Source organism: Watersipora subatra, chromosome 2 (genome assembly GCF_963576615.1).
Source record: "Watersipora subatra chromosome 2, tzWatSuba1.1, whole genome shotgun sequence".
Lineage (NCBI taxonomy): Eukaryota > Metazoa > Bryozoa > Gymnolaemata > Cheilostomatida > Watersiporidae > Watersipora > Watersipora subatra.
The window spans coordinates 75,263,848-75,751,434 of NC_088709.1; the positions used below are offsets into that span (position 1 = coordinate 75,263,848).

The 487,587-nt window shown below is 36.9% G+C and overlaps 22 protein-coding genes and 1 long non-coding RNA gene across 30 annotated transcripts; 10 read left to right on the plus strand and 13 right to left on the minus strand.

Moving 5' to 3' along the window:
• Window positions 1-4,102: 4,102 nt before the first annotated feature.
• On the plus strand, window positions 4,103-16,584 carry LOC137387258 (carboxypeptidase D-like). The gene is made up of 9 exons (XM_068073603.1): window positions 4,103-4,162; window positions 5,272-5,450; window positions 6,184-6,284; window positions 9,711-9,883; window positions 10,068-10,267; window positions 11,397-11,561; window positions 11,746-11,898; window positions 14,119-14,258; window positions 15,866-16,584. The coding sequence occupies exons 2-9, from the start codon at window positions 5,288-5,290 to the stop codon at window positions 16,079-16,081; spliced, it is 1,311 nt and encodes a 436-aa protein (XP_067929704.1). The 5' UTR covers window positions 4,103-4,162; window positions 5,272-5,287; the 3' UTR covers window positions 16,082-16,584.
• Window positions 16,585-17,699: 1,115 nt separating this feature from the next.
• On the minus strand, window positions 17,700-26,293 carry LOC137387166 (peroxisomal trans-2-enoyl-CoA reductase-like). Its single transcript, XM_068073491.1, has 8 exons — window positions 26,160-26,293; window positions 23,490-23,614; window positions 23,022-23,187; window positions 22,697-22,778; window positions 22,403-22,499; window positions 22,133-22,232; window positions 21,829-21,954; window positions 17,700-18,247 (listed from the first exon to the last, which is right to left on the minus strand). Exons 1-8 carry the CDS (start codon window positions 26,290-26,292, stop codon window positions 18,174-18,176), a joined length of 903 nt encoding a protein of 300 aa, XP_067929592.1. The 5' UTR covers window position 26,293; the 3' UTR covers window positions 17,700-18,173.
• A 4,368-nt stretch (window positions 26,294-30,661) lies between these two features.
• Window positions 30,662-38,769, plus strand: LOC137387140 (exosome complex component RRP41-like). The gene is made up of 5 exons (XM_068073456.1): window positions 30,662-30,833; window positions 34,636-34,714; window positions 35,434-35,561; window positions 36,536-36,709; window positions 38,527-38,769. The coding sequence occupies exons 1-5, from the start codon at window positions 30,663-30,665 to the stop codon at window positions 38,710-38,712; spliced, it is 738 nt and encodes a 245-aa protein (XP_067929557.1). The 5' UTR covers window position 30,662; the 3' UTR covers window positions 38,713-38,769.
• A 145-nt stretch (window positions 38,770-38,914) lies between these two features.
• On the minus strand, window positions 38,915-41,763 carry LOC137387141 (translocon-associated protein subunit delta-like). Its single transcript, XM_068073457.1, has 5 exons — window positions 41,602-41,763; window positions 40,320-40,414; window positions 40,099-40,173; window positions 39,592-39,747; window positions 38,915-39,118 (listed from the first exon to the last, which is right to left on the minus strand). The coding sequence occupies exons 1-5, from the start codon at window positions 41,657-41,659 to the stop codon at window positions 39,014-39,016; spliced, it is 489 nt and encodes a 162-aa protein (XP_067929558.1). The 5' UTR covers window positions 41,660-41,763; the 3' UTR covers window positions 38,915-39,013.
• Window positions 41,764-52,831: 11,068 nt separating this feature from the next.
• On the plus strand, window positions 52,832-72,895 carry LOC137386894 (uncharacterized). Of its 2 annotated transcripts, XM_068073090.1 has the most exons (11): window positions 52,832-52,887; window positions 54,718-54,896; window positions 55,520-55,579; window positions 55,884-56,226; window positions 64,915-65,150; window positions 65,948-66,110; window positions 66,725-66,888; window positions 67,242-67,526; window positions 67,696-67,832; window positions 68,892-69,588; window positions 71,671-72,895. In XM_068073090.1, exons 4-11 carry the CDS (start codon window positions 56,148-56,150, stop codon window positions 72,382-72,384), a joined length of 2,475 nt encoding a protein of 824 aa, XP_067929191.1. In that variant the 5' UTR covers window positions 52,832-52,887; window positions 54,718-54,896; window positions 55,520-55,579; window positions 55,884-56,147; the 3' UTR covers window positions 72,385-72,895. The 2 variants fall into 2 exon arrangements, with proteins under 2 accessions (XP_067929191.1, XP_067929193.1); XM_068073092.1 differs by lacking the exon at window positions 54,718-54,896 and having other exon boundaries at window positions 52,856-52,887.
• Window positions 72,896-84,107: 11,212 nt separating this feature from the next.
• LOC137388808 (tyrosine kinase receptor Cad96Ca-like) lies at window positions 84,108-98,069 on the plus strand. 2 transcript variants are annotated; one of them, XM_068075259.1, is made up of 4 exons: window positions 84,108-84,214; window positions 88,036-89,510; window positions 95,710-95,872; window positions 97,242-98,069. In XM_068075259.1, the coding sequence occupies exons 2-4, from the start codon at window positions 88,059-88,061 to the stop codon at window positions 97,352-97,354; spliced, it is 1,728 nt and encodes a 575-aa protein (XP_067931360.1). In that variant the 5' UTR covers window positions 84,108-84,214; window positions 88,036-88,058; the 3' UTR covers window positions 97,355-98,069. The 2 variants fall into 2 exon arrangements, with proteins under 2 accessions (XP_067931360.1, XP_067931361.1); XM_068075260.1 differs by having other exon boundaries at window positions 97,248-98,069.
• A 6,108-nt stretch (window positions 98,070-104,177) lies between these two features.
• Window positions 104,178-117,434, minus strand: LOC137388566 (uncharacterized). Its single transcript, XM_068075049.1, has 7 exons — window positions 115,546-117,434; window positions 112,755-112,907; window positions 107,009-107,067; window positions 106,165-106,265; window positions 105,044-105,117; window positions 104,676-104,866; window positions 104,178-104,242 (listed from the first exon to the last, which is right to left on the minus strand). Exons 1-7 carry the CDS (start codon window positions 117,432-117,434, stop codon window positions 104,178-104,180), a joined length of 2,532 nt encoding a protein of 843 aa, XP_067931150.1.
• A 9,105-nt stretch (window positions 117,435-126,539) lies between these two features.
• Window positions 126,540-176,481, minus strand: LOC137388567 (tripartite motif-containing protein 2-like). Its single transcript, XM_068075050.1, has 8 exons — window positions 176,318-176,481; window positions 167,377-167,533; window positions 164,819-165,002; window positions 161,321-161,508; window positions 153,368-153,538; window positions 152,006-152,114; window positions 133,973-134,857; window positions 126,540-127,216 (listed from the first exon to the last, which is right to left on the minus strand). Exons 1-8 carry the CDS (start codon window positions 176,479-176,481, stop codon window positions 127,086-127,088), a joined length of 1,989 nt encoding a protein of 662 aa, XP_067931151.1. The 3' UTR covers window positions 126,540-127,085.
• A 7,422-nt stretch (window positions 176,482-183,903) lies between these two features.
• On the plus strand, window positions 183,904-198,479 carry LOC137388569 (serine-rich adhesin for platelets-like). The gene is made up of 9 exons (XM_068075051.1): window positions 183,904-184,009; window positions 185,122-185,222; window positions 188,626-189,206; window positions 189,983-190,591; window positions 192,020-192,655; window positions 193,639-193,706; window positions 194,628-194,725; window positions 196,291-196,406; window positions 198,263-198,479. The coding sequence occupies exons 1-9, from the start codon at window positions 183,904-183,906 to the stop codon at window positions 198,477-198,479; spliced, it is 2,532 nt and encodes an 843-aa protein (XP_067931152.1).
• A 2,514-nt stretch (window positions 198,480-200,993) lies between these two features.
• Window positions 200,994-221,436, minus strand: LOC137388570 (potassium voltage-gated channel protein Shaw-like). The gene is made up of 11 exons (XM_068075052.1): window positions 221,234-221,436; window positions 217,782-217,833; window positions 215,636-215,875; window positions 212,164-212,397; window positions 211,160-211,294; window positions 208,866-208,886; window positions 206,650-206,829; window positions 206,067-206,178; window positions 205,147-205,272; window positions 201,967-202,106; window positions 200,994-201,158 (listed from the first exon to the last, which is right to left on the minus strand). Exons 1-11 carry the CDS (start codon window positions 221,434-221,436, stop codon window positions 201,012-201,014), a joined length of 1,590 nt encoding a protein of 529 aa, XP_067931153.1. The 3' UTR covers window positions 200,994-201,011.
• Window positions 221,437-231,932: 10,496 nt separating this feature from the next.
• Window positions 231,933-273,549, minus strand: LOC137386762 (L-fucose kinase-like). The gene is made up of 23 exons (XM_068072894.1): window positions 273,461-273,549; window positions 273,045-273,196; window positions 271,276-271,326; window positions 265,950-266,154; window positions 263,360-263,466; window positions 258,957-259,037; window positions 258,370-258,489; window positions 255,885-256,029; window positions 255,440-255,537; window positions 254,979-255,113; window positions 253,393-253,512; window positions 251,934-252,029; window positions 247,243-247,373; window positions 246,551-246,771; window positions 245,874-246,022; window positions 245,278-245,468; window positions 242,038-242,158; window positions 240,746-240,881; window positions 239,072-239,304; window positions 238,395-238,613; window positions 237,711-237,810; window positions 234,397-234,620; window positions 231,933-233,639 (listed from the first exon to the last, which is right to left on the minus strand). Exons 1-23 carry the CDS (start codon window positions 273,534-273,536, stop codon window positions 233,565-233,567), a joined length of 3,186 nt encoding a protein of 1,061 aa, XP_067928995.1. The 5' UTR covers window positions 273,537-273,549; the 3' UTR covers window positions 231,933-233,564.
• A 3,160-nt stretch (window positions 273,550-276,709) lies between these two features.
• Window positions 276,710-294,987, plus strand: LOC137387164 (transmembrane protein 43-like). 2 transcript variants are annotated; one of them, XM_068073488.1, is made up of 14 exons: window positions 276,710-276,879; window positions 283,640-283,689; window positions 285,375-285,530; window positions 286,437-286,571; window positions 287,782-287,873; window positions 287,959-288,014; window positions 288,618-288,687; window positions 289,034-289,104; window positions 289,499-289,559; window positions 289,681-289,687; window positions 290,235-290,306; window positions 292,574-292,678; window positions 294,001-294,115; window positions 294,281-294,987. In XM_068073488.1, the coding sequence occupies exons 2-14, from the start codon at window positions 283,675-283,677 to the stop codon at window positions 294,487-294,489; spliced, it is 1,164 nt and encodes a 387-aa protein (XP_067929589.1). In that variant the 5' UTR covers window positions 276,710-276,879; window positions 283,640-283,674; the 3' UTR covers window positions 294,490-294,987. The 2 variants fall into 2 exon arrangements, with proteins under 2 accessions (XP_067929589.1, XP_067929588.1); XM_068073487.1 differs by lacking the exon at window positions 289,681-289,687 and having other exon boundaries at window positions 289,499-289,620.
• A 10-nt stretch (window positions 294,988-294,997) lies between these two features.
• Window positions 294,998-303,798, minus strand: LOC137387165 (uncharacterized). 2 transcript variants are annotated; one of them, XM_068073490.1, is made up of 4 exons: window positions 303,659-303,798; window positions 298,312-298,822; window positions 296,716-296,905; window positions 294,998-295,414 (listed from the first exon to the last, which is right to left on the minus strand). In XM_068073490.1, exons 2-4 carry the CDS (start codon window positions 298,776-298,778, stop codon window positions 295,304-295,306), a joined length of 768 nt encoding a protein of 255 aa, XP_067929591.1. In that variant the 5' UTR covers window positions 298,779-298,822; window positions 303,659-303,798; the 3' UTR covers window positions 294,998-295,303. The 2 variants fall into 2 exon arrangements, with proteins under 2 accessions (XP_067929591.1, XP_067929590.1); XM_068073489.1 differs by lacking the exon at window positions 303,659-303,798 and adding an exon at window positions 303,388-303,506.
• Window positions 303,799-304,199: 401 nt separating this feature from the next.
• On the minus strand, window positions 304,200-341,680 carry LOC137388939 (complex I assembly factor ACAD9, mitochondrial-like). Of its 2 annotated transcripts, none has more exons than XM_068075442.1 (16): window positions 341,446-341,680; window positions 340,719-340,809; window positions 340,158-340,259; window positions 339,669-339,775; window positions 339,451-339,551; window positions 338,134-338,284; window positions 337,796-337,898; window positions 336,729-336,878; window positions 336,242-336,432; window positions 334,940-335,068; window positions 332,690-332,769; window positions 332,460-332,583; window positions 328,810-328,887; window positions 327,516-327,644; window positions 305,463-305,544; window positions 304,200-304,578 (listed from the first exon to the last, which is right to left on the minus strand). In XM_068075442.1, exons 1-16 carry the CDS (start codon window positions 341,650-341,652, stop codon window positions 304,478-304,480), a joined length of 1,926 nt encoding a protein of 641 aa, XP_067931543.1. In that variant the 5' UTR covers window positions 341,653-341,680; the 3' UTR covers window positions 304,200-304,477. The 2 variants fall into 2 exon arrangements, with proteins under 2 accessions (XP_067931543.1, XP_067931544.1); XM_068075443.1 differs by having other exon boundaries at window positions 341,460-341,477.
• A 5,167-nt stretch (window positions 341,681-346,847) lies between these two features.
• LOC137388923 (protein mago nashi homolog 2) lies at window positions 346,848-348,028 on the plus strand. Its single transcript, XM_068075420.1, has 2 exons — window positions 346,848-347,207; window positions 347,746-348,028. The coding sequence occupies exons 1-2, from the start codon at window positions 346,925-346,927 to the stop codon at window positions 347,907-347,909; spliced, it is 447 nt and encodes a 148-aa protein (XP_067931521.1). The 5' UTR covers window positions 346,848-346,924; the 3' UTR covers window positions 347,910-348,028.
• Window positions 347,964-359,621, minus strand: LOC137388921 (jmjC domain-containing protein 8-like). Its single transcript, XM_068075419.1, has 8 exons — window positions 359,514-359,621; window positions 357,632-357,770; window positions 355,180-355,276; window positions 353,240-353,308; window positions 349,373-349,492; window positions 348,838-348,905; window positions 348,601-348,735; window positions 347,964-348,176 (listed from the first exon to the last, which is right to left on the minus strand). Exons 1-8 carry the CDS (start codon window positions 359,597-359,599, stop codon window positions 348,096-348,098), a joined length of 795 nt encoding a protein of 264 aa, XP_067931520.1. The 5' UTR covers window positions 359,600-359,621; the 3' UTR covers window positions 347,964-348,095.
• Window positions 359,622-367,275: 7,654 nt separating this feature from the next.
• On the minus strand, window positions 367,276-375,585 carry LOC137388920 (nucleolin-like). 2 transcript variants are annotated; one of them, XM_068075418.1, is made up of 10 exons: window positions 375,489-375,585; window positions 374,574-374,687; window positions 374,341-374,467; window positions 373,289-373,533; window positions 372,956-373,108; window positions 370,967-371,085; window positions 370,725-370,852; window positions 368,774-368,885; window positions 368,124-368,323; window positions 367,276-367,753 (listed from the first exon to the last, which is right to left on the minus strand). In XM_068075418.1, the coding sequence occupies exons 1-10, from the start codon at window positions 375,510-375,512 to the stop codon at window positions 367,542-367,544; spliced, it is 1,434 nt and encodes a 477-aa protein (XP_067931519.1). In that variant the 5' UTR covers window positions 375,513-375,585; the 3' UTR covers window positions 367,276-367,541. The 2 variants fall into 2 exon arrangements, with proteins under 2 accessions (XP_067931519.1, XP_067931518.1); XM_068075417.1 differs by having other exon boundaries at window positions 372,956-373,111.
• A 225-nt stretch (window positions 375,586-375,810) lies between these two features.
• Window positions 375,811-391,423, plus strand: LOC137387443 (cytochrome b-c1 complex subunit 2, mitochondrial-like). Its single transcript, XM_068073869.1, has 9 exons — window positions 375,811-375,948; window positions 377,028-377,099; window positions 377,599-377,813; window positions 382,380-382,561; window positions 382,832-383,144; window positions 384,158-384,296; window positions 386,584-386,741; window positions 387,629-387,782; window positions 391,084-391,423. The coding sequence occupies exons 1-9, from the start codon at window positions 375,916-375,918 to the stop codon at window positions 391,165-391,167; spliced, it is 1,350 nt and encodes a 449-aa protein (XP_067929970.1). The 5' UTR covers window positions 375,811-375,915; the 3' UTR covers window positions 391,168-391,423.
• Window positions 391,424-391,746: 323 nt separating this feature from the next.
• On the minus strand, window positions 391,747-398,827 carry LOC137388755 (probable N-acetylgalactosaminyltransferase 9). 2 transcript variants are annotated; one of them, XM_068075208.1, is made up of 9 exons: window positions 398,331-398,827; window positions 397,140-397,306; window positions 396,747-396,939; window positions 394,295-394,498; window positions 393,504-393,621; window positions 393,271-393,358; window positions 393,055-393,152; window positions 392,730-392,864; window positions 391,747-392,587 (listed from the first exon to the last, which is right to left on the minus strand). In XM_068075208.1, the coding sequence occupies exons 1-9, from the start codon at window positions 398,702-398,704 to the stop codon at window positions 392,201-392,203; spliced, it is 1,764 nt and encodes a 587-aa protein (XP_067931309.1). In that variant the 5' UTR covers window positions 398,705-398,827; the 3' UTR covers window positions 391,747-392,200. The 2 variants fall into 2 exon arrangements, with proteins under 2 accessions (XP_067931309.1, XP_067931308.1); XM_068075207.1 differs by lacking the exon at window positions 394,295-394,498 and adding an exon at window positions 394,773-394,976.
• A 211-nt stretch (window positions 398,828-399,038) lies between these two features.
• LOC137388756 (uncharacterized) lies at window positions 399,039-406,811 on the plus strand. Its single transcript, XR_010978019.1, has 2 exons — window positions 399,039-399,230; window positions 406,008-406,811. It is a non-coding gene; the product is annotated as an uncharacterized lncRNA (long non-coding RNA).
• A 12,332-nt stretch (window positions 406,812-419,143) lies between these two features.
• Window positions 419,144-441,745, minus strand: LOC137388571 (somatomedin-B and thrombospondin type-1 domain-containing protein-like). Its single transcript, XM_068075053.1, has 5 exons — window positions 441,553-441,745; window positions 439,877-440,242; window positions 434,923-435,129; window positions 423,442-423,568; window positions 419,144-419,737 (listed from the first exon to the last, which is right to left on the minus strand). The coding sequence occupies exons 1-5, from the start codon at window positions 441,743-441,745 to the stop codon at window positions 419,440-419,442; spliced, it is 1,191 nt and encodes a 396-aa protein (XP_067931154.1). The 3' UTR covers window positions 419,144-419,439.
• A 1,185-nt stretch (window positions 441,746-442,930) lies between these two features.
• LOC137386885 (insulin-like growth factor 2 mRNA-binding protein 1) lies at window positions 442,931-467,322 on the minus strand. The gene is made up of 14 exons (XM_068073075.1): window positions 466,977-467,322; window positions 460,890-460,944; window positions 459,377-459,532; window positions 458,591-458,639; window positions 458,376-458,452; window positions 453,690-453,819; window positions 452,126-452,226; window positions 451,423-451,539; window positions 451,169-451,307; window positions 447,192-447,263; window positions 446,793-447,065; window positions 444,206-444,317; window positions 443,933-444,060; window positions 442,931-443,774 (listed from the first exon to the last, which is right to left on the minus strand). Exons 1-14 carry the CDS (start codon window positions 467,149-467,151, stop codon window positions 443,595-443,597), a joined length of 1,764 nt encoding a protein of 587 aa, XP_067929176.1. The 5' UTR covers window positions 467,152-467,322; the 3' UTR covers window positions 442,931-443,594.
• Window positions 467,323-467,581: 259 nt separating this feature from the next.
• On the plus strand, window positions 467,582-481,255 carry LOC137388891 (uncharacterized). Its single transcript, XM_068075373.1, has 4 exons — window positions 467,582-467,913; window positions 474,298-474,368; window positions 475,061-475,197; window positions 480,673-481,255. Exons 1-4 carry the CDS (start codon window positions 467,685-467,687, stop codon window positions 480,755-480,757), a joined length of 522 nt encoding a protein of 173 aa, XP_067931474.1. The 5' UTR covers window positions 467,582-467,684; the 3' UTR covers window positions 480,758-481,255.
• The last annotated feature ends 6,332 nt before the right edge of the window (window positions 481,256-487,587 follow it).

A 487,587-nucleotide genomic window follows, 5' to 3' on the forward strand; every position in this document is an offset into this window, starting at 1 on the left:
AATAAGCTAAAGCAAATAAATTTCTTTCATTCGAGTTTAGAATTAATTCAAAATTATCTATCAAATCGTTTTCAGATTGTTATAATATCTCAGAAAATATCCCAACCTTTAGTAATTGAATGTGAGGTACCCCAAGGATCCATTCTTGGACCAACACTATTTTTGTTATACACTTATATAGATTATCATGTAAAGAATACTGATAAATTTAAAACTATTTTTATTGCTGATGATACTAACTTATTTTATACCACTAACACTTGAATAAAGATATAGCTGTAATAAACAAATAATTAGACATGATAAAAAATTGGTGTGACCAAAAGAAACTAACATTGAATGTTGACAAGACTAATTTTATAATTATTCAAAATCCACAAAATAAACTTTGATTAACAGAGAACATTTCCATGAATGGACAAAACATACAAATGACGAATAGCATATATGTTTTAGGCGTTACAATTAGGCAATATATGTTTTATACAATATATGTTATACGTACAATATATGTTTTAGGCATACTATCTATTATAGATAGTACACTAAACTGGTCAAGACACATAGAACTATTGAGGAAACAACTGCGACAAAGCTTGAGACTTATTTACCAAGCCTCGTTGATCTTACCAGAAATGCCTCTTTTGCTTTTATATAATACTCTAATTAACAGTAAAATAGTTTATTGCTTGGAAGCATGGGGAAATGCTCCAATAAGCTACTTAAACAAAATTATGGTCATCCGGAAGCAACTGCTTAGAATAATATACATGTATCATAAAAATTCTTATTTTCCATCAACTCCTTTTGTTTTTCCTATACAGCAATTATACCAACTAAGAATATGGCTTTTAGCCATCACACAATTTAAATCTCAAACTAACTTGTCAACACATTACAACACTCGTCATTCCTTATTTTCATTATCTCTTCCACCATCCTCCTCTACTGGTGATCATAGAGGGGTTGCCTATCGTGTGTCATCAACATGGAATTATTTGCCAATTTGGCTAAGGAAAATTGGTAGTCATGATGGTTTTGCAGCTGCTTTGAAGCAGTACTAGCTGGACTCTCTAGAATAGATTTGTTCTGATTTCTATTGCCTAGCCAACCTTCATTTCTTCACTGTCTATCAATCTCATCTGTTAACTCGGGTTTCGCGCCGCCTGCGAATAGCCATGCTACTGCGCGTATGGGCCCTCATCGCACCTTACTTTTTCTATTATCTTATTATGTCATGATTTAGTGTATAAATATAACAAAACAAAACCGTTTACACTCACTAAATAAACTAGGAACTGAACTACATGTTTGTAGAATCATGGCAGACCCTCAACGGTATTCCATTCTGGTCCAAAGGCTATGTCATCGTGAGATAAGATAGTCATTTAAGTAGTTCTTTGTCATGGCTATTTTTAGTACAATCACTGAGTACTTTTTAAAAACCTTCTCCATCAGTTTCATTATTTGAAGAATCTAGAATTCTACCCATTCATGCGCTTAACAATTTTCATATTCCTCTCTTAGCCTTCCATACCTTTAAAACACTAATCCATTGCTTACGTATAACACATGTCATTCTTTGGTGGCTACACCACATCACCCCTCCTCCTCTGCATCGGTTAATAGGGGGGTTACGTTTCACGTGTCAACAGTATAAAATTCTTTGTCAACTAACCTTCAACAAATAAGCTGTTTTAATCACTTCAAATCAAGTCTCAGACAACACCTCCTCGATTTACTCAAATAGTCTGTTAATTGTATATTTTTTATCTAAACAAATTAAATAACTGCTAATCAAAGCCCACCACGACTAACTATGCTACTGTACACACGCTCGTTCTCATTGCACTCACTCTTTTCTACTTCTCACTGCGCCGTACTTGATTTTTTAACGAAAACTTTTTTTCATTGAAATAAAACAAACAATTGTTACTTTTAGTGAATAGTCGTTCACACTGATGGCATGAGTTTCATGCATCTACTGGACTTCTGCACAGTGAGCACAGGCTAATCAGGGCATTCCTTTGTGGTAATCATGACATTCACTTACCAAAGGAGGCAGCAAGTTGAACTCCTTTGTCAATGTAATTTCCTTACGACTACATGTGTTATGGTCATTTTATAAAATGTCCAAATAAAATGGGAAACATATACCCTTCATCATCTGCAAAGGTTTTGTAGTCTCACTACTTTTGCTCCCTCAAGCTTTGCCCAGAAAAATCACTAAAACACTCCACCTCTACCCCTTCAAATCTGAGGATCATGTTCAGTTCATTTTATTTCCAGACTGTGAAAGCGGCAACACACAAGTTTTTTGTACAACAAAAAAATAAGCCATATAACATTTTAGTGTGACCCTTGACCTACACAATATATACCTTATATCACCTTTACCAACACATTAGTAGTGGAGGTAAAAAAATAAGTTATCATGTGTGTACAAGCTTGCATATAGATTTTCATACGAGTCGTGGAGCCTAGGATACTACTGGCTATCACTACTCTATGGTTATCAAGCTATTGTTCAGCTCTATGAAAAGCTCTATGAAAATAAGCAGATGATCAGAAATACAATGAAAAGTCTGTTTCCTTACTGAAGCAAATAGTATAGTTTAGTGTCATTTGGCTTGAACAGTTCAACTTGGACTTTTTTTGGCATTAAGCCAGTTGTTTTCACTTATTACAACTTGACAAAAGGTTGAAACCGAAGGACGGCATGGTTTAATAATTTGAGCAGAAAATATTTTACAAGTAAATTCCTTATCAACAGCTGCTGATAATGCTGTGGTTAAAATGATGAGCGGAACCTATCACCATTGAACACTCTGTCATATGTATTAGACTTGTAGATCGATTAAGGGCAACATAACTCCATAACTCGTGATATTGTTTGATGTTTACATCCGTCGATGCTCTGCAGCTGCCAAAGCTTTTACGAAGCATGGGTGCACCGCTCTTTAGTGCAGAATAAGTCGTTTCAAATAATTATAGCTCTGCCGTGAATCATATATAACGACAGCAACTGGCGAAACAATTGACTGGCTTTCCCAATATCCGACCCGCCTTTTTTTAGCAGGATAGCTGATTGTTTTTACATAGAAAATTACGGCTATCCATCACATGGTTGTAGCTATGACCAGTTGAAAGGCCAAACATAAAAAATGTTTTTTAAACTCTGCAAGTAGCTGAAGATAGGCCAACCATACTATAAACTGCTCTTTCAGTAGGAAAAGGTGTTACACCCTATAAAACTCAGGTTTAAGACTTAGATAAAACTAGGGCTTTACACAAAGTGAGTATCATGACTCTTTTTAGTTTCTGTAACCATACAGTCTAGTTAAAATTTACTAGGTCACAAGGTGATTTAGGAGAGGAGATAACTACTGAGCAGTTTTGGTCACTCGAGACAGGGTGAAGGGAAGTTATTTACTTAGCATGACAATGAGACTGACTGATGCATACATCCTAATAGGAAATTTTTTAAAGTTCAATTGTTTTTGTATTCACTTAGTGCTGCCTCTTATAGTTGTAGAACTAGAATCTTCCCGGCAGCCTTTATAATCAAGGAAAATCAATGAGTGATTCTTTGCAGATGTAAAACCTTTTTAGCTTAGTTTTACAAAAACTTCAAAGCAGATTTTAAAAGATTTGTTCATATCACAGGCTACTCAAAAATGTCTAGTTCCCGTCTCAGGTGTAAAATTTTGCTAACAGAGAAAATGAATTGTTATAAAATTGTAAAACTAAATTGCTAATCAGAAAACTTGTGGTTTAGAGAGTCTTTCTCTACTCGCAACAATTCTAGTGGCACCTTCTAAGACTTCTGTACTCCAAAGCTAGACATTGGCAAATATGGTTATGGTCAGTGTTGGCAGGTCTGATCAAAATGCGCTTAAATACCCGTTGCCCATTGGACATGCTATACTAGAGTTTCTAGGAGTCCACATTGCGAGCCCTTTTATTGCATATTGGGTTTTCCATTATATTTCAACACCCAGTTTATGGGCTGACCCGTAATTGATTTCCTGTAACGTAATTGGCTAACGCACTGCTTTGCTGGTTGAGCGCGCGGTGACAGATCATTCATGTAATACTAATCAGCTGTGGCCATCTCATGAATGCTGTCTTTTCCTTTCAATCCGGAAAGTTTGGCCTGAAAGTAAGTAACCTTCTGCCTCTTTTATGTATGTTGAATGAACTGTTGGCATAGCTTGATTAGGTGATTTCTATGTAAGGATTTATGGATATCTTCGTAAAAATCATTTCATTTAAGATCTCTTTCAGAAGTTATAGTCAGTTCAATATGTATATATGCTCCTGAGTATTCCCTTGCTTGGTTTAAGCACATCATAGTATTTTTAACAATCGAAGCCACTTTCTAGAATTAAAGCTCTCTATTGAATATATTTAAAATGAAAGTCAAGTTGAATATTTAGTACCAGCTTGTTTGTCAATGCAACCTCTTCTACCCTTTGTATTGAAACTGGTTATAAAAATCAGTGTCTCGTGAGAAAAGCAAGCGTGAATAAGGCTGCTCTGGAAGTATACAAGAAACATTGCCTTGCCTAGGAGCCGTTGCTTCTTTTTCATTCTAAAATGTGTTTATCCGCTTATATTGTGATATTTAGCTAACTGCAAAAGTTTTCTGCGGCTGGCATAAAATTAAAATACTGAATACCATAGAGATTTGATGCATTTCCTATTAGAAGCAGTCAACCAGTCATGTCAGTCATGTCAGTCATTAGTCAATTTTAAGTTTCATGTCAAAAATATTCCTTTGATTAGGAAATAAATTTTGATTAGTCTGGGATATTATCTGAATATCCAAGACTTTTCTGTGATTAGCCAGTAAAACAACAGCTGTCTTGCTTAAAAATCTGAGGACTGGTTAATAGGACTGGTGATATATAGTTCAGTGAATCAGTGTACGGCAGGAGTCTCAGTAAGAAGAAGAAAACCTGTGAACAGAGCTACCGAGTTGCTTTTCCTTCTTCTTTTGCTGATAAGAAACCTTCAGAGTTTGGTTGTCTGGGCAGGGCAGACCTCGTTAGCAGTGGAGGTTGCTAAGCAGATATTGTTAACGCATAGTTATTAATAGTACGTAGTACGGGCTGGTGCATTGTGCTATGGGAGTGTAACGCTGTGGTGGGGAAGGCTGGTGGCAAAGGGCAGATTGTTGTGCCACTGTTGCAGCTTGATGCTGCGTGACCACTTTTTGTTGTTGCAAGTCAGTTACAACTTTCTAAATCACTTTTACTGTTGTTTCAGGAGGACAGAGGACAGGATGTATCTGCGTACCGCCATTTTGATTTGCTGCTGGCAGGCTGTTTGGTCAGCGTTCAACAGCACCTATTTCACCAATGAACAGATTACAAGTTTCCTACGGCAAACCAATCAGAAATATCCCGACAAAACTTATGTATATTCCATAGGAAAGTCCGTAGAAGGTGAGACTTGCCTTCTCCTTTGTAACTTGCATTTTGGTTAGCGAGAACCTGCAAAGACAAGTCAGTCAGTAAAAATTATCATGCAAAGTTAGGATTTTATGAGAATTAGCTGTCCCTACATTCACTAGTAATGGTTTTATAGCTTGACTACCATCTTCCGCTGCCGCCTGATTCAATCAAAAAGTTTTTAACCCAACAGTTAGATTTCATCAGCCGCTACATTGTTATGATTATTCCATGTTGTAAGGTGGTCGCGTTTCAAAGTATTTTTCTTAAATTAGTCATTTGTTCTTATTAATGAAAGTAAATATTTTGCACAGGCTTATCACTTATCTGGTCTGATTTCTTCTCCATATGCAGCCAATAGTTCTACTTTCTGTTATCAGCAACATCATAGCAACCATCATTTTTCTGGTCTTTTAATCAGAGCTGCCAGCATCCTCTGCTAACACACTTTTAATCAAATTGAGTTTAATTAAAAAGCCGTTTCAATGAAGTTTCTAGTCCAGCTATTGCAATACTCTGTAGACAAGTGACTGACTGAAAACAAAAGACTGTTTGCTTGCTCTGGGCCTGTTCATTATATAACCGCTGTCCCATTGGCTTTGCTGAATTATTAAATATCAATATGTTTCATTGTTTGTTGTATTTGTCCTCACTCACTCCTATGCTTCTCCTAAAACAATTGAACTGTGTTTAACCGGGTTATACCTGATTGAATGATTTTTGGTAGGCAGGGACCTGCTGGTGATTGCTCTGAGCGCGACTCAACCTTCACAGCATTTGCTGCTGAGACCTGAGTCTAAATATATTGGCAACATTCATGGAAATGAGGTGAGTGTACTTTAGGCAGCCATGTTCTCACAACTTTAGATGCTGATGGTTCACTGGCTAGAAAATTGCTGCCTCTGCTAGATCTATGACTCGTCAGCAAAAAGAAACTTTGACTAAATTCTAAAGAGTACTAGATGTACGACATAATTATAACATTCTGAAATAAAGCCCTACGGATGAACACGAAAGAATAATTTATCGACATAAATTATTTAACTAAATGTATAAAGCCTGCCTATAAGTATTTATTAATCCCAGATAGTTGCCAAAAATGTATATATTCAGTGTAGTTACTAAGGTGAACATAAACAGGGGAAAAGCTCAATGAATCGCATGTAACATAAAAATAACAAAAACGTAAGAGAAAAAAATGTGTAAACATCTTATTGAGGTTTTATCAAGTATATAAAAATGAAATCCTACAACTTTTAGACTTTATAAAAATCATTCAGAGTAGAGAATAATCAATTAAAGGGAAGAGCAGGTAGCTGAAATATTTCTAAATGTCCATTTACCAAATCAAGATCAATGTTTCAGTTTAATGATATTTTTGCATTATCGCCAGCATCTAATATTTGAGAATTGAACTACATATATAGATACAAACTAAAGTTATAAAAACAATATACACCATATGTAAGGGCTACAAGAGAATTTCTGTATGTTTAAAAATTACAAGTACTTTTATCCAATAATAGAATACTGGGTCTACAGCAGGTTGTTGCATTGCCATAAATACAGCTCTCAAAAGCTTTCAAGACGGGGTGTCACACACCGCACTCAAGCAGCAAATATCTTCTCTTCTCTCATTCTATATGCGCAATGACTGATTAAGCACTAGATGAACTGCTTCATCGGTGTCAGTGGTGTCAGTGAAACCAGCCCTCCCTCCTTTTACGGCTAATGAGCAGATGGTGTCGCTATTGACACCTTATCACATTTGCATGCTTTTTTCTTAGCAAAACTACGCATTGAGTTCTATTGTCGGAGATTTAAAATAACGTTGAAGTCTTCGTACCCAAGAACTATCAATCATGAAACACTAGGAGAGTCAATAGAATCAATAACCTTTTGTTATCCTCAGTTGGCTACGCTTGGCAACTGGAGGTGTCCGTACAAGTCAACAAGTGTAACTTTGATGTTAGCCACGCTCTCTCAGGCCTCTCTTACTCTTTCAAGATCTCTAATGTAAACAAACTTGTATGCTTGTGTAGTTAGAGTAAGTTAATGTTTTTTCACGTGAACAAATGTTTAGTTTGCATACTATGCTAAATAGAGGGCATGTCTTTTATCTTAAACTATTTTACTCATGAAGAGCTGCAAGGAGGCACTTGTTAGCACAAGTCTTCAAACTTCTCAAGTTCTACAACATTGTTCTTCCTTCCCTGCAAGGGAATGATATGCTGTATTAGATTGCAACTTGTATACTGCGTATGTAGCTTAATGAATCATACTGTCATACATGTCATATCTCTGATATTATATATGCCTACACTTACACCTGCCCTGTTCAGTAACTACACTTACACCTGTCCTGTCTAGTAAATACACTTGCACCTGCCCTGTTCAGTAACTACACTTACACCTGCTCTGTTCAGTAACTACACTTACACCTGCCCTGTTCAGTAACTACACTTACACCAGCCCTGTTCAGTAAATACACTTACACTTGCCCTGTTCAGTAAATACACTTACACTTGCCCTGTTCAGTAAATACACTTACACCTGCCCTGTTCAGTAACTACACTTACACCAGCCCTGTTCAGTAACTACACTTACACCTGCTTTGTTCAGTAACTACACTTACACCAGCCCTGTTCAGTAACTACACTTACACCTGCTTTGTTCAGTAAATACACTTACACCAGCCCTGTCTAGTAACTACACTTACACCTGCCCTGTTCAGTAACTACACTTACACCAGCCCTGTTTAGTAACTACACTTACACCTGCCCTGTTCAGTAAATACACTTACACCTGCCCTGTTCAGTAACTACACTTACACCTGCTTTGTTCAGTAAATACACTTACACCTGCCCTGTCTAGTAACTACACTTACACCTGCCCTGTTCAATAACTACACTTACACCAGCCCTGTTTAGTAACTACACTTACACCTGCCCTGTTCAGTAAATACACTTACACTTGTCCTGTTCAGTAACTACACTTACATGTGCCTTATTTACCAAAAAGATATTAGGTAGTTCCTGTGCCAACCAACCAATCAACTTTTCACCAACTATATTTTTATTGATTATAAAACATGATATTTCTATATAAATACATAAATTTAAAACATAAATATATATAACATGAACTGTTTGTATCATGTACAGTTAAGTGGATGCTTGTACGAGGATAGGAAATGTTTTACTGAAAATGAATGAAGTTTTGCAAGGTATGAAATATGAATTGATGGCAATGAATTTGTAAAACTAAATGCTGTTGGAGTTTGTCTTTCAGTCCACATGTTAACTCTGCCTCTACTTATCTTTTGTTTCTTTTATTCTTCCTTATAAATATTGTTTTATATATTTACATATAACTGTTCTCTTGAATACTTCTAACTAGAGTAAAACTCTCTACAATGTCACAGAAAGGACAAACTATGCAGATCTCCAAAGCCTGAGTCATATTGTGGGCTAAAAATTCTACCCAAATAACAAAGGGTTCTTGAGATGTTTTCATAGCATCCGTGTTTTTCAGCCATCACATTAGTAACAGACTTGATAAGAATAAAAATAAAACACTTTAATTATATTGAGAATCGTTAGCAAGAACTGGCAGCGAATGCAATTTGAATTGACTGAAATTCCTATTTTCTCTCAGCATATACAGGTTCTCTAAACCCAAGCATATTGGTAGTACATGTCTGTATAGCCTCTCACGGCTAAATCTTCTCTGGTTTTATGAAGCAGCAAATCCTGAAGCAAAAATGTTGTCACAGCATTGTAATGTATATTATGGTCTAGCCTGTGAACCAACCTGTAAACAACACTCTCCAGTTCAATTCCCAAAAAATTCTTTCTTAAACTGAGCATGTCATCAGTCATTGGGACTTCCTTACCGTCGGGCTCAGACATGTCCGGCTACAGTCACAGAATCATTGTTTGTGCTTCAATGATTTTACAAACTTTGCTTGCTTGCAGCAAGCAAAGTAGTACACAAACATGTATTACACATACAGTAGTTCTTAAATTATATTGCAAAGTTTAATACTAGTTTTCAATCATCATTTACATAGACACAGGTGTGTTAAATCATAGTATTTCATCTGTAAAACAAGCGTGTTTCGTTCAATTGTGTAAAAGTCAGTCTCTGAGCGCAGCTGGATTATTTTGTTAGTACATACAGTTGTTTTTAAACTAATAATAGTGCTTGCTTCGTGTCTGCTACAAATTCATTTGCTTTCCTCTCTGCTGTCAGGCGCTGACAAGGCAGGTGCTGCTGAGGCTTATAATATATCTTTTGGAAGAGTATGGCTCTGATCCAGTCGTTACAAAGATTATGGATACATCGAGAGTGCACATCTTGCCCACCATGAATCCTGATGGTTTTCAAGTGGCTGAAGAAGGGGCGTGCTCTGGTACTTTAGGCAGGTCAGTCAAGGACTACCTGGATAGGAAACACGGCTGTGAAATCGTCAGCTGTTACCTAAATAGTTGGAAACTCGGAACAGCTAATGTGCGAGACAGATATTTGATACAACTTCATATATCTAGCTTTCTCTGTTTCAAGATATTTTTTCTGTTTTCGCTTCTAAACCAGTCAGTTATCTTTAAGGCATAACATGGGAGATATTGATCTGAACCGGGATTTCCCAGATATATTTGACAAAGACTACAGGATCAAGGAAAACATGCAACCCGAGACTCTGGCTATAGCAAACTGGATGGAAAGTCAGCAGTTTGTTTTATCAGCAAACTTTCATGGAGGCACCCTCGTCGCAAATTATCCGTATGACACGTCACCAAATGCAGACTGTAAGTACAGTTTTAACATCATGTCACCAAATTCTGACTCAATGTACAGCTCTATGTACAGCTCTATGTACAGGTCTTGTATAGAGTAATCTATATGGAGCAAAAAGCCAAATTCTTGTTAATTTAGTTTTATAATAATTTGCATTTTACTGCATATGATATTAAATACTATAGGCTTATATAATGTGGTATGTATAATTTAAAATTTCATATAATAACTAAATATTTCATATAGCGATATGAAAAATATTAAAAATGTTATATAATATTATATATAATATTAGATGCTCTATAGAGCGTAATAATTAGATATTTTATATGGTAATATGTATAATATTCAATATTTTATATAAAATTACATATTAATGGCAATACTTATACAGCATTAGGCCTATATATAATGCTAAAACCACGAAGGTGAGCAAAATTTGATCATAATAATTACAATATAATATAGCCTATTACTAAAATATTATTATATAGTTATAATAATATTATAATAATCATAATAATAATCATTTGACAACAATAAAAGCTTAAAAATAATAGAGAGCCGCAAATTTATGACTAAATCTGTGAAGCATCAGCAACTCAGCGTTAGCAATCAAGTAGAACTTCTATTGACAGTTATTAGAGCAATTCCCATCCCATGTTAGCTTTTCTCAAAAACTAAAGTATTCCTTGTACATAAAGTCACACCAAATTATGTAATCTTCTGTTTTAAACTGATAATTTGCATCAAAGATTTTCAAATAGTAAAACACAGAAGTTAATTTTGACGGATGTAGCCTATATTTTAATCAGGTTGACTGGCCTAAACCAATATGAAATCACTTGAAAAGAAACTGTAGTAGTTGGATTCATGCTAAAGGTGGCAGACAAGTTTTACAAATGTTTGAAAAAACAAACTTCTTCAAACAAAATAATGTTTCAGTATATCCACATGAAATTCAAACTGAGCGATGGCACACTCTGTAGTACATAGCATAGCAGACATGTACACCTGTATCATATAAAAGATCAGGGATGAATCCCAGTAGTGTATAATATAACAGAGGTGAACCCAAGACACGTGTTGTCTTATTGGACTCCCGAGTATCTACTTTGCTGCTGATTTCATCATTTGTAGCCTGGGAGGCATTTGGCAAACCATCGATATGCGAAGACGATGACACCTTTCAGCATTTGGCAAGAAAGTATTCCTACCCTCACAGGACGATGCGTAATAATACCTGCTCTTACGTTGAATTTAAAGATGGGATAACAAATGGTGCTGACTGGTATATTGCAAAGGGTAGATAACTTCCTTTTACCTATAGACACTTAGAGTTTAGGTCATTTTAGCATATTATATGATTTTTGTAGCAAGTGTTTCATACATATTCTGGGATGCAAGTATTTACCTTTCTGAGTTTATATTTAACTTTCACTTCTAAGGTTGCTGAGTGCCCCCACACTCGAATGCTCTCAATTTTCAGGAACTATGCAGGACTATAACTATGCGGAGGCCGGCTGTATGGAACTAACCTTGGAAATCAGCTGCTGCAAGTTTCCTCCTAGTGCTGACCTCGAAGAACTATGGTTGGACAACCAGTATGCCCTAACATCTTATTTGGAGCAAGTAGGAATTGGTTGGTGTTTCTTTTGTTTTTATACACATAAATGTATGTCTGTTCAATTGAGAACTAAAGTTGGTCTCTCCCGAATTACCAAAAATTCCAGCAATGATTTTTCACTAGAGTCATTTTATGCATGAAAAAAGTTCAGAACATTTTTGTGAGTGTCGCAGAACCACAATGACATTCCACAGGTATTTGCGCCTTCAGTCTGTCCATCTGTCTAGCTGTGACTAACAATATATCCGCAGGTTGAGTGTCGCAGACAAGTATTTCATTTTGGTTGCATCTATTACTTTGCAACTAGCATGATGATATGTGACAGCTCCTTATCTATTTGAGGTTTAGTGGCTGCTTACCTTGGCATTCTTTTCACAGCTTTAACACTTCCAACATTCTAACAATTAGGCAGCCAACCACAAAACTCTAAAGGCCTTGGTTTGACAGCATCCCATTAATCGATAGCTCCTCAACCACTAGTTCACATGTTGAGGAGTTGAGGCTTAGTGCCGTGATATGTGTTTTATTAAACAAGAGAAGCAATTAATCTATATACATGTATATATATGTACCTCAAAGCTTGTCATCTTCTGTCGTCTTTTGGTGTCTGCTCAGCTATCGCGATTCACAACCAACAACGAAAAATCCGTATTGCAGAAGAATAGCACCCGGAACCTCTCGGTTGCAAGACAACAAGCTAACCTATTAAGTTACACAAGATGCAATGAACACTCTAAGCGATAAAAGTCATTATCTGGGTTAAAATACACAAAATGACTCTGCTTTATGCGCAACACCACTAAAGCTTGTTCTCACAGTTCTTATTAGTAAGTTTAGCAATATGGATACTAGCTTACTCAAATTAGCCAATGGCAACCGCATTATCTGCCTCTGTTTATAAGCTATTTTTAATACTCGTGCAACACCGGCCATTCGGCTAGTCTTTACTATAATAAGAGCCGTATTTGTCTGTCTGAAGCTTTGCTTGAAGCATTAAGAAAAAATAACTCATCACCCTCGAGAATCGAACTCCACTACTCAGCTTTGTAGCCAGGCTCACTACTAACTGCAGCACTCGACCACCTTGCTGCAATTTGGAATAGTTACCTATGCATGTTACATGTAGTTGTCACACATGACTATCTTTTATGGGCTGACATGCACCTACCAGTATGTGAGAGTGTCTGTATGTGGTGGTGTCTATTCTACTCTCTGTGTTATTGGCACACATGACGATCTCCCATAGCACACGAGACTGACAGGGTGTCTATGTACAGTCAAACATGGATAACTCGCCCACGGATAGCTCGAACACGTGGTTAACTCGAACGGTTTCTTTGGTCCGTTCCCACGTAATGATAAATTGCTATAGATAACTCGATCTCAACTCTGTTAACTCGAACAGTTTTTTGCCCAACGGCTACCGAGACGATTGTTATCGCTTTAGAAAGTCACTTTATTCCAAGTCATAGAGGTAAACCTCAACTTTTCATAAATCATAGGCGTTGTTATTACCACCGTCGGCAAAATATTTTTGTCAACGACTGGTGAATTTTGATTTTTACCAAACATCCGCTTAGCAATTGCCTTTCGGAAGCATGGAAAAGTGAGGTGACCTTCGCATAAACTTCAAGAAAATTGGCAAAATTGATCTCGGTTAAAACGCTCAAAAGAAAAAGATGTCTTTTCTTCTGAGCATTTCAAGAACGATCAAGTTTTGCCAATTTTAATCTAAAAAACGTCCTGGCAATAACATCACCTCAAACAACAAAACAATCTCAAGTGATAGAAAAATATCTATACTTTTTGATAAAAAAGTTTTAAACTTTACATTAGAAGCATTTAATTTGAAACAAGCCATTGATGCTTTTGATTTCTATTATAGTTTGTATATGTGCATGTATCTACTAATAAATAAATAAATACATGAACTTGTGACAGTGCTCTAATAACTTGAACGCTCTGATAACTCGAACACTTTCGCTCGGTCCCATGAAGTTCAAGTTATCCATGTTTGACTGTATTTAGTAGGGGTCAGTGATTGTGATAGTATTGTCTGTGTAACCTTTCACATTGTGATCTCTCAATAAGAGCGTGCAGACACAAGGTTTAATTAGCATTTTTATTGGACTATTGACTGATCTACATATATTAGCATGAGTTGAAGGTATGGGCTGATGGAGGACTTGTGACCACTATGTATATCAGGAGTTATACTCTCTATGTATGCTGTAGGAGTAAAAGGTATTGTGCTGACGAGTGACGGAAAACCTGCAAAGGAACTCCACATTCATGTAGATGAGAGAATGGTAGTAAGCACAACTATGTTGGGTGAATACTGGAAGCTTCTCTTACCAGGGCAGTACACACTAAAGGTGAGTTACATGTGTACACAGACCGAGCCATCAAACCTTATTGATCTAGAAATAGGCATGCAAATGCTATAAGCTAAGGGTTGGTAGAAAGCCTACAGAGTTGGTAGAAAGCCAGGCTTCCTTAAAGGTTGACTTGCAACAAAATTCACATTACAGTTATTTGGTATCAAATGATTCACCACGTCTTACTCTGCTGTGTTGCAGGTGCCAAATATGTGGAAATGTGATTACAAGCTCTTAAAAGCTCAAAAACGAAAAGCCGCTGTAGATTGAAATCTCTTTATTTCTCTGACGTAGTCATGAAATTTATTTATTGTTTTGTCACGTGCAATTTTGTTGCAAGTCAACTTTTAAGTGTAATTATCATGCTAGTAGCCTAGATCGTAATATAGCAAAGAGATATATTTCGATTATGGCACATTATGAAGCTCAGAAAGCCACTGATTCCACTTCCCTGATCAGATCAAAACTTCACATGCTCATCATATTTAGTCATATTTAGTTCAGCATGATATTAGTCTTTTACCTTGCCAGGGTCTGGTTCTTCAGGTGGGTGGGCTATTTGCCCCCCCCCCCTCTTCTTTTCCCTTTCTCTCTTTTCCCCTTCTCCCTTCCCACTTCTTCTTGAGAGAATGGGAAAAGAAAGAAGGGGTACAGGAGAGGGAGGCAAATAAAGCCCTGATGGCTCATGATTTGTTTGCAACATTTCATAACTTTTATAGTTTTAATCTATGGTGGTTATCAGATATTATCCCAGAATTGCTTTAGTTTCCTGGATTATGTATCCAAGAAGGTTTTTATGTGAAAATAAATGTGATTTTGTCACCTTCTCATTAGCTCCATTGTTAACAACAGTGTGCAGTCAAGCATTAGGTACAATTCAATGACGTAACGTCATGCTATTTAAAGATGTGGTTGCATCAAGTTTGAATTTATTTCAAAAGGAAGTATTTTTCTTTGTCTATTGATATGTTGTTAGTTGTGCTAGGCGATCTCATTGTCAAGATATTTGAAGATTAAAATCGAAAAAATTTCATCGCGGTGAAAACGCTCAGGTCAAAAAAACATGCCCAGATTTGCCCAAAATAATGTAGCGCGTGATACAATCTCTCTTAAATAGCATGACTTAAATAGCATGACGTTACGTCATTGTATTGTACCTAATGCTTGACTGCACTGTTGTTAACAATGGAGCAAATGAGAAGGTGAGAAAATTACATTTATTTTCACATAAAAACCTTCTTGGATACGTAATCCAATAAACCAAAGCGATTATGTGATAATATCTGATAACAACCATAGATTAAAACTATAAAAGCTATGAAATGTTGCACACAAATCATGAACCATCAGGGCTTTATTTGCCACCCTCTCCTATCTCCATTCTCTCTTTTCCCCTTACCCCTTCTCCCAAGGAGAAGGGGGAAGGGAGAAGGGGAAAAAAGAGAAGGGGGAAAGGAGAGGGGGCAAATAGCCCACCCAATAATCATCAATTTTACATAGTTTGTGACTAAAGTTTAGTAGAATTAGGTTGATGTACATATTACAGACGAGAGTACGTCTAATTGTAAGCTGAAGTTATTGCAGGTTAAATGGTACGATTGCAGGTTAAATGGTACGATACAGAAATCACACAAACAACGATCACAGTGGGAACAGACAAAGCATCTATCTATAACATAACTATTTCTTACGACATCATGCAGCTAGAGAAACTTAAATATCCAACAAAAGAGAGTCAAGTATATGACAATGGCAGTGCAGCCATACCGGCATCTTTACTGTCGTTGACTTTTCTCTTCAGCTTGCCATTCATTTTTTAAAAAAAATTATTTTGTTTGCAGAGCGCGTATATATTTATTAAAGAGGAAAATGTAACTTCTTGTACAATATTTTACATAAGCATTATTCACATACAAGCTTATTAAATTTATGCAGCCTTTGATATCAGCACTGTGACATGCCCGAGCAGGTTGGAAATTATCAAGTTTTTGCTCATTAGTCACTCATCGTACTCACAAACAGATGTATCTTCCTTGCCTTCTATTTTTTGCGAGCTGTGTATCTAGATTTATACATGCAAGACGTTAAAAATACTTTTATATTTGTAGTATTAGCCTGGGAGTACTAGTTGTCTAGTTGAAAGGATAGAGTTTATATTGATCATATCGATGAATTATTACATTAAGCAGTCGTAAGAATATGATGTTCTTATTTTAATAGAGTCCTCTCCTCTTTTCACTAGAGTTATTTTTAGGCAAAAATTTTACGCATATTATATTATTACCATGATTCAGTTATATAGAGCGCTGCTATAATCATACAATCTTGTTTTCACGCTTGTTTTGGTCTAATCTGCCTTTTTGTTTTATTATTCAAATTTCGCAGCTGCACATTTAAGCCTAACATAATAAGGTCAGCGCAGATCTATTCAACTAAATTGAACATTCTAATTTTCACATATCTTCAGTATTTCTGACATTCTTCTAACTGCAAGCATTAACAAATGAATTTATTGGTTGATAAAACATGAGACTTTGTTGTGGATAACGCAGCGGGTAGTTTGGATTGACCATCATAAATCACACTTGTCATTACGTGTCATATTATAAAAAGAATTTGTTTACAGCAACTCAGCAAGACATCAACAGCGTAAAGCAGGTGCATCTATACTCACCACTTGATTGAAAAGGCCTGTTGATACAATCTTAGAAGAGTAGGATTGTATGACTATAAGAGAAGTAATAGGTATCAACGACAGCAATGACAGTAATTAATTTGTTAACCCTTACGGCGGAGTGTCTTGCTGCCGACAGTTTACTTTAGTAGAATTCTTGAAGTCTTTAATACAAACACACTGCAATTCATGTCAAAGCTGTCAGTATATTCAGCTTACTTCCATTGCTTTTTCAGACACAACAATTATAAAACTGAGTGAAAATAGAAACAGTATTGGCATGTTGCGCAGCGTTTACCACTGCTGATGACAATGCATAAGGCTGGTTCACGCTGTGTCGCTGTATGTCGTAGTCGTCCCCTCAGTGATTATTCGTCTACTAAGTGCACCGTAAACCGATGACATCACCAAAACATTGCAGCTGTTAAAATTTCCTGATACTTCACCGAGCATCCACAACCGTCTGTGCAATGTGCACAGACGGTTGCAGCGGGTTGCGTGATATATATTTTACTTCATGATAATTTGAGTATTTTAACTGCGATAAAGTTTTGCCGATTTTAATCGTGAAACAACCTGGCAGTTGGACCACCTAAAACATCAAAACAATCACACATAACAAAAAAATACCCATACTTTAAGTAAAACGAACTAAACTAGAGCAGTGTGAACCAACCTTTAGACAGAATAACATGTCACTAAAATAAAAAACTTCATCAAATTCTATCTAGCACCTGGTTATAAAAATGTAACCTTGGAATTAGAGTGACCACTTTTATTCAACTTAAACAAGAGTAGATTAGAGATCACATCGTGAACAGTATTTGATGTTTTATAAGCAAAGGAAAGCACAGTGAGCAAAAAACTAAGTAAATCAATTCTGCAACTACAGTATAGTAATTTCTGCTAACGTCAGTAAAAGCACACGTATAACAATGGTATAAACTGTTTAAATCAAGCAGGCGAAACTTCAGCCATATTTGAAGCCATACTTCCCTCAGTATTGCTAGAAGGTTACAAAAAGAGCAAAGAAACGGAGAGTGAAATGTAAAAACCATGGTGTGTTTTCGTGGACGTTGTGAGTTGTCTGCTTACTGGCTCAGTTCGTGTTTTAACAGAGGTACGCAAGTGAACATTAGGGATGAATTGTCAACCTTAACATATCAGGCTTCTAAAACTAGTTGCTGTTGCAGACTGAAATCATGTAATAAAAATGAGCAATAGAAGTTTTAAAAAAATCACAATTTAGACTTTGGTGTGGAGTTGTCTTCCTCACAGTCGTCTTCCCATGAATAGGCTTTGGTATTGTCACCTAGAAAACATGGGACAACATGAGTCTCCACCGAAGTAAAAAATTAGAATTGACATGAGATTGTAAGAAGGTTTTTCACAGGCTTGACAGACAATGATTCATTGATTGAAGAGCAGAAATGTTCTTTCATCACGAAATGACAACTTTGATGCCCGTTGCACGACTATGAAAGCTTAAAAAGATTTTTTACAGTGAGAATAAGATGTAAGCACTTAGAATAAGGTATCAGTATTTAGAATAAGGTAAGTCTATTTAAACAAGGAACTTTACACATAGGCCTACTGTAGAATAAGGTACTAGCATTTAGAATAGGGTAAAGACTACTTAAATTTTCACATACATTATCAACTTGCATATTATTTTATCATATTATTATATCATATTATATTATCATATTATTATCATATCATATTATTATTACATTCAATCAGGGTCGGCCGATTAAAATCAAATGATTTAAATCGTCCTAAAAAAATCATGTTTGATGATTTTTTGATTTTTTTATGTCAAAAAATGGGACTTATAGAGGGTCTACTGTGAATATGAACTGCGCAACTTAGTCAGAATTAAAATAAAAACAACTTTTAATAAATTAAAGTGATGCAAAGTTGTTTTATAATGTTTTCATGTGGCACACTTCAACAAAATAAAATAATATTATGTTAGCGGTTATTAAAAACAGCTGGTAATTGATGTTTTCAAAAGAATCCAATTTCGGTAAAAAAAAATCCAAGTTTTAAAAAAAATCATGACTTTTTCCAACCCTGTGTTCTATATGATGTTACATCATACTTGCCAAGTCTCCCAGTTTGGCCGGGATCCTCCAGTTTTTTAATTCAGTCTCCCATTTGCATAAAATCTCCCGTTTTCCTCCAGCTTTTTTAATAAAAGTAGTGGTTTAATTTTTTACTTGTCGTTTTCCCTTTGTTTACTAGTTGTGAACCCTCATCATCATACAAAGTTAGCAACAATGAAACATATCGCTATTAAACCATATGTTTGCCATAAAATCTGGGCTATTTAGATTTGGCAACATTGGTGTCTAACGATTTGCTCTAGTTTTTCATCAATAAACAAAGATTATACATGGAGCTGTGACATATCGTTGGCAAACGACCATGACCTCACACTGATGGTAGAGTACCTAAACATTGAATAAAATCGTGGAAGGGCCTCCTATGTAGGTACTCAATGAAAAAAAAACTTCAAGAAGAAATCTAGGATTCAGATTCAACTACTACATTTACCGTTAATCTCACGCTTTTTTCTCAACTTTTTGGCAAGTATGTGTTACATATTATGTTACTAGCTGAATGCTCCGTGTTGCATTGGTAATAAAAAATCAGCTTATGAACATTACCTCACCTACTGTATACTGCATTACCTCCAACTATTTATAAGCCATTTCTATTAGCCGTGCAACGCCTGACATTTACCTAGTGAGGCCAGCTGATAATCATTACGTGTGATGCACCATCGCTATGTGTATTTTAAAGCACATAAATTACATAATTTTTTTATTATATATTTCAATACATCAGAATCTTGGCTTTGGAATGAGCCTATATTCAATACACAAAGAATAATAGAACTATGAAAAACAGGGTGTCAAAATTATGTCCTGCAAAAAAACGCTTGGTTCAGGTTCTCAAAATGTGATGTCACAATTATTATTTAGCCTTAGGTAGTCGATCCCTTTCGCTGCCATTGAGGCTGCGCTTTTCTGTGACAATCGGTGCTCTTAAACACCCGGAGAGCGCTAATAATAAACTAGGATTCTAGATAATCAATGATGCCTGACCAATACAAACACATGTTCTGGGTTAATTAATTATGCTTCAATAAATGTACTGGCGTTGATAAAGGTAATGAAATCACATCGATTAAATTGTGACCTGTGGTTGCATAGCTCTAGGGTTACATGTCAATCGCACTTTCGCGAGATCACGCAATGCTTGAAATTAATTAGTCTCAGTCGCGACCTTCAACATCACAATAGAATGAGAGGGCTAGTGCATGATATCATCGAGAAAACATAGTATGGTGCTTGGAATCCGAGTTATTTATCATAGAAATAATCTGTACATGGAGAACTAACGACACTGATTCCTTTGTCATCTTCATTGGTTCCCTGGAGTTGTCCTATCTTCGCCTGACACTAGCGTCATTACTGTAGTTGATAATATACGGTAAGCAATAAAAATAAGCGGTAAGAGCACACAACACCGCATAAGAAAACCGTGACGTCACAATTTCCGAGCCTATGCCAATAAACATTTCTGCGGTAGAGCTCTGGGGAAATCCTATAAACACCAACCAATGTCTGTCTCACCATGGCAAACAATAGCTCATTCGAAAGCCAAGACTCTGATGTATTGAAATATACAATAAAAAACTTATGTACTTTATGCGCTTTAACCAATTTGATGAATATTTTCACCATTAAATTATTAGTCTAATAGCTCAATGCTTCCGCGACTGGAGGTCTCGAGTTTAAATCATCTGTGAAGTTTAAATCATGAGCAACCTGACATATGGCCACTTAATTTATATATAGAAATAGCTGAACACCCAGCATTGCATGGGTAATAGAATAATTACCTAATGAATTTGAGTAACTTATTTGAAAAGCTAGATCTTTACTAAAATGATACCCGCTTTTCGGGTCAGCTTAACAATCATTACACGTAACAATTAATAGTGCTAGTTATTAACCCCAAGCAAGCGCTTCAAGTGTGAGGACCTTCACCAACGTAATGGCTATTTGCCCTTCTGGTCGAAAGGGCTGTATTCTGGGTAGCTTAATGGTTAAGTTCGCTGCCTCTAGATCTGAAGGTCCCGAAATCGATTCCAAAGAAATGTGGATTTTTCGTTGTTAGATTTTAGTAGCTATAACTGAACAAATAGTTTAACAAAAAGACAAACAAATAAATAGATTTATGAGAGCTCCAGCAATTGTTTTGAAGTTTATAGAAGAAATGCCACATGAAGAGCCATGATTAACTTCTCCTTATAAAGACCAATTTCATAAGACTATTATTAGTCAAAAAATCTGACAGATTAATGCTTGAAAAAACCTAATTTCCCACTACAATAGGCTAACATCAAATTTAGACTAGTCTCCCTCCACCTGCCTTCATTGTCTATCCAGCAGATCATGTAAACCAAGAGTGTAAACAAAAGCTGCGCTCATACTTTGACTAAAGACGGAGAATTATATCTAATAAGCATCACTAAAACAACAGACTAGTTAAAGTTTTGGTGACTTTCCAATTCTTTTGATATACTGCAACAGCATCATAACATGGCTGGTAACCATGACAACAAAAAATAGACCAGAATTATTTATCAATAAACAATTAAAATACACCAATGAGTATTAAAAGTATGTCATTAGCAACTATAGACAAGGGTATATCAACACATCAATATGAAAACGCTGCTTGTAATGCTTTACGAACAAAAGAAATTAGTTGAAATTACTCCATGAGCAGATTACTCCAAACTAAAACATCGTTGTAGGACTGTAGTAGTTTTTGTGAATGTGGCAAAAAGGAAGAAATAAAGAGAGAATGACTTACGACCAGTTGGCCAGCGAGCGTTAAAGAGAATTTCTCCACCATCAACTATCATTGTAGTTCCAGTAACGAATGATGCAGCTGGACACAGCAGATAACACACAGCAGCGGATACCTCTTCTGGTTTACCTGCATGATGACACAGTTAAACAAAATGAATTAGACTCAACTGACATTAACATTTCAAGAAAATACAAAAAGAGATAAGCTGCGTGTCATGTACATAGAAATAATGAGACAGAAATAGTAGTACTACTAGTTGAACAAAGGTAAGGAGTCTATATGCTGGAAGCATGAGCAGACGAACCTAGCCTTCCTAGAGGGATCGTTGGCAAATTGCTCTCAAATATGTCAGACTTAGCAGGGCCATAGTTGGCAGTAGCTGTCTCAGACTTGATAGAATTCCCCTGTTGGTAAAGCCCAAATCATAGAGCTAGTCGCAACTAACCGAGTTCGTTCATAACAACAAGATGGCCACCGTACAATCAGACCAAATAGAATGACTCACGCGACAGATGAAATTTATTAATAACAACAAGATGACCGGCGCACTATTCAAATAGACAGAGTAACTCACTGGACAGACACAGTTTATTCTTATACCATCATCAGCCCATTCAACCGCGAGGGTTTTAGTAAGATTTTCAACTCCTGCCCGAGCTGCCCCTGAGTGACTGCAATTAGAACTCAAGCTAAGCACACAAACAACATGTCTGAACACAAGTAATTTTATTTAGGCGTTCAACCAGCAATGAATATCAGAAAGCACCTTCCACCTTGAACAGGCTCGGCCATGTGTTGCAATGAGGTGTGAATTAATCTCTAGTGTTGTTATAGAAAGGAATAACATCTAAAAGAATGTGTAGCCTACCTCATTCCTGGCATTCCAGAGAACATCTCAGCAATGATGTTCACTACAGCTCCTCCGTGATCTTTCATCCACTGCTGGTAGACTGCAAGAGACTAGACGATCACAGAATATCTTATTACACCTTCACATAAAAGGGTTATTCATAACTACAGTGGGTAGAACAGAACTGATCACTTTTAATGTCACATGTAGTCAAGTTGTGAGAGGTCTGATAAAATAGAAGATAAAACTATGCAACAGCTGAGGACTGGGTCTAGTCAATTATTTTTTCAAGTTGGGTCATCTCATACCTACCACAGCTGAGTAATATCTAAGGCTAACTCACCTTCTCTGAGACACAAATAGGTTCCAGTAAGATTTGTCTCCACAACAGCATTCCATCCCTTGAAGTTGAAATCACGAAAAGCTGAATAAAACTGTCCACCTCCATTATTCACCAAAAAGTCTATTTTACCATATTCCTCCAGAGTCCGAGCTACCATGGCCTTGACCTGGCTCACAAGCATTGAGTAGTTAATAAATAACAAAACATGAAAAAAATTGAATGAAGTGCTAAATGTCAAGAAACTAAGTGTTACGCTGGTCTGTCTGTCCGGTGTATAACTGTAAGGTAGCCAATGACGGAAAGCCTCTAGCTTCAACTTAGAAAAAGAACATCTTAAAATTACTGAGTCTACCTCATGAGAATTTTACCATGTTCTAGCCGTGGTTAGCCCTTGATTAGCCCCACTGGACTATCATAAATGTACACAAGACACTAATGCAAATGCAACCCAGGATGTTAAATACTTACACTCTCCTCTTGCCTAATGTTGCACTGTGTATAGTTTATTTGACATCCAGGAATGCTGGTCCTAATCTCATCCACAGCTGCTTCTAATCTCTCCACCTTTCTTGAAGCTATCATTACATTGCACCCTGAACAACAGCAAAAGTACAGTAGACACCTCTATAACATGAACCTCATTTATATAAATTCCACTTAATGCAAAGTTTTTGCATCCTATTACGTAAGAAATTTCATATAACATAAAGCATCAAGTCAGTGCAAGTGAGCGAATTCGATTTGAATAACGAGTGTTTTATAGTTGGTCCAAAAATATTGTCTCTTTCTCTTGCCGGTGTTTAGAGATCAAACGATATAGAGGGGTATCTATACTACTGTTGAGAGAGATCGTCGGGTGGGGTGATGGAGCACAGAAGATATGTAGCTGCACTGTTATTCAGAAGTACTGTAGAAATTATCAGAAAGGCGGTCAATAGTGTCGGTTTGGCATACTGAATGTTAGAAGTTGGAATTTCATTGAAAGCAATCGTTTATCCTAACCCCTAACCCTACTGTCGGACGGACAGACAGAGACCACTCTCATTATAGTAAAGGTCATGGAATGGATTAGGCTATTTACGTGTATTTTACGCTTCGCATATCAAGAAATCCCTATAACATAAACGTTCTTGAAACAAAGTATTTACGTTGTAGGAGCGTATAATTTATTAGTGAAACTGCACTGAGGCAGAGCTAAAATCATTCTCCCAAACAGAGTACATTGGGTAGTTGAGGCTAAAAGGTAGTTGAGGCTAAGCTTGTAAAAAACAGATGCGACGAATATTAACAAACGCTTTTGTGATTAAACCTTGTTACATTAAACCTATGTTCATTTTATGTAAAGCTAATCAAGCTCCATCTACCCAAATTATACATTTACAGAAAAAGAAATCTCATGTTATTAAAAGAGTGCGAAAACTTAAACTAGAAGCAATGGTGAGGGTGGATAGAAGCAAATGCTATATAAATATAACTAAAATGAATATTTTTTGCATTGAAATTAGCTTTGGCTGAGAAAAATAGCGAAACATGCCACATCAGATGTTCAGAGAATTGATACACAAACTTCAGGCTTCATAAAAAATTGAAGCTTCAGTTTTGAAAAAATATTACAAAGAGATATAATCTTAATAGAAGTAGCCTGGCTATTAGACTTGTAATACATGGTGAGAGTAAGTCATATGACCTGTTAAGAACAGATAATCCAACTAGTACTAGAAAACATTAAAGTTTGCCAACAAAGTTTGGTACATTAACAACTATCAAAACAATGAAAAAAACTTTTTTATAAATAGAAAGTGTAGTCATCCATGCATTTTTTTAAATGGCTAATCAAAAAATTAAAAAAAGCAAAAGTTTCATAGTAAAGTCACAAAAGCAAGCGCTTAACACTAACCCTAAACCACAGCAAAAAAACTGAGCATTTTACAAGATGTTGAAGCTTGGTTTATTAGCTTGCAGCAAGTCTAGATATATACGAGAGAGTAAACTTAGAGATAAATTTACGGTGTGAATTGGTTGAGGTAACATAACCTTTTTGGCAACATGTTTCTTTTAGCATTACTATCTAGTGCACCTAAAGCTCTCAAACTACTTGCATATAAATCCTTTATTAGACCTATTTTGGAGTATGGATGCCAGGTGTGGGACCCGTACAAGAGATACGAGGTTGACCAGGTTGAGGCGGTTCAGAGAAAGGCTGTAAGATTTATTTGCAATGTTAAAGGTCGCGATATTGGTGTAACTGGCTTAATTAAAGACATGAACCTGGAGACGTTAGAGGAACGTAGAACCAACTTGCGTAAATGTTTGTTATATAAAATGATCAGAGACGCCTGTTCCGAGTCTCCAGGAGCAATATCACACAAGTTTCCTGAGCTTTTTAGTAAAAATAAAAATGAAGATCATTGTGCCACTAGAAGTCAGCGTGCCTCGCAGCCCATGAATTTAACCGCAAATAACAACAAGTACCATAATAGCTTCCTTCCGAGAACTATACGAGATATGAAACTCGGAGATATATATGTCATACAATAAGCTTTATTATTTTTTGTTTTTGAGGTTGTAATTTTAGTCTATACTTTTGATTGTACAAACTTGAGGCCTGCACAATATATTCATATGAATATCTGCAGGATCTATTTATACCGATACCGATACCGATACCTATTAGATCGTCAGTCAAGCTGGTTAGGCTGGAGATCTGATCCGTCTTGAATATACACAAGATAAAGATTTTACACAATAACTAATAGGCTAGGAATGCCTCGGCAGTTTACCTTTGCTCTTAGTAGACCTAAATTACAAAACTTCATGCATAAATTAATTTCACGATAAACTCAAGCGACGACTTTTGTAATGTAAGGGTATAAGAGTTAAGTACTAATAATATTAGTGAATATTTTGGCTATATCAGCAATGAGCTTCGCTACAAAAGCTACTCGTTGGCTTATTACAATAATAAAAACACTACATCAAAAAACCAAAATGGCAAAACACAGTTGACTAATTGATGGCAAATTCATAAGAGATTACACGATAATTAAGTAGTAAGAGCCTGCTTTTGCGTTTAAAATGCTCTTCTGGTGCTAACCAGAAGGATTGCTAACCAAAATAACATGCTGCATTTATACAAACCTAAATAAAGTAGTTCTTGTGTTATAGCTTTTCCAATTCCAGTACCGCCACCGGTGACAAGAGCTACCTTATTTTTGAATAATCTATTACGAAAAACTGAAGATATTTTCGCAACTTTAGTGGACGCTGCCATCTTGTATGTCATGTGACTCATAACCAAAGTTCTATACAATCATTCAGTTAAAAGAATTATTAGTAGTGAAATAGTGGCAACACTCAACGACTCCAATTAATTGCATTATTGCTGTTAAATCACATTGTCCAAATCCTTGTGGTTATTGTTTTTTCTTCAGAAATTGGTCTCAGTAAACTAAACGCAGCTCGATTTGTACTTAATTTGTTCTTTTCTTATCACATTTAGTAGTTGATATAGCTTTATTCAAATCATTTTAACTTGAACAAGTATTGGTTTTTGATAAAAACCTTATGATTGTGCTCATTGTTTCTTGGTACATGAACACATAGCAACTTTGTGGTCATGTCAACCGTAAAGTGAGATTTTGGTAAATAACTTTCCTGTACATTAGGCAGCACGCTCAAAGGATTACTTATGGGTCTATTGGCCTGACAGTAAACATTTTGAAGATTTCGTGTACTTGTAAGTTGAATGGTCTCCCCTAACACCGAGCAAAATGTACAGATAGCTAAGTATTACCAATTACTAAACATTATGTTGGTAGTTAGTAATGCTTAGCTAGGGCTGGGCAAGGCTGACCTTAGCCAGCACAGCCTCACATGGGAGGGGAGCTTGCCACCTATAAAAGACGCTACTCAGCCAGCAGAGCCCATTTCACATTGTCGTACAAGCTACATACGCTCTTACACTCATAAGGCTGTGTCACCTTCACTTTGAATGCACATCAGCTGCACGAAATATTGCTTTTGATTACTCATGGTACATTGTTGTAAGCCCATTTTTGAAAATTTGCTGAAATACATGGTTGGTATTCTAAACAATCGTTAAAGCAATATCAGCAAGTTCCAAAAGGTTTTTCTTATATTTTAGCTCATAATAATTAGCACACATTAGCATATCGCCGCTTTTATGACAACAAGATTTTCTTTATAATCTCGTAAAAGCCCTTAAAACATGATCTCTCAGTATCAATTATTTTATGAGAACTAATTGTAAGACTCTCCCGACATAAAATGTTTTGCCAAATAACTATTTACTGAAAGACTGTGTCATAGCATTTTGTACCATGCAATGCTGCAAATGACTAGCTCTCATTCCTTATACTTGTTCCACAAGTTACTGTTTTCGCAACATTACTGCTTCATAATACAAAAGCCATTCAATAAATAAGATTAAAAATAAGTTTATAAAAAGTTCTATTGTAAGTAGAAGCTTACAATTGTTTTATTTTTCAATATAATCTTCATGCAATGACACACACTGTAGCCAGCGAGATACCAGCTTTTGAGTGCCTTCAGCATAGAAGTCTTTATATCAACTTTTTAAAAAGTTCCTCGCTGCAAGCTTAACCTTGCCATCACTCTCAAGGTAGACTTCTCTCAGAAACTCTTTAGCAGGTCCAACAAAGTAGAAGCCAAACGCCGCAAGATCAGGACTGTAGAGAGGATGTGATAGCAAATATCATTGATTCCCAATGATATTTGTTGATTTCTTTTCTTGGTTTGGCTGCTGTACGGGCCTTAGCTTTGCTTTGGTGGAAGATGACCCCAGATGACTGTAGACCTCGATGTTTATTCATTGCATCCTACTTAACATGCTTCAAAAGTTCTCAGTAGGTGGTATGATTGAAAGTGGTGCTTTTTTCAAGATAGAAAATAGTGATAGGCCATTTTTTGCCCCAAAAAACTGTAAATATGATTTTATGTGTAGACCGTTGTGACTTGAACCTTTGTTTAACAAGAGATTAACAAGGTCTCCGCTGCATTAACTAAAGCTTGGATTCCGGGTCCTAGTGCCAATTCCAGGTCTCACCACAAGCTTTCTGAGGAACTTATCACCTTCTTTTTCATATCAAGAAAGGTTCTGTTGGCGCAACTCAACGCTCTTCTATCTGTTCTCTTGAGTCAGCTGTTTGGTAACTCAGCAGCAGCTGATTACAGAGTAAACCAGGTTTTCATGAATAATTTTGTGGGATGTACCAACTGGCACACCAAGTTTCTTTGCAACATCTTCCACCACTGTTATCCTGTTATCTCAGAATTAACAAGCTCATTAACTATTCCAATCATGTTAGAGGTTCCCACTACAACAAGTCTGCCTGATCTCTCTCCATCATCAATATTTGTCCCGCCTTCTCTAAAAAATTTTGCCTAATTGTAAACTTTTTTGTTTTTGACTAAAACTGTTTTCTGTATAAACATTCATCATTTTCTTGTAAATCTCACTAGGGTTACATCTTTCAGCTTCCAACTATTTGATAACTGATCTCTGTTCAATTTTGGAGCATGTGTGTTGGTTGGCCATTTTGTAAATCCTCAATAGAGGGTCTCGTGATTGCATAATCGTGGTAAAAATAATTTTTTTATATATTTTTCATGACTTAAATGTATATACAGTGGAACCTCAGTTCTCAAACGCTTCAGTTCTCGACTAACTCGATTTTCGACCAAAAATTTTGAGATTTGTTCATCTCGAACATAAAATCAGTTTTCGACCAAACCGAGCATGCGTATTGAAATTAAACAGCTCCGAAACAGCTCCAGAAACAGCATGGAAACAGTCGTTAGCAAAGGGAGAAGCAAGTTACGTTTCATAATTTTTTTACAAAAAGGAAGGATCCATTTGGGACGTCTCCTCTGCCGAAAATATTTAGTAGGGAGACAACTCGTCCAGTCGAGTTACCCTAAATTTTTTTTTGAGGAGAATTCTCCTTCAAAGACGTGAAGTAAATGTGCCATTGGTGTTTATATTTTCTTTTTCACACATCTTTTGATGTAGTTGATCTGTTGCATTTGTTGCTGTTTTATTATGAATTTGTGCACATCTTTGTATTGTATCTTACTTAGAACGTTTTCAATGTTTTAAGAGCAAACCGTACAAAACACAGGTGTCCTTTAGCGGGATATTGCCGTGGCCGGGCCGTAGTCTACACACACAAAAAAACAACAAAGGTCCACGTAGTTATGAGCAAAAACAAAAGTATCCACCCAAATATCTCACCAATCCGATGATCAGAACACACAAAAACTAAACTAATCGACAGAGCCATCCATCATGTCAAAATATTCCAAGTTTCAAGTCATGTCTTGCACAACTCACCTTATGGTTTCTCAAAACTTGTCCCAAAGTTCCTATTAATTTGAGATTGTCCGATTGCTGTTTTCGAAATGGTCGCCGCTAGCCTAGTGTCCTGCTTCAACACTTTAGTAACTATCAGAGAAACGTTTGAGAGCACTCAGCAATGCCTCGATAGTTGCTGAAGTGTTGAATCAGGACTTTAGGCTAGGCAAGCAGCATTAGGCTAGGCAAATAAATCAGCTCACCGGATTTATTTAATGGCTCTCGTAATAACATCAAACTTCCATCTTTTTGCAACCTTTTATGTTCGGTATTTAGGTAACATAATACTAAGTTGTCATCTTGAAGTAGAAATGTAGAATACGGGAGAAGCAGAGGTTAAAACTATGTTATATCAAAGCAAATCATGTAATCGTTATATTCTGGCAATTATGTTGATGTGAGAAGTTCAAGCCGCATGTAGTCTCTTTCATGACTGCTTTTTGCATCACCCAAATAAAGGTTATAAACAGGAATGCGGCGATTGACTATAGTGTAGATATGCTAGTTATATATTTTAGTTACATACATATGCATTCACTATTTTGTTTTGTAATAATCACTGATTTGACAAGCACTATTATAGCCATACATCACGGACTCATTGCTAGCACTTTAGACAGAACTTGCTTAACATAATTTTCTGACCTAAAAAAACTAGCTAAGCAAATTTTTTGTTACAATGATCTGATTTGAAAATGCAATTCTGAATTGTCAGCCCGTGGAGGCCTTTAATTTGCATCCCATAGCTCAGTGTCTCATAGCTCATTCAGAAATGCTAGCTTCAATCCAAAAAAACATTACCGATTTTCAATTTGACGACTTCTAAGATTTGTTACTGAAACTGCACAGTTTGAGCAGCTATGATAACAATATTACCTTGTTAATTGCGAATTTCTCCTCAGAGATTCATTCTTTCTCACGTCAAAAGTTTTTGTTGTATATTTGATATATTCTAATTTATCAAGTTATTTAGTCTCTGATGACTTCTTGGCTATTGATAGAACTCAGGGAGTGTTTAACTTTTGCAAACAAATTAACTGCTTTTCACGAAATTGATTTCCACCTTTAGTGTTCAAATTTAACAATCAAGATGTTTGCTAACACAGAACAGGTCGTGCACTTTGTTAAGTTGTAGCCAAGAAGGTTATTTTATCTCGTTATGTCTTAAAGTTGCTATTGATGAAGTTATGCAACAGTTTTAGTTTATACCAAGTACTTTAATAAAAAAAACTGGACTGTAGGAATCGATGGCTGGGATAACGATGCTCTCCGACCAAGGCCTCCGTCTGGATGGCAGGAGACCCAATGAGCTTCGCAAAATATCATGTAATCTGGGAGCATTCAGTCAAGCTGATGGGTCAGCATACATAGAGCAGGGTAACACCAAGGTCTTGGCAGCTGTATACGGTCCTCATGAGGTGAGTGATGACTGTGGTCATGTAGCAGTGTCCACAATGGTTATGGTCATCTAACAGTGTCCACAAAGGCTGTGGTCATCTAGCAGTGTCTACAAGGGCTATGGTCATCTAGCAGTGTTCACAAGGGCTATGGTCATCTAGCAGTGTTCACAAGGGCTGTGGTCATCTAGCAGTGTCCACAGGGGCTGAGGTCATGTAGCAGTGTCCACAAGGGATGTGGATTTCTATCAGTGTCTACAAGGACTGTGGTTATGTAGCAATGTTCATAAGGGCTATGGTCATCTAGCACTGTCCACAAGGGCTGTGGTTATGTAGCAGTGTTCACAAGGGTTATGGTCATCTAGCACTGTCCACAAAGGCTGTGGTCATCTAGCACTGTCCACAAGGCTGTGGTCGTCTAGCAGTGTCCTCAAAGACTGGTTATCTAGCAGTGTCCACAATGGCTGAGGTCATGTAGCAGTGTCCACAAGGGCTATGGTCATCTAGCAGTGTCCACAAGGGCTGTGGTCATCTTGCAGTGTCCACAATAACTGTGGTCATCTAGCAGTGTCCACAAGGGCTGTGGTCATGTAGCAGTGTCCACAAGAGCTATGGTTATCTAGCACTGTTCACAAGGGCTGTGGTCGTCTAGCCGTGTCCACAAAGGCTGTGGTTATCTAGCAGTGCCCAAAATAGCTGTGGTCATCTAGCCGTGTCTGCAAGGGCTATGGTCATCTAGCACTGTCTACAAGGGATGTGGTCATCTAGCACTGTCCACAAGGGCTATGGTCATACAGCACTGTCTACAAGGGCTGTGGTCATCTAGCAGTGTCCACAAAGGCTGTGGTCATCTAGCAGTGTCCAAAATGGCTGTGGTCATCTAGCCGTGTCCGCAAGGGCTATGGTCATCTAGCACTGTCCACAAGGGCTGTGGTCCTCTAGCACTGTCCACAAGGGCTATGGTCATCTAGCACTCTCCGCAAAGGCTGTTGTCATCTAGCAGTGTCCACAAGGGCTGTGGCCATCTACGATGTCTACAAGGGCTGTGGTCATCTAGCAGTGTCTACACAGGGCTGTGGTCATCTAGCAGTGTCCACAAAAGCTGTGGTCATCTAGCAGTGTCCACCAGGTAGGAGTCGTCTCATGCAGTTAGTGTGTGTTTTATTTCATGAATTATTAAATGTAACTTTACGCAAAATTAAAATATACTTACAATATTGATTGCATAAAAAATTAATAAAAACCTAATTCCTACATGTGAGGCTATCATGAAGCCCGCATGCGCAGTAGCACTGCAGCTAGTCGAGGTGCTAAGCCCACAAAGGATGACATTTTTTAAATATAGGTTGAAATATTTGGCATATTTCATCAAAATTTGAATAGTAGGCCAGTCGTGATTAATCTAGGTTTAAAAAGTGGCTGCTAACATTCCTTTTAAAGTATTAAATGCTGATATTTTTTGTAAGTCTTTTGAAATACAGAGTTCCATTGTGATGGTACTCTGTATTCCAATTGGTATTTTTATCTGAAGCAGTATAAAATATTGGTAAAGGTAGATTGATTTTCAAAAGTCTAGTACATATATAGTAAAAATCTCTTTCGCTTTTTAATCATTTAAATAAAGTTTTGAATGAGTTATCAAGAGAATTTTGTATTGTAAAGTTTATTAACAGGCAGCACAAAAGCTGAACAAACATGGATGGAGACTAAGTCAGTGGTGGTTTATCAAAGATTATGGGCATTAGATGCTTTTGTAATATTAAGATTTTTCGTAAATAACAAATTGCAGCATTTTCGGACTCTGGACAGTAACCGGCGGCGATTAACTGTTCGTTTTTTGAGCTTTCAAGAGCTTTTAATCACATTTCCACATATTTTGCACCTACAACGCAACAGAGTAAGACATGGTGAATCTTTTGATACCAAATAGCTAATGTGAATTTTGTTGCAAGTCAACCTTTAAAGATTGTTATCCATGTTTTTTAAATTTGTTTTTTTGAATATGTTAGATAATTTTTAAAATGGCTTATCACATATTATGAGAAGTTTGCTTGAAAATTCATCATACATGGTATTTACATCAGTATACGAATAGACAAATTCATCATACGTGGTATTCACATCAGTATACGAATAGACAAATTCATCATACATGGTATTCACATCAGTATACGAATAGACAAATTCATCATATGTGGTATTCACATCAGTATACGAATAGACAAATTCATCATACATGGTATTCACATCAGTATACGAATAGACAAATTCATCATATGTGGTATTTACATCAGTATACGAATAGACAAATTCATCATACGTGGTATTCACATCAGTATACGAATAGACAAATTCATCATACATGGTATTCACATCAGTATACGAATAGACAAATTCATCATATGTGGTATTTACATCAGTATGCGAATAGACAAACTCATCATACGTGGTATTTACATCAGTATACGAATAGACAAATTCATCATATGTGGTATTTACATCAGTATACGAATAGACAAATTCATCATACGTGGTATTCACATCAGTATACGAATAGACAAATTCATCATACATGGTATTCACATCAGTATACGAATAGACAAATTCATCATATGTGGTATTCACATCAGTATACGAATAGACAAACTCATCATACGTGGTATTTACATCAGTATACTAATAGACAAATTCATCATATGTGGTATTTACATCAGTATGCGAATAGACAAACTCATCATACGTGGTATTTACATCAGTATACGAATAGACAAATTCATCATATGTGGTATTTACATCAGTATACGAATAGGCAAACTCATCATACGTGGTATTTACATCAGTATACGAATAGACAAATTCATCATATGTGGTATTTACATCAGTATACGAATAGACAAATTCATTATATGTGGTATTTACATCAGTATACGAATAGACAAATTCATCATACGTGGTATTTACATCAGTATACGAATAGACAAATTCATCATACGTGGTATTTACATCTGTATACGACTAGACAAATTCATCATACGTGGTATTTACATCAGTATACGAATAGACAAACTCATCATACGTGGTATTTACATCTGTATACGACTAGACAAATTCATCATACGTGGTATTTACATCAGTATACGAATAGACAAATTCATCATATGTGGTATTTACATCAGCGTACGAATAGACAAACTCATCATACGTGGTATTTACATCAGTATACGAATAGACAAATTCATCATATGTGGTATTTACATCAGTATACGAATAGACAAATTCATCATACGTGGTATTCACATCAGTATACGAATAGACAAATTCATCATACGTGGTATTTACATCAGTATACGACTAGACAAACTCATCATGCGTGGTATTTACATCAGTATACGAATAGACAAATTCATCATACGTGGTATTTACATCAGTATACGAATAGACAAATTCATCATACGTGGTATTTACATCCGTATACGAATAGAAAAATTGGTGCCAGTTTGTGGTATAACATTCTGCTTAAAAGTTGCTTTCATTAAAATGTTTGAGGTCTCTCAAATATCAAAAATTTTTGAAAAATTGTTCAGTGATGTCTTCAATTAATGATGGCTGTGTTCCTATAGCAGTGTCTACAAGGTAGGGAGTTGTCTCACTTGTTCAAATAGCAAAGCGTGAGTAGCTTTTTATTGTAGTCATTGTTTAGATTTTTTTTAAACTGCAGGTGTTGTCATCTCTTGTTTCCTGCGAGCAGGCAACATCTGGTTATATTTATCCTAAATACTAGGATCTCTGTTTATTCTCACATATTAACTGCGTTACTTTCCAGATAACAGGCTCAAAGAGCAGAGCTTTACATGACAGAGTGCTTGTCAACTGTCAATACAGTATGGCCACCTTCAGCACAGGTCAGTCGATAGTACATATCTCACATCTCATCTTGCCTCTGTCTCACATATGCTTACTATTATATCTACCCACTACTTTGTTATATCTTAATATTTCTGCTTCACATACCTTTTCATTTATGCACATTTTGTTATCATGTACACTTGCAATGTCAAACCTTGTTCTTTCTATGTTTGTCTCTAACTTTAATTTACTTATCTTATTTATTATATTACATGGTAACACCTGCTTGCACTTGTTGTACCAGAATGTTACATTTGGAATGTCACCCTAACCTAAAACCTTACATACCTACATGCAGTTTTACATGCAGTTGTTTTTGGTCACACCCGCCCACACCTGGTACTCACACCAACACACAATAGCACTCCTGCTTTAAGTTGCCACACTAACTTATTGTTATTGTCACATCTACCATTCATGAACTGTATTCTTCAAAAAATTACCATGTTAGATATTTGCTTGCCATTTCTGCTATACCTTGCTTTAATAAGTTTATTTTCAGTTCATGTATGTTTGGCCAAAATACTTACTACTATCCGGGAGTGTAGTTTATGTGAGCAGCTGAGGATGGGCGAATGTAAAAAGATCGATTGGTCGAGTAGGGGGGAGTTTATCATCACACTAACCACACTCTCTCAACCCCATGGAATGTCATATTAGTTTAGCTCTAATTAAAACCGTCTATTATTACATGGTACTTGTTCTTGTGTGTCAGGAGAGAGGAAAAGACGGCCTCGTGGGGACAGAAAGTCAATAGAGATGACCCTACACATGCAGCAGACATTCGAGGCTGCAATCCACACGCAGCTCTATCCCAAGTCTCAAATAGACATTTTCGTTGAGGTGATTTCTCTCTATCTTGGTTCCCCATTATTCTTACATACTCTGCTAGCTCTGTGTGGTCAAACTGTCAAGGGCTTTTTTAACCAATTAATTGATAGCAGAGTAATCTGAGAATGGTTATTGTCTTTCACGCAGGCAAAGAGTTTCCCTAAATGCAATGATAGCATATACGGACAAGCCTTTACGTATGAAATTAAGGTGTTCGGAAATATCCTTTGTATGTTAAAACATTCATTGTATGTTTAAGGGAATAGCTTCATAAGAAGCCGTTTCCTTTTATTTAATAGGTTCTACAACCCGAATATCTATGATAGCTCCTTAATGAATAGCCTTAAATGATCACCATTGAGGTGACCTTGACTAGAGGTTTGGCTGTTGCAGCTTGTATCAAGTGCCACGATTAGAATACATGTACTAATTTATTTTTGTATGTTTTATATTTATTTTTGTCATAGGCGCTATTCAGGCTCATGCACATCTGAAATTTAATGCCATATACAGCCTAGTAGCATGGTAGTGGGCATATTTATACTGGAAGTTCTGTTTTAGCTATTATAGTTGGTTGATGTCAAACATCCAAAAACAGTTCACTTTCAATATTTTTAACAAATGGCAGTTGATTGTTATTTTTGCAAATTATACAAACTACAAGCATTGGAGGTGCTGTCTGTCCGGTGATTGGCAGGTAATGCATGGATGACATAGTGTCATAATCATTGCTAGTAGCATTTCACCAGGCATGTCACTCATTTGTCATGGAATACATGTGCTTTAGTCAGATGAAGGTAACTATTGTGCTCATCTGTCATTGACTGCAGGTGCTTCAGTTAAATCGAAGTAACTATTGTGTTCATTTGTCATAGAATGCAGGTGCTCTAGTTAAATCGAAGTAACTATTGTGTTCATTTGTCATTGAATGCAGGTGCTCCAGTCAGATGGAGGTAACTATTGTGCTCATCTGTCATTGAATGCAGGTGCTCCAGTCAGATGGAGGTAACTATTGTGCGTCCATTAATGCTGCCACTTTAGCTCTTATCGATGCTGGCATTCCTATGAAAGACATAGTTTGTGCAAGCTCAGCTAGCTTGATAAAAGATACACCTATTGTAGACATCAATCATATGGAAGAAACTCATGCTGGTGTTGAGGTTAGTAGTTTGGAGTTGTCTGTTCTACTTGAAATTGGCCAATTACAATGTAGTGATGATATTTATACGTCAGATCAAATAATAGTAATTACATTACTCCTAGATTTAAGACGATTTCGCCGTAGCATAAGTCAGTATAATAATAAGCATATAATAATAATCAGTATGTGCTGCTACTGAAGAAACCGCTGAACAAATGTTTAGTCTTTTCTTCGTTCTTTTTACGTGTTAACACATCCAAAGAGCTTTCTCTGGAAACCATTTTTAATGTTTAAACTGTAAAGATGTTTGTTGTAATTGTTAGTCCAGCATAGCAGCACACACATTTTACTGCTCAGTTTGTTTAGCGCATTGCTTTCACATTCATCATTACAGTAGACACCCTATAACGTATACCTTCTATAACGTAAATTCTAGACAGCGTAAAAAATTTATGCAAAGTTGTTGCTTCGTACTATGTCAAAATTCCATATAACGTAAAGGGTCAAGTAACAAAGTTTTCAATTTCGAGTTGAATGGTAACATATCTCGCCGCACTTGTGAGAGAAAAAAATGACATACATGTACATATAGCATTGCATCTACTATGCATACAACTTCCATGACATTTTAGTTTGTCATAATAGATCATCAGATGCATCGATAAAGCGCAGAGAATAAGTAGCTGAGCAAGTGTTAATAACACTTAAAGGCAATCAAATAGTGCAGGTGTTACAGCGTCTAACAATCTGAATGTCACGAGTTGGAGTATCGTCAAAAGTTATCTTTGACCCATGGACACAGATATATGAAGAAAAAGAATATATTCTTGTTTTGCTTTATAGTAGACGTATAAAATTTTTGTTACTAAATTTCCGTTGCAGATTACATAAAATATGTGTGTCGCCCATCAACTTATTGTGAAATTTTCACAATTACAGTCTATAAAACCAGTGAAATTGATCAGAAAAGAGTTGTAGATGCAAACTAATAATGCTAGTTACGAAACAGCTAGCAAATTTAAAAAGTTACTCAAGTTTTCCTTTTTGTGTTGCCAAAGGGGTGAGTTTAGAAAGATCTTGGAACGGATTAGGCAATTTGCATGTATGTTACTGTTCTTATAACGCAAAATCCCTATAACATAATCATTCTTGTAACGGATTATTTGCGTTGTAAGAGCACCTAATGTATTTGAACATATACAGTCAAACCTCTACATACATAGTTACAGTCAAACCTCTGCATACAGTTGCAGTCAAACCTCTACATACAAAGTTACAGTCTAACCTCTACATACAAAGTTACAGTTAAACCTGTACATACAAAGTTACAGTTAAACCTCTACATACAAAGTTTCGGTCAAACTTCCATATTCATGGTGAAATCTGCTACTTATGCTACATATTAGAAAATAAATGTTTTAAATTTACATTCTTACTGATTTAAATCATGCCAGTTCAAAAAGATGATAACTCCTTAAGAACACGGAGTTGCACAAATCCTTAAAAAACAACAGAAATTGCCAATTTTGTCAAGGAACTAAAGCAATAATCAATGAAATGTTTTTATCATTACATTACCTTAGATACGTGCGTACAGTAGTGCAGACTTATTGGCTTTGCCTTAAACTATGTCAAGTTCACACTTATCAAGCCCGCTTTGTTTTCATTTCTTTTTAGTTTTTACAAATCTCTTCACTTACCCAGTTGTTTTGAGTGCCTTTGAACTTTGCATGTTGTAAATTATTGTACTTTGATGATGAGTCAAATATGTTCTGAATTTTGACATAATTTGGAAATGTTCTCACAATTATTATTAAGGGTTCTACCTCTCCACAGGTTGTGCTGGCAATACTACCCAAGACAGAGCAAATAGTGTTCCTGCAAATCAATGGAAGAATACATGAGGACCATAGTCCAGCCGTCACAGAACTCGGAATGAAAGGTTGTCTGGATGTACACGCTGTGCTTGACAGGGCTGTCCGACATCATATAGCTGACACCATGGCCACCATGGGCGAGTAAGCGGCGACTCTCGGACCCTAGCCGATGTCACTGATACTTCACTATTAGCTATTGCAGTGTGTGCTTATAGAAGTGTATATATGCAACTTTTATCTACATCTGTATATAAAGGGATACGGACTGTACAATTTTAGTAAACAATGTAGTCAACTCCAGTGCTTTTATTCTGATGGAATATTTTAGTTGCTAACTAGGCATGTCCTGAATTTGAATTAGAATTATATTTTATTATAATGTACAGCATATAAAATGACTCTACAGACGCGGATGCTAATTGAATACATGTGTCGGGTGCTAGTTCCTATGCGAGGATGGCACCTTTCTTCGTGTAGGCATAGTACATTATGAGGACAGCTGCGACACAGGCTACCGACTCGCTGCTCATCCAAGGTCCTTTGGAAACTCCCTGCAACAGAAATGTTTGAACATCCACTTGCATGAAGTGAGTGAGGAATACAGATATTGAACTTGGGATATTAGACTCACAACGGAAATAGTTATTCCATATGTTGTTTTGCGATTTCATTTTTTCATAACTTTTGGAAGATTGATATAGTTCTTCCTACTCAGAAAATCGAGCCAAAGAGATAGATCAAATGTCTTTTAACAGCAATGTTACAGAAACATTCGCCAAAAAAAACCATGTATCTTCATGGTTTCCTGAAGAAAACAGGTGCTACCACAATGCACTACCTAATCAAAACAAATGCTCTGTAGTAAGTTTGAAACTGAAAAAACAAGATTAATCACACTACAGCGTTACACTGAATGGCACACACGAACAGCAACTAATGCAGCAAGAAGAGTCATCTGTACTTGCGTGAACCAGATAGTAGACATAGAACCATAAAAGCTATGTGTAGAAAGGTGCAGTCCTACCTGATGGATGATTTCAAGAGTAGCTACAGGCGTTATGCTATCAGTGCTCTCTCCATCCCTCCTTGCCTTCCTTAAGTTGCTCTGCTGTTCTTCAGTGAATATTTTCACTTCATATTTGCCAGCAGGTGCTAGCTTGTGCTCCTCTGTCCAAGTCACCTACAGAGTAAAGGCTATATTACAGCATGAGAAATACAAAGGAAAGAAGGCAACTCTGAATATATGTATAGTATAATAACTTTGCGTATGCCCATATCTAAGGTAATGGGTGAAATTAATACTCAAGCAATCAGTCATAATAAAAATACCCTGAAACCATTTGAATCTGTAAACAAATGTAGCAAGGAAGCCTGCAAAGATTGGCAACACTGATATTGTATGCATTTTTGTCACATTTTAATGACTACAAACACCAATCTAAAGCAATGATCATCTTTAAAGCAAGCTTCAATAACTGGCAACTAGTCAGTAATAGATTACCCTATGTGTGCTTGTGTGATATAAACGTACCTGGAATTCATCAGTATCTGCAGACTTAGCAACAATCAGATTTCTGTTTCCTACTTCAGCATAAAGAGTGCCCCGCTAGAATAAAAGCATATTCATGAAATCTCACAAGTTATTGAACAAAATGAATTAATTTGTGCTGATGTTCAGAGAAAAAAACCTGCAGTCCGCTATCATAAAGCATCAGTTTTGTTTATTGCATATCAGCTAGTGTTTAAGCTTACAGGTGGTTCTTTCTCGAACTGGAACTGAGATATAAAGAGGGTTTTGCTTGAAGAGATATCCTCAGCTGTCGTGTATGAATGTGATGTTACTTTTGCTAAAATTATTAAACAATATTAATTATAATTTGATGATTTGCACATCATTCATGCGCACCTACAAAGCAAAGTAAAGCATACATCATTTTTTACAAACACAGGAAAGATTACTGTAAGAATATTTATACTTTTCCAATCATTCTCTTGTTATCAACTAAACTCCATCTTGCCCATATGAGTCATCTTTGGATGTTTCAGAGCACTCAGTTCTTTTTAATATAATTTATAACTTTCATTTTTGAATGTATCTTGTTTAGTAACTAGTGATCACAAAGCTTCATATGTTAAGCGATCATCAATCCTGGAGACCAATAACTGCTCCAGGAAAGCTTAAATAATCTCATTACTTCGACTGGCAAATGATAAATACCAATCGCATCCGATGCAAGGCAATGTGTATATCTAAATGCAAAGCTAAAGCCTTTCTTCCCTACTCGATTAAGGGTAGTCCTACCAGTCTTGAAGCAGTAAAAAAATTACGTTACACTACAACCCTCACCCCATAATCACATACACCGTATGTAGCAAATTAAATTGAGTGCTACGCTTGCTACTGCAAACACGAACCACTACTTCAACCAAATGCCTGCCTACAAGAGCATCTTTGTCTTTGAGTTTAGATTAGTGGGATGATCGCGATGCCGAAAAACATCAAACAATTAGAACCTCCTAACCGAAAAGCCTTTAGATGGCTCACTACAATAAAAGGACTATGATCACATCTCTGAGAGTATAGAGCTGGTCGATACAACAACCTTAGAACAGTGTCGTCACAACCAAAACAAAAATTGTCGAAAATTATTAAATCATAACTATAGTAAATCATAACTTTAACGTTTCCAACATAAAAGCCCAGACCAACACTAAAAATTGTGTCGTATCAACCCATATAAATAGTGCCATTAAAATAGTTTTCTTTCTCAGGAGTTTTAAACGCTGTACCAACTACATTTGTCTGTTTGAGTACCGAATTAAGATCGTTTTACCATTATATTCGTCTTTTGGATGCCTCTTTTTGAATTTATGCAATAGCTAACTCCATTCCATATCCCTCACTAATATCACCACAAAGTCAACCCACAGGCAGACACAATCGTTCAGCAAAACAACATATAAAACCGGTTTCATGTAAACCCAATAAATGTCCATAATTTTGTCTGTAGAACTAGGATCATTAATAACTTACCAGTAACAGCTGAAATAAGCAGTGTTGCAAATAAAAGTGTTTCTAAAAAGGTATGCATTGTCGGTTTTTATTACTACTACTGTATTACACAGAAAGCGGCCTATCCAAGTAAATAACTACACGATTAACAAACTTTGGCGGATGCAGCTCGCAGAAATGTGTCTAACCTTGACCTTTAAACGCGACACGTAAGAGCCACGAAGCCATTCGTCGAGTGGTAGTTTCTGAACGATGTGCTTATTTAAAAGAGGACAACTCCTATCTCACCCATTTGCTTAAATAATTCTTAGGGAAAAGGTAGAATACAAAAATGGCAAAAATTGTGATGTACATGTAAAATTTGATGCTCTGTAGTAGCATTTACGTAAATAATTAATAGAGTAAACTGTTCAAACCTCTGTAAACAGCTCTGTCTGACTATTATGTGACAAAAGTTTTAATTATTTTAGATAGTTCAAGATAGAGAGCTCACCAATAGATATGTGTAAGTATAGTAGTTTTAATAATTGTGGGCAGCAAAATTAAAAATATTAGCTAGTATGATGTGTTTTACAACAAGCTTGAAGTAGTTTAAACACAAGTATGGGTAATATCTATAGGTATGCAGGAGTGTCTATTGTGTCCCAAGGAGTCTATTGCGGGCAATAGACTCCTTGGGGCATTTCCTTCAAATGTGGTTTCGTGTTTTTAAAAGCGCTGTTGCGTAAATACCGATTCTGTGATTTTGGCTGGACATGTTTAAGTCTGCTAGCAAAGAAACTGGAGACATGCTCAGTTGCATAGACTAGTTTAAAGTTCAATGTCATTACTGTCACTACTGATTGCCTTTTTGGAGCTTTAAACCATGACCTACATGTATTCTTTGCAAAACAAGTGCCCTAGGCCACTAGGTCACAACCCCTTTTTGTGTAAAATTTTGTTAAATTTTAGTACTCTCTCAACTAAATCAAAATTTAGTGTTTTTTCATATAATAGATCATATCTGATACTTTTTAAAAACAAACGCAATACTTATGCTGACCAGTAAAATGGTAACAGCAATTGATTCCCTTTATAGAATAATTGATTTCACAATCCTGCTACTAAAAATAATGAATGGTTAAGACCAGGAGCCAGAAAGAGAGTTTCAGACAGTTTGTAACAGCTTCTGGTACAGGTTGTGCCAACTTTCATATGCTTTATCTAAAGTCTTCGCAGAAATTTCCCTAAAGATTTTCTTCGGTGACAGTGGTATAAAGAATGTATCAATAGAATTTAACCGTTGCCGGTATATGTTTAAGAAATGGTCAACAAATATCTTCGCTATCATAGGTTGATGTTCTCTATAAATTGTTTATCTAAAATTATGAATGCCTGGAAAAGAGCAGCAGTAAGTGTGATTGTTTAAACTTACATGTATATTCTTTGAGATATTATGTGAATATTCCAGGCTTTTCAGTGATTAGCCAGTAATGCGGGGCTGGCTTTTATGAAAAGTGATGGCTTTGAAAAGCTAGCTTTTCAAAAGAAAGTCGAGAAACTGACAGGTCTCGCTATATAAACAGGGGTGAATCAGAGGCTGAACAGAAGCCTCAGTCAGGAAAGCAAGGAAGCTGATTTAGTGAAACATGGTTATTTTGCTGACAAGAAATCTGCGAGTGGTGGTCCATCGTATAGTAGTGAGGTTGCTTATTTGATTTGCCTACAGAGTGGCAGTAGAGACCGCTGTGAGATTCGTGACAGCATTTTGCTGTGGGTCTGCATCGCCAACCGGTAAAGGCCGGCGGTAAAGGCCGGCGGTAAAGGCCGGCGGTAAAGGCCGGCGGTAAAGGCCGGCGGTAAAGGCCGGCGGTAAAGGCCGGCGGTAAAGGCCGGCGGTAAAGGCCGGCGGTAAAGGCCGGCGATAAAGGCCGGCGATAAAGGCCGGCGATAAAGGCCGGCGATAAAGGCCGGCGGTAAAGGCCGGCGGTAAAGGCCGGCGGTAAAGGCCGGCGGTAAAGGCCGGCGGTAAAGGCCGGCGGTAAAGGCCGGCGGTAAAGGCCGGCGGTAAAGGCCGGCGGTAAAGGCCGGCGGTAAAGGCCGGCGGTAAAGGCCGGCGGTAAAGGCCGGCGGTAAAGGCCGGCGGTAAAGGCCGGCGGTAAAGGCCGGCGGTAAAGGCCGGCGGTAAAGGCCGGCGGTAAAGGCCGGCGGTAAAGGCCGGCGGTAAAGGCCGGCGGTAAAGGCCGGCGGTAAAGGCCGGCGGTAAAGGCCGGCGGTAAAGGCCGGCGGTAAAGGCCGGCGGTAAAGGCCGGCGGTAAAGGCCGGCGGTAAAGGCCGGCGGTAAAGGCCGGCGGTAAAGGCCGGCGGTAAAGGCCGGCGGTAAAGGCCGGCGGTAAAGGCCGGCGGTAAAGGCCGGCGGTAAAGGCCGGCGGTAAAGGCCGGCGGTAAAGGCCGGCGGTAAAGGCCGGCGGTAAAGGCCGGCGGTAAAGGCCGGCGGTAAAGGCCGGCGGTAAAGGCCGGCGGTAAAGGCCGGCGGTAAAGGCCGGCGGTAAAGGCCGGCGGTAAAGGCCGGCGGTAAAGGCCGGCGGTAAAGGCCGGCGGTAAAGGCCGGCGGTAAAGGCCGGCGGTAAAGGCCGGCGGTAAAGGCCGGCGGTAAAGGCCGGCGGTAAAGGCCGGCGGTAAAGGCCGGCGGTAAAGGCCGGCGGTAAAGGCCGGCGGTAAAGGCCGGCGGTAAAGGCCGGCGGTAAAGGCCGGCGGTAAAGGCCGGCGGTAAAGGCCGGCGGTAAAGGCCGGCGGTAAAGGCCGGCGGTAAAGGCCGGCGGTAAAGGCCGGCGGTAAAGGCCGGCGGTAAAGGCCGGCGGTAAAGGCCGGCGGTAAAGGCCGGCGGTAAAGGCCGGCGGTAAAGGCCGGCGGTAAAGGCCGGCGGTAAAGGCCGGCGGTAAAGGCCGGCGGTAAAGGCCGGCGGTAAAGGCCGGCGGTAAAGGCCGGCGGTAAAGGCCGGCGGTAAAGGCCGGCGGTAAAGGCCGGCGGTAAAGGCCGGCGGTAAAGGCCGGCGGTAAAGGCCGGCGGTAAAGGCCGGCGGTAAAGGCCGGCGGTAAAGGCCGGCGGTAAAGTGGAGGTTGTTGTGTTATCTTAGCAGCTTGGTGCTGCATAACGCCATTCTTGTTGCCTTGCTGACATATTCATTAGCAGCCCTTATTTGATGTTTCCAACTGGAGGAACCGCCAACAAGCAAACATTACTTATTTAGACGCATTGTGAGCCAAAGTTACCATCCCACTAGATCGGCAGCAATAGGTCGACTGAGGTCAGAACCAAAGAAGTAAAATCATGTAACGAAGAAGCTTCATTATTAGAGCTGTATTATTATTTCATTTGCTGCTGCTGCTGAATGTGGCAGTGCTGTCGGCTCAGTACTAGTGAATCTAGAGAGACAGCACATTTCTCCATGTTTGCCAAATCCAGTTCAGCCTCTCCTGGTTAACATGGACTACCACCATCTAGTCCTTATATTATTATTATTAATATTAATGGGTTTATCACAGCTTAAGCTGGTGTTATTTTCTGTCGTCCACGTGGTTCCACTAGACTGAGATGGACACGATGGTCCTGGCAATGTTAGCCAATCCTAATGGGCTGTCTGTTGTACCATGAGTATTTCTTCACATGAACTCTCAGTGGAATCATCCAACAAGTCACCCAATGGTTGGCACCAAGAGCTACTATCACAAAGGGATAACTTTTGCTGTTGTCTTCCACATTCGGCTTACATCCAATGCCAAGTTCTGCTATTTCAACCGTAATTCACAATTTTTTTTAAACCTTTTCTCTCATGCGGAAATCACCAGGGACAGCAATCCCTAAAATCATTGTTTCAGACCCCAGCTTACCAACCACTACAATATCAAGCGCATATGACCCTGTCAGTGTGTATATTGAAATCTCACAGGATCTTTACGTTCTCAATTTTCAACATTGACTCAACCCGATGGTAAAGCCAGTGCTTGCTTTCCTGAAATCCTTGGGTATCACAAAGTTCCGGTAAGAATGATTGAAAGCACACGATCATGTCTCTTTTCATATTTTGTCTGTGCTTACTTCAAATGTTCATTGTTTTGGCATGCTTACCACGCAGCCTACACTTCTTGTTCACCACACAGCCTACACTTCTTATTCACTACACAGCCAACACTTCTTACTCACCACACAGCCAACACTTCTTGTTCACCACACAGCCTACACTTCTCACTCCTCACACAGCCTACACTTTTCACTCACCACACAGCCTACACTTCTTGCTCACCATATAGCTTACATTTTTCATTCACTAAACAGCCTAAATTTCTCGTTCACCACACAGCCTACACTTCTTGTTCACCACACAGCCTAAACTTCTTGTTCACCACACAGCCTACACTTCTTGTTCACCACACACCCTACACTTCTTGTTCACCACGCAGCCTACACTTTTTGTTCACCAAACAGCCTACACTTTTCGCTCACCAGGCAGCCTACACTTTTTGCTCACCACGCAGCCTACACTTTTTGCTCACCACGCAGCCTACACTTTTCGCTCACCACGCAGCTTACACTTCTGCTTCACCACACAGCCTACACTTTTCGCTCATCACACAGCCTACACTTCTTGCTTCCCATTTCTTTCATGATATGCTCCTGATAATGAACAGCCAAAATTAATCCTTTTGTTACCTTTTTCAGCCATCTAGTTTTCAACCTATGCCACGTGGGCATGTCTGTTTCTTTTACCTTCCTAAAATACTGATCATGAAGAGATTTTTTCTTCCATTCGTGTGTCCTCTCTGTTACGCCCTGTTTTCTGTTCTCCAACATTTCTTTCTTTTATTAAATCACTCCAAACTAAATCTGCATCCAAACTAAAATTACCATCATCAGTGTTATTAATATCATTATTATTAAAAAAGAACAGGATTGAAAGAAATAAAAAGTCATTCTTTGTGCCCATGACAGCCTAAAGTTGTTGCGGCTATACATTCAACCAAAGTTGTGGTCAAATCCGTGGTGATTTGACTGCTAAAATATTTAAAACAAATCCCATTTGTATTTTATTTGAAAATTAAATAAAATATGAACCTACTTGAACCACTGAAAACCAACTTGAATACTGTGTTTTGATGTTTATAGGCAGTAGACAATCATGGCTGACAACATCTCAATAGTCAAACTGCAAACAGTAATATCATGGAAGGTAAGTCTTGATACGCTGCCTTCAACTTATTTAAAAATCTATATTAATATAATCACACATTCTCAATGTGTCTGTCTGTTAGTCTGCGTAAACTCCATGCGCTTCCACAATTTTTAGCTGATTTATCCAAACTTCACACCCATATGCTCCGGGATTTCCGCTATTTTGCTGTAAATATTTGGTTTCAAAATTCTGTCTGGTTCCTCAGAACCAGCCTCTTGAACACCAGATTGCAGACTTTCTGATCAAAATTTAAACTCAGATTTACTGTTAGTTTAGGATTTATAAAAGGAAATACTTGTTTGTTTTAATTTACCACGACATAATGTAGTTACGGTAGTAAAGCTAGTTTAAGAATGTATACATATACATATAAGCTGATCAAATAATAAGGCTTCATGACAGTAGTAACTGTCATTTTCTACTTGGATCAATAATGACATTTGGGGCAGACATGAGTCATCAAAATGAGCAGCAGCGTCTACCAGATCAGAAAGAAAAAGTGTAAATGTTTCGCTATATGTGAAAGCAATAAATCTTTTTTCTGAGATTCTACATACTATAATAGATACAGGGCCATTTAGTAACCCTAATTTTTACTTAGGCTTCTTATCAACATAATACACTATTGTAACCGGATGTTATGGCCCTGCTCAGGTGACACCCAGAGTTGTTTAGAGTTATGTTTCACTGCCCATATGTTTGTGCTATGTTAGTCAGAAGTTATGGTCCCTGCCAATACATGTATATTAAGCTGAGTTAGTTACAAATTAGAAGTTTGTATTTGGCACACTGTAAGTTGTAATCTCCTTCCAGTTTGCATGCCTGGTTGATCAGAAGCTATGGTGTTTGTCTGAATGTTAGCCTTACTTAGAAGTTATCGTACTTGATCACAGGTCAGTATTCCCTGGTTGCAAATTGGGGCGGCATATGTTAGGCAACTAGTTATGAACACCTGGGGGTTTGGGAACGGTGTAAGCCCCTCAACAGGGTTGGAGGCAACTCCCCGAAGCTCTGGACCTTTTAAGCATCAACAACCCTCAAAGTATGTATAAATGCAATCAATTTAAGCATTAAAATCTACATAAATATATTGTTTATGGTTCATGGAAGGCAAAACTTTTTCTTTATTCAACAAACGATAATAAAATCACAATATAAAACTCATGACACTACAGTTTTCTGTAAGGGACATTGACAGAACAAGAGCTATTACTTTTTTATTGCAATAGCTCTTGTTCTGTCAATGTGTCCATGGCAGAAATCTTTCACAACTGATTCTGTATCTAATTCAACATCTTTATATATGTGTAATATTGGAAGATTGTTTAGACAAGCCTGCCCCATTGTGCTCCTCATCGATGTTTTGATTCGATTATGTTATGGTAAAGAAAATGCAAGTTTGGGGGTCTTTTTCACACTCCCACTATAAGCAATAAAGTTCAGTTTCCAAGTCTTAACAAAGTTTCACAAGATCACTCATTTGGCGAGACCACCACGGAGGCAATATAGAACGCTAGTTGCTAGTAAATTAGTTGGAAATTTCAAGATAATGCGCGTAGACCGCAATTCTTAGCACTTCACCGCTGCAATTCACTAAAAGGTTGGGGCAGCTCAGCCGGCCAGCTACCCCAAGTTATTGAGTTATTGCTGGCTGGCCCAGGCAATAACTGCCTAGGCCAGCCGCTCCAGGGAATACGGGCCTGCGTGATCATTTTTATAGTTATTTGTGTTAAAGGTTGACTTGCAACAAAATTCACATTACAGTTATTTGATATGAAAAGATTCACCATGTCTTACTCTGTTTTTTGTAGGTGCAAAATATGTGGAAAGGTGATTACAAGCTTTTAAAAGCTCAAAAACGAACAGAAAATCGCAGCCACGCGAGACCGCCGTAGTGTGGATTCTCTTTCCAAAACGGCTCAAATGTGATGTAGTTGTGAGAGATGGTTTCTGTTTACACTTTCATGCAACCTTATTCGTCAAAATATTTTCACAAATATACTTCACGCATTCAATAAAACCATGTCTATTGTTCTTAAGCATCTGTTTTATCATCATCGTAATGCTGTCACTTTTAGCAGTGATATCCTACAACTTGCCGTAAAAATTCGTTTAATTTTTTAGCCTTAGTTGTAAGGAATACATATCATTGTCTGATAATCATGACGAGCCTGTTGGTCACTTGTAATAATTGAAAAGTGCTGCAGAAATTATTTGCGAAGAATTGGGTCACATGATCAGATTACGACTTGCCTATTAGACCAAACCGAAACAAAACTGTAAAGTAGCGAGCATCTATATTTGATACGGGGTCTTCGGTAAAACACGAAGTGTTTGTCATAAGCTAGTTCTACGATAAGTTTTATATTGAGCTTTTTATTGGCCTTTCAATTCACGCGAGAACATCACGTGACAAGACACTAACCAAATTTCATGGCTACGTCATTAAAATAAAGAGATTCCAATCTATGGCGGCTTTTCGTTTTTGAGCTTTTAAGAGCTTGTAATCACATTTCCACATATTTGGCACCTACAACACAGCAGAGTAAGACATGGTAAATCTTTTGATACCAAATAACTGTAATGTGAATTTTGTTGCAAGTCAACCTTTAAAAGCTAGGCTAGCAATATCTGCATGCAAGGAGTTGTTAGATACTAGCGCGAATGTATGTTAACATTGCTTAGCTCAATAGGACAGTTTCATACCTTTGGTTGGGAAGCGCACGTAGCATCAGCTCTCAATAAACTTGAACTAATAGCAATGTTAGAATTCTTTAGAACTTAGTCTAGTTTATTAGCTAAGATTTTAAATTTTTGATGCATCTAAAGAGCATAGGTTATTAAAATAATCAACTTTCAACTGGCATGAAATCTTTTTATGAACTAGAATAGTTCTCACTCAGTTAATTAAGTATTTTATGTGTTGCAATGAGTTCTATATAAGTTTAGTTTTATTATAAATAAGCTTTTTATTTTCACTGATAGTTTCACCAGAGGTGACATAAATTCATTTTCAAAATATAAAGGAAAATACAAAATTTGGGGTTCATGAACATGAATGAAAAGTTTGTAGCTTAAAGATAGAGTGCAGAGTTGTGTGCCCTTGAATTTGATTGACATGCAGTTTTTTATTTCTGTTATTTCAATTTACTATAGCTACTGAGCATAAAGACAGATTCCCATATACACTATATTCACAAGTACTAAAAATTAGAACCTAAGCTTTGAGTACCACTGTGAGCTGTCGGCTGCGATCGGTAGAGTTGAACACAAATTTTGCAGGTGAGACAGACAAAATCTTCCCAAAATACATTGATCACATGAATGAGGCTGCCAGAATATCACCGCCGATTTGGGAACTAGTTTATCAGTGTCCATCTTCTTTTGCTAGCAGCCATGTTTCGAATGATCTTGACTTTCCCTAACAGCTTACCACAGGTGAACATACAAGCATATACCAAGCATATTATTTGGATGCACAAATTTACCACCAGGGTCACACGGTTCATATGGTAACCATCCTTAAGTAGTAGACCCCTATTACTGTGGTGTTGTGTACAGAATTATGAGTTCCTGACTATATGAGTTCATATAGTGCTGTCAATTGCAAGCTTCTTGCAAATTTATTTTTTCAAATTTAAAGGAGCTAAGTAGAACAATACAGTCAACCCCAAAATCTGCGGACTTAACTTCTTTTGACTTTCAGTTGGCCAGACCACGTCCGGGGTCTGCATGCTTGTTCGATGTGGTCGTGTCTGTCTGAAGAATGACAACTTTGGCAAGTAGGTGGCTTGTGCAACAGACGACGCCTGCACGTGAGTTTTCCACCAGAGTGTTGTACAGTAATTTTTATTGGTGATTATTACCCGATATTAATATTAACCTGTACTGTACCCTAACAGGTATTACATGACATAGTATAGTTTACTCTCTCATGAATACTGTATATGCATATTGTACCATATTGTTGCCTTGGATTATGTGTGCGAGACAATATAGGCTGGTTAATGTACAGTTACTGTACTCCATCTTCAACATTACGACTTTTTAAAGGTCCGGACATGGTCTAATCTGTATCAGTCTGAACAAATGAGGGTTGTCTGTACCTGTCTGTATTTGTTATACTTCCACAAGTTTTTCAATTCCCTTTGTCTCCGCTGTCAGCATAAATATCTAATTATTTACAGCCGATAGCAGAAAATAGGAATGTCCAAGAAAGTTGGAGGAAGGCTGAGCATCGATAGTGAAATCCACAGATCCTATCCTCGTGGAAGTAGAAATATTTTGGTTGTGATAATACATCTAAAAATGTTAAACATTTGTTTATTTCTGGTTGTTTTGACAGGAATATTGTTCATGCATCCTTGTCAGTCCCATTCAATGAGATCATACATTCTGAAGTGCTCACAACTAGTCTAAAGGAGTGTCTAGTTTGTTTTGATTACAGATCATAACTGAACTCTTATCTCATGTGTGATACATGGACATCTAAAAAAACGTTTACACATCAGCAGACCCTGGCAGCTACGCCAGCAAAGAAAATATGTTTTCCAGTCTCCATTTGCAAGATGTTCCAGATAATCACTCATACATATTGTTTTTGTGGAGCAGATTGTTTGATTCTGAGAGAGCGTTTCCTTGTCTAACGCTTCCAGAGAGTTATAGTTGATATCAACCTAATTTCAGCATATCTACAAATTTTCATATTATGCCAAATTGCTAATTGTAAATATTTATGGAGCAAGCTGAGTAAGGCCCAAAATCCCTTCCTGTTGTTAATGGAGATTGCAGTGATAATGATTCAGTCACCCCAGTACATCATTAGGAGTTGTTTACTCATGTACCTGCAAAGAACGAGCAGCCGTAGCCTAGTGGTCTAGAACCACCTGCAAACAGCAGTTTCAGTTCAATTCTTAAAAAGACTACTGATGGTGACAGAAATAATATACAACCTTACATTGCTTTCTGTAACTGGTCGTGTCTCCAGTCATTGAGGTTCTCTTGCTACTGGGTCCACACACCTCCAGCCAAGATCACAGAGTCGTTAGTGCACAAATGCTCTTAGAAACACTCACAGCCTCTGCAAAGCAGACATCATACTCTCTCCAACAACTGCAGACTAATGGTGTGCAGTCTGTAGTTCATACCTACAGACTCGTGTTGTACTTATCCTAGTCGTAGCAAAATAAAATGGTGGCTTTACAAACAAGAAACAATTAGATTAGATGCTTGACTAATAGAGGATTTTCTAAGATTGCCAAATATATGTTTGCCGGTTTGGAACTATGCACTCTCTTTCCTGTCTCCAGCAGAGCAGAGTAGTCGAGGTAATGTGGGTGGATCCATTAATAATAGGGGTCGTGGGAAGCACCCTATTAGCCATAGTGTTGGTACTATTACTAGATTCTCCTACGCACCACCGGTCTTCAATCATCTCAAAGCATTATCCTGACTCATGCTCTTGACTCCTTAGTAGGCCTACTACAAACTCTGACGTCAATATCCTGAATTGTTCAAGTAAACATGAACCCTGACTTTACAGTTGCCTAACTGATGCCGATTGTCAACTAAGTCAGCCACTGCTTTGTGATTAAGACTTAAGACAATAGAAAAGCATTTCTCAAAACATCTATGTTGCTCAATACCTGCGTCACTCATCGGTGTCATGAGGACCACTAACAGCTTTGCGGTAAAGTGCCCTTGTAGACAGTTGTGACGACAGGCCTGTCATAGCCTTAGTCCTTGTGATAGTAGTCAGCAAAGTTACCGAGTCATTACTATGGCCTTTCACGCTGAAACATAAACAGTTTAGCCAAACACAAAATGGTTAACCAGTCGTTACGGCTTATCAAAGGAATGAATTAGAGAGGTCAAAGGGTTAGTCGTTATTCATCTACGCGCTTGTTGCGGATCTCAAAATGCTTTTACCAAAGATGCCTTTCATTGGTTAAACTTATACGTGTCACATTTGTATGAAAAGTGATGCAGCGCTGAGATGAAAAGTTTTTTGCACTTAAGTTGGTAGTTTTGAGAAGGATTACTATTGACTTGAGGAGAACTGCTGATTGAGAAAGCAACCGAAATTCCACAAGCGACAGGTAGATATTTTGCTTTAATTCAATACAATGCAAATTAAACCGTCTTCTGGACCATCACCAAGCTCTCCAGGTCATGAAGATATCTGTTAACCATCTTAGTGAGATTTACTACACTATATGTCATTGATTATTGATGATCTGTCAGCTTTCTTCGTACATGATGAACTGCACTTAGTATTTAGTCTAGCCTGGTAGTTGTGATTCCGTGATCTATGCAGAGGTGAGGCATCATCTCGTAGCTGATAAACATTTTCTGGCAGCAAATCGAGTAAGGTACAATTTCAGTTTGTTGGAGCTTTTTTTTAGTTTCATATGGGCATGAGCAGCACCAGCAGGGTACACAACCACATCTGCTGATCCAGAGTTGAAGATGCTCCTCTATGATTCGCTAGTTATAAGGGTAGCAGCAGCAGTCTACACATTTAACAAAGTTGGCCTCTGAACTGACAAGTTAATGTCAATCAAATATACTTTTTTTATGAAATGGTTTATAATCATGGGGCATGAAATAGCGAAGGTCAATGGAAGGTCAATGACAACCATGAAATTGCATGATCATTAGCATCAACCGATGCATTATTACTATTGTGTTTCTTTCGCCTGGGAGTTTTGTAGAGTTTCGTTTAAGATAGCCTAGCATTCTCCAGCAACAAATCAAATTGACGTTATAATTATTGGTACGTACAGTGTTTTTGATACACTTTGTTAAGGCATTTAGGTCTATAGCGCTCTACTTTCTAGTAATACAAAGATTATTAACTCACCGTTGTGATGTTTGTATTACTAGACAATATTATTCCTGTTAAAAAATAAATAATATTAGTTGAATATTATTTCTTTTTTAACAGACTTGCTTAAATATTACAAAACATAGCAAATACTGAATCTTTCACTTTTGGCTCCTCTAGAAATAGAAAAACGGTCGGACTGTTTCCTTTTACTATATATGTGTATAGGAGACTGTTGACATACGTGTTCGTTGTTGTGTAGGCAACAGTGATCATGCTCTGTCGGCAGCACCTTAACACACTGCTATGTAAATGGCACACATGGGGGGCGTTTGAGAGGTAAATTTAAAATGGGTTTCGACGAACTAAAATATAAAAGTTATTGCGGTTGAAATGTTTAAAATTATTATTTCTGTTTAAGTTTATTTCTTTACTTAGTTCAGTTTGCTACTAGCATCGCAATAAGAATGTTTGAATTGTCAGCAGCCAAGTCAGTCAGGAAACTTAATATTTCGAACTCCATAGCTTGTCTATAGCTGCAGAACGTAAGTTTTTCAGCATTTTTCAATTGATGTAACAGTTAATTTTTCATCAGGTTTTTTCGTCATCAGTAGCAAAAATATTATCTTATTTTATTGTCAAAACAGTTTTAGCAAAGAAACGTATGTTTGTTACGGAAGAAAATTAAGATTATTAATGTGCACTAACAATGGCGACTCTTGTAAATAAAGAAAACTATTTCTATAGCATGTTGAACTGCTAGTTTTTTACTTAAACTTATAGCCTAGGCTAAAACTTGTCAATCATTCGTCAAGGTCATGTCAGGGTCACATACATTCAAAGTCAGCAATTCATTATTGCCATAGAATTTAACAAACCAGTAACTGATAGAAGCTGTAGTACTCGTAGGAAAGCTTGTGAACTCTACACTAAAAGCGAAATCTTTTGAAGCGTAGACAGGGGCTGGATGTGTATAGAGTCAGCCCTCATTTGTTTGAACCAATACAAGCTGGGCCATGTCTGAACATCGACAAAATGTGGACTTTGTCAATTGATGATAGATGGATAAACAAATGCAAAATAATAGCGTTAATTCTTCTAGAATCACTTGTAAACCCTGACAAGAGACCTGACTTGTAAACCCTGACAAGAGAGCCACCTCTCAGTCAAAGTTGTCATTCTTCAGACAATCACGGCCGCATCAGACAATCATCCAGACACCGAACACCGTTCGAGCAGTTGAAGGTCTGAAGAAGCGGAGGCCGACTGTACATCCAGTCTGTAGGTTGATATACTCTGTAACATTACAAAGCTTGTATTTTACCTGTTGAAAACTTATGAGACTATTTGTTCAGACACTGTTCATTTATCTGCAAACCGATTAACCTCTCCAAATATTTGCTCTTTTAATATCTGATAAAATATGTGTTGAGTTTATAGACCAACAATAGTCATCTGTTGAGCTATTGGACCCCTATGTACACAATAGAGTGATTACAGGCTACTCTATGCCACATCAATCCCACTCTCTGTCTCAGCTGACTTGTATGTAGACAGATAGCAACAGGACAGACCAGTCATGACACAGTGCATTTTGTTACCATAGCATTATTCAAAGCATTATGTATTAATTTATGTTGTGTATAAATTGTGTACATTTGTGTCTTTACTTTAAGTAGTCGTAGCCTCAGGGCTTCTCACTGTGGTCATATATCGATGATGAGATGAATAGTCTAACCACTCCCCAACCTCAGATTTGCAGCTAAATGTTCAGTACCAATATTAATTAATTTCTTCCAGTGCGATGTCGAACTAGGCAGGGAACATTCTTCATACCTCTACTGCTCTTTTCATTGGTCAGTTTCACTATTTATTACTACCGCTTGTATACATGTTATTTGCAGACGTAAGACCAGTTAGTCGAGTGAAAATATAGCGGAGAGTGACAATCAACAGAGATTAAGGTGGGTCAGCATATATTTCATGCTCTAGGAACTATCAGCTACATTTAGTATTTGCGAACACAAAGATGTAAAATCGTGAGGGATCTACTGGTCTAAGGCTATAGTTATTGCTCTTCACCCTCTAACAATGTATGGGGAGTGGGAATTGTTGGATGCCTTTTGTTTGATTATGTTTTATAATTCAGGCCCGACAGGCGTATTGTTCCTTATAGACTCTGAATGAGAGTCAATCTCAGCAGACGCATAACAATGGCCTCTCTTTATATTCACTCTCAGTCGTATCCTTTGTCTCCTTGCCTTTTAGGTCTACACCCATCTGCCTCACTTGCTTCATAAAATATCTTTGCGTCAGAGATTACACGAATCGACTATTGAGAAAGAGGTTGTTGTGGGATCTTGCGAAAAGAACTTTGGTTTTGTCTAACAAAGCTGAAGGCATCAGCTTATCTGCTACCCTCTTTGGACAGCAGCCTGTGGATATCTGGCCTGTCTGATGGTTGTAACAGCGTGGAGTTTGACAAGTTGACAAGCTCATGCGAGTACATCATTATTCATTGATCACTTCAACATGGGTAACTCCCTGAACTGCGCCAGTGGTAATGCTCACAAACCAAGGGATCACAGTAAAGGAATGATAGATCAGAAAGGTATGTGATCATGCTTCAGCTAGTCACTGTATCCCTGGCTTACTACCCGTGTATTTGCATTGCTTGAAACAGGACTGTTGTTGTTCCAACCATTTTTGTTTGTCGAAGGCATTATACCAGATTCTAGCATCCTCAACTCGAAGGAAGTGTTTGCTGATGCTATAGAGTCTGACAACGCCCGGGGCATATCTAGGGTAATTTTAGACTCGTACATGTTTGCGATAGCTCTATGTGGCTCTCGCATCAAAATTATATTCTCACAAACTACAGCAGCTGACAAATAAACACTTCTTCCTTTTCCACAAGCATTGAATGTCTCTTAAGGATTGGCATCAGGCATCAGTCAGCGGTGCAGTATAATGAACAGCACTGCATCCTGTGCCAACTTGTACTCATTATCTACATAACCATTACTCTTGTAACGTTTGATGACAAAGCAAGACCCGCTGTTGTAAAGTCCCATCTGCAGAACTGATATCAACCAGCTGCTGTCTTTGAAAACTAACGCTGCCGGGTTGATAATCCTACAACAAGTCTGCGTATCAATAGCCTCTAATTTCTGACAAACTTAGAGCAAATGCCCTCTCTTTGTTCTATCCTATTGAGAAAATAAAAGCTTTTGTGTTTCTATATCATGCGGCTTCAGTAGGTTACGTGTAAGTGAAGTCAGCGTAGTCAGCACTTTTACATACCAACCAATCGTAAAGACAGTCTTGCCCAACTGCAAGTCTTGGAGAAGTACTGTAGCTTATAAGATTGTATGGCCTCCTCACCTAACTTTTTGTCTGTAGTTTGAGAGTTCACATATGGGTATCTTCGGATTTTTTATGTGTACAAAATATGTACAAAACACCTGTTATTGAATGTTATCCTCTACATCCTTTTTTCAGCAGAATGACCGACACAGTAATTACTTTATCGATGATCCGCCACCGAATCGAATAAAACATTTTAGTATACAATTGGCCATCATAGCCTTCGTGAAGATTACATTATAAATATTTTATGTCACAAACTTGTTGCATGTCATGTCATGTTGCATCTAACAGAATGCACTTATTCACTGTCAATCAAGGTAGAAACTGCTGAAATTATTTTACAATTGTGAGGGATGCAAGATTGAAATCTGAAATTTTGAGTGCCTCACACGTACCCCCTAGGTGTATCCCCCTACGCAAAGGGAGTCTAAAAGTACCCTAGTTGTAGTTGACACTCAAGTTCAAGGAATAGTAGCAGCGAAAGTCTTTGGACTGTCAGTCAAGAATCTGACGGACTTTGTTAAGTATCGAAGCCATAACTCAACCTTTGATATGCATAGATAGCATCAAAACCCTTGTTTGTAGCCTGTTACTCGCGGTATGATGGCCAATTTGTTAGTCTTCTCCTAGATTGTTTTGTGGTGAAAGTTAATTAACTCGGTAATTGAGTTCTGATAGTATAATAGTTCATACCAATCAATTGAATTAAGCCTGCATTTGGAACATTACAAGTTTCTGTGCACCTCTCTGTCTTTATAGCTATGAGTCAGATTACTAGCGTGAACTCATTGGGCAAGTTATTTGTTAAGTACAAATTACATGGTGCATTCTGGGAACACTAGTGCTATGCAATAAGACTATAGTAACACCTCTTTTTTCATAGTGAGCGGACCAGCAACCTCGTGACAAGTAAAACCCTGCAAAATAGAAATTATTTTTTAAAGTGTATGTATGAGCCAAATTTACCAAAACATCAGAATACCTAAACTGCTTTCTCAACATTGTATTTATTTTCTAAATAATAAACAAGTAAATTGAAGTTGTCCTGATTGACGTTCAGTTTATATTTCAATTTCAGCTCCAGTATTTTGAGCCAAAGAATGCACTTACATATGTAGTTCCGATTTCATCTGGTCTGAATATTCGTTCTTGTGGTTAACTGAGTTCGTTGTGAGAAAGAAATAATATATTTTTAATTGAATTTTATGTATATTTATGTATTTTAATTTTTTAATGTTTGTTAATTAATTTTATTTTATTTTCTTTAATGAACTTTTTTACTACAAAGTACTAAAACTGTAAAAGGTGAGTCACGAAGTAAAGAGGAATTATTGTATCCTGTTGGTGCATGAGCTTTCTGTTGATTTGAAAATCACCACTATTTAAAGAGATATTGCCAATTGTATAAATGATATAATTGTATAATGGCAATTTATCTCACATCTGATGAATTTTAGAGTGACTGATACTGGAAGTAAAACACACGGACCTTCCAGTCTTATAATAAGCTTATATGACCTTCCATGCACACAGGCATTTAGGCAAATAAATGTTTCTAATTACCAAAAACACAATAACATTTTTAATTAAAATATACACAAATATTAACAAAAGTTTACAAGTATTTTTAACATAATAATATTATTGCGATATATCGAGAATTGTCTATTTGTCATGTCAAATCATCTGATCATTTTCTGAGAATGGTGAAGCTCTAGTTACATGTTCTGGGAACACTAGAGCTGGGCAAGAAGACTGCACAGCAAATGGGCTCTGATAAAATAAAAGTATTTAGAACTCATTTTGCCCAAAGTTGCTGTTATTCGTGGAGCTTGGATCGCGTGACACATTCACATATCATAATTTAATCAGGTATCAGCCCATCAGACTATCCGAGCTAGTTGAGGGTATTAGGTTACCGTTGTCTTGGCCGCTAAGGTAAACACCAGATTTCTCTAAATTAATTCGAAGTCATCTGCTGACACAAAAGGCGACACTAATTACTAGGTATCACGCCATCATTATGCAAATTAATAGCCATACCAACATATATGCCATACTTTTAGCCTTGATTCAGCTATCAAAGGAAATTTTGTCATAATGACAATTTGAATGATAGACATAGGCCTGTTGAGAACATTTGAGCAGATATAACTCTATTATGTTTTGACCATAGCAGTGTTGAACTCCCATGGCAGGAAGCAGCTGTGATCGTGAGAAGTCATTTAAAACAATGAATCTATCTAACAGTCGCTGCTGTCAACCCGCTGACAGGGCTCTACATGTCATGTCAGCTTATCTGAGTGCCTATTTAAATTGCTTAGATTTCTAGTTGAGCACTGCTGAGATTCTCTCTGTGACAGCAGTGAAGCTTGTGGAATATACGCTGCCTCTTTGATCACAAAACTGCCCAAACCATGCTTACAATATTAGCGCAAACTGTCATCACATAGAGGCAGTTCCTCGCATGTGATAGATGGCCAAGCATCAGGAATCACTCTATCGACATATGTCAGTGGTAAACAGACAAGACTTTGGTGATCGTCTATAATAACAATATTCACACTATCACAAACCCACTTGGGGTTTCATCAATGAATAGTCCGAGGTATAGCATTCTCATTATACAATGTGGCCGCTGAACTGATGAAATACTAGTCTCGCAGCAACTGTCATAAAAGAAAATATAGATAGAGCAATCCGCAGCGGCCGGATCATCATCACCAGAGTGACGAACATTGCACAGGCAGTCGTGGGTGCTCGCCAGACCACCGGGAAAGTTTTCGATGGCTGCAATATGCCCCAACGTATCCGCGTTGCCTCGACGATGTCATCGATTTATGGTGCGTATAGCTGACGAACAATCACCGAGAGCACAACTCCAACATATGGCGATATAGTGTATACCAGCCTTCCACTTATACCAGCCTTCCACTCTCACCACTTATAAGCAGTTCTTGGCATATAATAGATGGCTAAGCCTCAGGAATTGGCTGGCATAGCCTAATACCAGTCACTCCAGACAGAGTGTAGCGTATGAAAATACAGTGTTCATGATTGGGCTAATAATCTCACCAGTAGCTCTCTACTGAGTTCAGAGAATCAAGCAGAGCTTATCTTGCACGTTGTAACCTATTGTTGAGGTCAGCACATTATTTTTGTAGATTTGCATAATACATCTTTTCAATCCAGAGAGCTTGCAAGCCAAATCATTTGGTTTTTGTCAGCGTGCTTCAGCCACAGGGCTTGGCAGCATAACTACGCTAATTAGTTTTAATTGAAGTAAATATTGAATAATCATATTGATTAGAAATCGCCTCTTGGAAAGCAACCTGAATGCTGTCGCTGTATTGGCAAGGGTATAATTTCTCTCGGTATAGCCAGGAGTTAAGGAGTGGCAATGTGTGCTGATGTCTCACCCTGACATGCTGCTAAAGGCATCATTATGACTTCAAAGAGTATACAGGCTGAGCAAGCATGTTGATATTTTTTATTACGGATTCCCATGAAAACACCATATAGTAGCTCCTATGTTGATCATATAGTGGCCCACCAAAGTGTCGAAGGCTATTTTCTACCATCTATAAAATTATCGCATTAGCATGATTGTTATTTTTAGTGTGTTTTTAAAATGCACAAAGCTCACTCACCATGAAAAGAATCAACCAATCAGATAAGAGCGTGTGCATTTTGGTACTAATGCGAGCATTGTGGTAAAATATCAGTTTGTGTAGCATCCACTCCATTTAGATTTGAGAATATAGAGGTCAACAAAAGGGCCGATATCTTCACATTTTAAACTGGCCATCAGCCATCAGCGTTATTGCCCATTGAATATTGATTCCTTTTTCCTTTGTTTGATTCTCTTACGTTTTGACTTTTGTTAAAGCCAAGTTAGCGCTCCCACTCACCTCCACAGGTGTAGACATGTGTTGAGCAAATGGGCCTCCACTCAATAGCTTCATTAGCAGACGTGCGCTTTTTCTACTGACACCTCGTAGAAATTGTTTGCACGCTTTTGTTCGCAAACAATAGTAAATTTTAACTTCGGCACAAAAGATTGCGTCGGTCTAGATGGATTTGTCAGGCTCTAACATAGCTCAACTGATTGTTAGTTATCATCATGCTGAACCTGGTCTTTCTGAACCGTCTCTAAGGAGCAAGTTCTTGTAGGTAGATGACTAGTATAGCAAGAAGTTGCTACTATTTAGCAGTAAAAATGCATTTTTTGACAAAAGTTCATTATAAGCTCGGTTCTCAACCGTATTTTATTTCAAAAGTCTCTTCTGTTTAAATCCTAAAACATTTGTTTGTTAATATTCACGTATATCGTTTTAATTTGATCCAACATATTTTGAGGTTGTTCGAGATCCAATTTTGTTCGCCATTCAGGGAGGAAAAAGACTAAAATCTTTTGTCGGAACTAGTTTGTTTTTATATCTAAAACATTTCATAACCAAGGTTAGATTGTCTATTAGCTCTGAATGCAGAAATATATGACTTTTCCGCCAGTGCTGACAACTGATGCCAGTAATCTATCTAATGGCTGCTGAAACCAATAACCTCATTGGATAAGTCTCCAAGAGCCGACTTTTATTTTAAATATTTCACTGAGAACAAACTGGCTACACTAGCTCACGTTTGGTCCTCGCTGTGTAGTGGTCTCAAATCATCGTAACATGTCCTGCAATCAATACAGCTGCCAATGAAGTCTAGGAAAATTTAGCCAAAGTTCTACATCTCTGTCGAGCCAAACAGAAATCCTATTATCCTTTTAGAAAGGCAGGAGAAAAAGGATTACGTAAGGCTAGCTTCTATCATAGCAACGGTTCACTATCAATGACCGGCCTCTTTCTAAAATTAGAAAAGCCAATCGCTATTCGCAGTACAGAGACCTTTTCAATTAGCAGCGTCTGTCATTTCACTATAGAAACACATCTTTCTAAACCATCACCACTCTATTCGGTGTGTTAGCAATTAAACAGCAATCAAAATAGCGAACATTCTCTCCTAAAAATCTGATGCAGTCGAGGACTAAGTAAAAACTGTCTATTTCTACTGTGACAGAACTAACTAATAAATGTCAGGTTTCCTAGAATTAAAGTGAGGGGAGGCGGTGGGCGTCTCAACCGGCTTCTCATCAGCGACAAGTCAGCTGGTACAAGTGACCCTACAAGCTGACAGTAGCTGGTAATAAGTACATTTGATTGCTCAGCTCCGGTGCTCTGACAAGCAGGGTGTCTGTGTGTACATCTCGCAAGCTCGCATTACATTTATTAGCTAAAAACAGCAATAACAGACGGTACACTCCTATAACATTATATCTCTTTTGTTGATCCAGCCGAGTCTGTCTTTTTCAGATAGCAAAAAATGGAGGTATCTTTAGTTCTTCACTAGTTAATTACATCATTTGGGTTGTTATGTAACGTTTGATGTGTTTGCATTCCTCTTATAAACAGCGATTAATTGAGAAGTAAGGATACTCAAAATGAAATTGTACCCATCTATTTATTAGAGGTCACGTTTGCATTGGATAGAGGACAGGAAATGAGTTACGGTTTGTTATTCCAAACTCGGTTTGAATAACTACAATAAGTGCTTGAATTAATTCCGTGTTCAATTGGTGCAATCTGCACTGTTTTATTTTGGCCAGTGATAAAAGCAGCCTTGCTCACATCCCTACCAAATTCTCAGCGCTCTATTATAGCCGTGTTTATGCGTATATATATTAATAGTTTATACCGTGTATAGGAAAGAATCAAAGCTTTTTATTGCGCCATGTAAAGGAAAAATAGGCTACGGCAGTTCAACAATGGAATAAACAGTTTTCAAGGATGAATCAGTGGGTGACTACCAGAGAAGGAATGGTGAATTGCTTCATTGATACTCCAGCAAAATCAATTTATCACTTTTTGGCATCAAGAATTCTCATTATTTTGAAATAATCAAACTACGCAACTCCATGTTTTACCGATTTTGCCTGAGTTAGTCATCAATTGAGAATATGGCTTCTCTGCATCCATGTTTGCCCAGTAACTGCTAGTTTTCAGTCTAGCGAGGGTACTGCCCTTTGCACTCACAAGGCTTCATGTTGAGTAAATGACTCTTATGTTTGTATCGGCTATTCATTGAACATCAGCTAAGCATGACTCTGTCAAACGACACTTCCATTAACCCGTGACGGTAGACCTTCATGCATGGCTCTGGTAATATCATCACCTACAATCACCGTGTGTTAGATCTGTACCAGCAATTTAGAGGACAGATCCATGAAAAATGTAAAAGTTGATTTGGACGAGGACAATTACTGCATTCCAACTGGATTCCCCAGTTGTTTCACAAAGCCATCAAGCCTTTGAAATTATGTCAAGAGTGTTGACCCCTTCAACTATTTGCTATAAATAACCTGTGAACTTATGCTAAGGTGACTGTGAAGAACCGGTACTATGATATTTTATATAGAAAGCTTTTACAAGAAGCTGGTAACTTTAACCCTTTGAACCCTGGCCGGCCATGTGTATCAGTATGTCTGGGCAATTTGTCCAATGATAGGAAGTTTTGAAACTTTTATTAAATATATCTAAATATGCTCAGAATACAATGATATTTGGTAAAACACTGGTAAAAAGTCTAGCAACACGCAGCAAATGCCAACAAATAGAGAAAAAATGTTTCATAGTTCTTCAAGCTAAAACCATAAAAATTCGTAGGATTTTAAAAACCTCTACAAGTCTTTACAGTAGCATCATATCCATCGAGCGGGCATTCATCATCATTCTATGACTCAAAATAGTCTACAAAATTATGGTTAGTATCGTATAATTCTTCATCTGCATCACAATCATTCATGACATACCAACAAACGAGTCGTAAATTTTTTCACGAAATCGTCTCAGTCAAATTCTTATTATAGGGAAGAAAGTAGATAACTATGTTTAAAATGGATGTAAAATGGATGTAAAATGGAGAAAATGTATTTTCATTCCATGAATTAATTTAATTGATTTACGCTGTTGCTTAGAAACAGCATTTGTAAACAGAGCCATGTGGATGCCAGTATTCCGGCCATTAGGGTGTCCGACACACTCTGTGCAATGCCGGAAAACTGGCCGTCAGGGTTCAAAGGGCTAGAGAGAACGTAATTGACTTTCAAATTTTTCTCCGCCTTTTAGCGATGATTTGCTAACGTAGTTTTGATAAGAATAAAAATGATGATAATACAAAGGCAACTATCTAAAGCTAGCAAATAGAGGCTCAGCTTTCCAATTTGTCTACCAAAACCAGGTGCAGTTAAGGTTTTCGTCTTATGAGCAGGTGACAGAAATGCGTTGCATTCGGGTAACAAACCCTGTTTCCGTGTCACAGTTAATCTGTTAATCAGTTAATCCACGAGTCTGTATCAGATGCAAGATGAAAACGGCAAAAACCCAAGAGTCAAGCGAGTTTTGTTAGTCACCCATTTTCATCAACTGGTTCATGCTTGCGAAATGTCGCACTTGAGAATGATGCGCAAGAAAACGCCTCGAAGGCTTTTCCATTTTAAATATTTTCTATGCTTTAGTCATCCCTAAGACGAAAGCATACTGCTATGACTTCTGGCGTAGAATTCCAAATCTTTTTTAACAAAGCGCCTGCATTAATCCGCAACATGCAAATGTCAATGGAAACACTTATTGCATGGTAACTCAATGTGCACATAATTCCAAAGTCACATCATTCGCACAATGAAAGGTAGTAGTTGTTAGTCTAATGATGCGGCATGATGAGGGTTAATCTATCCATTTCTACTATCTAGTAGTTTTGTACTAGTTTTGTCTAGTACTAGTAGTTTTGTCTATGAGTACTACTAATAGTGAGCACCTGCATGTCACTTAACTTGCTCATCTTGTCAAACGCTAATAATGTCAGGCCTCACGCTATCTCTTTCCAGAAAGCTTCGTGGACTACATGAGTCCAAATGACCCTGCGAATAGCTCGGTAGCCCCTGATCTTCTTCCTATTGAAGCTGCACACTTCGCTAAAGAAAGACGCGTGTCAAGAAAAGACAGCGCTGTTGGCAGCCTTCCTAACTCTCCGAAATCATCAAATAACAATGAAAGATCTGATGCATTCGCTTTCGAAAAAGCTTTTAAACTTTCACAGCTGCAGTCTCCAAACCCACCACTGGTTAGATTTACCCACATCTTATCTGCATTCTTATGGAACTCATAATCAGTAGTTTGCTTTCTACAAAATAACATGAACTCTAGAGTCGCTGGTCACCACAACCTGTTTTCAACTGTCAGTTCATAAGAAATCAAATTATGGAAATACTTAATTAACATGAAGATTTCATTGACCTAAAACCCTAAACATCCTTAGTTTAGGGTGGGGTGCCTATTTATAATAGTTTGGTTTTTTAGTTTTGTGGCAACAAATGTTCAGAATCTCTTATAATGTTCTGACCTGACATGACAATTATACAGAGATGATGTTGGACTGTTTCTCGCTAGTCTGTCTATTGTTGCCAAAGCATACGGCTAATAAAGCCATGACACCGCTGTAGAATGTCTCAGAAGAGCACCATTCACAACTACCAATATCAATTGATGAGAATTGCTTATCCGAGTATATCTGCCTCTATTATAATTTAAAACAATGGTTGCTCTTGTGGAGTGAATCTAATATAGGCCCATTAATAGCCTGTTTGTCAAAGCATCAGAATTTACTGACAATGTTTGTGCATTTTGTATTATGCAAATGTGGGAAGAAAGTTATTCACATGACAGAGGCTCGATGAATCAAAGCATTAAAGCTTTAACCCAGGCATTCCTATTGAAACTCTCCTCTCTAAATTCCTTTTATCTTATTGCCAGCTGAACAACTGTCAACTATTTTACAAATGTCGCAGACAACCTTGACCCATCAACGTATCAATTGCACTCTGTAAAGGCTGTGAATAAAGATAGCAACTTCTGCTGCAGGTTACCATTCCTCTACCTTCCACAGCCAATGGTACGGAGGATGGCTCCACATCACCAAAACCTCCAAACAACAGTGAAAACTGCTATGTCAATATTAAACCATTTTCCTTCCCTCTGCCTCCGCTACCTGACAATGACAATCTTAACAACAGCCACTGCTCAAGTAAGGCCTTATTTATTAATTATTTTGATTTTCATTATTATTATTATTATGTGTTTCTATACTATTACAACTTCTATTACTACACTATTATTACTACTGTTTCTACTATTACTACTACTATTACTATTATTACTATTAATTTGGAGCTGAAACTAAAAATGAAAACATGTGATAGCTTTTTAGTTGTTTTTGGAAATTTTAAATAAGTTGTCACTTTAATAAGTACATTATGATTATATCTAAAACTGATTATATGACTCTTATGAAGCAAAAAAGATTTATTGCTGCCAGTTAATTGACACCACTGTAAAATGTCATCTGATGACCTGACCAACTCATATAAAATTGTCATTGCTGTGCAGACTTGTTGAATCTGGTAATAGTATAAGCAAGACAGCCAGATGATAGCACAGGTAAGACAGTCAGGTGTTTTTGGAAAGTATCAGTGAGCCTATAAGAACTTTTTGAAGAAAGTTCCGACCTGATATGATAATTTGATAACACAATGCTAGGTGCTATCAGTCTCATGTGAGACCATGAGTTGCTTTAAATTTGGAAACATGCTCTTACTTAACTTTCGCGCATGGCTTGATCGATATACTCTTCTTTCACAGTCAGCTCTGGAGGAGCCATATCTCAGGAGGAAGTAACTCCTCCTTCAACTAGACGAAGATCCGAGCGCCTCTCCGCTCTTGAGGAACTAGACAACATAGAATCACCGAAATTGCCTCCTCGGCCGAGTCGTCTCACCTTGTGCAGCATGAGCTCTGCTTCTCAGGTCAGGGTTGAACACATGCCTTATCAGCCACAGTCAGGCTTCAATTGTGTTTAGGGCTAAATAATACGTACTTTCATTAAAAAGCAAGCCTAGGACATCTTGCCTCCTCATTAGCAGAGCTGTGTTATCAGAATCCTGATATTCTACGAATAACAGAACACCAACTTACGTCCGTATAGAACTGTTTGTGGCCCATAACATGGGGATAGTTCAAGCGTTAGGTTCTAAGGTTGTTGAAATTATGAGCTTTCCACAATCTTCAATTCTATGTCTACTTTATTTCTTAATGTTTTGCTGCCATCATAGTCCTTCTTGCTTTGCTTAGTAATTGTTAGCATTCACCTTTTTTTCAGCTGCCGGTCATGTCTACTCCTCTACAGATCGCCGATGACAACGTCTCTGAAGAATCGGCTATCAAATCTCCCCCTCCTCGACAGGTCGTATTCACAGACCTTTTTGCTGACTCTTTGGGCAGTGAGGGGGAGACACCAGAGCCGTATGACTTTTCAATGACAGCTTCAAACACCTCTAAGCCTGAGGTTAACACTTCAGTCATCAAGAAACGTCCAAAGAAACCTCCCAGGAATTATTCCTATAGGGCTGCTACCCTACCAAAGCGAATATCCCATACAACTGAGGTAGGGGGGGCTCTCAGTGACGCCCGAAAGGAAGCAAATTTGATCCATGGTTATAAAGTGCAACTCATTCTTTATTGTTCAAACTCTACATTCTCTAGTCTGTCACACAACGTTCTAACGCTATCCTACTCGCTACCGACTACAGTGTGGTATCTCATTTGGTTAACAGGAAGTTATGGAACTATGGGACGAGGTGAGAAAAGCTCTCTCACTTGAGAGGCTAAAAGACACAACGTCCTTACACATAAGCGAGGAAGAGGATGACGAGGATGAGATATACCAGAATTTATATGCGGCGAGGATGAGGTGAGAGGTCTACAATAACTGACTTCCTGTTTTTGTAGCTTTCCATATCTGTTAATATTTATTGTTGATCGTCATAGATCAGTTTATTGCGAAGTGCTTCTAATTCTCTTTATGCTAGTTCACTCTATGGGAAATATTTCAACTCTAAATCACTCGCTACTAAAGCATCTTATTTAAACTCGGATTTATTCTTATTCCCCTTCAATTATAATCAGCAAATCAGCAAATCCTCATAGCTGAGCTAAAGCGATTTGTTGTAGTCCATTGGCCAGCAACTTATTTTAATTTAATTTCAGTTTAACTAAAGTTATCCAATAACCAAATTTCCTTGTGCATATGCTGCTTCAAGTAGAAACCTAAGGAAGCAGGGCAATCACAGGCTAATGTTTTATTCTCATTATCAGAGAGGCAAATAGCAAGCGGGTGACTTTTTCCCCAACTTGTGTTGGAATTCTATCATAGTTTAGTTACCAAGCTGTTTAAAGTACAGTACACTAGTATTGCAGATTTCCCTAGAATTTGAAGCAGAAGTATAAAAAGATAATGTTACCATAATTAGGATTGACAGCAGGAAAACGTGATTCATTACATAAATTCATGAAATGCTTGTAAGCATGATATCAGAGTTGAGAAGGTTCCATTAAGACTGACAAGCCAGCAAGTGTCAGCTGACGGGCCGAATATATAAGAAGCTGCTTAAATGATTTATATTTGCATCTGGTGGTCACATAGATTTCCTCTTGTACTTGACAGAGGACAAACATCCTTTATCTGGCCAAAGTTACAAAACACCAGTCTGGTTTTGCACTCGGAATCAGCCCAGTTTTTAAATATTGTTCCAGTAAATTCCTTGTTTTTCATCTATAGAATATGCGATGAGATAATGTCAATTTGTTTATTCAGCATGCTCGTACCATTTCATAAAGTTTGACATGCATTTAATATTTGAAAAGCAAAAGATGGAAAAAAATGAGAAAAGTGTAGCAGCCTAAAGTCAGTATTTATCCATCTATAGCCTGTACTACATATAAACAATTAACTCAGTTATAATGTTTTCAGGTCGTGGCAAATAATGTGTCTTGCCCAAGATGTCCTCTTGGAGAGACTCAAGCCTGATAGAGTGTGGGAGTGCTTCCTGTCAGAGTCGCTAGTTAGCGAGGTGGAATACGAGACACTCGGAGTGGCTGCCTGTGATCAGAAGATGTCCAATCAGCTTATCATAGATCGAATTCTTGAGCACGGAGACGGGTGGTTTGACAGGCTTCGTGAGATCCTGCGCATACACGAGGATCAACGACAAATCAGCAATCTGCTAGAAGCGCTCAATGATGTCTTTATCATAGGAGCGAAGGCTAACAAATGGACTTTCTCCCTCACAACGAAACATTGTACCGTAAGACAGGCTCGACCGAGCAGCATTTCTGATCAGCCAGATTTGATTGGAGACACAGCTGAGGGTTTGCAGCCAATCGTTTGGCTGGAGGTTTACGATGAAAACTTTGGCAATACAAGTTGTACTGCACTAGGAGAAGTCTTGCGCAAGTACAATGTCATCTCTCAGCTCAACTTGGGCAAGAACAGACTCACTCCGAAGGGCATTTCTAAGCTATGTCCAGGGATCCAAGGCAATCGATGTCTTGAAAAGTTGAATCTGAGGCTAAATCCTCTAGAAAATGAGGGTCTGGCAATACTTTCCAAAGCTCTGGAAAGAAATGGGTCCATCAAGGAACTCATTCTATGCCATACCCAGTTGCAGGTGTGTTGAGTATTATTTATTAGCAGTGTTAGTTTTATCATAGAGGCCACAGGCTAGTTTTCTTGGCGAAACCACGGGCTAATTTCATAGTAAAAACCACAGACTAGTTTTATGGTAGCGACCACGGGCTAATTTTAAGGTAGAGACCTCCAGTTAAATTTATGGTAGAGACCTCAGGCTAATTTTATGGTAGAGACCACAAGCTAATTTTATGGATTTCCAATTTAGCAGCAGCTCATTCAATACTTGTTAGCTTGCATTTTGTAGTCATTTTCTTCAAGATGCTTTGAGGATTAGAAAGTTATTTTATCGGCTAGCAGGAAGTGGTGCGGCTTTTCTAAAACTTCCATTGCTTGCTAGAAAAATATTGCAGGTGTTTTTAGAAAAGCCATTAGTGGGAAAAACCAGAGCCATTCTTTCAAAATTTATTTACATTGAAATATTACCAGCTTTAGGTCTTCAGAACTAAATGGTTTTATATAAAGTGAGGCTACAATGAATAAAAACTGTGACATAACACCTACTGTACTATAGTAACACAATACTTACTGGCTCCTCAATGTGGGACCCACTAAAACAAAGCCTAGCCAATGCAAATTCATACAGCCTTTTGCTGCCAAGGCTGTTTGCTTCTCTTGTACTCTTATGAGTAAATGTCTTAGCAGTGTAGCACATCACTTTTACGTCTATGGAAAAGCCATCATAGCTGGTCATTGGTTTGGTTGTGTCCTTGCTATTATGATGACGCACAGACGTCTAACACAATTGATATTGAGTATTATTAAAATATTATGTTTGTTCAGCATATAAGCAGCTTTTGTTAAAGGCTTCATGATACTGGTAACTTATTGAGGATAGGTCATTTTAAAGGATTTGTCTACTGCCACGTAGAAATGGTTACAGACATCAAAAAGTAGTTAATATATCTAACATGGGGATTACGCCAGAGACCCCTGTTTACGGTTCAGTAGATAGACAGGAAGCTGCACTGTAGCTAACTAAAGCTTCCAACTGTCTCATCTGACTGCTCGCGTCCAAGCTTGTGTAATAAAATATTTGTTTGCTATTGCAAGCAATTCATCAACTCCGCTACAATTACATTCTTCAAGTCATTTGTAACTCTCGGCTTCTTTATAAACAACTGCCATTGTGAGTCACGAAATGCTCCACCCGGTGGCACAATGAAAATATTTAACTTTCTTCCTTCAGGGTTTGTTCAAGCCGTCATTCTAAACTTTCTCTTTCTCTCTGTCATGTTTCTTTGTTTGCACGCTTCACAGTTGATTAGACGGTGAATTTTCATTTTTAAAAGTCGGTTCATGTCGGGGTCAAAACTTAATTTTGAGTTATGTACGAGTCAGCTTTTATGAGTCATAGCAGTTAATTGCAGAACACCTGAGATTTATTAGTATCCAGTCTCATAGTGAAACTGAAGATTTCTTCCGTTATTCTAACTGCCTCTTTTTGAGCCAAACTCGATATAGTAAAGTTTGTCTGATGTTCAACTTTGCGTGACCTTCAACTAGCCTGAGTTCATTAGGTCTTAGCTTTAGTACAAACAAATCTTATTTGTTTGTTACTGGTACTTTTGCACTGGTACTTTCATTGTGTGTTGTATTACGACACACAATAAAAGTACCAATGCAATTCAACATGGTACATACGCTGCAACTGCTTAGATTGCGCTATTGTTGGTTTTTTATCGTTCGGACACTATGGCTACAAATCGTTTCTTTTTTAAAAATAACAACTTCTTTTTAGCAATTGTTCCATTGTAGAAAGAGTTTCATCTTTAGCGCAATCAAGTCAGTTGCATTGTTGAGAGTTGGCCTGGCTGCCCACATTTATTATTAGTAGAGTATTGACTAAGAGTAGGAAAAAGGACAACCCTTGGAACAAAGGTTTCCAAATCATTGGCAGGGCCCCAACCTGTGTATTAACAAAGGAATGAGGTCATCGCTACCAGCTCTCAGCAGCATACTTACCTGAGGCTATCTTACTAAACTTTTACTAGTTAACATCTTATTTATTATGTTTTGATGTAATCACTGCATAACCAAAGATCTCTTATGGCTGTTTCAGGTCGGGGCGGGTGATTCGTTAGCCCACATTTTTTCACACAACTCTTCATTGGAAGTGATAGACCTCAGCTATAACGAACTAACGGACGCAGACTGCTCTTGTCTAGCCTCTGGTCTTGAACGCAACCAAAGCCTTCTCACCCTCAACCTCCGAGGCAATCAGATTACACATGAAGGCTGTAAACAAATAGTCGCTGCTCTTCGAACAAACATTAGTCTGCAGGCACTTGACCTGTCCCACAACCAAGTGACTGACAAGGGCCTCTACTACCTATCTGAGATTGTTCATTACTATGACAACTTGCGTGAATTGCACCTCGAAAGTTGTGGCATCACTCAGGAAGGCTGCGCCATGCTGACAGAAGCTTTGTCGGAGAACCATAGTCTCGCCGCCCTCTACCTCAGCAACAATCCTATAGGAGACGAGGGGTGCGAGACGCTCGCTGACATGCTTGTCAACAATATAGCATTGCAGACGCTTTACCTTAACCTCTGTTCTATAAATAGAACCGGTCTACATCGACTGCTGACCGTTATCTCCCATGACAATTTTACGCTGCGGACTCTCGGCGTTTGCAACAACAATATCGAGGTGTACAACGATGACCTTGTCCAGGATGGCTTCGAGGCTGTTGACATCAGAAATGCGCTAAACCGAGCCTTAGAGCATAATAAAGAGCGCAAGATTTTGACTTGGGGAAAAGCTCTTAGTTAGCCAGAAAGTAGGGTTTTTTATTTAAGTTGACAGTTCAACTATTAGAGTATCCTACCTGCGTGTTCCGCAGGTATAAATAAGAATGACTATTGGTTGCCAATTAGTTGACTGTTCTATTCTTACTCCTTCCAGTAAATTTTATTATCCATTGATTTGTGTATGTATTTTTCTATTCATGCCAAAACCAGTTGGCTTTTTCAACCACTCAGCTACATTAGTATTTCACATATGTAGCGGTTTCATTACTGTTAGCTTTTGAGTACAATTTCTACATACAGGAGGGGGTGTGCTCACTCTCGACTATCATGGTTATAGTATGGTTTTTATGCTACGAGCATAGGATGTTTTTACAGTAGGGGTTGTTATGAACTGTGATGTAAATTATATATAGAATAATTTATGGTAATCCCTACAGCTGCGTAATCTCTATCACCGTTAAAAGGTACAGATGGATAATCATATGCCTAGTGCAGTCCTGACAACCCATCTAAATCATCACGTAATACACGTGTGTCTGTCAGTACAACTGCCCTCGCTATTCACATGAGAACTAAAGTGATGTTGCCTTAACTAAACCACAAACTTGTAGTACAGTCCTAGTAATGCCAGTAGCATGAGACCAGACATTCTGGTGCGATTCTGAAATGTTACCTGTCATCCGGCTGGCACTCTATAAGATCTGAGACTAGACAATGCCTGTTAATGACTCACTATGAAAGGAGTCTACTTAAAGTTGGTCATACAAAGAGTTGAGGGCTGTAGCTGTGACAACAACAAAGGTATATATACTTTTTGACAGCGACCAATTTTAGTTTTCATAAAAAGAGGACAACTCTCATGCAAGCTTGATATCACTTTTTTATATAAGGCCAGCAGTAAACCCGAAGATGCCAGTAACTCTTTTATTATCAGTCATATAGCCTGCAAGTGGGTGTTCAAGAGGCTCGTTCTCAGCAACCAAGTGGAGTTTTGGAACCAAATATTTTCTTCACCTGGCAAAACGCATGGAGTGCAACATGTGTGTGAAGCTTGAATGAAATCAGCCAAAAAATGTGGATGTACGTAGCGACTACTCGAAATAACAGACAGACACACAATGATAAAGTCGCATTTATTAATATACTAGCTGTGCCACCCGGCGTTGCCCGGGTAATAGAAAAGTCTTTGGACAGAAAATTGATTTGTATTTAACATATAACAACATTTGCCATTCTAACTTTCAAACTACATGTACATATCATGAGAAAAGTGTTTTGTCTTATAAACAATGAGAAGTAGTGAGAGTTGCTCGCTATTAGCCAGTTTAATAATGTGAGCGAACGGCTTCTCGTGACGTTATGCTATGACCCCGGTCATACGCTAAGTAGTTAGGTATTTGCTCTCATATAATGACTTAGGCCTATATTGGTTAGCCAGAAACTTGATTTCTGTAGTCTAGTGGGTAAGGCGTCAGACTGGCAAATGGCAGTATCCGGAATTGAATCTTCTTCGGAATATTTTTTCCAAGATTTTAAGTTCTACAGCCGGAGAATCAATCCTACAAACCTGCATACAACAAACTTTGAGAAATATATATATAGAAATGCTCCATATCACCCTTTTAATAAACACTAGTATAAGTTTTATTTCTTGCTTATAAAGGCTGCTGCAATCCTAACGCATGCTCATCTCTATAAATATTATCAAATACATTCAAAGTGTATACATAATAAACATACTTGGTAATTAAGATAAGAAAAACTTTGAACATTATCCACAATTCTTTGCAGATTTCCATAAATATTTGAATTGCAGGCGTATACCTTACATTGAGAGCTGCGAGTTTTGACCTTTTATTAAAGGTCATTGGAAAAGTATTATTCAATGTGGCCTGTTCAACAGCTCATCTTTCCATCAGAAGTTGCGTAACAGATGCTCTGACTTACCGCATCTCCAGCCCTTTATTTATGAGCAGGGAGTAACCTGTTCATAGCCAGTGAAGCAGAGAGCTGTCATGGCGTATCTATTCATACATTCATACGGAATGGGTAGTTAAACACAAAGGTAAATTATCTGTTAACAGGAGTTGTCCCTTCTCTATCTAAATACTAGATGAATTATCAATCATTGCTTTGCATTAATCTTATTCTTGGTATATTCTAAATCAGATATAGGTTTGCTTTCATCAGCTGGTAACTGAAGTTATCCCCTGTGCTTCTAGCTCTTCTAGCTATATATTTATATATAACATATATAATATTATGTATATTATATATTATATGAATGATAAAAGTTACATAATATCTTTTGTCAACCTTTAATATATATATTCACACAATATAACTAACTGTAAACTCATGCTGAGATCACTTTATATTAGCCTGCATAACTTGTTCGCAGGCCATGTTAAAAATGCTAATTCAAGAGTTGTCCCGCCTCTAAAATACTACAAACAATTCCACACCCATTCACCAATGATAAACAAGGTTTATCACAGGTATTATGAATGTGCTCTGAGAATCATTAAAAACTTGAAGCTGTTTGGCTGTAATAGGATAAATTATCTAATATTTCATCTCCCACTATAAGTGCAATATTAGTACAATACAAAATTATGAAGTAGTTCATACAGAGTTGCTTTCTCTTAGAACTGTTGCCGAAGTCCGAAATAGCAGTTGATGCTAACAAACTAAATGATACTTCCATAGCAGCGAATGTGTCAAAATGTAATTTTGTTAATAATGTGAGTTGCAATAATACTGTGCTTTGATTGTCGAACTAATTAAAGAAAAAGATTTTGGACATTTTCCTAAAAATTGTCATAACTTCATGAAATTATACGTAAGCCACCTGTTTTAGGGTGAGTTAAAAAAAATGGTGGAGATATAATGGTCTATATAATATGACATGTCTATATAATATGATATATTATATATATAATATATCATATTATATATATAATATGATATATTATATATATAATATGATATATTATATATATAATATGTTATATTATATATATAATATGTCTCTATGACATTTTATAAACCTCATAGCTTACCATAATTACGATTGTCTCGGACATTAATGTACCCTGAGCTCTAACAACAATTATTGCCAAAATTAGTTATTTCTGAAAAGCAGTCTCTCAATTTTTCTCTAAACCACTGCCTGAGCACGCATGCTCAACACAAATATTAGCTTTACAGCACAGAATGTATAACTTTACTGAGTGAACATACTACTTAAAGATGATCTTGCACAAAATTTTAGTAGATTTTATCTGAAAGTATCGGCATTTTTCAATCATTTTTTATTGTTTTTGATGTTTGAGGTGATATGACTGCCAAAATATTTCAAAATTAAAATCGACAAAACTTGATCCCAGATAAAATGCTCAGACCAAGCATCAGTGCAGTTATGATTTCTATAGTTGCAATGAGACTGACTGAATAGAGACGAGTAATGCTGTAACTTGAAGGAAATAGTTGATATCAACTATAGCAATGATAGGGACTAGTGACATCATTTCACAGGATTTTGTTTTGAGCATTTTACCTGCGATCAAGTTTCGTTGATTTTAATCTTGAAATATCCTGGCAGTCAGATTATGCCATCAACAACAACTGCAAATTATCGGACAATAATGTTAGTTTCTGACAAAATCTACTAAAACTTTGTGCAAGTTTATTTTTAAGTTACGAAAATTTATTGTTATATAACAAAATTATTATATAACTAGAAATTCCACTGTCATACAGCCCACGACCAAAGTGATATTGGAAAAAAAAGAAAGGGTACTGATGGTTGAGAAATGCAATATTAGCAGTCAATTGGCACTGCAGTGCAATAGGATAACTGCAATGGTAGCTGTAATGTGCTGGGTGTGGGTGTTATTATATACAACAAATATCAATAATGAAAGGAAAAGATTATATGTTTATATCTCTTCCCTGCAATAGGAGAAATGCAATATTGGCCAATATTAGAAGTAAAATGCACTGATATTATTAGAATAACCAATATTATTAACATAGTAATCCACGATCAAACACGAGCGAAGCGATTGGTTTGGGAGATTTATGATAAATGCACATGTGCACACAACTCTCGAAAAATTATCCGTTAACGGCCGTCACCAAACCCTTGTAACGAAATCCTATCAACAAATAATATAAAACCAATGCACAATTTTGTTTACATTTCAAAACGTCATAGCTAACAATATCACGAAGTTGTGATGTTTATATAGATTTTTAGAAATTCTGTACTACGTAGTCATTGTTCTGTAGTCATCCAAACTTATAATTAGTTATTGTAATAATTTCATAAGAACCGTTAGAAAAAATATCATCGTCATTTTCTTTACTTACACTGCGTTGGACATCAGTTAGAATACCAAAGTACTCCAAATTGTCTAAAATGTCAGTTACTTTTAAATCGGCAAAAATGAAACGATTTTAGTACTCCTAACTTAATTACAGAAACCTTCGGCAATTCGACAATGCTATAGACTGGTGAAACGTGCACATTATTTTTTTTCATGAAATGGGCACGACTTAATCGTTCTATTCTCTGTCGCTCGGCGTTCTAATTTCCGGTCTTAACTTTAATAAAAGTGAGACTTAGCAAGTTTTAATAACGATTTTTGACCAAATAAATCTGTCTATTTATGTATAATCCGATCAAATGGGTTAGTTTTAGGAATTTGCGGTAACCTTTCAAAGGCTTGGTAACATATTTAAATAGGTTTATATGCGTTTTGTATCATTATTATACTTAAACGACTTTACTGAAAAATAGTTAAATTTGTTGATAGGATTCCGTTACAAGGGTTTGGTGACGGCCGTTAACGGATAATTTTTCGGGAGTTGTGTGCACATGTGCATTTATCATAAATCTCCCAAACCAATCGCTTTGCTCGTGTTTGGTCATGGGACAAAATTTCTATCAAAAAGATAATCCACAGTGGCAGCGGCCAGATTGGCACGCTGGGCACAATGGCATTCCCGGTATAGTCTGTTGGCACGCTAAGGGCTAATATGAAAGAATCTAATAAAGGGGCCACTCTGTGAGGAAAGATACGCTGCAAGATTAGTTGGGGTTCATTACAACTAAGGGGTTTCTGTTAGGGAGTAGCCATAGTTTAGAGTGAAGTTCAAACACAATTCTCAAAAGAGCCACTGGTGGTGGTAGGAAAGGCACCCGAAGTTAAACTAAACATCCAACGATACAAATTAAACGATTACTCAAATACCGGAATATGTTTGTTAAGGTGAAAAATAATACTGGGTTCTGTTAGTACTTTGGCAACAGGCAGCTAATACAATTCAAACGGTCAGACGTAGAAAGTGCAATCATTACGACAGCTACCACAGTGATATGAGTCAATGACATTGTATAATTTGGTAGGTGTCAACATTCTCAGATATATTTTGTGGTCATAAGATCGTATTCCTTACAGAGATAAACCACAGTTTACCTTACCTACATTTATTTTGAAAACACACTGAGAAATTTCACAAATTGAAAATTCATTTCTAAAAACAGAACACTTGAAATTGAATATGTTACAGTCAGTTGCAGTCAGTTGTGACAAATTAATATTGTGACAAAAAAGTAAATACTCTGCAATTTCAATGTCAAAAAATGTTTGTTAGCTTTGTAGACTTGTTGGCTGCCATTGCATACAAGTTACCACAACTTCAAGTAAAATGTTTTTTACTCATCATCAGTATAGATGTTGGTTTAGACAGTTTTATTGAGTACGCTTTTAGCTTGCATGGATGAATTTTACTAATTGAGTTCTTGTCTATAAGTAGAACAGTTAAATAATAGATGGCCTGAGCCAAGGCTTGGCTACTGCGTGAAATCAAAATTATAGTTGCATTATCTTGCCTATTGTATTTTAGAGATTCTATTGAAGGAAAAAATTGCAAGGTTACAATTATAATTACTGCTTGCATTTTTACAATAAATGTACAATTAAAACCTTAATGTGCAAACAAACAGCCCTAAATTATTTTAAAGACATTTACGAGAGATGGATTACGCTTGAAGGTTTCCACGAAAGTAAAATTTGCAGGAGTTGTCTTTCATGAGCAGACAACTCTTTGATGATGACCTAAGAGTTTGACAAATTTTATATAAAATGGCTCTTTTGCTGCATTTCCAATTGAATATTGAAGCTATGAAAAAATTACATCAAACTTTGGTCCTCGACCTCCTTCATAATCAAACTTTAGTACTTGACCTTGAGCTCTTTTACAATCAAACAAATTGAACTTTAAACAGATTTGGAGTTTTAAATACTTTTCGTGTCAATCAGAAGTTTTGTAGGCAAACCAAACCACCCGCTCACAAACTTAGCAGCATGGCAACTAAAAACAACACAATCATGTAGTATCACTTCGGTCTACCCTTCTCGGCTTTTCTAGACTATTCAAATAGGTATCCTTTTGGTGGAGTAAGACATTTTTAGTTTGCATTTTCCTTTCCCTCCACATTCAGTCCTGTACATTTTTGTGCTAAAATAGTTAATTGTTTTTTATTATTAAAATGAATGAAACATATAACAATTAATTTATTACATTCACCATAAAAGATACTTACCAGTACAGTAATTACAAGCAAGCAAATGGGCATTAAACCTCGCTTGAATGCTTCTACTTTTACTAGCATTAAAAGTTTGTCACGAGCAAGGAACTAAGGCTATGATGCCACAAGTACTGTATTGGCTAATAGAGTCTAAAAACTCTACGCTGCTGTTTCACAGACTGAAGAGACCAGGTAATATTGTCTAGACAGATAAACTAAGAATAGTTCATCACATCATAAGCTTGTGCCTTGTGTTATGTTTTGGAATACAAAGTTGTACTCATCAATTCAAGCTTTTAATTCAAATAAAGACAACTCTCTACGCTGCACTCGCAACATCTGCTTTAGTGACTCCAATCATATACTCTCTTTGCTGTTTGTAACTAAGAGTATTACCAAACAAGTAGTTGATTAGCTCAGCTTGAAATTGAAAAGGGCTCAAATTACTTGATCTTCTAAAAGAGTTTTGCAATCATCTAAGACTCAACTCTGTTTTTGATGGTGTAATTAAAACTAGGATGTACAGATGTTGAATATCTGTAGCTTGTGGTGACTATTGCATAACTTTCTACTGAACCGTAAAAGTATTTCCTAGTAGGTAAGTGAATGGCCTGGTGGCAATGCAAGCTCCCGATACAATGCAAAAAAGCGTAGCTAATCAACCCAAAGCAACAGGAATAGATTATTAATGTGGTTAGAATTGTTTGGTGAAGCAATGGCTGTCAGGAAATAGTTGATTGGAAAATGAATAGATGTTATGGTGTAACTATGTTCTGGTAACAGATCTACCCGCTACAGCAGCATGCTTAACAGACCTGCCAGTGCTTGCAGAGCGGATATAGATGAGAAGGAGTACAACAGAACTGCCATCATGGTTTTAAAAATTTTATTAGTTTCAGATGCCATCCATTGTGTTTTTATTGGGTAGCCAGTTACAAAAGGGAAGATAACTCATGTTTGTTTGGTAAAGCATACTGTGATGTCTTTTACAGGGTGTCAGGGTGGCTTAGTGGTATCATCTTGGACTGTTAACCATGGGGTTGATGGTTCGAGCCCTGCTTAATACCAGTCTGACAAAAAGCTCTCAGCAAGCTTTCAACCCTAAATTGCTGGGTCTTTTGAATCTAGACCTTAACTTGGAGGCCCCGTGTACCACACTGACAATGTGGGCACGTTAAAGATCTACCTCTCTCCTTCGCACATTGCACAAGTGAAATGGTTACCTGGCTGTATCAGACTGGAAGTGTTGCAAAAATGTATCCCTTTAGATTAATCTGATAGTTCCAAAAGAAGCCCTTGATAAGTGTTAGAACCACCCAAAGAAGCTTATAAAAACCTCGTGGTGTGTTTCTCTACTAGAGAACACTACCAGCATCTCATGACATTATTATTTTGATGTCTTTTACATTTCCGTGACAAACAATTTAACTAAACGTTTGAGGCAATATTTTCTAGTTAAATTTTCTCAGAAGGTTTTTCTGTATGTTGGTGCACTAGTGATTTGTCCTGGTCAATATAATTTTTGTTGGAACAGCTAATGGCCAATCAGATTTCATTTAAAAATTATTGATTAGCGAGTTAAAAGTTTGTTCAAATGGGAGATATACTGTATACTGTATATACATATATACGACTTGTTTACGAAATATTTCATATGCATATATTATATATATGCATATTTATTTATATAATGCAAGTAAAAAGAAAACAGGCCTGGCTAAATGTCAGGACGAATCTGTTCGACACAACTGCGTTCTTTGTACAATTCGCCTCTGGTTACTTGAAGGGTGCAGTTGTATGAAACAAACTTTTATAACTTTTTTGACATGGGCTAAAAACTACCAACTGCATACATGGATGTGTATATATAATGTAAATGTTCAGGAAAAATTTAGAAGAGTGTAAGGCAACTCCTGCACAGAGCTAATCATCTATGTATATAAATCTAAGGATATGTTTGTTTGTCTGTCGTATGTCCAGTTACAGCGACAAAATATGCAGTTTCAGCACTTGCTAGCATTTGGAATGAAAATACCGCCTTACACTAGATTTGAACTCATTAGCACTTGTTTTGCAAAGACGTGCTAACCACTCCTCCATGCCACCACCTTGTCCCATGGAATAATTGTGGACATACTTATTACACGTTCCAATCTTTAAAGACACACAAGACTGCCAGTGTACTAGAATAAAAATACTTTCTCATATTTACCAAAAATGTTATAAATATATCTATTTACAACATAGACTTGAACTTAAGGCACACATAGAAGTTTTAAAAAACCTTTATTTAGAAGTTAGGATGGTAAAGGTTGTATATGTTGATTAAAAATAAATTTTCTGCGTAAAAAAACTTATTTATTACGCGTGCAACGCTGGGCATTTAGATAGTATTACCATATGAATCTTCCATAATGTAGTAGCAGTTTATAAATACAAAAGTAGGTAGGTATCACTAGACATGGTATCACTAGACATGGTATCACTAGACATGGTATCACTAGACATGGTATCACTAGACATGGTATCACTAGACATGGTCCATTTTACATTACAGTCGCTAGTATCCTGGTAGTACCGTGAAAAGCTGTCAGGTGTAATAGCTATCTGTTCAAATTATTCTACAATACAGCATGGTTGCTTGGCGCAGTTGGTAGTGTTTGGGTTTGACTCCAATACGATGCCATCTTTTCGCTTAACACCCAGTGTGGCTGTGGCACTCAACACCCAATGTAGCTGTGGCTTTCAACACCCACTGTAGCTGTGGCTCTCAACACCCACTGTAGCTGTGGCACTCAACACCCTCTGTAGCTGTGGCTCTCAACACCCACTGTAGCTGTGGCTCTCAACACCCAATGTAGCTGTGGCTCTTAACACCTAGCTGTAGCTGTGGCTCTCAACACCCACTGTAGCTGTGGCTCTCAACACCTAGCTGTAGCTGTGGCTCTTAACACCCACTGTAGCTGTGGCACTCAACACCCACTGTAGCTGTGGCTCTCAACACCTAGCTGTAGCTGTGGCTCTTAACACCCACTGTAGCTGTGGCTCTTAACACCCAATGTAGCTGTGGCTCTTAACACCTAGCTGTAGCTGTGGCTCTTAACACCCACTGTAGCTGTGGCTCTCAACACCTAGCTGTAGCTGTGGCTCTTAACACCCACTGTAGCTGTGGCTCTCAACACCCACTGTAGCTGTGGCTCTCAACACCCACTGTAGCTGTGGCTCTTAACACCTAGCTATAGCTGTGGCTCTTAACACCCAATGTAGCTGTGGCTCTTTACACCTAGCTGTGGCGACGAACACTGTTCTTATCAGCTTAAAGATTTCCATGCAATTTCTTTAGTTGTATGCCCTCCACAACCCAATTAATAACGGACACGTCCAACAATTATCTAAGATTGCTAGCATAGTGAATGCTAAGTTCATGCACTTTCCCAACTCTGACTCACCGAAGCTACAGGGTGGTAATAAATATAAATCCATGAACTGTGAACTGTGAACTGGTAACTCTGAGTTGAAACTGGGTTTGCGAGAAACTGTTATAGCAAGGAAACATCCAGGAAGTGTGTGCTCCAGCTATCTGTGATATTTCCTGTAAACAGTGCTTATTAAATAGAACATCTAACTATTGTTGCAACAGTAACTGATGACAGCAAGTTGAAATACTTAGCAGCAACTGTCACAGGACTTACATTTCGAGTTACTACTGCCACTCTCAAACAAGTCACAGACACCCTCTATATATTCACACAGAGTATGCCTTTTAATATTTGAAATTGTTTAGTGTTTTCATTGAATATGATCTATCATCATCCAAACATTGGTAGTTGTTTTTTCATACATATGATGAACATCATTTTTATTCCATGACACCAACATACTACATCCACCATTGTATATTTCAGTTTATAAACTTTTTGTTACTACAACCTACAACCCACTATCCCGACTCCTCTGCACTACTATTAGATTGGCAGCTTTTAAGACTGTTGTTGAACCCACTCAATTATTCCTGATTTCTGTATTTTCATTTTTGTTTTGGCATGTAACAAAAACCTCATTTCGTCGTTGATTTACTATTGTCAAGAACAAGTTATACATACATATAATTTAAAATACCATTATCTGCTCTATCCAAGTGTATCTATTCTATGTTTGTGGTATACGGAGGTCACGCCATCAAACATTACACTAAATGCTACATATCTAAAGCTTTCATTCTATAAAGATACAGCGTTATTGCTTATAATGTACTAGAGATTATTTGTAAAGATTACATGAGGATCATCCCCTTCCAAACCCAACTACACGTGAAGGAATGCGTATGACTCCACCGATTAAATTCAACCAAATACATGAGAAGAGATACGTATGAATCCACCAATTAAATTCCATGTACAGATGACTCTGATTCAATTAAACATAGTCTGTTTATTTGAATAATTTAGATTTTAACCACTCTATTTATGGAACGCAGACTAAAGGAAGTTCTAGAACACACACATGTATTTGCGGGTTAGAGAGGAAGCCTCTCTGGTGTGCTGAGTTGGTCATTTGCGATAGAAGAAAGAGGTTGAGTTGCCATAATTCCATCACTCTCTTCTCTATTCCACAGCATACTACTGGAAACCATGAGTGTAGTCCTCATCCATCACTTAGTGTTAGAAACCTACTTATATATCCAGACTACAGTAAGTTAAGGTATGTAGGAGAGTGTAAACTCTGCCCGCAGTTATGTTTCAGAACCTTGACTACAGATATCCACTCGTTGCAAAAGCCAATCCCAAGAAATGAATAACTGAATTCTCGTTTTATCTCAAACGGTCACACAATTATATTTTGTTTACACCAACTTTTTGGATATCATCCTCATGCTTAGGTTCACTCTGATCTTATAAGTCAGACTAGATAGCGGGTCAACTACAAGCAAGAACTATAGCAAACTCTCTCTATGAGTAGGCTATCACCAGTTATAACCTTGTTTTCAAGTTAATACAGATATAGCTGTCTTGTGACCGATACTGCCATGAAGGCTCATATCGAATGACAATACAGTCAAGATGTATGTCAAATGATTAGTTGGCAGGTCTGTGTAAAATATGTCAGGACATGATTAATCAGGATAACGACCGCACCACCGAGCAGTAGCGACCCTGATGGGGTTGATGTTTGACCAGTCTGATTAGAGCCGAGAGTGTGCAAAGCACCGATAGTTACCCGCTCAACTAACCAGCAGGCTGCGTAGTCATAGCGGGTAAGTAGCCTTGTTGAAATATCTGACCACCTTGTTTCTCGTCTCATATACATCTTCATGAATGCATTTGCATTGCACCAGGCAGCTTGATAGTCTCGCTGGATTAGCTTTGATTGGGTTCTTTTACTCTATGTAGCCTCTGTTCCTAGAGATCTGTTTCAGGTCGAAGTTTGTGAGTATGTGAAGACATTGTCTGGGTGTGATTTAACTTACGGTACTCGGTTTTATTCTTGAGCGTGTCATACGTATCTTAAAGCCTCTTTAATAATGAGCTAGGAATATGACAAGTTTAATAAAAAGGCTTTGTTGCTCTAGTTTCACATCGAACTGTTGAACTTTTGAAGCCGTAGAACATAACATTAAACTTGGGCACTCAACGTTTTTCACAGTCAAACATTGAATTCTAACCAAAGATTTTGAGTTTTGAGTACTTTTTGAGTTGATCAGAATATTTGTAGTCAAACCAATCGCCGCTAACAAATTTAGCTGCATGGCAACAGATGCCAAAACAATCATGAGATCTCACTTCGCTTTTCTTCGTTCTTGTAGATTTCAGATTGCATCCTTTTGGTAGAATTCTTAGTTTGCACTTTTCTTATGCGCCCTTTCTCTCATCTCCATATTCGTTTCTCATCTCTGGAGTTCGGCAAACTCTGATAACATTGTGGGCTCTTCTTACACATGGTACCCTTGAGTTAACCTGTAAAAATTAAATTCTGTTGGCCTCATGAATTCAACAGGGCACTTCATCAGTGATTCTACAATGTTGCTCACAGCTCACGGCTACTAAACAAAACTCACAATAATAAGTAATATAACCGCACAGTATGTCTGTAGTCAGTGGCTCATCAGTAGAATTAACTATAAGGACTACAAACATATCTCTATGTGTGCAGCTACAACATTAACTCTAGTACACCTAATCGACTACTGTGAGACACTGTGAGACACAAGAAACGCTAATTTTCAAAAAGCTCATGAGCAGTTGTTTGATTTCAAGATTAAGTATTTATCATTATTTCAATTGAAACTAAATTTAGATTTTTGACTCTTTACCTATATTCGGTGGGTTGGTATGTTTAAGGCTAGTCGAGTAAACGCTTCTTTTGTTGAATGAACTACGTAATATACATTTGGCTGGATAGATATTCACTTTATTATTTATTATTTTTATTTTTATTTTTTATTCCCGGTAAATGCTGAAATTCAAGTTTTAAAGCAAATTTAAAGGAAATTAGACCTCGAAACAAAAAAAGTAAATGACAGTAGGCCTTAAAGTAAAATTATGAAAGAAAAAGCTCCTTTTGTATAAGGTTGCTCTACAATGTGCATTGGCAAGGTGCCAGTGTTTGTTATAAGGTCTAGTGGATTTACAAGTAATGTAATGAAAAGAACGGACGGTCAGACAGGTTTATGCCTTATTCATATTCTTGGAGTTATCCTCCACCGAGCATTCTCTCTTACATAGTAGCTACTCTGTTAATAACCACAAATGAACAAGAAGGATTTCACATAGACCAATCAGGTGGGTTATAAGGCAACTGCTCAGATCCTTGAGACTGTGGATGGAAAATTATTTATAGAGATTTCGGGCTATGGCACCTAATGATGTACAAGATAGTCCATATAAGTTTGTCTAGTGAAGGAATGGACAACCATTGAGCTTACCTCATTATTGTTAGATAGCTACAAGTAGAATATTCCGGTTTTTATTGGCTATTTAATCTAAATTATTTATAAAGATAACAAAATGGATTAGTTTTAAGCTAATTTTGGAAATGTGTTAAAAGATATAAGACTGTGTTGCCGTATGTCAGAGTTGCCCTCTCGGCGATTATTCATTAAACCGATAGCATCGTTGGGGCAACACTGATATATTGGGAAAGATTGCAGCTGCCAAACTTTTTTAATAGTTTGGCGAGCATCTACACAACAGCCTGTGCAGTATGCACTACTTCAGCAATAGTGACTGGCTGTCACAGATTGCTTGATCTATAGTTTTCCCCTAAAGATAGTTGCTGCGGGACTAATATTTCATCGTTTCCTCGGCCACATTGTATAATAAGAACGATTTACCACAAACTATATGCTGATCTAAACACGGATGGGTTTGTGATAGTTTAAAAATTGTCATTACAGACGATAACCAAAGTACTGTGGTATTGAGGCTGATATACAAGGATACAAGGATACAGTGTGAACCATCCTTTAAGGACACGAGAGTTGTTTGTCAACAGACAACTAGAGTAATTCGTTGTTATCGTAGAGACCTAGCAGTTTTATCAAGGCTGACTCATGCCTTGAAAACTTGGACAGTGTGGCATGTTGAATATAAACACACAATGCGATGTGACACACGACTACTAATTAATATTTAGTTGTCTGCTCTGTAATAGTTTTTGCAAAGTTCACTGTTGCCATACCTCTTTTGCGCAAATAAATTGTCAGGCGCTATTAACTGCATGTACACGAATAGTGGACGAGTGTAACCATATTATTTATCAGCCTAACCTCATCTAGCCTACTGGCGGCATGACAAAGTTCTTGTTCTCTGTCAACTTGGGGACATAAACTTCTTCACACTTGAGCAGGTTATGATAAAGATGGGCTAACGAGGGTTGTGAAACCAGATGAGCAGTTTGATATAGCATTGCAAACTGTTGCCATGGTGATCAAAAAGTTGTTTTTGGTTACTGTGCAAGTAAAACGATAAGAGAAACCTTTCTCTTTGATCCAATATTTATAGATATTGGATCAAATTTTAAGCTTTAATCCTGAAAGCAGTTTAAACTGTTTCCCGTGATGTCTTTTTCCAACTGAACCACAAAATAAAGCAGCGCATAACAGCTGCTTATGAAGTAGCTTATGACTACAGATTCTGTTTAGCTCGCTGACGCTATGTTTTCATTGTGAGGGTGATGTGGATTTGGAATTGTGTGCCCGTTGAGATATCGTGCGATAACTGTTTCAATGGAAATTCATGTGCTACAAATTCACGTGAGCGCTTTATTAAAAAAGATAATAAATTCTATGCCGGAGATCACAGCGACGCGTGTCTGTCTCGATTAGCAGCACTTTTTCGAAATAGGATTAACTGAAGCATGGAAATGTTGAAAATGGAATAGCTTGGGTGACATTTTGTGCGCATCATTCACAAGTACCGTTCTCATATTTTGTAAGCATGAGATAATCGATAAGGATTCATGAGTAACAAAACTCGCTTGATTAGCGGGTTTCGATCATTTCCATCTTGCTGTTGACGCAAGCTTGCTGATCACTCACATTATGGAAACATAGTGTCAGCGCCTGAACATCTCTGGCTTTGCTAGATTTTAAAAACTGTTAACTCTGTTGGTCATTTTTTAACATTTTTCAGTCTATATTGTATGAAATATCTACAGGCTACAGCAGTTCTTAGGCAGCGTAAACGATTCAATCCTTTGAATTTGTCGAAAGCAAGCTATGCGTCTGTCTATTGTACTTATTGGCCGGGTGGATGTGTTTGGAAGATATGCTTAGACAAGCAGCACGGTCTGGTTGCCTTAACTCATTCGCACGAATTCCGTTCTACTAGCTCGTGAGGGTGAAGCAAAAACAAAAACAAATACATGAGTTCAGTCTAAGCCTACGGTAGTCATTTTGTCTCAAGGAAACCACAGCGATGACGCTACTAGCTATTGCAGTTGTCAAAGCGTATCCGTACCACATAGTAAAAACTCCTTACGAATCAGCAGTAACTTCCATACTTAAGCCATTAATCAGAGACTTGAGCAATTGAGAGGGTGATTAGCTTTCTTACCAGTTTTTACTTTACTTTACAGATGGTCAGCTGGACTGACATAACATGGATGGATTGGCAAACAACACAACAGCGTCTAGCGGCAGCACTTTTTTAGAGAATCAGTACTTGCTGCCATTGGTCAGCACTCTCGGAGCTTTGGTCGTAATTCTTTCAACAGTTCTCATCATTATTTACTGTCGACGGAATTTTAGAGCACACCGACTCGCAGCGACTGACAGCATGAATGTCAAGGTCGTTAATGCTAAACCTAATCCGTCGAGCCTTCGAGCAATGGAGTCTGGTGACTTAAATGGACTATCAAACAGGGGCATGAGCAACTCGATAACCAATGAAGAAAAAACTTTATCATTGGGGCGACTAAATGAACAGCCTCAAAAGTCTGTAACTCATGCTCCAGTTCCTGGGTTAAAAGATATATCACTCTTGCAGAACCAGTCCCCAACGAGAGAATCACTTGGTATAATGATGGGAGGAGGCGATTACTTGAACGATCCGAGTCCAGCTATCCGAGTTGTTCCACCTCCACCAGCTGCGAGGTGTCCATCTCCACCCACACCGTCCCTTGATGATGAGCTCGATTCATTCAATCCTTTGGAAGAGTCGACTAAGTCCAATGACAGTATGTCTACTCCAAATTTGCCGAGGATCCGACCACGGAGCAAGGGTTTGCACAATACCCCTTTGCTGATCGACAGCAAGGAGACAACTCTGCGGCGTGCCACCGGACTCTTTCGGTCAGACACCAAAGCCTATGCATTCTACACAAAGACTATAACAAACTATGAGATGAACAGAAACCAGCTGCAGTCTAACAAACTGATTGGTAAAGGCCACTTCGGCTGCGTATATTCTGGCGTAGCGAGCAAGTTACCGAATACGAAACAACGTAAAACAAAAGTCGGTATAAAAACATTAAAAAGTTCTGCACCAGACAGCGAAAAGCAGGAGTTTCTCTTTGAGCTGGAGATTATGAAGCTTGTCACGTCTCTGAACCACCCGAACATCATCAAACTTCTAGGCTGTGTTACTAAAACTCAGCCCTACCTTATAGTCCTCGAGCTTATGACCAATGGTAACCTTCAAAAGTTCCTACGCGATACTAAGACTAAAGATGTCTACTACAATCTCCATGGTAAGAGTGACAGTTTAAACGAACAGCATTTATTAAAATTTGCTCTTGATATCGCTCGAGGAATGGACGGTATCGCAGATCTCCAACTACTCCATCGTGACCTCGCCTGCCGGAATATTTTAGTAGACGAACATTTAACCTGCAAAGTGGCTGACTTCGGTTTTGCTAAGGATGTTTTAAACAAGCCGGAATACAAAAGCAAGTCGGTGTTTCAGCGACCAAGACCTACCAGATGGCTTCCTCCGGAGTCTCTGTTCACATTCAAGCACTGCATTCAGAGCGATGTCTGGTCATATGGGGTCGTGTTATGGGAAATCGTGACTCTTGGTAATCTTCCATACCCCCACCTTAGCACGCGGGAGGTGAGTAGGTTGGAGCAGTCATGAGATTAATGAAAAGGGTGTGAGATGCAGTCAGTCAAGAGTAAATAATGTGGCCAATGTGTCCTGTTTCATCTTTAACAAAGCAAACTAGATCATGAGATTGTCAGAGTAACCCAGACGTCTACCATATGTCTGTATGCTTGTAATCCGAGATAGTTCGAATGTCTGATGCTAGGTCAATGTTAGTAAAAGGAATGAATTCAAAATTTTGGAAAAAAACTTTCTCGTGTAGTCAATTTCAGTTGTAAACATTACATCCGCAATCAAGTTTTGTCGATTATAATCTTGAAACATCCTGGCAGTCAGATCACCTCAAACATTAAAAACAATCTCAAATGATAGAAAAATACTGATATTTTCTGATAAAATCTACTAAAATTTTGTATAAGTTCGTCTTTGAAGCACCTAAACTACAGGCGCTCCTACAACTACAGGCGCTCCTACAACTACAGGCGCTCCTACAACTACAGGCGCTCCTACAACTACAGGCGCTCCTACAACTACAGGCGCTCCTACAACTACAGGCGCTCCTACAACTACAGGCGCTCCTACAACTACAGGCGCTCCTACAACTACAGGCGCTCCTACAACTACAGGCGCTCCTACAACTACAGGCGCTCCTACAACTACAGGCGCTCCTACAACTACAGGCGCTCCTACAACTACAGGCGCTCCTACAACGTAAATAATCCATTCCAAGAACATTTACACTATAGGGGTTTTACATTATACAAGCAGTAAAATAGGCCTACATGTAAATTGCCTAATCCGTTCCAAGATCTTTCCAAACTTACTCTTAGGCCAAACGAAAAGGAAAAACTTGACTTTTTAATTTGTGAGCTCTATCGTAATTGCAGTATTATTGGTTTGCATTGACAACTTTTCTCCTTTTTCTGATCAATTTCACTGGTTTTATAGATCATGATTGCAGTAATTTTACAATAAGTCGATGGAGAGCGCACATATTCGACGCTCATTTACAACGATTTGCTTAATTTTTCTAAACAGCTAAGTCTATTCTGCAAAGGAAAACTAATGGCAAATATTTTATACGCCTGCAGTAAAACAGAACAAACAATGTTTTTACTATGAAAAAGCGGTACTACTTGTCCATTGTCATCTGTATTCAGAGGTCAAGGTCAGGATAAAAGATAACTTTCAACGATTCTCCTACTTGTAATAGTGTAACACGGGGTCCCAACCGATCCCCTTCAAGCATTTATGAGCAATTGCACAGCTACCTATTCTCTGGTTTGTCGGCACATCCTCCGATCTATCATGACTAACTAGAATTTCATGGATGGAAGTTGTATATCGTATATAATAGGTCATAGGCTATACGCACGCCATTTTTTTGCTCACAAACATGGTGAGATATATTACCATTCAAGTTGAATTTGAGAACTCACCCTACTTGACACTTTACGTTATATAGAATCCTTTACATAGTACAAAGCAAAAACTTGACACAAATTCCTTATGTTATCTGGAATTTACATTATAGGACCGGCTACTGTATAAGCAACATTTTAATGTTTTACTTTAAGCCGCAGAGCAGAAGTGTATCTGGTGTTTACCACATGTCACGGTTGGTTCAGCTCTTCTAGTCTCTGTATTCTGTAGAAGATTATGTCAGGACACACAATGGCCATCCTTGCTGTTAGACTTGTAGCTACTCGAGGGCTTTCATATATTCCACATTTCAGTTGTTTCTTAGTTTTATTTCAGAAAAGCCATTTGTGACTCATACATATAGGTATTTGGCTCCCTCTCTCTAATTACTGTTATTTTTAAAAATGCAAAAATTTGGTATGCAGATTAAACCATGATTTTTTCTGGTAGTGGAAGCCATATAACACGAATTGTGACAGTTACAAAATTTAAATTATATCTCGTTTCTGATGCAGTTAACTCCTACTCAATTCTATAATTAGTCATGACAATGACGCATGCTATTAGTACCAGCAAGTAGGCTATCATACAAGGTTTAAAGAAGTGATGAAATGTCTAGCAGGTGTCCCTTGGCACGTGGCTCTGTATAGGATGATATCAACTTTAAGCAAAGCTTACTGTGCTTGCTTCAGCACTAGCCTGAGGTCCATATCGACTACAGCCTGGAATAAAAGCTGCTATGGTCTCCTAGTCTATCAATAGTAGTTACAAATTTCAAAACTTGTAAGGTTACAACTTGAAGTTGTTTCCTCATGAATAATTTCAGTTTAAATTTATTTTTTATTATTCAAAACGTTTAGGAAGTTAAAGGTTTTTTTTGATTAATTTTATAAAGAATTCTTACACAAAAGGTAGGCTATATATGTTTTTGTTTTATTCATATTTATTTTATAATTCGTTTTATATCAGCCGTATTTGATTTATGAAGTTTGTTTTGACTTATTAAGTGTTTATACTTCTTAGTTTTTAAATTATTATAGATGTTACTGCCTTGGGGTTGTTTAGGTTGCAGGTTCAAACCTTGTCAGTGGAGTTTATTTTTCATGACAATTCATTGGATGGTGGTCATTCATAAGCTATGATCCTTTTACAATGATGTCCAACATAAGCTATGATCCTTTTACAATGATGTCCAAATAGCTGCTGCAAAAATATAACTCAACTCAGGTAATTTGATTCAGACATAAAGCCAGACTCCGGTAAATGTAACAGGTTTATATACTTGTGTATATAACAGAATGCTAGGTAACCATCAACATCTCCTGTAATCTTAAAGGACAGAGTGTTGACTGGCTGAATAAAATTGTGTGAAGCCATTGATCAGGAGGCTATAGTAACGAGTCTATTACTCTTATTAGGAATGCTGCAAAAAATTATTACTTTAGGTAATGGGCTACTGTGCCACGCATGTTTACCGTTAGATAGTACCGTCTGCTCAGATATGTTTTATAATCATTAGGCTATAAGCTCCATCAGTTTCGAGTAAAATTCTTATTGAAAGAACACTAATGTCTTGGGGCGTTAGCGTATAAATCCTTATAGTTTAGCCATCAAAATAGCATCATTTCTCCAGTACAAGGGGTTATTATCTGCTTAAACCCTCACCTATGAGTAATCCTACCTTATTATTGTAAATTTATAATCAGTTCTGATGGTATTATAGAAGCCACTGCGGTCAGTTGACACCTTGATCGGTTGTAATCCTTTTTTGCATTTCTCTAGACTAGTTAGCCTGATTTCTCTAGACTGGTTAGCCATATTTCTAAGCATAAATCCACATAAGGGTGTCGGTTATATTGCTCCCACGCATCTGATGCTAGTCAGTTTATATCACTTGCTAACGACTGTCACCTTCGCTAGTAACAACCACCTGGCAACATGAGTCAAACCGCAATGAATTAAAATATCTGGTGACTCATAATCCGTGACGGTAGCATGTAAATTATTAGAATAGACCAAAATCTAGTGACATATTTTATTATGTAACCGGAATTGCCTGTCAGGCTAGATGATTTGTTCTTATAGACCAAATATATTATCAAAGGACATTTAATCTCCCCATCTCATTCATGCTCCATTTAGCCACTTGATGTGCCCTTTGAGGTTAATTTCATCATTAAGATAAGTAGTTCTATGAGGCTGTACGAGCTCTGTGTCCTTGACCTCCTCAGATAAATTCATACATTTATAATGAGTCTCTGCTTAGACACTCTTTTATAGGTCTGACACTTTATAGGTCTGATATTAAAACCTTCATGCAGCAATCTTCTTTACTAACAGGAGCCGTGTCTGTCAGTCAGTAGCCACGCTTAAGGGTTGGAAAAAATAGGGCTTTCAACGAGATTTGAACTTGCAACTTTTGCCTTTTTTCACCCTAGACCGACAATGTATCACCTGCCCGATCAATCACTTATCACGTTTCGAAATAGTTGTAAAGCTAGTTATCACACCTGATGATCTCAGGAGTTATCACACCTGATGATCTCAGGAGTTATCACACCTGATGATCTCTCATCTATACTACCTGAGTACTAATTATAACAACCTCTTCATCTTCTCAAATGTAGAATTGCCTCCCTTGGCACACCCTTTGCATGATAATATATTCAAATGCTGAAGACTGACCATTTCTACTGCTGCCACGGATATAGTCACGCCTCTACATCTCATCACCTTAAAATATAAAGTTTTTGACGCATGATGGGAATTTTGAGGAAATATTTGTCTCGGCATGAAAAACAGCGTCCAACATACAACGTCCGAAGTTACTCAAAACATTTCAGTTTTGTAATCCAGTACATAGTTATTCTTCACAGTTCTATGGTTACATAAAAACATTAAAAATTGTCTCATAACTTGTTTAGGATCGTAGGAATACCAGTCCAAGTGGTAGGTGCGATGAAAGACGAGGAGTTATTTGTCCTTTTATAACTAAAATAACAAATATTAGAAAGCATGATCAAGCATCAACGGATAGATTTAAAATAAAAAATTGTAAAGTCACCTAGTAGGTTATGTAAAAAAAATTGAAAGTGATGTAAAGTAAGGAAATCCTGAAACAAGCGATAATTAAATACAACACGGCCACACCAAAAACACAAAACAAAAAAATGAAAATAAGTTATGTGAATGTAATGTTTATATATTAGAGGTTACACTAGCTCTGTATCTCTATAGCCAGCTCCATCTCTACACTGTCTGCCTGTATGTATGTCTGTCTGTCTGTCTGTCTCTCTGTCTGTCTCATATTGTCAGAGCTAAACTTCAATCTTTCTAACATGAGGAAAAACCTCTTGTTCTTGGCTGTTATTTTTTATTGAATTATTGATACATAATTTAGTTTGTTAGATAGTTTTATATGATTAATTTGTTTTAATGTGATATGTGAATACCTGAAGTAGTTATTCTTCAGTTTTCAAGCTGTGTGACAAATTAGATTAAATACCAAATGTTCTGAAAGGAATGCTTACTCTAAGTTACAACACTTGAACTTTGGCTGTTGAGATTTGACTGTATTAAACTATACTGTATATTGCAAAAATATTGATAAATTTTCATATGTTTAGTCAAACTTTGCATGAGCTCTTTTCATGTTTTAACAGATTGGATCAAAACAAAACAAAAATTGAAAAAGTAATCAAGTTTGCTGATTTTTAAACTATTTTGACAAGTTTACAATCTTAAAATTACTGGCAGCAGTATATGATAGACTTTGGACACGTACAGATTTGTGTACAAACCATTCTGGTAAAAGTATTGTTTGTAAGCAGACATTACTCAAGCAATTATATAGATTTAGGCCCACGCTTACCCAGAAACTTGAAGTTATTTTCCACCCTCCAATTTCAATAATGCATTTTTAATAATGCATAGTTATTTTCACAACTAAAGGATTTGCAAAAAATCTGGTGAAAATATTTTAGCATTTGTTGAATCTGTGTGTCACCTGACAAGCTATTAGTCAATGTAGTCTATAAAAATTAACTGTTTAAAAAGATCTCAGGCTACAGTTCTTACAGGTGCTTTATGAGGTATGCTCTTTTGTTATGCCAATGAGGCTTGTCCGATTCAGGTGTTGTGTTTCCTAGTCTATTCCTATCATTGCAAAAGTCGCTGTAATTGTACACTTAAAAGGGGTGCGCGATGAGTGTCCGAATGACATCATAATCGGAACTTATCCTTAGGGAACTCGAGCGCTCCCTAGGATTCTTAGTGCTGGTACACGCAGTACATCGCAGTGTGTTAGGGTTTTCCTCTCAGCGATTATTTGTGAGCTATGCGCACCGTAGACCAATGACATCATCAAGGTAAATTAGATATGTTGGGAAACATGGCAGCTATTAAATCTTTCCGATATTTTGCCGCGCATCCAAGACAGTCTGTGCGCCACTTTGGCGATGGCGATCTATGATTCTCTTTATGATAGTTGCTGCGGGACTAGTATTTTATTATTTCGACGACTGGCCTAATTAAAACGCTTTGCCACAAACTATTTGGCGATGTAAACACAGATGGGTTTGTGATGGTATGATTGTTATCATTGATGATCACTGATGCATTGTGGGATTACTGTCTATATACTGTGATACTGCGTGTACAAGTCTTTAGGGTGTGCATAAAGATGATAAGATAAGAATAAAGAATAATACCAATATAACTTGTAGACATAATTCGCTATCTACTCGAGTGAGTAGACAACTCCTTATACAGTTTAGCCTCGTTACAGGTGATGAAAGTTATAGCTAAGGGATATCGAATGCCCTGCCCCACCCACTGCAGTCCAGATATCTATAGAGTAATGGCTGAGTGCTGGGAGGAATCACCATCAAGCAGACCAAAGTTTAAAGAAATTGTAACAAAAATTGCAGAGCTTCTTGCAAAAGCTACAGGTAAGCATGAGTGAACCCATAGAGGTCTCTATAGAGGTGTAATGCTTAGTTCACACAAGAGCAAATCTCCGACGACACTTTAAAAATATTTGGTTGGGCCGCTACAATGTATTTGTAACGGTAGCAATCAAATAATGTTAAGTTTTTCAAAATCGTTAGAGGAGAGGATCAACATGATTGGGTAGTTATAGTTTAGGTCGTCTTTCTATTGGATGATGACACTTGATCTCTACCATTAGTCGATTGATCGTGGAACAGTAGTGATGTTCAGAAAATAACTTACGTCAATATTCACATACTCGGATAGTCAGATAAAAAGCCTTTGCTGAGGTGCGGCCAGCATAATGAAACCAACCAAATATTCTGCCGTAGGTACAAAACTATCCTCTGCTACAGATTCTTCTTCATACGAACTGAGTAAAAAAGCTTCTCGTTAGTATTTTAAGCAGCAGACTAGTGGAAGAAACGTTGTTCACTTTTATTTTATGACATGTGTGAAATCACAAGTGAAGTATGTGGGAAGCTCATGGTGAGTTTTTGGAGGTTACTGGAGAGGTTGTTGAAAATGGCTGAAGACATTTTTGAGAGCTGATGAAGCGGTTGTTTGCAGTTGGATTTAGATGCTGCGTAAATTTGGCAAAAAGCAGTTGTGAGTTGAGAAACTTTTTCTGATGCTGATAAGGCTTTTAGGAAAGGGTTGGTATAAGCTAACTACATGGAAGTAGATACTTCTTGAGAATATCCAGTAAGAGACTTACTCATAATGCTGTTATTACCGCTGCCAAATTTCTTGCATTCATATGGACAGATGGAAGCATGCTCTGGGAGACAACCATGCTCACCAACCAGTCTACAAATCTACAACTAACTTGCATGGTTACATGGAAGATCAATAGACAATCACGCTTGTCAATTGTTTTCAGTTTTTGGTTAGAAATGAAACTATTGCTTACTTAAACTTGTCTCCCCAACCATTGCCATTTTCAAGCAACCGTAAATTTTTGCGTGCAGGTTTAATCTGCAATAATTTTTGAAATAAACTTTTAACAAAATTGAAATCACTCAAACTCACAAAAGAACTTGGGATTCAGGCTAACCACTGTGTCAAGGACACAGTTCTGTTTTAACAAACTTCTTAAGCTCCTAGAATTAGTTTATGTTACTAAAGCATTTTGTTATCAGCATGAAATGTGTGAAACTCATTTAATGACTTAGAGTTGTTTTACCTTTGATTGCAAATGCTCAGAAAGTCTCTAAATAATTCCTAAATTTAGTTGCAGTAAGTATTACTGTTTGTTAAAATAGCCATAAGTATTATGCAAAGAGCTGCGACCATGTCAGATAACTCCTAATCGCTGGTCACTTTTAGGAGAAGAAATGATCAACATGGGAAGACTTTATGAAGATGAATACTGTGATACCCTGCCTCCAGAGGAGCAAGAGATCCACATGGAGTATGCCGCTTCAGAGACACTCTGCTGATGAGCGAACAACTCTGAACTAGAGCTGATGTTACCATGTACTATAAGGCAAGCTGCAAGGGCTCAGGAAGTGAGCTCACAATGCAAGAATGCATCGGGTTCTCATAGAAGGAGAGTCTGCTACAAAAAATATGATGTTTTAGCATCAGTAGAAAGGTCATTGCCAAAAATTACAATCTTGCTGTTTTTTGTTTTTTTTTAAATCTTTGGTGCTAAAGCTATTATGCTTTTCATAAGACACACGACGTACTTAACCATAATTTTAGCAAATACTGTAAGATTTTTAGGAGTTGTCTGCTCTTTGGAACATACCAAGCTTCCCACAGTCTCTTTAGCTAACTTTTTATGATACAATGTCATTTATATTAGGGCTGGGCCTTCATAGTAACGCAAAGAGAACATAATAATAGTATTACTTAATGCTTTAACATAACTTTATTAAGTAAGCTTACATTATAATAATGCTTTTGTTTTTAAAATGATGCATATGGTAGACGATACCAAGGTACTCACAGATTAAATTACTTTAAAACACTCATATTTTTGTAAATAATTTTTTCTAAATATATTTTAGCAACTCGCTAATGGTGGTCTGTAAAAGATTCTATTTTGTAGAATACTGTACTGTCTGATATGAAGAGTTGTCTTGGTTCACACAAAACTGATGAAAGGTGTTTATGAACTTTGATGTAAAATACAGGTTGATGCAAATGCAATTTAGTTAACTTTATCAAGTTTTAGCTTCTTTTGATCAACATGAATTATGAGTGGGTCAGACAGTGCATATATGTATAAGAATAGTCATATCTTATTTTCTGCCTGAGAATGAATACTAAACAATTCAAGTGTTTTGGAATGTATTTAGATTTTTTTTCTTTGTTTCAAGAATTCAGTTTTTCTAAGTTTATTCTAGCAGACAAAAACTCCAAGAGTTTAAAACGGAACACTGTGAAAAAATGAGTTGTCAATCAATATATTTGAAAAATACCATTGCGCTTAACTCTCCTGTCTATCTCACCTTTCAAACTGCGTTTACAACCTGCACAATGTGTCGGGAGTAAGTAACCTGGTAAATATGGAGCGTATGGGTTCCAATCGCGTATCTCTCAAAGATGTAAATTAATTACAGCATTTCTAACCTTGATGGAGATACGAGGAGGCTCATTCATTGAGTTGAGAGGGTCTATTGACGGTAGATGAACAAATCTGTACTGGTACTTTATTAAAAGGCATAGCCTGAAATCTTTATAAGTAGTTTAACTTTTACAGGCTACGATGTCCGAACCGTTGACTCATAGCAAACTTGTCCGCTATAGGCTAAAAATATTTTTATTTTACTCGTGAAATCGACATGTAGAAGATAACTCCCAAATTTATGGGCTCAGTTTATGGGCTATTTAAAAGCTCATTCAGTGAAAAACATTTTTTTATATTTCATATGTGTGCCCTTCTGAGGTATGCATAGGAATTATGCTGCTCTATGAGATATGTATTGGAATTCTGCAAGGACCCATGAACATAGCCTAGTTGCAACAAAATACATAAATTAAAAAAAATGATAGTTATGGTGGCCTTCATCTATGTACACGCTTAGCTAGACTTGCTACAATTAGATTCTCAAAAAGAATCCTGTACAGCTTGTGTTATGTTAACTTCCCGAAGGCTAAAAAGGTAAACGATTTGCACATGTTAGGAGTGTTAACCAGATTATTTAGGTAGGACAAGTGTGATAGTTGTCTAGATATCTGCTCTGCTAGATGTCCCAGTAGGACCAGTTTTATACTGATGCGAGATCACAGCTGAGCCAAAATAAAGTCACTTTGTGAACAGTTAATTGTCTCCACCTGAACAGGCATCTCTGGTTCACACAAAGAAGCTTTCCAGTTCGCTTAATCTCTTTATCCCGTTATTACACAATCAACTACAGAGTACACTTATGCAAATACTCTATTCATTTCTATAACGCAATATAAAAAGTGAAATGACACTAAACACCTGTTATGGTATACGTTCAGGTTGGTCTCCTTCAGGTTTTTAAATAAACTATTTTACTTTAACAGAATAAACATTTGAAAATATAAAATACTTATTAACATGACCAAGGTTATCTATTTCCAGCATATATATAGTCATAAATGTCTTTTTCAAAGCCGTAAGAGTAGTTTCTGAGTTAGTCTTACCAACTAGCTCTTGGCACTACCCGAGATACCTGATGACAAGTATCTACAAGTATTATAAATAATCGCACTACCTGAGATACCTGATGACAAGTATCTACAAGTATTATAAATAATGGCACTACCTGAGATACCTGATGACAAGTATCTACAAGTATTATAAATAATGGCACTATCCGAGATACCTGATGACAAGTATCTACAAGTATTATAAATAATGGCACTACCTGAGATACCTGATGACAAGTATCTACAAGTATTATAAATAAAGGCACTACCTGAGATACCTGATGACAAGTATCTACAAGTATTATAAATAATCGCACTACCCGAGATACCTGATGACAAGTATCTACAAGTATTATAAATAATGGCACTACCCGAGATACCTGATGACAAGTATCTACAAGTATTATAAATAATGGCACTACCCGAGATACCTGATGACAAGTATCTACAAGTATTATAAATAATCGCACTACCTGAGATACCCGATGACAAGTATCTACAAGTATTATAAATAATGGCACTACCCGAGATACCCGATGACAAGTATCTACAAGTATTATAAATAATCGCACTACCTGAGATACCTGATGACAAGTATCTACAAGTATTATAAATAATGGCACCAGCTGATTAATTGATTTGTTCCTCACTTATCCAACCTGCCAATGCCGAAAAAAGTAAATCTGGCTGTGATGAAAATAAAATCAATAAAAGAATACAACGGGAATTCAACAAAATTAAAAATAAAGTCTCATGATAAAAATATGTTCTAAATATATGTAATGTTTTAACAGGCACCAACAGATGTATGCCATGCTTGGGTACCAGAAGAGACGTATGCCATGCTTGGGTACCAGAAGAGATGTATGCCATGCTTGGGTACCAGAAGAGACGTATCCATGCTTGTTTACCAGAAGAGACGTATGCCATGATTGGGTACCAAAAGAGACGTATGCCATGCTTGGGTACCAGAAGAGACGTATGCCATGCTTGGGTACCAGAAGAGACGTATCCATGCTTGCTTACCAGAAGAGACGTATGCCATGATTGGGTACCAAAAGAGACGTATGCCATGCTTGGGTACCAGAAGAGACGTATGCCATGCTTGTTTACCAGAAGAGATGTATGCCATGCTTGGGTACCAGAAGAGATGTATGCCATGCTTGGGTACCAGAAGAGATGTATGCCATGCTTGTTTACCAGAAGAGATGTATGCCATGCTTGGGTACCAGAAGACACGTATGCCACGCTTGGGTACCAGAAGAGATGTATGCCATGCTTGGGTACCAGAAGTGACGTATGCCATGCTTGTTTACCAAATAAGATGTATGCCATGTTTGGGTACCAGAAAAGACGTATGCCATGATTGGGTACCAGAAGAGACGTATGCCATGCTTGGATACCAGAAGAGATGTATGCCATGCTTGGGTACCAGAAGAGATGTATGCCATGCTTGGGTACCAGAAGAGACGTATGCCATGATTGGGTACCAGAAGAGATGTATGCCATGCTTGGGTACCAGAAGAGACGTATGCCATGCTTGGGTACCAGAAGAGATGTATGCCATGCTTGGGTACCAGAAGAGACGTATGCCATGCTTGGGTACCAGAAGAGATGTATGCCATGCTTGGGTACCAGAAGAGACGTATGCCATGCTTGGGTACCAGAAGAGATGTATGCCATGCTTGGGTACCAGAAAAAATGTATGCCATGCTTGGGTACCAGAAGAGACGTATGCCATGCTTGGGTACCAGAAAAGATGTATGCCATGCTTGGGTACCAGAAGAGATGTATGCCTTGCTTGGGTACCAGAAGAGACGTATGCCATGCTTGGGTACCAGAAGAGATGTATGCCATGCTTGGGTACCAGAAGACACGAATGTGATTTAAGAAGACAATAGAAGTAGGTGATGTTCAGTTTTATGAAAGAATACATGAAATTTTTTTGTTAAAATCTTTATCTCAAAAAAATAATTAAGATTTTTTGTATAACATTCTCTATTTGATAACTTCCTTTAAAACTGAGAACAAGCTATATGTATGCTATACATGACGTAAAATGCTATTTGTCAGTGAAACTGATCAAAAGATTTTGATCAGTTTCACTGAGACAATTATGTAACAACTGCAATAAATATGCTTTGACACTAATGGATCCTTGAGAGGTCTGTCCAACTTGTGCAAATCATTAAGGTTACGTAATGCTCCCCGGTGTTACAAAGTAGTACTACTTTCCAGACAATTGTGAATTAAAGCTTTTTTATGTTTTATTAATAACAAGGCACATAAGTAGCCAGTAATATTTTTGCAAATACATGACAACCTCAAAGGACGATAAATAGAACAGGACTCAATAACAAGTACTTAGCATCACTGAATACAAGGACATAGCAGTACTCAATACAAGTACATAGCAGTACTCAATACAAGTACGTAGCAGTACTCAATACAAGTACATAGCAGTACTAAATACAAGTACATAGCAGTACTCAATACAAGTACATAACAGTACTCAATACAAGTACGTAGCAGTACTCAATACAAGTACATAGCAGTACTAAATACAAGTACATAGCAGTACTCAATACAAGTACATAACAGTACTAAATACAAGTACATAGCAGTACTAAATACAAGTACATAACAGTACTCAATACAAGTACGTAGTAGTACTCAATACAAGTACATAACAGTACTCAATACAAGTACGTAGCAGTACTCAATACAAGTACATAGCAGTACTAAATACAAGTACATAGCAGTACTCAATACAAGTACATAACAGTACTAAATACAAGTACATAGCAGTACTCAATACAAGTACATAACAGTACTAAATACAAGTACATAGCAGTACTAAATACAAGTACATAGCAGTACTTAATACAAGTACATAGCAGTACTCAATACAAGTACATAGCAGTACTCAATACAAGTACATAGCAGTACTCAATACAAGTACATAACAGTACTCAATACAAGTACATAGTAGTACTCAATACAAGTACATAACAGTACTCAATACAAGTATGTAGCAGTACTCAATACAAGTACATAGCAGTACTAAATACAAGTACATAGCAGTACTCAATACAAGTACATAACAGTACTAAATACAAGTACATAGCAGTACTCAATACAAGTACATAACAGTACTAAATACAAGTACATAGCAGTACTAAATACAAGTACATAGCAGTACTTAATACAAGTACATAGCAGTACTCAATACAAGTACATAGCAGTACTTAATACAAGTGCATAGCAGGACTCAATACAAGTACATAGCAGTACTCAATACAAGTACATAGCAGTACTCAATACAAGTACATAACAGTACTCAATACAAGTACATAGTAGTACTCAATACAAGTACATAACAGTACTCAATACAAGTATGTAGCAGTACTCAATACAAGTACATAGCAGTACTAAATACAAGTACATAGCAGTACTCAATACAAGTACATAACAGTACTAAATACAAGTACATAGCAGTACTAAATACAAGTACATAGCAGTACTAAATACAAGTACATAGCAGTACTAAATACAAGTACATAGCAGTACTCAATACAAGTACATAACAGTACTAAATACAAGTACATAGCAGTACTCAATACAAGTACATAGTAGTACTTAATACAAGTACATAGCAGTACTCAATACAAGTACATAGCAGTACTCAATACAAGTACATAGCAGTACTTAATACAAGTACATAGCAGGACTCAATACAAGTACATAGATGTACTCAATACAAGTACATAGCAGTACTCAATACAAGTACATAGCAGTACTCAATACAAGTACATAACAGTACTCAATAAAAGTAAGTACATAGAAGTACTAAATAACAGTATTAAATAAGTTGGCAGGTCTGCGTTACCTTGCACAATCGTTACTCAACTGCAAAACTAGTAACTTTTTGCCAAATTCATACTTTTTATTTAACCACACATTAGAATTTGCATTAATTACTATTATGGGCGTGACCACAGCCAACAAATCATTGTCCACAATGTACCAGCAACTGTCTTAACAGAAAAGCGGTGGAGAATTTTTCTTCCTGTTTCATTTTTTGCGTGAGAAGCTGCATTCATAGATGATAGATAATAAATCTTCTAGACATAAAATTGTGTCTTTTATGGGTTTCTTGCAACTTCATGTAGCTAGTGATGTAGTGTTTTTTATTTACCTCTCTTGACTATGTCAAGATGTCAAGACAATAGTTAAGATGACTAACTGATAGTTATCCTGACTATTTATTTTCCTATTAGTAGTCAAGATAACTAACAAGGCATTTTCCAGTCATTTGACCAAAATATTGCATGAAATCATAGAGCCTCCGAATTAAAACCAGAGTGATAAAACGCTGCAAAGAGACAAGACATCTCTTAGCAACTAACTAGGAGATGGTGCTGCCCGAGGAAACGCATAAGCATGCTGATGACATGATAGCAAGTTAACACTCTTATAATTTATTAATAACAGAAAATAGTTTATTTGTGGCACCGAAAGTTGGTGTGAAATTAGAAGTAAAAGTATCTGGCATGGAGGATTGAAGAGTACACTGTTGGAATGGCAGGTTACACCCTATCAACTTATCAGCTTGCATCACTCTTTGTATTTTTATCTCTATTTGGTGTAACTCAACCCTTCACCACTCAGGTTCTTCACCAACTCATTGGAGCGTCTCCCACCTGTTGAAATACAGATGGCTACCAAAATATTTAAGATATGCCGAGTGTGAAGCAGAGCTGGCCTGGCTGCAGCTTGTCAAGTTTCAAAGGAACTTAATGTGACAGAAGCCTAGTGATTGATATCAACTAACAAAGATGTGTTAATTTTTAATATTAAGCCAGAAAAGCGGTAGGCCTGGGGATATCATATAACTTGTGAGAGCGTAGGAAACTGACAAGCCAGGTCTCTTACACTCATGCATGACAAATACCTATTTCTGTGTTCATGTACTCACTTATTCACTGATATACACAAGCATTCACGCACTCATGTTCTCATGCATTCATAGATTCATACTCTCACATACCTATGCAACCATTTAGCATTATCAAGTTTTGCTGTTCCAATGATACAGTAATGTTACATTCAGAGGGGGAGTAGGCCTTATCTCACCTGGACTGAGATCTTGTGCGCTAGCCGGAGGCGATTCAACTAAGTATCCTAGTCGATGGGCCGAGCTCTGCGCTGACGGCTCTTGTTGGGATGCTGTGGCAGCAGGCTGGGAAGGTGAAGTAGCTGTAGGGACACTTCCTGTGGATGCAGCGGTATGGTAATAAGTGCCCATTGGGGTAGTCACTGGGGTCCTGTAATACAGTCTAGCACATTTGCATAAAGGCTATACCAAATCAAAATGCTTTTGGATCTAAAGCTATCCTAAGTTCAAAAGATTTGTTCAAGTAAAATCTTATTTAGGTATTCTCAAGAGCGTTACTTGAGAAGCCAGATTCAAAAGAAAAGCTTTGCATGTATCTATAGCTCACCCTTGACCTGCATCGGGTATGTTGCTAAACATGCCTTGTCCCTGTGAAGTGCTCACATACATGGTCAATGGAGTCTGCAAAGAACATAGAGGTACCACATGTTAGTATAAAGTAGGAGGCAACTATAGATTTATCATAATTCTGGCAGATTGATTACTTATGACATCATATGAGTTACTTCACGATATCACAGGAGTTACCACATGACATCATAGGAAGAGTTATCTCATGACATCATAGGAGTTACCTCATGACATCATGAGAGTTATCTCATGACATTATAGGAAGAGTTACCTCATGACATCATAGGAGTTACCCCATGACATCATAGGAGTTAGCTCATGACATCATAAGATGTTTCTTATGACATCACAGGAGTTCCAAAATGACATCATAGATGCTCTCTTCTGACATCAGAAGTTATCTTATGACATCATAGGAGTTCCCTTATGATATCATAGATGGTCTTTTATGACATCATAGATGTTTTTTGACATCCTGGGAGTTCACTTATGATGTTATAAAATTTCATTTATGACATCATAGGATAGAGGTTGGACTATAATATAAAACAAGGGCATACTGTGTCAGACAAAATATAGTAGCGTAAAATTATAATTACTTTAAACATTTTAGTAGCAGGTTTAGTCAGCCTCAAACATGTCACCTTATAATCACAATATTAAGGCTGTTTAGAGTTGTATTCCCTGACTTCAACAACTCTCAAATCTGATAAAAATTTGAAACAGCTATTAAAGTTTCAATCGGAATCATTCAACTAGAAAGTAGCCTTAGCACCCATGAGATGAAACCCTAAACTAACAAACTGAAGACTTGATTTACGAGTCTTGTTGAAAGCAAACTAGGCTTGAGACTAAACTGACAGCTTAGCCTGAGAGCCTAGCCTGAGAGCTTAGTGTGAGAGCTTAGTGTGAGAGCTTAGTGTGAGAGCTTAGCCTGAGAACTTAGCCTGAGAGCTTAGCCTGAGAGCTTAGCCTGAGAGCTTAGCCTGAGAACTTAGCCTGAATGTAAAGCCAAGGAACAACTTGGAGTAAGAGTGAGTGCAAACTTCACCTACGAGTCATGTACCCACTTAGTCTAAGAATCACATGCCAACTTACTCTAAGGCCTCCGTGAGGGGCAGAATTTCCAAAGGGAACCTGATAGTTCAAACCAGGCACCTGGCCTCCTAGAGCTGTTGCCAATGGAGAGCTTCCTTTTTCTACAAATTTTTTCATTGTTTCAAAACAAACCTGAGTCATTGGATATGAGAAGGCAACTTCAGAGATTTGTACATTTTATCATTTATCATTTTTGCTGAAAAATACAAACTCCTAACACCACATCTATGAGCAGGAGATGCCTGAGAGCACTTGACCAAAAACTAAAAATTGAATTCATCGCAAGCATATTTTGATGAGCTAATCTAAGAATGGGAAACAATTTTAAATATTTTGAAAAGTTAAAAAAGTGTTTTGATACTTGTAGCTTGTAGCTTTTGTAGCTTGTTTTTATACTTGTAGCTGAATGTATAAAATAGCTATAATGAGTAGATATTTATTATGTTATTATGTTATTGGTATCATACATGTATCTTAAAAAGGTGATTTTGATACTTCCAGATGAGGAGTTGAAGAGCAAATAAATATTAGTTAAAAGGTTGAATTTATAGTTAGAGATCTGATATATCTATAAATAGACCTTAAATATCTACTGTATAACTAGACCTTAATTATCTATAACTAGAAACCTTAAAATCTATGTCTATTTCAACAATACCTAGCATCACACAGTCACAGAGAGAATCTGGGAAGGATGTTGTCTCTGACATGAGTTTTCTATCAATTTAATAGCAAATATTTAGGTAATGATGCGCAGGTAAACATACATCTTGAGGCATATTCAAGTAAATACTGTAGGTGATATGAGGCACTCAAACTAGGTGCAGCAGACCTGTGTACTCACCTTTCAGGTCCTGTGAGTTGGTCATCTTTGTATTACTTCGTTTAGCTGTTACACAGAGCCTATGGTAAAAAAGAGGAGCTCATTCATCACTGAGGGTATTCTATGGTAAAACATTGAGACAAACATCTGAAGGTTGTATGATCCTGATAATACATGTTATCAGGATAATACATATCAGAATAATATATATCAAGATAATATGTATTATCCTAATAAAACATACTATCGGGATAATCTCTGAGAATATTCTATGATAAAACATAGAGACAAACATCTGAAAGTTGTGGGATTCTGATAATATATATTATCATGATCATAAATATCAGGATCATACATATCAGGATAAAATGTATCAGGATAATATGTATTATCCTGATAAAACATACTATCAGGATAATCTCTGAGGATAATCTATGGTAAAACATGGAGACAAACATCTGAAAAATGCCTCATTTAGTGCTCATACTAAGCAACCTCTTGTCTCTATGCAAAGAAAAATAAGTTCATAAATACTAAAGCCCTGGCAGCTGGCTTTCTGAAGGTGGATTACATCACTCCTAACGCTTGCTTCGGCTGACCATTTGCTTGGTTACCACTACTTTCATAGAATTATACCAAGTAAATGGTTTTATAGCTTGTTCACTTTGAAATGATGTTAGGCAACTCCTTCAAATGCTGTGGTGAAAGTTACTCCACAAGCCCGGCTAGGGTTTGTGCCCCCTTTTCACTATACAGTATACCTCACTGATGAGAATGATGAAAAGAACATCTGGTCTTTATATTAAGTTGATACCTTACTATAAATCTATCTGCTACATGATTAGAGGGCTCACAACTAAGATAAACAGTACTGACACTGGGCTTAAGAAGATATACAATAAACACTGTACAATATGCAGTGAACATTGTATATTGCACACTGTACAATATACAATGTATTCTGTACAATATACAGAGCACAATATACAATGTACACTGTACAGTATACAATGTGCACTATACATTATAAAGTGTAGATTGTATATTGCACACTGTACAATATACAATGTATTCTGTATAATATACAGTGTGATTTTACAATATAAAGTACGAAATGTACACTAGGCGATATCAAGTGTACATTGTACAGTGAAAATTGTATATTGTACAATGTATATTGTACATTTTACAATATACAGAGTACAACATGTATACGATATATGGCACGCATTGTATATTGAAGTGTATGTTGTACAGTGTATATTATACAGTATACACTGCACATTACAAAATATACAATATACACGACAATACATGGTGTACATTTTAGCAAACTAAAAATGATTATAAACACTAACTAGTATGGCTATGGCTGAATCATAGTATACCGCAGAATATTCTACAAACACTATCAGACGGCAGACGGAAGGGCACAGACTGTTTATAGTAATGCTACCATCTTCGACAGACTAGGCCTTCATTTTAATCAAAACAGCCAAATCATATACGAATTGGAATTTACATGTAATGAGATTTGTGCAACAAAATGAATATTTAATTTAAACTATGATGTAGAAGATATGGATTTTTAACTACTGCCTTCCTTTATTGCTTATACAGTCAAACATGGATAACTCGCCCACGGATAGCTCGAAAACATGGTTAATTCGAACGGTTTCTTTGGTCCGTTCCCACGTAATGATAAATTGCTATAGATAACTCGAACTCAACACTGTTAATTCGAACTGTTTTTTGCCCAACGGCTACCGAAACGGTTGTTATCGCTTTAGAAAATCACTTTATTCAAAGCCATAGAGGTAAACCTCATCTTTTCGTAATTCATAAGCGTTGTTATTACCACCATCGGCAAAATAATTTTGTCAACGACTTTTCTAAAGGTTTGGTCAAATTTGATTTATACTGCTATACGATTAATAGCACGGGCTTGCCGGGTCACGCGCGCAAGTATTTTCGCCACGCACATACAAAACAAAAACAGCATGTTGTTTTGTATGTGCGTGGCGAAAATCCTTGAGTGCGTGACCCGGCTAGCCCGTGACGAATAGTTTTCCGACGTTGATTCCGTGTTGAATCAACGTCGGAATGTTGAATGTTTAAAACGTCTTAAAATTGCTTTTATTAAACGTATACGTTGTCTTAGCTAAAAAAACTATTCATCGTTTGACCTAAACACAGAATACGTGTGTACATTCAATAAGTATCCATTCAAAAAGCGTGAGTGATATACAATGTACCGTTAAACCTCGTAAAACTTTTAATTGAACTGCCTCGGAGTGTTGCTCTTAACGAATGCCAGGTAAAGTAAGGGATTTTTCTTTGGTAACTTTTTCTTGAAGTTGCATAAACTTCAAGAAAAATCGGCAAAATTGATCGTGGGTAAAACGCTCAAAAGAAAAAGATGTTTTTTCTTTTGAGCATTTCAACAACGATCAAGTTTTGCCAATGTCAATCTAAAAAAACGTCCTGGCAATAACATCACCTCAAACAACAAACCAATCTCAAGTGATAGAAAAATCTCTATACTTTTTGATAAAAACGTTTTAAACTTTACATTAGAAGCATTTAATTTGAAACAAGCCATTTGTGCTTTTGATTTATATTATAGTTTGCATATGTACATGTATCTACTAATAAATAAGTAAATACATGGACTTGTGACAGTGCTCTGATAACTTGAACGTTCTGATAATTCGAACACTTTTGCTCGGTCCCTTGAAGTTCGAGTTATCCATGTTTGACTGTAGTTGTAGTTACACATAAATAGCAAGCCAGAAATGTGTATTTTTTTGTTCACAATACTATTTTTAAAATCATTACTCAGCTTTCAACATAACTATATGGAAATGAAATATAATTATTTGAGTGGAACAATTAATACTAAATGATGCTGGTATTTACAGATCTGGCAGTAAATCTGATGGGCAACACCTATCCTATAATTTATCCTACATCAACATATCCTAAGGCTGCTAGGATTCACCTTTTATAATTTACAAGATTTAGTTTGATTATCAGGATAATTTGTATACATTTTATCCTGATAATACGTATTATTAGAATAATTTGTTTTATCCTAAAAATACATGTTATCAGGATAACATGTTTTTGGAAATAACATTAACTTATCTTAATATAAGTGTATCCTAATAACATTGCAGCCTGTCATTGGGATGCAACCCTTCGATGTTCAGTATTGCTGCTCGTCTCTAATCAAACTGATAGGCGGAGAGATAAATATCGTATATTAGGCCTACTTTTGAAATTTTTGTTTCGACACTTTTTACAATAAATTTATTATTATCATCATCACTTGATACATTTTTGATAATCAATTAACATAATATGTTGAATTGCTCTTTTGTTCACTTGATATCAGTTAGGGAAAAACCTAAATATGATGGCAGAACCTGCGATATTAGCAATTAATTATGGTGAAACCTTTTAATGAGAGTTTATATGCTTTCCCTTTTTTACTTTGATCAACTTACAGATAAGAAACAACGAATGTTTAGTATGAGTAGCAATTTTGTTACTGCCTTCCATAGCAACAGCAGCCATATTGTATATTGTCTTACTGGGCAACAGCGGCCATATTTCTGACTGCCTTCCTTGGCAACAGTAGCCATACTGTTGACTATCTTCCTTAGAAACAACACCTATAATTGTATACTGCCGACCTTGGCAACAGCACCTATATTGTATACTGCCTTTCTGGGCAACAGTAGCCATATTGTTGACTATCTTCCTTGGCAACAACAGCCATAATTGTATACTGCCGACCTTGGCAACAGTACAAATATTTTATACTATCTTTCTGGTCAACAGCAGCCATATTGTCGACTGCCTTCCTGGGCAACAGTAGCCATATTGTTGACTACCTTCCTTGGCAACAACAGCCATAATTGTATACTGCCGACCTTGGCAACAGTACAAATATTTTATACTATCTTTCTGGTCAACAGCAGCCATATTGTCGACTGCCTTCCTTGGCAACAGTAGCCATTTTGTGTACTGCCTATCTTAGCAAAAGCAGCCATATTGTATACTGCCTATCTTAGCAACCGCAGCCATATTGCGTACTGCCTATCTTAGCAACAGTAGCCATATTGTGTACTGCCTATCTTAGCAACAGCAGCCATATTGTATACTAGTTTACCCTAGGACGCTTATGTATTCGCGGCATCTAACTTTCGCGTTTTCGCGGTGTCATCCTCTCGCGAAAGTTTCCTGTGCGAAACTAAACTATCATAACAAACGAGCGAAAAAGCGAAACTAAATAGCTTTGTTCATTGATACTGTAGAATGGAATTTTATAACGACATTTATTTTAACGTTTTTAATGACCACTATAGCATCGTTAAAATATAAACCAACAAAATAATTTGACTATCAAAATTTATTACGTTATTATTTTGCAATTAATTATGATTATTTTCCCATTAAGAATGATTTATAATGATAGGAATTTGATGTCAATGCACACGAATTAGTAGATTATCGTTTGCTGGGGACATCAATCAATGCAGTGAGCACCGTGTGTTGAAAGAAAATAAGACACATGCACTGACACTCGCAGTACTACACAAGCAGCATGGCTCTGGAAAGGTTTGGATTCACCACTGACACCTCTTCACATACCTGCCAACTCTCACGCATTGGGCGTGAGACTCACGCAATCACCCCAAAGAAAAAATGAAAATGCGTGAGCAATGCGTGAGATTTTTGCCCCAATTTCAAAAATTTTATACATGCTATCATTGATACATCAATTGCCCCAAAACCAAATCTCACGCATTGCCCCACTCGTGGGTTGGCAGGTCTGCCTCTTCAATAACTTGTAATTTTTTGAGATTTGTTTTGTTTTAAGTGATGTGACTGACGAGACGTTTTTAAATTAAAATAGGCAAAACATGACCGCAGTTAAAATGCTCAGAAAAAGACATCTTTTTCTTTTGAGCGTTTTAACAAAGATCAATTTTGCGGATTTTATTTTAAGTTCATTCGGAGGCTTTTACGTTTTCGATGGGACATGGCCAAGCGGGTGTTTGATAAAACTTAATCTTCTGCAAACCTTTATAAAAGTCGTTAACAAAAATATTTTGCCTCTGATGATGATAATAATGATGCCTAAGAACTACTAGAAGTTGATGTTTGTCTCTATGGCTTGGAATGAAGTGATATTCCACAGCGATAAAAACCGCGTCCATGGCCGTTGGGCGAATAACTTTTCGAATAAATGATGTTGAGGTCGAGTTATCTGAAGGAATTTATCATTGCGTTGGAACTGACCAAACAAATCCGTTTGAGTTGACCTTGTGTTTGAGATGAAATGTTACATTTTATCTGAGGGCGAGTTATCCGAGTTGGACTGCACTTACCGTAAAAAATTCCCAAAAAGTTGGGGCGGCTCAGCCGGCCAGCTAGCTGCCCCAGTGAAAACGGGCCTGTTGATAGTCCAAGAAACAAATGGCAGCAAGCGATCAAATTGCATTATCGACCTTGCCCACACCATTCTACCTGCGGTTCACAATTACAAACTAGTCGCAAATTGAAATTTTTTTTTATCGGTGAACTGAACCTGAGGAATCTAATTATGTTTGTTCCACTGCATTTATTTTCACATCACTATATTTTCGCACTCATCAGAGCTGCGAAATTAAGTTGCTCCGAAATTTTAGTCTGCGAGCTACTCACAAAACTAAATACTAGCGAAATATAAGTGTCCTAGGGTAGTTTTATTACTTACACATCTCGGTCATCTTGAACCCACGTGCTGTGAACTGTAACTAGGTCATCAGTCGTGGTACTGTCATCTGCGACCTGAGTCCATAAATCGTCTCTCATCAGCCATCTAGCAGTTTGGCGAAGGCCATTGCCCGAAAGAGCGGATTCCTCAGTGCTAAAAGTACATAGCGACCCCATCTGAAGACCTCATTGAGACTTAAAGTATGCAAAACTTGTGGAAAAGACGCTGCTTGGCATTAGAGAATGGACCATTTCAACGAGCCAAACACACCATTTTGTGTAATAGTAGGAGTTTGAATGTTGTTACATTATCAGATTATTGCATATCACACTATAAAATACATGTAGTAGCTATTGTTTGAGGCATTACATACAGACTTTCGAAACATTTTAAATCGACTGCTGCAAATTGGACAGTAGGTAGAAACTGGTTATTGCAACATTACATATTGGCTATTGCAGCATTATATATTGGCTATTGCAGCATTAAATATTAGTTATTGACTCAGTAAATCTTAGCTCTTGCAGCATTATATATTGGCTATTGCAGCATTAAATATTGGCTATTGCAGGATTATATATTGGCTATTGCAGCATTATATATTGGCTATTGCAGCATTATATATTGGCTATTGCAGCATTATATATTGGCTCTTGCAGCATTAAATATTAGCTATTAAAGCAGTAAATCTTAGCTCTTGCATCATTATATATTGGCTATTGCAGCACTATATATTGGCTATTGCAGCATTATATATTGGCCATTGCAGCATTATGTATTGGCTATTGCAGCATTATATCTTAGCTCTTGCAGCCTTATATATAGACTACTGCAGTATTATATATTGGCTATTGCAGCATTATATATTGGCTATTGCAGCATTATACATTGGCTATTGCAGCATTATATATTGGCTATTGCAGCATTATATATTGACTACTGCAGCATTATATCTTAGCTCTTGCAGCATTATATATAGACTACTGCAGCATTATATATTGGCTATTGCAGGATTATATATTGGCTATTGCAGCATTATATCTTAACTCTTGCAGCATTATATATAGACTACTGAAGCATTATATCTTAGCTCTTTCAGCATTATATATAGACTACTGAAGCATTATATCTAGCGTATTTGCTCCCATAAAGTGACATATATTGCTTAGTGAATTGATCGAGCTTGTGTCGCTGAGTTGGTAAGGTGTTTTGCTAGTGAATCAGATGGTCTCACATCAAATCTTTGCCGGTACGGACGATTTTTTCCAGGACTTTAATAGCTATAGCTGGAACTACACACTAATATACACACAACCAACATTGAGGACCATATATACCGTAAGTCCTCATGCTCAAGCCGCCCGGCTTGTGCTCGCAAACAGATGACTCACAAAGGAAAAAATAATCCTCCAACAAGCCGACTGTGGTATCTAGCCGCCCTTACCAACAAGCCACATATGCCCACAGACCGCGGCTAATGACTGAGGTTTTGTCGTCCTTGACCCTTTTGGGAGCGAGAGTGTTGCGACGGGTTTCGCTATACCCCGTCCTCTTGAATAAGAAAACAGGCTACATCAGCACACGTGAAAAGATTTTTCTTTACTTCCAAGTTCAAATTAAAATTCCTGAACCCTTGCATCAAGAACTTACTTGCCATGTCTCAGCTAGATTTTTATTGCGCTGTTAGAGGGCTTATAGGCTACACTGTGGGTTTTTCATGAAGGTTTAGCACTAGAGGACATGGTTGTATCAAGTTAATGAGTTCAGTCTTGCTACTGCAAACAATGTGAAATAACTGAACGCCTGTGGCTTGCTGCAATTTGTTTGATGCGGTGAGTTTTGCACTCAGTTTGGTCCATAGTTTCTGCTTCGATGTCAGCAGGTATTAACACGCTCTCAACCACTTGTCTCTCACGAATTCATCTCGACTTAGAGCGATAAATTCTTTTTCAGTCTAAAGTATTCCATAAACATGACCTTGAAAATAAGTGAGTAGGTCGCCAAAAACCCCGTAGATAAAAATGTATCATAAATGTGGTTCTATGGTTATAGCGCCGGAGCTGAGCAGAGACCGCATTTATCGAGAAGCCACCCTGAGCCCCACGCAAAAATTAATAGTTTGGCCTTTAGCCGCGGTCTATGACCTTGAAAGAAGCCACGCCCAACGCCAAGCCGCACGGCTTGAGCATGAGGACTTACGGTATATAGATTAGATTCCATATTAGTAGCTCATAGCACACATTATTAAGATATTCATGTCAAATACCAGATCTTTAACCAGATCGAGTAACTTAAACAATAGTACATAGTTGCAAAATGATACCCTGATATCAAACAGACTATAATTTTGATATAGTGTTTGATAAGGTATGAATTTTCTTGAGCAAATATGTATTAAGCATTATTACCAATTGTCACGGTAGATAGCGGTTTGCATGGACATGACAATGGTTATACCTTTATAATTGTAAGAGCAGAGTCACTCACTTAACTATAAATAACATATTTATTACACCAGTTGTTCCTATTAACTTGAAACTTGGTAAACAAAAGTATATAACCTATACACGTCTAACATATTTCTTGTTATTAAAATTTTCATGACGAAACATTCAAATAATGCCATTTTTACAGAAACACATCTGAACGACTTTTATTTAAAGGAAACTTTCTATTTTCATCTATTTTCATTCGAGGACTTTTAGTAGTTATATTATGCTCCCTCAAGGAAACATAGAGAGGTAAAGCGGGATTTACAGATAACAAAAACATGTAAGTAAAGGCATCTTACCCATCACGGTTAAGCTGGACCTGAGTGCCAATGCTAACTGCAGCAGCAGACCTTGTCTGCTGGGCTGGCTGAGGTCTATCTTCTGTTGAGCCAGACGCATTAGTTAGACGGTTACTGCGACCCGCATGCAATCCAGATGGACCAGTTGACGGTGTCCTAGAGGTATTTTGACCAACCGTGGAAGCTAGCTGTCTCTCAGCTTGTCCAACATCTTCTGGCATCCTGTTCGCAATATGACTGGGTGCTTCCGTACTTTCTGACTCACCAGTGTATCCAAGCGCAAGCTGTTTTGCAGAAGAGTTCATTTCTCTAGATGGAGTTTGTCTAGGTGCCTCCATGTTTTCTGATTCACCTGAGTATCCGAGCGTAAGCTGTTTTCCACCAGAGTTCATTTTTTTAGATGGAGCTTGTCTAGGTGCCTCCATGTTTTCTGACTCACCAGAGTATCCAAGGGCAAACTGTTTGCCACCAGAGTTCATTGTTCTAGATGGAGTTTGCCTGGTTGTCTTCATGTTTTCTGATTCACCTGAGTATCCCAGGGCAAGTTGCTTTCCAGGAGAGTCCATTGTTCTAGATGGAGTTTGTCTGGCTGTCTCCATGTTTTCTGACGGACCTGAATATCCAAGTGTAAGCTGTTTTCCGGGAGAATCCATTGTTCTAGATTCAATTTGATATGATTCCTCCATGTTTTCTGACTCATCTGTGTACCCCAGTGCAAGTTGTTTTCCAGGGGAATCCATTGTTCTAGACTCAACTTGATATGATTCTTCCATGTTTTCTGACTCATCTGTGTACCCAAGTGCAAGTTGTTTTCCAGGAGAATCCATTGTTCTAGATTCAATTTGATATGATTCATCCATGTTTTCTGACTCATCTGTGTACCCAAGTGCCAGCTGTTTTCCTTGAGGATTCATTGTTCTAGATTCAATTTGATACGATTCGTCCATGTTTTCTGACTCATCTGTGTACCCAAGTGCCAGCTGTTTTCCGGGAGAATCCATTGTTCTAGATTCAACCTGATATGATTCCTCCATGTTTTCTGACTCATCTGTGTACCCAAGTGCAAGTTGTTTTCCAGGAGAATCCATTGTTCTAGATTCAATTTGATATGATTCCTCCATGTTTTCTGACTCATCTGTGTATCCAAGTGCCAGCTGTTTTCCAGGAGAATCCATTGTTCTAGATTCAATTTGATATGATTCCTCTACATTTTCCGATTCATCCATATACCCAAGTGCAAGTTGTTTGCTAGGAGAATCCATAGCCTTAGAGGCAATTTGATTGGACGTCTCTATAGTTTCTGACTCCCCTGAGTATCCAAGGGCAAGCTGTTTTTCTGGAGAATCCATTGTTCTAGATGGTTCATATGTTGCCTCCATGTTTTCTGACTCATTTGTGTATCCCAGGGCAAGTTGTTTTCCAGGGGAATCTGTTATTTTGGATGCCTCCATGATTTCTGGCTCACCTGAGTATTCAAGTGTGAGCTGTTTTCCAGGAGAATCTATTGGCCTAGATGAATTTTGATTGGATGTCTCCATGTTTTCTGACTCCTTTGAATTACCAATCGAAAGCTGCTTCCCATTTTGTTCTTCAGATGCAACTGCCATCTGCAACTCGCTCTTCAACAATGAGCTGCTAATCATGTCCGTTCTCATGGCTACTTGAAAGCCAACTGGTTTGGCAGCAAAACTAGCCGGATGACGAGCCTGCAAAGGGGCAGCGAGCCTAGAGAAAACAAAAGCACGCAGACTAACTATTGCCGGTAACTCTTTCTGTGCCGCTTCATGAAGTTTACTGGCATGAGAAGAGGCCTTTGCTATATCAGCTTGAGGAGACGTTGTTGGCGTATTAAAAACTTGTGTGTCATCCTTTCTGCAAAATAAAGCCATGCCAATAAAGAATGCATTTTTTCCATATGAATCAAGTTTGTTCATACACCCCTTCCCATTGGTGGTAATTCACATATCCTGTTTCATGTTGCATATAGCCGGTTCTTCTAAAGACAACAAGACAATGAATTATCGTGGTTAGTCTAATAGTAGCTCGTACTCATTTAAAACAGTTAACCTGCAACCCTACTATCTACAAACCTTTTAAATATTGTCTACAATATTTCATATCGCATTTGAGAAAGCATAATAACATAATCATACACTTTCAACAGCTGGGCAGAACATACAGAAACATGCTTTCAACACACACTCATGTAATGTTTCCTTTTTGGACCAAATAAATATTCTTAAAATGATATATCTGAAAGAGCTCTATAGTAAATCACCTACTAAAGAACAACAGAGCTTTGCGAACGCGTATCCAAATACATTTATTTAACTTTTCGTATTTATTGTTTTATTTTTATATAATAATTATTTTATAGCTATCATATAATTAGGATATAATAAAATATACGGTAAAAGTAATATTTTTTATTATATTATTTTAAAGGTTGACTTGCAACAAAATTCACATTACAGTTATTTGGTATCAAAACATTCACCATGTCTTACTCTGTTGTGTTGTAGGTGAAAAATATGTGGAAATGTGATTACAAGCTCTTAAAAGCTCAAAAACAAACAGTTAATCGTCGCCATCACAAAACTGCCGTAGATTAGAATCTCTTTCCAAAACGGCTCAAATGTGACGTAGTTGTACAAGATGGCTTCTATTTACAGATTCATGCCACCTCATTCATCGAAATATTTTCACAAATATACTTCATGCATTCAATAAAACCATGTCTATTGTTCTTACGCTTCTATTTTATCATCATTGTAATGCTGTCACTTTTAGCACTGATATCTTATAACTTACCGTAAAAATTTGTTTAATTTTTTAGCCTAAGCTCAAAGGAGTACATATCATTGTTTAATAATCATGACAAGCCGGTTGGTCACCTGTGGTAATCAAAAAGTGCTGCAGAAATTAATTGCCAAGTATTGGGTCACATGATCAGATTACGACTAGCCGATTAGACCAAGTCGAAACAAAACTGTAAAGTAGCGAGCATCTATATTTGGTAAGGGCTCTTCTGTAACACCCCAAGTGTTTGTCATAAACTAGTGCTACAAGAAGTTTTATATTGAGCCTTTTATTGGCCTTTCAATTCACGTGAGAACATCACGTGACAAGAAATAATAACCAAATGTAATGACAACATCAGAGAAATAAACTGATTCCAATCTACGGCGGCTTTTCGTTTTTGAGCTTTGGAAAGCTTGTAATCACATATCCACATATTTTTCACCTACAAAACGGCAGAGTAAGACATCATGAATCTTTTGATACCGCATAACTTTAATGTGAATTTTGTTGCAGGTCAACCTTTAACATTTATTAATAATAGACAATATTTATTTATTATATTATTTTAAAGGTTGACTTGCAACAAAATTCACATTACAGTTATTTGGTATCAAAACATTCACCATGTCTTACTCTGTTGTGTTGTAGGTGAAAAATATGTGGAAATGTGATTACAAGCTCTTAAAAGCTCAAAAACAAACAGTTAATCGTCGCCATCACAAAACTGCATATAGCAGATGGTTTATTACAAAACAGGGAAGACGGGTCATTTGTGTGTAATGGCATTGCTAGGGTAGTTGCATGTCTACCCAAGCAAAAGTTAACATGAACATGAAGCAGACTTCCTTGAAAGTGCAAACAGGAAATGTTCTCTAGCGACGTCACTTACTCTGATACAGATACATCGTTACTGAAGCTCGTCGGAGAATCTTCAAATGTCAATTCGCTTCCAAAATTCTCAGCCTGGCCAGGAGTTTGAACAGATATCGAGCTCTTGAATATTGGCACTTGGGTTGTCTTCTCTCTCTGAACAAATGAACAAATCACATTTTGAACACTTTCATATTGAGCTGCAAGTTGAACACGTTGACACTAAAGCTACAAATTTAGCCTCAGGTCCAATCCTCAAGTGATTGAAGATGTTAAGTATTCACAACCTAAGCGAGTCCTTTGAAAGGCAGCATGTTTTTACATTTAGGAAAGTTTAGCAACAAAAAGTATTTATTTAACTCAAAGTGATTCCATTGTGAAATAAGTATTAATTGTTTAGCATGCTTGCTATAGGTCAAGGACAAATACAAGCTGCTCCAAAATCAGTTGAGTGTTTAATCGTTTGTAGGTGTTCAAGATGGCAAATTGGTTAAGCAGGGGACAAAAAATGGCTTTACTTCCTGTGTTATGAAGACATCGTAGTCAACTGGAAATAATAGTAGGTTTCTGATAAACCCGACATCACAAACCTTCAACTCTAAGAACTTGAGTAATAAAGTATGCATTTTAGTGAATTAACTGAAACACATGCAAGCCTTGAGTTATGTTAGGAATAACTAAACATGCTAAATTGAAACTCTTCATAGTCATTAATAACAGCAATTAATATATTTTGGTTTTTTGATAAACGTTACCTAACTTGTGATAAGACATTTAGAAAGAGCAATAGGTGCGGTTAAAATTATTCAAACAACACACCAATCGCGCAGAGAGTACACGTTAATATCAATATTAAGTTTGGTTGAAGAATGTATCGCTGTCCAGGCTGCCACTATTATAAACTCGTCAGCGTTTTAAGATTTTTTGTCATGCTATCAGCTTTCAATATGCAATTACATTTTCATACATTCTTCTTATTATATATGAAAAACACATATAGGCTTATTCTTTAACAAACAAGTATAAATTAAAACTGCCTGGTCACCTACAGTATACCTTACATTATACAGAAAAAGAACAATATACTTTTGAGAGCATTTAATGCAATCTGAAGTTTGGCAGTCTCTTGTTCACCATCTACTAAACTTATAGAAGCACTCCTATTCTTCAACCAATCACAACAGCACCTAGTGAACTTATATAAGCACTCCCACTCTTCAACTAAAGCTGGGCGGTATGTCGGTATTACCGTTTTTTGCAGTACTTGCTTTTAAAACCGAGCGGTAAAAACGTCACAGTGGAACCGCGCGGTGCGGTTCGGTCATTCACGCACCGAGAATACCGAACAATTATGTGAACATTTATGCGGTATCGGTACGCACTCAGGTAGACTGAGCAACCGTTGGCACATGGGAAAAGTGGGGCCAAAATAGAGCAGATTGATTGGTGGATGGAGATGATGTTTCGTCGCAGGGGGGGCCATCCTTTGCAGGAAGAAAAGTCGTCATGCTAGAATGTACGGCGAAGGTATCGCAGAAGGTAAATGCTTTCATTGTTTCTTATTATACTCGATGTTAGGCCATGAGTGGTCACACTTAAGGTTTGTGTCGGTACTTGGTGCATTAGTTGGTATGGCTGGGAGGCATTTGATTTTTTATTCTAATCTCTAAATCTAACGTATGCATGGGTGCGGATCATCATTTTTTTATTTTTGATTCAATAAAGATTGATGCTAATCAGATGGACAGCCGTGAACATTGACTGGCCAATTATTGCAGTTTTAGTGTCCGTACTATTTTTTTTTTATAAATCTAAATGGAGAGGAAATACTAGCTAGGCAGCAGAATTAATGAGAATATTATTTATTCAAGACTCGAACTCAAAATTTTCGTGTTTGTTATGACTGTCAATGATAATTTCCAAACCATACACTTTGTCATTTGCATTATCTTTTTAATTGTAATAATTAATTCCTTATCATTAGGAGTTTTGTTTCCAGTCTGCACTTAACTAACCGTCTGAACTTAAATAAAATCTATCATTTTAATAATGTGCTTTATTTCTTTGAAGCTCTCAAGAACAAAATTTTATCATATAGACATAGTTCAAAGCTTTTAGAATGACAATTACTAATATAGACATTGTTGCTTGCAAAATTTTACTCTTCGTTGTTCACTCTCCTCACGTTCGCGGACTGCTCTATATTTTATGTTTCTGTTTACTTTGTAGTTCGTACTCTAATTGATTTTTGTCATCATTGGTAGGTGAAGACACCGAGGATGCTGATTTGGGGTTTTTATCACCGTCATCATCATCATCATTGAAATCTACCGAAGATGCAGATTTGGAAGTTTTAACACCGACATCATCGAAATCTGATGTTTGGCAATGCTTTGATACACTACATTAGATGTAGAAACCACGCTGCTTACTTCTTTCATGTTAGTTATTATTAAGCACGCAATTTATTTGTATATGTATGTAGGATTGCAGTAAACGCTGTCAAGTTGTATGTTGTTTTATATACGGTATTTGTAATTACATATATAAATAAAATAAATTGTCGTTCATTGCTGAAGAGCTGGGTTTATTCTCAACAAACATGGTAAATGATTTTATGTGTGTCTGTGATTTTGTATTCTATGCTCGCTTTCTACACGCTCGCCTAAAATAAAGAATACACAATATCCAACTTTAAAGTTAAGAGTGGTAGAATGAACCAACAGGTGGATTGTGCAACCTAAATGCCATTCCTTGTACAAAGGGACCCTGTACTCAAGTAGAGCTGGCTAGTGCTGCATAGCAATGGTAGGTAGAACACAACTCCCAAAAATTAATGCGGTTTTGTCTCATTTTGCGGTATTTGTTGGTGTGTAAACCGAACCGTATGTTTTTGGGAGTTGTTTTCTCAATGTCGGTATGCGGTACGGTATCGGTTTAAACAGGTGCGGTCTCGGTATACAGTTGGTGCCCAAAGCCGCCCAGCCTTATCTTCAACCAATCACATCAGCACCTAGTGAACTTATATAAGCACTCCAACTCATCAACCAATCACATCAGCACCTAGTGAATTTATAGAAGCACTCCCACTCTTCAACCAATCACATCAGCACCTAGTGAATTCATAGAAGCACTCCTATTCTTCAACCAATCACATCAGGACCTAGCGAACTTATAGAAGCACTCCTATTCTTCAACCAATCACATCAGCACCTAGTGAACATATAGAAGCACTCCTATTCTTCAACCAATCACATTAGCACCTAGTGAACTTATAGAAACACTCCTATTCTTCAACTAATCACATCAGCACCTAGTGAACTTATAGAACCCGCCCACTCTTCAACCAATCGCATCAGCACCTAGTGAACTTATAGAAACTCTCCTATTCTTCAACCAATCGCATCAGCACCTAGTGAACTTATAGAACCCGCCTACTCTTCAACTAATCACATCAGCACCTAGTGAACTTATAGAACCCGCCCACTCTTCAACCAATCACATCAGCACCTAGTAAACTTATAGAACCCGCCCACTCTTCAACCAATCACATCAGCACCTAGTGAATTTATAGAAGCACTCCCACTCTTCAACCAATCACATTAGCACCTAGTGAACTTATAGAAACACTCCCACTCTTCAACCAATCACATCAGCACCTAGTGAACTTATAGAAGCACTCCTATTCTTCAACCAATCACATTAGCACCTAGTGAACTTATAGAAGCACTCCTATTCTTCAACCAATCACATCAGCACCTAGTGAACATATAGAACCCGCCCACTCTTCAACCAATCACATCAGCACCTAGTGAACTTATAGAAGCACTCCTATTCTTCAACCAATCACATCAGCACCTAGTGAACTTATAGAACCCGCCCACTCTTCAACCAATCACATCAGCACCTAGTAAACTTATAGAACCCGCCCACTCTTCAACCAATCACATCAGCACCTAGTAAACTTATAGAACCCGCCCACTCTTCAACCAATCACATCAGCACCTAGTGAACTTATATAAGCACTCCCACTCTTCAACCAATCACATGTAGATTAGTAGAGTGTCAGTAAGCTTGAAATATATATTAGTTAGGCATATGTGGAAGTGCTTTGTTATCATTGGTTGGTCAGTCTCCAAATCAATCTCACACTTAAGCAAGTCATGTATAGACAGGTGGACCATGCACCATCATGCTTTCAATGTTCTTACAATGTGAAAATGTACATCTCAATCGCAGACGCAATCACAAACCTACTTTCAGCGCACTGTAAATGGCTGATTGGTTTGCTTCCAATTTTAAAATAGTCTGTGATTAAACTTACTGCAGATGTTGACAGACGTTGGTGGCCGTTCCATCTTAGTGAGTTGATGTAGGCTTTAGGAGCTTCTGCTAGGGACACATTTGCTGTATGCCCTGAAAAAACAGCAGATTGTCCAACAAAGAGAAAACAACATCTAAAAACCAACATTCTGAATGAGTGGAAACAAACACAGATCTTTTTCATTCCGCGCTTGACAATAACTAGAATATTCCGGAAAAGTAGAAAAACCACTTGAAATCAAGATGACATTTTCCCCACCCTATTTGTTAGTTAAGGAGTAGTCAAACAAGCTATATGACTATCAGATAAATGGTACTTACCTAAGCCTGTTAACTCAGGGTAGTCCCAAACATGCTCAAAGAATTGGAAGATATACGGAAGCCCGGCCGGCATACTTATTGACTTTTAGCCATTACGCAATTTTTTTTGTCTCAGTTATATACAGTAGGTTAGTTTTACTTGTAAATTCTTAGAATGTGCTGAAAAATTCTTGAAAGTTTTGGTCTGCCTCTATGACCTCACTGATTATGCAGTCCGAATGCCATCCAATCAGAACAAAGAAAATCTAAGATGAGAAGATGTAGGCAGAAATGACCTGGAAAATAAACGAGTTCTGAATACATGCTACTAAAAATAGAAGAATTAACCTAAACATACCAAATAATATTTGTTGTTAATAATGCAAGCCGTGTCTGGCCGTCTGTCTGTGTCCGTCTGTCCGAAGCTACAGTTGGATGTAAGGAAAAAGGATTTCATAGCATGGGATGTGAACTCCAACATTTAACTTATCAGCCACCCACACTACTATCTGTACTAATTGATCACTATGCCAAATTCAGTCAACAATTGTACATATACTTATCACACCAGATGGTTACCTAAAGTCACCAAACTGCTTTGGTACCAGGAAATATAAATCTTCATATGAAGTCCTAAAAATTCAGCCTGTAAAACACCCTCTTATCATCTTAAGGTCTAGTCTACAGACAGTCATGGCTATCCGAGTTACTGCTGTCAAAGATGAGAAATAAAATGTTATTTATGAAAAAGTAAAATTGCCAAAGTTCTTTAAAAGAATAACACAGTCTACAGTCTTACTCATGTAGTACTTATCTTTATGAGTAAGATAAGTACTATATTAGTAGTAAGATAAGTACTATTCGAGTAAGATAAGTACTATATGAGTAAGATAAGTACTATATGAGTAAGATAAGTACTATATGAGTAAGATAAGTACTACATGAGTAAGATAAGTACTATATGAGTAATATAAGTACTATATGAGTAAGATAAGTACTATATGAGTAAGATAAGTACTACATGAGTAAGATAAGTACTACATGAGTAAGATAAGTACTGTATGAGTAAGATAAGTACTATATGAATAAGATAAGTATTGTATGAGTAAGATAAGTACTATATGAGTAAGATAAGTACTATTCGAGTAAGATAAGTACTATATGAGTAAGATAAGTACTATATGAGTAAGATAAGTACTATATGAGTAAGATAAGTACTACATGAGTAAGATAAGTACTATATGAGTAATATAAGTACTATATGAGTAAGATAAGTACTATATGAGTAAGATAAGTACTACATGAGTAAGATAAGTACTACATGAGTAAGATAAGTACTGTATGAGTAAGATAAGTACTATATGAATAAGATAAGTATTGTATGAGTAAGATAAGTACTATATGAGTAAGATAAGTACTATATGAGTAAGATAAGTACTAAATGAGTAAGATAAGTACTGCATGAGTAAGATAAGTACTATATGAGTAAGATAAGTACTGTATGAGTAAGATAAGTACTAAATGAGTAAGATAAGTACTGCATGAGTAAGATAAGTACTATATGAGTAAGATAAGTACTGTATGAGTAAGAGAAGTACTATATGAGTAAGATAAGTACTGCATGAGTAAGATAAGTACTACATGAGTAAGATAAGTACTATATGAGTAAGATAAGTACTATATGAGTAAGAGAAGTACTATATGAGTAAGATAAGTACTGTATGAGTAAGATAAGTACTGTATGAGTAAGAGAAGTACTATATGAGTAAGATAAGTACTGCATGAGTAAGATAAGTACTACATGAGTAAGATAAGTACTATATGAGTAAGATAAGTACTATATGAGTAAGAGAAGTACTATATGAGTAAGATAAGTACTGTATGAGTAAGATAAGTACTATATGAGTAAGAGAAGTACTATATGAGTAAGATAAGTACTATATGAATAAGATAAGTACTGTATGAGTAAGATAAGTACTATATGAGTAAGATAAGTACTATATGAGTAAGATAAGTACTACATGAGTAAGATAAGTACTATATGAGTAAGATAAGTACTATATGAGTACTATATGAGTAAGATAAGCAAAAGGGTAACCAGGACAGTAATAAAAACTGTGACACTCAGTCGCTGTGCTGAGTGAATATCATACTTGTGTGTTGAAAAGCGTATTGGTATGTTGTCAACCAAGAGAAATCAGTGCTCATCATAAGATGCTACACGTAGATGCACATATTATATGTAAAATGTCAACCATATATTGCCAGTTCTTGACAATGATAATTTGTAGCAAGGCACTAATCATTGTGAAAGGGTGTTGACCAGGTATATGGTTTAGTTGCTGGTTTTAAAATGTCAGCCTATGACCAGTTGGGTAAATTGGTAAACGTGTCTTTTACAAAACATTGAAGTATGGAATTTTGTAAATTTCACAATTTTCATCTCGCAAATGCCTGTTGAGAAAGCAAATGCGATAACTAGAAAATCATAGTTTCTAGCTGTTATTTGTAAATATTCTCACAGCCATTCACAAAATCTTCGAGTATCTGAGATAACGATGTCTTTCCCATAGTCAGCATCGTGCTCTCACTAATCTATAGCAACTCTGCTTGGTGGCAAGCTTGTACCACTCATGATAAGGAATCTTTGAGGTGCTTTGAGGACAAACCTTTTTACAATAAAATTGTTTCGCTGTGAACATACTATATTTTAAAACGCATTTTCAAGTTTGGAAAAAAGAATGATAAAATTTACAATGTTTTATTTAACAATCTAAACACCAGCCACTATGAAAATCTATTTAGAACAATATGATTTTTATTTAAAATATGCATAGACTAGACAGAGATATAGAAATCCTTAGCCGAAAAGGGCAATGAAAAAAGATAGTGTATTGTATTCAAAGCTACAGGTAACAGGTAGGCGACAGAGCGAATGAAACATCTCGGTGCCACTCCTGTAATGATTAATGTTTTTTTGTGCAGGGGGACACAACTTGCAATAAACCAGTAGGGTGATGTACTATTAGTATGGTGTAACGTTATTATTAGATAACCTTGCATGTTAGGATTAGTTTGCCACCTGGCACGTGGTATACATGGGTGAATAGTAAAAATGTTATTGCTTACTATGCATTTAGTACTGGGAATTGTCAGCACACTGCATAGTCAGCCCAGTTCGTGGAATGAACAGCAGGTGCTTCACGGGACTGTATGGCTAATAAGAATCAAGAACGAAAGAATGTTCAAATCATATCATAGTAGCGAATCTGTCGGCTGCCATATTTGGGTACAATAAGTGTACTGCCAGAAACTTCCAAACTATATATACTGTCTCCAGCTATAGCTCGATCTGATATTGTGGATACAACCTCCCCTGCAATAGAAATGCAAGTGCATGCATATGGTGAGACACATGAATATTGTTTTGTAATACAAATATAATAAAACAGCTTGGATAATCATATTATGTACCACGCTAGAGCTTCTCAGCATCTCATGCTAACTACTGCGGTTTCAGTCAAACATATGAGGAATGAAGCATTATAAGAAAATTCCTTTCACATTCTGATTGGTGTATTTCCTAACATCCTATGTGATTGGACACTACCAAACAAAATCAGTTACTCAGATGATGCAGAACAGGTGATATGTAAATTTCCATTACAATATTGAGACCATGGGGCAACATTTTATTGAAAAAAGAATGAAGATGGTAGTCAAGTAGTTAACATTTTCTAAGCCAAGAGGATGACAAAAAGTTTAGGAAAAAACAATAAAAAATAAGGAGGTCCACAATAATAACAACATTCATAGTATGGCTCCTTAAAGGTTGACTTGCAACAAAATTCACATTACAGTTATTTGGTATCAAAAGATTCACCATGTCTTACTCTGTTGTGTTGTAGGAGCAAAATATGTGGAAATGTGATTACAAGCTCTTAAAAGCTCAAAAACGAAAAGCCGCCATAGATTGGAATCTCTTTATTTCTCTGACGTAGTCATGAAATTTGGTTATTGCTTTGTCATGTGATGTTTTCATGTGAATTGAAAGGCCAATAAAAAGCTCAATATAAAACTTATCGTAGCACTAGTTTATGACAAACACTTTGGGTTTTGTCGACGACCCCGTATCAAATAAAGATGCTCGCTACTTTACAGTTTTGTTTCGGCTTGATCTAATCGTCAAGTCGTAATCTGATCATGTGACCCAAAACTTTGCAAATAATTTCTGCAGCACTTTTCGATTATCACAGGTGACCAACAGGCTCGTCATGATTATCAGACAACGATATGTACTCCTTCGAGCTAAGGTTAAAAAATTAAACAAATTTTTACGGTAAGTTATAAGATATCAGCGCAAAAAGCGACAGCATTACAATGACGATAAAACAGACGCGTCAGAACAATAGACATGGTTTTATTGAATGCGTGAAGCATATTTTTGAAAATATTTCGACGAATGAGGTTGCATGAAAGTGTAAACAGAAACCGTCTTGTACAACTACGTCCCATTTGAACCATTTTGGAAAGAGAATCTAAACTACGGCGGTCTCGTGTGGCTGCAATTAACTGTTCGTTTTTTAGTTTTCAAGAGCTTGTAATCGTATTCCCACATATTTTACACCTACAACACAACAGAGTAAAACATGGTGAATATTTTGATACCAAATAACTGTAATGTGAATATTGTTGCAAGTCAACCTTTAAGCTTCATATCATGAGAATATATAGTTTTGTGGAGTTCTTATAAATTTGGAAAAAAATAGAACAACTACAAAGGTGTTTAAAGGTGAAATAATTAGCCAGTAATGGCTGTATAAAGTCTGTTTTACTACAATGAAAAATTAATTGATACCGACACAATTGATACGAACTGAGAAAACAGAATAAAAAATATTGAATATGTTGATTTCATAATAACGATGAGTACATAGAAGTGTGTTTATAAAAAAGGTTACGATTGCAGCAGAAGTCATTCATCAAAATTTAGATACAATGATATGGGTGCCTCTCAGTGCTGGTACAAACGTAAAAATGAGATACCGCAATTGAATACATCGTTGAAGCAGTAAAACACACAAGGGTACTTTGTCTGCCCAAACGGAGAGAGAATGTAGAGGCAATTCCAACTCGAGATAACGCAACATACAACTGTCCATGAGAAATTAGTTTCAACGATTGATTTTACGATTTGTCAATGCAAATAAAAGCAAAGCATGACATTGAAGCTTGTACATCGAAACTTTAAAAAAAACAAATTTAGGTAGTTGTAAAATAGACTACAAAATAGATGATGAAATAACGTAAAAACTGTAAATAAAGAAAAGAAACGAAGTTTTAATCGTGGCACAAAATCAATGATAGTCACACGCAAGCTTTTCGAAATCAGTTCAGAGCGTGAAAAAAAAGATCGCATCTCACAAGAATCAAACTGGTATATTCAGAGCCACTGATCTGAAACCAAGCCCTCTTTGATTGTTAGGCATAATCATACCATAGCATATCCAGTTAGACATGCAATGTAATGGCTAGCGCGCGTGTCTGTAGAACTGAAGGTTGTGACTTCAAATCTAGTATGATAAGGATTATTCATGGCTAGATTTTACTCGCTATAACTAGACATATGAATGACAGACCAACAAAAGACAAACAAACACTGAGATTTAGATATATACTAGCTGCATTAGCCCCCTACGGAAACAGATTCACGCGCAGCATAAGGTTTATTGAAAGTTGTCTTTCACACTGTAAAACAACTCCAAATATGCAGTCTACTGAAATTGTTGCCCTGATCAGAGTATGCATACAGATATACATGTCAATAATGTTGGGGGAAACAATGAAAATCTGCCATGTGTTTTACAGCTAGATGCTTGTAAAACCTAGTAAATATTCTAGATTCATGCGTCTAGATTTTAGCATCCGTTAATACCCGTCTATATTTGCAGTTGACAATCGCGCACTTTTGCCGCCGAGCCCTGACTCGGCCGACCAGTCTGTACCCGCCTCGCAGTTGACAATCGCGCTCTTGCACTCGCCTCGCAATCAATCGCCTTGCCTTGCAATCATTCACCTCGCACTCGCAATCAATCGTCTAGCACTCAATTGCTTCGCAATCGATTCCTCGCACTCGCCAACTCATTCATCCGGAGCGCCGCGCCTGGAGACTCTCGCTGCACTCGGGGCAAAAAGGTCTCACACGCATCCCCGAGTGACGCCCTGGGCCCCAAACCGCTAGCTGCATTACCCGTCTATGGGAACAGAGTCACGTACAGTAAAAGGTTTATTGAGAGTTGTCTTTCATAGTGTAAAACAACTCCAAATATGCAGTCTACTGAAATTTTTTGCTTTGATCAGATTATGCATACACATAATTATGCAGTCATACATGTCAATAATGTTGGGAAGAACAATGAAAATCTGCAATATGTTTTACAGCTAGTCTACAATGCATTAGTCTCAAACCAATCAAATCGGAGTTGCCCTATTTGTGTACAGAGAACTGATAATGAAATTTACATTGCTAAGCAAACTGAAGTTCTTCAAACTGGCAGTATTGAAAATTTGCATCTTTCAAGAAATTATACAAAATATTTTGCTATCACCAGCATTTATTGAATGGAGACTTCTACGTGCTTAAAACACTAATCATGGCTCACCAGTTCTTCCTTTATAGCCTGTGTTTTGACATGGTATATACAAACAGTAATAAGGTTGTGTCGATAAAATTTATATGTATAACAGCACAGACAGTATAATGTTAAGGATGATACAGTGTTAGCACCTTACAATAATAAAACATAACGCCATCATGATAGCCTTTTTATGAGATACAATAAGGAAAACGAATGCATGAAAATACGTGTATATATATACTGAAAAATATGTTAGAAAATGCTGCATGTGGATAATATGTAGGTATAGCAGAACATGAAGAACATAGCATGTCATAACAATAACATAATGTTAATTCAATGCAAGCATGACATAACAATAACACAATGTTATTTCAACGCTTTACTTGCAGATAGACATTTTTTGTTTTTCTGTCGGATGTATGAACAAACAGCATTCGGCTTGTGCCTACTTTTGAGCAGGCGATGTACAGCTGGTCATGGCTAAAGCAGGGTGACAGTAAGTCGATACCAGCTGCTCTCTTTTTTTTCATCATCGCCTATCGCAACCCTCCGAGTACCCATGCAAGTTCTGTAGTAGTAAGTTACAGTAGGCCTACTCGTAGCTGGGAAAAAAATTAGTAACTCAGCTGCTGAAGGAAATGAACATGTCCCACTATTCTGAACAGTGGCAAATCCAATGTTATTAAGTAGTGAAGATGTGGCAATTCATAGACAATATAACATTGAATAAAGGTCCGGCCACACGTAACGAATTATTCGTTCATTCTGACTGAATTCACGAGTTTCACAGAATTCAGATTTATTAGGCCGAATATCCCATAATCATCTGAGCTGTGCATGCACACCGAATTCGTCAACGAAACGCTTTTAATTGGCTAACCAATTTTTTTAGCGAGCACGACTCTAGTAGCTTTGACAAGTGGTATAGTCCAAGACACGTACGACGACACGCAATAAAAGTATTACCGCGATATGACTTTATACATACGATGCAACTGCCTATATGCGCTAGAGATAGCGACTGTTTTTACGACGGAGCTTTTGCTGCATAAAAAGAAATTATTATTATTGAAAAAGAAACAATTTATAGCTACTAAAACATTTAAAAAAAATTACTGGATACACGATGAGAAGTTCCTGTCATGGTGAACCAACGAGAGAGAACCAACAATAGCGCATATAGGCAGTTGCATCGTATGTATAAAGTCATATCGCGGTGATACTTTTATTGAGTGTCGTCGTACGTGTCTTGGACTATACCACTTGTCAAAGCTACTAGAGTCGTGCTCGCTAAAAAAATTGGTTAGCCAATTAAAAGCGTTTCGTTGACGAATTCGGTGTGCATGCACAGCTCAGACGATTATGGGATATTCGGCCTAATAAATCTGTGAATTCTGTGAAACTCGTGAATTCGGTCAGAATGAACAAATAATTTGTTACATGTGGCCGGACCTTAAGAAGTACTTACTTTTTTGAAGTAGAAATTTAGTAGGTAAAAAACAGTAGCAGTACCCGTGCAAGTTCTGTAGTAGCTGTAGTTCTGTAGTACTCGTAGCTGGAAAAAAAGTAAAAGCAACTCGGCTGCGGAAAGAAATGAACATGTTTACTATCACAAACAGTGGCAAATCCAAAGTTTCTAACCCCTTCACTGAAGTAGACTCATTTATGCGTTTTCTATGGTCGACCGCATAGACGCATTTTTGCGACTTTACCAGCAATTGCTAAAAACTGAATTTTCTCATTCGTTGATAACATAACCAACGATCTTTAGGATTTTTATGATAGTGATGTCCTAAGATTTATCTATAAAATTAGCCTTAAGTTTAACATTTTAATTTTTGTTTGGGAATTCCCAACTTAAAAACGAACATTTTTTGTGTAAGTTCTTAAAACATGTCCGAGTTAGAAAAGAAGTAACTACTTATGTTGATGACATTATAGCCGATTCAGATTTTTGTGATTACACAGATAATTAAAATAACAATAGCAGCACTGACTCTGATGGTGTTGAAAGTAATGGTTTTTATAAGAATAAGGAACATTGTAGAGGATCATTTTAGCTTTGTAGCTTCACATCACTTTATCAATGCACAAAGTATAGATACAATGAATGTTTTGCATAGCAGTGTTTGTTAACATGTTGGCAAAATGAAATATATAACCAAAACAAATGTTCTAGATGGAGTTTGAAATTGAAAAAATATTGTATACATATCATGAAGCAATATCGGCAAAATGGTTGGCAGTGTGCCGATAGCTTAATTTGTACATGGACGGCAGTGAAAGCGTTATGTAGTGGAGGTAAGGCAATTCATAGACAATGCAACATTGAATAAGAAGTACTAACCTTTTTGATGTAGAAATTTAGTAGGTGAGAACAGCATTTTTCCAGTGGCCGCAAGAAACAAACGTTCGCATGACCTTCTCGGTACACGTTGGCAGAAAATATTAATTACATGTAAATTAATACTCCTTAATTTATTTTATTTAATGAGTAATACATTTGTATAGCTGTATAGGCACCTTTGTATAGGCCGCAGAACTCATGACGGTGCTTTTTAACACAGCAGCAACGTTGCTGTTTAAAACGGAACAGTGCCGTTGGGCACTGTAAAGAGGCGCACTAATCGGAGATTTCGGTTAACGCGCCCTAGCGGTGAAAGAAAATCTATAGAATCGCCGCACCCTCATATTAACCGCTTGGCTCAAATCATCAGAAAAAAATTGCGGCTAATAGTCCGAAAGTACGGTATTTACTACTCATATTAATTCAGTTGGCTTCATACGATCGAAATTCGCACGACGCAAAAAGGAAAGACCGCTCTATAAGGTGGACCAACACACATGCACAAATATATAGACAGATTTTTTGCCGTTTATATAGTAGAAAACACTGAGATTTAGATATGTATGTATTTCTTTGTTATTGCTAGAAATGCTAGTTTCAAAATAATAACAAAGAAAAAGCACCTAATACACTATGTGTAGAGTGAATTATAATATATTAAAATATATAAAATATATTCATATCTATTATGGAAAAATTTTGACATGCTCTGTTGTCATTGGCAGGGTTGTCGTTTCGCATTAAAGAATGGTTTCATTGTAGCGTACTTGATGTCTACTTTGGTTTCTAAGAAGCCATAAACTACACTTGTCTATAGTTGATAACTTGGTTTATAATTAACAAAAAAATCCCTACGACTTTTTTATGATGATTTATAGCCTGCTTTATCATAATTGACCAACCACTGAACATACTGCTTTTGAGTAATGAATGGTTTCAAAATCAACACTAGAATTGTCTAACCGGCTAAATACATTATTCTTAATAACCATTTCCTTTGAGCAAACATAGCCTTCACTTAAACTGCACCGACTACAGTCCAAGCCTGTACCCACAAATGACTGATTACAGTCAAACACTTAATCTATTATTACTATCATTACATAGATTAATTAGAATGATGAAAGTAAAAAGGAATACGAACCTGTTGCGCTGTCAATAATATAGACTTCATCGTCATTGGTTGCAGCGACTAGGATGTGATTTCCATACGTGACTAGGCCACCTGGATCAATGATACTTGAAACTGTCCACATCACCTTGCCGGTGTTCAGATTGAGTTTGGAGACTTTAGACTTGTCGAAGTTTGATATGACAACAGCATCGCTATCGATGGCACACATTGCAATGTTTGTGTTACTTAAACGCCAACACCGAATGTATCGAATATATTTGCCAGTCAAAGAATATATAATTATTTTCTTTTTCCTTGGGTCAGCAATAAGAACCTGATCATTGACGACTGTCAGCATATCACTCCGGTCATCATAACTCGGATGAGACCAGGAATGCTGAAGATGTCCAGACAGATTGTAGACACTTACTGTACAGGGACTGGAGCGTGATAAGATATAAACCCTTTTATCATACACAGATATGGAGTCGGCGTTAACATTGGAAAGGAAATTGTGACACTTATAGTTGCGATCAATTCTACAGACAGAGTCATCCATAGCGACGTAGGTGTTTGTGTTGTGCTCGCAGATGGAGGCAGGAAGAGAACATAGTTGCACAGATTTAAGGAATTTGAGAGAATCTGGAATAGGATGCAAACTTTCCCATGCCATTCCCATAGAAGCAGCAGGACGATCTGTAGAGCCAGTCAAAGTACTAACTGATGCGAATAGTGGTTCACCAATACTAGCTGATGCCAATAGTGGTTCACCAATACTAGCTGATGTTAATAGTGGTTCACCAATACTAGCTGATGTTAATAGTGGTTCACCAATACTAGCTGATGTTAATAGTTGTTGACCAATAGAAATGTCATCTGTAGATATCAACTCCAATTCGATACCTCTTCTCTCATCTGCTAAACAAACAAGTTTTAGTAAAGACAGGAGAAAACTTAAATAAGCTATCAAGTAAAATATTAGGGGAATATTAACCTCCGCCTCATTCTTCACCAAAAGGTTGACACGAACACTAAAAACAGCTATAGTGAAATATTGATCATCAGTTGAGAATTAGACAAATAGGTCTACCACAATCTAAGCTCTTACACTGAGTGGCAAGCTAAGTAATGCCAGTGATGGTTGCAGTGATGATGCGCTAAAATGAAAAAGATTATGGAAAATCGAATAGAATGAAAAATTATTGCTCAGCTCAATGCAAATATATTGTGGGAAGTAAATCAAACTAACAGGAATTATTTTCTTCGTTGTGCCACTTGCTGATAACTCTACTACCCATAGTTTAGAATACTGTGCCAAGTAATTAGACCAAATTAGATTGAAAAAAGTTTTAAACAGGCCCGCTAAAAGTTATAGTGAAAACAAAGACCGAAGCTGATAGATAAAATTTTAGTGATAAAAAGTTGAAATTCAGTAAAATATTTGAAAATATATACTAAAGCTTAGCTTCAAGTGTGTGTGTGTGCGTTTAGTAACCTAAACTTATTTGAGGTAAACTCAAAGTTTATGTTATACGTACATCTGTCTTAAAGGTAAGAACTCCCTACGGTACATCCTAATGTTACATTTTATTGCAGATCATAACAACTAAATACACTAAATACTATAAAGTTACTGTAGGTAACTATAGTTACTAAGGTTAACATACTATTTTGTTACTAGTTTTTAATATGTACAGCATTTACATAAAATTTTAACAATTTTTACTAGAGGATGTTTGCATTATATAATTGCTATGGTTCCTATACCCCTACATGCGATTTTTTCACCATACGATGCCAACCCTGGAACGGATCAAAATCGTATCCTGAGGGTGCACTGTAGTAGTAAAAGTAGTAGTGAAGTAATAATAGTGGTAGTTTATTCAAAACTTCCAATCCAGAAATGTTAATATAAAAGTGTCACTGCTATTAACTCTTTCGTTACCATAAGTAATAGAAGTACAGTAATAGAGGTACTTTCGCGGTAATAGAAGTACAGACCGTAAGCCGATGTATCAGCTTATCAATAGGGTTCCACTTTTCTTTTCATTACGAAGCATACACATTAGCTAGACCAATCAAATTTAGTCTCCAACGAAACAACCTTGTTGCCAATCGCATGCAACCAATCGAAAATCTTTTTGCTAAGCAATTCCATTTTTAATCATTTTTCAAAACGGGAAAACCAAATCACAATCGTCATGGCAATAATAAACTCACCGCGTTCTTTCCAACGCAAAGGAAACGTCAGAAATTTTGCGAGAATGAGATTCACTACACAATTTTATATTTATCTTGTAGAGAATTTTGTTCTGAATAAGATGCATTTTACACTAAAACAATATCTGCATTGATTCTCGAGATATTACGTAAATATTGGCGGTATATCGATTTTTTGAAAATCCACTTGAATTAATTTGGTTAGAATAGCGAATTTAATGCGGTAGAATGTGGTAGTGAATTAGTTAAGATAGATAAAATTAAAGCCCAATCTCTAAAAATAAACTGCAGAACAAAACTAACCTGAATACTTGAAGCTTCTGAAAACACTATGGATACACTTGACTATTCATGTTGCGAGTACATATATATCAGAAGTGCTTACTGGACATGTTGGGATGAGTTGATCTCATGAATACGGCTTTTGTTCATATGATATTTGCGAATAAAAATTTCTCCAACTAAAGGCACAATATTACAAATGAGACAATTTTATTACATGAATAAAAATTAGAAGGGTCTGTTGATTCTTTCAGAGACTCAAAGTTATAATTCTGTTTGTATTGGAGAGCTAGTCTACATTTCCTTATTGGAGACACAAGAATTTATTTTTCACATACAGTCAGACTTCTACATACAAAGTTACATTCAAACCTATAAATACAAAGTTACAGTCATACCGCTACATACAAATTTACAGTCAAACCTCTACATACAAAGTTTCAGTCAAACCTACACATACAAAGTTAGTCAAACCTCTACATACAAAGTTACAGTCAAACCTCTACATACAAAATTACAGTCAAACCTCGACATACAAAGTTACAGTCAAACTTCTACATACAAAGTTACATTCAAACCTATTCATACAAAGTTACAGTCATACCTCTACATACAAAGTTACAGTCAAACCTCTATATACAAAGTTACAGTCAAACTTCTACATACAAAGTTACATTCAAACCTATACATACAAAGTTACAGTCATACCTCTACATACAAAGTTACAGTCAAACCTACACATACAAAGTTAGTCAAACCTCTACATATAAAGTTACAGTCAAACCTCTACATACAAAGTTAGAGTCAAACCTCTATATACAAAGTTACAGTCAAACCTCTACATACATAGTTACAGTCAAACCTCTACATCCAAAGTTACAGTCAAACCTCTACATACAAGGTTACAGTCAAACCTCTACCTACAAAGTTACAGTCAAACCTCTACGTACAAAGTTAGAGTCAAACCTCTACATACATAGTTAGAGTCAAACTCAACATACATAGTTACAGTCAAACTCTACATACAAAGTCAACGTGTACCAAGATCTGCTTTGTATGTTAAAACTGTCGCAAGGAAGGAATATACTGTACTTCATTGAATGCGTTTTGCAGTCCACAACCTATGATCAATCCGTGTTAAACATTGTAAGTAATTATTTATGGCGTTAAGGTAAACGTATTATATGCAAATGCGATATAGTTATAAACTAAATAATATAAAAGACCAAATTAGGAAAATAAAAATCAATAAAAGGATTTTTATTGCTACTATATACGATAGAGACGCAAACCAATGTTTAGGTTCTGAAGCAGAGGTGTTAATAAAGACACGTCCCGATTCACTCTAATTTAGACAAGGCAAAGTTTAAAATAACACAATTTATATTCTTGATAATATTTTCATATTGTTCGCAATTTTTAATATCTTTTGTTTACATTTTACCTGACTTTATATTGTCAGTTACAAAACTGCGATATTCCAAATAACTGTTGGTGTTGTATATTGGAAATCGATACGAGTGTAGTTAAATGTTTACTGGAGTGTTATAGTTATTAACAAAAGTTTGAGACCACTCAGTAAATCAATACATATTATTTGTTTTATAGCAGTATATGTGGTTTTATTTAAACTTGTGATTAAACAATATAGTTACATACTGAAACACTTCTACTGATGCAGTTTTAAATTTCATTAAAAGCATAGCACAATACTTTTGAGTCTTTACTGTTAGTATTTGGTGTGTCCACCATTATTGGCAATTATCGCCTCAAGTCGCTTCGGCATACTTTCTGTCAGCTTTCGGCAGTATTCTGCAGTGATCTCAGTGCACCAAACACTCTTTATAACCTGTACAAGGTCTGCAATACTTGGTGGCTGTTTTTCTGCTACCTTGTTCTTTAGCACTGTCCAGAGATTTTCAATCTGATTGAGATCCGGGCTGTTGCCGGGCCAGTCGAGCTCTGTGACTCCTTGTGGCCCCCCACCTCTTGTGGCCTCTACTGTGCCCCCCCCCCCCCCCCCGGCGACAAAGCATGACACAACGTTGTATAATTCAAAGTTCACTTATTGCAAACCATCGCATCACTTCTCAGCAGCATAGGGAAGATGGGTAACTCTTACATTGTATAGCCCAGGTAAAATAAGCGTGGTCTGAAACTTTTGTTAATGACTGTACATTGTATGATAGAAAATTAGCATACGAAGGAATCGAGGTTTAAATATAGAGGTTAAACTGTAAAATCTGTCATGGATCCTTTAGTTTGCTAAATAGCAAAATTGAACCTTAGACAAGAATCTCTGTAAAATTTCTACAACAAGTTGCTGGCAAAACTTACAAATTTTAACTATTTTACTACTAACTGTTGTTAGCTTGGTAGTGATGTTTTTAATAGAACTGCCGTAGATTTTTGAGGTGTTTTCCCTATATACCTCAGTATAAAAATCTATCATTGAGTATAATGATATTTAGCAACTTCCAAAGCAATGATTTCATAATAATAGATCTTCCCACGAGTATAATTATACGCAGAAAAACAAATATTAAGAATACTAGAATTTTCAAAGATCTACAGATAAAAAGCTGATGAGTACCTGAATCAGTTGTCTACAGATAGAAAACAGATGAGTACCTGCATCAGCTGTCTAGGAACAGAAAGCTTATGAGTACCTGCATCAGCTGTCTGCAGCTAGAAAGGTGATGAGTACTTGCATTAGCTGTCTAATTGTCATGCCAATCTAATAGTTGAAGCAAAAAGCTAACTCTAGTAAAATGGGAAGGAAAAGTTGTAAGAGTTTAGGCCATCTCATATGCGCTGATATACAGTATATAATTGCGTATATGTATCAAGTTAAGCTGTTAAAGGTCTGAGAATAAATTTGCTGAAAAAAACTCTCCCGGAACTTGATATTTATTATTACTGTTCAGCATAAAAAGAAAATATGCTCTAGTATATGTACGGCTAAGTGCTAATTGGTGGTGCTGCTAGAATGGGTTCAACCATAGAGTTATCTCCCCCTAGAGTGATCACTGTGCCTTCAACAACACGAGCGTTTCCAGTGCCAACAAGGAGGTTTAGGCCACACCCCTTTTTTGTGCTAGTCAATCCTAGTGATTGACAGAACAATAACATCAGCCATGAGAATGATCATGAATTTCCAGTTAAGATAGTAATTATTGCTCAAATTAAAGAAATGATTATTATAGTTTATTACTTTAATCTATGCTTATTATTTAAAGCAATTCAATACCTACATGCCTTGCAAAGGCACTGAATACAACTCAGAGTACAACTCTTAAAGATTGACTTGCAACAAAATTCACATTACAGTTATTTGGTATCAAAAGATTCATCATGTCTTACTCTGTTGTGTTGTAGGTGCAAAATATATGGAAATGTGATTACAAGCTCTTGAAAGCTCAAAAACGAACAGGTAATCGCAGCCACACGAGACCGCCGTAGTTTGGATTCGCTTTCCAAAACGGCTCAAATGGGACGTAGTTGTTACAGGATGGTTTCTGTTTACACTTTCATGCAACCACACTCGTCGAAATATTTTCACAAATATACTTTACGCATTCAATAAAACCATGTCTATTGTTCTTACGCGTCTGTTTTATCATCATTGTAATGCTGTCACTTTTAGCACTGATATCTTATAACTTACCGTAAAAAATCATTAAACTTTTTAACCTTACCTCGAAGGAGATATATCATTGTCTGATAATCATGACGAGCCTGTTGGTTACATGTGATAATCGAAAAGAGCTGCAAAAATTATTTGTGAAGTATTGGGTCACGTGATCAGATTACGACTTGACGATTGAACAATGCCGAAAGAAAACTGTAAAATAGCGAGCATCTATATTTGATATGGGGTCTTCGGTAAAACCCGAAGTGTTTGTCATAAACTAGTGCTACGACAAGTTTTACATTAAGCTTTTTATTGGCCTTTCAATTCACGTGAGAACATACGTGACAAGACGATAACCAAACTGGAATGACTACGTCAGATAAATAAAAAGATTCCAATCTACAGCGGCTTTTCGTTTTTGAGCTTTTAAGAGCTGGTAATCACATTTCCATGTATTTGACACCTACAACACAACAGAGTAAGACATGGTGAATCTTTTGATACCAAATAACTGTAATGTGAATTTTGTTGCAAGTCAACCTTTAAATGTTGACTTGCAACAAAATTCACATTACAGTTATTTGGTATCAAAAGATTCGCCATGTCTTACTCTGTTGTGTAGTAGGTGCCAAATATGTGGGAATGTGATTAAAAGCTCTTAAAAGCTCAAAAACGAACAGAAAATCGCAGCGACACGAGACCGCCCTAGTTTGGATTCGTTTTCCAAAACGGCTAAAATGTGACGTATGTGTGGGAGATGGTTTATGTTTACACTTTCATGCATCCTTATTCGTCTAACTATTTTTACAAATAAACTTCACGCTTGCGATAAAAACCATGTCTATTGTTCTTACGCGTCTATTTTATCGGCATCGTAATGCTGCAACTTTGAGCACTGATATCTTAAAACATAGCATAAAAATATGTTTTATTTTTTGAACTTAGCTTGAACGATTGCATATCATCCTCTGATAAAAATGATGAGCCTTTTGGTCCGCTATGATGGTCGAAAAATGCTGTAGAAGTTGTTCGCGCCATATGGCGGGAATTGTAAGTCACATGATCAGATAATGTTAGTTTCAGCTCAAGTTTGATCTATCGCAAATAACAGATACGCTTTTTTGTACTAAACTTGTTAATTTCAATTCGTCATAATCTCTAACGCGCCACATCGTGTTTGTGCAGCTGGCAAGCGGAGAAGCACCTTTTTTCTTAGCCAAGAGCAGAGAAAAGACCAGACCTTCACCGGGCGTGGAGCAACTGGGTGAAGCTGGATGTGACAAACTTTATTTATTCGCCTGCTTACTCTTACCTTTGTTTTCGCCATTTCAAAGACGACATGTTTTCTAACCTGTTTGCATACTCCACATTCCACCAAAGCACGTGAGTAATTTATTTTATGAACCACTTGTATTAGTAGTAGTAGTAACTCGGGTTATTTTCTAGTATTCTCCTAATACTACTGTATTAATCTATATTTAATATTACAATATTAATGTCATTTAATTGTAATATGATATTATTAGTATTTTATCTTTTTAATTACGTGTATTATTCTTATTATAATAACAAAACTAATTCATACTGCATATCTATCTGTAAAACGTAATATATTGATCTATAATTGATAAAATAATGTTATAAGTTTCATGATTAATTTCGCCAAATTTCTTAACCCCACTCACTTATAGATATGTTATATAAAATAGTTATTGTCATTTTCTGGTATCATCGTTAATAGCATATTAGTATTATTAGATGATTATTATTAGTATTAGATGATGAAGAGTTTGTGCCAACCACTGAAGACTGGGAAGAGTTTGAGTGCTATGTTGGCCAGCGTCAAACACTCTCCAATTACATGTAAGATAGAGCTGAACTTAACCAAACTTGACAAAATATAAAGAATATCCATAGAGTTATTATTCACATTTTTATGTTTACAATATCATAGATTCTGATAAGGTTTTATAAAATCTGTGTCATGATTGCATGGCTATATATTTATTCTTTTTCTGATCAAGCAAATGTGATATAATAACAGGAAATGATGTTGTACAAATCTCATTGCAAGTCAACTACTGTGTTGTGATTTTAGACCCGAATCCTTCAAAGAGGAGAAAATAATAGTAAGTGTGACAGCACTCCAGCGACTATTTCACTGTCACGCCTGCGCCCTCCCCTGCTCATTCACGATGGTGCGCGAAGGCGGATGGGTAGAGTTCAAGGTTACATGTGCCTCCTGTCACCAATCGTACACTTGGGAAACAACTGCCAGGATGAACAGAGCTCACGTCATCAACCCCCTGCTGGCAGCTGCATCACTCTTTTCTGGCGGATGCCTTACGCAGAACCTCCGTTTTCTGTCGCTCCTGAACATCGCGATACCAAGCCACAGCGTTTGCCTCTACCAACAAAGAGAATACTTACATGGTGTGAGTGTTAATATTTACCCATAAACTTGGAAAATGTGAGTAAAAGCTAGGCACACTAACTGAATAACGACATTTAAAAACAACTTTTTTCTTGAAATGAAAATATGTCGTCCTTCAAGCGAAATATATTATAATTTGAAATTCTGATTCTTCATCATAATATAACACAAAAAGGGGGAAGAGGATTCTACATTCTTAGACTAATGATAATGATACAAATTAATCTTGTATAATGAAGTTTTACAATATTTTACAGTAGATTGCTGAGCAGTACACCCTGCATAACGACGGACTGATGGCAGCAATCGATTGGGAGCTTGATTTGGCAGGTGACAGTAGATGTGATAGTCCGGGGCATTGCGCACTATACGGGGCCTACACTATGATGGATCAAAGCTGCGGTTTAATAGTCAGCAGCCATCTTGTCAAGGTAAAACTTTGACAGTTTTTACTTCACAGCCCGACAAAAACCGAAATTTTTTAGTAGTTATTAATACATAAACATGAAGTTGCTGATCTAGCTAAATAATTCATTCAAATAATGTGAAAGTGATTATTGGTCGTAACTTTTTTACTTTGCAGTCAACGGAGACCACCAGCTCTAACGCCATGGAGCTAGAAGGCTTCAAGCGATGCCAGTCCGATCTAATTTCCCATGGCCTGAGAGTGAGGTCCATTACAACGGATGTTGTTACAAAGGTTGTGTGCATACCGCAAGCTTGTGTTTTGGCTTATGCCGCAAATTCGTCGCGGTGAGCGACGGCCTCTACCTGCCTGCTTGGTGTCTAAGATTCGGGCTCTTTTCCCACCAACGGATGATGAAGAAGAGTTTGCAGACTTGCAAACAATATTTGCGGCATAAACCAAAACACAAGATTGCGGTATGCACACAACCTTTTCCGAGCATTTGGCGATGGCTCTCCAAATGGGAATAGATTATCTACCAAAACAATTATTGAAAAACAATAATTGCTGATCATCAAAATAATCTCGATCTTTATATAACAAAATCATAAAACTAATACACTCTCTACTGTAGTAAGTGTACAAGCCAAATATAACAATTCTCCTTGTGTTCCACTAGTTAGGAATATGTGTTCAACCGATGCATTAAATGTGTAACACAAGAATTGTAGATAATGCATGACACATTAGCAAAGCTTTGGTGTTATTGGAATTAAATGAAAATCCAACTCACTATGATATCGTAGGTAATTATTCCACCCCAACTCAAGGGGTGCAGGCACCACAAGTTCGTCCACACCAGGATGCATACACAGGCATTCATGCTTCCCGCGGTCATGGAGACGATGCGCAAACTCAGCATCATGGCAGCACAAACATTCAAGAAGAGATGGCATGTCTTGACAACGCTTGCAGACACACCACTCTGTAGCCGGTGGCATTAGCTCCTAAAGAAATGAACAGATATGTCTATGCAACCAATCAATCTAATCTAATCAATCTAAGCTCAATCAACGACCTTATTATCCTCTTATAGAAATCATATTATTGTAGCCACTATCAATTTTATTCTCAATTATCATATTATACCACATTATATTAGCTTTAATTTTTAATTATGAGGTCAACAGAACACTATTTTCTCATGAAAACCTCAATAAATAATATTCACAAACAAACAAACCATAGCTAATACATCAGGTCGATGTTATCCAACAGTATATCAGTGCAGCACTAGATTTAAATATTAAAATTGTTAATGTTGTCATTCGAGAAAAATCTGTAATTATTTTTTCGCCAAATGAAGCGATAATTATCATTATTACAATCATATACATGTATATAATAATAATATTCGTTCTATCACTCTCAAGCTAAAACTATTACTACTAGCTAGCTTGGCACATAAGAGCTGGCTAGTGGCGGTGCTTACTTGCTAGGAGGTTTGATTCTGTTGAGGATCTTCTTCAGATAGAGCGTCAGGCTCGAAACGCCAGGGTATTAACTATTCAGAATTTGACATTTTTTATGATCGCAACTCGGACATGTACACGTATGTTGAATAGTCGGACGAAATGACCAAGCTGAAACTGTAAAGTAGCGAGCATCTATATTTGATATGGGGTCTTAGGTAAAACCCGAAGTGTTCGTCATAAACTATTGCTATGATAAGTTTGATATTGAGCTTTGTATTGGCCTTTCAATTCACGCGAGAACATCACGTGACAAGACAATAACCAAAATCCGCGGATACGTCATCGAAATCGAGAGATTCCAATCTACGGCGGCTTTTTGTTTTTGAGCTTTTAAGAGCTTTTAATCGCATTTCCACATATTTGGCACCTACCATACAACAGAGTAAGACATGGCGAATCTTTTGATACCAAATAACTGAAATGTGAATTTTGTTGCAAGTCAACTTTTAAGTAAGTGAGTTAATGCAATCAGTTACTCATAGATAAGATAAATAGTCATACTGAGGTTGTATTACATTGGTGTGATGGGAAGCTAATCGACTGCCATCCACTGAAAGTATTGACATTGTATGGTGATAGAGTGATTCATTGACACCACAGTTCACAAACAGCCCTTGCATGTAATATTAGACTTCAATACATATCAATCAAATACACAGACTGGCTTGAAGCAAACCAGTAACATCTTTGCTTGATGTAAGCAAGCAAAAAGTTTGAAAGTTAGAGTGGCAAATGTTGTTATATGTTAGATAAAAATAAATTATACTTGATTATACTAAATTAAAATTATTTAAAAATAAAATAGACTTTTTTATTACTTTATTAAATAATTTTTTATTGTAATCATAGCTAAACAGATTATAATTAGCCATTACTTGCTAATTATTTCACATTTACATTTAAGCACATTTGCAGTTTCATTTTTCTTCCTAATTCATTTCAACAAAAAACTTTCATGATATGAAATTTAAAAGTTGTAGTTTGAAAAAGCTTGAAAACATTTACAGTTGTTTTTATTTTCTCTCTTCTTTTCATTTATTTCAATTACACAAAACACTTCTCATAATATGTAGTTTGAAAGTTAAAATGGCAAATGTTGTTATATGTTAAATAAAAATAAATTATACCTAATTATACTAAATTATAATTATATAAAAATAAAATAGACTTTTTTATTACCTCATTTATTAAATAATTTTTAATTGTAATCATAGCTAAACAGATTATATTTAGCCATTACTTGCTAATTATTTTACATTTAAACACATTTACAGTTTTGTTTTTCTTCCTAATTTATTTCAACAAAACACTTCTTTCATGATATGAAATTTAAAAGTTGTAGTTGTTTGAAAAAGCTTGAAAACCTTTACAATTGTTTTCTTTTTTTCTCTTAATTTATTTGAACTGCTTAAAAAAAGTTTCTCATGATATGAAGTTTAAAAGTTAGAATGGTAAATGTTATAAAAAAATAAATTTTCTGTCCAAAGACTTTTTTATTACTCGGGCAACTTGGGTAGTACAGCTCATAGTTGATGGCAGTCGATTAGCTTCCCATCACACTAATGTAATACAACCCCAGTATGACTATCTATCTTATCTATGAGTAACTGATTGCGTTAACTCACTTACTTAACACTATCTATTCAGTGCCTTTGCAAGTCATGTAAGTATCAGGGATTACGTGTATGTCACAATTTCCATTTCCATAATTCATTTCCATATTATTTCCAGTTCCATAACATTTCCATAATTCATTTCCATATTATTTCTATTTCCATAACATTTCCCTACTTCATTTCCATTTCCACAACATTTCCATAATTCATTTCCATAATTCATTTCCATTTCCATAACATTTCCCTACTTCATTTCCATTTCCACAACATTTCCATAATTGATTTCCATAATTGATTTCCATTTCCATAACATTTCCCTACTTCATTTCCATATTATTTCCATTTTCATTTTCATAACGTTTCCCTACTTCATTTCCATAGTATTTCCATAACATTTCCATAATTCATTTCCATATTATTTCCATTTCCATACCATTTCCATATTTCTAAAATAAAATTTCCATATCCATTTCCCTAAAATTATGGAAATATTTATGTTTATGGAAATGGATATGGAAAAGTAAACATTTCCATAATATGTTTAGCGATCCCTGGTAGGTATTAAATTGCTTTAAATAATAAGCATATATTAGAGTAATAAACTATAATCATCATTTCTTTAAAGATGTGGTTGCGTCAAATTTGAGTTGATCTTAAAAGAAAGCACTTTTTTCTCTCTATCAGTTGATATGTTGTTTGTTGTGTTAGGCAATCTCATTGCCAAGATATTTGAAGATTCAAATCGAAAAAATCTGGTCGCCGTAAAAACGCTCAGGCCAAAAAAACATGCCCAGACGTGCCCAAAATGATGTCACGAGTGAATTTATCTGTCAATATATCTCGTATTCACATCGGCTATTTGCGATAAAAGTCTAGTCCTACGCGGCTCTATTGGCATATATTTTATTTTGAATTTGCTCATGTTGGTTAGAATAAAATTTTAAACCCTGCTACAGATACATTATTATGAATGTTTCAAAGGCCTCAAACAACGAAAATTGAAAATTTGTCTTACTCACGTTCTCTAAATGCTGTGTAAACATTTGAGTACCGACTACCAATTCTACCGGTCTACGGTAATTCTGTCAAGAAACTGTAGAATAAGGTCTTTGTATCAGCACACTTCCGCCGCTACCCACACTAACGATATACAGCCTCCCAAAAGCCCCGCCCACATTATGTCCGTCGCCTATCCTTGGGGCGGGGCTGTATATCATTGCCAACACTGAAAACTAGTTTCTTACTACCTTTGAAAATAATATACATAGGGATAGAGTTTTAAGGATGAGAAGTCTGCTGCAAACTGGATTTGAACTCACATTCTCCAGTTCTGCGGACATCTATATACCGTATCCAATTAACTACAATATTCTGCAAATCATGTTTTGCATTATCTTCATCAATATTATTTTATTATATAATTTTTACAAGCAAAAAGATTTTCATCTCGGCATAAAGCTTTTATTAAAAATATTCATCAAGTCGTGGCCACTCACATAGTTTTAGCTGATACAATAAGACAAAATCATCTACTGCAACAAACTCAAACAAAACATTATGGTTTATGCAGCACACATTCAAGTCTCTGTTTCCCCTTTACGGCAGTTTCCACACTGACAAAGCTTCTTCGGCTGGTGGGACGACATAAACATTCTGTAATCAGTAAAACAAATGCAATAAATATATGTCATTCATAGATATGTCATTTTAAAGCGTATCTACTGAAAGCTTTCAAATTGGGAGTTTGATAGATTGTGAGTGTAATTTTAAAAACGAATAAATGTTTAACAAAGGCACAAGTACGCCAAGCCAACGATTCGAAGCTTTGGTTCTGGAAGTTGGTTCTATAAGTGAAAAGTGAACATCTAAAGTCAAATCATAAATCTAATTTACTAGATAAAACTGCCAAAGAAAATTTGAAGCAAATGTAGCTAGGTGAACCGATAAAAAAATATAAAACGATGATTAGTAATAGCAAAAGTTATAATTTAATTAATTAGTACATGTATTAATGAGTACTAAAATATTACCTTTAGTATATTCATCAATCTAAGCCATTGTATTGCTAGATGCTAAAGATTAAAAAGAAGCCGTCAAGGACTCACTGTATATACATATCTCGCATGCGCAGGAAATTACATTTAGCCTCAAACAGGGAAATATAATCTGAATGTAAACTCAACAGGAAACTCTATAGGAGACTCAAATTAAAAGATAAATTTACCTCCATTCTCCGATCTTCCTCCGTAGAACTTTTACTACCTGATGCCAAGGAAACTCGGAGTCACCTTCGCAGCAACTTTTACAATTATGTTATTCGCCAATAAAACGTGTCGATCAAGTAATTCATTAAAGTAACGATGTTAATTAATTTAGTAAATATCGATGTCCATGCGATTTAATAATAGAGTAAAATTCATAAATTTGAGATCACAGCCAACGCGTCTTACAGGTGATAACATTTATTACGGCCTATATAAAAATTTCGCGCTGATGATTGGCTAAGGAAGCGACCTCACATTTATCGCTCGTGGTTTCTTTTCAGATATATTGCTTGTGACGTCACGAAAGAAGCACCCGCTGGAACGTGAGCTTTTTAAAAGAGGGCCCCATGCAAACGCATATATCTCTGGACAGAGTTGGTCTACAAAGACAAAAATGGCATCAAATTGTAGCTGATGTTTTAGCCTTTTATGGGTCTTATATTCATTAAATCGAATTTTTTGACGCAACCACATCTTTAATATGAGCATTAATTACTATCTTAAAGATGTAGTTGCGTCAAATTTAAGTTGATCTTAAAAGAAAGCATTTTCTTGCTCTATCAGTTGATATGTTGTTTGTTGTGTTACGCGATCGCATTGCCAAGATATTTGAAGATTAAAACCGAAAAAATCTGATCGCCGTAAAAACGCTCAGGCCACAAAAACGTGCCCAGACTTGCCCAAAGTGATGTCACGCGTTAGGCAACCTGTCTCTATCTCTCGTATTCACATCGGCTATTTGCGATAAAAGTCTAGTCTTACGCGGCTCTATTGGCATATATCTTATTTTGTATTTGCTCATGTTGGCTAGAATAAAATTTTAAATCCTGCTACAGATGCATTATTATGAATGTTTCAAAGGCCTCAAATAACGAAAATTGAAAATTTGTTCTACTCACTTTCTCCAAATGTTGCGTAAACATTTGGGTACCGACTACCAATTCTACCGGTCTACGGTAATTCTGTCAAGTCACTATGTAGAACGCGGTCTTCGTATCAGCAGCTACCCATTATACTAACGATATACAGCCTCTTATAAGCCCTGCCCACATTATGCCTGTCGCCTATCTTTGGGGCAGGGCTGTATATCATAGCATACACCGTCTACGTACTAGTTTCTTACTAGTAGTATTCTTATCGAATACTACCGACGTGAAATAAGCAAGCCACGTCTTTGAAAAGAATATAGACAGGGATAGAGTTTTAAAGATGAGAAGTTTGCTGCAAACTAGATTTGAACTCACCTCCAGTTCTGCGGACATCCATATACCATATCCAATTCACTACAATATTCTGCAAATCATGTTTTGCATTATCTTCAACAATATTATTTTATTATATAATTTTTACAAGCAAAAAGATTTTCATCTCGGCATAAAACTTTTATTAAAAATATTCATCAAGTCGTGGCCACTCAGATAGTATTAGCTGATACAATAAGACAAATTCATCTACTGCAACAAACTCAAACAAAACATCATGGCTTATGCAGCACACATTCAAGTCTCTTTCCACTTTATGGCAGTTTCCACACTGACAAAGCTTCTTCGGCTGGTGGGACGACATAAACATTCTGTAATCAGTAAAAAAAATGCAATAAATATATGTCATTCATAAATATGTCATTCTAAAGCGTATCTATTGACAGCTTCCAAATTGGGAGTTAAATAGATTGCGAGTGTAATTTTAAAAACGAATAAACATTTAATAAAGGCACAAGCAAGCCAAGCCAACGATTCGAAGCTTTGGTTCTGGAAATTAAAGATTTGCAATGATCAATCGATTTTACCCACTTTCTAAAATAATTGGTAATCATGACTCTAATTTATCAAAGAAAATTCGAAAAAAATATTAAAGCTAGGTAAAACAGCAGATAAGCTATGAAACGATGATTAGAGATAGCAAAGAATTATCATTTTATTAATTAGTAAATGTATTTATGACTATAAAAATATTATATTTACTTAAGTATAGAAGACTCTAAGTTAATTTACCTCCATTCTGTCTTCCTCTGCAGCAAAACGCTGCTGACGCCTGTCAACAGCCATAGGCTGTCTACTCCAATCTTTTACTAAAAGTTGCTCAAATAACTCTGAGTCGCAGACTCTATACAAAACTAAGTATAACTTAGTAATTGTTGAAACGCGTTGAATCAGTATCGTTGAGAATTCTCTAACGATGAGATTCTTCGAGATCACAGACAACGCGTTTTACGAGTGATAACATTTATTATGGCCTATATAAAGATTTTGCGCTCATGATTGGCTAACGAAGCGACCTCATATTTATCGCTCGTGGTTTCGTTTCAGATATCTTGCTTGTGACGTCACGAAATAGGCACCCGCTGGAACGTGAGCTTTTTAAAAGAGGGCCTCATTCAAACGCATATATCTCTGGACAGGGTTGGTCTACAAAGACAAAAATGGCATCAAATTGTAGCTGATGTTTTAGCCTTTTATGGGTCCTAATTTCATTAAATTGACTTTTTTGACGCAACTACATCTTTAACTGGAAATTCATGAACCTTGTTTAACCCTTCTCATGGCTGATGTTATGGATCTAGTCAGTGTCGTATAGTTTACAGAGTCCCGCGACCAACAGAAGCGTATACGGGAGCTCGCTCGATTCCAAACAAACAGGCCACGCCTACTATTTTTATATAAGTTATAATGGAGAAGCCGCAACATTAATCAACAAAAACTAACCCATTAGCAGTCACTTTAAAATTGATTGTTGTATTATGAACCATTTGAAAGAAAACAAAATTTCCTACAAAAAGCTGCTAATAACGTTTTTGTAAAAACGTAAAGTAAATGCAAAAAAAGAGCGGTATTGAGAGCGAGGTATGAATATTCCATTAGAGATCAGTATGTCGATCGGGTTTGTTTGGAATCGGACGTTTTTGTTTCCGGTTTAGGTTGCAAGATTTTTTAAAGCTATGTGACTCTGACAGTACAGAGCTGTATAATTTCACAGAGTTTCGCTGCTAACGGATGTGTATATCAATGTATATATGTATATGTATAATGTATATATGTATAATGTGTATATCATATGTGCTCGCACGGCTCCAAACAAATAGGCTGCGCCCACTATTGTTTTATATAAGTTACAATGGAGATGCCGCAAAACTAACCAACAAAAATTACTCTCATTGGCAGTCGCTCTGAAATTGATTATTGTATTATACACCATTTGAAAGAAGACAAATTTTCCTACAAGAAATGACAAATGATTTTTTGTAACAAAATTAAGTAAATGCAAAAGAGTGAGATGTTGAGAGCGAGGTAAGAATATTCCATTAGAGATCAGTATGTCAATCGGGTTTGCTTGGAATCAAGCGTTTTTGTTTCCGGCTTTTGGTCACGGGACTCTGTGAAACTAAACGGCTCTGGATCTAGTCAATCACTACGACTGACTAGCACAAAAAAGGGGTGTGGCCTAAACGCTCCTTGTTGGCACCGGAAACGCTCGTGTAGTTATCACTCTAGGGGGAGATAACTCTATGGGTTAACTGATAAACTGGTGTTGAAATCTGCTAGGTCAACCTTTCCTATTCTATAAACTCAACTATGCTACTTGCTTTATATCTATATATATATATATATATATATATATATATTATATATAAACTAGACAAAGCTTAACCAACTTATGTCTATGTATGCAAACCTCTCTTTTTAAGCTGGAGCTGAGAGGCAACTCTGAGACTAGGAAAGTCTTCCAAGATCAACCTGGCAAGTTCTTCTCTCCATTCTTCAAATTTTTGCACAATGTCTGCCTAAAAACATAACCAAAGCCAGCAGTGAGCCCGATTCGAATCTTTATGGTAGGTTTACACAAATGTCAATGGCAGCTTAAAGGTTGACTTGCAATAAAATTCACCTTACAGTTATTTGGTATCAAAAGATTCACCATGTCTACTCTGTTGTGTTGTAGGTGCAAAATATGTAAAAATGTGATTACAAGCTCTTAAAAGCTCAAAAACGAAAAGCTGCCGTAGATTGGAGTCTCTTTATTTCGATGATGTAATCATGAAATTTATTTATTGTCTTGTCACGTGATGTTCTCATGTGAATTGAAAGGCCAATAAAAAGCTCAATGTAAAACTTATCGTAGCACTAGTTTGTGACAAACACTTCGGATTTTACTGAAGACCCCGTATCAAATATAGATGCTCGCTACTTTACAGTTTTGTTTTGGTCTAATCGGCAAATCGTAATCTGATCGTGTGACCCAATACTTCGCAAATAATTTCTGCAGCACTTTTCGATTATCACAAATGACCAACAGGCTCGTCATGATTATCAGAAAATGATATATATTCCTTCAAGCTAAGGCTAAAAAATTAAACGAATTTTTACGGTAAGTTATAGGATATCACTGCTAAAAGTGACAGGATTACAATGACGATAAAACAGACGCGTAAGAACAATAGACATGGTTTTATTGAATGCATGAAGTATATTTGTGAAAAGATTTTGACGAATAAGGTTGCAGGAAAGTGTAAACAGAAACCATCTCTCACAACTGCGTCACATTTGAGCCGTTTTGAAAAGAGAATCCAAACTACGGCGGTCTCGTGTGGCTGCGATTTTCTGTTCGTTTTTTAGCTTTTAAGAGCTTGTAATCACCTTTCCACATATTTTACACCTACTACACAACAGAGTAAGACATGGTGAATCTTTTCATATCAAATAACTGTAATGTGAATTTTGTTGCAAGTCAACCTTTAAGCAAAGTCTGATCAGGCAGGCTGCACATAAGCGGATATATGTAAACGCAAATGTGGCTATAAACACATGTGGATATTAATGGGAAAATATGAGTTCGAGGGAGATTCAAACCATCTTAAACAGAGATAGTGGTTTGAGTACTTGACTACAACTAATAGATAACCTAGCCTTTGTTCTTAGAAACACATGGCAGTATGGATAATGTAGATTGTCTGTCATTAAATACATATAAGACTCATTAATAGTGGCGCAGAGAATATGAGGCGCACTTTGATTGAACAACCATAAGATTATTTACCGACACAGCATGTTTGACTTTTGACTCGAGCATTTGCCTTTGACTGCGGAGTTGACTCCATTTTTGGAGTAATGCTTCCTCTAGGAAACTAGCTATTTTAGTCTTTGACTTCGACCTATTCTCCAGCAGTTCATTCTCCAATACATTATACTGAAGTCTGACAGCATCCAACTACAATACATAGCAGTCTATTAAGAAGTGATACATATATATATATATTTATATACAGTAGACGCTCCTATACCTCCTCTAACGTAAAGTCCAGATAATGTAAAAAATTTATGTGAAGTTTTTGTTTCGTACTACGTAAAAAATTCCATACACCGTAAAGTGTCGAGTCGGGCGAGGTTTCAAATTCGATTTGAATGTTAGTTTATCTCGCAGCACTTGTGCAAGAAAAAACATCGTTCATATAACGTTATATTTATTATGTATAACTTTCACAACATTCTGGTTCGTTGCAATAGATCGTTAAATGTGGCGACAAAAAGGAAAATAGGATAGCTGCGCGATTGTTCATAAACACAGAGGCGATCGATTGGTGCAGGTGTTACAGCCAGGGTGGGTTTGATATATATCGCTTGATATATATATCATCGATAGATAAGATATTTTTGGGTCAAAAAAATCGATATCTTTGAAAATATCCATTTTATCATTCCGTTTTCACCTCACAACTATTGCTAACAGTCTAAAAATGCTAACACCTAAAATCATCAAATACTTGCATAGGGGCCTATTAGGCTTACCCAACACAGACAAACAAAGACAACCAGACCAAATAGGTAACATTGGCTAGACCAATTACCATACATGATGAATTTATTCGCGGAGTTATATTTCGCGAAAATTGTCTTTTCATGCATATTCGCGGATGAATTTATTCGCGGCTGAAAACTGCCACTCTCTAGGAAAAGTTAACTCTATTGCGGCTAGTAATAGATATTCCTACGCATGCGCACACCGCATGTTCCGGTTTATATTTAGCTTACAACTGCGAGGCGATCATGCTATTCTACGGTAAACAATTTTTGCTGCATCCAGAGGTTTTCACAAATATTCATCGCTTTGGAGGCCTTTGATAAGCCAACAACTTGTGGTAAGTAATGAGTTTTTTACATTTACTAAATTAGTCAAATTTTACTTTGGTTCTTCGGTAAAACGCAATACTAATTTTTTCCATCCCTACTGCTTCATTATTTGTTTTAGTGTGAGAGAGAGATTTTTCATCATACACCGAAGAACAATGATTGCAAGGGTGGTAGATGTCATTCTTAGAAGATCACCAATCATTCAGGGAGGTCTGGAAATTGAGGTTGAAGTGACCGCAGCTACTTACGAGAAGAATATATCTGTTTTTAAAAAGGAACGAAAACGCCTTTACGAGCACAAATCTTTGGCCAACCGGCAGAACTTTGTAATAGTAAGCCGCGAGGAGAGTTCTGATGACAACTTCCTTACCAGCCATGTAGTAGCGAGAGAATCGCCTTCAACACATACCCAAGACAGTGACAGCGACAGAGCTGCTATTACCAAAATAGCTAGTCAGAAACCACCATTACACGCGAGTATTCACATATCAAGAGTACCAGTTTAATTTTATTGCTAGACAACCGCCATATAGACTAAACTGTTTATATTTACTCCATTCATCGTTTGTAAAATTTTATTTGTATTTGAAATATTTTATTTGTACACACAAGTTTGTAATAAATTATAATACATCTATACATGAAATAAAATATATAATTTAATCATGTTTGCTACAGCAATATCAAGGAGTTGTTGTCAATGAAGGGGTCTAGGTTGACTGGTTGCTTCTCTGCCAATATTCCTGCCTTGACGAATATTATTACTATTTGTCTCTAGTTTTCGTAGTCAATCTGCAGTAAACACAAAAAAGAAAAAATATTAACGAGTGTTGAGGAAGTACAAAAACAATAGCTGAAGTATTTGATGAAAGCGATCAGTTTTGAAACAAAAGAATTAACTAATGCAGTTGATTATGAAAAAACGTATCTGCACTGCAAATCAAATACTTACCATAATGTCCAGATCAGAATCATGATCGTCCTTGACTTCGGTATTAGAGATTGATGGAGTTGATTCTAATGTAAAAAAGACTAAGAGAGCTTTTTGCTATGCTGAAGCCATGCCGAATAACTTGTAAAAACCTTGAATAATTTTGTAAAGTTTGACGCAATGGCAATAAAGCTCGAAGCCTGGCGATGACTTTAAAGAAGTTTTGGAACTCGGTTATGTTTAGTACTTCTGCCTCGGGGCTATTTTCGCGATGACGCCATTCTGCATATCTTGTGACAACCTCGAATAATTTTGTAAATAAATGTGATGCATTGCCAATGGTGTTAGCTCAAAGCTCAGGCAATGATTTTAAAAACGTTTTGGAACTCAATTACGTTTAGTATTTACATTAAAAACTAGGCTAGCGACTAGTTTTCAATTTGATGCAGTAATTATTCTCTCTTGTGATTAAAAATAGAACTAATTATTCACTGAATTTAATAATTCGCGGGATTGACTGTTCGCGAAATCGCGAATTTTTATGACCAACGAATATTTTCATCCTGTAGGGTAATTAGTGTTTGAGTTGAGAAGAGTTTTTCAGATTTAAATTGTATTTCTTCATCCCTGTGCTATCTCACTAATCTGAATATCTCATCTCGTGTTAAACTGTTATATTTTATTGCCTTATTGGAAGACCAGCTTGCTGAAAACTCTTTGAACTTCATAATCCATGATTTCGAACTGAACTATCTGACACCCAGAAACAGAATTGTAAGCACGTTACACTGACTCACTGAGATGACAGAGTAACTCATCTCATCATTTTCTGTAAAAATCTTTCAATGAATAGCTTCAAACAATTCTGGCTCAGTATAAGATCTATAAATGGGATGACATAACTCTGACTGCTAGTGTTGAGCGTGTGTTTTCATCATGTGGACTGGTTCACAGCAAGTTGAGAAATTGTCTTGGTGTGGTGAAGGCTGGCAAGCTGTTGTTTGTTTACAAATACCTAAACTAGACAAAAGTAGGACATTAGAACGTGCTTGGACTATCATAGTGTGTATTTACTATTTGCACTATTTTGTTTGCACTTTGCATTCTTGTCATGATTTCCAATGCAATGTTTGACGAATATTTTTATATTTACAAATATCATTATTATACTAGGCTTACAATAAATCAAGTTTGGTATTAAACATTGCTGACTGACCCCATACAACTTAATTGAACTTATAAAATACATCAATCACAATGTAAACACCATACAAGTTCAACCTAACTTCAAATTTTTTTCAAAATATTCATTTGTTTAAAAAATATCGATATTTTTGTCAACCCTGGTTACAGCGTCGGTCTACCAATCTGAATGTCATGAATTGGAGTTTGGTCAAAAGTAATCTTTTATCCTAACCTTGACCCCTGGTTACAAATAGATGACGCACAGGTAGAACTGCTTTAAAAGTAAAAATATTTTGTTGTTTTGCCTTATTGTAAACATACAAAATATTTGTTATTATTAGTTTTACTTCGCAGAATAAACTTTGCTGCTTAGAAAAAATGAGCAAGTCGTTGTAAATGAGCGTAAAAAAATGTGCAGTACCCATCAACTCGTCCTACAACCAAACACGAGCGAAGCGATGGTTTGGGAGCTTTATGATAAATGCATATGCGCACACAACTCCCAAAAAATTATCCGTCAACCACCGTAACCAAACCCTTGCACCGAAATCCCATCAAAAAATTTAACCATTTTTGTGTAGAGCCGTTTAACCCTTTCGCAGGTGAGTTTTTGAGCCTATATCAGCTCGTCACGGGTGAATTAATTTTTCAAAAAAATGAAAATTTTGAAACTTTATTGAAATATTTTTTGCTACACTATAGTTGTATGATAGGTTTGTATCATATAACAAGGCACTGTACAAACAGTTTTACACCCTTTGTGCCTATATGAGCTATTTAAACTACCCTTAAACATGTAAATTTTTAAGAAAATTGAAAAATTTGATTGTTTTTGCGATAATGTTATATTGTTGAATAAAACATATTCTGTATTTATATTACAAATAAAGCATTTTACAAGATACCTCTGGTGGAACAAATACTGGCCCAATGGGACTGGTAAAATCATTGACATTGGGGCATTTGTCATTGGTAAGGTTTCTAATTACAGTCCAAACCACATCATTACTGATTGCATCTCCTCCACCATCCCTTGGCCCAACAACAGAAGCATCGTCATCACTAGACTCATCACTTATATCAAAGTCCATTAGATTCACATCAGAAAAATTTGAGTCACTGTCTGAGTCATCAACTATAGAATCTGCCAAAACAAACTGGGCCCTTCGAGTTGATCTAGCAGGTCGTTGGGAAGATGAAGCCATGATTATAAAATGTTTTTTGTGATCTCAAAAGATCAATGATTGGATCTCACTAAGTAAAAAAGCACAAAGAAAGGGCATCGACAACGATCGTAAAGCATAAAAATCATTTCGTGGGGGAAAAAGGCTCAGTATCTTACCGAGTAAAAAACACATCGATATTGATAACGATCGCCCAAAACGAGTTGAAATGAAAAGATACATGTCTAAAATGTAGTTATTCAAGTCCTCACATGTGTTCTTTTACTTTAAAAGTATTTAATTTGATAGAAAAACAAACACAGACCAATAGCCAGTTCTTTTGTTCACATAAAAGCATAAAATTCGATTCGGGGGAAAAGGCTTAGTATCTTTATTGAATAAAAAAAACATTGAATGACGTTTGATAACGATCGCCCCAAAACAAGTTGAAATGAAAAGATACATGGCTAAAATGTAGTTATTCAAGTCGCCATATGTGTTCTTTTACTTTATAACGTGATTAAATTAGAAAAATGAACACAGACCAGTAGTAAGTCTTAATACGTAGTGCGTACGATATCGACATTAATGTCGCACCACCCACTAGGATCGATATCGCAAAACGACATTAATGTCGCACCACCTGTAAAAGGGTTAAGTATAATAATGATACAAAACACATATAAACCTACTTAAAAAGGTTACCAAGTCTTTGAAAAGTTGAGACAATATCCTAAAACTTACCCATCTGATCGAAAAATACATAACTAGACAGATTAATTTGGCCTAAAATTGCCATTGAAACCTGATAAGCCTTTTTTAATTAAAATTAAGACCGGCAAACAAAATGCCAATAAAGCCGTGCGACAGATAGTAGAACTATTAAACCGTACGCATTTCACGAGAAAAACGTGCACATTTCACCAGTCTATGGCATTGTCCAATTGCCGAAGGTTTCTGTAATAAACGTAGAAGTACTGAAAAGTAATCGTTTCTTTTTTGCCGATTCTACCGGACTCTGACATTTTGGACACTTATAATGAGTACTTTGGTATTCCAACTGATGTCCAAAGCAGTGAAAGTAAAGGAAATGACGATGACATTTTTCCAACGATTCTTATAAGATTATTACAATATTTATTTGTAAGAATGATTATTCGATTTTATAAGATTATTATAAGATTTAGTTATAAGAATAATCATTCAAATTGACAAGATCGAAGTATATAGTGACCGATGGTGTGCAATATGTTACTGTTATTATTTTTCTAAAGATTTTGTTGATGATACTACGTCTGTGCCCAATATCGCGGTACTGCCAAGCCGTTTTTAACAAAGTAATAGGCCTACATTTTCTTATAGATGTACATTTATTTCTATGACAACCAGCTAAAATCTGTTTAAATTTTTAAATTCAGCATATTTTTTTTAGATATAAATACAGAAATCTAGATAAATATCACAACTTCTTGATATTGGTTGCTATGACCAATGATATACAGCCCCCAGCCTGTGTATATTACACAGCAGCTTGCCATTTTACTTCTAATATTGCATTTTTCCTATTGCAGGGAGAGATATAAACATATAATCTTTTCCTTTCATTATTGTTGTTTGTTGTACATAATAACATCCAGTACATTACAGCTACCATTGCAGCTACCATTGCAGTTCTCTTATTGCACTGCAGTGCCATTTGACTGCTAATATTGCATTTCTCAACCAGCAGTGCCCTTTCTTTTTCCATTATCACTTTGGTCGTGGGCTGTATGACAGGGGAATTTCCAGTTGTAAAATTACCGCAATCATGATCTATAAAACGAGTGAGATCGATCATAAAAAGGAGAAAAGATGTCGATGCAAACCAATAATACTGCAGTTACGGTATAGCGCACAAATGAAAATAGTTAAGTCAAGTTTTTTTCCTTTTTGCATGGTCAAAGGAGTGAGTTTGGAAAGGTCTTGGAACGGATTAGGCAGTTAACACGTATTTTACTCTTCTTATAACATAAATTTCCTATAACGTAAATGTTCCTGGAACGGATTATTTACGTTGTTGGAGTGCTTACTATATATACATATACCGTATTTTTCGGACTATTAACCTCACCCCTATATAAGCCGCATCTGCTATATTTTTAAAAAACCGATAATAAAACAATACATAGGCTGCACCTTTTGTATTGGCCACAGAACTCAAGACGGTGCTTTTTAAAACGGCAGCAACTTTGCTGTTTAAAACGAAACAGTGCCTGTTCCGTATTAAACGACGCTTTTTAACCTAGTGCCTAACGGAACAGTACCATTAGGCACTGTTTCGTTTTTTCTTTCACCACAAAATGCGCGCTTACCGGAGATTCCGGTTAGTGCGACCCTAGCGGTGAAAGAAAAAACCGCAGAATAGTGGCAGCCTCTAAATAAACCACATGGCTCAAAACATCTGAAAAAAGTAGCAGCTAATAGCCCGAAAAATACGGTAAATATATATATAACAAATACTCCTTTGTACCTTTAACTCGGTTCCGTTGAGCTCTCTATGAGAGGTGCAACACTATTAACCTTCATACATAGCTCATCACTTTTGTGATTGGAGCACTCTTTTGTCAACACATCGACTTTCTAAAAGTCTGAGAAATAACTTAGTTGTTGCATGACAGGAAGTCAACTCTCATTGGCAATGGGAATTATCTCCCTTGGCGGCTCTGAGCTGCACTAATAAGGCTTCAATAGCCAAAACAGTACTGTCTGTAGCTGCTTTCGAGAACAGCATCGCTCATGCTTTCTTGTTGAATGAGGTTGAAGGTTTTAATGAAGTCAACTAAAAGTTATAGTGAAAACGAAGCCGAAAACCGATAGGTGATAAAATTTTAGCGATAAAAAAGTTGGAGTTGAAGTTCAGTAAAACAGTTAAAAATACATAATAAAACTCAGCTTTAATTGTGTGTTTAGTAAGATAAATTCATTTAAGTTAAATTCAAAGTATAGGTTATATGTCTGTCTCAAAGGTGGAGTTTTTTGCAATTAAGTGTTTCAATGAACATCCGCACGATGCACATTTAATGTCAGCGCTTGACCCCATAGGTCAAGTATTAACCTAATTAATGACCCTATAAATAGCTACGCAGTCTTGTCAGGCTTAGCAGCATTCGTTCGGAACATTGGAACTGCTCAAATGGAAATAAGAATGACTGAAGAGTGAAAAAGTTTAGAATGGAATAGCCTGGGCGATATTTTAATGTGCACCATTTGGAAGTACCGTTTCCATCATTCGCAAGCATGACGGACTCAATAAAGATTTGCGAGTAGCAAAACCCCCTTAGCTTGCGGATTTGTGCCATTTCCACGATGTGGTTAACTTGTGGATTGACTCAAACTTGCGAATCATGGAAACATAGTGATTAGATACCTCGACTATGGGTTGTTGAAGGCAGAGCACCTGCATGTATTTTTGTAGAATCAAGTACTAGCATTACTCAGCATCCTATCTAATCTATAACTAGTAATAGGAACATCACAGGCCCTGTAATATCTTGTTTATCGCCATTCAAATGCAGAGAAGCAGAAGATAAGGCAAATACACAACCTGGGCGTCTCTCGTCTCGTGGACAAGCGTAAGCATGGCTGCAGTGTCACTGTCATAAGCAGATTGTAGTTTGGAGGCTTCCTTAAACAGCTCCTCATACTTATCCTCCTTGGCAGCGCTGTCAGGTGTCCCATCAAGCAAAATAATAGATGAAAGGTCATCCAAAGGAATCAGGATATGAGACGTAGCTGAATAAAGGAGAGAAAAAATAGTCCGTAAATAGTCCTAGTTTCTGAGCAGTTGAAGGGCAATATTTAACGATAGCCATGCTTCAGAGATTAGTTGTAGCACAGGTAAATCCTACATGCCACTGTTACCTCTTCAAAATGTCTGAGCCAATTAAGTTAACTAAAATAACTTTTCCATTTTTATTAGTAGTGAAGAAAACTATCACAATGTCGTCAACTTTAATTCTGGTAATTACAATATCCAAAACAAGAAAGGTGGCTTGGTCACTAAAAAAAATAGCCAGTGAAATTCAAGCAGTCTGAAAGTGCTCCAAAAGCATCAACATGTTGGACCTAAGCACTTGCCAACAATGACATGATGCATCGACTGGTATAGCAACCCTTTTAGTTGTGAGACCACAGTCTGAATTGTCAATGAACTTTAGAAATGCATCATCAACAAGTTCACATCAATATTTCAATTTGTTAAGAACAATGGAGTGTGAATTTATATAATAAGGATTCAATAGCGCCCGGAAAAATTCCACAAAAAAGTTATTATGAACATTGGACTAGCCAAGCTTCCAATAATTTGCAAAAATATACATGTATTTATCAATGACAGTATTGCGCACCTGAAACAACCATAACAACAAATTCAGAATGTATTCTAAACCATTGGTAAAATATATTTGAAAATGCACAGCTTCAACAGTATTAGATAAAAGGATGACATCTAAATTTTAGTTGACAATGAAAAAACCCTTTTATTTGTAATATTAAAATTTGATTTGCATACCTGTAATTGACATCCGGAGCTTCATTATACAGCATCGTAGACTATTTAAAAACTGCACATCAACATAGAAAACACCTTTTCACATGGCAAGTAACAAATATCTATATGCATATAACTTGATATTCAGTGACTGGGAGACCCTTTTAAAAACAGCGCCAATGGAAAATAATTGTAAGAAACTTTTTTAAATTACATTTTAGGGCTACCAAAGCAAAACTTATAGTAAGTACGTCTTTTTTAACTAGCCCCTGTAGTTTACTGTTTTAGTTTTATAGGAAGTCAGACAGGAGTAACAATATAATTTATAAATTTCAAGAGTATACTCATTTTCCCAAATATTTGAATTTATTTTGAAACGGAACAATGATAAACTTGTCAACTAAATTCAATATTAAACAGATTCATCAGAAGAGCAGATACATGTATATTAGTTTAATTGAGATTAAATCGAAGCTAAAATGCAGGGCATAAAAGTTTTGCTTCGCCAAAGTGGTTTAGACGCTAATATCATTCAGCAGTGCAGAAGAATTGAGGTCAGAAGATATTGTGCAAGGTATTGGACAACCAGAGGATGTTCGTTCCATCAAAAGCAACAATCAAAACGCAACTGTCCAAGCAAACGATACAAACATTTTTGTTTCAAAATATTTAATTTTTGTTTCTGCATATTATATAAGTATGATTCGTTTACGTCACATCATGAATATGTTCATGAATATGTATTTGTAGCATTTGATAGATATCATTATATAACTTATAAATTTGCAAATTTATAGCATATTAATTAATAACATCATTGCGGTAATCTGATCATACAACTGATCGACGCTCGTAACTCCTCTTCTATTGCATATAAAAAGCCAGTTTTGGCTGCAAATTGTAGCAAACATATCAATGAGTGCAATGAGCTTTTATGCAACATTAATAAACATAGATATAAAATAAAAATATGTCTTCAAGTTTAGAATCAGTTAAAAATTGAAAGTGTCAACAAATTGCAAAGCAGGGCACAGGCTATAATATCATCATTGGTCAATTGCAAGCAATAGATATCGATGGGTAAAGATATTACTTGGCTTCTCAATGCATATTTATTAAGTGATATTTGACAAGTTGGAGGTAAGTTTGTGGATTCATAGCATTTAAAAGGTTTAATATCGCTCGACCAAAAAAGAGAGCAGAATATAAGCGACATTCGCTTTGCCCATAATAGGGCTAAATTTATCTTCCCGACATTCTGACAAACCATTTAAAGAATACACCGCCAGCCTCTATTTGACCGCCGCTTCCAATTGACGGCCACTATAGAGGAAGGGTTAACAAATAGAGTGCCATAACGTTCAATTAGAGGTTTTACGGTAAATGTATTTTGTTTTAATTGAGATTCAGTTTAAAAAGACTCGTATGTTTGAGTTTTTAAATCTTCACAGAGAGGTTGGTAATCTACGAGTAGGTTTTAAACGGTTTTGCAGGTCTGGAAGTCTATACAAAATCAAGATTGTGCGAACACGCATACACGCTCATACATGCATACATATCAACTCATGTATCTGCCTACATGCAGATACTAAATACAATAATTCATTAAATAATACATATTCATAAGGTTTGTAGCAACGACCAATATATGAATAATACGAAAGTCATGTATTAAAAATCTAGACAATCTTTCTCTTTTGTGATTGACTGATGTTCGAACAACTCGGCATAAACTGCTGACAGGGTGGCCCCTGGTTAACCTACTTGTTCTTCTAGCAGTGTTTATCACCCACTTGATAATATGTGAGTGTAACGGTGATATAATAATAATAATAGCCTAACAGGGCACTTTTCTTGCCTTTCCTATCATGATTTATGATAAAAAATGAAAATACAAGTTGTCCTCACATGACAACAGGCTCATTTAGCAATGACTTGGAGTTGCGACGACACGGTAAAAATTGATAAGATTGTCAAAAGTGTGCTTTCACTGTTAGTGAGTCAAAGCGTAAATAAAGCAGCCGAGATGTGACTGTATTCAGTATCGAGTGTTAGGTTAATATCAGTCATTTAGGAGCATACAGTACTGGGTGATAGGCTGGAGCTGAAACCCTATAAAAAAGACCTGCGGTAGATAAAAACGCTGAATGAAAAGAGAAATTCAAAAAAAGTAAACATAAAAATAGCTAAAATTACATAACATCCACCGCATTGACCTCTCTGGTAGCCAAACATTTGTTTACATGGTAATACTAAATATGCTTGTTTAAAGTCTATACTTATTATTAAAAAACAAATAAAGATTAGAGAAAGAAAAAAGATACAGAAGTACATCACAGTGTAAACAGCCTATACATATGCAATACAAGAGCCTAGTATCAAACAAAACGTTTATTAATGGAGGTAGGTTCATTTAATGAGAGAGTCACTTAGTGACAGGGTCTTCGAACGTAACCCGTCATTAAGGGAAGACAACTTGTATTACAAACACTGAAACAGTCAACCATGCTAACATGAAGTTAAGAGAAGAACACCCATACATGGTAAACTAACCGTTGTCACAGCTGTCTAGATCTGGCACACATTTGGCACAGCATATAGACCTGCACACTTTACACCCCAGAATGTTTGCCTGATCTTCATGTTTTTCACACATGTTCGGCTTCGCTTTGGCATTCAAAGCCTTGAACTCAGCCATGCTTATCTTAGGATGGTCTTCTAGCACAGCATCATGAACCTGAAAGGGAATAATCAAAGGAGCATGCATGAAATCATGGTTACAAGCTTACAATGGCTTTGGTATCATTGAACTAGTGTACATAAAGAACCAGTGAAGATTAGCACCAGAAAGGCCCAGTTTGTTATATAGATAATCTGTGTATAAATCTCAGGGTTTATCCCTTGTCTGTTCGTCCTGCGTGTGTCCAGTCATAGCAATAGAGTTTTAGGAATGAAAAACATCTGCATTACAGTAGCTTTGACCGATATTTGAACTCGGAATCTCCAGGTATGCAGACAAGCGTGCCAAACCACTAGACTACATATCCAACTGGATGTAGCGATGAATAGTAGTTCACATTATACTTAATACATCTTCCAATCATTGATGCCGATTGGTTAAAATACTCAAGCTTCAGCTAGCATGCTTAAAGAGCTTGATGCAACATTTTTCCCTAACGCTATATCAAGTTATAATAACACCTCTTATTATAGTAAGATTTAACTACTGTAGGTTACGTTACTCAAATTCATTTGGTGAAGAAACTTGCCCAAATAAAAATAAATTTTCTATGCAAAAACTTTTTTATTAACGGTGCAACGCCGGCATTCAGCTAATGTTTTTTTCTAAAATTGATCATTTATTAAACTTTATTAAAAACTAATTATTTACAGGTAATTTTGAGCCAATGTTATAAGTCTACCTTGACATTTGCTCAGACTGCCTTTAGAGGAAAAATTATTTTTTTGACGAACAAGGAAATATTTCGCCGTTAACCATAACTTTGTATCGTTCTACATATGCGCAAAATGTTTTAATGGAAAATTGTAAAACAATTAATATCCCTCTTTTGCAACATTCATTCTATTATTGCAAGATGTTTGCAAGACGCTATTGACTTTTTATATAAAATAAAAAATAGTGAACTTGATAATTAAAATATGAAAACTTACTTTCCATGTCCATTGTAAACAGCAATTAATCAAAATAAGCTATTCGATAGAGGAATTTCAACTTGCAAAAGCCCTACATCAGTTAAAGAAATATATTCTCCAATCACCTCTGTTATGTTTTGAGGTGTGTCAATTTGCATATCTACCACCAAATAACTGATCAAAAATATCATACATGACACAGCACCACTCTTAAAATTTGTGAATGTTATAGAACTATTCTTACTATTAAGATAAGGCATCGCAGGTAAAGTTGTTTTATCCATTTCCATTTTTTTTATCCATTTATCTATTTCTTTCACTGACCTATTTGGTCTTTAAATTGAGATAATAAAAATCTTAAAGGTTGACTTGCAACAAAATTCACATTACAGTTATTTGGTATCAAAAGATTAACCATGTCTTACTCTCCTGTGTTGTAGGTGCAAAAAATGTGGGAATGTGATTGCAAGCTCTTTGCAGCTCAAAAACGAACAGTTAATCGCCGCCATCACGAAAACGCTGTAGATTGGAATCCATTTCCAAAACGGCTCAACTGGGACGTAGTTGAACAAGATGGCTTCTGTTTACACTTTCATGCAACCTCATTCGTCAAAATATTTTCACAAATATACTTCACGAATTCAATAAAACCATGTCTATTGTCTATATGCGTCTGTTTCATCATAATTGTAAAGCTGTCATTTGAGCACTGATATCTCAAAACCTACCATAAAAATTTGTTTAATTTTTCAACCTAAGCTTGAAGGAGTGTATATCATCCTCTGATGAACATGAGGAGCCTGTTGGTCACCTGCGATAGTCGAAAAATGCTGCAGAAACTGTTCGCGCAATTTGGCAGAAAGTATGGGTCAAATGATCAGATTACGAATAGATGATTAGACTAGGCTGAAACGAAACTGTAAAGTAGCGAGCATTTATATTTGATACGGGCTTTCCGGTAGAACCCAAAGTATTTGTCATAAACTAGTGCTACGAGACGTTTTATATCGAGCCTTTTATTGGCCTTTAATTTCACGTGATAACATGAAACGTGTCAAAACAAACTGTTGGAGTACGTCAGCCAAATAAAGAGATTCCAAACTACGGTGTTTTTGTGACGGCTGGCTGCGATTAACTGTTCGTTTTTGAGCTTTTAAGAGCTTGCAATCACATTTCCACATATTTTGCACCTACAACACAGCAGAGTAAGACATGGTGAATCTTTTGATACCCAATACCTGTAATGTGAATTTTGTTGCAAGTAAACCTTTAAGAGCAACGGCCCCAACCACCATGCCACACAGTGAAATAACTCGGAATATTTTTTTCTCCCATGACAAGCGTATTGATAAGGTTGTGCATCCCTGAGTGAGTGTCCTGTGTCAGAGTAACAGTTACTACGGGACACATACAAGTATCTGTGAGGGTTTGGCCAAATGACTGTAGAGTTATCCTACCTCAAGATGCTCCTTGCAGAATCTCTTGAGACACTGGGTGCAATATATCACAGCTTCCTGTTTAATGTCTCCTTTTTTCTCACAGACACCACACCAATGTTTATCATGACAAGTTTCATGAGATGGCAGTGTAACTGGTGCCAGCTCAAAAACCTCTCTGAAACGAGATTTGCAAGTTTTAAAACCACAACTAATTTTGTTATTCAAATCGTAATCAAGTAAGAAAAAAAATTATGATATTTTTTTCAAAAATAAATTGTATTTTTCATTGAAATCAACTTTTTCAGTGTTCATGATTTTCTTGATAAATTCAATTTTTCCCTTATTTTTGGTCATGTAAATGATGCATGTAATGCATCAGAATGCTGGTGAACCTACTTTTCAGTATTACTGGCTTACATGCTTCAGTTTGACAATTTCTTATATATCTTGTATTCAAAAGTTACATAAGATTATAATGTGCAAACTACATGTACTTCAGTTGAATAGAGCAACCAGCAGTTTCACACAAAGCACAAATGAGAGCAAATATAGTGTTTGATTTTGTGCAAGTTTAACAGAATTTTTAATGGAGTTTCAAAACACTCTCTTCTAGTTGTTTCAGATTGTTTATCCAGAAACCATTACTATTTGCAAATTTGAGAAAAAATAAAAATCGTGATTTGTTTCCAGGAAAAGTCATGAGTTCAATCAACGATTTTAATCATGTCTTCTCTTGCCTAACTTGATCATAATTATACCATGATTATGTCTAGGCCAGACTTCTTTTGTTGTTAATAGAGGTATGATAGCAATTTGCCTTGGTATTGGTCGGTGGTACACATCGAGCTATCTTGTATCGGTTGAGAGAATTATCCCTTTTCTAATTAGTAAAAGCAGTTGTAAAGTTTTGCTTTTAGGCTGAAACTAGTGTTTTTCTTGAGTAGTCAAGCAGAAACTTCATCTAATTTGCTCAGTCATGTTGATAGAGAGTTACTCAGTAAGGGCAGATGTTAATAGATGGATACTGAGTAAGGACAGGTGTTGATAGAGGGATACTGGGTGAGGACAGATGTTATTAGAGGGTTACTGAGTGAGGACAGATGTTGATAGAGGGATACTCAGTGAGGACAGATGTTAATAGAGAGTTACTCAGTAGGGGCAGATGTTAATAGATGAATACTCAGTAAGGACAGGTGTTGATAGAGGGATACTGGGTAAGGACAGATGTTATTAGAGTGTTACTCAGTGAGAACAGATGCTGATAGAGAGATACTCAGTGATGACAGGTGTTGATGGAGGGATACTCAGTAAAGACAGTTGTCGATAGAAGAGCTTATTAAGAATGTGTATAGATACGGTAATGGTGCTGGTGCGTTTACACTGGCCGATTTTGTCACCGATTTTGTCTTGCACAGACAAATTTGATGAGTCTGTGTCAGTAGGTGTGAACAGAAAGATCGGTGTCAGCACCGATCTAAAAGTCGGTGTTGGTGAAACCCAGCAGTGCCCGGTTGCACCGACAAATCGGACGCTCATCAGCCAATCAGAAGCTAGGAGCCTCTGATTAAATGAGCCTACGCTTTAATGACAGGGCTAAGTTTATGAAACGAAAGGACTAGGTTTAATGAGAGGCTAGGAGACTGTCATTAAACTTTCCCTCGTGCTCTTTCTGATAGTGAACTTTTATTTAAATTAATTAAAAGTGAATAGCCAGTTGTACGACTACTACTATTGATATGACAACATAAACGACGACAATTGATAGCATAACGAGTAACAAGGCTATAATAAAAAGGACAACACATATAATAAAATATTTACAGATATAAAATATATACAAACATATAATTACATATAATACAGACTGTCAGAGCTGCCACAGCCGATCCTGCCATCAACAAAATCTCATTGGAAGACTCCATTCGGCATTCAGTAGTTGCTTATAGCGGTAGTAGTAGGAGCAGTAATAGTAGTGTAGTACTAGTATATAATTTTCCACATCAAGCGCGTTGATTTTTATGTGTACTCGTCTCCGCGTGGTCGGGTCAAGGTCAGAAGGGCGAAGCGCTGTGATTGGCTGTTGGTACCAACAAAAATAGTTCGATCGTTGCAATGTAAAGGGGGAATCGGTGTCGGCACCCATACGTGAAATGTCTGAGGTACCTGTCTGAGTCAGGGTATTGGCACCTAATCGGAGTCAGTGCTGGCCAGTGTAAACGCACCATAAGGAGGTGCTCAGTAGGAAAGAGTGTTGTTATGGGGTGGGGGTAACTCAGTCAATCAATTAATCTAGGGCAACCATGGCTCTTCACTTTGTAATATCAATTACAGCTCAATACAAATTGAGCTAATTTTGGGTTTTCCCTTTGAAACAAGCGTGGCTCTTTACTTTCAGACAACTATGTCTTTTGACTTTGAGACTGTTGTATATGCAAGCATCTCTCGCGCACCTGACTATGTTTCAGGAACTTAAGCTAAGGAAACCAAATCGGCTTTAGGAGACAAAACCTCTTACACAGGCCTACAGGATTATGTAGCTTTCTCAGCTTATTGAAGTCCTTACATATATATATATATATACAGTCAAACATGAATAATTCGAACTTCACGGGACCGAGCGAAAGTGTTCGAGTTATCAGAGCGTTCAAGTTATCAGAGCACTGTCACAAGTCCATGTATTTATTTATTTATTAGTAGATACATGTACATATACAAACTATAATATAAATCAAAAGCATAAATGGCTTGTTTCAAATTAAATGCTTCTAATGTAAAGTTTAGAACTTTTTTATCAAAAAGTATAAATTTTTCTATCACTTGAGATTGGTTTGTTGTTTGAGGTGATGTTATTGCCAGGATGTTTTTTAGATTAAAATTGGCAAAACCTGATCGTTGTTGAAATGCTCAGAAAAAAAGACATCTTTTTTTAGCGTGTTAACCAAGATCAATTTTGCCGATTTTTTTTAAGTTTATGCGAAGGTTACCTCACATTTCCTTGCTTCCGAAGGGCCATCGCTAAGCGGATGTTTGGTAAAAATCAAATTTCACCAAACCTTTAGAAAAGTTGTTGACAAAAATGTTTTGCCGATGGTGGTAATAACGACGCTTATGAATTACGAATAGTTTAGGTTCACCTCTATGGCTTGGAATAAAGTGATTTTCTAAAGCGATAACAACCGTCTCGGTAGCCGTTGGGCAAAAAACTGTTAGAGTTAACAGAGTTGAGGTCGAGTTATCTATAGCAATTTATCATTACGTGGGAACGGACCAAAGAAACTATGTGAGTTAACCATGTGTTCGAGCTATCCGAGGGCGAGTTATCCATGTTTGACTGTATGTATATATATATATATATATATATATATATATATATATATATATATATATATATATATATATATATATATATATATATATATATATATATATATATATATATATATATATATATATATGTGTGTGTGTGTGTGTGTGTGAGGGTGTATTGGAGAGCATTCTTCTCCTGTTTCAAGCTAGTGAAGACGTGGTGAGTGATTATAAAACAAGGCGTCACAGGCAAACATGGTTTGCGAAGAATGGTTGATTCAGTGACAGTGTTGACAGTGTTTAGTGCTCGAATGATCACATGGACATTGAGAGTGGTGTAAGGCTAAGTGTTCGGTGATTGTGTTACAGGAATTAGTTACTTATTCATTTCAGGAAGAGGAGGGTGTTTCATTACTTTTGCATGATGGTCATGGTAGAGGTGCTTTTGGCATTATTAACTATGGCTGCATTCAGGTTCAATGCTAATGATTTTCCTAGGTAAGTTATTAACCCTAGTGATGTAGCCGATTCCTACAAGTCTTGGCTAATAGAATTTGGTTAATGTGCAGAACTTGCCATTCTGCCAATGGGTAAGACTGAAGGTCAGGATAATTGTAGCAGTCACATTAAACTGCTTGTGTTATCGGATGCCATAAGATGGCTGTGAGGCTTTACAATCTGTAGGATTTAGTTTAGAGTCACAGATTCTACTTATGAGCAGGCCATGGAACACCTACAACGAATTTATGGTGCAGAAGAAACAGCGTATGGTAGGATTATAAAACTTGTTACTTGTTTGCAAGCATGTGATGAAAATGATTAAATGTTAAAAGTTGAGATTTAACAAGAGTTTGAACTTGAGTGGTGATGATAACTGGAAAGATTTTGCTCTTGTGGTAGCTATTATTGGACTCAGTCAAAGCTACGTAGGCAATTGCTACAGGAAAGGGATTTAAATTGGGCAAGGTTATCAGATACTCTCCTAGCTAGACAACTTGCTCGTGATTCAGAAGCTGTATTAAAATATGCTAAGACTAAAAGCTAGTGGTACAGAGGATTCAAAAGTAGCGGCCATTGTTTTTAGGTAATCTATAAATAGAACTAGAAGTGCTAGTTGTTACTTTAGTGAACGTGCAGAAGTTCATAGAATTTCTCAGAAGGAATGTAAGGACTATTATTATAATAGGTCTAAGAATAGGTACCCCAAGGTTGGGTGTAGATCTTCAGGTCAAGAGTTTACTTGACATGAATGTAGGAGCCGATATAGAAATTCTAGTCGGTCTTCTAGAGATTCTAGTGCTGATAGAGATCATTTGTGTACTAGATCTAAGGGTGAACGTTTACCTAGGAATGATTAATGTTATAACTGTGGTAGTCGGCAGCACTGGCTTCGCAGTTGCCCTGCTTTTAAGTGCTTTACTTGCTGTAGGAAAGGTCATGCTAGTATTGACTGTGCTAAGAATGGTTATGAGGACTCTTGGAAACAAGCTCTTAGCAAGTACAGCTATAATAGGAGTAGCAGTAGGGATAGTGATAGGATTATAAACAAAGGTTCAGGTAGAAGAGACAGACTACACTTGTTCCCCTCATCTTAGTAAAAGCGTGAGGGTTTCTTTATCTGGTCTTAAACAACTAGATAATAGAATAGTAAGAACTTTAAAGGCAAATGGTATTGAGGTTAATTTTGTGCTTCATACAGGGGCCGAAGTTTCAACAATAACCAACAAAACAGCCAACAGGTTAGATTTACAGTTAAGGGGCTATCAAATGTATTGACTGCAGTATATGGTAATGAATTAAAAGTAGTTGGCAAAACAGAGGTTCAGTTGGGAAGTAGATACAGATCTATTGTCACTCAGGTTCATGTTATAAAAGGATTGAGAAAAAACTTTTGGGCATAAATGAGTCGAGGCAGCTGAAATTATTAGCTGTTTAAATGCATTGTGTACGGAAGGTTTTAAGCCAGTTCCATTATTGCCTCCTAGACCTATTACTGCTGGTGCACGTTGGCATCTTTCATATGATGGAATGTTGCAAAATTTAACAAATAAATCTGAAAGAAAAGATACAGGTCCCGGAGAGGGGAAGGACAGGAATGAAGGCTGACCAAAAAAGGTATCAATGAGAGATATTACTAGCACAGAAGAAGCAGATCCAAAAACAAAGGTGCATCCTCGTAGCACCAGCTACGCAGAGGCAGCTCAGAGTAAGCCGCAGTTTTTCCTGAATAAGACGAGCAGTTTCATCAATGAGGTTCTGTCAGGTTTAATGTCACATGAGGTCAGTCATCCAACAGCGTGAACATGACTTTGCTGAACGCTGGTTGAGGATTGAGGAACAGTACAGGAAAGCTATTGCAGCTGTGAAGGTCGATGAGCGCCAGCTTCAGTTGGAAATAAAAAACGAACAGAAGTTCAAGGATACCTTGGCAAACTTGGCTACCCATATGGACAATGTTCTGAAGGACACTAAGCTACCTGCTACCCAGGCTGAGGTGAAGTTACCTACAGACAACCAGCAGTCTGTGAGTGGGGAGGCTCACTTAGCTCCCTACATCTCAAATCAGGGAGGTTCAGAAGATGCTGTTTTGGCAGGAACCTGTACTAGCCATGATGCTAGCCATGCCGAAACAGGTGGCATGGTAGCCCAAAAAAAGACTCATTGGGCTAAAGAGATAAAGGCACAGTATTTCCTGATAGAAGAGGAGCCACGCTCTGAGGAGGAGCTTAGAATCTACCTTCTGTATGATTCAGATGATCCAATGATGTCGGCACGAGAAGAGAGTGATCTGGATGCCTAGTCCTGGAAGCACAGGAGCAGGTAAAAACAGGTACAGCTATGTACTCAGGACTTGCAGGTTAGAGCTGAAGATCACAGGTTAGGCTGGTGAGAGCTACTAGAAGCCAGAGAGTAAGTATGGGAAGAGGATGATTCAACTCATACAATGGCAATTTCGATTTTAGTACAAGGTTAACATCTGGTTCACAGGCTATCTTCATGCTCATGTATGATTACTATTCCCCATTTAACACCTTAGGTAAGCTGGCTAACTTCCCCTACTCCCAGTGTGACTAACCCAATGACCCAATGTGAGCTCATGATGACTGAAGGCCCTATTAGTGTATCAGAGGATAGTACACATGCGTGTCAGACACCGTCTCTGAAGCTTGTTGCTTCCTAACATGATGCCAGGTGTTGGTAAAACCTATGTTTGAGCCTCAATAGTTACAGTGTCTATGTTCAGGGCACCAATAAAAAAGGGTTGTTATATATGCAGATGTCTCTCGCATGCCTGACTGTTTTAAGAACTTAGGCTAAGGAAACCAGATGGGCTTTAGAAGGCAAAGCCTCTTACACAGGTCTACAGGATTATGTAGCTTTCTCAGGTTATTGAGGTTCATAAGTATATATATAGGAGGGTGTATTGGAAAGCATTATTCTTCCTGCTTCCTGTTTCAAGCTAGTGAAGACGTAGTGAATGATTATAAAACAGAGACAACTATAGATTTTTAGTTTGAGCCAACTATGGCTTTTGACTTGGAACTGATAATTTTGGTACTGTAGGCCTATACTAAAAAACAAAAAAAGATTGAGCTTATATGTGCAAATAGACAGGAAAGGAGTCACACTATCAATTTAACCATAATAATTTCAAGCGTTATCATGTGTTGACAAGCACTAATACAAATTAACAATTATTTTTCTTTAGCACTTCTATTAGCAGTTCATTTTCTACCTCGACTACTCAAGTAGTCGAGGTAGAAAATGAACTGTCAAATATTGTGTCTGTAACTTCTGGTGTGCCGCAGGGTTCGGTGCTCGGACCATTGTTGTTTTTACTTTTTATTAATGACCTTCCTGACAAGGTAAATTCTCAGTGTAGACTTTTTGCAGATGATGCCCTGGTATATGCCACAAGAGATCAAGCCAATACATTGCAACAAGATATGCATTCACTTGAGGCTTGGGCGAATCTCTGGCAGATGAGTTTTAATCCAAAGAAATGTTACCACCTTTCAGTGGGAAAATCCCATCTCATGTCAAATAAAGAGACTTCTTTTTTCTTATGTGCCCAAAAACTAGAAAGCGTCTTATCTAATCCGTATCTCGGAGTAGAGCTCCAGAGTGACTTAAAATGGAATAAACACATTTGCAAAATTGAATCTAAAGGGAAGCGATTAATTGGGATGCTTAGAAGGGTACTCTGAGATGCGGATGCTCGAACTAGAAAGGCTGCATATACATCCTTGGTAAGACCAGGCTTTGAATATGGGTGCGTGGTTTGGGATCCACATCTTAAAAAAGATATTTTATCATTAGAGCAGACACAAAACCTAGCACTGAGATTCATTTTTAAGAAAAAAGGAATTACTAGTTTCACTAATTTAAGAGAGAATACTTCTTTTGAATCGCTGGAGGAGAGACGATCCAGACTGCGCAAAAATATTTTTGGTAGAATCGTCAGAGGCGATATTGATATAAATGTGGGAGTTAAAGTCAGGGAAAGTGGTTCTGATAAAGAGGAAAGGCCTCCTGCATTGTCTACTCGATTTGGGAAGTATTACTTGCCCCACATTAATACCGATCAGTTAAGATATTCTTTTTGGCCTCGGACGGTGAGGGAAGTTCGTGCCGAGGTTGACTAGCTAGCTTGCTCTTTTAAGCTGAGTTCCGCTATTTTGTTTTTTACCTCCATTGGAGGGTCTTTTGCGGAAAATTTTTTACCTCCATTGGAGGGTCTTTTGCGGAAAATTTTTATCTGATCTGATCTGAGCACTAGCAAAACTCTAACTCGCTATTACTATGTACATAGTTGGGCATGGCTCTTTTACAAACATTCATTCCATTGAAACCAATCTCTCATGTTCAATTTACAAACTACAGTATTGAAATCCCAAAAAGTTATCCTATGTCCACAAAAATGCTGAGCAATTTCGAGTAACACCATTTTTAAAAATAACTGTTTTCGGACTAGAAGATATTTTCTTTAACTGATTTCTGTTGTTTACATTCACAATTTTTTTGAAATAAATTAACAGGCATGCAGACAAAATCGATCGAAAGCAACCCAGACTCGGGCCTATGGATAGTGTCACAGAGTGCATGCGTGTAAATAACATCCAAGAACTAAAAGATAGAAGAGAAGATTTGGATTTGAAATTTTTAAAAAGAATTGTGTTTGGTCTATACGATCTAGACCTCAATAACTATATCTCTTTTAACCCATCCCACCAAACCCGTCATGGAGTAGTCCACCCACATTTTAGGATAGACCAATATAAGCACTCTTTTTATAATAGAATGGCACCGAATGTTGTGGGTCAGGGCGTTGATGACTCCCTCAGTTTTTAATACGATCTTGGTATTGCAACAAATTAGGTTTTAGCGTTCTTATCAATCATTTTATCTCAAATTTTATGTTCATATAATGCCCTCGGGCGTATTGGACAGATTCGAATATATATAACCCAATAGGGCAAGTGCCCTTGTCTAAATGTTGGGTTTTTCGCTCCAGCTAATGTTCATCCTATTCTTAATTCACTCCCATAAATGTGATCTTTATTTATGGCCAAAAATAATTCAAGCACAAATATGGAGGTGTCAATAGCGAATATGGTAGATTTATTCATCAGGTCTAAAAATAATATCTCACCTGCAGCCATCCTCCCCACAGACTAACAGATGTTTTGTCTCATAGCAGTTTGAAAGACATTCCATGCAAGAGATATGTTTGCACGGAAGCACCTTTGGGTCGAGTACACCGTCTATCTTCCGGAAACAGAAACCGCACTGAATGTCTTGAACAGCTTGAGCCATTATTCTAACATCATTGGCAACAGCGAAAAATTAGAGTACACGACTAACTTCACGAGACAATGTGTTGAAGTACGAGACGATGTCAGATACCATACATAACACGCTCCTAGTAATACTGTACCTCCTATAACGCGAATTCCAGATAACGAATACCGTAGAACTGGTACTGATATCGGTAGAACTGCTTGATTCTACGCATACCTGCCAACTCTGACGCATTGGGTGTGAGATTCACGCAATCACCCCAAAGAAAAAATGAGAGATGCGTAAGATTTTTGCCGCAATTTCCATAATTTTATATATATATTATCATTAATACATCAATTGCCCCAAAACCAAATCTCACGCATTGCCCCACTCTTAGGTTGGCAGGTCTGATTCTACGTGACAATTTCCATACATCGTAAAGTGTCAAGTCGGGCGAGTTCTGGAAAAACTCGATTTGAAACCCGCAGCACTTGCGGAAAAACGATGTGCCCATGTTGTTATACATAATGCGCGCATCGTTGCTGTATATTTATTATACATGTATCCGCAACAGCATCGTTCTTTATAGTAGATATATTTTGTTGTTCTGCTTTATTGTACACGCATGAAATATTTGTTATTAGTTTTATTTTGCAGAATAGACTTTGCTGTTTAAAAAAGATAAGCAAATCGTTGTAAATGAACGTCGAAGATGTGCACTCCCTATCAAATTATTGTAAAATTTCCGCAATCGTGGTCTATAAAACCAATGAGATTGATAATAAAAACGAGAAAATTTGCCGAAGCAAACTAATAATACTGCAGCTACCGTACAGCCCACAAATTAAAAAAGTAAAGTCAAGTTTTTCCTTTTTGCATAGCCTTAGAGGTAACTTTGGAAAGATCTTGAAACGGATTTGTCAATTTACATGTATTTTACTGTTCTTGTAACGTAAAATCCCTATAACATAAACATTCCTAGAACGGATTTTTAACATTGTAGGAGCACCTACTGTAATAGTTAAAGTCTTACAGTAGTAGGATGGTGCGATTTAAGCCCCACTTTGTGTCTTTCACAAATAAAATCATGCTACCGTACATATTTAATTATGAAGTCTTCTCGCCAACAAAGCCCTTTAAATTTGACTCAAATGTAAACTGTGGTTCAGTCATGCCTGGCTGTATTTTATCTATTCTCTGTTGACTCAGACTAGACACATATACTCAGTTGAGTTTTCTGCAATTACTTTTAAAGGTTGACTTGCAACAAAATTCACATCACAGTTATTTGGTATCAAAAGATTCGCTTTATACAACAATCAGAAATAATAGTGTCATGTGTGTTTAGGGAGAATTATGTTGTACGCAATTAATCGACATCTGCACCTCCCAAGGTTGATACTCTGAAAGAAACACCCACCTGGCTAGGCCCAAACTTGGATATTGTACCCCCAATCACCTGGTTGGTCAATTTGAAATACACCCCCTAAACACTGGGAGTTCTCTAGGGGGCGCCCAGGTTCCACGCCCCGCTAAACATCCAATATGATTCAGAAGTTATAAAAATAATTTTCAGGGCCCTTTCACTGGTGCGACTGTGGAAACCCTCTAAAGTAGCAATTCACTGACAGTGCCCCATGGTCTGAAAACCACCCCTAAAACGTGATCTTGGGCCGAGCCTAAGGGGCCTTTTGGGGGGAGTATCAACCCTGGGCCACACTTACACCTGTGTTGAGTTCGCTTTGTCTTGTTACTCTATTTTGACCATGTTTGGTTCATGAACTTTTGCTTAGCTTGTGGGAGTTAATATGATTATTACTAGCTCATGTACTAGTGAAGATGTTAAGCTATTATAAGCATTACCAATATTTACCAAAAAGAGATCTTTCTTTGTTTCTGTTAGTCCAACAAGTAAAATACATGACTAACAAAATTTTCAAACAATGGTACTAATGGCACAAGGTCAAAATAGCCAATGAAAGTTACACCCTCACTCGAACGGTTGTCCATGTTCTTCCACTCTGTCCCGAGTCTCGACAGTCAAAAGATTCATGACAGTCCATTGAAAAAGAAATTTGACCGTTGAAATAGACAGAGTCAACAGACGAAGGAAACGAGGCAGTCATTAGAGCTGTTTTCTTTTATAGATATCTCTGTTAGCCTGTAAGGTGTTTAGGTACTCAGGTTTGGTTCTTTATGTTGTAAAGGGTTGGTATTTAAGTCGACTTCTTTCAAGTACGCCATGGCAACGTACTGATTGGAAGGATGACTAATTCTATTTATTTGAGTCGTGTCTGAAGGAGGTTGGAAGAGGACTGTGCACGTGTCATAGTCTCTAATTTCTTTTGGCAGTTTTCGGGCAAGCTAGTTGACACATCTCTGAAAGTTTCTAATCTGTTGGTCGGTGCTTCTATAGTTATTGTTTCTCTTGATGGTCATTTGATGCAACTGGTGTTTTGTTCATTGCAGTTTGTGTATATCTCCTGTGGTTTAGGCATTGCTTCTTTCTGGTATCTGCTTTTGCTGATATCTTTATACAACAACTAGCTGTGCTCCCCAGCGTTGTTTGGGTATTAAAAATCAGCTTATAAACAATGAGAGGTAATGAGAGTTGCCTGCCACTTACTATCAGCCTGGCACATTGTCGATAGATAATTTGAGTAAGCTTACTAATAAGAGCTACCTCATGACGCTATGCCATGACTTTGCGGGGTAACCGAACGTGTAGCGTATTTCCTCCCATATAGCGACATATATCGCCTAGCGAATTTATCAAGCTCGTGTGGCTTAGTAAGACGGTTGGACTGGTGAATGGGAAGTTTTAAGATCAAATCTTCTGATTTACAGAGTCTTTATTCCATGATATGAAAATTGCTATAGCCAAACATATACAATGACGAATACACAAATTTTGAGAAATATAGATAAAACATGAAGACCATTTTGCAAGGAGCCCATAAGCTACTTCACCCTATGATGATAACAACATTTGCAGATGATAACAACATAATAAAACTTAATTATTTATTTACCTAAAAGATGTTGTACATGAACTGGATTGCAATACCACAAATCACTATATCTCATCAAAACATGTACATGCATTTATGTAGCTATTCAAAATCAACATAGCACATAAAGATATTACTCATGCAACAGATTGTACACAGAATAACCATCCAATGCAGCAGAGAGTTCATGCTGAGTAGAAAAAACTGCTACGAAAAAATGAGTATATCACATAAACAAAGTTTTCATTGCTTATCTTACATTTTAGTATATGTAGTTATTCTTTATGTTAATTTTTATTTTCCGATTTTCAATCTTTATTTTCATCGTACACTGGCAATGTCAAGGTGGTCCTCAGCAACTACCAAACTCATAAAAAGCCGGCTAACTAAGTTTCCATGAGTTTCATTTAGTCATGGAGTTTCTCAGGTAGCTGGCTTCTAGCAGTACGCATTGCCCCTGGAAAGTACCCTTTAATAATTTTTAATAGCTAAAAGAAGTGTTTTGAGATTAGGACACTCGGAAAACTAGAAAGAATGGAACAAAATGCATACAGTAATATTTCAACTTACAAGTGCTCCAACATACGAGAAACTTGAGATACGAGCTAGCTTTTAACCAAGTTTTAGCACTAACATATGAGCCATGTTTGAAATACGAGCACGTGAGTCAGTTGCCAAGTATGTCGGAGGTCTTTTATGAGAACAGCATCACTCTGTATTTTTCAACTGCACAGGTTATACCTTTGCACCGTGTTTTTTGTGCGCGATTTTCAGTGCAGAATTATGTGAATTAAAAGTACTGTGCGTAGACCAAAAATTTGCCAGTAAAATAAAAGATAATGCAAAGAAAAAGCGAATGATAACAATTGATATTAAACGAAAAATTATTGAAAAATATGCGAAATGTGTATGCGTGATTGAGCTAGCTCAGCAATATGACAGAAATACATCCACGATTATCAAACAGAAGGATTATATTCAGGGCTTTTAGTTTGCTAAAGGACTAACCATAGTTTCTAAACGGCACAGCGATCTTCACGATGGCTGGCGGAGAAACTGCTCAGGCTTTGGATAAAAGACAAACAACTGGCCGGTGACAGCGTAACTGAAACGATGCTATGTGAAAAGGCTGGTGCTATCTATCAAGACTATAAAAAATAGACATTCGGACAAGCTGGCTAGTGGTCGTGCTTGTCGTGTTAGTGGTCGGCTTGTGGTCGTGGCTTGTGACAACACCTGTATTTGTCCTAATAGCAACATGTTGAAAGGACGACAAAGGCAAACGTCCTTAGATAGGTTTCTCTTAAAACGGCTGGCTGGTCGTGATAGCGAAACAAAGGAAAAATTAGCTAACTAGCGAGAAACTCAAAACTATGAACGGCGAAGAAATTTTAATTACGCTAAGTTAAAAATGAAAGTTTGCCTTTAGGTTTGCTTCTAAGTTTATCTTTTAAGACTTTGATAAAATCCAAATTCATCAAAGTAAACTATTGTAATGAAGGATAACTTATCTCGCCCTCCCTGGCAAATGCTAGCGTTAACTGCTATTGTATGTATTTAATTTTACATTTTAATTAATCACTTCTTGCATTATTTTTTATTTGTTGCTTTTTGAAAGCATGTGGTAAGTTAGGACAATAACCAACATTTTCTTTCTGTTACAATATCTTGTTTTGAGTGTTTTATTTGCAATTTTTTAGAATATGGAAACCAATCGATATATATTTAATTGTTCTATGTATAAATAAATTGCACTAACATGCGAGTAAATTGACATACGAGCTCAGTCTCAGAACGCATTAAGCTCGTATGTCGAAGTATGACTGTACTTCTGAATTTTCCAGATATTTCAAGCTAGCAACAAAAGAGATAGAAGCACTTTTATAAATTCTGCAACCATTAAAATCAATGAGTTCTGTAATCATCCCTTTAAAGATTGACTTGCAACAATATTGACATTACAGTTATTTGATATCAAAAGATTCACCATGTCTTACTCTGTTGTTTTGTAGGTGCAAAATATGTGGAAATGTGATTACAAGCTCTTAAAAGCTAAAAAAACGAAGCCGCCGTAGTTTGGATTCTCTTTCCAAAACGGCTCAAATATGACGTAGTTGTGGGAGATGGTTTCTGTTTACACTTTCATGCAACCTTATTCGTCGAAATATTTTCACAAATATGCTTCACGCATTCAATAAAACCATGTCTATTGTTCTTACGCGTCTGTTTTATCGTCATTGTAATGCTGTCACTTTTTAGCACTGATATCTTATAACTTACCGTAAAAATTCATTTAATTTTTTAACCTTACCTCAAAGGAGTACATATCATTGTCTGATAATCAAGACGAGCCTGTTGGTCACCTGTGATAATCAAAAAGTGCTGCAAAAATTATTTGCGAAGTATTGGGTCACATGATCAGATTACGACTTGACGATTAGATAATGCCAAAACAAAACTGTAAAGTAGCAAGCATCTACATTATATTTGATACAAGCTCTTCGGTAAAACCCGAAGTGTTTGTCATAAACTAGTGCTACGATAAGTTTTATATTGAGCTTTTTATTGGCCTTTCAATTCACGTGAGAACATCACGTGCATGACAAGACGATAACCAAACTGTCATGACTACGTCAGAGAAATAAATAGATTCCAATCTACGGCGGCTTTTCGCTTTTGAGCTTTTAAGAGCTTGTAATCACATTTCCACGTATTTGGTACCCACAACACAAAAGAGTAAGACATGGTGAATCTTTTGATACCAAATAACTGTAATATGAATTTTGTTGCAAGTCAACTTTTAAAGGTGAGGTAACAAGCTCAACCATAACAAGTAATGTATGTCTACTCAGCATTGGCAAAATGCTGACGTTTTCAATCGATGACCAATTAAATAAAACATACCCAGAGTGTATAAAAAGGAGCCTCTAAAAGAGACCAAATCATTCAGCGGAAAGGCGTAGTAGGTAAAAGTTTTCACCCCTTTTATCGCACCAGCAAGCCAAAGATGCCAAACAGGTGAAGTTTCTCCACCATTCTATTGCATTAGCAATGATTCCGCCATTCAGCTGAACAGAGAGGTTAAAATGGTGAAGTTTTGTCTCTCTTATTGTGACTAGAATGACACAAGAGTCCTTTTTGATATTTACAGGGTTTTACTGACAACCTTGACTGTCAATATTTATATGAGATATATATATTTTATATATATATATATTTTATATATATATATCTCGTATAGATATTGACAGTCAAGGTTGTCAGTAAAAGCATGTAAAATCAAAAACGATTCTTATTATTTCTAGTATATATATATATGCTAGACCTATATATATACAAAAACTATGTAAATATACATGTATATACGTGCATATAAAATTAATGTTGTTTCAAAATAATTACGTTGAAAGAGAACTCTTAACTCTACGAGTTGAGCCTATTAAAATTAGACAACTTTTATGGCTAAAATTTTACCTGACAGCTACAATGCTGTTTATATAGCATCATAATATAATATATTTAATATATATAATAGTATAGTTATTAAAGTATTTAATATATTGTAGGGACCAATCGCCAGGGCCAAGAGAGAGAAAACTGTTGATGCCAAGCTCCAACTCGGTAGACGACACGGCCCTCAGTAACGCTTCTGACCTGCCGAGGGTCTGCCCTACAACCGAGAGTTGAAGCCTAACCGCTCTAAGAGACTATAAGAGATGCTGCAGAAGCAACAGAGAGCAGAGCACCTAGAAATCTCACACCGTGCGGTTAATTATAATTAATTATAATAATAACAATAATTAATTTGTTGCATATTTGACTGTACCCTTATACATGTATATATTTGCAAAATATATACTCTCATCGCCTTGTACTCAAGTGGTTTAATTTTTGTGGAGCAAGTCGAAAAACACGGTCAGTTTCTTTACAATACAACTATTACATAATATATTAAATAAGTTAATATATAATATAATTATAGATTATATATTAACATATTTAAACTTAACTTAGAGGTAAATTTTAAATAAGTTCATACATTATTAATCATTTTCAACTACTTTTTGATTTGTAGCCTATTAGTTTTAATTTAATTATTTGAGAAATTTTGAATACCATTCATTGATTATTTTGCCTAAATTTTACGTCAGATGTTGAGAAATTTGTATGATGAAGTTGCATGTGAAGGTAATCCCTTGCAGACGTTCGCATAAGACATTTTTTATTGATGATTATATTTTAAAGTAGCTAATTTTATTTCTATTTTATATACAGTACATTCAGCGAGAACAATAGAAATAAAGACATTGATTTTCCGACAATAGTAAGGACAGTAGAAATATTATACATATTTTGTGCTCTGCTAGCATTGTTACATGTATTGCAATTACTAATAAAGACTTGAATCAAAGAAAATTATTAGTAAAGTTTATCAAAGTTAAAGATGTTCGCTCGGCATCCTTATGAAAACCAGTTCTTTGATGATCACCATCAGCAGCCTCACAGCAGCTCCTCATCAGAAGACAACTCCAATGACTACAACATATCAAGTAACTTGATGTATCTTATCTAGTTTCTATCAAGTAGTTTAGCTAAGTATCATATTTTTGGCTGTTATGTTGGTCAGTTTCACTTGTAAAATAACAATAATAATGTATAATAATAATAAATAATTGGTAGAGGAATTGACTAAACTTTCATGATGGTCTATTTAGGATGAAATACAATAGCGAGTATTAAACTAAAGAGCCTTTCTTTGAAAAATTGTTGTCAACTATTCGACTGGACTTCACTCAAGTCGGCTATTCTACTAGCAATCTTAGCTACCTTATAGTTTTAGCACGCTTCAGTTTAAGATTTATCTGTCACTGGTTTAGCCTGATTGTTTTAGTCATGCTATCCTGCTGTAGGTCTGCCTCTGGGTATGGAAATGAGAATAATTTGGGTAAACAACATAGTAGCACTCTAGTAACACTCTAGTAACACTCTAGTAACACACGCAAGCTATAATTTTGTTTGGCCGAGTGTGGTAATCAGAAGACAAACTTGTCAGTAGGCGCAGCTATCAGCAAGCAGAGTTATCAGTATGTGAAGTTACCAGTAGGCGAAGTTATCGATAGGAAGGGCTATCAGTAGGTTGTTGATTATTAGTGACCTTTGGCTTGGCTATCAATACTCTTACATTTCTCATGGGTAGTGAAACTTTTGGATCAGTTCTTTAAAATATAACATATCATACGCATATTATTATGGTATTAAGTCTTCAACTTAATCGAACAATAAAATATAAGATGCTTAAAATAGAGCGGCTATTTTTACAGCTATATTATATATATTTTTATAGTGGTATCGGAATCTCAAGATACATCTAACGAGTGTGCTAATTTAGCATCAGTGATTAATGAGTGTTTATGAGCAAGTCCTAAAGATATAAATATAATCCTACAACAAGTACATGGGCTACTAACTAAACAACAGAGCTTGTCATAGGTCCTGATGTTCTAGACTGAACGCAATAGAGTTTGACTAACCTACATGCCACTCAGTAAGAGGCTGACAGTGTGGCAGTTGGTTCACAAAGATTCTACTGTTGATATAAGGTATATATATATAAGTAAAAAGATCAAAAGTTATGAAAGTAATACAGTATATATGTTGATAGTTTCAGACACTGTAGTTGGTGGACCGCTGTCACCAGCTGAGTCACCACGGGTCGATAAAGTCAAAATCGATGCTTTGGCGTACGGAGATGATGGTAATACGGTAAGCATAAGGGTAGTTTATGCTATTCAGTTTCCATTTTAATAAAACTTTACTAAGTATTCTTACTATACCATACAGCTAATATCTTGCATGGCTTACCAATGCTTGCTAAGGGTTGTCACACCTTGCATGCTTGATTTATTCATTTATATTACTGCTCTGCTACACATGTGTCTAATTTTCCAAGAAAGGCATTTTGTTTACAGAACTGCGAAATCTCGTTAATAAATTTGTCATAGATGTGATAAGATGCTCTTCGACATTACTACAGCTATCACTAGTAATACTACCATTAATACTGTCACTGTTATTACTACTACTGCTATTACTATTACTACTACTATTACTACTACTATTACTACTACTATTACTACTACTACTACCACTACTATTACTACTACTATTACTACTACTATTACTGCTACTACTACTACTACTACTACTACTACTACTACTACTACTATTACTTCTACTATTACTACTACTGCTACTACTACTACTACTACTATTACTACTACTGCTACTACTACTACTACTACTACTACTACTGCTACTAATACTACTATTAATAATGAGACTACTAATTTTATTACTACCACTGCAGTAACTGGTAATATTTACCCTACTATTATTTCTTTTATTAATGCTACAACTTCTATCTCTACTACTACCACTAATGCAACTGCTATGACTACTATTCCTATACTGTTACTTACACCTGATGAGCTGTAAATATGTATTTTTAAGCAAGTTGGATTAACTCAGGCACCATCCTACAAGGAACATAGAAATAACAAGGTACCCACTCTAATTGAAGTTTTTAAAAGTGATTGGTCATTTGGAGACACTACAGTTAACAATGAAGGAAAAGAGTGTTCAGAGTAAGTACTCTAGCCATGCTGTTAGTCTGATTAGACGAATAAGTCCAAGTCTTTTGTGATTTGATTTGTGATTTATTTTCATCAACAAAATTAATTAGGCAAAAGAAAAAAAGCTGGAAGAGTGATGAAGCCTATAATACGCAATAGCATAGCTAGTCGTGGAGTTGGGCTTGTCGTCATCGGTTTTATTCACCTGTTACATTATGCAACCTAAACTCTCTCTTGAAACTGGCCACCTTCTCTATGCCTTTAATAGACTTAGGTGGTTGATTCCAAAAAATGGCTTGTTGGAAATCCACCCTGCGATAGCCTGCACGGGAAGATTGTTGGAGATTTAGACAGGAATTTAATAATCAGGTTTGATATATTGTGCGAGGGATGTAACTACAATAAAATTCTTGATGAGCTAAAATTATAATGCGGTATGAATAAAGTGAACTGATAGGTAGTAGGGATGATGATTTGAAAAGATGTTTTGTGTGGGTGAGGCAGGGTTTTTGTGAATGGTCCTTATCATGCGTTTTTGAAGTGTTATTAAATTTGTAAAATGGGTGGGAGGTGCACTGTCCCATGCCTCAATGCAATATGAAAGTTTGGACTTGACCATGGAATTGTATAATAAAAGCAGCTGTTTGCGGGGTCTTGTTCACATCATTCGTGCTTCGCGTACAAGGTATTCTTTAGTCAGTGCACATCAAAGCAGATAGTTGTAGTAAGCTAGTAGTGATCAAGATGAAATCGCTTATGACGAAGTAAAGTGACTTACTTATACAGTTGAATTTTCATATACATATATTTTCCATCACATTCATTTTGACTGTATTTTTGTATGTAGAGGTTTGACTGTAATTTTGCATGTAGAGGTTTAAATGTACTTTTGTATGCAGAGGTTTGACTGTAGCTTTGTATGTAGAGGTTTGACTGTAGCTTTGTATGTAGAGGTTTGACTGTAGCTTTGTATGTAGAGGTTTGACTGTAGCTTTGTATGTAGAGGTTTGACTGTAGCTTTGTAGGTAGAGGTTTGACTGTAGCTTTGTATGTAGAGGTTTGACTGTAGCTTTGTATGTAGAGGTTTGACTGTAGCTTTGTATGTAGAGGTTTGACTGTAGCTTTGTATGTAGAAGTTTGATTGTAGCTTAGTATGTAGAGGTTTGACTGTAGCTTTGTATGTAAAGGTTTGACTGTAGCTTTGTATGTAGAGGTTTGACTGTAGCTTTGTATGTAAAGGTTTGACTGTAGCTTTGTATGTAGAGGTTTGACTGTAGCTTTGTATGTAGAGGTTTGACTGTAGTTTTGAATGTAGAGGTTTAACTGTACCTATGTATGTAAAGGTTTGACTGTAGCTTTGTATGTAGAGGTTTGACTGTAGCTTTGTATGTAAAGGTTTGACCGTAGCTTTGTATGTAGAGGTTTTATTGTAGCTTTGTATGTAGAGGTTTGACTGTAGCTTTGTATGTAAAGGTTTGACTGTAGCTTTGTATGTAGAGGTTTGACTGTAGCTTTGTATGTAAAGGTTTGACTGTAGCTTTGTATGTAGAGGTTTGACTGTAGCTTTGTATGTAGAGGTTTGACTGTATAGGCATAAATATTTAATATTAGCTCACATTTTTTAATCTTTTTTTGTTCATCAGATAAATTTAGTGTGAGGTTTTTTTCAAATGTTCAAATTTGAAAAGATTGTTCAATGCTTCAATCAAAGGATGCTTTGTGACTTTTCCTAGAGTTCATTGTTCCTCTCGTTTAGGGTCTGTACTTAATTAAACTCAAATGTAATAGAGAGATTATTAAACTGAAATTCTATAGAACTGGGTTTAATCTTGTAGTTCTATAGGGACCTACATATATAAAGATTTCTTACTGCTCATACTTTTGTGTGTCGTTTAGGCTAAAACTCACAAAGAGCAGAGACCCACAGAAAAACATCTTCCGCATCTAGAAGCTAAAATAAATAAAAGTTAAATTTATAGCTCAGAAAAAAGAATCTTTTTCCATCTTTAGGAAAAGATATAGTAGCTCACATGAATACATGCAATCCTACAAGTTCACTGAACCAAAGCGCTTCTGATGTACGATTAGATATAAACTCTAAAATAAAATCTAAGGTATTCTATTGCTGTGTCACCTCAAATGCCTTCATTGCACTCAGGATCTCAATAGACATCTAGTTTTTTACAAACCGTCGCCACTCTTAGTATGAAATTTGTAAATAGTAAAAGAATAATATTTAGTTATGAAATATTTAGGCTATGTTTACGTTATAAAAAACTTGGGCTTGTAAAAACAGAAATGATCAGACTTGTCAGAATTGTCTCTAATTGTCAAATTCTGTCCTCATTTACCTTCTACATTTACATCACTGCGAGACTCTTTACTGACCCAATAATAGTATGTAATACTTATAGTATTCACATGTATATTATTATTTTATTTAGTAATCTTGAAAATATATATTTAGTTTTATTAAATGCAGTGAAGAAGAAAGCCTGTCGACCGTGTATACCACACCGTCAGTATCACCTCAGGTTGACAGATGTAAATCTAAGAATCCATCTCAGCCAGCTCTATGGCCTACAAATCCTACACCTCGACTGCAAGCCTTACCCACTAAATTGGAAGGAGTCAGCAAGAGGTCTGACCCATCAAAGATCAAGTCCTCGGCTGAAGAGTTGAAAAAAGTGGTAGAAGAAAATTTGAAAGAAATCTCTGAGATTTCTTACACACTGGACTGTAGTGAAATGGCGCAGACCAGCTTAGCAGAACTTGTGAAAGATGAGGCTGCAAAAGAAACGATAATAGAAGTAGCTGGTGACAGCTGGGAGGCAGCAGCTTGTAGGAGCTGCCAAGTAGAGACAAGTGGGAGCGGCCAAGTAGAGACAAGTGGGAGCGGCCAAGTAGAGACAAGTAAGAGCGGCCAAATAGAGACAAATAAGAGCTGCCAAGTAGAGACAAGTCGGAGCGGCCAAGTAGAGACAAGTGAGAGCTCTCAAGTAGAAGTCAGTAAGAGCTGTCAAGTAGAAATCAGTGAGAACTGCCAAATAGACAACAGTGAAACCTGGCTGGTAGAAACCAGCGAAACCTCACAAAGTTCAGTCGAATCGTTCGAGTAAGTATCTAAGGTATAAATTTCATTGCTAATCTCATAAGTAATTGGGTCATAAATATTAATCACACTTCTATAAGTAATGTAATTAGACCATTAACATTAATTAGTAGGTAATTAGGTCATAAATATTAATCACACTTCTATAAGTAATGTAATTAGACCATTAACATTAATTAGTAGATAATTAGGTCATAAATATTAATCACACTTCTATAAGTAATGTAATTAGACTATTAACATTTATTAGTTGGTAATTAGGTCATAAATATTATTAAAGATTCTGCTGGTAATTAGGTCATAAATGTTACTTAGTGTTTCTTATTTAATCTATAAATATTTTGATGTTATATGACAGTAACTAGAAAATGACTACAACTAGTATTTCATGAGTAATTAGGTCATGAACATTACAAATATGATCATTGATAAATTGATAATTAGCTCATAATTGTGTTTGTTCAACTAATATTATTCCAATTAAATTGGAAATTGGCTCATCTTGTTTTTGGATGTGCAATTATTATATCTAGGTTGAACATCTTTTTTTATTGCGGCTTTGATAAAGGTTTTGTGAAAAGTGTCAGCATGACAAGGTCTCAACCAATAAGGCTGTGTTGGAATACCTATTGGCCTACAAGTGATCACAACCTTTTATCTATTTGTGGCAAAAAGATACATATTGTTTAGTTTTAGCTGGTACAACATTGCATTGCTAGCACCAAGTTTACAACATTGTTGTACATGGTTTCAGTTTGGCTGCGGTTTCACTTTTACAGAGAGCAGAGTGAGTTAGCTACGTTCAAGGCTCCAGCAAACGTACCTCAATCCTCTCTCAGCTCTTCCAAAACGCCTACTTTTCCCCCCAGAAGTATGCCACCCCTACCCAGCAACAAACGCAAAGAGCCTGTCTCACTCAGTACAGAATACGAGACAATAACAACGGAGACTGCAGTCACTGATCCAAATACTGAAACTGACGGAGATGCAAGTTGGATTCAAAATTCTGAACGTTCCAAGAGTCCGCAGCGTGATGAAATAATGCAAACAGAGTCATTTTATGAAAGCGAGGAAGAAGTGATTTCCAGACGATCCGCACAAACATCAATAGGAAAGAGCTTGCAGACGAGTAGCGAATCTGAAGAATTCACTAGAATTACAGATGAGGAAAATAGCACAACTGAGAGAGACACTACAGACAATGATACGGGACCAACCGAATACAGGCAGAGTAAGTTCATTAAACGAACAGAACAAGAAAGTGAAGAAGAGTCCATAGACTCAACTCTCAAGTGTGGATCTGAATCATTTGACAACACACCAAACCCTAACTCTAGACACAAAGCAATCAAAAATAAAAGTATTGGAGCGCAGGCTAACACAGAGGGGTCAGTAATGTTTCAACTACTACTTTCTAGAACATTCAACATTATAAATGCTCGCGAAAAGAAATTCATAAAAACCTGAAAACTTGTATCAATTTCTTAGTGCGTTAAAGACTGGATTTTGGTTTTTTGTTCAGAGCAAAATAATTTATTTTATCAATTGTTAATATTCTAGTCGTAATCAGGGAGTATGAACTTGGTAAACCTTTGAAGTCTTACCAGGTTAATTAAAACAACCTGTTTATATAATGGTTGTTTGTACGCAGCTACCGAGCCCTGAGTCATCCTGTCAGTTAGAATCTGTAAGCTGAGTGAAATTAAGGTGTTCAAATGTTTGCATAAACAATTACATACTTATGTGAAAAGATCTAAAAAATATGTTACAAAAACATTATTCACAGCGACTCTAGGGATGAGTAGACGACTCTATAGTTACTTATTTTATTAATGGTGCTTCAGAATATCTAATAACTATGTGTAAGCCCTAGTCCATTTTATTCATTTTCAAGTGGAAGCCAATTTGTCACTGCCTTGTCCTTGTCCAGCTACACGAATTGCAGACCGTTGATCAGGGATTTCTGAACTGGTGTGGCATTGGTTTATGCATTTATCGTGGAGGCCATAAAACAGTCCCCAGAAAAATGGGCTGGGGTGGGATCGGACCTGGGACCTCGTGGTCACCAGCAGGCGCCCCTACTGATTATTTAAATTATTTGTAATATAGTTATTTGACAAACAGCTTCTGCATTTTAGCATGCTGGTAGAGTAGGTGCAGGTTGCCTGACATTAGGGCGCACCACCCTATACTCGACTGATGAGTCCAAATCTATATAAAGCTCAAATGCTTGTCGTTCGTTTTTCGTTTTTCCAGTTATAGCGACATAGTTTTAGGAACAAAAAATCTGCTTCACATTGGATTTAAACCTTCGGGTCTGGAGATGGGCGATCTAACCCATTAAACCAATGCAATACAATACTTGCAATACAATAGAATAATAGCTCACATCGTGCTTGTTATACCTGTAAGTCTTTAATGTCGATTGTTTGAAATATTCACGCTAATGCAGATTTACGCTTCAGCTAGCAAGCCTAAAGAGCATGACACAACCAGTTTTCGTAACATTAGCTTAAGTTATAATAACGGCTCTTATTGTTTACTAGCTTAAGTTACTCAAATTAATTGGGTAAAGAAACTTAGCTAATTAAAAATAAATTTTTTATGCAAAAACTTTTCTATTACTCGTACAACGTCAAACATTCATCTAGTCAAGTAATATAATATATAACTAAATATAAATACTGTTATAGTATAAGTCAAATTATATTTATATGCTGAGTAAGTTGCAGCCATTAATAAAATAACTAACCTTGGAGTCGTCCACTCAGCAAGAGAATCTCTATAAACATACCGGTATATACAATTTGTGGTAGGTCTGAAACATTTACGGAATGGAAAGATAACACTGATCAGCACTCCGTCAGCAGTTCCAGTGTGGGAACACAAACGAGAAGATTCTCTGATCAGCACTCCGTCAGCAGGTTTAGTGTAGGAACACAAACGAGCAAAGTTTCTGATCAGCCTTCCGTCAGCAGTTCTAGTGTGGGAACACAAACAAAAAAAGTCCCTGATCAGCACTCTGTCAGTAGTTCTAATGCAGAAACACAAACGAGAAACGCTTCTGATCAGCGCTCTGTCAGCAGTGCTAATGCAGAAACACAAACAAGAAAAGTCTCTGATCCGCACTTCGTCAGCAGTGCTAATGCAGAAACACAAACAAGAAAAGTCTCTGATCCGCACTTCGTCAGCAGTGCTAATGCAGAAACACAAACAAGAAAAGTCTCTGATCCGCACCCCGTCAGCAGTTCCAGTGCAGAAACACAAACAAGAAAAGTCTCTGATCCGCACCTCGTCAGCAGTTCTAGTGCAGAAACACAAACAAGAAAAGTCTCTGATCAGCACACCGTCAGCAGTTCCAGTGCAGAAACACAAACGAGAAGACTTTCTAATCACTCTACATCTACCGCCGACCTTGACCTAATACAAAACTATTTGCAGCACGATTCAAAGTAAGTCTTATGACACTGTCTCAGTCTTGTTCCGTGCTGGTGTATAAGCTTTTGCTTCTGTTAGCAATGAAATGATTTCTCAATTTAAATGTTACTTCAAACAGCCAATGAAATTTATTGTATTTCACTCTATAGTAATGGAAGCTGTGCACAACATCAATTTAAAAGTAGTTTGTCATTAGTTTTGGCTGTGGCCTTAGCAAAAGTCTACCGTTAGTTCGACAGCAATCCAAAAAAGTATTTTTAGTACTGCAGCAACAGATAGGTAGTATATACTTTAATTTCAGTGGGTTAATACTCTAGTGTAGTAGCTATCGTATAGTAAGTATTGTATATTTGGGGCAGGTAGTTACTAACTAGTTTATGTTGTCTGAAAACCTGTCTTTTTGGACTTAAAGTAATGTTTGTACATAAAGTTCGTGCAACAAAAATTGAATGTAAATTTCTGGCTTTCAACATATAGGCTTGGTCTGCTCTGCAACACTTAACAAAGTTTGCTGCTAGGGATGCAACAGCTAACAAAATGAGCTGCTAGGGCTGCAGCAGTTCACATAGTTTGCCGCTAGAACTGCAACAGATAACAAATTTTGCTGTTAGGGCTGCAGCAGTTAACAAAGTTTGCTGTTAGGACTGCAACAGTTAATAAAGTTTACTGTTAGGGCTGCAATAGTTCACAAAGTTTGCTGTTAGGGCTGGAAAAGTCCACAAAGTTTGCTGCTAGGGCTGCAACAGTTAACAAGGTTTGCTGCTAAGGATGCAGCAATTCACCAAGTTTGCTGCTAGGCTGGAGCAGTTTTCAAAGTTTGCTGTTAGGGCTGCAACAGTTCAAAAGATTTGCTTTTGGGTTTAAGTAGGCAAAAGGTTGTTTATTAGCAATTCTAGTTTAACTTGTTTGCAAAAGGGCATATTTGATAAACAAAACCTTTTGGAAGACCTTCAAAAGTAAATAGTTAACATTAAATTGAACATATATAATTCTCTAGGAAAGTACAGACTCCTCGACCAAGAAACTTCCGAGGAACACAAGCAAGAGCTGCAACCATCATCAGAGGTATGGTACTTTTAGATGGTGATCTATATAAAACAAGATTAAACCAAATTAAACGTAGTGTGCAATTAGGCTGAGCCGAAACAATAATTCAATCACATGCATTTGGGGATAGCTTGCTGGTATGAGTATCTGTACAAATGTAATATAGAAAGAGTTATTTTGCTGGGAGAGAACGAATGAATCTAGTAAGGCCTTGTTGCACTTCTAGCCATGTTACGAGCTCTATATATTGCTCTATGAGAATGGAGTCAAGTTTGAAAATGGCTCAAACTCGGGAACAAAGTATATTTTATAGACTATCTTCTGTCTCATTACAAACAGATCCATTTTGAGCAGTAAATTTGATGCTGCGTTTTGCGCGTATAGATAGTTTATGTCGGAGCAAAGTACAAAGGGAGTCACTTAAAGTAATCCTCTGTAACTTTGTGCCTCTGAATACTATAAAAGGAAGCATGTCGTTGTTGTCTACACTACAAATTTGCACTGAATAAGTTTCTTATGTCTATGGTTAGAAAAATAAAGAATGCTTTTTACTATAATAAGAGGTGTGTGCATGTGTTTGCCTTTCGAAAGCCACAGACAGAGGTTGGGTACAAATTTGCCTTATGCAAATTTGTACCCGTGACTTTTGCTGGGCGCGCCACCACCTGCGCCTATCAGTAGCCTTACAGGGTTATAGAATAATTGTGTACATACTTATTCTCTATGCTTTATTGGTTCATCTCAAGATCTACGGCTCTCGAGACTCCCGGGGTACTTGTATTAGTAAAGAAAAGAGATTATATTTAAACAACAAAATAATTTATACCAAATTAAGTCTAGTCCAACTTTTGTGCCCATATTTATATACATGTAGTTGAACAAATGTGCAGGGCATTATCTTTAAACTGCCATCACAGAGTCATGAGAAAATTATTTTAGATGATGAAAATTATGCCTTGAGCGCCATCATAGGAACTCAAGGCTATGAATCGTCTGCCAACTATTATGCTGTTCCTGAAGAACATCACAGTATGGAGGTTAGGCATATATTTATTGTAGCAGAGGATTCAACTTGACATCAAATACAAACAATTGTTGCTCAAAAAAATCAATTTTATGTAAATTCAGTTGTATCTTTAAAGAATGCACAGTAATTCAGTATCAGTCATAATAGTATTTGGTATTTTTTCATTTCTCTCTTTTAAAACAAACAAGGATTTATTATCAAATATGTTTTCTGACACCCCTGATTACGTTACAGTAAATATTATTACATATAATATACACATAATTTGTAATAATATATATTATAGTATATTATTATATACAGTATATTATTTTCTTATAAAGAATTGAATTGATACCAAATGTATTTGATATATTTATGTGAAAATGTATTTGTTGGAATATGGTCAACCTACTTATTGAAGTTAGTAATATAAATAAAATAATAAAATATAAATAAAATAAATAAATAAAATAGATAAATAAAATCTTAATTGATTTGAACTGCACAAAAAACACTTTTCTCCTGATATGAAGTGTAAAAGTTAGAGTGGGATAGGTTGTATATCTAGATAAATAAATCTCAAAGTTGTCTGTATGTGTGTCTGTATGTGTGTCCTTTGGTATGTTCTTGGGTATCACCAGCTTTAGCTTTTTAAATCTTGGAATTGAAAGCTTGCATTCTGCTGGATTCGAACTCACAAAGATCGCAACCTCAAGATTCTTAACGTACATTCAGTTACCAAGCTACGCTGTTCTTACGATTCTATCACTCTTTGAATACGCTATTTACCCTTTTCTCGATCGCACACACTAAATTATGTATTAATTGAAACTCTATGAACTCTATAACTCTATAAAAAATGATGCTTTTTCGTGTTTCATTAAATTCTATTTCCGGTTTGTTGTATGGTTCAATTGCTAAATCGGTAAAGGCTAATACTTTTTACGCGGACAATTGTATTAGCTCGAGTAAGAATAGCCTTTACATTCTTTCTCCGTTTGGTCCAACAAAGACAGTTTAAATTCTCATTTTTACACTCTTACCAGTATTGAGAGGTACTAGCATCGTCGTATCCAAAGTTTTGATGGATAGCTTTTGGTGGAACAGTAACCTTTTTTATAAACACACTTCTATCCTTTAATGGTTATTATTAATTCAACATATTCAGGATTTTTATTTTGTTTTTTCAATTTGTATTAATTGTATCATTACCAAATCATATTTTATTGAAATTGTAATAAAACAGACTTTATTTAGCTATTACTTGGTTATTATTTCAAATTTACATCTAAACCGTTTTATAGTTTTATTTTATTTAAATCTATTTGACCTGCACAAAACATTTTCTTCACAAAATAAAGTTTGAAAGTTACAGTTGTTTGATAAAGCTTAAAAACCTTTGCAGTTGCTTTATTTGTTCTATTAATTTATTTAAACTGCACAAAACACTTTTCTTATGTTATGAAATTTGAAAGTTAGAATGGTAACTGTTGTTATATATTACATGAAAATATATTTTTGTTCAAAGACTCTTATTACCCGGGCAACGCCGGGCATTCAGTAGTGCTAACATATAATAGGCTTCTCTTGCAGACTTCGCTATCTATGTATACAGCCAGTGTTCAGCAACCACACACGCTGCCTCCTCCAGTAATGACTGAACAGGGGCCACCCATCCTCTACAATGATTACTTTAGGTTTATCCCAGCGTGAGTCACAGATACTTGAATATCCCTGATTTCTCTCCTTTGAATAATAGATGAATGTTCATAAAATTTTTAGTGGATTTCATCAAAAAGTACTGGTATGTTTTTATCATTTGCGGTTGTTTTTGAGGTTTGAGGTGATCTAATTGTCAAGATTTTTCAAGATTAAAATTGACAAAGATTGATCATAGTTGAAAACGGTCCGAAGAGAATCACTTGCAAAATGATGTCACTAGTTGTTATCGTTGCTATTGTTGATATCAACTATTGTGTTCAAGTTGCAGGGATGTGAATCTCTATTCTGTTGGCCTCTTTGCAACTAAAGACATCATAACCACGATTTCGTTTGATCTGAGCGTTTTAACCACAACTAAATTTTGCTAATTTTACTTTTGAAACGTCCTGACAGTTGGACCACCTCAAACATAGAAAAACCATCTCAAATGGTGAAAATTACCTTTTTAATAATATCAACAAAACCTCTGTGTAAATTTATCTTTAAAGGTTGACTTGCAACAAAATTCACATTACAGTTATTTAGTATCAAAAGATTCACCATGTCTTACTCTGTTGTGTTGTAGGTGCAAAATATGTGGAAAAGTGATTACAAGCTTTTAAAAGCTCAAAAACGAACAGTTAATCGCAGCCACACGAGACCGCCGTAGTTTGGATTCTCTTTCCAAAACGGCTCAAATGTGACGTAATTGTGAAAAATGGTTTCTGTTTACACTTTCATGCAACCTTATTCGTCGAAATATTTTCACAAATATACTTTACGCATTCAATAAAACCATGTCTATTGTTCTTACGCGTCTGTTTTATCGTCATTGTAAATGCTGTCACTTTTAGCAGTGATATTTTATAACTTGCCGTAAAAGTTCGTTTAATTTTTTAGCCTTACCTCAAAGGAGTACATATCATTGTCTGATAATCATGACGAGCCTGTTGGTCACCTGTGATAATCGGAAAGTGCTGCAAAAATTATTTGCGAAGTATTGGGTCACATGATCAGATTACGACTTGCCGATTAGACCAGGCCAAAACAAAACTGTGAAGTAGCGAGCATTTATATTTAATATGGGGTCTTCTGTAAAACCCGAAGTGTTTGTCATAAACTAGTGCTACGATAAGTTTTATATTTAGCTTTTTATTGGCTTTTCAATTCACGTGAAAACATCCGTGACAAGACAATAAATAAATTTCATAACTACGTCAGAGAAATAAAGAGATTCCAATCTATGGCGGCTTTTCGTTTTTGAGCTTTTAAGAGCTTGTAATCACTTTTCCATACATTTGGCACCTACAACACAACAGAGTAAGACATGGTGAATCTTTTGATACCAAATAACTGTAATGTGAATTTTGTTACAAGTCAACCTTTAACAGTGAACTTGTACTGTACAATGAACACCATGTCAAGGTTAAAGGTCATAGTAGAGATTTTAGCCCCCATGACTAGTCCTAGCTTAATAACTAAACTAGCAGAATGAATTCAGTTTGTAATATCAACAAAACTGTGTACAGTATTTCCAGCTGAACAGTTCTTCTTTCGGAACATTCAACTACCATAATTAATCTACTGCAGGCGCATTAACTCATATTTGATGATTAATAACTAATTTTATAAAAATAATAATATTTGGTTAGCTCACGATCTTGTAAAACACAATTTTATATAGTTCATCTTATTCTTGTCGAAAAACCTGTCAGAGAAGCGGCTAAGGTTGGAAGGGAAATAAATAATTTATTAGTTCAGAGCAGGTTTTGTTTTGGTTACTACTGATATTCTACTATCAAAGGAACTAGGCTGTGTTGTTGGGTAAAAAGAGGTCAAGTTCTGTTGACCTCTGCTGTTGCAGAGGTCAAGTATTGGCGAAGCCATGCTGCTGCGCTGTGTCAGCGATAAAAGCAAATCTATGTTCTGAGGCTTCGACTAGTAAACCAGAGCCTAATTATTTGCTTTTATCTTCGAGCTCAGCTCACCAGCCACCATACATTGTCGGGTCTCTTCAGCCCAGATTACATCACGTGGTTCCATCTCAACCAGGTCAGTACCTTATTCTACCATCTGCTTAGGCTGTTTCCCTCATTAAAATTTCCTACCATCAGCACCAAATATAGATGTGAGGGCTGCTTCCAGCATCACTATCATAGAATTATCAGGGTAATGGTAACTGTGTTATTAAGAGACTGTGTAGTAAGAGACAAGTCAGGTACTTTACTCTCTAGGCTAACATAGCTCTATGACAGTCTCGTTTTTAGCAACTTTATTTTGTGCTCTGTTCAAAATGCTCTAGAACTTTCTATATTAGCCATTAAAGCAAGAGGCCTTTAATATGTTTGATGTTTTCTCTAGTTGTGATCTTGGAACTAAAGTACTTTAGTTGGAGTGTGTTCATTCTACTATTTGTCTGCCATATTATATTCTAAAGTCTTCTAACCAACTTGTTTTAACAAGGTTCTGTCAGCCTGGTTTAGTAAACTCCATTACTTTCAAAGTTATTTTAGTAAATGCATAGCACTGCCGCTGTTAATGGTAAATTTAATAAATTCTGAACTATTATCATATTTTCTCAGCTTTATGTTGTTGTATGCTTCGCTGTAACATTTTAATTTTATCTCAATTACATATTTATTGCAGCAGCAAGAGGAGACAATTCTAGTGCAATTACAATTAGCATGAGTAATGAAACCTCCTGTGGTTGTTCGTATGAGTAATGATGAACAAGGATGATACTGTGATATAGGAGTAGAATAGCCTGTGAGTTAAGTGGAGACTCAACAAGATCAAAGGCACCAAAGCTACTGCTTGCATGAACCATAGAAATCTCTTATTCTGTGCTTTGGCATTGTCATAGCAACCGACAAACATAATAATTAACAGAACTTACTCAGACTTCTACAGAACCTGAGAACTTAATTGGTTTATTTAAATGCATAATATTTATAACTTACGAACAGCAATAAAATAAATTTAGTTTTTTCATGTATTATTGAAGTTATTTATTTTAATTCACCGCAAAATTAAGTTGAGTTTCATCAAATTTTATTTGTTGAATCAGTTTTGATTACCAAGATAGGTAAATTACTAGTACTCATTAGATATAGTAAGCAGAATAAAATTCCTCACTCTCCTCTATAAGAATACAGGAAAGAATAGAATTTTTGAGAATTAGGTGAACAGAGACTCTAGCAGTTGCAGTTCATGAGTTCAAATATCAAGTAGAGTTGTTACGGGCTGCTTCATTGGGGCTTGAGATAGAAAGATCAAAACAGCCTAAAGCAATTTTCTGTTATTTTCAATGTTTATTCAGTAAGGGATTGTACAATAACTAGTGCTCGGTTTGAAACCGTTTAATGGGCAGAAGAACTTGGTCTTTCCTGTTCAACACTTTTGGTTTCAGACACTTTTAACATTTTGATAGTTTGGGAAGGTCTGTTAGTGCATTTGTGCAGTTGATCATCCTACTAGAATATTCAGGTGCACTCTGAAAGTCACAAACATTATTCATGTTTTAAATTAGTAACCAAGAATCCAGAATGCAGCCAAAGACTATCTGTACTGTCGGTAGAAACTCTCAGTAAGCAACTTACAGGAAAAGATACTTTGACAACGAAACAATGATTAACCTGTGTTATACATTTTTCTACCCACACCTGGTTTATGGACTAGAGTTTTGGGGCCATACTGACTCAACAGATTTGAAAAATAATTTGCCACTACAGAAAAAAACTGTAAGAAGTATTTTAAAAATCAAACCAAAAGCATCAGGGATTAATAGCTTTTCTTCATTAAAAATTATGCCTGTAAAAATGCTTTTTTAATTCAAGCTTGTGCTGCATCTTATCAATGTTTTTTAAAGTATTTATTGAATAATTTAGCTGCATTAAATTATTCATTAAATACTCATTTGACTTTCATGACTTGGCTTCAAATGTTATAAAAGTGAAACTGGTGAAGCGCTTGGGGGCAGGTGGTGACGGTGGTGCTACTGGTTCTCGCTCATCTGCGTGATGCCATTACCGTGTCTGTTCTTCTACAAACAACCAGTAGGCAGTCCTGCTGCTAGTCTTAAACTATCGGAAAGTCCCTTTTGCTTTACGTTTGTATTTTTATTATTTTCTATTCTTTACCTATAAGCGGCACACAACCGCCTGCACACGCACAAATAAGTTAAGAGAAACCTGGCTGTTATTATCTTTGGTTGTGATATTATGAGAAGCAGAAGCTAAACATAATAAGTATAAAAGCATACTATAGCATCTGTAGACTCGAAGAGCAGGTACTTGTCAGTGGCCAATGAATATGGAAGATAAATGTATAATGTAATAATATAGAGTTGGTGTGCAACACAGTGAATCACAATACAGGCAGGTCACACGAACCCCTACGAGCCTTTTAAATTATTTATACATGAATACATTTTGAATATTAGCAAATAATAGTATATATTGCTAAACTCTGGCAATAGGGGAGTACTGAGTTTTATAGGAATAGATTGTCACTTGATACTGCATAAGGAATATTATTGTAATGTGCACTGGTTTGATTTCACGTGAAGAGTAGGAAAGTCAGCATTTTTTGGCAGCTTGAAACGGTTACTAAGACTAGCTGAGAGATGGTTGGCCGGGCTGGACTACTTCACACAAGACTCCATTTGTTTGATTCTTCCTTTCTTCCAAGTTTAGTTCCAGCGCCTCATTGGTACATGCTATGTTGTTGACCGCACACAGAGAGGACAGGGTGGCTACCAGCTACAATATAACACAGCACTCTCTGATGAACACGCTATTTCTAAAAAAGCTGAAAAATATTAAGCATCAGCCCGACAACTGTAGTTCAATTTTTGCTTAGTCATGATGTATTTTTAATTCGTTTTAAAAGTAATTAAACACTGCTCTGTCCTTGAAAAGATTTTCATGGCAATCGCAGTACAGTATAAATTTTGCTGATCCATATTGTACAGAGGTATAGCAGATGCATTAATAAATAACATAGGAGGAGAATAAGGCTACAGAAGGTAGTAGTTTTAGCTAGTTCAAACCGGAAGAGCTGCGAAGGTTTAGATAGTCAAGAGTAGGAAATAGGTGATGGTTTCTTGTATCATCGTTTTTCCAATCAATATCTTTTTTATTTTAAACCGATAAGTTAGGGAGGAAGGGCTTACTTGCCTTGCTTGGCAAGAACTGCTATTTCTATAAAATAATCACTAAGCACTGACAATGACTCATAGCATTGGGAGGAGAAATATCACATTTAGGGGTTGAAGCTTACTGACACTTCTTGACACTTACTTACACAGCCAGTGACACCTGATGGCGGGTGATATGACAGTTTTTGACAATAATCAGTCGGTGCTAGAAAGGGCAAGTTGGTCGTGGCAGGTGGAGACAGATGTGCAAGGTGAATTGGGCCAGATTACAACCGGTTGCACAAACAGCTTATACCTGAGGTAATGATTAAAGGATCACACAACTTGGTCTCCCGTAGACTAGCGGATAGACTAGCAGGTAGACTAGCGGGTCTAGGTGGTCTTGCACTGATTAGAGAGTCGCTACCTACGGGCATTTTGCTGATTGACAGACCGAGATTCTTTCTCATGTTTTTGTTTCTTCTTAACTCCTGTACGGTTTCCTTAGGCAGCTTTATTCTTGTTTTAGCATGAGTATAGTAGAGTGAGAAGTTGTTGACCACAATCGGCACTAAAAAGAGACAACTCTAACAAATTAAAGAATACTTAAATACGATTTTATTTCATAGGTCTGTAATTAGACATTAGGTAAGGCGTTAATTTCGGACTATGTTCCAGTGAACTGATCTTTGGAATATAATTGTTTTTTTAATTAAGCTCATAAAAACATTTGAAAAAGTAGAGTTTTATTTAGGCAATAGATATATTTAAATTAAATTGGTAATTCTAGCTGAAATGACTAAATTATTTGTTATCAAATGTCCATTTAAAATAGAAACTGTGTTTTGGGAATACATCCTTATTTGAATAATACTTTTTGAAAGATCGAAACTGTACATATTATCTGAATAATACCACTTGAAAGAACGAAGCTGTACAGACTGGAGTACTCATTATCTGAATATTACCCCTTGAAAGAACAAAGTTATACATATTGGAGTACTTATTATCTGAATAATACCCTTTGAAAGAACCAAGTATACATAGTGGTGCACTTATTATCTGAATAATACCCCTTGGAAAAACGAAGCTATACATAGTGGTGTGCTTATTATCTGAATAATACCCCTTGAAAAAATGAAGCTATACATAATGAAGTACTTATTATCTGAATAATACTCTATGAAAGAACGAATATATACATATTGAAGCACTTATTTTCTGAATAATACCACTTAAAAGAGCAGATTTGTACATATGTGCATGGGAATTTCAAACAAATACTCAATATCATCTTTGTCAATAGATTCTTCTGATGCAGAGCTGCGAGCCATCTAATTGCCTCTATGACTGTCATAAGATTTGGACAAGGAGACATGATGAGACAACTCAACTGCTACAACTAACCGAGCTAAATATCATCTTATAAAATATGGAACATGTAATTTAATAGCAGATCAATAGCCTTTTCAATTGTTTATGTGTTTGTTTATCAAAAAGGAACATTTAAAAAAAGTATAGCAAAGCTGGTATAGAAATAGACCAGATTTAAAAGAAATCATAGAGCTATGCCTAAAGAATCTAGGGGCAGCATTGCTGAGTAGGTTACAAGTAAGGTTATATGCCTAATGGCTCGCATGATTGTATAGTGAAGAGGTCAAGGAATATCCTTATTCTAGTATGAAAAGATCAAGGAATATCATGATTGTATAGTGAAGAGGTCAAGGAGTATCATGATTGTATTGTAAAGAGGTCTATGAATATCATGATTGTATAGTGGAGAGGTCTATGAATATCATGATTGTATAGTGGAGAGGTCTATGAATATCATGATTGTATAGTGGAGAGGTCTAAGAATATCATGATTGTATTGTAAAGAGGTCTATGAATATCATGATTGTATTGTAAAGAGGTCTATGAATATCATGATTGTATAGTGGAGAGGTCTATGAATATCATGATTGTATTGTAAAGAGGTCTATGAATATCATGATTGTATAGTGGAGAGGTCTATGAATATCATGATTGTATTGTGAAGAGGTCTATGAATATCATGATTGTATTGTAAAGAGGTCTATGAATATCATGATTGTATAGTGGAGAGGTCTATGAATATCATGATTGTATTGTGAAGAGGTCTATGAATATCATGATTGTATTGTAAAGAGGTCTATGAATATCATGATTGTATTGTAAAGAGGTCTATGAATATCATGATTGTGTTGTAAAGAGGTCTATGAATATCATGATTTTATTGTAAAGAGGTCTATGAATATCATGATTGTATAGTGGAGAGGTCTATGAATATCATGATTGTATAGTAGAGAGGTCACAGGGTTTCCTTTAAATAAGTTTTATTCTATTATAAGCAATATCGTTTAATTTTTATTAAAAATAATCAGAATTGGTCGATTCTCAGTAGCATGCTTATCTCATTTATTTATACAATTATTGAGTCAAGCTAATTATGAAAGCCTTTTTACAAGTCTAAAATCAAAGAAGTAATAAGAATATTTTGGTGTTTATATTATAAATTTTCCACTACTTTCTTCAAGCGGATACATAGTCAGAGCAGAGATCATACAGACGCAACATACCATAGGCCTATATATCAAATGAACTGACATAAAGCTCAAATGAGACAGTTTTTCTCTACCAGCAGCTCATTATAACAGTGAAGAGACGACTTCACGAATGCTTTGCGAATACTCATTACATGTAGTTTGTGTCCACCTTACCACTTACTTGTTTGATTCCTTCTTTAAATTTAATAGAAACATATATGATGACTTGCTGGCTTTCTAATTGAACAAGTCAGCAGTTTTTTGTGGCAAATTTAGAGGTCTGTAAATGGTCTTCATGTCTCCAAAGATGTGCCTAATCACCATGGTTATAGAAGGAGCAGATAGTGAACTCAACTAAACCACCATATAGACTAAGCACCAACACTCTGTTAATATTTTCAATGCGAAGCTAGATGCTATTCTTATGTTGGTGAGAGGATAACTGCTTGTTTATACGGCTATGAACCTAAACAATGTACATGCGTTATCGTGATTGCTTTAGTTGTCGCAAACCTGTTAGTTTAAAGGCACATTCAGATATCCTAGGTTTAGGTGGTGCACAGAATTGCTTTGATGTGGGGCATTCCAATTTCAATTGCGTATCTCTCATAAACTTAGGAAAATATTTTAGTTCTTGTTTTCAGTAGAGTACAACATAGTTGAGTTGAATAGCATCTATTGACCGGCGATAAGTTCATGTCTGATGAGGCATTAGCAGACGCCATGGCTTGAGATCCTTACAAATATTTTAATGCTTTTAGGCTATGATAACTGAACCACACAAAAACCAAACCCTCATTACTTAAAATGTTTTTGCATTCTTTTACGGGTCTTTAATAGAATAATTATTGGATCACCTACATACTCACAATATAACTGCGAGTTTATGGATAGATGTAGTACTAAACAAACACTTATCCAATACGACATGACATGACAGGTGTCTTTTCAACAGTTCATCAAGAGCACCTCTTTAGGGCACGAGCAGAGATGCTGAAGGTACCCTAAGCAACTCCATGTCTAGTCGAGGCAGCTAGTCTTACTGACCTGTGAAGGCAATGACAAGAACGCCAGACATCACACAGAGTGAGCCAACCAAATATCCAACTAGCTCTTTAGGGTGCTTGTCACCATACCCGACGGTTGTCATGGTTACCAGAGCCCACCAGAATCCTAAAGAGGTAAAGTTGCATCGATACGTTTATGTTTAAAAGTATTTGCGCTTTGTGTCAGTTATACTTAGATTTAGTTATGTTTGTACTGCTGAAATACAACACTTAAAAATAAGATGCTCTAGTGTTACGCTAGCTCTATTAGGAAGTAAGTGAGTATTGATTAAAAGTTTAGCATTTTTAGCTCAGCAAACTAACTGTAGTTTTTGAAGAGCTTCGCTGCAGTTCTGTGAGGTAGCTACAACCACTTTATGTAATGACATATTGTTTAGTAGAATAGGAAGCTTTTTAAAGAAAATCTCAAAAAGCCATTAGCGATATGATCCCATTAGATAGCAAAATAATCTTAGCAAGAATGAGAAGGAATGAGTTTTCGTAATTAGCAAATGAGAAAAACCGATTTATTAGAGGTCCATCTAAGCAAAGAACGAAATTCTTTGCTAGGATGGACTTGCAAATGAATTTAAATTATGTCTAGTTTTGTTCGGAATATGAGTAAGGCAAAATATTTAGTTTTGTCTTGAAAAATTGACTTTGACTAAAATCAATTTGTCTCATTATTTTTTAATGTTTACACAATTTTTCAAAATGATAAGAACACTGAGCAATAGAGATGTCATCATGAGTTACAATTCTGGTTTAAATTACATCATCATGCTTATCCAATGAGGTATTGAGATGTTTCCTCAGATGCATTATTAACATACAACGTTTGAGTGACCAAACTAACACTAGTTGCATTTGTAGAATGACTTTATTTGATTGTTACTGAAAATATTCATAGAGTTAACTTACCTATTGGGATTGAATCAAAATTTTCCTTTTCCGCATAATGAATAATACTTGCAAATATTAGTACTCCTGTCATCAAGTAGACAACCATTAGCAGGAGCTCTTTTGCACTCACCTGCCAAAATGTGTCACACAAATAATTACAAGCATTTACAAAGAATGCTCACCTGCTAACACCTACCGTTCCTTGCCATTCTACAAGTAGGACTCCCGCATGCGGGTGATACACAAATTCATGTAATTTAAAATAATTTGCAGATGACAAACTGCAGAGCTTGCAAACTAGTTTACAGTGCCGCACTAGAAGTTAGACGTGACTACATGAAAAACACTATGCAAAAACCAGTTATCAAAAATGTCACCGTGCAACCTAAAGCCAAAGGTTTCTCTGTATATTATAGAGTTATTTTTTACAGAGAAGAATGCAAGTGAATGCAATATTCTACATGCCATCAAAACAGGATAATATCAAGATGTTTTGTGCATTTATTTATTCTAGGCTAAACTCTGATGTTTGTCAGTCCTTTGGTAGATGGAGCAGCAGAAATATGATGGTCAAAAGCTTCTCACAGCGCTCTATACATACCTTTATAGTATAGGCAAGTATCTTAAAGGCAGCATAGTGCTTCATTAACTTGAAGACCCTGAGTATGCGCACTGTCCTCAGGACCGTGATGGCTTTCAGGAAGTCTCCAGCTCTCTCATATTGTCTGTAGTCGGTGCCAAGCAGAGCGCATCCAGATCCACTAGATAGCTCTACCACATGCTAGCAACACAATATAAGATGGAATGTGACTAGAAATACTGTCAGTAAACACAACTATTAAATAACTTCAAACAGCAGTTTGAATTTTATAATGATAATCCGATTTTGAATTAATTTTATCAGTGTAATTGGTTTTTTTATATTGAGTCTGAGATTTTTGGTCAACAAAGCTAAATATTGCGAATCCACCTAATTATCATTGGTTATCATTATTATTCAAATAAATAAATTCCCAGTTTTATCTGAATATGGTTAACTGATAGTATTCATTCACACATATGGTTAGTATGAAAATACAAATATGCTCTATGCTCAATCACTTACTTTGTAGCGATCATAAAGAATGAGGCTATGCATGCATGGGACACAGGCTTTATTCTTTGTTGGCATTTGATATGTTAGTGCTCAAGTTCTCCATTAGCGCAGAATGAAAACTTATTAGACTTATAAGCAGCAATTACCGAGGGTTATAAATTTACATATTATCTGGATAACACATGTTATTTGGATAACACATAGTATTTGGATAATACATGTTATTTGAATAACACATGTTATTTGGATAACATGTGTTATATGGATAACACGTGTTATTTAGATAACATAGCCGGATACTAAAAAACAGGATGCATGAAAGTCTCGCAACACACAATATAATGAGTACTCTAGTTTACTGCATACATAACATTTGAAATTTTGCTCTGCATGACAGTTCCATCCACTTCCTGTTTAGTAAACGAAGAAAAGCACAGAGTACTGAGCAGTAGACTTTCTCTTACTAGAATGGAGAATGTACCAAGGTGAAAAACATGCCTTGAACTAAACTTGACACACTTTTCCAAGAGGTACACAGAACATGTAGAGAAGTGTAGGCTAATAGACATCAATAACGGTGGACCATTGACATTTAATGGGGGTTGGTGAAACTGGTACTGCACACTTGATAAAATTGCTCTATTTAAATAAAACTCGGAGATTGCAACTAGTCTGATACTCTTGTGAAAAAGACATGGTCCAGTGGTTAGGGAGCCAACTTATATGATCAGTGGATCTGTGGGTCTGTGGTTCAAAACACACATGGCCCGTCAGTGGTGTCAGGAAAGGTGCCCAACCAAAACTATTCTGGTGCTACACATCAATCCAACGTCAGTAGAAACTATTCATATATTACTCTTTTCAAATGTACGGTAAGTCATGCTAGCAAATACACGTGGTATTAGTAGTACACTGTTGCGGTTTAAGTGTAAGCCAATCAGGGTCAAGACCTTTAAAACTGATCGTTAGAAAAATATGAATAAGTCACAAATAAAATCACAAATAAGGTAGGAACAAGTCAAAACTGATGAAACCATCAGTTTTAAGCTATTCCTATTTTATTCACTAAGGGGTATTTTGTCATAGACAGGACCATCATATTATGATCATCATGATCTAATAGTTTGGATTACACATTTCCCATATTCTCTATAGAGAACTGAAGTAGTATCCCTAGAATCTGATTGTATGACACTTAAACACAACAACGACTACTAACTATGGACAGTTTCACATTGCCTGCTTCAGATGATGTTCGGACTGTCTCCCATAGCACTGGAATGATTTAAGATTGGATGCCCTTTTTTGACATACCCTGGCAGGGTTTGAACCACTGCCCTGTTGTTCGGCAGTTCGCTAGTAAGCCCACTACCCAGAGTGGTAACCACGACACCGCATCTGCTCCACTAAAACCTTAGTCTTTCAAAGCACTACACATTGTTTGCAGATTGCAGAAGGTGGTAAGGTACCAAAACACATACATGTATGCTATTGAATCTTATTAAACACACAATACCTCCTGCAACCAGTTGGAATCCTGTTGATTATATACCGCTGACTACAAACAATAAAACAATCCCAGACTAAATAGAGTTAAATCTCAGGCTGAATAGAGCTAAAAATCTATTAAAATGCAACAACAGTTCTGAGCTATTAAAGAAATTAGGTTAAGAATTAGGATAGTAGAAGAAACAGTGAAAAGGAGAACATGCATATTTTACCTCTTTCTGGTGAGTTATTATCTAATAAAAGTTAGCATGAGACTGAAGCAAATATGGACCAATGAGATTAACTGTAGCAAATATGGGCCAATGAAATTACTTGTGACAAATGTTGTTCAATGAAATTAGAATAATCTTTTCCGGTTTGTGATAGGAGAAGGTTTATAGGTACCCTGCCTACACCTGACTGCACAAGTCAGAGTGGCACAATTCGTAAAGAAAAATGTTTGGCGTACACATCAGCAGGAGGAGAGAAGCATTTTATGGCCTACGAAGCATGCTGCCATTGATTTGCTAAGGTGCTGTTTTGCTATTTAGATTAGTAGGAATAGCGGAAGGCATATACAGCCAGGGATCATGCAGGAAGTGAGAAGCAAATAAAATCTGAAAACTGAAAACTTCAACTTATCAGCACGTCACTTACGCTGTCAAGGTGAAGCGCTGATGTCTGCAAAGCATTATGGGTTCAAAACAAGGAAACATTAAAAGGTGTTCAGAAGGTGACTGCAGTGATCAGACAATATCTCAGTAACTGATAGTTTGTCATCTACTCAATAACATTGGACCAACATTATAATGCAGTGTAAGTGTTCCTGCTGATGCAGAAGCCAAAGTCTCCAAAAGCCTTAAAACTATAAATCTTACGTATCGTAAATCTCATAGACTGCAGATGATTAAATTTTACTCAAAACCATATTGAAACCATAATAAATGAATAGAAAATAAGAATTGAAAGTTTTATTTATGTAACGCTGCATAACTCTATGCAACTCTGCATAACTTTATATAACTTTGCATAACACTATGTAACTCTGATAAGTCTATGTAACTCTGCATACTTCTCTGTAACACTGCTTAACACTATGTAACTCAGCATAACTCTATGCAACTCTGCATAACTCTATGCAACTCTGCATAACTTTATATAACTTTGCATAACACTATGTAACTCTGATAAGTCTATGTAACTCTGCATACTTCTATGTAACGCTGCGTAACTCTATGCAACTCTACATAACTCTATGCAACTCGACACAACTTTATATAATTCTGCATAACACTATGTAACTCTGATAAGTCTATGTAACTCTGCATAACACTATGAAACTCTGCATAACTCTATGTAACTCTGCATAACCATATGTAACTCTAATAAGTCTGTGTAACTCTGCATCACTCTATGTAACTCTGCATAACTTTATGTATTTAGATATTAAACCAAAATAGAATAATCAACAGTTTAGAACATGAGGAATTTATAAATTCAAACATTTGGTGAGTTTAGGTTCTAAAGCTAGTCTGACCAATAACTGTGTATTCTTCATTTGACTAACTGCTGCAGGGTCAGTACTCAAGCAGCTCTCAGCTCTTTTATTAATAGAGTTAAATCCGTCTAAACACGGTCTATATATTCGGCTAATGAGAATATGATTAGGTTGCTTGTATCTGCCCCGTTCACCGTTATAGTAATGGAGCGAGGGAAGTGAGAACAGTAGAGCATTAACCTGTACAGCTACTGAGGCCAATGAGAATAGATCTCAGTTGTGTGAACGCGTGATGTCCTTGCTAGATTTTCTTTTACCAGTATTTGTTTATCCGTGGGATATCAAGAACTTGTGATAGGATTGTGCTTCTATTTACATCGCTATATTTTGTTACAGAGAAAAATGCTACACATTAACTATAGAAACGTTCAAATACAAGAATGCTTTGAGATCATGGCATAAAGTTTAGCTACGAAAAAGCTCAAATTTATCTTAACGTTTCCACGGGCAGTGCGAACTTACGCTCTTGGTTTTAATATTTCTGTTATAAGTGAGAATATTTTTGTTCTGATACAAGTTGCTCGTATAAACCATTGTTGTCATCATTAGCTGAACATAAATCTTCAATGAAACTATCTTGCGCTGAAAATATATCAAATGGAGTTAATTGTTAGAATCAACTATTTCAGCCAAGTACACATCTGTCGGTTTAATTTCTGCTGACAAAATAACCTACATGTTAGTTTTGAAATGACTCATCAACAAAATATTGCTGATGTGCGGCCAATGTGTTGGTTAACGAAAAAGATGCATTTCATGGGTATGTTTATTCGGTCCTTATAAGGGTGTAGCGGATGTGGCAGCCCTCAGTTTTATGCATAATAAACAAATCAGCTAAGATCTTATGATGTTTTCAATATCAGCCGCACTATATGTACTGTAGGTATTTCACAGACTCAATTGTCAAGGTCAGCATAATATAGTTGGACAAAAATATATGTGGAGTTGAGGTGAGATAAGACAACTCACCGTGTGTTTGATTATGATGGAGATAAGCTGTGGTATTACACAAAAGATGTCTATGTGGTTGAGAGGGCTCTTGAAAAACTTGCAGAGGTTTGGGCAGAAACTTAGTCGAATAATGAGTTCCAGGAGGAAGTAAGCCTGAAAAAGAGCACTTATGGTCAATTAAGGATTGTTCCTTAGTATTATTACTGGTTATAGCGTGTGACCCATATGTATTGTGCTTAGATCGTATACAATGCATATATAGCAAGGTTAGCAAGCATAGTTTTATAGCTTGTATAGCATATACAAGCTATAAAACTATGCATGCTAACAATGCTATAACATGTATAGAATGTATAGTCTTATAGTTTGTATAGCATGCATAGAATGTATAACTGTGGCTATATACATATATATATACATATATATACATGTATATGCATATATATACTGTGTATATAGTGCGTATTTCACGCATAGGTTTATAGTTTATATAGCATATATAGGATGTTTAGTCTGTGTAGCGCATATAGGGTGTATGATGTGTATGGTATATATAAGTTGTATGAAATGTATAGCATGTATAGCAGGTATAGCGTGTACAGCTTTCATATGTTGTATAGTAGCGCATAGCTTACATAGAACTGATGTTTTATACCGATATAAAATGATAAATACATGCACTAAGCAAGATGGAATCCTAATCTTGCACCTCTATTGTGCAGCAGATATTCTGTAAACTGAACAAGGATGCTATAACAATAAACATCTTCACCTGACAATAAATAAATACCCTCACTCCCTAAACCCCAATCAAAATGATACAGCTTTCTATGGAACTCAGTCTTGAGTATAAAAACAAAGAGACATGTTCTAGATGAGCCGATGTAGTCTATGGAAACCTACTATGAGAATATTCACTAACCATTCTAAATTGTACAGTTAATAGAGATGTGAGCATTACATGTATGACTTTAGACGAGTAGTGAGAGTACTAGTTATTCAGAGATTTATCGCTGACTCACAAGGCAGATGTCATCAATAGTGCTGAGCACAGGATGTGGTTCTGTATGTGGATACTGAGATGAATTGGAACAGTTGCTGGCATCCGTATCTGTACTTGTTAGATAATCTGCTGGGTTCGGAGCTTTGGCCGTTCTATCTTTGTCATAGTAAACAACTCTGAACATGTAGTGCGACTCCAGTATCGTCTCTAGGATGGAGATAATTACAAAACTCATAGATATGCCCATGAGAATCTGAAAATACAGAGTTCATAGATATAAATGTTACTTGCTTTTTGGTCCTGCAAAGATTTTCTACAAGCAAACAATTATTTGAAAGGCTTACCATTTGCATACACATCAATGCTATAAAAATCACATACAGAGACTATGAAGTTGTCTACTCCTGTCTGCGCACCCGTTCTGACTATTACTCAGCTACCTCACCAGGATAGCTTATTCCACCAGACAATTTAACTTTAATAAGGAGTTATCTCCTCGTGAACCATGTTTTACTTTTTTGTCATGCTTGTAGATGAGCAGTAATAGAGATCAATGACAAGCACCATTTATTATATGATATTTAATTAGCTGATAATTTTATCTACTAAATGAACAAAACTATGTAATGGGCAACTCATAACAGCCGTGCCGTTCTTGTGGCTCAAGTATTTTATAGAACTCTGTCTAAGATAGGCTAATAAAGTTCTCACAGTCAAGACTGAGTTCCATAGAGAGCTGTCTCATTTGGATTGAGGTGTAGGGTGTAACGGTATTTATTGGCTACAATACTGAATTGTGTGCATCAGGTGAAAGATGTTTATTGTTATGGCATCCTTGTTCAGTGTCCAGAGTATCCGCTACACCATAGATTTTATTTCCTTCTAATTTAATATTTATAATCTTTATATCAGAAAAAAATATCAGTTCTATGTATGCGCTATCTAAGTTCTATCTATGCGCTACTATACAACATATGAAAGCTGTACAAGCTATGAAAGCTATACAAGCTATACATGCTATACCAATCTTACTAATCCATCCGCTATGTTGAAGTGATTAATCTCAGTCTATCAACCAAATGTCAAATTACACGTGTCTCTCAGCGATCATATATTTCTCATCCATTAGTGGTAAGATATGACCAGTGTATTTTGCTAATAATTAATTTTTGAAATGAAATGATTACGCCAGGCATTAATCTGGCATCACGATTGGTTGGTTCATAATTAATCCTACCAAACATGAGCAGTTTATACACTTGTTTATATAAATAGATAACTAATGTGCCATTTTATTGCAAGTTAATTCACAAAATTTCATGGCATAATTTTCATCTCCAAACTATCAAGTATAGATGGAGACCTTTTAGAGTTTGAACGCTGAACAAATCATAATAAAATGACTCAGTCAAATGAAATAAAACTCAAATGTCGCTAATTATACAAGTTTAAAAGTTATACTGCAGCATTCTAACAAGCTTATAAACAGTACATGACTTTAACTTACTGTAACACAGATCTACCTTAATAGTTACATAACAATCAGTGGACTAAAAATCTGGTTGAAACAGGATTTTGATCATTCTATGGGATTGCACTAGCAGCAACAGATATACTTTTATGTGGAACTTTAATATTTTTAAATACTTTTTATAGAATTGATAGATACTCTTTATAGAACTGATAGATACTCTTTATAGAACTGATAGATACTCTTTATAGAACTGATAGATACTCTTTATGGAACTGTTAGATACTCTTTATAGAACTGATAGATACTCTTTATAGAACTGATAGATACTCTTTATAGAACTGATAGATACTCTTTATAGAACTGATAGATACTCTTTATGGAACTGATAGATACTCTTTATAGAACTGATAGATACTCTTTATAGAACTGATAGATACTCTTTATAGAACTGATAGATACTCTTTATAGAACTGATAGATACTCTTTATAGAATTGATAGGTCGAAGGTTGGGAAAACTCTGAACATTATTTATTAAGAAAACGACCTTCATCCTGAGACTAGTTGATGAAAGACAGTAACAATATTTGATATTTCTTAAATGTATTACATAGTTATTATAATATTTTACGTTTTCTTGTTTCTACGAAAATAATCAAAATGAAAACTGACACATCAGAAATGTGAAAACTTGCTTCCTATTTCAAAAATTAGCAAGCAGCCTGTTAAACTTTAAAGGTTAAAGGTTCAAGGTTCAAGGTTAAAGGCTCAAGGTTAACGATGTTAGTCTTGAACAATATTCTAAACATTATAAAATGTGACTGACTTCAAGTGTATGAATACAGCATCCTTCCATTCAAATGTGGAGATAAAATTCTGTCAGAGAGGAGATCAACAAGACTACTCGGTTTCATCAAAAGCGATGATCTTACATGGTTCAAATATATTGATCATGCTTGCAGCAAGCTTTCATCAAACATGTTCTTTTTGAGACAGTGCAGACATTTCAGATACAAAAAGATAGCGGTTGTTTTATTTTCAATTTGTGGGTCATCATCTTGTCAATGGCGTTGATGTACATGTATATTTCCCGCCTCACCATATCGACAGTAGTAAAAACTATTTGTCTTACAGAACTCTATACAAAGAGTTGTGTACTTCCATCACTTATTCCAGCTCACTATGATTCTACTAATCACATTATAAAATCTTTGAACATATTGCCTTATCCCAAACTCGGTTGTGTCAGCATTGGTGTTGCAGGTTTCTCAATTCAATGAAACTATGCTCAGAGTATTTCTATTTATTCTTCCACACATATGACAAACATCATTTTCTATCCCGTGACACCAACATACTACATCCATCACCGTATGTTCCAGTTTATAAACCTTCTGTTTTCACAACCTACAATCCACTATCCCGACTCCTCCCCAATACTATTAGCCAACATTTAAAACACTTTTGTTCAACTCCCTCAATAATTCTTGATTTCTCTTTACTCTTTTTTTTAGCAATTAATGAAAAACATCATTTTGTTATTAATTACTAATGCTGATAAAAAGTTATTCAGAGAAGTATAAATGTAGGCAGCCGTCTATGAAGAAAATGCTCTCAGCATCAGTCATATTTATTAAATGAATCACCAAAACAGATTTATCGCTGTCTCATTGATTTATGAAAGTTTTTTAAGAAATTTTATACATTTCTTAGCAAGTTTTTAGTTTTCAATGTTGATAGACTTTTTATTATGCTTCCAGCGTATAAAAGCATTGCCACACTCAACAGTGTAATGCGATTGACTCATGAATTCTATGACCGCAAACTGAAGGTAAGTTATCTTTGACCTTGACCCATCCGATTTCATCTGTGCTTTGCGCAAGCGCATCGGTAACAATTCTATTTCGTTTTTTGGCGTTTTTTCCTCTGAAAAACGATATTTGAAGTAAAACTTATTACACCTGTCGACTAGGTTTCAAACTTCTTATGCATATAAAAGAAAGCAGGTATGTGTCATACTTTCCCTGTGTTTGTCTCTGAAGGAAACTCGAGAGCCATCCACGCTTTTCTTTTGAACTGCTGCCAGCGAGTGCCCGTATTTTTCAGTGTTTTTGTCTCTTCTATAAAATTATACTCTTCTTCTCCACCAAACGCTGACTCGAGATTGGCCAACGTTTCCTTGTGGCTGTGATACTTTGCATAGCTGCCCCAACAGCAGGGCTCTATCTCGGCTTCGCTCAGACCCCAGAACTCTAGTTCCTGCAGCAAAGTTAAGTGTTCATCTATTAGAAGAAAATTGATTTTACTGCTAATAGAGTGATTATCCAGTATAAACAATATCAACTATGGATGATATAGTCGGTCATCTGGTCTATATGTGTCCCTAATCAAGGTTTGTTGACTTGACCAGCTCTGCTGATTATATTGTGACAGGTGTCTACAGGTTCCACAATCCATCAGCTTAATGGAGAGCTTCCTATTCTCTCTTGCTTTTAAAGTACTTCGCTAAGCTATATCAATAAAGGGCCGCATAAGATAAAACCCATTGATTAAAGCTAGATCCTAAGAACCATGGCTAATACATTTGTATCATTCACTCGCCATGGTTAACAGGGTCTGAAAAATCTGGTTAGTTCTTATACAGTTATCTAGTTTCAAACATGGGCGTCCATTTTAATCGTAAATTGATATTCAAAAGTCTTTTTATAATTTCATGGAAAGGTTTATCAACTTTCAACCAGAGCCTGCATTCTGATATAATGTAGACTCTGATCTTTGTGAATGACTTCTTTTTTATGACCCAGCGTTCGATTAACGACACTTTTTTGTAAAATTATCTCTTAGCCAAAGGCTTAAACAGACCCGACTGGAAAGTTGAATTTAATTAGCCTATGTTTTCCAGTTTTTAAAACCATAATAGCTTTAATAACTTATATCTTTTTAATACTTTCCAATACTTCGGGAACACAGGCAACTGTTGCAGTTCGTCACAAGAATGGAAAAACTGAGACACAGATTTGATGAATTGAAATGCTAAATTTATCTGATGCCATGTTTAGCTGCCATGCTTAGTTTTCACATTTCACTGTCACGCTTAGCTGTCACGTTTAGCTGTCACGTTTAGCTGCCATGTTTAGTAACTGACATGTTTAGCTGCCATCATGCATAGCTGCTGCAGATGATGAAATTATAACAGACTTTAAGAAGGTGATGCATGTCAATAAACAGCAAAAAGGGTGTCATTCTGTAAAAAACTAATTACATTATGTTGTAATTGTTGAGTTACGCTGCCGTTACTGCTGCCACTGGTGCTGCTTGCCTAATAGAGCTAACTGATTTAGTTAAATCATTAGAGTTGAACAGCTGCCTTGTCTCTGATGAAACTAGTACCGGTACATCTAAATTAAATCTTTTTTTCTATTATTTTTATTTAATTTGCATAATTATGTAATCAATATTGCCTTTTAAGTTGTGCCACCTCTACTACTGGAAATACGTCATAAATTTCTCACCATAATCTTCCTTAGGAAATAAAAATCTGCTTTAACACCGTGATTGTGCAACAGAGCATAGAGATGCTTCCTTTATGGATTTTTAATGTTTGTTCACTGGAGCAAAGTACTCCTGAAGACTACTCATGGTCAGTCATGATACAAAGTGGGTGCCATTACTGGTTACGATACATTTGGACAGTTTATCTGACGAAAAACTTTCTGATTTTCCCAGTTTCTTTTATCTGTGCCTTTTATGGCTAATTTCAACTTTGCTGAACATAATATTATCTTATAATCTGTGATTTTCCCCAATCATTGTTTATGGTGATATTCTCTAGCTATTTTGATATTTACTTTTTAAGCCCTGACCCTCCACATCACCTCCCAACCACCTCTACCCAATTTTTTATCTCTAGTTTTCCACGCTGGCTTATTTTGCCCAACATGTCTTCCAGATTGTTTTTCAACCTTTGCGTTCTCCCAGTTGCTTTGTAAACCCACATTTCATCGTTTTAGTAGCATTTTTGGTTATTTTTGGACATTTGGGTTGTTGTTTCTTTAAAAATTATACACAGCTTGTACAGTATATGCTGTGTACATGTACTGTACAATGTATATGCTGTACGTATATGCTGTACAGCTGTGTACAGTATATGCAACCACCTACTCACCTGTTTCATGGCGTTTCCGCAAACGTACTCAGCTACGTGTAATTCATCCGTTCTAAAAATATCACAAACATTAAACGATTTATTAGCCCTGGGGTCAATCAAATGCTCAGTTGGAAGTTGTGCGTGAATATAGACAGTAAATATAACGGCACTCTAAAGCTTTAATGTCATGTTGTATTCATGAGTCAAGAAACAAGAGGCCAGCTGAAAGTCTTTTGGACAGTGATGTAATATTAATAACTGTTGATGAGGAAGTTTGATAAAAATGATGACTTCTAAAAAGGTCAGCAGACAGCAAGCACTGACTCTACTACACTTATGCATTCATCTCATTAGCTTTAGATAAAACCTATCAGCTGTTTCTTCCACTCAGCGTGAGTTTCGGTTGGAAACAATAACCGACATCAATCAAAATACAGCCAAAAGTTTTGTAATTAAGCAAATATATGTTCCTTGGTATAATTCTCTTCTTTATAATTATCTACTACAATTGTTGCCAGATATTCAGAGATCTTGAATATGCATAGAATCCTGCTGGATTTTAGGTTTCGATGTAATCCTCAACATACTTTTGTCATTATTTTGCCCCGAACAAAGCCAATAGGTACATTGAACTTGTATTGTTTTCAATACTTCTATTACAAAATTGATTATATTCAAAAAACCTTTTAGTTACTAATGGCATTGCTAAGAGAAAATAGGCTGGTATGAGGTACTAGGTACAACACCCAGTTGACTCGTCGTTACGTGGCAACTGCACCGCAAGTTATGAAGCTGGCATATCTCAGCTGAAGAAATCAAAGTTTATAAAGTTTGAACCAAATGAATCAGAATCGAAATCTAAAAATTCACCTCATTTCTTCTATATCCTATTTTATAGTCTTCTACGTGTTGCACTATGAACCATACTTGAGCAGATCATTAGTAAAGAATAAAGTGAATATTGAATTCGTTAATAATATGTTGACCAATGGGACACGAGCTTTAGTTGCACCTGGCTGAACCAAACTACGATGTGTCATGAAGTATCGCATGTCATTTCTACCATGTCTCAAACAGTGCCACGTTTTATGCTTACCATGTGTCATGTCTACCATATGTCATGATGTACCAAATTTCCTGGTGTACCATATTTATATAGTGTACCATATTTCATGGAGTACCATTCGTCATGGAGTACCATTCGTCATAGAGTACTATGTGTCATAGAGTACCATGTGTCATAGAGTACCATGTGTCATAGAGTACCCTGCGTCATGGAGTACCGTGCGTCATGGAGAACCATGTGTCATGGTGTACCATGCGTCATAGAGTATCTTGTGTCATGGAGTACCATGCGTCATGGAGTACCATGTGTCATGGAGTACCATGCGTCATAGAGTATCATGTGTCATGGAGTACAATGCATCATGGAGTACCATGTGTCATGGAGTACCATGCGTCATGGAGTACCATGTGTCATGAAGTACCATGCGTCATGGAGTACCATGTGTCATGGAGTACCATGTGTCATGGAGTACCATGCGTCATGGAGTACCAGGTGTCATGGAGTACCATGCGTCATGGAGTACCATGCGTCATGGAGTACCATGCGTCATGGAGTACCATGCGTCATGGAGTACCATGCGTCATGGAGTACCATGCGTCATGGAGTACCATGCGTCATGGAGTAGCATGCGTCATGGAGTACCATGCGTCATGGAGTACCATTCGTCATGGAGTACCATGCGTCATGGAGTACCATGCGTCATGGAGTACCATGCGTCATGGAGTACCATGTATCATGGAGTACCATGTATCATGGAGTACCATGTGGTATCTTCAAAATGATGCAGCGAGTTTGTTTTGATACGTTTGGTCAGGTGATGCCCTTATTCTTTGGTTCAAATATGAATAGCAGATTGTAAGATATTTAATTGTAAGATAATCTTTTTACATTTCTACTATTAGTCACGTTCAAAGGTAAAAGAATATTGAACATTATTTCATTTTGTTGTTGTTTTCCTATTAAGCAGTAGCCCATGAGTGGGCGGGTAAGTGAGTCAGTCCGTGGATGAGTAGCTGAGTTGGTGAGTGGGTAGGTAGTTGAGTAAAAGAGAGAGATAGTGAGAGAGTACTACAAAAAAGCTTTTGATAAATACTGCAGAGGAGTTTATGTAGCAACAATGAAACAAATTTATTGTATAAAAAATTTACCAAATTAAATTGGTAAAGAAATAACCAATAAAAATGGTTGTTATACTAACTTTGCATTAAAGGCATGCAAATAGCACAGCATTGGCTATGTAGGAAACGGACAGAGCATCAATACCTTCACTTATACCGCATTTTTATATTATAAATAAATACGTTTCTTTCTCTTTTCATTTATGGTCTCTACACTTTTATTATCGATTTTTTTTTGCTTACGATCTTCAAGACCGTATGTCAAACAGTTCATACATGGGTGTTGAGACAATCTTAAGAAAAGGTTTGAAAGTACTAAATGGTTAATACATGTACATTAAGGCAATCCTAAGTAGAGGTTTGACTGTACCAAACAGTTTGTACATGTATGAAGAGGTAACCCTAAGTAGATGTTTGACTGTACCGAACAGTTTGTACATGTATGAAGAGGTAACCCTAAGTAGAGGTTTGATTGAACCAAACAATTTGTACACGTATGAAGAGGTCACCCTAAGTAGAGGTTTGACTGTACCAAACAGTTTGTACACGTATGAAGAGGTCACCCTAAATAGAAGTTTGCAAGTATTAAACAGTTCATACATTTATGCTAAGGAGAGGTTTGGCTGTAGTTATTATATACAATACATTTCACCAGTTTGTTTCACATTACAGATATTAAAGTATTTTAGCACTATATTATACTATAATATACTATAATATACTATAATATACTATAATATACTATATTATACTATAATATACTATAATATACTATAATATACTATAATATACTATATTATACTATAATATACTATAATATACTATAATATACTATAATATACTATAATATAGTAAAACATACTATAATATTAAAGTAGCAACTAAATTATTTATAACATAATACCTGAAGTAGCCTTTTTGGCAGACAGCAACTACCATTAAGTATTGACAGACAGTAACTCACCTGTAGTACTGACAGACAGTAACTCACTTGTAGTACTGACAGACAGTAACTCACTTGTAGTACTGACTAACAGTAACTCACTTGTAGTACTGACTAACAGTAACTCACTTGTAGTACTAACAGTAACTCTCCTGTAGTACTGACAGACAGTAACTCACCTGTAGTACTGACAGACAGTAACTCTCCTGTATTACTGACTGACAGTAACTCACCTGTGGTACTGACCGACAGTAACTCACCTGTAGTACTGACCAACAGTAACTCACCTGTGGTACTGACTGACAGTAACTCTCACCTGTAGTGATGACTGACATTAACTTACCTGTAGTACTCTAGTATGGATCTGAAAGCTTCTGGACTCCTATCATAAAAGTAGCAGTCTTTATGGGAGATATAAGTGTGATGAGACTTGCGGAGTGCGGCTATTTGTGACAGAGTTGTGCCTGGCAGCTTCTCTAATGTACTCGTATAAGTCCAGAACTCTCTTCCACCAACATTGATGCATATGAGCTCATTCTCCATCATGCCCTCACTGATGCCGACGTCTATTGTAATAGAAAGCTGTTTATAATACCTCTCTTCTTATTTGAGAGCTGAACAAAAACCTATGGTTGTTAAATGTGAAGAGAATTTAAAAATTTTGTTCATTTGCTGGTCAGATATCTTACACCGTATTATCAGCTCTAAAGTACTCTGATCTGTTTCTGATAACCTGTTAGAGATGCCTAGGTGAACATTAAGTGAACTTTTATAAACAGAATGTATTCCATTCACGTACAATTACATGTAATTCATATGCAGCTTGATGCTATGAAGTCTTGATGTTAGAGTTAATTGCAGTCAATGAGATGTTAGAGTTAATTGCATAGCCTTTGTCTTCTTACAGCAAAGTTATTGATACATTCAGAAATCCCCACCTACACTAGGTAAACACCTAGTCTATCTCATTTTAATTCTAGTGATCAGTCACAGCTTTCCAACGAAGTGGCTCTTTGCCGCTTCATACTCTGATGTTTAGGGTGTTTACTAATCTGACTGACTAACTGACAGATGGAGTGTATGTATGATAACCGACTAGAGTGAAAGGTTTCTTACAACATATTATAAGGTTTATTTTAACCAGTAAAAGCATTTATTATTATTTATACGTGTTTTAATTATTTATTATAAAGCGGATTGAAACCGATTCTAAACATTCTCCGATTCTAAATATAATAGCAATACTATTATATACTGAAAGTCGGTGAGCAAAAGACAGTGTTAGTTGTGGGTGATTATAACAATATAAATGTAATTAATATAATGTGTGTACTCGGCATCCCGTCGCGTCATCTTATCATTCATTGCACTTACATACCACAAGCGTACTTTACTAAGGTCGTTCTTAAATAACTACATTTTATTTCTAGATAAATACTTTATTAAAAAGCAAATCACTCTTTTCTGTCTGGCTATTTTGTACATTAAATAAAATAACCTTATAATAAAACATATAACTTAACATTATAATAAAAATGAATTGACAAACCTTAAAGCAAAAATATTATTTTAATCAAACAGCGTGGTCTGTAGTTTGCATTTTATCTATTTACCATATGCATTACATAATAAAAATATACAGTTCATTTTAAATTTCGCAATTTATTTTCGATTAAAAGGTATAGGCCCGACGAATAAATTGTCTTTATCAACAAAATTTATTAGTAAATTAGTAGCTTTTGAGTCATATTTATTATTTTTATTGTTATTACTTATTCAAAACGTATTATATTTTACATACTCATATTTGTAAAACTCAGCAGTTATAAAGATTTTGCGGCAGAAAATGATAGTTTTTGAAGCTGTTAAGACCGTTTTCATATTACATCGTCTTTGAATCCCTAAAAATAAAAATTTACCAGTAATTATTAACCAAAACTCAGAATAACCACAAAAATATTGTAATAGATGTAACTGTCTCAGTTGGTACATTTTATGTAAAATGTAAAATGTGATTGTTACATAAAACTGTTAAATTACCTTTGAGCAGAAAAATTAATATTATAGTTTTTTTTGTTCTCTAACAAAACTTGTAGCATCAGCAAATTCTAATTAGCAAACAATAACCTAAAGGCTCTATTGTGACTAACAACTATTGTGACTAACAACTATTGTGACTAACAACTATTGTGACTAACAACTATTGTGACTAACAACTATTGTGACTAACAACTATTGTGACTAACAACTATTGTGACTAACAACTATTGCGACTAACAACTATTGCGACTAACAACTATTGCGACTAACTACTATTGCGACTAACTACTATTGCGACTAACTACTATAATAATTTCTATATGCTGGCAAAAATGCTTGCGTGAAAACCATGTTTCCTTGCTATATGTTGCAGCAAGTATTTGAGACAACCCCTTTCTGAAAATGACTACCATATTTTACTCTTAACATAAAATTAAACAATTCAAAACATTTTAGGTAATATAGATGAGTTTAAAAGTTGTATGCAGTAAATTGTAAGGCAATGCAAATAGGTGAAGCTGACTAACAAAATGTACGTGTTTACAAACACAAATACAACTTGTAGGTTTCCAGCCACAAGTTGTATTTGGTTGGTCTTTTTCAGCTAACTTGGAGAAACCTACATTACCCTCAACGGTTTGATAGACACACTATCTATAGTATGCAAATAATTATATAACAAATCATGTACTGAATTATAACCATACAATATCAGAGTTGATGATATCATACTCCTTGCTTCATAATAATATAAGACTATTATAATATTGTTTAACATTCCTTATAATTATTATTAGAATAATAGAAATAGCGGATAAGAAGATATGAGTATGTCATACCAGTGTCGTAGATGTGACAGAGCTGAGCAGATGCCCGTTTTCTCTTAGAGTCTGCAAGACAGCAGAAACGTGAGGAGATTTATACACTAGCATGTTTTATGCACGCCATGTCAGACTCAATTATGCGAACAGCCCGAGAGACTGGGCAGTTGCATTGTCAACAACCCAATTGTTAATCTATAAATAGCCAAAGAATATGATGGGGGCGTCGTGAGAGGGAGGTGAATGTGTCTATAAGAAGCTAGTTTATGATATATTTGCGTGGTTTGTTTTTTTTATCCAAAAACCTTTTACAAGTTTGTATAAGGTAACGTAAGATGTGTTTTATGGCTCTTATAAGGATGCATGCGTTGTTATAGGACCGAATTGTTCAAGACCACATTGCTTAGGGAGTGAAGTCTATTATGGGCTGCTGTTTGTCAATACAAGCAAAATAATATTGTTATTATGATAGTGTTAAGGTCAAGGTTGGTCAAGGTCCTACCTGGCTGCCGGTGGCCAGATAGGAGCAGCTGTGGGTCAGAGGTTACAGCGCTGACTTAAGATCTATAGGTCAGTGGTTTGAGTCACATAAGAACTATTGGTGGTGTTAAAAAAGGGCATCTACCCAACCAAAATTGCTTCTGAGCCGAATCTGGTTGGGTCATCGGCAACTAAACCGGTTCCCCCATCTGTGTTCCAACATAGACTAAGAGGGTGACTAGCAACTCCGCAAAACTAGAAACAAAACCTGACAAAGAGCGGAGTAATTTCTCTGAGAGCCAACCGCCAGCGAGCTAGATATGTGTCTCAATATATACACTCAACAGAAGGCAATGGCAAACCTCTGTTGAAAACTGCCAAGAGCAGTCATGGTTACAGAGAGTGGAGAGAACCATGATCGCCTACAACCTCACAGGACATGCTACTCAGAGAGAGAGAGAGAGAAGGTCAAGAAAGCTTATTATTAGTTTAATTCTTTCTTTTCTATAAACTCATTCAAGTATTATATGATGGCACATACTTTTTGACACATGACACATGCATACTTTTTGACACATGACACATGCATTCGTTTTGACACATGACACACGACACATGCATACTTTTTGCAGCACAAAATATGTGAAAACTGCCCATTTTTAAGCTATTACTATATCTAGGCAGCAAATGTAAAATATGAAGTCAGCAGCATTTGAATGCACCATCGTACATAAAAAATGCCAAGGGAAGTAAATCCAAAACTAGTTTTGACAACTCAACATTCGAAAAATTTATTTCTATGCAAGTTTGAGGGTGGATCATACATGTAGATCATTGGTAGAAAAGTGGACTCAATTATTTGCGTGATGGTGGACTCAATAACTGGTGTTAGGGTGAACTCAATAGCTAGTGAGAGGGTGAACTCAATAGCTGGTATGAGAGTGAACTCAATAACTGGTTGAGGGTGAACTTGAAAGCTGGTGTGAGGGTGGGTTCGATCACTGGTTTAGAGTGAACTTGATAACTGGTGTGAGGGTGGACTCGATAGCTGGTTGAGAGTGTGTGCATAAGTGACAGGACAATGTAGAACAGGAACTGTTAGGATATATTTCTATTCAGTCAGCCCAGACCTAAGCTATCATCACCAGTGCCATCTGATAATGATGGCAGCCATCAGTTTGCTCTTTACCTTCTAACGAGTTAAAAAAATTATCATCTAAGTTTTTGTAAAATATTTTCAAACAAACTTTTTAGATGATGCTTTGGATGATAAAAGATGAATTTGGTGAAGATGAAATTTATCAATATAAATTTGGTTTGGCTGTTGATGCAATTTAATGATGGTGGAAACTACATGTAACTTTTGTCCAACCAGACAAGGACAGCTTTGGGCTAACTACCTTGTTTTCCGCTTATTATGACTCACAATTTTTGGCAGAGACGCGGCTTTACTTCTCTACTTTCGTTGATACCTTTTACTAACAGAAATGTTTTAATACGACAACATTGAATTCTCATTGAAACTTGTACAATAAAAATATTAATTTAAACTATTTCAAAAGCTTTTAAAATCCTGACAAAAGACTTTTTCGACTATTTTCATAGGCCGAGAGAGAAACTAACTATAATCAAAGGCATATTAAGCTTTAGGACCTTAAAAGCCGACCATCCATGTAAACAATTAAAACTGTGAAACGCTGATTAGTTTACATGTTGCCAAGTAACAAAATAGACTTAGGAAGTACCATTGTCTGATTCCAAGTGATCAACAATGAAGTGGCTAGTTTCATTACAATAACAAAATGTATTTCACTTGACAGCTGTTTGTTTTTCTTTCATATCTTAAAATGTTTTAGAAATGTCTGAGTGGCATTAAGTGATTATGCTGCCTCAGGTTGTCATAAGGCTTGCTGCCAAGGCACTGCCCCTCATTTGACCTTTTAAACAGTAAACTCAAGTTTTACAGCTCATGTGTCTGATCAAACAGAAATTAATTATTTTAGTCTCTATTCTGTTTCCTTAAAACAAACTTTATTTTACATATTATTATTAAATCTGTTATTACTTATATAGACCTACAAGTTTACAGATCTACAATTTTTACAGTTTTTATTCACAGATCCTGCACAAAATGATTTTATTATAAAGAGTGATATAAATAAATGCGTACATATATTTGTTGTAATACTACTACATTACATAACTGTTCTTAGACAATTTATTGAGTTCCACAATTGTAGGACGCATATAGTCTAAAATCGTCAGAGAGAAGTTTCTTACTCTGTAGATTACAGACTGTCTATTAACATACACTGGCAGTTAATGAAGCCATTACAGAAGCTTGTCGATGCCTGGAAATTCTTTCATCTTCAATCAGAACAGCGAGTGGGGTGTACATAGGTAAGACTGGTTTTTAGGAACCAGACGGAGTATTGAAACCAAATATTTTTAGTGACCTGGCTGAGGGCACGGAGTAGATGCGTGTGAAGGGCTGAGGGCAGGGAGCGGATGCGTGTGAAGGGCTGAGGGCACGGAGTGGATGCGTGTGAAGGGCTGAGGGCAGGGAGCAGATGCGTGTGAAGGGCTGAGGGCATGGAGCAAATGTGTGTGAAGGGCTGAGGGCATGGAGCAGATGCGTGTGAAGGGCTGAGGGCATGGAGCGGATGCGTGTGAAAGGCTGAGGGCATGGAGCAGATGCGTGTGAAGGGCTGAGGGCAGGGAGTAGATGCGTGTGAAGGGCTGAGGGCAGGGAGCAGATGCGTGTGAAGGGCTGAGGGCAGAGAGCAGATGCGTGTGATGGGCTGAGGGCAGACAGCAGATGAGTGTGAAGGGATGAGGGCAAGGAGCAGATGTGTGTGAAGTTTGGATAAAATCAGCTAGAGAGTGTGGAATGTATAGTATTTACGCAGACCAGGAAACAAGCAATGAAAAAGTATGATTTACTATTATAGATTATTATTTTTTTCTTTGCTTGAATGGCAAACTACCAGTATTTCAACACTCTGAGAAAAACATAATTACTCTATAAAATAACAGAATGTTGTGATGAAATAACAATGAGGCGGTTTATTGTTTGCTTTTTTACTATCTAGTCTATATATATTATAATACATCTATAAATATTACAATATATCTATACATACTATTATATATCTATATATTGTTATATATTTATATAGGCCTATACTATTATATATCTATATATATTATTATATATCTATATATACTATATATAGATATATCATTAATCTCGCAATCACTCTCAAACCTCCCTTAATATTGATTATCACTTACCTTTTATATGTACTTACACTTAACTTAAGTTATGACAAAAGGTTAAATTAAAAAATTAGAATATTTAAGTTTTACAGGCTTTAGAGACATAATTGTTGAATAATAATTTTGTCAGCCTTTTGCAATAAATAGCTAGCTATTAACTTACATGAGAGCATCATCAGTATTGAAAGAATTTCTAATAAATCTGTAGAAAGCAGACAGTTCTAACAGATGCAAGCTGCAATGAATATAATAATTAGCTTTTTATTGGCCTGTTTTTTGTTAAAAAAATTATTTCTCACAACATCAACTTAATTGTGACAAAAAAATTCAAGAAACGGTCAACTTTGATTTTTTTAGAGTTAAAATAACATTTTTTCAGCAAATCTAAAGCAAGTGTTTATAACAAGCACCTATTTGGAGAAGCTGCTGCCAGCATCGGTGTCATACAATGGTCATACTCACCTGCGCTTGCAAAAATTCCAAAGCAAAGAGCAATAATGTTAAATCCAAGAACGCTACAGGCATGCCTGCCAGCACCTGCTCACCTTGTCAACTTTCCTTACTGTTGAACCAGCGTCACAGCTATCTGAATAGAATTTCCTATTCTCCTTTCTTTACACTAGACAGCATTAGATTGAGCAGCTCAGATCAATGTTCTTTATGAGCTGGATAGCCTCTTTTCTAGCAGCTATTGATTAGCCTCTATCCATCAATGAATATAGTAGTTTAATGTCGTCAAGCTAAGGCTACGATTGTTGTGACAAATGACACTAGGGAGTCTAAATCGATGACACTTGAAGACAGTTTGATGGGAAAATTAATATGCAAGTGGCTAATGAAAGCAAATTGTCAATAGCAATACCATGCACTTCAACTCACTAAATATATTTTCAATTGGCCGAACTGTGACAGATCATACTGTGTATGATATTCTTGTTTTGATAGCAATTTATATATAGACATCACTTCTATGAAAACAATATAAAATTCAATTTATTGACAAGATAACTACACCTTGAAAGATGCAAATATGGAAGCGAAGGTACTAATATATAGACTATTAATTAGGAAAGTGCCTGTTATTCATGAATGCTAAAAAGTATTTAACTTTGTTCCTTCATGCCTTCAACCATATCAAGTCTAAACCTACTTTTATTATTCACATTTTTGGGTAACTGAACTTTTATCTTACAAAACGACATTGACAACATAGAGAATATAAAGAAGAAATACTAATGATAATAATATACTGTTGATAATACTCATTGGTGCCCCTGTAAGTACCAATTCATGGCTACAGATACAAACCGATTGTCTTATAATTGAGTCAACTAACATGCCGTAAAAGTAGACCTATTAACTCTGTTAACTAACACGCCGTGGAAGTAGATCTATCAATTCCACTAACAAGACTGAATCCACACTACTAGCTACCGATTAGTAGTCAATTTGCTGTGAATAAACACTCTAGCCTTTGGCCAATAATTACAAACAACCCCTGTTGATATTAGCTACAAGGAAATAAAACCTGAGAGAACCTCTTAAAGTGACCAGCTGCTGAATACAACATCAAGTTAATGGCATCTTATATTAGCGCAAGGTCGTTCATTAGTCACCTTTGCCATTATTACTCATCCACTAACTATGCAGTTTGTTATGTTACACCATGTTTATCATCCTTCACAATTATTAACCTCTACTTATGCCTACTAGACTTCAATAAACAGTAAAATGACCAAACAAGCGATTGGATGAAGGCGTCTCATCAGAAAACTAATCCTCCACCACTTGATGTTCTGTTGACAGGAAATAACGACTCAAATATGAGATTCTCATAGATATATAAACCTATATATCTATGATGGTTTATATATCTATGGAGATTCTAGTGAGAAGCTATGATCACAGTCTATAAGCCTCACTATCAGGAAAAGTCAGCAAATATTAATAGTCAAGCTAACTTTGTACATTCTTTGGTAGAGCTAAAAGACCACGGTTGTGCAGTATCTTACATTAATTGCTTTAAGATCAAATGCCAATTTTTCTAAGTTTTTAAAAGTATGCGCTGTAATACTACATCTAAGATATAGACTTTACTTTCTCCTTTGAAGTACATAAATTAGCTAGTTATTGCATCATCTTCCCATTGCAAGGCCAAATGGTAGTGAAAAGCAAAAACTCGTCGGAGAACATTTACAAGTTTTAAGGCAAAAAAATCTCTAGAACTTCCATTTTTTGTTGAAACCGTATAAATCTCTAAAGATTATGATGGGGCACCATGTGGGGAAAATGAACAGGCCTTTGTGAGCACTTTTGCATGAACACGCGTATGAATATTGCACCAATAAAATGTAAATACACTTACACCGAGTTAATTATTTCCCACAGGAACTGAAGCCACCTAAAGTCTGAGAGCCAACTGAAAGCTTGCTAGACAGTGTAACATTATGCCTATGACTAGACAAGGAGCCTGGGTTATGATAGTACAAAAAAGGTCAGCTAGAGTTGCCTGCTCTACCTGAAAATAACCTGTGCAGCTCGCCTGACCTAGTGTTCTACTGACTGCAGCAAAGGTTTTTCCATCCAACCAATGGTCATACGGGCATATTCGAATGAGATAACAATGAGTTGAGATGCATAAAAAACTTGGCCAGCAATTTTACGACTAATTCTAATAAAGTATTCTTGCAGCCATTCAGACTCGTGATGTCCACGCTGCCGGAACTTGTGGTCTCTGATGAGAAATAAATGAACCTAGCAACTTATGCCTCTAAACCAGACCAATGTGTCCTGTCAGCAGTGATATCAATCAAATAGTAATGGCCTTTTACTACCCATTATCTGCGAGCTACCTCCCTTATATATTTTCTGCGATCAACTGTGTCAACAAAATGGCATCCTTAATTCAAATATAGAAATCCTATCAACGAAATCTTCTACCAGCTGCCTATTCCAATGCCAAAACATCAATGCTTTCAGGGCCAGAGTGCTTCCTTACCTTACCTTTCAGTGCCAGTTACCTTTTTGCATAATCATCATGTGTCTAAGATCCTATGTAACCGCACTTGCAACATCAGAGCAAACATGTACCTGTTTACCTCAACCCGAGATGATAAGTGAAGCAACATCCTTTTTTTCGTGTTATAAGACTTGAGGTCTGATACTCTGACACAAAGCTGGTCAGTGTCTTGATTAGAAGATTCTGGCTGCGTCCCAAGCAAAACTTTAGATAAATTTATTTTTCAATTTCAAAAGTTTTGTTAGCAGAACACATTCAACTCCAACTGTAGTTCATGTTTTCCTTCTATGTTACTCTCTGGAATCTATGGCTTAATCCAAGGCGACACAACTCCTAGCTGCAAGAAACCAACTAGACATATCTCTACTATACAGGCTTCCCAAGAGGTCAACAATCGGTAGGTTTACATTGTAGAATTATTGAGTCAAAGTAAACTACTGCAGATGTACCTGCAAAGTTAGCACTAGAATCAGTTTGTCTGATCCTACATGATTGCAAGAGCTTTATAATTTCCAAAAATCTCCAGACGATTCGATATGACAAAGAGACGATTCACGATATTGTTATGTGAAAAAGCTTGTAAATTTTTGTAAATATTTATTTGTCATTTTAACTTAAAAAGAAGCTGTTTTGTGTTCGTGATAATTAGAGACTTTCATCTTGTGAATGCCTGTGTGTGGAAGGCCATGGAATGAGCTTATTACATTATTAGAAGGCCCGTGTGTTTTAGTTGCAGTATCACTCACTCTGAAAATCGTCAGGTATGAGATAACTCACCATTACATGATTATATTGTTTATACGATTGGCGATATCTCTTTAAATGGTGGTGATTTTCAAATCGTCTACCTTAAAAATGGCCTCCAAACAATAAAATCGCCACATGGTGAAGCTCTAACAATCGCACAAACCGGTACTCAGTTAACCTTTAAGTCTTATAGTACCACAATTGCACCTTAAAATGTGGCACCATAAAAATATCTTGCCAAGATTTTCAATCTGACAAGATTGAATTGATTGATTTTCAATCAATTTCAATTTTCAACGAACAATCAGAATTTGATTATCATGTTATTTATACATTAACTGAAACAAAAACTTGTGAAGAGATCAAAATGAAGGAGACGTCTGAGCTCATAGATGAAGAAATATGAGACAGAAATGCGTGTTGATAGAATGGTGTGCAGAGGTCAAGCTGGCTCCCATGAGTCGTTAGATGAGTGCAGAGAAAGTGCCGGAAGGATCTCGTGTAGGAATGAACAGTGGTAAAATCAATAGGCCTCTTATTGATAAACACCTGCTAGTGTCCAGTGGCAGCATTTCCCAACTGAATATGTTGAAAAAATTGAATTCAGAGCAAAGGATTGTACAATCCTCAAGCATAACACAATGAGGTTTAATCTATATACTATATATTGATAAATATATAATATGTCAATATTTATAATATATTAATTACTAAATTATCAAACTCACAACTTGTTATAATCCACATAAAAATAATATAATGCATATAATATATTATAACAGCATAATATCGAAGTATTTGTAAACGTTTATGCAAGCAAAATCATTGGAATGGCAAAAGCAAGAAAGGAAGACATGCAAAACCTTGCATATCATTTGCAATGTTCCTTACGTAAGAAAATCTACTGGTCCTTGTAAAAATTACCAAAATAAGAGTCATTTAATTCATATAGACTGTACCTACAGTACGTACCTACAATACGTACCTACAATACGTACCTACAGTATGTACCTACAGTACATACCTACAGTACGTACCTACAGCACATACAGCTACCTGGAGAATTTAAGAAAAAAACTTGATTACAATAATTAAAAGGCTGAAAATAAAATAAAAATTGAGCAGGGCAAAAACTGTTCAACAGACTTAAGGCTAGTGTGTGAAAGAATAGGGAGGATAAATCCCAAATAGACGATACAGTAAAACCTCAACTTACAAGCCAAAGTTTTGTACACTCCCTATGTTATAAATTTTGTTGCTCAAAATAAAAAGTTAATGAAATTCCTTTGAATTTGTTATTAAGAAAACACTTTGAGTCTGAAGTTAGGAAGACGCTCTGGCAATTTTAGCTAAATGTTATGCTAACAAAAATTTTTCAAAAAAAGAATTTTCTCCTGTTGCTGTTCTGTTTTAACTCTAGTAATGTGCATGTCTAGTTTTACCCAGTCACCTTCATCCATTCACCTTCAGCCGCTTTCAACTTCCACTAAGGCAAGAAAACATAACAGTTCCTTTTTCCATATAATATCACTTTCACTTTGCTTTTAACACGCATCGGTAGAACATAATATCACTTTCACTTTGCTTTTAACACGCATCGGTAGAACATAATATCACTTTCACTTTGCTTTTAACATGCATCGGTAGAACATAATATCACTTTCACTTTGCTTTTAACACGCAACGGTAGAACATAATATCACTTTCACTTTGCTTTTAACACGCATCGGTAGAACATAATATCACTTTCACTTTGCTTTTAACACGCATCGGTAGAACATAATATCACTTTCACTTTGCTTTTAACATGCATCGGTAGAACATAATATCACTTTCACTTTGCTTTTAACATGCATTGGTAGAACATAAGCAGCTAGGTTTTTGTCATCCAAAACATGTTTTTATTCATTATTCGAAGAGATATGTATTTTATTATTTATAATGGGTTAATTTAATTTCAGTTATTTTTAATAAGAGTAACTCTATTAATGAGAATAACTCTATTAACTTATTAGCAGGTTTAAGTGCAGGGTTGAACACTGAACGAATTAAACTCGGATCTCAAGGTTTCATGGTGAATAGAAAAACAGGTGAGCAATTATAATATGGCAGGACTATGCAGGCATGTCAGAGAGACGAAGAGCTCTGCGGGTATATGAGGCCCGTGGTCGGTCACTCACCACAGCTTTGCAATACATCAGGCAGCCCAAGAGATGCAACGGGCATGGTAGCCGTCTGAGAGTCAGTGCCAGCAGAGAGCAAGCGACATGGAAAGCTTTACAATTGAGCTAATCAGATTCCACGCTGATGGTGAACCCCTCAGTGCATACTGACGCTTTGTGGACACTGTAGTCCTCAGAGAGCTGTAGAACAAACAGACTCATCGGCAAGCAATAAAAATGCAGAGACATGGAGTTGATAAAAAGAGGGTAATAAGCAAAACAAGAGGAAGAGGAGAGGGAAATGAGTTTTGTAGAAATAAATGGGTTAATGGTTAGAGGAATGAATATAAGACAAGGTCAAAGAATTGCATGAAAAGAGATGGACAGAAAGTGGTGGATAAAGAGGAATGAATAGAGAGGGATGGATAGAAAGGGATGGATAGAGAGAGGGATGGAGAGAGAGGGATGGATAGAAAGGGATAGATAGAAAGGGATGGATAGAGGGAGGGATGGATAGAGAGAGAGATGGAGAGAGAGAGGGATGGCGAGAGAGAGAGAGGGGTGAACATGGAAGAATGGAGAAGAATCAATGAAAAAGTATAGATAGAGAGAAATCAATAGAGCAGTACGTATATCTAGAGAAGGATGAAACAGTATAGAAAGAAAGAAATCAATGGAGCAGTACGTATATCTAAAGAACGATGAAACAGTATAGAAAGAAAGAAATCAATGGAGCAGTACGTATATCTAGAGAACGATGAAAAAGGATAGATGAAAAAGTATGGGTGGAGCTAAGCAGATGCGAAAAGTGGCAAAAAGCTTGGCATTACCAGGTCAGTTTATGCATCGACTTCAGAAATGTTCAACCCGGACCATAGACTATTTTGGAACAGTAGAGTGACCTGATATCAAAAATTCAACGAGTTAGCTGCGAACGCTCAACATAAAATACGCTCACCTTCAGCTTAGCCAGCAGATCCTCAACGAGTAGCCTCTGATTCGGCTCTTTAGTGAGGACATATAAAAACCCACCCCCGCCTGCACCGGCCATACAGCAGGCAAGCGCATAAGGAGTTAGTACTCCGATCATATGCGAGACAAAGACAGGCTCACAGCCTGTGGCCATTTGTTTCTTCAGCTCCCAGTAGCGGGTCCACAACTGTCCCACCCTAACCAGGTCAGCTGTTTAAAATAAAAGAGAATAATCAGAAGGTTAATCTAACATGTTTTGGTGTGAACTTCAAGGTTGATTAACGTCCCTGAGTAGGAGGAAAAACAAGTGAAAGGCGAGTACTCTACAACGATCAACAAGCTATTTATAGATGTTCATAAGGTCAATGGGTGCATGACTCCACTCACTAACTCGACCAACTTGTGTATCGCGTAGCACTGTTTGCATTGAGAGGAAACTCGGTACAAAAATAATGGAAAATATGAGGGAGGGCCTTGAGAATGCATTTATATGCATGAATCAACAGTGAACAGAGCTTGAGGTGGGTGTCTGGATGATGTCTTACCATATTATATTATGCTACTATGTCACACACCATATTATATATTAAATTACACACTACATATTACATTAGGTTAAATGCAGAACTAAATATTATACAGCACGGTGATATAGATTTTGTATTATGCTAAAATTAAAAGTTTTCATGGCAATTTTTTAGCGATAGCTAAAAAAAATAGCTATAGCGCTATGGCTATAGCTGCTATAGCTATAGCTGCTATGTACACAATGACTGCCACTATAGCTGCTATGTATACAATGGCTGCCACTATAGCTGCTATATACACAATGGCTGCCACTATAGCTGCTATATACACAATGGCTACCACTATAGCTGCTATATACACAATGGCCGCCACTATAGCTGCTATGTACACAATGGCTACCACTATAGCTGCTATGTACACATTGGCTGCCGCTATACCTGTTATGTACACAATAGCTGCCACTATAGCTGCTATGCACACATTGGCTGCCACTATAACTGCTATGTACACAACGGATCACGCAGATCAACGGATGTACACAATAGCTGCCACTATAGCTGCTATGCACACATTGGCTGCCACTATAGCTGCCATTTACACAACGGATCACGCAGATCAACGGATGTACACAATAGCCGCCACTATAGCTGCTATGTACACAATGGCTCCCACTATAGCTGCTATATACACAATGGCTACCACTATACCTGCTATATACACAATGGCTACCACTATACCTGCTATATATACAATGGCTACCACTATAGCTGCTATATACACAATGACTGCCACTATACCTGCTATGTACACAATAGCTGCCACTATACCTGCTATGCACACAACGGATCACGCAGATGTACACCTTGTGCTCAGTATAAGCATCATTAACATTCAAAACAGATTGATTAGAAAATAAATATAATTTTGCAGCAAACCACACCCCCCCCACCCGTTGTATAAATAATAACTGCATTTTACAATTAATAACTGCGTTTTACAACATTTCTCACTTATTTAAACAATTAAAAATAGCGCGTCAATATTTTAAATATTAAATATCGGTAATATTAAATTTAACAATTGAATATTTTTCTTGAGGATGATCTTAACGAGGCATTAAGACATTCAGTATGTCTTCATGAATCTATTGCAGCGTAACGCTGGGCTATAGCAGGTTTTGTATCAACTATTTAGAAAATAGAAAAAACTTCAGCAAATTTCTCAATTGGTTGAAAGGTTTTATTATTTTCATAGAAGTGGGAAGTACTTAAAATCTTACATGACTAAGTAGAACAAGTGCCAATAACTCCTAATACATAGACTAGCTACCGAAATTGCTTTTTTATACCTACTTTTGTATACATGTGAACACATTAGCTTTATTTCTACTTACTCACAACACCCTAATGTTGATGCAATGACTGATAAGATGCTTGTATAGCATTTTAAAGTAGTCTGACTGTGCTTACTGCAGGTAACAAACTCTTTTCTTTGACAACAAGGTAAGAGTACTTGCGTTAGTCACAAAAACTATTTTAAGTAAATAACCAGTCAATATTTCCTGTCTCTAATGGCGAATTTGGCAGATTTCTGCAGGTAAATATGTTCAAATACAGCAGCATGATTTTCAAGCTTCAAGCATCTGCCCTATAAGTCAGTCACTCAGAAGAGGCCATGTCTATATTTATCAATTGTATCAGAAAGTCCTCAACAGTGATGTGTGCATCACATAATAATTGTAGAAAAAGAGATGAATGAAAGAGATTTTATATCATAACATGAGTTGACACTGGGAGTTATAGAAATATTTCAAGGAACATGAATGCAATCTTTAAGAGTTGTCTATACACGAACTTGGCTTAGTAGTTATAGGAGATGACAACTCCTTTGATTATAATGTACAGTTTCATGTTTTTCCGTACAAACTAAATTTGGTTCTAAAAATATACCATTTCCTTAGCAAAACATTGTAACTTATTTCATTCATACATCGAGATCGAAAACATAACAATTTTTTGATAAGTGCTTCAGGTACAGTCAAACCTGTATAAACGAAGTTAATTCACTCAGATATTTTCTTCATATGTCTAAATTGGGCTACATTTATATCGGAGCATATTTTCTTATAAAAATGCATTGTAATCACTTCAATTCATTCCAGAGCCCAAAACAATGATAAATATTTTAGGTAATTAAAACAAATGCATTATTCAGATCTATGTAAAAAACTTATATTACACCAAAATTAATGAAGTGAAATCAGGAAGAAGTTTTTATAGTTACGTTACTTTGGAGACGCATAAACAAAAGCTTAAGCTAAGCAATACGTAGCTAGTAGTAGGCAGTTGATCGTAGAATTCGAATAAACTTGCAGTGAAAGGGTTAAACGTTTACTTAAAAACTTTATAGTCCAGCACAAGCATTCATAGACAACCACCTGCATAGAGCTACTAAATGCCATCCATATCAAGCAGCACACATAGAATTATTCAGTACCATTTGTCTCATACTGACTCCATAGAGTTATCCAACTTCACTCAGACCAAACAGCTGGCATAGTTGACTAACATCACACATACCAAGCAATATGTATAATGTTATCAAACAGCATCCATGCAAAGCAATCCCTATACAGTTATTCAGTACCATCACTATCCAACAATTTGCATAGAGTTATCCAACACATTCACACCAAACTAGCTGCATAGACATCAACAACCGAGTAAAGGTATGAATAAAATGATATGAGTGAACAAATAAAGAGAAACTAACCTGACAGAAATGCTTTTTCGCAGTCATAGGCTATCTTGACTAGCTCATCTTGAGTTTGCACAATCATAGGGTCGCGCGCGTACCAGTTCCTTACAACATTCTGCAAGTGGATTTATGTCTACAATGACTTCCATCATTACACGCACCAATCAACAACATCCATATTTTCATTGCTAACAAGTTTCATTATCCGATAGATAACAATATGACAGATTCGACAAATTTTCCCGGCTGTGTTACATACATGACAGGTACTAACAGGTGTTGTCAGATACCATGTAGAATAGTCGTCACCTCTAACTGTAACCAAAGATCAAATACCTACCTACGGAGACTGAAAACTGGTCTACTTGCTAGCAGATAGTATCAACACTTATTTTTTTGTAGTTTAGCGTCATTATAGCGAACATATCTCATACCTCCTTGCTAATTAATGGGTGAAATTTTATGTCATCAAGACCGCAGCAAATAACAAATTGGCTTGTAAGTAACAAGCTATTAAAATTGATCTGTTCAGAAGATGAAAATTTAGTGCACTATGACATGTGAGTGACACATGAGTGACACTTGAGTGACACTTGGGGATATGACGAAGGATTTACCTACATTTTGTATTTAACGGAATAGGTAAAAATTTCCAGATAGGTGACCGCAATAGCAATATACCAAAGACTAAGAACCTACCTGAAGGAGATTGCGGGCAAGCCTAGTCTTCCCAGTGTATATGAGAAGGAATCTATCATTGAAGTCCAGAAGCAGCTGCGAAGAGAGGTCAATGTTGCGGGTGTCAACATAGAGAGGAAGTGCCGCTTTGGACATGCCTATCTTTATTCCTGGAAGCAGGCCACCCACCTGATCCTGCCATCCGCCACCAGTTGTCAACATTTGCTCAACACGGAGCACCTGCAAGGCAATGCCATGACATTTTGCTAGTGTTTATTTTTACCTCGCTCATTTACATTTTTAATATCTAACACAACACAGCGTTCTTTTAAAAAAACGTAATCAAATACCTATTTTACACTTTTCACAAGTAAACCCTTATGCAACTCTATGACAAGATGAGATAACTCTGCAACTCAGTTGGGTAACTTTGCTCACGAGCCATATACGATCTATAGTTATGCATATTTACTGCAGTCCTTACTTTTTCATCATGTATGAAAAATGTTGTGACAAGCCTTGATAAGTAGCCAGCACTAAAAATGCTAAAAGAATACCTTTGTTGGTGCCTACAAAAAGAAAAATAACTAGACTAACAAATGAATTGTTCTATTGTTTACACAATAACTAAAGGCTTCAAAGTTACAAGAGAGCATAACTCTATAAATAAGGAAAAATAAACAAGGAAGAAAACTCACAGCATGTATGAGGGCTGAACCAGTGTATCCCTGGCCAGTTACTTTCCATATGACAGCCATCAGGGCACCTGCCAGAATGCTACTTGTGCCCAGCCCTGAACCTTGGGGAAGCTTAGACCAGGTGCGTAACTCAAATCCTCCGCCATAGCGGGAGCTTAGCTGCTGATCCAAACTCTGCTCAGAGTCTAGATCTACCACTTTGGCGCAAATGAGGGCAGCTTTGAGAAGGGCACCTGCAACAAATACACACACACAAATTAGTGACACGAAACAAGAGATGAGATGATTTCAGAAAGGTCGCTAAACAACAGGCCAGCTGATTCTATCGCTGACACAAATCACTGTGCATGAAAATCCAGGCTTATGTTCTACTTGATTAGGCCAATGAGCACGATTGTCTTACACTGCTTCTTCAAAAACGGTCACCACTATCATTAACTCTTTCGCTATCAAATAATTTTTTACCGGGCAATTAAATATTCAGTACAACCAAATATTTGACAATGGGAGCATATGCTGTTAAAACATTTAACCAATTAATTAGCAGAAAATTTTACATCATCTGATGGAATAGAAGGCCACCAATGTGTTGCAGAATGAGTACAAGTTTGTGACACCCTAGTTGCTAGTTGGCAAAAAAAAGAAACAAGTTAAATTTCGGTCAAGGAAATGCACATTCGTAGCTATCGTAGCTATCGTACCACTGACATTAAGGCTGCTTCACACTATATCGCTGGATGTCAGAGTTAACCACACAATACTTCGTTGATCGTCTGTAATAACAATGTTTATACTATCACAAAACCACTCACATTTTGATCCTGGAATAGAGCGAGTTATAGCGCTCTCACACAATGCGGTCATGAAAACAATGAAATACAAGTCCGGCAGCAACTGCCATGAAAGAGAGTATAGATTGAACAATCCACAATGGCCAATCATCATCACTGAAGCGGTGCACATTGCATGTGCTGTGGGGGATGCTCAACAAACAAGTTTTGCTGAAAATGTATGACAGCTGCAAACTTTCCCGATGTATTCACATTGCCTCAACAATGGCATCGGTTTACAGTGCACATAGTAGATGAATAGTAAGTTACCACGGACATATGGTGATATAGCGTGAACCAGCCTTCAGTCAAGAGAGGTGATGACGGCTGACTTTCGTACTAAACTGGGTATGTCAAAGATCGTAGCTAAATACTTGTAGCCTGTGCGCCATAAATTATAACAAAATTGATGAACAGGAAAGCATAAACCGGAAACATAATAGCGATGAGCAAATGGTGGTAAAGTTTGTATGCTTTTTCTCACCTCATTACATACATGTTATTTAGATACCGGCATGTTAATAAGTTTTAAGTAAACTAAACTAGATATTTTTAACAACAATTTTCTGATCAACTAAATGTTCATTTTTTGTATTCTTGCTACTAAACGATTTCGAAGAGTTCTGCTTTATTTACAATGGTTTCCGACGTGAAGCAGCATCAATCTTGGTCAAAGCTAAAATATGGTTAAATTGCTCCAAATGTAAAAAACTGCAAATGTGTACACTGAAGTCCTTTGTAATTGATAAAATAGTCAACAGTGATGAGAGTAAATTTCCATACTAGTTGCAGCATTCATCCAACTTTTTATAAACATCTTAAAGAATCACAGATAATGACTCACCTGGAACCTGAGGCTGGCAGTAGTCCCGCAGACCATCCAAATGCTTGATTGTGATTGGAGAAGAATCCGAGGTAGAGTTCAGCACAAGAACTATCTTGTTCTCGCGGATACGCCTCATATCACAACCAATAGGTTTCTATACAACAGAAACTGTGCACTAACTGGGTCAAGGCTACTCAAACAATGTACATTATAATCAAATTGAATAAAAATAATTAATCTAAATGGTGCATTTACTATGGATATTACTACAGCAACTGAACCATCTCTTTTAGTAGCATGGTATATGATTGCACGAGAGTGTAGCATACTTTAAAACATTCTGTGAAAATACTCTGACCAATGCTAAAAGATTTCACAAATTAAAAGCTTACATAAATGAATCGTGAATGCGCTCGATTATTTAGTGACTGTAAATCCTCCATTTTTTGTCGAAAATTTGATACCAAACTTCGAGCTTAGAAATCCATATCCTCGGCTTATAAGGCAGTTACGTTTTTCATGACTCAAGGTCAAGGTCTTGTAAAATTAAACTTCAAACAATCATCGCAAATCAAAATTACATGATATCACATTTAGGGATCTTTTTATAAAATAGTAAAATACTAGAGCTCCTACTCAACATGAGATGATCAAACACAAATTCTCATTCTTCACCATTCAAATTGTCATCGCTAGCATTCCCTTCTGGAATAACGTTAATTTTAGAATTTCATTTTTTGTAGTATCTGCCTGCAAGCAAACACTTCGGTAATATATTTGACACATTCATTATCCCTCACCCATCCTTTTTCTTGTACATGAATCACGATTCCTGAAAGAAATCTGTCTGGCGGTATTGCTTGTCTGTTAAATATGTATTATCGGATGTGCCAATTTCATTCTATTGGCTAGGCAAGTCAATACGATGGTGAAGTGCTATTTTTGTGCCCAGTGGTCTTCAATAGCATTGCATTTTCTCATTCTTTTATTTAAATGTCATATTGCCGACGACACCAAAAAACATGGGCATTTTTGCTGATGGCATTTTTGAATGCCATTTCTTCAGCCCAACGCCGACTGAACTATTAGCGATCAAGTGATTTGAACCAGAGATTGAGGGTTCATAATAATCCATAGATCATTCGTTCACTTGGAATATGGAATGTTTTTTCAACAAACTCTTGTTCACAAAATGCACAACACTCGCATGCCATAGGCTCCAAAGAGGTAACATAAGGTTTTATAAATATGATCAATGAGGCACTTTCTATGATAAGTCTCAAACTGAGAAGAACCAAGAGCAGCCTTACCATATCATCAACAAGGATAGCAGCGTTCGTCACAGCTCCCCCGTGCTCATACGAAATAGGTGGGGTGTCACTCCAGCCTCCCGCAATATCCGCCCTTGCTGGACTTGCTGCATGCACCCATCTAAAACCCGCACAACATCTGATCAGAGCTTTAACAGGTTCTACTGCATAGGATGAGATCATCTGCACTATTATAGACATCTGCACCATAGACATTTATGCCATAGACATCTGCACCATAGACATATGCACCATAAACATCTGCACTGTAGACATCTGCACCATAGAATGTGCCACAGACATCTGCACCATAGACATATGCACCATAGACATCTGCACTGTAGACATCTGCACCATAGAATGTGCCACAGACATCTGCGCCATAGACATCAGCACCATAGGAATTCCCATGCACGTTTTCATATGCACTGTAAGGTGTTAGCCAATGGAGGACTAGTTAGTCTTGACAAAGACCATAAGCTCTAGAGGCCTCCTTATCAAGCAGCCTATCATAGACAAATATAATCCACACACATTGGGGCGTTCTACACATAAGATAGTGGTTACATACAAGTCCAAAGCCTTGGAAGTTGTCTTACCATGCATAGAGTAGTCATGCAGCTAGGGCTACACACTGATACATTATATCATGCATGAATTTCAATTTACAAATTGATACACACCTGGTTGTCCGCACAAACAACTACATAATAACAATGTGCACTTACATAATATCAGGAACAAAATATATTAACAGTTTGTATATAATATACATATAGATATAACTTAGTCACGGAGTGGAAATATTTCTTATATGAGACAAAAGGACCCTTGACTAAATAATATACCGTAAAACCTTTATTTAAACGTCACCTCTATATGACCGACACTTAGACATTCTTTAATTTTCACAAACCCATAATAACAAGTGATCAGTAGAAAGGTGTCTACAAAATCGTACTAATAATGACTCGGTTACATCAACAATCAATTATTTCGTCGTTGCTGCTCATACTAAGGTCCGTTTGCCAACTCCAAAGCTTTACGTTTTTTCGTTAAAACTTTAGAAGCAACACCGTAGAAATTCTTACTAACTGTATCAGGCTAATAGTAGCTCCTTGTTTAATGCGGTCTTGATACAAATACTTGATACTTTGATGTATACGAAAAACGGTTTGGTGATTACGATAAAATCTGTACTACTATTTTGAGGCTAAAACCTCTGCTTAACGCGCATGTGGCTAAAACTTTATCTTTATATGAGCAAAAAATGTATTTTAAATGGCAAGTAAGTTCTACTCTAAATGAATTGTTTAGACGCTAATATTGACCCAGCAGTGCAAATTAAGAGTTGAGGTCAGAAGACACTGTAGAAGGTATTGAACATGTAGAAGAAAATGAAATGGGTCTAAATGAAAGCAACACTCAGAAGACAACTGGCCAAGCAAACGATGTAAATATTTTTGTTTCAAAAATGTTAATTTTTGTTTTTGTATGTGTTATAAATATGGTTTATTTATGTCACTTGTTCTTGAAAATTTGTAGCATTTGATAAATTATTACAATTATAGAAATTATAAATTTGCAGATTTATAGCATATTAGTTGATGCCACCTTCTATTTGAACATCACCTCAAACAAAGCGTCACTAGAGGGAAAGGGTTGAAAAATAGAGCGCCATGGCGTTCGGATAGAAGTTTGACGGTATGTCATGCTTTCCTTAAACTTGCTGACTCGTTATGTTCAACCTGCTGTTGCCTGTCAGCCAAGAAATCTGATTGAGCTAAAAACTATACATAAGCTAAAATGAATATCCCGGAATCAAAAAACTACCCAAGATTACACTTGTGCTAATAAAAACAAGCGTGTCGGCCTTTGACATGACGCATCTAAATATTGTCATATGCCTATATAATGACAATATAATGACCTATATAATGACAATATGGGTCGCGATCTCGGTAGGTGGAGTTAAGTCGCACGTATAAAATTCACGTAATAGCGATAGCAAGTTAATAAACTCAATGCCACGTGCATTTGTTGTGTTTTTAAAGTTACCTTTATTTACGCCAATCAAGTATGCTCGTTCAAAATCTTAACTCTGTTTAGCCAACAGAAGCTTGGAGCAGCATAAATTTGTCTCGCGAAGCCGTTGCTATGCAAACCGGAAATAATAAAACATGGCATCGCATAAGTCAAACGATCATTTCTTTTTCATTGACACGATTGGTAATCAAGATATACATGATACCTTCGAAAAATACTTTGGCAATTTAACTGATGCAGAATTATCTGATGAGGAAGGTTTTGATGTAGATGCACAGTAAGACAGATGAATAATTGCACAGTAAGAAGAGCAAGAAGTTGTTAGATATGGACTAATACGGATCTTTATTAATAGAAAGATTTTAATTTAACCATTTGGATTTAGAATTAAGTTTCATTGTATTGTCTGTAAGGTGAAAGGTATTTTTATGTTACATGTTACTATATTCTTGTGCAGTAACAAATCAAATTTTGGCAATCAATAAAATTTGGTTATCATCTTGTAGCTAATATTATCCATAAACATAAAATAATTAGGACTTTCTAATTTAAATATTTAGATTCAGCATAAAATTCTGTCGTAGAACCTGTGTATATGTGGAATTACGGCTAAATTTAATAGTGGCTAAGGTGATTCTAACTGTAAACAAATAGTTATGTGACTCAAAACTTTAAACGCGATTTTCTCGGATTCATGTTTCAACGGTTTTAAAAAAATACATGTAGACTTTTGACTATAAAATCAGTTCTAAAAAACAAATTTTTTTCTGCAGGGCAATTTGTAAATTTTCCTTTGTTAAGCTAAGCAACTATCTAAATTTGATAATTTTCAACTTAACCCACTTTCTGAGATCATGACCCACTTTCTGAGATCATGACCCACTTTCTGAGATCATGACCCACTTTCTGAGATCATGACCCACTTTCTGAGATCATGACCCACTTTCTGAGATCATGACCCACTTTCTGAGATCATGACCCATATGACTTGTCATTGACATATTGACTACTACAGCGGCTTATTGCTAGAATACAATTAATCTAAAAGTGGTGGCCAGTATGACTATACTTGACCGTGTTACAGGCTGATTTATACAGCCGGCCTATTAAATGACTGAATGGATGTAAGTCTCCAGTTGAAGGATGCCATGAAGCATACTTCACCTATTGGCACTTGGCAGGAATACAACTCACCTGTCAAAGGGTGTCATGTCATCTGTTGGTGTCAGATGGATAAACTTTGAAGCAGAAAGTACAGCTCTTCTAATAAGTATCCTTGCTGCTCCCTCATAATGCCTGGCAGCTCTTATCACAAGCTCTCCTCTAGACAGCCATCTTGTTCTTACTGCTGCCAGCTGAGTGACACCTTCCTTGAAGTCTCCACACTGTGCAAAACATATGTTATACAGCCATATCAATATTGGATGGCCATTATAAAATCCATAGGTCTCAGCCACGGATCAGACCAGTTCCAAATAGAAACCCTTTTTGAGAGTCAAATTGACATAGCTTTGTAGGAAAAACAAAGATATGTTCTCATCAAAACCTTTTTGATGCTGCTATGTGCGCATATAAAAACTTTCAAGTGGAGATACTCGATAAACCAAAATGTCATTTCTATAAAAGATTCCACGGGAATAGAGGTACAACTTAAGTAATGTACATCGCCAGAAACACTAGCCATTGGATAAACACTAGTTTTCTGTGCCAACAGCTTGCTATTTCATTAGTGGGTTCGTTAAAGACCAGAATGCTGTGCAGCTGAATAGACTTGACCACTCACACCTTACCTCTAATAACTCGTATGCATGGTTCCAAGCGGCGTTAGCTGATGGACCGCTCCTAAGGCCACCCTTAGAGGCTGCCATACAGCCCAGAACATCTGCTACATTAGCCAAAGCTCTTGCAGCAACTCCTGGTGAAGTTGTCTCCATAGCAACTAGAATGATATAGATATGGGATGTGGATTGACTGGAGAGAATAATAACTTTCGTTACAATAAAACAAAAAATATTTCATCAGTAAAATTGATGACCATTGAGAGCTGACAATCAGTAGTAGTCTATGGCTATCCACTGAAGACTAACCAATGACCACTAACTGACGACCATCAACTGATGACCACCAGTCAATACATATAGTTAGTCAGTTAGTGGTCGTCAGTAACAAACATTAACTGATGGCCACTAGAAACTATTAGATTACCAACTTTTAAAACACTTTTGTTCAACACACTCAATTCCTAATTTCTGTGTTTTGTTTGTGTGTAATGAAAAACATCATTTAGTTTATGACTAATAATGCCAATAAAAGGTTATACATACAACTAATTAGCAGCCACTGCCAGAAATAAGCAATCACTAGCTGACAACAACCAATAAATGTTCCCAAACTGATGACCACCAACTGATGACCAAATGAGGACCACTAAATGACGACCACTAACTTAAATCACTAAGCGACCCACCATTGTCTAAAGTATCCAGTATAGCGTTGTAGTGCTCTGGCTGCTCCATCCCTATAGTCTTGTATAGTGTTAGCAGGCTAAACTCTTTGCCGTTCTCAATTGTGTCCTTGACCTTAGCCTGTGCCAGCTCTGCAAATAGCTGCCTCCTCCATGAGAATTCCTCAACCAGGTCTAGATACCCTATTATTTCTCGCAGCGAAAGCTTCCATGATCTCTTCCACCTAAAATACTGTATATGTACACCTAACTATGGACGTGGAGGATGGAAGATTTAGGACCAATAGCCACTGATCACCATGTGTATACCTGGGTTAAGGGCGTCAGATGAAGAAACCATAACCACCCACTTATCTAAGCAACTCATGAAGGATGCATGCTATGCCAGCAAGCATAGAAATGTAAGCATAAACGATAGCAATAGTAATAATAAACAAAAGTAAAGAATAATCATGATGCACGTTTGAAACCAAATACTTTGTTAAACAGCAGAGCATTGGTGAAAATACTTCTTTATAAATCATCTACAAATCAAAATGTCTTGTGCAGCTTTTTTTATGTAAAGGTTTTCTGAATTGCAACTTTTCTTAAATAATAGTAATACAAGAAATTAAAACAATAATAATGTGATAGGGATAGAGTTATGCATGCACCTAATGTTTTCAGTATTTATATTCATAGATTTAACCACAGACCTTGAAACTTGAGCAGAAGTGGCTTTAACTCCAGGTTGCATCCAAACTAGGCTGTCTATGTAGGTCGAGTCTTTGCCAAGAGCCATGACAGGAAAAAGCTGCGCCCTGTCGAGAGTTCTCTCTCTCGCATCCTACAGAGAAGAGCTCCAAAGTATGGATACGAAAACAAGCATAGCGAATATTTGTCACTTTTACAACAGTTAGAGCAAGAAACCAACACTAAAATTGCTACAATAATAGTTTGTGCTGAAACGTTATTAGAGATAAGAAAAAACAAAGTGTCTGCATGTACTGCAGATGTCTGCATGTACTGCAGATGTCTGCATGTACTGCAGATGTCTGCATGCAGGTATGTGCAGCGGAGTTGTCTCCTCTTTACCAAACATTGGAGCAGAGACAGCTACGAACCAATGAGATATTTGTGTAGCCGCTAAGTTCACCTTGACACTGGCAAGGCTTGTTCGCTGACTCTTGCCAAATATTTAGCCGTTTTCCAATAAAATATATGTTTAAACTATGATACGCCTGCCACTCACGCTCAAAATAAATACAATATCCTTCCTAGCGTAGCAGTAAACACTGACTCCTAAGACCAGTCTCGCTTCTTTAGAAACTCTTCGACGTATTTGTTGTGTCGAAGAATGAAGTCACACGTCATTCATAACTTTACTACTTTAATTAACTTAATGAATTCGAAGGACTGATCGGAGACTTGTGAGAAATTAAACGAGGAAGTGCACAAAGCCTTGAAGATGAAAAGTTGCAACAAGAATCATCTAGTTTCTAGCCCCTCGTGATGAAACCCGAGAACTCAGAAAAGCTCAATCATAGGTCCACTCATCAAACTGATTATGTCATAAACTACCAATTGTGAAAATAAAAATTAACATTAGTAACTTGAAAAACCTTTTTAAGCGAATACTACCTATTACTAACATTAAAAATGATTTATTAAACAAATAATAATAATTGGTGATTGAACAGGAGCTAACAGCTGTTATATGATTGGAGCAAAAAGCGCCGCAACCAGAGGTTGTCAGTTCATAGCTTATGCTCTGTGATTGGCTGATATACTAGCTACAACTTCTATCAATGATCATTCAGTCTTCGTGAGCTACTTAGTCCCAGTGCATCGTTTATTACCACTTGAGAGTAAAGGGGTGGTCACACGAGCGCCGAACCACTTTATCACCACTTGAGAATAAGAGTGTGCTCAGTCTTTAACCCTTTCGTGGGCAGTGCGACGTTTTTGTCGCTTTGCGATACGGCTGCTAATGGGCAGTGCGACGTTTTTGTCGTTTCGGTAACGTATTTCATTATTGCCGTTTCTGGTTAGCTAAATGCCGTTTTTTGTTTACTTTTTTACCAATAGCAAGCTACGATATAGTAGTTTCAGTTAGCCTCAAAAATTGACTTCAAGGTTGAAAAAAAAACGATCGTTTTTAGCAGTGATTAATAAATAAACTTTCGAAAAAAATTAGAAAATTGTTCTAAATAATTTATCAACTTTTATTTTTCTTGCTTCGGTTTTAGCTTTTATTTACCGAATTTTTTGAGAGTTTGACTTTAGTTTACCGTCATGGCGACTTCTAAAAGAACCTCCCGAGATTATTCTCATAAAGCAAGTACTAGTTCCGAAATTACTAAGAGATTCAGAGATGACAGTGACTTTTTAGATTTAGTAGCAAGAGATGACAGTGAATCAGGTTTGAATTGTGATTGTAATGACTTTACATCTAGAAGTGACGGTGATGAAAAGGCTGGTAGCAGTAATGATGAGGATGTGAGTAGGAGTGATGCAAGTGCCTGGAAGAATATAACCAACATAAACAGAGATAAATTTCCTACAATTCAGCAGTTTATAGCAGTGACAGGCCCAGTATTTACTCCAGTAGATGCTCAACCAGTAGAGTATTTTGAAAAATTTTTTGAGTCTGTCAATCCAGGAAGTACATTTTTGTGGGAGCTCTTTGTTACACGAATAAGTACATGGTGCAAAGACTGTGATGTGGGCCTTTGTAAAAGAGAATGCTTTCGAAAATATCATTCGTAAATAGACAATTATTATGAAAAGCATATATTTTATGTTATACATTTTTATTTGTTTATAATATATATATATATATGCCTATGGACATATACATGTATACATATGCACCTTTAAACATAGAGATATGCACATAATAACACACAGAAAAGTGTATGAACCTTTTTGAAAAAATTGATTTTTTGGAAAATTAATTCGCCCATGGGAGTCTGATTTAGTTTTGAAAATTCGCCCACGAAAGGGTTAATTTAAATGAATGGCTATGTAAACCAACGGTTCGACATTCAACAATAATCACAGCACTGATGCTTTAAGGACACAGAATCAGTTATGTTTATAATATCAAGACTGGCAATATATTATTTCCTAAAGTGCGATGTTTTTCTTTTGAACAGAAAAGATATTAGTGAACTGTTGGGCTTTAACTTTTAAAACTTTTTTGATAAGTTTTAAAAGAAAAAAGGTGCACTAGTCACAAGCAGAATCAGTCTATGAGGGGCAGAACCAGTCTATGAGGGGCAGAACCAGTTTATGAGGGGCAGAATCAGTCTATGAGGGGCAGAATTAGTCTATGAGGGGCAGAATCAGTCTATGAGGAGCAGAATCAGTCAATGAGGGGCAGAACCAGCTTATGAGGGGCAGAATCAGTCTATGAGGGGCAGAATCAGTCTATGAGGGACTGATTCTGTCCCTCATAGACTAACTAATATAAATATTGCTTCCATAAACAACTTACAAAGGTCAGGTTCTTGGCAAGTTGCAAAATTTTTAAAATTTGTTTTTAGACCTACTATTCACACTTCAACCATATATTTCACTGATGACTGATTGATTCTGTCTATGAGAGGCAGAATCAGTCTATGAGGGGCAGAATCAGTCTATGAGGGGCAGAATCAGTCTATGAGGGGCAGAATCAGTCTATGAGGGGCAGAATCAGTCTATGAGAGGCAGAATCAGTCTATGAGGGACAGAATCAGTCTATCAGGGGCAGAATCGGTCTATGAGAGGCAGAATCAGTCTATGAGGGACAGAATCAGTCTATGAGGGACAGAATCGGTCTATCAGGGGCAGAATCGGTCTATGAGGGACAGAATCAGTCTATGAGGGGCAGAATCAGTCTATGAGGGACAGAATCAGTCTATGAGGGACAGAATCGGTCTATCAGGGGCAGAATCGGTCTATGAGGGACAGAATCAGTCTATGAGGGGCAGAATCAGTCTATGAGGGACAGAATCAGTCTATGAGGGACAGAATCGGTCTATCAGGGGCAGAATCGGTCTATGAGAGGCAGAATCAGTCTATGAGGGACAGAATCAGTCTATGAGGGACAGAATCGGTCTATCAGGGGCAGAATCGGTCTATGAGGGACAGAATCAGTCTATGAGGGACAAAATCAGTCTATGAGGGGTAGAATCAGTGAGAATCTATTTGAGGCAAATATGCAATAGAGAGCATAAGATAAACACAATGGTGCCAAACATCAGTCCATGCAGCCACATGTCTACACATACATAGCCACCCCTTTACACACATGTAGCCACCCATCTACACACACGTAGTGACCCCACAACACACACGTAGCCAGCTCTCCAAATACATGTAGCAACACCTCTAACCACATGTAGTCATCCCACTACACACACAAAGTCACTCCTTTACACACACATAGCCACTCCTTTACACACACATAACCACCCCTATACACACAGGTAGCCACACCTCTACACGCATGTAGCTACCCTTATATACACATGTAACCAGCTTGCTGAGCACATCAATCAAAAGTTCAAGGACTACAACACACCGCTAATCAGTTAAGATTCATTTCATGTGAACCATTGTTTACATCATAGATTTCCAAAACGGCTCAAATGGGATAGTTGAACAAAATGGCTTGTTTACACTTTCACGCAATCTCATTAATCGAAATATTTTCACAAATATATTACACGCATTCAATAAAACCATGTCTATTATCCTTATGCGTCTATATCATCATTAATGTAAAACTGTCATTTGAGCACTGATATCTCAAAACCTACCGTAAAAATTCATTCAATTTTTTAACCCTAGCTTGAAGGAGTGCATATCATTTTCTGATGCACATGAGGAGGTTGTTGGTCATCTGCGATAGTCAAAAATACTGCAGAACTGTTCGCGCGATTTCACAGAAAGTATGGGTCAAATGATCAGATAAAGACTAGAAGATTAGACCAGGCTGAAACGATACTGTGAAGTAGCGAGCATTTATATTTGATACGGGCTTTCCGGTTGAACCCGAAGTATTTGTCATAAACTAGTGCTACGAGACATTTTATATCGAGCCTTTTATTGGCCTTTAATTTCACGTGATAACATCACGTGTCAAGGCAATAACTAAACTGTTGGAGTACGTCAGCCAAATAAAGAGATTCCAAACTACGGCGTTTTTGTGGTGGCTGCGATTAACTGTTCGTTTTTGAGCTTTTAAGAGCTTATAATCACATTTCCACATATTTGGCATCTACAACACAGCAGAGTAAGACATGGTGAACCTTTTGATACGAAATACCTGTAATATGAATTCTGTTGCAAGTAGACCTTTAACAATGTTAGAGATACACGAGAAGAGGCAACTCCCAACTTTAGACTAATAGATACTTACACAGTCGGCAGTCCAGAGGTCTCTATCTGTGTAACCAACCTTTGAATAGAACTCACTCCAGCTAGCATTGCAGAAAGTGCTATCGGCTCCAACAGCCTGTGTAAATGAGATTTATGCTATAGTAGCCTTAGGCCATTCATTGTTGTCACAGTCTTGTTGGATATGAGTCTAGAGCGCCTGATCATTGTAATGTAGTCACAGTCTTGTTAGATATGATAGTCTAGAGCACCTGATCATTGTCGTCACAGTCTTGTTAGATATGATAGTCTAGAGCACCTGATCATTGTCGTCACAGTCTTGTTAGATATGATAGTCTAGAGCACCTGATCATTGTTATCACAGTCTTGTTAGATATGATAGTCTGATCATAGCTGACTTTCAAAATTCTCTAGTTTAACTTGTAACTACTTAGAAAAATGCCACTCGAATGAAACTTGTTACAACCCCAACACCAGATGCGGCTTATGATAGTTCCATTAGAAAACTATTTACCAGGTAAGCCATATATTTAATTCATGAGTTTAAGATTTTTTGACATAAATTCCTTCCTTTGAATACTATCCGCGATATTAACAATATCGGCAAAGGTGCCCACACATACCTCTTTACTACTTGTTAGTTAATTACTATTTCTATACAATTTTTGGGGAGATTATATACAAGGTACAATATATAAAATATAATTTCCCATGAAGATGCAAGCAAATTGCGTAGAAAGGAACTGATAACAACCACAAGTAGGTAAAAAGTTAAGCGACAGCCATAGCAGACAAACTATTTTATCATGTGCTTTATCAACTGACCTAATTATTGAATTGACATCAATTGATTAAATTATTATAGATTTAAAACATACAAATGTTTGAAATAAAATACAAAGACGTAGAAATATGTAAGAGTAAGATGTAAAAAGAACCAGGTGAACACTACTAGAAGTTGACCTACTAGCAGTATTAATACCGTAGGACACTTATATTTCGCTAGTATTTAGTTTTGTGAGTAGCATACGGAGTAAAATTTCGCTGCAACTTAATTTCGCAGCTCTAATGAGTGTGAAAATATAATGATGTGAAAATAAATGCAGTGGAACAAACATAATTAGATTCCTCAGGTTCGGTTCACCGATAAGAAAAAAAGTTTCAATTTGGGACTAGTTTGTAATTGTAAACCGCAGGTAGAATTGTGTGGCCGCGATCGATAATGCAATTTGATCGCTTGCTGCCATTTGTTTCTTGGACTATCCATGAACAAAGCTATTTAATTCCGCGTTTTCGCTCATTCGTTATGATAGTTTAGTTTCACTCATGAAATTTTCGCGAGAGGACGACTCCGCGAAAACGCGAAAGTTAGATGAGGCGAATACATAAGTGTCATAGGGTATTACTACTACTGTAGTATTACTATTACTACTAGTAGTAGTATTAATACTACTACTATATAATACAGTATAGATGGTCACCTTGAACGAATCATAGAGACCAAATATTACAGGAACAATGATTGGCTGTTGATCTTCACTCAGCTTCACTCTCAGGTGTTGGTAGACTATGCCTTTGTCAATGCTCACCACTTCACCGGGCTGAAGTGAGAGAATGTTAGAAAAGAGCGGTAGCTACTCAGTAAAACAATCATTGTTTGTCTGACGTGGGAGTATCATTGAGTAGTCTTTTAGAGTATTACGTAGAGTAATACATAAAGGACAAGTACAACATAGAGTGTAACATACAGTATACCATAGAGTATAACAGAGAGTATACCATAGAGTATAACATAGTATTACATAGAGTATTACATAGAGCATAACAGAGAGTATACCATAGAGTATAACAGAGAGTATACCATAAAGTATAACATAGTATTACATAGAGTATTACATAGAGTATACCATAGAGTATAACATAGTATTACATAGAGTATTACATAGAGTATAACAGAGAGTATACCATAGAGTATAACAGAGAGTATACCATAAAGTATAACAGAGAGTATACCATAGAGTATAACAGAGAGTATACCATAGAATATAACAGAGAGTATACCATAGAGTATAACAGAGAGTATACCATAGAGTGTTGCATAGAGTATAACATGTAGTACTACGTAGTGCAATATATTATACATGTACTATAGAGTGTATTGCAGTGTTGTGTCACGCATACATAGAGCTGAAATAGAGTGTTACGTAAAATATTACATAGAGCATTATAAAGTATGGCACATGGAGCATTATGACAGGGCTTGCAAATCCTTCAACAAATCTTTTAATTTACGAAGTACTCCGCAAAGTATAATAATAGCAGGAGTTATCATTCCTTGACATATGAGAAGATAACTTCTAATTACTGTTTGATAAATATGATGGTATTTCACCTACACTTGGACGGAGTGGAATGCTGTAAATGATAACTTATGCAGTGTAACAGTGCAAGTGTAGTGTAACCAAAGAATGGCCATGAAATATATCCAGCTATTAGCCTGTTAGATCGTAACTCAGCATAATGCCATAACTAGTGCCTTCTAAATGCACAGTCATACCTCGACATACGAGAAATTTGAGATGCGAGCAAAACTTGATCAAGTTTTCACCTTGAGATACGACAAATTTGAGATACGAGCATATGAGATTGTTCTTGTTCATGTATCAAACATGTTGCCATCAAGTCTCTCTCGCACTGCTGTTAGCCACTACATCTGTCTCCAAGGTGTGAACTCCATACAGTACTGTACATAATAATGGTCCATTCCATTGCAGACCAAAACTATTAGAGAAGTATTTATTACTTTGTGAGACAAGGTAGTGAATTAGAACAGTTGAAAATACATTTTTACCATCTTTATATTCTGTTTTTAGATGCTTTTTCAGAAGGTAAGAACGGGTCAATCTGTATTTAGTTATCTTATTTAAGAAACAAGAGATTGCTTTGAAATACGAGTGAATTGACATACGAGCTCGATCTCGGAACACAGTAAGCTCGAACATTGAGATATGACTGCATAACAAAATATGGAACTCAGTCATAGAATGTGATCCGGACATCTACACACCTGGTATATGGAACAGTCAAGCCCAGAGATCAAAACATCATCTGCCAGTCTAAGGTGCTTGTTCACCCGACAATTAGCCATGTAGCCCTTGCTAGGGTGGGACACAACACCGCCCGTACTGTTCACAATGTTTAGCTACAAATAGCAACATAGCAACGCTGACATACTATGGCTTGAGGGTATCCCAACAAAGCATGACAGTTAAGCGACTCCATAAATGTGAACAGTATTAAAAAATTGTGATATTTAGTAACGATCGAAAAGTTCTAGAAAAACATCAAATATAATAGTTTTGACAGCCTTAGTCAACCAGGCTGTCGCAACTATAAAATAGTTGTCGCAACTATTATATATGATACTAGGCTAGAAGAACAGAAGTACAAAGGAAGGATGCAACATGAGATACAGGTGAATGTCGCTTTTTATATCAAGATGAAGTGATTTGAAACTACACAACTAACCTCTCCTTGCAAGTCTCTGCCTACCAGAGAGGCTATAGCACTGTAGAATGCCTTCTTATCATTGAACAGATAGTAGAATTGTCCATCCTCAATAGTCACTAGATATAAAAACCCTTGATCAAAGGCTATGCTACGCTAAGAAGTATTATGAGCAATATCATGCAACAAATAATGACTACCAATCATACAGCACAATAGAGGAAAACTCCAGGCTCTTACAAAACACAAACGCATGTGTCAGACCAAACCCAAAATAGAATGACTATCTACTGTAAGACAGTCATACAGAGTGAAGTTATGTGCCTGTTGGGTAATTTATGAAACAAACCAGAAAGAAGCTCGGAATGCTGCTAGTAAATATTTTGTAATTAATTGCTAATTATTAAAACGAATAATAGTAAGAGCTCTCTACAGGCAGACAAGATAATATGTAATAGCGTAATACCTGCTTTCACCCTGAGGTCACGGAGTATTTGGTGGAGAAGACTCCACTTGTAGTCCACCTGCTGACGTGCTGCTGGCATCTTAGAAGGTAGCGCTGAAGAATCAGTTCCGCACATTGCGTAGAGCAAATCAAAGAAGAGAGAGACCTGGTGGAGAAAAAGAAACATACAAACCTTCGACTGTTGAAACATTCAATGGATGCTTACTTTTATGCCAGCTCCAAATGTCCTTGAAAGGTGAGCAAAGAGTCAGGAGATTTGAGATAGATGAAAGTTACATACGGATACGGGCAGGTTAGTTAGACAACTTCAAGTTCAAAGGCTTTACACAGTCATCTCTAATTTAATAGAGGTGGCATATAGCCTATGACTCATTCACCAAGGGTCACCAAAGGTCACACAACTCTCCTTAATCGTATCTGGTCTTCGGTGGCTTTTTAAGTTATAATTAAAAGTGACTTTGAAGCAAGCTAGCGACAGCATTGTTATTTTTTACACATTAGCATCAAGTATTGGCCACTACTAGCAAAGTACAGTATTAGTACAAGTATCGGCCACTACTAGTAAAGTACAGTATTAGTACAAGTATCGGCCACTACTAGTAAAGTACAGTATTAGTACAAGTATCGGCCACTACTAGTAAAGTACAGTATTAGCACAAGTATCGGCCACTACTAGTAAAGTACAGTATTAGTACAAGTATCGGCCACTACTAGTAAAGTACAGTATTAGTACAAGTATTGGCCACTACTAGTAAAGTACAGTATTAGTACAAGTATCGGCCACTAGTAAAGTACAGTATTAGTACAAGTATCGGCCACTACTAGTAAAGTACAGTATTAGTACAAGTATCGGCCACTACTAGTAAAGTACAGTGTTAGTACAAGTATCGGCCACTACTAGTAAAGTACAGTATTAGTACAAGTATTGGCCACTACTAGTAAAGTACAGTATTAGCACAAGTATCGGCCACTACTAGTAAAGTACAGTATTAGCACAAGTATCGACCACTACTAGTAAAGTACAGTATTAGTACAAGTATCGGCCACTACTAGTAAAGTACAGTATTAGTACAAGTATCGGCCACTACTAGTAAAGTACAGTATTAGTACAAGTATCGGCCACTAGTAAAGTACTGTATTAGTACAAGTATCGGCCACTAGTAAAGTACTGTATTAGTACAAGTATCAGCCACTACTAGTAAAGTACAGTATTAGCACAAGTATCGGCCACTACTAGTAAAGTACAGTATTAGTACAAGTATCGGCCACTACTAGTAAAGTACAGTATTAGTACAAGTATCAGCCACTACTAGTAAAGTACAGTATTAGTACAAGTATCGGCCACTAGTAAAGTACAGTATTAGTACAAGTATCAGCCACTACTAGTAAAGTACAGTATTAGCACAAGTATCGGCCACTACTAGTAAAGTACAGTATTAGCACAAGTATCGGCCACTACTAGTAAAGTACAGTATTAGCACAAGTATCGACCACTACTAGTAAAGTACAGTATTAGTACAAGTATCGGCCACTACTAGTAAAGTACAGTATTAGTACAAGTATCGGCCACTAGTAAAGTACAGTATTAGTACAAGTATCAGCCACTACTAGTAAAGTACAGTATTAGCACAAGTATCGGCCACTACTAGTAAAGTACAGTATTAGTACAAGTATCGGCCACTACTAGTAAAGTACAGTATTAGTACAAGTATCAGCCACTACTAGTAAAGTACAGTATTAGCACAAGTATCGGCCACTACTAGTAAAGTACAGTATTAGTACAAGTATCGGCCACTACTAGTAAAGTACAGTATTAGTACAAGTATCAGCCACTAGTAAAGTACAGTATTAGTACAAGTATCGGCCACTACTAGTAAAGAACAGTATTAGTACAAGTGAGAACATGGCTGTGTACATAAACAAGATTTCAAGGTTATGTTCACAGGACTGTCAATAAATCTAAGAGCCAACATCTTCCCAGACTGGACCGAAATTTGAAACATTACCTGAATGAAAAAGAGTTTACTAACAACTAGGACTTTCTCATCTAGAGCTTGTGAACAGAACCTGCATTACCCATAGTTATGCCATGACAAAGGCACAATGACAGTTGTGTATGAAATCAAATGATTCATTGTGAGCTGTAGCAAACTGGTTACATCAATAGTGTTGAGAAGGCAACTCTTTTCACAGCTGGTGAGCTAGTAATTTCCAAAAAGAGCTTGCGGCTAGCTGAGGCTTTGTAGTTACATTCAACCTACCTGTATAGCCTTAGCTCCACTATCTATACCAACATAGGTGCAGTTGTTCAACTTACCTGTATAGCCTTAGCTCCACTATCTATACCAACATAGGTGCAGTTGTTCAACCTACCTATATAGCCTTAGCTCCACTATCTATACCAACATAGGTGCAGTTGCTCAACCTACCTGTATAGCCTTAGCTCCACTATCTATACCAACATAGGTGCAGTTGTTCAACCTACCTGTATAGCCTTAGCTCCACTATCTATACCAACGTAGGTGCAGTTGTTCAGCGGGCTGACCGTGTGGAATGATAAGAGCTTCTCTGTTGCCTTTTTATTGAAGTAGACAACTCCAATAACCTAAAATAATAGTGAAACCTCTCAATACTCTTTCTATCACATACGACAACCCACAACAAAATGCACTGTCTCAATACTCTACCTATCACATGTATGCAACAACATACAGCCACAATGTGACTTCTCAATACTCTACCTATCACATGTATGCAACAACATGAAGTAACAATGTGACCTTTTAAAACTATACTTAACACACATCCAACAACCAATAACAACAGTATAACCTCTCAATACTCTACCTATCAGCTGCCACATATAACCCATGGACGATGGCAATGTGCTGTCATCTCCTATCATATGATTTCAATGGTTACCAGCAGTGCCTTGGCTTTTCAATTTTGAAGCTCTACATTCCCTGTATGCCAATGATGTGCACTCTCATAACTGTTTTATAATATGAAGTGTAACCTCTCAATATTCTACCTATCAACCCTCCTCTTAGGTATCTGTAACCTACATCTTACCATATTTACAGAGCCGTCTTGATGAGCATGACGACCAAGAATCTCTCCTGAACTTCTGTAAAGGATATCTTGAACAAAGCCCTAAGAGAAAACAACTCAACATGAGTGCAGATGACAATACAAGTCCAGAGTACATAACTACAGGAGTACATGATATAGTGAAGGTGTGGCTCAGCCACTTGAGGAGCTTGAAGGTCTGAATTTAAAAGAAGCATGATTCACGGACAACATACCAACAACAGTTTTGGATGTTGTTGGTATGTTGTCATGGCGATAGTAGAAACCACCACCTGGCATGTTTGATTAGGTTCAGTCAGCAAGTAACGACTCAAGCACTTTGGGCTGTTGTCAAATAAGGAATCACCCTAGACTTCTAGGTGCCTCCTACTTATGGTTACAGGTGTTTATAGGCGTTAACAGGTATTTATAGATTTTTATTAGTGTTTACAGGTGTTTATGGGCATTTACAGGTATTTCATTTTTTCAAACCAGAACCATTTACAAAATCTTGTTTTCATTGGCATGTTTTAAAAACAGCTGGTGGAAAGTGGGAGTTGTAACATCTTGTTTTGAATGGAAAAATCTAAGGATTCTTTGAGTATCTTTTTAAATAAGTCATTACATAATAATTTGAAAGACTCTTTGTATGGAGAATCAAAGCTCCAAAACTGTTCGTTTATGAGCTTTTAAGAGCTTGTAATCACATTTCCACATATTTGGCACCTACAACACAGCAGAGTGAGACATGGTGAATCTTCTGATACCAAATAACTGTAATGTGAATTTTCAAGCTAGTCAACCTTTAAAGCTTAGAGTGGAGAGGTTCTTTGAATGTTTGTACAAGAGAACAGCATTGAATTGGGCTATTTTTAAACTATTTCCAAAAAGACTCAGTTCCAGGCCTAATACTTACCGAGAGAGTTTCAAAATCGAAACATAAGAAGTAAACATAAGAATTTGGGTTAGAATAATTTACCAGCCAAATCGGTTGATCAATAACTTTGCTAAGACGCTTCTGATTGGTTGCACCCCAATCAGAAACCCCTAGAGATCTCGTTTATCGTGTTACCTGTTTCGTAGCAATAAAAAATTAATGTATTGGGATATTTGGCTTTGGTAATTGAGCCTTCGCCTTTTATTGCCGATTTTGAAAAAAATAATAAAACCATTTAATTTGCGGATAGAAGATTCCAAATAGATTGTATCTTGTAGAGAGTTTTGCGCCTAACACAGCTGAAACGATTATTTTAGCTACTGTTGATTTTTAAATTAGGAATTAATTTTCAAAAAGAATTTCAACATGGCCATATATAATCTTTCTTAGTATGCATATCTTCAAACTGAAAACAGCATCTTATTCAGCGCCAAATCTTCTTTCTAATGTTATATAAACTGGGTAGCTTTACAAATTTTTTCCATTACATAAATTCTTCCATTCTTTTCTTGGTAAACACATGGTTTAGAGAATATTTGCGATGCAACTAGCAAATGAACTGCGCAATGTCAGAGAGCTGCTGGCAGCAGCTTGACAGCTTTAAAGAGTTAAAGCACTCATATTCAGTCATACCTCGACATACGAGTGCCCCAACAGAAGGGAAATTTGAGATACGAGCCAAATTTTCAGGAACCTTTTGCCTTGAGATTACAAATTTGAGATATGAGACCGTGACTGAGTATTAGAGAGGCTACTTATGAGAGAGACATTTCTCAGTATTTCTCACCTCATCAGTTTGCATTTTTTACCCGCGTTTTTGTTAATCAGTGAATAAACAATAGGTCCAAAGCAAGCCAGTGCGATGAAAGATAATACAAAAAAACGTATGATGACAATCGATATTAAGAAAAATATACGTGTGAAATACGGAGGTACGTATGCGCGTGACTGTATACGCGATGTTGGTACGCGATGATGGGGAGACAGTGGTGATGGCAGTTTGGAAGGCTGGATGGTGGTACATTTTGTGGCACAGTATACTGTGTCACAATGTGTACCATTATCAAGCCTTCCAAAAGACTAACCAGCCTTTCCAAACGGTGCAGTAATATTTATGATGAGTTTAAGATGCTTCTTATAATCTCCATACATGTATATCTCTCTCAGTGTTTGTCTTTTGTCTGTTTGGCCGTTTGTCCCCGTGTCCAATTATAGCAATAAAGCTTTAGGAATGACAAATCTGCTTTGCACCGGATTTGAACTCGGGGCCTCCAATTCTGCAGACGGGCATTTATCCAATACACTGCACTGTCCAACTGGCCATACTATGGAATGAATTGTGAACATACACATTACACAAGCCAATCTTTCATGGCTTCGGGTCAAACATGTCAGTTAACATTATGCTAGAATTGTTGGTCAGAAGAAAATGCTTAAAGTCACATGGGCAGCGAGACTATTGCAATCAGTATGGAACTGGAACAGACACTGCAGCCGTTACAGTATGAATTACACTAAAATAAACAAAGTATACAGCAATAAAAACAGCACACAGAACTAAACACAGTACACAGAAATAAACACAGTACACAGAAATAAACACAGTACACAGAACTAAACACAGAACACAGAAATAAACACAGTACACAGAAATAAACACAGTACACAGAAATAAACACATTACACAGAAATAAACACGGCACACAGGAATAAACACGGTACACAGAAATAAACACAGTACACAGAAATAAACACAGTACACAGAAATAAACACAGTACACAGAAATAAACACAGTACACAGAAACAAACACAGTACACAGAAATAAACACAGTACACAGAAATAAACACAGTACACAGAAATAAACACAGTACACAGAAATAAACACAGTACACAGAAATAAACACAGTACACAGAAATAAACACAGTACACAGAAATAAACACAGTACAAAGAAATAAACAAACACTTTCACGGAACGTTAGAAAGGTAAATGCTGTGTATGTTGATTAAAAATAAATTTTCTGTACAAAAACTTTTCATTATCAGTGCAATGCCGGGCATTCAGCTAACATGGATACAAGGCAAACAGTCGTGCAGAACGATCATCTGAAAAAAGCCATTGAAATACATTAGGGCTTTGTAACAACACTTGTCTGCATCATTTTTGTAACATTGTGAAGGGGAGCAAATATTGTGAAGGGGTTTTTCTTAAAACGACCGCCTAAAGGTAAAACCTAAAGGTAAAACCTAAAGGTAAAATCTAAAGGTCAAACCTAAAGGTCAAACCTAAAGGTCAAACCTAAAGGTCAAACCTAAAGGTCAAACCTAAAGGTCAAACCTAAAGGTCAAACCTAAAGGTCAAACCTAAAGGTCAAACCTAAAGGTCAAACCTAAAGGTCAAACCTAAAGGTCAAAAGGAAGCTAATAAAAAAGAGCTCAACCGAAAGAAGAAAATTAAGAAGATGAAAACAAAAAAAATTCTAATTACGTTTAGTGTAAGATTAAAACTTATTTCTAGTGTGTGGATCAGAAGCTAAATTTTTTGAAGGTAAATTTTATTTCTCTCTCCCACCTCTGTAAACACCGCAATTAGCCACTACCATCTGTCTCGAAGATAAGAGCTCTCTACAGTACTATACATAATAATGACAGATTTTATTGCATATCATAAACACTAGATAGGTATTTGTTACTTGGTAAGAACGTGTGGTGAATTAAGACAATTACATACAAGTTTTTCCAATGTAATAGCTTGTTTTTATGTGTTTTTCAGAAGATGGGAACGAATTAATTTGTATAAATAGTTGTTTTATGTAGGAATAAAGTGCTTTGACATACGAGTAAATTTACATATGAGCTTGGTCCCTTGGTTACGCTCATATGTCGAGATATGATTATTATTGGATTCGTACTATAAAAAACATGTCGAAGTCGCTCTTTGGATGAAAGAACTGAGGCTTTATTCTTGGGTATAAGATGAAGAAATTGGATTGACAGCCTTTAGATGCATTTCTAGTGCCATTACACCCAATTTTGACAAACTTATGATGAGATGTTCGACAACACAAGAAAGACAAGTTTTTTTTATATCTCTTTCAACCAAATGTATATTCATTGACAGTAGAGCCATAGACATAGACAGTAGAGCCATAGACATAGACAGTAGAGCCATAGACATAAACAGCAGAGCCATAGACATAAGAGCCATAGACATAGACAGTAGAGCCATAGACATAGACAGTAGAGCCATAGACAGTAGAGCCATAGACATAGACAGTAGAGCCATACACATAAACAGTAGAGCACGGTGAGTCACTCTACACTCATGTGAATTGTTATGAAAGTTAAAACACTAAGAATTACTATCAATTAATACACGGAGAGAAAGTAGGCTATTTGATGACATTGACCTTGAATATCAGTGATATCTTAACAAACATGTACTTTTAGTTAGTCACTGTGCCTACCTTTTCATCAGTCACATAGATACCATGCTCCTGGGCACTAACAACATCACCATGCACTGATAAAGCTACCACATCACAGGTGTCTATGTTCTCTTGCCATTCTATTTCTGTAAAAAGGCATAGGACAGGTTAGTTAGAAGTCAATACTAAATTTTACAGCTTAGCAGCAAGACTAGCTGACAGCTCTTGGTGTCACTGCATGTGGCCAATGACTGTTATCAGCAGATGTCACTACAAATTGCCACCACCAAATGTTACCTTTAGATGTCATCATCAAATGTCACCAATAAATGTCATCATCAAATATCACCTTCAGACGTCATCATCAAATGTCACCTTTATATGTCATCACCAAATTTCACCTTTAGATGTCATCATCAAATGTCATCATCAAATGTCACCTTTAGATGTCATCATCAAATGTCATCATCAAATGTCACCTTTAAATGTCATCATCAAACGCCCTCTTTGGATGTCATCATTAAACGTCACCAATAGACGTCATCATCAAATGTCACCTTTAGATGTCATCATCAAATGTCACCAATGAATTTCATCATCACATGCTACCTTTAGATGTCATCATGAGATGTTTGTTGCCTTTAGATGTCATCATCAAATGTCACCTTTAGGTGCCATCATCAAATATCACCTTCAGACGTCATCATCAAATGTCACCTTCATATGTCATCATCAAATGTCACCTTTAGATGTCATCATCAAACGCCCTCTTTGGATGTCATCATCAAACGTCACCAATAGACGTCATCACCAAATGTCACCTTTAGACGTCATCATCAAATGTCACCTTTAGATGTCATCATCAAATGTCACCTGTCAGTGCCATCACTAAATGACACTACTAGTTACCACCTCTAGCTGTCACAAGGGTCCTAGAAGACCTCAATATTTTGTAGTGTCATATTTGATGCGATTATCTAAACATATAGGTACTAGATGTTATGACAGACACTGAGAGACCGGAAGAAAGCAGGAGTTATTACCTTCATGAAACCAATCCATCGTTTTTTTTACGACACCACCCTGTTTGCACACGCGCTCATTCACGAAAAAGCCGACATCTTTGTAGAAAACGATCGTCATTCTCTTGATTAATAGTATTTTTCAGTGTTGTTTTGATGCTAAAATGAAAAATTTGCAAACAAAAGCATTGTTTGCAATAACTAATTGCAGAAGCTTCGTCTTTTTAATGATAAAATGTGTCCATAAAGATGGCGGACAACGATAGAATGACATCACGAAAAAGCGAAAGATAGTCTTTGTACACTATGAATACATAGGAAAACTCAATATTCTTACCGATAAGTTGATAAACTACCTTAGTGTGAGTCAGCATAAAACTACCGTAAACTTGAACTATATAAATACATTTAACAAAAGATATACGTACAGTAGACACTCGTATCACGTAAACTTTCTTTTATATAAATTCCACTTAATATAAAGAATTTATGTAAAATTCTTGCTTCGTAATGTATAAGAAATTCCGACTAACGTAAAGCGTCACATCAGTTCAAGTTCTGCAACTCGATGTGAATAACGGTCATCCTCCAGGTAACCTTAAAAATGTTGTTTTTTCTCTTGATTAACTTGGGAAGAGAAAACAACGCATCAGGGTACCTATGTTATATGTACTAGTACCCGGGTAGTCTAGAGAGTAGGAAAAGATGGTCAGATGTCATGATAAAGCACAGAGAATAAGTAGCTACACAATTATTCTGAAATACCTAAAGGCGGTGGATTAGTGAGGCGTTAGAGTGTCAGTTTACCAAGCTGAATGTCTCGAGTTAAAGTCTCGTTGAAAATTCTTTTAGCCTAACCTTTAACCCTGGCTCAGACAGACAGACGAATGGCCAGAGAGACACCACCCATATTAAAGTAAAGATAAATTTTTGTTTTGCTTTCTTCAAAGCATATACAATATTTTTGTTGTTTGCAGCATAGACCTTGTTTTGCAGGAGAAATGTGAAAAAATAGATTTAAATTGACATTGAAGATGTGCGCTTTATCGTGACATTACCATAATCGTGGATATTAAACCGAGTGAAAGTGATGAGAAAAAAAAGTTGTCAATACAAACCAATAATAGCATAGCTACTGTACGTACAGTCAGTCAATTAAAAAACTAAGTCTAGCTTTTCCCTTTTGGAAGGGCCAAAGGGGTGAGTTTGGAAAGATCTTGGAACAGATTAGGTTGTTTACAAGTATCTTAATGTTCTTATAACGTAAAATCACTATAACATAATTGTGCTTGGTACAGATTTTTTACGTTGTAGGAGCATCTACTGTATATAAATATACATTTAGTATTACTAAAGTGCTAACTAAAGAAAACTCTACACTGAAAATAGAATTTTCATGAAGTGAAATAATAAAAATATGCATAAAAAGAAAAATATTTCATCTAAAAATCACTACAAGTCTATAGTAAATAGTTACCTAAAAAATAATTAAAAGTATTAATTAAAAAATAAATAGATGCTCAACATAAAATATGGAGCTAAATCTCTAAATGGTTTAAAGAATGGGCTAATGAAGAGGCAATGACAGCTGTCAGAAAACAACTTACTAAATGTCTCAGGAATTGACAAAACCATGTCAGTGCTGCAAACCCAAACTCCTGGAGGAGAACCGGCTGCCACTTTGCTAGACATGACATCTATGAGGTGGTCCAAGATAGTCATGATACCGGTGTCAGATGGTAACGATGTGGAGTCAGTCACTGGAGCGGTGATGAAAGCTCCTCCTATAGCGCTGTACATGTACCGCCCACCCTGTAGGTATATGTAAGCCCTCTCAGCAGGGCCTACACTGACAGGAAAGACCTTGGTTTTTAAAGACTGACAGGAATGAACTTGGTTATTAAAGACTGACAGCAATGACCTTGGTTATTGAATACTGACAGCAGTGACCTTGGTTATTAAAGACAGGCATAAGATATCAGTGGCTTTATGAGATGCACAGAAAAGGTGCTTTTGGATTTCCTATGTGGACAGCAGTATGGGATTGGGTTCCAGTGAAATATTTGTACTTACAATTTTAGGAAAAAATCATTAGTTTTGAACTGATTAAGTAAAAAATAGCCAAACCTGGTTGATTGGCAGCGGATAAGCAATGCTATGGCCCTAGATCTTTACAGATATATTAAGGCTCTTAGTCTACAATAACAGAACGTTTGCCTTTTAACAAGCCCATTTGGTGTACATTAAAACGTTTTGTTGCCCTCCAAAAGTAAACAGAGTAGCCTTTCCTGCATGTAAAAAATAACGGAAAATTTAAGATTTTCGAAGGAAAAAACAAAGCTAACTCCCTTTTACCATAGATATTACATAGAAATATTTTTTCAACATTCTGTCCAGGTTACGCATACAAAATTTGAAAGTGTCCAAAGTTGATGCCGGGACATGAAGGCTTAGCTTTTAATGTCTTGTGATTCAAGTTTTCAAATCATTAACTTACATTTGTAAGAGAAAATACATTACAAACTGCTCGTGACCTCATTTTCCAATACCTTTGAGCTCTGACTTTAAACTGATATTTTACGTAAGAACTTGGCAAGACTGGCAAATATGAGTACAAAACATGCCTTGCCTTTTGTTCAAAGTAACATGGCGACACAACTTTTGTACAACGCATCCTTTGCCCCATGACTGGGCATAACGAAAATGAGAAACGGAAGTTATCTAGCTCTAACAGCCATGTGAACCAAAGTATACATCTTCAGGTGAACACTAAATATTAACTAGTCACTGAGAGGAAAATAGACACTGCTGACAAAGTGAAGACAGCTTAAATAAGGGATTAGAGAGCGTTTTAGATTATTAGGCCATTTTAGGGAGCCAAGAAGGCACTCTAGGCTGATGAAAACCCTGTTTTAAAGAAAAGATAATTTATTAAAATATACAACCGCATCAACTGAAAACCTGTTTCGTTGAGATGTAAACAACATCAACATCTACAGTGGGAGCTTCAACAAAAGAATTTCATTTAGGTGCTCGTCTGTGAGTTGAAATCGCAACGTGTTTTTACAAGATGTCATCTTTGAAAGGAGCTGCTCACATACGTACACGTAGGTGCTGCCAAACATTGCGATCATGCACTTATGACGGCTAGCAATAACGGAGACTAGGAGAGGGGCGATTGAAAGTACAAGTCAATGAGAGTGGTGCAAGAAGAAAAAGGAGACGAGAGAACGTCGGAAGCTTGCAGTTTAATTAATTCCATTTGCACATCAGTGGAAGCTTCATCATAGAGCAAGTGAAAAAGAGTGCTGGCGAGCTGACGGTGTGTCAATTAAAACGTCCATCTGTAAAGCATGAAGATAATTCATTCCACTTTGTTGAGAGCGGACTGATGCATTCTTCAGAGTCATCAAGGGTTGTATCACACTCGGCGAGTTTAGAAAAAGAATATAGCTGTCCTTACGCAGCTGTCTCTCCAATACAACCAGCTTTGTTTCGAGTGCCTGCTCATAAGCTTCATTCAAGTTGAATTCGTGAAGGCGAGAATTCATACCTGTGAGAAAGTCAAGCCGACAGAGCTAAACCTTGTAAGAGAAACTTTCAAAGCCTTTGAGGCCCCTTTCACAGACGAAATCACGATCTCTTGGGTTTGAGTGAGGACACACTTCAATGGAGCATTTTGAAAAGAATTCGTGTCGGCCAGGCGCATATAGAGTTTTCGACTTACTAGTGCAATTGTTTTTCGTGTAATCGTTTTAGTACGATTGTTTTAATGCAATTGTTTCTATGACAACTGCTACACGTCAATTAGGCTGGATGCAGTTAAAAAGACCCAGGAGCCATTAGGCCGATCTAGAATACTGGCTAGGGCATATCCAGCCGAAAGGCCAGAGTTTGCTGACCCTGACCTAAATAGAAACTGCCTATAGGAGGCCAGAAATGTGATGCTGTCTATGAGATAAAAACAGGCAGAAAGACATTGTCCATAAGGTGGAAACTGCAGGAAATAATTCCAAAGAAGTGAATCGAAGCAGTTGTGTTAAATAAAGCAGTTGAAATGATCTAGATTGTGATTATAAAGCAAATATTGTTAAACACTCAAAGGGGCGGCTACACAGGCTGATGTGTAACACCGATGTTGGCACTGATGCATAGGCTTCAGCGCACAATCCAGCGGTATGGCTGTTTGTTTGGAAGGTTTTTGTTTTTCACAAGTCTCATTGGTTAATTTTGTTAGCGGTGAGTAGACTTTTTGCATTTACAAAGAATCACAAAAACAATCAGACTATCATTACTTCTGCTTGTATCCATCTAATAAATATGAAAGAACTATTAAATGGATTTTGTAATGTGTAACTTTTTTAATTGGCCGAGAGTGAGAACTACTAAAATGAAGTCATGCAGAAAAGAGAAGCATCTAGGCGCAGCCTGGGTAGCCACTAGTTTATCTGCCCGAAGCCCTGGCTGCACATCAGTGCAATATCAGCCTGCGCACCACCCCTTTACAAACCCCGGAGGTCTACAACAAAGGAAACGGGATGATAAAGTAATATTCACATAAATATTTATACGAGAGTTCAAATTATCTTTCATAGAATAAAGCTAACGACCCCAAACAAGTGATTAAAGTTCAGTATAGGCCTGAAGCTATGATTATACTATTTTTTGCATTGTTTACGATTGACTTCATAATAGTAAATGGACAAATGCCAAAGGGCACAGGTGCCCTTTTCAAATGCATTGTATACTGGCAACCTGCCAATTGGCAGAGATCAACGTTGCCTGATCGCGTGACTGCAATATCCAAACCGTTTTTCAAATGGCAGCTACAGGCAGGTTCCCGTTATAGTTAGTCATCTTTTACTTGATATGACTTGATATGAACCAGATCACACACAAAATATCAAGAAGACATATGCTAGTAATATTTCATACCAACATATCATCACAGACAACAGTACTGTCACCCCAGAATAGTTTTTGCTGCCAGGTGTCACAGAAAGCAACACGATCCTCACCACACTTGCAGCAATGTGTTGTAATTTTTGAAATCTAGAATTTAAGGTGTACTTAGATTCCCTTGCACAAAGGATACGCGATTTGGTACACATGAAGCATTAGGGTTTTCAAACAATTTTAAGAGAAATACAGTAGTTTTTTGTCTTGGTCAGGTACACTATGGTAAATGATAACTGAATCATGGTTAGGGCGGGTGATTCAAGTATTTTTTAAGGGCGAAAGGTTGTTTCTAGAGAGGATCCGATTGGGTAGTGTCAAGCGTTCAAATTCCAATCACATACCCCTCACAGTTATAACAACTATCTTTGCTTTGGTTGGGGTACATAAGGTTATGAGATAACCTAGTCAGGTAGGATTCAATGACATTGTGTAAGGCTAGGGGTAAGGGGTATAGGCATGCGTGATGATGCATCAGTAAAAACTATGTTTCGAGCTTTCCATATACAGTCAAACATGGATAACTCGTCCACGGATAGCTCGAACACATGGTTAATTCGAACATTTCCTTTGGTCCGTTCTCACGTAATGATAAATTGCTATAGACAACTCGAACTCAACACTGTTAATTCGAACTGTTTTTTTGCCCAACGGCTACCGAAACGGTTGTTATCGCTTTAGAAAATCACTTTATTCAAAGCCATAGAGGTAAACTTCATCTTTTCGTAATTCATAAGCGTCGTTATTACCACCATCGGCAAAATATTTTTGTCAACGACTTTTCTAAAAGTTTGGTGAAATTTGATTTATACTGCGATACGATGAATAGCACGGGCTAGCCGGGGCACGCGTGCAAGGATTTTCGCCACGCGCATACAAAACAAAAATCGCATGTTGTTTTTGTTTTGTATGTGCGTGGCGAAAATCCTTGAGTGCGTGGCGTAACCCAGCTAGCCCGTGATGAATAGTTTTCCGACGTTGATTCCGTGTTGAATCAACGTCGGAATGTTGAATGTTTAAATCGTCTTAAAAATTCTTGTAATTAAACGTATACGTTGTCTGAGCTACAAAAAAACTATTCATCGTTTGACCTAAACACAGAATACGTGTGTACATTCAATAAGTATCTATTAAAAAAGCGTGAGTGATATAGAATGTACCGTAAAACCTCGTTAAACTTCTAATTGAACTGCCTCGGAGTGTTGCTCTTAACGAATCCCAGGTAAAGTAAGGTAATCTGCATAAACTTCAAGAAAAAACGGCAAAATTGATCGTGGGTAGAACACCAAAAGAAAAAAATGTCTTTTCTTTTGAGAATTTCAACAACGATCAAGTTTTGCCAATGTCAATCTGAAAAACGTCCTGGCAATAACATCACCTCAAACAACAAACCAATCTCAAGTGATAGAAAAATCTCTATACTTTTTCATGAAAACGTTTTAAACTTTACATTAGAAGCATTTAATTTGAAACAAGCCATTTGTGCTTTTGATTTATATTATAGTTTGTATATGTACATGTATCTACTAATAAATAAATATATGGACTTGTGACAGTGCTCTGATAACTTGAACGCTCTGATAATTCGAACACTTTTGCTCGGTCCCTTGAAGTTCGAGTTATCCATGTTTGACTGTATATCTTTAAGGTTTTTAGGCTATGAACAGCTAAAAGCTTGCCTCGTAACAAACGCGTTTGGCATTTCCTAAAAATGTTTCATTGGATTCATTCCAGGTTTCCAATAGCGTTTTCCAATATTGCTGAACACAGCATGTAGAAGATAACTCCACGTTAATAGACATTTATAGTACTAAAGAAATGCTTAATGCACACCTAGTTTACCACTTGACACTTTTCAAGTTTTTGTACCTCTTTAGACTAAGCGCAGGGCATCCTAAAACACCTAAGTGCCGAGTGTGCAATACAATGATAGCGAACTAGCACTAGCTACTAACTTCTAAAACAGTATAAACTAACCATGTGCAGAATAAGGATCCGCTCCTCATCCAGTACATCACTGTTCACTACCTACAATTATAGAGTAAGCAAAACAACAGGACAGTTAAGTGTACTTCATCAAGGTCATAAACCCAATCATTCACACTGCAGTCCTCACAAGCCCTGCGTGTATAGAGGAGCTAGTGGCAAGTAGCAGCTCAGCTCCAGTAATGTCTGCACCTGCATCAGACTGAAATTGCAGCCAGCCTATACATACTCTCATCTATCCTCTTTTATGTAGACAGTAACACTGACTTGTTAACGGACAGCCCCCAGGCTGTAAGTTTATATCATTAACATTCTTCCCCCCTAACCTATTGGTCTATGGTGATTAAAAACTTCCTTGATTTAACTTTTATAGAATAACTTTCTACGTAATTTACCTAATTTACGTAGAACTTACGTCATTTAGAAAACTTGTTAGTAAACAATGTTTACTCTGGAACACAGGCTGCATCTGCTGCGCTCAGTTTTACTTCTTATGCCTACATACTCATTTGTTCAATTTTCATGCGTGTAAGATTCAGTAGTCACTAAATTTATAATTAACTACCTATAATTAACTAATTATTCAGAATCTAGAGCAAGGATACAGAGTGACAAGTGGATATGGAGTCACAAGTGGATACAGAGTGACAAGTATGACAGGTAGATACAGAGTGACAAGTATGACAGGTGGATACAGAGTGACAAGCGGATACAGAGTGACAAGTGAGACAAGTAGCTACAGAGTGACAAGTGAGAGAAATGGATAAGAAGTGACAAGTGGATACAGAGTGACAAGTCAGACAAATGGATAGGGAGTGACAAGTACGACAGGTGGATACAGAGTGACAAGCGAGACAAGTGGATATCGAGTGACAAGCGGATACAAAGTGACAAGTGAGACAAGTAGATACAGAGTGACAAGTGTGACATGTGGATACAGAGTGACAAGCGGATACAGAGTGACAAGTGAGACAAGTAGCTACAGAGTGACAAGTGAGAGAAATGGATAAGAAGTGACAAGTGAATACAGAGTGACAAGTCAGACAAGTGGATAGGGAGTGACAAGTACGACAGGTGGATACAGAGTGACAAGCGAGACAAGTGGATATCGAGTGACAAGTGGATACAGAGTGACAAGTGAGACAAGTAGATACAGAGTGACAAGTGAAATTAAAATACATACAAATACATATACGGCTGTCAGAGTGTACTGCTAGTCGTGCAGAGAACTAGTAGTCAGAAAATTGTGGGTACCCAAAGATTTCCATTGCAGCTAAAAGTTATTTTCAAGCCTATTTTAGATATTCACTGATTACACACACCAACCCTGCTGCCTAATAGCTGGATTCTGCACCTCAATTAGCCAAGATAAAAACTTATCAGAGGTAAAAAACCTAGATTGCAGTTGGAAAAGGCAGTGTCTAACTTAGTGTACATGCAAAATGTCATATGGACTGTGGTGGAAAAGTCTTGCATTCCACAGGGTACACAGAATTTCTCTGCACTTCTGTTAGCATTAACTGCAACTTCAAGCTTACTATCTGTTGTAATAGTATTATTGCATAGCTGTCGTGTTACATTTAATAAGTTACATAACAGAAATAGGAAGATAAACAATGCATTCTGCAGATCTATCTTCTCCTCTTATCTTATCGTAAAGATATTGTGTCGTCTGCCCCTTATCATAAATATCAAGGCACATGTGTACAAGTGGAAAATTACCAAGTGTCGAAGAGCACTTTTATTCTAAACAAGCATACCGTGTAGCCGGCAAGAGAGGCGAGGTGCTCTGTTATCACAAGAAGTGCATTCAAGGTCGCTCCACCGCTGCCGATGCCCTGAACTGGGTCATCTATGACTAAGAGAATTGTCTCTTCTGGTATCAGACCTCTGCTCTGTCGTGCTTTCAACTCTGCAAAGCATTACCTTCAACCACTCTACATCAATGGCTGTGATGGAAAAATGTTTGCCTAGTTTTATAAATGATGTTGATGAAGTTTGCCCAACAAACACAAAGGCTATCCGAATGACATGTTTCTGAACTGCATTAGTGACTTGGTGAATGACAAGAGTTTGCATAGGTACAGAGAAGTCCAAAAGATTTGTCGGAATCGAACACAACTTGAGGTCACCTTCTACCAGATATTACAGGATCAGTAGCTAGATAAATAAATACCTCTATTGAGAGCATCACAACTGGCCGTTGGTCCACATGTCAAGGCTATCACATTCCACTTACAATCACCCGACATCTCCCCTAGAAATGAAAATGGGCCTGTTATAAAAGAAAGGGGAAACTGTATTTGACAATTTACAAACCAGAAAACATGCAGAAACAATAAAAGCAACCATGAACAACACCTTTAAACCTTAGCAGCAGAAAATAATTACCGTAAAATTTCCAACTGAACGCCACCTTCATTTAAAAAAATGCCACCTCTACTTGACCACCACTATGGAAAAAAGGTTGAAAAGTAGAACATCACCCTTTAATTGAATGCCACCTCCATTTGACTGCCACTTTAACATTCTTTGATATTTACAAACTATTAATAATAACATGTGATCAGAAGAAAAATGTCCACAAAATCGTACTAATAATGACTCGGTTATATCAATAACAATTAATTCTCTCGGTGTCCTATTCTAAAGTTTCTCTTTTTATTTTCGTTAAAACTTTGAAAGCAACCCATAAAAATAATCAATAACTGTATCAGGCTAATAGTAGTTCTTTTTCCAACACGATCTGAATATTTCGACGTATGTGAAAGACATTTTACATCACGATGGTATATGAACAACTACTTTCCGGCTGAAAGTTGGGCTTAGTACCCATGCGACTTGAAGTTAATCATTATTTGTGCAAAATCCAACACGTAAAAATTTCGTTCTGCCAAAAAAATTGTTTGAACGCTAATATCGACTACTTCAGCAGTGCAGAAGAAGAGTTGAGGCCATAGTGACATAGTGTACATTGAAGACATAGTGGACGATATTGAACAGCCAGAAGATCTTCGTTCCATCGAAAGCAACAATCAGAACACAACTGGCCGAGCAATGAATGCAAATATTTTTGTTTCAAAATTGTTAGCTTTTGCTTCTGCATGTACACTGTATTATAAACATGGTTCGTTCATGTCACTTGTTCTTGAGTATATTTTTGTAGCATTTGATAGATTATCATTATGTAACTTATAAATGTGCTGATTGATAGCATGCCATTTCATAGCATCTTAAGTCGGCTTACAATGGATCGACGCTCATAACCCTTCTTCTAATGGACATAAAAAGTCAGTTTTGGCTGTAAATTGTAGCAAACAAAGCAATGAGCTTCATGCAACATTGTTGAATACAAGTTTAAAATAAAAGCATGCTTTTAAATCTAAAGTGAAATCAAAAATTAAAAGCTCCAGCAAATTGCAAAGCAGGGTACAGACTATAATACAATTTCAAGTTAATTTAAAGCAATAGATATCAACTGGTAGATACATTTTTCGGTTTCCCAATGCATATTTATTAAAAGATCTTTGAGAAGTTCGACTAAGTTAGCAGATTTATTGCATACAAAAGGGTTAATGCCACTCCGCCAAAAAGAGAATGCAAAATATCGGCGGCGTTCGCTTCGCTTCTTAGAAGAACTACATTTAGCTCCCCAAAATTCTGAGGAGCTATGTGAAAAATACAATGCCACCCTCTACTTGATTGCCATCTCCATTTGCCCACCACTACAAAAAAAGGTTGAAAATAAAGCGTCTTGGCATTCAAATACAGGTTTTACAGTATATCATTTATAACTATTCTGCACTTAATTACATATGGAGTTGTATCCTTGCTGGCGCATACAAAACACCGGTATGTGTTTTTGTGGTAATGTTTGAAATCTTGATCACCTTGATTCACAGTGGTTCGTCCAAGTTTGTCAGTTTAAAAATAAAAAGCTAGTCACACAGTCTTCTTCATGTTTTATTAGTTCATTCTTGTTTGTGGCTCTATTCTCGGCCTTTCTTTACAAGACACTGAATGAGTGAGTAACTTTGATCAAAACACAGAACTTTTTCGGAAAGAAAAACTGACAAAATATGAATGGAAATAAATTCAGGTAAAATCAACCAATGAGCCCCTAACTTAGCAAATAAACAGAGAAGACCAAAACAGTTAAAGTAAAGGCATGATAAAATAGGCAATAAAAAACTGCAACCTAATCGCTGCCAGCATAAAGACAGTCAACAAGTCAGAGGTCTCGTACTGACTGAAAACAGCAGAGATATACAGGGGCAAACTGAATATACTATATGATCAAGTCGACAAATATTATAAGTAAATTTATAGTTCATGATAACTATGATAATTCTAGCCAGCGTAGATAGCAAAAAATTTACCAGAATGTACTCACATCTCCACATGTCATAGAGTTTGATTACCATTCATAGTATATAGTTACCAACGTGGTAACCATTGCGGTTATGGTGTACGATCGCTAAGCCTGATGACTAAGTACACTCTTCAATTTTTAAATTTGCAAATAATTAAATAATTAAAAATAAAATGCTTTTTACTTACCAAAACCCCAATACATGTATTTTTAGTATGCTAACAGTTTTATGTTTATAGCTTCAAAATTAGTAAGTCTGCATAAACTTGGATTCTATGGCTCACAAAGTATCTTTGATAAACACATCCTCTTCCATATGCCATATCTTGTTCTGCGATAAGAGTGTAGCTATCAAAATATTATATATCCTATTACTACTATTAAAATGATGCAATTAAAAACTATAAAAGTACACACACGCACTCTTATAAAATAACTTACCATTAGTGAGAAAAACTAAATAATTCGTTTAAATCAGGAATTATGGGAATTATGGGCTTATAGGAATCGGTAAACGACGCAAGAGACCGTTCATTTTTGTTATCATCTGGTCAAACACAACAACAAATGTTACAATTTATCAAGTTGCAAAAACACTATACAGTGGCAATCACGCAGTTATCAACAAAACACAGTAATAATCATTATCGTAGCAACAATAATATATAAGTATAGTTCAAATATGCGCAAACTAAATTCAGCTTGCACCTAACTGGTAAACCGAGCTTTGCAAAGTGGTGGTGCCACTATGTTTTGAATAACTCGACCGTAACACTAGTCGAAATTCAATGTTAAGTACATCGTTCATTGTTTAGCCCTCGTACTTGCTTTATCAATTGAGCTATAAAATTTTCCTTCTAACGGAATGCCGATATAATCAAGGTTGATGTCGCCGACATCAACTATATATGGAACCCACAACTAGGTCGGATTTAGTGTTCAATTTTTCACGAACGGCTAACAAACCAAAAGTTCATCGCTAATGAAAACAACGAATCTACGGTACGTTTTCACACACGTGTATCTATTTTGTATTAGCAATGTTTTGCGAAGAATTAGTCATGCTTATGAAAATATGTTATAAGGATTTTGATGCGAATCTAGCTTTATTTGTGGATTGAATGTAAGACGTTTCGTTTATTAGCTTTCAAAAGATAGAGTTAGTCAAAAACACTAAACTGGGGGACTATTTTTTGATCTAGCAAAGTATATACTCAGGAACGGTAGGTTGTATTTTGTAATCTTTTGATGTTAATTTGTATGAGTAAACTAAACAAATGGTTGACAATAACATTGTGGTACATGCCCAGGTAATTGACTTCTTCAAGGCTTTTGACAAAGTGCCTCACAATTTGCTAATAAAAAATTACTTGAATCGAATATCGGCACTAACATAGTCAAATGGATAGCAAACTTTTTATGCAACAGGAGTCAGCTAGTGGTGGTGGAGGAGGCTACGTCTAATTTTTTGAATATTACATCGAGATTTTCCCAGGCCGTCTCTTTTTTTGGTGTATATTGATAACATTTCAGAAATTCTCAAAGCATCATCTATTAGGCTTTTTGCCGACGATGCATTGGTGTATCGCCCTGTAGAAACTCAGACTGAAAAACAAGTTTTTCAGCAATACCTTGTTTCACTGGAACAGTGGGCTGACAGAGAAACAATGTTTTTAATACGGATAAATGTCAGGTGGTCAGGCCTGCCAACCCAAGAGTGGGGCACTGCTTGAGATTTGGTTTTGGGGCAATTGATGTATTAATGATAGTACAGTCAAACATGGATAACTCGAACTTCAAGGGACCGAGCAAAAGTGTTCGAATTATCAGAGCGTTCAAGTTATCAGAGCACTGTCACAAGTCCATATATTTACTTATTTATTAGTAGATACATGTACATATACAAACTATAATATAAATCAAAAGCACAAATGGCTTGTTTCAAATTAAATTCTTCTAATGTAAAGTTTAAAACGTTTTCATGAAAAAGTATAGAGATTTTTCTATCACTTAAGATTGGTTTGTTGTTTGAGGTGATGTTATTGCCAGGACGTTTTTCAGATTGACATTGGCAAAACTTGATCGTTGTTGAAATGCTCAAAAGAAAAGACATTTTTTTCTTTTGGGGTTTTACCCACGATCAATTTTGCCGTTTTTTCTTGAAGTTTATGCAGATTACCTTACTTTACCTGGGATTCGTTAAGAGCAACACTCCGAGGCAGTTCAATTAGAAGTTTAACGAGGTTTTACGGTACATTCTATATCACTCACGCTTTTTTAATAGATACTTATTGAATGTACACACGTATTCTGTGTTTAGGTCAAACGATGAATAGTTTTTTGTAGCTCAGACAACGTATACGTTTAATTACAACATTTTTTAAGACGTTTTAAACATTCAACATTCCGACGTTGATTCAACACGGAATCAACGTCGGAAAACTATTCATCACGGGCTAGCCGGGTCACGCACTCAAGGATTTTCGCCACGCACATACAAAACAACATGCGATTTTTGTTTTGTATGTGCGTGGCGCAAATCCTTGCGCGCGTGACCCGGCTAACCCGTGCTATTCATCGTATTGCAGTATAAATCAAATTTCACCAAACTTTTAGAAAAGTCGTTGACAAAAATATTTTGCCGATGGTGGTAATAACGACGCTTATGAATTACGAAAGGATGAAGTTTACCTCTATGGCTTTGAATAAAGTGATTTTCTAAAGCGATAGCAACCGTTTCGGTAGCCGTTGGGCAAAAAAACAGTTCGAATTAACAGTGTTGAGTTCGAGTTATCTATAGCAATTTATCATTACGTGGGAACGGACCAAAGGAAATGTTCGAATTAACCATGTGTTCGAGCTATCCGTGGACGAGTTATCCATGTTTGACTGTATATATAAAATTGTGAAAATTCGGGCAAAAATATCACGCATTTCTCACTCATTTTCACTTTTTCATGGGTGTGATTGCGTGAGTCTCACGCCCAATGCGTGGGAGTTGGCAGGCCTGCAGGTGGTTCACTTTGCCAAGCGGTGTAGTAACAGTGATTTTACGTATTACTTTAACAGTAAGCAACTAGATACTGTGACACATTTTAAATATTTAGTGGTAAATATTGCTAAGGATTTTAACTGGAACCTGCGCATAAACTCAATAACTGTCAGGGCGCCCCAAAGCCTTGGTATGATTAAGCATGTTTTGTACGGTGCCCCCAGAGAATTGAAAAGGGTTGCATACCTCACATTGGTTAGGCCAATAATGGAATATGCCAGTGAGGTATAGGACCTATATTTAATGAGACAGATAACACTTTTGGAAAATGTGCGGAGGAAAGCAATTCATTTTATTTCAGGGATCAAGGGTACACTAAGTGTATCGGAGGCGCGCAAAATTCTCAATATCGAACTCTTAGCACATAGACGAAAAAATGCTCGCATGTATTTAATGTTACAGTTTTTATCTGAGGGTAGTCACAGTTCGATTATCAACAGTTTTGAACACATACAAGATTTTATTAACAATCATGAAACCAGACAAGCAACAGGCCGGGCACCCCTGGCACTATCCACAAACCAAACATTTCATCACCAAAGCTTTGCACCCCGAATTTCACGTAACTTGCGTGGCTATGATTAAGCGTTTTTTTATGAAGCCCCATCGAATTGATGGCCTTCTTTTACCCGGCCTCGGGGTCTAAAGGCTCTATTTAGACCTAGAAACAAGGCTTGTATTAGTAGAGCAAAAAGATCGAATTTATTTGGCCTAAGTTATTGAACGGCTTCTAGTACCTTAATATTATAGCTTCTGTTAGTATTTTTCGATATATTAAGTATGATGTTTTATTTGTGTTAAGCGTTTTTATTTTTGTTATGCGCTCAAGCATTAGGCCCCTATGTATATTTTCTAGGTAGTCAGATTTCTTACCTTACCAGTTCGATTGGCAAGCTAGCAGTGAGTTCCATCAGAACATCATTGCCAAGAGTACATATGACCTTGACAAATCATGCTGCTGTCTTATTACTATGCTTGCACACAAGTAAATGTTATCTTAATCGTAATTCTAGCTTCAATTTGTGGAACCTGCCATGTTGCTCATTTTTAGGCTTCAAGTAAAATAAATTCCTAGCGCAGAGAAGAAACTATTACTCTCACATTTTTGCACTCTTAGCTTGATATCTTGCTATGAAACCAACTCAGAGCACAGAACCCTACGCTTTTCACAATACAATTTTGTGGATCCAACAATAAAACTCCTTATACTCTGTTGAAACCAGATCGTTCTATTCTACTGAGACTAATAAAGTGTGCTGATTCTAGTGCGTCTCATGGTGCAACTTGCTGTCGCCAACAGGAGGCGGCTGACACCAATTCTCTAACTTCGTTTGAGCTGTAGGTGACACTTCTTGTAATACATCCTGTTGACCCTAACAAGAAGAACCTCAAATCCTTGCAAGAACAATATCTTTATCTGTCTGTAACTAACAAGAAATACTAAAGTACATGCATTTGAATATGCTCAAGAGTTTACCAGTTTTTCTCTATACAAAAATGTTTTTCGTTATAACTTACTGTGCAAGTGTCTTTCAAGAGCAAGACAAAAACTGTTTGACATTTGCCATGGCTGTTTTGTCTTAAATATTGTTGCTGCATGACAACTTGAACGTTCTGATTTGATTATTGGCATTTCATTTCAAGATAGCCTTTGAACTATGTGTATTAACACACTTCTTTAAGGTTCTTGTGATACTTGATGTTTGTTGATTAAATAAGGTTTATCTGGTATACTATATCGAACCATTGGGAAATGCCCCTGCTCTAGAACTCAGTAGTCATCCAAAAACGGATGGTTCATACAATCATACGATTTTAAAAAATGTCCTCAAATCCATTCAACCCCATTGGCCAAAGCTACTGAAACTTTTTTGTCTCTGACCTATATTATCACCGCATCTCTATTCTTGCTCACCATCCCACTTGTTCTCTTCCTACAACCACCAAGTATTACTCTTTTTGTAAATGCTCTCTCTGTTAACCACTTCCTGCATCTACTCCAGTATCTGGACATCGTCAGCTTTCATACCAAGCCCCAGAAGTAGGGAATCAGCTGCCTGCTGGCATCTAGGCTGATCTAATCGCTGATCACAAATGCTAATCTATTTGGTACTGTCTTGAAGCGCGCCTGCTGTCAATGCTGGAGTAGTCTGTGCATCGTTGGGCTGTCTTTTTCTTTTGAATAGCAGTGATTTTTATCCACGTGAGCGCTCACTGTCTATCCACTGGATTCTGCACCTTGATGGCCAAGCCACTGTGCACATAGAACCTTCATTAATAGTTTATTTACGGTTTGTTTCTCACAATTGTCTTGATAAGAACATAAAATTTTATTGAAGTCAGAATAGTAAATCTGCTATTTCATGCCATAGTACGCATCTGCAAAGACAATGCAGACAAAACAACTACTAGTTTGTAGTTGATACATTAAACCAACACCAATGTACCCATCTTAGACTGCACTTGTAATAGACATCTTAAATGGTTCTCTGTAATGACAAGTTGTCAACCTCCTGTAATATTAGGTTTCATCTACCAAGATCATATCCTTGAAGAAGATTGTTAGTACTGAATAAAAACTGGTAATATGAGCTTGAGAAACTATTGGGTGACTTAGACTTGGTTGCTATAAAATGCATTATGAGTGGACAGTATACTGGTGCTACTCATAACCACGTTAATATATACTGTACTAGGCGAATGCCCGGCGTCACCATTAATAAAATAATTACCCAATGAATTTGAGTAACTTAACCCGGTAAGCTGGTAGTCTAATTAATAGACTATATTTATAGCTGTATTTAAAACCAGGTTAATAATTTTTATATTAAACATAATGATCAACCGTGTTAGTAATAACCAATAGAAATCTCCCCAGCCCTTTAAGCGTGACATCCTCACATTATTAATCGTTACGGTCAGTTGGACACGTAGTGTATTGGATTAGCTCGTCGGTCTGTGAATCTGGAGGTTCTGATTTCAAATCCGGTACGAAGTGGATTTTTCATTCCTAAAATGGTATCGCTATGAATAAATCGACAAACGATAAACACTGAGATTTATATTCCGTAAACCCTTTTAATTGAATGCTACCTCTATTTGACCGCCACTTCTATTTGACCGCCACTTCTATTTGACCGCCACCTCTATTTGACCGCCACCTCTATTTGATCGCCACCTCTATTTGACCGCCACCTTTATTTGACCGCCACCTCTATTTGACTGCCACCTCTAATTGACCGTCACCTCTATTTGATCGCCACCTCTATTTGATCGCCACCTCTATTTTATCGCCACTATAGGAGGAGGGTTAAAAAATAGAGCCCCACCCTTTAATTGATTGCCACCTCCATTTAACTGCCACTTTAAAATTATTTGATCTTGACAAACCCATAATAGCAAGTTATCAGTAAAAGGGTGTCTACACAATTGGACTAATAATGACTCGGTTACATCAATAATAACTAATTACTTCGTTGTTTCTGTTCATATCGATTTTCTTGCAGATTTCGTGCATCGAAAAGAATTGATGTTGCTCGGCCTGGAAGAGAGTGCAAAGTATAGGCAGCATTCGCTTCACCCGTGAAAAAGTTAAATTTATTTTCACAAATTTCTGACGAGCTATTTGAAAAATACAACGCTAGCCTCTATTTGAACACCACCTCTATTTGGTAGCCACTACAAGGGAAAGGTCGAAAAATAGAGTGCTATGACTTTCAAATGGAGCTTTTACATTATAAAGATTTTCACCAACCTATGTATAAAAATGTGTCCTTAAGACAATCTCAATTCAATTATTTAAAAACAGCACTATGAAGCTGTGGATGTCAAAATGACAATGTAAAATCTCAAAGGGCTTGCTATTACATTTTAATTTTATTATATGAGCTGCGCTAATCTCCCATTTTATTTTCTTTACATCAACTAGTTGTCAAAAACTAAGAAACAGTATGATGTATAAAAACCTAAAACTAATATAAACATCCAAAGCAACATATAATTAACGTCCTGATGATAAAAATAAAATAATTAGCAGAAACAATAGCAATAAAATACATTGTAGGTTGTTAGTGTGATTCCAGTAACGTAAGTTATGGGTTGATGGTCACCTGTACAGAGGATACGACAAATAGCACTGAGATTTATTTAACGTAGATCTGTGTAAGGTGTTACATGATTTTGTAGAAGGAAAAGTTTAAAGTTAAGAATTTTCACCAAAACATGCTTATGAAGGTTTGGTCGGTTTTCACTTGTTTCAACTTAATAGCTCAGAAGGTATATATGACTGAGTATTTGCGAGAAAAATTCGAGGTTTGCCAAGTCATGGTATATGGCTATAGCAAACACTCTTACTGCCTCTGAACTCAGTCCTCTTCCGGTCATTGATCTGAAGAAGAGGTAATCTTGGTTAAATACGGCCCAAATTGGTATCACATATGTAATCGTTTTGTGATAGCTATCTTTCTCGTAAAATGACTCGCACCGACCATAAGATCTTTCCCGAGTTTATTGATCCTCGAATGAGAACTACCTAGATTCTAAGCGGTAACATTGCAAGTAGTAGGACTGCACTTTCTTAATTTGTTTGTGGGGTGAACATGAGAGGGCAAGCAAGAATAGTGTTCACAACGTAGAAACAGCTCATCATGACTTGGAACATTTCAGGCTATCAACTATCAGTGGTATTTGTCTCCCTCCACTACCTAACTAAGGGGAACATTTCAGACTATCAACTATCAGTGGTAATTGTCTCCCTCCACTACCTAACTAAGGGGAACATTTTAGACTATCAACTATCAGTGGTATTTGTCTCCCTCCACTACTTAACTAAGGGGAACATTTCAGACTATCAACTATCAGTGGTAATTGTCTCCCTCCACTACCTAAGGTTTTGTTTTACACTAGTCATTTGACTTATTTCCTGTTTGTAGGCATCTGATAGAAGACTTAGCTTCTATATCTCGTTATGTACAGGCAAATGGTAAGTCTCCTCACACTTGGGGTCTAGAGGCTATGGTTAGATAACTGATTTGATGTGTACTTATTGTCTTGTATTACAGATAACTTTATGCTGTGAACAATTAGAGTAGTAATCTTTCAAACTTACCATAGTTACCAAGTTACCATAGTTACAAAGTTACCATAGTTACCAAGTTGCTGAAGTGAAATTGTTAGCTTCATTATGATGAGCTGTCACATTGTTAGTCTCATGATAGGAGTTGTTTTTCCTTGTGTATCAGAACAAAACACAAACTTAATGTGTCTAAATTGCTTTTCTATTTAAAATCAGATCACCTGTTTGAGTCAAATGATATCTAACAAATCAGATCCCAAATCACTCATTAGTATTTGAAAGTATTTGAGGAATTACTGAATACAGAAACATCTAAGAAATAATGCAGAAGTTCTACATATAGGGGTTACCACAAGTTTCCTTTTTTGTTTTTGACTGTTGATTGAACAATAATGTTATATATTGTACTGCATACAAGTAACAGTAATAAGTAGATTGCCTAGGAATTTTTTTCTTTTCTTGCATTGTGTTCATGGATTGGTATTATGTGGTTTGACACAGGAATAACAGTAACCAAAACAGAAAAATATTAAAAATAAACAGAATTATTGCTTTGGCAAGGATAAAATATTTCAAACTCTTATTGTATGACTCACTTGCTATTACATGTCAGAAATACAAGTTTTAAAAATGCTGATTCAAATAGAGAACTTCCCCTCAGATATGCTATGAAGTGGCTTTTACTAAAAACTTATTCTATCGGAGGGACAAACAATGAGAGCACAACTCTGAGAGCAAGCTTAGCTATCATTTATCCTTATTTTATTTTGTTAATTGTAGGAATTATATCATATATACTGTGATTCCAGCCTTTGTGATTGAGTAACTTTAAAATCATTATAGTAGTGTGATAATTTATAGTTCATTATTATATGATGATTATGTATATTCTGAGAATACTTAGTATTACTGGCTTTTATTACCAAATCAAAGTATCTAGAAATATTATTGTAGAAAAAAGCAGGGATGTCCTAACTAGCTAAAACTACGGTCATCAAATGGTTGAATTTCGAGGCGCAAATTTGCTACTATTACTATTCGCCATCTTGTAGTTGATTTTTCTTACTAACTCGTCTGTTGCTTGAATGTATCACTGGCAGAGCGCGGTAACTAACTTTAGGCTGGGCATTCTTTTTACCTGCATCATATTACTCAAGCTGCTTCTGGTAACTTCACAAGGGCTGAGCTGCTTAGTATAACATACTTTCATTTGTTAACTGATGAACTATCCTCTAAAAGATCTCTTTGCAGAATGCCTGTTAACTATTTAATTTGTTTATTAATTTTAGATTCTAAATTACTTATTTTTTTCAATTTAACTTACTCGAATCACTACCAAGGAATTTGGAGCATTTTTATCACTATCGATTGTGACACAGCTCTGCACGTTGCACATGTATCATGCTCTGTAGTTTTATCATTTCATCATTCCTCATCTTGGCCATAGTCAATCAAAAAGGTGTTGACTGTAGTGCCTTATCATTGTTTGAACTTTGCTCAGCACCGCTGTAGTTGTGTACACAGATGATAGGACTAGTAGCTAGTGAAAGGTTATCAGGGTTTGAAGGCTGCTACATTGTTCCATATTGCAGTATCCAGACGCACCAGGAATGCATAACACCGGTGGAAGATATACTCACGTGGAGAGGGCTTCAACCTTCTGCGAAAGGGTCAGAGGTAGCCTCTGTGCCATGCTTGTAGGCATGGTGCTCGTACCTGCTGCGGTCGTGCTCTTAGGTTATAATGAGGTCAGTTCTGCTATAACCTCTGTTAGGCTCTTACTATACGTCTCACTAAAGCTTATCATGATGTCATACCTCAGCTTTCTTGTGACACAAGTCAGCAGTTCCTGTTACCAATGTTTGCTGATTTTTCGCTTTTCTGGAACCAGAATTCCTGCTTGTGTAAATTGTTGTACATCAATTGATTAAATGAACCATGTCTTTGTTTATATGTAATAGTTAATTATCTCCCCCTGGGTTTGCTTATACGTAATAGTTAATTATCTCCTCCTTGTCTTTGATTATACGTAATATTAATTATCTCCCCTTTCGGTATTTGTATTTTATTTGTTAGGCGCTAGTTTTGTGAAAGAGAAGGCAACTCACGCATTTGTAGCTTCTGTGCTAAGCTCTGAAGAAAAAAACACATTTTGCTTGATTTTGAAGAAAGCAGTATTTTATTTTTTTTAAAGAAAATTTTTATATCGTCTTCATTCTCAGACGCAATAACATGGTTTCTTCCAAGCATATGTGCTCACTTTCTGATCTCTCTGATAGTGTCTATTTATTCCTAAGCTCGTTGTCAAGTCTTTCTGATGGTGTCTCTTTGTGTCTGCGCTAGATGATATTGTAAATAACTAAAACTGTGCTACTAGTTTTTAATTTGTTAATATGCATTATCTTAATTTGTTTTCTGAGAAATATTTGCATTGCAACAGTGTACAATCATATTTTTCATCGCTAACGGCAGTAATAAAGTAGTAAATAAAAGGTAAATCTAATATTTTCAATCGTTTTGATGGTTTTTTTAAGTCGGCAGATTTCGCGCAGTGTGCCAGCCATGTGAGAGAAATTTATAGGTAAGTATAGAAATTGCTGTGTAGCAAAATACAGGGTAGCTTCTGGTCCTTATTAGACAGATGTGTTTGCTAGGGTCGGGCTGTGAATACTTCCAAGGCCTTAGATGAAGGATTGGCATCTGTGATTGAGTTGAGATCTAGTCAGGTTGTTGAACCACAGCTGAACGGTAGACTGGTTCACTTGACAGACTGGATCCACTGTGATGGGGTGAGTTTACATGCCCTTTTTGCCACTTGATGCTCAGGAGTCGTCTACTCAAGGTCAGTTTAGTGGTTTTGTCTGAAAATGCTCTATTTGTGGCTGAGGAAAGACTATCACACAGTTTGATTAAGTTTTAGTGAATTTCATGCGGGTTGAATATCACATGTAATTGGTGACTATCTGAAACAAGTTGGAAAGAAATTTTGGGTTGCAATGGAAACCTTGGATTACTCACTATTCTCTGACCGCTAGTTCTCTGCACGACTGGCAGCACACTAGACAGCGGTATATGTATTTAAATGTATTTTAGTTTGACTTGCCACTCCGAATCCACATATCTCACTTGTCACTCTGTATCCACTTGTCACACTGTATCCACTTGTCTCACTTGTCACACTGTATCCACTTGTCTCACTTGTCACTCTATATCCACTTGTCTCACTTGTCACTCTATATCCACTTGTCACACTGTATCCACTTGTCTCACTTGTCACTCTATATCCACTTGTCACACTGTATCCACTTGCCTCACTTGTCACTCTGTATTCACTTGTCTCACTTGTCACTCTGTATTCACTTGTCACACTGTATCCACTTGTCTCACTTGTCACTCTATATCCACTTGTCACACTGTATCCACTTGCCTCACTTGTCACACTGTATCCACTTGTCTCCCTTGACACTCTGTATCCACTTGTCTCACTTGTCACTCTGTATTCACTTGTCTCACTTGTCACTCTATATCCACTTGTCACACTGTATCCACTTGTCTCACTTGTCACTCTATATCCACTTGTCACACTGTATCCACTTGTCTCCCTTGACACTCTGTATCCACTTGTCTCACTTATCACTCTGTATCCACTTGTCACTCGATATCCACTTGTCTCACTTGTCAATCTATATCCACTCGTCACCCTGTATCCACTTGTCTCACTTGTCACTCTGTATCCACTTGTCAGTCTATATCCACTCGTCACACTGTATCCACTTGTCTCACTTGTCACTCTGTATCCACTTGTTTCACTTGTCACCCTATATCCACTCGTCACGCTGTATCTACTTGTCTCACTTGTCACTCTGTATCCACTTGTCTCACTTGTCACTCTGTATCCACTTGTCACTCGATATCCACTTGTCTCACTTATCACTCTCTATCCACTTGTCTCACTTGCCGTTCCGTATCCACTTGTTTCACTCATTATCCTTTCTCTAGATTCTGAACGACGCAACATTTGGGGTAGCAGTTGGAGCCGTCTCCTTAAAAAGGACTGTCGAAATGTACCAGTGGGTGGAGACTGTGGACAGGTAGGTGTGTCTAATTTAGTAAATGAATAATAGAAGTTAAACCCAATAATTGTAGACTTGTTCATGTTTATTTTCTGCATTACAGACATGAGAGAGAGTTGGACAATGGCGATAAGGAGGTCACTAAGACATATAGCTATGGTATGTTTTACTTTTTATTTCTGTTGGAATGTTTGGAGAATTTTGATATTAATTATCTAGAATGGACCCGGGTACCGTGTCATAGGTATTGTCATCCTCTTGTCATGCTATTTAGTTATAACACCTATTTGAAGTACAGCATCTGGTGAATGAAGACATGAATGGCATCTGTCAGGCCAAGACCCAAATCTGCTCCATATTTGTTAGCAATCATCTCTTTTAGTCATTGTCTCTTACAGCTAATTTTACTATTTCACACTCCTTTGGACTCCTATTCTCTCCTGTTAGTTACCCCTGTTTTGGGAGCTGGTGCTTACATAGCATTCTCTGTACACTTTGTACTTTTTACTTATGAGCTAGGATGGAGGAGTCATGGCAATCTACTTATTTGAGTAGAAGATTTAGGTCTTAATGTTTTAGTCCCTAGAAATGGCCTTTTCTGCTTCTTCAACTCTCACTCGGTTGGTCGCAGATCGAGTGCTTTTATCTGCGTTTCTTCAATTCATTGCTCAAGCTGGATCAAATGTGGATTAAACAATTAATCCCTAAAGTGCCTATAAACCTAGTCTAAATATTTGACCTTCATTGAACTTCTTTATACAGACACAGTGTGGAGGAAGGAACTGGTGAGAAGCTCAGGCTTTGACAGTCCATATATGCATAAAAACCCAGAGTGAGTACGTAACTGCTTATCCTGTATGTTTCCTGGAGATTTCATCAACGCTATCATCTATAGATACAGTAGCTTCATGCCTGACCTGTACACTTTAACTAGCTATTTTTTAGATTTGTCTTCTCTTTTTGCATAGTTTTCTGATCACCATCTGTAAAATTCATCAGTTTCTAGGACATTTTAACAACAGTGTCAAGTTTATACATCAAGGGTTATGACATTGGCTCATACTAGACCCAAAGTCATTAAAAAACAAAATCTATTGAGAAGTTGGCACAAAATACGTCTCAAACTTACATTATGCATGAGCGTTAAATATCCAGTTAAATTTTGTCCCATGTTGCAGTTCACTGCCGTTCCAGTCCGAGAAGTTTAGTGCAGATAGAGTTACCCTGGGAGCTTTTTCTCTATCCAATAGTAAGTTACATATTAATTAAAATGGAAAAGAGGCTAATATTCATATCGAGTGTTTACTAGCATGACGTACAGTAGCGTTATTATCTCTGTCGCTGAGCTGTGAGTTAGCATTGCTGCAACATCCTTAGGTGCAGTAGTATGTATTGTACAATCATGTTAGTAATATTAGTACAGCAGTCAAACATGCTGTACGCTGCACTGACAAGAACTGAAACAATGTGAGCAGTTCAGCTTTTTTGCAAAACCAATAAATTTCTGTTTATATTCTTTTTTAGTTAAATGTTATGTATTCTATTTTCTTATTGTTTTAAGAAACAGTCAACCGGTAAAATAATTCAATCTGTTCTACCATGCTGTAAAGTATATAAATGTTCATGTTATGCTCGCGTTGTAGAGCTTGTGGAAGGGGTGAATGAATACACAGATCTAAGGCCAACTGTCATTCCAGAGAATCTGCCAGACATCAAACTTCATGATAAATACTTCTACAACTCATTTAACCCCCAGAATCCTCAGGTTCCTCATTTCTATTCTTTGCCAGTCACTTTAGACATTACATTTTGACAATCAGATTAGGTCATATGTAGATGTTGTTTCATCTTGATGCCAGTTTCATCTCTCAGCGCTACTCTCCTTAGGCTTGTTTGTGTTTTCTGCGAGTGACACATGCCACCCTGTCATATGGCACATGCCACCTGGCACACACCAGACCAGCATGTCATCTGAGGCTTGTCATTGGGGCTAATGTCACATCACAGATATCATCTAGTACATGTCATCTGGCACATGTCATCTGGTACATGTCACCTGACACGTATCATTTGGCACATGTCACCTAACACATGCCATCTGACACATCACTTGCCACCTGACACATGCAATTCAGTGTCACCTGTTCAAATGTCGCCTTGCAGATTTCATCTGGCTAATGATACCTGACATTCGTCATCTGGCATGTGCCTTTTAACAATTGTCATCTAGTACATGTCACCTGACTCTTGCCATCTGACACATGCCAGTTAATTCTGACACATGACAGTTTAGCTACTGGCATCTTGCCTTAGTGTCAGTTTATTGTACTACAGACCAGTGTCATGCGTTTTAGCTTATTATTTCCTTCTTCATTCTAGGTTGGAGATGTTAGAGTGAGTTTCTCATATGCAGGTCTTTGTAAAGACAGCCGACTGGGTCCTGTTCAGAAGGTCAGTAGAGGTTTATTATAGTGCGCGTGTAGACTAATGCATGCATCGATTCCAGGGCGTTGGTCTCTACTTACCCATTATTATAAAAATGTGTCACATGTGGTCTCAATCTTGCTAGATATTCATCATCAGTTTTAAAAATGGTTTGGCACATAAATGTTCATTTGTAAACCTAATAACCTTTTTGGATCGTGTAAACCCTTTTCAGAGCTGTCTATTAGGCGCTGTAGGTTAGTAGGAATACTTGGTGTTTGATGTCATGTCCCGACTACTGCGCTAAAAGCTATTCTACTTCCCCTGCCTACCTTTATTTGTTACTGAGTAGTACTTAGTTACTGGTGTGTTCTCTCCTAACCAGTTTGTCGACTGGTTAGAAACAGCGGTGGCGAGGTAAAGCAATCACTTTGGTCACCGCTGGTGCCAGATTCTTTTTTATTTACACAGCAAGGTGCTATTTTACAATGGTTGATGTTTTCCTATTGTGACATATTTTTTGTAGTGGAGTATGTAGCAGGGATACATAAACTCACAAGTAAAACTTGCTCTCACTTGTCACTTGCTCTCACTTGTCACCTGCCAGTTTATTAACACTAGTGTGCTGGCAGTCCCATGCGTCAGGAGAGGTCATCCTGTGTGTAATCAGTACGTACACAATCATTCCAGACTGCAGCAAGGTGGTCGGATGGGGCAGTCACTCGTGTGCCTGGCTAAAAGCCGAATAACTGAGTTGGATTCTAGTCTGATACATTTTTTTCCCGAACGATTTTATCGTCGCTTTGGGTGGATGGATAGACATGGCTATTATTATAGTAAAGACAAAGATTTACCAAACAAAATTCTAGCTTAACGACTCTGGCGCCATCCAGTTAGTTCTTCAATTGCTGTTGGTAAGGCTGACAACATTGGCTTCTGTTTACAGAATAAGGTTAGCATATAGTCAAATCAGCTTGCCTCGTACATTGACATGGGCAGATAACTCTTTTTCTACTAACTGGAGCTCATATTTAAAAACTATCTAAAGCTCAGCTGCATCTTACTTACTGGGGATTTATACTCTCTCTACTATCTGCTAGCCACAGTGTTTCCTAACGGGAATTGTCCGATTCGATGGTTTAGACCATATTCCATTGGCCAATTTTTTCTCTCAAACTGACGAGTAGGAAATTCCTAGAATAGACTAGCTTAAGGAAATCTGGTTACACTTTGCTCCCTGCGACAACAAAAGGAAAATGTCAAGAGCGTGTGCTTCCAAATGTTTACTATTAGTGCATGTACATAGTAAAAATAATAGGAAAATGATGCAATTATATAACTATTGTACTACTATTATACTACTGTTATACAACTATTGTACTACTGTTATACTATTGTTGCACTACTGTTGTACCACTGTTATACTATTGTTGCACTACTGTTGTACCACTGTTATACTATTGTTGCACTACTGTTGTACCACTGTTATACTATTGTTGCACTACTGTTGTACCACTGTTATACTATTGTTGCACTACTGTTGTACCACTGTTATACTGTTGTTGCACTACTGTTGTACCACTGTTATACTACTGTTGTACTACTGTTATACTACTGTTGTATACTACTGTTGTATACAACTATTGTACTACTATCATATTATTATTAGACTTTAGTAACTAGCGTACCTGTGACCTTTACGGTAAGTAGATAGCTTGTTGTATCGTGGTAGAAGTTTTTTCATGTGCTGCCTTTAGCATAGCTGGTTAGAGAGTGAGGGTCCAAAAAAGAGCAGGTTTTCTCATATATAGGTTATACAGCATACGAAAGATATTGTAATTTAGCTGTTATCAAAGATAAAAACCCAGCTACTATGCATAATGGCACCTTAATAAAATCAATAAGAGATTGTATGAAATTTCAGGCATCTAGAAACCCCATAAGGTGTGTAGTGGTTGCAGACAATGAGTGACTGTTCTGTTAGCCAAGTTAAATATATATAAGTAGTTATTTTGGGTTGTCCTTTCACAACAGCCGTGGTTGTTTACAAGATGCCAGAGCTGAGAGGCAGGTAATACATGGTACTCCATTTAATATCTGTCTACTAAGAGGGTCGATAGGAAACAGATTACGGGTTGGAGTCACATTAGTCATGACAGTTTAAGTCATAACACAAGTTTGTGTATTTGTAATGTTTTCTCTTTCTGTTTCTAATTCGCTACCATTTATACAGTTGTATATGCCTCTTGCAACAGCTTAGCCTGCGTCAACTGTATATTTCATTTGCACTTTAGGTGTCGGTTATGGCTATGCAACAAGATTTCACACTCACAGGCTACCAGACACAGGCTGGCCGTGTTATAGAGATGCTAACTCTCGGTAAAAATCTGCATTGGTTCGTGGAGTTATTTCCCATTGAAAACTCATATTTATGCGGTGTGCGTGTGTGGTTTGCATACCAAGTCTGTCATTTGTGTGGTTTGCATGTACGCTGGGTGTGGCCCATTCTTACGCTGAGTTTGACCTGTCTGCAGTGATATCCCCTTTCTTTTTAGCAGTTGTTTCAGAACCACCAGTGGAATAGGTATATTTGTGAAATAAAAACTTGATTCCTTTGAAGTATGAGCCATACTTTTAACACTTTAGGAAACTTAAAGTTCACAATTAGACGTACATGTACGTACATGTACCTGTAAGTACATGTACGTGCATGTACCTGTAAGTACATGTACGTACCCTTCTACATGCAGCATACTTGTATATTACATTGTATATACTCTACTGAAACCTCTGAAAGATTAACGAGAACTGGGGCAAGAATCAATGATGCAAAGTCATGACTAAATATTCCTGAGCCAATTGTCGCCGGGATAGCAAAATGATTAACAGCGCTTATTGGCGGATATATGTAGAAAAAGGAAGAGGCTAGTAAAACTGACATCAACCAGCTTGTTGCTAGGAGACTTTCATATCAATAGACTTTGCCCTCTGCATTCATGCCTTTGTGATGATACTGACAGTGTACTGATATCATATCTAAATAAAGGTCACCGCCGACTGAGAGAATCTCCTGGTGTCACATATTGACAATAAAATAACCATTTGAGTTTCCTAATTTTATTTAATAAATATAATTTATGTTTGAAATCCGCTTACTTGTTTTGAAATAAATGTTATTGAAAAGTTAGTAGAGGATATAGTTTAAGGTCTTTGAATACGTGCGATACAGCGAAGCCATGATATAAAAGGAATTACTGTACGCTGTATGTTTGTTGTATTGCCTGTCTTTGATTTTTCCTGGTTTGATAGTGATTCTTGGTTTGGCTTGTTAGCGTCAGTCAGTCGATATGTAAGAATGTGCTTTTGGCTTGTGGTACATGTTTATTGATGCCTTTTGGTTAGTTTTATTGTTAGTAGTCCTTAAATTTAGAGTCTCAGACTATTGGAAATGGTAGTTATAAGGTTAGTGTAGTTGTCTGCTCTTATTATTTGGAATAAAAATTGAGGACCACACACAAAGTGTCAATAAGCTTACGGGCTCTTAGAAGCTAGTTACTCATCATGGCTTTCTAAAATGACTGTGTCTCTTTTATTACTCTCTGCTACCAAGATGACTGATCGTTTCACTCATGGTGAATAAACTACAATCTAAGTAGTTTCAGCACAGATCTGTTTGTGTTTTAGCCTTTTTCATAGCCTTATATCGTTGTTTATATAGGAGATGATACAGAGAGCCCACTCAGAGAACATCATGCTCACCTGGCTGCTTAGGTGCCTGGGCACATTCGTCATGTTTCTTGGCTTCACCTGCCTCACAAGCATACTGAGGAGTCTGGGTAAGTTCTACTAATATCGTTAGGAAGGAAGTCATCATGTGCTGAGGATTGTGGGTAGGGGTTAGGTACTTCCATGAAATATTACTAAATGTGCTTTATTTTCACCATTGTTGTTTATGAGATCTTTTTGCCTTGCTTGGCATCACATGAATCATTCAATTGCAGTTTCCTTCCTGCCGATAGCGAGGGATTTAGTTGGACTCTCTGTTACCATGTTTAACATCTTCACCTCCATGAGTGTCTCTCTTCTCACAATAGCCCTCAGCTGGATATTCTATCGGCCAGTTTTCGCATTGGCTATTACTGCACTTTCCGCTGCCTTTATCTTATTGCCTAGTCGTCAGCAGCGTTACACTCGCCATCATTACCCATAATCCTCTGTTCAAATCTCAGAAATGATTTATGAATATAACGTCATTTTTATAGCTTCAAAAGCTACGTTTCTGATAAATAACAGATGATATATTATTTTTAATGCATGTGTCTTAATTTCACTTTTACTTGTAGCTAGTTTGACAATGTTTCAGACTATTATATGAAACTCATTTGTTTAGTTTTGTTGATTCGTCTTCTCCTTAAAGTGACTTAAGAAAAGTTAACAGTCGTGTTTAACGGAGCTTGTAATATCCATTTATTTGAGGTTTTTGACATGTTACTAGTAAACCCACTGTTGAATATTTGTTTTGAAGATTGCATTTTATACTCGTTCAAACTTTTGATACCAAACTGTTATGATACATTTTATATCTCGACTGTCTGCTGTTGTATGATACTGTTTCCTAGCTTAATCTACCGGTTGTAAAAATCTAATATAATTTATTGTTTTTAAACAATACCAAGTTTTTTTTGAGCAAATGCACAGGTAATTTCTAATCACTGCACAAATACATATCACAAAAAGCATAGCCTGGAAGAGCTAATGGACTTAACTACATACCGCATAGCACGAGATCATAAGAATTATTTGGGCTGAGCTATATACACTTCCGTAAGAGAATTTGTAGCTCTGGAAGGCACTTGGCAATGCATAGTTCAACAAATACGTTCAAATCTGTCTTAGTTACCTATGATGACAACTGGCATGGCGCATAAGACAAAACATATAATATATAAGAACAGCTACACATATAGCCTTGACCCAATAGTCCTGTTTCATTTTGTTTTAGGGTGTGTGTGATTGGCTTCTCGTTATTTCAGTGTGTGGCTCCAGTTAATTGGTGTATATCTTAGCGCTTCATTCTCAAATGTTTGCTCTTGTCTGAGTCTCTCAGCTTGTCTTGCCCATCCTTTTTCCATTAACTAAAACACACTGACAGACTTCAGAATGCATATATACATAACTATGTTTGCCCAAACTTTAGCCAGATACTCTGCGGTTGTAAACCAATATTTTTACTGGTAAAACTAGGAAAAATCTGTTCATGTATGCAATGGTTTCATAAATAAATCAGTGAAAATGCTTTTAGTTTCTTTGCAACTTAAAAAGTAATGCTATTATATTTTATAGGCTGGTACAGATGGACAATACAATATAGAGTATATATGTAGCATGGGCAGAGTTCAGATGTAATCTAATATATATATATATATAATTTAATCCTTCAATAAGCGGTGGTTTTTTATCTCAACTCATCACCTCAGATCAAATCACTGTTTGGCCCGATCTCCTTCAAATCAAGTTTGGCTATTCTTCAATAAGATTTGAAATTTTTGTATCGACTCTTATCGGATTATTTAGGTATATCGCTCTTCATAACCATCATTCTAATAACTCAGCAACTTTACTGACGCAATTTGTTAAATCTTTTTAAGTATTTGTATATAATTTAAAAAGATTTTAAGGATGCCAGCTGTGTGCAGGTAAAGTTGTAATTATTGAGTTAATTATTTATTTTATTACTGTTTTTTTTGTAAATTATCGAAATTCACAACGCTGTCTGGTTAGTTAGATTGTAAAAGTTGGATAACTAAAATGCTCCTAAAATAAATAAATACTGTATGCTCTTGAAATCTTCATTATCTCTTTTTTTAAATCCTAAAATCCTTAATATAAAATTTTTAAGGATTGTCATCAATTAGTAGAGTTGATGACGATCTACTCATAACATGACATTGCTGTGTACCCACCTAGTTGCGACATCAGACCGAAAACTGAGTTCACTAGGCAAGAAGTATTTTGTGACCTTGACATAACATGTTTCATTTTAACCTTCCTGGTTCATTGCACAGACACAGACTGCTGAACAATTCCTAGACATGACCCTTAAACACATAACACGACTAAAGCTTTGCTGGAAAGATAAATATGGCTTTTTATTGTTAGCTGAAAATCTAGATGTAATATGATATGAACTTTTATTCATTTTTTTGTTTTAAAATGTTAGTCATGTTAAATCTATTAACTATACTTTTTTATATTTACATGTATGGCAACATAGAAGTTGAGCTAACTTTTGTCACTTCAAGGTTGAGTTAAAACAATTTATAAGGAATTGTCCGCATTTGTTCATACAGTGTTGCATGAGTAGACAACTCAATTTAGATCATACAGACAGTAGCAACAAGCGGTTACTTTTGTTGATTTATAAACATTGACTTACAGACTTGTTATCATCCCTATATTGCATAAGATATATAGTTTTATTTTTGTGGTCTATGGAGTCTTGCATCATGCAGTCATTGTCATAGGCTATAGAGACTTGACTCTCTTTGGAACCCTCCTGCCAACCCCGTCTCTTGTCTGCCCAAAAATCACTCATCTGCTGCTTCAGGGTGTCTCGTGTCCTTTTTCTAAAACAAATAGAAAATCTTAGGAGGTTTTGAAAGGTTGTGTGAACACATGTAGAATTTTATGTCAGGATTTACGAAGCTTTGAGATTGAACATTTTCATAAAGTTTCCTGTCTTGAAAAATGGTTGTCAACACCATTTGTAAATTGTAGAAATTGCCAACCTTAAAAAAATGTTTTAAAATGTATTTTACTTTATATGTTAGAAGCAGTTATGAATATGTTGCCTTCCTTGCTAAGCAAGAAAATAATTTGCAACATGATAAGCAACATTTTAAAGAATTTTTATCAGAAATGCTTTGATATCATTTTGTAACTTCGTATTCATAGCCATCCAGCACCTTTGGTTTATGATGAAAAGACGCTCAAAAAAATTCAAGATCAAATGGATCCGATGCCATTTTTTACTTTTTGCTCAAATAAGTCAATTTAAACAGTCAGCATGCCGGCTTTGCTCTCTAAACTGCAGACTATGTTTTGCTTAGTTTATCATGATATGGTCATTTCTAAATAGTTCACTGCTACTTATATAACAGAAATATTATTAACAACTAATACTCCCAAAGTTTGTCGAGTTACAAGCATATATTTTATTTTAATCCTTTTTCAAACTACAAAATATTCTACAACTAATCCAGAATAAAGTTCATTACAATTTAACCAATTTGGATCAAGTATTTGGAGAGTTACGAGGTCGAGGTCGTGTCATAATTAATAGTGTTCAAACTAATGATGTCGCTGATTGAATTACTCAAAGTTGCTGTCAAATTTTGACTTACAATATTTTAGAGAGTTGATTAAACTGTCAAGCAATAATCATGAAGTTTAATTTTCACCAAAATATTATCTAAATCAAGTTCAACTGTCTGAGAATCTCAAAGTAACATCCACTCAACGTAGATGAAAACTACGGAGTGCCTTGCTGCCGACAATTCACTCTGGCATCGTTATTAGCAGAATAAGCTGCTAACCAGTTGTTTGCACAAATGGGTCGGCATGGACTACAATCTTTGTTTACGCGTGTTTGGCGTCTTCCTCTTTCTGAAAAGGAGCTATTTTGACATACAAAACCAGTATCATGTTTGAAAAAGTTGAATATAAAATCAATAGCGGTCTGTGAATGTCTCAGTACCCCCAAGTTATTTGAACAAGTAAACCTTTGTGTATCTTTGATTGAGTACTAGTTAGGGCAGCTCCGCATTTGTTGGGCTCAAAGTTGTCTTCTCATTAATCACTTCAACGAAAAGACTTCTAATTTAAGCCCAAACATAAACATCATAGGCTTGGTTTTTGCTTCCAATGAGCTCTCAATAATATACACCGATTTTATATAGTAACATTGTTATTTGATTGAGTAGACCTCTTAAATAAACAAAAAGGTAAAAGCAAAAAGCTAGATCTTTGTTACCTATATGCTTCCTTTTCCGCCGGAGAACCATAGAAAGCTTTAGACCAAGTTCCATGATACCGATACCACTCTCTCTGCTGCATGACATTACGCCTCTTTTCATTGTGCCAGTGTGGTTCAATAGTCTCTAGGCTGGTGGTGAGCCGCTGGGGCGGAGGTGGCTGCAAAGGATTGACTCTTGGAGGAACCCTAGTACCAGTTTGCCTTTCAGTGACAAAGGGAGGATAAACCTCATAGCCTGGTGCATTTCGATACTGTGTATGCGCACCGTAATCCGCACTAGTGACAAATGTTTTTGAGCTTTTCGCAGGAGCTGACTTGTTTCTAGATATGTTTGTGGAGTCAATGAGTTTTGCCACAGTAGGAGACTTGTCATGTCTGACTGTTGAGAGTGCTGCCATGTGTATTGGCGTACTAGGTGGTGCGATCTTGGGCAGCGATGTTCCAATCACTGCTCCGGTGCTCATCTTCTGAGCAGGCTGTGGCAATGCTACTTTACAGAATCCACAATCTGAAAAAAGAACGGAGATGTTTTACACACAAACACATATAACATATCACAACGTACCTAGAGAGTTGTTTTACAAGAATTCAACACTGTATTATGAATTCATTGTGCAATTTATCAAGCTCGATTCATATGTCGTTCTCAACACAGCGCAAGAGACAGAAGCAGTGTCTTCACGATCAGAAATGCTCTTGGATTCATATGAGCAGTTAGCAGCGTCACATGTAGATTTTTTTACCTTTTTGTGCACAAGCTTTTCTTGTTTATACAGTTCACATGCCTGGTCATCCATACCACTTAACAACAAGCAAACTATTAAATTATTATTCTCTGTGGCTAGACCAGCATCACTGCAGTCATGATAGTAGTCAAGTCAGTAGTCAATATGCTGACAGACATGATTAGTATGCTGACAGACATGATCAGTATGGTAACAGCCATGATCAGTATGGTAACAGACATGATCAGTATGCTGACAGACATGATCAGTATGGTAACAGACATGATCAGTATGCTGACAGACATGATCAGTATGGTAACAGCCATGATCAGTATGTTGACAGACATGATCAGTATGGTAACAGACATGGTCAGTATGGTGACAGACATGATCAGTATGGTAACAGACATGATCAGTATGGTGACAGACATGATCAGTATGGTAACAGTCATGATCAGTATGGTGACAGACATGATCAGTATGGTAACAGCCATGATCAGTATGTTGACAGACATGATCAGTATGGTAACAGACATGATCAGTATGGTGACAGACATGATCAGTATGGTAACAGACATGATCAGTATGGTGACAGACATGATCAGTATGCTGGCAGACACTTTAGTTTTGAGCTGCATGGAAGTTTTTGTCGGAGAACTTTTATAGAAGACTTGTCGAATAATGAGACAGCTTATTGTGAATGTTTGTAAAAAGATCTGTAAAGCAGAGCTGAGCAGGTCCAATTTTATCTTTTCACAAGCGCACGAATTACTTCATGAAATACTATGAGTCGTGAAGCACGACAGCTGTGGTCCATTGTCTAGTAAGACGTAGAGCTAACAAACATTATAAAAATAAGTTGTCAAGGCGGTTGCTAGCACTTGCTAGCATCTGCTCTCAATGTCGCTAGCCCCATGCTAGATACATTTGTACAATCCATCACTTCATTCAAATAAAAACCAATATTTGCATAAATGCTGATCAAAGAAATTCTGTTTTGATACGCTTGTGTGTTTAGCCATGCCACAAAGTGCATGACATTTTCACCATTCGTATCAATCAGTGGAAATATTACACATACTTAGCTAATTGCCTGCCACAGTACGCTTATTGCCTTGAGGTGAAGTGAAGCTGAGTTGAAGCAAACTTGTCATTTATTTTTTATTTGTTTTGGAAATGCTTTATGACTGCAAAGCAAGACGAAACATTTTCTGTAGGTAGAACACGCAGTAGATATCAAGGTTGTCTGCAGAGAATTGCATGCAAAAAAGCAATTATCTTATTATATGAAATTAATTTATTATTATTATCAATTAATTATTATATTGCAAGCAATTATTTTAAAAATATTATCGCTGGCTCTTTTAACAACGTTCCACCTAATATCCATTCTCGTTACAGAGAAATGTAATTTTAATGTTTTATGACAAACTATTTATTTGATTTGATTGGTTGACTGTTCCCCATTTTCGTGTTTCTTGTACGGCATAATTTAGAAAATATATCTATATGAAATGAAATTATTGCCAATATAGTATGAGGAAAAACATATATCAATTCTTTTATTGTAACTCTAAAGCTTAGCTTGACGAAATCCAGTTTTTTAATAAGACGAGGTCAAATGTAATAATTCAATAGATAAGTTTTTTTCTTTTGTCTTTGCGTTACGCGTCTACCACAGACATCGATGTTCATTCTGTATAGATAGTACAACCTGTTTTTAAAGTTTTCACAGACAATAAAACTCCAGTATGAAGCCAATGTTCACCATTACATGAGACTACATTATGAAATTTAGCAGACATGGCTGGAGTCGATAGGTTATAATGCTCTATTAAAAGGCCTGTTATGGATTTAATACAATTAATTCATGCATAAGAAACTTACCGATGTCTGTTGAAGGTTTTAATTAAATAACTTTGACAGTGAATGAAATGAGCGTGTCATTGCTGCCAATTCTATTCATTACCTGGCAGCAACCTCTACGCTGTCTAGGCCAATCAGTTTTGATGGCAGTGAAGCAGGGCAGGAAATTGTCACAGTCAAACTTACTGATGTAGAGTTTTGTCTCTTGTTGGGTATTACATATAGGACATATAGGGTATATTGAGTATGTTACATATAGCAATACCTAACAAGAGACAGATTTCACATCAGTACGTTTGACTGTACTGATGCGTGTGTATATACATGTATATATACATGCATATACATGTATATATATGCATATATATACTGTATATATACTGTATATATACTATACATATATACTGTATGTATATTGTATATACATGTATATATATTGTATATATATACATTTACATATATACCCACTGTATATATATTGTATTTATATTGTATATACATACTGTATATATATTGTATATATATTGTATATGCATATATATAGTATACATATGCATATATATAGTATATATGCAGTTATTTTAGTGTTAGTGAATCCTAAGAGAAGCTAGACGATTCAATGTTTTTCAATGTGAAGCATAATGGCCTTTTATCAATTTTACTGAACTCTAAAGCTCCAGTCCTTTTAGCGGCTAAATTTAAAATATATGTAGAAAGTATTAAAAATAAACTAATAAACAATAAACTGGTAGTAGAGTTGCCTCCTCTGAACTATGTGATTAATAAAGGACTATTAAATTAAACAAACAATCAATAATTAGCAAAAATATAAAAAGAAAAGGTTGGCTCTGCTGTCCTAGTATGGGATTTGAACAGCTATCAGTGAGCAACCAATTAAAGCCGCATTGAAAGAATGAATTTTAATGACGTGTTTGTTCCTGTTTGAGAGGAAATCGATTGCAGGAAGTAAAGAGTGCTGTTACCAATATTAGCAGTAATAAATACATAGCCGTAAGATGCGTTCACTTTGAACCTCTATGCAGGGCATCAAGCTTACATTACCATAGTGGTTGTACTTGAGACAGTAATCGATGATCACAATTTAATTTCTGGTAAATTTCCTCTTGACACCAATTATAATTGGAGTCACCATAAAACTGCCCAGTCAATGTACACAGAAATAATCCCAATTAAAACTCTTCAAAACAGTTTAAATAAAGCTGTGATTGACTATGTGAGATGAAACGAAATGTGTTATTTGTTGACCCATTGACCTGCTAACACCAATATGACAACCTCCATACAGCGCTTTCTAGTACAGCATTTACATTTTAAGTGGATGAAACCTTTCCCGAATGATTTTAGAGGAGCTACAAAAACATTTTTAAAACTTCCTATAGGAGAAGACTGAGTCTTGTACGTATGAGTTTTTCTGACTTCTTCCTAAAACCATGCTGAGCTACGTTGTCATAAATAAAGCATGCTCAAGTTGTGTTTGAATATTCTAGAAAACTAGAGTGATCACAAAGTACAGCTCTAACTACAGTACAAATATGTACAGTACTTGATCCTCTGTATTTATTTTATGAGTTTAATCCTGAACACATTTGCTCTATGTTTTGGATGTTATTGAGTACGATGACAAACGAAAACGATTCACCACAGCTATACAGCTGACAGGACAACCAATGATTCAAGGCATACTGTTATCTTAGTCCAGAGATCTATCTTAGAAAATATGTGGTTAATAGGCTATCAATAGTTTAAAAGCATTATCAAAATTGTTTGAGTAACAGAGTGTTTAGTCGAAATGATCTACCCGTAATCTTAATGTTTACATTCGTTGAGCTTTATCACATCATTTTAAAAGAAAGCCTGTTCCTGAATTTGCATTTTTGAAGCGTTAAAAATTTTTTTATTATTTTAATGAAACCATCTTTACAGCAAGAACACCTCAAATCCGCCATGTCTACAGCTGACTTTGTGTTGGAAAGCATCGCAAGCTTAAAATTACTAACTGACCCTCTGTTACTACTAGCTGACCCTCTGTTACTACTAACTGACCCTCTGTTACTACGCATTTGAGTTGCCAAACCAATTTTTTCACCATCAAATCTTTGTCAAATCCCTTTCACTCTTTTCAGTTAGAAATTACTTGGAGCTATTTCAACAGCACACATCTACAGAGAGTAGATGTCACCTTCGTGTGTCTGTTACACGTCTCAAGTTGACCTTTTGGTTGAAAATAACTTGAAAGTTCCATTTTACTGTATTTAATAACTTTGAACAACTTGACGACTTATTTGACAACAAACTCCTCAAAGCACGAGGAATCTTTGTTACATGCTTTATAATTTCGTATTTCTCTCAAAAAAGTACATCTAATATAACGCTTCTGCCATCTTAGACAAGATGTCAGAATCACCATATCGTTAAAATCTGATTAGTCCAAAGTACGCTGACCATCGACAGCCCATCTTACCTGGTAGGTGAAATCCAGGTAGCTCTGGCATCGTGATGCTGTCTCACTTTTCACTAGTGGACTTACACTTACACTACACTAGTGGAGCCTTCGCTCTATATGAGTCTATAGGAATGTCTTATCACTAATGACTTTCCATGGCCGTGAGCACAGAATAATTAGACGACTATTCGACGCATAGACCGATTATGTCAAGATAAACAAACAGAGCTTGCTGCTCAAGACTTAAGATAATCAGTCACAAAAGACTGAATACGGCTAGAGCACTTACCTTGTGTCTATCAGCGATCGGGTCAGTTTATTGTGGAAACATGAACGAGAGATGCCTATCGCTATGCGCCTGCACACGTCGCCTTCAGTCAACCCTAAAACCCAGCTCGTCGATGTTTGTTGCTATGCAACTGTCCAAACGCTGCACAATGACTACAGTTGCAATTCTAAGTGCCCGCATCGACACATGAACACTGCTCTGATATTTGATCAGGTTTTGTACACGCGCCTCTGTCCGTGTCAACTCGGGTGTGAAGTATGCTGTGTTACTGATTAGCTCTCATTCCAAGTGAACAACCGGCGCTATAGGAGCTCGCAAGTGTTTTTTATTGAATCATTGAACTGTTAGCTAACTCTGTGTTTGTCTTCGCTACTCTCGCTCTATTGTTTCACAGAGTAAATATATACGAGCTGTGTTGAATAACTCATGGACATAGCGCCGTGCTGTATTATACAAGGTCTTACAAACGACACATCCAGTATGTCTATCACCTGTCAATGCCTGCCAATGACTGCACCTGACACCATGGCACCCCTCACACTATGATAACAAAGAGTGTATTTAGACTTCGTGAGGATTAGAAAAAGGTGGCTGTCGATAAAGAACAGAACTCCCAATAAAAAACTACCAATAATATTATTGGACAATTGTGTGTAAATGGATTGAGCAAGTCATGGGAACAGGAACACTTCTGTTGCGCACGCTGTCATCGCATCTCTGACGCTATCTCTGACCAGTCATCAAAAGATGCCACACTCTGCCAAAAGTTGCTTCGCAAAAATAAAGCTTATGACCAACCGGCCTCGCATAGCCTAAGTATCACCAATTTCTTTGCAAAGGGCTGGTCGCGAAGTAGCCCTTTTCTGTGGCCATCTTGTCAGCGATCATCCTGTGACACTCATCCATGTTGTAACCAACCTCTGCAAACAATCAGCCGTAACAGTGATGGACATCACAAAGCGAACATGAGAGATAGAATCAGCAGAATACATAAGCATGCTGACGGGCCTATAGCCTGGTTTCCATATTGATTGCGAGACCCTGGCGATAATCTTGTGCAGCAAAACGCTTGCGACACTAGGCTCAGCGGCTTCTGTTCACATAAAGCTGCATCGCTAATAAAAATGTTCGCTTGCCATGTCGTTTTAATAATGCTGACCTTCACCTGTACAGTGCATTTCGGGAAGGTTTAGCCTGCGGGTCTTCGCAAAATTTGAACAGCACTAAACTCTAGTGTTGCCGCCGGCAACTTCCAGCGGTACCTGGCGGGTAGGTTCACATTTCACCGCTGATAGCCTCAGGTGCTGTCGCCAGTGCTTTACTGCGTATATGGGAACCAGGCTTATGTCCGCATATGAAAATTTAGCATAAGCCTATCTCATCTGTGATTGGATACTCACAAAGTAGAAGAACACAAGAAACGGAAGAACAAAAAATGGCAGATGTGAGAATCATGTCAAAATTTTGAAAAAGACTTGAATATAAGCAAAACCCACTCAATTTGTTGTCCTAGAAGTGATATTCCAAGTTAGTTTAATTGGTACCACTTACTATTCTTGCTGATGCCACAAGCTAGCCTAACTAGTTTCACAGGCTATTCTAACTGATCACACAAGTTAGCCTCCTAGACAATTAAGGCTAACCTGACTGGTATCACCATATTACCTATTAACTATACTATTAACTATTCTATTAACTAGACTATTAAGTAGAGTTAATAGGTCTATGGGTGTCACATAGAAACTCAGCTAAACAATCAAGTGTGCTAGAGAAAGGAACCCTCAGTAAGTTAACAGATACTCACTGTTCACATCAAGTGTCAGCTCATGCAGGTTAGCCTCTATCCTCTTACCAGCATCATAGCAGAAGGCGACAGCTAGTCTTCTCTATAGTAAACAGTGACATACTTTGGTGAACTATCTGATAGAGAAGATAAATCTAACACAAGACCATCTTTTCAGTCTTCATTGAATTTGTAATGCTTGCATGAGCAGATAACTACTATGAATAGACTCTTTAAATGTTAACTGAGAGTGCCATAAAGTAAACGGAAAGTAAACACTATTAGCAGCAGGTAGCACAAAAAACTATAGTTTTTATAATATTTTGAGCGATGTCTATTAATTACTGTTTTAAACAATATTATAAGTAGCAAAAATCGATGAAAAAAATCTTAAGATGTGGACAAAAGTCAACAGGAAACAGTCGAGGCGCTACGTAATTATATTAAAATCATGCAGTTTTTGATGAAGAATATTTAGAAATCGCTTGGTCAAAACCCTTATTCATAAAAAAGAACTCACAGTAATATATTTTTAAAGTATGATTTGTGAGAACGCCAAAGTTTATAACTTATGGTATACTAGCTGAACGCCCGACATTGCAAGGTTAATAAAATAGTTTTTGCAGAGAAAATTTAGCATTAGTTGCTAAATTTCGTTGCCATTGGCTATATTTCTTTACCCAATAAATTTGAGTAACTTAAGCTAGTCTAAATCTTTACTATAATAAGAACAGTGTCTGTCTGATGCCAGCTAGTGCTTATAATCGTTACGCGTCAAGCGTAACTTAAGGAGTGCTAGTAGTAACTAATACCTAGTGATGCTTTTTGTAATTGTGCTGCATATGTATGTGCACAATGATCCTATAGTATAGCAAGTGCAGCGTAGTGTATTGGATAGTCCGCTTTCCTGCAGAGCTGGTGGTTCCGAGTTCAAATCCTGTTCGAAGTGGTTGTTCGCTGATAGATTTAAATGGCTATAACTGGACACACGAACAGCAGGCCGACAAACACTGATTTTTATATCTTTAGATGTAAAGAACAAATGTTTTGATTGAAGACTTGCAGTTAAATGGTACAACTTTCTAGCCATCACACAGAGACTAATGCGGGATGTATAATTACGATGCCGACTCCTTTTTTTGTACCGTGCACCAGATTTGCTAATGTTCAGTATGCACCCTGAGTTTGCATAAAGTTGTACAATATCTGTGGCGCTGCTGATCTGAGGCGTTGCTGGTGTGGGGCGCTGCTGGTGTGAGGCATTGCTGGTGTGGGGCGCTGCTGGTGTGAGGCGCTGCTGGCGTGAGGCGCTGCTGGTGTGAGGCGCTGCTGGTGTGAGGCGCTGCTGATGTGGGGCGCTGCTGGTGTGGGGCGCTGTTGGTCTGTGGCGCTGCTGGTTTGTGGCGCTGCTGGTCTGTGGCGCTGCTGGTTTGTGGCGCTGCTGGTTTGTGGCGCTGCTAGTCTGGGGCGTTGCTGGTCTGTGGCGCTGCTGGTCTGGGGCACTGCTGATCTGAGGCGCTGCTGGTCTGGGGTGCTGCTGGTCTGTGGCGCTGCTGGTCTGTGGCGCTGCTGGTCTGGAGCGCTGCTGGTCTGTGGCGCTGTTGGTCTGCGGCGCTTCTGGTCTGAGGCGCTGCTGGTCTGGGGCGCTGCTTGCTGGTCTGGAGCGCTGCTGGTCTGTGGCGCTGTTGGTCTGCGGCGCTTCTGGTCTGGGGCGCTGCTGGTCTGGGGCGCTGCTTGCTGGTCTGGGGTGCTGCTGGTCTGGTAATTTTGCAGCACATTAAAAAATGTTGTAATGTGGAGTAGACAACTACTGCTACTGTGCTCCTACAGTAACTTGCCCACTTTGATCTACTGCACAATTACTTCCATGATGCATTACCTAAAACCTTGCAAGTCATGCATACTATGGAAGCTCATTCTTCACAGCATTGCGTGTGCACTGCAACTCCACATTAATGTGAAACTGATACCGTGGATCAACGGACACCGCAGGCTTTCCAGACATCTTACTGCATTGAAAAAAACTGTCAGGTGATTACGTTTAGCAAACTCATGGACTTGTACTCCAACTCCTGCGTCATTTAGGAATAAGGTCATTATCACCATTCAGGTGATTATTAGACATTATCACCATTCGGGTGATTATTAGACATTATCACCATTCGGGTGATTATTAGACATTATCACCATTCGGGTGATTATTAGACATTATCACCATTCGGGTGATTATTAGACATTATCACCATTCGGGTGATTATGAGACATTATCACCATTCGGGTAATTATTAGACATTATCACCATTCGGGTGATTATTAGACATTATCACCATTCGGGTGATTATTAGACATTATCACCATTCGGGTGATTATTAGACATAACCATTCAGGTGATTATTAGACATTATCACCATTCAGGTGATTATTAGACATTATCACCATTCAGGTGATTATTAGACATAACCATTCGGGTGATTATTAGACATTATCACCATTCGGGTGATTATTAGACATTATCACCATTCGGGTGATTATTAGACATAACCATTCAGGTGATTATTAGACATTATCACCATTCAGGTGATTATTAGACATTATCACCATTCAGGTGATTATTAGACATAACCATTCAGGTGATTATTAGACATTATCACCATTCAGGTGATTATTAGACATTATCACCATTCTGACTGGTGACTTTGGGGACCTAGTATTGTAGTTTCATTAATATAAATTAAAACCAACTCTAGATTTCCATTTTAACTTATGCAAGATGATAATTGTAGTCAACTTATTTGCCAACTCACACTGAAGTTTGAGCAGTATTCCTCTTGCAATTATGTGGTGGTTGCGACCATAGAGTTATCTCCCCCTAAAGTGATAACTACACGAGCGTTTCCGGTGCCAACAAGGAGCGTTTAGGCCACGCCTCTTTTTTGTGCTAGTCAGTCGTAGTGATTGACTAGATCAATAACATCAACCATGAGAAGGGTTAAACAAAGATCATGAATTCTAGTTGAAATAGTAATTAATGCTCATATTAAAGAAATGATGATTATAGTTTATTACTCTAATATATGCTTATTATTTAAAGCAATTCAATACCTACCAGGGATTGCTAAACATATTATGGATATGTTTACTTTTTCATTTCCATAAACATAAATATTTCCATAATTTTAGGGAAATGGATATGGAAATTTTATTTTACAAGTATGGAAATGGTATAAAAATGGAAATAATATGGAAATGGAAATGAATTATGGAAATGGAATTAGTATGGAGTAGTATGCAATATGGAGATTCTGGCTCATAATTTTCGCCCTGACAATTTTTGTCTAAAGATGAAAAAATCCTAGAATTTAAAGTTTTCAAAATCCTTGGGATTTTGAAAAAATGGAGAATATTAAAAACTTATACGGAGAGAAGGTACGGCTGCCAAAGAGCACGCGACTGCAGGACCTTTCGGTGCTGGTCACGCTTGCCATTTGTACCTCCTTTATTAACCATGAACATTCAAACGAGAAATAAGATACACAAACTCATGCTGATTTTTAAAAAATGGATATTAGAAATAAAATGGAGAGAGTTAGAAACAGGCACGGCTGTCACCTAGGTGACACGCGACTGCAGGACCTTTCGGTGCTGGTCACGCTTGCTTTTTGCACCTATTTATTATACAAAATTCTTTAAACCTCTGATTGTCTATTTATTATACGCTTTTCTTTAAGCCTACATCAATCGATTTGACTGAACAATGCTTAAAGGCTTTATATAATAAATGGATATTAGAAACCTCTACGGAGAGGGGAATACGAGCTGGCTTCGACAGGATGCCAAGCGAAGTGGTATTAAAGGATACAGCAAAATGAGCAAAGCGGAGCTAGCGTATCGTGCGGGCGATCGATCCAAGGTAATTGGTAAAACCAGCAAGGGTATACCGATATTGGTAGACGGTGTTCATAAAAAGCCTGACCCGGATGATGCCCTCCGCAATGTGAGAAACCTGTACGGAGACTCTACCTCCAGTCAGATGAGGGAAGAGGCGAAGCGTATGGGGTTTGGGAATACAGCGAAGCTGAGAAAAGCCGAGTTAAAGGATATTGTCGATGGCAAGAAACGTCTTACAGTGGATGACTTGAGTATAAAAGATCTAAAATCTTTAGCTCGAGCCAGAGATATAACAGTTGGACCGCGCGTGAAAAAAGCGGACTTGGTGAGTTTGTTGAGAGGTGTTGACAGAGCGCCGCGGGTGGGGATAAGAACCACTTTTGTAGACGAGGTCACCAACAAATCTACTATAGATGTATCCAGTTATCAATCAGCCGACATAGACTTTGTATGGAATCACGCCAAACCCATCATTATAGGTAGGATTAATGATGCGTTTAACAAAACTAAAAAACTTCGCGTAAGTGCTGAAGTTGCATTCTCCCATCTGGAGCGTGGTACTATAATCACACGATTCTGGGGTACCCCTAGAGAAGGCGCCGTACCAATCCTAGCATCAACCAATCTGGATGAAGAATTAAACAGACAGCTAGCGAATATAATCAGAAAAATTGATGAATTTACGAACAACGGTTCGGGGTGGATTTTGGAGCGAGTATCTAGATTTTATTTGGAAATTTATCGGTGGAAACCTCTAAGAGGTGGAACGTACAAACCAACCCCTAAAGCTTTAGCGAACAAAAATGCCATCATAAACGTCAACAATGGAGGTGCCAAATCAATGGCAGAGATAAAACGGATTGCAAAATCTCTGGACATTGCTTTTACTACCAAAACCAAGAAATCAGCGTTAGTTAAAAAGTAAAAGAGATAAATCCGGATGCGGTAGATGAAAACAAGTGCTTTTTGTGGGCGGTGCTATCATGCTTACATCCACCGAATGACAATGCTGACAGGCTATCAAAATACATCCCGTATAAAAATGCCCTAAAAACTAAAATGTTAAAGTATCCGGTGACGGTTGCGGAAGATCAGATACAAAGGTTTGCTAACAAAAACAAACTTGTGATTAATGTGTTTGAGTGGATCGAATCTAAGGGAGAAGGCGGCGAGAGCAGGAGCGGGTTGGAGATTGTCCACACGGATAACCGGTTGTATACTGAGGAGGCGGAAGGTCTCCCCGAGGTTAACCTGCTTCTCTACAAGGATCATTACATGTGGATCAAGAGTATGTCAGCGTTAATGAGGAAGCAAACTGATCACAGAGGACATAGCAACTATACCTGCCTACGATGTCTTCACCACTCAACGTGCGAGAGAACATTTAAGGAGCACATCAAAGGGTGCCTAGCCGCTAACGATGGTACTTGCGTCGTCAAGATGCCTGAACCTGGCTCGGTCATGAATTTTAAGAACATTAAAAATATGGAAAAGGCGCCTTACACCGTCTACGCGGACTTTGAGTCTATTATAGACAAAGATACCAAAGTCCATACAGCGTGTGGCTACGGCGTAAACCTGGTGAACAGCTTAGGAAAGTCATTGAGGTTTGAGACTTACAGGGGTGAGGATTGCATGGAGAGATTCTTTGCAGAGCTGGATAGAATAGAAGAGTTGATAGATAGCATTCCAATCGCGAAAATAATAATCACTCCGGAGCAAGAGCGAGAATTTAAAACTGCGACAGAGTGCTACATGTGTGGGCGCGAGGCTACAGAAGAAGATTGGCTAGTTAGAGATCATGATCATGTCTCTGGGTCGTACAGAGGCCCCGCGCACAATAGCTGCAATCTCAAGCACAGACAGACAAAAAAGATTAACGTGATATTTCACAACCTCAAAGGGTATGACTCTCATTTAATTGTCAAGGCTTACGAGGGGTACAAGGGCATCGATGTTATAGCGAACACGGATGAAAAGTACATGTCAATGAGAATAGATCGCTTTAAGTTTATGGACAGCCTCCAGCACCTCAACAGTTCACTGGCCAAACTAGTGGAAGGACTAGACGATCTCCCACACTTGAAACAGGAGTTTCCGGAACACTATGGCTTGTTGGCGAGAAAGGGCGTGTATCCATACGAGTACATGGATTCTCACGAGAGGTTTAAAGAACGACGACTCCCGGATAAAAAGTACTTTAGTTCATCGCTTGACAATTATGCCGGTATAAGTGATGAGGACTATCGGCATGCTCAAAAAGTGTGGAAGGAGCTGGGGTGTGAGACTTTGGGTGATTATCACGATCTCTATCTTAAGACGGATGTCTTGCTTTTGACTGATGTTTTTGAGAGCCATAGATCGACAGCCATGGATGTATATGGTCTCGATCCGTGTCACTACATCTCAGCACCCTCATTGTCATGGGATGCATTGCTTAAAATAACAAAACAAAAACTGGAGCTCATCAGTGATATAGACATGTACAATTTTGTAGAGAGTGGTATAAGAGGTGGTGTGTCTACATGCGGAGGCTTGCGATACGCCAAGGCCAACAACCCTTATGTGGAGGGGTATGATAAAAAGAAACCAGCTACCTACCTGATGTACTTGGATGAGAATAACCTGTACGGGTGGGCCATGTCGCAAAAGCTACCGACTGGTGGTTTCGAATGGGTGAAATCGAAAGGGCTGCCAGACATTAATGATGATGAAGGTTACATGGCGGAGGTAGATCTAGAATATCCAAACAAGCTCCACAACGAACACAATGATTATCCCCTGGCACCCGAATCAATGAAACCTGATCAGTGGTCAGAGTATATGCGCGATGTGGGAGAGCTTGACAAGCTTGGAGAGCCGTGCTATGCAAAAGTTCCTAAGCTGGTGCCAAACCTTCAAGATAAGCGCAAGTACGTCGTACAACACAGTATCTTAAAGTATTATTTGAAAAAGGGTCTGCGTTTGACTAAAGTACACCGAGTTCTGAAGTTTAAAGAAAGTGCATGGATGGAGCCGTACATTCGACTAAACACCGATCTTCGAAAGCAAGCTAAGACTGATTTTGAGAAAGATTTTTTCAAGCTCATGAACAATGCGGTATTCGGGAAATCGATGGAGAATGTTCGCAAACGGATAGATGTAGAGTTGACTACTAAAATGAATCGCAAACAAAAGCTCATAAATAAGCCGCGATTCAAGTGTAAGAAAGAGTTTAATGACAACTTGGCGGCCATTCTCATGAGCAAATCTACAGTGGCCCTAAACAAACCTATTTACGTCGGTCAGGCCATTTTAGATCTGTCCAAACTGCTCATGTACGAATTCTTTTACGATGACATACGACGGCAATACCCCGATGCTAGAATGATGTATACTGACACGGACAGCTTAGTGCTATTAATCGAGACGGAAGATTTTTATAAGGAAATGCCGCTCGAAAAGTATGATACGAGCAACTACCCTAAAGATCATCCGTGCTACAGCGAGAAAAACAAGAAAGTGATAGGTCTGCCCAAGGATGAAGGTGGTGGCAAACCGATAGCGGAGTTTGTGGCTTTGCGAGCCAAGTCATACTGCGTAGAGGGTGAGGGCTGGGGGCTGACAAAATGCAAAGGAGTGAAAAAGTGTATAACCAAAAACCTAAAGTTTGATACCTACAAACAATGCCTGGATAGTGGAGATCCGGCTCCAAATGCCACCATGACGACACTCCAGTCCAAACTACACGAGATAAAAAATTGTACATTCAGTAAAAAGACTCTGTCGGCCTTTGACGACAAACGCTATTACCTAGATTCAATAAATAGCTTGGCACACGGACATTATAGAATAAATGACATTAACAATGCCGCACTTCTTGAATAGGAAACCAAAAGAAAGTTTAGATGAGTTGAGTCAAAGATGGATCAATGCGATGGAGTTGTTTGATCTCGTCCGACCCCCTGTGTATGACGAATATAAAGAGTCAACGGAAAGATATACAGTTCGAGGTAGACCCATACCTAGATATGAGAACAGAATGCCACCAGAACTGTGCGTTAACTTACCCGAACTCAAAAAGCTGGCCAAGGCAAAAGATATACCCGGGTACAAAACGATGAAAAAGGCGGCTCTACAAGCCGCATTGTCATAATTTTATACAGCCGTATAAAATTACATCATGGAATAAGCTATACCCGCGATGACTATAGTGCCGCCAATTAACAATTTATTTCCTTCGTGAACGTTGCCCTCGGGCGGTGACAATTCTGTTGATGGCTTTACAGAAGGGGCAGGTTTTGGTGAAAATAATTCTGTAGGAAATATAGATGGCTTTACAGAAGGAGTTGATTTTAGTGTCGGTGCTGGAGGCTGCTTTAGTGGTGCAGGTTTCGGTGGCTGTTGTAGTGGCACAGGTTGCGCATGTTTTGGCTGTTGCGCGGGTTTTGGTGCAGGTTGCGCAGGTTTTGGCTGTTGCGCGGGTTTTGGTGAAGGCTTTAGCGGTGTGGGTTTTGGTTTCGGTGGTGGAGGTTTTATTCCTACGCTATCAAACGCTTGGGCTATTTTAATTTTATCGTTAAATCCTTTTACGCTTTGTCCTAAAGCGTTCAAGTTCAAGTCTGACGGTATCATGTACAGACCTTTGGCTATAACATAATTTGTTTGCCCGCGAGTTTTAGTGAGGGCGTCCTCAAAGTTTGATATAGAATCTTGGAGAGATTGCTTTTTCATGATCAAGTCATTGACCAGAACTAAAAATTCTTGTTGAGACTCGAGGGAGGAACCCGCTTGTCTAGCTTGCACCTGAGCTCCCAGTAAACAGTAGACGTAAGCTCTAATACTATCATTAAGTCTAACTATTCCGGGGGATGTGAATGACTTACTATGGTCGGGCACTACCCTTTTGTAGTCAAATGGGTCTTGAGTTACCGAAACCATTTTAGTACCCGCACTCGAATTCCACTCCGGAAATTGGTAATAAGTACCCCAACCATTGGCACCACTTCGATGCACATCCATATCCGTCTTATCTTTACTGCTTGATGGATATTTTGGATACGGTTTGTGATGCCTGCCTAGATCAGCCATCTGTTTTTGTAGAGAACCTACTTTACTACCACCGTCTTGTATGATAAATCCGAGACCTCCGGCTGGTTGATCAATCTCAGGAATATCTTTAGCGGTTACTCTAAACTCATTGAGCAATTTGCAGTACTCGGTTTTGTTGTAAGGATTGTTGTACGGATCAAAATCTCGATCTCCGGGATTTCTAATCTCCATTTGCGCCAACATCTTTTTAGTTTGGTACATAACGTGAAAGTTTAAAATAGCTTTTGTAAGAGGTAGACCTCGTGTCAACTGATCTTTACTGACACCGCACAAAGCAGTCGCGCAGTATAAGGCAAACTTATATTGCTGAAAATAATATAACATGGGATCATCATACCATCGATTGACATCATCAAAGCTTTTAACCACTACCGGTGCTGGTGAGATATCGACAAACTTTTTGACAAAGCTATACGATATTTTGTTATGTTCGTCTATCGCTACGACGACAGTTAAGTTGTAAAAATCTATGGGATAACCGCTAGATAGTTGTCCAGTCATTTATTAATAAATGACCTCTTTGACAATAAACAAAACCGGTCGCATTGAGCTCGATCGATCCGTGAAGGCAACCGGTATTAGCCTTAAGACAATTACGTTATATTTATCTTTTTACAATTTGACCGAGGTGACCAGTTACACATACAACGGTAGAACGACTACTATTCAGCCGGGGTATTACACGTACGAGCAGCTCCGTTCCAAATTACCAGGCTCATTTAAAGTTCATCAAAACACTTTAAAGGTTAGTACTGACGCGACGATTACGGGTGGACTAGCCAAACTGATAGAGAATGAATATTTATATCTGACACCATTGTGTTTGTATTTATACATCGATGGAATAGACACGTCTAAAAATTTATGGAACGGTAAACGATCAAATCTCCTTTCAATTATTCCCATAGGCAGAACTGATGTGGGAGAAATAATACAACACCATCCTACTAATAATTACAAATCCATGCTCATTGGCGAGCTCAACAGCTTAAACGTGTCAATCTCGGATGAACGAGGTAACGCTTATCCCGGAAAATTTATTGCGGAGCTCGAGTTATCGTAGAATAAATGTATGGCAGTAAATCAAAATCCGTGACTGTGCATCAAGTCAGGCTAAAGCGGATAAGTGTTTCTGATAAAAAAGCCTTGTTTCAGCTAGTTATTCCTCGAGGTGGAAATATCAAAGATATTATTCTCTACTGGCCATACTCATCCGTTGTGAGGTTAGATGTACAATTTTTTAATGACGAATCCGAAATTGTTACATATTCCGGGGTGTTAAGTAATAAACTACACGCGATCAATCTTCAGGTAGACGGAATTGTGACCTGTGTTGTATCCAGTACTGATATAAAAGAGCTTATAGTATTTTATGAGATATAATAAATGGCTAGTATCGCGATTATGGTAGTGGGAGCCGTCGTAAACTCTTTAGCGTTCGCCGGTGGAAATTATCTTTTTTCAAAGATTGATAAAAATGGAGCTCAGGAAGAAGCCAAGAGACATAATGCGGCGTTAGAAAAGCTAAACGCTGAACAAGCGGATTACAACATCAAACGAGCCAAAAACCAAGATTGGCTAAACGAGCAAAATGCTCGAAAGCAGGAGGCTACCGATGAAATATACTCGGTAAATTCGGCCTTTGATACTTATGAAAAGCTCTACGGTGAAAAGCCGACACTACCTCACCCCGATTTAAAAGCGCCTTCTTTAGATTACACCCCTAGCTCTGAACAAAAAAAATATGAGCGAGTTTTTGTAGGCGCTGCCACGGCTGCGAGTGTAGGAGGTTTTGCGCTAATCCAATAAGGTAACAATCTTCGCAATCTTTGTAACAATCTTTGTAATCTTTGTAATCTTCGCAAACCTAAACAACAATTTTTGTAATCTTCGCAATCTTTGTAACAATCTTTGTAATCTTTGTAACAATCTTTGTAACAATCTTTGTAATCTTTGTAATCTTCGCAAACCTAAACAACAATTTTTGTAATCTTTGTAACAATCTTTGTAACAATCTTTGTAACAATCTTTGTAACAATCTTTGTAACAATCTTTGTAACAATCTTTGTAACAATCTTTGTAATCTTTGCAATCTTTGTAATCTTTGTAACAATCCTCGCAATCTTTGTAACAATCTTTGTAATCTTTGTAACAATCTTCGCAAACCTAAACAATTTTTGTAATCTTTGTAACAATCTTTGCAATCTTTGTAACAATCTTCGCAATCTTTGTAACAATCTTTGTAACAATCTTTGTAATCTTTGTAATCTTCGCAAACCTAAACAACAATTTTTGTAATCTTTGCAATCTTTGTAACAATCTTTGTAACAATCTTCGCAATCTTTGTAACAATCTTCGCAATCTTCGCAATTTTTGTAATCTTTGTAACAATCTTCGCAATCTTTGTAACAATCTTTGTAACAATCTTTGTAACAATCTTTGTAACAATCTTTGTAACAATCTTTGTAACAATCTTTGTAACAATCTTTTATGACGTCATAAAAGATTTATCTGTGCTTATTTATTTCATACGCTAACAAAGTTAATGCCGCGGCGATGATTATCCACAAGTTGCTTTCGAGATAATCTACAGCATTTTCCATCATGTGCCAAAATGCTTGTACTGCGCCGGAAGTGTTTAGATATCTGTCATGAAAGTACGCGGCCAAGTCTTCCAGATTTTTCTTGATAATTTTGCCAATGCCGCTTTCGATAATATCCTTCGGATCGGTAGATTTAGGAATAAGATCTTTTACCGCATCAGATCCCAACGCATTCGCTACCGCTTCGAATATGGCCGTTAAAATTCCTCCAGCGGCTAACCCACCACCAATGCCTAAAATTAGGTTGCGCTGCTTTCGCATCTTTGCTGTATTATCCGAAAGGTCTCCTTTTAGATCACTGATTAAACCGTTTTGCGCATCCAACTCTTCTTTTAGTTGTTGCAACTTTGCGAGTTCATTAGGAGATTTGTCCTCTTTAGCATCGAGTTGTTGTATCTGCTCTGTCAGGTTCGCAGCTTTTGACACAGCCACTGATATTTGTCCTTCTATAGTTTGAAATCTCTGATCAATAGCTACTAACTCTCGTTCCGGTAACCTTCCCTCTATATCACTCATTTCAAGTTCTTCGCGATAATTAAACTCTGATGTTTTTCTGTTACTTTTGAGCCGATCTATGAAATTTTTTGCTCGGTCTTTCACTGTATCTCCCTGTTTAGATAGCCATGACTTGAAGTCAGTCAAATTGCCTTGATCCGCATCCACTTCTTCATCCACCGGAGCGATGGTTCTAGCATTGGCTTTTTCTACTCTTTTCGTGTATTCATCTTTGTTCAAGCCAAAAGTCCTTGATATTCCACGGTTGGGATCTTTGGATTCTTGACAAAAAGCTCAGGGTTACGCACATAAGTCAACATTTGCGAGCCTTTGCTCGTTTTTACCGCGAGGCCACCGTCATCCATCATCACAAACTTGGAATGATCTATACCAGAGTATATATCCAGCTTGGATAGTTTTACACCGATTGTATTTTGCGTGTGTGTGTCTACACCAGGCGTGTTAACGGGAGGATTAGGTACACTATCTATAGAAGAGGTGAGATAGCTATCAATTTCTTCTCGCGTAAGAAACCTTTTACTAACAAAGTCATCATAAGTACCTTCGCGTCGCGAGTAATCGTCATAAATATTTATAGCCGCATTTATTCCATCAACATCTCGGGGTTTTACGACTTCAACAATAGCCGAAAACAATCGTTTATCTACAACCCTACCTTTCCCCTTTTTTAAAATTATTTCATCAATGCTGGGCAAGTCAGCTTGAGCGAGCCAATTATTCGCCTTGGATATCGCATCATTTTGTTCATGAATGCGCGGCTCGGTAAATGATGATGCGGCGCTGACAAATGATGGTTCTCCCGGGATTTCATCGACATCGGGGTTAAAGTCTTTACCTTCCAAATCCATATTTATTTATTTATTATAATAAATGTATACAGGAGAATTAAACCATAACCTGTCCGCGAGAGACAGGCAGGGTCTAAAAGAGCACAAGATGCGCGCGCGAGTCGTGCACAATCCATCTACAGCGAGTCCTAGCGATGAGCTAGTAATTAAAATGCCCCAGCTAACGCCCAATGCAGTTCTTTACCCCAAATCGCTTAATCTTACCTACAATTTCAAACTAGCCAGCGATGGAACTGAAGCGGACATTCCCGATCACCTTACATCGGCGATCGTAGAAAAGTTTAAGATGACCATAAATGGTCAAACTATATCCGACATATCCAACTACGCTCATCTAGCGATATATAGAGAGTTTTGGCATTCGAAGCAAAAGTATACTTACGATCTTACGCATAGAGGTATTCAGTCTACAGCGACTAAAAAGAAATGACATTCAATAAACGGCGCGGCTGAAGACATTCTCGCAAAGATTCACGGTGAGAGATATTCTTTTCACCTAGGATCATTTTTGACTTACGCCGCCTTTACTCCGCAGGCGATCCAAAACAATGTAGAATTTCATATCAAATTTGCCGCGGGTAAGTATACGCTGACCAACCTCTGCTTAGAATATGACTACATTTTAGAACCCAGTTTGGCTGAAGGTATTAAACAAAAATATTCTAATCATAGTCACATTATCAACGATTACAAATCTCACACGATCAAGGATATACAAAAAGAAGAGTCCGAGTTTGAAATAAACATAAACGCGAGCTATGAAAGTCTTCGAGCGATCTTGGTGTTTTTCAAGAAGGATAACTCTGTTGACACTACATTTTGGAATCTGATGCTAAAAGATGTCGGACTAGATATAGACGGCGCAACAAACCAGCAATTTACATCAAATTACTTAGCTCCCTACTCGTATGAGAACGCGGTCAAGTACTTTGGTGATGGAGAAGCGTTCATCAACCAAGAAAAATTTTACACGGACAAGTTTTGTTTAATTATAGATATGAGGACTTTGAATGATGAAAGATCGAGTGGGACGGGTCGACAGATCAAAGACTATGTCAAGCTTAAGCTATCAAAAGATGTAACGCAAGACGATGGCAAAGCGTTTGTATTTCTAGTGACTGACAAACGTGTATCTTTTGTAAATAACCAACTGAGTAATATCGAACAATAAAGAATTTTGTATAATAATTTGGACAATTTACTTCCAAAGCATCCGCACAACGCAATCATTTGCGGACGAACAAACTCGGGTAAGACTTATCACGCGCTAAATGTAATTGAAAGGTATTACCTTGATGCTTTTGATCACATTTTTATCATCTGTCCCACATTCCATGACAACAAGACTTACAATCGTCCTTGGCTGAATAGGTGCACAGTTTTGTGCAACGGTAACTTGTTTGACAACCTAGAAAGCCTGATCAAGCGACACAAAAAAGGCGGCCAACTGTCGGGTAAAAAGTCGCTCATCATCATTGACGACTGCAGCGCGGAAAAAGACCTCAAAAAACACTGCACATCACTCAGCGAGGTCGCTTTTAGCGGGCGCCATGCCAACCTAACCACTTGGTTCATAACGCAACGCTACCTTTCGGCTCCCAAAGATTTTAGAGAAAATATTCAGTGGCTCTTGGTAACCAAAAACACTTGTAAAAAGTCTTTTGAGACTCTTAACATCGAGAATGACATTATCCCGTCAGAGCGCCGCGCTGAAATAAAGGCTGGACTAGTAAATACTTTTATGCTGTTTGTCAACACTGACCTTGGACAGTATTTGATCCTTAGCAAATGATTGAACAAATATTCTACGCGACGGGTTCACTCTTCTTTTCTCTGGGGAGCTTTGTAATCATCAAGTGCTACCTGACATGGAAACGGTTGTATAATAAAATGGAACCGACAATTTCACTACCGGAGCAGGCTGAAGAGACATCAGTACATGATGCCAACTATCGAAAAAGGCTGGTAAAGGCACGCGTCAAGACAGAAGAAGACCTTGCCAAAATGTCAGAGAATGAAGTTAAAAAGTTATATCTCAAACACGAGCAGAGCATCATTGACAACGTTGCCGGTAACGTATCCAAGGTGTTCGCCAAACTCTGGACAAAATCTGTGTCTAGAGTCGTGTCTGTAGATGAAGTGGAACTGGAAGCTGAACTAAACAAAGACGTCTTTGTCGAGGCATTCCTCAAAGAATATTTCCCGCCATTCTACTACGACTACGGAATGTATTTGGCCCCTTTCTCAGTACTGCTCACTACTGCCAACCACATCGACTACAAGTGGGTAGGAAATTCTCTAGAAATAAATGACAACGGTCAAGAAGAACCCCAAGAGGATGACGCCGATGCAGACTCCTCTAGAACCTCTGAGCGCCAAGAGGATGACGCCGATGCAGACTCCTCTAGAACCTCTGAGCGACATTAACGATGAGCTCTCCGCGATAACTCAGCAAACTGAACATCCCGAAGAAACTGAACATCCCAAAGAAACTGAACACGCGTGGATAACCGTCGGTCTCGGTATAGCTCTACTGCTGATAGGTTGGCAATGGTACACAAAGCCACTAGCACTAACGCCTACACCAACTCCCACACCAAAGCCTACACCAACTCCCACACCAAAGCCTACACCAACGCCTGCTGTAAAAGCGAGAATATTCTAGTATAATAAATGGCGCAGATGAACAACACTCTCAAGGATATTGGTAACGCGCTGTACCAAGGCGCTTTGTTAGCTACAGGGTTAGTAGTCACTAGAAAAGCAGTTAAGGAACTGGGTTTCAAGGATAGACCCGTCGAAATGAAAGTCAAAAGTCTCGCGATGCTGTCCGCAGAAATTGCAACGGCTAGCTTTGTTCTAAAGAAACTACAAGATGCCGGGCTGCCCGCAAATATATTTAAATAAAATTTTATACTCTCGAGTATAAAATTTTGCGAGGTTTACTGTTCAGCTTCTTTTGCGCCAGGCATACGCTGAAGCAGCTGCTGAGTTAGCTCTTCTTTAGCCTCCGCTCTTATTTTATCAACGTCAAAAGACTCGAGCTCGCGACGTACGGCATTGTATTCATTCACAATGTCCTCAAACTCCGCGTCATTAATAAAGTTATCATCCAGCACGCGCGGGATCTTTTTGTTTAGCACGGATATGCCCGTGCACAGAATGGCGCGCTTCTTGGCGTGCTTGATCTTTTTCTTGGTGCAGTGCTTTGCTATGGGTGTCAGTATCGCAGCCATCAGACCTGACGCAACACCTAGACCCGTTAGTACCACACCAATGGGTAGCCCTACTATAGTAAGGGATGTAGCGATACCAGCGGTCGATTCCACGGCAGCCAGTGACGATAGAGTTATTTGAGCATTCTGTAGACCACTTACCGCCTTGCTGTATTTCTTGTAATAACCATTCCGATTGTCTCTCAGAACCTGCAGCTCATTGCGAATGTCGCGCACTCTGTTGTACCGCTCAAAACCTCCATCCGGAGGCGCTGTCGGCAGTTTGGGATATATTTTTTCCGTCATTTATTGTATATCTAATCCCTCCGTATTGGGTGGTACAACTTGCAGCTGCTCCGCAGTAAACGTTCGGTCATCAATGCCTTGGAGCGTGTACACGGATGGTTGATTCTCAGCTGAACGAATCTCATCTATGGTGTATACGTTTACCGACCAAATGGCATCAGTGGCTCTGTACCGCGTGTCATTGTGCTCTTCTCCGGGTTTGTACAAATACCGCACCAATGAGTCTATCGGCAAGTCTTCGGTGACCTTGTCATACTCGGGTTGTGTTACACTGTCAAGTTTTATAGCATCCACCGGTTTCATATTTATCATACTAGTTTCTTCATCATTTATCGCAGCCACTACACTCGGCAACCTCTTTACCCACTCTCGGTTGGTCTTATCAGTTTTAATTTCCTCAGCGTACTGGTGAGCAAACAACCTTTCAGACAACGTTCTATTAAAACGCTCTACAAACGCTACCTTTTTCTTATTAAGGCTTCTAGATATTTTTATGCCTTTCTCGTTCATCAGCTCTGTGAAAGTTCCCATAAACTCACGCCCCTTGTCAGACATTATTTCTTTCGGATATTCCAGTGGTGACCTATTATATATACATTTAATAGCCTCAACCGTATCAGCCGCTGTTTTCTTTTTGAGTGGCTCCGCCTCTTTGTACCTAGAAGCGATGTCCACCACTGTCAGCGCGTACTTGTACCCCTTGTCAGTGGGAAGGCTCAGCAGATCAATTTGGTGAGTATGGTTTGGTTTGTCTTGGCTGTAGTGGGGAAATTTTATACGCTTTGGCTTTGCCTTGTAAATCTGGTAGATGGGTTGACGGTCAAGCCAGTTTTGAATCTGACTTCGTTTCAACTCGGGGATTTTTTCATGCAGCTTCCTAGCAGCTGTCTTACCACGCTGATAGCCAGACGGCGAATAATATAGTTTCTTTAGCTTGTCCATTTATTTTATGTCGACGGATTTTATTTTATGTCGACGGTTTTTGCAAAATCAGTCGACGGATTTTATTTTATGTTGACGGTTTTTATTTTATGTCGACGGATTTTATTTTATGTCGACGGATTTTAAAATTGGTTGACAGATTTTATTGTATGTCGACGAAATTTTGAATGATTAAGGGTTAAACATTTTGTAAAATAAATGGAAATGAGAAATAGACAACAACAAATAGAGCAGAAAGCAAGAGAATTGGCTATAGAAGGCTATCAGGGTATGAGCAACAATGAGCTAGGAAAAGCAATACAGCGAGCTCACTGTGAAGGTCAAGCGAGAAAGTTTGAAATAGAAGGCTATCAGCAAATGGATAAAAAGGAGCTAAGAAATGCTACAAAAAAAGCTAAGAAAAAAGCTAGAAAAGCAAGAAGATTGCGAGCACAGTTTGAGAGTGATATGCAAGAATTGAATTTACAAGACTACCAACAAATGAGCATTGATGATATAAGAAATATTTACATAAGAGCATGGCGTGATTATTGGCAGTATTATGGAAAATATGCACTAAGACCTGTGATATTATCTCATCCAAGCTTGCGAGTGTACTGTGAACAGCAAGCACAGAGACTAAACATACTAGACTATCAAAATATAAGCAATGAAACTCTAGGAAGTGTTATATCGCAAGCACTGCTTCAAGAAGAAGAAAGAGGAAGAGCACAGAGATTAAACAACTATATTGTAATTGAGAGTTTCTGGTTTGACCATAATTCTTTAGATGTCGTAACTTACTGTGTACGGAATGAGCGTGCAATAGAACCTATAGTACTTAACTCTACAGCAGCAAAAGATCCATGCTCTATATGCTTAGCTGATATTTCAGAAGCGGTGGCTACACTTTGCAAGCATATATTTCATAAAGAATGCATAGAGGAATGGGCTAAAAACTCAAGCATATGTCCAATGTGCAGACAATCATTGCATTAGTTTTTATATGCAATTGTCAGTCGCACTATTTTTCTTAGTAAATTTGAATTTACTCTAGCCATTCTATGCAGTGATATGAGTGCCCACTACCATCAGTTTTCTTTACAAGCCCGCAGTAGACAAACTCCCTATCTGGTAGAGCACTATCAGCTGCATATTCTGGCATATAAACTTTGTATTCTTCCTCAGTATCCATATTAATTACACTGACTATATATGTGCCAAACCTTGTTGGTTTTGATTCTTTGCTTAAACACATATGCGGTATCTCCTTTGGTATTTCACTAATCTTGCGCACTGCAGTATGCGTAGCTCCGTATGTTTTTCCTCTGATTGTGATTGGCATTGTTATTTATTATACAGTTTTCTTTAACCCTACATTAAACTGAGCACTGCATACGCCTGTCATATCACAAAATCATTCAAGCGCTATATACTTGCAAGTGCTATGCACAGGAAGGATATTCACTTTGCGCATCTAACAACTAATAAACACATTTCTGTTACTAGGGATTATAATGACTAGTCATTATAATCCTACAGGCAATGGGTACACTAAGCGTTGTTCAGTCAAATCGATTGATGTAGGCTTAAAGAAAAGCGTATAATAAATAGACAATCAGAGGTTTAAAGAATTTTGTATAATAAATAGGTGCAAAAAGCAAGCGTGACCAGCACCGAAAGGTCCTGCAGTCGCGTGTCACCTAGGTGACAGCCGTGCCTGTTTCTAACTCTCTCCATTTTATTTCTAATATCCATTTTTTAAAAATCAGCATGAGTTTGTGTATCTTATTTCTCGTTTGAATGTTCATGGTTAATAAAGGAGGTACAAATGGCAAGCGTGACCAGCACCGAAAGGTCCTGCAGTCGCGTGCTCTTTGGCAGCCGTACCTTCTCTCCGTATAAGTTTTTAATATTCTCCATTTTTTCAAAATCCCAAGGATTTTGAAAACTTTAAATTCTAGGATTTTTTCATCTTTAGACAAAAATTGTCAGGGCGAAAATTATGAGCCAGAATCTCCATATTGCATACTACTGTATGGAAATGAATTATGGAACTTTTATGGAAATGGAAATAATATGGAAATGAATTATGGAAATGGAAATAATATGGAAATGGAAATACTATGGAAATGAAGTAGGGAAATGGAATTAATATGGAAATGGAAATAATATGGAAATGGAAATAATATGGAAATGAATTATGGAAATGGAATTAATATGGAAATGAATTATGGAAATGGAAATAACATGGAAATGGAAATAATATGGAAATGAATTATGGAAATGGAATTAATATGGAAATGAATTATGGAACTTTTATGGAAATGGAAATGAATTATGGAAATGGAAATAATATGGAAATGGAAATACTATGGAAATGAAGTAGGGAAATGGAATTAATATGGAAATGAATTATGGAAATAGAAATAATATGGAAATAATATGGAAATGAGTTATGGAAATGGAATTAATATGGAAATGGAAATAATATGGAAATGGAAATAATATGGAAATGAATTATGGAAATGGAATTAATATGGAAATGAATTATGGAAATGTTATGGAAATAATATGGAAATGAAGTAGGGAAATGTTATGGAAATAGAAATAATATGGAAATGAATTATGGAAATGAATTATGGAAATGGAAATAATATGGAAATGAATTATGAAAATGGAAATTGTGACATACACGTAATCCCTGATACCTACATGACTTGCCAAGGCACTGAATAGATAGTGAGTGAAAGTGAAGGTAATGCAAGCAGTTACTCATAGATAACATACATAGTCATACTGGGGTTGTATTACATTGGTGTGATGGGAAGCTAATCAACTGCCATCAACTATGAGCTGTACTACCCGGTGTTGCCCGAGTAATAAAAAAGTATTTGGACAGAAAATTTAATTTTATATAACATTTACTATTCTAACTTTTAAACTTCATATCATAAGAAAATATTTTTAAGCAGTTTAAATGAATTAAGAGGAAAAAGAAAACAACTCTAAAGGTTTGCAAGCTTTTTCAAACAACTACAACTTTTAAATTTCATATCATGAAAGAAGTGTTTTGTTGAAATAGATTAGGAAAAAAAATAAAACTGGAAATGTGTTTAAATGTAAAATAATTAGCAAGTAATGGCTAAATATAATCTGTTTAGCTATGATTACAATGAAAAATTATTTAATAAATAAGGTAATAAAAAAGTATATTTTATTTTTATATAATTATAGTTAGTAGAATTAAGTATAATTTATTTTTATTTAATATATAACAACATTTGCCACTTTAACTTTCAAACAACATATTATGAAAAGTGTTTTGTGTAATTGAAATAAATGAAGAGAAGAGAGAAAATAAAAACAACTGTAAATGTGTTCAAGCTTATTCAAACAACTACCACTTTTAAATTTCATATCATGAAAGAAGTTTTTTGTTGAAATGAATTAGGAAGAAAAATGAAACAGCAAATGTGTTTAAATGTAAATTAATTAGCAAGTAATGCTAATTATAATCTGTTTAGCTATGATTACAATAAAAAATTATTGTAATCATAGCTAATTTTTATTACTTTATTTAATAAATAAAGTAATAAAAAGTCTATTTTATTTTTAAATAATTATAATTTAGTATAATTAAGTATAATTTATTTTTATCTAACATATAACAACATTTGCCACTCTAACTTTCAAACTTTTTGCTTGCTTACATCAAGCAAAGATGTCCAGTAACTAGTGGACATCTTCGCTTCAAGCTAGTCTATGTATTTGATTGATATGTATTGAAATCTAAGATTACATGCAAGGGCTGTTTGTGAACTGAGGTGACAATGAATCACTCTATCACCATACAATGTCAATACTTTCAGTTGATGGCAGTCGATTAGCTTCCCATCACACCAATGTAATACAACCCTGGTATGACAATCTATCTTATCTATGAATAACCAATGATATACAGCCCCTGATGTGTGGGGGCTGTATATCATTGGAGTAACTGATTGCATTAACTCACTTACTTAACACCATCTATTCAGTGCCTTTTCAATGCATGTAGGTAATGAATTGCTTTAAATAATAAGCATATATTAGAGTAATAAACTATAATCATCATTTCTTTATTATGAGCAATAATTACTATCTTAACTGGAAATTCATGATCATTCTCATGGCTGTCTTATTGTTCTGTCGATCACTACGATTGACTAGCACAAAAAAGGGGCGTGGCCTAAACGCTCCTTGTTGGCACCGGAAACGCTCGTGTTGTTGAATGCACAGTTATCACTCTAGGGGGAGATAACTCTATGGTTGCGACCAAGTCAATACTTGATTCTGTGCCAAGTTGTCATGAAAATGTGCTATGCATGTATGTACAGTGTAATGCAAAAGATCCTACTACATATAACTCTGTGAAATGACTGTGACACGCTTAATACTGCACTGCTAATGCTACTACAAAAATATCCAGGCAAAAATTTACTGCAACTGTAATGCATTTTACATCTGGGTATCAGTGTGTACTCATCAATGCACAGTTGTGATTTTTTTGTAATGGTGACAACCCTGGCTGTTGGTACAAAATCAGCTGACAATATAGCAACCTCTCATAATGAAATATTCTAGAGCCATGCCACACAAATGCTGGTAAGTAGCGATGGCAGGTTATTAAAATAGCCCACACACCTCATGCTCACAGTGAGGCAGTCCTATAGAGAGAGACCTGCTGACCCGAGCAAGCACAGCAGTCATCCCATAGAGATCCGAAACAACATCAGCTACTCGAGCCAAAGGCATCTGCTGATCTACTATATCCTGCAAGCAGACATTCCATAGACATACTTAACAGCTACATACATAGATATATACAAACCTGAAACATAGACATACTCAAGGAACAGCTACATACATAAATATAGATAAACCTGAAACGCATTATAGAAAGAAGTGATCTAAAACAAATAAATACATGTTAGCTGTAGAGAGTTATCTTCCCATTTGTGCCTAGGCCTAACTAGCTGCTCCACAAATGAAAGACACGGAATAACAGAGTCATAGGGTGGCAGAATGTCAATCAGTTTCAGATGATGCATGACTTACAACTGAATTACACTTGGTACTTTCATTCTTATAAAAAATATATATATGGGAATATTAAATATCAGTAAAACTATTGACTAGACTCACTAACCATAGAGTAAACCAAATAATATGAGAGTAACTTAGCCATTCATAGAATAAAGTGACTATTCATAGAGTAAACAAACTATTCAAAGAATAAAGTGACTATTCATAAAGTAAACAAACTATTCATAGATTAAAGTGACTATTTATAGAGTAAACAAATTATCCACGGAATAAAGTGACTATTCATAGAGTAAACAAACTATTCATAGAATAAAGTGACTAATCATAGAGTAAAAAAATTATTCATAGAATAAAATGACTATTTATAGAGTAAACAAATTATTCATAGAGTAAAGTGACTATTCATAGAGTAAACAAACTATTCATAGAATAAAGTGACTATTCATAGAGTATACAAACTATTCATGGAATAAAGTGACTATTCATAGAGTAAACAAACTATTCATAGAGTAAAGTGACTATTCATAGAGTAAACAAACTATTCATAGAATAAAGTGACTATTCATAGAGTATACAAACTATTCATGGAATAAAGTGACTATTCATAGAGTATACAAACTATTCATAGAATAAAATGACTATTTATAGAGTAAACAAATTATTCATAGAGTAAAGTGACTATTCATAGAGTAAACAAACTATTCATAGAATAAAGTGACTATTCATAGAGTATACAAACTATTCATGGAATAAAGTGACTATTCATAGAGTAAACAAACTATTCATAGAATAAAGTGACTATTCATAGAGTAAAAAAATTATTCATAGAATAAAGTGACTATTTATAGAGTAAACTAGAACTAGCAAATTAGAAAAGCAAAAAGCAACCCACCCTTTTGTAGCGGGCAAGTAGCAGCTCAACCGTCGATCTCAACTGTTTTGTGTAAGACTCGAGGCTATTCGCTTCTGACTGCAATATTCAACCTGAAGACACTTATCACTGTTCATATAACTACTAGTACTACAACCACTGAGCATCCATTCCATCTTGGTTATACTAGTCCACTATACTGAGAAATGGACACCCGCAGACCAACCGTTAATCATATCACTCTGAATAAAGGCTTAACAATGTGTTCCAGTAATAACACAGTTATAACAGCAGTGTACCTAACAAAGTTAGAGTTGCCTTTCCTTACTATAAATTCCAGCGTGTACATCGAAAACTTGACACCAAATTTCAAGATTAAAAATCCATCCTCAACTTACATGGCGGTCACATTTTTCATGACACAAATTTTTGTAAAATTCAACTTAAAAACCATCGCAAATCAAAATTACAGAATATAACATATAGGAATTTATTTATAAAATATTAAAATGCTAGTAATCCTAATCAACATTAGAAAGATCAAACACGAAGTCCCAGTCTCCACCATTCAAATTGTCATTGCTGGGATTCTCTTCTGAAATGATGGCTTTTTTCAATGTAATGCTTTTTTCGCAGTATCTGCCTATCTGCCTACACTTTAGTACTCCATTTGACACATTCACTATCGTCCATCTATCCTTCTTCTTGTACATGAATGACGATTCCTGGCAGAAATTTGCCTTGCGGCATTGCGTTTCTGTTAAATCGTACAATATTATCAGAGATGGCGGTTTCATTCTATTGACGAGGTGTGCCAATGCGATGGTTTCGTTCTATTGACGAGGTGTGCCAATGCGATGGTGAAGTTCTATTGACGAGGTGAGCCAATGCGATGGTGAAGTTCTATTGACGAGGTGTGCCAATGCGATGGTGAAGTTCTATTGACGAGGTGTGCCAATGCGATGGTGAAGTTCTATTGACGAGGTGAGCCAATGCGATGGTGAAGTTCTATTGACGAGGTGTGCCAATGCGATGGTGAAGTTCTATTGACGAGGTGTGCCAATGCGATGGTGAAGTTCTATTGACGAGGTGAGCCAATGCGATGGTGAAGTTCTATTGACGAGGTGTGCCAATGCGATGGTTTCGTTCTATTGACGAGGTGTGCCAATGCGATGGTGAAGTTCTATTGACGAGGTGAGCCAATGCGATGGTGAAGTTCTATTGACGAGGTGTGCCAATGCGATGGTGAAGTTCTATTGACGAGGTGTGCCAATGCGATGGTGAAGTTCTATTGACGAGGTGAGCCAATGCGATGGTGAAGTTCTATTGACGAGGTGTGCCAATGCGATGGTGAAGTTCTATTGACGAGGTGTGCCAATGCGATGGTGAAGTTCTATTGACGAGGTGAGCCAATGCGATGGTGAAGTTCTATTGACGAGGTGTGCCAATGCGATGGTGAAGTTCTATTGACGAGGTGTGCCAATGCGATGGTGAAGTTCTATTGACGAGGTGAGCCAATGCGATGGTGAAGTTCTATTGACGAGGTGTGCCAATGCGATGGTGAAGTTCTATTGACGAGGTGTGCCAATGCGATGGTGAAGTTCTATTGACGAGGTGTGCCAATGCGATGGTGAAGTTCTATTGACGAGGTGAGCCAATGCGATGGTGAAGTTCTATTGACGAGGTGTGCCAATGCGATGGTGAAGTTCTATTGACGAGGTGAGCCAATGCGATGGTGAAGTTCTATTGACGAGGTGTGCCAATGCGATGGTGAAGTTCTAATGACGAGGTGAGCCAATGCGATGGTGAAGTTCTATTGACGAGGTGTGCCAATGCGATGGTGAAGTTCTATTGACGAGGTGTGCCAATGCGATGGTGAAGTTCTATTGACGAGGTGTGCCAATGCGATGGTGAAGTTCTATTGACGAGGTGTGCCAATGCGATGGTGAAGTTCTATTGACGAGGTGTGCCAATGCGATGGTGAAGTTCTATTGACGAGGTGTGCCAATGCGATGGTGAAGTTCTATTGACGAGGTGTGCCAATGCGATGGTGAAGTTCTATTGACGAGGTGAGCCAATGCGATGGTGAAGTTCTATTGACGAGGTGTGCCAATGCGATGGTGAAGTTCTATTGACGAGGTGTGCCAATGCGATGGTGAAGTTCTATTGACGAGGTGAGCCAATGCGATGGTGAAGTTCTATTGACGAGGTGTGCCAATGCGATAGTGAAGTTCTATTGACGAGGTGTGCCAATGCGATGGTGAAGTTCTATTGACGAGGTGTGCCAATGCGATGGTGAAGTTCTATTGACGAGGTGAGCCAATGCAATGGTGAAGTGCTGTTTTCGTTCCCTCTGGCTTTCACTCGGACTATTCTTTTCTCGCTTTGTTGTTAACTCTTGTGTTGCCGACGACACCAAAAACAAGCATTTTTGCTGACGGCGTTTTTGAATGCCACTTTTTCAACCTCTGATGCTGACTGAACAATTAACGATAAACCGACTTGAGTCAGAAAATGGGGTCGACTTAAATGGCAGGTACATGTCAAAACCAAATTTTTGAATCAAAATTTAGACCCAGACTTATACGCTGGGTCGACCTATACACCGAACCTTACTGTATGTAACTACACAATAGCGAACCTTACTGTATGTAACTACACAATAGCGCCATCAATGAAATTTACTGTATGTAGCTACACAATAGCGACATCAATAGAATTTACAGTATGTAACTACACAATAGCGACATCAATGGAATTTACTGTATGTAACTACACAATAGCGACATCAATGAAATTTACTGTATGTAACTACACAATAGTGACATCAATGGAATTTACTGTATGTAACAACACAATAGCGACATTAATGAAATTTACTGTATGTAACTACACAATAGCGACATCAATGAAATTTACTGTATGTAACTACACAATAGCGACATCAATGAAGAGTTGTGTTTATGTGTGTATTCATGTAACAATCCAATAGCATGCAACCAAACTAGCATACTTTCATAAAAAGGATAAATGGGTGTCACAGTGTAACTATACAATATTATATCTCCATAAGGAGTGTGTCCACGAAATTATACAAAATCATTCCTCCATAAAATAGGGTATGTTTGTGTAACTATATAATATCATACCTCCATGAGAGGATGTGTGTCTGTGTAGCTATATAATATCATACCTCCATGAGAGGATGTGTGTCCGTGTAACTATATAATATCATACGTCAACAAGAGGATGTGTGTCTCTGTAACTATATAACATCATACCTCCATAAGAGGATGTGTGTCTGTATAAATATATATCATTCCTCCAGAAAAGGATGTGTGTCCGTGTAACTATATAATATCATATGTCCATAAGAGGATGTGTGTCTGTGTAAATATATAATATCATACATCCATAAGAAGATGTGTGTCTGTATAAATATATATCATACCTCCAGAAAAGGATGTGTGTCCGTGTAACTATATAATATCATACATCCATAAGAGGATGTGTGTCTCTGTAACTATATAATATCATACCTCCATAAGAGGATGTGTGTCTGTGTAACTATATAATATCATACGTCAACAAGAGGATGTGTGTCTGGGTAACTATATAATATCATACGTCAACAAGAGGATGTGCGTCCGTGTAACTATATAATATCATACCTCCATAAGAGGATGTGTGTGTTCATGTAATAACCAAGTGCTCTTCTTCACATTTCTCTCTTTATATCTCAGCCTCGCCTGCTTCCATATAAAACCCAGGTTGTTCATTGGATTGTTGAGTTTCCTAAAAAAAAGATGATTGGCTGACGATGTAGCAGCCGACGATATGTTGGGTGTTGCTTTATACACAGGGAGACACAACTCCCAGAGATAGAGAGGTATTGTCTTACCTCACAGCGTCCTGATAGTATTTGCCTACATAATCGAACCCTGTCAGAGATATGTATAGCCTTAGAATCTCATTTGTGCCCTGCAATACGCCACCCAAAGAAAACTTAATGCATGAAAGTATAGAAATGTAGAGAGAATTTTGGGTAGAAAATTTAGTCAACAAATAGTTGACTCTATGAATAAGTTGAAAAGGATTTAGGATAGTCAAACTTCTACAGACTTCATTGAATTCATTTCACATCTCAATAGCTTAATGATAAATACTCCAAGTATTATGTAAGCAGTGAAGGACATGTGAAGGCCATGTGAAGGCCATGTGAAGGACATGTGGAGGACATGTGAAGGACATGTGAAGGACATGTGAAGGACAGGTGAAGGACATGTGAAGGACATGTGAAGGACATGTGAAGGACATGTGAAGGACAGGTGAAGGACATGTGAAGGATAGGTGAAGGACAGGTGAAGGACATGTGAAGGAGATGTGAAGGACAGGTGAAGGACATGTGAAGGATATGTGATACATAAAACTAAATATGATCAACTAAATTATAGGCAATAACTTAAAATTAAGACAATTGTTGAATACTAGTCCCCGTAGAACCACACTATGTACAGTCGACTATCATTAAAATGGGATCTAGTTACATGTGGATCCGATAACAGATGATGGAAAATTTTGGGCATGTCAGCTGCAATCGGAGTGTAGTTATCACAAAATAATTAAAAATCAGATTATACTTACTTTTACTAGAAATTTAGAAATAATTAAAGAATTATTAAATATAAGAAACGGTCTATTGGAGCCATTTATATAAACCCCTAACAAAAGCAAAGTTAATATAAATACTAGATGAATGCCCGGGTAAAGAGAAAATCTTTGCATAAAAAACTATTTTTATTTGGCACATACAAGCTTTTTACCATTTGAACTTGTTAACTTCATATCATGAGAAAATTGTTTTGTGCAGTTCAAATGAATTAGAAGAAAACATAGAAAACTTTGAAGGTGTCTAAATGCGAAATAATTAGCTAGTAATGGCTAGATAAAGTCTGTTTTGCTGCAATGAAAAATGATTTGATACTTGTATAATTAATACAAACTGAGAAAATAGAATAAAAATCATGAATACGTTGAATTAATAATAACAATGGTACATAGAAGCGTGTTTATACAAAAGGTTACAAAAGATATTCATCATAAAGTTGAATATGAAAATACTGGTACCTCTTGACACTGGTACAAACATATAATGGTTAAGTGCACAGGACTACTTTGTCTGACCGAACGAAAAAAGAATGTAGAGGCAACTTCTACTCGAGAATGTCCATGTGAAACGTTTTAAATTTTTACAAATTCTAGCGATTGACTTTACGAAGAACTAGAAATTGAAGGCTTGAAACGGCACATTAGAAAATTGCAAATTGAAAAAACGTAATATATTTTGAAATGGCTTTAAAAAACTATTAAAACAAAAAAACGCAGAAGGTAATATTAACTAATAATAAAAAGTAAATATTTAGCTTATAACCTGCCATCACGATAAGGATAGATAAGTTAATTAAGAATGATATGGATAGACACGCCTGTTTGTCAACTTCTGACTTGAATGTTGCAAGTCCAGTTCCAGCGTCATACAGATTTTTCCTTCCTAAATTTTTATCGCTATGGATGACAGATAAACAAAAGACAAACCCTGAGATTTATAGATATTGTAGAAAACTATAATATACGTTCAGAAGAGTAATTTCATTATTATTTAGTAAAAACGGTAGTAAATAATTCAATTGAACAGAAAGAAATATTTGCAAATAGTTTTCTGTTACAGAGTTGTCTAACCTTAATTGCCATTTTTTAGAAATTGCCAGCTTTGAAATCTTTTCTGTTTTCTTAAATTTTTTCTGTTTTCTTACATTTTTTCTTTTATAATATTTTAAAGACTATACAGAATAGCATAATGCATATTATGCAATGTATATATATACCTTATTAATTGTGATTTTTCCTGTACATATAGAATGTATATATAGACATAGGATAAAGCAGGCACTCAGTTAAACTGGAACCACTATTAGTCAGTTTAATGAAGAATGAGTTTAATGGCTGAACACATGTATATGACTTACAAGACCGCAACGTCTCAAGCAACTTTGAACATCATGATTTAGGAATTACTTTGGATCTTGTTTTAAATATGCACTATTTATTAGGATGGTCGTAAGCTGGAGTTTGACTACAGTAACTTTCTAACCTCAAATATAGGCAAAATTCTAGCATCCCGAAGATAGCGCTCATATGGGTAGCTCTTCATATACCCGAGCCCTCCTAAGATCTGCAAGCACTCGCTCACCACTATCCATGTGTTTTCTGAGCTGTAAACCTGCAAAACAAGCACCTGCCACTAGTGTTCATATGAAATTTTGATAGTAGACAACAGGTAACACCAACAGGTAAGTAAATGAATGTTAGGGTGCAGCATTGAAATACTAAACCTACAGGTGTATTGAAGCCAAAATACGACGGCTATGCGAAGAATGACTCACAAGTACAGTATAGCTTGTTTCCAAATACAAACCTCACATATGTGTGTTGTCATTAAACAAAGCTACAAAGGTCACCTGCTAAAATGTCACCTGCTAAAAATGTCATCTGATAAAAATGATGCTGGCTACGAATGACACGGCCTGGAAATTTGTACACCTACCAGGAAGTTGCCCTTTTGCTTTAAGACAGACCAGCAATACAAAAGTTAATTTTTCAACATGCAACTAAAAGACTCGGCTGCCTTAACAGACCACCTATAATTTGACTAGCGTTGGCAGGTAGCTGCTCATCAGAACAATGGTGCAACAGTGATTTGACTAGCGTTGGCAGGTAGCTCATCAGAACAATGGTGCAACAGTGATTTGACTAGCGTTGGCAGGTAGCTCATCAGAACAATGGTGCAACAGTGATTTGACTAGCGTTGGCAGGTAGCTCATCAGAACAATGGTGCAACAGTGATTTGACTAGCGTTGGCAGGTAGCTCATCAGAACAATGGTGCAACAGTAATTTGACTAGCGTTGGCAGGTAGCTCATCAGAACAATGGTGCAACAGTGATTTGACTAGCGTTGGCAGGTAGCTCATCAGAACAATGGTGCAACAGTGATTTGACTAGCGTTGGCAGGTAGCTCATCAGAACAATGGTGCAACAGTAATTTGACTAGCGTTGGCAGGTAGCTCATCAGAACAATGGTGCAACAGTGATTTGACTAGCGTTGGCAGGTAGCTGCTCATCAGAACAATGGTGCAACAGTGATTTGACTAGCGTTGGCAGGTAGCTCATCAGAACAATGGTGCAACAGTAATTTGACTAGCGTTGGCAGGTAGCTCATCAGAACAATGGTGCAACTTTATAAATAAACTGCGATGAACTAAAACAATGGCATCCGTCACAAGTTCACCAATCCTGCACCTTCTTTCACAGTTTTTTGAAACAATGACAAGAAACGATGACATGCACAGATGAGTATGCATCTGTCAGCTCAATACCACCCGCCACTGAGTGTCACCTTCACTATTGCAGCCTCGATAGAAGCATCAGGCTTTTGGTATGCATCTATGATTCCAGCCGTCATGTAAGCCATCGATTCCATCGCGTATATTGCGATGGCCATCTTGGCAAACTTCTGCTGTATCAGCTCAAACTTGATGAGTTCTTTGTCGAACTGCTTGCGTGTCAGGGCGTGCTCCATAGTTTTCTCTGTGAAAAGAGAGGAGGCATGAAATAGATGGATACCCAGCAGAGCTGACTTTGTATTTTATGATGCCAGAACTAAAAATAGACGCTCTTTCAATACAATGACTTCGTAGAAGTCAAGTTAATACTCATTGACTTCTTTTTTCTCAAACACAACTGTTACTTTAATACAATAACATATTATTTCTTGAGTTCTGATATAATCAGGCTGATATATCCATAATTGGTTTACCATAACAAATGTGACTACAAAGCGTGACTGAACCACGATTAACCCATGTACGGTGAGTGTCACTTACCAACAAGTTTTCGGAGAGCTCCGGCGCAGGATGTGCCCATGCTAAACCTGCCCCCATTCAGAATGTTCATAGCTAGCTTGAATCCGCCGCCTACCTCTCCTATCACATTCTCAACTGGTACAGGGGTGTTGTCAAAGTGCAGCTCACAGGCTAGATAATGTATAAATGAAGAGTGAATACAATGAGATTAAACAACTCTTGAGCGCACTACTAAAGGCTGCTTCACACTATATCGCTGTTTGTTAGCGTTTCCCTTTCAACATTCATCGTCGATTAGGTGAATCGTGAACCAATGGCATCGGCAAAGCATTGTGGACACGTCAGGAAAGTTTGCAGCTGACAAACTTTCCCAGCTGGCAAACTTTCCCGATATTTTGCAGAGCATCAACGACTGCCTTTCAATTGTGAACCATTTCGGTGATAGTAATTCGTGGATAGAGTGATTTATTCATATCAGTTGATGATAGTCGCTGCAAGACTAGCTTTTGATTCCAGCACGCGAAAACAAAGAAGTTTCTTCACGAAAATTAAAAAAAAAAATTAAAACACTATGTCACAGAGTATTTCCTGATGCAAATGCGGATGGGTTTGTGATAGTGTGAACATGATTATCATCGACGATCACCGAAGTATTGTGGCATCAACACTGAGATATGGTGATATAGTGTGAACCAGCCTTTAAGAAAGCTGTGCAGCAACTATTCATCGGGCAGCCAGGTGTTCTGCAATTTGGTATCTTTTGGCCAAGCTTTCTGCAGGCAGGTGCTCTGCAACCAGGCATTCTGCAGACAGACATCCTGCCGGCAGGCATGGAATACTTCAATCTAATATGATTGAATGCTCTCGTTGTATGCTAACAAAAAGCCTTGAAAGGTGCAAATGAAATGACAGTTTAGTACAATTTCTAGGGAAAAAACCTCCGCACACAGACACTCACTAAAATAGCTAACTAACAAGGTTGTATAAAAAAGGCAATTCCCAATCAGTCTTAATGCAGCATAAACAGTTGAAAGAGACTTTTTGTAGCACAGAGTTGACATTATCAGAAAGCAAAGAACTGGACTCACTGTTTGATCCCCTGATGCCAAGTTTATCTTCAGGAGGTCCATTAGTTACACCACCGAAGCTTCTTTCTACTATGAACGCTGTTACCTTATCTTTCACCTCTCCCTACAACAGCAAACCAAACAACATCTCTTCTTCTCTGAATGTATGTTTTTTCTTTCTCATCACAAAATAGATCAAGCAAAGATAGCTTCAAATCGTAAACAAGGCTGCACTAGCGTATTAGCAAAAACAGAAAATGAGCAAATACAAAGCTAGACAATGCTCAAGCATCACCCTAAACTCAAGCAAATCCCTGAACTTATGAAACGAAACAAATTAACACCAAAATCCACCTTACCTCTTGATTTTTAAAAGGAGTTTTGGCAAACACCGTGAAGATGTCAGCAATACCTCCGTTTGATATCCATATCTTTGAACCATTAAGAAGATATTGTTTACCATCAGGAGAGAGCTGAGCTTTAGTCTGTATAGAGGCAGCATCACTTCCACTGTAGGTCATATCAAGTTGAACAGCCAACCAAAAAGTTCAGAGTGATACAGACAGGACACTTTCCTGGTTGATTAGATGCATTAGTACAATAACTGAAAAACTACCAGCATATTTTATTAAACTGTGGGCACAAAAGGCGAGCTAACACACTCATCCTAAAACCTAAAGGAAACCCAAACTTCTGGTGTGTACATTAGAACAACCATCTTAAAGTACCGTACATTTAATCAGTCATGTATGTGTTACATTTGTTTAGATTAAATGTTTATACATGTACTTATAACCTATTGACTGTAGCAAAATATAATCATTCCTAATAATGAAAAAGGACAAAATCTTTAGGAGTTGTCAAAACATGACAACAGACAGCTCCACATCATGCCAAAAAAATTAATATTTATTAATAAATTGGAGAAATGTTTCTAAGTGGTGATGAATATTAACACACGCTTGACAATTGATCACTAGTTCTGTCTATATACAAATAACTGCAGGTACTAACAAGGAGAGATCAGTGTTGTCAGAACTGTGAAATTAAATGCTCACTCCCACATACAGATATACTAACTACAAACAAAGGTTACTACAAGTTTTAAATGTCTAGTGAAGAGAACATACGACAAGGCGCATAGCAGTTTATCAAAAATTAGTGATAGTCTTGAATAGATAAGTCCTTGAATGGCTAAAACCTTACTGAGGCTTGCTGACTATTAATACTGGTAAATCACATTCGCTGTTTCACAACCAACTGTAAACTTCCACCCGCAATGATTACCTAAACACATGATGCAAAAAGTTGAAAACGTACAACCTTATGTCTAAAGTTATTTTCAAGACACGATGTTTAAACTATTTAGAAACATTGCAGTTTTGATATCGTATACATGTTTTTTTCCTTTTTACAGCTTGATTCTTCAGCGATCGAATATTATTAAACAGGGCTGCATACTTTTCTTTGATAGTTTCAAAATCATTGATCTCAAAATCAATACAAGTGGTGGTGAAAGAAGAAACCAGTCTTTTTTTATTATTTAACCAAGATTTGAAAGAAAAAAATGAACAAATATTTTTTAAAGTTTCTTTTTTTTAAAAGTCAGTTGCTAGGTAGTGTCAGCCTACCAGTCACACATTGTATAACAAGTAATAGCTTGGCAGCTTTCTCACCTGCTCGGCTCTGTCAGACAGAAAGCAGCCAACTTCTCTCCACTAGCCAATGATGGCAGATATTTCTGTTTTTGTTCCTCTGTACCAGCAATAAGTATGCCCTGAAACATTGACCTCAGACAGTAATCAGGCGCTTGTCTAGAGATAGTGAATAGAACAATTTATAGCCCGAGGGGGCATCGAGTGGTGTACTAAAGAGGGTGGGCATGAACACGCACCTTGAGTCCGATTGATTGATGAGCTGCTAATGTGACACTCAAGCCTCCATCTCGTCCTGTAATCTCAGCGATTCGTGCGAACTTTGTGGCATTCAGGTTAAGGCCACCTGTGAATAAAGTTCCTACCGTGTCAAGACAGTCAACGCGACAGGCCATTAACTAATTCTAACTTTTGAGAGACTTCAGATCATTTGTGCAACCACGAAATGAACAGAAACTATTTGCAAAACAGATAGTTTTGAGATACAAGAAGCATGGTCAATGATTTCTATTGAGAGCTAACATTTTCAACTATCCCAAGCATTCTAGAATATTCTAGAAAACACTGATTCACCGATGGCCGTCTATTACTTAGGCAAGATAGATCGAATATCTCCCGTAGCTTTAGTACCATAGAAGACATTAAAAAAGAACAAGGAGATGATGCCTCTGAGTTAACCTCTACTTATGTTCTACTCTAAGTAGAGTAAAAGATACTCTGTGACTAACCGTATTCCTCTGGTATTTGGAGGCCAAAAAGTCCAAGAGATTTCATAGTTTCAAGAACTGTGTCAGGTATATTAGCCTCTCGGTCCATGGCTGTTGAGTCGACTATAACAGCGATCAAGCGTGTCTCATTAAACTAGACTATTTCTACACAGAATACAGAACGACCTACTTGTTACTGACCCATATAAAAAAGGCGGTACAACAGTGAATGCTTGTATGGAAGAAGTTCGGGAAATGTGCATAACGGCCAATTGTTGGGTCAACAGACAACACCGACAGCCAGAAGTTTTTTTTATGCCAACTCCCTGCTGAATTACACATAGAGAATGATGATTGGCTGTATTCATTAAACACCAACAACCAACACAACTATCCTTCATGTTTTATAGAACATGGTTTGATTTTTAAGGTTCTGAGCATAAGTTAGACTTGAATCTAATCTAGTCTCATAAACAACTGCAGATTTTGTTATCACAGACTTACAGCTAATTGCACCTTACTAGCAGAACAATAGGAGGTCACTATGACGAATGAGCAAATGGTGGAGATTGTATGACTTACGATTGTCAAAGAATTTCTCGATAGGCTCTACCATAGCCTCTAAATCAGCTAATTCTTCTTCGCTGCAGACTTCAGGAAAGACCAACATCGTCTGTACAACACAGAACTTGGTAAACAGGCTTATATGTTGTACAACACAGAACTTGGTATACAGGCTCACAGTATACACGTACATCGAGTCATCGTATGACAGATGTTCGATGTGATATAATCACGGTCTGGAAGGAAACACATTTAGAACAGACATGAGAAGAGACAGTAGAGTTGCTAAATAAGTCAAGCCAGTCGGTACCTCTGTGAAGAATGGAGACATGTGAAAGACTTAAAAGGCTACAAATGAAAAAGACCCGTCATACAGTCTGAACAGCTGTAGAAACCTTTATTACATACCTACACTACAGCTGTACAGAAGTCAACTCGTCAGACACCTTGAGTCAACCATATGTTCAGTTAACAAGCAAGAAACACAAACATTTCTGGTTGTAAACATGCTAAGCCAATAGACTTACCAAATCTATAAATAAATCCCATGAACAAATCCAGCAAACAAAAAACAGGTTGTCACCAGTAAAACACTGATTGTGAAGTAACCTGGGCATGAATGTAGAATTTGTTTATTGTGTCTATCGTCCATACAAAAAGAAAGTGTTCATAGCTTACATGATTTCTTATATAAAAAGGCGGTAAAAATATGTCTAAGATCATAAAGACACCACCTCACTCTTACCTTGTCAAATGTACCTTTGAACAAGTTTTTGACAAAAGGAGTGTTCTCCAACGGCCTTTTCGATGGATCCTTGTCTACAAACACTGTATCCAGCTTTGCTGGTTCAAATGTGTCCGGCATAAGACGACTCCATAAGCCTGAGTGCGTTGAAAAACACGGAGAAAGTTTTTGACTAGTACGACTTATAGCCCGTGCTCCACAAAGCATGCTTGCTAGAGCTCCTCAAGCACCTAAACGTACTGCAAAAGAAACAAAGTTGAAACTTGAAGCCTATTCGTAGTCTACATAAAACCTTCATTCTTCGGAAAAAATTAGATAGTAAAAACTTCGAAGAAAAAAAAACTAAATATTACGCTGTATTTAAACTGGTGTGAAGTTGATAAAACTTTGACGCCTTTTTGTTTTTCAAGGTAAATTTCAAATTAATCGAATGTCAGTGCGTCTATATTTGAAGTTACTAGCAGAGTCTAAACGTAGTGTGCGTGTAACAGATTATAATATATTTTCATTTAAAAGCTAGTCTGGAAAATAAACCCAAAAGTATTCATCGGAGTTCCATCATTTAAAGTATAAAACAATGATTAAAAATTTTATTTTATTCTTAGTAAGCAAATGAATTAATGAAGTAGCCAGCTCTTTCATATGTTATTAATTACTAGAGTCCTATACAACTTTTAGGCAATGAGTTAACTTAAAAGCACTAGCAGAACACAAGCATCCTGATGAAACATTTTATTTCATGTTGATGGCAACACACTATAGTAAAGGTTTTCAAATTGAAATTCTGTAAAACATCTTACTAACATTCAGTGTTAACATAGTACAAGTATTACTACTAACATATTCTCAGAGCTGCTTTCAAATGCCTTTTTTATGACTCAAATCAAATCAAATCATATCCCGCAAACTACAAATCAAATCAAGTCCCCGGCCCTTGTCAGCAGATTCGAAAGAAATCAAATTAAGTCAAATTAGCCCAATAACGAATTCAAATCTCGAATCATTTGAGAATGATTTGAAATACTCTTTCAAATTGTTCGCTCAATTGTTGCATAATATGATCAATCTACAGTATAGCTGTAGCGGCGTAGCCTGTACTCCTATTCATAGGACCTGACCCAGAGAGAAAGGGTAAGGGGTTTGCCCCACTGCCCATTTTTGGTTCTATGGATAGGAATAGTATAGCTGTATCTCTGTACCACTATATGTATTGTGTATGCTAAATTCATCACTAGATACGGTTTTGTTCTTTGTTATATGAGGTATGATAAAACATCATTGCAGAGCACATCATACCATTGGCTTGATACATGAATACAATGATACTCGATACAATGAATGAGTGGAGGGTTATGTAACGGTTTATGGTCATGGCTGTGACTTTGCTTTTATTGAAGCTTTTAAGCAAGAATGTACAAATGTAAAAAAAAATTTCGATATTAGTTTAAAGTTACAAAATATAAGATACAAACTTAAGATAAAACCTGAAAATATTGGCAAGTGAAACACAGTTACTGAGGCTTGAAATTGAAAGAGACGAAACTAAGCATTGAGCCTATAATTAACAGTTACATAATATTAACACATTTACTTAAATACACTTGTTGCGTTTTAGAAAAACTAGCTTGCGCAAGTTTTCAAATGTTAAGGAGCTCCTGTGTGGCCTCATGATGAAGCCACTTTTACTAAAAACCCGTTCTATGGGAGCTGATGAAGCTGGTACTGAAAGGACCTTCAGCGCCAGCTCGCTAAGCCTCAGTAACTGTGTCTCACCTTGCCAATAGCTTAGAGTGTTACAAGAAGATCTGCTTTTCGCCATATACTTTTCAATCTCCTGATGTACTGAATCCAGGTTACTTGTACTAGCTAAAGCTGCTCTATTCAAAAAATCAGCGAACATATCTTCATTAACACATGTTTGTATTTGCTGAGTGCATGTGACTTCCTCTTTCTGTACATCGTCCTTTTTTAATCGAAATCCTGTTTTAAGTATTATACTTCACTTAGTAAGTAAGTGACTGTGTATAAAATATTATTAATTATATTAGTATAAATATAATATAATTAATTATATAATAATGTATAGATAAATGGTAATGTTAAAACTATGTATGATATATAAATATTACATTTATTATACTTACTTGGATAGAATATTATTGTTATGCTATTCGTTTATAATTTAAAATGATAAATTAAATCAAAATGTTATTTAATATTATTCTAATAAATTTGACATAACAAATAAAATTTTAACTTATTTTATTAATTAAATCCCACCCAATTATAATATAATGCATATTTATATTCATGAAACTTGTCATTACTGTGAATATTGAATGTGTCGGCGGCATGGAATAGTATTGTATAGAATATTATATATTATAACACTATATTCATTCATTCATGCCGTAGGCACAGCACAAGTAATTTTTATTTTGACTAGTGATTGTGAGGTTAGAGTGGGATAGTCACAACCAATTACTAGCAATCAAATAATTGACATCAAAGTATTCAATGCCAGCACCACAACTACAAACATGCCTTTTCCACAACTTACCAGAGCTGCTGATGTTGATTTATTTTACACACACGACACGCTGTCCTTTTCTTTTTTCTATAGAGGGACACACACACACGCGGTTGCTTAGCCTCGGTACCGATGGTGCCCATTTCTTGCCAAAGTTTGGGTTAACTTCGCAAATGTTGTAAAAATGTTTCTATCGGTTACAGAAGACAAGGCTATCAATAGCGATGTGATTTGAATTATTTTTCAAATCAAGTCTTTAAATCAGCCCGAAACTTCAAATCAAGTCAAGTTACTTCCAAAACTTTTCAAATCGAATCAAATCAAATCATCATTTGTATCAAATCAGTACAAAATGATTTGCTTCAAATATTCAAATATTCAAATCACCATGATTTGAGAGCAGCTCTGCATATTCTGTATTACATAACCATATATAGCTGTTAGACTGTTAATCTGTACAGGAGATGTACCGCTGGTCTCTCGATTTTTTAATATTTCATAATGCTAATTAAAACATATTGATATCCAGAAAGGTCAACTTGAATAACTCTTAAATTTGATGGCATCACTTTGTTTGAAAACTCAGAAACTGTCTTAAAGATGAACTTACACAAAATTTTAGTAGATATAATCGCAAAGTATCGGTGTTTTTCATCATTTGAGATAGTTTCGGATGTTGGAGATGATTTGACTGCCAGGATGTCTCAAGATTAAAATTGTCAAAACTTGATCACGGCTAAAATTTTCAGAAGAGGAACAGTGGTCAAAATGACATCATTAGTTGTGTAGCTGCCTGTTTATCTAATTATCAATGGATATTGCATTCAAGTTTTAAGTTCTCTATTCTGTCAGGATTTTTGCCAAAGTGCGACTATAGACATTCTAATCGCATTCCCGCTTGAATCTGAGCATTTCAAGAAAAAATCTCATGCAAACTATTATAGACTGAGTAGGTCTACAAAGACAAAAACTACATCAAATTGAAGCTTAATGTCTTAGCTATTTATTGATATTATTTTATTTGCATCACTTCAATTGTATGAGTTTACATTTGATGATATGAAAACCCTTTTAAAATCTGGCGACAGACTGGTATAATAACAGGGAGACAAGTCTTTGATCAAAGCTTTGCAACGAGTCGGTTAATCCTTATTTCATCCTTGAATTTCAGCAATCACATTGAAAGAGTAGCCAAAAAAGAAAATACTCAATCGTTTGCTCATTTCTTAAATCTTTTCATGTTAGAGACCACCGACCATAACAGTAAAACCTGTTGTATTAGATGTTCATGCCTGATATTGTTCATAATTTTTAAATGCTTAAGACCAACAAAACCATTGACTAAAAATGGATGAACAGTTATTGTATCATACAAGAAAGAACATGTGGTCAGAAGGCTGTGGTGCACTTTTACTGTTCAGTAATTCTTCACGTCTCTGTGAAGATGAGGCTAGTCTTGTAGTCTAAGAAGTTAGACTGCATTAAATACTTATACTGAAGTGAACACGTCAAGTTCTCAACGCTCAGCACCTCTTGGTTCAGTTGTCATAACCATGAGATTGGATGGGGCAAACATCTGTAGACATCATTTTAGCTCAACAATTTCAGACTTTTGCATTTTTTAGTCTTTTAGGCTTGAGAATTTCAAAACTTATGGTGTCTCAAGTTGCACTTATTAAGCTCATTTAACGACCACCATAGTTGATAGCACTACTGAAAAGAGGCAATGATCTTATCAACCTAATGAATCACTTAAAATGATCAAGTATCAGAAATCCTTTATAGTAGCAATTCAATGGTTGTTTTTAAATGTTGAGATAATCTCTTTAAAGCTGTTTCATGCACATTATACCCTGTTGACTGTGGCTTATTTGTCATTTCATACATTATAAAGGAGCTGCTCTGCAGAAAGCAGGCAGTCTGGAACTGAAGCATAAATCTATCAGTATTGCAGCAAAAACTTGGCTTATTTCCAGCTGAAAATGCTGAAGCAATTATGAGATAGTTAATGTGAGAACAAACTTATAGCTGATGCCAGTTGACAGCAGCAGGCATGACTTTGTTTATATTTGCTAAACTACTAAAGGGGAGTCTGTCATGTAAGTCGAAACCTGGTGTGAGCAATCTTCGCAAACCAGTGTATTGCTGAAAAAAGATTGACAGAGTTGCAAGAACTAGTTTTTACCAAATGGAAGGGTGTATCTGGCAAACAAGCAAGCTATGGTTGCGTGGGCCACTACCTCTAGTCATCAGAAGTTTTTCATAGGAGTCTAAAGCACTATCTTTTTTCGTCGGGGCACAAAAACAGCCATCCTATGAACCAAGTTAGCTCGAGCCCTAGTTTAACATGTAGATATAGATATCATTTGATATATACTTTTAATACAACATTACAACTAGAAACTTTAAAATATGTATCAGAATAGGAGTTCCTTACTAACTTTGCGTGAATAATCGTACAACGGTTTGGCACTTGTTACAATATTTATTTGATCCTCAAACTCTGCGTCTCAAAATAAGCCCAGCCATGCAACCAGAGGAACTTGAAGAAAATGTGCTAACAACGCGATAGATCTACCTATGAATACTCAGCTTACTACAACCTATATGTTTTCATCAAAAAATAATTTAAAACGCTGTTAATTTTAATGCAAGCGCACACGATATTGCAAAATTGCAAAATGTAGGAGTATAAGACTAAACAATAAAATTACAACGCAAAGGAGGAGGCGAGCCTATTCACTACGTATTACATACAACTTTCTTCAAAAATTTACAACAAGTGTGTAAGTTGGGTCGCTACATTTCACTATTTAGCAAAAAGGATAGACGACTTTTAAAAGTGCGTTGAGGATGTCTGGGAGCTTCTTTGTGTGCTCGGTGCCAGTCGACTTTAGACCAATAGTCTAAAGCGTTCCGCCGCCATTCAATAAGCGGAAAGTTAGCGAAATGTCTGTTTCAGCGGATTTTTACCTCAGGTATTATGTGGGCCATAAAGGAAAGTTTGGACACGAATTTTTGGAGTTTGAATTTCGTCCTGATGGTAAATTGAGGTATGCTAACAACTCAAATTACAAGAATGACACAATGATCAGAAAAGAGGCCTTCGTTCATAAGGCCGTTCTGGAAGAATTAAAACGGGTGATTGAAGATTCAGAAATTATGCAAGAAGACGATAACGTGTGGCCATCTCCAGACAGAGTTGGACGCCAAGAACTTGAAATCGTTATTGGTACGTGGCATCTATATTCAAACACACTACACTAATTACACTACGTTTGATATATTATATATGTATGAAAAAGAAAATAGGGAGACAGTACTATAAAGAAAATGCGCTTTTTAGTAGATTTTTACATATTTGGTATTAACAAAACGCTTAATAGATATTCTTTTATAGCTTTTTTTTCTTTATAGCTTTTCTAATATTTTCATATTAAAAAAATAGCGTCTCTCAGTGTGTGGGAAGAAATTAGCAATTACAATCCAAGCGTTGTTGATTAGTTAGTACTATGGAATGTAACAAGTATTTGCATGTTCATTTTGCCCTATTAACAATTTTTGCGATTTTTCACATGCTGTTTAGTATTTGTTAAGCATGGCTTAGCTAGTTTACTGCCAGACATTTGACAATTAATTTTCGTGTTGGATTATGTTCACTTCTAGTACCTTCTCCTTGAAGTCACGAAAAAAGTGTTAATTTTAAGACGCCCTTGGACTCAATTGTCCATTTTTTCTCCTAACGTAATTCAGTGTGGTGGATTTCATAGGGGATGAGCATATTTCCTTCACCACCTCCAAGATTGGATCATTGGTGGATGTAAACCAGAGCAAGGATCCAGAAGGACTCCGTACATTTTACTACCTTGTACAAGATCTCAAGTGTTTTGTCTTCTCTCTCATTGGACTTCACTTCAAAATCAAACCTATCTAAGTGTTCATAAAGCTCATGAGACGTTAGCATAAAGACAACTATGCTATTTGTGTTTGTAAAATTATCTTTATTATTTCATGTTTGTACATGTATGTAAATAAATTGTTCTCAATATGTTACATTGTGTCTGGAAGCTGATTAGCATGACGCTTCCCTCTGACTAGATTTGATGAGCTACCTTTGCATTCACCCCAAGAATGTTGAAATGAATATGCTGGTGTCAAGATTGAGTGTCGCATGCCACCATCTGTTGGGAAAGTATATCACCTGTAATGATTGTAAAATACCTGTAATAACGAGGCATTAACCCCCAACGATATTTTGAGCCAATCAGTAAAATGAATAGATTGCTTACGGCAATTACTTGTTACACATAAATCTAGTGTGAAACTACGACAGGGAGAGCTGTGGCACATGCAAGCACTTCATTGTCTTGGCAACAATTGTTTCTATATCATTTGCGATAGAAAATTCCTATGAAGGTAAGTGATCGAATGAATATAAGCAGTAGCAGTCGGCGATGAATGGATTTCCACTTGATGAATATCCACTTTGAAATTGATGTTGCATGACAATGAAGGACCGAGACTGACGATGATCCATCCTTGTTAAAAGTTACAGTACAGAAATGACAAGATCTATGTCAAATGGTAAAATAGCAATAACAGGGTCAGGTGTACATGGAGACTACCTGGCCGGGTTTGAGAGTACACTCGAGTGGAAGCTCAGCGGGGTGGATCTCTTGGTAGTCATTGATGAGCCAATAGAGAGTAGTTCTATCAGGATTGAAGTAGGGCATCTTATCCGGTGGGAATAAGAACCAGCGCTAGAATACATTAAGAGTTGTTCGGCTAAAACCCTTTACTATCAGACATGGATGAAGATGACGACAAATTTGAAGATGACATTTTATCATTTACGCTCTCACCTTACGGCCATAAACAACTTCGCCAAAACCCGGTCCATGCCAGTGGAATGGAACTCCCGTTCCTGCCCCTGCAAATCCCGACAGACTGAACAGTGTATAACCCACATGAAGTTATTATTCAATCTAAGTGGTATCTTCGACCACTATCCGAGTTACAACATTGTGTGAGTTCCAACCAACTGTAAGTTGACACGATCATAATTCGAACCACATGCACTCAAAATTCAATGTGTAAATCATGATCACATATTTCGTATTAGAAAATAAAAATACAAAGTAAAATAAAATGATAAACGTGAGAAAAAGAAAAACAAAAATCCACTTTTGGGCTGCAGTTCATACACAGCATTTCTTGTTACCACCTACATGTTTCTTTGATAATATTTACGCAATGAGTGAGCAATAATGAATTTGCTGAATATGGACGGAAGTTGCACAGGTCGTAACTTGAATAGTTACAGTACATGTATACATATACATACTAATCTGAGAAACAGCATTGTCCTCTGCTCAGCTGCTCCGCTACAACACTTACCAGCCATACCAAAGCTATACATGCCCTCCTTGCCAGGCAGTGAAAGGTGGGGTTTTTTATAGAGGTCAAACAACTCCTTCCATTCCGTATGGTTGTTATCACCAAACCAGTAGAACGTTTCTAGAGACACAGAAAGTAGACTAAAACCTAATGCAGAAGAAAATATTTATCAAGAGCAAATGATAGACTAGTACAGACCAGTACTAGTATATCATATGACCAGTCCCAGTATCATAGTAATACTATGATAGAACTGGGAACACTCTATCGTTTAAGCTGTCCAATGTTGATGCACTTTTTAAGATAATTTTTAGATTGTCACCGGGTTTTTTCCTGTATGCATACAAAAAAGAGAAAAACTCATAAAACATATGGGAGGTCAACTAACTTGCTTCAAGCAGCTAATTTACATAAGCTACAGCCCTGTTTAATGCGTCCCAACCGAAAGGGGGAAGACGAGCAAGAGAAGAACCCGCTGTCATGGCAAATTCCATAGATATAGTAAACCCTAGATATGCGAATAATCGAAATAAGTGAGGCCTATAAATAGCATGACGCAACGTCATGGTGATGTGTAGAGTGAATCATCTGATTTATGAATTCATATTAAATTAACACTAAAACCTGCACAATTATTCCATAGTTTGTGCATCTGAGACTGCATATTTTATTGATAATATATAAAACTTATACAATGACTTTGGATGAGAAAGGCAAGAATCTTACACACATGGTAATGTATTTAGAAGCTTCTATATCATTGTTAATACAAAGAGTGACCAAATAGAAATTAAACTAATAACAAACTAATGAATCAAATGAGATTTAGAAGCAGTTAAGCTGGACCAATGTATTAAACACCCATTAGACATGACTTAGAATAACTAGACGAGATAGTTTTTGTCTAAGGTTGGTTGAACTAGATTACTGCTTGGAAGCTGCATAGTGTATTCTGATTTTCGCGGTTTACTATAGTTTTGAGTAGGTTGGGGGCATGCACTGTGCATGTGAAACCTTGATTGAGGTTATGTAATAAAACATGTTATTGTCTGTGATGTAACTTGTTTAAAAACTCTGTGTGATACCATAGCGCTCCATGAGTGAATGTAAGCCCTTTTCTGCAGCAATACATATTCGACCTATCAATGGGGTTAGCGCCACCAAGCCGCCTCTGTTTTAAACTGAGAGTGTTATTTCCAGAGCTGTCAACTCACCCGGATTTTGCGGGACCCTCTTGGAATTGAGATTACCCTCCCGCAAAAATAGAATCTCCCGGTAAACTTCCGGATTTATGTTTTGTGTTCTAGGATAAAATACCGAGCCACTTACCATGTATTTATCAGTCGCTATAGTATTAATGCGATGCGCGTAATCTAATGACAACAAAAGACTCGCTGTATCGCCAAATACATGTTCTTATGGCTTCGTGCATAGAATTATCGTTCGGTAATTTTTTGCAGAGCAAGGATTTGGGATGCAATGGTATTAGAGCGTTACCCCTTACTGACCGACTTTAATGAGGGCCATCCTCTGCATACCTCAAAAAAATGCAGCAACAGAGCGTGTGTTTTCTATGCTTGAAAAATTACACACCAAAGCTAGGGCTGACCTATGTTCTGAAACAGTGAATGCTCTGACAACCACCAAAATAAACTTTTTTACCTGCTGCTTTAAAACAGAGTTGAAAGCTGACCTACTCAAGTCTTAAAAAGTCAGCCAAAACCTACAACTTGAAACATCAAGGAGTAGCAGCTACCTCATCTCAAATCAGTGCAGACTCAAAGGCAGAGATGATATAATATCCCTGTCTAATTACCAAAGTCAGTTACAGTCAACCTGTGAGAGTTTTATGTTTACGTTATGTTCAACACCCTGGATGTGATACAATGTTTTTTGCAGAACTGAAATGTAGAACATTAAGTTCGTAAAAGTTGCCCGTGATTTGTTTTTATATTTTTGTAATTCACTTAAGCATAATTTTAGAGCTGAAATACAATGTTAACCTGCCTAGGTCCCCATTTAAAAGCTTTTCCACTAGCGCGAGGCTTTAGAGGCTAATTTCTCCCTCATTTGGATAGCACCAGGTTGACAGGTCCCAATTTTTTCAGCCCTTCTCACATCCAGATCAATACAGCTAGCACTGGGACTTGGTGTGATATCTGCATATGATCAGTGCTCAAAGTGCATATCTAAAGCCCTGCACATCCAGGTTATTTTTATAGCCACCCTTAGATCGTATAGTGGAAAACAGAGTCTCAATGTGATCCTTTAAAGGTTAGGAAGTAGTGGATGTAAGGGTAGTTGCTGAAAAGATATTGAGCAATGTCATGTACATATTTGGCTGCTGACTCAAAACCAATGATGAAAGTTTTCCTATTATTTTCCACTAGCAGCTTTCCGCTTGGTGTCTTTAATTGGCATAAATAGTTCATGATATATTGTTGACAAAATTAGGCTAATAATAAGCTGAATCAACTGAGATTTAGAAGCAGTTAAGCTGAACCACGGTATTAGCCACAGTTTATGACTTAACAACTAGCATGACAAGCATGCTTTCACTACTAAACTCATTGCTCAACTGAAGGCTCTGTTGCTTGCTGTGATGCACATCACTGTGACGTAACGTCGTGAAAACAGTAGCCAATTATATGCCTCACTTTTGCTCCATTGTAATGATAGCTATTCCCAAATCTAGGCTTTACTATATCTATGGTAAATTTTTTTCAAGTGCTTCAACTTTCCTAACTAACTTGAACCAGTCATGCTTACTACTAGAGGCGACAACCAGGCCCGTATTCCCTGGGGCGGCTGGCCGGCTGAGCCGCCCCAACTTTTTAGGAATTTTTGGCGGCTAAGTACAGTCAAACTAGGATAACTCGCCCTCGGATAAAATGTGAAATTTCATCACGAACACTTGGTTAACTCGAACGGATTTGTTTGGTCCGTTCCCACGCAATGATAAATAATGCTTTAGATAACTCGACCTCAACAGCATTAACTCGAACAGTTATTTGCCCAACGGCTACGGGAACCGTTTTTATCGCTGTAGAGTATCACTTTATTCTAAGCCATATAGATAAACGTCAACTTTTAATAGTTATTGGGTGTCAATATCATCATCATCGGCAAAATATTCTTGTTAACGACTTTTATAAAGGTTTGCAAAAGGTCAAGTTTTAACAAACATCCGCTTGGCAATAGCCCCACGAAAGCATAAAAACCTTAGGATGAACTTAAAATAAAATCGACAAAATTGATCTTTGTTGAAACGCTAAAAAAAAGATGTATTTTTTTTCTGAGCGTTTCAACTGCGGTCAATTTTAGCCTATTTTAATCTGAAAACGTCCTGGCAGTCACATCACCTAAAACAAACAAATCTCAAATAATAGAAAAAATATTTATACTCTCCGATAAATTTTTTTAAAACTTTACATGAGATGTCCGGTTGAGGCCCTACATAAAAGAAACTGTTGAGGGGGGCTGACACGGCCCCTCCAAACCCCCAGATGCTCATAACTCGTCACCTAACATTAGCCGCCCCAACTTGCTTAGCCGCCCCAACTTGCAACCAGGGAATACAGGCCTGGCTACAACAGGCTGCTAATAACTGATTAGGGATATTTAGCTAGAGGATGACTCTTCGAAAGGAGCAGATAACTCTGTTCAAAAAACCTGAGAAAGTAAACATAATTGATAACAAACCATATTTTAGAGAAAGCAATGCTTCAGAAAGTGCTGCATTCTTTACCGATGCAAGGACGATTTTTAAATCATCGTACAAACTTTCATTTCCAGCAAAGGAGTGAGGATAAGTGAAAAGAAGCATATGGTAAATGGTTTAGCATAGCATTGAAGGTGCGTACCTACCATTCCCTAGAGTGTCAAGGTCCTGAGGCTTGAGTAACTCTTCAACATAGTACTGAAGAGTAACATCCCCTGCAGAGAATACGATCAAGAGATCATAGATATATCAGACTATCAACAGTTGTCATATCAGCAGGAAGAGACAAGTTGACCCTAACAAAGTGCGGCGCTATGATATCTACGAAGTCATCATTAAAAACAGCCCCATAGATAAGGTGCACTCAATGTCATAAGCTAACCCACACCTCCCTAACTTATAAATGAATAATTACATGTATGCTGGATTACTGCGCAGCAGACTTGTGCAATATATGAAATGTGAAATAACAGTATGACACTAGAGAGTTGATTTGTAGATTAGACTATGAACACAGGCTAATGGTTGATGGGAACTCAAAAGAGTAAATTCTGAGGTTTCAGACATACAGCCTTAGCTAAATCATGTATTTAGTTGGAATGCTATTATTTTGTAAACTGTAGCTTTTAGTGTTACTAAGAATGCGGCTATTATTACAATTAGGAGTTATGCTCACTACCTGAACAGCTATGGTTCATTCTCACGCACTCAACATGGAAGATTCTCAACTGCTTATCAAAGGCAACAAACCACAGTGCATGGGCATCTACTCTATATCTATATACTAGCTGTGCTACCAAGCATTGCCTGGGTATTAAAAATCAGCTTATAAACAATGAGAGGAAATGAGAGTTGCGTGCCACTTGCTGTTAGCCTGGCACATTGCAATGGCTAATTTGAGTAAGCTTGCTAATAAGAGCTACCAGCTTCTCGTGACATGATGCCATCACCCTGCGTAGTAACTGAAAGCCTTTGTGTATTTGCTCCTATATACCGACATATATCCCCTAGGAATCTATCAAGCTTGTGTGGCTGAATTAGTAAAGCGTCGAACTGCCAAAATGGAAGGTTCAAGATCAAATCTTCTGCGCTATGGAATCTTTATTCCAAGAATTTATAAGCTATGGCTGGACACGCATACACAGATATATACACACAGAAACTTTGAGATACATAGATAAATCTCCATGTTTGTCTCTTTGTTTGTTAACCCTGTGTCCAGCTATAGTGATTAAAATCTAGCAAATAAAAATCTACACAGCAATGGATTTGATCTCAGTACCGCCGGACCTAGCAACGGCAAACCCACCCACCTACTAGACCACGGTACCCTCATTACATTGATTAAAATAATCACACTTGAGGTCATTAGCTAGCACAGTTGACAGTTAAACGTATGGGTATGATTATTACACCATCAACTAACAGGGTAATTATTCTAGTAAAAATAAGCTTACCTTTACTACCTACCAGGTGAGTTACTCAAATTCACTGAGTAATAATTCTATTACCCATGCAATGCCCACGATTAAGTAGTACTTTTATAAAAACAATTACAAAGTTGAGCCACAGCTGTGCGCTACATCTAGTTTCTGCAGAATACTAGGTTCACTTCTGATCTCATCGGCTACCATTTATATATATATCTGATACATCAGGCCAAACTACATGGTGGGGAGCATCCCTCGAGTTAAAGTAGTGCTCAAAGGCATATTTCAAGCTGTTATAGAATAAGGAACTCAGATTAGGCAACAATCTTATATCTGTGTACAACAGCCTTGTACCTGTCAACAACAGCCTTATACCTGTGTACAACAGCCTTGTACCTGTCAACACCAGCCTTATACCTGTGTACAACAGCCTTGTACCTGTCAACAATAGCCTTATACCCATGTATAACAATCTTGTACCTGTCAACAACAGCCTTATAACTGTGTACAACAATCTTGTACCTGTCAACAACAACCTTGTATCTGTCAACAACAACCTTGTACCTGTCAACAACAACCTAGTACACATGAGGAGGTCCAATCAAAGCATTGCATTACAATTATTCAGGTGAGACTTGGAAAGAGGATACACTCACGTTTCCTGTAAGAATGAGTGTTGGCTGAGCTCAAACGTATAATTTTCTCTCCATACTTTTTTAGCATATTCTCTTTGCTGCATTCTGACTGAAAAACCTGCAGGAAAACAAAAGTATCAAGTCATGTATTTTAAGGGCTATACATGGTTCACCAACAATGCAACAATTGTGGCATATCCCATCCAAGCCGAATCGGTTACAATGTAACGAACATACTTTTGACGCTAAAGATCGGTTTGTGCAATTTTGTTTTGCCAATTTGTGAAAATTCCAAAACATACGCTACCCAAAACTTCTCTAGTGGTCGATAAAAACTGTGGTGGTACATCAATAATTTGAGGTAGAATAGTGCATAAAAACAGCACAAAACTGTAAAAGTCATATAAGCGTGTGTAGTTTATTAATTATTGACCTGTATTATACTGGTGCAGAAATGATACCGAATAGAAATGATGATCTTTCCCTATGTAAAGATAAATTTCAGTAAATGACGTATTCACTTTGCCCAGTGTTTTTTATATTAGAGTTGAGTTCAGAAAATGAATTATTTCTATTATTTTAAATATAGTGACGGCTGGATATGGGAAATTCACTAATACATTTTTGTTCAGCTTTTTTCAGAGACAGTTCACATGGTCAGAAAGGTCACATGGTCAGAGTGGTCACATGGTCACAGTGGTCAATAAGAAACTGCTAGAACATCTGTAACAAGCTAAATACATGTACGTGGTTAAAGGCTGTCACTAAGCAAAAATGACGTGGATTCAAAATGGCAGTACTATTAATAGTTCAAAATGGCAGTACTATGGGGCCTAGGGCGAAATGGCAGTACCATAGGGCGTAATGGCAGTACTATAGGGCGAAATGGCAGTACTATAGGGCGAAATGGCAGTACTATAGGGCGAAATGGCAGTACTATAGGGCGAAATGGCAGTACTATAGGGTGAAATGGCAGTACTATAGGGGGAAATGGCAGTACCATAGGGCGTAATGGCAGTACTATAGGGGGAAATGGCAGTACTATAGGGCGAAATGGCAGTACTATAGGGCGAAATGGCAGTACTATAGGGCGTAATGGCAGTACTATAGGGCGTAATGGCAGTACTATAGGGCGAAATGGCAGTACTATAGGGCGAAATGGCAGTACTATAGGGCGAAATGGCAGTGCTATAGGGCGAAATGGCAGTGCTATAGGGCGAAATGGCAGTACTATAGGGCGAAATGGCAGTACTATAGGGCGAAATGGCAGTACTATAGGGCATAATGGGCAGTGTTCGTTACGAAGAAATGGAAAAAACAGCTGACAGCAAACAGATGCACTTTGATTAAAGAAACGAAATATGAAACATACAGCAGGGCAACATTTAAACTTGTTTTTCTCAAAATACAATTTTGAGATGTGTTATAAAGTTCTTTACTCTCTTGTTTTAAAAAATACATAAATGAATAAGCTGTTACAAAATCTAACTCGAATTTATTGTAACTCCAAACATATGATTAGCTAATTACGGTTGATTTGATTGGGACAGATTTACTGAAACACTATGGATAAAAACAAATGGTTTCCAGCATTACCACATGTTCCTACTTTGTACATTAACAATCATGGACAGACAATAACAAGTTAAATGCAGAAATAGTTAAAGTCATACAATTATAATGCTTGGTATCTTTAGGTAGTAGATCTGTCAAAGCAATCTCTGCTATGTCACAATTTGGGAAGTTATGTTAACTGTATTTGGGCATCAACAACCAACATTACGGTTACATTCACCGGTCTGGAATGTAACATAAACTTTTTAAATAAACTTTTAACTATTTTAAGTATTTTAAATAAACTTATTGATAGTACAAAGGTACTCCGAGGACACTAAGTAGTTTAACACGTAAATCTTTAGACTATAACTGTGGTAGGCTGAACTCAAATCGGAACAACATTACAAGAGCAGACAAACCTCCAAATTATTTTGGATCTTAAAAAAATATTGAAGTTCTTATGAAGAAATGGACTAGCAAATTTCAACTACTTCTCAGAATAATTGATAAGAAAATAAGAAATGCAATTAATTCAGCAAATGATAAGTATCAATGTTAATTATATAATGATCAATAATATTACGTTAATTATATTTCCAGTTTAACTTACAAACATCAGAATATTTTGACAATGACATAAAAACCTGCAATTACCTCCTGGAATCAAGTTACTGTTTTAGTTGCAACAAAATGTAGACCCATTCCTAAACCCTCAGAACAACGTAATTTAGGCCAACGTAATTATTTAGGCATGCGTCTCCGATCACTTTGCAAAGTTAATCAGTGTTAACCTACTTTCCAGATAAACATTTACTTTTAATGAGAAGTGTAAAAACAGAAATCATCTCCTCTCTCCATGTCGTATTTGCTTGAAGAGAGAAAATGTCTTCAGTCAGCGTATTAACATGATACCAACCTTATTCCAGTCATCGTTGTAAGAAATAATAACAGGTTTCGTGTAAGCATAGACATCGATAAACTCCCGTTGGGATAAGCTCGCGCTATCCCTAACTTCTATGTTACAAGGGCCCTGCTCTGCTAGCTGATCGATGTACCTGGGTAACAAACCAACACAAAGCCAAAAATTTTCTAGAATGCACATGATCATAATACAGTGAAACATGGATAACTCGCCCTCGGATATAGCGAACACATGGTTAACTCGACTGGATTTGCTTGGTCCGTTCCCACGCAATGATAAATGGCTCTATATAACTCGAACTCAACACTGTTAATTCGAACTGTTTTTTGCCCAACGGCTACCGAAACGGTTGCTATCGCTTTAGAAAATCACTTTATTCCAAGCCATAGAGGTAAACCTCAACTTTTCGTAATTCATAAGCGTCGTTACTACCTCCATCGGCAAAATATTTTTGTCAACGACTGTTCTAAAGGTTTGGTGAAATTTGATTTATACTGTTATACGATGAATAGCACGGGCTAGCCGGGTCACGGGCGCAAGGATTTTCGCCACGCACATACAAAACAAAAACAGCATGTTGTTTTTGTTTTGTATTTGCGTGGCGAAAATCCTTGAGTGCGTGACCCGGCTAGCCCGTGATGAACAGTTTTCCGACGTGGATTCCGTGTTGAATCAACGTCGGAATGTTGAATGTTTAAAACGTTTAAAAAAATGTTGTAATCAAACGTATACGTTGTCTTAGCTAAAAAAACTATTCATCGTTTGACCTAAACACAAAATACGTGTGTACATTCAATAAGTATCCATTCAAAAAGCGTGAGTGATATACAATGTACCGTAAAACCTCGTAAAACTTTTAATTGAACTGCCTCGGAGTGTTGCTCTTAACGAATGCCAGGTAAAGTAAGTTAATCTTTGGATAAACTTCAAGAAAAATCGGCAAAATTGATCGTGGGTAAAACGCTCAAAAGTAAAATATGTCTTTTCTTTTGAGCATTTCAGCAACGATCAAGTTTTGCCAATGTCAATCTAAAAAACGTCCTGGCAATAACATCACCTCAAACAACAAACCAATCTCAAGTGATAGAAAAATCTCTATACTTTTTGATAAAAACGTTTTAAACTTTACATTAGAAGCATTTAATTTGAAACAAGCCATTTGTGCTTTTGATTTATATTATAGTTTGTATATGTTCATGTATCTACTAATAAATAAGTAAATACATGGACTTGTGACAGTGCTCTGATAACTTGAACACTCTGATAATTCGAACACTTTTGCTCGGTCCCTTGAAGTTTGAGTTATCCGAGTTTCACTGTATTAAAAAGAAACAATTTTTTTACAAGGAAAAGCACACTTCATCCCTAGTATCACTAACCAAGAAAGAAATAATACACCAACTATTGAGTATTAAAAATGGGAACACTTCTGCTGTCCTTTTAGGGTTGAAGAACATATTTCTAGCTTGACAAATAACTAGGTAAATGAGTATTCCATAGAAGTATTAATGCCGAGGTCGTTCAGGATTACTTGACAGAGAAATTTAACAGGCCATGCGAGATTGTTTCCCCTATCATAAGATCATTATAAGAATGCGTACTCCGAAAAACTGTGCAAGTTCCTTATACAAATGCCACGCATGACAAAAGCAGTTAATTTTAGTGCAAACACTTGACTGGTTCCTCACAATCATAGAGATGAGTTAAATTAATCAAGAATAAGATTCCAAACAACGTTTTCAAAATGCAGCGAATCTCCTAAACTTTTTTATTTTGATTATATATCTCTGGAAAATCAACATTGAGACTCACCTGACCAGAGAACTGGTTATGACAAACAAGATTCTAAAAACACACCAACTGTTTACTTTCGTACCATTCATTTTGACTTGCGCAATGAGCCAACATCAGCAGAAGAAACAGGAAGGTAAATGGTGAGGCGAGAAATGGAGTTGTTTGCATTTTCTTCACCTAGAACTAAAAACAGCAAAAACTGTCGAAAGATATATATATCTTTTACCACCTAAAAAAAGGAGCAAGGTTTTACAAGACAGGGAATAAATATCAACCCTTATCAACAAAACTAAGAAACACCGGACGCCGTGATCCTTTAAGGAACAGTGATATCATTCCAATGTTTTAATATAATGATCTTTACATAAGGTTTCAGTGATAGCCTTGCAGCCTTGCGGGGTAATGGTTAGGCAATGTTAAGTCAAATGAAACTGAAGCACTCCAGACATGCAAGGAACAAATGAATAGTTTAGTCTAAGTAAAATAGAATCCCACGACCTCGCACCAGACAAGGAAGGAGGTCATCAAAACTTGAAAAAAAAACTTCAATATTTCTTGTACTAAATTGGTTACGAGGCAAACTCTTCCGTCTCTGGAAATTCTAGACAAAAAACTGTAAAAGTAAGACTGACGGTTTGCAGTAACAGTCAGAGAAACTGATGAATCAGATGCTCTAGTGTTATAGTCATGGAGGTTTGACTGACCAGCAAAAATGATATCAAAGATCACAGAAAGGGATGAATGAACATGATTAGCTAAAATTTTTAAAAGGAGATTAATACGGACCACCTTCCTTCTATCCTTTAAAGATACTAGACCCAAAAAATCCCTGGCCTCGGTAAAAACCTCCCTACTCTTAATCTCAAAATAGACCATACAGCTTTTCTGTATACCATTTCTAGTTCGTTAATGTGCTTTATCAAATGAGGTTCCCAAACGTCATACTCTAACAAAAGCCTACAAATGGTGATATAGGTCATGTATTTCACTTACTTTAGGGATAAATGTAATACTGTCTTCAATAATCCGTATCTCTGACAAGCCCTATATGTAATTTTCTCTATTTACGTGTCTGGAAATAGACTGTTTGAAATATCAACTCTCAAGTAACAGATTCTCAACAAAGATAATAGGCTCATTCTGCAGAGTATAAATTTAATGACTCATTGACAGACCAATGAGTTATTAAATTGATAACATGGCTGTTTTTGGTATTCAAGATTATTATCCATGTGTGAGCACATACTTCAAAACTAATGAGATCTTGCTGGAAGTTGACCACATTTGATAGATAGCTGACTTTAGCATGAAGTAGAACATCATCAGCAAATAAACTAACTGCAAAATACTTCAAAACATCACAGATATCATTAGTGTAGACGAGAAACAGTGAATGGCCCAAAACAGAGCCTTGAGAAATGCCCAGACAGAAGACTGAAGTAATACCATTAATCACCACTCTTTGATACCTATTTGTCATGAAAGTTCCAACTCATTTGGTTATAAGCGTATCATTTTCAGTTTTCAAGAATTTCTCGATCAGGAGCTAAAGTTATAAAATTCCAACCCAGCAGCGTGCACAGGATGCACTTCACCACCCAATTTCATGTCATTGATTGTTGTTATTAGCAGAGTGGTACATGACAAATTATTCCTAAAACTACCTATGCCGTCTTTCATTAATAATTTCTCAAGGGTTTTGCTAATTACTCAAAATAATATGTTCCAGAAGTTTACTAACTATAATTGTAAGAGAAACAGGCCTATAATTGCCAATAATGTTTTGATCGCCTGTCATGAAAATCAGCACTACGTTTGCAATCTTCCAATTGGGTGGGAATGTGGTAAAACCATCTAGTCCAGCTGATTTGCCTGGTTTAAGGGAAGTTATCATCTTGCAGACCCCCTCAGCTGAAACTTTGGACTAAAAAGTTTAGAGTCATACTTTGGAAAGCTAAAACTGACCTTAGGAAAAACGCTGAGCAAATGCATTAAAATTCTCGGCTTTAAATTCCTTCACAAAGATATTGTTACCAGTGACTGGTAGCTTGTCATCACCCCACATTCATTTGACAAAAAAATAGAAAGGCTTAAATTATCCTTTACATAAAGGCCTGTATATGTATTTGTTGTGAGCTATCTCTAATTATCTAAAGTTTTTTGTTCTCTTTCCTGATAGTTTCATGTTGAGAAAGATGGTCTTTCTATCTTAACTTTTTGTTTATTGTAGCACTTCCTTTGCTTGTTGACTGCTTTTTTGGCTGTTCTGTTGAACCAACAAGCTTCACTAGCTTTTTTCAAATGCTGTGTGAACCATGGCAATCAACCATTTCCCTAAAATCCTTTTCAAAGATGCTCCAGACAAAATCACTGTTCCCACGGAGATTATTGGCATTTACCACAGCTTCAAGACTTACTCCATCCAAGATGAATTGCTGCCTCACTATCAAACCTACTATAAAGTTGAATGACCTTCTTTCCAGGCAAATCAGGTTTAACTTCCACCTTAACAAAACTACCAGCTCCAACAAAAAATGCTTGCTAAGACTTGGCTCAATAAGTCTAGACAACCATTTTGCTCCATCTAAATCAAAAAAATCCCACCTACTATTACTCAAAACTAAAATATTTCTCTGTACATAAGTAGGACGTTCGCTCCATAGTTCAAAGTTATGTAGTAAGAGGAGATGCCAAATAGAGTGATGTAATGTTTTCACTTTACACTCTTTTTCAATAGAGCCATGGCTAAAATCAATGCTAGGCAAATAAAAATTGGCAACTATTATCACCGCTGCCGTAGTAAAACTCTCTAAAAAAACCGAACATATCATTGAGAAGATCATTTGAGTTTGATATACGACTAAGATGATATAGCCTACAAGCACAAACCCATTTTTTGCGATTAGTATCATTCTTTGGGAAGTGGACCACCATCACTACTACCGTTAAGCGCTAAACGAAACAGTTATAATATTGTTTAACAAACTATGATTTATCACCAACAAGACGCTTCTGACCTCCATCGTGAGAGTTTTTATTAGATTTATTGCCTTATTAGGTGTGGATATAATGTAACTACTAGGGGTTGTACTATCACGATGAGTTTCAAAGAGAAAAATATTATCAGCTTGGTATGATCAATGATATGAACTTCCCCTTTGTGGGGGGTTTATATCGTTGGTATGAAAACTATTGAATTGTATGGGTTTAACTTTTAAGAGATTTAACATCAGCTATGACAAATCTCAAGCACGCTGTCGTTTACTCCAGTAATGGTAGATTGTCTACCATCACTTCTTTATTTTTCCCTATCTTGTACTTTGTGTGGATTTTGTTCTTTTGTCTCCTTCAGCTGCTTTCTTAATCAAAAACCCTAATTTCTTTCTTTTCGAATCAAATCAAGTAGGGCAATCATGCCCATATTTTCAAGGCACTCACAATATCCCGCATGTTGCCTGAGTATCAGTGCACAGCTTCTAAGGTCTTTTGCTTTTAGTTTTGCTTCCAAACTGATCAGAGTATGATAAGAATGTAAATAACGTTAAACAATTGAGCCTGAGAAACGAATATGTATCACATAACGAGTAGGGTTGCCAGATGTCCTGTATTTGACAGGATTGTCCTGTTTTTTGGTTTGTATCCTGTATTTGACCCTAACTGTCCTGTATTTGAGTTTCAGGTGAGCATTATTCTTTATCTGTTACTATTTTCTATAAATACATGTACATGTATTACATATATAACAACCATTGCAGCTGTATTGGCTATTGAATCAACTAGAATATTATATAATAACCTTCAATGATTAATAGATATATAATATAGGTATCTATGCATATAACAATAGCCAAACAAACAACTGTAATTAGTGAGAATTTCCCTTCTATCTATTGTGGAGTTGGCAATGGAAAGAAGGGAAATTTCTCTCCCCACCCCACTGATTCAGGAAAGTGCCAGCGAATTATGAAATTTTCAGCCACAGCCCACAATAAATTTGGTAGCATGATCAGTCAGCATGTCTAAGGCAAGTTTTTTGACAGCTGAATATCTTCACTATCTTCCGCCAAAAAAATCCAAGCGCTTGACAGTATATAGCAAAAAATGGGAAGAGAAATTCATGTGGATAAAACCTGTGAGCAGAGATGATTACAAAGCGCGCTGCAGTCTTTGCAACAAAGACTTCTCCATCACATCAGGAGGAGCAGCGGACCTTAAACAGCATGAAGAAACCAAGTACCATAAGAGAAGTGTAAGCTCAACTAAAGATAATCATCTGTTGTCTACATTTTTTGTATCTACAGAAAGCTCTCAGCAAAGTCAAATAACTACTGCTGAACTTACCAAAGTATTTCACACAGTAAAACAGCTTGAATTATAATTTATTGGACTGTGATATGAAACTGGATAGTATTATATATTCTGGGAGTGTTGTTGCAAAGCAGATGTCGTGTGGGCGAACAAAAGCTGAGGCTATTGTCAAGAATGTATTGGCAACATACAGTGTATGTACAGCTGTGCAAAAACCACGAGATGGGTTGCTACCATTTAGTATTGCGAGATGCTAGTAACAAAAGGAACCAAAAAATGTTTCCAGTGATGCTGAGATTCTATACACCGCATAGATGACATTCAATTTGTTTTATTGGATTTCTATGAAGACCTTAAAGACTCTATAAGCATAGCTACTAAAGCTAATCGGAAATCGCTAGCTAATTCCAACATTGATATGTCAAAGGCTACAGAATATAGTGCTGTCAATGCATCTGTGAACTATGGAGTGCACCATTCTGTTTACCAACATCTGACGGTAGAACAACCAAACTTACTAAAAGCTAACTGTTGTGCTCATTTCGTGCACAATTGCTTAAAGAATGCTGCTTCCAAATTGGGTGTGGAGTTAATAGCAATACGGGTCTTCAATCGTTTTACTTCTTCAGCAGGCTGAAGACAGCAGCTCGAGAAGTTGAATTTAATGAATTTATTGATATAGAGTGGTGTGAGCTACTAAGACATGTGCCCACAAGATGGCTGTCATTAAAACCTGCGGTTGAGAGATTACTGAAAGTTTTACCAGCAGTGAAAAGTTATTTTATCTCACTCGGGGATGATGGCCCAACTGCTGTTAAACAGTTACTGAAACTCACAATGGACATGACTGACAATCTTCAAGCAAAGGAATGCATTGTGGAACTCTATCTGAGCTTCATGTCAACTATTACCATTGTATTTGAGAAGGCTGTTCTGCAACTCGAGAAGGACAATGGTACAATAATGGAGCTTTATGGCATTATGAATGGACTGAGAGGCTCCTTGAAAAACAGAGTGGCAAAGTAATTCTTTGGTAGCACAGTGAGAACAATATTGAGTAGATTTAGCACCAATGAACACCGGATAATCACCACAGATCTTATTGGACTCCTAGGCAATGGTGTGTATGTATAATGCTGCATACTATGATAAATGATTACTTCCAAAAATAACAGCCATTTTATTTGACACATTTTGGATCAGTTGCAGTTAGAAAAGGCGTAATGGGTCACATACATGCATACAGCATACAATACAAATAATGCAGATTACAAAATTGTTCGTGTTTTTTAGCTATTGCCTACCTAGAGAAATGGTTTGACTTCACAGAGGACTCTTATTCGTACAAAGCAACTCAGTTCGCACTGATAGAAGGCATCCCTGGCTACCAATACATGCTTTGACTTAAAAATGATTTCAATCTAAGCCACCCGGATGAGGATGTATTGTATGAGGAGCATAGCGGTATCAGAAGAATTTTCTGGGATAACGTCGTCCTTAAGCTCCCCAGCTGAGAAGTGGAGTGACATCTTGAATAGCCCACCACTATTTCCGGAAACAACTAAGCTTGTATCATGTATACTCTCCATACCAACCAGCAATGAGCGTGCGTATTTTCACTCATGACAGCCAAATGGACAAAAGAAAGAAATAGAGCATCAACTTTACTTATAAAATCAGAGCTGCAAGTGGCATGCAATATAAAAAGAGACTGCAAAGCATTTAATGCTGCTGTACTAAAAGATGATGCATTGCTAAAGAAGTGTAGACAATCAACAAAACATTGTGAGTAAGACTGAAAAGAAGAAGAGACAATGCATACTAAGTAGGGTTTAATATACACTACTGCACAGCATTATATGCATGTATATCATTATTATATTAGTATATATATATATCATGTCATCATATCATGCATTTACCATTTACTTATATAAAAGACACTATACGCTATACACTTTCAAATACAGAACCCACTACCCGCCACCATATGTCCTGTATTTTTTGTTCATCCATCTGGCAACCATAATAACGAGGGGTACAGCTTATTTATAAAATCTAAATGTTCGTCCAAAATGTGTGCGTGTCTCAACGGTATGCTTGCATTTCGTACAAAAGTGGGTGCGCTAAAACTAATTTTTAGCTTCGTTGGATCGCAAGTAGGTTTATTCGATATTGAAACCTAGTAGTACAGTACCATAAAACGGAATCCCGTCACACGATTTCATCGATTTAGTGTCGAGGCTATATTTAGCCAGCATCGAGTAGTACCACATACGCACCGCGAATAGCCGAAAGTGAAAAATCCCAATAGCCATTGAGTGCTAATGCCCATTTTCTCTTCTGAGCATTATTCAGACCATCCGTCAATATTGCATACATTTTAGCAATGCAGGTTACAAATGAACCCCCCAGGGCTGATACTCTGAAAGAAACACCCACCTGGATACTGTACCCCCAATCGCCTGGTTGCAATTTGGATATCGCACCCCCAATCACATGGTTGGTCAATTTGAAATACACCCCCTAAATGCTAGAAGTTCCATAGAGGGCGCCCAGGTTCCACGCCCTGCTAAACATCCAATATGATTCATGCATAAATAAATACGGTAAAGCAGAAAAAACCTAAAAAACAAAACTCCCAATTTAATTTAAATACCTTTTTATTTAGGATTTTTCGTTTGTTTAGTATTGCAAAAACGATCGTTTTTTCTTATGCAAATGGCTTGTTTTTGGTTGTGAACAGAGACCAATACATTGTAGGTAGTTTACTATTCGTAAAAAAATTAAACAAAAAAGGCAATTCGCTAACCATAAATCAATTTATAAAAACCGATCGTGTCACTACATAATACATGTAATTACTCTGCCCACTAGCGTCGGTATTGCAAAACGACAAAATGTCGCTAAGCCTGCGAAAGGGTTAATAAAACTGATTCCAGACATCAACCATCAGATCATTTTCATTCACAAAGGAAAACAATGAAAGAAATACGTCATTCGTTCTGAGTATATTGCTAAAGGGTTGCTCAGATGGTGCAGTGTCGAGTGTCTCTTTTCCCTTCCTTTCCCGTCAGCAAGCATGCAGATTTTAATGCAATCTGCATTAAAATGAAGGCTGCAATTTCTCGGTATTAGTTTAGCTGAATAAAACCTTAAGAGCATGGCCCTTTCACTGACTTGGCTGTGGAAAATCCCCTAAAGTAGCAAATTCACCGACAGTGCCCCATGGTCTGAAAACCACCATAAAACGTGATATCGGGCCGAACCTAATCGGTCTTTTAGGAGGGAGTATCAGCCCTGGGAATGAACCGAACAACCAAAATATTGGTTGGTTCTACGTTTAGCAGCTAGGTACCCAATTTTCATGTTTGACTAGACCTCTACCCTCCAATGATATGCACAACACAACCAAATGTTTAGCTTTGTGCAGCATATACTAGTTGTCAAGGGTGTTTTAGATTTGCTAGCCCAGCATACAATTAAAAAACCAAATCTGCAGACCTTCACCAGGACAAAATAAACAAGATGCATAACAATTACATCACTTATATTTACTAAAATATAAACTCAAATACAAGTATTGCATTTAACAAACAGGTCATTTAATGCACAAACAGGTCATTTAATGCACAAACAATTCATTTTAAACAACAGCAAGTTTTGAAGATGTTATACATTATAACAAATCAATTGTGTGCACATGAGATATGGAGGAGAATGAGAAAGAGGAATGGATGTGATAGTTATATATACATAGATGAGTCAGTAAAAGTATATACACAGTCAGTCCGATGATTATTTACGCAGAGCAGTTGGTGGAGATGTGCCCTTCACCCTGACACTTTCGGCAGATGACAGGCTTGGGACATTCTCGAGCAAAATGGCCATCCTTTCCGCAATTCCTACAACCACTACTAGCTCCACCGCCACCACGTGGACTACCTCCCCGCCCTCCTCGACCACCACCACCTCTTCCTCCTCGACCGCCACCACCTCTTCCTCCTCCAAAACCTGTGAGAAAAGAGATGTAATATTAATTATCTCTCTAAATAAGGCCAAGTAAATAAAAATACTCAGAAGCCACAATGAAAACAAAATATTGCACCTCCTGTATGACCAGTGTCCAAAAAACAAATTTGGCAAAAAATCTTGAGCGGATAACTACAGCATTGCAACAAAACGATAATAAAACGATATCCTGTCTCTAAGCTCTGCACACTAACTGATAAAAACACAAGAGTAGCAAACATGTGTATTTAAGGAACTTGGGGTGCTCAGTACACAATATTGTAGGAAGTGCAATAAAAGCCGCATGTTCAAGGGTTTATTTGATGTATAAAAGCCAGACTTCATGAATGTTAAGCAAGATCAAACAACAAACCTCCTCTGCCACCACCACCTCTGCCGCCGAAACCACCACCTCTGCCGCCGAAGCCACCACCTCTACCACCACGAGGACCATTGTTGTCCCTCTTTGGTTTGGCCATCTCAACATTGTATGCATTCCCCTCGATAGAGACTGGTCCATTCTTCACGCATTCAGCAGCTTCATTGTCCGAGCCAAATGTCAAGAACGCTATCCTGAAAAACCAGCGTGTCAGCTCTTGGACACATTATCTATATTGATAACTGCGGTAGATATATTTTGTCAACCTTTAAATCCGTTGCCAACACCAAGTTACCTGCTTTGGTTGCATGCATAGCTACCAATCTGGGTTCTAAACAAAACCCTGACACCAATTCCACTAATTTGATTTTGACTGGCACACATTTCGAGGTTAATTTTTCAAATCCATATGATAAACTCGGCAACAAAGAAATTTTACTCTTCATGCCGTACGCTGAGTTACTATTAGAATCGGCACAAACTCAGTCATGAGTACGCTTTATATTTCATCATCAGTAAATGGAGATGACAAATCAAATGACTTTCTATTGCCCGTTATCTACCAATGGCACTAAAACCAAACGTTCGAACTGGACACAAACAGTAGCTGATCAATAAACAAAAGACCTGCGCAATAAACTCACTTCTTATTCTGTAGACAAAAGACATCATTTGCTCCAGTTGCCTCCTTGATATCTTCAGCTGACAGATCACAGTCAAACATAGCAACTCGCTTACCCTGGTCCCTCCCGGCAGCTAAAATTTATTATAAACACAGTTCAGAGGCAGTCAGGATCGACGATATACTAAACCCAAAGATTCTACAGACAGACAAGTAAAGGGTAAACTGAGAACATTTTAAAATTACCTCTATTCAACACAAGGTCGAAACAAGACATGCATATGCCATTACTGTTAACTATCGAGTGGTAATTATAAAATTAGACCTATAAAGGCGTGGTCACACGAGCACCGAACTGACGTAGGATCGGTTCGGAGGCTGGTTCGGTTCGTGGCACATGTCACACGGCATCCGAAGTCGCTTCGCTTCCTAGATACCATACGTATAGAGACAGGACACGTTTCATTAGTAGTTATTATGTATTTGAGTTAAATATTTCTATTGTAAACAAAAAACTTTGAGGAACAATTATAAATTATAATTACACAGCAGATTTATCAGAAGATCGTTCAGCTGCTCAAAATAAATCACTTGATACAAAGATTTTGCTAACCCTTCCCATCAACATAATTATAATTTTTATCAACATATGAATTTTTTTCTATGCTGAGTACATAACAAACAAAAACAGTCTTTATCATAGTACTGTGGTTTTACATAAATAAATCAGTCAACGATACTTCATCAGGATGAATATGACACATTACTTATATTCTACACGAAAGAAAATCACAACCATCCCCTTACATTTATGCAAAACTTAAGAGCAACATCTTACATTTATGCAACCCAATCACAAGTCCGGGTGAACCTTGTCGTAAATTGCTTATGTTGTTTATTTAACGAAATAAAAGTATCGTCCTATTTCTTTTTTAACTTTACTCACACGCACGTAATGAGAAATGTGACGCGTGCTCACTAGAATTCTAGAATGTTAACCAGCCAATAAGAGCAAGGGTTCGACACGAAATTTCGAGCAGTACCGAAATAGTTCGTTTCGGCTAGAAATGTCTTCGGCCGAACTTTTTACAGCTGAGAGCGACGTCGTTTTGCGTCATTTAGTTCGGCGCTCGTGTGACCACGCCTTTAGCTTGCACATCTATCTAGTCCAATTCTACGAGGAACTGGCAACGCGCCAGGCTAATGGCAGGCAACTACATTACCTGCAACTGCTTTATAAGTTGTTTTTAATACCTGTGCAACACAGCTCATTTACCTAGTGAGGCCAGCTGATAATCGCTACGCAATGTCGTAATGCATTAAACTTATGTAATGAATATCTTTATCCACCAACTAAGCATGGTCATCAATAATGATCACCATGCTTAGTTGACCTCCGACATAGTCTAACTGAGTTCACATAGGTTCCAAGATAGATTAACACACACTTATATAAACAAAACAGCAGCTGTTTTCCAAAAATGTCCACGTATTTTCAAACCTTTAAAATGCTAACAAACTTTTACACAATAACATGCAGATGCCAATCTGTAATGTCACCAGTTTATGTTAATGCAATAAATATTTGTACTGACAGTTGTGGTCTTTAGAAAACCCTGTTGTTAAAACATTCAATATACAATCTACCCAAAATTTTACAACAATATGTATATGGAAGAAAAACCAACCATGTGAAAATCCGAATTCGTCTTCACAAATGAGGGCAATCCATTATTCATTCAACTATCTAACGAAATTTTACTATCTAATATCGAAAATACTTACGTGCGAGTGGTTGGACAAGGCGTAAACGAAACATCTAGACACCCGCTACACAGTGAAAAAGTCACACGGAGTATGAAACTAGTAGCGAAATGACCAAATATTTGTCTACTGATGCAGAGCTGAAAGTTAGAGATTTACTTTACTAGCCTCAACTCTAACAAGTCAGAAGTGCATAAAACAAAACTTACGCGTGGCCCCTGGAGCCGGTTTCTGATTGGCAGGATTGATTTTCAGTGCGCTGCCATCAAAATCTGTTCCATTCAGAGCTAAAATTGCAGCGGAGTCAGACGTATCTTCCAGGGTTACGAAGGCAAAGCTAAAAGAGATCAAACATTACTAGAATGGTAAGGCCAAACTAACAAATACTTTCTCAATGAACCAGCTCATTCATACTAGATATTAAGGTGTTTAAACATTGAGAGATACTCACTGCTTGTCAGGCCTTGCATGCACCCTGGATAGTTCGATGTTGTGAGATTCAAAGAACTCTCTAACCTGCTGTTCTCTGTCATCACTCGCCTCAGGCAGATTGCCCACAAAGAATTCCTCCTGAATAAAATTAAAAACCATTAATGATTGAATGCACATCTGTATGTAATGTAGATTCATAATGTAGTACTCAGACTAATAATGCATACTCATCTGTATGAACGTGACTGTACGAGCATGTACATTATGTATGAGCATATATGTATGAACATGTTTGTATGCGATGTCTGCACATTAAAAACCATTAATGATTGAATGCACATCTGTGTGAGTATGCCTGTATGAGTATGCACAGCCATCACGGACAGCGATTGTCAAACTCCGAGAACCAACCGCTTTCTTACAAAACAGTACATCTTAAAACATTCATTTGAACACCATCTCCATTTGACTACCTTTGTAAAAAATATAGCGCCACCATTTAATGGAACGCGACCTCTATATTCTAATGAGCCCACAATAGAAAGTGATCAGTAGAAGTGTCTGAAATAGCGATAACAAGGACTTGTTGCAATAAATAACAGTTTCGTTGTTGCAACGGTTTTTAGCGACGTGTACTTAAAAAGATCCATCGTCCCAATAATTACAACTACATACACTGATTTAAAGTTACTATTCTACACCTGTTTTCAGATTCGCCAATAACGTGGTTGTTAACCTAAGACCAAAGATTTCAAGGTTTACCTTAAAACCAGAATGTTTAAATGAATAATGAGATAACTCTTCAATGAATAATGAGATAACTCTTCAGAAACGCCTTATAATGTAATAGCAGCCATTATTATTGGGTACTGAAGTCGGTTTTTAAAAGCTTTCAACTTTCTAAAGCTTTAATTTTTTACTTTAAAACTTTAATAGCGACTCCATTAAATCAATAGCTATATCCGACTAAAATCAATTAAATCAATAGCTATATCCGACTAAAATCAATTAAATCAATAGCTATATCCGACTAAAATCAATTAAATCAATAGCTATATCCGACTAAAATCAATTAAATCAATAGCTATATCCGACTAAAATCAATAGCTATATCCGACTAAAATCAATTAAATCAATAGCTATATCCGACTAAAATTTTTGCACCTTCAACACAGCAGAGTAAGACATGGCGAATCTATTAATATCAAATAACTGTAATGTTAATTTTGTTGCAAATAATCCTTTAAACAAGACGTGACTATAGGGTTCCCGGAAGGGTTACAAAAATGGAGCGCCATGACCTTCAAATAGAGGTTTCTACAGTGTTTGTCTTTACTTGAAGGTTAACTTGCAACAAAATTCACATTACAGTTATTTGGTATCAAAAGATTCACCATGTCTTACTCTGTTGCGTTGTAGGTGCCAAATATGTGGAAATGTGATTACAAGCTCAAATTGTACAGTTAAATGCAGCCATCACAAAAAAGCCGTATATCGGAATCTCTTTATTTGGCTGACGTACTCCAACAGTTTAGTTATTGTTTTGACACGTGATGTTACCCCGTAAAAATCAAGGTCAATAAAAGGCTCGATATAAAATTATTGGCTCTATATATTTGTAGAGAGGACATTTTTAGAGACAGTTTCAAGCCCACCGTTACATAAGGCATAACTCAAAACAATTACTCAGTGAAATATAAAACAATGACAGTGAGATGAAAATAACAATACTAATAATAGCACTAAATCACTTGACCAATTTGAAAGTGAAGTATTACAATTTGGGTGTTAGACAAAAAATATTGACAACTCTAAAAATACTATCTCTCTATGACCCAGAAACGTTTTCCTTTCTAAAGTCCTCTGATAGCAAAAACAAGAAGGTACTAATACATTATCAGGATTTTGCAAGTAGTGACTTATCCGCATCCATGTGAATGTTATGCAACAGTATGTTTATAAGCTGAAAAAACAGGGTACATCAAAAAACATTGTAGTAATTACTTACAGAAGTCGTTGCAGCTGCCGCTGCCAAAGGTTTGGCACCTCCACCTTTCTTTATCATTGGCTCATCATCACTTTCTTCTTCTTCCTCCTCCTCCTCTTCTTCACTTTCTTCTTCGCTGTCTTCTTTTTGGGGTGCAGATGCAGCTGGCTTTTTCTGCTGAGGGGTAATGTAATGCTAATTGAAATAACAGTCATCTCATACACAAAATATCGGTGACGGGAATAATCCATCACTCCTGATCTCAAAACCTTGTCATTTGTGGGGAAACGGGGTTTAGATGTCTCAATAACGCTTATGCCAATAAAGATGCTTCTAAGATATCTGTCTTTGTACCTTTTTAACAGGAGCAGGGGCCTCTTCCTCACTTTCTTCATCTTCCTCCTCTTCATCATCATCTTCGTCCTCTTCATCATCATCTTCGTCCTCTTCCTCATCTTCACTTTCTTCAGCAGGAGGTGCTGCCTTAGGCTTCACTCCATTTTTTTTTAGTTTAGCGGCCTTTACAGGGACTGCGGGTTCTTCCTCTGAGCTTTCCTCATCTTCCATTTCTTCCTCCGACAGCTCATCATCCTCACTTTCTATTCAATCCAACATCAAACACTGGTACAATAACTTTGTTGGCGACATTGACTCATAGAATTCACAAGACACCAGCCTTCACCACATTAACTATTGAGGGATATCGGCAGGTTTAGCCGTTTATATTAGATGACAAAGCTTTCAGCCAAGTTCATGGTCATTTGTTGGACACAGAAAAACATCAATATAGACATCGCCAACCTAATACGCTAGCACAAGAGTTGAGTTCTAAAAGTCCCTTTTCATCGGAATTTATATTTTAACAGATGAAAAGAGACAGAAAAAACAACTGTCAAATGAGGGTACTACGATTTTGCTAATGAAAATGCCAACTTTTTTTTTATGTATAAAAGGTTTTTTTAGCGCCTTTGTTTTTACCACTTCTGAATAATCTTGATCATTTAGCTTGTTTGCATTATGCAAAGGTTTTCAAATAGTAGTAAGTAGCAATGGAGGAATCTAACACATTGTGAATTATTTGAAAGCAACATTTAAGAACTACAAGACTCATCTCTTCTAGCTGCATATACTAGACTTTCTGAAACAGAAACATACCAACCACTATTTATAACTAGCAGAAAATTAGAAAACTTTGCCATAAACAATAAAAAATAATAGCCAAACAGCGGTAAACAAATATTCAATTTGTTTGCAATCCAAGCAAATTATTTATGAACTAATTTAACACTCTGAACGAAACCAACGAAATAATGGTGGTTAAACGGATGGATGTCAACAATTTTTAATAACATAAAATTATAAAATAACGCAAGTTGACACGATAAAATTATTCGCATGTTTTTTACCTTCCTCTTCTGATGATTCCGGCTCTGGTTCAGGCACCGGAATTTTTTTGCTCTTTTTTGCTGCTGGAGCCGTCTTGGCCTGCGCCTTGCTAGGCTTGGCCTTGCGTTTAACTGGCTGAGGAACCACCTGTTGACAAATAGCACTACCATTTAAAGAGCAAAATGACTTGAGATTACGACGATTAGCAAGCAGGATACCACTAAACAAAAATATGAATAGCGTTCATGCTTACTGGCATTTCTTCTTCCTCGGATGACTCTTCCGGCTCTGGTACTTTCACAACAGGCTTAGCCTTGGTCTTCTTTGCTTTCATCTGAGCAACTTGTTCGCCATTGGACTTGGCAGGCTATAGGAAGAGAGGATACATGCGCACCATTACACTGGCAATAACTCCAGTCCCCTGACTGCAAGTTACCGAGCTACATGTAGCAAAGCTCTCAGCATTTGCTTACTTGGCAAATATCTTCCCCTGAAGATAAAACGCAAACTTCAGCGCATACCAAACAGCAACCCGCAGTTGCTTTAAAACCATAGGCACTTTAGGCAGTTACGCAATTATGAACCCCATGTTCATTGTATGAACCTCTTGTTCATCGTATGAACCCCCTGCTCACACCAGCGCAAAGGATAGAATCGTGCCACGCACATGTTGCAATAAGCGCAATCTAGTGGAGGCAACATGGCATGCACATATTCGTTTGGAGACAGGCTGAGGATCACTCCTTGTCCCAGTCACAAACAGAATGGCAATAACCAGGTTACCTACAAAACGAATGACTGGCATAAGCTGACAAAATAAAGCTGTCCGACAACTGGTGCCAAGTATACCGGTACAAATTTAATGCCAAGATGTCGTAACATGGCGTCAAGACACGTTGACAAGACATTACATATATAGTTTGAAATTTGCCATGCCATCCGAATAAAATGAGGCATCTGCAAGAAAAATAGCGAAGTACTTATTATTGACCAATGAAAGTTTCACTTTATATTAAAAGATTAACACGTGGAGTGATATGAGTATGTAAGACAAGGTTGCTTAAAACTAAATAAGCACATTTACGTTCAAAAATAAGTGAGCAGTTAATATTAGCATTCCCAATTATTTAATAACACAATTATATCGTGATATAAAGCTTATACATACCTTGGTCTGTGGTTTCTTTGCCATTTTGTATGAAACTTGAGGAGCTGAGAAATGAGAACGGCACGTTCCTTCCCTTGGGTATTGCAAAAAGAACGTTATTAACAGGTTAGTCAATGACGACACGCTTTTGTTCGTGATTTTTGTATGCTGATCATGTTTACGGACTATCAAAGCGTGCAAATAGTTTGCGAGCTTGACCGGTTCGACATTTCACTGATACGATTATTAGTGCCGTATATTTGTAGTGAGTGGTTATTTGCGTCTAAGAAGTTGATTATTCAAACTGTTAGTTTAATTTATAGACGTAGTTTCGCATGTCTATCCGTGGACCGGTTTCCGGCGATTCCTAACAATTTTCGACGTTTGATTTTGTTAGTAACTTAATCCTAACTTGAATCTACTATATCGAGCTGGGTGTGTGAGCAACATGGCTCAACGTGTGATTAGTCGAGTTTTGCAGGTAATCATAATTGGCAGAGAAACTATTAGTTAATCGATAAACATCATTTGTACGCCCATGCAACTGTTTTAACAACAAAAAGTCGTCTCATTCATAGCAGCGTTGTAGTTCTTGTGGATTTGAAAATAGTGTATGGAATACGAAGCGGTCTGTTGGTTTAGTGTATAGCATGTTTTTTTGTGCAACTCTTTACAAAACAAACGTAGAAACCTGACTAATTATACATCCGTCTGTCATTGTTGGAGGAAGAAGTAGGAGCATACCTGCCAACTCTCACGCATTGGGTGTGAGACTCGCGCAATTGCCACATGCCTCACGCTTGTGTCACGATTGCCCCTTTTACCCAAGCAAACCTGTTTTTTGCCCCAATCTTCAAGTAATAATCATATACTTACTACTATATATAACAACTATACATATACTATCATATACTAAACAACTATGTATAAACCTATTTGTGGCGTTCTCATCTATCAATAACCTCCACGACATGTGGTTTCCATATGGAGATATAAGTATTATCTTTCGCTGTGGTGTTTTTATACGCTATGAAAATTTACCCCACTTATCAAATCCTCGCGTTTTCATTGCCCCAAAATAGACTCTCATTCCTTTCCCCACTCCAGGGTTGGCAGGTCTGACTGTAGGAGAATTTTAATTGCAATTGCTATAACGTCTGTTTTCGCTTCAGGCTATTAAAATATTATATTTAAATGTGGAAGACGTTCCTGGTCAACCGCTTACTTTCTTGTTTTCTCAGAAGACTATAGATTGACTTGTTGGGATTTTTCATGCTAATTCTAACTCTTAATTTTTTAACAAAAACTAGTAACTTGTAGAACGTCTGCATAGTTTCTCAGTAACAATGAGCGTCAAAGCTAGTTCACTCGTGATTATTTTTATGTAATACTTGCAGGTATGTACAATGTTTGATGAATAATTTAGGCTTTTGTTTATTGCAGTCAATTAGTATAACAATCCTCTATTATCATTTTCCTTCAATTAATTTACAGGTGTATTTTGTTATTGCTGGGAAAGTTTTTGTTGTTGATGTATAATAACATGGTACATTGCTGTAGAAACGATTTTATGGAGCAGCTCCAGCTGTAGCAAAAGGTCCAGCCAAGCCTGTACTCGCAGCAGAGGTTCTGGTAAGTATTATTTTAGATTGCGTGTTGTTAATTAATCCTGTTTTTAAGATCTGGTTTACCTCGCTATTGATCATTTAGGATGAGTTGTTCTGCAATATTCTGCTGCGCTGGATTGAAAAAAAATTTTACAGTTTTTTTTTCAGAGATGGTACTTGCTCTCCAGTTGATGATACAATTAAATATGATAACAATTTAGCGAAAGACTCTAGCTTGATACAGGAATTGAGACTTCGCTTTAATTGTGTGTGACTATCTATTTGTGCTCTAGCAGTTATGCATTGGATCTTTGTTACAACCTAGTTACAACCTAATGTAATTAGTATTAGCTTTTCTGTTAGTTGCCAAAGAGCAGTGCGTATTTTATCACTAATGGTTTGTTCCACAGAAGTTTGATGTCTAGTCGAAATCCTTGTATTTATAGCAGCTTGCTGTCAACGGTTAGCAGGCCTTAGTTGATAGCTGGTCACAAAGTTAGAAACTAGTTTTAAACTTGCTTTAGGTTGACAAGACGAGCAATGGAGTGTCAGTAGCCACACAAGACAGTCACTCTTCCCTTGCCAGGGTTGTGCTCGCTGTCAAGGCTGGCAGCAGGTATGAGGAGCCACACCAGAGGGGGGCAGCACATTGTCTGCGTGTCATTTCAGATCTTACTCAAAAGGAGGTCAGGACATTCAGGCTCACTCGTGAGCTATCACAAATGGCAGCCAACATCAGGTGAGATATTTATTTATCGTTTCATAGGCTGTTCGTCCTTTTAGTTTTGCTTGTAATGCTAGCTGTTTATTACCCTACAGCATGAAATTATTCGCGAAGTTAAACTCCGCGATAATTGCCTTTTCACACATATTCGCGGACAAATTTATTCGCGGATAAAGACAATCGCGAACAAATTAATCCATGAATGCGGCTAGCAATAGAGTAAAATCTTCACATGCTTATACCACGTAAATAGATTTCTATTTAGCTGGGAAATTTATGTCGATCATGCTAAACTATAAATTTTTGGCTGCATTCAGAGGTTTTCATGGATATTCATTAATTTGGAAGCTTTTGGTGAACAGACAACTTGCGGTAAATTATGAGTTTTTTCAACGTAAAAACTGCAGAAGAGATTTTTGCGATGACGATGCCATTCCGAATAACTTGTGACAACCTTAAATTTTGTAAAATAGTGTGATTCATTGGCAATGAACTTAGCTCCACTATTATTAAATCCATCGAATAATTTCACCCTGTAGGGTAAATATCATAGCAACTACCGGTGATACCATAGTGAATATCATAGCAACTACCAACAGGTGATACCATAGTGAATATCATAGCAACTACCAACAGGTGATACCATAGTGAATATCATAGCAACTACCAACAGGTGATACCATAGTGAATATCATAACAACCACCAACAGGTGATACCATAGTGAATATCATAGCAACTGCCAACAGGTGATACCACAGTGAATATCAGCAACTACCAACAGGTGATACCATAGTGAATATCATAGCAACTACCAACAGGTGATACCATAGTGAATATCATAGTAACTACCAACAGGTGATACCACAGTGAATATCATAGCACATTTTTTAATCTTCGAGCTTAGGTTGAAAAATTAAAGGAATTTTCATGATGGGTTTTGATATATCAGTGCTCAAAGTGACAGTATTACGATGATGATGATGAAATAGACGTGTCAGGACAATAGACATGGTTTTATTGAATGTGAGAAGTATATTTGTGAAAATATTTCGACGATTAAGTTTGCATGAAAGTGTAAACAGAAGCCATCTTGTTCAGCTACGTCCCATTTGAGCCATTTTGGAAATGGATTCTAATCTACGACATTTCCGTGATGGCTGCGAATAACGGTTCGCTTTGGACCTTTTAAGAGCTTTTAATCACATTTCCACATATTTTGCACCTACAGCACAGCAGAGTAAGACATGGTGAATCTTTTGATACCAAATAACTGTAATGTGAATTTTGTTGCAAGTCAACCTTTAAACAGATTTTTCTCCAGTTAGAGTTATATTAGAATATAATCAACTGTTTACTTGCAATTGTTAGCCAAGGTTTGTTAACCAGTGTTACTTGCAATTATTAGCCAAGGTTTGTTAACCAGTGTTACTTGCAATTGTTAGCCAAGGTTTGTTAACCAGTGTTACTTGCAATTATTAGCCAAGGTTTGTTAACCAGTGTTACTTGCAATTATTAGCCAAGGTTTGTTAACCAGTGTTACTTGCAATTGTTAGCCAAGGTTTGTTAACCAGTGTTACTTGCAATTGTTAGCCAAGGTTTGTTAACCAGTGTTACTTGCAATTGTTAGCCAAGGTTTGTTAACCAGTGTTACTTGCAATTGTTAGCCAAGGTTTGTTAACCAGTGTTACTTGCAATTGTTAGCCAAGGTTTGTTAACCAGTGTTACTTGCAATTGTTAGCCAAGGTTTGTTAACCAGTGTTACTTGCAATTGTTAGCCAAGGTTTGTTAACCAGTGTTACTTGCAATTGTTAGCCAAGGTTTGTTAACCAGTGTTACTTGCAATTGTTAGCCAAGGTTTGTTAACCAGTGTTACTTGCAATTGTTAGCCAAGGTTTGTTAACCAGTGTTACTTGCAATTGTTAGCCAAGGTTTGTTAACCAGTGTTACTTGCAATTGTTAGCCAAGGTTTGTTAACCAGTGTTAGTTTAGGTAGTTTTAATCATAGTTGCACCAAGTAAAGAAGAGGGCAGATAATTTCCTAGTTTGGCCAGTTTAGTTGTCTCTTGTACAGTGAAAAAGATCAGTCCTTATGCTTGAGCACCCAATTGTAACCTGATATATTACACTTGAGAAGTATTAAATATCACTAAATCATTTTGGTTTGTCTCCTTTTTGAGTTATTAGTGTCATTGTTTTGGCGATCAACAACATCGATATCTTGTTGCTTTAGTGAAAGGTTCAATCGTATTCCAATACACACGAAAGGGTTTGGTGAAGGGTTTGTACACATGTTTATTATCGCAACTCATAAAGCCTAATGGTTAGCACAAAATATTAACAGTAGCAGATAACATTACATAGGGCAGTTAAAATTAGGGTTTTTTCTGTGTAATTTTAATCAAATACCGGGCTTTATCAACATTTTCAAGTCGTGAAGATTGACAAATAGATATTTGTGAAATATCGACCGTTATGTAATTATATTAAATTCAATAATTTTTTCAACTAGATTATCTAAAATGTCCATTAAAAATTCTTATTCATGAAAGCAGAACATGCATTAATAGGCTTTAGACACATGGCTTCCAAAAATAGCTGATTTTTGAGAGCAATTTTTAAAATTTTCAATTTTTGTGAAGGGAGAATTTCTTCCTAGCGCACTCCACAAGATGAGGTGCACAAGCTGATTGATATAATTATATAATCATCGTTCAAAAGTTTATGAGAGAATGTAAAAATACTGCGCCGAATTTTTTCAAGTTTTTTTACCTTTTTTCGTAATTATTTGCCATGTTAGGTAAACAAAACTTGTAGCATAACGACTAGATAGGAAAATTGTATTAGAATGGCAGCCAACAGATATACTTGTCTTGCATTTGTCTTACGTGTGCACATTGGCTAATCATCGACGTTGACATCGTGCAACATAAGCCTACATCTGTGTTTCATGACCTACATCTGTGTTTCATGACCTACATCTGTGTTTCATGGCCTACATGTGTGTTTCATGGCCTACATGTTAGCCTGTCTTGACAAACTGTTGTTTTTTGCGGAGTTGTCTCCCGTCGAGCGGGCGATCAACACAACAGCTTGTCACAAGACGTACTGCACCTGATGCATCAGCTGCACTTATAGAGAGTTGTTCTCTTCCGTCTATGCGGCTTGGTTGCGATATTATGTCGGTCGCTCCATTGGTAATCATAACGGATTTCGCGCAAAATTTATGTAGAAAAAAATAAGATTACGTTTAACCAAAGACTGTTGGTTGTTTACAACTCTGTTGTAAACTTTAGTAGAACTTATGAATAAAATAAATTGAAAATAAAATCCATAAGAACAAATAAAACTGACTGATACAAATATAGAAATTAAACTGACTGAGCGCACAAATAACGACATGTTTAGTCGCTGTTGTTGCCTAAGTTCTCAAGTTCTACTAAAGTTTACCACAGAGACTTGTCGCTGGTTAAACGTTGTAATCTTATTTTTTGCTACATAAAATTTTGCGCGCAATCCGTTATGATTACCAATGGAGCGACCGACATAACATCGCAACCAAGCCGCATAGACGGAAGAGAACAACTCTCTATAAGTGCAGCTGATGCATCAGGTGCAGTACGTCTTGTGACAAGATGTTGTGTTGCTCGCCCGCTCGACGGGGACAACTCCGCAAACCAACAGTTTGCCAAGACATGCTACCTACATGTGTGTTTCATGGCCTACACGTATGTTTCATGGCCTACATGTGTGTTTCATGGCCTACATCTGTATTTCATGGCATACATCCGTGTTTCATGGCCTACATCTGTGTTTCCTGACCTACATCTGTATTTCATGACCTACATCTGTATTTATTGGCCTACATGTGTGTTTCATGGCCTACATGTGTGTTTCATGGCCTACATCTGTGTTTCATTACCTACATCTGGGTTTTAGCAAAAATATGACATCCTTATGTCACAATGTGGAGTTTGGTTCCATCAACAAAACTATTCTTTGTTGTAACCTCAACATTTTCGCTCAAAAAGCTAAATATCATGATTATATTATTATAATTATATATACATAATTTTAAAACATTGTCTGTTAACCTTTGACACAATTGATGATAAGGCTATTTCAGCGATATTTAAGTTTGTTTTTACCTGTGATATCAAATATTCAGTTATTTCTGATCTCTTTAAAAGCTCAACATCAGCCCTAACGTGAGCGTGAGATTCACTGCGGAGTTCTCAGAGTTTATTGCATTCCACGTGTTGTTTCTTTTCTATTCATTGTGACAGCACATTCTTGTTACAAATTGGGCACAGACTTTTCAGCACATAATAACATTAACCATTGAACACATGCTATGGTATTCACATTAAAGAGGCTTCTACCTGATCGAATCGCCAGTTTTTTAACTCAGCTTTTGAGGATTCTGCTAGTGATATTCTCAGATAGTCTGTTTATTCTCATGAAATTTTTCATGAGCAGGCAATTCCTGTTAATCAGTGATGAGCCATGATTTTTTGGCAGAAGCAACGGTTAACCCTCTAATTCCTAATACATCATTACATTTCACAATACACATGTTACAGTGTTACCACATCGAGAGAGCACATCTTCTACACCCTCGAAGTGCCCAAGGACAATGTCGGGTCAGCATTGCCTTTTCTTACTGGAATGGCATTTAGCCCGTCTTTTCGGCCATGGGAGATTTCAGACACAATGCCCAAGATGGAGTATGAACTTCTCTGTCTCACTGAGCAGCCGGAAAAACGTGAGAATTTATAGTTCTTGTGTAGAACATTCAGAACATGTAGAGCTAGTCAGATCAAACACGAATTTGAATTTTTTCTATGAATACATTGATTTTAAGTTGACTATAGAGCGGGTATGAGTTTCATCATTAAGTGGGTGTGGCCATTGAGTGGGCGTGGCCAGTGGGTGGTGGGGGCCATCGAGTAGGTGTGGCTATTGAGCGGGTGGGGGCAAATGTCAACATAGTTAATTTTCAGTTCATCTCAACTAATTTGTCACTAAATTGTAGGTGTGGTGGAAAATGCCCACGATGTGGCATTCAGGTCTTGTGGATTGGGCCGTTCCATCTATTCCCCCGTATTCCAGATGTCAGAGTTCTCTCCAGATATGCTCATGGAGTATGTAGGAAAGAACTTCACTGCAGATCGTGTTAGCTTTTCTGGCATGGGAGTTGATCGAGGCGCCCTCCTGGATCTAGTTGGAGGTCTCAAGCTTCAGTCTTCCTCACTGAAAAACCCACCTGCTCAATATTTCGGTGGGGAGAGTCGAGAGAGCAGTGAGCAGCTGAGTGCTTTTACTGTACTGGCAGGTGAAGGGGCAAGGTGAGTGACAGTTGACACTAAGATGCTGAAAGTAGGGTGATGGCAGGTGAACTGGCAAGGTGAGTGAGAGTTGACAGTAGGGTTCTACCAAGTAAAGGGGCAAGATTCACAGTTGACTGAAGGGTGAAGGCGGGTGAACTGGCAAGGAGAGTCACAGTTGACATTTGGGTGATGTTGGGTGAACTGGCACAGTTGGTGACAGTTGACAGAAGGGTGATGGCAGGTGAACTGGCAAGGTTAGTGACAGTTCATGGAAGGGTGATGGCAGGTGAACTGGCAAGGTTAGTGACAGTTGACAGCAGATGAACAGTGCAGTAGCATAAAGCAAGCCGATTTCTCTGTTTATGGGGCCCAATTTAACCAAACACGCTTCATTGGCTTCCCATTTAGGATTGTTTTACATCAAAATTGCATTTCCCATTAGAAATTTTTACCTACACTAACAAATCATCTTTTATTGTATTATTGGTTATTGCATTACTGCCCTATGGTTGTATGCATTATATTGCTGCCATGTAATTGTATGCATTATATTGCTGCCATATAATTGTATACATTATATTGCTGCCATGTAATTGTATGCATTATATTGCTGCCATATAATTGTATGCATTATATTGCTGCCATGTAATTGTATACATTAAATTTCTTACATGTATTGGTTATTACGAAAAATCGTCAACGACAACGGGGGCAATTTGAATGTTTCAACCCGTTTTCTATTCAACATCTTTGACCAATTCTGCCTGTCTCGTAAGACCAATTCTGCCTCGTAAGCGTACAAGCATTTTTTTTATCTAAAGTACGTTTTTTAAGTTCCGGTTTACGGTAAAATGATTAAAATCCACCTTGCATTTTGAATAATTATTACAATTTGGGGAAGGTTTCTACTAAAATGGTGCCAACGAGTCAAACATTGCATGCTAAGTGCTGTAAACCTTAGATAACTACATTTATGTCTCTTCCGGAATATTCCATATATTAGTTTTTGCTACGCCTTGTTTTTATTGCAGCTCAACTGGGGAGGACATGTGGGCCTTCGCCGCTCTTGAACAGCTCCTGGGGAGTGGGCCTCAGATCAAATGGTCATCCAACACTACATCCAACAGGTTGAACGCCGCAATCAGTCAGAAGACGCAGGAGCCATTTAGCGTAAGGCCCTAATCGATGTTCTCAATCCCCTTAATTAGACAAGGTAGTAGTGGTAGCTCAGCTAACTAAGTAACAACATTCATCGTAACAACATCGTTCAACGACTTCACCGTTATATATTATATATATATTATATATCATCTTTCATTAGCTATGTCTTTTACTTCTCATTTTCATCGTTCCATGCTTCAAATGGGTTACAGCTTCTAGTCTAAGCTTCAAACCATAGAAACTGTAAAATCTGGATGTACCCCGGTGGCATTTCGTCTCGCTAAATTTGTGTGAAGGTTCTTGTTGTGAGTGTACTATTTGACATCATAGAAATGCTCACTCCTGATGGATTTGAGTCAATAGTACGTGGCTAAGCTCTCCCTGGCGAGAGTAAAAAAATTTTAACACCCGTTAGCGCACAACCACACTTGTCTCTGCTACAAAACGTTATGAAACTCACCACTGTTTCCGCTTTACTTTTTGCCTTTACATTTACTCTTACATGTCAAGGTCGGGCTGCTTCTTAGACTTGACTCTTCTAGCTTCAAAAAGGTTTACTAGGCTTACAAGGTTTACAAGGCTTTACTAGAAGCGCCTGTCATTTTTGCTACCTCTGTCATAGAACCCTAACTATACATAGAAGTAAATTCTTTTGATGTCTTGTAATAGCAATAAGGAACACAAAAATAAGATCAGGCATCTTGGTTGAGTTAGTGCATGCAACTAGTTGACTACTCGTGGATTGAAAAGTGACCCTGACCCGAATGTGATTCTACTTTGACAAGTTTTGCTTTGAAGTACATATCACGAATCTTGGAAAGATCTAATGCAACCAGAATTGTCAAAATGATAAGGTGTGCATTTGTCGGCATTGGACAACTCCAAACCCATATGAAGCATGGAAACACAATGTTTGTCCCTGTTTAGGCCATTTCAGAATGTGTTGAATCACTGCAGAGTGTCTTCAACTGTATGAAATCTTAAAGCCTACTCAGTATTGGTGTCTTTTGTGATTCAATTTGAATTTGAATTTTTGAAACCCCAATTTTGAATTGTACATCTGCATACCGGCTGTCGTGCCTTCCTTACTACTATTTTTCATCTTCAGTTATTCACTTCATAAAACCCATGCGACATCAACATTAATCTGTGTTTATTCGCAATCACACTGCTGTTAAAATGAAAACTCTCTTTCTCAATTATAGCGTCATTGTCATAAATTAATGAGATTTAAGGTAGGGCCACACGTATCGTGTAATTTCAACTAATCTGGGAAATTCCATTCGTACGAAATTTCTGACCTGCCACACGGAGTTTCCCCATCATGGATTCGTACGAAACTAACTTTCAACTAGCCAATCAGAACGCGGTGATAAATTGAAGCCGATTCCGTTTCTCTCACTCTTATTTTTTTCTGGATATGCGCCAAAGAAAACGACCTTCAACATTCAACTAACCTTTTCAACCGACCAATCAAACAACGATTCGTAGGAATTTCTGACGTTTCGTCCAATTCAGGATTCGTTCATCGTGCGCAACCAACGATGGACGAATTCGTCCAAATGTCAATTCGTACTAATCGTTTCGTTCAAATTTCGCCCATTTCGTGAGAATTTTGTCTCGTGTGGCCCTACCTTTAGCCGATGTTATTCTCCGGTCATGCTTTACTCTTTGATTGCGCCAGAAGTTATAGTTGTATAGAATCATTTTACTGAAATTTCCAAAGCTTTCAATTTAGATCGTCTGTGGTAAAACTATGATGTTACTCCGATATTACTATGATGTTACTCCGATATTACTATGATGTTACTCCGATATTACTATGATGTTACTCCGATATTACTATGATGTTACTCCGATATTACTATGATGTTACTCCGATATTACTATGATGTTACTCCGATATTACTATGATGTTACTCCGATATTACTATGTTGTTACTCCGATATTACTATGAGGTTACTCCAATATTACTCCGATATTACTATGATGTTACTCCGATATTACTATGATATTACTCCGATATTACTATGTTATTACTCCGATATTACTATGCTGTTCTCAAACCCTATTCACTGTATTACTTTTTGCTACCTTTCAGCAAGCTGTTGTTTTTGCTTTTTCACTCTTCTGTCCGCAAATGTTCCTCTAGAAATTTAGGCGTCAACTCAGTGCATTTCAATATTATGAGCGTTAAGAAGTAGCATAGAGTATGGCATGTGATATCCAGTAGGAACGGAAGACTACACATACAATAACCTCAGTTAGATCTTTTTCAATAAATACTTATTTTAGGTTCAGTCGTTCAATGTCAACTACTCCGACAGTGGGCTGTTTGGCATCACAGCTGTGACAGTGCCGGAGAGTAGTGAGCTCGTTATCAAGACAGCAGCTGATCAGCTAAAGGAATTGGCCTCCAAATCAGTTGACGCAGCAAGCTTACAGGCTGCCAAGTGAGTCAGCTGTTAGCAGTAGTAGTCACATTTTACTATCAAGTTCAGCGGCTGTTTTTGGTGCCGTATTGATGGTCACTGTCATTGTGCTTCTATTGAGAAAGACTTCACAACTAACACTTGGAAGTTTAATGGAAGACTAAAAAGAATAGCTGTGTCAATGGAACTAAGATTGTAAAAACCTTATGTCATATGTTTAATGTCTCTCACACGGATGACCAAACTCATAAATGACTGCAGGCTTATGTAGTGGTTTTTAATATAAAAACGCCAACATCATGTAAAAGCAGATAACTCTTAAGACCACTTTTGCTATTGGATGGCTAGAAAACTACTAGTCTAACAAACTGATCTACTAGTATGTACAAATCTGAGTCTTAGTTTACTACAATTACTCGCAACACTTAGAACCTCACAGTAGTCCTGTTCTCTACAAAATTCATAGAGAGAGTAGAGAACCATAAGACTTTAGTTTAACAGTACTTTGTTCCCATAGATCTATTATATGCTTGTCTGACTTGATTTGAAATGTATTCTAAATTCTTTCGGTCTGCTGACCACTGGTAACTTGGTTACAGCTAACTTAGTAGGGTGGAAAAACTCCTTACATTGAGACTATGGAAGTCTGAATAGGATCTTTCACTTCAGTTGTTCATAAAATGCGTTGCATCATTTGTTCATATGTTTGACTTCATTTCTCTATAAAATGTTCCATATCACTTGTCCATAGAATGTTCCATATCACTGGTCCATAGAATGTTCCATATCACTCATTCATAGAATGTTCCATATCACTCGTCCATAGAATGTTCCATATCATTCGTCCATACAATGCTGAATATGAAGAACATCGTGGTTAGGATTTCATTGGTCGGTTTTACTTTCAGAAACCGAGTCAAGGCAACAGTAGCCTTCCAGAATGAGTGCCCAAGTGACGCGATGGTCTCCAGAGCCGTAGAACTGCTAAATACTGGTAAACTAGCAGACACGACAAGCACAATGGCTGCTATTGACAGCGTAACGGCATCCGCTGTTCAAAATGTAAGAGGTTTTAATCAATTCATTTGCATTAATAAGAGGGAGTTGCTCTCCCCATTTGAACGCACGCAGTACATTTGAAAGTTGGTGCACGTGTTTCCTAATCCGTTCCCTACTTGTTGGAGTTGCCTATCATAAGCGCTGGTCAGTTTATTGCTCAAATTTATAGGCCATTCTGTTATGTCTAATGTCACATTGAAAGACTTCATTGATACAGTCTTACCTCGTATGTTAATTTACTCGTGTCTCAAGGCACTATTTTTTATATAAAATAACTATATAGAAATTAATTTGTTACCATGCTATGAAAAACAACATAAAGCAGGGTATTACAATAGCAAAATATGTGTTTAATAATTATTATTTGTAATTCAGTACTTATGTTAACAAAGTAAAAAATACCTATTTGTTGTTAAAATCTGCAATAAAATGCAACATTACTGTGTACACTACTGTAAGTTTTTACCTCCGAGACAGATGTGGTGGCTAACGGTGGTGGGAAAGAGACTTAATAACAACACATTCGATACACTAAACCCTTGCAATGCTACGTAACAAAAACGTTGAATATAACTTAAAGGTTGACTTGCAACAAAATTCACATTACAGTTATTTGATATGAAAAGATTCACCATGTCTTACTCTGTTGTGTTGTAGGTGTAAAATATGTGGGAATGTGATTACAAGCTCTTAAAAGCTCAAAAACGAACAGTTAATTGCAGCCACACGAGACCGCCGTAGTTTGGATTCTCTTTCCAAAACAGCTCAAATGTGACGTAGTTGTTACAAGATGGTTTCCGTTTACACTTTCATGCAACCTTATTCGTCGAAATATTTCACAAATATACTTCACGCATTCAATAAAACCATGTCTATTGTTCTTACGCGTCTGTTTTATCATCATTTTAATGCTGTGGCTTTTATCAGTGATATCTTATAACTTACCGTAAAAATTCGGTTAATTTTTTAGCCTTAGCTTGAAGGAGTACATATCATTGTCTGATAATCATGACGAGCCTGTTGGTCATTTGTGATAATCGAAAAGTGCTGCAGAAATTATTTGCGAAGTATTGGGTCACATGATCAGATTACGACTTGTTGATTAGACCAAACCGAAACAAAACTGTAAAGTAGCGAGCATCTATATTTGATACGAGGTCTTCGGTAAAACCCGATGTGTTTGTCATAAACTAGTGCTACGATACGTTTTATATTGAGCTTTTTATTGCCCTTTCAATTCACGTGAGAACATCACGTGACAAGACAATAACCAAATTTCATGACTACGTCAGAGAAATAAAGAGATTCCAATTTACGGCGGCTTTTCGTTTTTGAGCTTTTAAGAGCTTGTAATCACATTTCCACATATGTGGCACCTACAACACAACAGGGTAAGATATGGTGAATCTTCTGATACCAAATAACTGTAATGTGAATTTGGTTGCAAGTCAACCTTTAAATAAATTTATCTTACTAAACACACACTTGAAAACTAAGTTTTAATCTTTTACTAAACTTCAATTTTGTCGTATTAATTTTTTACTCTCCGCTTCCGGTTTGTTGCTTTTTGTCTCGCGTTCACCATAACTTTTAGTCAACCTTATAAAACTTTTTTCAAACTGATTCGAGGAGACAGACCGAGCGACACTGCTCTCGAATGTGCAGCCATCAGCGTTTGTTCCACAACAAATCACTATGCCTTTTTAGGTATCCCGACTGAGATGAAATCAGCTTAGATTGTATTATCAACAAGCATTTAATACTTCATATTAACCAGTACAAAGGTTAATGTTGAAAGATTACTGCAATATACTTTGAGTAGAAACCAGAAGTGTTCTTATTAACTTTGAATGTTTTGTTGTGAACCAGTATAAATTTTAGCATTCAATATAATCTTAGATCAATTAGAATGAGCACTCAGGTAGCTCTTTGTAGTTTTATTATCATTCCTGGTCTTGGTAGGAGTTTAGTGCCCTTTCTTTGGAATACTTTCTCTAGAAGAATTTCTTGCTTTTTGATCGCTAGTAGCATTGAAGTTCTGCTGCCCGAATTTTTTATGATGTGAAGAAGTTAAAAATAGGGTTGTTTGACAAATGCAGTTCGAGGCTGTTTAATAGAAGCAATTTATCATTGGGCTTATCTGCTCATTGAGCAGTAGTGTACACAGTCACTTCTCAACTTACGAATGACTTAAGTTTCGAACAGCCGTTCATTAAACGAATTTGTCCTTAAGTTGTGTTAAGTTATTTTGTACGGAGCGCATGTTCAAGTATTATATAAGTATGTTTAAGGCTTGGATAAGTAACCTATATTAGTTTGCACTGCATTTAAATAAGACTAAATAATAATAAAACAATATGCTCTTTAGTGGTGTGTACAAGCTTCTTTATTATTGCCACTTTTAGTTCAATTGAAATGGCTTGCCTCTTTTAGTTCAAATGATATGTTTTGCCTCTTTTTTACACTTTCTCTATCCCTAGAAGCCTTTCACTTTTCACCAACCGTATTGAATAATGAATGCACAAAATATTAAACGTTAAAATTAAGTAATTTTATGTAAACTATTAAAATCTAATTATATTAAATTTTTGACACACGCACAACACCGTTCCTATCTATTGTTGTTCGTAACACGAATGCTCGCGAGTAGGGTAATATTTATGGTTATATTCCCTTTAGTTCTAACCCTTAACTCTTCATTTTATTGCTGGGCTGACTGATGGCTGCCCTATAACCAAGGATTTGTTTTAAGTAAAGCATGCTATTTGTCCTACGCTTTCATGTTATACACAAGAAATAATCATTACCGATAGCCGGTGCTGACAGCCCTGCTCTACCAAATTTGTACAGCACAACGATGTGTATTACAAACTGTGTGCTTAACAGGTTGTAAATAAGTTCTTGCAATTTACCAATCGTTTTCATCTAACAGCCTGACTTAGATTTAAGGCAGACTATTTAATATTTAATTTATAGCATGATTTGTAAATACATGTAATATAATAATATAACTAATATTATATCTTTGACAAAGATTGAGATTTACGTGGCAATAGCTCAGCTGATCTTTGATATAGAGAGCTGTTGTGAGCTATAACTACCCTTTGCTATAGAGAGCTGTTGTGAGCTATAACTACCCTTTGCTATAGAGAGCTGTTGTGAGCTATAACCACCCTTTGCTATAGAGAGCTGTTGTGAGCTATAACTACGTTTTGCTATAGACAGCTGTCATCTGTCATGAGTACCCTTCTATGTTGCCTCTTAACTGTCCATATTGTTACTCTTTGACCTTCTCTATTTGCAGGCTGCCAAGAAAGTTCTGTCTAGTAGGATAAGCATGGCTTCTATCGGTGAAATACACAACGTCCCATATGTAGATCAGCTATAGGATCTCTAGCTTTCAGAATAGTTGCACTGCAGGCCAAGGCAGTGGCCGTAACATGGTGTTGCTCAAACCTTAAAACAGCATGGAAGCATTGAACTGCACACACTAGACATAGTAATATATTGTCTGATTGAGTAATATTAACTGTGTTCTCAAAGTGTTTGTGAATCCTTGTCATACAAAGGCTATTAATTTTCTGTTTTTTGTAAAATAAATAATTTATATATGTTATGTCTAAGATATCTTTATGCCTGAGAGACATCTCTGTTTGTGATAGCTTTAATATTTGCCTCTAGTTTTTGTCGAGGTGTGATCAAACCACAACTCTTACCTGCATTCCTAAAAAACTGGCAAAACAGCCTGCAAAGGTGACTTGACAGCTGAAAGCAAGTGCATACAAGTGTCATTACTGACACTATCTGCTTGACAGTTCTTATCAAAGGCCTGGTATTCATTGAAAACGTGGTGAATGACTTCTGTATTGGTTACACAGCAGATAACATGTCACCAGGTATATTGTGAAGTCCAATCATCAAATTATATGAACACCATTTGGAAACATGGATGAAACAAGGAAGCATATAATCATGGATGACTGTATTGGAATGTAAACACCTGTATATAATCATAATGGCTTCAAACGTATTGCGTAGTTGTCAAAAGGCACCAAGGGTAAAAGGTGTAATGAGTGCTGACAGTATCGACTCCTATAGAGCCTATACATACGTGACAGAAAACAGCACTGCTTTAGTAGAGCACTAACTTTTAGAACACCGACATAGTAAAATATAGAACAGATTAAAAGATATTTCTCGGCCTTACTCGAAGTGGCGAAAAAAAATGGTTACAAATTTCCAGAGCTAGCAGAAACTATGTTATCCTGTAATATATATCAGCGTAGGAGATCATAGAAATATAGACGAGTCAGAATACACCAGATAAACCAATACACGATAAAATAATGGCAAGTCAAAGAAGAATATGTGTGTCTATATTCTAAAAGCAAATTTGATCTTGAGCGAATAGAGGGAGGTGATTAGAGCATAAACTCTAGCTCCCACTTCTGCGTGTCCTTGTCTTCGCACTTCTGCAGTTTGACTGTCTTACTAGCAGACAGTTTGTCTGCGTCAAGACATGAACCACTACTACGATGCTTCACTCTCTTTTCAGACTTGTCATAATCCCAAAGCATACTACTCGGCATATTTTGACCTACAGGGCATGGTTCGAGTCTCACTGTCGCCCCGGGGCCACCTGCAGAAGATAAGCAGCCCTCCTCCCGTCTCAAAGCACCATCATGGCTCATAGAGAAAACTTCACTAGCGCTTTTGCCTCCCTGGCATGGATAGACACTAACCTCAAAGGTGGTCTTCTCGTCTTTGCCGAGAGTGTCCAGACAGAGATTGGTGGAAGGGTTGCGCAGCTACATGTAAACATGTCCATAATATGAATCAGTGGCATGCAATGTAACTGCGTCTTACCTAAACACTAGAGGACAGCCGTTAAAAATCATCAAATAGATTAGCTACAACATGTACTATCGTTACCGATGATGCACAACTCACCATCCCATGTCCGATTACATTCTCATCTGGGATGAATTTCTCAGGGTAGACATTTTCAAGGTACCACTTGAAACTCTTGCATTTTAAGTGTTCTCTCAGTTCCACCCTCTCAGTGATGTCTCCAGCATCAACTGACTATAAACATTTCAACACATGAGTTGAAACCGGTGGTATTAACTCATATCTCAGTAGACATGTATAGCAGTAGAGAGAAACTTTCTCATCAACAGTCTCACCAAAATGTGATAAAATATTGTTGTGCCTGACATAGTAAAATAACATAGTAAAAGTTGGCCAAAAGGGCTATTTAATGAGATTTGCTCACCGCCAGGTCATGTCGATGCATATAGAAGAGCCTCTTGTACTCGTCCATCCAGACCTCTGCCAGTCTCTTCGAATTAATGCCATGCGTATCTTTGTTGCCTGGTAACAGTGAGGGATAAAACTATACAAGTCAGAGGGTATGTAGTCGTGAATAGAGTACAAGATAACAAAATATTAGACAACAGAAAATGTGCCGTGATGGGTAAAGCCGACATACCAGGGAATGTGTAAGGATGACTTGACCTGAATATGTGTCCAACTCTTGAGCAAGGAATAAACTCAAGGGAGCCCCCACACATCCAAACCTGCAAGCAGGTAGGTCCACAAGCTACATAGGAAACTCTATGACACCAAAAACGAAGTAACGTTGCATGGCAAGGAAGGCGTAGTGTTAGTATGGTGAGCACTACGTAAAGGAACAGAGCATGGTACATAATGCGTAGAATTTACCCTAAAAGATATTTCTAGATTTTCTCCGCCCCAGACATCCATGCCGGGGTCATAACCTCCTATCTCCCAAAAGTACTTCCTGTCGGCAGCAAACAAACCTCCTGCCATAGTTGGAGATCTACAGAGACCAGCATCATCATAACAGGTGATTATCACAGTATCTCATTTAGCAAAATCAACGAATGTCGGAAAAAGTTGAAATGATAGGAATGCAAGTGCGAACGAGCAAAAACTGGCACCTGGCATCAAACAGAAGACAACCCTTCATCCCTGGCACAGCAAAGTATATATCTAGCGTGCACCTAGTTACAACTAGCTGCTGCAAACAACTACCACATCCAGCTACTACTACCAGCTACCACAAACAGCTGCCACAAACAGCTTCCACAACCAGCTCCCACATCTAGCTACCACTAGTTCTGGGATGATATTACGATATTTCGGTATACCGTCGATACCACTTTCTGATACCGACCGTACCAAGTGATTTCTGCCCATATCGAAATATCGGATATCATCGATATTTGACGATATCGACGATAATATATATATTCTACTCGATTTGATACCCGATTCTTCAAAGAATTATACTGGTACATGGATTAATTAAGAAGTTGTTCTCCCGTGGCAGCTTTTACTGACAGAAAAGACAACTCCAAATAACATACCCGATATTTCGATATATTGGTGGTTGGCTACACCATCATATCGAAACAAATTTTTGATATCATCCCAGCACCAGCTACCACAACCAGCTACCCCGAACTGCCACAAGCAACTGCCCAACTAACCTAATGTAGTCTGCCTTGGACTCGCGCCTTTTCATTTCCCTGTCAAATGTTTGATGCCAGGTGAAGTGAAGACTCCACGTAAAGCCCCCAACAGCCTCACCACCATTTAATGAATAAAACAACGTCTTGTCATCAATGGCATCGATCATAGGACAAAGTATAGCCGAGCGTTTCTCCTTAATCCTCGCAAGTAAAGGCTCAATCCTGCAAGCACATGGGGACATGACACAGCACTAAGGCTAAGGTTTCATTTTTATGTCCTCTCATCGCGGCCCACGACGATCCGGAAGCTTAGCGCGAGATTTGTCGAGTTGGAAAGCCTACTATGCGCAGTTTTAGAGACACCGTAATAATGCTTTTATAAAAACAAGCCAAATCGCACAAGTTTTGTAGTGATTTTCCAGCAACGTTGGCATATTTGAGCATGGGTTGCGACTCTGATCGACAAAGGGGCGGGGAAATGCACAGGCTAAATCACCTTATGTAGTCTGTGATGGAAGTACGGCGCGCCCGTTCCTCCGGAGGCATTGGACGCCAGGAAAAATGTAGGGACCACCAGAAGCCACCCCGTGCCTCCATACCTATGTAGCCATAGTGCAAAGACTGGTCACTAATCACATCTATCATTGGACATAGAATCGCTGACCGTTTCTCCTTTATACGAGCAAGTAGTGGTTCCAACCTGACAATTGAAGAATGCATTAGACCATGCTTAGGGAGTGCATAGAAATTTCAAAGTCTTTCATAATAATAAAAATGCCAAATAAATATACATACAACAGCGAATCGTATGTGATTATGCATGATATCCTGTTATGCGCCATCACATGCTACCACATCAAGCAGCATACCAGAATACATGACCATGGAAAATGGCAGATTACAGTGCTTGCTATACAAAGTATTGTCACACAGTGTCAAGTAGAGTACCTTCACACAATGCCAAATAAAGTATTGTTATATACACTGATGTTGCATGCTACGAAATTTCATCGTATTTTTCATCGTAGCATATAAATGGTTTCAAACGTCGCATACTTAATTCTTTGAAGCGATTCAAACCTCCGATTCAAGGGAGCGTATTTTTGAATTGCAGTATTGCAGTAAATTGTAGTATTGCATAAATCTTTCCGGTCGAATTTTCATCGTAGTCAGTGGTGAAGTCCTTACAGCATCCCTACGCAGCTATGTTTTCAACGCACATGTTTTAAAAATATTTAAACACATGTATTTTAAAATGGCAAAACACGTAAATATTTCATAAATTTTAAAACACAATATTTTAAAATTTCAAAATGTGTGGGAAATTTTAGGTGAAATTTTTTAGGTTATTTGTGGTGAACGCTTTGTTCTCAGACGAGTTAGTTATCACAATGCTCAACCTAGTTGTCACGTTAAACATTTTTTCAAAAATAGATGGCGGAAGGGACAAGAATACGACTATGTACAACCAACTGGCAAATGTCGTAAATAAGCATTGTAAATTAGAAGAGGACGATTGACATTTGGCCTTGGAAGCATTTAAATAGTGTCAGCCGCGATATAAAATATGCGCCCCGTTGTAGCTAAAAGCGCAACAGGGTAATATAGAAAATGTGGAGTTGTGCGCCAATTTCTTTGTAGCACGTAAACTCGTCAGCTATGAATAATGTAACTATGCCCTTCTTATTCCTACGATTAAAACCACAACTTCGAAGCTCAAAAGTTCGAAAAATGTAACACTAGAGATAGTGTCAAAGAGAGTACTTTCACAAAATACCAGATAGAGTATTGTTATATGCCAGCACTCATCAGGTCATTATAGATGTTTGTTTTTTGTGTTCATAATTTCTCCTTTCAAAGCTAAATTGACTCCACATTCATGGCTGCCAGGAAAATTACTTAAACTGGGAATGATCAGCCGCGAAAAGATGAACACAAACTTTAGAGCTATCCATAGAAACACTCCTCAGCTTTTACACAGGACAATAAACAAAGATAATGATAATTCTCACAATATTACAAACTCGGGTTCCATTTTTCAAAATAGCCGATCAAGTGCAAATGGCTCCTGTATAAACCTTCCTAAAGCATACAGCTGCAATAAAAATACTTGCTAATAAATTCAACAACATTGAAGTAGTGTGATTATACGTTGAACTGTAGATAGCCCAAGCTGGTACAAACATATAACCGCATAAAGATGAATGGTGCTCACAGCGACTCACAGTTTTTACCTGCACCTTTTCATAAAAAATAAAAACTTCCATCTGAAAGATTTTGTCGGGATATTAATAATTATGAAGTGCTAAGAAATAGTTTCTGTCACGTGAATTCACAAAGAAACAGTTGTTGCTAATTCGAAAGTGCTAGAAAATACTCAGTACTAGCTGAGCGGTTCAAGCAAGCACTTTTTGCTATCTGAAGTATTAGTAAGTATTTATTCCCCTCTGTAAGTGAAAGATCATCTTACCATCCCTCGCCAGCCTCGCAGTGAGAATCCAGAAATATAAGAACATCTCCTGTGGCTGCCTCAGCTCCAGCGATTCTTGCTCGAATAAGTCCACTCCTAGCCTTAGTTCTTACATATTTAACTACTCCATCTGGCCACTCACTCTTCACATATTCCTTCACTCTTTCACATTCTTCTTTACAGCCGAGTTCCTCTGCAAGAATATACCGCCTCAGTCTCAATGCTTGGCATTGTAATCAGCTTTTCAGATAAAAACTGTTAGCATAATTCCGAAGGAGCTAGGAATTTCCAAGGAGCTAGGAATTTCCAAGGAGCTTTTATAAACAGACTTAAATAGGTTTATAAGGAAAATTTACATGCTCGGTGTAAGTGCCATAGTCGTGAAAACCTCACCTCTGTCACTAAAATCATCCAGTAAGACAACCTCATGAAGATGTTCTGGAGGAGACCTGTTAACCACACTGTGTACAGTTCTCATCAACGCTGACCATGCTTCATTGTGAAATATAATAACAACACTTGCAGTGGGCAAATCTTTGGGATAGGTCAACTTTTTGCATCTACAAAAACTCAGCCATTAAAGCAAAGTGCTTATGATAAATAACTATTGTTAACAAGTTGCAATGCACGACAAAAATAGGTAACTAAGTAGTGTCCTATTAATAGGCAATCTATGATTTGACATAGCAAATAATATATTTTTTAATGTTGTTAAAGTGCACCTCAATTACAATAAAAATCATCCTTGCAAATAAAAACGCTTGTGAGGTCTGGGACCCTTTTTTAGTCAAACACATATCTCAAATTGAATTTATACAAAGAAGAGCCGTGAGATTTATATGTAATTTGAAAGGAGTTGCTAGCGTAACGGAAGCTCGAGAGAATATCCAGTTGGAAGTTTTAGAGATCAGAAGAAAACGAGCAAGACTCAACCTTTTAATAAACATTTTATCTAATAGCACACACTCAGCGCTAATTGAAAGTTTTAATTTTTTAATGTCCCAACCACACCAGTATGACACCAGATCATCTCGGTCTAACGCTCCAAAGGCAATCGCCTGCAACACAAACACATATTTTAACAGCTTCATTCCACGAACTTCTCGGGATATTAGATTGGGAGATCATTAGAACAGGAAAGTTTTATTAATTGATGTTTTAAATTCACTTGTTCAAATAGATAAATTTTTATTCTTATACAATCTATGCAAACGGTCTCCACTTCCTCCTTTTGAGGTCTCGAGACTCTTTTTAATCAGAATCAGAATCAGAATCCGAAGCAGTCATAAAAAATCAATTATGCATTTTTATCATAGTTTGTAGTTTCATAATTCGCACATTTCCAACTACAGGCATAGTAAACTAAGATGCATAATGCAGTTTGTCATAGTTACAGTAAGACAAAACGTTGTATCCAAAGTTCAGCACCCATATCAATCAACTTCAGTTTTAGACTGCAATTTTTCTATTACAATGCAGAAATTATTTAACATCAACCCATTTAGAATGCAATCGCTCAAGTTTTGTAAACAAATTATGATCAAATTAAAAGCTGATGGCTTAATTTGTTCTGTAAAAACTTACGCAGGATCGCGAATATCGGACAGAGTTCTGTTAAGTGCTATTCGATTGCTTGCAATAATATTGAATGCTTCTTTTTTGAATAAACTGTCTGCCAGCGCTTTGTCTTTTCCGGTTAGCGTCACTGCACCACCGCGCTCTCCAGGTGATCCAACATTCACCTGATTTCTTAGTTCATATCTTTTATATCTATAGGCATCTTTTGTTTTGCCTTCTGAATGATGTTGACTATTTTCATGAGGCTTCATTCCTTGGTCATCATTGTTAATTTCCATCAACGAAGTATACCAAACTCTATAAACGGTCAAGATCAAAAGGCAACACCCTGCCAAATGAGTGTTGGTCCAGCCTTTTCTTCTTAGCCATTTAGGTATCATGCCTAAAAATATATATGATTTGGAAGTCGTCTAAGAAGAAAACTACTCTGAGCCTACTGTCTAGCTAAAAATCATGTTTGAGCGTTACACCCATAAACCGTGGACAATGTCGCTGGGTAATAAAAAGCGTAATCGCACAGTGGCTCCATTTATTTTTTATTGGTATTTCTTCGGCTCACTAACATTCGCTATAAATATTTGTATGAGCTTCTATCATTAGCCTATTACTTTAGCGTAAGATTACGTAGTAGTTTCTTGAACCCGTTTTTATTTAATTTTGTTAAGTTCTAAGGCATTATTTCGTGCTTGCTCATATTCCTCGTTGACTGAAGATTTGTCTGCTAGTACGACTTGAAGATCGGATTCGTGGAAATATTGTTACGGTAGATGGTAAGACGACTCATCATCAGAGTTAACTGGCAAAACAAAAGCCAACGGTTTATTGAGGGATTGTCAGTACGTGAGTTTCGGCATTCCGTATCTATTGGAGAGAGGCAAGTTCTCCCTAATCTCGGTGTGTACAATTGTAAGTTACCGTAGCCCCTGAGTAGTATAAGATCAAAGTTATGTGTCAGTTCTTTTATGTATAATATGCCAATGGCATTTCATTATACAATATTGTTCTCACAAATCAGCTTAATCTTATCCACATGAAGAACTGCGTGTCATCACAAGTATTCTGTTTGGAAAAAAAAGTCATGCAGGTTTTTGATCGGTATCGGTATCGGTATAAATAGATCCTGCAGATATTCATATGAATATATTGTGCAGGCCTCAAGTTTGTACAATCAAAAGTATAGACTAAAATTACAACCTCAAAAACAAAAAAATAAAAAAAGCTTATTGTATGAAATGGTTAAACGATAAAGGAAAGAATGAACGGTTAATACATTGAGTTTTTTTTATTTGATGTTTATTCTGTTGCGTATATAATGAATTTTAGTTATAGTGATGTTGTGGATTTTGTGACTTTTCGGACATTCTCTGGAATTTGATTTGTATGTTTTATTTTTAACACCTCGTAGTGATTCAACATTGCATCAAAAGCACCAACTTTTAATATTTTTGTGGTGGAAGTAATCCATTACATTTACATATCAGTTTTTTAAGTCACACAAAAGGCACATCCAAGTTCGAATCCATGACTAGTTGCCCCAGATCTAACTCTGCCTTGTCCATTCGCCCTAAATTAGACCATTCACCCTAAGTCAACTTTAGTCCAATTGCCTCGAGGTTTATACTTGTATTCAAAAGTTTAGAAAACAGTACTGTTCATTTAAGGTTTTAAATTTTATTTAGCTGATTTTAAGATAATTTTTTAACTATTGAAAGCGGCATTAATTTCTAGCAAAGTCACTGAAGAATGTTACAGTGCAAAACAAACATACTACAATTCAAGTAAAATGTTGCTAGTTCGTATAGCTTTTTGTTGATAGTTACTAATATCATTATTGGATTTTATATTATTATATGTACCTCACCTTAGACTGAATTTTCTTAATCAATGTAGATATCTCAAGCTCAGTGGTCTTGTGGAGACCACACACGCAATCAGATACTAACATAATTCGTAACTTTACATCAAGCTTTAATATTATTATTACATGAATATAATTTACATTGTATTACATTAATTTAACATTTTTGGTATGTGGGTGATAACTTTTACCAATACACTACTGCTGACACTATCAATCATGGTACATCAAAATATAAATAAAAAGGAGACTACGTTATAAGACAATTCATAAAATAATTTACATGCATATTATCATAGCATCATCAGCCGGTTACCTTCCTGTTAGCCACACTTCTATCTTTTATGATTGAAGCATCTTAAGGGTGGCTCGCTCTGGGGCAACTGGGCTGGTTTATTTTGATTAATCAAGTCATACTGCGTTTTGTTCTAAACTGATATCATACTCTTTTAGTGTCATTCATAAATAAAAGTCTGAATTATATGTAAAATAACTAAAAAACGATTTACTCTATAACATCTCAAAATTTATTCAATGGTATATTAAGGTTCATTTTATGGTATCACCGAGTTCATTCTATGGTATCACTGAGTTCATTCTATGGTATCACTTAGTTCATTCTATGGTATCACTGAGCTCATTCTATGGTATCACTGAGTTCATTTTATGGTATCACTTAGTTCATTCTATGGTATCACTGAGTTCATTCTATGGTATCACTGAGTTCATTCTATGGTATCACTGAGTTCATTCTATGGTATCACTAAGTTCATTCTATGGTATCACTGAGTTCATTCTATGGTATCACTTAGTTCATTCTATGGTATCACTGAGTTCATTCTATGGTATCACTGAGTTCATTCTATGGTATCACTGAGTTCATTCTATGGTATCACTGAGTTCATTCTATTGTATCACTGAGTTCATTCTATGGTATCACTTAGTTCATTCTATGGTATCACTTAGTTCATTCTATGGTATCACTGAGTTCATTCTATGGTATCACTGAGTTCGTTTCGTGGCATAGTGAGCTTCTACCAAGAGCCGCCCTTCATTGCGTTTAGTTCTTGAATATGATTTAATATATAGTCGGTTGGTTTTAATTCGTCTATTGAGGCATGTTATGTAATATGTACGTTATGTAATATGTATGTTATGTAATATGTATGTTATGTAATATTTCATATTTATTGATACATTATTTGTTACAGTTGTTGAATTATTTAGTTTTGTGTGTTTGTTATTTTGAAAACGTCATGTCATTAACTGTAGCAGATGAACAACAAAAGGATAATTGTTTATGAATGAATAAAAGCAGGAAATAACCTGGAAATATTCTCTCATAGTTTTTACACAGACATCAACTTATGATCACCTCTACATGTGAATTCTTTGACATTTTTGTCACTAGTTGTCATTTCTCAAAACAGTTTTGTGAGTAAACCAGTACGCTGGCAGTCAAGATGCACCATGAGAGATCGTCAGGTGTAATAACTATGTATACAATCATTCTTTAATTCAGCGAGGGGGTCAAGTGGTGCAGTGGTAGTCAAGCCTGGCCACAAAATGGAATATTTGTGATAAAGTCCCGTGAGAGGCAATCTTTTTTCTGAAAGATTTTAGCCTGGCTTCAGACGGATAAAGCAGTTTTTATTATAGCAAAGTTGAAGATAGTGAAAAGTGTAGAGTAAGTTACATGTACATGGCGTAGTTTTATTACTTACTTTTACTTACCTACATACTTACACATTGCCAAGCCTACACTTCCATTCATGCGTTTCCAAACTAAAGTAGCAATAAAACCGTTTCACTGATCATTACTGTATTAATCTAGTTTTGACACCTTTAGGTACTGATATTTAGTTTTTTACTTAATTTCATAGAATGCATTTTAATGCTATATGTTTTATTTGAAGTACCTTTTGTAGTTTTTGAGTTATGGAGTGAGTTAAATGAAATAGAATCGATCCAGCGTACATGTACGATTGTTTTAACATACAAAACAAATATAACATTAGGTTAACTTCAGTTTGACTGCATGTCTTGGATTTTTCCTCGTCAAACTGTTAGCATGAGATTAGACATAAAATTACAAATTTGGTTAATTTCTCTTTGATTGTTAAGACAACTCTAATACATCTTAAAAATGATGCAGAGAAGGCGAATCTAAAAACAATTGAAAGCACTTGCATTAAAAAAGTATTGATAACAGAATTTAACGAGGTCCAAGATACCCCGAGATAAAGTGTATTAATATGCAATTGTATTGTTCACGTTGCTCGACCTTGACTTTTGGCTGGACCCAAGTGTCTTTGTGCGAGGCGCTAGGAAGGGCTTTAGTTATCTATTTAATTATCAATTTGTCAGACTTAGTCTTTTTTATAGGAAATCCTCACCAAGCTCTATCATGCTCTTTGATTCCTTCCAGCTGTTTTCTTTCTTATATTTTCAACAAAAAAGTCACTTAGGCAATGACTTTCAATGCGAACTGACGCATGTGTGTTCATCCATGGTTATGGCTTATTCTGATTAGGTTGAAAACTTGTAATTCCATTACAACAACAAGGGTTGTGCAATGTACCCCTGTATTTACATGTACCCCTCACTAATGGATGTGTACACTCACTAATGTATGTGTACCTCTCACTAATTTACATGTACCCCCTCACTAATGTATGTGTACCCTTCACTAATTTATGTGTACCCCCTAACTATTTACGTGTACCTCTCACTAATTTCTGTGTACCCCTCACTAATTTACGTTTACCCCTCACTAATTTATGTGTACTATGACTAATCTATGTGTACCGCTCACTAATGGATGTGTGCGCTCACTAATGGATGTGTACCGCTCACTAATGTATGTATACCTCTCACTAATTTACATGTACTCCTCACTAATTTTCGTGTACCCTTAACTGCAGCCAATTTACTGTACACTTAGGGAACCTGAATGCATCCTTGTTCTCTAGTCTCTTTGGATCTTAAACTAGTTCTATGCGGTTGGGGAGGTGTTGAGGATGGTCAGCCATTTTTACTCAATAATTAGTTGTGATTCAGCCAAGTTGAGCAGCCTTGTGAAGTCCTACTTACATCAAATGCGTTATCAAGCTTATCTATCAGGCTGTTGAATTTAGTCACTCGAATGCACAGATGGCGCATTACACTGAATACAAGATAAGATCACTAAGTGTAGTGGTCACTCAGGGCTGGCAGTATACTAGAGCTTGTGATTGGCAATTTTATTATACTGAACATGAATGCAAATAATGAACAAACGCAACGGGTTTATCTGAAATTTTCAAGTTTCAGTTCTCGAGATTGTGCTCATCTCTGCTAGCATTCATATTGGACATTGGATAATTCAATGCTACTGCGTAATCCTGATAAAGAGTAAGTTAGATCGTCGCATGCATGGCAGACACTTAAAATAGTTTATTAATACCTGAGGGTTCAGACTACCAGCTTATGTACTATTTCATTTAGGCATTCGTACAGAAATCTAAATAATAATAGTACGCAAGTTGAATAAGAAGCTTTCATAATAGACAAATGAGAAGTAATTTATGTACATTTCATTGATGAAATGAGTGATCCTCATGGGGCATATTACAAGATCTATTGTAGTTCCTTCTACCGTAAAATGTCTTAATTGAACGCTATGATGCTCTATTTTTCACCGCTTCTTCTGTAGTTGCGGTCAAATAGAGGTGGCGTTCAGTTAGAGGTATTACGGTATTCAAATTCAGCTTCGTTGGAGAATTGTGTAAGAGGACTCACAGATTCGTCATTAATAAGAAGTTACTTTTGAATGAATTTTACAGAGGCTGTAATTCATTTATTAAAATGTTTCATTGGCTCATATTAATTTATTTTCTTTTTTTAAATAGCATTTAAATACTTTTAGACCTAGTTAAATACTAGTAGTACTAATAATTAGATACTAGTTGGAACCAGCTAATAACTATTGTTGTAATCTCCCTGCTTCTCTGGCCTCATCACACATAGGTTAGCTTTCTCTACTTCTACAACACAACTTTGTGGAAGACTGCACTGTCATTTCACATCCTGTTGTACTAGGAGTCCATCAACATTTGTCTGGCGCTAGGCTTGTGTTAGTTGTCAGCAGCTTTGTATAGCCTGTGATTCAATAAGGTGTAGGAGAGTTTTGTTAGGTGCTAAAACATGAGATAAGAAAGTTGCTGAATAGATCAAACCCAGTCTACTGCTAAATTCTAAAACCTCATAATTCAAAATGGAACTGCGGGTTTAGTTACCTATGTTACCTCTATGGTTACATTTATAGTTGTCAGGTGATAAACTTTACTGATATTATTTTAGCAGGATCATAGGGTAGATGTACTTCATGCGTGACTGGTGATAAATTGCATTTTGTAAGTGCTTGTTTTCTATTGGTGTTCCTTGGGTCAGATCAGTCTACAGTTTTATTTGATAGTGTCATTGATTTTTACACCTTCGAGGGGTGGCTATGGAGGTTTCCCAATATTCAGCAAGGTGCATCACTATGATCCTAAAGCTACCCAGGCATATGTGCCAGCGACTGATCACATTCAGCAAGATTTAAATGTCACGTATTACACTGTAAGATTTATTACACTGTAGGATATATTGAGCAGTTTAAGGAATGTTGAACATGGAGAGTAAACAGACTATCAAAGAGATTTGGCACCATTCAAATATATCAACATCATGGCTAGCAATACGCAGTTATTTTCACAAACAACCATTTTATGTACAGAATACACATAAGCCTGACAATCAAATCCATCCATGTGTAATTTCAGTTTTATTTATTAAAATTTTTTAATATTTGTATTATGTTTATGTCGGTAACAAGTGCAGTGACACGACCTTAACAGTAACAAACAAAGATGTTTACTTTTTATTCCCTCACTTTGTGCAACGATCAAACATGAGATTCAACCAGTAATAGCAGTGGCATCACGACTCTGAGGGGGCTGAGTGTTAAGTTGCGCCAGTTAGCACACCTAAATTGTGTCTTTTTCTGTTTCTGAGACAACATATTTATTGTGGTTGACTTTTATTCCTTATCACTCTTGTCACTTCTAGTTGTCATTATTATTATTGTTGTTAAATCTGCAGTACTCTAGGTGCTGCCACTCAGTCTGTTTTAGTTGTGTTAGGTTTGACAACCTCTAGACTCGGTTAACAACATCATATGAACCAGCTTGATATTTACCCAGGGTGCCATGCACACTGAATCAGTACTCTGTTATTTTCACTTCTTTCAAGACTCACCGTGGAAACCATTATTCAACCTGTTTTGAGGTCACTGAAGCAGTTACCTTTGTGCTGGCCACAACTGCAGTGTATATATATATATATAAATATATATATATATATTAATATATATATCTTAATTTTATATATATCTATAATCTATTAATTAAAAGCAGATGCAAAAGCAAATAAAAGCGAACTCTACCCTGAACACCTAAAATATAATTGATAATAGAAAATATTAGGAAGAAAGTAAATTTTCAGTAAGACCGCGCCTGAGGAGCGCAAAACAGATTTGTAGCGCTTTTACTGAAAATTTACTTTCTTCAAATTCTTTTCTTCTATTGTTTCATGCTGCACTAATTATCTCTCAGGTTAAATATATATATATATATAAAATTATATATATATATAAAATTATATATATATATAAAATTATATATATATATATATATAAATTATATATATATATATATATAAAATTATATATATATATATATATGCATGTATGTGTATATACACGACATTAGCTCTCTTATTCTCCTACTCTCTTATGTTGGTAGTGGGATGTCCTACAAGTGAGCCAATCAACATTGACATGCACACTGATGTGAGTTACTGGCTCGTACCTGTACTACTATGTCTATTCATAGCAGTGATGGCTGTCATAGGCATCATCATGTGCCGTAGATTACGCAAGACCTCCATATCAAAGCAGGAACGCTGCAACTGCAAAACGCCAACTCGAAGCAGCAAGGCAAAAGCCTTCCTTTCCAATTCAATATTTTTTACTGACTCTTCCGATTCTGCTGTAGACGGGCCTCTCTATCGGCAGTCGAACCCGATGTGTCGTTGCAGCAAGTGTCATTGCAGCAAATGCCCTTGCGAGCTAGACAAGGAAGGGCAACTACCAGACAAGCACAAAATACATATTCAGTATAGCTTGCACTAATCCTAGTTTTCATTAAATTTTTCATAGAACATGTTTGGTTAATTAATGTAATAAGAGCTTTAGAAGTATTTATAAATTACTGGGCCACAGGCCAATTATTGCTGTAAGAAAGGAAGGATAACTTCACTCAGTTCTTTTTGAAGCATATTCTAGCAAAGTTGCTGCCTAGTTGAATGCAGGTAGTAATTGTTAATACTATTCAGATTGTCGTCTTACTCTAGATTGAACATCGGAGTCGTCTTATTTTCCTATTGTTATTACTGCGATTATTATTATTAGTATTGAATTCGGATGATATTTACTGTATCCTGTCAGTATTAGTTATTTATTAGAATTTGAGAGTCCTATTAAAAAGGCAATGATAACTCTATTGCTTTCTCTCTTATTTTTTCAATAAAAGGCAATCAGTTTAATACATTGATGTAAGGTTTATAAAGCAGCTAAAATATGTACAGCGGAGGAGGGAATAAGTTCTATCCCTCATCGGTGACAACGAGTAACAGGGTTGTTTAAAAATGAAAACCTTGTGCTACCACCTTCTTCCATTTGGCAACATTTCAAGATTATACTTATAGATGTGATGGCAATAAAGCGTTAAGCAGTGGATACAAGAGCGAGGTAGGAAAAAGCGTGACATCGAGCACCTGTCATTAATGTCGCTTTAACGTGAATAAAGGTTACGCTCTTTGCTTTCAGGTTCAAGTGTTCATTTCTATTTGACTTCTGTAGTTGTTACAAAAAGACATTGACAGACCTGAACATGTAGTATGCTATTCGTTACCTTTTAATCTCATAACTAGATACAGGCGTGTACAAGGATGGGGTACAGTAGTTGTTACCACTCAATCTTATGCCTAGATACACAACTGGACAAGGATGTGGTACAGTAGTTGTTACCACTCAATATCATGCCTAGATACAGGCTTGTACAAGGATGGGGTACAGTAGTTGTTACCACTCAATCTTATGCCTAGATACAGGCCTGTACAAGGATGGGGTACAGTAGTTGTTACCACTCAATATCATGCCTAGATACAGGCCTGTACAAGGATGGGGGACAGTAGTTGTTACCACTCAATATAATACCTAGATACAGACCTGTACAAGTATGTAGCAGTAAAAATTGAGAAGATTTTCATTTCACAAACGAGTATTAAATAACTTGGATATTGTAACAACCGCCTCTCATCACAAAGGTTCTTTTAAAAACACAAATTGTAAAAAGTAGAAGTCAAGTTTTCTTAATATGTTCTTTGACTGCTTTATAAATCTGATACCGTTGGCAAGGAATAAAGGTGTGACAACTCTACACTACTGTACATCATTCCGTGTAATCACTATATACTATTGTGGTATGATATGATACATGTATGGTTTCTTGGTAGTCCATCTATTAACATGGGCTAGTTATGCAAGAAAAGATTTATTTTATGGGTGAACACAGATACTGACAATGATATACTGTCCAGAGCTGAGCTACCTTTGTTGATAACTTTATGTAATTACACATAGACATATTGATAAGACTAGTGACTCAAATACGCATGTTAGACCTCATCATGTATTTGAGTACAGAAAAGGAGACTTGTGACTACCAAAGTTGATTCCTTCAGCTAAAGAGGAGACTTTCCTTTGTCTGACTCTAATTATCTATATTATGTTATCAAATTATTCATTACATTTTGTCTACTATTTCACATGAAAGCATACCAAGTCTTCTCTATAGAAAGCATACCAAGTCACCTCTATAGATGAGACCCACTGCTAATCTCATCATCTCTCACTTTCTATCACAGCTTCACCCAACAATCAAGTATTCATTATCAATCACACTCTGATTGAAGTTCTAATACTCTGTCTGTTGTGAAATAGGCCTATCTATGCTCTATTGTGTTCCTTCAGCTAACAGACTTCTTATTGGTTAGAAACATTAGGAGCACTCGGAACCCACCACTTATTGGGTGCTCGAGTTAATATTCCAGCCACAGTTCTTGGTAATCATTTATCATTCACCAGTATCTGTCAACAATATTTAAATGAGCAAGCGTGTGCTTAGATTTTTAATTTAGAATATTTCTCCATCTTCTCATAGCCTCTGTAGTTGCATACAGGTTTAGTGTCTGACTCTAGTTAGCATAGAGTCAGCAGCTGACTCAAGGAAATTACACTTGCTTACAGCTATTCTAACAGGAAGGTTGGTGATGAAATATTATCTACTCTTTGGTTTGTGGCAAGTAAAGTCTTGTTAAATAGATCATGACATCCATTACCAGGTGATGCTAAACAAGACAAGTGATGCTAAACAAGACAAGTGATGCTAAACAAGACAAGTGATGCTAAACAAGTGTTGGCATGAGTAACAGGGTCTTAGTAAACATCTGCCTATAAGATCCTGTAAAGGCCTCATTAGGTTAGAGTTGGACTTTATTGTTGGTTATGATGCAATAGTTGCATAAACAAACAACACTGGTTGTTGACTTCAATCACCAAATACTGTCAGTCATTTCTCTTTGACATATATAAAAATCAATTGTACTACACAGGTTTTAATATAAATTGTATATTGTTTTAGAAGTTATTGTTGTTTATTTTTTTTGGAAAGCAGATTTTACTCACACCGGTGTTATATTAATTGAGTATCAATATCGAGTCCAACCACTTTCTTTCAATGTGATCTGAGTTTTATTTTTAAACATGATCCCGCAAGATCAGCTCACAAGCAATGACACAGCGGCGGGTCAAAATATCAAGCGCTCCTTATACACACAGATTAGCCTGTGTTCAAATAGATGTTCCAATGAATTCATTAGATATTTCTCTAGTGCTCTTCAGGATGCAGTGTTCATTCTTATCTACGACTCACAGGAAGTCTCTGAGCAATATGCATAGGCTGTATTTTTAGTAAAGTATGTCATTGACTTACTAGTATTTAATTAATTCTCCTTTTGACATTATGGTTGCATAAACAGATGTCATATGGTGGGTACACTTCTCACTTTAGTTTTCAGTTTCATAGTATGGTAAGACGACTCATTGTTTTTAAGTAGGTAGTTTTCAGAGCTGGTCTGAGTGTCTAACGAATGAGGCAGGCTGGAGGCAAAAAGGAAGTCATTAGAGAGCATTAGTACTAGTATCGGTTTTGAAATAAAGACTTTGTGTAGTACACTGGAGGCATCAGACATCAACAAAATCTTTTGTTCTTGACATAGGCCCCATAGAAAAACCAATTTTATTACAATGTTTGCTATATAAATCTTATATTGTTCTAGAAGTTATTGCTGTAGAGTTTATTTGAAAACAGTTTTTATTCACAGTCTCGTAACAGTAGACACTGCTACAACGTAAATAATCCGTTCCAGGAAGGTTTACTTCATAGGGATTTTACGTTATAGCAGCAGTAGAATACATGTAAATTGCCTAATCTGTTTCAAGATTTTTCCAAACTGATTCCTTTGGCCTTCCCAAAGGAAAAAAACTAGGTTTAACTTTTTAATTTAAAGACTGTACAATAACTGTAGTATTAATGGTTTGTATCAACAAGTTTGATGCTTTCTCATAAGTTGTACACGGTTTATGGTTCGTATTCACAGTGATTTTACAAAGTGTCAAAGAGAGCTTTAATGTCAATTTACATCGGTTCTTTTCATTTTTCAAACGGCAAACTATTATGCAAAGGAAAACTATCGCAAAATATTTTATGTCTTTAAAAGTAAAATAAAAACATGGCTTTGCTATTCATATTAGGAAGGGTGTCTGTCTGACCGCCCGTCACCAAGGTTTGAGGTTAAGATAAAAGTTAGCTTTCGTCGAAACTAAAACTCGTGACATTCAGTTTGGTATATCGACACGCCAACAACTGCACCAATAGATTACTTTTTTTCTTTCAAGTTCGTCGTTTTTTTATTGTGGCTAGAGATGCCGGTATTTTATGGACTTCGAGATTCTTGTTATTCAAATTTAGCTTGAGAATTTGCACCTGACTCGACACTTTATGTTGGATGGAATTCTTTACGTTGTACAAAACATAAACTTCAAATAAATCCTTTATGTTATAGGAGGTATAAGTTATAAGAGCTGTATATTATTTCACATTGATTGTCGAGTCCAACCACTTTCTTTCAGAAAGATTTTAGTTTCATTTTAAAACATGTTCTCACTGCATCAGCCAGCCAATCATGGACACAGCGGAAGGTCAAAATATCAAGGGCTCCTTATACCACAGATTAGCCTGTGTTCTAAACGAATGTCTGCCACAGTATCAACACAAGCAAATGTTCCAATGAATTCACTCCATATTCCACCAGTGTGCTTCAGTCTTCAGGATGCAGAGGTCATCCTTATCTATGACTCACAGAAAGCCAATTAGGTAGCAATGTACATAGCGTGTATTTTTAGTAAAGTATTTCTTTGACCTGCTAGTATTTAACTCATTCTCCTTTTGTCAATAAACATTCATGGACCACAGGCTAATTGAATCCAGCTACCAGCTAATAACTTGTGGTATAACCTTCCTCCCTCTTCGTTGCTATACCTCTTCCTTTTACATACATAGGTTAGCCTTCTCTACATATCCAACACGGCTGCATAGCATGGGAGTGAAGTCTCACTGCTTGTTAATGTCACTGTGTCACTTGAGACAGAAGTCGTTGCTATCTGGAATATTTAAATCTTTCAGCACCAATGCAGCTGATAAGGAGCACGTAAAATAGTTTAATTTTTAGATAGCTATTAATGAACGCCCGGCGTTGCCCGGTGATAAAAAGTCTTTGCACAGAACATTTATCTTTATTTAGCATATAAAACATTTACCATCATAAATTTTAAACTTCATACCATAAGTAAAGTGTTTTGTGCAGTTGAAACAAATTACGAGAAAAACTAAAACAACAGGAAAGGTGTTTAAATGTGAAATAATTAGTAACTAATGGCCATATAAAGTATGATTTGTTACAATAGTTACAATGAAAAGTGATTTGATACAATTAAAATGAGCTAAAACAAAAGGAAAATAAAAACCACGAATATGTTGAATTAATAATAACAAAGACTACATAGCAGTGGGTATAAAAAGGTTTATGTTGCTGCAGAAGCTATCTAACAAAATTTTGAAGATGACATTACTGGTACCTCTCGATAGTCGATACTCGCACAAACGTAAAAGTGTCGTATAGAATTTACATACGTTAGTGAAGCGCACGAGGGTGCTTTGTCTGACCGAAAGATCGGAAGAGAATGTAAAGGCAATGCCTACTTGAAAATGCCCATGTGAACATTTTTTAGTTTTACAATTTCTATAGAGATTACCCTTTGTAATAACTGGAAATTGAAGAATGAGATTGTGCCGTTACAGTTGCATTGTAATGGAACATTTAAAATTGAAACTGCACAATTGAAAATTACTAATGAAGAAAGATGAATAATGGATTTTGAAATGGCTTTTTTTAAAAATTTTAAAAGAAGAACAAGCGCAAAATGTAATATTAATTCTTAATAAAACATATTTAGCTTTAATCTTCAGAAGGATACCGCAGATAAGCTAAATAAGATAAGAAATGCTTAGCCTTGTGGTTAGGTGTTCACATACTTGCAATTGCAATCCTCGCAAGTAACATTTCAGTGCTGGATTTTACTCGCTATAATTGGACACAGTGACACAATATGAACAAATACTAAATATAAACATTGAGATTTACATAATTATATATATAGAAGAAAAATGTATGTAATGGGTGGTTAGACACCCACCCCAACTATTAAGTTGATTGCTCTACTATTATGATGGGTAGTTGTTACATGTATATATTGCTGTTAGCCAAACTAGTCAAATGATGTCATCTCTTCAGCACTGGCTAAGTAATAGCCATATTTCTTAACACTTCTACTGAAGTCCAGGCTAACATCTCCTTGGTGACTATTATGAACAAAGGTTAATATCTCCTTGGCAACTATCAGGAACAAATGTTTTTATGGTTATTTGTATAAAATCTTTCCACTGAATAACGCTACATGGTCTTACAACAGACCGATCAAGTTCTATTTTAAAGGTCATCCTCAATGACCCATTTTATTAGAAGTTACAGGAATACTTATTTCAAAACTGCAGAAAGTTGCATAGTCACGAACAGTGCTAGGATTTATTGCGCAACTGTGAGAACGCAGAACACGCTGTGTAATAAAAAGCCACTGCCAAGACCATTAAATCAGTCAATAGTATGAGCCGGAGAATTGACCAATAAGAGATAAGCAATAAACACCATATAACCAAACCCCAATAACATGATGACCTGTTGTAGAAGCTATTGACAATAACATCATCTCTGCTCATAACATCTATTTGTGCTGCTTTTCTACTAGTGAAGTTTTATAAATGAGACATTTTATTATTTTTATGGCTGTTAGAGACAGAGGAAATTGTCAATGACTGTGAGTCAAGTTTATAATTTCATTTAAGTCTGTCATACTTTGGTATATTTATAGTCTATATTATTCCATCTAAGCCTGTGATACTTTACTGTGTTTATAGTCTATATTATTCCATTTTAGTCTGTAATACTTTACTCTGTTTATAGTCTATATTATTCCATTTTAGTATGTAATACTTTACTAGGTCCGCAACCTGCCTGACATGGTTAAATTCCTCACTGTATGATGAAAGACTCTCCTACATGTCCACTTAAATACTCATCTGTCAAGGATGAACTAGGCTACTGCTATGATATTTACTCTGACCTTGTAACAGGCTATTATTCCATCATCCATCTCTGGCTTAATGCTGAAGACTTCACTGTCTTTTTGTATCCTGTTATAGTAGGAGTCCATTAACATCTGTCTGGTGCTAGGCTTGTGTTAGCTGTCAGCAGCTTTGTATAGCCTGTGATTCTATAAGGTGGAGGAGAGTTTTGTTAGGTGCTAAAACATAAGATAAGAAAGTTGCTAAATAGACCAAACCCACCATATTGCTAAATTATAAAACCTTTTAATTTAAAATAGAACTATGTGTTTAGTTACCTACGCTACCCCTATGGTTACATCTGTGGTTGTCAGGTGAGAAGATTTAATATAATACTCTAGCAGAATCATAGTGTAGATGTACTTTATGCATGACTAGGGATAACTTGCATTTTGCAAGTAGACCTACTTGTTTTCTATTGGTATTCCTTGGGTCAGGGTAGTCTACAGTTTTATTTGGTGGAGTCATTAATTTCTACACTTTCAAAGGGTGGCTATGTAGTCTTCCCAATATTCAGCAAGGTGCATCACTATGATCCTAAGGCTACCTAGGCATATGTGTCAGTGGCTGATCACATTCAGTGATAGTGTAATGTCACGTAGTATTACACTGTAGGATTTATTGAGCATGGAGTTGAACATGGAGAGCTAACAGAACGTCAAAGAGATTTGGCACCATTCCAATATATCAACATCACAGCTAGCAATATGCAGTTATTTTCACAAACAACCATTTTATGTACAGAATACACATGAAGCTGATATTAAACATATTCACAAAGCTACATCTTCATTGGTTGAGGTTTTACAATGTTTGTGTTTTGTTTATTCACCAAAATTTAAAGGGAAACGAGCCAACCAGTAACACACAAAGGTTTTCATCTTTTATACAGTGTGCAACAATCAAACCCGAAATTCAACTGGTGACTGTCTGTGACACTGTCTGTGACACTGTCTGTGATACTGTATGTGACACTGTCTGTGACACTGTCTGTGACACTGTCTGTGACACTGTATGTGACACTGTCTGTGACACTGTCTGTGACACTGTTTGTGAGACGGTCTGTGACACTGTTTGTGAGACGGTCTGTGACACTGTTTGTGAGACGGTCTGTGACACTGTCTGTGACACTGTCTGGGACACTGTCTGGGACAGTTGTCTTCAATGGTTGATGGCGACAATCAGAACTACCAATTTGTAGCTTTTTATGTTTCTGAAACATCTTTATTATGGTTGGCTTTTACTTCACTTTTTATCAAATGTGATCATTTTGTCCCAATTGATGTCAAATATACAGTGCAGTAGTTGCTACCTCTCAATGGCATGCCTAGATACTGGACTGTACGAGTGTGTAGTGCAGTAGTTGTTACCACTCGATATCATACTTAAATATAGGATTAAAAATATGCAGTACAGCAGTTGTTACCACTCAATCTCATGCCTAGATACAGAACTGTACAATTAATCAGTACAATAGTTGCTACCACTCAATATCATACCTAGATACAGACCTGTACAAGTATGCAGTACAGTATTTGTTACCACTCAATATCATGCCTAGATACACAACTGTACAAGTGTGTAGCAGTAAAAATTGAGAAAATATTTGCTTCAAAAACGAGTATTAAACAATTTGGCTATTATAACAAGCGCCTCTCATTACAAAGGTTCTTTTAAAAACACAAATTCGAAGAAACAGAAGTCGACAAGTTTTGTTAATATGTTCTTTGACTGCTTTATAAATCTGATACCGTTGACAAGAAGTAAAGGTGTGACAACTCTACACTACTGTACATCATTCTGTGTAATCACTATATACTATGGTGGTATGACATGATACATGTATGTTTCTTGGTAGTCCATCTATTCCCATGGGCTAGTTATGCAAGAAAAGATTTGTTTAATGGGTTAACACAGATACTTACAATGATATACTGGTCAGAGCGAAGCTACCTTTGTTGATAACTCTATATAATTATACATAGACATATTGACAACACAAGTGACTCAAATACGCACGTTAGACCTCATCATGTATTTGAGTACAGAAAAGGAGACCAGTGACTACCAAAATTGATTCATTCAGCTGAAGAGGAGACTCTCCTTTGTCTGACTCTAATTATCTATATTATATTATCAAATTATTCACTACACTTTAGCTACTATTTCACATGAAAACATACCACGTCCCCTTTATAGAAAGCATAACAAGTCCCCTCTATAGATGAGGCCCACTGCTAATCTCATCATCTCTCACTTTCTATCACAGTTTCACCCAGCAATCAAGTATTCATTATCAATCACACTCTGATTGAAGTTCCAATACTCTGTCTGTTGTGAAATATTTATGCTCTAATGTGTTCCTTCAGCTAACAGACTTCTTATTGGTTAGAAACATTAGGAGCACTCAGAACCCACCACTCATTGGGTATTCGAGTTAATATTTCAGCCACAGTTCTTGCTAATCATTTATTATTCACCAGTATCTGTCAACAATATTTAAATGAGCAAGCATGTGCTTAGATTTTTAATTTAGAATACTTCTCCATCTTCTTATAGCCTCTGTAGTTGCATACAGGTTTAGTATCTCACTCTAGTTAGTATAGAGTCAGCAGCTGACTCAAGGAGATTACACTTGCTTACAGCTATTCTAACAGGAAGGTTAGTGATGAAATATTATCTTCTCTTTGGTTTGTGGCGAGTAGAGTTTTGTTAAATAGATCATGACATCCATTACCAAGTGATGCTAAACAAGTGTTGGCATGAGTAACAGGTCTTAGTAAACATCTGCCTATAAGATCCTGTAAAGGCCTCATTAGGTTAGAGTTGCTGACACATGGACTTTGCTGTTGGTGATGGTGTAATGGTTGCATAAACAAACACTTGCTGCATGTCCTTTGGCTGTTGACTTCGGTTGGTCAACTTTGGTTGACCAACCAAGCCAACTTTGGTTGGCTGACAGCTTTGGTTGTTGACTTCAATCACCAGATACCTTCAAAGTCATTTCTTTTTGACATATAGAAAAACCAATTTTATTACACAGGTTGTAATATAAATTGTATATTGTTTTAGAAGTTTTTAGTTGTTTATTTTTTTTGGAAAACCGATTTTACTCACAACGGCGTTAGATTAATTGAGAATCAATATCGAGTCAATCCACTTTCTTTCAATGTGATCCGAATTTTATTTTTAAACACGATCTCGCAGGATCAGCTCACAAGCAATTACATAGCGGCAGGTCAAAATATCAAGCGCTCCTTATACACACAGATTAGCCTGTGTTCAAATAGATGTTCCAATGAATTCATTAGATATTTCTCTAGTGCTCTTCAGTCTTCAGGATACAGTGGTCATCCTTATCTACGGCTCACAGGAAGTCTATGAATAATATGCATAGGCTGTATTCTTAGTAAAACCTGTCATTGGCTTGCTAGTATTTAATTAACTCTTCTTTTGTAAATAAGCATTCATGGACCACAGGCTAGTTGAAGTCAGCTACCATCTAGTAACCTGTGGTGTAATCTCCTTCCCTCTTCATTCCTCTACCTCCTTCTTCTACATACATATGTTAGCTTTCTCTACTTCTCCAACACACTGCAAAGCATGGGAGTGAAGTCTCACTGCTTGGTAATGTCACTGTGTCACTTGAAAGTGAGACAGAATCTGTTGCTTAACAACCAACTGGAATATTTAAATCCTTCAGCATCAATGCAGCTGATAAGAGACCGTGAAATAGTTTAATTTTTAAACACTTTTAGTGGTTGATTAGACACCCGCCCCAACTATTAGGTTGATTGCTCTACTATTTGATGGGTAGTTGTTACATGTATGTAAATAATGTTGTTAGCCAAAATAGTAAAATGATGTCATCCCTCCTCACCTACTTATACTGGAGTTAAGGCTAACACCTCTTTGGTGACTGTTATGAACAAATGTTTTTTATGGTTATTTGTATAAAGTCTTGACATTGATCTATCCTACTCTGTCTTACAACAGACTGATGAAGTTCCATTTTAAAGGTCATCCTCGATGACCCTTTCTATTAGAAGTTCTATTCAAGTTTCTGATGCTATATGGTTTTAATTTCACATTACATAGCTTGATTCCTCACTGTATGATGGGAATACTGTAGATACTCATCTGTCAATGATGAACTAGGCTACTGCTAAGATATTTACTCTGACCTTGTAACAGGCTATTATTCCATCATCCATCTCTGACTTAATGCCGAAGACTTCACTGTCTTTTTTATCCCGTTATACTAGGAGTTGATTAACATTTGTCTGGTGCTAGGCTTGTGTTAGTTGTCAGCAGCTTTGTATAGCCTGTGATTCTATAAGATGTAGGAGAGTGTTGTTTGGAGCTAAAACATGAGAAAGTTCCTGTCCCAATCTAGATAGACCATACCCAGCCATTTTAAAACACTTGAAAAGACCCGTCTGTTTAGTTACATTCCCTCCATGGTTACATCTCCGGTTGTCAGATGAGGAGATTTACTGATTATATTCTAACAAGATAAGGTAGATGAACTTTATGCGTGTCTAGTGATAACTGCATATGACCAGCACTTGTTTTTTATTGGTATTCCTTGGGTCAGGGTAGTCCGCGCGTTTTTAGGTAAGCTACAAATGTTTTGCTTCTCAAATGATCCATATAAACAAGTTGGCAATGATAGTTCTCGTCTCCAACACACCTTTTCCAAAAGCCATTCTTGGCTAGTGAAAGGCACTATAAGTACTATTACAGGTCATCGAAACAAGTATTTGGCAAATGTGAAACCTTGAAGAATCACATTCAAGTCATTCCATTATATCAGTAATATTGATCTCTCAAATCGTACTTTATACACTTGATAAGGTTACTCCTCTCTTGCGATATATTTATTTTATTTAAATTCGATTTAATAAAATATCATGGTATTTATTTAAACTGACCACCAGCCAACATGGTTACTAAACAGCATCAGCTTCTCTGAACATTGATAAGCACATTTAGCCCAAGTTCTAACATTCAGTATAGGGTATAGACAGTTGTATCATTCTGAAGCTTAAAAGACTGAGTCCTATCGCTATCTCAACAGAACACTAGATAACAGCATATGATGAAGTTAGCATGAAGGCAGAGATGTTTGAAGGTCGCTGAAGCGAATACAGTGACCTTTGTGCTGACCACAACTATATATATATATATATATACACATATGACATCAGCTCTCTCATTCTTTTACTCATTCTATTACTTACTCTCTTATGTTGGTAGTGAGATGTCCTACAAGTGAGCCAATCAACATTGACATGCACACTGATGTGAGTTACTGGCTCGTACCTGTACTACTATGTCTATTCATAGCGGTGATGGCTGTCATAGGCATCATCATGTGCCGTAGATTACGCAAGACCTCCATATCAAAGCAGGAACGCTGCAACTGCGAGAAGCCAACTCGAAGCAGCAAGGCGAAAGCCTTCCTTTCCAATTCAATATTTTTTATAGACTCTTCCAATGCCGCACTGGACGGGCCTCTCTATCGGCATTCGAACCCGATGTGCAGCAAATGTCATTGCAACAAATGCCTGTGCAAATTTAACAGGAAAGGGCAACTACCAGACAAACACGAGATACATATTCAGTATAGTTTGCACTAATCCTAGCTTTCATTAGAATTACAAGTTTTGCTATGCAGCGTAATATCACCTTCAGAGGTGTTTGTAAGTTACTGGGCCACAGGCCAATAGTCGCAGTGAGAAAGGGAGGATAACTTCACTTCAACTCACCAAGTTCATTTAGACACATAGTTTAGCAGAGCCACCGCTTGGTGTAATGCAGGTAGCAATTGTTAACACTATTCAGAATGTAAAGTATCTTCATTTTGTACCTCAGTGTCGTCTTACTTTTCTATTGTTATTTTCATTATGGTTTGTTCTGAACGCTACAATTACATTCAACTGACATCGGCTCTTTTTTATCAGTATTATTCGTCTATTGGAATCCAAGAGTTCTATTAAAAAGGCAATGATAACTCTGTTGGGTTCTTTCTTATTTTATCAATAAAAAGATAATCAGCTTAATACATTGATGTAAGGTTTATAAAGCAGCTAAAATATTTACAGCGGCAAGGGTAGCAAGTGCTACCATTACTGACAGCAACTAACAGGTTGTTTAAAATGAAAAGCTTCTTAAGCTACTACTTACTTGCAGTTGGCAAAGTCTCAAGATTATACTTATGGAAGTGATGGCAAAGAAAGGAGTTAAGCAGTTAATAGAGGAATAAGGTAATAATGAGCTTGACAGCAAGCACCTGTCATTGATGTCATCTTCACAGGAATATAAAGCTGTGCTCTTTACTATCCGCTTCAGGCTTGCATGTGCATTCTTGATTGTCTTCCATTCGCTCCCACCATCCTGTGCATCCCGGAGCATTCACTGCATTCCAGTTTGTGCTTACCCCAACTTCACCATGTCCTGTGCACAACCCATTGCTTCTCTCATTCTCCATAGCTGTCTTCTGACATGCAACGCATATGGTAGCACCTGTTTTGAGGACGTTAGCCCAAGGAGCGATGTAGCTCTGGCATGCCTTGCGGGCCGACACCACTCGGAAGCTGCTGCAGTATCTACAAAAATTTGACTTTGGTTAAAGATGTAGTTGCGTCAAAAATGAAATTAGGACCCATAAAAGGCTAAAACATCAGCTACAATTTGATGCCATTTTTGTCTTTGTAGACCAACCCTGTCCAGAGATATATGCGTTTGAATGAGGCCCTCTGTTAAAAAGCTCACGTTCCAGCGGGTGCCAATTTCGTGACGTAACAAGCTTGTTATCTGAAACGAAACCACGAGCGATAAAAATGAGGTCGATTCGTTAGCCAATCATGCGTGCGAAATTTTTATATAGGCCGTAATAAAGGTTATCACTCGTAAAACGCGTTGTCTGTGGTCTCGAAGATTCTCATCGTTGTTTCTGATTCAACGCGTTTCAACAATTACTAAGTTATACATAGTTTTAAAATGGCTTCAAGTTTGAGCGACCGCTACTCAGAGTTTTCTGAGCAACTTTAAGTAAAATATTAGAGTAGACAGCCTATGGCCAAAGCTGACAGGCGTCAGCAGCGTTTTGCTGCAGAAGAAGACAGAATGGAGGTAAATTAACTTAGAGTCTTCTATACTTTAGTAAATGTAATATTTTTTATAGTCATAAATACATGTACTAATTAATAAAATGATAATTCTTTGCTATCTCCAATCATCGTTTCATAGCTTATCTGCCGTTTTACCTAGCTATAATATTTTTTTCGAATTTTCTTTGGTAAATTAGAGTCATGATTACAAATTATTTTCACTCGTAGGAAGTGGGTAAAATCGATTGATCATTGCAAATCTTTAATTTCCAGAACCAAAGCTTCGAATCGTTGGCTTGGCGTACTTGCGCCTTTATTAAATGTTTATTCGTTTTTAAAATTACACTCGCAATCTATTCAACTCCCAATTTGGAAGCTGTCAATAGATACGCTTTAGAATGACATATCTATGAATGACATATTTATTGCATCTACTTTGTTTACATTTACTTGTTTTACTGATTACAGAATGTTTATGTCGTCCCACCAGCCGAAGAAGCTTTGTCAGTGTGGAAACTGCCATAAAGGAGAAAGCGAGAATTGAATTCGTGCTGGATGATGTTTTGTTGAGTTTGTTGCAGTAGATGAATTTGTCTTATTGTATCAGCTAATACTATGTGAGTGGCCACGACTTGATGAATATCTTTAATAAAAGCTTTATGCCGAGATGAAAATATTTTTGCTTGTAAAAATTATATAATAAAATAATATTGTTAAAGATAATGCAAAACATGATTTGCAGAATATTGTAGTGAATCGGATATGGTATATGGGTGTCCGCAGAACTGAAGAATGTGAGTTCAAATCCAGTTTGCAGCAGACTTCTCATCCTTAAAACTCTATCCCTGTCTATATTCTTTTCAAAGAGGTGGCTTGCTTATTTCATTAATTTAGTATTCGGTAAGAATACTACTAGCAATGATATACAGCAATGTATATCATTGCTACTAGCAAGAAACTAGTACGTAGGCAATATGTAATAGGCGACATAATGTGGGCGGGGCTTATGGGAGGCTGTATAGGGTAGCTGCAAAACTGCTGATACAAAGACCGCGTCCTACATAAAGTGACTTGACAGAATTACCGTAGACCGGTAGAATTGGTAGTCGGTACCCAAATGTTTAAACAACATTTGGAGAAAGTGAGTAGAACAAATTTTCAATTTTCGTTATTTGAGGCCTTTGAAACATTCATAATAATGCATCTGTAGCAGGATTTAAAATTTTATTCTAGCTAACATGAGCAAATACAAAATAAGATATATGCCAATAGAGCCGCGTAAGACTAGACTTTTATCGCAAATAGCCGATGTGAATACGAGGGATAGAGACAGGTTGCCAAACGCGTGACATCATTTTTGGCGAGGCTGGGCACGTTTTTGTGGCCTGAGCGTTTTTACGGCGATCAGATTTTTTCGGTTTTAATCTTCAAATATCTTGGCAATGCGATCGCGTAACACAACAAACAACATATCAACTAATAGAGAAAAAAAAATGCTTTCTTTTAAGATCAACTTAAATTTTGACGCAACTACATCTTTAAGTAACTAAAATGTCCAGCGAAAACATTTTGCAATGAAGATTAATTTTTCTATTATTCTAGTATTGAACATGTAATATCAGCAATAAATTGAAGCACATTTTATAGCTACTGGTAATGTGACTATAATGTGGCCATCTTATGGTTGCTAAATGCACCAGACTCAAGACAAAACCTAGGATGTTGCACTATCCATTTTACATCTTATCACTATTCTCTAATTAAGTTATGAAAACACTCGATTTAGGAGTTATCAACTCTTACAAATCGATCACCATATTTTAAAAGCAATAAGAACACACTAGATAGCCAAACGTCACATTTGAAACTGTTACTAAGTTGGTTTATAAGAACTCAAAATGGTGGTTCATAAAGATTTTCCTTCACAATGTTTAAACTCGTGAAACTAGCTTAAATAAGCCAATAATTTTACTGAAACTTATTTCGATGCAGACATCTAGAGACACCTGCAGTAGTTGTGTACACAATCTCAAAAGTGTTAAAAGTCTGCTCACTACTTGGTAAGTCTGAGAGTTATGGATAAAATCACTTGATGCTCTGACATGTTAGTATGTCTGCTACTTTCCTATTACAAGACATCAGGAACACACAAATTCTCAAACGTACTTGACAAATTGGCTTTGATTTGGCAGGTTGGCAAGTGAAAACTAACTGTGTAATTTTGAGTTGCATCATCAGAGAGAATGTTGTATAAGGTTGTGGTAGATGTATAGATTGATACCCTTTGATTTAACGAATGATTGATAATGCCATTATAATTATGCCATGATCAGAGCCTGTTGAACAATAAGAATTTTCAAAAGGCGCTAACAGTTAATATGACTGTATGTACTGGTATATTTTATTAGCTCATTTAATGGTACTTGTAAAAAAATTTTTAAAGTTTTTTCTCTAGTTCTGCAGAAGTTGGTATTAAACTGACTGGCTTATATGGAAACTAAATGATAGCAAATTAAAAAATACTTTTGACTATTATTGTTGTATCCATAAAACGAACTTGGATTTGCTCTCAACTTTTGCTTTTTAATGGAGGTTACTTGTTTACTTAGAGAACAAACGTGTTAAACCAAGGATTGCAGACAACGACTTACTTGTTCCAATAAATGAGCATTTGCTATCAGAACAAGCTTTCTTTTCTGTCTGACCGTTTTGATATTTATGCATGCATTTTGGTTGCTGCTGCCAAAATGTACATGTATGAGCTAACGTATGTAAGTGACTTCTCTCTAAATATGTATACTTTTCTATTGCGCTCTGTGCCAATCATCTTAGATATCAGTGCTACACACTGGCTGTAGTCATGTGATTTCTTTTGAAGATCTCTTGATGTGTATGCTATGTTATGTTATGTTATGTTATGCTATGCTATGTCCTTGCCTTACATAAGGGCTGATTGCCAGATTTGGAGGCATCTGTCAAAATGTACTCACATTTTATGGATGGCTTCTGCTGAAACATTTAGGCTACGCACTCATTTTGTGCAACTGGTATCTACCAGGATGTCTATGCTATGGGCTTACCTGGTGTGGATGTCTATGCTATACACTAACCCGGCGTAGATGTCTATGCTATGCACTAACCTAGTATAGATGTCTAGGCAATGCACTAACCCAGTGTAGATGTCTATGTTACGCACTAACCCGCTGTAGGTGTGCTTGTTCTTATAATAGTACTGGTAGTAGAGGTTCTTCCTGATATCCATGTCAGCATTGTAGGCTTTCATACTTCGGAACCTAGCAAAGCTTGCTGGCATTATCTTAGCTGTCTCTGTAACACAGTGAATTAATGTCATAGACATGCCTACAGCGTCTATAAGACTTGCCATGAAACTGTGCGAAACCACTAGAAGGCTTGTAGTTCTAAGGATACCGATTTAAAATTTATCTCATTACAAAATATGTGATTAGAACTACTGTAGGTGGAGTGTGAGAGAACCAAAGTTGTTAATGCTCTCTGTAATGAAATTAAATACGTGTATTATTTCTAGCCATTTCTTAAAAAATATTTCTAGTAAACATCAGCCCCAGACTTCTTTGTTTTCAAGGTATAATAGATAATTACCTCAACAGATGTGTCACGACTATAAAACAGGTACATTTTTAATAAATACTAATGCTTTTTCCAGTCTTCGGCTGTTGGGATGAATAAGCTTGAGAGTTGCTGCTGCGGGCGTTGGAGCGCGTTCCATTAGCGATTGGCGTGGCTGGGACTACGATTGGCGTGGCTGGGACTACGATTGGCGTGGCTGGGACTACGACTAATTTAGGGTCCGAGATGTGCACTAATTTTGTCTAACTTTTTTGCATTCTCGGTTCATTTTGGTCAACTGTCTTCTCTAGAACTGGTCAGTAGAGCAGCAGTCTTTGTCCTGAGCAGTATGGCTCAATAAGCTCACCATTATTGGTGATAAAGTTTCTAAGTTTATAAAGTTGTTCTTTTAAAAGTTCTCAAGTCTACAATATTTTTAAGTCTATTTTACCAAGACAAGCCATGGAAGGCAACAAGACTTCACGTTGAGCCAGTTGGGTTAAATAAAGTCTCATGAACCACAACTACTCATCAGTAAAGCTAGCTCTCCATTACGGCTTGTCGCCCTAGATAGCGCCTGTCGCTACACTCTCTGCGCCAATCAGAGCATTTGTTACTTAAACGTCTTTTAAATGTGCACTCAAACCTGGACTTAAATTAGAGCAAATTCGATATACGAAGTAATTCTTAACAAACGATGTTCCAAATTTTGTCAATGATAACAGTTTTATGCGTAAAAGTAAAAGATTACGTAAAGTAAAAACTATAACTCTCTTTCTCACAGTACCTTTTAGACAGTTGGGGAAAGATTTCTTGAAGAACTGATATGAAGTTGCTTGCTCGTGTTTTTTACAATTCTTTTTTTACCACTTCTACCACTCATACTAGTATTCTTGGCTACATGACTTGATAACTAAGTAAGGAAAGTACAAAATACTGTTTAACCTCTTTTAAGGACTGCATAACCAAACCGTTTGAAGGAACACTCTGTGCGAATGTACTGGGTAACAAATTGAAAAAAGGTTTTGGGTATAAAAGTGTGTTTAAAAGTGCTTCAAATGGACTAATATTTGTTTAGATTTTGCATTACAATTTAAAGAATTTGTCTGTAGAGAAGTTTGTAAGTTGAGGCTCGACCTTGAAAAATACTGCTTTTGATTTTGAATGTTTCAATGTCGAGGATGTTCAATTCAAGGAAACCCGATTGCTATAATTGAATCTCGATAGGGTGTCCAAAAATGGGATGTTTACTTGAGTTGCTCATAAACTCTCACCTCCACCATAATGTAAAGAATTACATAAAACTACAAGATGCAAAGATATAAAACAATCCTTCTATTGCATCACGGAAAACCCCGATGTGCTGAATTGGTAAATGGCTGGACTAGCAGTCTATTCCACTAGTCTTATTTAGTGCAAGTGCTGCAGCTAGAGTTATGATCTCTCAGTATTTCAGAGTTTTCCCCCCTATAAGTCTAGTGAGGTCACCAACTACAGGTATCTGAAGGAGGATCAACAGGAACAGATAAAAGATGTTAGTTTCTCAGAGAGAAGGGGAAAAAAGGTCATTGCACTAAACAAAATTTCACACTGCAGTGACTGAGCCTATAGCACTGGCTTGCAGACACTTGCCAACAGGTGCCATCCCATACACCCCCTCAGGCCTTAGCAATGAATAGCAGAGGTCAGTTTGAAGGTAAACAAGTGCTCGCAGATTAGCTACACTCCCACGTGCAACAGTTTCTTTGCAATTTTCCCATGAGAGCGAGACAGTTGCTCTTTCAGAGAATACGACATATATATAACTTTCATTTGTTACAGAAAAAAACATTTCACAGCTTGTTTGCACCTGTTCAAGATGTATCCCAAATGGTTCCATGCCCCTATTAAACAAATTGCCTTAGACAATTTAATGAAATGCAATGTTAAATGTTATATCATTTACAGGTGACTGCAAATAGCCGGTACATGGCAGAATTTTTTTATTATAAAAATACTTGTTTCAATCAATTTTAATTTTATATTGGCATTATCTTGAGCAATTATATTTTTATGTTGTCAAAACATCATACAGATTAGAACTTTTCAAGTATTTATTCATGTCATTTACTCATTTTTAAATCTTATCTTTGAAAGCATGTATGGGTAAATTTGGAGCTCTGTTATATAGCACACAGTTGTTAACAGGAATTAGTATATTTTAGCCTTATTTGCAATATACCAGAGCTTTTATACCTGGCAAAAATTTAATCTCAAACAAAGTTTAATAGCTGTAAAAGCTGTATCTATCAAAACTATCTCTTAAGCAGCTCTAATTGCTCTGCTATGATTCCTAAATCTATTCGACAAAACCAAGAGAAAGAGTAGATAACCAACAAACAATTTACCAAAATTTTTTTCTAAAAGGGAAGCGACTGCTATTTTTAAACTAATTAGGTAAAGACTGAACATAATCTTTTGACTAACAAAACATTGACTAACAGAACAGACTTTGTAAAATGGTGCAAAACTGCTAATTTTGAAGTTGTCTTCTAATGCTATTCATTCTTTATTCTCCCTGTAGACCTAAATACCAAGGTTAAATGTGATGTTTTCATATAGAACAGAAGCTAATGAACCTTATTAAATATTTAACTCTCTGAAAGAAGGATTGAAGGTTAAAGGTCATATATACATGTAGTTATTTAGATGTAACGATGGTAATGTGTTCACATCTGAGCTTTGTCAGCATTTAGAGCTAGTTTTCTGCGGCATCATTAGAAGGAAAACACTTTCTTGAAAGCAAACTTAACGCTTAAAATTAAACTAGTTGATTCTTAACTTTGAGTGACTTTCATGCGCTTATACGCTGTAATATACCTTATATGCTGTAATATACCTTATATGCTGTAATATACCTTATATGCTGTAATATACCTTATATGCTGTAATATACCTTATATGCTGTAATATACCTTATATGCTGTAATATACCTTATATGCTGTAATATACCTTATATGCTGTAATATACCTTATATGCTGTAATATACCTTATATGCTGTAATATACCTTATATGCTGTAATATACCTTATATGCTGTAATATACCTTATATGCTGTAATATACCTTATATGCTGTAATATACCTTATATGCTGTAATATACCTTATATGCTGTAATATACCTTATAAGCTGTAATATACCTTATATGCTGTAATATACCTTATAAGCTGTAATATACCTTATATGCTGTAATATACCTTATATGCTGTAATATACCTTATATGCTGTAATATACCTTATAAGCTGTAATATACCTTATATGCTGTAATATACCTTATATGCTGTAATATACCTGATAAGCATATAATACCTTATATGCTGTAATATACCTTATAAGCATATAATACCTTGAAAGCATATAATTACATTATACGCCTCCAGCCAAAAACTTATTCCATGGATAAATTCATTGTTATTAAGTCAATGGAAAAAAAGAAGGCTGTTGTTCGTCGAACCAGTAGTATGCAAACATCTGGCAGCTTAAGAACGTGACCCCATGGCAGCCCTGATCTATGACCCCTATAAATTGTAAAAGTTAGTAAGGTCATATAAATAGAAACTGAACTAAAAAACTGTCATTCAAATTCAAGCTATTTCCTATCTGATTGCATAACTCAATTTGTTGCGTTTAAATCATGGTTAAATTGATTGTTTGTGACAGAATGAAATAAATATTGGAATTGCTAATAATATAATTATAACCTAATTAAATGCTAGAATTTTTATGATTGCCCAAACCAAATTGACTGAAGCTCTTCATTTGCAAGCCAAGGGACTACGGATTCTTAGCACCTCCCAACCAAAGATTTTTGACACCAGCTTTGATTTAGTCGCTAAATTAAATTTGGCCCATTCTTATATGTTAATCACGCCATCTGTATTAAATTAGGTCAGCAAAATCAACTTCTACATGCAGTTCTGCCTTAAGAACTGACATAAAAATTAACCTTAATACTGGCACTGAGTGACATGAAGCAGGCTTTAAATCGTACAGCTCTGGCAATGACAGATGTTTCTGAACAATCCACTGGTTTGATTAGCTAATAACTTCAGATATTTGGCAGCTTTACAGTGCTAGGCAAAGACTAGGCAAAGGTCATCTATAAAATCTTTATTTAATTACTGCTAACGAACATTAAAAACGCACAAGAACTGTTGTTGAATATAAAACACAGAATGTCTTAAAATTTGCAACAATGAGGCGATCATCTCTATGTGAAAACAGTGGCAGCCCGATCCAATCAGCTGAGAGGTTGTAACAGGTGCTTGCTGTTAACTGAGTGCCATAATAGAGGCGCTATTAAGGTAAAAGAAGTATCTATTGTTGCAGTAAATAAGTCCAGTGTGTAACTAATTTCTAACAGGGATGTCTATGACAAAGCCATTGTTAATGGCTTCTCGTGTCACAAGAAACAAAAATCGGCTATAATAGGTATTTGACAGCACTCGAGTTGTACCGAGTCCTCTCCTCACAAATCATAGACACAAATTCACACAAATTAGTTGGGCCACTCCTCTTAAGATATGTCGACTAGACTGAGAGCGTAGTTGCACACGCACAGCTTTTTTCTTTTGTATTTTCTATTTCTTGGCACTTATACCATCTCTGGCCGTTGGTACAATATTTTGGTTCTCTTTTCATTTTCTCAATGCAAGTCTCACAAATGTTTAAAATCAGCAAAAGTGTTATACTCTATCAGTTTCATTTTTATCGATTTCTTTTAATTAGCATATAGTGATGCTTTGGAAAAGTCTCTGGTGACTGCAAGTTACATTAAAATGGTATAACTATTGTTGCTTATACTTTAGCAAATTATCAATGTGTGTGTGAGTCCTTGAAACAAGAAGCATCTGTAATTCACGTGGAAAAGAGATGCCTCACTTAACTAGATATGACTTATATTTATGCTACCACTCACTATTCTGGCACTCACTAGCACGTTTTGGCACACACTAGCACATTCTGACACATTCTGGCACAAACTTGCACATTTTGGCACACACTAGCACATTCTAGCACACACTAGCACATTCTGGCACTCACTGGCACATACTGGCACATACTAGCACATTCTGGCACTCACTGGCACATTCTGGCATATACTAGCACATTCTGGCACACACACTAGCACACACTAGCACACACTAGCACATTATGGCACTCACTAGTATTATACTAGTGACCAGTATAATACTGGTACACACTACACACTATCACACAATCTTGTACACCATAGACCTATTAACTATACATTTATATTCATGGCAGACTGCGATCAGTGTACCATTTACCAGTGTGTATGCATTTGAAATCGGTTGTACACCTAGCTACCTGACATGTTAGCCCATAGCATAGGGCAACATTAATAATTTTGCAATATTTTTGAAATAGATCAATATACATTTTTACTCCACTTTACATATGAAATATTCAACTTTATGCTTACAAATTTGCAGGGTAGAAAATGCATAGTGTATAAACTTTGTATCTAAAATTTTAAACCAATATCTTGTGTACTTTAGTAGTTATGTCAAATTACATGGAGCAACAAAAATTTCTCTTCATTCTTTCATTGTAAACAATGATGACTCACTTGCCTGACCAGCTGGAAGTGAGCAAAGCATTGCCGTTGCGTCACAAAGATTGTGGCTATTTATGTAGGACGCCACGGCTTCGCATTGCCCAGTCTAGTATAGTTAATAGGTTTATGGGTAGTATAGTTAATAGGTCTATGTTGTACACTGTCATGAAATCTCACACAATAGCACATCCTGGTAACAAAGGAAGCGAAAACCAAGCTGAACACATGAAGTTGTTTCGGGGCTGCCAATTCACCAAAACACCAATTCCGCCAATTCTGCCAAAACACCAGAGTTTTTAGCAAAAGTGAACATTATTGCACATTTATTGTATAGATCTAAGGCTCCGCTTGATAGAATTAATCATATCGAGCAGGTAGCAGTCACTACTATAGTTTATTTTAAAATTAACAAAGTAGTCTGAGTGCAAAGTAGTCTGAGTACAAAGTAGTCTGAGTACAAAGTAGTCTGAGTGCAAAGTAGTCTGAGTGCAAAGTAGTCTGAGTACAAAGTAGTCTGAGTACAAAGTAGTCTGAGTGCAAAGTGACCGGACTATGAACTTAGTTCTACTCAGAACTTTCAAAGGCAATGAACCCTATTAGTAGCATTAAATATTTGAAACTTGCAACACAAAAACTCCTTTAAGACTCGTACTAACTAAAAATTTAGTTAAAACTGTCTATTGCAGCATATAAAGGAGTTGTCTCACCACAAGTCCAGCAACTCCTAATATACATTCAATTCTTTCAACACTAGTGCCTAAACTGTATTTGTAAACTTTTTTATAACTTGAATGGTTACAGAACAATTAGGCATAATAATAATAAGTATTTTTATGTTTGCCTTTTATCAAAGGGAATGTTGTTAGCTTTCTATTTATTAAATATTTCTAAATATTAAACAGTTGTGATTTTGTTTGAATGTCTTTGGTAAGATTAACTTATGTTTTACTTGAAAAAAATGTCATTTCAGTGAGGCAGCCTCAGTACATGAGAGTTAATTACATTTCTGGGTGACTATGAGAATGACTTAAGAGCCCATGCACGCTAACGCTCAAATCAACATTTAGCTGTGTAATAGATCGCAACGATTAATTGCTATGACATCATTTTACAATGAATGTCAACGGGATCGTTGCTAGCAACGATGAGACAGACATTCAACGTGTTGAGCTATGACAGCGAAAAACACAAATGTTAGCATATTGATTGGCTGTTTGTTGACGGCATCAGATACAATTTCAACAGTAGTGAAAAACAATGTCAATGTCATTCGACAAGCATGTCAAAGAACTCTGTGCTGTCATGTCGCAAAGATCTATGTAAAGATAACAAAAGGACTAGCGATACCAGAAATACAAATTTGTAATTTTTTTGGGTTCTTGATTAACGATCACTGATAGCTAATCGCTTGTCGTTTGTAGACCTTACTGTTGGTCAAAACAGCTAATCATTGTGATCCATAGCACAGCTCAACGTTGATTTGAGCGATAGTGCACAGGCCGCAACATAGAGAAAATCATTACTTGGAATAACCAGAACTTCATTACTTGGAATAATCAGACCAAGGTTTTCAAACCCTTACTATCTGTGGAAGATGACTCAGGCACAGTTTTACAGTCATTTCTACCATATATAAAATAACTTTATCTTTTATCTATTATTAATATTATCTTTTTTATTAAAGGAAGTTAACTTGTGCTTTTATAATAGTTTTTGACATCTAACCTAATCTACACAAGGCTCATTTCTCTTTACAAATTATATGAAGTCAATTGTCTAGCCAACGTTCTGCCATTTTATAACCTCAATGCTAAGATGTTCAGACCATTTTATAACCTCAATGCTAAGATGTTCAGACCATTTTATAACCTCAATGCTAAGATGTTCAGACCATTTTATAACTATATCTTGTAGAGATCAGTAACTACAGTGGAACTTCGGTTCTCGAACATAATCCGTTCCAGAAGGTTGTTCAAAAACCGAGTTGTTCGAGATCCGAGAAACAATTTTTTTCAGGGGAACAAATGTATGTAAATTTTAATACGTTCCAAGGCAAAAAAACAACTTCGGTAAATTTTTTCAACATTTTACACCATAAACTGTACTGTATACTATAGATAAAGACAAATGAAGATAAAGATAAATGTAGATCGTGTTTAATTTAAATAAAATGTTTTCTATTTATGTTGATGGAAAAAGGAAACAAAAGTAAACAACTCCGTATGTTTTGCTCTTAAACCATCAAAGACATTTAAAGGTTAAGTTACAATAGTCATGAAACGGCAAAACAATGACACAGATCAGTTACATCAAAAGTCGTGGGAAAAAGAAAATATAAACAGCAATAGCACGTTTACTTCAGTGCTGAAGGAGATTCTCCTCCAAAACAATTTAGGGTAACTCGACTGGAGGGGGTTATCTCCCTAGCAAATCTCTTCGGTAGAGGAGATGTCGTCTCAGATGGTTCCTTCCTTTTTGTAAATAATTTTTGAAGCGTAAATTCCTTCTCCGTATGTTAACGAGTGTTTCCATGCTGTTTCCGGAGCTGTTCTAATTCCAATGCTCATGCTCTTGTTTGGTCTCATGCTCTTGTTTGGTCTCATGCTCCTGTTTGGTCTCATGCTCCTGTTTGGTCTCATGCTCCTGTTTGGTCTCATGCTCCTGTTTGGTCTCATGCTCCTGTTTGGTCTCATGCTCCTGTTTGGTCTCATGCTCCTGTTTGGTCTCATGCTCCTGTTTGGTCTCATGCTCCTGTTTGGTCTCATGCTCCTGTTTGGTCTCATGCTCCTGTTTGGTCTCATGCTCCTGTTTGGTCTCACGCTCCTGTTTGGTCTCACGCTCCTGTTTGGTCTCATGCTCCTGTTTGGTCTCATGCTCCTGTTTGGTCTCATGCTCCTGTTTGGTCTCATGCTCCTGTTTGGTCTCATGCTCCTGTTTGGTCTCATGCTCCTGTTTGGTCGAGAACCGAATTTATGCTCAAGTTTCGAGACGAACAAATCTTAATTATTTTGTCGAGAACCGAGTTGGTCGAGAACCGAGTTGGTCGAGAACCGAAGCGTTCGAGAACCGAGGTTCCCCTGTAATTTAATTATTTTCTTGATTTTATTTAATTTATTTTGTCATTCGTAGTAAAATAGGGTTTTTAGAATCCTATTTTATTGCGTAGTTTTCACTATTTCATTGAGTTGATTTGGAAAAACACTTGAAATCAAATAAAGATCTTACAACAATTAACTCCTCCATTCTATTATTTAGTAGGTCTATAGACAACTTATTGATGCTGTTGGCAGCAAAAGCTTAGAAATTTGAAAGGCTAGCATTTTTAGTGGCGCAAGCATCATAAGCCATCACATTAAACAACATCACTCTCTGCATTGGTAGCATTAGCGGTGACCTTGACACACAGATGCATAAAATTAAACATTGTCTAGTTATGAGTGTCAAAACTCCGTTTGGTGACCAATAAAGCTCGCAGTGTCAGAGTGTTGCTAACATCAATACATCTCAAGGTGCTTGTCGAGTCTCCTACATAGGCCTAGGTGAAATGCTTTTGCAATGCATGTGGGATATTCAGATTCCTATAGCACACTACTGACATTTGTAAAAAGAATTAGGTAAAAAATTTAGGTAAAAAGCTACCAAAGTTTTTTACCTAAATACCCTACTTGAGGGCACATGATAATTGAGTCAAGTACAGTCTGTTGACAAGTTATTATTAAAAGCATTATTAAAAGTTGTGCCCAGAGATCTTTATATACGTGTTTATAGAGTGTTTGAAGGCTACAACGATACAGCAAACTCGTTCAGAGTCTGCAAAAACTCCTATTGAATTTCTTTGTGGGTTATTTGTTGAGTGATTAGGCTGTTGGCAAAATATCTCTGACAACAATGAGTGGTGGATAGCCCCAAGTTTATAGAGACAATTAGTCTTGAATGAAAGTTTATCATGTACCTTATAATAGTTTATAATATAATATATATAAACTAATAGTTTATTCACATGTAAAGCTTTAAAGGTGACAACTGACACAAAAATTGATGGTGGGCTGCATAGATAATTAACTGCGGTAAATGTTCTAGAATAAATGTGATGCGGAGTTGTCTAACCTTGCAGAGTAAATGATCAACGGTACAGCCATGGGAAATGCTCCTTGTAATAATGGGCTAGTACTAGTAGTATATGCGTGTAAGCCCCTGGCGAGTAGGGGGCTGATATACTCAGCAGAGGCCCTCAGCTGATGCTAATTAGGGGAGGGCAAGTGACAATCAGAGAAGCTATGATAGCTGGTTAGAGGAGCCCTAATAGGTGTCATTAGTCAGGACATGTGGCTAAACAAAGCCTGGTGCCTCTGTTAATAGCCACATCATAGAAATACACCTAAACTCTCATTGTTCTCCCTGAGCAAGTTTGTGTTATGGAGAGGTCGCAGCGGCTGGTTGTTACTAGCGATTCCTGCTATAACTTCTATAATTAATGATGGTATATATGTGGAGCCATATTGCCTTGCTAGGTGTCTCATCGGTGAACACTATGCACACTATGCGTATAGTGCTGCCATTAATTATGAGACTATTTCACATTTTAAGATAACTTGCTGGTAGCGATGATTTATCGCTTAACTTTGCTAGAAACCACTAGAAACCATATACTATTAGATGCATAATTTTCTAACCGTTAAGTCGAAGGAAGCTTTCAGTAAGCAGAGATTGCAACTAATTTTTTGTCAATGAACATGTCTGCCCAACTGCCTTGACAAAATCAAAAGATAGCGGAGTTATTGTTCATTGTATTCTCAATTAACTAATTTTGTGACACTATTGCAACATGGTAGAACAACTCTTGCAAGAATTGGTTGCTCTGCAAATGGTCACTGGGGAGTGTGTAAAGTGACTGGGTTATCATTGATACAGATTTAGCGTGATGACACTGCCTCCATCACCTCTGCTATAAAAGGATACTAAAAGGCTTTTGCTTTAGTTTGCTAGAACCAGAAGAAATCTTTGCATCTAATGATGTACAATATGTGATAAGTAAATGGATCAACATGGCTCCAGCAAGGGTGTCAAGATGAACAAAATTAATGTATAAATTATTGGGTGGTCTTATAATTTCTGACAGCGCTGCAGTTTTTAAATTTTGAAAGCTTTCTAAAAATGATAATCTCGCAACTACGGTAATTCTCTTAGCGACTAACAAAAAAAGGCTCGCTAAAAGTGACATTGAACAGCAAAGGTAGCATTGAAAGTATAGGTTTCTTGAACATTTCATAAAAAAACAGATATCCATGTTTGGCATGTATAGTCACACTTTAGTATGTTTGTTTAAAGCTACCCATCTTGGTTTTATTGTGACCTTATGTGACCTTTTGTACATAGTAAGATTCTTATTTTTCAAACTTTTCAATAGATTGAGTCGTTCAGTGTTTCCACAAATCATGTGAGACAATCTGAAAATCTGAAACTACAAACCTTTTTCGATATCTTGCTCTAGTTCCACTTCAGTTTCATTGCATGATGTTCCTGTGCATATGGTTGTCTCCCGTAAGTTCGGAGGACACGTCGTACCACCGAATCTTGGTTCCACCAAAACAGTTCTGCTGCGACTTTTGGTGCCGATCCCGCAAGAGCTACTGCAGTCGCTGTATTCAGTCCAGTCCGACATCTCACAGTCGACAACTGCGGGAAACAACTTTATTAGTATGGACAAATTTTATTGTTATTATTCCTTCTCATGGTTACATTTGCCTATTTGTATATTTTGGACTAACGTCGGATCAAATACAGTTTTCTACTCTATTATTTAAATGAAATTATCCTGATAATATTACCCAAACAACATTATCCAGATACTGTAATATTATCTGAATAACATAATCTGAAGATTACGTTTTATTACTAAACCCATCACGTGAAAACTGGGAAAAAGAAGCCATCTGCAGTGATAAAGATTTTAAACGCACTCATGTTCATTCCATGCCAACTGTAGGCATTCTAACAAATTGTGACAAGTTTATCAAAACTTGAATTTAACAAAAAGATAGCCATGTCTTATATAGTGGGTTTTATTTACATAACACTCTTTCCATACTAAGTTCAAGTACAAAATGAATTCATGTTGTTCAAGTTATCCCGCTAAAATTTTCATTTGATTAATTATTATCCTGATAAAAGAGATCACTAATATTTGGTTTCAAAAATTAGTGAGAGTCAGCAAAAAAGACAGCCACCTAATAAGGTAGTCAGCTAATGAGCTGATCGGTTATTAGTTGGCTAAAAAATTCTATGCTGTGCGACAGATATCAAAATTTTTGTGATCTCTGCTGGCAACACACAAGTTATGCATGTAAAACTAAATACATGTAGGTTGCCACACCGTAACCTTTTATGACTAAGCTGGTTGAGCTGTCAGCGCATGGCAGCGGGCATTGGCATATAACTAAATATGCTTTCCTGTTTGCGTAAAATAGGAAACTGAAAAGCTTCCAAAAGCAGACAGTAGGCGTAGAATTAAGCACAAAGACTGGTTTGTTTATTTTGATGGACTGCAGATGTAGGAAGGGTGTGAAGGGGCTCGCATTTCTTTCCAATGACTCATATCCATTCTCTGATCAAACAAAGAGTCCAGACTATGAATCTGTTGAACTTTGACCTTTTCTTATTTTTACTTCTGGCCCACAGACGATAAAGGAGTGAGTTGCTGATACCTTCTCACTCCTGGGTCAATTGAGGTTTTAGTCATAGCATGGCATATGATAACCAATCAGCTTCTACTCATGTTTGTTTTGGTTGCTACAGCAACAGCAATACTCAATTAATTATACCCAAACCAATATATACAGTTTTTTTTAAAGAATGCTGAGACAACTAATTGAAACTTGAGACAGTTGAGCATGAATTAAAAGAATTCATGCTCAACTGTACAACTGTTAAAGATAAACTGTACAACTGTTAAAGATAAACTGTACAACTGTTAAAGATAAACTGTACAACTGTTAAAGATAAACTGTACAACTGTTAAAGATAAACTGTACAACTGTTAAAGATAAACTGTACAACTGTTAAAGATAAACTGTACAACTGTTAAACACACTCGTAATTTTAGGAGGTTGTATCATTTTATCAAATTTTAGTTTTCTATCATTTTCGATTGTTTTTGATGTTTGAGGTGCTCTGACTGCCAGAATGTTTCAAGATTAAAATTAGTAAAACTAGATTTTGATTAAAGCACTCAGACCAATAGAAAGTCTATAGTTGCAAAGAGACCAACAGAATAGAGACATATACAGTAGCTCTGTAACCTGAATGCAAGCGGAATAACAAGTATAACAATGATAGCAAATATTGACATCATTTCCAACGTATTTTTATTTTGAGTATTCAAGTTTTGTTGATTTTAATCTTGAAACATCCTGGCAATCAGATCATCTTAAACATAAAAAACAATCGCAAATGATAGAAAAATACCGACATTTTCTGATAAAATCTACTGAAATTTTGTGCAAGCTCATCTTCAATTAAGAAGTATGTTCACTCAGTGAGAGAAGAAAACTCCAGCTCTCACCAGATAATTAAAAAACTCTCGACCTGTTTATAACAATCAAATCACTTTAGTATGCGAGCTACAAACAGATTTTAGAAATTAATCTTATGAAACAAAGATTTGTCTTTTTGTTCATTGTAACCAACAATGTTGAAAAGAGTAATAAACTATTACTCATGCGGCGGCAGCCACATTCTATTATGGTTTTCCGAAACTTACGTAGGTGGTTATTTGATTCGGAATCTTGAGGGCTTGATAAGCAAATCAATTTACAAACTGAGCTCTACGTCATGCTGCTCATAACAGTTATGTCAAGTACGCGTTGAAATAATTTTGAGAGCCAAATTTACATTGTAATTATATTTCACTAGTATGTACTGACAAGACCTGAAAATGCGCAAAGCTAAACAGAAAAACAGATTTTTGGCTGCTGAAAACTGCCAACTGGAAAAAGACATAAAACAACTTTTCAAAAAATTAAGTAAAGATTATTATTCAGTCTTTTAAACTGTCAAAGATATTCTGAATTTCGTAACTGTTTAAACTTAGAATCAAATTAGACCATACCTTGACTTAGCTAAAATGCCTCATTTTAATAATAGTCTAAGCTTGTATTAATATAACATTTTCAAAAGGCGTGTTTGATGTTGTGTCAGCTTATACACTATGTTTCCATGACGCACATGATTCACATATTCTAGTCAATGCACAAGTTAACCGCATCGTGAAAAACGCATGGAAACTGCATAAATCCGCAAGCCATGCAAGTTTTGTCATTTGTAAAACTCTATTGAATATATCATGCTTGCCAATTATGGAAACAAAACTTACGAATGATGCGCATTGAAATACTGCGCCAGCTATTCAATTTTAAACATTTTCAATCATCTAATACACGCCCATAAAGCCTTGCGATAGATGGTAGAACCATAAAGCCGTGCGCATTTCATGAGAAAAACGTGCATATTTCACCAGTCCATGGCATTGTCCAATTGCCGAAGGCTTCTGTAATTAACGTAGAAGTACTGAAAAGTAATCATTTCTTTTTTGCCGATTTTAAAGTTAATTCTGACATTTTGGACACTTATAATGAGTTCTTTGGTATTCCAACTGATGTCCAAAGCAGTGAAAGTAAAGGAAATGACGATGATATTTTTCTAACGATTCTTATAAGATTATTACAATATTTAATTATAAGAATAATCATTCGAATTTACAAGATCAAAGTATATAGTGACCGATGGTGGGCAATATGTTGCTGTTATTATTTTTCTAAAGATTTTGTTGATGATACTACGGCTGTGCCCAATATCGTGGTACTGCCAAGCAGTTTTTAATATCTGCAAAATTAAGTTATAGGCCTACAATTTTTTTTTTATAGATATACAGCTATTTCTATGACAACCAACTGAAATCTGTTTAGATTTTTAAATTCAGCATAATATTTTCCATATAAATACAAAAATTTAGATAAATATCACAACTTCTTGATATTGGTTGCTATGACGTTTTGAAATGTAAACAAAGTTGTGCATCGGTTTTCGTTTCTCAAACTTTAACACCAGTTTTCTCAAAACTATGTTTTCGCACTAATGGTAAACATGCATTCAGTTTATTGACCATAAAATCTGCTGTAATTAAGCTGGAATCAAATTTTTTTTGCAGAATAGCTGAGAATTTTCCCCTTCTGCTAGTGTAGATAACTCTAAATCTCACACACCCGACTTGACCTGGTTTCTGTGATCATGACCCATTTCTTCACTTTGGTTACAGGTCGCTGTCAAAACCATTCTGCATTCAACACAACCAACTTTCAAACTGTATATATTACACAAAAGCTTGCTATTTTACTTCTAATATTGCATTTCTCCCATTGCAAGGGAGAGATATAAACATATAATCTTTTCCTTTCATTATTGCTGTTTGTTGTACATAATAGCACCCAGTACATTACAGCTACCATTGCAGCTACTATTGCAGTTCTCCTATTGCACTGCAGTGCCATTTGACTGCTAATATTGCATTTCTCAACCATCAGTACCCTTTCTTATTTCCAATATCTCTTTGGTCGTGGGCTGTATGACAGGGGAATTTCTAGTTTAATCTTTAGAGCTATATAGAATAATCTTTATAGCTACATAGCCTGATCTTTATGGATATATAGTTTAATATTGATAGCTATGGAGCCTAATCTTTATGGCTATATAGTTTAATATTGATAGCTATGGAGCCTAATCTTTATGGCTATATAGTTTAATATTGATAGCTATGGAGCTTAATCTTTATGGCTATATAGTTTAATATTGATAGCTATGGAGCCTAATCTTTATGGCTATACAGTTTAATATTGATAGCTATATAGCCTAATCTTTATGGCTATATAGTTTAATATTGATAGCTATATAGCCTAATCTTTATGGCTATATAGTTTAATATTGATAGCTACATGATTTAATGTTTTGGTAATATTAAAAGACCATCTGCCATTAATTGAGTTATGATCATAGATCTAAGCAAAGATGCACCCGAGAAATACCTCTAGAAATCGACACATTTGTTCTAGATAAGCTTACAAAACATGTAGGCAAGCAAAATGCCTTCATATCGGAGAATACAAACAATTGTAGATTTGTAGTTATGTAAGGTTCAATCTTCATGGTTATGTAAGGTTTAAATCTGAGATCAGTGATGATGAGATCTGAGATCCTCATCGCTTGAAAGACTTTATGCAAATTGAGCAGTTTGTCGTGAATTCGCAAAACGTTTCGATACTCATAAAGGTAACATTACAAATAGACACGGAGACTAGATGCTCATAGAAAAAAGCATTACAAATAGATATAATGGCAAGAAACTCATAGAGGTAACAGAACTGGAACCAACCTGTGCAGGCCTGATCATAGTCAAAACAACAATCTCCCATGGCGGGACATCCTTCATCACAGAAGCAGAGAGAAGTTGGTGAGCCTCGACCATTTAGCCTTAGGCCACGACTATGACAGTCATTATTTTTTCCCTCACAACACATAGCCTGACATCCTACTCCGGAGTGGCTCGTAGTCTGCGGTGGCTCCTGAGTTGTCGAGTTAGCTGCCCCCAACGCCAGCAGGCAAGTTGCAAACAAAAGTGTGTGAAACATATCACGCTGCCGTATAGATCGGGCTAACTTCGTACAACTGTCCCCTAAATGCTCACTAAGCCAACTGCTAGACAAATTGGCTATCCAAGCTATTTCACTCAGTGCGTGACCTTTGACCCAGGAGTCACACTGCGTTTAGCCTATGCGCTTGCCTTGCGGTATAAATCACTATGTTTCCATGGTGCGCAGTACTGCGAAGCAGCCCCCTCCGAAGTCGAGGGGATTGTACGTTTCCATGCTGCGCAGTGGTTTTCAGCAAATACCAAAATTAGCCAGAGAAGAGAAATTGTATAAATCGAATCGCCTGATGGAGAAATAGAATCGATCACGGATACCGAACGTCATAAACAGTCTTTTTTATTATTCTGTCGTCATTATACTTTTATTTACAATACACATTCACAATGTTTTACAAACCTTAACACACTTTTTACATAGTAATATATTTTTAATAAGTATTTTTAAGTAATATATTATTTAAACGTTAATTTAGGACTTGCCACCTATTTTTCGAAGTGTTGGCATCGATAACAAAGTCCAGGAAAGTAATCACCTTATCATCCTCGTGAATGCAGACTATAATTAAGTTTATGTGAAAGAAGATCGGAAGTATAGTAAAAAAAACAAGATTAGCAGAACAACCTTTGTACTAGTTTATGGCCATCGAAAAATCCGTCTCCACGGCATGAGAGCTATGCGCAGCCACTGCGCAGTCGCTGTTTCCTTGCTGCGAATTTGCACTGGCTTCGCACTGATCAGTGCGCAGTGATTTCAGTGCGAAGACGCCGTTTCCATGATTCGGAGATAGCGCAACTCCGAAGCACTGCGCATCATGGAAACATAGTGAATGAGAGTAAGAACCATTATATTCATGCCTCAAGGGACAAAAGAACACCTGTGTTGGAAAAACTTTTGAATTTTAATTGGCACGGATAGCTTTAGAAGGCGTCAAACTGTGTCCCTAGTTGCGCTAATAAGCATTGCTCAAGGGTTTTATAGAAGACAGTATAGCAATTCTCCTTGGTCAGGTAGTGACCTCTCGACAAATGGAAAGTTTTTAAAGGTAATGGCTAACTGTGGACGAAATAACCTACAATAAATGTTGTCTGTTCTCTCACTAGCTATTTAAATGATGCACTAATTTAAATTATCCTGCAGTTTAAAATGACAATTTCAAATATTTTTCTAGCGAACCTTGTCTTGTTTACATCAAGCTGGTTGTTTTATTTAGGCAATCTGCTCATGACCAACCTGATTGATTTTGTTAAAATGTTAACCCGTGGTACGTTATATTTCGCAAAGTTAATCTTTTTTAGCTATGACATCTGGTATGGCTGAACAATTTAAAACTCTACCAGAACATGACATCAAGCCTGGTCAGTATTTGCATTGATCAAGCGCTGCCCGTTATGAAACTCACTCTGAGTTGGAGGAAAAGCAAAACCGAGATATCTGGGAGAAGAGATCAGTGGAAGGGCTAAATCCCCAATCTGCTCCGTTGGCCTTAAATGGGTCCCACCTCCACGCACTAAGAGAAGAAGCACTTTCAGCACAAATGACCTGCAAGTCAGATCAGGAGCTCTCAACCATGTGGCTATGAAAGATACAATCATATCCTATGTCTACCAATATCATGTTGAAATATTGTCTTTTTTGTCAAGCTTTTCATAGCTTATTTCTAGTGTAGTGTAATTATAGCTTACTGGTTTATGTGGCTTTTTTGTGCTTTTCTAGCTTGGCTTGCCAGCTGTTGATAATACTTGTTATGGTGTGATTAAAAGGTTGGTCACTCCTGTTGTAGCTGTCATATTGAACTGGTATGAAAAATATACTGTCTCAACGTTCGCTATAGTAATTTATGTTTCAGCTATAAAACATAATCAAACAACATTTGTGACTTGAGAACATTTAGCATAAAACATAAACAAACAACATATCGATGCAGTAGTTAGAACAAACTAATTACTAGTTATTACATTTTATAGTTATTATCCATAAGATATTTCTCAGAACCCCTTACTTTACCAAGAGTAATAGTCCGGACGACAACTGGGCTTAGTGACAAACCTGGTAACTTCACAAAACTTCTCTGAGCAACGTTTGCAGCACTTATGAGACAAACAGAACATTTATGATTATAATTTGATGGTTTGCGGACTAACCATGAAAAACTAGATCAGTTTTGCAGGCATGATTGATAACCTACAAATCTGGGCATTGCTTGACGAACTCAACTTTCAGTCGAGTTGGACTACTCAGATTTCACCATGCATTACTTCATAATCGTTGCTTCAAAATGGTACATAGATCATGCAGTTCATCAGCTATCTACTACAAAGTCTTTAGGGCTGTGCATTATGGGTAGCTATCTACGACTTACTATCTCCGTAGCCGGCCTCTAATAAGCATTTACTATCAAATGCGCAGTTTTTCTTGCTGCTGTTGTATTTTACCCATAAGGTGTTATTTACATGTAGAAACATGTCAGGCCAATTGAAGATTATTTTAGTAAGTTCTCTGATCTTTTATATTTTAAAACACACAGGTTCTTACTAGTGTCAGTATGCCACACACAGACACCTACTGTACTCTGTGTGATACTTTCAGGGCTTCTACTGTGCCCTTATGACCAAACACGCAGGACTATAATGTAGCTTCTGTATCTTAAACACAGAAATAAACTGTAGGCCTACTCTCATGGTGTAGATCTTGACATGCCTGTTAGGAAATCAGCGCTACTGAATACTATGATAGCTTTGGGTGCAAAAACGAACTGCCAAAGAAAAATGTGTTGTCAATTGGAAGTATACAACTGTATTACATGGCATTGATCACACTGATGTGACAAGAGGAAGCTCACAAGGGTGGACGCAGCTATGATAGCATTGCGTTAGTCATTCGGCACATGTAACATTAAATAAAGCAAACGGAGGTAACACAAAAGAGAATAAGAGTGTCCCAATGAATAACATCACAAATACGGCAGAAATATTCGACAGAGAATGCAAAGAGCCGGCGAACTGACAGAAACGAGTGCAGCCAGCCTTATAGGTGTGGATAGGGTAGGTTTTTACGGCAGCCTGGAGCAAAATATTCAGTTCATATAGGGAGAACGTCATGTCAACCAGTGCCACGAAATGAGCTGCAACATCCATCGCCAACAACTCCTTTTTTCAAAAAAATATAACAAAAAACAATAACAATCGCCAATTTATTTAAAAGCCGCGTAAATCACAGTAAATATATAATTCAATATTGTTCATAAAGACCCAAGTTAACAAAATCTGTTAACGAAAACTGGAAGTCATTATCATCCATTAAATAGGTGAGAGAATAGATCCGCCCTCGGCCAGCAAGCAAACAGACAAAAATGCTGATTGAGGAGAGGAAGTAGACTCGCTATAATTTAAAACTATGTACAAGTATGTACATAAGCGGTGGAAAGGCAAGACCAGCCACGCACTATTCCGTGCTGTTGGAGGCTTGGTTATCAGATCGCTGAGGAGCCTGACGAGGCGGTCCGTCTGCTATTTGATGGTATCTGTTGGGTCCAGCTGGTAGTCCGCGGGGTCCTCTATTCATAAACTCTGGAGATCCAAACTGGCCTTGAACTATAAGTTGGCGAATGAGAGCTTGGGCTAACTGCAACAGTCAACGGTGTGTTAAACACACATTTTCATAGCTTCAGATACAACTTGGCACGATGCATACAACTCGCACACAAATATATAAGGCAAGGATGTATAAATCTATCAATTTCCTGAAGACACATGTTCTCATTAACCTCTACAGCTACTTACTGTCTGAGAATATATGTTCCCATTGACTTCCACAGCTACTTCTTCCACGTCCGGGTTTTGTTCATCAGGCAACTTGATGCTCGCATCAGTAATGTCCTGGATATATCTAACATTCCTGCCTCCCTTCCCTAAAGAGAAGAGAGTAAATTACATTTATATAAGTTCTGTCAGACTAACACAATTTGAGGTTTTGTCATCCACATAATATTCGGAGTCTGCCAAACGATATGTTTGAGTAAGAAATGAGGCTAAGCTGTGCCCTTTATGACTTGCCTATGATTCGTCCCACCATTTTCCTTGGCACAAGTATGTCACAACGTAGCCTGGCATAGTCGTACCCAGCAAAGCCTTCAACCTTGACCTTCTCAAATATGAACCACTGAGCCTGCAATAACAATGATGATAAGAAAGGCAGAACAATCGACAGCACTAAACCAAATTCCATGAAATACAAGCCTCATATTCTTGCAAATATGAGTTCAGAAAACAGAATCATGGTCCAGCTCAAAAGAGTATAAACATTGCAACATTATTATGAGCTAATCAACTGTGTTATGACAACGCAGACAACTGCAGAATAACGACTCACTCTCACAGCACCTAACAATATTGGCATGCATCTTCTAACACCCGGCAATTTTTATAGCAATTAACTAAATCTGAGTATTTTAAAAAGCTTTCTAAAGCAGATACTCCATGACTTTTATAGGTTGAAGCACATTGAATGAGAAATAAAACGCTAGTACTAGCATCAGCCCTGTGCCAACTACTCTGCAGATAACAGCAATGAACATGCAATTACATCGTTCATTGAACGATATCGAACAATATAGCTGTCCTTGATATTTATACAAACAAATTATTATAAAATTAGGTGCTGGAAATGAAAAGCAAGAAAAATGATTTATACTACAAATCTAGTAATATAAATGGCTTATTTTTTAGAACCTGTTGATTTTGGTTACATTATAAAATAGACAAAATATATTTAAAATAAAATGGGTTTTAGTAGGAAACAACATTAGAATTATTAGCCAATGACATCGTGTACAGACAAACCAACACTAACAATCCCGTTGTGTACAGACAAACCAACACTAACCATCACATAGCAAAAGCATTAACATATGGATTCCGTGTAGTGTTAATAGCTCAAAGATGAAACATAGAGCCAGGTGTCCAACCAACAGGTGCTTTACAGCAGGCGTATAACTATTAAACGTCAATTACACGAAACACTTTTGAATGAAGGGTGTAACTTGGGTATTACCCAGCAAGAAAGTTTACTGGTGAAAATGAACAGAGGCGCATCAGCATCTAAAAACTGATCAGTTCCTCATTCCCCGCATCAGCGAACAACCGAGAAATTAATAAAAGAAGTGTATTAACCTGCTTCGTAATTTAACATAAACTAAACCAAACTAATATGTGACGATAATTTTGGTATGATTTTAAACAAATGATCATTTTGTCAACGCTTGTATGACTTGTATAAGAAATGAAAAGGTGAATGTTGAATATTACATGAAAATCAGTGACTAGTTTTCAATTGATCTACCATAAAACTTAAATGATATATATAAGTGATAGATTGATGTTGAATATATCGTTGATGTTACCTTACGTTGTGAATAACATATTTGTTAAGGTTTTATTGACACTCGTCTTTGTGAACTAAAAAATATTATATTGTAAACTGTGTCACTGTGATGAGCGAATGCCAGAGTTAACATTTCAACAGTCTAAGAAAATCGAGAACAATATAGAGACATTCGCACAAACTTTCGTGCCAGTCTTGATTGATCTCTGTGCAATAACAAAAATGGATTGAATGCAATAATGCAGTTTACTTCTTGAAAATTGAGAAATTCTGCAGTTAATAATTGTTGCAGCATTTAAAATCATCAGCTCTAAGCGCAGATGAATCAGATAATAATTTGTGAAGATTGGAGGAGCTGGAGTTTGTACCGTTGCATTGAGGTCGCATTTTGAATGTGTCATACGAAGCCATGCACGGTCACAAACTTGCAGACTGATGTGACCAACATACCTCTCCAACACACGCACACAGTACATACCTCTCCAACACACGTACACAGTGACGCATCAATAAGGACGGATAATGGAGACCACCATCAGTAGCAGTGCAAAAATGAAATCCCACAAAATAGCCCCGGTTATAGCCGGTTATCCTCCCCCGCTTTATAGCTCAGCACAAAAATACAAATTGTGTGCAATTTTGTGTAAAAAAGAGTAATAATTAAATACTTGATTGACCACCTCCCTCAACATAAAACACCAAATTGTTTAGCTTTTCGATGACATGAACACTGCTGCCTTGAAATCATGGTATCAAACCAATTCTTGCAAATGACTTTGATGTAACATTTAAGAAACCACACGCTAGACAAGCAAACTTGTTTTTAAGTTGAAATGATGGTGGCCCAGAAGCATGTATTTTCATCGATTTGAACTTATATCAAACTTCTGCTAACACCCCGCCCCGCCTACTATCATAGTGACATACAAAATGAAAAGGTGGCTATCGAAACAAGTAGTGAACAGTTAGGTGCAAATTAGCCAAGGGACCACTGTAGACCATGTTTGCCACCCCAAAAACAATGTGAAAGATTTGTATCATACTACCACTGGTATTAGCTCCCAGCACTTGCAAATGCTGTTGACTGACTGCACCCCTATAAGCCTGCATCTTCAATATTGGAGAGTTGCAAAACATTTTTCATTTTGCAGTTAAAGACCTTCGCGAATTGAAAACGCACAAGCATGTTATAGCATGTCGAGCGGATAATCGAAACACTTTCTGAAGGAAGCTGGCCAGCTACAGCCATTGCCTGCCTACCTTCCACACGCAGTCAGGGTAGCCAGTGATTTTAACTGGTCGCTCATTAGACTCGGACTCTCCCGGAAGCCCTTCCTGCACCTGACAACTAGCTCGAGACTCTTGCTTGACATGATTAATAAAAGAGCCCTTGCTACCAATGACAGCTCCAACTGAAGCTTTAGGTATGTAAAGAAAGCAAGTCATATGACCCCCTATTGTTGACTGAGGAGGCCCATTCATATGAGGAGGATACATGGGAGGGATTGCACCACCCCGAGGACCACCATAGGCCTACAACATACACACAAGTTTAAAGATTGAAGTGAGCCTTTAGGAGAGAGAGACTCAGTCTAAAGAAACATGCGATGAAGAATATGCAGTGTTACCACAAACATGCATGCAGGAAGAGAGACTCACGTGTGTAAAGGGAGGGTGCATCTGCCAGGGTTGTATAGGCATCTGTGGCATGGCACCTTGACCCATAGGCATCTAAGAAACAGTTCATTTATGTGAGTAATTAGGAATGAATTACAAACAATAAAAATGGCCGGGAGAGAAAAGCCATCGAGTGTTTGGTAGTAGTTGTCTTCCCAGGATATATATACTCAACTATTGCAAGTAAATACATGTACATGTAGAGAATCAAAACCATATGCACTCTAGCCAATAATTGGATGTACCGTGGTAAAAACAATTGTGGGAACATTGAAAAGTTAGGATTATCTGCTCGCATAAAACTTGCTGATAAATCGAACATGTTCAATTATTATTACTCATATTTGATAACCAATCAAAATTACTCAAACGCCTAACATCACAAACAACGATCAACTCTACATTTAAATAAGTTCGCCAAGGATACTTTCACAAATAAAATTTGTGTACACTTGTTATTATGATCAACTGTAGAAGTAATGATTTTTAACAATGCTGGCCAACCCTAGTCACAAGATTTAATGCAACAATTATTAAACTAACAGAAGATGACAGTGTAGTTAAGTTTCTTGGCGTGTAATGCCACTACAAGGTGAGAAGAGTACAACGCGGAGCAGATGTATAGAACAAACCTTACTTCAGAAAGCCTGCAGTAAAACTGCCAATACCGTATATTACATATCAACATTGTTGCTGGCAACAAGCCAGTTCTTCAACTAAGAATACGGTTTATCTAGGGTAGAGTCCTATTGATACTCCAGAAAAAATTGAGAGAAGAGAAACAACATATTTAAGGTAACACTGCACATAAATGTATGAATGAAAAACTGTCAAATAGCTGCTTTAAACAGTGCAAGTCCTTTTATCCAGAAATTTTGCACAAATTTCAGTTCAAGGAAGTACAACACATTAATAGCACAGGCCATGAGAACATTTGGTGGAGCTAGCACGAGATTTGACCTTGAATGACAAACTTAACCTACACATCATCCGGAATATTTTATTTTTTGGAAATCTACAAAATTATTAATAGAGTGATATTATATGAAATGATAAAAGGAAATGCACACGAAGGTAGCTCTTCATCTGCTTTAGCAATGATTTACCTAACTTTATTTTACAAGATAACTGAGAAGCTCAGCTTTAGTTTCAACACGATTGTTCTATATGTAAAGTTTGGAACACGATTGTTCCATATGTAAAGTTTGGAACGCGATTGTTCTATATGTAAAGGTCGGAACACGATTGTTCTATATGTAAAGGTCGGAACACGATTGTTCTATATGTAAAGGTCGGAACACGATTGTTCTATATGTAAAGTTTGGAACACGATTGTTCTATATGTAAAGTTTGGAACACGATTGTTATATATGTAAAGTTTGGAACACGATTGTTATATATGTAAAGTTTGGAACACGATTGTTCTATATGTAAAGTTTGGAACACGATTGTTCTATATGTAAAGTTCGGAAACTGCCAATTAATTGGTCAGCTGATCCAAGCAGAACAATTCTTTTTATACGCCATCAAATGACTAGTCAAACATGTACATTTCAGCCAATTGCCATAACAGACTCTGATTAAAACATGTTACCAGATTGTTTCACCCAAACATGGCCCAGCAACAAACATGGCCCAACAACAAACATGGCCCAACAACAAACATGGCCCAACAACCAACAAGGCCAGACAACAAACATGGCCCAAAAACAAACATGGCCAAACAACAAACATGGCCGGACAACAAACACGGCCAGACAACAAACACGGCCAGACAACAAACACGGCCAGACAACATACATGGCCCAACAACAAACATGGCCAGACAACAAACATGGCCCAACAACAAACATGGCCCAACAACAAACATGGCCCAATAAGACCATTTACAGTATAAGAAAATATTTATGAACAAGTTGGTAATTTGATAAATTTCTACCGATAGTAAAGTAAAATCAAATCAAAAGTAAAATAGTATTTTATTACACCCAAGATCTTAAGGCCTTATTCGCAAGTCGACACCTACATAAAGCTGTGCATCCTCGAACTCCTAAATGGTCCAAAATTATTGTATTAAGTGACGCAGGGCTACAATTTACAAGAAAGGAAAACAAAGCCTATCACCAGTGTTATTGGTCAAGATGTTTGCTTATGTTGTGCATTGTTTGTAACAAGAACAGAACCTTATGACACAATACCAACTAGTGTATGCAGAGTTTAAAACAAGGTGCTAAATGCACAGAAAAATGTTTCTAGTGAAAAGTCAAAAATATTAAGATTGATTGATATAATGGAAATACATTGAAACGCAAATTTTCTTGTATTCTGGCTCTGTGACAGTATAACACAAAACCTAAATAGAGGAGCAACCAGTGTGTGGAGTAACAGAGCGATAGGGCGCATACATGCACTCCCGGGTTGCTTCGTCCCTATTTCATGGTTTTTCACCTTATCACGTAAACATGATGCTTTTTGTCCCTCCATATGGCATCTTTTGCCATACAATATCAACAATAATGGCACCAAAAATCCAAATTTTGCGGTTGGTGTGCTAAATACGTCGGAATAACAAAGATGCCGATATGCTATTCGTTGAAATTCCTCCCACAACACCTGAAAGAGATATGATGCTCATTATCTCTCAGTTCAGCCTTATTCATTGTAAGTGAAAATGGAACCAGAAACAGACAAGCGGTAAAATTTTAGATGATGGCGAAAATTAAAGTTTAGTCTACTAAAATACATAGGCCCTACTAAAACTTAGCTTCAAGTGTGTGTTAGTAAGGTAAATTCATTTAAACTTTTCCCTTTACGATGCCAAAACCGGAACGAATTAATGTCATATGGCGCGGGGTCAACTGTACTGACTATTACCTTTTGTCCATACAAAGAACCTGCCCTGAACTGCCATAGAACGGCGGATGTTATATATCCAAAGGTATAAACACATTATGAGAACAGATGTAGCACGAACACTCAACACTGTATGGAATAACTGACAATCATGATTCACTGGGCAACTATCATAACAAAGACCGATAAAGGAGTTGTCACATCTAAAACCAGAACAGAAAAGAGAGCAGATAACCCCAGACATCTTGCCACGATAAAAGAACAGAAAAGCTTAGCTAGACAGACAGACTACTTTGGGTTAAAGATTTTAAAAATAATGATAATTTTTCTTTTATTTTAATATTCTTCATGACCAGGGTTGGCACAGAAAAATCAAATGATTCAAATCAATGTTTTAGGCCATCATGTTTTTCGGAAACAAAATCATGATTTGTTTCATTTTTTCATAACTTTGCAAAAATTTCTTGACAGAAAATCTTGTTCTTATGTGTATAACAAACCTGTAAACACTCCATCATGAATTGCAAATGTAGCACAATGCTAGAGAAAAACATTGGAAGTTCGGGCCTATGAGCTTGAACTATGAGTAGGATTAATTGTGAGGTAGCAACTGTAACCGGTAGTTTTCCCTCACTACTCTGTTTAATAAATTACATTATGCCATCAAACCTTAAAAGGTCAAGTGCAAGCATAAAAGAGTATTCTCCAGTTTTGGTTCATTCAAAAATAAGAAACCGGCGAAGTACTGACAAAGCTGGCAAGTTGGAATTTATTTTTCGTATTCATATAATTTAGTAACAATCATGGATTTTAAAATTAGGACTTTTCCCCTCATGACATTGTGAAAGCCAGCTGTCCCTGGTATTAATCAGTTGCAAAAATGCAGAACTAGAAAATTTTTAAAGACAAGATTTTACATGTACAAGCATTTAACTAATGTAACCAGTGAAATGAGATTAGACTTCAAATGATGCACAAACCAGCTAAACGAGAGATAAGTACATGATGATGCACGGTATAAAAGATGACCTACCTACCCGCCATTGTTACCGTATATATTAAGGATAGCCCACACAACTAGGAAACTGCGGATCACACTAACTTACGTATCTTGGGTTCTGTGTGTCAGCATCATTGCAGGCTTTAAGCTTGTCATAGACCTTACTGGCGGCGGCGCACACCTGCTCGAGCCCTCCTTTTATTGTCACTATCCGGTCAGTGTTCATTGGTCCCACACTGTTGGCACTGCATATAAAAAGCTTTCAGCATGAGTACGACCAGTGGATGATAACGTGTCCACGGTTAAAGTTAAGGTGTTAGCATATCATTGAGCACAGCGATTTGTGACAAATACACTCACCTGGAAACAGTCAGAACGGTCTCTGTCTCTTCCATCATGGCTTTTATAATGACCCCCTGTTTACCTATGAGCCGGCCACAAAGGTTGTTGTGTGCAAGAATTCTGAGCTCAACCTCTCTGCAAGACACCATTAATAGGTAGAGAAATGGTCCATAACAAAACTCTTGTTTGTTCACATATCCGTAGACTTGTACTGTCTGTATCAATATTTTAATACTGCTGCGTGTGGTTAGTGACACAAATTCACTCTTACGGACGACATCAAGCCACTCTACCACGACCTTGACAAACAAAGAACCCTCGCTTCTACACACCTCACTGACAATGGCTTCAGGACGTTGCAAATTGTTCAATAACGGATGGGCATCCATGAGCATCTTAGATTAACAACAAAATGTGGGAATCAAACAGTGCTGGACTAGCTCACTGTTTATCAAAGGCTACACATGTGATTGTTATTTAGGTGAATCACTTAAGCCAAAAGAGCTTCCAGCATTTCCTTACACTTAGGAAGATTCTTAAGCGAGGCGGTCTACACCATTGTTTGTTCAAGTAAAGTGACAAAGCAAATGAAATACTTTAATTACAGACAACAGTTGCTGTTACATAACTGCAGTTTATCTGCTGCAGTCGATCTGCATCAACTCTCCATCTGAAATGGAGAGTTGATGCAGCTAAAAGCTGACAGAAGAAGTCAACCAACCTTGGGGCGACATCTGACTGTGTGTCCGCATTCATCACTTTGAGGATTTCTAGACAGGCGTCAATACAGTTCTGAGTTTCTGAGCCCATGATGAGCACGACCTGAAGAAAGAATAACACCTTCCCCAACTGAGTCACATGTAAGCCATGATTTTTAAATGGACACTAACAGTGCTTGACTGAAAACAGCCAGTAGCCACAGCTCAAATTTATATTTACATGCTAATCCAAGAATAATTATGCTTTGGTAGAAATTGAGCATTATTGGAAATGGACAATGTGGTCCATTTCCAATAATAATAATGCTTTTGGCAGCTATCTTCAAGTCTTAATCTTTACCAAGCTGCAAATTAAAACCACATAATAGTACGATTTATCAAGGAGTCAAAGATAGCAGCAAGCGCTAAGAACAATGGTAAAAAGATAAATGATTTTGTCAATAGAAACAATGCAAAAAAACACATGGGTACATGCACAACCGATCATAGGCTTTTGTTGAATAGGCTGCGAGACACTGACAAAAATGCAACTAACACAAACTAAGCCTAGCGATGATTAAATGAAAACTATTAAAGTTTGAAAGTTAACAGAACAATCCTGTTTTTATTCTGCAAATATATAGATTATTTTGTTTCTGTTCGCAATAACCACTTCATGGCTATCATTGTTGGTTTTGTCTTGAAGGAAAATATGCTTCATGTTAAAGTTAAAAAAATATGTTTCATGTGCCACCTCCACTGCTGTTGACCATGTGCCACCTCCACTGCTGTTGACCGAATTTATCCGTTACTTAAATAAAAAAACTCAATATCCTTCTTTAACATAACTTTATTTGCTTATGTCATGCATTGCTCAAGCATCTCCCAGTATTTGTTGTTGTGATACAGTGATAATGGGTTGTTTATTTTAGGTCTGAAATGCATTAATTCTATTTTAATTATTTTGAATGGGATCAACTAGCTGTTGAATTAAATTTGTATCTCGAGGTTTGACTAAGTATACATGCTCTGATTTCTTACCCTCTTCATCCATCTACATACAAACTCCACTTTCTCAGCATCTATCATTAAAATGGCACGAAGGCCTCAGTGATGACTCATCACAGATTCAACGATTAACAACAAGATATGTTTTGTGTATTCAAGAGGGTTATGTTCCCTTAATCTGAAAGCATTCTTAACTGTTAAGGGTTGTCTTGTAATGCGCTGAATACAGCTACCTCATATGCTTACCACCAAGCCTCAACTGCATAAAGCTAATGTATATATATGTACATTAGCTCTGATGTCAATGGGCTGACACCTGAGTGTCAGCAAATTGACTTTCTTAACGTCTGTGAGACAACTTAGTTGTTTCATGGCAGGAAATCAACTCTCATTGGTAATGGGATTTGTGTCCCTTGCCTGAGCTCTGAGCTGCACTGATGAAGCTTCAATAGCCGAAACAGTACTGTCTGTAGCACGAGTATATGTACATATATACGTATATATCATTGACATATAAGGAAGCTTCTTGTTATCATTGCTGCCTTGTCTACCCAACTGCTTTCTCCAGCTAATCATTACCTTATCCTCATGCATTGAGTTGTCCCTCCTGATTACATCAACTCTGGCATTGGTCTGTTGTGTGATATTGCGTATGGTCTGCCCTGATCGGCCTATAATGGCTCCAACGTGCTGTGGAGGTACTAGTAGCCTATTAACAGAACAAAGAACAGCGATACATGAAGCAGTACCAAGCGAAAATACAATAAGTTGAAGAATTGCTAAAACCAATAATTAGATCAGCTAAACAAAAGAGAGGCTGAGAAGTGAGGAAGATGCCTTCACCATGCAGGTAAGAAACCAAGCTACCTACCTACTTGCCTAATAACATCAATAACCTTTGTGCAGAAATGTAAGCCACCATCTATTGAGTGTAACCCTTAAATTAAGTACACTAAGAAGACCAAAGGAATTTATTACTAACAGCAGGAGCCTAAAACTTTGTGTTTCTGAAGGTACAACCTTCATAGACACATCTCCAGCTCAACAGAAATTCAGTGCACAAAATGGACAGTGCCCAGCTCAGTGCAGAGGGAGGCCAGCCCTAATATATATATAAATCTGAAAGTTTGCCAGTCTGTCGTCGACTGTCCAGTTATAGTGATAGTTTTAGTAACGGAAAATCACCTGCACCCTGGATTGGAACTCATAACATCTAAATCGCAAGTCTACTTACAAGTGCGCATAACCACAACACTAAGCCGTTCTTATCACATCCATCACTCTGATCATATAATGTATATCCTTTTTGCGATTGCACACGATAAATGTACACTTCTTATTACTAATTGATACAATGTGCCCTTGGCTCACGATGCCTGTTATAAGATTTTTTCGCCTTACTAAAGGGTATGGCAATGCAGTTTCATGGTTTTGATAGTGCTTTTTCATTGCGTTTTCTGAAAGCTTGTTGCTTATTGGTACCCATAAATTTTTCATATAAAGCTTATTTTTTGCTCCCAACTGTCAAGATGAACGCAGCTAATAAAGTTTCTGTCAATAAACTGAATATACAAACTTCATAAACAACAGGTTATGGGCCCAGTCATCCATTAAATACTATACCAAAGAACTATAGATGAGAAAAGGCTGGACTATAGATAAGCTAAACATTGATAACAATGCCACATGGAAGTTCAAACTCAAACACCTACGCATAGCTAAGGACTTATTTGGAATCGTGGATGGAACCATTACTCAGGAGGATGATGCTAACGCTGCCGCTAAAGCCAAATACAAAAAGAAATCAAGCAAAGCTTTTTCCCACATAATGCTTTTTGTCAGTGATAGTCTTATTAATCTCATCAGTATATGTGAAGACCCAGGAGTTGCATGGAACAAGCTGAGAGCTCACTTTGAACGTGATACACTGGCGAATACATTATTTAAAAAACGGTACTTTAAGATGGATATGAACGAAGGTTCATCGATTGAAGACCTACGTCACATGAAAGCTACCACTGATGAACTTGCAGCTATTAATGCTAATGTTAGCATAGAAGACCAGGTGATGACTCTACTTGAAAGCCTCCCGAAAAGCTATTCGACGGTAGTGACAGCACTCGAGGCAACGATATACCTTTACAACTTGCCACACAAACACTGCTTAATGAAGAACAAAAAAGGAACAAAGAGCGCTGGCTCCAGCCAGCGATTCTGGCGGTGTCAGGTCTAAAAAGAATTCCGACATTGCTCTGCTGTCAGTAAGATATCGCTTTAAACATAGTCAGCAACAGTCAAAATGCTGCTATATCTGTGATTCTTTGGAACATAATCGCAATCGTTGTCCTAAATACAACTATAATCTGTGCAGTGGATCGCGTTGCGGCTGAGGTCATGGATATTACAACAGTAGCTAAGTCCACATCAGGCCAAAATATCTACACACGATGATAATAGCAAAGATGATGAATCGGCATTTACTGCGTTGGAGACAGATGCTGATTCTCAAAGATGGCTGATCGACAGCGGCGTTACCAGTCACATAGCGAAAAGAGATGTTGAGAGAGATGATGATACATCAAATGGATATACAATCAGCGTTTCTGAATGAAAAACTGTCAGAAGATGTACAGGTGTATATGAAACAGAGGGTTTTGTCGTACCTAGTAAATGAAATTTAGTCTGCAAACGGAATAGCTTGCTGTATGGACTGAGACAGTCGCCTAAGTGTTGGAGCACGGTATTAGATAAATTTCTTGAATCATTAGACTTCATGCAGTCTTCTGCTGACAACTGTGTGTATATTCGCTGGAGAAATGACAAGAAAATGATGATTGGTGTATCACGCAAATGACATGTGTATGTCAGACACTGGTGCTTAGATGACCGCATTATAATCGACTCTCTCATCTCGGTTCCAAATGACAGATCTCGGACCCCTTCATCATTGTCTGGGACTAACTGTTGAGAGAGGAGACAACTCTATGCGTCTAAGCCAGAAGCCTTACATTTAACAAATAATTCAGAACTTCAACATGGAAAATTGTAAGCCTGTCGCAACTCCGGCAGCATATGATGTAAAGTTGGGTCACAAGGATGGAAGTAAATTTGCAGATCTCAATCTCCATCAATCGATAGTAGGAAGTCTACTATATGCTGCCATATCTATTCGACCAGATATCGCTGAAGCAATGGAAGCCTTAGCCAAGTTTAACGCTTGCCCCACCCAGACTTACTTGACCGCAGCCAAACGAGCCAATCTTTGGTGCCTGAAGGGCACCAAAGATTTATGCCTGGTTTTTAGAAAACAAGGTAAACCAATGGTTGGAAATACAGATGCAGATTATGCAAGTGTTCAGATGCAGTATTCATTAATGCTGGTTGTCCAATCAGCAGGTTCAGCAAGCGTCAGTCAGTCGCTGCCCTCTCTACTACAGTGTCAGAGTATATTGCGTTGTTTGATGGTGTTGTTGAATGCATGTGGTTACGTCAGCTATTCTCAAATATTGGAACTGAACGGCTTAATTCTACAACTATCTTTGTAGACAATCAATCAGCTGCAGCGATCACAAACAGCCAGAAAACAAGCATGCGTACAAAACCCATCGATGTAAAATACCACTAGCTTCGTGAGACGATTGAAGCTGGTGAAGGTCTGCACCGAGTTTTGTTGAACAAATGATAATATTGCCGACATATTTATGAAGCCGCTGCCACATGATCGATTTATCAAACTTAGAGACATGTTGGGTTTGAGCTAGTTAATTGTCTGACCAGTGAAGATTAATTATAGTAAACACAAGACTGTTATTATTATTTTTTGTTTCTCGCTCATTATGATCATTGTAATTCTGTGTTACTCAAACTGGCTGTTGGTGCAACCATGTAACTGAGCGGGAGTATTGCAATAATAGCAGTTTCATGGTTCTAATAGCGCTTTCTCATTGTGCTTTCTGAAAGCTTGATGCTTATTGGTACCCATAGATTTTTGATATAAAGCTGTCTATTTGTTCCCAACTGTCAAGATGAATGCAGCTAATAAATTTTCTGTCAGTAAACTGAATATTCAAACGTTATAACCAACTTAAGATACACAATGTTTTTTCCGTCCTCCCCAAACAAGGACGATGTTTATTTCAACTTTGTTTTGCCATGCGATATTAACAAAACGTTTTCCTGAAAGTACAATTTGGCAGTCGGTGTACTGATTACGACGAAATAACAAAAATGCTGATATGCTATTTGCCGAAATCCTTTCCAAACGCCTAAAAGAAATCTACGATGCTTGCTATCTCAGTTCAACATTATTCATTATAAGTTATAGCAAATAGGAATTCGAAAACAAAGAAGTGATAAAGTTTAGCATATGACAAAGTTGAACTTTAGTAAAATACTTAATAATACTTAATAAAATACCCTTAAACCTGTATTCAGTAAGCTAAATTTATGTAAGTTACATTCATAGTTTATGTTATACGTCTGTCTTGAAGGTAAGTACTCCCCACGGTACGTACTGCAGGTAATACATTGTAATGTTACATTTTATCGCAAATCATAACCATTAAACACGCTAAAGTTACTGTAGCTAACTATAACTACTACGGTTAGCCTATTGTTTTGTTACTAATTTTTAATATGTACGAATATAAAATTTGGATGATTTTTACCAGGGAATGTTTGCATTGGATAATCATTAGGGGTTTCTATACCACTCTATATGATATTTTCGTCTTTTCTGATGCCAACACTGAAATGAATTAAAATGATAATTGTATACCAAATAATTTTTTATTGTAATCATAGCAAGACAGACTTTATTTAGCCATTACTTGCCAATTATTTCACATTTACATTTAAACACCTTTTCAGTTGTTTGATTTTTTCTTTCAATTTATTTGAACAAAACATTTTTTTCCAGGTATGAATTTGAAAATTTACAGTTTGGAAATGTTTGAAAACCTTTCTAGTTGGTTTTTCCTCTGAATTTATTTGAGCTGCACAAAACACTTTTCTCATGATACCAAGTTTGAAAATCAAAATGGTAACTGTTGTGACATGTTAAATAAAAATAAATTTTCTGTGCAAAGAGTTTTTTATTACCTGGGCAAAGCCCGTAGTACAATTTGGAGGCAAGGTCAGTATAAAGGTAATGTTAGTAGGTAAGCCTAGAGGTAGATTAGTAGGTAAGTCTAGAAAAAAGGGTGATGAGCCATTTGACGAGAAAGGTTGAATTGCACTCAATGGCTAATGGGTACGGTGACTAACCGGAGGGGGAATTCCTGTTTAGGCATGGGCATGAATACAGGCCTTTGTTGGTTATGTCTCTTCTGCATAAAGTCAACCTAGAAATAAAACAGATATTGAGTGATAAATGTATTTAAATAAATATTAATTAAAATACATCAAATGAGCCAATAAACCATACATATACAGTACAATGGGATAAGAATCAAAAACATCAAACGCTATTGGTTGTTTACCTTCAACTTTTGTCCTTCCAACTCAACATCTTGTAGTTTCTCTTTAGCTCTAAACAGAAACAACATATCGGAATGCCAATAAGAGTATATATCGGACCCACGTAATAGCCACCCTCATGCTATATATGGTCAACAAATTTGACAGGGTTTGCTAAATAGTATATTTCCGATATGTCATGGAATAATGCTCCACAAGCAAGCATGTCTTAGTAGCAATAAAATCTAGCAGATGTTGCAACAACACATCTTCGGTAAAAGATTATTTCAACAAATACAGATGCTCCCAACACACGAACAAGATACATTCCACTCAGTCATGCGGTAAGCGAATTTGTAAGTTGTCACTGACTATTACTTGCTAAGTGCTCATGGAGTAAAAGTTTATCGGTATTTTCGTGAAAATCTTTTCAAATAACAAAGCGTAAAAGTTTTGTTCTGCTAAAAAATTGTTTGGACGCTCATATCGACTAGCTTAGCTGTGCAGAAGAAGAGTTGAAGTGAGCAGATGCATTAAAAGTAAAGTAAGGAAAGTCAGAAAAGTTTTGAACAACCAGAAGATTAAATTGGAATAAAAGATAAAAACAGAACTTAAACAGAAGATAAAATTATTCTACTAAAAGCAACAATCAGAATGCAAATTATGCAAATATTTTTGTTTCAACATTGTTCGTATCTACAGGTGCTCGTAACACGAATGTTCGCATGTAGGGTGGCATCTGGAAAACATCTTCAATGTACAATGCAGTCAAGCGTAGCGAGAGAAAATGTATGTACAAATACACTTACTCCAGAGCCTCATCAGCGGTAGAGTACGTCACAAACAGCGCTTCGCCTTTTCTGTGCAAGTCTTTGATATTGCCATACTGGCTAAAAGTTGCCCGTACGGACTCATCTGTCATCTGTTCCGGAACATTCCGTATGGAGAGCTTTGTTCGTGCAGAACTGTAATCATATAGCATAGCTCTATAGCATGTAAACTAAAAGAAGTCTTGAACTAGATTCTCACTCAGCGTCAGAGTAGACAGAGCATCCTCCAATCCGTATGGCTAGGAATTGCGACCGACTCTTCAGCTAGCCACACGGGTAACAACTCAATCGGCGACGTTTGACTCTCGTCAGCTTGCACATCTCTTATCAACTCTGAAAGGATGTTGATGACAATTTCAACTGAAGTTTAAAAGGTAAATAAGGGATAGGTTCATGAAGAGCAAGAGAAAGGATTACTATCCTAAACAATGAGGGCTAGCTAGACATTTTGTGTGGAGCAGTCTTAGTGTAGTTGTCCCAAATCAGGTATAGCTTTTTAATACCAATAGTGGGAGTACATGTATATACGGAAAGACATTATATTTAAGACAAGGTTGTACCTCTGTTATGGAAGTTTTGAAGTGAAAAACGATCACCTCCTGAATTGGTACTTGAAAAATATAGAAAACAACTAAATTTTAATTAAATATTTATTATTATTTAAAATATATTTAAATAAAAATAACAATTCTTATCATCCATATACTAGAGCAATGATCTCATGTTATTCTGAGTTGCCACAAACATGGAATGACATTAACTTGAATTTTTTTCCCAAATACAACCAACACAAACTAAAAGTTAATCCTACACAGAAAGGCTTGAACCACAAGTGATTTAGTTATCATGCTATATACTGTATGACATGTGGATAAAGTACACTATATGACTGTTGTGACAAATATGAAAGCGTTCCTCCTAGTTTCAGTGACTAGCATGATTGACAGGGAGGAGAGGTATAGGCAGCACCATCAGTAAGAGACAAGGTAAATAACACTCACCGTCTTAACACCATAGTGCATGCGCTGTCAATAAACTCAACAGATTCACTTGTGACTTGAAGAGCAACAATCAACGTGTTGCAGTCTTGTCTCAGCAGTACAATAAGTATTGCGTAAGGGTTTATCCACCCTTGTAAATATTTCAGAGTGAACATAAGTGGATATAGCTACAGCAATGTTAATGGGCAGCCAACTATTAGCGAGCTGAGAGAGTGGTTTGAGGCATAATCATGTGGTTAGCTATCCATCATTTGCAAGCGTACCTTTGTGAAACAAGTATTTTCAAAATACTTTTTATTGCTAGCGCTGTACGAAGTTATCTTTCATGGTTGTAGTACATCTGCCGATAAGTGCAAACAAATTCAAATGTAACCATTCTTTCAAAAATTCACTATTAATACTTTCTATTTGTCTTGAAGTGTCTCTGTCAATTCCTCAGAGGGTCAATTATAATACCTCTAAATTCAGAATCATGTTACTTTAGGACTTACCTTGATTTGCTTACTGCCGGCTCTACTGCCACCTCTTTATCCATTAATTTTAAGCCTGTGAAATAAGAACACCGTTATACAGCAGGTTTACAGCTCTTGATACAAGAAAATGGCCAACAAATTTTTTATTCTTCTGTGAGCAACGGTGTCTGATTTAGGTTGAAGTGAAACATTGATTTGTCTGAACAATGATTACTGTCCATATATTAGAAATTTAGCTGCTTTTAAATGTCTAGACTTGCAACAAGCAGTCAATTTTAAATTTTCTGTAATGGTATTTATGTAAATGGAACCAATTGATGTTGTTTGCATTTAGAATGTTGCAATAACAAAATACAACAGAGATTAGTGGTTAACTTGCAACAAAATTCATATTACAGTTCTTTGGTATCAAAAGATTCACCATGTTTTACTCTGCTGTGTTGTAGGTGCAAAATATGTGGGAATGTGATTACAAGCTCTTAAAAGCTAAAAAGCGAACAGTTAATCGCAGTCATCACGAACACGACCGTAGTTTGGATTCTCTTAAAGATGAGCTTACACAAATCACATGTGGATTTTATCAAAAAGCATTGATATGTATTGATATATTGGTATGTTTCTATCACTTCCGATTGTTGTAAAAGTATTGGTATGTTTCTATCACTTCCGATTGTTGTAAAAGTATTGGTATGTTTCTATCACTTCCTATTGTTGTAGATGCTTGAAGCATTGATATGTTTCTATCACTTCCGATTGTTGTTGATGCTTGAAATGATCTGATTGTCAGGATCTTTCAAGCTTAAAATTGATAAAACCTGATCACGATTAAAACGCTCAAATCAATTAAAAAGTGCGATTATGACCAATATTATTACAAAGAGATTGACAGAATAGAGACGCATAACGCTTCAACTTGAAGACAATAGCCGATATCAACTCTCACACCGAAAACAACTAGTCATTTCACATGTATTTTTTTTAGCGTGGTTTAATTGCGATTAAATTGTATCGGTTTAATCTCGAAACATTCTGGCAATCGGATAACCTCAAACATAAAAAACAATAGCAAATGATCGAAAAATACCGCTACTTTCTGATAAAATCTAAAAACATATTGTTTGTGTTCCTCTTTAAGGCTCAACTCACAAGTGAATTGAATTGTTTCTCAGGTATCTTGAATTCACTGTAGAATTGAATTGACTCAGTGCATCCTACCAGTTTACATTTAATTGAATTGGCTCTTACTGTCATATAGACAAATCGACTTGATTCTTTATTTTCAACCAGCAAAACGACTCGAAGCGTCAACGTTGCTCTTTCTTAGTACCATATTTATGATTATTACTGCATTGAAAAAAACCATCATGGACAGTGATATCTTAAGTAACCCAATTTGCTATTCGATGCTCACAGAAGCGAAGTCAGTGCAGTCCAATTTTGCCAGCCACACATGTTTTCACAAGACCTCGATATCACTTCGCATATTTTATTGCCCTGATAATATATACTACGCACTAATATAGTATAGTTTTTGGTGGTTTGCTTTCCCATTAGCAACAAGCTTAGTTATGCCGTTTTGATTGCGATGCAGGCCAATATAATTTTAGGGACATACACGCTAGTCATCCAGAACAATACATTTATTTTTATACTGTCATGCTTATATTTATTGTCTTGCTTTTATGAATAGTTGATTCAACTCTTTTCCTCCAAAAGCCTTCATAATGGCTGCCGTATATCTTTCATTCTGCCAAGAAGCCTTTATAACGACTCGCCTTAATACCTATACAAAAACATTGATCCGAGTTACAGATCCATCCAAAATTTTACCACAATAAAGTTGGGATATCATTTTGCAAAAAACGAACCAGTAAATTTTACCATCACTAAAAAATCACAACATGAAATCGTAGTTTTTAATCTTTTCATTTCTTGTTTAGGATGTATGAAAAAAAAATGTAAACAGCGACCTAAATGTATTTTTAATCGTGCATTTTGTCAACACTGGAACAGGTTCTTCAACAGGCTTTCTGACGACTAAATTTTTATAATACAGAATGTGTGTCTAGGTTTTTGTCAAACTGCAAAAATGATAGCGTTTTTCTTTTACAGCCGGTTTCACAAAACTACAAAAATACTAAACACGCATTATGCTTGTCAAATGCATTGACTAGTGCGCAGAACTTTTTGCTGATTCTAAAATGACAGAAACTCTATCTTTACAAGAAAAATATGGAGTGTCAGCAAAATTTTTTGGCATAACCTAATTCCATCCATACAAACAATAAAATCCGTAGTGAAGGAGTTGATATTTGATATGCAAACCAACAAGGAACTGAGCTAAAGCATGCAGCTATGTTAGTGAATGTGGTTGTTACTTTCATAAACTGCCATAAGTCAATTTTTGGTAAGAATTGACAAAATACTGATTTTTGTCAACTTGGAAGAAATAAATTGAAACAATTCATTGAAGTTAGGACAGCTAAAGAACTGCGAATTGAATGGTGGTGTTTTGAATTGTGAATCGATTCTTACATAACCTATGATGCAAAAGAATTGGGAAATGAGTTAATTTTTTTCTATGGAAACTGGATTGAATTGAACCATTTCTTAAAGCCTTAGATCTCTAGTAGATAATTACTAAATAATAGGTACACACATTTGGACTATGACAGGTATTTGCAAAAAGGTAAATAATGTTGATGTAACCTGTTATATATGCGTCTATGCACGTTATAAGTTCTGAGGCTACGAGTGACTCACTAGAACCTTAACCAGGATTAGGACGTCACGTGGCTTAAAAGGAAGATTCCACTATATTTTGGGACCGCAGACGATGGCTTTTATTCAAGATACTTTTTACTGGTAAGTGACCAGTAGGGATACAACATGGCGTCGTAAGCAAACTTGGTTTGTGGAGGACGGTATATTCAGTTGAAGTGTTGACAGTGTTTAGTGCTCGAATTGTCACATGGACATTCAAGTGTTCAGTGATTGTGTTACAGGGATTAGTTACCTATTCGTTTCAGGAAGAGCGAGGGTAAGTGTTTGTATACTTTCGTGTGGTGATCGTGGTAGAGGCACTGTAGTGTTTAACGATGGCTGCATTCAGGTTCAATGTTAGTGACTTCCCAAGGCTAGCTATTAAACCTAATGATGTAGCTAATTCATATAAGTCTTGGCTAACAGAATTTGGGTCATGTGTAGAACTCATCACTCTACAAATGGGTAAGGCTGAAGGGGGCCAGGATAATTTTAGTGGTCGCATCAAACTGCTTGCACTATTGAGTGCTATAGGTAAGGATGGCCGTGAGCCTTTACAGTCTGTAGGATATAGTCTAGTCACATGATTCTACTTAAGAGCAGGTAATGAAACACCTAAAAAGAATTTATGGTGGGGAAGAGTCAGTGTACATTGGGACCATGAAATTCATTACTTGTTCTCAAACATGTGATGAAATGTAAATGATTATATGTTAAGAGTTGAGAAACTCAGCAGAAATTTAAACTTTGGTGGCGATGATAACAGGAAAGATCTCGCTCTTGCTATAGCTGATGATGGAATCAGAGAGCCAAAGCTACGTAGGCAATTGATGCAGAAAAGAGATTTAAATTCGGCAAGGTTATAAGATATTCTCAGAGCTAGACAACTTGCTCATGATTCAGAAGCTGTATTAAAAGATGCCAAAGCTAAAGCTAGCGGTACTAAGGTTTCACAAGTAGCGGACATTGTTTCTAGGCAGTCTAAAAATGAAACTAGAAGCACTAATGGTTACTCTAGTGAATATGCATAAGTTCATAGAATTTCTCAGAAGTGTAAGAAGTATTATGATAATATGTCTAAGAACAGGTATCCCAAGATTGAGCGTAGATCTTCAGGTCATGAGTCTGCTAGACATGAATGTAGGAGCCGATATGGAAACTCTAGTTGGTCTCACAGAGATTCTAGTGCTGATATAGATAATTGGCGTGCTAGATCTCAGGGTGAACTTTCACCTAAGAGGGATAAATGTTACAACTGTGGTAGTCGGCAGCACTGGCTTCGCAATTGTCCTGTTGCTAGATGCTTTACTTGCAATAGGAAAGGCCATACTAATATTGACTGTGCTTGGAATGGCTATGAGGACTCTCGGAGACAAGATCTTAACGGGTACCGCTATGATAGAAGTAGCAGTAGCGAAAGTGACAGGAATATAGACAGAGTTTCAGATAGAAAAGACAGGGTCTACACATGTTCCCGCCCTCTTAGTAGGAGTGTAAGGTTTTCTTCATCTGGTCCTAAATGACTAGATGATAAGATAGTAAGAACTTTAAAGGTAAATGGTATTGAGGTTGATTTTGTGCTTGACACAAGGGCTGAAGTTTCAGTAGTTACCGAAAAACAGCCTACAGGTTAGATTTACAGTTAAGAGCGCCATCAACTGTTTTGACTTCAATAGATGGTTCTGAATTAAAAGTAGTGGGTAAAGCAGAGGTTCAGTTGAGCAGTAGATACAGGTCTATGGGCACTGAGGTTCATGTTATAAAAGGATTGAGCAAAAACTTCTTGGGCATAAATGGGTTGAGGTAGCTGAAATTATTGGCTGTTTTAAATGCATCGTGTACGAAAGGCTTTAAGCCAGTTACATTGTTGCCTCCTAGACCTGTAACTGCTGGTCTATGTTGGCATCTTTCAGAGGATGGCAAGTTGCAAAACTTGACAAACAAATCTGGTAAAAAAGGTAAAGGTCCCAGAGATGGGAAGGACAAAGTTCTGAAATATGCTAAGCTACCTGCTATCCAGGCTAAGGTAAAGTCACCTACATACAACCAGCTGTCTGTCGACGAGGGACTCTTTTAGCTCCCCCCACCTCAAATCAGAGAGCAGAGGATGCTCTCTCGGCAGCAACCTGTACTAGCTGTGAGGCTAACCATGTCGAAACAGGTGGCATGGCAGCCCAAAAAATATTTCTTGGGGTAAAGGGATGGAGACACAGGAGGTCATGATCAAAGGTAAGCCAGGCTCCGAAGAAGAGTTCAGAATCCACCCTCTGTATGGCTCAGATGACCCGAAGAAGTCCGTAGGAGGAGAGAATGATTTGGCTGCCTAATCAAGGCACGGGAGCAGGTAAAACAGGAGCAGGTATGTAGTTGGAACTTGCAGGCTCGAGCTGAAGACAACAGGTTAGGCTAGCGAGAACTGCAACGACCCGAAGGGTAAGTATGGGAAGAGGAAGACCCAACCCATACAGGTAAGGCCACTTTCGATTTTAGTACAAGGTTGACATCTGGTTCACAGGCTAGCTCTATGCTCATGTATGTTAACCTAACCAGGCTTCCATTGAACACCTTTGGTAAGCTTGCTAGCTTCTTCCGTTGCCATTGTGACTAACACTTGACGAGCTCATGGTAACTGCAGGCCTTACTAATGTGCTAGCAGAGAGTATACATGCGTGTCAGACACCGTGTCTGAAGCTTATTGCTTCTTAACATGATTCCTGGTGGTGGTGAAACCTGTTTGAACCCCATAGTTACTGGTTAACTTCAGGGCCCAAAGGAAAAAAGGGGACATGCTATATATATATATATGTGTCTATGCACCCTATAGGTTCCGAGGCTACGAGTGACTCACTAGAACCTTAACTAAGATTAGGGCGTCACGCAGCGTAAAAGGGAGATTCCACTATATATATTGGGACCGCAGACGAGGGCTTTTATTCATGATTCTTCTTACTGGTAAGTGACCAGTAGGAATACAACATAACCAGTTCCTAATAGTTAGAATGTCACTGTTTATATTTCAACTGTGTACATTACCACGATGTTTTTCGTCAAATGCTGTATTTGGTCGAAAAGCACCCATCGCTCAGCAATTTAACACTCTTGCTAACGGTTACCAACACGTACAGAAGATTAGCTTCGTGCATATAAAACCCTGCACATGTGGTAAGACAAATCCACAACACAAATTGAACGAAATGCACAATAAAATAACATATGTGTACAGACATATACAATCATACAAACTACGATTAACAACATAATTCTAGTTTAGGTAAATAAAATTTTCTAATTGTTGCAGTCAGTTCGTAGCACCGAAAAATTGAATGCCAAATATCTCCATACCTGACAGTTTGTCTATAGCACTATCAACTGTAGATTGATCTTGACAGTCCACAAATGCGTATCCAGATTTTAATAAAATATTTTCGACTGACAGTCCTTTTTCAGAAAATAAGTTTTTAATATCTTCTTCACAAACATTTCTGTCAAGGTTACCGATATATAACCGCCGAGACATCGTGAATAATATGAATACAATAAGTAAGGCACTTCTTGATAGTTATAATTTGGTGCTCCGTTATTTGAACTGAAATTGCTAAAGGAAGAAAATAAAATTGACCATTTATCTCAAACCAAGCGCCATTGAATCACAAGTGAACGACCAAATGAAAGCCTTCGAGAAGAGGCGTACGCGTTTCCCCAGTCGCCAATTTCAATTAGAAAACGCTGGTTATGCATCCGGTTAGCTGTGACAAAAACTCTTTGTGACAAATTTTTTACTACGCTCTAGTACAAAATTTAAATTATAAAACACAAAATTAACTTATAAAATGTTTTAACATAATTATTTAATTTTTATCATTATGTAAATTAAATAATATTAAAATGAGATTTTCTATTTGCACAAAATAGAAACTGATCGTGGAAAACCCCACAATACGGAAACAAAAGCCATTTTGCCGAAGGTACCTAGAGCAAATCTGTAGGGCAATATTTGTAAGACAGAAAGCGATAATTTCATTATATAGAAAAAAACCAGTTTGCAACGATATGGCAGTTAGTGCAGAAGAAAGCGATAACGCTTTTCATAGCTATACGTTTTTAGCGGCAGATATTTGCTTTAACTATCAAGAATGTGATTTATCGCCGGATAGGTTTATTGAGAACTATTGTCAACGAAAACGAAATGGAGGAGGAGACGTTGCTGTGGTGATATATCCATGGAAGGGAGATTGTGGACACGCATTGGTTGTTTTTGATGGAGAATTTTGTTCGCCAGGTACTGGTATAATACAATAGTGTTAATGTTACCTCAGTCGGGATAGAACTTGAAAACAATTTATAGTATGAATCTTAGGTGAAACCTGTAGATTTTTTTCAAATTCGGTGTCATAAACTTGTTCGAGTTTGGCTTTATTTGTGTAACATTATATTACTGTGTAGGATGGTTGTGTACTAGCTGATGTCACGCTTGTTAAATGACATGCAGGTACCTGCCTGGTTACGACACTGTAGAATAAGAACGTCCGTGAGGTCCCGTATAGCTTATATGCCAATAATCCTGAGAAGCCAATAATGTCTAAAATCCTATACTGTTATTCTGACAGTTTTAATACCAATGCGATATCATCATTTACCTTGACTCCTAGTGGCATATATCACCATTGCCATAGACATTGTTACGCTACGTAAGACCTCGACACTCGGTTACACATCATGCCCCTTTCCTAGGAAAAGGCCATCTCGGAGGAGCATAATTTCATATATTACCATTTCCCATCTTATCAAATCCAAACCAATTAAGTTACCAAATTGAAACTGCAAAAGTCACCTATTTATACTTTACATGCTCACTCTGAATCCTCCAAATCCATCACATTTCCCTCTTTTCCAGAAAATCCATCACCTACCTCGCTTCCCAAGAACTTTTCCTTGCAGCTAGGTCAAGGGTCTTGGACTCCTTTTGGTCAGTGCAGGCATCTGTCATACTGACATGCTTGCTGCTTTTAGACAACCTTGGGGTCTCAAGAGACTCCGCCAGGGAGTTTTTAGCAACGCCTACAGTTTCCACCCTGGCCTTCTTCACACTTGAAGTCTTATTCTTGGAATCTCCCTCCAGGCTTGGATTATAAAAGTCGGGTTCAGCAGCCTTTTTTGCTTCAGCTCAAGCGCCGACGGAAACACTGTCCACCGCGGGCCTAGCCTTTGCAAATCTAGCAAGCAAATGGGCTTTCGTCTTGGTCATTTCAGCTAAGACGCCTTGGAGAGTGACAAAGCTCTCGAACTCTCACTCAACTTCACTTCCTCTTCCAACTCTCTCATTTGCTCCTCAAACCTGTGCTGTAACCTCTCTCTCCTTGATCTAGTATCTTTTCTTTTCTCCTCAAATTTATTCTCATCCAAAAAGTTGTCACTTTCTACTTCGTCCGAAAACCCACTAACTTTGCTCAATATAGACCCTTTCTGGACTTTTCTACTGCTGTTTACTACACCAACATAACTAGCACCAGTTCAAGAAATTGATCCACTAGATTTATGCTCTTATATTTCCTCAGCCTTTCTCTTTCTAGATCTATACAATCTATCGCCTCCATTAGAGCACACTAAGTCTAAAGTCTACAGTTCTCGCACTATCTAAATTTTTATTCCTGAGATTTCTAGCCCAGTGACCACTTTTTACAAAAGTGGTCAAAAGTTTACAAAAGATTACAAAAGTTTCCAGGGCACTCTATAGCTGTGTGGTCTTTTTTGGCATTACATACCATGCACCATTAATTGCCTTCATTGCCCCAAACCATCTTCTTATCTTTCCCAACATCCTTGCTGTTTTCTTTACCGCTAGCCTCTCCTTGCATCTTGCTCAGTCCTTTCTTAGGCTCTCCAGTTTTCTGTTTAGCCTTCAATTTCATTACAGCCTACTGCTCATCATCTTTCTCGTTCATGTTCATTGTTTTGGTTTGTCTACAACAGTATTAACATTTTAACAATATACTGTATCCAGCTCAACCTTCCTCTTACTCTGTCTCCCAGACCTGGTGACAACTACAGTCTCTTCTACAGGCTCTAAGTTTTTAGTTTCAGTAATATTGCCAGCATCATCATTAATACCATGACTTAAGTTGGTTTCTAACTCAATATCATCAACATCCTCCTCAACATCAACATCCTTATCCTCACTATTATCTGCAATATTATAATTGCAAAATAATTGCAAATAATTATAAAACGTATCTTCAGTATTTTAATCCAGTAGCTGTGAGAGTTATGTTCTCTTATCACTATACCCTTTTTTTCCAGAAATCCCTGGTGTCTTTACCCAAACTAGGTTACTGGGACAGAGTTTTAATACCTCACTAACTCAGTATTTTCTGTCCCACCCTTCCTTAGTCTTAGATTTCCTAAGTAAATCAATCTTGTGAAATTTTTCATTTTTTGTTTTTGAGGTTCTAAGAGCTTGTAATCACTTTTCCACACATTTGGCACCTACCACACAACAGAGTAAGACATGGTGAAACTTTTGATACCAAATAACTGTAATTCGAATTTAGTTGCAAGTCAACCTTTAAAGAAACTGCTAAAAACATCTCCTTACCTATGAAGTATGATATAGTCATATCTCATGAGTCTCGACCTAAATTTTTGAATTTTAATTGGTGAATTAGCTGTCCTTTTCACTCAAAATTGAAACCAACAGTTAGTGATTCATTTCAATTTCAAATTGTCTACTTACAAAGTAATAAGTTCACGCACGCCCAAGTTATGGCCGAAACTTCTTTCTCAATCTGAGCGTACCTAACTTCAGCATCTCTCATAGTTCTAGAAGCATATTCTAAAGGTTGCCAAAAATTGTCACAATTTAACTGCAACAAAACAGCACCAATAGCATTCTTACTAGCATCTACTGAAACTCTGAGTTTCCTAATGATATCAAAAGCACACAATATACGAGCTTTAGTAAATAATTTCTTAATTTTTCAAAGCCCTCTTGTTGTTTCACACCCCAATACCATTCAGACTTTGACCCCGTTACAGCATATATCGGAGTGCAATAATCTGAAATAAGATTATTGAATTTACTCAAATAATTTACCATTCCTGTGAACCTTCTTGCTTCTACTTTATTGCTGGGAGGTAAGGTGTCTAAAAATGCCTGTATTTTATATGGGTCAGCTCTAACACCAACCCTAGACATTATATGATCCAAAAACTTTACTTCACTACAACCAAATTCACATTTCTCCTTTTTCAAGGTCATCCCAGCTCTTTTTATTCTTTTCAAGACTTTCTTTAAACGTAGCCAGTGTTCACTGTTTTACAATATACTAGTACATCATTCATTAAACATACCACCTCCTTTAATCCCTGTGATATTTTTTCCATAATCTTTTAAAAATACTCAAGTGATGAGGAAATTCCGAATGGCATCTTGTTGAAACAAAATCTACCCTAAGGGGTTTTAAAAGTTGCCAACAATTTACTCTCAGTAAATCTACTTGCCAGAATCCAGAATTAGCATCCAATTTCGAAAATATGCTACCTTCAGATAAATTACTTAGCATCTTGGAAATTCTAGGCAAAGGATATATTTCCCTTTTTACATTTTTGTTCAAATTTGTCAAGTCCACACACATCCTAATCTTACCAGCAGGTTTTGGTGCGATGGTAAGTCCAGAACACCATTCTGTAGGTTGGTCAACTGGTTCAACAATACCACTAGCTATTGGTCTAATTCTTTTTTAGCTTGATCTTCAAGATTAGCCGCAGTTGGTCTGGGTGTAAATAAACGCTTAGGTTTTATATTATCATTCAGGTTGATTTTGAAAGTACCAGGAATTGTGCCTAAATCCTTAAAAACGTTGGGAAACTCCCTTATAGGGTCAAAGTCATCTTTTCACATACTATTAACAATGACAAGCAAGGTTAGCTGACGTAATCATGTAATCCTAAAAGATTTTTTTAGAACCTGTTAAAACATACACGGGAGTGTTGACATACTTAAAAGTGTTTCTGGTTTCAACTACACAAAATCCAGCTACAGATAGAGAAGATCCATCTGCGCTATATAAACTACGTTCAGGTTTACTCAAATTCATACCAAGTATTTTACTAGTCTCTTCTGTTACCGTAGAGACTTCTGCTCCTGTATCGAATGTAAACTCAATATTTTTTCTATTTACTTTTTATTATTTTATTATCACTACCATATAGTCAATCGTTATTGTTTTTAGTGAACCTCACTCTATGTGGACTCTTTCTAAAATCCTACTTTGTCTACCAGACCTGTACCTATCTCCCGATGGGCTTCTGCTACTACTACCACTGCTATATCTCCTACAATCATGTCTAGACTCATGTCTCTCATTTAACTTGTTGCAATCTTAAGAAATATGACCTAATCCCTAACATGGTGTCCTTTCCTGTTACAAGCAAAGCAAATAATATTTTTAGCAGGGGAATTATATCGCTTATGTCAGGATCTTCTATAACTTCGCCTACCTCTCCATTCATGTGAAAGGTTGTCAGACCTCTCACTACCTGAACTATCTCTTCTAGACAGCCTAAAACTAGAATTTTCACGATACTTCTCATTCTTCCTAGAAACTCAGCAAACAGGTGCAGCAGAACTACTGTCGCTAGACTCACTCTCTACTCTCACATTGTCAAGTTCTACCTTGATATCTTTCTTAGCACCAGTGATAATGAACTCCGATTCCATAGCTAAAAGTCTAGCTTTCAATCTGTTAGGTAAATGCTCCCAAGTGATGTCGGTCTCCTGCATTAACTCTTTCCTAGCACTGCAATCGGGCAAATCATTCACTGCTAGAGCTACACAAAAGCACTGCCTCAAATCATCATTACCATCACCAAAATCCATATCTCTACTCAACTTTTCCCCTCTCACCAAGTAATCTCTTTCGTCCCCTAAAACCTGTGAAACCATAACAAATTTCATCATTCTCACAAAACCACTCTTCTCTCTCTCATAATGACCTCTCAAAAGATTTAAATCAGTTTGATAAGCATCAGTTGTCTGGCTCGCAACAGCAAACTCTAAACTTCTCAGTAACTCCATTCCTTTGCTACCGATAGCGCTTAATAAAGCTAACAGCTTAGTCCTTCCCACAAAGAGTGAGAGACCACCATCAGTATTACCCATACGCAACGAAGTAAGCTCACACACAACCTCAAACTCAGTAAGCTATGGCTTGAAAGAACTAGAAACATTTCCACTATCCAGTCACAACTTAGGGAAAGCTCTAACATCAAGCTGTCTAGCAGCCATATTTAGCAGCACACACAACTGTAAATAATACTAACCACTCTCACCACATCTATCAAGTGACAATGCAAGAAAACACTATAGCACTGCTATGATAATACTACTCTACTACCAATACAACGTGACAACACAAGCTCATAAACAACAATCACCTAGCCAAACACCGCTACGAAATAAAATAGCGTTATCAATTAATATTACCACCCCGCAATGATATAATAGAACAACACAGTATATTAACACCCCTCGATTGGTATAATGTAACAGCCCAGTGTCCTGCCTATGATGCCATGGTAAATAATGTGCAGGTCCCTACCTGGTTACAACACTGTAGAATAAGAATGTCCGTGAGGTCCCGTATAGCTTATATGCCAATAATCCCGAGAAGCCAATAAAGCCATGAATCTTATACTGTTAATCGGATAGCTTTAACACCATTGCGATATCATCATTGACCTTGACTCCTAGTAGCGCCTCACTATTGCCATAGACATCTTTACGCTACATAAGACCTTGACACTCGGTTACACACCAACAGTCATATCATGGATGGTTTGAGGTAGGAAACTTTAGTGGCATACTTTTTTATTTGTACCTAGTGAAGCTGGTTCTCATTTAGTAAAGCTGGCTTTCTTTTAGCAACTGCCCTAGTTTTTATCATTCTGGGCTCCCAGTTTTGATTTATCTCATCGTATGCTTTGAAGAGGATATGGTGACATTCGGAGTCCTGTAGAATTCTGATTAGCAAACAAGGACAATGATCTTTTCTTTGCAAGTGTGTTTAGTCCCAACATTTCTTTAGCTGTGGTGCTTTTTAAAAGTTTGAATAAAACGGATGAGATTATTCAGTGTCATCTTACTAGTGTGTGTATTGTTAACTTAGGGATCACTTTACCAAAACAGCATATTCTAAGATCATCCTACCCAGACTTGTGTATGCTAGCGGCTAGACCTCTTTCGGTGCTCTGTACATGAGGTGCTTTATGACCCGAAGTATTTTCTTGGAGTGGCCATATTTCTCATGTATATTTTGGTCAAACTTAAAATGTGCATGTATGGTTATGCCAAGATATTTGGTGCTTTCCGAGCATTCAAGGGTAAGGAGCTGGGAGTTTACATTGGTTTCGTTTCCATGTTTCCAAAATTAACTGGTTAGCATTGTTGTTCTTGAACGACATCTTCCATTTCTTTGACCAGGTATATATAGCATTTATGTTTCTCTGAAGTCTTTCGGCATCTGACTGGTTTTTTGGCAGTTTGATAGAAAAATGTGTTATTGGTTAAATCAATATTTTTTGTTTAGTTGGCCCCTTAAAGAATTGTATGATAAAAGTCTTTATTACAAACAATTATTTTTGGTCAACTTGACAAGCTGTCTTGTAGATGTCATTGAGACACTGGAATACAAAAAGAAGGCACCGATATTAAAGGTTACTAAGTACATTGACAGTGAGGTACAGTAATAACTTCCATTCCTTGTCAGATCTATTGTAATTACACTGTGTATTGCACGCTGTCACCATGTGTTTGTGTGTGAATCTTGCTGAAGCAGTCTCACCTCACCTGGAGTGTCTGAATTTTATCTTTTTGAAATTCAACTATAAACTACATGGAGTATCTTGTATATCTCGAAATATAATTATACGTGTACCCAACATTTATTAGCTAGTAGCCCAAGCAAAATTATCTGAATTGCGCATTATTTAAAAAAAAACTCTCTGATGTGAAGACTTTAGTGCCAAAATATTATATTATCAGTTGCAGTCAAAAACATTAACTTGTAAACGGAAAATGACACTACTCACACTACTCACAAATGCTACACCATTCACACTACTCATGTTTACTTCAAGTCCTTCCTATGCAAATTTATCTTTTTCAATTTGCTTGCTTTGCTAGATGAAAGATACCTGATCCTTTGTTTCATAAATTGTTAGGGAGCCATGAGATTTTGTAGCTGTGTTAGGTTGAATTCTATAGCATATAAGCAAGAGAATGGCTTAATTATGAGCTTGGTTTTTCTATTTTCTTAGATGTTCCAGAAACCCATTAATTTGAAACAGCAGCTAACTACTGATTAGTAAACTCACGGAATACTGCTGTCCTATTGGTTTATTTTCATGTATGAGTGCATCCTATATTGCAGTGCTTTGGACTTGTAAAGACTAGCATATCACCAGGACTGTTGAAAAACTTGCTCACTCGTATAACTATAGACAAACTTGTGGCTAAGCTCGATTATGAGACAGGTCTGAGACCCAGCTACAACCCTGAGACTCAAAGGTACTTATAAGTCATAATGGTTAATAATAAAGTAGGCGATGCGTAGATTGCGTACTTTATATTGTTTCACAACTTATCTTCAATATGTCATATCATTGTGGGATGGACACTACCGAGCCATAGCAATGGGATGGACTCTACGATCTATAATGTGTCATAGCCTTGGAGATGGTTTATAATGTGCTATGGAATGGGGATGGACCCTAATAAGTCATAGCAATAGAATGTACCCTAATGATCTGTAATATGTATTGAGGGATGGACCCTAATAATCTATAATGGGTCATGACATTGAGTGATAAACCCTAATGATTACCTATATTGTGTCATAGCAATGGGATGTACCCTAATTTTTAATAATGAGTCATGGCATTGGGAATGGACCCTGATGAGTCATAGTAATGGGATAGACCTTAATGATCTATAATATGCATTGAGGGATGGACCATAATAATCTATTATGGGTCATGACATTGAGTGATAGACCCTAATGGGCTACAAGGTGTCATAGCATTTGGCGATGGACCTTTATGAGTCATAGCGACAGGATGAACCCTAATGATCTATAATGAGTCATGGCATTAAGTGATGAACCCTAATGATCTATAACAAGTCATAGCATTGGGGGATGGACCCTAATGATCTATAATGATTGATAGCATAGGGGGATGGACCCTAATGATCTATAATGATTGATAGCATAGGGGGATGGACCCTAATGATCTATAATGATTGATAGCATAGGGGGATGGACCCTAATGATCTATAATGATTGATAGCATAGGGGGATGGACCCTAATGATCTATAATGATTGATAGCATTGGGGATGGACCCTAATGATCTATAATGATTGATAGCATTGGGGATGGACCCTATGATTTTTAATGAGTCATAGCATTGGTGGATAGACCCTAATGAGTCATAGCAATAGGATGGACCCTAATAATATATATATAAATCTCAAAGTTTGTCTGTTTGTACTTCGGTATGTCCAGCTATAGCTATTAAAATTTACAAATGAAATATAAGTTTCATGCTAGATTTGAACTCACGAATATTTCAACCACAAGTTTCAAACTATGCATTTAACCACAGTTAAACAGTCCTAGGGATCAAGGACTTATACAGTCCTTAGCATTCTAACGCTCTTATCATATACTGTATACACGCTAAATGTGCACTTTTGATTATTAACTAATATTACCTTTTACATGTGTGATTTTTTGAAATAGTTTAAAAAGTATTTTTTTGCTACCATAACCTATTTTTTCAATTTGTAATTTTTAATTGTCTCAGTTCAATTTCAAATGTGCCGTTACATTTCTATTCCCGGTTTTTTTTAAAGTTCGATTTCTAAGTCGGTAAAGGCTACCACTTTTCACGTGAACAATTGTATTATCTCCAGTAGGAATAGCGTCTACATTCTCTCTCCGTTTGGTCAGACAAAGATAGTCCGATATCTTATTTTTACATTTCTACCAGTATCGAGAGGTACCAGTATCATTGTATTCAAAGTGTTGATGGATAGCTTCTGCTGGAACAGTAACCTTTTTTATACTAACACACTTCTATGCACGAATTCTTACTATTAATTCAATATATTCAAGATTTTTAATTTCGTTTCTCAGTTTGTATTAATTGAATTATTATCAAATCATCTTTTATTGCAATCGTAGCAAAACAGACTTAATTTAGCTATTACTTAATAATTATTTCACATTGAGGTTTAAACACTTTTATAGTTGTTTTATTTTGTTTCTTAATTTATTTCACCTGCACAAAACATTTCCCTCATGATAGGAAGTTTGAAAGTTAGTTGTTTGACAAAGTTTGAACACCTTTAAAGTGGTTTTATTTTTCTCTTAATTTCTTCAGACTGCTCAAAACACTTTTTTTCATGATATGAAGTTTAAAAGTTAGAATGGTAACTGTGGTTTGTGTTAAATGAAAATAGATTTTCTGTGCAAAGACTTTTATTACCTGGCAACACTGATCACTCAACTAGTCTATAATAAGCCATAGTGTTGGAGAATGAACCCTAATCGTCTACCAATCCTCTCAATGACTGATGAGTTCTCACGATACAAACGCAATCACAGGAGTTAATATTGATCATTGAATTATAATGAGAAGAGATATATGCGTATTACTGTTTTTAATATTATACATTTATGTATTTTTCATCTTTAACTTTCTTAGCTAAGGATGAATATTGAATCTAGTTTATAGTGACCAGGTTTCTTACAGACTTGACAAAGGTCTTCCAGGATGGCATCTCATGGCTAATCATCCAGTTTGCTAGCAGTTGTTGCATCCCATGCCTGAGCATGGGATGAGCAGTGAGCATGAACATTATGTAATGATGAATAAAAATTATCATGTAGACAGTAAAAAGTCCCGGTTTCTCATTATGATAGGTCATGCTATTCACTATGTTTCCATGATGCGCAGTGCTTCGGAGTTGCGCCCTCTCCGAATCATGGAAATGGCGTCTTCGCACTGAAATCACTGCGCACTGATCAGTGCAAAGCCAGTGCAAATTCGCAGCAAGGAAACAGCAATTGCGCAGTGGCTGTGCATAGCTCTCATGCCGTGGAGACGGATTCTTTGAGGGCCATAAACTAGTACAAAAGTTATCCCGCTAATCTTGTTTTTTTCTATTCTTCCGATCTTCTTTCACTTAAATTTAATTATGGTCTGCATTCACGAGGATGATGAGGTGATTACTTTCCTGGACTTTGTTATCGATGCCAAAACTTTTCGAAAAATAGGTGGCAAGTCCTAAATTAACGTATAAATAATATATTACTTAAAAAATACTTATTAAAAATATATTATTTTGTGAAAATTGTGTTAAGGTTTGTAAAACCTTGTGAATGTGTATTGTAAATAAAAGTATAATGATGACAGAAGCATAAAAATACCGTTTCTGACGTTCGGTATCCGTGATCGATTCAATTTCTCCATCAGGAGATTCGATTTATACAATTTCTCTTCTCTGGCTAATTTGCTGAAAACTACTGCGCAGCATGGAAACGTACAATCCCCTCGACTTCGGAGGGGGCTGCATCGCAGTACTGCGCACCATGGAAACATAGTGATTGTCAGTCCACAGTTATGATACTAGTTTCAATTGCTTGCATAATCAGCCCTGGAACAACAGTCCTGACCATAACAGGATCTTATGCTCATTTGTTTATTATTATTTGATTGCCGTATTACAATACTAATACATTAGTATTGATTAGTATGATTTAGTCCCACTCATATAATTGACACATGGAGCACATGTGCTCCGTGTGTCAATTATATGAGTGTTCACCACAAAGTTTGAATTCACTTTGAATTGTCTAGAGCAAGTTTGTATAACTTCAGATACTTATAGACGCAGGCCCGTATTCTCTGGGGCGGCTGAGCCGCCCCAACGTTTTAGTGATTTTTTGTGGTTAAGTACTAAGAATTGCAGTCTAAGCTCATTCGCTTGGAATTTCTAACAACTAAATTACTAGCGATTAGCGTTCTATATTGTCTCTGTGGTGGTCTCCCCAAATGAGTGATCTTATGAGACATTGTTAAGACTTGGAAACTGAACTTTATTGCTTATAGTGGGGGTGTGAAGAAGACCCCCCAAACTTGCATTTTTCTTAACATGTAAAACTTAATCAACATATAATCAAAACATCGATGAGGAGCACAATGGGGCAGGCTTGTCTAAATAAATAATCTTCTAATATTACACATATATAAAGATGTTGAAATAGATGCAGAATCAGTTGTAAAAGATTTCTGCCATGGACACATTGACAGAACAAAAGCTATTGCAATAAAGAAGTAATAGCTCTTGTTCTGTAAATGTCCCTTACAGAAATCTGTAGTGTCATTTATATCGTTTGTTGAATAAAGAAAGGGTTTTGCCTACCATGAACCATAAACAATATATTTATGTAGATTTTGATACAATTGATGGCATTTATGCATACTTTGAGGGTTGATGATGCTGAAAATGTCCAGAGTTTCGGGGCAGCGCCCCGAAACTCTGGACCTTTTAAGCGAACCCCGTTGGGGGCTTACACCGCCTCCAAACCCCCAGGTGTTCATAACTAGTCGCCTAACATTTGCCACCCCAACTTGCAACTAGGAATACCGGCCTGTCTAGACGTTTGAATGTGTGAAGAAGTTAAAAGGGGTTTGCAGAAACTCTCCTTTTACTGAAGTCTTTGCTAGCCAATCATTGGCCACTTAGTCTATTATTGACCACTCATGAACAGCCCTACTTTAAGCGATGTACTCGTTCACTTGCTGCTGAAGGCCTGATTCACAATGTATAACAATGTTTCTATAATACAAGCGCATCATGCGGATTCGGAGTTGTGCGTGAGTTGTGTCCCCATGCAATTTGGAGTTGTGTTCCCATGCAGATTAAGTGATTCTATGGACATTCGCTTGATGGGGATTGACTATGGCACTTTGTTGAAAAAGTTCAGAAATTGTACGTTATAAGTTAATAATTCGCGATGCACGTGTTAGCGACAGAAGTATTAAAAATATTTAAACTTGAATAGCTGGCGCAGTATTTTACTGCGCATCATTCGCAAGCGCTGTTTCCATTATATTCATTCATATACATTGGATTTGATAGTTTTGCGTATCGCAAAAATTAACATGACATTAAATGGAACGTATAACGTAATATAACGTAACATTTGTAACAACAAATGTTACGTATATATAACGTTAACATTGCTTTTATGACTTTCCATGATACGCTTAATTTGCAGATTGGCTCAAATTTGCATGTCATGGAAACATAGTGTACGGTGTGCGAGGTGCTGCGCCCTGCTATGCAAACTTGCGCAGGTGTGCGATTGATGTGAACCAAATGGCTATAAAATCACAGAATGGCGCAACTAACTTATGCGCACACTCCACACGAGTATTGTGCTACGTAGTCGTGGGTTCGCTAAGATTGATGTGAATCGGGTGTGCCACTTAATTTCAGGCTCGTTATGTGATTTTGTCCCTACGCTAGTAATGATGCTAGTAATGAAAACGATAGTACTGGTGTCACGCGATATCTTAAAACTGACCAAAATGTATTTCGCTCGAAGTTATGTGCTTTTTTGTGCTCACGCGAATTGAAACACATGATTGATTACCTGGAAATATTGGTCTGAACCAAGCCTTACAAGACTCACATTAAACCAATACTAAGAATGTCAAAGCACTTTCAGAATTGCCTGCTCTCTAACAGACTCCTTTATAATATAATTTATATACACTTTTATTTGTTCAGAATTACTGCAGTGTGGTTAGAAGTGCGAGTGAGATGATGAATCGCTTTGCATACCTTATTAAGCTGTAATTGTGACAATTTTGGACTCCTAGTGTGTAAATCTATTTCTTCCTGGTCTCATGACCATCCGTCAACTTCCTTGCCTTTATTAAACTAATAAAGTTGTTTTGTTTATTCTTAGGCTGGGGATAGAAGGCTTTTTGTTCCAAATAAAATTGGCCGAGGACATGCTCAAACGACTGGAACAGGAGTTGTTGAAGAAATAACTACATCAATTGCAGTTGACTCCTTGAGAAACGAATCATTGTGCTTTCATTGGGCGATGGAATGTTGACAAAGTTCTAGCATAACAGTGTGTTAAGCTCCGTACTCCATCCCTAGCATAATCAATGACCATTGGTTAACATTAGAGGGTCAAGGACGCATTGAAGAGCTTGGCCTATTCTCTGTTCAAAACTGGCATTAACAAATATTTTATTTATAATATTTATGACCCTAATTGGTAGAGTTTGGATAATGACTAGGGAGTTGTGATTCCATACACTGAGTGTTGTGATGATCAACATGGTTATTTGATGAATTTGAAGCCGTTTGAATTGAATTATTTCCATCTTTTAAAGAAGCAAATTTTTAAGCTACCATCTCTTCATGAAAACACAGTGATTGGTTCACCTTGACTGTGCCAAAATAATTATTGCTATTCTATTATTATTTAATCCTTTTAGGAATTTATGATTATGTTAATAAATGTTTAATTGCTCTTATGTTAAATATGCACAAAATAGTTTGCTCTGCAGCTTTAGACATGAATATGTGATTAAAATATAGGCAATAAGGATAGGAGAAATTGAAAGCTCGAGAGCTGCAAAAGGTAATGAACCGAAAAAGCCGTCATTGCTCCAACAATGGTTTGTGTCACTAACCTCGCATCATACTAATATGGTTTTATATTTTGATGAGTGGAGATTTCATTTCTCCCCTTGAGCCAGCTCACTTAATTTCCCTGCTGACTGGGTAATCAGATAATAGTAGCAAATATAAAAGAAAAAGATAAAGATTGGATAGGTAAGGAATTAGTATTGATGGAGTTAAGTTGGTCACCTGAAATTACAATCTCACAAGCTTTAATAAAGGTTGTATAAGGAACTGACAGACAGAACTTGGAAGTTTGGAATACAAAGGATATTTTGACTGACTGCAGGTCAGATAAAAACTCGATCAAATCAAACACAAACTCATGCAAATTATGTTTAAAATTTAGCAAATCGGAATTAAAATTAAAAAAATCAGAAACGAAATGGACATTTCAGCAAACAAGTAGGGTCAATGTTCATGCCACACACCTTCAAGAGGCATCCGCTAAAAGGAAATCCATGGTCTGGCAAAACTTGATTGAAAAAGTCCATCTGTGTCAACTGCGATTATTAGGTTGTACATCTGACCTTCAACTGTCTAATTAATACTTTTATCAGCTTTCCTTTTGCAGTTTGAGTTGGAAAAGCTTTTGCATTTAAGGGTCAGCGTACTGGTTTAATTTTACATTTACAACTTACCTCAGCTTCTTCTCTGCATAAAAATCTTTAACCAGCCATCCTTTAACCAGTCATCCTTTAACCAGTGATCCTTTAACCAGTCATCCTTTAACCAGTCATCCTTTAACCAGTCATCCTTTAACCAGTCATCCTTTAACCAGTCATCCTTTAATCAGTCATCCTTTAACCAGTCATCCTTTAACCAGTCATCCTTTAACCAGTCATCCTTTAACCAGTCATCCTTTAACCAGTGATCCTTTAACCAGTGATCCTTTAACCAGTCATCCTTTAACCAGTCATACTTTAACCAGTCATCCTTTAATCAGTGATTCTTTAACCAGTCATCCTTTAACAAGTGATCCTTTAATCAGTCATCCTTTAACCAGTGATCCTTTAACCAGTGATCCTTTAACCAGTGATCCTTTAACCAGTCATCCTTTAACCAGTCATACTTTAACCAGTCATCCTTTAATCAGTGATTCTTTAACCAGTCATCCTTTAACCAGTGATCCTTTAACCAGTGATCCTTTAACCAGTCATCCTTTAACCAGTGATCCTTTAACCAGTCATCCTTTAACCAGTCATACTTTAACCAGTCATCCTTTAATCAGTGATCCTTTAATCAGTCATCCTTTAACCAGTGATCCTTTAACCAGTGATCCTTTAACCAGTGATCCTTTAACCAGTCATCCTTTAACCAGTCATACTTTAACCAGTCATCCTTTAATCAGTGATTCTTTAACCAGTCATCCTTTAACCAGTGATCCTTTAACCAGTCATCCTTTAACCAGTGATCCTTTAACCAGTCATCCTTTTACCAGTCATCCTTTAACCAGTCATCCTTTAACTTGTCATCCTTTAACCAGTCATCCTTTAACCAGTCATCCTTTAACCAGTGATCCTTTAACCAGTCATCCTTTAACCAGTGATCCTTTAACCAGTGATCCTTTAACCAGTCATCCTTTAACCAGTCATCCTTTAACCAGTCATCCTTTAACCAGTGATCCTTTAACCAGTGATCCTTTAACCAGTCATCCTTTAACCAGTCATCCTTTAATCAGTCATCCTTTAACCAGTCATCCTTTAACCAGTCATCCTTTAACCAGTCATCCTTTAACCAGTCATCCTTTAACCAGTCATCCTTTAACCAGTCATCCTTTAACCAGTCATCCTTTAACCAGTCATCCTTTAACCAGTGATCCTTTAACCAGTCATCCTTTAATCAGTGATCCTTTAACCAGTCATCCTTTAACCAGTCATCCTTTAACCAGTCATCCTTTAACCAGTCATCCTTTAACCAGTGATCCTTTAACCAGTCATCCTTTAACCAGTCATCCTTTAACCAGTGATCCTTTAACCAGTCATCCTTTAACCAGTGATCCTTTAACCAGTCATCCTTTAACCAGTGATCCTTTAACCAGTCATCCTTTAACCAGTGATCCTTTAACCAGTCATCCTTTAACCAGTCATCCTTTAACCAGTGATCCTTTAACCAGTCATCCTTTAATCAGTGATCCTTTAACCAGTCATCCTTTAACCAGTCATCCTTTAACCAGTCATCCTTTAACCAGTCATCCTTTAACCAGTGATCCTTTAACCAGTGATCCTTTAACCAGTCATCCTTTAACCAGTCATCCTTTAATCAGTCATCCTTTAACCAGTCATCCTTTAACCAGTCATCCTTTAACCAGTCATCCTTTAACCAGTCATCCTTTAACCAGTCATCCTTTAACCAGTCATCCTTTAACCAGTGATCCTTTAACCAGTCATCCTTTAACCAGTGATCCTTTAACCAGTCATCCTTTAACCAGTGATCCTTTAACCAGTCATCCTTTAATCAGTGATCCTTTAACCAGTCATCCTTTAATCAGTGATCCTTTAACCAATGATCCTTTAATCAGTGATTCTTTAACCAGTCATCCTTTAACCAGTCATCCTTTAACCAGTGATCCTTTAACCAGTCATCCTTTAATCAGTGATCCTTTAACCAGTCATCCTTTAATCATTGATCCTTTAACCAGTGATCCTTTAATCAGTGATCCTTTAACCAGTCATCCTTTAACCAGTCATCCTTTAACCAGTCATCCTTTAACCAGTCATCCTTTAACCAGTGATCCTTTAACCAGTCATCCTTTAACCAGTCATCCTTTAACCAGTGATCCTTTAACCAGTCATCCTTTAACCAGTGATCCTTTAACCAGTCATCCTTTAATCAGTGATCCTTTAACCAGTCATCCTTTAACAAGTCATCCTTTAACCAGTCATCCTTTAACCAGTCATCCTTTAACCAGTGATCCTTTAACCAGTCATCCTTTAACCAGTCATCCTTTAACCAGTCATCCTTTAATCAGTCATCCTTTAACCAGTCATCCTTTAACCAGTCATCCTTTAACCAGTCATCCTTTAACCAGTCATCCTTTAACCAGTCATCCTTTAACCAGTCATCCTTTAACCAGTGATCCTTTAACCAGTCATCCTTTAACCAGTGATCCTTTAACCAGTCATCCTTTAACCAGTGATCCTTTAACCAGTCATCCTTTAATCAGTGATCCTTTAACATGTCATCCTTTAATCAGTGATCCTTTAACCAGTCATACTTTAACCAGTGATCCTTTAACCAGTCATCCTTTAACCAGTCATCCTTTAACCAGTGATCCTTTAACCAGTCATCCTTTAACCAGTGATCCTTTAACCAGTCATCCTTTAACCAGTCATACTTTAACCAGTCATCCTTTAATCAGTGATCCTTTAATCAGTGATCCTTTAACCAGTCATCCTTTAACCAGTCATACTTTAACCAGTGATCCTTTAACCAGTCATCCTTTAACCAGTCATCCTTTAACCAGTCATCCTTTAACCAGTCATCCTTTAACCAGTGATCCTTTAACCATTCATCCTTTAACCGGTCATCCTTTAACCAGTCATCCTTTAACCAGTCATCCTTTAACTTGTCATCCTTTAACTTGTCATCCTTTAACCAGTCATCCTTTAACCAGTCATCCTTTAACCAATCATACTTTAACCAGTGATCCTTTAACCAGTGATTCTTTAACCAGTCATCCTTTAACCAGTCATCCTTTAACCTGTGATCCTTTAACCAGTCATCCTTTAACCAGTCATCCTTTAACCAGTCATCCTTTAACCAGTGATCCTTTAACCAGTCATCCTTTAACCAGTGATCATTTAACCAGTGATCCTTTAACCAGTGATCCTTTAACCAGTGATTCTTTAACCAGTCATCCTTTAACCAGTGATTCTTTAACCAGTCATCCTTTAACCAGTGATCCTTTAACCAGTCATCCTTTAACCAGTGATCCTTTAACCAGTCATCCTTTAACCAGTCATCCTTTAACCAGTGATCCTTTAACCAGTGATTCTTTAACCAGTCATCCTTTAACCAGTCATACTTTAACCAGTGATCCTTTAACCAGTGATCCTTTAACCAGTCATCCTTTAACCAGTGATCATTTAACCAGTGATCCTTTAACCAGTGATCCTTTAACCAGTCATACTTTAACCAGTCATCCTTTAACCAGTCATCCTTTAACCAGTCATCCTTTAACCAGTGATCCTTTAACCAGTCATACTTTAACCAGTCATCCTTTAACCAGTCATCCTTTAACCAGTCATCTTTTAACCAGTCATCCTTTAACCAGTGATCCTTTAACCAGTGATCCTTTAACCAGTCATCCTTTAACCAGTCATCCTTTAACCAGTGATCCTTTAACCAGTGATTCTTTAACCAGTCATCATTTAACCAGTCATACTTTAACCAGTGATCCTTTAACCAGTGATCCTTTAACCAGTCATCCTTTAACCAGTGATCATTTAACCAGTGATCCTTTAACCAGTGATCCTTTAACCAGTGATCCTTTAACCAGTGATCCTTTAACCAGTCATACTTTAACCAGTCATCCTTTAACCAGTCATCCTTTAACCAGTCATCCTTTAACCAGTGATCCTTTAACCAGTCATCCTTTAACCAGTGATCCTTTAACCAGTCATCCTTTAACCAGTCATCCTTTAACCAGTGATCCTTTAACCAGTGATCCTTTAACCAGTCATACTTTAACCAGTCATCCTTTAACCAGTGATCCTTTAACCAGTGATCCTTTAACCAGTCATACTTTAACCAGTGATCCTTTAACCAGTCATCTTTTAACCAGTGATTCTTTAACCAGTCATCCTTTAACCAGTGATCCTTTAACCAGTCATCCTTTAACCATTCATCCTTTAACCAGTGATCATTTAACCAGTCATCCTTTAACCAGTCATCCTTTAACCAGTGCTCCTTTAACCAGTGATCCTTTAACCAGTCATCCTTTAACCAGTCATACTTTAACCAGTCATCCTTTAACCAGTCATACTTTAACCAGTGATCCTTTAACCAGTGATCCTTTAACCAGTCATCCTTTAACCAGTCATCCTTTAACCAGTCATCCTTTAACCAGTGATCATTTAACCAGTCATACTTTAACCAGTGATCCTTTAACCAGTGATCCTTTAACCAGTGATTCTTTAACCAGTCATCCTTTAACCAGTCATCCTTTAACCAGTCATCCTTTAATCAGTGATCCTTTAACCAGTGATCCTTTAACCAGTGATCCTTTAACCAGTCATCCTTTGACATGTCATCCTTTAACCAGTCATCCTTTAACCAGTCATCCTTTAACCAGTCATCCTTTAATCAGTGATCCTTTAACTAGTGATCCTTTAACCAGTCATCCTTTAACCAGTCATCCTTTGACATGTCATCCTTTAACCAGTCATCCTTTAACCAGTCATCCTTAAATCAGTGATCCTTTAACTAGTGATGCTTTAACCAGTCATCCTTTAACCAGTCATCCTTTAACCAGTCATCCTTTAACCAGTCATCCTTTAACCAGTCATCCTTTAACCAGTCATCCTTTAACCAGTCATACTTTAACCAGTGATCCTTTAACCAGTGATCCTTTAATCAGTGATCCTTTAACCAGTGATCCTTTAACCAGTGATCCTTTAACCAGTCATCCTTTAATCAGTGATCCTTTAACCGGTCATGCTTTAACCAGTCATCCTTTAACCTGTGATCCTTTAACCAGTCATCCTTTAACCAGTCATCCTTTAACCAGTCATCTTTTAACCAGTGATCCTTTAATCAGTGACCCTTTAACCAGTGATCCTTTAACCAGTGATCCTTTAACCAGTGATCCTTTAACCAGTGATTCTTTAACCAGTCATCCTTTAACCAGTCATCCTTTAACCAGTCATCCTTTAACCAGTGATCCTTTAACCAGTGATTCTTTAACCAGTCATCCTTTAACCAGTCATCCTTTAACCAGTCATCCTTTAACCAGTCATACTTTAACCAGTCATCCTTTAACCAGTCATACTTTAACCAGTCATCCTTTAACCAGTCATCCTTTAACATGTCATCCTTTAACCAATCATCCTTTAACCAGTCATCTTTTAACGAGTGATCCTTTAACCAGTGATCCTTTAACCAGTCATCCTTTAACCAGTCATACTTTAACCAGTCATCCTTTAACCAGTCATCCTTTAACATGTCATCCTTTAACCAGTCA

Bases quoted from the DNA above. Each gene is read 5' to 3' on its own strand.
- LOC137387258 (XM_068073603.1), top strand. From the start codon at position 5,288: ATGTATCTGCGTACCGCCATTTTGATTTGCTGCTGGCAGGCTGTTTGG. The intron at 5,451-6,183 runs GTGAGACTTGCC...GATTTTTGGTAG, and splicing joins CATAGGAAAGTCCGTAGAAG to GCAGGGACCTGCTGGTGATT. The intron at 14,259-15,865 runs GTGAGTTACATG...GTACGATTGCAG, and splicing joins CAGGGCAGTACACACTAAAG to GTTAAATGGTACGATACAGA.
- LOC137387166 (XM_068073491.1), bottom strand. From the start codon at position 26,292: ATGGCAGCGTCCACTAAAGTTGCGAAAATATCTTCAGTTTTTCGTAAT. The intron at 22,779-23,021 runs GTGAGTTAGCCT...AGTCTCTTGCAG, and splicing joins CTATTTGTGTCTCAGAGAAG to TCTACCAGCAGTGGATGAAA. The intron at 22,500-22,696 runs GTAGGCTACACA...TTCTAATTGCAG, and splicing joins TCTGGAATGCCAGGAATGAG to TCACTCAGGGGCAGCTCGGG.
- LOC137387140 (XM_068073456.1), top strand. From the start codon at position 30,663: ATGGCTGGGATAACGATGCTCTCCGACCAAGGCCTCCGTCTGGATGGC. The intron at 30,834-34,635 runs GTGAGTGATGAC...GTTACTTTCCAG, and splicing joins CTGTATACGGTCCTCATGAG to ATAACAGGCTCAAAGAGCAG. The intron at 36,710-38,526 runs GTTAGTAGTTTG...ACCTCTCCACAG, and splicing joins AAACTCATGCTGGTGTTGAG to GTTGTGCTGGCAATACTACC.
- LOC137387141 (XM_068073457.1), bottom strand. From the start codon at position 41,659: ATGCATACCTTTTTAGAAACACTTTTATTTGCAACACTGCTTATTTCA. The intron at 40,174-40,319 runs GTAAGCTTAAAC...CTTTTATTCTAG, and splicing joins AGTTCGAGAAAGAACCACCT to CGGGGCACTCTTTATGCTGA. The intron at 39,748-40,098 runs GTACGTTTATAT...TTTACTCTGTAG, and splicing joins CAGATACTGATGAATTCCAG to GTGACTTGGACAGAGGAGCA.
- LOC137386894 (XM_068073090.1), top strand. From the start codon at position 56,148: ATGGGTAACTCCCTGAACTGCGCCAGTGGTAATGCTCACAAACCAAGG. The intron at 56,227-64,914 runs GTATGTGATCAT...ATCTCTTTCCAG, and splicing joins AGGAATGATAGATCAGAAAG to AAAGCTTCGTGGACTACATG. The intron at 67,833-68,891 runs GTGAGAGGTCTA...TAATGTTTTCAG, and splicing joins TTATATGCGGCGAGGATGAG to GTCGTGGCAAATAATGTGTC.
- LOC137388808 (XM_068075259.1), top strand. From the start codon at position 88,059: ATGGATGGATTGGCAAACAACACAACAGCGTCTAGCGGCAGCACTTTT. The intron at 89,511-95,709 runs GTGAGTAGGTTG...GCCTCGTTACAG, and splicing joins CCCACCTTAGCACGCGGGAG to GTGATGAAAGTTATAGCTAA. The intron at 95,873-97,241 runs GTAAGCATGAGT...GGTCACTTTTAG, and splicing joins GCTTCTTGCAAAAGCTACAG to GAGAAGAAATGATCAACATG.
- LOC137388566 (XM_068075049.1), bottom strand. From the start codon at position 117,434: ATGGCTTTATTTTGCAGAAAGGATGACACACAAGTTTTTAATACGCCA. The intron at 107,068-112,754 runs GTAAGTAATAAA...TTTTTACCATAG, and splicing joins GTTCAAGATGACCGAGATGT to GCTCTGTGTAACAGCTAAAC. The intron at 105,118-106,164 runs GTAAGTTGGCAT...TGTTCTTTGCAG, and splicing joins CCCCTCACGGAGGCCTTAGA to ACTCCATTGACCATGTATGT.
- LOC137388567 (XM_068075050.1), bottom strand. From the start codon at position 176,481: ATGGCTCAAGCTGTTCAAGACATTCAGTGCGGTTTCTGTTTCCGGAAG. The intron at 167,534-176,317 runs GTGAGATATTAT...ATCTCGTTTCAG, and splicing joins TGTGGGGAGGATGGCTGCAG to AGAGGTTTTTGAGCTGGCAC. The intron at 134,858-152,005 runs GTTTGCATACAT...TTTGTTTAGCAG, and splicing joins GCTCCAGCTTAAAAAGAGAG to ATGAGAGAAGAGGTATCGAA.
- LOC137388569 (XM_068075051.1), top strand. From the start codon at position 183,904: ATGTTCGCTCGGCATCCTTATGAAAACCAGTTCTTTGATGATCACCAT. The intron at 190,592-192,019 runs GTCAGTAATGTT...AATTTGTGGTAG, and splicing joins GCGCAGGCTAACACAGAGGG to GTCTGAAACATTTACGGAAT. The intron at 196,407-198,262 runs GTGAGTCACAGA...CTGCTGTTGCAG, and splicing joins TACTTTAGGTTTATCCCAGC to AGGTCAAGTATTGGCGAAGC.
- LOC137388570 (XM_068075052.1), bottom strand. From the start codon at position 221,436: ATGATGGAGAATGAGCTCATATGCATCAATGTTGGTGGAAGAGAGTTC. The intron at 212,398-215,635 runs GTATGACACATA...CTGTATTTTCAG, and splicing joins CAGAGACAAACACAGGGAAA to ATTCTCATGGGCATATCTAT. The intron at 201,159-201,966 runs GTAGGTAGCGAC...GTTATATTGTAG, and splicing joins TGTCAATCAGCAAAATGCCC to CTGGTAGCCACCCTGTCCTC.
- LOC137386762 (XM_068072894.1), bottom strand. From the start codon at position 273,536: ATGTCGGGTGATTGTAAGTGGAATGTGATAGCCTTGACATGTGGACCA. The intron at 255,114-255,439 runs GTTAGTTGTGTA...TGCTATTTGTAG, and splicing joins GCAGAGACTTGCAAGGAGAG to CTAAACATTGTGAACAGTAC. The intron at 252,030-253,392 runs GTGACCATCTAT...TCATTTACACAG, and splicing joins GTCTCTATGATTCGTTCAAG to GCTGTTGGAGCCGATAGCAC.
- LOC137387164 (XM_068073487.1), top strand. The intron at 286,572-287,781 runs GTGAGTTTACAT...TCCTTTCTCTAG, and splicing joins ACTGGATCCACTGTGATGGG to ATTCTGAACGACGCAACATT. The intron at 289,105-289,498 runs GTAAGTTACATA...CTCGCGTTGTAG, and splicing joins AGCTTTTTCTCTATCCAATA to AGCTTGTGGAAGGGGTGAAT.
- LOC137387165 (XM_068073489.1), bottom strand. From the start codon at position 303,418: ATGCCAGAGCTACCTGGATTTCACCTACCAG. The intron at 298,823-303,387 runs GTAAGATGGGCT...TTCTTTTTTCAG, and splicing joins ACCTGGATTTCACCTACCAG to ATTGTGGATTCTGTAAAGTA. The intron at 296,906-298,311 runs GTAACAAAGATC...TATTTGTTTTAG, and splicing joins GCGGAAAAGGAAGCATATAG to AAAAAGGACACGAGACACCC.
- LOC137388939 (XM_068075442.1), bottom strand. From the start codon at position 341,652: ATGCTTTGTGGAGCACGGGCTATAAGTCGTACTAGTCAAAAACTTTCT. The intron at 340,260-340,718 runs GTAAGTCATACA...TCGCTGTTATAG, and splicing joins CGAGAAATTCTTTGACAATC to TCGACTCAACAGCCATGGAC. The intron at 327,645-328,809 runs GTGGGTTGCTTT...GTCTGCTTGCAG, and splicing joins TACTTGCCCGCTACAAAAGG to GATATAGTAGATCAGCAGAT.
- LOC137388923 (XM_068075420.1), top strand. From the start codon at position 346,925: ATGTCTGTTTCAGCGGATTTTTACCTCAGGTATTATGTGGGCCATAAA. The intron at 347,208-347,745 runs GTACGTGGCATC...TGGATTTCATAG, and splicing joins AGAACTTGAAATCGTTATTG to GGGATGAGCATATTTCCTTC.
- LOC137388921 (XM_068075419.1), bottom strand. From the start codon at position 359,599: ATGCAAACAACTCCATTTCTCGCCTCACCATTTACCTTCCTGTTTCTT. The intron at 353,309-355,179 runs GTGAGTGTATCC...TATTCTCTGCAG, and splicing joins CACTCATTCTTACAGGAAAC to GGGATGTTACTCTTCAGTAC. The intron at 349,493-353,239 runs GTAGGTACGCAC...CTGTGTCTCTAG, and splicing joins CCTTGACACTCTAGGGAATG to AAACGTTCTACTGGTTTGGT.
- LOC137388920 (XM_068075417.1), bottom strand. From the start codon at position 375,512: ATGGCAAAGAAACCACAGACCAAG. The intron at 373,534-374,340 runs GTAAAAAACATG...TGGATTGAATAG, and splicing joins GGAATCATCAGAAGAGGAAG to AAAGTGAGGATGATGAGCTG. The intron at 370,853-370,966 runs GTGAGTATCTCT...GATCTCTTTTAG, and splicing joins CATGCAAGGCCTGACAAGCA to CTTTGCCTTCGTAACCCTGG.
- LOC137387443 (XM_068073869.1), top strand. From the start codon at position 375,916: ATGGCTCAACGTGTGATTAGTCGAGTTTTGCAG. The intron at 375,949-377,027 runs GTAATCATAATT...ACATTGCTGTAG, and splicing joins TGATTAGTCGAGTTTTGCAG to AAACGATTTTATGGAGCAGC. The intron at 377,100-377,598 runs GTAAGTATTATT...AACTTGCTTTAG, and splicing joins TACTCGCAGCAGAGGTTCTG to GTTGACAAGACGAGCAATGG.
- LOC137388755 (XM_068075208.1), bottom strand. From the start codon at position 398,704: ATGATACCTAAATGGCTAAGAAGAAAAGGCTGGACCAACACTCATTTG. The intron at 393,359-393,503 runs GTAAATTCTACG...ACCTGCTTGCAG, and splicing joins ATCTAGAAATATCTTTTAGG to GTTTGGATGTGTGGGGGCTC. The intron at 392,588-392,729 runs GTGAGTTGTGCA...GTTTACATGTAG, and splicing joins ATGTAATCGGACATGGGATG to CTGCGCAACCCTTCCACCAA.
- LOC137388571 (XM_068075053.1), bottom strand. From the start codon at position 441,745: ATGATTGTATCTTTCATAGCCACATGGTTGAGAGCTCCTGATCTGACT. The intron at 435,130-439,876 runs GTTGGTTCCAGT...TGTTTCCCGCAG, and splicing joins CTATGATCAGGCCTGCACAG to TTGTCGACTGTGAGATGTCG. The intron at 423,569-434,922 runs GTTTGTAGTTTC...ACTGTGTTACAG, and splicing joins AGAGCAAGATATCGAAAAAG to AGACAGCTAAGATAATGCCA.
- LOC137386885 (XM_068073075.1), bottom strand. From the start codon at position 467,151: ATGTCTCGGCGGTTATATATCGGTAACCTTGACAGAAATGTTTGTGAA. The intron at 451,540-452,125 runs GTTGGTTGACTT...GGTGTCTTGCAG, and splicing joins CAGTCAGATGTCGCCCCAAG to AGAGGTTGAGCTCAGAATTC. The intron at 447,066-447,191 runs GTGAGTCTCTCT...TGTATGTTGTAG, and splicing joins TGCACCCTCCCTTTACACAC to GCCTATGGTGGTCCTCGGGG.
- LOC137388891 (XM_068075373.1), top strand. From the start codon at position 467,685: ATGGCAGTTAGTGCAGAAGAAAGCGATAACGCTTTTCATAGCTATACG. The intron at 467,914-474,297 runs GTACTGGTATAA...GCTGTCTTGTAG, and splicing joins TGGAGAATTTTGTTCGCCAG to ATGTCATTGAGACACTGGAA. The intron at 474,369-475,060 runs GTACAGTAATAA...CCTATATTGCAG, and splicing joins CTAAGTACATTGACAGTGAG to TGCTTTGGACTTGTAAAGAC.